Source organism: Phyllobates terribilis, unplaced genomic scaffold (genome assembly GCF_046119375.1).
Source record: "Phyllobates terribilis strain yellow unplaced genomic scaffold, ASM4611937v1 Scaffold_4__5_contigs__length_816908805, whole genome shotgun sequence".
Lineage (NCBI taxonomy): Eukaryota > Metazoa > Chordata > Amphibia > Anura > Dendrobatidae > Phyllobates > Phyllobates terribilis.
Genome location: NW_027362764.1, coordinates 796661247 through 797237962, shown reverse-complemented (window position 1 = coordinate 797237962; position 576716 = coordinate 796661247). Strand labels below are relative to the sequence as shown.

At 45.8% G+C, this 576716-nt stretch overlaps 1 protein-coding gene across 1 annotated transcript; it reads left to right on the top strand.

The window, feature by feature from the left end:
- The first annotated feature begins 122659 nt into the window (after window positions 1–122659).
- On the top strand, window positions 122660–477682 carry LOC141266089 (cytochrome P450 2C20-like). The gene is made up of 10 exons (XM_073679997.1): window positions 122660–122797; window positions 168564–168745; window positions 335476–335638; window positions 336080–336220; window positions 345133–345293; window positions 364424–364597; window positions 365851–365992; window positions 414579–414766; window positions 436549–436690; window positions 477119–477682. Exons 2-10 carry the CDS (start codon window positions 168569–168571, stop codon window positions 477310–477312), a joined length of 1482 nt encoding a protein of 493 aa, XP_073536098.1. The 5' UTR covers window positions 122660–122797; window positions 168564–168568; the 3' UTR covers window positions 477313–477682.
- Window positions 477683–576716: the final 99034 nt, after the last annotated feature.

Genomic DNA, 576716 nt, shown 5'->3' with positions numbered 1-576716 from the left:
ACACTACTGTTTTTCTTTACAGCAAAAAATGCCAAAAGAAGCATAATACAGAGATTTTACCCGTGGAACTGCAAAACCACACTTGTATTTCTCGGGCCTACTCCAGACTATTTTCAACAGATATATTTGTGTCTGAGCCAATCAGGAGACATTACTGTTTTTCTTTATTGCAAAATATGCAAAAAGCAGGATTATACAGAGATTTGACCTGTGGATCTGCAAAACCACAGTTCTAGTAATCTGTTCTACACTAGACTATTTTCAACAGATATATTTGTGTATAAATAATCAGGAGACACTACTGTTTTTATTTACAGCAAAAAATGCCAAAAGAAAGATAATACAGACATTTGACCCGTGGAATTGCAAAACCACACTTGTATTTCTTCTGCCTACTCCTGACTATTTTCATCAGATATATTTGTGTCTGAACAATCAGGAGACACTACTGTTTTTCTTTATGGCAAAAAATGCCAAAAGAAGGATAATACAGAGATTTAACTCGTGGAACTGCAAAACCACACTTGTATTTCTCGGGCCTACTCCAGACTATTTTCAACAGATATATTTGTGTCTGAACAATCAGGAGACACTACTGTTTTTGTTTATGACAAAAAATGCAAAAAAGCAGGATAATACAGAGATTTGATCCGTGGAACTGCAAAACAACACTTGTATTTCTCGGGCCTACTCCAGACTATTTTCAACAGATATATTTGTGTCTGAGCAATCAGGAGACACTACTGTTTTTCTTTATGGCAAAATATGCAAAAAAGCAGGAAAATACAAAGATTTGACCTGTGGAACTGCAAAACCACAGTTCTAGTAATCTGTCCAACACCAGACTATTTTCAACAGATATATTTGTGTCTGAACAATCTGGAGACACTATTGTTTTTCTTTACGGCAAAAAATGCAAAAAAGCAGGATAATACAGAGATTTAACCCGTGGAACTGCAAAACCACACTTTTATTTCTCGGGCTCACACCATACTATTTTCAACAGATATATTTGTGTCTGAACAATCAGGAGTCACTACTGTTTTTCTTTATGACAAAATATGTAAAAAAGCAGGATAATACAGAGATTTGATCCGTGGAACTGCAAAACCACAGTTCTAGTAATCTGTCCAACACCAGACTATTTTTAACAGATATATTTGTGTCTGAACAATCTTGAGACACTATTGTTTTTCTTTACGGCAAAAAATGCAAAAAAGCAGGATAATACAGAGATTTAACCCGTGGAACTGCAAAACCACAGTTCTAGTAATCTGTCCTACACCAGACTATTTTCAACAGATATATTTGTGTCTGAACAAACTGGAGACACTACTGTTTTTCTTTACGGCAAAAAAATGCCAAAAGAAGGATAATACAGAGATTTGACCCCTGGAACTGCAAAGCCACACTTGTATTTCTCGGGCCTACACCAGACTATTTTCAACAGATATATTTGAGTCTGAACAATCAGGAGACATTACTGTTTTTCTTTATGGCAAAAAATGCAAAAAGAAGGATAATACAGTGATTTGACCCGTGGAACTGCAAAACCACACTTTTATTTCTCAGGCCTACTCGAAACTATTTTCAACAGATATATTTCTGTCTGAAAATCAGGAGACACTCCTGTTTTTCTTTACGGTAAAAAATGCAAAAAAGCAGGATAATACAGAGATTTGACCCGTGGAACTGGAAAACCAGACTTGTATTTCTCGGGCCTACATCAGACGATTTTCAACAGATATATTTGTGTCTGAACAATCAGGAGACACTACTGTTTTTCTTAACGGCAAAAAATGCAAAAATGCAGGATAATACAGAGATTTGATCCGTGGAACTGCAAAACCACACTAGAATTTCTCAGGCCTACACCAGACTATGTTCAACAGACATATTTGTGTCTGAACAATCAGGAGACACTACTGTTTTTCTGTACGGCAAAAAAATGCAAAAAGCAGAATAATACAGAGATTTGACCCGTGGAACTGCAAAACCACAATTCTAGTAATCTATTCTACACCAGACTATTTTCAACAGATATATTTGTGTCTGAACGATCAGGAGACACTACTGTTTTTTTTTATGGCAAAAAATGCCGAAAGTAGGATATTACAGAGATTTGACCCGTGTAACTGCAAAACCACACTTGTATTTCTCGGGCCTAAACCAGACTATTTTCAACAGATATATTTGTGTCTGAACAATCAGGAGACACTGCTGTTTTTCTTTACGGCAAAAAATGCAAAAAAGCAGGATAATACAGAGATTTGACCCGTGGAACTGCAAAACCACACTTGTATTTCTCGGGCCTACTCCAGACTATTTTCAACAGATATATTTGTGTCTGAGCAATCAGGAGACACTACTGTTTTTCTTTATGGTAAAATATGCAAAAAAGGATAATACAGAGATTTGACCTGTGGAACTGCAAAACCACAGTTCTAGTAATCTGTCCAACACCAGACTATTTTCAACAGATATATTTGTGTCTGATCAATCTGGAGACACTATTGTTTTTCTTTACGGCAAAAAATGCAAAAAAGCAGGATAATACAGAGATTTAATCGTGGAACTGCAAAACCACACTTGTATTTCTCAGGCCTACACCAGACTATTTTCAACAGATATATTTGTGTCTGAACAATCAGGAGACACTACTGTTTTGTCGTACGGCAAAAAATGCAAAAAGCAGGATAAAACAGAGATTTGACCCGTGGAACTGCAAAACCACAGTTCTAGTAATCTGTTCTACACCAGACTATTTTCAACAGATTTATTTGTGTCTGAACAATGAGGAGACACTACTGTTTTTATTTACGGCAAAAAATGCCAAAATAAGGAAAATACAGAGATTTGACCCGTGGAACTGCAAAACCACACTTGTATTTCTCGTGCCTACACCAGACTATTTTCAACAGATATATTTGTGTCTGAACAATCAGGAGACACTACTGTTTTTCTTTACGGCAAAAAAATACAAAAAAGCAGGTTAATACAGAGATTTGACCTGTGGAACTGCAAAACCACAGTTCTAGTAATCTGTCCTACACCAGACTATTTTCAACAGATATATTTGTGTCTGAACAATCTGGAGACACTACTGTTTTTCTTTACGGCAAAAAAATGCCAAAAGAAGGATAATACAGAGATTTGACCCCTGGAACTGCAAAACCACACTTGTATTTCTCGGGCCTACACCAGACTATTTTCAACAGATATATTTGTGTCTGAACAATCAGGAGACATTACTGTTTTTCTTTATGGCAAAAAATGCAAAAAGAAGGATAATACAGTGATTTGACCCGTGGAACTGCAAAACCACACTTCTATTTCTCAGGCCTACTCAAAACTATTTTCAACAGATATATTTCTGTCTGAACAATCTGGTGACACTACTGTTTTTCTTTATGGAAAAAAATGCAAAAAAGCAGGATAATACAGCGATTTCATCCGTGGAACTGCAAAACCACAGTTCTAGTAATCTGTTCTACACCAGACTATTTTCAACAGATATATTTGTGTATAAATAATCAGGAGACACTACTGTTTTTCTTTACAGCAAAAAATGCCAAAAGAAGGATAATACAGACATTTGACCCGTTGAATTGCAAAACCACACTTGTATTTCTTTGGCCTACTCCAGACTATTTTCAACAGATATATTTGTGTCTGAACAATCAGGAGACACTACTGTTTTAATTTATGGCAAAAAATGCCAAAAGAAGGATAATACAGAGATTTAACCCGTGGAACTGCAAAACCACACTTGTATTTCTCGGGCCTACTCCAGACTATTTTCAACAGATATATTTGTGTCTGAACAATCAGGAGACACTACTGTTTTTCTTTATGACAAAAAATGCAAAAAAGCAGGATAATACAGAGATTTGATCCGTGGAACTGCAAAACCACACTTGAATTTCTCGGGCCTACACCAGAGTATTTTCAACAGACATATTTGTGTCTGAACAATCAGGAGACACTACTGTTTTTCTGTACGGCAAAAAATGCAAAAAGCAGGATAATACAGAGATTTGACCCGTGGAACTGCAAAACCACATTTCTAGTAATCTATTCTACACCAGACTATTTTCAAGAGATATATTTGTGTCTGAACGATCAGGAGACACTACTGTTTTTCTTTATGGGAAAAAATGCCAAAAGAAGGATAATACAGAGATTTGACCAGTGGAACTGCAAAACCACACTTGTATTTCTCGGGCCTACACCAGACTATTTTCAACAGATATATTTGTGTCTGAACAATCAGGAGACACTGCTGTTTTTCTTTACAGCAAAAAATGCAAAAAAGCAGGATAATACAGAGTTTTGACCCGTGGAACTGCAAAACAACACTTGTATTTCTCGGGCCTACTCCAGACTATTTTCAACAGATATATTTGTGTCTGAGCAATCAGGAGACACTACTGTTTTTCTTTAGGGCAAAATAAGCAAAAAAGCAGGATAATACAGAGATTTGACCTGTGGAACTGCAAAACCACAGTTCTAGTAATCTGTCCAACACCAGACTATTTTCAACAGATATATTTGTGTCTGAACAATCAGGAGACACTACTGTTTTTCTTTACGGCAAAAAATGCAAAAAAGCAGGATAATACAGAGATTTGACCCGTGGAACTGCAAAACCACACTTGTATTTCTCGGGCCTACTCCAGACTATTTTCAACAGATATATTTGTGTCTGAACAATCGGGAGACACTTTTTTTTTTTTTATGGCAAAATATGCAAAAAAGCAGGATAATACAGAGATTTGACCCGTGGAACTGCAAAACCACAGTTCTAGTAATCTGTCCAACACCAGCCTATTTTCAACAGATATATTTGTGTCTGAACAATCTGGAGACACTATTGTTTTACTTTACGGCAAAAAATGCAAAAAAGCAGGATTATACAGAGATTTAACCTGTGGAACTGCAAAACCACAGTTCTAGTAATCTGTCCTACACCAGACTATTTTCAACAGATATATTTGTGTCTGAACAATCTGGAGACACTACTGTTTTTCTTTACGGCAAAAAAATGCCAAAAGAAGGATAATACAGAGATTTGACCCCTGGAACTGCAAAGCCACACTTGTGTTTCTCGGGCCTACACCAGACTATTTTCAACAGATATATTTGTGTCTGAACAATCAGGAGACATTACTGTTTTTCTTTATGGCAAAAAATGCAAAAAGAAGGATAATACAGTGATTTGACCCGTGGAACTGCAAAACCACACTTTTATTTCTCAGGCCTACTCGAAACTATTATCAACAGATATATTTCTGTCTGAAAATCAGGAGACACTCTTGTTTTTCTTTACGGCAAAAAATGCAAAAAAGCAGGATAACACAGAGATTTGACCCGTGGAACTGCAAAAGCACAGTTCTAGTAATCTGTTCTACACCAGACTATTTTCAACAGATATATTTGTGTCTGAACAATCAGGAGACACTACTGTTTTTCTTTACGGCAAAAAATGAAAAAAGCAGGATAATACAGAGATTTGACCCGTGGAACTGCAAAACCAGACTTGTATTTCTCGGGCCTACATCAGACGATTTTCAACAGATATATTTGTGTCTGAACAATCAGGAAACACTACTGTTTTTCTTTACGGCAAAAAATCCAAAGAAGCAGGATAATACAGAGATTTGACCCGTGGAACTGCAAAACCACACTTGCATTTCTCGGGCCTACTCCAGACTATTTTCAACAGATTTATTTGTGTCTGAGCAATCAGGAGACACTACTGTTTTTGTTTATGGCAAAAAATGCAAAAAAGCAGGATACTACAGAGAGTTGACACGTGGAACAGCAAAACCACAGTAATAGTAATCTATCCTACACCAGACTATTTTCAACAGATATATTTGTGTCTGAATGATCAGGAGAAACTACTGTTTTTCTTTATGGCAAAAAATGCCAAAAGAAGGATAATACAGAGATTTGACCCGTGGAACTGCAAAACCACACGTGTATTTCTAGGGCCTACACCAGACTATTTTCAACAGATATATTTGTGTCTGAACAATCAGGAGACACTACTGTTTTTCTTTACGGCAAAAAATGCAAAAAAGCAGGATAATACAGAGATTTGTCCCGTGGAACTGCAAAACCACACTTGTATTTCTCGGGCCTACACCAGACTATTTTCAACAGATATATTTATGTCTGAACAATCAGGAGACACTACTGTTTTTCTTTACAGCAAAAAATGCAAAAAAGCAGGATAATACAGAGATTTGACCCGTGGAACTGCAAAACCACACTTGAATTTCTCGGGCCTACACCAGACTATTTTCAACAGACATATTTGAGTCTGAACAATCAGGAGACACTACTTTTTTTCTGTACGGCAAAAAATGCAAAAAGCAGGATAATACAGAGATTTGACCCGTGGAACTGCAAAACCAAAATGCTAGTAATCTATTCTACACCAGAATATTTTCAACAGATATATTTGTGTCTGAACAATCTGGAGACACTATTGTTTTTCTTTACGGCAAAAAATGCAAAAAAGCAGAATAATACAGAGATTTAACCCGTGGAACTGCAAAACCACACTTGTATTTCTCGGGCCTACACCAGACTATTTTCAACATATATATTTGTGTCTGAACAATCAGGAGACACTACTGTTTTGTCGTACGGCAAAAAATGCAAAAAGCAGGATAAAACAGAGATTTGACCCGTGGAACTGCAAAACCACAGTTCTAGTAATCTGTTCTACACCAGACTATTTTCAACAGATTTATTTGTGTCTGAACAATGAGGAGACACTACTGTTTTTATTTACGGCAAAAAATGCCAAAATAAGGAAAATACAGAGATTTGACCCGTGGAACTGCAAAACCACACTTGTATTTCTCGTGCCTACACCAGACTATTTTCAACAGATATATTTGTGTCTGAACAATCAGGAGACACTACTGTTTTTCTTTACGGCAAAAAAATGCAAAAAAGCAGGTTAATACAGAGATTTGACCTGTGGAACTGCAAAACCAAAGTTCTAGTAATCTGTCCTACACCAGACGATTTTCAACAGATATATTTGTGTCTGAACGATCAGGAGACACTACTGTTTTTCTTTATGGCAAAAGATGCCAAAAGAAGGATAATACAGAGATTTGACCCGTGTAACTGCAAAACCACACTTGTATTTCTCGGGCCTACTCCAGACTATTTTCAACAGATATATTTGCGTCTGAACAATCAGGAGACACTACTGTTTTTCTTTATGACAAAAAATGCAAACAAGCAGGATAATACAGAGATTTGATCCGTGGAACTGCAAAACCACACTTGAATTTCTCGGGCCTACACCAGACTATTTTCAACAGACATATTTGTGTCTGAACAATCAGGAGACACTACTGTTTTTCTTTACGGCAAAAAATGCAAAAAAGCAGGATAATACAGAGATTTGACCCGTGGAACTGCAAAACCACACTTGTATTTCTCGGGCCTACTCCAGACTATTTTCAACAGATATATTTGTGTATGAGCAATCAGGAGACACTACTGTTTTTCTTTATGGCAAAATATGCAAAAAAGCAGAATAATACAGAGATTTGACCTGTGGAACTGCAAAACCACAGTTCTAGTAATCTGTCCAACAACAGACTATTTTCAACAGATATATTTGTGTCTGAACAATCTGGAGACACTATTGTTTTTCTTTACGTCAAAAAATGCAAAAAAGCAGAATAATACAGAGATTTAACACGTGGAACTGCAAAACCACACTTGTATTTCTCGGGCCTACACCAGACTATTTTCAACAGATATATTTGTGTATGAACAATCAGGAAACACTTCTGTTTTGTCGTACGGCAAAAAATGCAAAAAGCAGGATAAAACAGAGATTTGACCCGTGGAACTGCAAAGCCACAGTTCTAGTAATCTGTTCTACACCAGAATATTTTCAACAGATTTATTTGTGTCTGAACAATGAGGAGACACTACTGTTTTTATTTACGGCAAAAAATGCCAAAATAAGGAAAATACAGAGATTTGACCTGTGGAACTGCAAAACCACACTTGTATTTCTCGTGCCTACACCAGACTATTTTCAAAAGATATATTTGTGTCTGAACAATCTGGAGACACTACTGTTTTTCTTTACGGCAAAAAAATGCCAAAAGAAGGATAATACAGAGGTTTGACCACCGGAACTGCAAAACCACACTTGTATTTCTCGGGCCTACACCAGACTATTTTCAACAGATATATTTGTGTCTGAACAATCAGGAGACACTACTGTTTTTCTTTATGGCAAATAATGCAAAAAAGCAGGATAATATAGATATTTGAACCGTGGAACTGCAAAACCACACTTGCATTCCTCGAGCCTACACCAGACTATTTTCAACAGATATATTTGTGTCTGAACAATCAGGAGACATTACTGTTTTTCTTTATGGCAAAAAATGCAAAAAGAAGGATAATACAGTGAATTGACCCGTGGAACTGCAAAACCACACTTGTTTTTCTCGGGCCTACTCCAGACTATTTTCAACAGATTTATTTGTGTCTGAGCAATCAGGAGACACTACTGTTTTTGTTTATGGCAAAAAATGCAAAAAATCAGGATAATACAGAGAGTTGACACGTGGAACAGCAAAACCACAGTTCTAGTAATCTATCCTACACCAGACTATTTTCAACAGATATATTTGTGTCTGAACAATCAGGAGACACTACTGTTTTTCTTTATGGCAAAAAATGCAAAAAAGCAGGATAATATAGATATTTGAACTGTGGAACTGCAAAACCACACTTGTATTCTTCGGGCCTACACCAGACTATTTTCAACAGATATATTTGTGTCTGAACAATCAGGAGACATTACTGTTTTTCTTTATGGCAAAAAATGCAAAAAGAAGGATAATACTGTGAATTGAGCCGTGGAACTGCAAAACCACACATGTATTTCTCGGGCCTACTCCAGACTATTTTCAACAGATTTATTTGTGTCTGAGCAATCAGGAGACACTACTGTTTTTGTTTATGGCAAAAAATGTAAAAAAGCAGAATAATATAGAGATTTGAATCATGGAACTGCAAAACCACACTTGTATTCCTTGGGCCTACACCAGACTATTTTCAACAGATATATTTGTGTCTGAACAATCAGGAGACACTACTGTTTTTCCTTATGGCAAAAAATGCCAAAAGAAGGATAATACAGACATTTGACCCGTGGAATGCAAAACCACACTTGTATTTCTTGAGCCTACTCCAGACTATTTTCAACATATATATTTGTGTCTGAACAATCAGGATACACTACAGTTTTTCTTTACGGCAAAAAATGCAAAAAAGCAGGATAATACAGAGATTTGACCCATGGAACTGCAAATCCACAGTTCTAGGAATTTGTCCTACACCAGACTATTTTCAACAGATATATTTGTTTCTGAACAATCAGGAGACACTACTGTTTTTCTTTATGGCAAAAAATGCAAAAAAGCAGGATAATATAGATATTTGAACCGTGGAACTGCAAAACCACACTTGCATTTCTCGGGCCTACTCCAGACTATTTTCAACAGATTTATTTGTGTCTGAGCAATCAGGAGACACTACTGTTTTTGTTTATGGCAAAAAATGCAAAAAAGCAGGATACTACAGAGAGTTGACACGTGGAACAGCAAAACCACAGTAATAGTAATCTATCCTACACCAGACTATTTTCAACAGATATATTTGTGTCTGAATGATCAGGAGAAACTACTGTTTTTCTTTATGGCAAAAAATGCCAAAAGAAGGATAATACAGAGATTTGACCCGTGGAACTGCAAAACCACACGTGTATTTCTAGGGCCTACACCAGACTATTTTCAACAGATATATTTGTGTCTGAACAATCAGGAGACACTACTGTTTTTCTTTACGGCAAAAAATGCAAAAAAGCAGGATAATACAGAGATTTGTCCCGTGGAACTGCAAAACCACACTTGTATTTCTCGGGCCTACACCAGACTATTTTCAACAGATATATTTATGTCTGAACAATCAGGAGACACTACTGTTTTTCTTTACAGCAAAAAATGCAAAAAAGCAGGATAATACAGAGATTTGACCCGTGGAACTGCAAAACCACACTTGAATTTCTCGGGCCTACACCAGACTATTTTCAACAGACATATTTGAGTCTGAACAATCAGGAGACACTACTTTTTTTCTGTACGGCAAAAAATGCAAAAAGCAGGATAATACAGAGATTTGACCCGTGGAACTGCAAAACCAAAATGCTAGTAATCTATTCTACACCAGAATATTTTCAACAGATATATTTGTGTCTGAACAATCTGGAGACACTATTGTTTTTCTTTACGGCAAAAAATGCAAAAAAGCAGAATAATACAGAGATTTAACCCGTGGAACTGCAAAACCACACTTGTATTTCTCGGGCCTACACCAGACTATTTTCAACATATATATTTGTGTCTGAACAATCAGGAGACACTACTGTTTTGTCGTACGGCAAAAAATGCAAAAAGCAGGATAAAACAGAGATTTGACCCGTGGAACTGCAAAACCACAGTTCTAGTAATCTGTTCTACACCAGACTATTTTCAACAGATTTATTTGTGTCTGAACAATGAGGAGACACTACTGTTTTTATTTACGGCAAAAAATGCCAAAATAAGGAAAATACAGAGATTTGACCCGTGGAACTGCAAAACCACACTTGTATTTCTCGTGCCTACACCAGACTATTTTCAACAGATATATTTGTGTCTGAACAATCAGGAGACACTACTGTTTTTCTTTACGGCAAAAAAATGCAAAAAAGCAGGTTAATACAGAGATTTGACCTGTGGAACTGCAAAACCAAAGTTCTAGTAATCTGTCCTACACCAGACGATTTTCAACAGATATATTTGTGTCTGAACGATCAGGAGACACTACTGTTTTTCTTTATGGCAAAAGATGCCAAAAGAAGGATAATACAGAGATTTGACCCGTGTAACTGCAAAACCACACTTGTATTTCTCGGGCCTACTCCAGACTATTTTCAACAGATATATTTGCGTCTGAACAATCAGGAGACACTACTGTTTTTCTTTATGACAAAAAATGCAAACAAGCAGGATAATACAGAGATTTGATCCGTGGAACTGCAAAACCACACTTGAATTTCTCGGGCCTACACCAGACTATTTTCAACAGACATATTTGTGTCTGAACAATCAGGAGACACTACTGTTTTTCTTTACGGCAAAAAATGCAAAAAAGCAGGATAATACAGAGATTTGACCCGTGGAACTGCAAAACCACACTTGTATTTCTCGGGCCTACTCCAGACTATTTTCAACAGATATATTTGTGTATGAGCAATCAGGAGACACTACTGTTTTTCTTTATGGCAAAATATGCAAAAAAGCAGAATAATACAGAGATTTGACCTGTGGAACTGCAAAACCACAGTTCTAGTAATCTGTCCAACAACAGACTATTTTCAACAGATATATTTGTGTCTGAACAATCTGGAGACACTATTGTTTTTCTTTACGTCAAAAAATGCAAAAAAGCAGAATAATACAGAGATTTAACACGTGGAACTGCAAAACCACACTTGTATTTCTCGGGCCTACACCAGACTATTTTCAACAGATATATTTGTGTATGAACAATCAGGAAACACTTCTGTTTTGTCGTACGGCAAAAAATGCAAAAAGCAGGATAAAACAGAGATTTGACCCGTGGAACTGCTAAGCCACAGTTCTAGTAATCTGTTCTACACCAGAATATTTTCAACAGATTTATTTGTGTCTGAACAATGAGGAGACACTACTGTTTTTATTTACGGCAAAAAATGCCAAAATAAGGAAAATACAGAGATTTGACCTGTGGAACTGCAAAACCACACTTGTATTTCTCGTGCCTACACCAGACTATTTTCAAAAGATATATTTGTGTCTGAACAATCTGGAGACACTACTGTTTTTCTTTACGGCAAAAAAATGCCAAAAGAAGGATAATACAGAGGTTTGACCACCGGAACTGCAAAACCACACTTGTATTTCTCGGGCCTACACCAGACTATTTTCAACAGATATATTTGTGTCTGAACAATCAGGAGACACTACTGTTTTTCTTTATGGCAAATAATGCAAAAAAGCAGGATAATATAGATATTTGAACCGTGGAACTGCAAAACCACACTTGCATTCCTCGAGCCTACACCAGACTATTTTCAACAGATATATTTGTGTCTGAACAATCAGGAGACATTACTGTTTTTCTTTATGGCAAAAAATGCAAAAAGAAGGATAATACAGTGAATTGACCCGTGGAACTGCAAAACCACACTTGTTTTTCTCGGGCCTACTCCAGACTATTTTCAACAGATTTATTTGTGTCTGAGCAATCAGGAGACACTACTGTTTTTGTTTATGGCAAAAAATGCAAAAAATCAGGATAATACAGAGAGTTGACACGTGGAACAGCAAAACCACAGTTCTAGTAATCTATCCTACACCAGACTATTTTCAACAGATATATTTGTGTCTGAACAATCAGGAGACACTACTGTTTTTCTTTATGGCAAAAAATGCAAAAAAGCAGGATAATATAGATATTTGAACTGTGGAACTGCAAAACCACACTTGTATTCTTCGGGCCTACACCAGACTATTTTCAACAGATATATTTGTGTCTGAACAATCAGGAGACATTACTGTTTTTCTTTATGGCAAAAAATGCAAAAAGAAGGATAATACTGTGAATTGAGCCGTGGAACTGCAAAACCACACATGTATTTCTCGGGCCTACTCCAGACTATTTTCAACAGATTTATTTGTGTCTGAGCAATCAGGAGACACTACTGTTTTTGTTTATGGCAAAAAATGTAAAAAAGCAGAATAATATAGAGATTTGAATCATGGAACTGCAAAACCACACTTGTATTCCTTGGGCCTACACCAGACTATTTTCAACAGATATATTTGTGTCTGAACAATCAGGAGACACTACTGTTTTTCCTTATGGCAAAAAATGCCAAAAGAAGGATAATACAGACATTTGACCCGTGGAATGCAAAACCACACTTGTATTTCTTGAGCCTACTCCAGACTATTTTCAACATATATATTTGTGTCTGAACAATCAGGATACACTACAGTTTTTCTTTACGGCAAAAAATGCAAAAAAGCAGGATAATACAGAGATTTGACCCATGGAACTGCAAATCCACAGTTCTAGGAATTTGTCCTACACCAGACTATTTTCAACAGATATATTTGTTTCTGAACAATCAGGAGACACTACTGTTTTTCTTTATGGCAAAAAATGCAAAAAAGCAGGATAATATAGATATTTGAACCGTGGAACTGCAAAACCACACTTGCATTTCTCGGGCCTACTCCAGACTATTTTCAACAGATTTATTTGTGTCTGAGCAATCAGGAGACACTACTGTTTTTGTTTATGGCAAAAAATGCAAAAAAGCAGGATACTACAGAGAGTTGACACGTGGAACAGCAAAACCACAGTAATAGTAATCTATCCTACACCAGACTATTTTCAACAGATATATTTGTGTCTGAATGATCAGGAGAAACTACTGTTTTTCTTTATGGCAAAAAATGCCAAAAGAAGGATAATACAGAGATTTGACCCGTGGAACTGCAAAACCACACGTGTATTTCTAGGGCCTACACCAGACTATTTTCAACAGATATATTTGTGTCTGAACAATCAGGAGACACTACTGTTTTTCTTTACGGCAAAAAATGCAAAAAAGCAGGATAATACAGAGATTTGTCCCGTGGAACTGCAAAACCACACTTGTATTTCTCGGGCCTACACCAGACTATTTTCAACAGATATATTTATGTCTGAACAATCAGGAGACACTACTGTTTTTCTTTACAGCAAAAAATGCAAAAAAGCAGGATAATACAGAGATTTGACCCGTGGAACTGCAAAACCACACTTGAATTTCTCGGGCCTACACCAGACTATTTTCAACAGACATATTTGAGTCTGAACAATCAGGAGACACTACTTTTTTTCTGTACGGCAAAAAATGCAAAAAGCAGGATAATACAGAGATTTGACCCGTGGAACTGCAAAACCAAAATGCTAGTAATCTATTCTACACCAGAATATTTTCAACAGATATATTTGTGTCTGAACAATCTGGAGACACTATTGTTTTTCTTTACGGCAAAAAATGCAAAAAAGCAGAATAATACAGAGATTTAACCCGTGGAACTGCAAAACCACACTTGTATTTCTCGGGCCTACACCAGACTATTTTCAACATATATATTTGTGTCTGAACAATCAGGAGACACTACTGTTTTGTCGTACGGCAAAAAATGCAAAAAGCAGGATAAAACAGAGATTTGACCCGTGGAACTGCAAAACCACAGTTCTAGTAATCTGTTCTACACCAGACTATTTTCAACAGATTTATTTGTGTCTGAACAATGAGGAGACACTACTGTTTTTATTTACGGCAAAAAATGCCAAAATAAGGAAAATACAGAGATTTGACCCGTGGAACTGCAAAACCACACTTGTATTTCTCGTGCCTACACCAGACTATTTTCAACAGATATATTTGTGTCTGAACAATCAGGAGACACTACTGTTTTTCTTTACGGCAAAAAAATGCAAAAAAGCAGGTTAATACAGAGATTTGACCTGTGGAACTGCAAAACCAAAGTTCTAGTAATCTGTCCTACACCAGACGATTTTCAACAGATATATTTGTGTCTGAACGATCAGGAGACACTACTGTTTTTCTTTATGGCAAAAGATGCCAAAAGAAGGATAATACAGAGATTTGACCCGTGTAACTGCAAAACCACACTTGTATTTCTCGGGCCTACTCCAGACTATTTTCAACAGATATATTTGCGTCTGAACAATCAGGAGACACTACTGTTTTTCTTTATGACAAAAAATGCAAACAAGCAGGATAATACAGAGATTTGATCCGTGGAACTGCAAAACCACACTTGAATTTCTCGGGCCTACACCAGACTATTTTCAACAGACATATTTGTGTCTGAACAATCAGGAGACACTACTGTTTTTCTTTACGGCAAAAAATGCAAAAAAGCAGGATAATACAGAGATTTGACCCGTGGAACTGCAAAACCACACTTGTATTTCTCGGGCCTACTCCAGACTATTTTCAACAGATATATTTGTGTATGAGCAATCAGGAGACACTACTGTTTTTCTTTATGGCAAAATATGCAAAAAAGCAGAATAATACAGAGATTTGACCTGTGGAACTGCAAAACCACAGTTCTAGTAATCTGTCCAACAACAGACTATTTTCAACAGATATATTTGTGTCTGAACAATCTGGAGACACTATTGTTTTTCTTTACGTCAAAAAATGCAAAAAAGCAGAATAATACAGAGATTTAACACGTGGAACTGCAAAACCACACTTGTATTTCTCGGGCCTACACCAGACTATTTTCAACAGATATATTTGTGTATGAACAATCAGGAAACACTTCTGTTTTGTCGTACGGCAAAAAATGCAAAAAGCAGGATAAAACAGAGATTTGACCCGTGGAACTGCAAAGCCACAGTTCTAGTAATCTGTTCTACACCAGAATATTTTCAACAGATTTATTTGTGTCTGAACAATGAGGAGACACTACTGTTTTTATTTACGGCAAAAAATGCCAAAATAAGGAAAATACAGAGATTTGACCTGTGGAACTGCAAAACCACACTTGTATTTCTCGTGCCTACACCAGACTATTTTCAAAAGATATATTTGTGTCTGAACAATCTGGAGACACTATTGTTTTTCTTTACGGCAAAAAAATGCCAAAAGAAGGATAATACAGAGGTTTGACCACCGGAACTGCAAAACCACACTTGTATTTCTCGGGCCTACACCAGACTATTTTCAACAGATATATTTGTGTCTGAACAATCAGGAGACACTACTGTTTTTCTTTATGGCAAATAATGCAAAAAAGCAGGATAATATAGATATTTGAACCGTGGAACTGCAAAACCACACTTGCATTCCTCGAGCCTACACCAGACTATTTTCAACAGATATATTTGTGTCTGAACAATCAGGAGACATTACTGTTTTTCTTTATGGCAAAAAATGCAAAAAGAAGGATAATACAGTGAATTGACCCGTGGAACTGCAAAACCACACTTGTTTTTCTCGGGCCTACTCCAGACTATTTTCAACAGATTTATTTGTGTCTGAGCAATCAGGAGACACTACTGTTTTTGTTTATGGCAAAAAATGCAAAAAATCAGGATAATACAGAGAGTTGACACGTGGAACAGCAAAACCACAGTTCTAGTAATCTATCCTACACCAGACTATTTTCAACAGATATATTTGTGTCTGAACAATCAGGAGACACTACTGTTTTTCTTTATGGCAAAAAATGCAAAAAAGCAGGATAATATAGATATTTGAACTGTGGAACTGCAAAACCACACTTGTATTCTTCGGGCCTACACCAGACTATTTTCAACAGATATATTTGTGTCTGAACAATCAGGAGACATTACTGTTTTTCTTTATGGCAAAAAATGCAAAAAGAAGGATAATACTGTGAATTGAGCCGTGGAACTGCAAAACCACACATGTATTTCTCGGGCCTACTCCAGACTATTTTCAACAGATTTATTTGTGTCTGAGCAATCAGGAGACACTACTGTTTTTGTTTATGGCAAAAAATGTAAAAAAGCAGAATAATATAGAGATTTGAATCATGGAACTGCAAAACCACACTTGTATTCCTTGGGCCTACACCAGACTATTTTCAACAGATATATTTGTGTCTGAACAATCAGGAGACACTACTGTTTTTCCTTATGGCAAAAAATGCCAAAAGAAGGATAATACAGACATTTGACCCGTGGAATGCAAAACCACACTTGTATTTCTTGAGCCTACTCCAGACTATTTTCAACATATATATTTGTGTCTGAACAATCAGGATACACTACAGTTTTTCTTTACGGCAAAAAATGCAAAAAAGCAGGATAATACAGAGATTTGACCCATGGAACTGCAAATCCACAGTTCTAGGAATTTGTCCTACACCAGACTATTTTCAACAGATATATTTGTTTCTGAACAATCAGGAGACACTACTGTTTTTCTTTATGGCAAAAAATGCAAAAAAGCAGGATAATATAGATATTTGAACCGTGGAACTGCAAAACCACACTTGTATTCCTCGGGCCTACACCAGACTATTTTCAACAGATATATTTGTGTCTGAACAATCAGGAGACATTACTGTTTTTCTTTATGGCAAAAAATGCAAAAAGAAGGATAATACTGTGAATTGAGCCATGGAACTGCAAAACCACACATGTATTTCTCGGGCCTACTCCAGACTATTTTCAACAGATTTATTTGTGTCTGAGCAATCAGGAGACACTACTGTTTTTGTTTATGGCAAAAAATGTAAAAAAGCAGGATAATATAGAGATTTGAACCATGGAACTGCAAAACCACACTTGTATTCCTTGGGCCTACACCAGACTATTTTCAACAGATATATTTGTGTCTGAACAATCAGGAGACACTACTGTTTTTCCTTATGGCAAAAAATGCCAAAAGAAGGATAATACAGAGATTTGACCTGTGGAACTGCAAAACCACACTTGTATTTCTCGGGCCTACACCAGACTATTTTCAACAGATATATTTGTTTCTGAACAATCAGGAGACACTACTGTTTTTCTTTATGGCAAAAAATGCAAAAAAGCAGGATAATATAGATATTTGAACCGTGGAACTGCAAAACCACACTTGTATTCCTCGGGCCTACACCAGACTATTTTCAACAGATATATTTGTGTCTGAACAATCAGGAGACATTACTGTTTTTCTTTATGGCAAAAAATGCAAAAAGAAGGATAATACTGTGAATTGAGCCGTGGAACTGCAAAACCACACATGTATTTCTCGGGCCTACTCCAGACTATTTTCAACAGATTTATTTGTGTCTGAGCAATCAGGAGACACTACTGTTTTTGTTTATGGCAAAAAATGCAAAAAAGCAGTATAATACAGAGATTTGATCCGTGGAACTGCAAAACCACACTTGTATTTCTTGGGCCTACACTAGACTATTTTCAACAGATATATTTGTGTCTTAACAATCAGGAGACACTACTGTTTTTCTGTATGGCAAAAAATGCAAAAAGCAGGATAATACAGCGATTTCATCCGTGGAACTGCAAAACCACAGTTCTAGTAATCTGTTCTACACCAGACTATTTTCAACAGATATATTTGTGTATAAATAATCAGGAGACACTACTGTTTTTCTTTACAGCAAAAAATGCCAAAAGAAGGATAATACAGACATTTGACCCGTTGAATTGCAAAACCACACTTGTATTTCTTTGGCCTACTCCAGACTATTTTCAACAGATATATTTGTGTCTGAACAATCAGGAGACACTACTGTTTTAATTTATGGCAAAAAATGCCAAAAGAAGGATAATACAGAGATTTAACCCGTGGAACTGCAAAACCACACTTGTATTTCTCGGGCCTACTCCAGACTATTTTCAACAGATATATTTGTGTCTGAACAATCAGGAGACACTACTGTTTTTCTTTATGACAAAAAATGCAAAAAAGCAGGATAATACAGAGATTTGATCCGTGGAACTGCAAAACCACACTTGAATTTCTCGGGCCTACACCAGAGTATTTTCAACAGACATATTTGTGTCTGAACAATCAGGAGACACTACTGTTTTTCTGTACGGCAAAAAATGCAAAAAGCAGGATAGTACAGAGATTTGACCCGTGGAACTGCAAAACCACATTTCTAGTAATCTATTCTACACCAGACTATTTTCAAGAGATATATTTGTGTCTGAACGATCAGGAGACACTACTGTTTTTCTTTATGGCAAAAAATGCCAAAAGAAGGATAATACAGAGATTTGACCAGTGGAACTGCAAAACCACACTTGTATTTCTCGGGCCTACACCAGACTATTTTCAACAGATATATTTGTGTCTGAACAATCAGGAGACACTGCTGTTTTTCTTTACAGCAAAAAATGCAAAAAAGCAGGATAATACAGAGTTTTGACCCGTGGAACTGCAAAACAACACTTGTATTTCTCGGGCCTACTCCAGACTATTTTCAACAGATATATTTGTGTCTGAGCAATCAGGAGACACTACTGTTTTTCTTTAGGGCAAAATAAGCAAAAAAGCAGGATAATACAGAGATTTGACCTGTGGAACTGCAAAACCACAGTTCTAGTAATCTGTCCAACACCAGACTATTTTCAACAGATATATTTGTGTCTGAACAATCAGGAGACACTACTGTTTTTCTTTACGGCAAAAAATGCAAAAAAGCAGGATAATACAGAGATTTGACCCGTGGAACTGCAAAACCACACTTGTATTTCTCGGGCCTACTCCAGACTATTTTCAACAGATATATTTGTGTCTGAACAATCGGGAGACACTTTTTTTTTTTTTATGGCAAAATATGCAAAAAAGCAGGATAATACAGAGATTTGACCCGTGGAACTGCAAAACCACAGTTCTAGTAATCTGTCCAACACCAGCCTATTTTCAACAGATATATTTGTGTCTGAACAATCTGGAGACACTATTGTTTTTCTTTACGGCAAAAAATGCAAAAAAGCAGGATTATACAGAGATTTAACCTGTGGAACTGCAAAACCACAGTTCTAGTAATCTGTCCTACACCAGACTATTTTCAACAGATATATTTGTGTCTGAACAATCTGGAGACACTACTGTTTTTCTTTACGGCAAAAAAATGCCAAAAGAAGGATAATACAGAGATTTGACCCCTGGAACTGCAAAGCCACACTTGTGTTTCTCGGGCCTACACCAGACTATTTTCAACAGATATATTTGTGTCTGAACAATCAGGAGACATTACTGTTTTTCTTTATGGCAAAAAATGCAAAAAGAAGGATAATACAGTGATTTGACCCGTGGAACTGCAAAACCACACTTTTATTTCTCAGGCCTACTCGAAACTATTATCAACAGATATATTTCTGTCTGAAAATCAGGAGACACTCTTGTTTTTCTTTACGGCAAAAAATGCAAAAAAGCAGGATAACACAGAGATTTGACCCGTGGAACTGCAAAAGCACAGTTCTAGTAATCTGTTCTACACCAGACTATTTTCAACAGATATATTTGTGTCTGAACAATCAGGAGACACTACTGTTTTTCTTTACGGCAAAAAATGAAAAAAGCAGGATAATACAGAGATTTGACCCGTGGAACTGCAAAACCAGACTTGTATTTCTCGGGCCTACATCAGACGATTTTCAACAGATATATTTGTGTCTGAACAATCAGGAAACACTACTGTTTTTCTTTACGGCAAAAAATCCAAAGAAGCAGGATAATACAGAGATTTGACCCGTGGAACTGCAAAACCACACTTGCATTTCTCGGGCCTACTCCAGACTATTTTCAACAGATTTATTTGTGTCTGAGCAATCAGGAGACACTACTGTTTTTGTTTATGGCAAAAAATGCAAAAAAGCAGGATACTACAGAGAGTTGACACGTGGAACAGCAAAACCACAGTAATAGTAATCTATCCTACACCAGACTATTTTCAACAGATATATTTGTGTCTGAATGATCAGGAGAAACTACTGTTTTTCTTTATGGCAAAAAATGCCAAAAGAAGGATAATACAGAGATTTGACCCGTGGAACTGCAAAACCACACGTGTATTTCTAGGGCCTACACCAGACTATTTTCAACAGATATATTTGTGTCTGAACAATCAGGAGACACTACTGTTTTTCTTTACGGCAAAAAATGCAAAAAAGCAGGATAATACAGAGATTTGTCCCGTGGAACTGCAAAACCACACTTGTATTTCTCGGGCCTACACCAGACTATTTTCAACAGATATATTTATGTCTGAACAATCAGGAGACACTACTGTTTTTCTTTACAGCAAAAAATGCAAAAAAGCAGGATAATACAGAGATTTGACCCGTGGAACTGCAAAACCACACTTGAATTTCTCGGGCCTACACCAGACTATTTTCAACAGACATATTTGAGTCTGAACAATCAGGAGACACTACTTTTTTTCTGTACGGCAAAAAATGCAAAAAGCAGGATAATACAGAGATTTGACCCGTGGAACTGCAAAACCAAAATGCTAGTAATCTATTCTACACCAGAATATTTTCAACAGATATATTTGTGTCTGAACAATCTGGAGACACTATTGTTTTTCTTTACGGCAAAAAATGCAAAAAAGCAGAATAATACAGAGATTTAACCCGTGGAACTGCAAAACCACACTTGTATTTCTCGGGCCTACACCAGACTATTTTCAACATATATATTTGTGTCTGAACAATCAGGAGACACTACTGTTTTGTCGTACGGCAAAAAATGCAAAAAGCAGGATAAAACAGAGATTTGACCCGTGGAACTGCAAAACCACAGTTCTAGTAATCTGTTCTACACCAGACTATTTTCAACAGATTTATTTGTGTCTGAACAATGAGGAGACACTACTGTTTTTATTTACGGCAAAAAATGCCAAAATAAGGAAAATACAGAGATTTGACCCGTGGAACTGCAAAACCACACTTGTATTTCTCGTGCCTACACCAGACTATTTTCAACAGATATATTTGTGTCTGAACAATCAGGAGACACTACTGTTTTTCTTTACGGCAAAAAAATGCAAAAAAGCAGGTTAATACAGAGATTTGACCTGTGGAACTGCAAAACCAAAGTTCTAGTAATCTGTCCTACACCAGACGATTTTCAACAGATATATTTGTGTCTGAACGATCAGGAGACACTACTGTTTTTCTTTATGGCAAAAGATGCCAAAAGAAGGATAATACAGAGATTTGACCCGTGTAACTGCAAAACCACACTTGTATTTCTCGGGCCTACTCCAGACTATTTTCAACAGATATATTTGCGTCTGAACAATCAGGAGACACTACTGTTTTTCTTTATGACAAAAAATGCAAACAAGCAGGATAATACAGAGATTTGATCCGTGGAACTGCAAAACCACACTTGAATTTCTCGGGCCTACACCAGACTATTTTCAACAGACATATTTGTGTCTGAACAATCAGGAGACACTACTGTTTTTCTTTACGGCAAAAAATGCAAAAAAGCAGGATAATACAGAGATTTGACCCGTGGAACTGCAAAACCACACTTGTATTTCTCGGGCCTACTCCAGACTATTTTCAACAGATATATTTGTGTATGAGCAATCAGGAGACACTACTGTTTTTCTTTATGGCAAAATATGCAAAAAAGCAGAATAATACAGAGATTTGACCTGTGGAACTGCAAAACCACAGTTCTAGTAATCTGTCCAACAACAGACTATTTTCAACAGATATATTTGTGTCTGAACAATCTGGAGACACTATTGTTTTTCTTTACGTCAAAAAATGCAAAAAAGCAGAATAATACAGAGATTTAACACGTGGAACTGCAAAACCACACTTGTATTTCTCGGGCCTACACCAGACTATTTTCAACAGATATATTTGTGTATGAACAATCAGGAAACACTTCTGTTTTGTCGTACGGCAAAAAATGCAAAAAGCAGGATAAAACAGAGATTTGACCCGTGGAACTGCAAAGCCACAGTTCTAGTAATCTGTTCTACACCAGAATATTTTCAACAGATTTATTTGTGTCTGAACAATGAGGAGACACTACTGTTTTTATTTACGGCAAAAAATGCCAAAATAAGGAAAATACAGAGATTTGACCTGTGGAACTGCAAAACCACACTTGTATTTCTCGTGCCTACACCAGACTATTTTCAAAAGATATATTTGTGTCTGAACAATCTGGAGACACTACTGTTTTTCTTTACGGCAAAAAAATGCCAAAAGAAGGATAATACAGAGATTTGACCCCTGGAACTGCAAAACCACACTTGTATTTCTCGGGCCTACACCAGACTATTTTCAACAGATATATTTGGGTCTGAACAATCAGGAGACATTACTGTTTTTCTTTATGGCAAAAAATGCAAAAAGAAGGATAATACAGTGATTTTACCCGTGGAGCTGCAAAACCACACTTGTATTTCTCAGGCCTACTCCAGACTATTTTCAACAGATATATTTGTGTCTGAACAATCAGGAGACACTACTGTTTTTCTTCACGGCAAAAAATGAAAAAAGCAGGATAATACAGAGATTTGACCTGTGGAACTGCAAAACCACAGTTCTAGTAATCTGTCCTACACCAGACTACTTTCAACAGATATATTTGTGTCTGAACAATCAGGAGACATTACTGTTTTTCTTTATGGCAAAAAATGCAAAAAGAAGGATAATACAGTGATTTGACCCGTGGAACTGCAAAACCACACTTCTATTTCTCAGGCCTACACAAAACTATTTTCAACAGATATATTTCTGTCTGAACAATCTGGTGACACTACTGTTTTTCTTTATGGAAAAAAATGCAAAAAAGCAGGATAATACAGAGATTTGACCTGTGGAACTGCAAAACCACAGTTCTAGTAATCTGTCCTACACCAGACTACTTTCAACAGATATATTTGTGTCTGAACAATCTGGAGACACTAGTGTTTTTCTTTACGGCAAAAAAATGCCAAAAGAAGGATAATACAGAGGTTTGACCACCGGAACTGCAAAACCACACTTGTATTTCTCGGGCCTACACCAGACTATTTTCAACAGATATATTTGTGTCTGAACAATCAGGAGACACTACTGTTTTTCTTTATGGCAAATAATGCAAAAAAGCAGGATAATATAGATATTTGAACCGTGGAACTGCAAAACCACACTTGTATTCCTCGAGCCTACACCAGACTATTTTCAACAGATATATTTGTGTCTGAACAATCAGGAGACATTACTGTTTTTCTTTATGGCAAAAAATGCAAAAAGAAGGATAATACAGTGAATTGACCCGTGGAACTGCAAAACCACACTTGTATTTCTCGGGCCTACTCCAGACTATTTTCAACAGATTTATTTGTGTCTGAGCAATCAGGAGACACTACTGTTTTTGTTTATGGCAAAAAATGCAAAAAATCAGGATAATACAGAGAGTTGACACGTGGAACAGCAAAACCACAGTTCTAGTAATCTATCCTACACCAGACTATTTTCAACAGATATATTTGTGTCTGAACAATCAGGAGACACTACTGTTTTTCTTTATGGCAAAAAATGCAAAAAAGCAGGATAATATAGATATTTGAACTGTGGAAATGCAAAACCACACTTGTATTCTTCGGGCCTACACCAGACTATTTTCAACAGATATATTTGTGTCTGAACAATCAGGAGACATTACTGTTTTTCTTTATGGCAAAAAATGCAAAAAGAAGGATAATACTGTGAATTGAGCCGTGGAACTGCAAAACCACACATGTATTTCTCGGGCCTACTCCAGACTATTTTCAACAGATTTATTTGTGTCTGAGCAATCAGGAGACACTACTGTTTTTGTTTATGGCAAAAAATGTAAAAAAGCAGAATAATATAGAGATTTGAACCATGGAACTGCAAAACCACACTTGTATTCCTTGGGCCTACACCAGACTATTTTCAACAGATATATTTGTGTCTGAACAATCAGGAGACACTACTGTTTTTCCTTATGGCAAAAAATGCCAAAAGAAGGATAATACAGACATTTGACCCATGGAATGCAAAACCACACTTGTATTTCTTGGGCCTACTCCAGACTATTTTCAACATATATATTTGTGTCTGAACAATCAGGATACACTACAGTTTTTCTTTACGGCAAAAAATGCAAAAAAGCAGGATAATACAGAGATTTGACCCATGGAACTGCAAATCCACAGTTCTAGGAATTTGTCCTACACCAGACTATTTTCAACAGATATATTTGTTTCTGAACAATCAGGAGACACTACTGTTTTTCTTTATGGCAAAAAATGCAAAAAAGCAGGATAATATAGATATTTGAACCGTGGAACTGCAAAACCACACTTGTATTCCTCGGGCCTACACCAGACTATTTTCACAGATATATTTGTGTCTGAACAATCAGGAGACATTACTGTTTTTCTTTATGACAAAAAATGCAAAAAGAAGGATAATACTGTGAATTGAGCCGTGGAACTGCAAAACCACACATGTATTTCTCGGGCCTACTCCAGACTATTTTCAACAGATTTATTTGTGTCTGAGCAATCAGGAGACACTACTGTTTTTGTTTATGGCAAAAAATGTAAAAAAGCAGGATAATATAGAGATTTGAACCATGGAACTGCAAAACCACACTTGTATTCCTTGGGCCTACACCAGACTATTTTCAACAGATATATTTGTGTCTGAACAATCAGGAGACACTACTGTTTTTCCTTATGGCAAAAAATGCCAAAAGAAGGATAATACAGAGATTTGACCTGTGGAACTGCAAAACCACACTTGTATTTCTCGGGCCTACACCAGACTATTTTCAACAGATATATTTGTTTCTGAACAATCAGGAGACACTACTGTTTTTCTTTATGGCAAAAAATGCAAAGAAGCAGGATAATATAGATATTTGAACCGTGGAACTGCAAAACCACACTTGTATTCCTCGGGCCTACACCAGACTGTTTTCAACAGATATATTTGTGTCTGAACAATCAGGAGACATTACTGTTTTTCTTTATGGCAAAAAATGCAAAAAGAAGGATAATACTGTGAATTGAGCCGTGGAACTGCAAAACCACACATGTATTTCTCGGGCCTACTCCAGACTATTTTCAACAGATTTATTTGTGTCTGAGCAATCAGGAGACACTACTGTTTTTGTTTATGGCAAAAAATGCAAAAAAGCAGTATAATACAGAGATTTGATCCGTGGAACTGCAAAACCACACTTGTATTTCTTGGGCCTACACTAGACTATTTTCAACAGATATATTTGTGTCTTAACAATCAGGAGACACTACTGTTTTTCTGTACGGCAAAAAATGCAAAAAGCAGGATAATACAGCGATTTCATCCGTGGAACTGCAAAACCACAGTTCTAGTAATCTGTTCTACACCAGACTATTTTCAACAGATATATTTGTGTATAAATAATCAGGAGACACTACTGTTTTTCTTTACAGCAAAAAATGCCAAAAGAAGGATAATACAGACATTTGACCCGTTGAATTGCAAAACCACACTTGTATTTCTTTGGCCTACTCCAGACTATTTTCAACAGATATATTTGAGTCTGAACAATCAGGAGACACTACTGTTTTAATTTATGGCAAAAAATGCCAAAAGAAGGATAATACAGAGATTTAACCCGTGGAACTGCAAAACCACACTTGTATTTCTCGGGCCTACTCCAGACTATTTTCAACAGATATATTTGTGTCTGAACAATCAGGAGACACTACTGTTTTTCTTTATGACAAAAAATGCAAAAAAGCAGGATAATACAGAGTTTTGACCCGTGGAACTGCAAAACAACACTTGTATTTCTCGGGCCTACTCCAGACTATTTTCAACAGATATATTTGTGTCTGAGCAATCAGGAGACACTACTGTTTTTCTTTAGGGCAAAATAAGCAAAAAAGCAGGATAATACAGAGATTTGACCCGTGGAACTGCAAAACCACAGTTCTAGTAATCTGTCCAACACCAGCCTATTTTCAACAGATATATTTGTGTCTGAACAATCTGGAGACACTATTGTTTTTCTTTACGGCAAAAAATGCAAAAAAGCAGGATAATACAGAGATTTAACCTGTGGAACTGCAAAACCACAGTTCTAGTAATCTGTCCTACACCAGACTATTTTCAACAGATATATTTGTGTCTGAACAATCTGGAGACACTACTGTTTTTCTTTACGGCAAAAAAATGCCAAAAGAAGGATAATACAGAGATTTGACCCCTGGAACTGCAAAGCCACACTTGTGTTTCTCGGGCCTACACCAGACTATTTTCAACAGATATATTTGTGTCTGAACAATCAGGAGACATTACTGTTTTTCTTTATGGCAAAAAATGCAAAAAGAAGGATAATACAGTGATTTGACCCGTGGAACTGCAAAACCACACTTTTATTTCTCAGGCCTACTCGAAACTATTTTCAACAGATATATTTCTGTCTGAAAATCAGGAGACACTCTTGTTTTTCTTTACGGCAAAAAATGCAAAAAAGCAGGATAACACAGAGATTTGACCCGTGGAACTGCAAAAGCACAGTTCTAGTAATCTGTTCTACACCAGACTATTTTCAACAGATATATTTGTGTCTGAACAATCAGGAGACACTACTGTTTTTCTTTACGGCAAAAAATGAGAAAAGCAGGATAATACAGAGATTTGACCCGTGGAACTGCAAAACCAGACTTGTATTTCTCGGGCCTACATCAGACGATTTTCAACAGATATATTTGTGTCTGAACAATCAGGAAACACTACTGTTTTTCTTTACGGCAAAAAATCCAAAGAAGCAGGATAATACAGAGATTTGACCCGTGGAACTGCAAAACCACACTTGCATTTCTCGGGCCTACTCCAGACTATTTTCAACAGATTTATTTGTGTCTGAGCAATCAGGAGACACTACTGTTTTTGTTTATGGCAAAAAATGCAAAAAAGCAGGATACTACAGAGAGTTGACACGTGGAACAGCAAAACCACAGTAATAGTAATCTATCCTACACCAGACTATTTTCAACAGATATATTTGTGTCTGAATGATCAGGAGAAACTACTGTTTTTCTTTATGGCAAAAAATGCCAAAAGAAGGATAATACAGAGATTTGACCCGTGGAACTGCAAAACCACACGTGTATTTCTAGGGCCTACACCAGACTATTTTCAACAGATATATTTGTGTCTGAACAATCAGGAGACACTACTGTTTTTCTTTACGGCAAAAAATGCAAAAAAGCAGGATAATACAGAGATTTGTCCCGTGGAACTGCAAAACCACACTTGTATTTCTCGGGCCTACACCAGACTATTTTCAACAGATATATTTATGTCTGAACAATCAGGAGACACTACTGTTTTTCTTTACAGCAAAAAATGCAAAAAAGCAGGATAATACAGAGATTTGACCCGTGGAACTGCAAAACCACACTTGAATTTCTCGGGCCTACACCAGACTATTTTCAACAGACATATTTGAGTCTGAACAATCAGGAGACACTACTTTTTTTCTGTACGGCAAAAAATGCAAAAAGCAGGATAATACAGAGATTTGACCCGTGGAACTGCAAAACCAAAATGCTAGTAATCTATTCTACACCAGAATATTTTCAACAGATATATTTGTGTCTGAACAATCTGGAGACACTATTGTTTTTCTTTATGGCAAAAAATGCAAAAAAGCAGAATAATACAGAGATTTAACCCGTGGAACTGCAAAACCACACTTGTATTTCTCGGGCCTACACCAGACTATTTTCAACATATATATTTGTGTCTGAACAATCAGGAGACACTACTGTTTTGTCGTACGGCAAAAAATGCAAAAAGCAGGATAAAACAGAGATTTGACCCGTGGAACTGCAAAACCACAGTTCTAGTAATCTGTTCTACACCAGACTATTTTCAACAGATTTATTTGTGTCTGAACAATGAGGAGACACTACTGTTTTTATTTACGGCAAAAAATGCCAAAATAAGGAAAATACAGAGATTTGACCCGTGGAACTGCAAAACCACACTTGTATTTCTCGTGCCTACACCAGACTATTTTCAACAGATATATTTGTGTCTGAACAATCAGGAGACACTACTGTTTTTCTTTACGGCAAAAAAATGCAAAAAAGCAGGTTAATACAGAGATTTGACCTGTGGAACTGCAAAACCACAGTTCTAGTAATCTGTCCTACACCAGACGATTTTCAACAGATATATTTGTGTCTGAACGATCAGGAGACACTACTGTTTTTCTTTATGGCAAAAGATGCCAAAAGAAGGATAATACAGAGATTTGACCCGTGTAACTGCAAAACCACACTTGTATTTCTCGGGCCTACTCCAGACTATTTTCAACAGATATATTTGCGTCTGAACAATCAGGAGACACTACTGTTTTTCTTTATGACAAAAAATGCAAACAAGCAGGATAATACAGAGATTTGATCCGTGGAACTGCAAAACCACACTTGAATTTCTCGGGCCTACACCAGACTATTTTCAACAGACATATTTGTGTCTGAACAATCTGGAGACACTATTGTTTTTCTTTACGTCAAAAAATGCAAAAAAGCAGAATAATACAGAGATTTAACACGTGGAACTGCAAAACCACACTTGTATTTCTCGGGCCTACACCAGACTATTTTCAACAGATATATTTGTGTATGAACAATCAGGAGACACTTCTGTTTTGTCGTACGGCAAAAAATGCAAAAAGCAGGATAAAACAGAGATTTGACCCGTGGAACTGCAAAGCCACAGTTCTAGTAATCTGTTCTACACCAGAATATTTTCAACAGATTTATTTGTGTCTGAACAATGAGGAGACACTACTGTTTTTATTTACGGCAAAAAATGCCAAAATAAGGAAAATACAGAGATTTGACCTGTGGAACTGCAAAACCACACTTGTATTTCTCGTGCCTACACCAGACTATTTTCAAAAGATATATTTGTGTCTGAACAATCTGGAGACACTACTGTTTTTCTTTACGGCAAAAAAATGCCAAAAGAAGGATAATACAGAGATTTGACCCCTGGAACTGCAAAACCACACTTGTATTTCTCGGGCCTACACCAGACTATTTTCAACAGATATATTTGGGTCTGAACAATCAGGAGACATTACTGTTTTTCTTTATGGCAAAAAATGCAAAAAGAAGGATAATACAGTGATTTTACCCGTGGAACTGCAAAACCAGACTTGTATTTCTCGGGCCTACATCAGACGATTTTCAACAGATATATTTGTGTCTGAACAATCAGGAAACACTACTGTTTTTCTTTACGGCAAAAAATGCAAAGAAGCAGTATAATACAGAGATTTGACCCGTGGAACTGCAAAACCACACTTGCATTTCGCGGGCCTACTCCAGACTATTTTCAACAGATTTATTTGTGTCTGAGCAATCAGGAGACACTACTGTTTTTGTTTATGGCAAAAAATGCAAAAAAGCAGGATAATACAGAGAGTTGACACGTGGAACAGCAAAACCACAGTTCTAGTAATCTATCCTACACCAGACTATTTTCAATAGATATATCTGTGTGTGAATGATCAGGAGACACTACTGTTTTTCTTTATGGCAAAAAATGCCAAAAGAAGTATAATACAGAGATTTGACCCGTGGAACTGCAAAACCACACTTGTATTTCTCGGGCCTACACCAGACTATTTTCAACAGACATATTTGTGTCTGAACAATCAGAAGACACTACTGTTTTTCTTTTCGGCAAAAAATGCAAAAAAGCAGGATAATACAGAGATTTGACCCTTGGAACTGCAAAACCACACTTGTATTTCTCGGGCCTACTCCAGACTATTTTCAACAGATATATTTGTATCTGAGCAATCAGGAGACACTACTGTTTTTCTTTATGGCAAAATATGCAAAAAAGCAGGATAATATAGAGATTTGACCTGTGGAACTGCAAAACCACAGTTCTAGTAATCTGTCCAACACCAGACTATTTTCAACAGATATATTTGTGTCTGAACAATCTGGAGACACTATTGTTTTTCTTTACGGCAAAAAATGCAAAAAAGCAGGATAATACAGAGATTTAACCCGTGGAACTCCAAAACCACACTTGTATTTCTCGGGCCTACACCAGACTATTTTCAACAGATATATTTGTGTCTGAACAATCAGGACACACTACTGTTTTGTCGTACGGCAAAAAATGCAAAAAGCAGGAAAAAAAACAGAGATTTGACCCGTGGAACTGCAAAACCACAGTGCTAGTAATCTGGTCTACACCAGACTATTTTCAACAGATTTATTTGTGTCTGAACAGTGAGGAGACACTACTGTTTTTATTTACGGCAAAAAATGCCAAAATAAGGAAAATACAGAGATTTGACCTGTGGAACTGCAAAACCACACTTGTATTTCTCGTGCCTACACCAGACTATTTTCAACAGATATATTTGTGTCTGAACAATCTGGAGACACTACTGTTTTTCTTTACGGCAAAAAAATGCAAAAAAGCAGGTTAATAAAGAGAGTTGACACGTGGAACAGCAAAACCACAGTTCTAGTAATCTATCCTACACCAGACTATTTTCAACAGATATATTTGTGTCTGAACGATCAGGAGACACTACTGTTTTTCTTTACGGCAAAAAAATGCAAAAAAGCAGGTTAATACAGAGAGTTGACATGTGGAACAGCAAAACCACAGTTCTAGTAATCTATCCTACACCAGACTATTTTCAACAGATATATTTGTGTCTGAACGATCAGGAGACACTACTGTTTTTCTTTATGGCAAAAAATGCCAAAAGAAGGATAATACAGAGATTTGACCCGTGGAACTGCAAAACCACACTTGTATTTCTCGGGCCTACACCAGACTATTTTCAACAGACATATTTGTGTCTGAACAATCAGGAGACACTACTGTTTTTCTGTACGGCATAAAATGCAAAAAGCAGGATAATACAGAGATTTGACCTGTGGAACTGCAAAACCACAGTTTTAGTAATCTATTCTACACCAGACTATTTTCAACAGATATATTTGTGTCTGAAAGATCAGGAGACACTACTGTTTTTCTTTATGGCAAAAAATGCTAAAAGAATGATATTACAGAGATTTGACCCGTGTAACTGCAAAACCACACTTGTATTTCTCGGGCCTACACCAGACTATTTTCAACAGATATATTTGTGTCTGAACAATCAGGAGACACTACTGTTTTTCTTTACGGCAAAAAATGCAAAAAAGCAGGATAATACAGAGATTTGACCTGTGGAACTGCAAAACCACAGTTCTAGTAATCTGTCCAACACCAGACTATTTTCAACAGATATATTTGTGTCTGAACAATCTGGAGACACTATTGTTTTTCTTTACGGCAAAAAATGCCAAAAAGCAGGATAATACAGAGATTTAACCCGTGGAACTGCAAAACCACACTTGTATTTCTCGGGCCTACACCAGACTATTTTCAACAGATATATTTGTGTCTGAACAATCAGGAGACACTACTGTTTTGTCGTACGGCAAAAAATGCAAAAAGCAGGATAAAACAGAGATTTGACCCGTGGAACTGCAAAACCACAGTGCTAGTAATCTGATCTACACCAGACTATTTTCAACAGATTTATTTGTGTCTGAACAATGAGGAGACACTACTGTTTTTATTTACGGCAAAAAATGCCAAAATAAGGAAAATACAGAGATTTGACCTGTGGAACTGCAAAACCACGCTTGTATTTCTCGTGCCTACACCAGACTATTTTCAACAGATATATTTGTGTCTGAACAATCTGGAGAAACTACTGTTTTTCTTTACGGCAAAAAAATGAAAAAAGCAGGTTAATACAGAGAGTTGACACGTGGAACAGCAAAACCACAGTTCTAGTAATCTATCCTACACCAGACTATTTTCAACAGATATATTTGTGTCTGAACGATCAGGAGACACTACTGTTTTTCTTTATGGCAAAAAAATGCAAAAAAGCAGGTTAATACAGACAGTTGACACGTGGAACAGCAAAACCACAGTTCTAGTAATCTATCCTACACCAGACTATTTTCAACAGATATATTTGTGTCTGAACGATCAGGAGACACTACTGTTTTTCTTTATGGCAAAAAATGCAAAAAGAAGGATAATACAGTGATTTGACCCGTGGAACTGCAAAACCACACTTGTATTTCTCAGGTCTACTCCAAACTATTTTCAACAGATATATTTCTGTCTGAACAATCAGGAGACACTCCTATTTTTCTTTACAGCAAAAAAGCAGGATAATACAGAGATTTGACCCGTGTAACTGCAAAACAGTTCTAGTAACCTGTTCTACACCAGACTATTTTCAACAGATATATTTGTGTCTGAACAATCATGAGACACTACTGTTTTTCTTTACGGCAAAAAATGAAAAAAGCAGGATAATACAGAGATTTGACCCGTGGAACTGCAAAACCAGACTTGTATTTCTCGGGCCTACATCAGACGATTTTCAACAGATATATTTGTGTCTGAACAATTAGGAAACACTACAGTTTTTCTTTAAAGCAAAAAATGCAAAGAAGCAGGATAATTCAGAGATTTGACCCGTGGAACTGAAAAATCACACTTGCATTTCGTGGGCCTACTCCATACTATTTTCAACAGATTTATTTGTGTCTGAGCAATCAGGAGACACTACTGTTTTTGTTTATGGCAAAAAATGCAAAAAAGCTGGATAATGCAGAGAGTTGACACGTGGAACAGCAAAACCACAGTTCTAGTAATCTATCATACACCAGACTATTTTCAACAGATATATTTGTGTCTGAATGATCAAGAGACACTACTGTTTTTCTTTATGGCAAAAAATGCCAAAAGAAGGATAATACAGAGATTTGACCCGTGGAACTGCAAAACCACACTTGTATCTCTCGGACCTACTCCAGACTATTTTCAACAGATATATATGTGTCTGAACAATCAGGAGATACTACTGTTTTTCTTTATGACAAAAAATGCAAAAAAGCAGGATAATACAGAGATTTGATCTGTGGAACTGCAAAACCACACTTGAGTTTCTCGGGCCTACACCAGACTATTTTCAACAGACATATTTGTGTCTGAACAATCACGAGACACTACTGTTTTTCTGTACGGCAAAAAATGCAAAAAGCAGGATAATACAGAGATTTGACCCGTGGAACTGCAAAACCACACTTGTATTTCTCGGGCCTACTCCAGACTATTTTCAACAGATATATTTGTGTCTGAGCAATCAGGAGACACTACTGTTTTTCTTTATGGCAAAATATGCAAAAAAGCAGGATAATACAGAGATTTGACCTGTGGAACTGCAAAACCACAGTTCTAGTAATCTGTCCAACACCAGACTATTTTCAACAGATATATTTGTGTCTGAACAATCTGGAGACACTATTGTTTTTCTTTACGGCAACAAATGCAAAAAAAGCAGGATAATACAGAGATATAACCCATGGAACTGCAAAACCACACTTGTATTTCTCGGGCCTACACCAGACTATTTTCAACAGATATATTTGTGTCTGAACAATCAGGAGACACTACTGTTTTGTCGTACGGCAAAAAATGCAAAAAGCAGGATAAAACAGAGATTTGACCCGTGGAACTGCAAAACCACAGTTCTAGTAATCTGTTCTACACCAGACTATTTTCAACAGATTTATTTGTGTCTGAACAATGAGAAGACACTACTGTTTTTATTTACGGCAAAAAATGCCAAAATAAGGAAAATACAGAGATTTGACCCGTGGAACTGTAAAACCACACTTGTATTTCTCGGGCCTACACCAGACTATTTTCAACAGATATATTTGTGTCTGAACAATCAGGAGACACTACTGTTTTTCTTTACGGCAAAAAATGCAAAAAAGCAGGATAATACAGAGATTTGACCCGTGGAACTGCAAAACCACACTTGTATTTCTCGGGCCTACTCCAGACTATTTTCAACAGATATATTTGTGTCTGAGCAATCAGGAGACACTACTGTTTTTCTTTATGGCAAAATATGCAAAAAAGCAGGATAATACAGAGATTTGACCTGTGGAACTGCAAAACCACAGTTCTAGTAATCTGTCCAACACCAGACTATTTTCAACAGATATATTTGTGTCTGAACAATCTGGAGACACTATTGTTTTTCTTTACGGCAACAAGTGCAAAAAAAGCAGGATAATACAGAGATATAACCCATGGAACTGCAAAACCACACTTGTATTTCTCGGGCCTACACCAGACTATTTTCAACAGATATATTTGTGTCTGAACAATCAGGAGACTCTACTGTTTTTCTTTACGGCAAAAAAATGCAAAAAAGCAGGTTAATACAGAGATTTGACCTGTGGAACTGCAAAACCACAGTTCTAGTAATCTGTCCTACACCAGACTATTTTCAACAGATATATTTGTGTCTGAACAATCTGGAGACACTACTGTTTTTCTTTATGGCAAAAAAATGCCAAAAGAAGGAAAATACAGAGATTTGACCCCTGGAACTGCAAAACCACACTTGTATTTCGCGGGCCTACACCAGACTATTTTCAACAGATATATTTGTGTCTGAACAATCAGGAGACATTTCTGTTTTTCTTTATGGCAAAAAATGTAAAAAAGCAGGTTAATACAGAGATTTGACCTGTGGAACTGCAAAACCACAGTTCTAGTAATCAGTCCTACACCAGACTATTTTGAACAGATATATTTGTGTCTGAACAATCTGGAGACACTACTGTTTTTCTTTATGGCAAAAAAATGCCAAAAGAAGGAAAATACAGAGATTTGACCCCTGGAACTGCAAAACCACACTTGTATTTCTCGGGCCTACACCAGACTATTTTCAACAGATATATTTGTGTCTGAACAATCAGGAGACACTACTGTTTTTATTTACGGCAAAAAATGCCAAAATAAGGAAAATACAGAGATTTGACCTGTCGAACTGCAAAACCACACTTGTATTTCTCGTGCCTACACCAGACTATTTTCAACAGATATATTTGTGTCTGAATAATCTGGAGACACTACTGTTTTTCTTTACGGCAAAAAAATGCAAAAAATCAGGTTAATACAGAGAGTTGACACGTGGAACAGCAAAACCACAGTTTTAGTAATCTATCCTACACCAGACTATTTTCAACAGATATATTTGTGTCTGAACGATCAGGAGACACTACAGTTTTTCTTTATGGCAAAAAATGCCAAAAGAAGGATAATACAGAGATTTGACCAGTGGAACTGCAAAACAACACTTGTATTTCTCGGGCCTACACCAGACTATTTTCAACAGACATATTTGTGTCTGAACAATCAGGAGACACTACTGTTTTTCTGTACGGCAAACAATGCAAAAAGCAGGATAATACAGAGATTTGACCTGTGGCACTGCAAAACCACAGTTCTAGTAATCTATTCTACACCAGACTATTTTCAACAGATATATTTGTGTCTGAACGATCAGGAGACACTACTGTTTTTCTTTATGGCAAAAAATGCTAAAAGAAGGATATTACAGAGATTTGACCCGTGTAACTGCAAAACCACACTTGTATTTCTCGGGCCTACACCAGCCTATTTTCAACAGATATATTTGTGTCTGAACAATCAGGAGACACTACTGTTTTTCTTTACGGCAAAAAATGCAAAAAAGCAGGATAATACAGAGATTTGACCCATGGAACTGGAAAACCACACTTGTATTTCTCGGGCCTACTCCAGACTATTTTCAACAGATATATTTGTGTCTGAGCAATCAGGAGACACTACTGTTTTTCTTTATGGCAAAATATGCAAAAAAGCAGGACAATACAGAGATTTGACCTGTGGAACTGTAAAACCACAGTTCTAGTAATATGTCCAACACCAGACTATTTTCAACAGATATATTTGTGTCTGAACAATCAGGAGACACTATTGTTTTTCTTTACGGCAAAAAATGCAAAAAAGCAGGATAATACAGAGATTTAACCCGTGGAACTGCAAAACCACACTTGTATTTCTCGGGCCTACACCAGACTAGTTTCAACAGGTATATTTGTGTCTGAACAATCAGGAGACACTACTGTTTTGTCGTACGGCAAAAAATGCAAAAAGCAGGATAAAACAGAGATTTGACCCGTGGAACTGCAAAACCACAGTGCTAGTAATCTGGTCTACACCAGACTATTTTCAACAGATTTATTTGTGTCTGAACAATGAGGAGACACTACTGTTTTTATTTACGGCAAAAAATGCCAAAATAAGGAAAATACAGAGATTTGACCCATGGAACTGAAAAACCACACTTGTATTTCTCGTGCCTCCACCAGACTATTTTCAACAGATATATTTGTGTCTGAACAATCTGGAGACACTACTGTTTTTCTTTACAGCAAAAAAATGCAAAAAAGCAGGTTAATACAGAGAGTTGACACGTGGAACAGCAAAACCACCGTTCTAGTAATCTATCCTACACCAGACTCTTTTCAACAGATATATTTGTGTCTGAACGATCAGGAGACACTACAGTTTTTCTTTATGGCAAAAAATGCCAAAAGAAGGATAATACAGAGATTTGACCTGTGGAACTGCAAAACCACACTTGTATTTCTCGTGCCTACACCAGACTATTTTCAACAGATATATTTGTGTCTGAACAATCTGGAGACACTACTAATTTTCTTTACAGCAAAAAAATGCAAAAAAGCAGGTTAATACAGAGAGTTGACACGTGGAACAGCAAAACCACCGTTCTAGTAACCTATCCTACACCAGACTCTTTTCAACAGATATATTTGTGTCTGAACGATCAGGAGACACTACTGTTTTTCTTTACGGCAAAAAAATGCAAAAAAGCAGGTTAATACAGAGAGTTGACACGTGGAACAGCAAAACCACAGTTCTAGTAATCTATCCTACACCAGACTATTTTCAACAGATATATTTGTATCTGAACGATCAGGAGACACTACTGTTTTTCTTTATGGCAAAAAATGCAAAAAGAAGGATAATACAGTGATTTGACCCGTGGAACTGCAAAACCACACTTGTATTTCTCAGGCCTACTCCAAACTATTATCAACAGATATATTTCTGTCTGAACAATCAGGAGACACTCCTGATTTTCTTTACAGCAAAAAATGCAAAAAAGCAGGATAATACAGAGATTTGACCCGTGGAACTGCAAAACCACAGTTCTGGTAACCTGTTCTACATCAGACTATTTTCAACAGATATATTTGTGTCTGAACAATCAGGAGAAACTACTGTTTTTCTTTACGGCAAAAAATGAAAAAAGCAGGATAATACAGAGATTTGACCCGTGGAAATGCAAAACCAGACTTGTATTTCTCGGGCCTACATCAGACGATTTTCAACAGATATATTTGTGTCTGAACAATTAGGAAACACTACTGTTTTTCTTTACGGCAAAAAATGCAAAGAAGCAGGATAATACAGAGATTTTACCCGTGGAACTGCAAAACCACACTTCCATTTCGTGCGCCTACTCCATACTATTTTCAACAGATTTATTTGTGTCTGAGCAATCAGGAGACACTACTGTTTTTGTTTATGGCAAAAAATGCAATAAAGCAGGATAATACAGAGAGTTGACACGTGGAACAGCAAAACCACAGTTCTAGTAATCTATCCTACACCAGACTATTTTCAACAGATATATTTGTGTCTGAATGATCAGGAGACACTACTGTTTTTCTTTATGGCAAAAAATGCCAAAAGAAGGATAATACAGAGATTTGACCCGTGGAACTGCAAAACCACAATTGTAGTAATCTATTCTACACCAGACTATTTTCAACAGATATATTTGTGTCTGAACGATCAGGAGACACTACTGTTTTTCTTTATGGCAAAAAATGCAAAAAAGCAGGATAATACAGAGATTTGACCCGTGGAACTGCAAAACCACACTTGTATTTCTCGGGCCTACACCAGACTATTTTCAACAGATATATTTGTGTCTGAACAATCAGGAGACACTACTGTTTTTCTTTACGGCAAAAAATGCAAAAAAGCAGGATAATACAGAGATTTGACCCGTGGAACTGCAAAACCACACTTGTATTTCTCGCGCCTACTCCAGACTATTTTCAACAGATATATTTGAGTCTGAGCAATCAGGAGACACTACTGTTTTTCTTTATGGCAAAATATGCAAAAAAGCAGGATAATACAGAGATTTGACCCGTGGAACTGCAAAACCACAGTTCTAGTAATCTGTCCAACACCAGACTATTTTCAACAGATATATTTGTGTCTGAACAATCAGGAGACACTATTGTTTTTCTTTACGGAAAAAATGCAAAAAAGCAGGATAATACAGAGATTTAACCCGTGGAACTGCAAAACCACACTTGTATTTCTCGGGCCTACACCAGACTAGTTTCAACAGGTATATTTGTGTCTGAACAATCAGGAGACACTACTGTTTTGTCGTACGGCAAAAAATGCAAAAAGCAGGATAAAACAGAGATTTGACCCGTGGAACTGCAAAACCACAGTGCTAGTAATCTGGTCTACACCAGACTATTTTCAACAGATTTATTTGTGTCTGAACAATGAGGAGACACTACTGTTTTTATTTACGGCAAAAAATGCCAAAATAAGGAAAATACAGAGATTTGACCCATGGAACTGAAAAACCACACTTGTATTTCTCGTGCCTCCACCAGACTATTTTCAACAGATATATTTGTGTCTGAACAATCTGGAGACACTACTGTTTTTCTTTACAGCAAAAAAATGCAAAAAAGCAGGTTAATACAGAGAGTTGACACGTGGAACAGCAAAACCACCGTTCTAGTAATCTATCCTACACCAGACTCTTTTCAACAGATATATTTGTGTCTGAACGATCAGGAGACACTACAGTTTTTCTTTATGGCAAAAAATGCCAAAAGAAGGATAATACAGAGATTTGACCTGTGGAACTGCAAAACCACACTTGTATTTCTCGTGCCTACACCAGACTATTTTCAACAGATATATTTGTGTCTGAACAATCTGGAGACACTACTAATTTTCTTTACAGCAAAAAAATGCAAAAAAGCAGGTTAATACAGAGAGTTGACACGTGGAACAGCAAAACCACCGTTCTAGTAACCTATCCTACACCAGACTCTTTTCAACAGATATATTTGTGTCTGAACGATCAGGAGACACTACTGTTTTTCTTTACGGCAAAAAAATGCAAAAAAGCAGGTTAATACAGAGAGTTGACACGTGGAACAGCAAAACCACAGTTCTAGTAATCTATCCTACACCAGACTATTTTCAACAGATATATTTGTATCTGAACGATCAGGAGACACTACTGTTTTTCTTTATGGCAAAAAATGCAAAAAGAAGGATAATACAGTGATTTGACCCGTGGAACTGCAAAACCACACTTGTATTTCTCAGGCCTACTCCAAACTATTATCAACAGATATATTTCTGTCTGAACAATCAGGAGACACTCCTGATTTTCTTTACAGCAAAAAATGCAAAAAAGCAGGATAATACAGAGATTTGACCCGTGGAACTGCAAAACCACAGTTCTGGTAACCTGTTCTACATCAGACTATTTTCAACAGATATATTTGTGTCTGAACAATCAGGAGAAACTACTGTTTTTCTTTACGGCAAAAAATGAAAAAAGCAGGATAATACAGAGATTTGACCCGTGGAAATGCAAAACCAGACTTGTATTTCTCGGGCCTACATCAGACGATTTTCAACAGATATATTTGTGTCTGAACAATTAGGAAACACTACTGTTTTTCTTTACGGCAAAAAATGCAAAGAAGCAGGATAATACAGAGATTTTACCCGTGGAACTGCAAAACCACACTTCCATTTCGTGCGCCTACTCCATACTATTTTCAACAGATTTATTTGTGTCTGAGCAATCAGGAGACACTACTGTTTTTGTTTATGGCAAAAAATGCAATAAAGCAGGATAATACAGAGAGTTGACACGTGGAACAGCAAAACCACAGTTCTAGTAATCTATCCTACACCAGACTATTTTCAACAGATATATTTGTGTCTGAATGATCAGGAGACACTACTGTTTTTCTTTATGGCAAAAAATGCCAAAAGAAGGATAATACAGAGATTTGACCCGTGGAACTGCAAAACCACAATTGTAGTAATCTATTCTACACCAGACTATTTTCAACAGATATATTTGTGTCTGAACGATCAGGAGACACTACTGTTTTTCTTTATGGCAAAAAATGCAAAAAAGCAGGATAATACAGAGATTTGACCCGTGGAACTGCAAAACCACACTTGTATTTCTCGGGCCTACACCAGACTATGTTCAACAGATATATTTGTGTCTGAACAATCAGGAGACACTACTGTTTTTCTTTACGGCAAAAAATGCAAAAAAGCAGGATAATACAGAGATTTGACCCGTGGAACTGCAAAACCACACTTGTATTTCTCGCGCCTACTCCAGACTATTTTCAACAGATATATTTGAGTCTGAGCAATCAGGAGACACTACTGTTTTTCTTTATGGCAAAATATGCAAAAAAGCAGGATAATACAGAGATTTGACCCGTGGAACTGCAAAACCACAGTTCTAGTAATCTGTCCAACACCAGACTATTTTCAACAGATATATTTGTGTCTGAACAATCTGGAGACACTATTGTTTTTCTTTACGTCAACAAATGCAAAAAAGCAGGATAATACAGAGATATAACCCATGGAAGTGCAAAACCACACTTGTATTTCTCGGGCCTACACCAGACTATTTTCAACAGATATATTTGTGTCTGAACAATCAGGAGACACTACTGTTTTGTCGTACGGCAAAAAATGCAAAAAGCAGGATAAAACAGAGATTTGACCCGTGGAACTGCAAAACCACAGTTCTAGTAATCTGTTCTACACCAGACTATTTTCAACAGATTTATTTGTGTCTGAACAATGAGAATACACTACTGTTTTTCTTTACGGCAAAAAATGCCAAAATAAGGAAAATACAGAGATTTGACCCGTGGAACTGTAAAACCACACTTGTATTTCTCGTGCCTACACCAGACTATTTTCAACAGATATATTTGTGTCTGAACAATCTGGAGACACTACTGTTTTTCTTTATGGCAAAAAAATGCCAAAAGAAGGAAAATACAGAGATTTGACCCCTGGAACTGCAAAACCACACTTGTATTTCTCGGGCCTACACCAGACTATTTTCAACAGATATATTTGTGTCTGAACAATCAGGAGACATTACTGTTTTTCTTTATGGCAAAAAATGCAAAAAGAAGGATAATACAGTGATTTGACCCATGGAACTGCAAAACCACAGTTCTAGTAATCTGTTCTACACCAGACTATTTTCAACAGATATATTTGTGTCTGAACAATCAGGAGACACTACTGTTTTTATTTACGGCAAAAAAATGCCAAAATAAGGAAAATACAGAGATTTGACCTGTGGAACTGCAAAACCACACTTGTATTTCTCGTGCCTACACCAGACTATTTTCAACAGATATATTTGTGTCTGAACAATCTGGAGACACTACTGTTTTTCTTTACGGCAAAAAAATGCAAAAAAGCAGGTTAATACAGAGACTTGACACGTGGAACAGCAAAACCACAGTTTTAGTAATCTATCCTACACCAGACTATTTTCAACAGATATATTTGTGTCTGAACGATCAGGAGACACTACTGTTTTTCTTTACGGCAAAAAAATGCAAAAAAGCAGGTTAAAACAGAGAGTTGACACGTGGAACAGCAAAATCACAGTTCTAGTAATCTATCCTACACCAGACTATTTTCAACAGATATATTTGTGTCTGAACGATCAGGAGACACTACAGTTTTTCTTTATGGCAAAAAATGCCAAAAGAAGGATAATACAGAGATTTGACCCGTGGAACTGCAAAACCACACTTGTATTTCTCGGGCCTACACCAGACTATTTTCAACAGACATATTTGTGTCTGAACAATCAGGAGACACTACTGTTTTTCTGTACGGGAAAAAATGCAAAAAGCTGGATAATACAGAGATTTGACCTGTGGAACTGCAAAACCACAGTTCTAGTAATCTATTCTACACCAGACTATTTTCAACAGATATATTTGTGTCTGATCGATCAGGAGACACTACTGTTTTTCTTTATGGCAAAAAATACTAAAAGAAGGATATTACAGAGATTTGACCCGTGTAACTGCAAAACCACACTTGTATTTCTCGGGCCTACACCAGACTATTTTCAACAGATATATTTGTGTCTGAACAATCAGGAGACACTACTGTTTTTCTTTACGGCAAAAAATGCAAAAAAGCAGGATAATACAGAGATTTGACCCGTAGAACTGCAAAACCACACTTGTATTTCTCGGGCCTACTCCAGACTATTTTCAACAGATATATTTGTGTCTGAGCAATCAGGAGACACTACTGTTTTTCTTAATGGCAAAATATGCAAAAAAGCAGGATAATACAGAGATTTGACCTGTAGAACTGCAAAACCACAGTTCTAGTAATCTGTCCAACACCAGACTATTTTCAACAGATATATTTGTGTCTGAACAATCTGGAGACACTACTGTTTTTCTTTACGGCAAAAAATGCAAAAAAGCAGGATAATACAGAGATTTAACCCGTGGAACTGCAAAACCACACTTGTATTTCTCGGGCCTACACCAGACTATTTTCAACAGACATATTTGTGTCTGAACAATCAGGAGACACTACTGTTTTTCTGTACGGCAAAAAATGCAAAAAGCAGGATAATACAGAGATTTGACCTGTGGAACTGCAAAACCACAGTTCTAGTAATCTATTCTACACCAGACTATTTTCAACAGATATATTTGTGTCTGAACGATCAGGAGACACTACTGTTTTTCTTTATGGCAAAAAATGCTAAAAGAAGGATATTACAGAGATTTGACCCGTGTAACTGCAAAACCACACTTGTATTTCTCGGGCCTACACCAGACTATTTTCAACAGATATATTTGTGTCTCAACAATCAGGAGACACTACTGTTTTTCTTTACGGCAAAAAATGCAAAAAAGCAGGATAATACAGAGATTTGACCCGTGGAACTGCAAAACCACACTTGTATTTCTCGGGCCTACTCCAGACTATTTTCAACAGATATATTTGTGTCTGAGCAATCAGGAGACACTACTGTTTTTCTTTATGGCAAAATATGCAAAAAAGCAGGATAATACAGAGATTTGACCTGTGGAACTGCAAAACCACAGTTCTAGTAATCTGTCCAACACCAGACTATTTTCAACAGATATATTTGTGTCTGAACAATCTGGAGACACTATTGTTTTTCTTTACGGCAAAAAATGCAAAAAAGCAGGATAATACAGAGACTTAACACGTGGAACTGCAAAACCACACTTGTATTTCTCGGGCCTACACCAGACTATTTTCAACAGATTTATTTGTGTCTGAACAATCAGGAGACACTACTGTTTTTATTTACGGCAAAAAATGCCAAAATAAGGAAAATACAGAGATTTGACCTGTGTAACTGTAAAACCACACTTGTATTTCTCGTGCCTACACCAAACTATTTTCAACAGATATATTTGTGTCTGAACAATCTGGAGACACTACTGTTTTTCTTTACGGCAAAAAAATGCAAAAAAGCAGGTTAATACAGAGATTTGACAGGTGGAACAGCAAAACCACCGTTCTAGTAATCTATCCTACACCAGACTATTTTCAACAGATATATTTGTGTCTGAACGATCAGGAGACATTACTGTTTTTCTTTATGGCAAAAAATGCAAAAAGAAGGATAATACAGTGATTTGACCCATGGAACTGCAAAACCACAGTTCTAGTAATCTGTTCTACACCAGACTATTTTCAACAGATATATTTGTGTCTGAACAATCAGGAGACACTACTGTTTTTATTTACGGCAAAAAAATGCCAAAATAAGGAAAATACAGAGACTTGACCTGTGGAACTGCAAAACCACACTTGTATTTCTCGTGCCTACACCAGACTATTTTAAACAGATATATTTGTATCTGAACGGTCAGGAGACACTACTGTTTTTCTTTATGGCAAAAAATGCAAAAAGAAGGATAATACAGTGATTTGACCCGTGGAACTGCAAAACCACACTTGTATTTCTCAGGCTTACTCCAAACTATTATCAACAGATATATTTCTGTCTGAACAATCAGGAGACACTCCTGTTTTTCTTTACAGCAAAAAATGCAAAAAAGCAGGATAATACAGAGATTTGACCCGTGGAACTGCAAAACCACAGTTCTGGTAACCTGTTCTACACCAGACTATTTTCAACAGATATATTTGTGTCTGAGCAATCAGGAGACACTACTGTTTTTCTTTACGGCAAAAAATGAAAAAAGCAGGATAATACAGAGATTTGACCCGTGGAAATGCAAAACCAGACTTGTATTTCTCGGGCCTACATCACACGATTTTCAACAGTTATATTTGTGTCTGAACAATTAGGAAACACTACTGTTTTTCTTTACGGCAAAAAATGCAAAGAAGCAGGATAATACAGAGATTTGACCCGTGAAACTGCAAAACCACACTTCCATTTCGTGGGCCTACTCCATACTATTTTCAACAGATTTATTTGTGTCTGAGCAATCAGGAGACACTACTGTTTTAGTTTATGGCAAAAAATGTAAAAAAGCAGGATAATACAGAGAGTTGACACGTGGAACAGCAAAACCACAGTTCCAGTAATCTATCCTACACCAGACTATTTTCAACAGATATATTTGTGTCTGAATGATCAGGAGACACTACTGTTTTTCTTTATGGCAAAAAATGCCAAAAGAAGGATAATACAGAGATTTGACCCGTGGAACTGCAATACCACACTTGTATTTCTCGGGCCTACTCCAGACTATTTTCAACAGATATATTTGTGTCTGAACAATCAGGAGATGCTACTGTTTTTCTTTATGACAAAAAATAAAAAAAAGCAGGATAATACAGAGATTTGATCCGTGGAACTGCAAAACCACACTTGAATTTCTCGGGCCTACACCAGACTATTTTCAACAGACATATTTGTGTCTGAACAATCAGGAGACACTACTGTTTTTCTGTACGGCAAAAAATGCAAAAAGCAGGATAATACAGAGATTTGACCCGTGGAACTGCAAAACCACAATTCTAGTAATCTATTCTACACCAGACTATTTTCAACAGATATATTTGTGTCTGAACGATCAGGAGACACTACTGTTTTTCTTTATGGCAAAAAATGCCAAAAGAAGGATATTACAGAGATTTGACCCGTGTAACTGCAAAACCACACTTGTATTTCTCGGGCCTACACCAGACTAATTTCAACAGATATATTTGTGTCTGAACAATCAGGAGACACTGCTGTTTTTCTTTACGGCAAAAAATGCAAAAAAGCAGGATAATACAGAGATTTGACCCGTGGAACTGCAAAACCACACTTGTATTTCTCGGGCCTACTCCAGACTATTTTCAACAGATATATTTGTGTTTGAGCAATCAGGAGACACTACTGTTTTTCTTTATGGCAAAATATGCAAAAAAGCAGGATAATACAGAGATTTGACCCGTGGAACTGCAAAACCACAGTTCTAGTAATCTGTCCAACACCAGACTATTTTCAACAGATATATTTGTGTCTGAACAATCTGGAGACACTATTGTTTTTCTTTACGGCAACAAATGCAAAAAAGCAGGATAATACAGAGATATAACCCATGGAAGTGCAAAACCACACTTGTATTTCTCGGGCCTACACCAGACTATTTTCAACAGATATATTTGTGTCTGAACAATCAGGAGACACTACTGTTTTGTCGTACGGCAAAAAATACAAAAAGCAGGATAAAACAGAGATTTGACCCGTGGAACTGCAAAACCACAGTTCTAGTAATCTGTTCTACACCAGACTATTTTCAACAGATTTATTTGTGTCTGAACAATGAGAAGACACTACTGTTTTTATTTACGGCAAAAAATGCCAAAATAAGGAAAATACAGAGATTTGACCCGTGCAACTGTAAAACCACACTTGTATTTCTCGTGCCTACACCAGACTATTTTCAACAGATATATTTGTGTCTGAACAATCAGGAGACACTACTGTTTTTTTTACGGCAAAAAAATGCAAAAAAGCAGGTTAATACAGAGATTTGACCTGTGGAACTGCAAAACCACAGTTCTAGTAATCTGTCCTACACCAGACTATTTTCAACAGATATATTTGTGTCTCAACAATCTGGAGACACTACTGTTTTTCTTTATGGCAAAAAAATGCCAAAAGAAGGAAAATACAGAGATTTGACCCCTGGAACTGCAAAACCACACTTGTATTTCTCGGGCCTACACCAGACTATTTTCAACAGATATATTTGTGTCTGAACAATCAGGAGACATTACTGTTTTTCTTTATGGCAAAAAATGCAAAAAGAAGGATAATACAGTGATTTGACTCATGGAACTGCAAAACCACAGTTCTAGTAATCTGTTCTACACCAGACTATTTTCAACAGATATATTTGTGTCTGAACAATCAAGAGACACTACTGTTTTTATTTACGGCAAAAAATGCCAAAATAAGGAAAATACAGAGATTTGACCTGTGGAACTGCAAAACCACACTTGTATTTCTCGTGCCTACACCAGACTATTTTCAACAGATATATTTGTGTCTGAACAATCTGGAGACACTACTGTTTTTCTTTACGGCAAAAAAATGCAAAAAAGCAGGTTAATACAGAGAGTTGACACGTGGAACAGCAAAACCACAGTTCTAGTAATCTATCCTACACCAGACTATTTTCAACAGGTATATTTGTGTCTGAACGATCAGCAGACACTACTGTTTTTCTTTATGGCAAAAAATGCCAAAAGAAGGATAATACAGAGATTTGACCCATGAAACTGCAAAACCACACTTGTATTTCTCGGGCCTACACCAGACTATTTTCAACAGACATATTTGTGTCTGAACAATCAGGAGACACTACTGTTTTTCTGTACGGCAAAAAATGCAAAAAGCAGGATAATACAGAGATTTGACCTGTGGAACTGCAAAACCACAGTTCTAGTAATCTATTCTACACCAGACTATTTTCAACAGATATATTTGTGTCTGAATGATCAGGAGACACTACTGTTTTTCTTTATCGCAAAAAATGCTAAAAGAAGGATATTACCGAGATTTGACCCGTGTAACTGCAAAACCACACTTGTATTTCTCGGGCCTACACCAGACTATTTTCAACAGATATATTTGTGTCTGAACAATCAGGAGACACTACTGTTTTTCTTTACGGCAAAAAATGCAAAAAAGCAGGATAATACAGAGATTTGACCCGTGGAACTGCAAAACCACACTTGTATTTCTCGGGCCTACTCCAGACAATTTTCAACAGATATATTTGTGTCTGAGCAATCAGGAGACACCACTCTTTTTCTTTATGGCAAAATATGCAAAAAAGCAGGATAATACAGAGATTTGACCTGTGGAACTGCAAAACCACAATTCTAGTAATCTGTCCAACACCAGACTATTTTCAACAGATATATTTGTGTCTGAACAATCTGGAGACACTATTGTTTTTCTTTACGGCAAAAAATGCAAAAAAGCAGGATAATACAGAGATATAACCCATGGAAGTGCAAAACCACACTTGTATTTCTCGGGCCTACACCAGACTATTTTCAACAGATATATTTGTGTCTGAACAATCAGGAGACACTACTGTTTTGTCGTACGGCAAAAAATACAAAAAGCAGGATAAAACAGAGATTTGACCCGTGGAACTGCAAAACCACAGTTCTAGTAATCTGTTCTACACCAGACTATTTTCAACAGATTTATTTGTGTCTGAACAATGAGAAGACACTACTGTTTTTATTTACGGCAAAAAATGCCAAAATAAGGAAAATACAGAGATTTGACCCGTGCAACTGTAAAACCACACTTGTATTTCTCGTGCCTACACCAGACTATTTTCAACAGATATATTTGTGTCTGAACAATCAGGAGACACTACTGTTTTTTTTACGGCAAAAAAATGCAAAAAAGCAGGTTAATACAGAGATTTGACCTGTGGAACTGCAAAACCACAGTTCTAGTAATCTGTCCTACACCAGACTATTTTCAACAGATATATTTGTGTCTCAACAATCTGGAGACACTACTGTTTTTCTTTATGGCAAAAAAATGCCAAAAGAAGGAAAATACAGAGATTTGACCCCTGGAACTGCAAAACCACACTTGTATTTCTCGGGCCTACACCAGACTATTTTCAACAGATATATTTGTGTCTGAACAATCAGGAGACATTACTGTTTTTCTTTATGGCAAAAAATGCAAAAAGAAGGATAATACAGTGATTTGACTCATGGAACTGCAAAACCACAGTTCTAGTAATCTGTTCTACACCAGACTATTTTCAACAGATATATTTGTGTCTGAACAATCAAGAGACACTACTGTTTTTATTTACGGCAAAAAATGCCAAAATAAGGAAAATACAGAGATTTGACCTGTGGAACTGCAAAACCACACTTGTATTTCTCGTGCCTACACCAGACTATTTTCAACAGATATATTTGTGTCTGAACAATCTGGAGACACTACTGTTTTTCTTTACGGCAAAAAAATGCAAAAAAGCAGGTTAATACAGAGAGTTGACACGTGGAACAGCAAAACCACAGTTCTAGTAATCTATCCTACACCAGACTATTTTCAACAGGTATATTTGTGTCTGAACGATCAGCAGACACTACTGTTTTTCTTTATGGCAAAAAATGCCAAAAGAAGGATAATACAGAGATTTGACCCATGAAACTGCAAAACCACACTTGTATTTCTCGGGCCTACACCAGACTATTTTCAACAGACATATTTGTGTCTGAACAATCAGGAGACACTACTGTTTTTCTGTACGGCAAAAAATGCAAAAAGCAGGATAATACAGAGATTTGACCTGTGGAACTGCAAAACCACAGTTCTAGTAATCTATTCTACACCAGACTATTTTCAACAGATATATTTGTGTCTGAATGATCAGGAGACACTACTGTTTTTCTTTATCGCAAAAAATGCTAAAAGAAGGATATTACCGAGATTTGACCCGTGTAACTGCAAAACCACACTTGTATTTCTCGGGCCTACACCAGACTATTTTCAACAGATATATTTGTGTCTGAACAATCAGGAGACACTACTGTTTTTCTTTACGGCAAAAAATGCAAAAAAGCAGGATAATACAGAGATTTGACCCGTGGAACTGCAAAACCACACTTGTATTTCTCGGGCCTACTCCAGACAATTTTCAACAGATATATTTGTGTCTGAGCAATCAGGAGACACCACTCTTTTTCTTTATGGCAAAATATGCAAAAAAGCAGGATAATACAGAGATTTGACCTGTGGAACTGCAAAACCACAATTCTAGTAATCTGTCCAACACCAGACTATTTTCAACAGATATATTTGTGTCTGAACAATCTGGAGACACTATTGTTTTTCTTTACGGCAAAAAATGCAAAAAAGCAGGATAATACAGAGATTTAACCCGTGGAACTGCAAAACCACACTTGTATTTCTCGGGCCTACACCAGACTATTTTCAACAGATATATTTGTGTCTGAACAATTAGGAGACACTACTGTTTTGTCGTACGGCAAAAAATGCAAAAAGCAGGATAAAACAGAGATTTGACCCGTGGAACTACAAAACCACAGTGCTAGTAATCTGGTCTACACCAGACTATTTTCAACAGATTTATTTGTGTCTGAACAATGAGGAGACACTACTGTTTTTATTTACGGCAAAAAATGCCAAAATAAGGAAAATACAGAGATTTGACCTGTGGAACTGCAAAACCACACTTGTATTTCTCGTGCCTACACCAGACTATTTTCAACAGATTTATTTGTGTCTGAACAATCTGGAGACACTACTGTTTTTCTTTACGGCAAAAAAATGCAAAAAAGCAGGTTAACACAGAGAGTTGACACGTGGAACAGCAAAACCACAGTTCTAGTAATCTATCCTACACCAGACTATTTTCAACAGATATATTTGTGTCTGAACGATCAGGAGACCCTACTGTTTTTCTTTACGGCAAAAAAATGCAAAAAAGCAGGTTAATACAGAGAGTTGACACGTGGAACAGCAAAACCACAGTTCTAGTAATCTACCCTACACCAGACTATTTTCAACAGATATATTTGTGTCTAAATGATCAGGAGACACTACAGTTTTTCTTTATGGCAAAAAATGCAAAAAGAAGGATAATACAGTGATTTGACCCGTGGAACTGCAAAACCACACTTGTATTTCTCAGGCCTACTCCAAACTATTATCAACAGATATATTTCTGTCTGAACAATCAGGAGACACTCCTGTTTTTCTTTACAGCAAAAAATGCAAAAAAGCAGGATAATACAGAGATTTGACCCGTGGAACTGCAAAACCACAGTTCTGGTAACCTGTTCTACACCAGACTATTTTCAACAGATATATTTGTGTCTGAACAATCAGGAGACACTACTGTTTTTCTTTACGGCAAAAAATGAAAAAAGCAGGATAATACAGAGATTTGACCCGTGGAACTGCAAAACCAGACTTGTATTTCTCGGGCCTACATCAGATGATTTTCAACAGATATATTTCTGTCTGAACAATTAGGAAACACTACTGTTTTTCTTTACGGCAAAAAATGCAAAGAAGCAGGATAATACAGAGATTTGACCTGTGGAACTGCAAAACCACACTTCCATTTCGTGGGCCTACTCCATACTATTTTCAACAGATTTATTTGTGTCTGAGCAATCAGGAGACACTACTGTTTTTGTTTATGGCAAAAAATGCAAAAAAGCAGGATAATACAGAGAGTTGACACGTGGAACAGCAAAACCACAGTTCTAGTAATCTATCCTACACCAGACTATTTTCAACAGATATATTTGTGTCTGAATGATCAGGAGACACTACTGTTTTTCTTTATGGCAAAAAATGCCAAAAGAAGGATAATACAGAGATTTGACCCGTGGAACTGCAAAACCACACTTGTATTTCTCGGGCCTACACCAGACTATTTTCAACAGATATATTTGTGTCTGAACAATCAGGAGACACTACTGTTTTTCTTTACGGCAAAAAATGCAGAAAAGCAGGATAATACAGAGATTTGACCCGTGGAACTGCAAAACCACACTTGTATTTCTCGGGCCTACTCCAGACTATTTTCAACAGATATATTTGTGTCTGAACAATCAGGAGATACTACTGTTTTTCTTTATGACAAAAAATGCAAAAAAGCAGGATAATACAGAGATTTGATCCGTGGAACTGCAAAACCACACTTGAATTTCTAGGGCCTACACCAGACTATTTTCAACAGACATATTTGTGTCTGAACAATCAGGAGACACTACTGTTTTTCTGTACGGCAAAAAATGCAAAAAGCAGGATAATACAGAGATTTGACCCGTGGAACTGCAAAACCACAATTCTAGTAGTCTATTCTACACCAGACTATTTTCAACAGATATATTTGTGTCTGAACGATCAGGAGACACTACTGTTTTTCTTTATGGCAAAAAATGCCAAAAGAAGGATATTACAGAGATTTGACCCGTGTAACTGCAAAACCACACTTGTATTTCTCGGGCCTACACCAGACTATTTTCAACAGATATATTTGTGTCTGAACAATCAGGAGACACTACTGTTTTTCTTTACGGCAAAAAATGCAAAAAAGCAGGATAATACAGAGATTTGACCCGTGGAACTGCAAAACCACACTTGTATTTCTCGGGCCTACTCCAGACTATTTTCAACAGATATATTTGTGTCTGAGCAATCAGGAGACACTACTGTTTTTCTTTATGGCAAAATATGCAAAAAAGCAGGATAATACAGAGATTTGACCCATGGAACTGCAAAACCACAGTTCTAGTAATCTGTCCAACACCAGACTATTTTCAACAGATATATTTGTGTCTGAACAATCTGGAGACACTATTGTTTTTCTTTACGGCAACAAATGCAAAAAAGCAGGATAATACAGAGATATAACCCATGGAACTGCAAAACCACACTTGTATTTCTCGGGCCTACACCAGACTATTTTCAACAGATATATTTGTGTCTGAACAATCAGGAGACACTACTGTTTTGTCGTACGGCAAAAAATGCAAAAAGCAGGATAAAACAGAGATTTGACCCGTGGAACTGCAAAACCACAGTTCTAGTAATCTGTTCTACACCAGACTATTTTCAACAGATTTATTTGTGTCTGGACAATGAGAAGACACTACTGTTTTTATTTACGGCAAAAAATGCCAAAATAAGGAAAATACAGAGATTTGACCCGTGGAACTGTAAAACCACACTTGTATTTCTCGTGCCTACACCAGACTATTTTCAACAGATATACAGTCATATGAAAAAGTTTGGGCACCCCTATTAATCTTAAGCTTAATGTTTTATAAAAATTGGTGCTTTTGCAACAGCTATTTCAGTTTGATATATGTAATAACTGTTGGACACAGTAATGTTTCTGCCTTGAAATGAGGTTTATTGTACTAACAGAAAATGTGCAATCTGCATTCAAACAAAATTTGACAGGTGCATAAGTATGGGCAGCCTTATAATTTTCTTGTTTTAAATACTCCTACCTACTTTTTACTGACTTACTAAAGCACTTTTTTGGTTTTGTAACCTCATTGAGATTTGAACTTCTTAGCCAGGTGTATGCAATCATGAGAAAAGCTACTTAAAGTGGCTACTTGCAAGTTGTTCTCCTGTTTGAATCTCCTCTGAAGAGTGGCATCATGGGCTCCTCAAAACAACTGTCAAATGATCTGAAAACAAAGATTATTCAACATAGTTGTTCAGGGGAAGGATACAAAAAGCTGTCTCAGAGATTTAACCTGTCAGTTTCCACTGTGAGGAACATAGTAAGGAAATGGAAGAACACAGGGACAGTTCTTGTTAAGGCCAGAAGTGGCAGGCCAAGAAAAACATCAGAAAGGCAGAGAAGAAGAATGGTGAGATCAGTCAAGGACAATCCTCAGACCACCTCCAGAGAGCTGCAGCATCAACTTGCTGCAGATGGTGTCACTGTGCATCGGTCAACTATACAACGCACTTTGCACAAGGAGAAGCTGTATGGGAGAGTGATGCAAAAGAAGCCATTTCTGCAAGCACGCCACAAACAAAGTCGGCTGAGGTATGCAAAAGCACATTTGGAGAAGCCAATTTCTTTTTGGAAGAAGGTCCTGTGGACTGATGAAACCAAGATTGAGTTGTTTGATCATACAAAAAGGCGTTATGCATGGCGGCAAAAAAACACAGCATTCCAAGAAAAACACTTGCTACCCACAGTAAAATTTGGTGGAGGTTCCATCATGCTTTGGGGCTGTGTGGCCAATGTCGGCACTGGGAATCTTGTTAAAGTTGAGGGACTCATGGATTCCACTCAGTATCAGCAGATTCTTGACAATAATGTTCAAGAATCAGTGATAAAGTTGAAGTTACGCAGGGGATGGATCTTTCAGCAAGACAATGATCCAAAACACCGCTCCAAATCTACTCAGCCATTCATGCAGAGGAACAATTACAATGTTCTGGAATGGCAATCCCAGTCCCCAGACCTGAATATCATTGAACATCCGTGGGATCATTTGAAGAGGGCTGTCCATGCTCGGCGACCATCAAATTTAACTGAACTGGAATTGTTTTGTAAAGAGGAATGGTCAAAAATACCTTCATCCAGGATCCAGGAACTCATTAAAAGCTACAGGAAGCGACTAGAGGCTGTTATTTTTGCAAAAGGAGGATCTACTAAATATTAATGTCACTTTTCTGGTGAGGTGCCCATACTTATGCACCTGTCAAATTTAGTTTGAATGCAGATTGCACATTTTCTGTTAGTACAATAAACCTCATTTCAAGGCAGAAACATTACTGTGTCCAACAGTTATTACATATATCAAACTGAAATAGCTGTTGCAAAAACACCAATTTTTATAAAACATTAAGCTTAAGATTAATAGAGGTGCCCAAACTTTTTCATATGACTGTATTTGTGTCTGAACAATCAGGAGACACTACTGTTTTTCTTTACGGCAAAAAAATGCAAAAAAGCAGGTTAATACAGAGATTTGACCTGTGGAACTGCAAAACCACAGTTCTAGTAATCTGTCCTACACCAGACTATTTTCAACAGATATATTTGTGTCTGAACAATCTGGAGACACTACTGTTTTTCTTTACGGCAAAAAAATGCCAAAAGAAGGGAAATACAGAGATTTGACCCCTGGAACTGCAAAACCACACTTGTATTTCTCGGGCCTACACCAGACTATTTTCAACAGATATATTTGTGTCTGAACAATCAGGAGACACTACTGTTTTTCTTTACGGCAAAAAAATGCAAAAAAGCAGGTTAATACAGAGAGTTGACACGTGGAACAGCAAAACCACAGTTCTAGTAATCTATCCTACACCAGACTATTTTCAACAGATATATTTGTGTCTGAATGATCAGGAGACACTACTGTTTTTCTTTACGGCAAAAAAATGCAAAAAAGCAGGTTAATACAGAGAGTTGACACGTGGAACAGCAAAACCACAGTTCTAGTAATCTATCCTGCACGAGACTATTTTCAACAGATATATTTGTGTCTGAACGATCAGGAGACACTACTGTTTTTCTTTATGGCAAAAAATGCAAAAAGAAGGATAATACAGTGATTTGACCCGTGGAACTGCAAAACCACACTTGTATTTCTCAGGCCTACTCCAAACTATTATCAACAGATATATTTCTGTCTGAACAATCAGGAGACACTCCTGTTTTTCTTTACAGCAAAAAATGCAAAAAAGCAGGATAATACAGAGATTTGACCCGTGGAACTGCAAAACCACAGTTCTGGTAACCTGTTCTACACCAGACTATTTTCAACAGATATATTTGTGTCTGAACAATCAGGAGACACTACTGTTTTTCTTTACAGCAAAAAAATGCAAAAAAGCAGGTTAATACAGAGAGTTGACACGTGGAACAGCAAAACCACAGTTCTAGTAATCTATCCTACACCAGACTATTTTCAACAGATATATTTGTGTCTGAACGATCAGGAGACACTACTGTTTTTCTTTACGGCAAAAAAATGCAAAAAAGCAGGTTAATACAGAGAGTTGACACGTGGAACAGCAAAACCACAGTTCTAGTAATCTATCCTACACGAGACTATTTTCAACAGATATATTTGTGTCTGAACGATCAGGAGACACTACTGTTTTTCTTTATGGCAAAAAATGCAAAAAGAAGGATAATACAGTGATTTGACCCGTGGAACTGCAAAGCCACACTTGTATTTCTCAGGCCTACTCCAAACTATTATCAACAGATATATTTCTGTCTGAACAATCAGGAGACACTCCTGTTTTTCTTTACAGCAAAAAATGCAAAAAAGCAGGATAATACAGAGATTTGACCCGTGGAGCTGCAAAACCAGACTTGTATTTCTCGGGCCTACATCAGACGATTTTCAACAGATATATTTGTGTCTGAACAATTAGGAAACACTACTGTTTTTCTTTACGGCAAAAAATGCAAAGAAGCAGGATAATACAGAGATTTGACCCGTGGAACTGCAAAACCACACTTCCATTTCGTGGGCCTACTCCATACTATTTTCAACAGATTTATTTGTGTCTGAGCAATCAGGAGACACTACTGTTTTTGTTTATGGCAAAAAATGCAAAAAAGCAGGTTAATACAGAGAGTTGACACGTGGAACAGCAAAACCACAGTTCTAGTAATCTATCCTACACCAGACTATTTTCAACAGATATATTTGTGTCTGAATGATCAGGAGACACTACTGTTTTTCTTTATGGCAAAAAAAGGATAATACAGAGATTTGACCCGTGGAACTGCAAAACCACACTTGTATTTCTCGGGCCTACACCAGACTATTTTCAACAGATATATTTGTGTCTGAACAATCAGGAGATACTACTGTTTTTCTTTATGACAAAAAATGCAAAAAAGCAGGATAATACAGAGATTTGATCCGTGGAACTGCAAAACCACACTTGAATTTCTCGGGCCTATACCAGACTATTTTCAACAGACATATTTGTGTCTGAACAATCAGGAGACACTACTGTTTTCTGTACGGCAAAAAATGCAAAAAGCAGGATAATACAGAGATTTGACCCGTGGAACTGCAAAACCACAATTCTAGTAATCTATTCTACACCAGACTATTTTCAACAGATATATTTGTGTCTGAACGATCAGGAGACACTACTGTTTTTCTTTATGGCAAAAAATGGCAAAAGAAGGATATTACAGAGATTTGACCCGTGTAACTGCAAAACCACACTTGTATTTCTCGGGCCTACACCAGACTATTTTCAACAGATATATTTGTGTTTGAACAATCAGGAGACACTACTGTTTTTCTTTACGGCAAAAAATGCAAAAAAGCAGGATAATACAGAGATTTGACCCGTGGAACTGCAAAACCACACTTGTATTTCTCGGGCCTACTCCAGACTATTTTCCACAGATATATTTGTGTCTGAGCAATCAGGAGACACTACTGTTTTTCTTTATGGCAAAATATGCAAAAAAGCAGGATAATACAGAGATTTGACCCGTGGAACTGCAAAACCACAGTTCTAGTAATCTGTCCAACACCAGACTATTTTCAACAGATATATTTGTGTCTGAACAATCTGGAGACACTGTTGTTTTTCTTTACGGCAACAAATGCAAAAAAGCAGGATAATACAGAGATATAACCCATGGAACTGCAAAACCACACTTGTATTTCTCGGGCCTACACCAGACTATTTTCAACAGATATATTTGTGTCTGAACAATCAGGAGACACTACTGTTTTGTCGTACGGCAAAAAATGCAAAAAGCAGGATAAAACAGAGATTTGACCCGTGGAACTGCAAAACCACAGTTCTAGTAATCTGTTCTACACCAGACTATTTTCAATAGATTTATTTGTGTCTGAGCAATGAGAAGACACTACTGTTTTTATTTACGGCAAAAAATGCCAAAATAAGGAAAATACAGAGATTTGACCCGTGGAAATGTAAAACCACACTTGTATTTGTCGTGCCTACACCAGACTATTTTCAACAGATATATTTGTGTCTGAACAATCAGGAGACACTACTGTTTTTCTTTACGGCAAAAAAATGCAAAAAGCAGGTTAATACAGAGATTTGACCTGTGGAACTGCAAAACCACAGTTCTAGTAATCTGTCCTACACCAGACTATTTTCAACAGATACAGTGCCTACAAGTAGTATTCAACCCCCTGCAGATTTAGCTGGTTGACACATGCGGAATTAACTTGGCATTGTGACATTTGTACTGTAGATCAGCCTGGAAGTGGGAAATGCACTGCAGCAAATTTTTTTTTTTTTTTTTTTTTTTTTAAAACGTTAAAAGTTAATTCAGAGTGTCATTTATTATTCAACCCCTCAAACCACAAGAATTCTGTTTGGTCCCCCTAAAGTATTAAGAAGTAGTTCAGGCACCAAGAATAATGAGCTTCACATGTGTGGATTAAAGATCTCTTTTGCCAGCCTTTTCTGACTATTTAAGACCCTCCGCAAACTTGTGAACAGCACTCAGACATGGTCAACATGGGAAAGACAAAGGAGCATTCCAAGGCCATCAGAGACAAGATCGTGGAGGGTCACAAGGCTGGCAAGGGGTACAAAACCCTTTACAAGGAGTTGGGCCTACCTGTCTCCACTGTTGGGAGCATCATCCATAAGTGGAAGGCTTATGGAACTACTGTTAGCCTTCCACGGCCAGGACAGCCTTTGAAAGTGTCCTCCCGTGCCGAGGCCAGGCTTGTCCGAAGAATCAAGGCTAACCCAAGGACAACAAGGAAGGAGCTCCGGGAAGATCTCATGGCAGTGGGGACATTGGTTTCAGTCAATACCATAAGTTACGTACTCCACCGCAATGGTCTCCGTTCCAGATGAGCCCGTAAGGTACCTTTACTTTCAAAGCGTCATGTCAAGGCTCGTCTACAGTTTGCTCATGATCACTTGGAGGACTCTGAGACAGACTGGTTCAAGGTTCTATGGTCTGATGAGACCAAGATCGAGATCTTTGGTGCCAACCACACACGTGACGTTTGGAGACTGGATGGCACTGCATACGACCCCAAGAATACCATCCCTACAGTCAAGCATGGTGGTGGCAGCATCATGCTGTGGGGCTGTTTCTCTGCCAAGGGGCCTGGCCATCTGGTCCGCATCCATGGGAAGATGGATAGCCCAGCCTACCTGGAGATTTTGGCCAAGAACCTCCGCTCCTCCATCAAGGATCTTAAGATGGGTCGTAATTTCATCTTCCAACAAGACAACGACCCAAAGCACACAGCCAAGAAAACCAAGGCCTGGTTCAATAGGGAAAAAGTCAAGGTGTTGGAGTGGCCTAGTCAGTCTCCTGACCTTAACCCAATTGAAAACTTGTGGAAGGAGCTCAAGAATAAAGTCCACATGAGACACCCAAAGAACCTAGATAACTTGGAGAAGATCTGCATGGAGGAGTGGGCCAAGATAACTCCACTGACCTGTGCCGGCCTGATCAGGTCTTATAAAAGACGATTATTAGCTGTAATTGCAAACAAGGGTTATTCCACAAAATATTAAACATAGGGGTTGAATAATAATTGACCCACACTTTTATGTTTAAAATGTAATAAAATTCAACTGAGCAACATAACTTTTTGGTTTGTAAGATTTATGCTTCTGTTCATAAAACCTACTCTCGTTTGCAGTTTGAAGGCTCTAACTTATTTGCATCTTATCAAACCAGCTAAATCTGCAGGGGGTTGAATAGTACTTGTAGGCACTGTATATTTGTGTCTGAACAATCTGGAGACACTACTGTTTTTCTTTACGGCAAAAAAATGCCAAAAGAAGGAAAATACAGAGATTTGACCCCTGGAACTGCAAAACCACACTTGTATTTCTCGGGCTTACACCAGACTATTTTCAACAGATATATTTGTGTCTGAACAATCAGGAGACATTACTGTTTTTCTTTATGGCAAAAAATGCAAAAAGACAGATAATACAGTGATTTGACCCGTGGAACTGCAAAACCACACTTGTATTTCTAAGGCCTACTCCAAACTATTTTCAACAGATATATTTCTGTCTGAGCAATCAGGAGACACTCCTGTTTTTCTTTACAGCAAAAAATGCAAAAAAGCAGGATAATACAGAGATTTGACCCGTGGAACTGCAAAACCACAGTTCTAGTAATCTGTTCTACACCAGACTATTTTCAACAGATATATTTGTGTCTGAACAATCAGGAGACACTACTGTTTTTCTTTACGGCAAAAAATGAAAAAAGCAGGATAATACAGAGATTTGACCCGTGGAACTGCAAAATCAGACTTGTATTTCTCGGGCCTACATCAGACGATGTTCAACAGATATATTTGTGTCTGAACAATTAGGAAACACTACTGTTTTCTTTACGGCAAAAAATGGAAAAAAGCAGGATAATACAGAGATTTGACCCATGGAACTGCAAAACCACACTTGCATTTCTCGGGCCTACTCCAGACTATTTTCAACAGATTTATTTATGTCTGAGCAATCAGGAGACATTACTGTTTTTGTTTATGGCAAAAAATGCAAAAAAGCAGGATAATACAGAGAGCTGACACGTGGAACAGCAAAACCACAGTTCTAGTAATCTATACTACACCAGACTATTTTCAACATATAAATTTGTGTCTGAATGATCAGGAGACACTACTGTTTTTCTTTATGGCAAAATATGCCAAAAGAAGGACAATACAGAGATTTGACCTGTGGAACTGCAAAACCACACTTGTATTTCTTGGGCCTACACCAGACTATTTTCAACAGATATATTTGTGTCTGAACAATCAGGAGACACTACTGTTTTTCTTTACGGCAAAAAATGCAAAAAAGCAGGATAATACAGAGATTTGACCCGTGGAACTGCAAAACCACACTTGTATTTCTCGGGCATACTCCAGACTATTTTCAACAGATATATTTGTGTCTGAGCAATCAGGAGACACTACTGTTTTTCTTTATGGCAAAATACGCAAAAAAGCAGGATAATACAGAGATTTGACCCGTGGAACTGCAAAACCAGACTTGTATTTCTCGGGCCTACACCAGACTATTTTCAACAGATATATTTGTGTCTGAACAATCAGGAGACACTACTGTTTTTCTTTACGGCAAAAAATGCAAAAAAGCAGGATAATACAGAGATTTGACCCGTGGAACTGCAAAACCACACTTGTATTTCTCGGGCCTACTCCAGACTATTTTCAACAGATATATTTGTGTCTGAACAATCAGGAGATACTACTGTTTTTCTTTATGACAAAAAATGCAAAAAAGCAGGATAATACAGAGATTTGACCCGTGGAACTGCAAAACCAATATTCTAGTAATCTATTCTACACCAGACTATTTTCAACAGATATATTTGTGTATGAACGATCAGGAGACACTACTGTTTTTCTTTATGGCAAAAAATGCCAAAAGAAGGATATTACAGAGATTTGACCCGTGTAACTGCAAAACCACACTTGTATTTCTAGGGCCTACACCAGACTATTTTCAACAGATGTATTTGTGTCTGAACAATCAGGAGACACTACTGTTTTTCTTTACGGAAAAAATGCAAAAAAGCAGGATAATACAGAGATTTGACCCGTGGAACTGCAAAACTACACTTGTATTTCTCGGGCCTACTCCAGACTATTTTCAACAGATATATTTGTGTCTGAGCAATCAGGAGACACTACTGTTTTTCTTTATGGCAAAATACGCAAAAAAGCAGGATAATACAGAGATTTGACCCGTGGAACTGCAAAACCAGACTTGTATTTCTCGGGCCTACATCAGACGATTTTCAACAGATATATTTGTGTCTGAACAATTAGGAAACACTACTGTTTTTCTTTACGGCAAAAAATGCAAAAAAGCAGGATAACACAGAAATTTGACCCGTGAAACTGCAAAACCACACTTGCATTTCTTGGGCCTACTCCAGACTATTTTCAACAGATTTATTTGTGTCTGAGCAATCAGGAGACACTACTGTTTTTGTTTATGGCAAAAAATGCAAAAAAGCAGGATAATACAGAGAGCTGACACGTGGAACAGCAAAACCACAGTTCTAGTAATCTATCCTACACCAGACTATTTTCAACAGATATATTTGTGTCTGAATGATCAGGAGACACTACTGTTTTTCTTTATGGCAAAAAATGCCAAAAGAAGGATAATACAGAGATTTGACCTGTGGAACTGCAAAACCACACTTGTATTTCTCGGGCCTACACCAGACTATTTTCAACAGATATATTTGTGTCTGAACAATCAGGAGATACTACTGTTTTTCTTTATGACAAAAAATGCAAAAAAGCAGGATAATACAGAGATTTGACCCGTGGAACTGCAAAACCACTATTCTAGTAATCTGTCCAACACCAGACTATTTTCAACAGATATATTTGTGTCTGAACAATCTGGAGACACTATTGTTTTTCTTTACGGCAAAAAATGCAAAAAAGCAGGATAATACAGAGATTTAACCCGTGGAACTGCAAAACCACACTTGTATTTCTCGGGCCTACACCAGACTATTTTCAACAGATATATTTGTGTCTGAACAATCAGGAGACACTACTGTTTTGTCGTACGGCAAAAAATGCAAAAAGCAGGATAAAACAGAGATTTGACCCGTGGAACTGCAAAACCACAGTTCTAGTAATCTGGTCTACACCAGACTATTTTCAACAGATTTATTTGTGTCTGAACAATGAGGAGACACTACTGTTTTTATTTACGGCAAAAAATGCCAAAATAAGGAAAATACAGAGATTTGACCCATGGAACTGCAAAACCACACTTGTATTTCTCGTGCCTACACCAGACTATTTTCAACAGATATATTTGTGTCTGAACAATCAGGAGACACTACTGTTTTTCTTTACGGCAAAAAAATGCAAAAAAGCAGGTTAATACAGAGATTTGACCTGTGGAACTGCAAAACCACAGTTCTAGTAATCTGTCCTACACCAGACGATTTTCAACAGATATATTTGTGTCTGAACGATCAGGAGACACTACTGTTTTTCTTTATGGCAAAAAATGCCAAAAGAAGGATAATACAGAGATTTGACCCGTGGAACTGCAAAACCACACTTGTATTTCTCGGGCCTACACCAGACTATTTTCAACAGATATATTTGTGTCTGAACAATCAGGAGACACTACTGTTTTTCTTTACGGCAAAAAAATGCAAAAAGCAGGTTAATACAGAGAGTTGACACGTGGAACAGCAAAACCACAGTTCCAGTAATCTATCCTACACCAGACTATTTTCAACAGATATATTTGTGTCTGAACAATCAGGAGACACTACTGTTTTTCTTTATGGCAAAAAATGCCAAAAGAAGGATAATACAGAGATTTGACCCATGGAACTGCAAAACTACACCTGTATTTCTCGGGCCTACACCAGACTATTTTCAACAGATATATTTGTGTCTGAACATTCAGGAGACACGACTGTTTTTCTTTTCGGCAAAAAATGCAAAAAAGCTGGATAATACAGAGATTTGACCCGTGGAACTGCAAAACCACTATTCTAGTAATCTATTCTACACCAGACTATTTTCAACAGATATATTTGTGTCTGAACGATCAGGAGACACTACTGTTTTTCTTTATGGCAAAAAATGCCAAAAGAAGGATATTACAGAGATTTGACCCGTGTAACTGCAAAACCACACTTGTATTTCTCGGGCCTACACCAGACTATTTTCAACAGATATATATGTGTCTGAACAATCAGGAGACACTACTGTTTTTCTTTACTGCAAAAAATGCAAAAAAGCAGGATAATACAGAGATTTGACCCGTGGAACTGCAAAACCACACTTGTATTTCTCGGGCCTACTCCAGACTATTTTCAACAGATATATTTGTGTCTGAGCAATCAGGAGACACTACTGTTTTCCTTTAATGCAAAATACGCAAAAAAGCAGGATAATACAGAGATTTGACCTGTGGAACTGCAAAACCAAAGTTCTAGAAAACTGTCCAACACCAGACTATTTTCAACAGATATATTTGTGTCTGAACAATCTGGAGACACTATTGTTTTTCTTTACGGCAAAAAATGCAAAAAAGCAGGATAATATAGAGATTTAACCCGTGGAACTGCAAAACCACACTTGTAATTCTCGGGCCTACACCAGACTATTTTCAACAGATATATTTGTCTGAACAATCAGGAAACACTACTGTTTTGTCGTAAGGCAAAAAATGCAAAAAGCAGGATAAAACAGAGATTTGACCCGTGGAACTGCAAAACCACAGTTCTAGTAATCTGGTCTACACCAGACTATTTTCAACAGATTTATTTGTGTCTGAACAATGAGGAGACACTACTGTTTTTATTTACGGCAAAAAATGCCAAAATAAGGAAAATACAGAGATTTGACCCGTGGAACTGCAAAACCACACTTGTATTTCTAGGGCCTACACCAGACTATTTTCAACAGATATATTTGTGTCTGAACAATCAGGAGACACTACTGTTTTTCTTTACTGCAAAAAAATGCAAAAAGCAGGTTAATACAGAGAGTTGACACGTGGAACAGCAAAACCACAGTTCTAGTAATCTATCCTACACCAGACTATTTTCAACAGATATATTTGTGTCTGAACGATCAGGAGACACTACTGTTTTTCTTTATGGCAAAAAATGCCAAAAGAAGGATAATACAGAGATTTGACCCGTGGAACTGCAAAACAACACCTGTATTTCTCGGGCCTATACCAGACGATTTTCAACAGATATATTTGTGTCTGAACAATCAGGAGACACTACTGTTTTTCTTTATGGCAAAAAATGCCAAAAGAAGGATAATACAGAGATTTGACCCGTGGAACTGCAAAACCACACTTGTAATTCTCGGGCCTACACCAGACTATTTTCAACAGATATATTTGTGTCTGAACAATCAGGAGACACTACTGTTTTTCTTTACGGCAAAAAAATTCAAAAAAGCAGGTTAATACAGAGAGTTGACACGTGGAACAGCAAAACCACAGTTCTAGTAATCTATCCTACACCAGACTATTTTCATCAGATATATTTGTGTCTGAACGATCAGGAGACACTACTGTTTTTCTTTATGGCAAAAAATGCCAAAAGAAGGATAATACAGAGATTTGACCCGTGGAACTGCAAAACCACACTTGTAGTTCTCGGGCCTGCTCCAGACTATTTTCAACAGATATATTTGTGTCTGAACAATCAGGAGACACTGCTGTTTTTGTTTACGGCAAAAAATGCAAAAAAGCAGGATAATACAGAGATTTGACCCATGGAACTGCAAAACCACACTTGTATTTCTCGGGCCTACTCCAGACTATTTTCAACAGATATATTTGTGTCTGAGCAATCAGGAGACACTACTGTTTTTCTTTATGGCAAAATATGCAAAAAAGCAGGATAATACAGAGATTTGACCTGTGGAACTGCAAAACCACAGTTCTAGTAATCTGTCCAACACCAGACTATTTTCAACAGATATATTTGTGTCTGAACAATCAGGAGACACTACTGTTTTGTCTTACGGCAAAAAATGCAAAAAGCAGGATAAAACAGAGATTTCACCCGTGGAACTGCAAAACCACAGTTCTAGTAATCTGTTCTACACCAGACTATTTTCAACAGATTTATTTGTGTCTGAACAATGAGGAGACACTACTGTTTTTATTTACGGCAAAAAATGCCAAAATAAGGAAAATACAGAGATTTGACCCGTGTAACTGCAAAACCACACTTGTATTTCTCGTGCCTACACCAGACTATTTTCAACAGATATATTTGTGTCTGAACAATCAGGAGACACTACTGTTTTTCTTTACGGCAAAAAAATGCAAAAAAGCAGGTTAATACAGAGATTTGACCTGTGGAACTGCAAAACCACAGTTCTAGTAATCTGTCCTAAACCAGACGATTTTCAACAGATATATTTGTGTCTGAACAATCTGGAGACACTACTGTTTTTCTTTACGGCAAAAAAATGCCAAAAGAACGATAATACAGAGATTTGACACCTGGAACTGCAAAACCACACTTGTATTTCTTGGGCCTACACCAGACTATTTTCAACAGATATATTTGTGTCTGAACAATCAGGAGACATTACTGTTTTTTTTTATGGCAAAAAATGCAAAAAGAAGGATAATACTGTGATTTGACCCGTGGAACTGCAAAACCACACTTGTATTTCTCAGGCCTACTCCAAACTGTTTTCAACAGATATATTTCTGTCTGAACAATCAGGAGACACTCCTGTTTTTCTTTACGGCAAAAAATGCAAAAAAGCAGGATAATACAGAGATTTGACCCGTGGAACTGCAAAACCACAGTTCTAGTAATCTGTTCTACACCAGACTATTTTCAACAGATATATCTGTGTCTGAACAATCAGGAGACACTACTGTTTTTCTTTACGGCAAAAAATGAAAAAAGCAGGATAACACAGAGATTTGACCCGTGGAACTGCAAAACCAGACTTGTATTTCTCGGGCCTACATCAGACGATTTTCAACAGATATATTTGTGTCTGAACAATCAGGAAACACTACTGTTTTTCTTTACGGCAAAAAATGCAAAGAAGCAGGATAATAAAGAGATTTGACCCATGGAACTGCAAAACCACACTTGCATTTCTCGGGTCTACTCCAGACTATTTTCAACAGATTTATTTGTGTCTGAGCAATCAGCAGACACTACTGTTTTTGTTTATGGCAAAAAATGCAAAAAAGCAGGATAATACAGAGAGTTGACACGTGGAACAGCAAAACCACGGTTCTAGTAATCTATCCTACACCAGACTATTTTCAACAGATATATTTGTGTCTGAACAATCAGGAGACACTACTGTTTTTCTTTACGGCAAAAAATGCAAAAAAGCAGGATAATATAGAGATTTGAACCGTGGAACTTCAAAACCACACTTGTATTCCTCGGGCCTACACCAGACTATTTTCAACAGATATATTTGTGTCTGAACAATCAGGAGACACTACTGTTTTTACTTATGGCAAAAAATGCCAAAAGAAGGATAATACAGACATTTGACCCATGGAACTGCAAAACCACACTTGTATTTCTTGGGCCTACTCCAGACTATTTTCAACATATATATTTGTGTCTGAACGATCAGGATACACTACAGTTTTTCTTTACGGCAAAAAAATGCAAAAAAGCAGGATAATACAGAGATTTGACCCATGGAACTGCAAAACCACAGTTCTAGGAATCTGTCCTACACCAGACTATTTTTAACAGATATATTTGTTTCTGAACAATCAGGAGACACTACTGTTTTTACTTATGGCAAAAAATGCCAAAAGAAGGATAATACAGAGATTTGACCCGTGGAACTACAAAACCACACTTGTATTTCTCGGGCCTACTCCAGACTATTTTCAACAGATATATTTGTGTCTGAACAATCAGGAGACACTACTGTTTTTCTTTACGGAAAAAAATGCAAAAAAGCAGTATCATACAGAGATTTGATCCGTGGAACTGCAAAACCACACTTGTATTTCTTGAGCCTACACTAGACTATTTTCAACAGATATATTTCTGTCTTAACAATCAGGAGACACTACCGTTTTTCTGTATGGTAAAAAATGCAAAAAGCAGGATAATACAGAGATTTGACCCGTGGAACTGCAAAACCACAGTTCTAGTAATCTGTTCTACACCAGACTATTTTCAACAGATATATTTGTGTCTAAATAATCAGGAGACACTACTGCTTTTCTTTACAGCAAAAAATGCCAAAAGAAGGATAATACAGACATTTGACCCACGGAATTGCAAAACCACACTTGTATTTCTTGGGCCTACTCCAGACTATTTTCAACAGATATATTTGTGTCTGAACAATCAGGAGACACTACTGTTTTTCTTTATGGCAAAAAATGCCAAAAGAAGGATAATACAGAGATTTAATCCGTGGAACTGCAAAACCACAGTTGTATTTCTCGGGCCTACTCCAGACTATTTTCAACAGATATATTTGTGTCTGAACAATCAGGAGACACTACTGTTTTTCTTTATGACAAAAAATGCAAAAAAGCAGGATAATACAGAGATTTGATCCGTGGAACTGCAAAACCACACTTGAATTTCTCGGGCCTACACCAGACTATTTTCAGAAGACATATTTGTGTCTGAACAATCAGGAGACACTACTATTTTTCCGTACGGCAAAAAATGCAAAAAAGCAGGATAATACACAGATTTGACCCATGGTACTGCAAAACCACACTTGAATTTCTCGGGCCTTCACCAGACTATTTTCAACAGATATATTTGTGTCTGAACAATCAGGAGACACTACTGTTTTCTTTACGGCAAAAAATGCAAAAAAGCAGGATAATACACAGATTTGACCCGTGGAACTGCAAAACCACACTTGTATTTCTCGGGCATACTCCAGACTATTTTCAACAGATATATTTGTGTCTGAACAATCAGGAGGCACAACTGTTTTTCTTTACGGCAAAAAATGCAAAAAAGCAGGATAATACAGAGATTTGACCCATGGAACTGCAAAACCACACTTGTATTTCTCGGGCCTACTCCAGACTATTTTCAACAGATATATTTGTTTCTGAACAATCAGGAAACACTACTGTTTTTCTTTACGACAAAAAATGCAAAAAAGCAGGATAATGCAGAGACTTGATCCGTGGAACTGATAAACCACACTTGAATTTCTCGGGCCTACACCAGACTATTTTCAACAGATATATTTGTGTCTGAACAATCAGGAGACACTACTGTTTTTCCGTACGGCAAAAAATGCAAAAAGCAGGATAAAACAGAGATTTGACCCGTGGAACTGCAAAACCACAGTTCTAGTAATCTGTTCTACACCAATCTATTTTCAACAGATTTATTTGTGTCTGAACAATGAGGAGACACTACTGTTTTTCTTTACGGCAAAAAAAGCCAAAACAAGGATAATACAGAGATTTGACCCGTGGAACTGCAAAACCACACTTGTATTTCTCGTGCCTACACCAGACTATTTTCAACAGATATATTTGTGTCTGAACAATGAGGAGACACTACTGTTTTTCTTTGCGGCAACAAATGCAAAAAAGGGGGATAATACAGAGATTTGACCCGTGGAACTGCAAAACCACACTTGTATTTCTTGGGCCTACACCAGACTATTTTCAACAGATATATTTGTGTCTGAACAATCAGGAGACACTACTGTTTTTCCTTACGGCAAAAAATGCCAAAAGAAGTATAATACAGACATTTGACCCATGGAACTGCAAAACCACACTTGTATTTCTTGGGCCTACTCCAGACTATTTTCAACAGATATATTTGTGTCTGAACAATCAGGATTCACTACTGTTTCTCTTTACGACAAAAAATGCAAAAAAGCAGGATAATACAGAGATTTGACCCATGGAACTGCAAAACCACAGTTCTAGGAATCTGTCCTACACCAGACTATTTTCAACAGATATATTTGTGTCTGAACAATCAGGAGACACTGCTGTTTTTCTTTACGTCAAAAAATGCAAAAAGCAGGATAAAACAGAGATTTGACCCGTGAACTGCAAAACCACAGTTCTAGTAATCTGTTCTACACCAGACTATTTTCAACAGATTTATTTGAGTCTGAACAATGAGGAGACACTACTGTTTTTCTTTACGGCAAAAAATGCCAAAACAAGGAAAATACAGAGATTTGACCCGTGGAACTGCAAAACCACACTTGTATTTCTCGTGCCTACACCAGACTATTTTCAACAGATATATTTGTGTCTGAACAATCAGGAGACACTACTGTTTTTCTTTATGACAAAAAATGCAAAAAAGCAGGATAATACAGAGATTTGATCCTTGGAACTGCAAAACCACACTTGAATTTCTCGGGCCTACACCAGACTATTTACAACAGACATATTTGTGTCTGAACAATCAGGAGACACTACTGTTTTTCTTTACGGCAAAAAAATGCAAAAAAGCAGGATAATACAGAGATTTGACCCATGGAACTGCAAAACCACACTTGAATTTCTTGGGCCTACACCAGACTATTTTCAACAGATATATTTGCATCTGAACAATCAGGAGACACTACTGCTTTTCTTTACGGCAAAAAATGCAAAAAAGCAGGCAAATATAGAGATTTGACCCGTGGAACTGCAAAACCACACTTGTATTTCTCGGGCCTACACTAGACTATTTTCAACAAATATATTTGTGTCTGAACAATCAGGAGACAATACTGTTTTTCCTTATGGCAAAAAATGCCAAAAGAAGGATAATACAGAGATTTGACCCGTGGAATTGCAAAACCACACTAGTATTCCTTGGGCCTGCTCCAGACTATTTTCAACAGATATATTTGTGTCTGAAAAATGAGGATACACTACTGTTTATCTTTACGGCAAAAAATGCAAAAAAGCAGGATAATACAGAGATTTGACCCATGGAACTGCAAAACCACATTTGTATTTCTCGGGCCTACACCAGACGATTTTCAACAGATATATTTGTGTCTGAACAATCAGGAGACACTACTGTTTTTCCGTATGGCAAAAAATGCAAAAAGCAGGATAAAACAGAGATTTGACCCATGGAACTGTAAAACCACAGTTCTAGTAATCTGTTCTACACCAGACTATTTTCAACAGATTTATTTGTGTCTGAACAATGAGGAGACACTACTGTTTTTATTTACGGCAAAAAATGCAAAAAAGCAGGATCATGCACAGATTTGACCCGTGGAACTGCAAAACCACACTTGTATTTCTCGGGCCCATTCCAGACTATTTTCAACAGATATATTTGTGTCTGAACAATCAGGAGGCACAACTGTTTTTCTTTACGGCAAAAAATGAAAAAAAGCAGGATAATACAGAGATTTGACCCATGGAACTGCAAAACCACACTTGTATTTCTCGGGCCTACACCAGACTATTTTCAACAGATATATTTGTGTATGAGCAATCAGGAGACACTACTGTTTTTCTTTATGGCAAAATATGCAAAAAAGCAGGATAATACAGAGATTTGACCAGTGGAACTGCAAAACCACAGTTCTAGTAATCTGTCCAACACCAGACTATTTTCAACAGATATATTTGTGTCTGAACAATCTGGAGACACTATTGATTTTCTTTACGGCAAAAAATGGAAAAAAGCAGGATAATACAGAGATTTGACCCATGGAATTGCAAAACCACACTTGTATTTCTCGGGCCTACACCAGACTATTTTCAACAGATATATTTGAGTCTGAACAATCAGGAAACACTACTCTTTTTCTTTACGGCAAAAAATGCAAAAAAGCAGGATAATACAGAGATTTAACCCGTGAAACTGCAAAACCACATTTTTATTAATCTATCCTACACCAGACTATTTTCAACAGATATATTTGCATCTGAACAATCAGGAGACACTACTGGTTTTCTTTACGGCAAAAAATGCAAAAAAGCAGGATAATACAGAGATTTGACCCGTGGAACTGCAAAACCACAGTTCTAGTAATCTGTTCTACAACAGACTATTTTCAACAGATATATTTGTGTCTAAATAATCAGGAGACACTACTGTTTTTCTTTACAGCAAAAAATGCCAAAAGAAGGATAATACAGACATTTGACCCGTGGAATTGGAAAACCACACTTGAATTTCTTGGGCCTACTCCAGACTATTTTCAACAGATATATTTGTGTCTGAACAATCAGGAGACACTACTGTTTTTCTTTATGGCAAAAAATGCCAAAAGAAGGATAATACAGAGATTTAACCCGTGGAACTGCAAAACCAAACTTGTATTTCTCGGGCCTTCTCCAGACTATTTTCAACAGATATATTTGTGTCTGAACAATCAGGAGACACTACTGTTTTTCTTTATGACAAAAAATGCAAAAAAGCAGGATAATACAGAGATTTGATCTGTGGAACTGCAAAACCACACTTGAATTTGTCGGGCCTTCACCAGACTATTTTAAACAGACATATTTGTGTCTGAACAATCAGGAGACACTACTGTTTTTCTGTACGGCAAAAAATGCAAAAAGCAGGATAATACAGAGATTTGACCCGTGGAACTGCAAAACCACAGTTCTAGTAATCTATTCTACACCAGACTATTTTCAACAGATATATTTGTGTCTGAACGATCAGGAGACACTACTGTTTTTCTTTATGGCAAAAAATGCCAAAAGAAGGATAATACAGAGATTTGACCCGTGGAACTGCAAAACCACACTTGTATTTCTCGGGCCTACACCAGACTATTTTCAACAGATATATTTGTGTCTGAACAATCTGGAGACACTACTGTTTTTCTGTACGGCAAAAAATGCAAAAAAGCAGGATAATACAGAGATTTGACCCGTGGAACTGCAAAATCACACTTGTATTTCTCGGGCCTACTCCAGACTATTTTCAACAGATATATTTGTGTCTGAACAATCAGGAGATACTACTGTTTTTCTTTATGACAAAAAATGCAAAAAAGCAGGATAATACAGAGATTTGATCCGTGGAACTGAAAAACCACACTTGAATTTCTCGGGCCTACACCAGACTATTTTCAACAGACATATTTGTGTCTGAACAATCAGGAGACACTATTGTTTTTCTGTACGGCAAAAAATGCAAAGGGCAGGATAATATAGAGATTTGACCCGTGGAACTGCAAAACCACAATTCTAGTAATCTATTCTACACCAGACTATTTTCAACAGATATACTTGTGTCTGAACGATCAGGAGACACTACTGTTTTTCTTTATGACAAAAAATGCAAAAAAGCAGGATAATACAGAGATTTGACCCATGGAACTGCAAAACCACAGTTCTAGGAATCTGTCCTACACCAGACTATTTTCAACAGATATATTTGTGTCTGAACAATCAGGAGACACTGCTGTTTTTCTTTATGTCAAAAAATGCAAAAAGCAGGATAAAACAGAGATTTGAACTGTGAACTGCAAAACCACAGTACTAGTAATCTGTTCTACACCAGACTATTTTCAACAGATTTATTTGAGTCTGAACAATGAGGAGACACTACTGTTTTTCTTTACGGCAAGAAATGCCAAAACAAGGAAAATACAGAGATTTGACCCGTGGAACTGCAAAACCACACTTGTATTTCTCGTGCCTACAGCAGACTATTTTCAACAGATATATTTGTGTCTTTACAATCAGGAGACACTACTGTTTTTCTTTATGACAAAAAATGCAAAAAAGCAGGATAATGCAGAGATTTGACCCATGGAAATGCAAAACCACAGTTGAATTTCTCGGGCCTACACCAGACTATTTTCAACAGATATATTTGTGTCTGAACAATCAGGGGATACTACTGTTTTTCTTTATGGCAAAAAATGCCAAAAGAAGGATAATACAGAGATTTAACCCGTGGAACTGCAAAACCACACTTGTATTTCTCGGGCCTACTCCAGACTATTTTCAACAGATATATTTGTGTCTGAACAATCAGGAGACACTACTGTTTTTCTTTACGGCAAAAAATGCAAAAAAGCAGGATAATACAGAGATTTGACCCGTAGAACTACAAAACCACACTTGTTTTTCTGGGGCCTACACCAGACTATTTTCAACAGATATATTTGTGTCTGAACAATCAGGAGACACTACTGTTTTTCCGTACGGCAAAAAATGCAAAAAAGCAGGATAATACACAGATTTGACCCTTGGAACTGCAAAACCACAGTTTTAGTAATCTGTTCTACAACAGACTATTTTCAACAGATTTATTTGTGTCTGAACAATGAGGAGTCACTACTGTTTTTCTTTACGGCAAAAAATGCAAAAAAGCAGGATAATACAGAGATTTGACCCATGGAACTGCAAAACCACAGTTCTAGGAATCTGTCCTACACCAGACTATTTTCAACAGATATATTTGTGTCTGAACAATCAGGAGACACTGCTGTTTTTCTTTATGTCAAAAAATGCAAAAAGCAGGATAAAACAGAGATTTGAACCGTGAACTGCAAAACCACAGTTCTAGTAATCTGTTCTACACCAGACTATTTTCAACAGATTTATTTGAGTCTGAACAATGAGGAGACACTACTGTTTTTCTTTACGGCAAGAAATGCCAAAACAAGGAAAATACAGAGATTTGACCCGTGGAACTGCAAAACCACACTTGTATTTCTCGTGCCTACAGCAGACTATTTTCAACAGATATATTTGTGTCTGAACAATCAGGAGACACTACTGTTTTTCTTTACGGCAAAAAATGCAAAAAAGCAGGATAATACAGAGATTTGACCCATGGTACTGCAAAACCACACTTGAATTTCTCGGGCCTACACCAGACTATTTTCAACAGATATATTTGTGTCTGAACAATCAGGAGACACTACTGTTTTTCTTTACGGCAAAAAATGCAAAAAAGCAGGATAATACACAGATTTGACCCGTGGAACTGCAAAACCACACTTGTATTTCTCGGGCATACTCCAGACTATTTTCAACAGATATATTTGTGTCTGAACAATCAGGAGGCACAACTGTTTTTCTTTACGGCAAAAAATGCAAAAAAGCAGGATAATACAGAGATTTGACCCATGGAACTGCAAAACCACACTTGTATTTCTCGGGCCTACTCCAGACTATTTTCAACAGATATATTTGTTTCTGAACAATCAGGAAACACTACTGTTTTTCTTTACGGCAAAAAATGCAAAAAAGCAGGATAATGCAGAGACTTGATCCGTGGAACTGCTAAACCACACTTGAATTTCTTGGGCCTACACCAGACTATTTTCTACAGATATATTTGTGTCTGAACAATGAGGAGACACTACTGTTTTTCCGTACGGCAAAAAATGCAAAAAGCAGGATAAAACAGAGATTTGACCCGTGGAACTGCAAAACCACAGTTCTAGTAATCTGTTCTACACCAGACTATTTTCATCAGATTTATTTGTGTCTGAACAATGAGGAGACACTACTGTTTTTCTTTACGGCAAAAAACGCCAAAACAAGGATAATACAGAGATTTGACCCGTGGAACTGCAAAACCACACTTGTATTTCTCGTGCCTACACCAGACTATTTTCAACAGATATATTTGTGTCTGAACAATGAGGAGACACTACTGTTTTTCTTTGCGGCAACAAATGCAAAAAAGCGGGATAATACAGAGATTTGACCCGTGGAACTGCAAAACCACACTTGTATTTCTTGGGCCTACACCAGACTATTTTCAACAGATATATTTGTGTCTGAACAATCAGGAGACACTACTGTTTTTCCTTACGGCAAAAAATGAAAAAAGAAGTATAATACAGACATTTGACCCATGGAACTGCAGAACCACACTTGTATTTCTTGGGCCTACTCCAGACTATTTTCAACAGATATATTTGTGTCTGAACAATCAGGATACACTACTGTTTTTCTTTACGGCAAAAAATGCAAAAAAGCAGGATAATACAGAGATTTGACCCATGGAACTGCAAAACCACAGTTCTAGGAATCTGTCCTACACCAGACTATTTTCAACAGATATATTTGTGTCTGAACAATCAGGAGACACTGCTGTTTTTCTTTATGTCAAAAAAAGCAAAAAGCAGGATAAAACAGAGATTTGAACTGTGAACTGAAAAACCACAGTTCTAGTAATCTGTTCTACACCAGACTATTTTCAACAGATTTATTTGAGTCTGAACAATGAGGAGACACTACTGTTTTTCTTTACGGCAAGAAATGCTAAAACAAGGAAAATACAGAGATTTGACCCGTGGAACTGCAAAACCACACTTGTATTTCTCGTGCCTACAGCAGACTATTTTCAACAGATATATTTGTTTCTGAACAATCAGGAGACACTACTGTTTTTCTTTATGACAAAAAATGCAAAAAAGCAGGATAATACAGAGATTTGACCCATGGAACTGCAAAACCACAGTTGAATTTCTCGGGCCTACACCAGACTATTTTCAACAGATATATTTGTGTCTGAACAATCAGGAGACACTACTGTTTTTCTTTACGGCAAAAAATGCAAAAAAGCAGGATAATACAGAGATTTGACCCGTAGAACTACAAAACCACACTTGTTTTTCTGGGGCCTACACCAGACTATTTTCAACAGATATATTTGTGTCTGAACAATCAGGAGACACTACTGTTTTTCCGTACGGCAAAAAATGCAAAAAAGCAGGATAATACACAGATTTGACCCTTGGAACTGCAAAACCACAGTTTTAGTAATCTGTTCTACAACAGACTATTTTCAACAGATTTATTTGTGTCTGAACAATGAGGAGTCACTACTGTTTTTCTTTACGGCAAAAAATGCAAAAAACCAGGATAATACAGAGATTTGACCCATGGTACTGCAAAACCACACTTGAATTTCTCGGGCCTACACCAGACTATTTTCAACAGATATATTTGTGTCTGAACAATCAGGAGACACTACTGTTTTTCTTTACGGCAAAAAATGCAAAAAATCAGGATAATACACAGATTTGACCCGTGGAACTGCAAAACCACACTTGTATTTCTCGGGCATACTCCAGACTATTTTCAACAGATATATTTGTGTCTGAACAATCAGGAGGCACAACTGTTTTTCTTTACGGCAAAAAATGCAAAAAAGCAGGATAATACAGAGATTTGACCCATGGAACTGCAAAACCACACTTGTATTTCTCGGGCCTACTCCAGACTATTTTCAACAGATATATTTGTTTCTGAACAATCAGGAAACACTACTGTTTTTCTTTACGACAAAAAATGCAAAAAAGCAGGATAATGCAGAGACTTGATCCGTGGAACTGCTAAACCACACTTGAATTTCTTGGGCCTACACCAGACTATTTTCTACAGATATATTTGTGTCTGAACAATCAGGAGACACTACTGTTTTTCCGTACGGCAAAAAATGCAAAAAGCAGGATAAAACAGAGATTTGACCCGTGGAACTGCAAAACCACAGTTCTAGTAATCTGTTCTACACCAGACTATTTTCATCAGATTTATTTGTGTCTGAACAATGAGGAGACACTACTGTTTTTCTTTACGGCAAAAAATGCCAAAACAAGGATAATACAGAGATTTGACCCGTGGAACTGCAAAACCACACTTGTATTTCTCGTGCCTACACCAGACTATTTTCAACAGATATATTTGTGTCTGAACAATGAGGAGACACTACTGTTTTTCTTTGCGGCAACAAATGCAAAAAAGCGGGATAATACAGAGATTTGACCCGTGGAACTGCAAAACCACACTTGTATTTCTTGGGCCTACACCAGACTATTTTCAACAGATATATTTGTGTCTGAACAATCAGGAGACACTACTGTTTTTCCTTACGGCAAAAAATGCCAAAAGAAGTATAATACAGACATTTGACCCATGGAACTGCAAAACCACACTTGTATTTCTTGGGCCTACTCCAGACTATTTTCAACAGATATATTTGTGTCTTAACAATCAGGATACACTACTGTTTTTGTTTACGGCAAAAAATGCAAAAAAGCAGGATAATACAGAGATTTGACCCATGGAACTGCAAAACCACAGTTCTAGGAATCTGTCCTACACCAGACTATTTTCAACAGATATATTTGTGTCTGAACAATCAGGAGACACTGCTGTTTTTCTTTATGTCAAAAAATGCAAAAAGCAGGATAAAACAGAGATTTGAACTGTGAACTGCAAAACCACAGTACTAGTAATCTGTTCTACACCAGACTATTTTCAACAGATTTATTTGAGTCTGAACAATGAGGAGACACTACTGTTTTTCTTTACGGCAAGAAATGCCAAAACAAGGAAAATACAGAGATTTGACCCGTGGAACTGCAAAACCACACTTGTATTTCTCGTGCCTACAGCAGACTATTTTCAACAGATATATTTGTGTCTTTACAATCAGGAGACACTACTGTTTTTCTTTATGACAAAAAATGCAAAAAAGCAGGATAATGCAGAGATTTGACCCATGGAACTGCAAAACCACAGTTGAATTTCTTGGGCCTACACCAGACTATTTTCAACAGATATATTTGTGTCTGAACAATCAGGGGATACTACTGTTTTTCTTTATGGCAAAAAATGCCAAAAGAAGGATAATACAGAGATTTAACCCGTGGAACTGCAAAACCACACTTGTATTTCTCGGGCCTACTCCAGACTATTTTCAACAGATATATTTGTGTCTGAACAATCAGGAGACACTACTGTTTTTCTTTACGGCAAAAAATGCAAAAAAGCAGGATAATACAGAGATTTGACCCGTAGAACTACAAAACCACACTTGTTTTTCTGGGGCCTACACCAGACTATTTTCAACAGATATATTTGTGTCTGAACAATCAGGAGACACTACTGTTTTTCCGTACGGCAAAAAATGCAAAAAAGCAGGATAATACACAGATTTGACCCTTGGAACTGCAAAACCACAGTTTTAGTAATCTGTTCTACAACAGACTATTTTCAACAGATTTATTTGTGTCTGAACAATGAGGAGTCACTACTGTTTTTCTTTACGGCAAAAAATGCAAAAAAGCAGGATAATACAGAGATTTGACCCATGGTACTGCAAAACCACACTTGAATTTCTCGGGCCTACACCAGACTATTTTCAACAGATATATTTGTGTCTGAACAATCAGGAGACACTACTGTTTTTCTTTACGGCAAAAAATGCAAAAAAGCAGGATAATACACAGATTTGACCCGTGGAATTGCAAAACCACACTTGAATTTCTCGGGCATACTCCAGACTATTTTCAACAGATATATTTGTGTCTGAACAATCAGGAGGCACAACTGTTTTTCTTTACGGCAAAAAATGCAAAAAAGCAGGATAATACAGAGATTTGACCCATGGAACTGCAAAACCACACTTGTATTTCTCGGGCCTACTCCAGACTATTGTCAACAGATATATTTGTTTCTGAACAATCAGGAAACACTACTGTTTTTCTTTACGACAAAAAATGCAAAAAAGCAGGATAATTCAGAGACTTGATCCGTGGAACTGCTAAACCACACTTGAATTTCTTGGGCCTACACCAGACTATTTTCTACAGATATATTTGTGTCTGAACAATGAGGAGACACTACTGTTTTTCCGTACGGCAAAAAATGCAAAAAGCAGGATAAAACAGAGATTTGACCCGTGGAACTGCAAAACCACAGTTCTAGTAATCTGTTCTACACCAGACTATTTTCATCAGATTTATTTGTGTCTGAACAATGAGGAGACACTACTGTTTTTCTTTACGGCAAAAAACGCCAAAACAAGGATAATACAGAGATTTGACCCGTGGAACTGCAAAACCACACTTGTATTTCTCGTGCCTACACCAGACTATTTTCAACAGATATATTTGTGTCTGAACAATGAGGAGACACTACTGTTTTTCTTTGCGGCAACAAATGCAAAAAAGCGGGATAATACAGAGATTTGACCCGTGGAACTGCAAAACCACACTTGTATTTCTTGGGCCTACACCAGACTATTTTCAACAGATATATTTGTGTCTGAACAATCAGGAGACACTGCTGTTTTTCCTTACGGCAAAAAATGCCAAAAGAAGTATAATACAGACATTTGACCCATGGAACTGCAAAACCACACTTGTATTTCTTGGGCCTACTCCAGACTATTTTCAACAGATATATTTGTGTCTGAACAATCAGGATACACTACTGTTTTTCTTTACGGCAAAAAATGCAAAAAAGCAGGATAATACAGAGATTTGACCCATGGAACTGCAAAACCACAGATCTAGGAATCTGTCCTACACCAGACTATTTTCAACAGATATATTTGTGTCTGAACAATCAGGAGACACTGCTGTTTTTCTTTATGTTAAAAAATGCAAAAAGCAGGATAAAACAGAGATTTGAACCGTGAACTGCAAAACCACAGTTCTAGTAATCTGTTCTACACCAGACTATTTTCAACAGATTTATTTGAGTCTGAACAATGAGGAGACACTACTGTTTTTCTTTACGGCAAGAAATGCCAAAACAAGGAAAATACAGAGATTTGACCCGTGGAACTGCAAAACCACACTTTTATTTCTCGTGCCTACAGCAGACTATTTTCAACAGATATATTTGTGTCTGAACAATCAGGAGACACTACTGTTTTTCTTTATGACAAAAAATGCATCAAAGCAGGATAATAAAGAGATTTGATCCTTGGAACTGCAAAACCACACTTGAATTTCTCGGGCCTACACCAGACTATTTACAACAGACATATTTGTGTCTGAACAATCAGGAGACACTACTGTTTTTCTTTACGGCAAAAAAATGCAAAAAAGCAGGATAATACAGAGATTTGACCCATGGAACTGCAAAACCACACTTGAATTTCTTGGGTCTACACCAGACTATTTTCAACAGATATATTTGCATCTGAACAATCAGGAGACACTACTGCTTTTCTTTACGGCAAAAAATGCAAAAAAGAAGGCAAATATAGAGATTTGACCCGTGGAACTGCAAAACCACACTTGTATTTCTCGGGCCTACACCAGACTATTTTCAACAGATATATTTGTGTCTGAACAATCAGGAGACACTACTGTTTTTCCTTATGGCAAAAAATGCCAAAAGAAGGATAATACAGAGATTTGACCCGTGGAACTGCAAAACCACACTAGTATTCCTTGGGCCTGCTCCAGACTATTTTCAACAGATATATTTGTGTCTGAAAAATGAGGATACACTACTGTTTATCTTTACGGCAAAAAATGCAAAAAAGCAGGATAATACAGAGATTTGACCCATGGAACTGCAAAACCACACTTGTATTTCTCGGGCCTACACCAGACGATTTTCAACAGATATATTTGTGTCTGAACAATCAGGAGACACTACTGTTTTTCCGTATGTCAAAAAATGCAAAAAGCAGGATAAAACAGAGATTTGACCCATGGAACTGTAAAACCACAGTTCTAGTAATCTGTTCTACACTAGACTATTTTCAACAGATTTATTTGTGTCTGAACAATGAGGAGACACTACTGTTTTTATTTACGGCAAAAAAGGCAAAAAAGCAGGATAATGCACAGATTTGACCCGTGGAACTGCAAAACCACACTTGTATTTCTCGGGCCTATTCCAGACTATTTTCAACAGATATATTTGTGTCTGAACAATCAGGAGGCACAACTGTTTTTCTTTACGGCAAAAAATGCAAAAAAGCAGGATAATACAGAGATTTGACCCATGGAACTGCAAAACCACACTTGTATTTCTCGGGCCTACACCAGACTATTTTCAACAGATATATTTGTGTATGAGCAATCAGGAGACACTACTGTTTTTCTTTATGGCAAAATATGCAAAAAAGCAGGATAATACAGAGATTTGACCAGTGGAACTGCAAAACCAGAGTTCTAGTAATCTGTCCAACACCAGACTATTTTCAACAGATATATTTGTGTCTGAACAATCTGGAGACACTATTGTTTTTGTTTACGGCAAAAAATGCAAAAAAGCAGGATAATACAGAGATTTGACCCGTGGAACTGCAAAACCACACTTGTATTTCTCGGGCCTACACCAGACTATTTTCAACAGATATATTTGTGTCTGAACAATCGGGAAACACTACTCTTTTTTTTTACGGCAAAAAATGCAAAAAAGCAGGATAATACAGAGATTTAACCCGTGAAACTGCAAAACCACATTTTTATTAATCTATCCTACACCAGACTATTTTCAACAGATATATTTGCATCTGAACAATCAGGAGACACTACTGTTTTTCTTTATGACAAAAAATGCAAAAAAGCAGGCTACTATAGAGATTTGACCCGTGGAACTGCAAAACCACACTTGTATTTCTCGGGCCTACACCAGACTATTTTCAACAGATATATTTGTGTCTGAACAATCAGGAGACACTACTGTTTTTCCTTATGGCAAAAATTGGCAAAAGAAGGATAATACAGAGATTTGACCCGTGGAACTGCAAAACCACACTTGTATTTCTTGGGCATGCTCCAGATTATTTTCAACAGATATATTTGTGTCTGAACAATGAGGATACACTACTGTTTATCTTTACGGCAAAAAATGCAAAAAAGCAGGATAATACAGAGATTTGACCTGTGGAACTTCAAAACCACAGTTCTAGTAATCTGTCCTACACCAGACCATTTTCAACAGATATATTTGTATCTGAACAATCAGGATACACTACTGATTTTCTTTGCGCGAAAAAATGCAAAAAAGCAGGATAATACTGAGATTTGACCAGTGGAACTGCAAAACCACACTTGTATTTCTTGGGCCTACACCAGACTATTTTCAACAGATATATTTGTGTCTGAACAATCAGGAGACACCACTGTTTTTCTTTATGGCAAAAAATGCCAAAAGAAGGATAATACAGAGATTTAACCAGTGGAACTGCAAAACCACACTTGTATTTCTCGGGCCTACTCCAGACTATTTTCAACAGATATATTTGTGTCTGAACAATCAGGAGACCCTACTGTTTATCTTAACGACAAAAAATGCAAAAAAGCAGGATAATGCAGAGATTTGATCCGTGGAACTGCAAAACCACTCTTGAATTTCTCGGGCCTACACCAGACTATTTTCAACAGATTTATTTGTGTCTGAACAATCAGGAGACACTACTGTTTTTCCGTACAGCAAAAAATGCAAAAAGCAGGATAAAACAGAGATTTGACCCGTGGAACTGCAAAACCACAGTTCTAGTAATCTGTTCTACACCAGACTATTTTCAACAGATTTATTTGTGTCTGAACAATGAGGAGACACTACTGTTTTTCTTTACGCCAAAAAATGCCAAAACAAGGATAATACAGATATTTGACCCGTGGAACTGCAAAACCACACTTGTATTTCTCGTGCAAACACCACACTATTTTCAACAGATATATTTGTGTCTGAACAATCAGGAGACACTACTGTTTTTCTTTACAGCAAAAAATGCAAAAAAGCAGGATAATACAGAGATTTGACCCATGGAACTGCAAAACCACACTTGAATTTCTCAGGCCTACACCAGACTATTTTCAACAGATTTATTTGTGCCTGAACAATCAGGAGACACTACTGTTTTTCTTTACGGCAAAAAATGCCAAAAGAAGGATAATACACAGATTTGACCCGTGGAACTGCAAAACCTCACTTGTATTTCTCGGGCTTACACCAGACTATTTTCAACAGATATATTTGTGTGTGAACAATCAGGAGATACTACTGTTTTTATTTACGGCAAAAAATGCAAAAAAGCAGGATAATACAGAGATTTGACCGTTCGAACTGCAAAACCACATTTCTCGAGCCTACACCTGACTTTTTTGAACAGATATATTTGTGTCTGAACAATCAGGGGACACTACTGATTTTCTTTACGGCACTTTTTTTTGGCGGGGGGGGACACCAAAAGGTTAACAAGATGGGTATTTGTACAGTGTGAAGGGTGAAGAAGGAAAAAGAAAGAGTATTTAGATGAAAAAAAAAAGGATTTTTCCTCGCCCCCGAGACCTGGAGCTAAGTCCAGCAATTTCAGCAACTGGAGCACACAGGACTGTAATCCAGCGTTTGCTGGTATAACCACTGCGTCTCCTATACAGCCTGCCTGCCTGACATCTGGGATGGATATTAGTCCTGAGAAGGACTGTTTGTTTGATCTGGCAGCTTTTACAGACCCTACACTAACTATTTCGCAGGATATATCTCTCCGTAAATCAGCAGCGCTGTCCCTACACTGCCTGATCCGGAGCGACTGTGTCCAAGATGGCGGCGCCTGGTTTTAAATACTCGAGGTGACGCTGTGCGGCCAGACAATCACTGTAATGCCCACAAACAACATGGCTGCAGCATTACAGTGACTGGCTGGCAATCCCTGCATGTTCATTGGCTCTGTAAAGAGCACCAAACATGCAGGGCGGAGACCCGAGCTCCCGCCTGAGTAGCCCGAAAATGCTCGGTGCTCCCCGAAAATCCCGAGTAGCGTGATGCTCAGGCGAGTACCAAGCAGTGTCGAGCATGCTCGCTCAACACTACTCTGCAGTCATTTTCTTGTCTGTGCACCACCTGTGCACCACCTTCCTGACCGCTTCCTCTAACGCCTTTCATCAGCGATTTCTTTACACACAAGATTTCCTTTTTTTTTCGAAGTTCTTCCTCGATCACAACATTCTTGGGTTACTCTCCACACAGTTACAAGAGAGAAATCCACAAAGCTCCGATAGTAAAAGCTTTTGTGTCTGTAATAAAGTGACAATTCGGTTTCCATCTCCCACAGATATTTTCCATGCCTGCCAATGTGTGCACAATGATACTAGAGCAGGGATCTCATCTACTTGTAATAATAATAATAATAATTTTTATTTCCATAGCTCTAACATATTCTGCGGTACTTTACATTTTTGAGGGGTCTTGTACAGACATTAAAGACATTAGAGAATAACACATAAATCAACAGCTGCCAAAGGGCGTGCGGGTCCTGCTGCTTGCAAGTTTACAATCTATGCGGAAATAGGGGCGACACGAAAGGAGAATGGTAAAAAATGCTTGTATTGTACGGTCTGACCATCAATAAAGTACATAGGGGGATTCACAACGCTACATTAACTGGTCACCAGCCAGTATCAGTGCAAGTACTGACACAGAGGGCTTATAAGTGAGTGTAGGGTGTGTTAACAGATGCTAAGAGGGTCCTGATTTAGAAGAAAGGTTTGTATGGACAAAACAGGGATAGTTAGATAAGTGAGGTGAGGTGATATGACAGTCTTAAGAGATGTGTAAAACTATTTCACCAATCATTGTGCCAATCTCATGTTGGTGTCAGAGGGCAAATTACATTAAAATTATTATAATACTGGTGAAGAACTAATGAAATGCAATGGCCAGAAGAGCATGAGTGACACGCAACAAGGATGAAGATAATACCTTTGAGAGTACTAGCTTGAAACAATAAGAATAAATCCTGTAGAGGGAAGGATCAGCTACCCTAATTGTTCTTAAGAGCAGGAGACTGGAGCTAATCAGAAAGTTGGACACAATACTACAGCAATAGTAGCTCTGCATGGGGTGGTAGCAGCGGGCGAGGCACTCATCTTCTCCTGTAATGCCCCAGCGCGCTACATGAAAAAGGGGGTCCTGGCCGCATGTTGGTGTTGGTTCTATGAAGGCCTCTCGTCCAAGCAGGCCGCCTGCAACTGATGGTGTTGGCCGGCCAAGAACATAGGTTTTAGAGTTCAATAAGTGAGATTGCCATTCTAACACACAGTCTTTACTGAATTGGTAAAGGTTATGTACAAGGGGTAGCGGGTACAAAGTCTTATAGGCGTTTCTTTCACAGATAAATGCATTTTCCTTTCACTGTAGTCTACTCCAGAAGCACACTGTTTTGCCTTACTTCATCACAGCCTAGCTTGTCACCACAGTCTCTCTCTTTGGCATTTAGCAAGCTCAGGGTTTCTCATGACACTTCGTCCTATCCAAGGACCCCTTCAAGGTTGAAGGTCACTCTGTATCTTCAGCCAGTTCCTGATCTTGTAACCAGGACTTCAGAAATCCTGAATATAATAAGCTTGCGTGCCAAATGGCAGTCAAATTTGATGCCAGGCAGAGGAACGGAGCAGACGCGTTCCAGGCAAGGCACCGAGGCCAGCGTGACAGGCCTCAGCAGGAAGTCTACACCACCAAGGTGCCAGTCACCTCCTGGCAGGGATCAGATAACATTCGTAAGGACTCAGAGTTCCAATTACACTGGTCAGGGCCAGTATCCATGCCCCATGCTGGCTAAGCCTCAGAGACCCAGCATCGCCTGTCAAGAGTCGGGGCCTAGTCCTTTCTACCTCAAGCCTAAGAGACTTATGTTGACGGTAAAGCCGAGAAGATCAGCAAAGAGACTATGACCGGGGAGGCACTCCTGCGACCGCAGAGGGACATGGCGAGCGGGCAGGGCCATCACCTCCAGCTCTAACAGATGGTACCGGGGTTGGCCAGGATTAGATCGACAGGTTGGCAGTGGGGCTCAACGTGCTTTAATAGACCACATCAGACAGACTTGCAAACTAGCGGGAAAACCCTGTGACCCCTGCTACGGCCAGACCCACAGGAAGGACACATGTGGTAATCCAATTACCACGTATCACCTCTGTAGAAGCGACATTAGTATTTTATAGATAATAACTTGCATTGCTAATTTTGCCTTTTCATTATTTGATTCATTGTTGATTTGTATTGTTATTATCACCAGCTGTACAAAAATACTGTAAATTACTATTGTATTTAAATTTTATCATTCATTGGCTGTTCTTGCCTTGTGTCCTCTTTGAGTTGCATATCAAAAGGGGGGGAAGGTGTGAATATATAATTTTTTAAAAATACAAATACTTTATTGGAAAATATTACAATAGATAATAAGTGATTATTACTCATGCATCCACAGATGCATATAGGGTAACCATCATATAAATTTTTTAGATGGTACCCACTGATAGGCCCGGTTACATAATGTGTGGGTATGATAAAACCCAGTCCCTTGATTAGTTGGGTTATGGCTGTATATTATACGTAGAATTCCCATTAGATGGATAGTAGAAATTATCCATATTAGTGACATTCATCTGTTTTTCCTTGAGATCGGGGCCAAAGCTAGAGTCCTTTTGAGGGAGGCCCCTGTCTTGAGCGGCATAGTCCGGAGTCATGAAGTGGTCACCCCTGAGTCAACCCACGTTGAGCCTGACTGGGTACAGGATATACCCAGGAGATTCGGGACATCCGTGGTGACCTGTTCAGTATCAATGGAACCCCCACTGTCATTCCTCTTGCTGCCCATGCGGCCCACCATGAAAGAAGGCCAGAGCCCGTTACACTAATCTGCCCCACGCTCATGGTACATACCAGGGGCGGACCTACCGCCCATGCAGCCCGTTCATTGAACGGGGGCCCCGAGGGAGAGGGGGTCCCTCCAGCCTCCAGCAGAGCTGCCATCAGGGCATGACTGTCCTGACTCCAGTGTCGGGCCCGGCCGGTCGGTGCCCTCTCGGAGCCCCTTTGGAGCATCCCTCTTGTACGTCTCCTCATGGGGCCCCCGCAGGGCCGGCGTCAGCACCCAGTGCACCCGGGGAAATGCCGGGGCCCTGAGCAGGCGGGGGTCCTCACCGTCGGGCACGCCGTGCTATGGGACCCGTGAGCGGAGGAGAGTGGTGTCAGCACCCGCTCCCCCCCGCTTGCTCAGGGCCCCGGCACCCGGCACAATACTTACCCCTCCCCGTGCCTCCGCGCAGCAGCTCCTGCATCCTCCGTGGCTGCTGCACTGTGATGTCTCAGGTCAGAGGGCGCAGTCACAGCGCAGAGCGGGATGAGGCCGGCGACGCTGGAGTCTGGAGTAGCGGCAGAAGGTGAGATGTGAGGTGAGTATTTGATTTTTTTTTTATTGTATTGAGGCATGGGGCAGTATAAGGGAGGGGGGTGAGGTGGGGGTGTGTGACATCCTGCATGGGGCATTATAAGGGGGAGGGGGTGTGACATCCTGCATGGGGCATTATAAGGGAGGGGGGGTGTGACATCCTGCATCTGGCATTATAAGGGAGGGGGGGTGTGACATCCTGCATGGGGCACTATAAGAGGGGGGGTGACATCCTGCATGGGGCATTATAAGGGGGGTGTGACATCCTGCATGGGGCATTATAAGGGAGGGGGTGTGTGTGGCATCCTGCATGGGACATTATAAGGAAAGGGGGGTGTGTGTCATCCTGCATGGGGCATTATAAGGTGGGTGACATCCTAAATGGGGGGAACAGCTTGCATGGGGCATTATGTGGGGGGAGCAACCTGCGTGGGGCATTATGTGAGGGGAACAGCTTGCGTGGGGCATTATGTCTGGGGAACAGCCTGCATTGAGCGTTATATGGGGGCCAGTATTCTGTATGGAGCGTTATATGGGGGCCAGTATCCTGCATGGAGATTTATATGGGGGCCAGTATCCTGTATGGAGCGTTATATGGGGGCCAGTATTCCGTATGGAGCGTTATATAGGGGCCAGTATTCTGTATGGAGCATTATATGGGGGCCAGTATCCCGTATGGAGCGTTATATGGGAGCCAGTATTCTGTATGGAGCGTTATATGGGGGCCAGTAGCCTGTATGGAGCGTTATATGGGGACCAGTATCCTGTATGGAGCATTTTATGGGGGCCAGTATTCTGTATGGAGCATTTTATGGGGGCCAGTCTCCTGTATGGAGCATTTTATGGGGGCCAGTATACTGTGTGGAGCGATTCGCTGGTTTCTGAGCTATTGTGGAATTTACAATAGATATCGCTCATGTAATGTAAGAAGTGAAATCTTTGGCCTTGTATTATATATATATTTCTCTTCGGTATCTGTGCATCATGAATCGTGGTATGTGTTTAAGGGGCCCACTGAGACTCTTTCGCCCGGGGCCCACAAAAACCTGGAGCCGGCCCTGGGCCCCCAGCCCCATGCTGAGCTCTGCTTTCCTCTGTGTAGCAGTGCAGCGCTGCTGCGGCAGCGCTTTCATAATTACCCTGACTTCCGGTCATGTGACGGTGCCGTCACATGGCCGGAAGTCAGGAGAACCTGGTGGCAGCGACGTGGACGAGCGCCAGGATTCTGCAGGGATCGCATGGGGGTAAGTATAACAAGTTTTAATTTTTTTAAATACAATTAATTAATTACGAGTGGGGAGAATCAGAGATGCACGGGGGGATGAGAGATGCACGGGGGGATGAGATGCACATGGGGGGGATGAGTGATGCACGGGGGGATAAGATGCACGTGGGGTATGAGATGCACAGAGGGGGATGAGATACACGGGGGGGAATGAGAGCTGCACATGGGGGGGATGAGAGCTGCACATGGGGGGATGAGAGCTGCACATGGGGGGGTGAGAGACGCACATGGGGGGTTATGTTTACATAACTTTGTTGCCCTATGAAGGGCAGGGGGGGGGCCCAAAACTTTCTTGCACAGGGGTCCACTATAGTCTGTGTCCGCCCCTGGTACATACCATGGGGTTATGACGCACCCCCTGGGCCGTGGGGTACTCGGTAGCCGGGCCGGTCGGTACTGAGGATGTCACGGTAGCAGTGACCCAGTCCGTGACCCAGGGCAGTCAATTATAGGAAAAGTAAAAGGGGAATAAAGTTTTAGAGATAATGTTCATGATGGCACCTGAGGTATGCGGCTATATGGAGCCGCCGCTGCGGTGCCCGATCAGCTGGAGCTGATGGTGACGCAGCAGAGTTGGTTCTGCTCTCCACCGGCAGAGCTAGGCTCCAGTGCAGTATATGATGAATTGTGGAGGTAGATGTTGCTGGTGCGGAGTAATGCAGGTGATGTCGCAGCAATTATTCAAGGACACAGTGGGGTGCAGTCTTCAGGTTTTACTTACAGTTGTTAAGTTCCTCCGGTTACAGTCACCGGTGTGCAACTACCCACGTCGCCCTGTGTCCTCCGGGGTAGAGATCCAGCAAACTCTCAGGTATCTCAGGAGCATTTGGACGGGAACCCGTTCTATGTACCTTTCCAGGTCATCTCACTGCTCTGGCTCTCGCCTTCCTGCCCTGCGCCTTACAATCAGTGTCCCAAGCCAGTGGCCTCGGGCCTTGTTGGGCGACTTGCAGTCCCCTGGACCCTATGTGGCCACCTTTTCAGCGATGTAATTGTGGGTTTTGGCTGCAAAACCTTGAAAATGCTGCAGCCTCCGGTTGGCTAGCTGAGCCTGGTTGTTCTCCACTAGTTTGGGGCCGGTCCCCTTCTGAGGTCTGATCCCTGATACTACCGCAGATTCATAAAAGACTTCGCCAAGATTGCGGTATCAATTCAACGATTTGTTGCCGGGTGAGCCAAACGTCAGACAATCCAGTGGGGCCCACGACAAGAGGAATAATTTCAGGCATTGAAGATGGTGCTGATGGATGCCCCAATCTTGGCCCATGCTGACTTCTCACAGCTCTTCATGCTGTACACGGATGGGAGCCTGTATGGACTGGGGGCAGTATTGGCCCAGGTTAAAGAAGGAAGAAAGAGAGTGATAGCATTTATTTAGATAGCATATGCCAGTAGGTCACTGAGACATACGGAAAAGAACCCAGACAATTATAGTTCGTTCAAGCTGGAACTGCTGGCACTGGTATGGGCCATGTCAGAGAAATTTCCGGAGTATTTGTTGGGGTCGGAATACATGTGCATGCTGATGGACAGCAACCCCCTTGCCCATCTACAAAATGTGAAGCTGGGCACACTACAATAGCAGCGGCTCCCGAGGATATCTAAATATCAGTACAAAATCTCCTCTAACTTTAAAAATACACATCCTGTCCCGAGTCACCCAAGCCAGCTCAAAGAGAGACATAGATGAAGAGTAGTGATGGGCAAGCACTAAAATGTTCGGGTGCTCGTTGCTCGGGTCGAGCAAATTGGAATACTCGGGTGCTCGACCCGAGCAACGAGCCCAATGTAAGTCTATTGGAAACGCAAGCATTTTTCAGGCGGCTCCCCCCGGCGGTCTGCAGAGGGCCTAAAAATTGACCAAATCGACAGGAACAGTGCTCAAATGACATAGGAACAGCATGGGGAAGACCCCTGGAAGCATTTCTGACTCCCAGGTCACTGCTGTCAACAACGTTGTCAGAGTATTACGCCACTTTTATGGACTCACAATAAAACATACAAAAACGAAACCAAAATGGATTTTCCAGGGAAATATGTTAAGGAACATCCTTTCCAGGCTAATGACTTGTATATAAGGCAAAATAAATAACCAAAAACAAAAATACTCCTCCACACCTTGGGCTATGTTCACACGTAGCGTTTTTGATGCGTTTTTGCACTTTTGCATTGCTTTCAACCAAGACAAATCCATTCACTGGGAAATGTCATTTTAACATTTTACAACCTTATCTGGCCATGTGGTGTGTGACACATCATCAGACACATGCATACAGTGCTGAAAAGACATGGGAACAGCATGGTGAAGACCTCTGGCAGCATCTCTGACTGCCAGGTCACTGCCTAAAAGTGTGCCCATCATAAGTCATCCTTGGCGCATGCGAAGATGTCTCCCGCCATGCACCTGTCATTGCAAACTTGCAGCAATCACCATCCACGTCCTTGTCCCAGTGCAGCATTCAGTTGTCCCTACCTCATTCCTTGGAATGCAATCGCAAGTATGCAGCCAGCCACCCACCCACACACAGGCTGCAATACTATACTACCAAATATTTGACAGTTGCTTGCACTTGAAATGTGACCTTTTAAGCTCGTGGAGGCGGAAACTTTTCATAACCTCATGCCGGCGGTGGCCGGATGTCTATACTCGGTCCCCAGCTGCCACTATTTCTCCCGGTATCGTCTCCGCCTTCCACAAGCACTGGTCCCACAACATTACCCATGCCCTCCCCAGTGTACTTACTGGGAAGGACCGCCTAACCACAAACACTTGGACTGGTGAATGTGGCCAGGGACGGTATGGAGCCAGTCCACAGCTTTTTTTGCTGAGAGTTGTATTTACCTCGGTGAAAGGACTGGCATAGAGAGAAACCGTATCTACTCTGGGTGTCATTTCTCCCCGGAAGTCCTCTAATGCAGCTTGTTGCAGAAGCTATGGCAGCCCATCCAACATCAACTCGCCCTTGTCGGTGGTGCTTTGACACACAAACATCTTTCTTTGCGCATTTAATTTCATGACTACAGAGTTGGGCAATGGCCTGATCTGGAATGCGGTTTGAGAAATAACATGCATAAGCACGTCTGATCCACATTAAAAAAGCAGCCATAGAGTGTCTGGGAACCTTCCCCCACACTTTTCTTAGCCAGGGGTGCTTCTCGGCAAGGATGGATGGACTCACCAGAAAACCGGAGACTCCTCCGGTGGACCCTCGTTTCTCCTTCAGGAGAGTTCATAGTGCCGGGGTGAGGCCATGATGATGATAGAGACCACCATCTGCTTAGTTTTCTGGTACTTGGAATGCAAGCGCAAGTATGCAGCCAGCCAAAACAGGCCGCAATACTAAACTACCAGATTTCTGGGCAGTTGCTTGCACTTGCAGTGTGGCCTTTTAGGCTTGTGGAGGCGGAAGCTTTTTACATCCTCATGCCTCATGCCTCGTGTCCATACTTGGTCCCCAGCTGTCACTATTTCTCCCGGTGTTGCCTCCACCTTCTAAAAGCACGGGTCCCTGAACATTACTGCTGGTATTTTTCTGTGGGAATTTGCTTGCCTCCTACGAGCCTGGAATATTTCCAGTAAACTATGGTACGACGACATGGTATTAGCACTGCCCCCAGTACCAGAAGTGAAGCCATCCCCAATTTCCTTCTCAGGAGTTTTATTTGGTAGGCTGAGTGACTGCCCAAATACATTAGTTTCTCACAAAGGAGCTGAAGATAGACTGGCAGTAGGTGCAAGTTTCTCCAGCCTGTTAGATATTAGAGGGTGAACGGCAGCAGATTGGATCAGTGGTTAGCACTGAAGACTTGCAGCGCTGGGATCCTGCGTTCAAATCCCAGCAAGGACAACATCTGCAAGAACTTTGTATGTTCTCCCCGTGTTTGCATGTTTTTCCTCCTCAGTAAAAAAGCAGCCATAGAGTGTCCGGGAACCTTCCCACACACTTTTCTTAGCCAGGACTGCTTCTCGGCAGGGTTGGACGGTCCCACCAGAGAATCCTCAGGTGTGCCCTGGCTTCTACCTCAGGAGAGTTCATGATAGAGCTAACTTTGCAGGTGTTATGGGGCTCTTGAGCGGGGGAGAAAAGTGATCCCTCAGAATCAAATCCTCTGGTGGGCACAATGTTTTTCAATCTGAAACAGCTTCTCAGTGGGAGTTGTATTTCACCACAGCCATATTCTTTAGCTCAGTGAAAGGACTGGCATAGAGGGAAACTGTATCTACCCCGGCTGTCATTTCTCCGTCACCAGGTTCCGCCCATTGTCACACACGACCATGCCTGGCTGTATGTTCAGCGGTGAGAGCCACATATCAGGCTGCTGTGTTACAGCTTTCAACAACTCTGCAGCGCTGGGCGGTTTGTTACCTAAGCATTAAGCATGTTATCTTGTGACTGATGTGGTCATTTCGGAGATGGAGGAGGAGGTGCAGGAGCTGAACAATGTGATTACAATGAGGTTAAATTGGTGACGCTGTTTTTTTTACTAAAGAAAGATCCTATTATTTTGTGTTTTTTTTTTGCGTTATTTAGACAAATGCATTCACCGGTAAATGTCATTTTGACATTTTACAACCTTATCTGGCCATGTGGTGTGTGACACATCATCAGACACGTCCTGTTTAATTTATGATGGAGGGACTCTGAAAGTCATAAAGCCTATTTTTATAGGGCCATCAGACGGCCCTTACTATTCTTAAAAGACCAGCAGTCGGCCCTCGCTATTGTTGGAAAGCCATCAGCCGGCTATGCATTGTTGTTCTGTGGCACCCCGGGGGTTCGGTTGCCACAGTGGCATTGCCTCCCTCAAAAGAGGTAATTCCATGCCTGGAAGCAAGCAGAGGTCCCCTAGTCAGGTATACTAAGCATGCAACACTTTCCCGGCTGCAGACCAGCAAGGGAAGCCCCCTCCCCTTGGCAACTGGGATCTGGGGGCGGGGTTAGTTTGTCTTAGTGTGAGGAGTTGAAGAGAGGACGTGGAGGAGAGAGGAGCTGGGGACTGGAGCTGCGCGACAGCTCACCCCAGAAGCTTCAGCACAGAAGAACCAGACACCGGAGTCCGAGGCTGTGGGGCACTGAAGGCCCAGCCGCAGAAACCGGAGGGCAGGAGACTGCAGGTCTCCTGGCCCTATCAGACGCCCAGAGGCTCAGCAGCACCGCAGGGTCCAGCACCGCAACGAGGGAGCGACGCACCAGCAAGGCCCGAGCTGCCTGCCGTACGGGTGAGCACAGAAACGTTACACTCAGGGACGAGGGCCACCGCACAGCTACAAGTAGCAGGGTCTAAGAGTTTAGTGGAAAGGGAAGTCCTCCAACTTCACCTGGTGAGGAGGATTCTTTACTTGCTTCCAGGCTGCCCAGACTTCTACTTCTAGCCAGTACTGTAGTGCCGGCTTGATTAATCAGCACCAGTAAAGACCCTGTGACTGCACTTCCTTGTCTCTGTGTTTCTTGCTGCGCCATCAACCCCTGCACTACAACGCCCAGCACAACCAGCAATATCTACACTGCCCTGGAGCTAGCTCTTCCTGTGGAGAGCCACACCATCCCTGCTGCAGTAACACCAGCTTCAGAGGACTGCTCCACAGCGGTGGCTCCCCTAGCCGCATACCACAGGTGGCGTCACAAACTGTATACAAACACTATAAATCCCCTATCCAATACCCCTTTTATTGACCGCCCTGGGACATGGACTGGGTCACCGCCACTGTGACATCCCCCAGCATCGACCGGCCCGGCACCGGGTACCCCATGGCCCAGGGGGCGCGCCAACTTGGCGTCACGAACAGGATACACGAAGCCCGGTATAACCGGGTCCTGTGTGCTATAAACTTTATTGAACTGTGTTATCACATGGTTTGCCGCCCGCCGAGGGGGAAGAAAGAAGCCCCCATCTGGAACCGCCGGTAAGAGATCCTTCCGCCTGCAGAGCAGCATACTGTTACGTGAGGAGATGCCCAGGACCTGGCTGAGATTCACTAGGGGGGAGGAAGATGCTCAACATGGAAGAGGGTTCAGCCACGGGCACGGCTGCTGCCACTGTAATGCCGTTTTCAATGCCATATATACCGGGGGCGGCATAGTTGCCCCAGTACTCAGGGGAGTCGCACACCCTGAATGACTTTGAGGAAAGACTGTGCAGTTTGTTTACAGTGTACCCCATGTCTGAGGAGCAAAAAGTCAGCATCCTCATAGGCCAGCTCATCGGTGCAGCCCAGAGAGAGGTGAAGTCCTGGCCAGGCAGAGTCAAAGGCACTGTAAAAGAAATACTGGCCCGGTTGAAGGATACCTTTGACACCTGCACTGCAGAAGAAATTAAAATTAAGTTTTATGTGTGCAAACAAAGGGTGCAGGACAGTGTACGGGACTATGCTCTTAACCTGCAGGAGGCGCTGTGGGCCATCAAACAGGTAGACCCTGACAGTGTGCATGATGAGTACAGATTGCTAACTGAGCAGTTTATCGAGGGGCTCCTGTCCAGCGCTCACCGGACACAGCTGCACATTATGTCTCTGCAAAGCCCTGATCTGGACTTTGCACAATTTAAAGACAGAGCCATCCGGGTGCTGCGAGAATCAACACCAGGCGGCACTGCATCCCACCGGCGCCCAGCTATCACCTACCACCAGGAGATGGCATCCTTTTCCCCAGAACCTGTAGAGGCTCACGCGCAGACTCTGGACAATGACCTTTCTGCAGACCTACGCCTTCAGGTCCAGGAGGTGACCAAAAGTGTGGCTGCGTTAACCAAAACTGTGCAGGCCATTCAAGTGTCCCCCAAGGAAAAGATCCAGCTGGCTTCCAGTCCAGTTGACGTCCAGTGACGACAGCAGAGAAGAATTCCACCGATCAGAGGGAGGAACAGAGATCGCTACGACCAGGACGGACAACCCATCTGCCGCCACTGTCAAAAGGCGGGGCACTACGCAGGATTCTGTAATTTAAACGAGCAGCCCCAGGGGCAGAGGGCCAACCCCCAGGAGTAAGACGACCAGGCCCACAAAGCTGGTGAGACAAGTACGTGGGAGGACACCCGGTCCTACCTGTCGTGCTTGAGGTCATCCCAATGAATGCGTTGCTGGACACTGGGTCCCAGGTGACCACGATGCCATATATCCTTTATAAGCAATACTGGACTGATTCAGACATTACCTGCCATCCAGATGAACATCTTAGTATCTATGCCAGCAATGGTCAGCCCTTGCCTCAGGTGGGGTATAAAGAGGTGACCATAAAAGTTGGCAAGGAAGAATTGCCATCACAAGGAATGATTATTGTTGATATTGATCGCCGAGAAAGTCACCCCATGATAACCTTAGGCACTAATGTGATAGAAAATTGTCTTTCAGAGATTATTGCCTTGTTACAGCAGGTTGCGGAGACTGACAGTTCCAGTCAGCAGTGGGTTCTGCAGAGAGATCAAAGCCCTGATGAGAAGACAACAGGTAAAGCTGTCTGGAGGAGAAATTGGCAGTGTCAGGATGAGTGATCTGCTCCCCATTGCAATGCCCCCAGGAGTGAAATGTTGATATGGTGTTGAGCAGCAATTGGTCTCAGGGGTCAAGATTACCAGGCCCTGGTAGAACCCGTATACTCTGACAGTAGGCCCACCATCTTGACAGCCAGGGGGGTGGTTGATGTCCGCAAGGGGAGAGTACTGATACGCATCCTGATTAGTGTTGAGCCACCCCCATAGTGTTCGGGTTCGGTTCGTTGAACACCGGGATGTTCGAGGAACTGTTCGTCGAACACCTTCGAACACCGTCGAACACCGTTAAAACCAATGGCAGGCAAACAAAAACACATAGAAACACATAGAAAACACCTTCAAAGATGTCCAAAAGCTGACAAACTGCTCAGAAGACACTCTCTTTAAAAAAGCCTCCGGCAATTCAGCAGTGGCATACACCGGTACCCGACAATTTAGACAAGAAGGAATAGAGCATCACACATAGATTAGATAGATAGAAACATGTCAGTCACATATATATGAAGTACAGTGACAGTGTTGGTTACTGTACTTGTCATTTAGTGTAAAGGATTTATTTAAAAAAATAATAGTGTTTTCATGCACCGTCTCTTTAAAAAAGCCGGCCGGCAATTCAGCATCGGTACCCGACAATTTATAACAGAAAGAATAGAGAATCACACATAGATTAGATAGATAGAAACATGTCAGTTACATATATATGAAGTACAGTGATAGTGTTGGTTACTGTACTTGTCATTTAGTGTAAAGGATTTATTTAAAAAAATAATAGTGTTTTCATGCACCGTCTCTTTAAAAAAGCCGGCCGGCAATTCAGCATCGGTACCCGACAATTTATAACAGAAAGAATAGAGAATCACACATAGATTAGATCGACAGAAACATGTCAGTCACATATATAAGAAGTACAGTGATAGTGTTGATTACTGTACTTGTCATTTAGTGTTAAAATAAAGGATTTATTTAAAAAAAAATTGGCGTGGGGTTCCCCTTAATTTTAGTCCTAGCGGAGGTTAAGCAGACGGCTGGGGCAGATGTTTGAAGCCTGGGAAGGGGGTAATACCCACAGAGCTTCCCAGGCTACTAATATCAGCCCCCAGCTGAATACCTAGCCTTTACTAGCTATTAAAATGGGGGACCCCAAAAAAAATGACGTGGGGTCCCCGCTATTTTAATAGCTAGCAAAGGCTAGGCAGACAGCTGGGGGCTGATATTAATAGCCCAGGAAGGGTGCCATGAATATTGGCCCCCTCCCAGGCTAGAAACACCAGCCGTCAGCCACCCCAGAAATGGCGCATCCATAGGATGCGCCAATTCTGGCACTTAGCCTCGCTCTTCCCACTGCCCTGTAGCGGTGGCAGTGGGGTAATAGGGTTGGTGTTGATGTCAGCTTATAATGCCAGCTGACATCAAGCCCAGGTTAGTAATGGAGAGGCGTCTATAAGACACCCCCATTACTAACCCCATAGTCAAAGTTAAAAAAAACACAAACATCCAGAATAAAGTCCTTTAATTGAAATAAAGACACAATTCTTTATTGTTCTAAATTAAACCATACTTACCACCACGCCCATTCCAGCTGAAGCCAACGATCTCCTGCAATAAAAGTAAAATAATAAAGCAACATCATCCTTACCTTTCCATGGTTCCCAGGACAGCTTCAGCTCTGCTACATTCACATGACAGGCTGGACCGAAGCAGAACGCTGCCATCCAGCCTGTCATCCCGCAGACACTGAGAAGCGCAGGCATGCTTGCGCTCCTCAGTGTCTCTGAAGGATGAAAAGCTGGATGGCAGTATCTAATCTATGTGTGATGCTCTATTCTTTCTGTTATAAATTGTCGGGTACCACTGCTGAATTGCCGGCCGGCTTTTTTAAAGAGACAGTGCATGAAAACACTAATGTTTTTTTTAATAAATCCTTTACACTAAATGACAAGTACAGTAAGCAACACTGTCCCTGTACTTCTTATATATGTGACTGACATGTTTGTATCTATCTAATCTATGTGTGATGCTCTATTCTTTCTGTTGTAAATTGTCGGGTACCGGTGTATGCTGCTGCTGAATTGCCGGCTTTTCATGTTTCACTGTGAGCACTGTTCCCATCGATTTGGGCAACCACTGTAATGCCACAACCACCATGGCTGTGACATTACAGTGAGTGGCAGAAAATCCCTGCATGATGTGAAAAAATCCAGTTACGCTTTTGGTGCATGAACAGTTATCGAACATAACCTCGAACAGCCGAATTTTTTGCAAATCGTTCGCGTTCGTCGAACAACTCGAACACCGCCCAAAACAGCTCGAATCTGAGATTGTCGAACAGTTCTAGTCGAACACCGCTCATCTCTAATCCTGATTTGTGGGGAGAAAGAGGTCCATTTACCCTGTATGCTACCCTTGCTAAGCTGTTCACTGTCAATAACAATGCAATAAAGATAGTGGAACCCTTGCCTCCATCCAAACCGGCGGAGGATAATGGCTCCAAGGGACAGGTGGAGGATTGGTGTCAGAAGCTACAAGTGGGCACTGACTCCACCCCGTTGCACCAAAAGCATGGAGTATACCGGGTGGTACGAGAGTATGAGCGGGTCTTCAGAAAACACCCACTAGATTTTGGGCAGGTAAAAGGAGTCCAACATCATATCCCCACAGGAGATCATCCGCCTATTAAAGAGCGGTACCGGCCTGTACCCCCAACTCACTATCAATGTGCCAAAAGAATGTTACGGGAGATGAAGGAGGCTGGGGTGATCAGAGATAGTTGTAGCCCCTGAGCAGCTCCATTAGTTCTCGTTAGAAAGAAGGATGGTACAATGAGGATGTGTGTTGATTACTGGCGGATTAACCACATTACACATAAGGATGCCTACCCATTACCCAGAATTGAGGAATCATTAGCTTCACTAAGATCTCCTAATTATTTCTCCACTTTGGATCTCACCAGTGGGTACTGGCAGGTTCCTGTGGCAGAGGTGGACAGAGAAAAGACTGCGTTTACAACACCAATGGGCCTCAGCGAGTTCAACTGCATGCCATTCGGGCTCTGCGATGCCCCAGGAACCTTCCAGCGGTTAATGTAGTGCTGCCTAGGACACAAGAACTTCAAAACTGTCCTGCTGTACCTGGACGATGTAATTGTCTACTTGAAAACCTACGAAGACCACCTGGAGCACCTTGCCGAGGTGTTCAAAGCCCTATCTGGTTTTGGCCTGAAGGTAAAGCCGTCCAAATGCCACCTGTTGAAGCCCAAGGTGCAATACCTAGGTCATGTGGTAAGCGCCGAAGGTGTAGCGCCAGACCCTGAAAAAGTCTCCGTGATCATGGACTGGCCAAGACCCTTCACTATTAAGGTAGTGCGGCAGTTCCTCAGGCTGGTAGGCTACTACAGAAGATTTATCAAGGATTTCACCAAGATAGCAGCACCCATGGAGGACCTCCTAGTAGGCCAGTCCAAGAAGGCCAAGAACCCGAAACCTCCGTTCAAATGGGGTAAACCAGAGGATGAATCTTTCACCCGACTGAAGATGGCTCTCACCGGAGACGAAGTCCTGGCCTACCCCGACTATGGCCAACCCTTTATACTTCATACAGATGCCAGCAACGTGGGATTAGGATCGGTGCTGTCCCAGGTACAGCAAGGCAGAGAGAGAGTGATTGCCTACGCCAGCAGGAAGCTCCGTCTTACGGAAAGGAACGCTTACAACTACAGTTCCATCAAGTTGGAGTTCCTCGCCGTAGTCTGGGCTGTAACAGAGCGCTTCAAGCAGTATCTCGCCTCCTCCAAATTTACAGTCTTCACGGACAATAACCCGCTGACGCACCTGGAGACTGCGAAGCTTGGTGCCCTAGAACAATGATGGATGGCCCGACTGTCTAACTACGAGTTTACCATCAAGTATCGGGCGGGGCATAAAAATGCAAATGCTGATGCTCTGTCCAGGATGCCCAACTTGCCAGATGGGGGAGAAGACCTGGAAGAGCTGGAGGAGATAGAGATACCCGCTTTCCATCATCATGGCGTAACCCAGTGCTCCCACTGTGTGAGGGACAAGCGCTCCGCCAACAGAGAGGCCACGTTCAACCCATTGCTTCACCATGGATGGGCAGAAATGCAGGATAGCGACCCGGCTGTCCGCCTAGTCAAGGAGTTGCTGACGCAAGCTGACTCGCACCCTGATCCAGATGCTCCACAGGAGACCCAACAGTTGTGGAAGGAGAAGGGCAAACTGTTCATCTACGAAGGAAAGCTGTGTCGAATAAGCATCAACTCCCAGACACATGAACTGGTCTGGCAGGTGGTAGTCCCGAGGTGGGATGCGTCAATGGTCTTAGAAGCTTACCACGATGGAGCAGGACACTTCGGGTGGAAGAATTTGGAAGTCCTGCTATGTGTGCAATTCTACTGGGCTGGCATGAGGAAAGCAATCGAGAGATGGTGTTGAGAATGTGGTCCATGCAACCTGAGATGAAAAGACCGTGACAGCCAGAGGGCTCACCTGCAGCCCATAATCACCAAACAACCACTTGAACTGGTAGCCTTGGACCACGTGAAGCTAGCCCCAAGCAGGTCAGGTTATGTCTACGCTCTAACCATAGTAGACCACTACTCCTGGTTCTTGGTAGTAGTGCCAGTGAAAGATCAGACGGCTCAGATGGCAGCCAAAGCGTTCCAACAGCACTTTTGTCACCCGCACGGTTACCCTGAGCGAGTGCTTACCGACCAAGGTCCAGCCTTTGAAGTAGAGGTGTTCCAGGAATTCTGTAACTTGTATGGCTGCAAGAAAATCAGGACGATGCCGTATCATCCCCAGACCAACGGGTTGTGTGAGAAGATGAACCAGGTGGTGATAGACCTGTTGAAGACAGTTGCGTAAGCATGAAAAAAACTAATAATTTTTATTCTGATTCCTTTTAAAACACACCAAAAAAACCCTGTGATATGCAAGTAAGAAGGTTCATGATTATGTAGTGCTCTGAGGGTTCGGTTGCTACAGGGCTATTGCACCTCAACCCCAGAGGTGTGATATTCCACTCCCAGGTAAGGATGGAGTGTGGACCAGGGCTCAGTTAGCTGCATGCATACACGCACACACTCCTCATTTCTGGGGGACAGCTCGACGGTGCTCCCATTTATTGCAGGCACAACTGACCATGTCCCTGGCTGGAGTGGGGAGGGGGGAGAGAACCCAGTGATGTAGGAGCAGAAGGGGACTGTTTCTGGAGCATAGGAAGGAGCTCATTGGGTGCAGGTCACCTGAGCTCAGCACAGAGAAGCAGATAAAAGGTGGGGGCCATCTTAGGAGAGTGTTCAGTCCAGCAGAGTTCAGTGAAGAAGAGGGAGAAAGAGCTGACAGGCTCAGCCTGAGCTCAGCTCCACGTGGCAGGCCTAGAGAGAAAGGCCGGGGCGAGAGAGGAGAAGGGAAGAAGGGGAAGTAAGGAAAGAGGAGAGACAGAGGAGTAGAAAGGCTCCAGAAGCAAGAAGGCAGAAGGGACCCTAAGAGAGCAGAACGGACAGTAACCATTGCAAGCCCGCGTGATATCGGGTGAAGGGTCAGGCCGCAGAAGGGTACCGGATTCCCAAGTTGGTGGAGGTAAATTATCCCTCAGCCAAAGACCGGAGGTCGTGATTATCTATTGGTGCGACCCCCTGCTACACCCACTAGGAAGGCACCACATAGGGTCAGGGAAACTGGCGCCAAGTTTCACCAAGAGAAGGCTCGAGGCAGCCGGACAGAAGTGTGGTCACTGGTGGGGCACGAGAGGCCAGAGAAAGGATAGAAGGGCGTCCTGTGCCATACTCCTGAATTGCCTGGGGGTTGACCGAGCTCCTCACCTGGTGGATGCAGCACGGCTTGGGCAGTCATTGCTGACAGAAGTGACTCGGATAACAACTGTGAGTAAAAGACCCTGGACTGCATTATTGGACTCTGTGTGATTTCTGCTGTGTCTGCACCATCACCCCCAGCATCCTATTACACTGCCCTGAGGCTACACTCTTCCCGTGGGGAGTTATCCCATCTCAGTGCTGCACACCAACACCAGCCTCAGCGGTCTGCCTTGCAGCGGCGGTCATCCCCGACCGCAATCAACGGGTGGCGTAGTCGGACATCCATAACTCTAAAAATAGACTGCCACAATTTAGTCTGACCACCCTGAGCCACGGGATCGGGTTGCCACTACTACCCCCATCAGCACCGTACACAAGAAGGCCCGGTTTCGGGTACCCCACGGCCCAGGGGGCGAGTCAATTATATCAAGATCCGTCCAAAATCCCTTAGGGACTACTTAACATTGAGTCAAAAAATGGAAATAGATAACCACACATGAGTCAGTGAAGTCTTAAACATGATAAACATTCATATAGAATATAGACTTAAAACTGCCCTATCTTAAAAAGCCTCAACAGATACTGCCTGTCATGGAGGTTGGTACCCTAATATACGAATCTGGCGCCCCCATTCAACGGCGGCTGTCCCTCACTTTCCCTGCTAGACCCTGATAATGTGAATTATAAACAGGTAATGAGTGACTACCGGCTCTAATACATTTTTCATACTATGCTAATAGATAAATAGAAAGTGCAGCATAATGACAAACTTATCTCATATTCTGGAAATCACCCCAATGCGTTTCCCCTTCCTGTAGGTTCATCAGGAGGCCAAATGTACAGGACTCCAAATGTACAGGATCAAGAGTGAAGATGTCGCTCAATAAAGGATATGGCAGGCTATGCTAGTATGTGCCACGGCTGTGTTTAAATATCGTGCTCAATCATAGCCCTGTAAATCTCATACACCTACTTCTGATACCGTCCTCCCCATCTTGTATTGTCTCCTGTCTGCAGATTGAGACTGCACATGCCCAGTACCCAGGACGCAAGAGGTTGCGTCGTCAACGAGCAGCACGCATCGCTTTTGTTAAATAATTAATTATGGATATTCATTTTATTCTTAATTCTGAGTTCTATACATTGCACAAGGATTGCATCAGCCATCGTTTCTAGTTGACATACATCATTTTTGTGTGTATTTTTAGTTGACTACCATATGTAGAATGACAGGTGCTATAAAAGCCCATGCTGCAGAAAGGGGGGCTCTTGCCATTCCACAGGACACAGAAGAAGGATCTGCACGCTGAGGAAGCAGCTGACATGTAGGCCGGACACGTGCTGGACAAAGACTTGATTTACTAGCCAGGATCCCAGGAAAGATGGGTGAATCTCAACAATTAAGCTAATTATGGACAAATGGACAAGTACTTAAGAACTAATTATTGTATGTACCTGCTGAAATTTGATTCTTTTTAATGGACAATCCAAGAATAAATCGATACTTTGTTTATAAGAATATTGTGATATTGATACTTTGAGAAGTCCTCAGTAGAGAAAATAATACAGAAAAGAGTATTATTTTACAGCTTTCTAAACTGGATATGATGTTTGCGTTCCACGATGACCCGCAGAGGTGGTCGACTAAGTTCGCGCCTGCGTCTCACCGTCACTTCCAGGAACGTCTCCATACTTGCGTTCCAGGGTGAGGTGCAGGAGATGAAAGATTACTGCGCATGCATCTCCCTGGGGTATCCGCATCAATATTGCGACGATAGAGAAAAGACTTTCCCGCCTATAATCATTCCTGGCTTAATAGTTATGATAATAATAACTCCTCATGATCCAATTAAAGGAGAATAGTATCTTTATCAAGTATAATTATATATATACATAACAAACTCACTATGGCCCAGGGAAGTTCTAGTCCCTATGAAAATCATAAAAATAATAGAAAGGAGAGGAGGGATAGTAGATTTTTTGATCTACTCAGGGAAATTAAAGATTGATATATGTAGATTTAATATATAGATATTCTTCCCCCAATGGGGAACTTCCAACTTGGAGGTATAGAGAAGACATCCTCTCAGCAGTGTATACCTATATATCGGGACATGGGTGGAAGTAAACCAACCAGGTATCAGGCTAAAAATATATACAGGCATAGAGAGAAAACGCGCAGTTGGGCTTCTATAGGAAGCATGGGTAGGAAAGCTGCTCATTTAGCCCATTAGGGGCCACAGATTTTAATCTGAAAATCCATTCAGTTTCTTTTCTGAGGATTATCTTATTCAGATCAACCCCCCCTGGTTTTTGGTCTTATGCGTTCAATCATATTAAATGATATTTCCTTGAGTCGTCCGCCATGTATCTCATTCATATGACGTGCAATGGGAGTGTCACGCTTATTCCTAAGGTCTCCTAAATGCTCACCCACCCGCATTTGTATCTCTCTAGTGGTTTTACCCACATAATCCTTTGGACAAGTACATGTTGCTTTATACACAACCCCCGTTGACCTACAGTTGCCAAAATCTCTCAAAGAAAATTGCCTTCCAGTGGTTGAGCTGGTGAAGGTTTTACAAACATTCATCCACTCGCACCCACTACAACTACCACATCTGTAATATCCACAAGGCTTTCTGTCTAGCCAAGTACCAGGTTTAGTTGGTTTCTGATACAGGCTATGTACCAGGCGGTCACCAATGGATTTACCCCTTCTGTATGTAATACTCGGGACAGGGGGGATTAAGTCCTTGACATCTGGATCTGCTAGCAAGACCCGCCAATGTTTCCTATTAATTCTAGACACCCTCTCTGACTGATTATCAAAGGTCCAAGCAATGTGAACTGAGGTCTAAAATGGTACACATGCAAGAAATAGGAGCATGTTCACACTAGCAAAAAGAAGCAAAACCTACAAAAGACAAAAAATATATCTCATACCCTACCATCATTATATATAAATGTAAAGCAAAGTTGCATAATAAATATAGGGTACTTAGTGAACTATTTTTGATCAAAAAAAGTATACAAGCCATCCCACCAGCGACAAGGTGACCCTAAATTGGGACGGTACCTACACTGTCTATATTAAAAACCTTACTGTATATCAAAGTTGAAGTAATGCATATAAAAGGGTAGACAAATAGGACCGGGTCCCAACTTCAGACCACCTAGGCCCGTGGTAAGCTACATATATACTAACCAGCTCAACAAAGGGGATGCCACACCCTTAATTTGCACAGAATGCAAACAAGACAAGTTTTTTGTAGGTTTTGATTATCAAAGGTGCCTATTATTCTTAGAGTGTCCTTTCCCTGGGGTTTATCTTTCTTAGAATTGGCAAGAAGTGACCCTCTACTCCTACCCAAGGCCTCTGAATAGGATCTATCCAGGACTTGGGACTGATATCCCCTTTCATGAAACCTAGTGTATAAATCTGTGGCCTGTTCTCTAAAGGTGCCGATATTACTGCAATTTCTCCTCACACGTAAGAATTGGCTTTTTGGAATGCCGCGCTTAATAGAGCCTCGGGATGGTGGCTATCCCACTTCAGAAGGCTATTTGTTGCAGTCGGTTTACAATATGTACATGTATTGATCGATTGATCCTTCTCCTTCCTTATTCTCAAGTCAAGGAAGGCTATATTATCAATCTGGCATTCATATGTGAAACTAAGTCCCAGTCCATTGATATTAATGGTACCAATGAACCGTTTGAACTCAACCTCTGTACCAGACTAGAATACCAAAATATCATCAATATATCTGGCCCAAAGGCCGATGTGTGGATGCCACCATTGATCCTCCTCTCCAAAAATTATTGTTTCCTCCCACCAGCTTAAGAACAGATTGGCATACGTGGGGGCACAGGGACTCCCCATTGCCGTGCCCCTGAGCTGGTGGAAGTACTTGTCATTAAAGAGAAAGTAGTTGTGAGTGAGGGTAAAGTGCAACAGGTCCTCTATCAGTCTATTATGATCATCGCATTCTACTGCCCTCATTTTCAGGAAGTGTCCCACAGCCTGGATTCATGAGGGATGCTGCTGTAGAGGGCCTCCACATCAATGGAGGCTAGATAGATGGTTTCCTCCACAGCAACACCCTCCAATTGGGTCAAGAGATGAGATGTATCCCGAACGTAAGATGGCAGGGATATAACAAATGGGCGCAAAACTTTATCAATATAAATGCCAATATTTTGAGACAGAGAGTCAATGCCAGCAACTATGGGGCAGCCCTTTAATGGATTCACTCCTTTATGGATCTTTGGAAGAGCATAAAAAGTGGGTATCGTTGGTATATCGGGTTTAAGGTACAAAAATTCATTATTTGAAATTAGATCTTTTTCTTTTGCCCCATCCAGAATAGCAATCAATTTTGAGGTATAAATGCTAGTTGGGTTCTTTGGGAGGACTTCATATGTGTCTTTATCTTTCAATATCATCTGACACACTGTAAGGTATTTAGTATGATCCATCAATACAAGGTTACCTCCCTTATCTGATGCTTTTATTATCAGATGTTTGTTATTTTCCAGTTTCCTCAAAGCTTGTAATTCCTCAGTGGATAAATTGGAACATTGGCCACTTTCTCTTGGAATTTTTCACAAATCTTGTTCAACCAGATACATGAAAATATCAATACTGATAATCTCATTATTCGGAGGCATCCTTGTACTCCTATTTTTTAGGTCGGTAAAGGGCCCTTTCCCCCTTACCCTTGTTTCTTCCCCAGTCCCTTCCTATAGGGGTCCTGTTAGTGCTCGATAGGCCTCAATGTCGTCATCTGCCAGCCCCAGCTGGTGGCATTGCTCCCTGTCATGATTTTGAAAAAATAATTTCCATTTCAAATTACGTCCAAAGATGTTAATATCCTTGACCCAATCAAAACAGTTGAATGGGTTGGTTGGCACATAATTTAGCCCTTTTTGGAGGACCAAATATTCTTCTCTTGAAAGTTTATACAAAGTCAGATTAATAATTTGGCCCTTATCCATCAAGGTCTTTTTCTCAGATCGTAATTTAGAGGTGCCCTCCTTCCTAAAAAAGATAGTTGTGAGGTAGAGGTAGATGAGGATGGTGAACATGTATCTATGTCCATATTTTGGGGACCCTCTCTCCTGTTGAAGACGTTGCCCCTTGAAGAGCGTAGCCTGTGGCCAGAGAAGTTGCCAGATTTGGTGGACCTACAGTACAGACCAAAAGTTTGGACACACCTTCTCATTTAAAGATTTTTCTGTATTTTCATGACTATGAAAATTGTACATTCACACTGAAGGCATCAAAACTATGAATTAACACATGTGGAATTATAAACTTAACAAAAAAGTGTGAAACAACTGAAAATATGTCTTATATTCTAGGTTCTTCAAAGTAGCCACCTTTTGCTTTGATGACTGCTGTGCACACTCTTGGCATTCTCTTGATGAGCTTCAAGTGGTAGTCACCGGAAATGGTCTTCCAACAATCTTGAAGGAGTTCCCAGAGATGCTTAGCACTTGTTGGCCCTTTTGCCTTCACTCTTCGGCCCAGCTCACCCAAAACCATCTCGATTGTGTTCAGGTCTGGTGACTGTGGAGGCCAGGTCATCTGGCGTAGCACCCCATCACTCTCCTTCTTGGTCAAATAGCTCTTACATAGCCTGGAGGTGTGTTTGGGGTCATTGTCCTGTTGAAAAATAAATGATGGTCCAACTAAACGCAAACTGGATGAAATAGCATGCTGCTGCAAGATGCTGTGGTACCCATGCGGGTTCAGTATGCCTTCAATTTTGAACAGTGTCACCAGCAAAGCACCCCCACACCATCACACCTCCTCCTCCATGCTTCACGGTGGGAACCAGGAATGTAGAGTCGATCCGTTCACCTTTTCTGCGTCGCACAAAGACACGGTGGTTGGAACCAAAGATCTCAAATTTGGACTCATCAGACCAAACCACAGATTTCCACTGGTCTAATATCCATTCCTTGTGTTCTTTAGCCCAAACAAGTCTCTTCTGCTTGTTGCCTGTCCTTAGCAGTGGCTTCCTAGCAGCTATTTTACCATGAAGGCCTGCTGCACAAAGTCTCCTCTTAACAGTTGTTGAAGAGATGTGTTTGCTGCTAGAACTCTGTGTGGCATTGACCTGGTCTCTAATCTGAGCTGCTGTTAACCTGCGATTTCTGAGGCTGGTGCCTCGGATAAACTTATCCTCAGAAGCAGAGGTGACTCTTGGTCTTCCTTTCCTGGGCGGTCCTCATGTGAGCCAGTTTCTTTGTAGCGCTTGATGGTTTTTGCAACTGCACTTGGGTACACTTTCAAAGTTTTCCCAATTTTTCGGACTGACTGACCTTCATTTCTTAAAGTAATGATGGCCACTCATTTTTCTTTACTTAGCTGCTTTTGTCTTGCCATAATACAAATTCTAACAGTCTATTCAGTAGGATTATCAGCTGTGTATCCACCAGACTTCTGCACAACACAATTGATGGTCCCAACCCCATTTATAAGGCAAGATATCCCACTTATTAAACCTGACAGGGCACACCTGTGAAGTGAAAACCATTTCCAATGACTACCACTTGAAGCTCATCAAGAGAATGCCAAGAGTGTACACAGCAGTCATCAAAGCAAAAGGTGGCTACTTTGAAGAACCTAGAATATAAGACATATTTTCAGTTGTTTCACACTTTTTTGTTAAGTATATAATTCCACATGTGTTAATTCATAGTTTTGATGCCTTCAGTGTGAATGTACAATTTTCAAAGTCATGAAAATACAGAAAAATCTTTAAATGAGAAGGTGTGTCCAAACTTTTGGTCTGTACTGTATATAACCACATCCTGGTGAACTCTACCAACTGTACACCCACTTACTTGATGAGAGCAAGACTTGGTAAGCTACCCATTGACTTAGACATGGGAGTCCCAACACCAGAGACGACTTCACCAGATGCAGACTGGGATACGGAGCGGCAGCAACAATACCGCAAAGTGCAGGAGTGTGTTGAAAGAAGTTTGTCCCAGGCAAGACAGAAGCAAGAGAAAACTTATAATCAGCACGCACCTGCCATTCCCTTATCACCTGGAGAACAGGTACTTAAGAGGAAAACATGAGTCCACAAGTTAGATAACCAGTGGGAGGTTGAGCCATACACCATCCTACCCTCGAATTACGACAACACCAAAGTGTGCCTCATCAGCAAAGATGGAGGGTAAACTTCAGCGGCAGTCTCAAGAAATCACTTGAAGATATGTCCTGAACAGTTGAAACACAAACAAGATCAAGACAGCCCTCAGCCCACAGAAGAGGTGGAAGAAACGGTTCAGACAGTCCTCTGAGAATTTCCCCGGTCTTGGACGCAGGTTAACAAAGCGATTGTGGTACCGGTCCTGACCTTTCTCCAAGCAGTCTCACCGGAAGCTGCAGAGGCTCCAGAACATCTGGAAGACCAGTTGGCCCCAGAGACAGATGCTTCATCATCAGCAGATCAGGAGAATTTACCCTCTGCTAGCAGTGAACCTGTCGTACCCATGGTGAGCCAAAGAATTCGTAGGAGATTACGCAGATTATCAGTGTTACCTCAAATTAGCCGTAGTGTAATTCACACTGAATCCACCACACCAGGGGTAGACACTAGGGACCAGCGTAGGGCAGTGACAACTAACGTACTACGTAGATCGACCAGGAGTACAAAAGGTCAGCTCCCTGCTCACTGGAGAAACTAAAGTATAAAGTGTAAGAGAACTAAAGTGTATGTTGTATATAGTTGTACCCGTTAAATAGTCTTGGAAAAGTATATTTGTTGAATTCATGGACAATTGGACCACAGGACTAGGTGTGGTCAGGACAATATTGAAAATAATTACTAATAGGCCTAGAAAATAAACCGCAGACGTGGCTGAAGACCAGGCCCAACGAAAGAGTGCCCTGAAGCGCCGCACTGACTGGTTTCAATTTTTGTTGGGTTTTTGTAATTTTTGACTTTTTACACTATTTGTAATGTGAATTGTTATTTGTTAATTTTGAAAGATATCCTCAGTCCGGGAGCACTGAAGTTAACTAGGGGGGATGTGGCACCCCGGGGGTCCGGTTTCCACAGTGGCATTGCCTCCATCACAAGAGGTGATGCCATGCCTGGAAGCAAGCAGGGGTCCCCTAGTCAGGTATACTAACATGCAACACTTTCCTGGATCCAGACAAGCAAGGGGAGCTCCTCCCCTTAGCAACTGGGATCTGGGGGCAGGGTTATTTAGACTTAGTGTGAGGAGTTGAAGTCAGGACGTCGAAGAGAGAGGAGCTTGGGAGTGGAGCTGCACGGCAGTTCACCCCAGAAAGACCAGCACAGGGAACCAGACACTGGAGTTCACGGCTGTGGGGCACCGAAGGCCCAGCAGAAGAAACCGGAGGGCAGGAGACTGCAGGTCTCCTGGCCCCATCAGACGCCCGAAGGCTCATTAGCACAGAGGGCCCAGCACTGCCACGTGGGAGCGATGCACCAGCAAGGCCCGAGGTGCCTGCCATACGGGTGAGCATAGAAACGTTGCACTCAGGGACGAGAGCCGCCGCACAGCTACAAGCAGCAGTGCCAAAGAGTTTAGTGGAAAGGGAAGGCCTCCAACTTCACCTGGCAAGGAGGATTCTTTACTTGCTTCCAGGGAGCCAGGACTTCCACTTCTAGCCAGTGCCCTAGTCCCGGCTTGTCTAAGCACCACCAGTAAAGATAAGAGGAAACCGCCATTAAGTTGTGGACTGATTATTGCTGCGCCATCAACTCCTGCACTACAACGTCCAGCATAACCTATAACATCTACACTGCCCTGGTGCTAAGCTCTACCTGTGGAGAGCCACACCAGCTTTGCTGCAGTTTCATCAGCTCCAGAGGACCTGCTCCACAGCGGCGGCTCCACATAGCCGTATACCACAGGTGGCGTCACGAACTGTATACAAACACTATAAATCCCCTATAAATAAACCCCTGTTATTGACCGCCCTGGGTCACGGACCAGGTCACCGCCACTGTGACATCCCCAAGTATCTACCGGCCCGGCACCGGGTACCCACGGTCCAGGGGGTGCGTAACGTGATGTGGTGTAATATCATTTTGGGTTATGGGGAAGGTTAACTGATGGGTTTGTGATAACACATTTATGGATTTTTGGTTTAATTATTTCTGAATTTATCCTTTAGTTTATGTGCTACAGACCAGCTCTAGTGATGACGTACAGAGTGACAAGAGGTCCTGGACTTATGGTTTTTGAGATTTTTGATTTGCATTTATTGTAAAGTTTTATACTTTTATAATACAAAAAAATAGTCCTGACACCTTTACATATTATCTGTGATGCTCTGCATGTTCAGACAGACAACTTTCTGTCATAGCTGCAATGCTCTGCATGTCCTGCAACATTTCTGTCATAGCTGCAATGCTCTGTGAGTCCTGACACCTTTCTATCATAGCTGTGATACTCAGTGTCCTGAAACCTTTCTATCATAGCTGCGATGCTCTGCATGTCCTGACCCTTTCTATCATAGCTGCAATGTTTTGTGTGTCCTGACCCTTTCTATCATAGCTGTGATGCTCTGTGTGTCCTGACTCCTTTCTATCATAGCTGCAATGTTTTGTGTGCCCTGACCCTTTCTATCATAGCTGCAATGTTTTGTGTGTCCTGACCCTTTCTATCATAGCTGTGATACTCTGTGGGTCTTGACTCCTTTCTATCATAGCTGCAATGTTTCGTGTGCCCTGACACCTTTCTATCCTAGCTGCGATGCTCTGTGGGTCCTGACACTTTTCTATAATAGCTGCAGTGCTCTGCATGTCCGGACCCTTTCTATCATAGCGTGATGCTCTGCATGTCCGGACCGTTTCTATCATAGCTGTGATACTCTGTGTGTCCTGACTCTTTCTATCATAGATGTGATAATCTGTATGACCTGACCCTTTCTATCATAGCTGTGATGCTCTGCATATTCTGACCCTTTCTATCATAGCTGTAATGTTTTGTGTGTCCTGACTCCTTTCTATCATAGCTGTAATACTCCTCGGGCCCTAACACCTTTCTATCATAGCTGTGATGCTCTTTGGGTCCTGACTCCTTTCTATCATAGCTGTGATACTCTGTGGGCCCTGACACCTTTCTATCATAGCTGTGATGCTCTTTGGGTCCTGACTCCTTTCTATCATAGCTTTTATGATCTGTATGACCTGACCCTTTCTATCATAGCTGCGATGCTCTGTGTGTCCTGACTCCTTTCTATCATAGCTGCAATGTTTTGTGTGCCCTGACCCTTTCTATCATATCTGCAATGTTTTGTGTGTCCTGACCCTTTCTATCATAGCTGCGGTGCTTTGCATGTCCGGACCCTTTCTATCATAGCTGCCATGTTTTGTGTGTCCTGACCCTTTCTATCATAGCTGTGATACTCTGTGGGTCCTGACTCCTTTCTATCATAGCTGTGATGATCTGTATGACCTGACCCTTTCTATCATAGCTGCGATGCTCTGCATATTCTGACCCTTTCTATCATAGCTGCAATGTTATGTGTGCCCTGACACCTTTCTATCCTAGCTGCGATGCTCTGTGGGTCCTGACACCTTTCTATCATAGCTGCGGTGCTCTGCATGTCCGGACCCTTTCTATCATAGCTGTGATGCTCTGTATGTCCGGACCCTTTCTATCATAGCTGCGATGCTCTGCGGGTCCTGACACCTTTCTATCATAGCCAGCAGCAACTCACAGTATTTTGAGCACCCTCTTTCTTTGGTGGGATCGGACCTGGGGGGCTGGGCTCTATCCCTCACATACAGCAATGATCCAGTAGTCAACCGTTTTTCCTTCCTACAACCATTTTGTAACCTCATGAGTAGAGATGAGCGTTGTTTGACTCAAACTGTTCGCCAATCTCAAATTCGAGCTGTTTTGGGCGGTGTTCGAACCGTTCGGCGAACACGAACGATTTGAAAAAAATTTGTCTGTTCGAGGTTATGTTTGATAACTGTTCGTGCACCAAAATCATAACTGGATTTTTTCTCAGTAATGATGAAAATTAATGTTAATACGCAGTTTGAGTGTACAGCGGGGTGGGGGGAGGGGCAGGGGATTGATCTCTGCAGGAATAATGAAGATCTCCATTTTTTTTTTCTCTTTCCCCCATTTACAGTGGGGAGGTGCAATCTATCAGCCTATCAGCAGCGCACACACGGAGCGAAGTGCTTTTTTTCACAGAAGCAAGGGTATGTGTCATTGGCAGTGTATGTCACATGTCCTTGCACTATAAGACCCAGCCATTTTCCCTGTCGCCACCATTTTCTCACTGCTGCAGCTGCGTGTTAGACGGCACCGCTGTTGCTGTGTGCGCTATACCTTGTTAATTTCAAGCCAATTTTCGCACAAATCTACAGATAGCTTAGGAGTAGGGAATAGTTGTGATTGCAGTCCTTTTAAGGACTAGGTTACAGCATTTCCTACGACTTTTATCAGGCAGGTCTGTGCTCTTAAATAGATTGGTTGTGGGAGTAAAGACTAATTGTAATTGCAGTCCTTTTCAGGACTAAGTTACATCAGTTCCTATCAGTTTTTGCCAGGCAGGTCTGTGCCAGAGCTGTGCAAGTTTTTTTCACAGCATTTGGCTGAATCTAGCAAAGCTAATCCTTTTTGGCCTATTGCAGAGTGTGTTAGTCAGTGGAGTAGCCTATCTGTGTTGCAAGCTACACCACCTGTGTATAGAATACAATTTTTTTTACTGCACCTAGTGAAGTAAAACCTTTTGGGCATAGCATCATTCTGTTAGTCCATCTATACTAACCTCCATCAGGTTGCAAATTGAATATAATTTCTTTCTGCATCTACCTCTGAAAAAATATTTGGGCTTCTAGCAGTGTGTGGGACTTGGTCTATTAGTCCATCTATACTAACCTCAATCAGGTTGCAAATTGAATATAATATTTTTCTGCATCTAGCTCTGAAAAAATATTTGGCCTTCTAGCAGTGTGTGGGACTTGTTCTATTAGTCCATCTATACTGACCTCCATCAGGTTGCAAATTGAATATAATTTTTTTCTGCATCTAGCTCTGAAAAAATATTTGGCTTTCTAGCAGTGTGTGGGACTTGTTCTATTAGTCCATCTATACTGACCTCCATCAGGTTGCAAATTGAATTTAATTTTTTTCTGCATCTAGCTCTGAAAAAATATTTGGCCTTCTAGAAGAGTGTGGGACTTGTTCTATTAGTCCATCTATACTGACCTCCATCAGGTTGCAAATTGAATTTAATTTTTTCCTGCATCTAGCTCTGAAAAAATATTTGGCCTTCTAGCAGTGTGTGGGACTTGTTCTATTAGTCCATCTATACTGACCTCCATCAGGTTGCAAATTGAATATAATATTTTTCTGCATCTAGCTCTGAAAAAATATTTGGCCTTCTAGCAGTGTGTGGGACTTGTTCTATTAGTCCATCTATACTAACCTCCATCAGGTTGCAAATTCAATATAATTTTTTTCTGCATCTAGATCTGAAAAAATATTTGGCCTTCTAGCTGTGTGTGGGACTTGTTCTATTAGTCCATCTATACTGACCTCCATCAGGTTGCAAACTGAATATAATTTTTTTCTGCATGTAACCCAGCCAATAGTTTTGGCCTAATACCACAGTTTGGCCACTCAGCTCTGCTCGGTTCCCATCCATTGTTTTTTTGTGCAAACAACTCCAGAGTTGTGAATTAGTTATCCACCAAAATGAGTGGAAAAAGGCCTGCTGCTGGTGGAAAGGGGAATAGGCATGTTGGGAAGGGGAAAAAAGGTTGTGTCCATGGAGTAGGTGTTAAAGCAACAGTAACATCTGCAGAAGAAAGACCATGTTCTACTAATGTCTACTTCTTTTAGCGGACAATGTGATAAGATCCCTTTCTTACGGCCAAGCCAATCGCTACAAATTCCAGATGAGGCACAAAAACAGCAGGTGCTTCAACGGATATCAAGTGCTCCTTTAAGTGGGCTCTCCTCCACATCAACTTCAACATCACAAATACTCCAGTCCTCAGAGGTGTCACCCCAATCGCACTTGCTTCCTCACAGCTCCCAAATCTCCAGCTGCCCGTCTGAGTATGAGGTAGAACAGATGGTTGAGTCTACAGAGCTGTTTACTCATAATATAGCCTGGGAATCAGAGGTCGGCTCCAGCGCTTCTGTGAATCCAGACGAGGAAATGATCTGCACTGATGCCCAGAATCTTTATGAGTCGGAACCAGGACCAGACGCAGAAGGTTCTGACCATAATGTAGACCCTCATTCCCAAACTGTAACTCCTGTTGGTGGAGACAATGAGGAAGACGATGATGAGACTCAAATACCTGATTAGAGCGACAACTTTAGTTTTTTGTCAGGGCAGGAACAGGTTGGCTCTGAGGACGACGGGTGTGATAACACACAGGGTGATGATGATGAGGTTGGAGATCCCACTTACTGTCAACCCACAGTCAGCCAAGAGATGAGGTCAGCAGAGGAGGTGGAGGAGGATGCTAGTGACGACGAGGTCAGGTTGCGCCTTCCTGGACAGAGACGTAGTACTGGAAGCATGTCAACAACTGCATCCTCAAACACAACTCTGCCTCTGACCACAAGTCGTGGTGGCTCTTCAGGTCGCATGGGTGCTAAGCCTTGCAATGCCTGGGCATTTTTTCAGATCGATAAAGATGACCCAACTCGTGTTATCTGTAACATTTGTCAACAAAAGCTAAGTAGAGGCCAAAAAATACATAGTTTGAGTACTTCATGCATGAACCGGCACATGGACATGAAGCTTAAGTTGCAGTGGGAAGCTCACTGTGCTACAATGCGGCCTAGCCGGCCGGGCCAACCACCGTCTGCCCCATCTTGTGCATCTGTGGCCTCTTCATCCTCTGTGACTGGGGGGACAGCAGTCACACCTGTTTTGGGACGCAGACCTGCCACCTCTTTACCCGCAACAGCCAGCGTGATTGGCAGGTCATCATTTTCTTTGGAGGTGGTAACACCAGCTGGTGTTGAGCGCTGTCCGACATCGATAGCATCACCTTTGGATCAAGGCAACCTAACATGTCCACCTACATCTTCCTCACAGACCGGCAGTTTGCCGGGGACACCCTTATCAACCCCGTCTAAGCACAATAGCCAGCCCTCGGTCCCAAAGATGTGGAAAAGTAAAAGACCATTTCCTCCTAGCCATGAGAAAGCTAAGAGGTTGAATTTCACCATCTGCAAGCTCTTGGCTACAGAAATGCTGCCTTCCCGCCTGGTGGACACAGAGGATTTTCGAGACCTTATGTCCGTCGCAGTGCCCCAGTACCAGATGCCCAGTCGGCACTACTTCTCAAAGAAAGGTGTGCCTGCACTCCACCAGCATGTCACACACAACATCACCGCTTCTTTGAGAAACTCTGTGTGTGACAGGGTGCATTTCACCACAGACACTTGGATGAGTAGGCATGGACAGGGGCGTTACAAGTCGCTGACTGGGCACTGGGTAACTATGGTGACAGCAGGACAAGGGGCTGCTGTCCAAGTCTTGCCGTTCCCACGAGTTGTGCGTCAATCCTCTTTATCTCAAAGTTCCTCCACTGCTTCTGCCTCTTCAACCTCCTCTCGGTCCTCCACCTGCACCCAAAGCCTGTCTGGTCATGCCACAAGCTTTCTGACTGCGCAGAAGGGATCCTGCACACCTCCTTACTATGCTGGCAGTAGGGCTCAACATCATCAGGCGGTTTTTACTTTGAAATGTCTGGGAAATGTGAGTCACACAGCTGAGGAGTTGTGGTCAACTCTGGAGAACCAATTTCATGAATGATTGTCTCCACTGGACCTGAAACCAGGGAAGGCCGTGTGCGACAATGCTGCAAACCTGGGTGCGGCCCTTCGCCGGGGCAATGTCACACACGTGCCTTGTATGGCTCACGTGTTGAAACTGGTTGTCCAGAAATTTTTAGCCCACTATCCCGGACTAGATGGCCTTCTGCAGAGGGCACGGTCGCTGTGTGCTCACTTCCGCCGTTCGCATCCCACAGCTCAGCGACTTACATCTCTACAGAAGTCGTTGGGCCTGCCACTTCACCGGCTAAAATGCGATGTGCCTACCCGGTGGAATTCAACTCTGCACATGTTACAGCGACTGTGGCAGCACCGACAAGCTCTGGTGCAATACGTTCTGACGTATAGCCTGGGCCAACGGGATCCAGAGGTGGGGCAAATCACGCTGGATGAGTGGTCTCAGATCAGGGACCTATGCACCCTTCTGCACAGTTTTGAAATGGCGACGAAGATGTTTAGTGCTGACAATGCCATTATCAGCATGACTATTCCGGTGATTTACATGCTGGAGCACATGTTAAACAGAATTCGGGGTCAGATGGTGGCACAAGAGGAGGTGGAGGAAGTAGAGGAGGAGGAGTTGTATGCGGAAGGGCTAACATCTGCAAGGTCCAGATGGTCGGCAGCACCAAGGCGGCAGGCATGTGAGTGTGGGGGAGATGGTTTTACCAGGGCGCATGGTAGCAGCCAATCTAGTGAGGAAGGTGCAGGAGCCCAGGAAGAAGTGGAGGATGAACTGATGGAAGACTCATCAGATGAGGGAGACCTTGATCACATTTCTGTTGTGCGAGGTTGGGGGGAGAGGACAGAGGAAGGATGCATGATTGTTACCTCGCCACCAACACAACAGGGACTTGGTGCTCCTGGATGCGCAAGACCATGAGTGCCTTCTTGCTGCACTACCTTCAACATGACCCTCAAATTGGGAGAATTAGAAATAATCCTGACTACTGGGTTGCCACACTGTTAGATCCCCGGTACAAAAGTCAATTTGCAGAAATAATTCCTGCCATAGAAAGGGATGCACACATGCAGGAGTATCAGCAGAGACTGTTGCAGAATCTTACATGTGCTTTTCCACAAAACACCAGTGGTGCACGTAGTGAATCTCACATTTCCAACTTGCCAACCGTGGGACCGTCGAGTGTTCAGCACTCAAACCGTAACAGAAACACAGTATCTGCTGGTAACATCAATTTTGCGGAATCATTTCACCACTTTTTTTGCTCATCCTTTGCAAGGCCACAGGAGACAAGAAGTCTGACACATAGTCAACGCCTAGAGACGATGGTACAGGAGTATCTCCAAGTAAACATTGAAGCCATGACTGTGTCACTGGACCCTTGCTCTTTTTGGGCTTCCAATCTGGATAAATGGCCGGAGCTCGCCACTTACGCCTTGGAGATCTTGTCATGCCCCGCAGCCAGCGTTCTGTTTGAACGTGTGTTCAGCGCTGCTGGTGGTGTGCTGACAGATAAGCGCACGCGGCTCTCCACTGATAATGTAGACAGACTCACGTTCATAAAGATGAACAAATCATGGATCCGAAATGACTTTTCTACCCCTGTGTCAACCTGGGGAGAGTAAAAGCTTGATGATTGGTTAAAATCACCTCACCAACCGTTTTAAGCTTTCAAATTACTAATCATGTTTATCTGTATCTTCGCTGGAAAATAATTTGGGCTTTGTAGCAGTGTGCAGTACTGATTCTATTAGGCCATCTATACTAAGCTCCACCAGATTTAAAATTACTAATCATGTTTATCTGTATCTTGGCTGGAAAATAATTTGGGCTTTGTAGCAGTGTGCAGTACTGATTCTATTAGGCCATCTATACTAAGCTCCACCAGATTTAAAATTACTAATCCTGTTTATCTGTATCTTGGCTGGAAAATAATTTGGGCTTTGTAGCAGTGTGCAGTACTGATTCTATTAGGCCATCTATACTAAGCTCCACCAGATTTAAAATTAATAATAATTTTTAGCTACATCTAGCATGGAAAATAATTTCGGGGCTCCGAGATGCGCAAGACACATAAGTGCCTTCTTGCTGCACTACCTGCAACATGACCCTCAGATTGTCAGAATTCAAAGTAATCCTGACTACTGGGTTGCCACACTCTTAGATCCCCCACACTCTTCGATCAACCTTTTCATTTTAATAAAAACCAAAAAAATGGTCATTTTTGAAATTATAAGAATTAGCAGGTTATTAGAAACTGAAATCAAACAGTTTTCAACTCAAAACTTTATTCTAGGTGCTGTTACATTTGCACATAGGACCCCTTGTTCGAAAGGAGCTTCTGAACTCTCTCGTCCATTGAATTTGTCAGGTTTTGGATGGTTTCTGCTTCAATTGTTTTGCATGAGGACAGAATACCCTCCCAGAGCTGTTGCTTAGATGTGAACAGCCTCCCGCCATCATAGACACTCCTTTTGATGACGCTCCAGAGCTTCTGAATGGGGTAGTGGTCAGGGGAGCTTGGGGGTCACACCATAAGTTTGTCCCCTTTTATGCCCATATCAGCCAGAGATGCAGATGTGTTATGTGCAGCATGAGACAGTGCATTATCATGCATGAAAATGATCTTGCTATGGAATACACGGTTCTTCTTCTTGAACCATGGCAGGAAGTGCTGTTTGAGAAACTCCACATACATTATGGAGTTCATCTTTACCCTTTCAGGGATACTAAAGGGGCTGACAATCTCTCTCCCCATGATTCCAGCCCAAAACATTACTCCACCTCCTCCTTGTTGGCGCTGTAGCCGTGTTTGCGTGGTGTGTCCATCAACCAGCCATCCTCCACTCCATCCATCTGGACCATCGAGCGTTGCACGGCACTCATCCATGAACAAAACAGTTTTGAAGTCAGTCTTCATGTAATGTTTGGCCCAATGGAGCCGTTTCTGCTTGTGTGCAGTGGATAGAGGAGGTCGACAGGATGGCATACGCACAGCTGCAAACCTCTGAAGGACCCTGCATCTTGTTGTTCAGGGGACGTTGGAGGCACCAGCAGCTTCAAAAACTTGTCGGCTGCTATGACAAGGCTTTTTTGCCGCTGCTCTTTTAACCTGACGTAATTGCCTGTAGGAAAGAGTCCTCAATTTGCCCTTATCAGCACGCACACGTGTGTACTGTGAATCAGCTACATACTTCTTGATTGCCAAGACACTTCATCCTGATCATCGCACAATGTTGATTGTAGTCATGCCTTGACCTAAACACTCCACAATTTGTTGCTCCTCAGCAGCCGAAACATCCTTTTTCTTTCCCATTTTGGCAGAAAATGTAGGCTGCTTAATAATGTGGGACAGCCTTCTTAAGTAGTCTTGCCGTTCATTGGACACACCTGCCAAACTAATTAGCACAGGTGTCTGCAATTGCTTACAGTGATATAAAGAGCCCTGCCACACATCACCATCAATGAGTTTAACTGACAAACAAACAAATTCTTCCCTTATCACTCCTAAACACTTTTTGCATAATAATTTGGAACACAGTGTACATGTGCTTTTCCACAAAACACCAGTGGTTCACGTAGTGAATCTTACAGTTCTAACTTGCCAACCGTGGTCTGTATGGAGTTGTTCAATAAAGGGCCCAAAATTAAGATAACATAGACGGGAGAGGTCTATATGAATAGGAATTCCTAAGAATTTGATACCCTGTGAGGGCCAGGCAAAGGGAAAGTTGGACTGGATGGAATCCTGTATGGATTTGGGGAGGGAGACATCGAGGGCCTCAGACTTCGCTGTATTGATTTTAATATTTGACCATGTACCAAAGTGATCTATTTCAGCCATAACAGCATGGATGGATATATGTGATTGAGTGATATATACTAGGACATCATCAGCAAATAGAGAGCACTTGTACTCGGTGCCTCCCACCTCAATCCACCTAATATTGGGGTTATGGCGAATTGATGAGAGCAGGTGCTCCGTCACTAGGATGTATAAGAGAGGGGACAGAGGACATCCCTGCCTTGTCCCATTGGTGATTATGAAAGGTGATGAAAATGTTCTGACGTGACCCCTGGGCCTTGGGACATCCGGAGCCGGACCCTTTTTGGTGGATGCTGGGGGTTGTAGTCTTCGTGGCGGCGACCCGGTTCCGTGGCTCAGGGCGTTCAAACCAGTGGCGGAACTATTTATGTGGTTTTGATGTTTAAATGTCCGACTACGCCACCCGTGGATTGCGGTCAGAGTTAACCGCCGCTGCAGGGCAGACCGCTGAGGCTGGTGTTGTGGGTGCAGCAGAGCGTAGCATAACTCCCCACGGGAGGAGTATAGCCTCAGGGCAGTGAATGCGGAGGATGGGGGTGATGGTGCAGGGCAGCAGCAGTAACGACACGGAGTCAGTGATGCAGTCCAGGGCCTTTACTCACAGTTCTTATTATCCAGACCACTTCTGCAGGTAACGGCTGCCCACGTCATACTGTGCTCACCAGGTGAGGGGCTCAGACAACTCCCAGATAACTTTGGAGCGCTTTACAGGACCCCCTTTGTGTGTCCTTTGTCTGGCCTTTCTTACCAACCCTTCTGTCCGGCTGCCTCGGGCCTCCTCTTGGCAAACTTGGCGCCAGTTTTCCTGACCCTATGTTCTGCCCTCCGGTTTCTAGCTGAGGGTCGTTTACCGCCTCCACTAGTTTCGGGGACCGGTCTCCCCCTTTGGCCTGACCCCTCCACGCAGGTGGATTCGGGCGTGCGGTGGTGACTCGCCCGTCCACACCCCTGGGATCCCTTCATTCCTCGTTCCTGGAGCCTTCTCCCCTCCTCTTCCTTCCTTTTCCCTCTTCCAGGCCTGGGCCTCTGTTACTAGGCCCGCCTCCGGAGCAGAGCTCATGCAGAGCCCCTGCTCCCTGACACTTCTGCTCAGACTTCTCTGCACTGAAATAAGATGGTGCCCACCTTTTATACTTCCTTCTCAATGCACCCAGGAACTGCTTCCTCACTGCTCCTGCACTACAGGGTTCCCCTTCCTCAGTGTTCCCTCCCCCTACTCCAGCCAGGGACAGGGACTGTCGTGCCCATCTCAGGTGCATATTGGTCGCCCTGCCCCACGGCAATGTGGTGTAATGCATGCAGGTGTCGGGTCCTGATCCACACTCCATCCTTACCCGAGAGTGAGATATCACACCTCTGGGTGAGGTGCAATACCTCTGTAGCAACCGAGCCCTCAGGGTGCTACAGTTCCATTTATCTTCAGCCTAGGTGACGTATTGCGATACAGGGCCGTGATTTTGGCTATAAAAGGGTCCCTAAACCCCTACCCCAAGCTTTTTAAGAGAATAATATATGGCGTGCCAGGAGACTCTTTGGAATGCTTTCTCAGCATCCAACGAGAGTATCTAATTACAAAGTTTTAACTGCATCTAGCCCAGGAAATACTTTGTGCCTAGTAGCAGTGTCTGCTAGTCAGCGGATTATCCCGGCTGTTAAGCAAGCTACACCACCTGCAGTTTGGACACTTAATTTTTTCAAAGGAAATGCTTCGGGACCACGGGATACTCAGTGAAGAGCATCAGGAGGCACCCCAAGGCATAGGGGCTGGGACTGGCGGTAGGATGCCTTGCGGTGGACAGCCGAGCTCGATCCTTATAAAAGCTTTTTAACTGCAGCAGCTTTAGTGGATGCTACTGGAGCTGGAATTACGCGGCTGCTGGCATGAGACTTGCCCTCAAATAGATCCTTGTAAAATTAGAGAGACAATTCGACAGTTCGACGAACAGTTCGGCGAACACAAGGGTGTTCGACGAACCGAACCGAACTCGAACACTACGGGGGTGGCTCAACACTACTCATGAGCAGAAAAACTCAAAAAACCCAAGCTGTAGTCAAACTTGCACAGATCCTTTCACCCGCTCCGTCATGTACATCTGAGCCCCCAAGGTCAATCTTTCCAGGAGCTTTATGAAACAAGGTTAAAAATTCTGGTGCAATCAGTAAATATAAGAGTCAGCTAAACCATCACACAAGCACAAAAAGGAATCTGGACTATGAGGATCAGTGTGCAGATAGAGGGGGTTAATCATTAACTCGATGTAGGATATATTTCATACTGGACTCATTGAGAGAACTCAGTTTACCAGAGCAAAGGTACCAGGAGACACAGGTCAGTACAGAGCTCAGACGGGAAGAATAGAGAATATAGAAATATATAGAGAGTGGTGTAGAGGATCATACGTCTTACATGGGTCATATGTGAATTATTCCTGGGTTCTCTAATGGTCTTCTGTGGGTCAGATGTGGACCTTACTGAAAAGAGGATCTTTTATGCCCCAATCAGTTTGATGCTGTCCAGATTGGGTTGTAGGGCATCTCTGTTTTCCCCCCTTCATTCATATACACTGTGTTTCAAATTATTATGCAAATAATATTTTCTCAGATTTTCCCAAATTACCTATATGAATTGCAGTCATTGTAATTTTCCAGTCAAATAACTATTAGAGTACAATTGAAAGGTTTTTGTACAAACTGCCTATGATAACAGTATATTTAAAAAAAAATAAAACACTCAAACTGCACTCAAAATGCATTTTCCAAATTATTATGCACAGCAGAGTTTTCAACCTTTTCATTTTAATAAAGAACAAAAAAAATGGTCATTTTTGACATTTTAAGCATTAGCAGGTTATTACAAACTGAAATCAAACAGTTTTCAACTCAAAACTTTATTCTAGGTGAAGTTACATTTGCACATAGGACCCCTTCATAGAATCATAGAATGGTAGAGTTGGAAGGGACCTCCTGGGTCTTCTGGTCCAACCCCCTGCTCAAAGCAGGATTCACTAAATCATCTCAGACAGATGTCTGTCCAGCCTCTGTTTGAAGACGTCCATTGAAGGGGAACTCACCACCTCTCGTGGCAGCCTGTTCCACTCATTAATCACCCTAACTGTCAAAAAGTTTTTTCTAATATCTAATCTGTGTCTCCTCCCATTTAGTTTCATCCCATTGCTTCTAGTCTTTCCTTGTGCAAATGAGAATAAAGATGATCCTTCTACAATGTGACAGCCCTTGACATATTTGTAGACAGCTATTAAGTCTCCTCTCAGTCTTCTTTTTTGCAAGCTAAACATTCCCAAATCCTGCAACCGTTCCTCATAGGACATGGTTTGCAGACCAGTCACCATTCTGGTCGCTCTTCTCTGAACTTGCTCCAGTTTTTCTATGTCTTTTTTAAAATGTGGTGCCCAAAACTGTACACAGTATTCCAGATGAGGTCTGACCAAAGAGGAGTAAAGACCGATAATGACTTCACGTGATCTAGACTGTATGCTTCTGTTAATACATCCCAGAATTGTATTTGCCTTTTTTGCTGCTGCATCACACTGTTGACTCATGTTCAGTCTATGATCTATTAGTATACCTAGGTCTTTTTCACATGTACTGTTGCTTAGCTCTATTCCTCCCATTCTGTATATGCTTTTTTCATTTTTATTGCCCAGATGTAGTACTTTGCATTTTTCCCTGTTAAAAACCATTCTGTTGGTTGCTGCCCACTGCTCCAGTTTATTTAGGTCTTTTTGAATCCTCTCTCTCTCTTCTCTAGTATTAGCTATCCCTCCTAGCTTTGTGTCATCAGCAAATTTAATCAGTTTACCCTCAATTCCTTCATCTAAATCATTGATAAAGATGTTGAACAATACAGGTCCCAGGACGGAGCCCTGTGGTACCCCACTTGAGACATTCATCCAGCTGGATGTGAAGCCATTTACAACCACCCTTTGAGTCCGATCACTAAGCCAGTTATGAATCCACCTAACAGTTGCCTGGTCCATTGCATACTTGGTCATTGTTTCAATAAGGATGGTGTGAGATACTTTGTCAAATGCTTTGCTGAAGTCAAGATATACTATATCTACAGCATTTCCCTGATCCACCCAGTCAGTGATTCTGTCATAGAAGGAAATTAAGTTAGTCTGACATGACTTGTTAGTTACAAACCCATGCTGACTCTGGTTAATCACTTCATTCTTATCCATGTACTTACGTACATGTTGTTTAATAATTTGTTCAAATATCTTTCCTGGTATAGAAGTCAGACTCACCGGCCTATAGTTCCCTGGGTCCACCTTCTTCCCCGTTTTGAAGATAGGAACAACATTTGCTCTTCTCCAGTCTTCTGGGACTTCTCCTGTTCTCCAAGAATTTTCAAAGATTATGGAGAGTGGTTCTAAAATTTCTTCTACGATCTCCTTCAGTACTCTGGGGTGTAATTCATCTGGACCTGGAGACTTGAACTCATTTATGTTAGCTAAATATTCCCTCACAATCTTTCTGTTTACAGATAACTTGGATTCCTCTATTCCTTTAAAAGGACAGTGAAGATCAGTTGATGTTACATTTTATTTCTGAGAGAAAACAGATGCAAAATAGGAATTAAAAAGTTCGGCCTTCTCAACATCCTCTCTTACCATTTCTCCATTTTCATCCTGTAAAAATCCTATAGCATCTTTGACTTTTCTTTTACAAGCCTTAATTCATTGTCAGCTTTAGCTAACCTGATACGTGCCCTGCAGGATCTGCAGACTGCATTATAATCTTCTTTAGATATGCCTCCCTCTTTCCATTTAATAAACATTTCTTTCTTTCTTTTTAGCATGTGTTTAAGTTCTGTGTTCATCCATCCTGGTTTCCTTAAATGCTTCCCATTCTTCCTACTTTTCGGGATTGTTAACGATTGTGCTTTGAGAATCTCATTTTTAAAAATTTCCCATCCTTCCTGGACATTTTTGTCCTTAAGGACATCCAGCCATTGGATCCCTCCTATTCTCTTTCTGAGTCTCTTAAAATCTGCCTTTCTAAAATCTAACCTTGAAGTCTGAGTCTTCACATGTCTTCCTCCTCTAGTTATCCAAAATTCTATAATAGCATGATCGCTGCCTCCTAGGGTCCCAACCACCTTTACCTCCTCAACCATTTCCTCCCTGTTTATAAGGATTAGATCCAAAGTAGCAGATCCCCTTGTTTTCTCCCCTACCTTTTGGAAGATAAAGTTGTCAGCAAGAGAGGATAAGAATTTGCTTGACCTGTTAGTTTTACTTGAGAGAGATTCCCAACAAATGTCTGGATAGTTGAAATCTCCCATGACCACTACGTCATGTTTTTTGGAGAACTTGGTCATTTGATACATAAAGAGTTCATCCATATCTTCAGCTTGACCAGGTGGCCTGTACTAAATGCCTACAATGGTGTCCTTTCTGTTGTTCTCTCCTTGTATTCTTACCCAAACAGTTTCCACAGAACTCCCAGTCTCTGAAGCTTCAATCTCTGTGCAGATATACGCTTTTCTAACATACAATGCAACACCTCCTCCTCGTTTATCAAGTCTGTTTCTTGCAAATAAGTTGTATCCTTTTAGCCTTTTATTCCAATCATGTGTATCGTCCCACCAAGTTTCAGTGATTCCAATGACATCATATTCCTTTTCCTGCATTAGTAGTTCCAATTCTCCTTGTTTGTTGCCCATGCTTTGTGCATTTGTATAAAAACATTTTAGTTTGTGATTGGTTTCTCTTCCTCCCATATTTTTATTATTTAAATTGTTTTGTCTTTGTTCTTCCTTTCCACTTCCAGTAGCAGAGATCTCAATAGTATTTGTCAGCTGTATGGCTTTTTCTGGCCTTTTGCTTCCCTTCCCACATTGTTCTAGTTTAAAGCTCTTCTGATGAGTGTAGCAAGGCGACTTCCAAATACATGTTTTCCAGTCTTCGTAAGGTGCACCCCATCTCTAGCAAGTAGTCCATCGTATAGGTAATTCATTCCGTGATCCAGAAATCCAAATCCTTGTTGACGGCACCATCGACGTAGCCAGTTGTTCACCTGTAGAATCTTATTCCACCTCATTGTTCCATGGCCATCCACTGGGAGGATGGATGAGAAGACCACCTGCGCTCCCAATTCTTTCACTTTCTTGCCTAAGTCTTCAAAGTCACTGCAGATGGTTTCCAGGTCCTTTCTTGCGGTGTCATTTGTCCCCACATGTATTAGCAGGAATGGGTAGTGATCTGTAGGTCTGAAGAGTCTTGATATCCTGTCAGACACATCTTTAATTTTTGCTCCTGGAAGACAGCACATTTCTCTTGAGGTTATGTCTGGTCTGCAGATAGCGGCCTCTGTTCCTCTTAACAGGGAATCCCCCATGACCACCACTCTCCGTTTTTTCTTCACAACATTCTTCTTTCTCCATCCAGGAGGATTCTGAGGGCTTACAAGGTTATTCATTGCTGGCAAAGTCTTATTTTGCTGTATTTCTTCATGGTTCTCCTGCGTGAGAGCCTGGTACTGGTTCCTGAGCAGTATGGGTGCTGACTGCCTCTCGATCCTCCTGCTTCTGTGGGTCACATGCTTCCATTCCTCTGTTTCGTCAGGTGCAGTTCGAATTTCTTCTCTTTCTGAATCATGAAGAGATAATTCTGCTCTGTCTAAGAACTCTTCACCTTCCTTAATGATTTTCAAGGTAGTTAACCTCTTCTAGATTTCGCAACTTTTCCTCCAACAGGGACACAAGCTTGCATTTCTGGCATGTGAAGTTTGGCTTTTCCACTGGCAAGTCTGTGAACATGTAGCAGGATATGCAGCTCACCAAATGGCTCCTGGACTCTTCCATGTTCTTACTGTTAATGTTCTGAAAACAGTGAAAAAAGCTTAAGAAAATAGCTTCAAAATGCGCACGCCGCTAGGCGCGCGGTTTACCGATGTCCTCTTTTCAGCTCCAACAGCCAAACTCCAGTGTTCTTTGAGCTCGTGGAGACTCTTCACTTACCCCAAAATGCAGTGGGAATATGCAAATTATCTCCTCAGGACTCCACCCCTTGTTCGAAAGGAGCTTCTGCACTCTCTCGTCCATTGAATTTGTCAGGTTTTGGATGGTTTCTGCTTCAATTGTTTTGCATGAGGACAGAATACACTCCCAGAGCTGTTGCTTAGATGTGAACTGCCTCCCGCCATCATAGACACTCCTTTTGATGATGCTCCAGAGGTTCTCAATGGGGTTGAGGTCAGGGGAGGATGGGGGTCACACCATAAGTTTGTTCCCTTTTATGCCCATATCAGCCAGAGATGCAGATGTGTTATGTGCAGCATGAGATGGTGCATTATCATGCATGAAAATGATCTTGCTGCGGAATGCATGGTTCTTCTTCTTGAACCATGGCTGGAAGTGCTGTTTGAGGAACTCCACATACATTATGGAGTTCATCTTTACCCCTTCAGGGATCTTAAAGGGACCGACAATCTCTCTCTCCATGATTACAGCCCAAAACATTACTCCACCTCCTTCTTGTTGGCGCCGTAGCCGTGTTTGCATGGGGTGTCCATTAACCAGCCATCCTCCACTCCATCAATCTGGACCATCTAGCGTTGCACGGCACTCATCCATGAACAAAACAGTTTTGAAGTCAGTCTTCATGTATTGTTTGGCCCACTGGAGCCGTTTCTGCTTGTGTACAGTGGATAGAGGAGGTCGACAGGATGGCATACGCACAGCTGCAAACCTCTGAAGGACCCTGCATCTTGTTGTTCAGGGGATGTTGGAGGCACCAGCAGCTTCAAAAATTTGTCTGCTGCTATGACAAGGCTTTTTTGCCGCTGCTCTTCTAACCTGACGTAATTGCCTGTAGGAAAGAGTGCTCAATTTTCCCTTATCAGCACGCACACGTGTGTACTGTGAATCAGCTGCATACTTCTTGATTGTGCGATGATCAGGATGAAGTGTCTTGGCAATGTTGATTGTAGTCATGCCTTGACCTAAACACTCCACAATTTGTTGCTTCTCAGCAGCCGACACATCCTTTTTCTTTCCCATTTTGGCAGAAAATGTAGGCTGCTTAATAATGTGGGACAGCCTTCTTAAGTAATCTTGCCTTTCATTGGACACACCTGCCAAACTATCTAGCACAGGTGTCTGCAATTGCTTACAGTGATATAAAGAGCCCTGACACAGATCACCATCAATGAGTTTAACTGACAAACAAAAAAATTCTTACCTTATCACTCCTAAACACTTTTTGCACAATAATTTGGAACACAGTGTAAGGAGATAAGTACTTCCTTGGTCAGATTCACCGGTTATAGGACCCAGAACATCTCGGTTAGTATCAGCAATGCAAATGATGAGGATGGACGAAGGATAAGATGGAGATATATTCAGAAGAATGGATGAGGGTCAGAACTAGAAGAGTGATCAGGATGGGTGAAGGATAAGATGGAGATATAGACGGAGGATGGAACGAGGGGCAGAACTAGGAGAGCAATCAGGATGGAGAAATAATAAGATGTAGATATAGTCAGAGGATGTGACAAGGGTCAGAACTAGGAGAGCGATCAGAATGGAAGATGGATAACATGGAGAAATAGTCAGAGGATGTGGCGAGTGTCAGAACAAGGAGATGGATCAGTATAGACGAAGGATAATTAGAGATATAGTCAGAAGATAGACGAGGGTCAGAACAAGGAGATGGATCAGTATAGACAAAGGATAATTAGAGATATAGTCAGAGGATAGACGAGGGTCAGAATGAGGGATGAATCAGTATAGACGAAGGATAATTAGAGATATAGTCAGAGGATAGACGAGGGTCAGAACGAGGAGATGGATCAGTATAGACCAAGAATAATTAGAGATATGGTCAGAGGATAGACGAGGGTCAGAACGAGGAGATGGATCAGTATAGACGAAGGATAATTAGAGATATAGTCAGAGAATAGACGAGGGTCAGAATGAGGAGATGGATCAGTATAGACGAAGGATAATTAGAGATGTAGTCAGAGGATAGACGAGGGTCAGAACGAGGAGATGAATCAGTATAGACGAAGGATAATTAGAGATATAGTCAGAGTATAGACGAGGGTAAGAATGAGGGAATTGATCAGGATGGAGGAAAAACAAGATGGAGATATACAGTGGGGAAAATAAGTATTTGATACACTGGCGATTTTGCAAGTTTTCCCACCTACAAAGAATGGAGAGGTTTGTAATTTTTATCGTAGGTCCCTTCACCTGTGAGAGGCAGAATCTAAAAATAATCCAGAAAATCACATTGTATGATTCATACATAACTAATTAGCATTTGGTTGGATGAAATAAGTATTTGATACAATAGAAAAACAGAACTTAATATCTGATGCAGAAGCCTTTGTTAGAAATAGCCTATGTGCACACGATCAGTGTTCACTGCAGATTGGACACAGCTAGTGTTGAGCATTCCGATACTGAAATATCGGGTTTCGGCCGATATTCACGGTATCGGAATTCCGATACTTAATTCCGATACTTTTAGCATATCGTATACCGGAATCGGAAGTTCCTATAATGCAATGAGCCAGTTTAATTTTATTCAGCCAATGAGGATCCTAAGAAGTGTGGGGACATCCTGTTAGGCATGTAGGCATGTTGACTAATGGCATGGCTGTGATTGGCTGCTGAAATGGTGTCATGATGCACTATAAAAGCTGCCGCCACCATTTTGAGCTCACTCTGCTGTGAATTCAGTTAGGGATAGGACGCTGTTGTTCTGAGGGACAGTTTTAGCTACCTATTTTCTCTATTCTGCTTTACCCAAACTACTTTATAAATTGCTGTGCCTTGCAGCGCTAGTGCACAGTTCTCTGTGCTATTCACCGCTGTCTGCAAGGTCTGTGTGTGTGAGTGCAGCTCACCCTGTAGTGTGTGCTTCAGCCTCGTCTGGTTGTAGTCCACTCAGTGTGTGTCACTGCCTCATACATTGTCCTTTTTTGCTAATTGATAATTTTTCCTGATATCTCCTATTAGTGTGGTGGTTCCATCCGTATTCAGCTAAATTGGTTCCAAACACACTATATAGGAGTAGATAGAGGAGCCTTTCTGCAGCATTGTGCCCTGCAGCCCCAGCCAGATTAGTATTAGCCTATTTTTTGTAGCCTCATCCATTGCATTGTAGGTTACCTTCCTACATTGTAATAGCTACAAAAAGTTTGTGATACTCTAGGTATTACATATTTGGGCACATCCAGTGTCTTTTTGTGACAAAAAAAACCTAAATAAAGTTCACCAAACACTCCACATTACAGTTGTGTATGCCACATTAGCTCATATTAAAGTCTAGCCAACACTTTATAAAATTAGTGTTTCTTATACCTGTTAGCAGCTGTTCAGGAATAAGCACACTAACCCCTTAGTACTTTTCTGCTTATCTTTATCAGTCTACCAAGATGAAGAAGGCAGGGAGTAAGGCATGTGGTCGTGGGCGTGGGCGTGGGCATGGGGTTTCAGCAGGGAGAGGACGTGAGGATTCTGTGCCTGCAGGGAGAGGACGTGGGGATTCTGTGCCTGCTGCGGGCACCAGTGACTCAGCATCCCCCAGTTTTACCAGGGAACAGTCCTTTATGCGCAGCTTTGTAGGAGCTAGTTTACCCCACTGCTGCGGGAGGACCAAATTGAAGCCGTTGTCGGATGGATGGCAGCAAACGCATCGACTTCAATTAGTTCCAGATCCTCTCAGATCCTGAGCACTGAAGAGCACCCATCTGTCTCTTCACCACCTGCCAAATTGCCCAGGCAGTCAGAGAGCCCTGGACAGGAGCCATCTCTACTTCTGTTCTCTGAATCTCTGGGCATGGAAAGAGGGGGCCAGCCAAGCAGAATTCGAGAATTTGAGAAGAGGTAGTATGCAGTGATGCGCAACTGTTTTGTCTCTCTGAATCTGAAGAGGCGGGTGGGCCAGTGCCTATGGTCAGCAGCACACCTCAGTACGCATCTGATGATGAGACTCAGGTGCCACTTTCTGGTGCGTACTGTGCTGTCGAGAATACCCAGGAGAAGCAGTTGTTTGAAGAGGGTGGTGTAGATGATGAGGTCCTTGACCCATCATGGCGTGAGGGACAGGAAGGTGGTGGGAGCAGCTCTGAGGAAGAGATTTCCCGAACAGCCCAAAAAGTAGGGAGAGGGAGGGGGCAGACTTGGTTGCCTGTAGCCTCCACTTCGGCACCCATTAGGCTCTTCCAAAATCCAAAGCGGGAGCTCCCAAGACTTGCAGTGCCTGGTCCTTTTTTGACACAGTTGCAGATGACATTTGATTTGTCAAATGCAAGCTGTGTAATCAGACGGTGAAAAGAGGGAAAAGTGTCAGCAACCTCAATACCACAAATATGTGGAAACATGTGTGGACCAAGCACGTGGTGGAGTTACAAAAACACACTGAAGACCTAGGCCAACCAACAGCACCACCTACCACCTCTTCAGCTCGTGTTGTAGCCTCTTCCTCCAGCTCACACACAGCTAGTTCGGCTTCCTCACAGGATCTCCATGGAAGAATCTCTGGCACTGTTGTACAAAGACACAGTGTAATTCCACCCACAGCACCACTTTCCCTGTCATCCTCACACTCCCAGGCCAGTCTACAGCCATCGTTAGCACAGGCATGGGAGAAAAGGTGCCCATACTCGGCAAACCACCCCCGAGCACAGGATCTGAATGCTGGCATTGCTAAACTACTGGCCCTTGAAATGCTATCATTCAGGCTGGTGGAGACTGACACCTTCCGAAACTTTATGGAATTGGCAGTCCCACAATACAACGTGCTCAGCCGCTTTTATTTCAGCAGGCAAGCCGTCCCTGCCCTGCAACAGCATGTGGAGGGAAAAATTAAGCATGCGCTACAAAACGCCGTCAGTAGCAAGGTCCACCTGACCACCGATGTGTGGACCAGTAAGCATGGACAGGGACGATACCTTTCCCTCACTGCCCATTGGGTAAATGTTGTGGAGCCGGGTACAGATCTTGAGAGTGGCGCTGTACGTGTTCTGCCAACTCCAAGAATTGCAGGAATCCAGTCTGTACACATTGACTCCTCCTCATACTCCAGTTCCTCTGAATCAGCACTGCAGGAGCCGTCACGGTCTACCTCCACATCGACCCGTGAACGGTTACCTGTTATGATAAACGATATGAGCACAGCCGTGGCCAAACGTCAACAGGCCGTATTAAAATTAATTTCTTTGGGGAATCGAAGCCACACAGTGCAGGAGCTCTGGAATGCCATCAAGCAGCAGAGCGATGTGTGGTTTGTGCCAGCGAATCTCCAGCCAGGCATAGTAGTGTGTGACAATGGCCGAAATCTGGTGGCAGCTCTGGGCCTAGGCAACCTCACTGACATCCCATGTCTGGCACATGTGCTCAACTTGGTCGTGCAGAGTTTTTTGAGGGACTATCCGGATCTTGATGCACTGCATCACAAGGTCCGCATAGAGTGCGCTCACTTGCGGCATTCCAGCAACGCAAGATCGTGCATTGAAGCTCTGCAGCGCCGATTGCGTCTTCAGGAACATCGCATCATATGTGACCTACCCACCAGGTGGAATTCAACGTTACATATGTTGGAGAGGTTGCGTGAGTGGCAGGCAGCAGTAATTGAGTACCAGCTGCAGCAGGCTCAAACAAGTCGCAGTGAGCGCCGTTCACACTTCACCACCACTGAGTGGGCCTCTATGAAGGACATTTGCCACGTTTTGCGTGCCTTTGATTATTCCATGCGGATGGTGAGTGCAGATGATGTACTAGTCGGCATGACTATCCCCCTTATCTGCCTGCTTGAAAGAACACTGAAAGCACTAAGGGACGAGGTTTTGGAAGAGGTGGAGGATGAGGAGTCAGAAATGTCATCTGCTTCTGTACAGTCTGCGCAACGTGGTTCCTCACAAAGGCCTAGGCAGGGGACAATTTGTGAGGAGGATGAGGAGGAGTCAATGGAGGAGGAAGACATCTGTCCAGAGGAGGGAGGTACACAATGCTCTATTAGTCAGTATCTAGAGCGAGGGTGGGGTGATGCAGAGCAGGCAGAGATCACATCTCAAGCAGGGGACAGCGTTTCTTGGCCAGTTGGCAGTCTGCAGCACATGGTTGATTTCATGCTGCAGTGCCTGAGAAACGACCGCCTCATCGCCCACATTCTCAACACGGCTGATTATTGGGTGTCCACCCTCTTAGATCCTCGCTACCAGGACAACTTACAAAGCCTCATAACACCGTTGAACCAGGAGCGTAAAATGCAGTAGCACCAAGACGCACTGGTGAATTCCATCATGTTCTCCATTCCAACCGAGAGCAGTGCTGCTAGTGCTTTACAAAGCAGCTCAGTGCGTCGAGGCAGTGGAGGAAGCTCTGCACAAAGAGGGAGCAGAAGCAGCACCTCAGCACAAGGCAAGACCAGTATGGCCCAAATGTGGCAAAGTTTTGTGTCCCCGCCGCCACAAATGTCTACACCATCACAGACGGCTCCAGTCAGCAGGAGGCAACATTTCCGTTAGATGGTCACAGACTACATGTATTGCCCTCTCAGTGTACTCCCAGACAGCTCTTCCCCCTTCAAGTTTTCGGTCTGTAAGCTGGATACATGGCCAGAGCTTAGCCAGTATGCATTGGAGGTGCTAGCTTGCCCTGCTGCTAGTGTATTATCGGAACGCGTCTGTAACGGGTCTGGGAGGTGGAACCTCTGAGCAACGATACAAAGGGGCAGTCCTTGTAAGGAAGCGGGTGGCTCCCAGGGTAGGCAGGCAGGTAGTCACGGCAAGTGACGGGGACAGTCTCTGAGTAGAAGGGCAGGAGGTCACGGCAAGTGATGGGGACAGTCTCTGGGTAGAAGGGCAGGAGGTCATGGAAAGTGACGGGGACAGTCTCTGGGTATAAGAGCAGGAGGTCACGGCAAGTGACGGGAACAGTCTCTTGACAGGCGGGTGGTCACGGCAAGTGACGGCTAAGCCTCCATATAGGCTAGCAGGCGGGTAGCAGGTGGACGCTCCCAGGTGAGCGGGCAAGAGTCTCTGGACAGGCAGGTGGTCACAGCAAGTGATGGCTAAGCCTCCAGGTAGACTAGCAGGCAGGTAGCAGGTGGACGCTCCCAGGTGAGCGGGCAAGAGTCTCTGGACAGGCAGGTGGTCTCAGCAGGTGAAGGCAGAGCCTCCAGGTAGGCTAGCAGGCAGGTAGCAGGCGGACACTCCCAGGTGAGCGGGTAAGTGTCTCTGGACAGGCAGGTGGTCACAGCACATGACGGCAGAGCCTTCAGGTAGGCTAGCAGGCAGGTAGCAGGCGGACGCTCCCAGGTGAGCGGGTAAGAGTCTCTGGACAGGCAGGTGGTCACAGCACGTGACGGCAGAGCCTCCAGGTAGGCTAGCAGGCAGGTAGCAGCTGAGCGCTCCCAGGTGAGCGGGCAATCAGATCCATAGACAGACTGGCAGGGCTGGTAGGCAGACTGTCGGACCGCAGGAATGCAAGTAGATAGACAAGTATCAGGCAGGTATCAAGCAGGAATCTGGCAGGTAACTGGCAGGTAACTGGCAGGTATCTGGTAACAGGACCTGAGGGCTGAAGCAGAGTGATAGGCTATGCAACAACAATGCTCGGGCACCTCCAATTTGGAGGAGGTGCCTTATATATGGTGAGGTCCTCCGGCCATCGGCCAGGGACTCCTTAGGACAGCGCGCACGGCCCCTTTAAGAGAGGGAGAGCGCACGCGCGCACCCTAAGCACAGTGGCCGGGAAGCAGCGCGCGCTGCCAGCAGAGCGGGAGGAAGACGCCGGGCACGGAGCGGAGAGGTGAGGGGAACAGCGTCCCTGCCTAGCAGGAGACAGGGACGCCGATGCTACAGTACCCCCCCCTTTAGGTCCCCCCTTTTTTAGGCCAGACAGAAATTTATCAAGGATGAGAGGGGCATGGATGTTCTCCCGGGGCTCCCACGTTCTCTCCTCAGGATCATACCCCTTCCAATCCACTAGAAAAAAGGTCTTTCCTCTTACCCTTTTGGTGGCCAGAATGATCTCTACCTCAAAATCGTTTTCAGCGGAAACCGGAGCAGGAGGCGTACCTGTAGACTTGGAAAAAGAGTTAAGTACCACGGGTTTGAGGAGAAATACATGGAAGGAGTTAGGGATCCGCAAGTTGGCCGGGAGTTTCAATTTATAGGCCACTGGGTTGATTTGTTTGATAACTTCCAGTGGGCCGATGAACCGAGGCCCTAACTTGTAGGAAGGAATCTTGAGCCGGACATACTTGGACGAGAGCCAGACTTTATCTCCAGGACGGAATTGTGGAGGATCCAGGCATTTTTTGTCAGCGTGTCTTTTCATCCGCTCGGACGACTGAAGGAGTGCAGATCGGGTACTCTCCCAAATGGAGGAGAATTTGCTAACGAGAGATTCCGCAGCCGGATTGTCCACCGAGGTGGAGACGGTAAATGGGATCCGAGGATGCTGACCGAAGACTACAAAAAACGGGGATTTGGAGGAAGATTCGCTCTCGTGATTATTGTAAGAAAACTCGGCCCATGGTAGGAGTTTCACCCAGTTCGAATGGTGGGCATTAACGAAGTGCCGGAGGTAACTGGTCAGGGTCTGATTGATCAGCTCCACTTGACCATTGGACTGTGGGTGGTAGGCGGAGGAGAAGTCCAGGGTGACGTCCAGCAGCTTACATGTGGCTCTCCAGAAGCGTGAGGTGAACTGAACCCCACGATCCGACACGATGTGGAGGGGCAGGCCATGGAGACGGAAGATGTGGCGGATAAAGTCTTTTGCCAGCTCGGTGCAGACGGGAGGCCCGGCAGGGGAATGAAGTGAGCCATCTTGGAAAAGCGGTCAGCGACCACCCAAATGATCGTACAACCGGCAGAGACAGGGAGATCCGTTATAAAGTCCATAGTTATATGCTGACACGCGGCAGCAGGTACTGGAAGAGGAAGGAGGCGACCGGAATCTTGTTGCGGGCGCAGGACACACAGGCTGAAACAAAGTCTATTACGTCCTTGTGCAGGACAGGTGTAGCTTCGGCGTCCCTGCCTCCTGCTAGGCAGGGACGCTGTTCCCCTCACCTCTCCGCTCCGTGCCCGGCGTCTTCCTCCCGCTCTGCTGGCAGCGCGCGCTGCTTCCCGGCCACGGAGCTTAGGGCGAGCGCGCGCTCCCCCTCTCTTAAAGGGGCCGCGCACGTCGTACTAAGGAGTCCCCGGCCAATGGCCGGAGGACTTCACCATATATAAGGCACCTCCTCCAAAATGGAGGTGCCCGAGCAATGTTGTTGCAAAGCCTTCACTCAGCTTCAGCCCTCAGGTCCCGTTACCACTTACCTGCCAGTCACCTGCCAGATTACTGCTTGTTACCTGCCAGTCACCTGCCAGATTCCTGCCTGTTACCTGCCAGTCACCTGCCAGATTCCTGCTTGATACCTGCCTGATATCCGCTTACCTGCTTGCAAGCCTGTGGTTCCACGGTCTGCCTTCCGACACCTGTCAGTCTGTCTATGGACCAGCCTGCCCGCTCACCTGGGAGCGCTCACTTGCTACCTGCCTACTAGCCTACCTGGAGGCTCTGCCGTCACTTGCCGTGACCACCTGCCTGTCCAGAGACTCTTGCCCGCTCACCTGGGAGCGCTCACCTGCTACCTGCCTGCTAGCCTACCTGGAGGCTCTGCCATCACTTGCCGTGACCACCTGCCCGTCCAGAGACTCTTGCCCGCTCACCTGGGATTGTCCACCTGCTACCTGTCTGCTAGTCTACCTTGAGGCTCTGCTGTCACTTGCCGTGACCACCTGCCTGTCCAGAGACTCTCGCCACTCACCTGGGAGCACTCACCAGCCACCTGCCTGCTGTCCTTCTACCCAGAGACTGTCCCTGTCACTTGCCGTGACTACCTGCCCTTCTACCCAGAGACTGTCCCTGTCACTTGCCGTGACTACCTGCCCTTCTACCCAGAGACTGTCCCTGTCACTTGCCGTGACTACCTGCCCTTCTACCCAGAGACTGTTCCTGTCACTTGCCGTGACTACCTGCCTGTCTTCCCTGGGAGCCACCCGCTTCCTTACAAGGACCGCCCCCTTGTATAGTTGCTCAGAGGTTCCGCCTCCCAGACCCATTACAGTTTGCTCGGGCCTTGGAACCCGGTGGCACCCAAGCTCCCTTGCTCTCGGACCTATGTCATGAACTTTCCCGTCAGAGGTCCCAAGAGGAGTCCATCCTGAGTCATCTGTGTGGTGTTAACTTCCGCCTGGACACATTGACTACCTCTTCGGGAGCTGCCTCCACTCGCACACTTACTACCCCGGCACCGCTGCAGCCCATCAACACCATGGCATCTCTTCCCGGTCCCCGCCTCTCCGCCCCTCCTCGTTTTGGCAGAGATCCCAGCCAGGCACGGGGCTTCATTAACCAGTGCACTCTGCACTTCGAACTGTTGACACACCAGTTTTCCAGCGACCGAGCCAGAGTAGCCTTCTTCATGTCCCATCTCACGGGAGAGGCACTGGCTTGGCTAAATCCTCTATGGGAGAGAGGAGACCCCCTGGTGTCCAACCTGCCAGCCTTTCTCACGGCCTTCCGGAAAGTCTTCGACGAACCAGGACGGAAGACCTCATCCGCATCATCTCTGCTACGCCTCCGTCAAGGAAATCTCTCTGTGGGCCAATACGCCATACGGTTCCGTACCCTTGCTTCGGAGCTGGCCTGGGATAATGACGCCCTGGTGTCTGTCTTTTGGGAGGGTCTGTCCGGCCGTATTAAAGATGATCTCGCCGGTCGCGACATTCCTACCACTCTCGACGACTTAATAACTCTTGCCACCCGGATTGACATCCGGTTCCAGGAGCGCGCCAAAGAGGTCACCCGTGAAAGGAGGTTTCCACGTCTAGCCCCTACCTTCCAGAAACCTGTCACTTCTCCCATTACTACCCAGGCGCACTCACTTGAGCCTATGCAGGTCGACCAGACCAAGATGGTCAAAACCCGTCAAGAGTTATGCCGTGCCGAGGGGAGCTGCTTCTACTGTGGCAGTAAGGAGCACCGGATCCGTTCCTGCCCGGAGAGGTCGGGAAACGCCTGTGTCTAGGATCGCTCAGAGAGGTCGTCCTAGACAAGAGTAAACCCTCTCCATCTCTGTTGCTGTCGGTCTCTATCATCTGCGGGGAGAACCGTTATTTTGAACTAGCCCAACTTAACTCTCGAGCTGCCGGAAATCTCATTTCTCAGTCTCTGGTAGAGAAATACCGCATTCCCACCAAACCTCTAGCTGTACCCTTATCTGTCGCTGCCGTGGATGGGGGCCTCTTACCACATCCCATCCAACTCATCACGGAATCCATAACCCTGCAGGTGCGAATGCTGCACTCTGAGAGCATCTTCTTCCATGTTCTGCCTGGACTCTCTCACGCCCTCTTACTAGGCCTACCTTGGCTTCAGAGACATGCACCCGTGCTTGATTGGCAGACCGGAGAAGTCCTTCGCTGGGGACAGGACTGCCATAAGACTTGTTTAGTTCCCGTCCATCCTGTCGGTCCTTCTCCTACTCCAGCCAATCTACCTGGTATTACGGCTCCTTATTGGTCGTATGCGGACGTCTTTAATAAAAAGGAGGCAGAGACATTACCCCCTCATAGACCATACGACTGCCCAATCGACCTGATGCCCGGCGCTACTCCTCCCCGTGGGCGCATTTACCCTTTGTCCGCTGCTGAGACCCGATCCATGTCAGAATATATTGAGGAGAATCTGGCCCGGGGATTCATCCGGAAACCTACTTCCCCGGCGGGAGCAGGCTTCTTCTTCGTCAAAAAGAAGGACGGCTCACTCCGTCCCTGTATAGACTATAGAGGCCTTAACCAGATCACGGTGAAGAATAAATACCCCCTTCCGCTCATTCCGGAATTATTTGACCATCTGAGGGGGGCTAGAATCTTCACCAAGCTGGACCTCCGTGGGGCGTATAACCTGGTCCGTATCCGTCAGGGGGATGAATGGAAGACGGCATTCAACACCCGGGATGGACACTATTAATACCTGGTAATGCCCTTCGGTCTCTGTAACGCTCCCGCCGTCTTTCAAGAGTTGGTCAATGACATCTTCCGGGACCTTCTCTACCCGGAGGGATGTTCGTCAGGTTCTGCTCAGGCTCAGGCAGAACCACCTCTACGCTAAATATGAGAAGTGCCTCTTTGAGCAGGCCTCGTTTCCGTTTCTGGGCTACATAATCTCTCAGACCGGCCTACGAATGGATCCTGAGAAGCTGTCTGCCATCCAGAAGTGGCCCCGACCAGAGGGGTTGAAAGTTATTCAGCGGTTCCTGGGTTTTGCCAACTACTACCGACTCTTCATACCGCACTTCTCTTCCCGGACTGCCCCAATCTCTGCGCTCACCCGTAAGGGCACTAATCCCAGAGAATGGCCGCCCGAAGCAGAGGAAGCCTTTCTTTCCTTAAAACAGGCTTTCTCTTCCGCCCCGGTGCTGCATCGTCCGGACGGCAACAAACAATTCTTCCTGGAAGTTGACGCCTCCTCCTCTGGAGCCGGAGCGATACTTACCCAAAAGTCGCCTTCCAGAAGAATGGTAACTTGTGGCTTCTTCTCCAAACTCTTCTCCTCTTCTGAGCGCAATTATTTTATAGGAGATCGAGAGTTATTGGCCATTAAGCTGGCACTGGAGGAGTGGCGTTACCTGCTCGAGGGGGCTCTTCACCCGGTAATTATTTACACGGACCACAAGAACTTGGCTTACCTCCAGAGTGCCCAGAGACTTAACCCACTCCAAGCCCGGTGGTCCTTGTTTTTTGCCCGCTTTGATTTCGTTCTTCATTTTCGCCCGGCAGACAAAAACATCAAAGCTGACGCCTTTTCCCGATCCTTCCTGGTGTCTGATCTAGAGGAGGAACCCAAGCACATCATTGATCCCGCCAGAGTAATGCAGGTGGCTCCCGTGAATCTAAATCGTCTCCCTCCCGGTAAGACGTTCGTAACAGTACCTGATCGGAAAAAGGTCCTACTCTGGGGTCACTCGTTTAAGCTAGCTGGCCACGCCGGTCAGAAAAAGACCCTCCAGCTTATTACCCGGCATTACTGGTGGCCTACCCTGCACAAGGATGTAATAGACTTTCTTTCAGCCAGTGTGTCCTGCGCCTGCAACAAAGTTCCGAGACACCTGCCAGCCGGTCGCCTCCTTCCTCTTCCAGTACCTGCTGCCCCTTGGCAGCATATAGCTATGGACTTTATAACGGATCTCCCTGTCTCTGCCTGTTGTACGGTCATTTGGGTGGTCGCTGACCACGTTTCCAAGATGGCGCACTTCATTCCCCTGCCGGGCCTCCCGTCTGCACCCGAACTGGCTAAAGACTTTATCCGCCACATCTTCTGTCTCCATGGCCTGCCCCTCCACATCGTGTCGGATCGTGGGGTTCAGTTCACCTCACGCTTCTGGAGAGCCACATGTAAGCTGCTTGACGTTGTCACCCTGGACTTCTCCTCCGCTTACCACCCACAGTCCAATGGTCAAGTGGAGCGGATCAATCAGATCCTGACCAGTTACCTCCGGCACTTCGTTAATGCCCACAATTCGGACTGGCTGGATCTCCTACCATGGGCCGAATTCTCTTACAATAATCACGAGAGCGAATCTTCCTCCAAATCCCCGTTTTTTGTAGTCTTCGGTCAGCATCCTCGGATCCCATTTCCCGTCTCCACCTCGGTGGACAATCCGGCTGCGGAATCTCTCATTAGCGAATTCTCCTCCATTTGGGAGAGTACCCGATCCGCACTCTTCAGTCGTCCGAGCGGATGAAAAAACACGCTGACAAAAAACGCCTGGATCCTCCACCATTCCGTCCTGGAGATAAAGTCTGGCTCTCGTCCAAGTATGTCCGGCTCAAGATTCCCTCCTACAAGTTAGGGCCTCGGTTCATCGGCCCACTGGAAGTTATCAAACAAATCAATCCGGTGGCCTATAAATTGAAACTCCCAACCAACTTACGGATCCCTAACTCCTTCCATGTATCTCTCCTCAAACCCGTGGTACTTAACTCTTTTTCCAAGTCCACAGGTACGCCCCCTGCTCCGGTTTCCGCTGAGAACGAGTTTGAGGTAGAGAACATTCTGGCCACCAAAAGGGTAAGAGGAAAAAACTTTTTTATGGTAGATTGGAAGGGGTTTGGTCCTGAGGAGAGAACGTGGGAGCCCCGGGAGAACATCCATGCCCCTCTTATCCTTGATAAATTTCTCTCTGGCCTAAAAAAGGGGGGCCTAAAGGGGGGGGGGTACTGTAGCGTCGGCGTCCCTGCCTCCTGCTAGGCAGGGACGCTGTTCCCCTCACCTCTCCGCTCCGTCTTTCTCCCGCTCTGCTGGCAGTGCGTGCTGCTTCCCGGCCACTGTGCTTAGGGCGCGGGCGCGCGCGCTCCCCCTCCCTTAAAGGGGCCGCGCGCGTCGTCCTAAGGAGTCCACGGCCAATGGCCCAAGGACTTCACCATATATAAGGCACCTCCTCCAAAATGGAGGTGCCCGAGCAATGTTGTTGCAAAGCCTTCACTCTGCTTCAGCCCTCAGGTCCCGTTACCAGTTACCTGCCAGTCACCTGCCAGATTCCTGCTTGTTACCTGCCAGTCACCTGCCAGATTCCTGCCTGTTACCTGCCAGTCACCTGCCAGATTCCTGCTTGATACCTGCCTGATATCCGCTTACCTGCTTGCAAGCCTGCGGTCCGACGGTCTGCCTTCCGACACCTGTCAGTCTGTCTATGGACCAGCCTGCCCGCTCACCTGGGAGCGCTCACCTGCTACCTGCCTGCTAGCCTACCTGGAGGCTCTGCCGTCACTTACCGTGACCACCTGCCTGTCCAGAGACTCTTGCCCGCTCACCTGGGAGCGCTCACCTGCTACCTGCCTGCTAGCCTACCTGGAGGCTTTGCCGTCACTTGCCGTGACCACCTGCCTGTCCAGAGACTCTTGCCCGCTCACCTGGGAGCGCTCACCTGCTACCTGCCTGCTAGCCTACCTGGAGGCTCTACCGTCACTTGCCGTGATCACCTGCCCGTCCAGAGACTCTTGCCCGCTCACCTGGGAGCGTCCACCTGCTACCTGTCTGCTAGTCTACCTGGAGGCTCTGCCGTCACTTGCCGTGACCACCTGCCTGTCCAGAGACTCTCGCCCGCTCACCTGGGAGCGCTCACCAGCCACCTGCCTGCTGTCCTTCTACCCAGAGGCTGTCCCTGTCACTTGCCGTGACTACCTGCCCTTCTACCCAGAGACTGTCCCTGTCACTTGCCGTGACTACTTGCCCTTCTACCCAGAGACTGTCTCTGTCACTTGCCGTGACTACCTGCCTTTCTACCCAGAGACTATACCTGTCACTTGCCGTGACTACCTGCCCGTCTTCCCTGGGAGCCACCCGCTTCCTTACAAGGACCGCCCCCTTGTATAGTTGCTCAGAGGTTCCGACTCCCAGACCCGTTACAGTAGGCCACCAGTAATGCCAGGTAATAAGCTGGAGGCTCTTTTTCTGACCGGCGTGGCCAGCTAGCTTAGACGAGTGACCCCAGTGTAGGATCTTCTTCCAATCAGGTACTGTTACGAACGTCTTACCGGGAGGGAGACGATTTAGATGCACGGGGGCCACCTGCATTACTCTGGCGGGATCAATGATGTGCTTAGGCTCCTCCTCTAAATCAGACACCAGGAAGGATCGGGACAAGGCGTCAGCTTTGATGTTTTTGTCTGCCTGGCGAAAATGAAGAACGAAATCAAAGCGGGCAAAAAACAAGGACCACCGGGCTAGGCGCGGGTTTAGTCTCTGGGCGCTCTGGAGGTAAGCCAAGTTCTTGTGGTCCGTGTAAATAATTACTGGGTGAAGAGCCCCCTCGAGCAGGTAACGCCACTCCTCCAGTGCCAGCTTAATGGCCAATAACTCTCGGTCTCCTATAGAATAATTGCGCTCAGAAGGGGAGAAGAGTTTGGAGAAGAAGCCGCAAGTTACCATTCTTCTGGAAGACGACTTTTGGGCAATTACCGCTCTGGCTCCAGAGGAGGAGGCATCCACTTCCAGGAAGAATTGTTTGTTGCCGTCCGGACGATGCAGCACCGGGGCGGAAGAGAAAGCCTGTTTTAAGGAAAGAAAGGCTTCCTCTGCTTCGGGCGGCCATTCTCTGGGATTAGTGCCCTTACGGGTGAGCGCAGAGATTGGGGCAGTCCGGGAAGAGAAGTGCGGTATGAAGAGGCGGTAGTAGTTGGCGAAGCCCAGGAACCGCTGAATAGCCTTCAACTCCTCTGGTCGGGGCCACTTCTGGATGGCAGACAGTTTCTCAGGATCCATTCGTAGGCCGGTCTGAGAGATTATGTAGCCCAAAAAAGGAAGCTAGGTCTGCTCAAAGAGGCACTTCTCATATTTAGCGTAGAGGTGGTTCTGCCTGAGCCTGAGCAGGACCTGACGAACATCCCTCCGGTGAGTGAGAAGATCCGGAGAGAAGACCAAGATGTCGTCCAGGTACACCACTACGCAGGAGTAGAGAAGGTCCCGGAAGATGTCATTGACCAACTCTTGAAAGACGGCGGGAGCGTTACAGAGACCGAAGGGCATTTCCAGGTATTCATAGTGGCCGTCCCGGGTGTTGAATGCCGTCTTCCATTCATCCCCCTGACGGATACGGACCAGGTTATACGCCCCACGGAGGTCCAGCTTGGTGAAGATTCTAGCCCCCCTCAGACGGTCAAATAATTCCAGAATGAGCGGAAGGGGGTATTTATTTTTCACCGTGATCTGGTTAAGGCCTCTATAGTCTATACAGGGACGGAGTGAGCCGTCCTTCTTTTTGACGAAGAAGAAGCCTGCTCCCGCCGGGGAGGTCGATTTCCGGATAAATCCCCGGGCCAGATTCCCCTCAATATATTCAGACATGGACCGGGTCTCAGCAGCGGACAAAGGGTAAATACGCCCACGGGGAGGAGTAGCGCCGGGCATCAGGTCGATTGGGCAGTCGTATGGTCTATGAGAGGGTAATGTCTCTGCCTCCTTTTTATTAAAGACGTCCGCATAAGACCAATAGGGAACCGGAAGACCAGGTAGATTGGCTGGGGTAGGAGAAGGACGGACAGGATGGACAGGAACTAAACAAGTCTTATGGCAGTCCTGTCCCCAGCGAAGGACTTCTCCGGTCTGCCAATCAAGCACGGGTGCATGTCTCTGAAGCCAAGGTAGGCCTAGCAAGAGGGCGTGAGAGAGTCCAGGCAGAACATGAAAGAAGATGCTCTCTGAGTGCAGCATTCCCACCTGCAGGGTTATGGATTCGGTGATGAGTTGGATGGGATGTGGTAAGAGGCCCCCATCTACGGCAGCGACAGACAAGGGTACAGCTAGAGGTTTGGTGGGAATGCGGTAAAACTCTACCAGGGACTGAGAAATGAGATTTCCGGCAGCTCCAGAGTCAAGTTGGGCTAGTACAAAATAACGGTTCTCCCCGCAGATGATAGAGACCGACAGCAACAGAGATGGAGAGGGTTTACTCTTTTCTAGGACGACCTCTCTGAGCGATCCTAGACACAGGCGTTTCCCGACCTCTCCGGGCAGGAAAGGATCCGGTGCTCCTTACTGCCACAGTAGAAGCAGCTCCCCTCGGCTCGGCGTAACTCTTGACGGGTCTTGACCATCTTGGTCTGGTCGACCTGCATAGGCTCGAGTGAGTGCGCCTGGGGAGTAACGGGAGAAGTGACGGGTTTCTGGAAGGTAGGGGCTAGACGTGGAAACCTCCTCTCACGGGTGACCTCCTTGGCTCGCTCCAGGAACCGGATGTCTATCCGGGTGGCAAGAGTTATAAAGTCGTCGAGAGTCGTAGGAATGTCCCGACCGGTGAGTTCATCTTTAATACGGCCGGACAGACCCTCCCAAAAGACAGACACCAGAGCGTCGTTATCCCAGGCCAGCTCCGAAGCAAGGGTATGGAACCGTAGTGGCATATTGGCCCACGGTGAGATTTCCTTGACGGAGGCGTAGCAGAGATGATGCGGATGAGGTCTTCCGTCCTGGTTCGTCGAAGACTTTCCAGAAAGCCATGAGAAAGGCTGGCAGGTTGGACACCAGGGGTCTCCTCTCTCCCATAGAGGATTTAGCCAAGCCAGTGCCTCTCCCGTGAGATGGGACATGATGAAGGCTACTTTGGCTTGGTCGGTGGAAAACTGGTGTGCCAACAGTTCGAAGTGCAGAGTGCACTGGTTAATGAAGCCCTGTGCCTGGCTGGGATCTCCGCCAAAACGAGGAGGAGCGGAGAGGCGGGGACCAGGAAGAGATGCCATGGTGTTGATGGGCTGCGGCGGTGCCGGGGTAGTAAGTGTGCGTGTGGAGGCAGCTCCCGAAGAGGTAGACAATGTGTCCAGGCGGAAGTTAACACTATGCAGATGACTCAGGATGGACTCCTGTTGGGACCTCTGACGGGAAAGTTCATGACACAAGTCCGAGAGCGAGGGAGCTTGGGTGCCACCGGGTTCCATGGCCCAAGCAAACTGTAACAGGTCTGGGAGGTGGAACCTCTGAGCAACGATACAAAGGGGCAGTCATTGTAAGGAAGCGGGTGGCTCCCAGGGTAGGCGGGCAGGTAGTCACGGCAAGTGACGGGGACAGTCTCTGAGTAGAAGGGCAGGAGGTCACGGCAAGTGACGGGGACAGTCTCTGGGTAGAAGGGCAGTAGGTCACGGCAAGTGACGGAGACAGTCTCTGGGTAGAAGGGCAGGAGGTCACGGCAAGTGATGGGAACAGTCTCTTGACAGGCGGGTGGTCACGGCAAATGACGGCTAAGCCTCCAGGTAGACTAGCAGGCAGGTAGCAGGTGGACGCTCCCAGGTGAGCGGGCAAGAGTCTCTGGACAGGCAGGTGGTCTCAGCAGGTGACGGCAGAGCCTCCAGGTAGGCTAGCAGGCAAGCAGCAGGCGGACGCTCCCAGGTGAGCGGGTAAGAGTCTCTGGACAGGCAGGTGGTCACAGCACATGACGGCAGAGCCTCCAGGTAGGCTAGCAGGCACTTAGCAGGCGGACGCTCCCAGGTGAGCGGGTAAGAGTCTCTGGACAGGCAATTGGTCACAGCACGTGACAGCAGAGCCTCCAGGTAGGCTAGCAGGCAGGTAGCAGATGAGCGCTCCCAGGTGAGCGGGCAATCAGATCCATAGACAGACTGGCAGTGCTGGTAGGCAGACTGTCGGACCACAGGAATGCAAGTAGATAGACAAGTATCAGGCAGGTATCAAGCAGGAATCTGGCAGGTAACTGGCAGGTAACTGGCAGGTATCTGGTAACGGGACCTGAGGGCTGAAGCAGAGTGATAGGCTATGCAACAACATTGCTCGGGCACCTCCATTTTGGAGGAGGTGCCTTATATATGGTGAGGTCCTCCGGCCATTGGCCGGGGACTCCTTAGGATGGCGCGCGCGGCCCCTTTAAGAGAGGGAGAGCGCGCGCGCCCTAAGCACAGTGGCCGGGAAGCAGCGCGCGCTGCCAGCAGAGCGGGAGGAAGACGCCGGGCACGGAGCGGAGAGGTGAGGGGAACAGCGTCCCTGCCTAGCAGGAGGCAGGGATGCCGACGCTACAGCGTCTTTACTGCCGCAGGTGGTGTACTAACAGACCGTCGCATGCGACTATCCTCCGATAACGTTGACCGGCTTACTTTGTTCAAAATGAACAAGGCCTGGATCTTGCATGAATTTGCCAGTCCTCTTCCAGAATAAATAATTGGTTGGCAACAGTATCCAGGTGTCCTGTTGTGTTCATGTTTCTACCACCTGAACTGTAATCCCTGAGCTCCAACACCGCCAGTTGCTGCTCAGAAGTGCCATCTGCACAGTCAATGCTTGCTGCCGTGTTATTGGGGTTCAGTAACGTCAGCTGATCCCCAGCTGTGTGTCCGGCAAATTCTCCTGCTCTGTCCACATCCACTGTACTACAGATTTAAAACTTGCTCCAATTACACCTCTGGCTCCTCTGTTTATATTATTTACCCTGGGCTCCAACACTGCTAGTTGCTGCTCAGAAGTGCCGTCTGCACAGTCAATGCTTGCTGCCGTGTTAATGGGGTTCAGTAACGTCATCTGTTCCCCTGCTGTGTGTCCGGCAAATTCTCCTGCTCTGTCCACATCCACTGCACTACTGATTTAAAACTTGCTCCAATTACACCTCTGGCTCCTCTGTTTTTATTATTTACCCTGGGCTCCAACACTGCTAGTTGCTGCTCAGAAGTGCCGTCTGCACAGTCAATGCTTGTGTAACGGGTCTGGGAGGCGGAGCTTCTGAGCAACTATACAAGGGGGCGGTCCTTGTAAGGAAGCGGGTGGCGCCCAGGGAAGACGGGCAGGTAGTCACAGCAAGTGACCGGGACAGTCTCTGGGTAAACGGGCAGGTGGTCACGGCAAGTGACCGGGACAGTCTCTGGGTAAACAGGCAGGGAGTCACAGCAAGTGACCGGGACAGTCTCTTGACAGGCGGGTGGTCACGGCAAGTGACGGCATAGCCTCCAGGTAGGCTAGCCGGCTGGTAGCAGGTGGACGCTCCCAGGTGAGCGAGCAAGAGTCTCTTGACAGGCAGGTGGTCACAGCACGTGACGGCGGAGCCTCCAGGTAGGCTAGCATGCAGGCAGCAGGTGAGCGCTCCCAGGTGAGCGGGCAAGAGTCTCTGAACAGGCAGGTGGTCACAGCACGTGACGGCGGAGCCTCCAGGTAGGCTAGCAGACAGGTAGCAGGAGAGCGCTCCCAGGTGAGCGGGCAAGAGTCTCTGGACAGGCAGGTGGTCACAGCACGTGACGGCGGAGCCTCCAGGTAGGCTAGCAGGCAGGTAGCAGATGTGCGCTCCCAGGTGAACGGGCAGACGGATCCATAGACAGACTGGCAGGGCTGGTAGGCAGACTGTCGGACCGCAGGAATAGCAGCAGGTAGACACGAGTCAGGCAGGTATCGGACAGGAAACTGGCAGGTAACTGGCAGGTAACTGGAAACGGGACCTGAGGGCTGAAGCAGAGTGATGAACTGTGCTACAACATTGCTCAGGCACCTCCATTTTGGCCGGGGACTCCTTAGGACGGAGCGCGCGGCCCCTTTAAGAGAGGAGGAGCGCGCGCCCTAAGCACCGTGGCCGGGAAGCAGCGCGCGCTGCCAGCAGAGCGGGAGGAAGACGCCGTGCACGGAGCGGAGAGGTGAGGGGAACAGCGTCCCTGCCTAGCAGGAGTCCGGGGCGCCGACGCTACAGTACCCCCCCTTTAGGCCCCCCTTTTTTAGGCCAGAGAGAAATTTATCAAGGATGAGAGGGGCATGGATGTTCTCCCGGGGCTCCCACGTTCTCTCCTCAGGACCAAACCCCTTCCAATCTACCAGAAAAAAGGTCTTTCCTCTTACCCTTTTGGTGGCCAGAATGTTCTCTACCTCAAACTCGTTCTCAGCGGAAACCGGAGCAGGGGGCGTACCTGTAGACTTGGAAAAAGAGTTAAGTACCACGGGTTTGAGGAGAGATACATGGAAGGAGTTAGGGATCCGTATGTTGGCCAGGAGTTTCAATTGATAGGCCACCGGGTTGATCTGTTTGATAACTTCCAGTGGGCCGATGAACCGAGGCCCTAACTTGTAGGAAGGAATCTTGAGCCGGACATATTTGGACGAGAGCCAGACTTTATCTCCAGGATGGAATTGTGGAGGATCCAGGTGTTTCTTGTCAGCGTGTTTTTTCATCCGCTCGGACGACTGAAGGAGTGCGGATCGGGTACTCTCCCAAATGGAGGAGAATCCGCTAACGAGAGATTCCGCAGCCGGATTGTCCACCGAGGTGGAGACGGGAAATGGGATCCGAGGATGCTGACCGAAGACTACAAAAAACGGGGATTTGGAGGAAGATTCGCTCTCGTGATTATTGTAAGAGAATTCGCCCATGGTAGGAGATCCACCCAGTCCGAATGGTGGGCATTAACGAAGTGCCGGAGGTAACTGGTCAGGTTCTGATTGATCCGCTCCACTTGACCATTGGACTGTGGATGGTAAGCGGAGGAGAAGTCCAGAGTGACGTCAAGCAACTTACATGTGGCTCTCCAGAAGCGTGAGGTGAACTGAACCCCACGATCTGACATGATGTGGAGGGGCAGGCCATGGAGACGGAAGATGTGGCGGATAAAGTGTTTAGCCAGTTCGGGTGTAGACGGGAGACCCGGCAGGGGAATGACGTGTGCCATCTTGGAAAAGCGATCAGCGACCACCCAAATGACCGTACAACCGGCAGAGACGGGAAGATCCGTTATAAAGTCCATATCAACATGCTGCCACGGGGCAGCAGGTACTGGAAGAGGAAGAAGGCGACCGGCTGGCAGGTGTCTCGGAACTTTGTTGCGGGCGCAGGACACACAGGCAGAAACAAAGTCTATTACATCCTTGTGCAGGGTAGGCCACCAGTAATGCCGGGTAATGAGCTGGAGGGTCTTTTTCTGACCGGCGTGGACAGCTAGCTTAGACGAGTGACCCCAGTGTAGGACCTTCTTCCGATCAGGTACTGTTACGAACGTCTTACCGGGAGGGAGACGATTTAGATTCACGGGAGCCACTTGCATTACGCTGGCGGGATTAATGATGTGCTTAGGTTCCTCGTTTAGATCAGATACCAGGAAGGATCGGGACAAGGCATCAGCTTTGATGTTTTTGTCTGCCGGGCGAAAATGAAGAACAAAATCAAAGCGGGCAAAAAACAAGGACCACCGGGCTTGGCGCGGGTTAAGTCTCTGGGCGCTCTGAAGGTAAGCCAAGTTCTTGTGGTCCGTGTAAATTATTACCGGGTGAAGGGCCCCCTCGAGCACGTAACGCCACTCCTCCAGTGTCAGCTTAATGGCTAACAATTCTCGGTCTCCAATAGAATAATTGCGCTCAGAAGAGGAGAAGAGTTTGGAGAAAAAAACGCAGGTTACCATTCTTCCGGAAGATGACTTTTGGGTAAGTACCGCCCCGGCTCCGGAGTATTAAGCGTCAACCTCTAGGAAGAATTGTTTGTTACCGTCCGGACGATGCAGCACCGGGGCGGAGGAGAAGGCCTGTTTTAAGGAAAGAAAGGCCTCCTCAGCTTCGGGCGGCCATCTTCTGGGATTACTACCCTTACGGGTGAGCGCAGAGATAGGGGCAGTCCGGGAAGAGAAGTGCGGTATGAAGAGGCGGTAATAGTTGTCGAAGCCCAGGAACCGCTGAATAGCCTTCAACCCCTCTGGTCGGGGCCACTTCTGGATGGCAGACAGTTTCTCAGGATCCATTTGTAGGCCGGTCTGAGAGATTATGTAGCCCAGAAATGGAAAAGAGGTCTGCTCAAAGATGCACTTCTCATATTTAGCATAGAGGTGGTTCTGCCTGAGCCTGAGCAGGACCTGACGATCATCCCTCCGGTGAGTAGGAAGGTTCGGAGAGAAGACCAAGATGTCGTCCAGGTACACCACCACGCAGGAGTAGAGAAGGTCACGGAAGATGTCATTGACCGACTCTTGAAAGACTGCAGGAGCGTTACAGAGACCGAAGGGCATTACAAGGTACTCATAGTGGCCGTCCCGGGTGTTGAATGCCGTCTTCCACTCATCCCCCTGACGGATACGGCCAAGGTTATATGCCCCATGGAGATCCAGTTTGGTGAAGATTCTAGCCCCCCTCAGGCGGTCAAATAATTCAGGAATGAGCGGGAGGGGGTATTTATTCTTCACTGTAATCTGGTTAAGGCCTCTATAATCTATACATGGACGGAGTGAGCCGTCCTTCTTTTTGACGAAGAAGAAGCCTGCTCCCGCAGGGGAGGTAGATTTCCGGATAAATCCCCGAGCAAGATTCTCCTCAATATATTGAGACATGGACAGCGTCTCTGCTGCGGACAAAGGGTAGATACGCCCACGGGGAGGAGTAGAGCCGGGTATCAGGCTGATTGGACAGTCATATGGTCTATGAGGGGGTAATGTCTCTGCTTCTTTTTTATTGAAGACATCCGCATAAGACCAATAGGGAACCGGTAGACCGGGTAGATTGACTGGGGTAGCAGAAGGACGAGCAGGATGAATGGGAACTAGACAAGTCTTATGGCAGTCCTGTCCCCAGCGAAGGACTTCTCCGGACTGGAGGTCAAGCACGGGTGCATGTTTCTGGAGCCAAGGTAGGCCCAGCAAGAGTGCGTGAGAGAGTCCAGGCAGAACATGAAAGGAGATGCTCTCAGAATGCAGCATTCCCACCTGCAGAGTTATGGATTCGGTGATGAGTTGGATGGGATGTGGTAAGAGGCCCCCATCCACGGCGGCGACAGATAAAGGTACGGCCAGAGGTTTGGTGGGAATGCGGTACTTCTCTACCAGGGATTGAGAGATGAGATTACCAGCAGCTCCTGAGTCAAGTTGAGCCAGTTCAAAATAGCGGTTCTCTCCGCAGGTGATAGAGACTGACAGAATCAGGGATGGAGAGGGTTTACTTTTGTCTAGGGCGACCTCTCTGAGCGAACCTAGACACAGGCGTTTCCCGATCTCTCAGGGCAGGAACGGGCAGCTCCCCTCGGCACGGCGTGAGTCTTGACGGGTTTTGACCATCTTGGTCTGGTCGACCTGCATAGGCTCAGGTGAGTGTGCCTGGGGAGTAACGGAGGGAATGACGGGTTTCTGGAAGGTGGGGGTAGATGTGGAAACCTCCTCTCACGGGTGACCTCTTTGGCGCGCTCCTGGAACCGGATGTCAATCCGGGTGGCAAGTGTTATTAAGTCGTCGAGAGTGGTAGGAATGTCCCGACCGGCGAGTTCATCTTTAATACGGCCGGACAGACCCTCCCAGAAGACAGACACCAGAGCGTCGTTATCCCAGGCCAGCTCCGAAGCAAGGGTACCGATACGTATGGCATATTGGCCCACGGTGAGATTTCCTTGATGGAGGCGTAGCAGAGACGATGCGGATGAGGTCCTCCGTCCGGGTTCGTCGAAGACTTTCCGGAAAGCCGTGAGAAAGGCTGGCAGGTCGGACACCAGGGGGTCTCCTCTCTCCCATAGAGGATTTAGCCAAGCCAGTGCCTTCCCCGTGAGATGGGACATGATGAAGACAACTTTGGCCCGGTCAGAGATAAACTGGTGGGACAGGAGTTCAAAGTGCAGGGTGCACTGGTTTATGAAGCCCCGAGCTTGAGCGGGGTCGCCTCCGAAGCGAGGAGGTGCAGAAAGCCAGGGTCCGGGGCAGGATACCATGGTATTGGTAGGCAGCGGCGCTGCCGGGTTGCGAGTCATGACACTAGCGGTGGTTGCTGGTGGAGCAGTCAGAGTGTCCAGGCGAGATTTGACATTCCGCTGGTGACCCAGGATGGACTCCTGTTGGGACCTCTGACGGGACAGTTCATGACATAGGTCCGATAGCGAGCGAACTTGGGTGCCATCGGGTTCCATGGCCCGAGCAAACTGTAACGGGTCTGGGAGGCGGAATCTCTGAGCAACTATACAAGGGGGCGGTCCTTGTAAGGAAGCGGGTGGCGCCCAGGGAAGACGGGCAGGTAGTCACAGCAAGTGACCGGGACAGTCTCTGGGTAAACGGGCAGGTGGTCATGGCAAGTGACCGGGACAGTCTCTGGGTAAACGGGCAGGGGGTCACAGGAAGTGACCGGGACAGTCTCTTGACAGGCGGGTGGTCACGGCAAGTGACGGCAGAGCCTCCAGGTAGGCTAGCAGGCTGGTAGCAGGTGGACGCTCCCAGGTGAGCGAGCAAGAGTCTCTGGACAGGCAGGTGGTCACAGCACGTGACGGCGGAGCCTCTAGGTAGGCTAGCAGGCAGGTAGCAGGTGAGCGCTCCCAGGTGAGCGGGCAAGAGTCTCTGGACAGGCAGGTGGTCAAAGCACGTGACGGCGGAGCCTCCAGGTAGGCTAGCAGGCAGGTAGCAGATGTGCGTTCCCAGGTGAGCGGGCAGACGGATCCATAGACAGACTGGCAGGGCTGATAGGCAGACTGTCAGACCGCAGGAATAGCAGCAGGTAGACACGAGTCAGGCAGGTATCGGACAGGAAACTGGCAGGTAACTGGCAGGTAACTGGAAACGGGACCTGAGGGCTGAAGCAGAGTGATGAACTGTGCTACAACATTGCTCGGGCACCTCCATTTTGGAGGAGGTGCCTTATATATGGTGAAGTCCTCCGGCCATTGGCCGGGGACTCCTTAGGACGGCGCTCGCGGCCCCTTTAAGAGAGGGGGAGCGCGCGCGCGCCCTAAGCACCGTGGCCGGGAAGCAGTGCGCGCTGCCTGCAGAGCGGGAGGAAGACGCCGGGCACGGAGCGGAGAGGTGAGGGACACAGCGTCCCTGCCTAGCAGGAGGCAGGGGCGCCGATGCTACAGCTTGCTGCCGTGTTATTGGAGTTCAGTAACGTCAGCTGTTCCCCTGCTGTGTGTCCGGCAAATTCTCCTGCTCTGTCCACATCCACTGTACTACTGATTTAAAACTTGCTCCAATTACACTTCTGGCTCCTCTGTTTTTAGTATTTACCCTGGGCTCTAATACCGCTAGTTGCTGCTCAGAAGTGCCATCTGCACAGTCAACGCTTGCTCCAGTGTTATTGGGGTTCAGTAACATCAGCTGATCCCCAGCTGTGTGTCCGGCAAATTCTCCTGCTCTGTCCACATCCACTGTACTACAGATTTAAAACTTGCTCCAATTACACCTCTGGCTCCTCTGTTTTCAGTATTATCCCTGAGCTCCAACACCGCCAGTTGGCGCTCAGAAGTGCTGTCTGCACAGTCAACACTTGCTGCCGTGTTATTGGGGTTCAGTAACGTCAGCTGTTCCCCTGCTGTGCGTACGGCAATTTCTCCTGCTCTGTCCACATTCACACTACTACTGATTTTAAACTTGCTCCAATTAGGCCTCTGGCTCCACTCTGTTTTTAGTATTTATCCTGGGTTCCAGCACCGCCAGCTGTTTCCCAGCAGTGTCTTTGGCACTTGTACTCCCTCCTGCCCAGCCTGGTTCCAGCACGCCAGCTGTTTCCAGGTAGTGTCAACGTCACTTTGCCTCCAATGCGTTGTCCTGTCGTGTTTCTGTCGGGTTAGCCGACTCTATGGTGCCTGCAGTTTAGGTGACTCCTATGTTGGCTGTGGGATCTGGCAATGAAGGCTGGTTCCATAGTGCCAATAAGACAAGCACCCCCTGTAGGACTGTGGGTTTCGGTAACTGCGGCCGGCTCGTGGCCTTGCAACTTTTTTTTACATGGGTACCTTCTGCTACTCATCCGGGTTCCAGTACCATCAGCTGGTTCTCAGCAGTGCCTTTGGCTTAGGTGCCTCCTTCTCGGTATCCAAGTTCCACCAACGTCTGCTGGTCCTTGGTAGTGCTTTCTGGCACAGGTACCTCCTGCTTAGTAACCGAGTTCCAGTACCGTCAGCTGGTCCTCGGTAGTTCCATTGGCTCTTGTACCTTCTGCTACCCATCCGGGTTCCAGTACCATCAGCTGGTTCTCGGCAGTTCCTCAGCCTTCTTGTACCTTCTGCAACATTTCCAAGTTCAAGCTTTTTGAAATGGTTCTTGGTAATCACTCTGGATTTCCCTGACAAGGACCCTGAAGACGAGGACCCTGAAGACCACCCCGAAGAAGACGAGGACCCCGAAGACGAGGACCCTGAAGATGAGGACCCTGAAGACCAACCCAAAGAAGACGAGGACCCCGAAGATGACGACCCTGAAGACGACGACCCGGAAGACCACCCCGAAGAAGACGAGGACCCCGAAGATGAGGACCCTGAAGACGAGGACCCTGAAGGCCACCCTGAAGAAGACGAGGACCCCGAAGAAGAGGACCCTGAAGACGACGACCCTGAAGACCACCCCGAAGAAAATGAGGACCCCGAAGACGATGACCCTGAAGATGACGACCCTGAAGACCACCCCGAAGATGACGAGGACCCTGAAGATGACGACCCTGAAGACGAGGACCCCGAAGACGAGGACCCCGAAGACGATGACCCTGAAGACGACGACCCTGAAGACCACCCCGAAGAAGACCAAGAAGATGACCCTGAAGAAGTTGACCAAGAGGACAAAGAACAAGAAGACAACCACTAAGATACAGAAGAACAAGAGACAGAAAACCAAGAAGCAGACGTACAAGAAGCTGCAGAACAAAAAGCGGAAGAACATTAAGCATAAGACTAAAAATCAGAGCAAAAGATATTATCTAAATTATAAGCAGAAGATGACTAAGCAGTGTATGGGGGTGAGTCCGTTCCTCCTCGTGGTGCCCCTGGAAAAGACCTGCTGCTGCAGGCCAAACTGAACGTGGACAAATCCTGTTGTAAATCTTTTGTGACGGGCAGAACGAAAGGTGTAATGTTCAAACTTTTATAGATAACAACTACAGGAATGCCAGTCACAAATAAGAATATGATGAAGAAGAATAATATGAAGAAGATGAAGAAGTAGAATATGAAGAAGAATAATAGTTGAATAAGAAGAATATGAAGAATGTAAAAAAAAAGAATAATACGAAGAAGGTGAAGAAGAAGAAGATGAAGAAGGTGAAGAAGAAGTTGATGAAAAAGATGCTGATACTGAGGATGATGAAGGAGAAAGTGTGGGAGAAGTAAAAAAGAAGGTGAAGAGCATGGAAGTAGTGAAACATAAATATCTGACAAAATATAAAAAAACTTAACATAGTCAATATTTCCATAACTCAGAACGTCTTAAAAAATATATTAATTCCTGCTATTCCATTTGATTGGGCTAAACCTCTATGCCTTTATTGTCTCCCCCACCTCCCCCAATACATTCTACATTATTGTTAGTTGTTTTCCTTCATGTAGAATTAACCTACAAGGAAAGAAAGGGTTTATTTTTATATTATTTCTGTCCCATTGACTTGCATTGGGTTCCGGTATCGGAATCGGCGATATCCGATACTTTTTGGGTATCGGTCCGATCCAATCCGATCCGATATTTCCCGATATCGGAAGGTATCGCTCAACGCTAGACAAAGCGCAAGTGCGCAGCATGCAATCCTCAGCGGCCAGCTGTTACAGCATAGTGGATGGGCTTTATACAAATCTCATGCCCACTATGCATCTGCGGATCACCTGTGGAAACTGACATGCGCCGTGTCTTTCCAGACCGCGGCATATCAATTTCTCCTGTGCATCTGCATGCGGGCTTTCCACATAGACCTAATCTCTATGGGGAAAGTCTGCATGTGAGAAAAAAAAAAGAGGCCGGCGCTCATTTGCATAATGAGCTAAAGCCGGTGGTGGCACACACACTTACAGAGGTCAGACATTTCCTGTAGTTCTTGACCAGGTGTGCACACACTGCGGCAGGGATTTTGGCCCCCTCCTCCATACAGATCTTTTCCAGATCTTTCAGGTTTTGGGGCTGTCGCTGGGCATCATTGATTTTCAGCTCTCTCCAAAGATTTTCTATTGGGTTCAGGTCTGGAGACTGGCTAGGCCACTCCATGACCTTGAAATGCTTCATACGGAGCCACTCCTTAGTTGCCCTGGCTGTATGTTTCGGGTCATTGTCATGCTGGAAGACCCAGCCACGACCGATCTTCAATTCTCTTATTGAGGAAAAAAGGAGGTTGGCCAAAATCTCGCAATACATGACCCCAGCCATCCTCCCTTTAATACGGTACAGTCATGCTGTCCCCTTTGCAGAAAAGCACCCCAAAAGTATGAGATTTACCCCACCCTGCTTCACGGTTGGGATGGTGTTCTTGGGGTTCTACTCATCCTACTTTTTCCTCCAAACACGGCAAGTTGAGTTGAAACAAAAAAGTTCTATTTTGGTCTCATCTGACCACATGACCTTCTCCCATGTCTCTTCTGAATCATCCAGATGGTTATTGGTGAACTTCAAATGGGCCTGGACATGTGCTGGTGTGACCTTGCATGCCCTGCAGGATTTTAATTCTCGACGGTGTAGTGTGTTACTAATGGTAATGTTTGATACTATGGTCCCAGCTCTCTTCAGGTTATTGACCAGGTGCTCCCATGTAGTTCTGGGCTGATTCCTGACCTGTCTCAGAATCATCCTTACCCCACGAGACGAGATCTTGCATGGAGCCCCAGACCGAGGAAGATTGACAGTTATTTTGTGTTTCTTTTATTTTCTAATAATTGCACCAACAGTTGTTGCCTTCTCACCAAGCTACTTGTCTATTGTCCTGTAGCCCATTCCAGCATTGTGCAGGTCTACGATTTTGTCCCTGGTGTCCTTAGACAGCTCTTTGGTCTAGACCATGGTGGAGAGGTTAAGTGTGATTGATTGAGTGTGTGGACAGGTGTCTTTTATACAGGAAATTAGCTCAAACAGGTGCAATAAATACAGGTAATGAGTAGTGTTGAGCCACCCCCGTAGTGTTCGAGTTCGGTTCGGTTCGTCGAACACCCGTGTGTTCGCCGAACTGTTCGTCGAACTGTTCGTCGAACACCTTCGAACACCGTTAAAACCAATGGCAGGCAAACAAAAACACATAGAAACACATAGAAAACACCTTCAAAGGTGTCCAAAAGCTGACAAACTGCTCAGAAGACACAACTAACACATGGAAAAGTGACAAGTACATATAGTCATGCGAAAAGAAAAGAGGTGGAGGAGTAAAAGGAGGGGGAGACACAGATATAGGCATGTCATGCCCTTCTAAAATCCAAAAAGTGAGAAGCCGAGACGGCCAGTCCGCTCCTGCCCGTGCCACCTCCGTGTCGCCGGGTTTGTGCCAGAGCCGCGGTGAACCCTGACGGCCAGCCCCCCTCTCCCAATACTGGTGCCTGTCCGCTGGTGGGTCGAGAGAGCCCCCCTGTGGTGGAGGCAGCTCTAAGCTTTTTAATTTAAATTGTCCCTCTAATTTGAATGAATACACTTTAAATCCATTTACAAGGATCTATTGGAGGGCAAGTCTCATGCCAGCAGCCGCGTAATTCCAGCTCCAGTATCGTCCACTAAAGCTGCTGCAGTTAAAAAGCTTTTATAAGGATCGAGCTCGGCTGTCCACCGCAAGGCATCCTAGTGCCAGTCCCAGCCCCTATGCCTTGGGGTGCCTCCTGATGCTCTTCACTAAGTATCCCGTGGTCCCGAAGCATTTCCTTTGAAAAAATTAAGTGTCCAAACTACAGGTGGTGTAGCTTGCTTAACAGCCGGGATAATCCGCTGACTAGCAGACACTGCTACTAGGCACAAAGTATTTCCTGGGCTAGATGCAGTTAAAAATTTGTAAGTAGATACTCTCGTTGGATGCTGAGAAAGCATTCCATAGAGTCTCCTGGCACGCCATATATGATTCTCTTAAAAAGCTTGGGGTAGGGGTCTAGGGGACCCTTTTATAGCCAAAATCACGGCCCTGTATCACAATACGTCACCTAGGCTGAAGATAAATGGAACTGTAGCACCGAGGGCTCGGTTGCTACAGACGTATTGCACCTCACCCAGAGGTGTGATATCTCACTCTCAGATAAGGATGGAGTGTGGATCAGGACCCGACACCTGCATGCATTACACCACATTGCCGTGGGGCAGGGCGACCAATATGCCCCTGAGATGGGCACGACAGTCCCTGTCCCTGGCTGGAGTGGGGGGAGGGAACACTGAGGAAGGGGAACCCTGCAGTGCAGGAGCAGGGAGGAAGCAGTTCCTGGGTGCATTGAGAAGGGAGTATAAAAGGTGGGCACCATCTTAGTTCAGTGCAGAGAAGTCTGAGCAGAAGTGGCAGGGAGCAGGGGCTCTGCATGAGCTCTGCTCCGGAGGCGGGCCTAGTAACAGAGGCCCAGGCCTGCAAGAGGGAGAAGGAAGGAAGAGGAGCGGAGAAGGCTCCAGGAACGAGGAATGAAGGGATCCCAGGGGTGCGGACGGGCGAGTCGCCACCGCACGCCCGAATCCACCTGCGTGGAGGGGTCAGGCCAAAGGGGGAGACCGGTCCCCGAACTAGTGGAGGCAGGAAACGACCCTCAGCTAGAAACCGGAGGCTCTGACATTTTATGTGGCGCAGCCCCTTGCTCCACCCGCTAGGAAGGCACCACATAGGGTCAGGGAAACTGGCGCCAAGTTTACCAAGAGGAGGCCCGAGGCAGCCGGACAGAAGTGTTGGTAAGAAAGGCCAGACAAAGGACACACAAAGGGGGTCCTGTGAAGCGCTCCAAAGTTATCTGGGAGTTGTCTGAGCCCCTCACCTGGTGAGCACAGTAAGACGTGGGCAGCCGTTACCTGCAGACGTGGTCTGGATAATAAGAACTGTGAGTAAAGGCCCTGAACTGCATCACTGACTCCGTGTCGTTACTGCTGCTGCCCTGCACCATCACCCCCATCCTCCGCATACACTGCCCTGAGGCTATACTCCTCCCGTGGGGAGTTATGCTACGCTCTGCTGCACCCACAACACCAGCCTTAGCGGTCTGCCCTGTAGCGGCGGTTCACTCTGACCGCAATCCACGGGTGGCGTAGTCGGACATTTAAACATCAAAACCACATAAATAGTTCCGCCACTGGTTTGACCGCCCTGAGCCACGGAACCGAATCGCCGCCACAAAGACTACAACCACCAGCATCCACCAAAAGGGTCCGGCTCCGGGTGTCCCAAGGCCCAGGGGGTGCGTCAGAACATTTTCATCACCTTTTCACAATCACCAATGGGACAAGGCAGGGATGTCCTCTGTCCCCTCTCTTATACATCCTAGTGACGGAGCACCTGCTCTCATCAATTCGCCATAACCCCAATATTAGGTGGATTGAGGTGGGAGGCACCGAGTACAAGTGCTCTCTATTTGCTGATGATGTCCTAGTATATATCACTCAATCACATATATCCATCCCTGCTGTTATGGCTGAAATAGATCACTTTGTTACATGGTAAAATTTTAAAATCAATGCAGCGAAGTCTGAGGCCCTCGATGTCTCCCTCACAGGGTATCAAATACTTAGGAATTCCTATTCATAGAGACCTCTACCATCTATGTTATCTTAATTTTGGGCCCTTTATTGAACAATTCCATACAGACCACGGTTGGCAAGTTAGAACTGTAAGATTCACTACGTGAACCACTGGTGTTTTGTGGAAAAGCACATGTACACCGCGTTCCAAATTATTATGCAAAAAGTGTTTAGGAGTGATAAGGGAAGAATTTGTTTGTTTGTCAGTTAAACTCATTGATGGTGATGTGTGTCAGGGCTCTTTATATCACTGTAAGCAATTGCAGACACCTGTGCTAATTAGTTTGGCAGGTGTGTCCAATGAAAGGCAAGACTACTTAAGAAGGCTCTCTCACATTATTAAGCAGCCTACATTTTCTGCCAAAATGGGAAAGAAAAAGGATGTGTCGGCTGCTGAGAAGCAACAAATTGTGGAGTGTTTAGGTCAAGGCATGACTACAATCAACATTGTGCGATGATCAGGATGAAGTGTCTTGGCAATCAAGAAGTATGTAGCTGATTCACAGTACACACGTGTGCGTGCTGATAAGGGCAAATTGAGGACTCTTTCCTACAGGCAATTACGTCAGGTTGAAAGAGCAGCGGCAAAAAAGCCTTGTCATAGCAGCAGACAAGTTTTTGAAGCTGCTTGTGCCTCCAACGTCCCCCGAACAACAAGATGCAGGGTCCTTCAGAGGTTTGCAGCTGTGCATACGCCATCCTGTCGACCTCCTCTATCCACTTCACACAAGCAGAAACGGCTCCAGTGGGCCAAACATTACATGAAGACTGATTTCAAAACTGTTTTGTTCACGGATGAGTGCCGTGCAGCGCTCGATGGTCCAGATGAATGGAGTGGAGGATGGCTGGTTGATGGACACCCCACGCAAACACGGCTACAGCGCCAACAAGGAGGAGGTGGAGTAATGTTTTGGGCTGGAATCATGGGGAGAGAGATTGTCGGCCCCTTTAGGATCCCTGAAGGCGCTAAAGATGAACTCCATAATGTATGTGGATTTTCTCAAACAGCACTTCCTGCCATGGTTCAAGAAGAAGAACCGTGTATTTCACAGCAAGATCATTTTTCTGCATGATAATGCACCATCTCATGCTGCACATAAAACATCTGCATCTCTGGCTGATATGGGCATAAAAGGGGACAAACTTATGGTGTGACCCCCATGCTCCCCTGACCTCTACCCCATTCAGAACCTTTGGAGCATCATTAAAAGGAGTGTCTATGATGGCGGGAGGCAGTTCACATCTAAGCAACAGCTCTGGGAGGGTATTCTGTCCTCATGCAAAACAATTGAAGCAGAAACCATCCAAAACCTGACAAATTCAATGGACGAGAAAGTTCAGAAGCTCCTTTCGAACAAGGGGTCCTATGTGAAAATGTAACATCACCTAGAATAAAGTTTTGAGTTGAAAACTGTTTGATTTCAGTTTCTAACAACCTGCTAATGCTTATAATTTCAAAAATGACCATTTTTTTGGTCTTTATTAAAATGAAAAGGTTGATCGAAAAGTTTGGGGGATCTAAGAGTGTGGCAACCCAGTAGTCATGATTACTTCGAATTCTGACAATATGAGGGTCATGCTGCAGGTAGTGCAGCAAGAAGGCACTTATGTGTCTTGCGCATCTCGGAGCCCCAAAATTATTTTCCGGGCTAGATGCAGCTAAAAATTATTATTAATTTTAAATCTGGTGAAGCTTATTATAGATGGCCTAATAGGATCAGTGCTGCACACTGCTACAAAGCCCAAATTATTTTCCAGTCAAGATACAGATAAACATGATTAGTAATTTGAAAGCTTAAAACGGTTGGTAGGGTGATTTTAACCAATCATCAAGCTTTTACTCTCCCCAGGATGACACAGGGGTAGAAAAGTCGTTTCGGATCCATGATTTGTTCATCTTTATGAACGTGAGTCTGTCTACATTATCAGTGGAGAGCCGCGTGCGCTTATCTGTCAGCACACCACCAGCAGCGCTGAACACACGTTCAGACAGAACGCTGGCTGCGGGGCATGACAAGATCTCCAAGGCGTAAGTGGCTAGCTCCGGCCATTTATCCAGATTGGAAGCCCAAAAAGAGCAAGGGTCCAGTGACACAGTCGTGGCTTCAATGTTTACTTGGAGATACTCCTGTACCATCGTCTCTAGGCGTTGACTATGTGTCAGACTTCTTGTCTCCTGTGGCCTTGCAAAGGATGGGTTAAAAAAGTGGTGAAATGATTCCGCAAAATTGATGTTACCAGCAGATACTGTGGTTCTGTTACGGTTTGAGTGCTGAACACTTGACGGTCCCACGGTTGGCAAGTTGGAACTGTGAGATTCACTACGTGCACCACTGGTATTTTGTGGAAAAGCACATGTAAGATTCTGCAACAGTCTCTGCTGATACTCCTGCATGCGTGCATCCCTTTCTATGGCAGGAATAATTTCTGCAAATTTACTTTTGTACCGGGGATCTAACAGTGTGGCAACCCAGTAGTCAGGATTATTTCTAATTCTCACAATTCGAGGGTCATGTTGCAGGTAGTGCAGCAAGAAGGCACTCATGTGTGTTGCGCATCCAGGAGCACCAAGTCCCTGTTGTGTTGGTGGCGAGGTAACAATCATGCTTCCTTCCTCTGTCCTCTCCCCCCAACCTCGCACAACAGAAATGTGATCAAGGTCTCCCTCATCTGATGAGTCTTCCATCAGTTCGTCCTCCACTTCTTCCTGGGCTCCTGCACCTTCCTCACTAGTTTGGCTGCTACCATGCGCCCTGGTAAAATCATCTCCCCCACCCTCACATGCCTGCCGCCCTGGTGCTGCCGACCGTCTGGACCTTGCAGATGTTAGCCCTTCCGCATACAACTCCTCCTCCTCTACTTCCTCCACCTCCTCTTGTGCCACCACCTGACTCCGAATTCTGTTTAACATGTGCTCCAGCATGTAAATCACCGGAATAGTCATGCTGATAATGGCATCGTCAGCACTAAACATCTTCGTCGCCATTTCAAAACTGTGCAGAAGGGTGCATAGGTCCCTGATCTGAGACCACTCCTCCAGCGTGATTTGCCCCACCTCTGAATCTCGTTGGCCCAGGCTATACGTCAGAACGTATTGCACCAGGGCTTGTCGGTGCTGCCACAGTCGCTGCAACATGTGCAGAGTTGAATTCCACCGGGTAGGCACATCGCATTTTAGCCAGTGAAGTGGCAGGCCCAACGACTTCTGTAGAGATGTAAGTCGCTGAGCTGCGGGATGCGAACGGCGGAAGTGAGCACACAGCGACCGTGCCCTCTGCAGAAGGCCATCTAGTCTGGGATAGTGGGCTAAAAATTGCTGGACAACCAGGTTCAACACGTGAGCCATACAAGGCACGTGTGTGACATTGCCCCGGCGAAGGGCCGCACCCAGGTTTGCAGCATTGTCGCACACGGCCTTCCCTGGTTTCAGGTCCAGTGGAGACAACCATTCATGAAATTGGTTCTCCAGAGCTGACCACAACTCCTCAGCTGTGTGACTCACATTTCCCAGACATTTCAATGTAAAAACCGCCTGATGACGTTGAGCCCTACTGCCAGCATAGTAAGGAGGTGTGCAGGATCCCTTCTGCGCAGTTAGAAAGCTTGTGGCATGACCAGACAGGCTTTGGGTGCAGGTGGAAGACCGAGAGGAGGTTGAGGAGGCAGAAGCAGTGGAGGAAAAATGACATAAAGAGGATTGACGCACAACTCGTGGGGACGGCAAGACTTGGACAGCAGCCCCTTGTCCTGCTGTCACCATAGTTACCCAGTGCCCAGTCAGCGACATGTAACGCCCCTGTCCATGCCTACTCGTCCAAGTGTCTGTGGTGAAATGCACCCTGTCACACACAGAGTTTCTCAAAGAAGCGGTGATGTTGTGTGCGACATGCTGGTGGAGCGCAGGCACACCTATCTTTGAGAAGTAGTGCCGACTGGGCATCTGGTACTGGGGCACTGCGACGGACATAAGGTCTCGAAAATCCTCTGTGTCCACCAGGCGGAAAGGCAGCATTTCTGTAGCCAAGAGCTTGCAGATGGTGAAATTCAACCTCTTAGCTTTCTCATGGCTAGGAGGAAATGGTCTTTTACTTGTCCACATCTGAGGGACCGAGGGCTGGCTATTGTGCTTAGACGGGGTTGATAAGGGTGTCCCCGGCAAACTGCCGGTCTGTGAGGAAGATGCAGGCGGACATGTTAGGTTGCCTTGATCCAAAGGTGGTGCTATCGATGTCGGACAGCGCTCAAGACCAGCTGGTGTTACCACCTCCAAAGAAAATGATGACCTGCCAATCACGCTGGCTGTTGCGGGTAAAGAGGTGGCAGGTCTGCGCCCCAAAACAGGTGTGACTGCTGTCCCCCCAGTCACAGAGGATGAAGAGGCCGCGGATGCACAAGATATGGCAGACGGTGGTTGGCCCGGCCGGCTAGACCGCATTGTAGCACACTGAGCTTCCCACTGCAACTTATGCTTCATGTCCATGTGCCGGTTCATGCATGAAGTACTCAAACTATGTATTTTTTGGCCTCTACTTAGCTTTTGCTGACAAATGTTACAGATAACACGAGTTGGGTCATCTTTATCGATCTGAAAAAATGCCCAGGCTATGCAAGGCTTAGCACCCATGCGACCTGAAGAGCCACCACGACTTGTGGTGAGAGGCAGAGTTGTGTTTGAGGATGCAGTTGTTGACGTGCTTCCAGTACTACGTCTCTGTCCAGGAAGGCGCAACCTGACCTCGTCGTCACTAGCATCTTCCTCCACCTCCTCTGCTGACCTCATCTCTTGGCTGACTGTGGGTTGACAGTAAGTGGGATAACCGACCTCATCATCATCACCCTGTGCGTTATCACACCCGTCGTCCTCAGAGCCAACCTGTTCCTGCCCTGACAAAAAACTAAAGTTGTCGCTCCAATCAGGTATTTGAGTCTTATCATCGTCTTCCTCATTGTCTCCACCAACAGGAGTTACAGTTTGGGAATGAGGGTCTACATTATGGTCAGAACCTTCTGCGTCTGGTCCTGGATCCGACTCATAAAGATTCTGGGCATCAGTGCAGATCATTTCCTCGTCTGGATTCACAGAAGCGCTGGAGTCGACCTCTGATTCCCAGGCTATAGTATGAGTAAACAGCTCTGCAGACTCAACCATCTGTTCTACCTCATACTCAGACGGGCAGCTGGAGATTTGGGAGCTGTGAGGAAGCAAGTGCGATTTGGGTGACACCTTTGAGGACTGGAGTATTTGTGATGTTGAAGTTGATGTGGAGGAGAGCCCACTTAAAGGAGCACTTGATATCCGTTGAAGCACCTGCTGTTTTTGTGCCTCATCTGGAATTTGTAGCGATTGGTGTGGCCGTAAGAAAGGGATCTTATCACATTGTCCGCTAAAAGAAGTAGACATTTTAGTTTGGCTGGAAGATGGTCTTTCTTCTGCACCTACCCCACGGACACAACCTTTTTTCCCCTTCCCAACACGCCTATTCCCCTTTCCACCAGCAGCAGGCCTTTTTCCACTCATTTTGGTGGTTAACTAATTCACAACTCTGGAGTTGTTTGCACAAAAAAACAATGGATGGTAACCGAGCAGAGCTGAGTGGCCAAACTGTGGTATTAGGCCAAAACTATTGGCTGGGTTAGATGCAGAAAAAAATTATTTTTAATTTGCAACCTGATGGAGGTCAGTATAGATGGACTAATAGACCAAGTCCCACACACCGCTAGAAGCCCAAATATTTTTTCAGAGCTAGATGCAGAAAATTTTTTTATTCAATTTGCAACCTGATGGAGGTCAGTATAGATGGACTAATAGACCAAGTCCCACACACTGCTAGAAGCCCAAATATTTTTTCAGAGCTAGATGCAGAAAAAAATTATTTTTAATTTGCAACCTGATGGAGGTCAGTATAGATGGACTAATAGACCAAGTCCCACACACCGCTAGAAGCCCAAATATTTTTTCAGAGCTAGATGCAGAAAAATATTATTTTTAATTTGCAACCTGATGGAGGTCAGTATAGATGGACTAATAGACCAAGTCCCACACACTGCTAGAAGCCCAAATATTTTTTCAGAGCTAGATGCAGAAAAAAATTATTTTTAATTTGCAACCTGATGGAGGTCAGTATAGATGGACTAATAGACCAAGTCCCACACACCGCTAGAAGCCCAAATATTTTTTCAGAGCTAGATGCAGAAAAAAATTATATTCAATTTGCAACCTGCTGGAGGTCTGTATAGAAGGACTAATAGAACAAGTCCCACACACTGCTAGAAGCCCAAATATTTTTTCAGAGCTAAATGAAGAAAAAAATTATTTTTAATTTGCAACCTGATGGAGGTCAGTATAGATGGACTAATAGACCAAGTCCCACACACTGCTAGAAGCCCAAATATTTTTTCAGAGATAAATGAAGAAAAAAATTATTTTTAATTTGCAACCTGATGGAGGTCAGTATAGATGGACTAATAGACCAAGTCCCACACACCGCTAGAAGCCCAAATATTTTTTCAGAGCTAGATGCAGAAAAAAATTATATTCAATTTGCAACCTGCTGGAGGTCAGTATAGAAGGACTAATAGAACAAGTCCCACACACTGCTAGAAGCCCAAATATTTTTTCAGAGCTAAATGAAGAAAAAAATTATTTTTAATTTGCAACCTGATGGAGGTCAGTATAGATGGACTAATAGACCAAGTCCCACACACTGCTAGAAGCCCAAATATTTTTTCAGAGCTAGATGCAGAAAAAAATTATATTCAGTTTGCAACCTGATGGAGGTCAGTATAGATGGACTAATAGAATGATGCTATGCCCAAAAGATTTTACTTCACTAGGTGCAGTAAAAAAATTGGTATTCTATACACAGGTGGTATATCTTGCAACACAGATAGGCTACTCCACTGACTAACACACTCTGCAATAGGCCAAAAAGGATTAGCTTTGCTAGATTCAGCCAAATGCTGTGAAAAAAACTTGCACAGCACTGGCACAGACCTGCCTGGCAAAAACTGATAGGAACTGATGTAACCTAGTCCTGAAAAGGACTCCAATTACAATTAGTCTTTACTCCCACAATCTATCTATTTAAGAGCACAGACCTGCCTGATAAAAGTCGTAGGAAATGCTGTAACCTAGTCCTTAAAAGGACTGCAATCACAACTATTCCCTACTCCCAAGCTATCTGTATATTTGTGCGAAAATTGGCTTGAAATTAACAAGGTATAGCGCACACAGCAACAGCGGTGCCGTCTAACACGCAGCTGCAGCAGTGAGAAAATGGTGGCGACGGGGAAAATGGCTTGGTCTTATAGGGCAAGGACATGTGACATACACTGCCAATCACACATGCCCTTGCTTGTGTGAAAAAAAGCACTTCGCTCTGTGTGTGCGCTGCTGATAGGCTGACAGATTGCACCTCCCCACTGTAAATGCGGGAAGGAGAAAAAAAAATGGAGATCTTCATTGTTCCTGCAGAGATCCATCCCCTGCCCCTCCCCCCACCCCGCTGTACACTCAAACTGCGTATTAACATTAATTTTCATCATTACTGAGAAAAAATCCAGTTATGATTTTGGTGCACGAACAGTTATCGAACATAACCTCGAACAGCCGAATTTTTCTCAAATTGTTCGTGTTCGCCGACCGGCTCGAACACCGCCCAAAACAGCTCGAATTTGAGATTGGCGAACAGTTCGAGTAGAACAACGCTCATCTCTAGTAATGAGTGCAGAATAGAAGGGCTTCTTAAATAAAAACTAACGGTTCTGTGAGAGCCAGAATTCCTGCTGTTTGGTAGGTGATCAAATACTTATTTCATGCAATAAAATTCAAATTAATTATGTAAAAATCATACAATGTGATATTCTGTTATTTTATTTTTACATGAAGTGTACATATGATAAAAATTACGGATCTCTCCATTGTTTGTAGGAGGGAAATCTTACAAAATCAGCAGTAGACCAAATACTTATTTTCCCAGAACTAGAACTAGGTCAGAACTAGGAGAATAATCAGAATGGACGAATGATACAATGAAGATATAGTCAGAAAATAGAACGAGGGTCCCAACTAGGAGAGTGATCAAAATGGAGATAGTGTCATAGGACATTGCGGTGTAGTCAGGATAGACCCCTGATGATGACTGGTGAGATCATTATCTTCAGTGTTTTGTGAGCACAGAGCTAATACTAATAATCAAATCTTTTGTTTCTAATCACAGGAGCCATGGAGCTGTCCACCATCCTTGCTCTTTCTGTTATCCTTCTCTTCACTGTCTACATTTTCCTCTCCTGGTCCAGACAACATGGATACCGGTCACTGCCTCCTGGACCTACCCCAATTCCTCTGCTGGGTACCCCCAAATACATGCATTTAACGGATGCCCCCAAGACCTTCCCTGTGGTAAGTATCCACAAGGAGACATAGTGCAGTGCATGCTTGGTAATGCAGCTATCGTGTGTCCTGTTTTCCATTCATCATGGTCACTGATTGCTACATATAAATTAAAACAAATTTACCCAGTACATCATGTGATCCACCAAATCAGGCCATAATATACCAAAGTGAAAAAGGAAGTAAACTAAGCCACTGCTCAAAATAATAGGAAAAAAAAACAAGGAGAAAAAGTGGAGTTTATGAAGCTAAAAATATGTTAAAACACATTATAAAAAATAAAGACAGACAGGTAATGGGTAAACAAGAAACAACTACTTCATTAATGGAAAGAATATACACAAGGGAGTGAAATGAATGTAATGGATACTGTGGTCCTTATTCCCACATAGTACCATCCACAAACAGCAAAGATAAATCAAAATAAATATGCCCAGTTCTTACCCATTGTGCATATAGAAGAGGCTCAAATTAACCCAAGGAGACTCCCCAACGCGCGTTTTGATTTTTAGTATAATAGTTTTCTCAAGGGGAAAATAGATAATGAGGAAACCCTGCAGGACCTTATGAACCCATGACCCAGATTACATGACCGGCGATCAGCCAATGAGTTCGGATGGTCAGTGAATGTGTGAATCACCGTGCGTGCCAACCAAACACCACCAGCCATCAAGCAGTCAGTGCACATGTCTGAGAGTGAGGATGCATAACCATGGCTCCCGAACATACGCAGACAGAATAAAGATGCCGAGAAGTGGATGGGGACGCGAGGCAACGAAAAGCACATGCCCACCCCGATCACATCAGTGAGTTACTAATAGACAGTATGGACTATCAATTGTAGATTGCCAATTATATAGAAACCTGGGTGTAAAGTGCCTAAATGTAAAGAGGATCAGATACAACATATTGCCAACATAAAGATCCGTTAAACAATAAATTGGAGGAGGATTACATCAGCTCACCGATGAGGGTAGTAGTTCCAGGGTGGGTGCGGTGCAAGGAAATCCTGAGTGCAGTTCCCAGGTAAACCAGGGTCAGTATCAACAAGAAAAAATCCAGCTGCCACCAAGGCATTGACTATCTGGAGAAGCTTTTTTTTCGCTTGAAGCGTGTAGGCCTAGTGTAATATCGTTTAGTATGTGTCAACAAAGTATATATTTTTTAAAAATATTCAATTTCTTGGCGGCAACTGGATTTTTTTTTGTTTCTAAAAATCAGCTGTCCTATTACATAGAGTATATGCATAAGAAAATGATATCATGCTCCAACAAGTATCGATGGCAAATTAGCAGCAGTGATGAGTAAATCCGAATTCCACTAGATATGCAATTGATCCGACAGATTAGCCCAAAAGAGGTAGATCATTTCTCTGATGAGGTCCTGCAGGAAAGCAGAATAAAGGTATCAATAAACATATAATGGGAAGAGAATAAATAACAACCAAATATAAAACTGAAGAAGGATAATTGGCAAGGAAATGTCATTACAAGATGTGAATCTAAGGGCTTCATTTCCACGAAGAAACAATCCACCTGGCTTCGAGTTGAGCAAGAATTTTTTTAGAGTCACCTCCCCTTATGCCACTATGAAGTGTATCGATGCCCTGTACCGTGAGAGTCTTAGGGTTACAATTGTGATGAAGCTTAAGATACCGAGGGATTGTTTTTAAATCAGCAATATCCTCCACTGTCCTGACCGCACCAATGTCCCTCACATGCTCCCGTACTCTGACCCTCAATTCCCCTGAAGTGAGTCCTACATAAATTTTGGGACAACCACATGCTGCATGATATATTTAGTCGGTACAACTACATGTTATGTATTGGCTGAAGGAAAAATGCTGCTACCCGTCGGAAGAGTGAAAGGTGGAGCTGCGAAGGATATTGGTGCAGGCAAGACAGTGGCCACAGGGAAAGCAACCACGGTTTGGGCCTCTGTTCCATAAAGGCTCACTGCCCGTGGTACGTAATGGCTTCTATCAAGAATATATTTTAGATTCTTACAACATTATGATGTCATAAGAGGAGTTATAGGCAAACAAGATTTCATGGACGGTTCAGTTTTGAGTATTGGCCAATGTTAATTGAGAATCAATCTCATATTGCGCCATTCATGATTAAAGGCAGAAATGAACCGAACCCTCCCGTCTAGTTTCCTATATCTGTCTGCGCATGTACAGGAGCCATTGTTATATGTCCTCGCTCCCGGAAATGGGCACTGATTGCTTGATTGCTGGTGGTGTTTGGTTGGTGCGCGCGGTGATTCGTGCCTGCGCCGACCGTCCGATCTCATTGTCTGACCGTTGGTCGCGTGACCGGAATCATGGGTTCATTAGGTCCTACGGAGTTTCCTCATTTTCCCCCTCTTTGTTAATTCCCCTCTGGCAAACGGCGTCATCAGGGTACATCTTTCTCCACGTGGATCATCACTATTCACGTAAGCATACATGTCTCCTTAGGATATAGTTTTCTATTTCTGGCATCCTGGTATGCATGGCTCCCTCATACCCAATCCTGGTATGCATGGTACCCCATCCTTTATCCTTATCCTGGTATGTATGGTACCCCTCATCCTGGTATGCATGGTACCCCTCATCCCTATCCTGGTGTGCATGCCCCCCAGATCCCTATCCTGGTATGCATGGTACCCCTCATCCCCCAATCCTGGTATGCATGGTACCCCTCATCCCCCAATCCTGGTATGCATGGCACCCCTCATCTCCCAATCCTAGTATGCATGGCACCCCTCATCCCCAATACTGGTATGCGTGGCACCCCATCTCTCATCCTGGTATGCATGGCACACCTCATCCCAAATTTGATATACATGGCACCCCTCATCCCAATCCTGGTATGTATGGCACCCCTCTTCCCCAATACTGTTATGCATGGCACCCCATCTCTCATCCTGGTATGCATGGCACACCTCATCCCAAATTTGATATACATGGCACCCCTCATCCCCCAATCCTGGTATGAATGGCACCCCCCATCCCCCAATTTTGGTATGTATGGTACCCAATCCCTCATCCTGGTATGCATGGCTTTCTCACCCCCAATCCTGGTATGTATGGCACTTCTCATCCCTATCCTGATATGCATGGCACTCCTCATCTTCCAATCCTGGTATGCATGGTATCCCTCATCCCCCAATCCTGGTATGCATGGTACCCCTCATCTTCCAATCCTGGTATGCATGGTATCCCTCATCCCCCAATACTGGTATGCATGGTATCCCTCATCTCACAATCCTGGTATGCATGGTATCCCTCACCTCCCAATACTGGTATGCATGGTATCCCTCATCTCCCAATCCTGGTATGCATGGTATCCCTCATCCCCCAATACTGGTATGCATAGTATTCCTCATCTCCCATTCCTGGTATGCATGGTACCCTTCATCCCCCAATCCTGGAATGCATGGTACCCCTCATCCCCCAATCCTGGTATGCATGGTACCCCTCATCCCCCAATCCTGGAATGTATGGTACCCTCATCCCTCAATCCTGGTATGTGTGGTACCCCTCATCTCCCAATCCTGGTATGTGTGGTACCCCTCATCCCCCAATCCTGGTATGTGTGGACCCCTCATCCCCCAATCATGGTATGCATGGTACCCTCACCCCCAATCCTGGTATGCATGATCTCCTCACCCCCAATCCTGGTATGCATGGCACCCCTCAACCCCCAATCCTGGTATGCATAGTCCCCTCATTCCCCAATCCTGGTATGTGTGGCCCCCTCAACCCCAAATCCTGGTATGTGTGGCCCCCTCATCCCCCAATCCTAGTATGCATGGTCCCCTCATCCCCCAATCCTGGTATGCATGGTACCCTTCATCCCCTAATCCTGGTATATGTGGCCCCATCATCCCCCAATCCTGGTGTGTATGGAACACCTCATCCCCAATCCTGGTATGTGTGACCCCCTCATCCCCCAATCCTGGTATGTATGGTACCCTTCATCCATCAATCCTGATATGTGTGACCCCCTCATCCCCCAATCCTGGTATGTATGGAACACCTCATCCCCCAATCCTAGTATGTGTGACCCCCTTATCCCCCAATCCTGGTATGCATGATCCCCTCATCTCCCAATCCTGGTATGCATGGTACCCCTCATCCCCCAATCCTGGTATGTGTGGCCCCCTCATCCCCCAATCATGGTATGCATGGTCCCCTCATCCCCCAATCCTGGTATGCATGGTACCCTTCATCCCCTAATCCTGGTATATGAGGCCCCATCATCCCCTAATCCTGGTGTGTATGGCACACCTCATCCCCCAATCCTGGTATGTGTGACCCCCTCATCCCCCAATCCTGGTATGCATGGTCCCCTCATCCCCCAATCCTGGTATGCATGTTACCCCTCATCCCCCAATCCTGGCATGTGTGGCCCCCTCATCCCCCAATCCTGGTATGCATGGTCCCCTCATCCCCCAATCCTGGTATGCATGGTACCCTTCATCCCCCAATCCTGGTATATGTGGCCCCATCATCCCCCAATCCTGATATGAATGGTCCCCTCATCCCTCAATCCTGGTATGCATGGTCCCCTCACCCCCAATCCTGGTATGTGTGGCCCCCTCATCCCCCAATCCTGGTATGTGTGGCCCCCTCATCCCCCAATCCTGGTGTGTGGCCCCCTCATCCCCCAATCCTGGTATGTGTGGCCCCCTCATCCCCAATACTGGTATGCGTGGCACCCCATCTCTCATCCTGGTATGCATGGCACCCCTCATCCCAATCCTGGTATGTATGGCACCCCTCTTCCCCAATACTGGTATGCATGGCACCCCATCTCTCATCCTGGTATGCATGGCACACCTCATCCCAAATTTGATATACATGGCACCCCTCATCCCCCAATCCTGGTATGAATGGCACCCCCCATCCCCCAATTCTGGTATGTATGGTACCCAATCCCTCATCCTGGTATGCATGGCTTTCTGACCCCCAATCCTGGTATGTATGGCACTTCTCATCCCTATCCTGATATGCATGGCACTCCTCATCTTCCAATCCTGGTATGCATGGTATCTCTCATCCCCCAATCCTGGTATGCATGGTACCCCTCATCTTCCAATCCTGGTATGCATGGTATCCCTCATCCCCCAATACTGGTATGCATGGTATCCCTCATCTCCCAATCCTGGTATGCATGGTATCCCTCACCCCCCAATACTGGTATGCATGGTATCCCTCATCTCCCAATCCTGGTATGCATGGTATCCCTCATCCCCCAATACTGGTATGCATGGAATCCCTCATCTCCCAATCCTGGTATGCATGGTACCCTTCATCCCCCAATCCTGGAATGCATGGTACCCCTCATCCCCCAATCCTGGTATGCATGGTACCCCTCATCCCCCAATCCTGGAATGTATGGTACCCTCATCCCTCAATCCTGGTATGTGTGATACCCCTCATCCCCCAATCCTGGTATGTGTGGTACCCATCATCCCCCAATCCTGGTATGTGTGGCCCCCTCATCCCCCAATCATGGTATGCATGGTACCCTCACCCCCAATCCTGGTATGCATGATCTCCTCACCCCCAATCCTGGTATGCATAGTCCCCTCATTCCCCAATCCTGGTATGTGTGGCCCCCTCAACCCCCAATCCTGGTATGTGTGGCCCCCTCATCCCCCAATCCCAGTATGCATGGTCCCCTCATCCCCCAATCCTGGTATGCATGGTTCCCTTCATCCCCTAATCCTGGTATATGTGGCCCCATCATCCCCCAATCCTGGTGTGTATGGAACACCTCATCTCCCAATCCTGGTATGTGTGACCCCCTCATCCCCCAATCCTGGTATGTATGGTACCCTTCATCCATCAATCCTGATATGTGTGGCCCCCTCATCCCCCAATCCTGTTATGTATGGAACACCTCATCCCCCAATCCTAGTATGTATGACCCCCTTATCCCCCAATCCTGGTATGCATGATCCCCTCATCTCCCAATCCTGGTATGCATGGTACCCCTCATCCCCCAATCCTGGTATGCATGGTACCCTTCATCCCCCAATCCTGGTATGTGTGGCCCCCTCATCCCCCAATCCTGGTATGCATGGTCCCTTCATCCCCCAATCCTGGTATGCATGGTACCCTTCATCCCCTAATCCTGGTATATGTGGCCCCATCATCCCCTAATCCTGGTGTGTATGGAACACCTCATCCCCCAATCCTGGTATGTGTGACCCCCTCATCCCCCATTCCTGGTATGCATGGTCCCCTCATCCCCCAATCCTGGTATGCATGTTACCCCTCATCCCCCAATCCTGGCATGTGTGGCCCCCTCATCCCCCAATCCTGGTATGCATGGTCCCCTCATCCCCCAATCCTGGTATGCATGGAACCCTTCATCCCCCAATCCTGGTATATGTGGCCCCATCATCCCCCAATCCTGATATGAATGGTCCCCTCATCCCTCAATCCTGGTATGCATGGTCCCCTCACCCCCAATCCTGGTATGTGTGGCCCCCTCATCCCCCAATCCTGGTATGTGTGGCCCCCTCATCCCCCAATCCTGGTATGTGTGGCCCCCTCATCCCCCAATCCTGGTATGCATCCCTTTCACACTGCACACATACAATAAAAAAATAGACACACATACTCACCTTTCTTCCCTGCTCTCCAGCGCTGCGGTGTCCTGTTCTGCGAGAGGCCGGGGGAGGAGTGTGGCGCCGGAGTACGCGTGTGCCCATACCGTGCTGTCCGGCGCCATTTTGCTGAAGACACACTACAAATGTGTCTTCAGTAAAATGGCGCCTGATAACGCTATGCGCATGCGCCGACTCCGACGTCTTCACTCCTGCCCCGGTCTCCTGCGAGAAGAGAGGCGCTGCGGCAACGCTCCTCCCGCTCAGGTAAGTATGCAAATATGGGTCTGGAGATCGCGGTATGCGTTCAGTGTCTACCCATACCACGATCTCCGGCACCATACACTCCTCTTAACTGTAACGGTTCCATGCGATCTTCTGTCTGGAGCCAGACTGTGCAGGCGTGTCGCGCTTGCGCAGTCTATAAAGGCTTCAGACAGAGATACGCATCCCTGGTTATATTATAGATAAGACCTGGCATCGCCATGCTCGTCACAGTCTACCCCGGAAACAGGAAGAGTAGGGAGAGGTGCTGCTGCGTCAGGGAGAGATTTGGTGGTTTTAGTCAGGTATTCCACAGCTATACATATACATATATATACACTGCTCAAAAAAATAAAGGGGACACTTAAAAAACAGAATATAACTCCAAGTAAATCAATCTTCTGTGAAATCAAACTGTCCACTTAGGAAGCAACACTGATTGACAATCAATTTCACATGCTGTTGTGCAAATGGAATAGACAATAGATGGAAATTATTGGCAATTATCAAGACACCCTCAATAAAGGAGTGGTCCTGCAGGTGGGGACCACAGACCACATCTCAGTACCAATGCTTTCTGGCTGATGTTTTGGTCACTTTTGAATGTTGGTTGTGCTTTCACACTCATGCTAGCATGAGACGGACTCTACAACCCACAGAAGTTGCTCAGGTAGTGGAGCTCATCCAGGATGGCACATCAATGCGAGCTGTGGCAAGAAGGTTTGCTGTGTCTGTCAGCGTAATGTCCAGAAGCTGGAGGTGCTACCAGGTGACAGGCCAGTACACCAGGAGACGTGGAGGGGGCCGTAGGAGGGCAACAACCCAGCAGCAGGACCGCTACCTCTGCCTTTGTGCAAGGAGGAACAGGAGGAGCACTGCCAGAGCCCTGCAAAATGACCTCCAGCAGGTCACAAATGTGCATGTGTCTGCACAAACGGTTAGAAACCGACTCCATGAGGGTGGTGTGAGGGCCCGACTTCCACAGATGGGGGTTGTGCTCACAGCCCAACACCGTGCAGGACGCTTGGCATTTGCCATAGAACACCAGGATTGGAAAAGTCGCCACTGGCGCCCTGTGCTCTTCACAGATGAAAGCAGGTTCACACTGAGCACATGTGACAGACGTGACAGAGTCTGGAGACCCCGTGGAGAGCAATCTGCTGCCTGCAACATCCTTCAGCATGACCGGTTTGGCAGTGGGTCAGTAATCGTGTGGGGTGTCATTTCTTTGGAGGGCAGCACAGCCCTCCATGTGCTCGCCAGAGGTAGCCTGACTGCCATTAGGTTCCGAGATGAGATCCTCAGACCCCTTGTAAGACCATATGCTGGTGCGGTTGGCCCTGGGTTGCTCCTAATGTAGGACAATGCCAGACCTCATGTGGCTGGAGTGTGCCAGCAGTTCCTGCAAGATGAAGGCATTGAAGCAAAGGACTTCTCCGCCCTTTCCCCAGACCTCAATCCGATTGAGCACATCTGGGACATCATGTCTCGCTCCATCCATCAACGTCACATTGCACCACAGACTGTCCAGGAGTTGGCGGATGCTTTAGTCCAGGTCTGGGAGGAGATCCCACAGGAGACCATCCGCACCCTCATCAGGAGCATGCCCAGGCATTGTAGGGAGGTCATACAGGCTCGTGGAGGCCACACACAATACTGAACCTCATCAGGAGCATGCCCAGGCGCTGTAGGGAGGTCATACAGGCACGTGGAGGCCACACACAATACTGAGCCTCATCAGGAGCATACCCAGGCATTGTAGGGAGGTCATACAGGCACATGGAGGCCACACACAATACTCTGCCTCATCAAGAGCATGCCCAGGCATTGTAGGGGGGTCATACAGGCACGTGGAGGCCACACACAATACTCAGCCTCATCAGGAGCATGCCCAGGCATTGTATGGAGGTTATACAGGCACGTGGAGGCCACACACAATACTCAGCCTCATCAGGAGCATGCCCAGGCATTGTAGGGAGGTCATACAGGCACGTGGAGGCCACACACAATACTCAGCCTCATCAGGAGCATGCCCAGGCATTGTAGGGAGGTCATACAGGCACGTGGAGGCCACACACAATACTCAGCCTCATCAGGAGCATGCCCAGGCATTTTAGGGAGGTCATACAGGCACGTGGAGGCCACACACAATACTCAGCCTCATTGTGACTTGTTTTAAGGACATTACATCAAAGTTGGATCAGCCTGTAGTGTGTTTTTACACTTTAATTTTGGGGGTGACTCCAAATCCAGGCCTCCATTGGTTAATAAATGCGATTTCCATTGATGATTTTTGTGTGATTTTGTTGTCAGCACATTCAGCTTTCTACAGAACAAAGTATTCAATGAGAAGATTTCATCCATTCAGATCTAGGATGTGTTATTTCAGGGTTCCCTTTATTTTTTTGAGCAATGTATATATATATCCATCTGAACTAACAGTCCTTGTGAGGACTAATCCAGCTGCATATATTACTGGTGATAGCAGAAGTTAGGCAGGCAGGGTTTGTGGACAGTATATACAGTACAATAGGGTCCATTGCACGTTCTGTCTCCTATTGCTGTTACAGATATCCATAGCCCTAGATATCAGGCCTATTTATTTTTTGTTCTTAATCCTGATTATTTGCTTAAGAAGAAATACAGTACACCATTTTTCTGCTCCATTTGCTTGTTAGCAGAATACAGACAGATTTTATTTTAATTTTATTCACATTGCTGTTTTGCGTTTAAGCAGAGAAACTTTCCATCAAATCACACGTGATCCAATATTACTGCGGTGATAATCTTGACACTTTTTGGAATGTGCCAAATATTACACTCCATTTAAAGTCAACCAGCTGTGTGTTGTTGAACTTATTCACACTTGGTCACTGATCAATACTATACAACAAGGCCACAGCCTAAAGCCATGGTTGTCACACGTGATTGCATATTACTGCTGTAATAATACAGACATATTGTGGAGTGGGCCAAATATTACACTCCATTTAAAATTGTAAAGGCGCAAGGGACGGGCAAGTGGACGTGATGGTGATGGTGCATGCAGATGCGGAGGCCGTGGGCAAGATGAAACTGTGCCTGCTGAGGGAACACAGCAAACACCCACATCATGTCGAACTACCTTATTGTCCCAATTACTAGGGGGCTGCAGAACAACACAATTGAAGCCAGAGCCGTGTGAAAAGGTTGTTGGTTGGATAGCAGATAAAGCTTCCAGTCAGTTTGCCACCACCACCACCCTGTCTTCCAAACGGTCAAGTCTCAGTAGCCATGAGTCTGGACCACATATTCCTCACCCTGATCTTCTCTCCTCCCACCATGCTGAGTGCCTGGAGACAACTGATCTCACACTTGGACACTCCGAAGTGCTGTTTACTTTTCCATTTATAGATTCGGGCCTCTCACCCAGCCAGCTTCAAGTGGGGCAAGAAGAGATTGCATGAAGCGATGCCCAAATATTTGAGCAGCCATGGTTACATAAAGGCGACAGTGGGAAACTGTTTCAAGAGGTGGATGATGATAATGAGACACAATTGCCACCAAGTGAGGAGGAGGACCAGGGTGCGTTTGTGGAAGACAAAGTGGTGGACGATGACGTCACTGACCCAACCAGGAAAGGTGACATGCATAGTGAGAACAGCAGCACACAGGGGGAGGGAGGTGTAGCACCACAGCAGGCAGGAACAAGCAGTGTGGTGGCCACAGACACAAGGCGGGCAACTGTTCCTCGGAACACAAACACGACGGAAGTTGCCAGTCCAACTGTTAGATCTTCCCGAGTCTGGTTGTTTTTTAAACACAGTCCAAATAAACCCAAAAAGGTAATTTGCAACATCTGCCAGGCCAGCATCAGCAGGGGCAGCAAAACTAGCAGCCTGACCACCACCAGAATTCACAGGTACATGACAGCAAATCACCGACTAGGTGGGCCAAGTGCCAGGGTCCAGAAACAGTGTCTGCGAGTGACACCACTGCCTGTTTCGCTGTTGTGCGTGCACGCCTCATGCCCTGCACCTGTCATTGCACACTTACAACCATCACCGTCACCGTCCACGTCCTTGTCCCAGCGCAACATTCAGTTGTCCCTACCCCATTTTTTGGAACGCAAGCGCAAATACACAGCCAATGCCCCACAGGCCACGCTACTAAACTCACACATTTCTCAAATGTTTGCGCTTGTAATTTTGCCTTTTAGGCTCTTGGAGACGGAATCCTTCCACAACCTGATGGCGGCAGCCATCCCTCGGTACTCGGTCCCCAGCTGCCACTATTCCTCCCGGTGTGCCATCCCCACATTACAAAAGCAAGTGTCCCAGAACATTAACCGTGCCCTCAACAACGCAGTTACTGGGAAGGTCCACCTAACCAAGGACACGTGGACAAGTGCTTGTGGCCAGGGACGGTACATCTCACTGAAGCCACACTGGGTTAATTTAGTGAACTCAGTACCCAGTCAGACCTTGAGACGGAACACGTCCTCCCGACACCGAGGATTGTGAGCCCTGGGTCAGTCAGGGTTGCCCCCACATTCTAAAGCTCCTGCACCTCCTCCTCCTTCTCAGCTTCTATCTCTGAAATGACCACATCAGTAGCAAGCTGTAAGCACTGCAGCACTGCCTCTGCCAAGCGGCAACAGGCACTACTGAAACTAATATGCTTAGGGGAAAAAATGCACACCTCAGAAGAGTTGATAGCTGTAACAAAGTAGGTATTTCTGTGGCTGTCACTGCTGAACCTACAGCCAGGCATGGTCGTGTGTGACAATGGCTGGAACCTGGTGGCGCCTCTGAAGCTAGACAACCTCACACACGTACCATGCCTGTCCCGTGTGCTCAACCTAGTGGTTCAGCTTTTTCTCAAAACCTACCCAGATCTTCCTGAGCTGCATGTCAAAGTATGCCATGTGTGTGCCCATTTTCGAAAGTCAGCTACAGTTTCTGCTGCCCTCGCCGTGCTTCAGCAGCATTTGCAGGTGTTGGAACTCAACCTTGTAGATGTTGGGAAGGATTTGTAGACAGCAGAGGGCAGTTGTTGAGTATCAGCTTCAACACTCCCTTCGGCATTCAGGTTAACCTACGCATATAAGAACTGAGGAGTGGGCATGGATTTCAGACATCCAAAACTTTGAGGACTCCACCAAGATGGTGAGCGGCAATGATGCCATACTTAGCGTCACCATCCTGCTTCTCTGTCTTCTGAAACGCTCGCTGCTCACAATTAAAGAGGATGCATTGCAGGCGCTGCACGATGAGATGGAGCAAGGAACTATACAGGGTGATGCCACACAGCCCAGCCTCATCTCATCACAATGTAGATTGGATGCTAATGAGGAGGAGGAAGACGATGAGGAGGAACAGGAGCTGGTTTCCTGCTCTACAGATGGTACTACCCACACCACATTCATACCATCTGTTCAGCGTGGATGGCCTGAGGAAAGGGAGAATGAGGAGGAGGATGAGGATGAGAGCATGGACAGTCGTCCTCTTAGTGAGGACAGGGAAGACTTTGCTGGTGGCAGTCTGGCACACAAGGCTGACTTTATGTTCCTCTGTCTTTCCCGTGACCCTCGTGTTGTACGCATCTTGACCAACAGTAATTACTGATTGGTCACACTTCAAGACCCACACTACAAGGAGAACTTTCTAACTTTCTATCTTTCCTTCTTGTGGCAGAGAGGTCTAATAAAAAGTTGCAGTACCAGAAGGCCCTTGTTGCAGAATTATTAAAAAAATTCCCATCTGAAAGCGCCAGAGGTCACAGTTCCTTGGATAACCAAGGAGTACAGGCGAGGGAGACACAAATGCGAAGCAGCAGAGGCAGGGGAACACTGTCAGTTTTATCAGACCGTCCCAGCACCCAGGCCCTGATGCACGGGGTACTCTGACAAGGAGGGTAAAGTTTTGGAAGATACTGAAGGAGTACCTTGCCGACTGTACCAACACCCTCCGTGATTCCTCTGTGCCTTACAATTATTGGGTATCCAAGCTGGACATGTGGCAAGAACTGGATCTCTACGTCTTGGAGGCCCTGGCTTGCCCTGTCACTAGTGTTTTGTCAGAGTGGGTTTTTAGTGCCGCTGGGGGCATTATAACTGATAGGTGCATCCGCTTGTCAAATGAAAATGCTGACAGGCTGACTCTTATAAAAATGAGCAAAAGCTGGGTTGGGCCAGACTTCTCAACACCACTGGATGATAGCAGTGGAACATAAAGTCAAATACAGTGGCTTTTTTTGGGGGGGGGGGGTTCCCATGCACCTCTTCACTCCCATGCTTCCTGAGTTTTTCTATTTTCTGTTGTCTTCCTCCTACTCCTCATCCTCCACCACCATATCACAAGGGTAACCGGGATGCATCACCCACATAATTTTTTTGTAAGGGTGTTTATGATGCCCGTAGGAAATTTTTTTAGAGGCCTACTTCTAACAGTCTGTATGTTATACAGTATGTTCTGTTCATGTATACACCCCCAGGAGTAAATGTTTTTCAGCCCATGCAATTAGTGCATGGGCATTACCAGTGTAGGAGACCCATTCCTTAACAATGGTAACAATTTTTTTAATGAGGACCTCCTGTACGTCTCTTCAAAGGGGTATTGGAGTGCGTCCAATTTATTGCCAGCCCCTGCAGTCACTTCATGGGAATTACCAGTATAGGAGACACAATAGTAACAATTTTTTTTAATGAGGAGCTCCTCTACTTCTATTCAAAGGAGTACTGGAGTGTGTTCAATTTTTTGCCACACCTTGTAGTCACTACATGGGCATTACCAGTATAGGAGATCCATTCCTTAATAGTGTTGAGCGATACCTTCCGATATCGGGAAATATCGGATCGGATTGGATCGGACTGATACCGAAAAAGTATCGGATATCGCCGATTCCGATACCGGAACCCAATGCAAGTCAATGGGACAGAAATATCGGAATAAAAATAAGCCCATTCTTTCCTTGTAGGTTAATTCTACATGAAGGAAAACAACTAAGAATAATGTAGAATGTATTGGGGGAGGTGGGGGAGACAATAAAGGCATAGAGGTTTAGCCCAATCAAATGGAATAGCAGGAATTAATATTTTTTTTAAGACGTTCTGAGTTACGGAAATATTGACTAAGTTAAATATTTTTATATTTTGTCAGATATTTATGTTTCACTACTTCCATGCTCTTCACCTTCTTTTTTACTTCTCTCACACTTTCTCCTTCATCATCCTCAGCATCAGCATCTTTTTCATCCACTTCTTCACCTTCTTCATCTTCTTCTTCACTGTTATGTTCTGCTACCAGAGCTAAGGAAAGAGAGGAGATCTGTCCCTACGATAGAACTCAGCTTTATCCCTACGATGTAACAGGGGACCTGATCCTGCGATCAGACCTGCTAAAGTCCTAAGCTAGTCTGTACGGAGACCTATAGATGTGGGGAAGGAATCCCTACAAGTACTAAGGACTGGGAGGAAAATGGGACACCTCCTAACAGAAATAGTAGCAGACAGACAAACAAACAAAATATATAGAACACTGAGGTCCGTAGACCAAGCAAACTAACAGAGTTAGATACAGAGCACAGGCTAGCTAGAAAGTAGTTATACAATGAAGTCCAGCAAAGCCAGAAGGGCGAAGCAGGATTAAATAGGCCAACAAGGTCATGTGACCAGCAAAGGAAAAAACCTAAGAGCAAGGTTCTAACAGTACCCCCCCTTCTAAGAGGATCCTCCGGATCCCCTAGGACCAGGCTTATCAGGAAATCTCCTGTGAAACGCTCTGATAAGTCTGGACGCGGAAACATCATCTGACCTCACCCAAGAGTTATCCTCGGGTCCGAAACCTTTCCAGGCCACAAGATACTGCAAACTACCTCTATACCATCTAGAGTTAAGGATGCGAGAAATTTCATATTCCCCGTCCTCCACCACCGGAGGAACAGAGGCAGAGGCGTCACCATCCGACACAACAGCTTTTTTTAACAGAGAGACATGAAATACCGGATTAATTCTCCAGGAGGTAGGAACCTCCAACCTAACAGCAGATTGGTTGACAACCTGAAGCACCTTAAAGGGCCCTACAAACTTGGGACCCAATTTCTTAGAAGGAATCCTCAACCGCAGATTCCTAGAGGACAACCAAACCATGTCACCAACAGCGAACAAAACCTCCTGTCGTTTCCTATCAAAGTAGTCTTTAGATTTTCTGTAATAATTGGCGAAACCTAAAAACCTCTGTATTGATTTCAAACCAATAGGCCTAGGCCATTCCTGTACAGCTTGAACTTTAACCGGGTCCATCTCAAAACCTTCGCTGGAGATAATGTAACCCAAAAAACTAATTCTCTGTACAGCGAACTCACATTTCTCCAGCTTAGCAAAAAGCGAATTGTCCATTAACAACTGTAATACCTCACGTACGCTCCGCCAATGAGACTCCAGATCCGGCGAATAAATCAAAATGTCATCCAAATACACAACCACATTTTTGCCGATCAAAGGTCTAAGGATGTCATTAATAAGATTCTGAAAAAATGCAGGAGCATTAGTAAGACCAAAAGGCATAACCAGATTCTCAAAATGACCCACAGGAGTGTTAAAAGCAGTCTTCCATTCGTCACCCTCCTTCATGCGCAACAGATTGTATGCCCCCTTAAGGTCAATTTTAGAGAACCACTTGGCCCCCATTAACTGGTTAAACAGATCAGGAATCAATGGCAGTGGGTAAGGATTGCGTACAGTAATTTTGTTAATCTCACGAAAATCCAGACAAGGACGTAAACCGCCGTCCTTTTTTTTTACAAAAAAAAATCCAACCGCCACAGGAGACTTAGAGGGCCTAATGTGACCGGCGGCCAAACTTGTCTGTATGTATTCCTCCAAAGCTTTCCTCTCAGGAATAGTAAGGTTAAATAAACGACTTTTAGGAAGAGTCGCTCCAGGGACAAATTCAATAGAACAATCATAGTCTCTATGGGGAGGCAAAACCTGCGATTCCTTCTCAGAAAAAACTCTCCAAAAATCCTGAATAGGAACAGGCAATTCTCCCCTATCCAAAGCTGCAATACGCCCGTTACAACACTTGTCATAACATTTATGGATCCAGGATTTAAGTTCACTGGTAGACCAATCCAGTACAGGATTGTGAAATTTTAACCAGGGCAATCCCAATATTACTGGAGAAGGCAAGTTATTCAAAACTACCAAATCCAATTTCTCATGGTGAACACCATTAATAGTGAGAGGAAATTCACAGACCTTGAGAGTAATATTCTTCAAAGGGGAACCATCCACAGAAACCACAGCAATGGGGGATGATAAAGGTTCGGGTTTTAAATTGAGTCTTTCCAAGAATCCCCCATCAATTACATTCAGAGTAGACCCACAATCAACAAACACCCGAAATTCCATTAATTTTTCCTGAGCAATCGTGGAAGCAGCTAAAAATACACCCTTGGAATTTAAACAGGCAATACGGGCATGACTGACCATTTTTTTTTCTTTCTTCATACGAAGCTCACAGCCTTTAATCAAATGACCAGATTTTCCGCAATAGAAACACAAGCCTTCTGCGATCTTTTTCTTGAGAGCGAGGTGCCACCGATCCAATCTCCATCGGTTCACCACTGTTAGTACACACATTCTCATAACCAGAAACTGACATAGCAGAGGATTTGCTCTCATTAACCCTTGCACGCAGTCTCCTATCCACCCGTATAGCTAATTGCATAGCCTGTTGCAAATCTTCAGGTGTAGGATAAGCAATTAGCAGGTCTTTAACCCTTTCATTGAGCCCAGCAAGAAATAGACTTTTCAGAGCAGAATCGTTCCACCCTGTTTGAGTAGACCAACGACGGAAATGAGTACAATATTTTTCCACATTACCTGATCCCTGTTTCAAACATCTCAACTCAGTCTCAGCTGATGCGACACGGTCAGGATCATCATATAATAGCCCGATTTCGTCTGATCTCGAAAGCAAAGCAGGGCTGGACTTACTGTTATGTTCTGCTACCAGAGCTAAGGAAAGAGAGGAGATCTGTCCCTACGATAGAACTCAGCTTTATCCCTACGATGTAACAGGGGACCTGATCCTGCGATCAGACCTGCTAAAGTCCTAAGCTAGTCTGTACGGAGACCTATAGATGTGGGGAAGGAATCCCTACAAGTACTAAGGACTGGGAGGAAAATGGGACACCTCCTAACAGAAATAGTAGCAGACAGACAAACAAACAAAATATATAGAACACTGAGGTCCGTAGACCAAGCAAACTAACAGAGTTAGATACAGAGCACAGGCTAGCTAGAAAGTAGTTATACAATGAAGTCCAGCAAAGCCAGAAGGGCGGAGCAGGATTAAATAGGCCAACAAGGTCATGTGACCAGCAAAGGAAAAAACCTAAGAGCAAGGTTCTAACATTCACCTTCTTCGTATTATTCTTTTTTTTACATTCTTCATATTCTACTTCTTCATCTTCTTCATATTCTTCTTCTTCATCATATTCTTATTTGTGACAGGCATTCCAATAGTTGTTATCTATAAAAGTTTGGACATTACACCTTTCGTTCTGCCCGTCACAAAAGATTTACAACAGGATTTGTCCGCGTTCAGTTTGGCCTGCAGCAGCAGGTCTTTTCCAGGGGCACCATGAGGAGGAACGGACTCACCCCCAAACACTGCTTAGTCATCTTCTTCTTATAATTTAGATATTATCTTTTGCTCTGATTTTTAGTCTTATGCTTAATATTCTTCTGCTTTTTGTTCTGCAGCTTCTTGTACTTCTGCTTCTTGGTTTTCTGTCTCTTGTTCTTCTGTATCTTGGTGGTTGTCTTCTCTTCTTTGTCCTCTTGGTCAACTTCTTCAGGGTCATCTTCTTGGTCTTCTTCGGGGTGGTCTTCAGGGTCGTCGTCTTCGGGGGTCCTCGTCTTCGGGGTCCTCGTCTTCTTCGGGGTCCTCATCTTCTTCGGGTTGGTCTTCAGGGTCCTCGTCTTCGGGGTCCTCGTCTTCTTCGGGGTGGTCTTCAGGGTCCTCGTCTTCTTCGGGGTGGCCTTCAGGGTCCTCGTCTTCAGGGTCCTCGTCTTCGGGGTCCTCGTCTTCTTCGGGTTGGTCTTCAGGGTCCTCGTCTTCAGGGTCCTCGTCAGGGAGATCCAGAGTGATTACCAAGAACCATTTCAAAAAGCTTGAACTTGGAAATGTAGCAGAAGGTACAAGAAGGCTGAGGAACTACCGAGGACCAGCTGGCGGTACTGGAACCCGGATGGGTAGCAGAAGGTACAAGAGCCAATGGAACTACCGAGGACCAGCTGATGGTACTGGAACTCGGTTACTAAGCAGGAGGTACCTGTGCCAGAAAGCACTACCAAGGACCAGCAGACGTTGTGTTAGAACCTTGCTCTTAGGTTTTTTTTCCTTTGCTGGTCACATGACCTTGTTGGCCTATTTAATCCTGCTCCGCCCTTCTGGCTTTGCTGGACTTCATTGTATAACTACTTTCTAGCTAGCCTGTGCTCTGTATCTAACTCTGTTAGTTTGCTTGGTCTACGGACCTCAGTGTTCTATATATTTTGTTTGTTTGTCTGTCTGCTACTATTTCTGTTAGGAGGTGTCCCATTTTCCTCCCAGTCCTTAGTACTTGAAGGGATTCCTTCCCCACATCTATAGGTCTCCGTACAGACTAGCTTAGGACTTTAGCAGGTCTGATCGCAGGATCAGGTTCCCTGTTACATCGTAGGGATTCAGCTGAGTTCTATCGTAGGGACAGATTTCCTCTCTTTCCTTAGCTCTGGTAGCAGAACATAACAGTAAGTCCAGCCTGCAAATTCTCTTAGGAAAGATTTTTCTGTTCCATCATGGTGTCGGTTCAGGATTTGGCTCATCGCCTGCAGGGACTCTCTCTGGAGGTGGCCGAGCTCCGTCAGCACGTGAGTAACTGTCCTGGAGCACATTTCTTGGAGCCTAAGGTATGTTTGCCGGATTTATTTTTTGGTGAACACCGAGAATTTTTTTCATTTAAAAATGCTTGCTTATTGTATTTTCGTTTGAGACCCAAGTCCTCTGGGGATGAATCCCAGCGCATAGGGTTCATAATGTCACTTTTGCGCAAAGAGCCTCAGGAGTGGGCCTTTTCTTTGCAACCTAGTGATACATGCTTCAGATCAGTGGATAGTTTTTTTTCTGCTTTAGGACGATTATATGATGATCCTGACCGTGTCGCATCAGCTGAGACTGAGTTAAGACGTTTGAGACAGGGATCAGGTAATGTGGAAAAATATTGTACTCATTTCCGTCGTTGGTCTACTCAAACAGGGTGGAACGATTCTGCTCTGAAAAGTCTATTTCTTGCTGGGCTCAATGAAAGGGTTAAAGACCTGCTAATTGCTTATCCTACACCTGAAGATTTGCAACAGGCTATGCAATTAGCTATACGGGTGGATAGGAGACTGCGTGCAAGGGTTAATGAGAGCAAATCCTCTGCTATGTCAGTTTCTGGTTATGAGAATGTGTGTACTAACAGTGGTGAATCGATGGAGATTGGATCGGTGGCACCTCGCTCTCAAGAAAAAGACCGTCGATTTTCTGAAGGCTTGTGTTTCTATTGCGGAAAATCTGGTCATTTGATTAAAGGCTGTGAGCTTCGTATGAAGAAAGAAAAAAAAATGGTCAGTCATGCCCGTATTGCCTGTTTAAATTCCAAGGGTGTATTTTTAGCTGCTTCCACGATTGCTCAGGAAAAATTAATGGAATTTCGGGTGTTTGTTGATTGTGGATCTACTCTGAATGTAATTGATGGGGGATTCTTGGAAAGACTCAGTTTAAAACCCGAACCTTTATCATCCCCCATTGCTGTGGTTTCTGTGGATGGTTCCCCTTTGAAGAATATTACTCTCAAGGTCTGTGAATTTCCTCTCACTATTAATGGTGTTCACCATGAGAAATTGGATTTGGTAGTTTTGAATAACTTGCCTTCTCCAGTAATATTGGGATTGCCCTGGTTAAAATTTCACAATCCTGTACTGGATTGGTCTACCAATGAAATTAAATCCTGGAGCCATAAATGTTATGACAAGTGTTGTAACGGGCATATTGCAGCTTTGGATAGGGGAGAATTGCCTGTTCCTATTCAGGATTTTTGGAGAGTTTTTTCTGAGAAGGAATTGCAGGTTTTGCCTCCCCATAGAGACTATGATTGTTCTATTGAATTTGTCCCTGGAGCGACTCTTCCTAAAAGTCGTTTATTTAACCTTACTATTCCTGAGAGGAAGGCTTTGGATGAATACATACAGACAAGTTTGGCCGCCGGTCACATTAGGCCCTCTAAGTCTCCTGTGGCGGTTGGATTTTTTTTTGTAAAAAAAAAGGACGGCGGTTTACGTCCTTGTCTGGATTTTCGTGAGATTAACAAAATTACTGTACGCAATCCTTACCCACTGCCATTGATTCCTGATCTGTTTAACCAGTTAATGGGGGCAAAGTGGTTCTCTAAAATTGACCTTAAGGGGGCATACAATCTGTTGCGCATGAAGGAGGGTGACGAATGGAAGACTGCTTTTAACACTCCTGTGGGTCATTTTGAGAATCTGGTTATGCCTTTTGGTCTTACTAATGCTCCTGCATTTTTTCAGAATCTTATTAATGACATCCCTAGACCTTTGATCGGCAAAAATGTGGTTGTGTATTTGGATGACATTTTGATTTATTCGCCGGATCTGGAGTCTCATTGGCGGAGCGTACGTGAGGTATTACAATTGTTAATGGACAATTCGCTTTTTGCTAAGCTGGAGAAATGTGAGTTCGCTGTACAGAGAATTAGTTTTTTGGGTTACATTATCTCCAGTGAAGGTTTTGAGATGGACCCGGTTAAAGTTCAAGCTGTACAGGAATGGCCTAGGCCTATTGGTTTGAAATCGATACAGAGGTTTTTAGGTTTCGCCAATTATTACAGAAAATTCATAAAAATTTTTTCTAGTATTGTCAAACCTCTGACCGATCTCACCAGGAAAGGTGCTGATGCGGTTCAGTGGTCTTCTGAGGCCATTGAAGCTATTGTGTATCTCAAGGAGAGGTTCACCTCTGCTCCCATCCTTATGCAGCCTGATGTGACTAAGTCGTTTTTGGTTGAGGTTGATGCTTCTTCGGTGGGGGTTGGCGCAGTATTGTCTCAGGATAACGGGGATGGATTACATCCCTGTGCCTTTTTTTTAAAAATTTTTTCGGAGACTGAACTGAATTACGATATTGGTAATCGGGAATTATTGGCTGTTAAACTCGCATTTGAACACTGGCGCCACTTCTTGGAAGGTGCGGAATTTCCCGTTCAGGTTCTAACGGATCATAAAAATCTGATATATCTTGATGCTGCCAAGCGCCTGAATGCCCGTCAGGCTAGGTGGGCACTGTTTTTCTCGCGGTTTAATTTCTCCGTTACTTACATCCCTGGTACTAAGAATGTTAAGGCGGATGCCTTGTCTCGCAGTTTTTCTCCCATAGTCGGTGCTGAGAAAGAGGAGAACATTTTACAAGAAGGTGTTGTGATAGCTGCTTTGGACTCCGTTTTGGAAGATGAGATTCTTAAAGCACAGGAGAATGCCCCATCTAACACTCCTCATGGGAGGTTGTTTGTGCCTGGGACCTTTAGGAGAGATTTGTTTGTTGAGTGTCACGAATCTCGGTTGGCAGGTCATCCCGGAATCTCTGAGACCAAGAGACTGGTGGGTCGCAGTTTTTGGTGGCCTGGATGGCAGAAGGAAGTCATTAAGTGGGTGCGTCAATGTACTATATGTGCTAGATCTAAGTCCTCACATACTCCTGCTGCGGGGTTGCTTTGTCCTTTGGAGGTTCCCAGTGCTCCTTGGACACATTTGGCTATGGACTTTATAACTGACCTTCCCCCCTCTGAGGGTTTTACTGTCATCTGGGTGGTCGTGGACCGTTTTAGCAAGATGTGTCACTTGGTTCCCTTCGTCAAACTGCCCTGCGCTAAAACTCTCGCTAAGGCCTTTGTCAAGGAAATTGTCAGACTTCATGGCGTTCCTACTGACATTGTTTCTGATAGGGGTCCTCAGTTCGTGGCTCGTTTTTGGCGTGCCTTTTGTGACAGGTTGGGAGTTCATCTGTCGTTCTCGTCCGGATATCATCCTGAATCTAATGGCCAGACAGAAAGGAAAAACCAGGATGTTGAGCAGTTCTTGCGTTGTTTTGTGGCAGACAATCAAGAGGGGTGGTCTGAGTTTCTGCCACTTGCTGAATTTGCTCTGAACAATCATACATCTTCTTCTGCTGGTTGTTCGCCTTTTTTTTGTTGTTCTGGGAGACATCCGTCGTTTGGGTCGTTCTCCAAGTTGGGATCTGCCGTGCCTGAGGAGGAGAATTTTTCCGGTGATTTGGAGAGAGTTTGGACGGATGTGCGTGGTAATCTTCAGGAGGCCAACAGAAAATCTAAAGACTACTTTGATAGGAAACGACAGGAGGTTTTGTTCGCTGTTGGTGACATGGTTTGGTTGTCCTCTAGGAATCTGCGGTTGAGGATTCCTTCTAAGAAATTGGGTCCCAAGTTTTTAGGGCCCTTTAAGGTGCTTCAGGTTGTCAACCAATCTGCTGTTAGGTTGGAGGTTCCTACCTCCTGGAGAATTAATCTGGTATTTCATGTCTCTCTGTTAAAAAAGCTGTTGTATCGGATGGTGACGCCTCTGCCTCTGTTCCTCCGGTGGTGGAGGACGGGGAATATGAAATTTCTCGCATCCTTAACTCTAGACGGTATAGAGGTAGTTTGCAGTATCTTGTGGCCTGGAAAGGTTTCGGACCCGAGGATAACTCTTGGGTGAGGTCAGATGATGTTTCCGCGTCCAGACTTATCAGAGCGTTTCACAGGAGATTTAGTGATAAGCCTGGTCCTAGGGGATCCGGAGGATCCTCTTAGAAGGGGGGGTACTGTTAGAACCTTGCTCTTAGGTTTTTTTTCCTTTGCTGGTCACATGACCTTGTTGGCCTATTTAATCCTACTCCGCCCTTCTGGCTTTGCTGGACTTCCTTGTATAACTACTTTCTGGCTAGCCTGTGCTCTGTATCTAACTCTGTTAGTTTGCTTGGTCTATGGACCTCAGTGTTCTATATATTTTGTTTGTTTGTCTGTCTGATACTATTTCTGTTAGGAGGTGTCCCATTTTCCTCCCAGTCCTTAGTACTTGTAGGGATTCCTTCCCCACATCTATAGGTCTCCGTACAGACTAGCTTAGGACTTTAGCAGGTCTGATCGCAGGATCAGGTTCCCTGTTACATCGTAGGGATTCAGCTGAGTTCTATCGTAGGGACAGATTTCCTCTCTTTCCTTAGCTCTGGTAGCAGAACATAATACGTTGGTGGAACTTGGATACCGAGAAGGAGGCACCTAATCCAAAGGCACTGCCGAGAACCAGCTGACGGTACTGGAACCCGGATGGGTAGCAGAAGGTACAAGAGCCAATGGAACTACCGAGGACCAGCTGATGGTACTGGAACTCGGTTACTAAGCAGGAGGTACCTGTGCCAGAAAGCACAACCAAGGACCAGCAGACGTTGGTGGAACTTGGATACCGAGAAGGAGGCACCTAATCCAAAGGCACTTCCGAGAACCAGCTGACGGTACTGGAACCCGGATGGTTAGCAGAAGGTACCCATGTAAAAAAAAGTTTCAAGGCCGCGAGCCGGCCGCAGTTACCAAAACCCACAGTCCTACAGGGGGTGCTTGTTCTATTGGCACTATGGAACCAGCCTTCATTGCCAGATCCCGCAGCCCACATAGGAGTCACCTAAACTGCAGGCACCATAGAATCGGCTAACCCGACCGCAACACGACAGGACAACGCATTGGAGGCAAAGTGACGTTGACACTACTCGGAAACAGCTGGCGTGCTGGAACCAGGCTGGGCAGGAGGGAGTACCCGTGCCAAAGACACTGCCGAGAACCAGCTGATGGTACTGGAACCCGGATGGGTAGTAGAAGGTACAAGAGCAAATGGAACTACCGAGGACCAGCTGACGGTACTGGAACCTGGATGGGTAGCAGAAGGTATAAGAGCCAATGGAACTACCGAGGACCAGCTGATGGTACTGGAACTCGGTTACTAAGCAGGAGGTACCTGTGCCAGAAAGCACTACCAAGGACCAGCAGACGTTGGTGGAACTTGGATACCGAGAAGGAGGCACCTAATCCAAAGGCACTGCCGAGAACCAGCTGACGGTACTGGAACCCGGATGGGTAGCAGAAGGTACCCATGTAAAAAAAAGTTTCAAGGCCGCGAGCCGGCCGCAGTTACCAAAACCCACAGTCCTACAGGGGGTGCTTGTCCTATTGGCACTATGGAACCAGCCTTCATTGCCAGATCCCGCAGCCCACATAGGAGTCACCTAAACTGCAGGCACCATAGAGTCGGCTAACCCGACCGCAACACGACAGGACAACGCATTGGAGGCAAAGTGACGTTGACACTACCCGGAAACAGCTGGCGTGCTGGAACCAGGCTGGGCAGGATGGAGTACCCGTGCCAAAGACACTGCTGGGAAACAGCTGGCGGTGCTGGAACCCAGGGTAAATACTAAAAACAGAGTGGAGCCAGAGGCGTAATTGGAGCAACTTTAAAATCTGTAGTAGTGAGAATGTGGACAGAGCAGGAGAAATTGCCGTCCGCACAGCAGGGGAACAGCTGACGTTACTGAACCCCAATAACACGGCAGCAAGTGTTGACTGTGCAGACGGCACTTCCGAGCGCCAACTGGCGGTGTTGGAGCTCAGGGATAATACTGAAAACAGAGGAGCCAGAGGTGTAATTGGAGCAACTTTAAAATCTGTAGTAGTGAGAATGTGGAAAGAGCAGGAGAAATTGCCGTCTGCACAGCAGGGGAACAGCTGACGTTACTGAACCCCAATAACACGGCAGCAAGTGTTGACTGTGCAGACGGCACTTCCGAGCGCCAACTGGCGGTGTTGGAGCTCAGGGATTACAGTTCAGGTGGTAGAAACATGAACACAACAGGAGACCTGGATACTGTTGCCAACCAATTATTTATTCTGGAAGAGGACTGGCAAATTCATGAGAGCTCCAGGCCTTGTTCATTTTGAGAAAAGTAAGCCGGTCAACGTTATCGGAGGATAGTCGCATGCGACGGTCTGTTAGTACACCACCGGCAGCACTAAAGACGCATTCCGATAATACACTAGCAGCAGGGCAAGCTAGCACCTCCAATGCATACTGACTAAGCTCTGGCCATGTATCCAGCTTACAGACCCAAAACTTGAAGGGAGAAGAGCTGTCTGGGAGTACACTAAGAGGGCAAGACATGTAGTTTGTCACCATCTGACGGAAACGTTGCCTCCTGCTGACTGGAGCCGTCTGTGATGGTGTAGACATTTGTGGCGGCGGGGACACAAAACTTTGCCACATTTGGGCCATACTGGTCTTGCCTTGTGCTGAGGCGCTGCTTCTGCTCCCTCTTTGTGCAGAGCTTCCTCCACTGCCTCGACGCACTGAGCTGCTTTGTAAAGCACTAGCAGCACTGCTCTCGGTTGGAATGGAGAACATGATGGAATGCACCAGTGTGTCTTGGTACTCCCGCATTTTACGCTCCCGGTTCAACGGTGTTATGAGGCTTTGTAAGTTGTCCCGGTAGCGAGGATCTAGGAGGGTGGACACCCAATAATCAGCCGTGTTGAGAATGTGGGCGATGCGGCGGTCGTTTCTCAGGCACTGCAGCATGAAATCAACCATGTGCTGCAGACTGCCAACTGGCCAAGAAACGCTGTCCCCTGCTTGAGGCGTGATCTCTGCCTGCTCTGTATCACCCCACCCTCGCTCTAGATACTGACTACTAGAGCATTGTGTACCTCCCTCCTCTGGACAGATGTATTTCTCATCCATTGACTCCTCCTCATCCTCCTCACAAAGTGTCCCCTGCCTAGGCCTTTGTGAGGAACCACGTTGCGCAGACTGTAGAGAAGCAGATGGCATTTGTGACTCCTCATCCTCCACCTCTTCCAAAACCTCGTCCCTTAGTGCTTGCAGTGTTTTTTCAAGCAGGCAGATAAGGGGGATAGTCATGCTGACTAGCGCATCATCTGCACTCGCCATCCACGTGGAATAATCGAAGGCACGCAAAATGTGGCAAATGTCCTTCATAGAGGCCCACTCAGTGGTGGTGAAGTGTGAACGGCGCGCACTGCGACTTGTTTGTGCCTGCTGCTGCTGGTACTCCATTACTGCTGCCTGCTGCTCACACAACCTCTCCAACATATGTAACGTTGAATTCCACCTGGTGGGTAGGTCACATATGATGCGATGTTCCGGAATCGGCGCTGCAGAGCTGCAATGCGAGATCTTGCGTTGCTGGAACGCCGCAAGTGAGCGCACTCTATGTGGACCTTGTGAAGTAGTGCATCAAGATCCGGATAGTCCCTCAAAAAACTCTGCACGACCAAGTTGAGCACATGTGCCAGACATGGGATGTGAGTGAGGTTGCCTAGGCCCAGAGCTGCCACCAGATTTCGGCCATTGTCACACACTACCATGCCTGGCTGGAGATTCGCTGGCACAAACCACACGTCGCTCTGCTGCTTGATGGCATTCCAGAGCTCCTGCGCTGTGTGGCTTCGATTCCCCAAATAAATTAATTTTAATACGGCCTGTTAACGTTTGGCCACGGCTGTGCTCATATCGGTCATCATAACAGGTAACCGTTCACGGGTCGATGTGGAGGTAGACCGTGACGGCTCCTGCAGCGCTGATTCAGAGGAACTGGAGTATGAGGAGGAGTCAATGTGTACAGACTGGATTCCTGCAATCCTTGGAGTTGGCAGAACACGTACAGTGCCACTCTCAAGATCTGTACCCGGCTCCACAACATTTACCCAATGGGCAGTGAGGGAAAGGTATCGTCCCTGTCCATGCTTACTGGTCCACGCATCGGTGGTCAGGTGGACCTTGCTACTGATGGCATTTTGTAGCGCATGTTTAATTTTTCCCTCCATATGATGTTGCAGGGCAGGGACGGCTTGCCTGCTGAAATAAAAGCGGCTGTGCACGTTGTATTGTGGGACTGCCAATGCCATAAAGTTACGGAAGGTGTCAGTCTCCACCAGCCTGAATGATAGCATTTCAAGGGCCAGTAGTTTAGCAGTGCCAGCATTCAGAGCCTGTGCTCGGCGGTGGTTTGCCGAGTATGGGTGCCTTTTCTCCCATGCCTGTGCTAACGATGGCTGTAGACTGGCCTGGGAGTGTGAGGATGACTGGGAAAGTGGTGCTGTGGGTGGAATTACACTGTGTCTCTGTACAACAGTGCCAGAGATTCTTCCATGGAGATCCTGTGAGGAAGCCGAACCAGCTGTGTGTGAGCTGGAGGAAGAGGCTACAACACGAGCTGAAGAGGTGGTAGGTGGCGCTGTAGGTTGGCCTAGGTCTTAAGTGTGTTTTTGTAACTCCACCACGTGCTTGGTCCGCACATGTTTCCACATATTTGTGGTATTGAGGTTGCTGACACTTTTCCCTCTTTTCACCTTCTGATTACACAGCTTGCATTTCACAAAGCAAATGTCTTCTGCAACTGTGTCAAAAAAGGACCAGGCACTGCAAGACTTGGGAGCGCCCGCTTTGGATTTTGGAAGAGCCATGCTCCTAATGGGTGTTGAAGTGGAGGCTACAGGCAACCAAGTCTGCCCCCTCCCTCTCCCTCCTTTTTGGGCTGTTCGGGGAATCTCTTCCTCAGAGCTGCTCCCACCACCTTCCTGTCCCTCACGCCATGATGGGTCAAGGACCTCATCATCTACACCACCCTCTTCAAACAACTGCTTCTCCTGGGTAGTCTCGACAGCACAGTACGCACCAGAAAGTGGCACCTGAGTCTCATCATCAGATGCGTACTGAGGTGTGCTGCTGACCATAGGCACTGGCCCACCCGCCTCTTCAGATTCAGAGAGACAAAACGGTTGCGCATCACTGCATACTACCTCTTCTTCAAATTCTCGAATTCTGCATGGCTGGCCCCCTCTTTCCAAGCCAAGAGATTCAGAGAACAGAAGTAGAGATGGCTCCTGTCCAGGGCTCTCTGACTGCCTGGGCAATTTGGCAGGTGGTGAAGAGACAGATGGGTGCTCTTCAGTGCTCAGGACCTGAGAGGATCTGGAACTAATTGAAGTCGATGCGTTAGCTGCCATCCATCCGACAACGGCTTCAATTTGGTCCTCCCACAGCAGTGGGGTACGGCTAGCTCCTACAAAGCTGCGCATAAAGGACTGTTCCCTGGTAAAACTGGGGGATGCTGAGTCACTGGTGCCCCCAGCAGGCACAGAATCCCCACGTCCTCTCCCTGCAGAAACTCCACGCCCACGCCCACGACCACGACCACATGCCTTACTCCCTGCCTTCTTCATCTTGGTAGACTGATAAAGATAGGCAGAAAAGTACTAAGGGCTTAGTGTGCTTATTCCTGAACAGCTGCTAACAGGTATAAGAAACACTAATTTTATAAAGTGTGGACTAGACTTTAATATGAGCTAATGTGGCCTACACAACTGTAAAGTGGAGTGTTTGGTGATCTTTATTTAGGTTATTTTTGTCACAAAATGACACTGGATGTGCCTAAAGATGTAATACCGATAGTATCACAATCTTTTTGTAGCTATTACAATGTAGGAAGGTAACCTACAATGCAATAGATGAGGCTTCAAAAAATAGGCTAATACTAATCTGGCTGGGGCTGCAGGGCCCAATGCTGCAGAAAGGCTCCTCTAACTACTCCTATATAGCGTGTTTGGAACCAATTTAGCTGAATACGGATGGAACCACCACACTAATAGGAGAAATCAGGAAAAATTATGAATTGGCAAAAAAGGACAATGTATGAGGCAGTGACACACACTGAGTGCACTACAACCAGACGTGGCTGAAGCACACACTACAGGGTGAGCTGCACTCACACACAGAGACCTTGCAGACAGCGGTGAACAGCGCAGAGAACTGTGCACTAGCGCTGCAAGGCACAGCGATTTATAAAGTAGCTTGGGTAAAGCAGAATAGAGCAAATAGGTAGCTAAAACTGTCCCTCAGAACAACAGCGTCCTATCCCTAACTGAATTCACAGCAGAGTGAGCTCAAAATGGTGGCAGCGGCTTTTATAGTGCATCATGACATCATTTCAGCAGCCAATCACAGCCATGCCATTAGTTAAGATGCCTACATGCCTAACAGGATGTGCCCACACTTCTTAGGATCCTCATTGGCTGAATAAAATGAAACTGGCTCATTGCATTATGGGAACTTCCGATTCCGGTATACGATATTGCAAAAGTATCGGAATTAAGTATCGGAATTCCGATACCGCGAATATCGGCCGATACCTGATATTTCAGTATCGGAATGCTCAACACTATTCCTTAACAATGGTAAAAAATTTGTTTTAATGAGGGCCTCCTCTAGATCTCTTCAAAGGGGTCTTAGAGTGCGTCCATTTTTTTGCCAGCCCTTGTAGTCCCAGCATGGGCATTACCAGTATAGGAGACCCATTCCTTAACAATGATAACAATTTTTTTAATGAGAACCTCCTCTACGTCTCTTTAAAGGGGTATTGGAGTGTGTCCAATTTTTTGCCAGCCCTTGCAGTCACTGCATGGGCATTACCAGTATAGGAGACTAGAGATGAGCGAATGTTTCAATATTCGATTCGGATTACGATCGTCAAATTTGCAATATTGGCCAATTTATTCGTCGAATGATCGTCGAACGTTACCGAACGCCTTAGGATTCAATGGGGGGACAAAAAAAAGCATACAGAACACGTTAAAACTGGCCCAAAAGCTGCCAAAACACATCAAATTAGGGGTAGACACCAGGAAAGTGCCATCAATTGACCCAGAGTACAAGTACTACAATTATTACTATTACAGCGACATTTATTCCAAGGCGCGTTACATGTGAAAAGCGGTGACCGACTGGTACAAGAGGACAGAGGTCCCTGCCCGCAAGGGCGCACAAACAATCTACAAGGGATGGGTGAGGATACAGTAGATGAGGGTACAGCTAGTCATTCAGCGGTATGGTGGAGCAACAGTTACAGCAGATTGTACGCTTGTCACAAGAAGTGGGTCTTCAGCTTCCTTTTTAAGGTTTCCACGGTAGGCTAGAGTCTGATGTGTTGGGGTAGAGTGTTATCACAGTAGGGGAGATGCATGGGAAAAATCTGTCAAGAGCTTAAATCACATTAAGCTTCCAGAAGCTCACAACTGAGCAGATTAATCCCTGCACCGATTAATATGAAGGCGAAAGGCTTCTTTTTAATTACTGCAGAAGAGGGAAAAATCAGACACTGCGGTCTTCTGGCTCCTCTCTGTCACTGTAAACTCGTGACACCTTGCAAGCTTCAGCACAATGTTCACAAGGTAGATATCAGCGGTAGACTGTCTCCTAGACAACGAGCTAACTCCTTTATGATGATAGAGGACAACATCTGCAAGTAGTTTATATGTTCTCCTCGTGTTTGCGGGTGTTTCCTTCTGGCTATCCGGTTACCTCCTCAGTAAAAAAGAAGCCATACAGGAGTGTTTACAGTTCAAAAAATTAGGGCCTGACACCACCATTTCCGTGGTCAACAGATAGGAGATGGTGAATTTCCACCTCTTAGCTTTGTCATGTGTGGGAGGAAACAATCTTTTACGTGACTACAAATGCGGGACTGAGGGCTGGCTGCGGTGCTGAGAGAGGGTGGAGTACGGTGAAACAGACTGCTGGACTGTGAGTGAGGTGCAGGCCCAGATGTAACGATGGATTGAGAAACGTGTGGTGTGCTCAGTAGTGATGAGCGATCATGCTCGCTACTGCCCGGTGCACGCCCGAGCATCTCACTCCTCGAGATGCTCGGCATTCGCCGAGTATTTCCGGGTTGCTCGGCGGGAGCTCGGGTCCCCTCCCTGTATGTTTGGCGCTCTTTAGAGAGCCAATGAACATGCAGGGATTGCCTACCATGCACTGTAATGCCGTAGCCATGTTGGTTGTGGGCATTACAGTGATTGGCTGGCCGCAAAGCGTCATCAGGTCTATATCAGACCTGGCGCCGCCATGCTCGTCACAGTCACTCCGGATCAGACAGTGTAGGGAGAGCTGCTGCTGAGCTAGGGAGAGATTTGATTGTGTATTAGGTAGTGTAGGGAGAAAAACCGTACATTACACATATCCATCTTAACAAACAGTCCTTCTGAGGACTAATCCACCTGCAGAGATATCAGGCAGGCAGTGTATATAGGCAGGCAGGCAGTGTATATAGGCAGGAAGTGTATATAGCAGACTGCAGTGCATATAGAACAAGAGGCTCCATTCCAGTTCTGTCTGCTGCTGCTGTTAGATATTTCTAGACATAGGCCCAGGTCTCAGGGGCCAGGAATAATTTTCTTTGGATCTTAATCCTCATTATTTGCTTAAAAAGCAATCCAGAGAACACCATTTTTTCTGCTCCATTTGCTTGTTGGCACTGCAGAATACAGCCAGGTCCTTTCCATATCAGAGCGCTAGAAATCCAGCTATTTCAAACTGTGGTTTCTCCGCCACACGCATCACATATACGTTGTCAGAAAATACTGCCATTTCTGGCCTCCATTAAAAATTTCTTTCAGTGAGTCAGTGAAGCAATTCACTGCAGTTTGCTGTTCAAATTACTTACCTACAGGCCAGGTATTTACACTGTGTTCCAAATTATTATGCAAATAATATTTTCTCAGATTTTCCCAAATTACCTATATGAGTTGTAGTCATTGTAATTTTCCAGTCAAATAACTATTAGAGTACAATTGAAAGGTTTTTTTATAAACCGCCTATGATAACAGGATATTTTTAAAAAAATAAAAACTCAAACTGCACTCAAAATGCATGTTCCAAATTATTATGCACAGCAGAGTTTTCAACCTTTTCATTTTAATAAAGAACAAAAAAATGGTCATTTTTGAAATTATAAGCATTAGCCGGTTATTACACACTGAAATCAAACAGTTTTCAACTCAAAACTTTAATCTAGGTGATGTTACATTTGCACATAGGACCACTTGTTCGAAAGGAGCTTCTGAACTCTCTCGTCCATTGAATTTGTCAGGTTTTGGATGGTTTCTGCTTTAATTGTTTTGCATGAGGACAGAATACCCTCCCAGAGCTGTTGCTTAGATGTGAACTGCCTCCCGCCATCATAGACACTCCTTTTGATGATGCTCCAGAGGTTCTCAATGGGGTTGAGGTCAAGGGAGCATGGGTGCCACACCATAAGTTTATACTGTTATCATAGGCAGTTTGTACAAAAACCTTTGTTTTTCAGTTCACACAATTAATAACAGTAGGCAATACCCAACTGGGTAACTATTTACATGGTAGGCGTTTTGTATTTATTCCCTATACCTTGCAGGGATTTGGCCTTGCGTGCTGCGTGTGGACCATCATACCACTGGGGTGATACTGGTGTCTGTGCATGTACTCTCTGTTAACAAATCAGATCTACGTGCGGGTAGATTATAAAACTGCCTCAATCTCTCTATGGGATTGGTTGATCTACTCCTGGGTGTCGGCCCTTGGCCCCAGGGTTTGCCCGTTTAAAGGACAGATCCGTGTGGTGTGGCCCGCCCTGTGGCAACGGTAGCAAATGACTTCACCTGGAGGGCGAGGTCGGTCGTTGGTCCTCCCACGGGGTGGCGTTGTCCTCCCTCTTCTCCTCATCCAGGGGACATCCTCAGGACTGTTGGCGAGTAGGATCCTTCCATCCGGCTCGGGCTCCGTCTGTAGCTGCAGGGTGCTCAGGACAGTGGCCAGGGTTTTACTTTGCTGACGCACTTCAGAGTGCAGGCTGTCCAGCTCGCTAGGGCATTTGGGTGGCCCCACCCTGGTAACGCTGGATAGCAGTATCTGATGTTTCCAGGGGCTGAAGGCCCTTAATAGCCATGTCCTTCAGGGCATCAAAGGTGGCATTTGGATGATCCAAAGCCTACCACCGTACAGTTCTGCTATCCTCCTGGGACCTTAACCCCCGTATGAATTGTTCTGTCAGCATTTTGTCCTCATCATGTATGCTGGCTGGACTAACCTGTTTCAGGGCCCGCAGGGCCTCTTGTAAACGCCAGGCATAGTCCCGGATACTGTCTTCAGGTTTCTAGGTACCGTGGTAGAACCTCATCCGAAGATCTATCTCAGTGCGGTTTTCAAAGACAGTTTGCAGTCTCTTAAGTATAATAGATACTGATTCCTGGTCTGCGGCTGGCCAGGTTTAAACTTCCCGCTCTGCGGCACCAGCCAATTGTCCCAGCACAACAGCGGCTCTCTGTTTACCAGTCATTGAGTACATGTCCAATACACCGCATATTTTCCTTTTGAACCCAAACAGGGTGCCTGGTTTGCCGTCATACTGGGGAAGCCATTTCGCTCCGGGGAAGTACGGCAGGGCCATGGGTATCACTGGAGTCATGACTCCTGCTGGTGGGGCGGCCGGTCCGGCCTGAGCAGCGCCGGGTGCGAGTTGAGCATCGGGAGTGTTAACCGGTGCTCCGGCGTCTTGCTGGTCGTCGGCCATGGTTGCGCCCCCCCTAGTAAACCGTAGCCTACCTTCTTTACTTTTACCAGGTAGGCCGTAGCTCTGCAGTTCACGGTCTCCTTCCGGGACCTGACGCTTCCTGTTCCGGCGTCAGAGCTCGAGGCGGGGCTTGGGCGTCATGCGCTACCAACTGTCACGCCTCTCTGGTTCCCGCGGTTGCGCCCCTCTTCTTCCCGCGCGGTGACGCGGTAATGGCGGCGATGTTCACCACAGTTCAAACACAGTTCAATACGACACACAGTACCCGGTGGCAACGGGCACAAAATCCTGTTCGTGACGCCAGGAAGACATGACTCGCCCAGGGGTATATGGGGGACTCGGTACCCGGGCCTTGACCTTCTATGGGAAGTAACGGCAGTCGGCTCTTGGGCCCGTACCCTGGGGTCACTCTTTAAAAGGGGTTTGTTAACAGTTTTGTCTCGTGACGCCACCTGTGGCTCCTGGTAATGGGTACCAGTGCTGCTGCAGACCTCCGGGGGTGATGGGATGGCAGCTGGGATGTTTCTGCTCCCCACAGGTGGAGCGGTCCCCCGGGGCAGGGTTGATGGAAGGGATGCAGGTGAGAGGTGGCCCGTTCGGGTCAGGGGGAATGACGGACACGCACACACGGGATTCGCTTCAGTACCTTTACTGGTGTAATGGCAGGTATGGTCCAGGGTACTTAATATGAAGGGTGCACTTCCGGACTATCCCCAGCCAGCGGGTAGTAGGCCTCCTGGTCCGTTTCTTCCTCTCTCTAAAGCTTCTGGCCAGTCTGGAACTAGGCCTAGCTTCTGTACAGTTTCACTCTCTCACCTGTCTGCTTGGTAGTAGAACTTTTCTCTGGCTACCACTATCCCTGGATGCTGGGGCCTTCGTGGTTCCTAGTTCTGTAAATTATGGTAGCTTCAGGTTAACCAGGAGTCTGGAATCCTCCTGGTATGCCGGTTGTCCCTACTGGGTGTAGAGGGCCCTGTAGGCGCGGACCCGGTGTCCAGCTTTTGTTCTGGGGTGAGCCTAAGATTCTCCTCTGCCCCTTTAACTCCTCTCTCCTCGCCTCCTTGCCTCGGCCACACTCGGGGCCCTCAACACAGCAGCTCATGTGCTGCTTCTTCACTGGTCTCAGTGCCAGCACACTCTGCCTACCTAACTCCACCCTCCTGTATATATATCCCTAACAGGGCTCCCTCTGGTGGAATGAGGTGGAAGGGTGGAGGTGTCTGTTATGTAATGAGGGGAGCTTGTGGAAAAGTCCGTCCATGCACCCTTTTGGGTCCTGTGGTACCTGTGGGTAGCAGGGTGCCACATTCCCCCCCTAGTACAACTCAGTACTCCCAGACTGAAGCATTTTAAACAGGTAACAACAAGCAACAATAGTAATTACAAGAATAGCAATGTTACAGTAAGTCCCGTCACCAGGTGACCATTTCACTGATGAAGGTGTAACATAAGCAGAATGAGGGACCCGCCTGAAAACCCTCAACGTAGGCCCTGGGCGTGGCTACAGGGCATAAGTGATCCAGGTCTTGGACCATGTGTTCGGCCACGCCAAATGGGTTTTTGTTCTGTGGTCTTATTATGGAACAAATAAGGGGGCACTTTGATAAGTGAAACTATGTACAACAGAAAGTTTTTCGGTAATTCACCATCCATAACCTACAGTCTTTATACCCTTACGGGTAACTAAATGAACACATTATTTTCAGTTCACACAATTAATAACAGTAGGCAATACCCAAGTGGGTAACTATTTACATCCGGCTCGGGCTCCGTCTGTAGCTGCAGGGCGCTCAGGACAGTGGCCAGGGTTTTACTTTGCTAACGCACTTCAGAGCGTAGGCTGTCCAGCTCGCTAGGGGACGCTGAATGCACTTTTGCCTCAGCCGCTAATGAAGGGGCTGTGAGTGCTGAGGGCATTGGAGTGGCCCCACCCTGGTAATGCTGGATAGCAGTATCTGATGTTTCCAGGGGCTGAAGGCCCTTAATAGCCATGTCCTTCAGGGCATCAAAGGTGGCATTTGGATGATCCAAAGCCCACCACCGTACAGTTCTGCTCTCCTGGGACCTTAACCCCAGTATGAATTGTTCTATCAGCATTTTGTCTTCATCAAGTATGCTGGCTGGGCTAACCTGTTTCAGGGTCCGCAGGGCCTCTTGTAAACGCCAGGCATAGTCCCGGATACTGTCCTCAGGTTTCTGGGTAACGTGGTAGAACCTCATCCGAAGATCTGTCTCAGTGCGGTTTTCAAAGACAGTTTCCAGTCTCTTAAATATAATAGATACTGATTCCTGGTCTGCGGCTGGCCAGGTTTCAACTTCCCGCTCTGCGGCACCAGCCAATTGTCCCAGCACAACAGCGGCTCTCTGTTTACCAGTCATTGAGTATATGTCCAATACACCGCATATTTTCCTTTTGAACCCAGACAGGGTGTCTGGTTTGCCGTCATACTGGGGAAGCCATTTCGCTCCGGGGAAGTACGGCAGGGCCATGGGTATCACTGGAGTCACGACCCCTGCTGGTGGGGTGGCCGCTTCAGCCTGAGCAGCACCGGACGCGAGTTGAGCATCGGGAGCGTTTACCGGTGCTCCGGCGTCTTGCTGGTCGTCGGCCATGGTTGCGCCCCCCTAGTAAACCGTAGCCTACCATCTTTACTTTTACCAGGTAGGCCGCAACTCCGCAGTTCACGGTCTCCTTCCAGGACCTGACACTTCCTGTTCCGGCATCAGAGCTCGAGGCAGGGCTTGGGCTTCGTGCGCTACAAACGGTCACGCCTCTCTGGTTCCCGCGGTTACGCGCCTCTTCTTCCCGCGCGGCGACGCGGTAATCGCAGCGATGTTCACCACAGTTCAAACACAGTTCAATACGGCACACAGTACCCGGTGGCAACTTGCACGAAATCCTGTTTGTGACACCAGGAAGAGATGACTCGCCCAGGGGGATATGGGGGACTCGGTACCCGGGCCTTGACCTTCTATGGGATGTCACGGCAGTCGGCTCCCGGGCCCGCACCCTGGGGTCACTCTTTAAAAGGGGTTTGTTAACAGTTTTGTCTCGTGACGCCACCTGTGGCTCCTGGTAATGGGTACTAGCTCTGCTGTAGACCTCCGGGGGTGATGGGATGGCAGCTGGGATGTTTCTCCCCACAGGCAAAGCAGGCCCCCGGGGCAGGGTTGATGGAAGGGATGCAGGTGAGAGGTGGCCCGGTCGGGTCAGGGGGAATGATGGACACGCACACAGGGGATTCGCTTCAGTACCTTTACTGGTGTAATGGCAGGTATGGTCCAGGGTACTTAATAGGAAGGGTGCACTTCCGGACTCTCCCCAGTGAGCGGGTAGTAGGCCTCCTGGTCCGTTTCTTCCTCTCTCTAAAGCTTCTGGCCAGTCTGGAAATAGGCCTAACTTCTGTACTGTTTCACTCTCTCACTAAATGATGGTAGCTTCAGGTTAACCAGGGGTCTGGAATCCTCCTGGTATGCTGGTTGTCCCTACTGGGTGTAGAGGACCCTGTAGGCGCGGACCCAGTGTCCGGCTTGTGTCCTGGGGTGAGCCTAAGATGCTCCTCTGCCCCTTTAACTCCTCTTTCCTCGCCTCCTTACCTCGGCCACACTCGGGGCCCTCAACACAGCAGCTCACGTGCTGTTTCTTCACTGGTCTCAGTGGCAGCACACTCTGCATACCTAACTCCACCCTCCAGTATATATATCCCTAACACGGCTCCCTCTGGTGGTATGAGGTGGAAGGGTGGAGGTGTCTGTTATGTAATGAGGGCCTCTTGTGGAGAAGTCCATCCATGCACCCTTTTGGGTCCTGTGGTACCTGTGTGTAGCAGGGTGCCACAGACACTTTTAGACCCACGCTACAAGGAGAACTTTATATCTCTTGTTCCTGAGGCGGACAGGTGTACAAAAATGGGGCTGTACCAGAAAGCCCTTGTTGCAGAACTATTAAAAAATTTCCCATCTGAAAATGCTGGCGGCAGAGGACACACTTCGTTGGACAACCAAGGAGTACAGGCGAGAGAGAAACGACTTCAATCCAGCAGAGGCAGGGGAACACTGTCAAAGTTCTGGGAGAGTTTTCTCAGACCCTCCCATCGCACAGGCTCTGGGGCGCGGGGTACTCTCACAAGGAGTGCAAAGTTTGGGAAGATGCTGAGGGAGTACCTTGCCGACCGTACCAACGTCCTCCGTGATTCCTCTGTGCCTTATAATTATTGGGTATCCAAGCTGGATACGTGGACTGAACTGGCTCTCTACTCCTTGGAGGTCCTGGCCTGCCCTGCCGCCAGCATTTTATCAGAGCGGGTTTTTAGTGCCGCTGGTGGAATTATAACTCATAAGCGCATCTGCCTGTCAACTGAAAATGCTGACAGGCTGAGTCTTATAAAAATGATCAAGGGCTGGATTAGGCCAGACATCTCAACACCACCGAATGATAGCAGCGTAACATAATCCAATCCAGTGTCTTTTCTTGGGAGGTGTATTCCCATGCACCTCTTCACACCCACACATGGGTATACACTTCCTGATTTTGGCTATTTGCTCTTGTCCTCCTCCTGATCCTCATCCTCCACCACCATATCACCAAGGTGACCGTGGTTCGTGATGCAACACCCACATCATTTTTTTAAAGGGTGTTTATGATGCCCGTAAAATTTTTTTTTTATACAGTATGTTCATGTATACCCCCCAGGGGTAAATGTTTGTCAGCCCATACACTTAGTGCATGGGCATTACAAGTATAGGAGGCCCGCTCCTTTCTAATGGGAACATTTTTTTATGAGGCCCTCCTCCACGTCTCTTCCAAGGGGCATTGAAGTACCTCCAAATTTTGGGAAGCCGTTGCATTCACTGCATAGGCAAACACTATGGGAGACTCTCTCCATACTAATGGGAATTTGTCGTTACTGTGGCCCTGCTCTGTGTGTCTTTATATTCTTAGTGGGGTTTTTCCTAAAATTGGTCAGCCGTTGGACTCACTGCATACCCTATAACTGTATAGCAGACCCTCTCCTTTCTAATGGGAACATGTCGTACCTTGTTACTGTGGCCCTGCTCGGTTTGTCTTTAATTTCTTAGTGGGATATTTCCTAAATTTGGTCAGCCGTTGGACTCACTGCATACCCTACAACTGTATAGCAGACTCTCTCCTTTCTAATGGGAACATGTCGTACCTTGTTACTGTGGTCCTGCTCTATTTGTCTTTAAATTCTTAGTGGGGTTTTTCCCAAATTTTGGCAGCCCTTGCAGTCACAGCATGGGCATTACCACTATAGCAGACCCGCTCCTTTATAAAGGGAACATTTTTTTTACTGAGACCCTCCTCTATGTCTCTTTGTAGCGCCCCGAGGGTTCGGCCGCTACAGGGGTATTGCACCTCTGCCAGAGGTGTGGTATTCCACTCCCGGGTAAGGATGGAGTATGGACCAGGGCTCAGTTAGCTGCATGCATCACACACACACCATTTCCGGGGGACAGCTCAACGGTGCTCCCATTTACTGTATATAGTAATGCAGGCATGACAGACCATGTCCCTGGCTGGAGTGGGGAGGGGGGAGGAAAACCCAGTGATGTAGGAGCAGAAGGGGACGGTTTCTAAGCATAGGCAGGAGCTCATTGGTTGCTGGTCACCTGAGCTCATACACTAGGAGAGGGTATATAAGGTGGGCACCATCTTAGTTCTGGGTTGAGTTGAGTTCAGTGAGAGAAGGAGTTCAGCCAGAGAGGGCTGACATTGAGCTGTGGCTCAGTCTGGGCTCAGCTCCACTTGGCAGGCCTAGGGTGAAGGCCGGAGCCAGAGAGGAGAGGAGAACAGGAACAGAAAGGAACAGAAACAGAAAGGAACAGAAAAGGAAGAGAAGTACCCAAAGTGTAGAAGGGCTCAGGAACAAGAAGGCAGAAGGGACCCTAAGGACCCAGGAAATTACGGGTGACGGGTCAGGCGAGAAAATGGTACCGGATCCCAAATTGGTGGAGGAGAAACTACCCTCAGCCAAGAACCGGAGGTCGTGATCATTACTTCGTGCGACCCCCTACTAAACCTTGCTAGGAAGGCACCATATAGGATAGCGGGAAACGGGGCCCACGTTTACCCGCGTAGATCCGCGGCAGCTGGACAAAAGCTTGGTCACTGGTGGGGCACGAGCCAGAGGAAGGATAGAAGGGAGTCCTGTGCCATACTACTGAATTGCCTGTGGGTTGACCGAGCCCCTCACCTGGTGGATGCAGCACGGCTTGGGCAGTCATTCCCTGCGGAGGTGACTTGGACTATACGAACTGTGAGCAAAAGACCCTGGACTGCAACACGTTGTCTTTGCATTTCTTGCCGCGCCAGCATTACCGGTGCTGGGACGCTCTGCACTACAATCCCCACCATCTACTCTCACTGCCCTGAGGCTACACTCTTCCCGTGGGGAGTTATACTATCTCAGCTGCACACACCATCAGCCTCAGTGGACTGCCTTGCAGCGGCGGTTCATAATAGCCGAAATCCACGGGTGGCGTAGTCGGACATTACCTACAGCACATAGCAGACTACCACTGGTCTGACCACCCTGAGCCACGGGACCGGGTCGCCACTACTACTCCCAGCATTGCCCTGAAGCCCGGTCCCGAGTGCCCCACGGCCCAGGGGGCGAGTCATCTTTAAAGGGGTATTAGGTTGCGTCCAAATTTTTGGCAGCCCATGCAGTTACTGGATACGCAATAACAGTATAGGAGACCCACTTGTTAATAATAAGAACAACAAAGCATAGCTTTGTTTCTTGTTACTTAATTCCTGCAGTACTCGTGGGTGTATCCCATCCGGGCCCGGGGATTTGTCACCTTTAGTGATTTTTAGACGCTGCCGCACTTCCTGCTGGGTTAAGCAAGTGACATTTAATGGAGAATTTTTGTCATCACTGATCATGTTTTCTCCCATGCGATTTTTTTGTGTAAATACGGTTGAAAAAAATCATTTAGCATATTGGCTTTTTCCTCCTCCTCATCCACCATTTCACCCAGACTATTTTTAAGGGGGCCAACACTATCATTTTTTGGTTTTTACTATTTATGTAGTTAAAGAATATTTTGGGGTAACAGAAAACTAAGCAGATGGTGGCCTCTATCATCATCATGGCCTCACCTCGGCACTATGAACTCTCCTGAAGGAGATGCCAGGGCCCGCCGGAGAAGTCTCCGGTTCTCTGGTGGGCCCGTCCAACCCTGCCGAAAAGCAGCCCTGGCTAAGAAAATTGTGGGGAAGGTTCCCGGACACTCTATGGCTGCTTTTTTAATGTGGATTGTCCATGCTTATGCATGTTATTTCTCAAACCACATTACAGATCAGGCCATTGCCCAACTCTGTATTCAAGAAATTAAATGCGCAAAGAAAGATGTGTGTGTCAAAGCCCCACCGACAAGGGCGAGTTGATGTTGGACGGGCTGCCATTGCTTCTGCAACAACCTGCAGTACAGAACTTCCTGGGAGAAATGACACCTAGGGTAGATACAGTTTCCCTCTATGCCAGTCCTTTCACCGAGCTAAATACAACTCTCAGCAAAAAAAGTTGTGGACTGGCTCTGTACCATCCCTGGCCACATTCACCTGTCCACATGTTTGTGGTTAGGTGGTCCTTCCCAGTAAGTGCACTGGGGAGGCCACGGGTAATAATGTGGGACCCGTGCTTGTGGAGGATGGAGGCGATACCGGGAAATATAGTGGCGGCTGCGGACCGAGAACGGACACCCGGCCGCCGCCGGCATGAGGTTATGAAATGCTTCCGCCTCCACGAGCCTAAAAGGCCACATTTCAAGTGCAAGCAGCTGTCAAAAATTTGACAGTATAGCATTGCAGCCTGTGCATGGGTGGGTGGCTTCCTGCATACTTGCACTTGTGACGCGCCCCCTGGGCCGTGGGGTTCTCGGTGCCGGGCCAGTCGTTGCTAGGGGAGATGTCACAGTGGCGGTGACCCGGTCCGTGACCCAGGGCGGTCAGTAAAAAGAGGATATTTACAGGGGATTTATAGTTTTTTTATACAGTTCATGACGCCACCTGTGGTATGCAGCTAAAGGGAGCCGCCGCTGCGGAGCAGGTCCTCTGGAGCTGGTCTGAATGCAGCAGAGTTGGTTTAGCTCTCCACAGGTAGAGCTTAGCTCCAGGGCAGTGTAGATGTTGCTGTTATGGTGTAGTGCAGAGGATGGCGCAGATAATGATCACAGAGGCAGTAAGGTGCAGTCCTCAGGGACTTCTCCTCTCAGACTGTCTGAACTGACTCTCTTCTAGAATGTGCCACCCTCTTTTTATATCACTCCTTTCAATGCTCCCCTGAACTTCTTCCTCCTCCCACACCCACTACATGGTTCCCCCTACTTTGGTTCCCCCCACTCCAGCCAGGGACAGGGGTCAGCAGGGAAGCGACGCATCTTGCCCCTCCTGCTGGTCTGGAGTAGTGTAGTGTTGGATGCTGGTGATAGGGTCCTGGGCTGTACTCCTTCCTTACCTGAGCGTGAGATACCACACCTCTGGGTGAGATGCAGTATCTCTGTGGCGACTGAACCTGCAGGGGCGCCACACTTGCATTCAAAAAAATGGGGTAGGGACAACTGAACGCTGCAGTGGGACAAGGACGTGGACGGTGATTGTTGCAAGTCTGCAACGACAGGTGCATGGCGGGAGGCATCTTCTGATGTGGCAAGGATCACTTATGATGGGCACACTTTTAGGCAGTGACCTGGGAGTCAGAGATGCTTCCAGAGGTCTTCCCCATGCTGTTCCCATGACTTTTCAGCACTATATGCATGTGTTTGATGATGTGTCACACACCACATGGCCAGATAAGGTTGTAAAATGTTAAAATAACATTTCCTGGTGAATGCATTTGTCTTGGTTGAAAGCAATGCAAAAGTGCAAAAACGCATCAAAAAAGCTACGTTTGAACATAGCCCAAGTTGTGGAGGAGTATTTTTGGTTTTGGTTATTTATTTTGCCTTATATACAAGTCATTACCCTAGAAAGGATGTTCCTTTACATATTTCCCAGGAAAATCCATTTTGGTTTTGTTTTTGTATGTTTTATTGTGAGTCCGTAAAAGTGGCATAATACTCTGACCATGTTGTTAACAGCAGTGACCTGGGAGTCAGAAATGCTTCCAGGGGTCTTCTCCATGCTGTTCCCATGTCATTTGAGCACTGTTCCCATCGATTTGGGCAATTTTTAAGCCCTCTGCAGACCGTCGGGGGGAGCCGCCTGAAAAATCCTCGAGTTTCCAATAGACTTACATTGGGCTCGTTGCTCAGGTCGAGCACCCAAGTATTCCAATGTGCTCGACCCAAGCAATGAGTACCCGAGCATTTTAGTGCTCACTCATCACTAGTGTTCAGTGAAACAAACACAGCAGGCATGGTCCGCTTCCGTTACAGCTGACGGGCTCTCACTCAGCGTGACTGGAGCAGGTAGAGAAAAAGAGATTCTGCAGGGGGAAACCTGTGTGACAATACTTGGCATGGTAACAGAGGAGGAGGAAGAAGCAGGGATGTGGTTGATGGGGCAGCTGATGGTTGTTGAGGTCCGCTGGTCTGCATTTTATCGCAGTGAGATTGCCAGAGTAACACATGTTGATTGCGCATGTGAAGGTTCATGCATGTACTAGTGAAATTATTGCACTTTTTCCCTCTAATGAGTTTTTTGTCGCAAAGTTTACAAATAAGGTGAGTTAGCTCATCCTTTGTGGTCTCAAAAGACGCCCAGGCTAGGCAACCCTTGCCGCCCCTGCGAGCTGCAGACCTGTGACCGCTGCTGGTCACTGCTATGGTTGTGGCTAAGGATGCAGTGCTCCTCGTGCTTGCATCACTTCGTGTCTGTGCCATAAGATGCAACGTAACTTCCTCATCTTCCTTCTCCACCTCCTCAGATGAGCTACTCAGCTGCGTGCTTCTGGGTTCACACCAAGTTGGATGTGCAACCTCATTATCATCCAATGTGTTATCCCATTCCTCGCCCTCAGAGTCACCCTCCTCTTCTTCTTGCCGTGACAGCACAGTACAGTCGAGGGTCAGGAAGCTGCTAGGACCCAACCTTTTTTTTTCCCCCTGTGTGGAGAAGAATAACTGCCCCAAACAATTTTAAGCGGAGATGTAGTATGATTTATATACCCATTTTAACTTTATCAGGTCTGTCTACCCCTATGTGGAGAAGAATATCTGCCCCAAACAATTTTAAGCTGAGATGCAGTCTCCTTTATATACCCATGTTGAGTTTATCAGGTCTGTGTACCCCTGTGTGGAGAGCAATCTCTGCCCCAAACAATTTTAAGCAGAGATGTAGTATGATTTATATACCCATTTTAACTTGATCAGGTCTGTGTACCCCTGTGTGGAGAAGAATATCTGCCCCAAACAATTTTAAGCTGAGATGCAGTCTGCTTTATATACCCATTTTAACTTTACCCGCTCTGTCTGCAACAAGCTCCATTTTGTCCACGACCTTTTTACCTCTCACAATCTCTCCTTCCTGGGCATCACAGAGACATGGCTGACACCCTCCAACACTGCCTTCCCTGCTGCGCTGTGTTATGGTGGCCTCCACTTCACCCACACTCCTCGCCCTTGTAACAGACATGGTGGAAGAGTGGGTCTTCTCCTTTCTACCAACTGCACCTTTAGTTCTATCCCACCTCTACCCTCCCTTATTCTCCCTTCTTTTGAATTCCATTCTGTCTGCATCTACTCTCCCTCCAACCTTCAAGTGGCAGTCATATTCTGACCTCCAGGTTCGGTCACTGCCTTTATTAACCAATTCTCCACCTGGATTCTTTACTTTCTCTCTGCTGACATTCCCACAATGATCATGGGTGATTTCAACATCCCCACTGACACTCGCCAGTCAGCAGCATCCAAACTCCTGTCGCTTACTTCATCCTTTGGACTTACTCAGTGGTCCTCCTCAGCCAACCACACAGATGGTTCCACATTAGACCTCATCTTCACCCAACTTTGCTACCTATTTAACCTTACAACCTCCCCCTACTCCTATCTGACCGCCATCTACTCACGTTCTCATCCCTGTCCTCCTCACCTGTCACCCATATCCAGCAAATTGCACATCCCCACAGAAACATCGCACATCTAGACACCCACACACTCTCTGACTCTATTCTACCACTGACATCCATATCTTCACTCCACGACACAGACAGAGCCACTACTTTCTACAATGCCACTCTTGCATCAGCTATTGACTAGGTCACCCCTCTTGTGCATGACAGAGCACAACGAGTCAATAAGCAACCCTGGCACAACAACCTCACTAAACAGCTTCGACAAGCGTCCATGGTTGAGGAGCGGCGTTGGAAGAAAACACATTCTAAAGATGACTTCACTACATTTAAACAAGCAACACTCACATTCAAATCAGCCCTCACCTCTGCTAAAAAGGCCTACTTCACAACCCTCATATCTTCCTTATCCTACAACCCCAAACAGCTATTCAACACTTTTAAATCTCTCCTCCGCACTCTACTGCCCCCTCCGACCTCTGTCATCTCTGCTGAGGAGTTTGCCACACAATTCAAAAACAAGATTGACCAAACACGGTAAGTCTTTACTCTTTGACCACTTCAACCCCTTTGTTTTCCAGACCATTGCCCTTCCCCCATAACCTCCCTTCCCAACATCACGGTCTCCTCTCCAAATCACGCCTCACCATTTGTGTACTCGACCCCATCCCATCCCACCTCCTCCCCAACCTCACCCCCACACTCATACCATTCCTAACCCATCTCTTCAACCTATCACTAACTTCTGGTACCTTCCCTGCTGCTTTCAAACATGCCATAATCACACCCATCCTCAAAAAGCTATCCCTCGACCCAACCGCCTTGTCCAGCTACCGCCCCATATCGCTGCTCCCATTTGCCTCCAAACTCCTTGAGCAACACATTCACGCTGACCTTTCCTTTCACTTCTCATCTAACTCTCTGTTCGATAACCGACAATCCGGCTTCTGCCCCCACCATTCCACTGAAACTGCCCTTACCAAAATCACCAATGACTTACTTACAGCCAAAGCTAACAGACAATTCTCTGTACTTCTTCTTCTTGACCTGTCCTCTGCTTTTGACACAGTTGACCACTGCCTCCTACTATAGATCCTCTCTTCCTTTGGCGTCAAAAAACTTGCCATATCCTGGATCTTCTCATACCTTTCCAACCGCACATTTAGAGTCTCCCACTCCCACACTACCTCCTCACCCACCCCCTCTTTGTTGCAGTCCTTCAAGGCTCTGTCCTAGGACCCCTACTCTTCTCAATCTATACCCCTGGCCTGGGACAGCTCATAAAATCCCATGGCTTCCAGTACCATCTGTATGCTGATGACACCCAGATCTACCTCTCTGGCCCAGATGTCACCTCTCTGCTGTCCAGAATCCCAGTATGTCTAGAAGCCATATCCTCCTTCTTCTCCTCCTGCTTCCTCAAGCTCAATGTGGACAAAACTGAACTCATAATCTTTCCCCCATCTCGCGTATCTTCTCCACCTGACCTATCTATCACAATAAATGACATCACACTTTCCCTTGTACTGGAAATCCGTTGCCTAGGAGAAACCCTTGACTCTGCTCTGTCCTTCAAACCCCACATCCAAGCTCTCGCCACCTCCTGGTGCCTCCAGCTCAAAAATATTTTCAGAATCCGTGCTTTCCTCAACCCTCACTCTACTAAACTGCTTGTGCATGCCTTCATCATCTCCCACCTCGACTACTGCAACATCCTCCTCTGTGGCCTACCTGCTAACACTCTCGCACCCCTCCAGTCCATCCTTAACTCTGCTGCGTGACTAGTTCATCTCTCGCCTCGCTAGTCATCTGCTATCCCCCTTTGCAAATCCATTCACTGGCTCCCAATTGCCCAGCGTATCCCCTTCAAACTACTAACACTGACCCACAAAGCCATTCATAACCTCTCTCCTCCGTACATCTCTGAACTAATCTCCCGATATATTCTCTCACGTAACCTCCGGTCCTCCCAAGACCTCCTTCTCTTCTCCACACTTATTCATTCCTCGCCCAATTGCCTCCAAGATTTCTCCCGAAAATCCCTCATCCTATGGAATTCTGTGCCTCAACATGTTCGATTATCCGACACACTTGGATCCTTCAGACGGAACCTGAAAACCCATCTCTTCAAACAAGCTTACAGCCTGCCATGACCACACTGCCACCTCAACAACACAGGAGCTACTGCAACCCCTCAACCTATTGTTTCCTTCCACGTTCTTGTAGAATGTAAGCCCGCAAGGGCAGAGTCCCCTTCCCCCTATACAAGTCTATTATTGTTAGGTTGTTTACTCTAAGATATATCTGTATTTGGTATGTAACCCCTCCTTATGTACAGCACCATGGAATCAATGGCGCTATATAAATAAATAATAATAATAATAATCCGGTCTGTGTACCCCTGTGTGGAGAAGAATATCTGCCCAAAACAATTATAAGTGGAGATGTAGCCTGCTTTATATACTACGGTACAAAGAAAACCAATTTCTATTTTATCATGTGTTCTCCTGTGAGGACAACATCTGCACCAAACAGTTAATTTAAATTGAGTATAAGTATTATAATGGGGACCGACACCACTTCTACTGCAGCTAACCAAGCAGATGGAAACGCGATCAGGAGTGTTCACATTGATAAAAATTAAGGCCTAACAATGCCATTTCCGTGGCCAACAGATTGGAGATGGTGGAGTTCAACCTCTTAGCTTTGTCTTGTGTATGATGAAACAATCTTTTACGTGACCACAAATGTGGGACCGAGGGCTGTCTGCAGTGCTGAGAGAGGGCAGAGTACGGTGAAACGGACCAGCTGCTGGACCATGAGTGAGGTGCAGTGGGACATGTTACGGTTAATTGAGAAAGATGTGGTGTGCTCAGTGAAACAAACACACCATGCATGTCGGCTTCCATTACAGCTGAAGGGTTCTCACTCAGCCTGACTGGAGCGGGTAGAGAAGCAGAGGTTCTGCGGTGGAAGACCTGGGTGCCAATACTTGGCATGGTAACAGAGGAGGAGATAGAAGCAACGGAAGCAGTTGATGGGGCAGCTGATGGTGGTTGAAGTCTGCTGGTCCGCTTTTTATCGCAATAAAATTGCCAGAGTAACGCATGTTGATTGCGCATGTGAAGGTTCATGCATGTACTAGTCAAATTATTGCACTTTTTCCCTCTACTGAGTTTTTTATCGCAAAGTTTACAGATAACGTGAGTTGGCTCATCCTTTGCGGTCTCAAAAAAGGCCCCGGCTAGGCAACCCTTGCCGCCCTTGCGAGCTACAGACCAGCGACCGCTGAAGGTCACTGCCACGGTTGTGGCTAAGGATGCAGTGCTCCTCATGCTTGCATCACTCCGTGTCTGCGCCATAGGGCGGAAGGTAACCTCCTCGTCTTGCTCCTCCATATTGAGCTGAGATGCAGTCTGCTTTATATAACCATGTTGAGTTTATCAGGTCTGTGTACCCCTGTGTGGAGAAGAATATCTGCCGCAAACAATTTTAAGCTGAGATGCAGTCTGCTTTATAAACACATGTTGAGTTTATCAGGTTTGTGTACCCCTGTGTGGAGAACAATACCTGCACCAAAAAATTATTTTCACTAGAGTATAGCTATTGTAAAGGATCCCAAAACCTCTTCCACTGCTGCCAACCCAGCACATGGAGAACCAATCAGGAGTGTTCACATTTCCTTATATTAGGGCTTAATACCACCGAAGTGGCATCAATTTCAGTACATTAGAAATAGTACAATTATGAACGAAACTTCTTCCCCTACAGCCAACCCAGGAGATGGAGACTCAATCAGGACTGTTCCCATTTGAAAGCAATTGGGCCTAAAACCACAAAAGTGGTATATATTTCACTAGAGTATAAGCAGTATAATGGGGACCGACACCTCTTCCACTACAGCCAACCGAATTGATGGAGACCCAATCAGGATTCCCCACATTTCCAAAAATTAGGGCCTAAAACCTGCAGCCGCAGCAAGATAAGGCACAAAAGCCATATCACAGACTGCAATTCTGCAAGATCAATGCAGCACACTAAAAACTTCAACATCGCCTACACTGTACAGTCTGCAATTGGGGTGCAAAACTCCTTTGAGATCCATGACTTGTTTATCTTGATAAAAGAGAGGCGGTCAACACTTTTATGGGACAGCTGGGTGCGCTTATCCGTCAGGATACCACCAGCAGCTCTGAACACACGTTCTGAGAGAACGCTGGCTGCCAGGCATGATAAAACCTGCAAGGCGTGTCAGGCAAGCTCAGGCCATTCATCCATTTTTGATGACCAAAATGTAAAAGGGTCAAGATCCTCACTGGTGATATTCGTATTGAGCTCTAGATAGTCCTCCACCATCCTCTCCAATCGTTCTCCACGTGTCAGACTTGTACTCTGTTGTGCTCGTGCACGAGCTGGTCTAAAAAATGTGTGAAAGGACTCACAGTTCTGCCACTTACTCTGCTGCTGCTGCTAATTTTTTGGCATTGACAAACTGACGTGCCAGAGGTTGAAAGACTGCAGATGCGATGCACATTGTGTGCCTCACTCCTATCTTGGGGAAAAGCTCTATTAAGGTTGCTTAAAACGTTGTTTCGATACTCTAACATTAGCGGGTCCCTTTCCAGGGTGGGAAGCATCTGGCAAAATTCACTCTTATAACGTGGATCTAACAGAGTGGCAACCCAGTAGTCAGCATTATTTCTAATCCTAGTGCAGCAAGAAGACACTCATATGTCGGGCGATTCCAGGTGGTCCAAAGCCAGACTCTATTGTTGGCTGCGTAACACTGATGCATGTTTCCTCCGTCCCCTCCTGCCAACCACGTTCAACAGAGAGGAGATGTTTATCCTCTTCATCTTCTGACTGTTGTTAACCCATCACCTCTTCCTCCTCCTTTTGTTCCTCAGCTTTTGCATCTTCACTAACAGTATGTCTGGTATCACCAAACCCCCTCGATCGCAGGAAGACACCATCACTTGGCATCTGCCTGTGTGACAACAGTCTGGAACTTTGAGACATTCTAATCCCTTCCACATCCTCCTCTTCTTCTTGGACAGCCACCTCCTGCGGCACGCTATTCAAAGTCTTCTCCAGCATGTAGATGACCGGAATAGTGATGCTGATGACGGCATTGTCGATGCTAACTAGTTTAGTAGCCATTTCAAAACTGTGCGGAAGGCTGCAGAGGTCCATAATATGGTCCCACTCCGTAAACGTGATATGCCCCTTGTCCGTAATGCACTGGCTTAGGCTAAACGACATGACATACTGCGTCAGGGCTCGTTGCTGCTGCCACAGTCGCTGCAACATGTACAGAGTGGAATTCCACTGTGTTGGCACATCGCATATCAACCTGTTAACTGACATGGAGAAAGACCTCTGTATCGATGCAAGTCGATGACATGAGGAATGCGAACGGCTGAAGTGACCACACAACTTCTGTACTTTCTGAAGCAGCTCATCCAGGCCGGGATAATGGCGGAGAAATCACTGTACCACCAGGTTGAGGACGTGAGCCATGCAAGGTACGTGTGTGAGTTGGCCTCGGCGTAGGGCCGCCAACAGGTTCACACCATTATCGCACACGGCCTTTCCTGACTCCAGGTTCAGCGGAGACAGCTATTGCGGAAACTAAGCCTGGCGAGCTGCCCACAACTCTTCACCTATATGACTGCGATCTCCAAGGCATATTAATTTTAAGACTGCCTGATTGCGGTGAGCCCTGGCTGTGCAGTCCGCAGGTGGTGTGGATTCACTCTGCTCTGTTGGCACGCATGTCTCGTTAAAGCAGAGGTTGACTGCACATGTGGAGGCCCTAGAGGAGGTGCGGGATGCAGAAGCAGTGGAGGAAGTGTGAAATACTGATGTTTGTTCTGCAAGCCTTGGGGATTCCAAGATTTGTGGAGCAGCCCCTTCCCCGCCTGTCCCCACAGCCACCAGAGTCACCCAGTGCCCAGTCAGCGAGATGTAACGCCCTTGGCCATGCTTACTGATACAGGTGTCTGTGGTGAAATGCACCCTGGCAGATATAGATTTAGACAAGGAACGGGTGATGTTGTCTGCAACATGTTGGTGTAGCGCAGGCACAGCTTTCTTAGAGAAGTAATGGCGATTGGGCAACGGGTACTGGGGGACTGCAACAGCCATCAGCTTTCGGAAACCGTCTGTATCTACCAGACGGAAAGGCAGCATTTCCGTGGCCAATAGATTTGAGATAGTGGAGTTCAATCTCTTAGCTTTGTCATGTTAAATAACAACAAAAATTTGTCATAAATCACACTTAATAAAAACAGGAATAGTGGGCAGTGCCCTGTATAATGAACAGAATGCTGTTCACGTGCAAGCTGAGCAAGAAAACTTGTTGAAAAATTGGAGTACAACACAGCCAAACTTGCTTACTAGTGTTGAGAGAGCACTAAAATGCTCTGGTGCTCGAAGCTCGGGCCGAGCTCGCCGTGATACTCGGGTGCTCGACCCGAGCAACGAGCCCAATGTTAGTCTATGGGAGACCCGAGCATTTTTGCGGCGGCACCCCCGGCAGTCTTTTAAAAGCATAACAAGTGCCCAAAACGATAGTGACAGTGCTCAAATGACATGGGGACAGCATGGAGATCGCCCCAGGAAGCATTTCTGACCCCCAGGTCACTGCTGTCAACAACGTGGTCAGAGGTATTAAGCCACTTTTACGGGCTCACAATAAAACGTTCAAAAACGAAACTGAAACTGCTTTCCAGTGAAATATGTTAAGGAAGTTCCTTTCCAGGGTAAAGAATTGTGTATAAGGTAAAATAAATAACCAAAAAAAAAAAATACTCCTTCACCTTGGGCTATGTTCACAAGTAGCATTTTTTATGCGTTTTTGCACTTTTGTATTGCTTTCAACCGTGACAAATGCATTCTTATCTGGCCATGTGCGATGTGACACATGCATACAGTGCTGAAAAGACATGGGAACAGCATGGGGAAGACCCCTGGAAGCATCTCTGACACCCAGGTCACTGCTTAAAAGTGTGCCCATCAGAAGTGATCCTTGCCGCATCAGAAGATGCAGACTTGCAACTATCCCCGTGCAAGTTCTTGTCCCAGGGCAGTGTTCAATTGTACCTCCCCCATTCCTTGCAATGCAAGCGCAAATATGCAGCCAACCACCCACCCGCCCCCAGGCTACAATACCATACTGCTAGCTTGCACTTAAAATTGGGCCTTTTAGGCATGTGGAGGCGGAATCTGGCCACCACTTCATGGCTGCGTTGGCGGCCTGGAATCCATACTCAGTCCCCAGTCGCCCAGCGTCCGGGTGTCCACACTCGGTCCCCAGCCGCCAGGGGGCAGCCAGGTGTCCATAAACGGTCCCCAGATGCCCCTATTTCTCCTTGGAACATCCCCCCCACACACTTTTCTTAGCCCGGCCTGCTTTAGGGCAGCATTGGATGAGCCCACCAGAGAACCAGACTCCTCCGGTGGGCCCTGGCTTCTCCATCAGGGGAGTTGAGAGTGCCAAGGTGAGGAGCATGATGATGATGATACAAGTTAGCATCTGCTTGGTTTTCTTGGAATGCAAGCGTAAGTGTGCAGCCTGCCACCCACCCACACCCAGGTTGCAATACCATACTGCTTGCACTTGAAATTGGGCCTTTAGGCATGTGGAGGCGGAATCTGGCCACCACGTCATGGCTGCGTTGGTGGCCTGGAATCCATACTCTGTCCCCAGCCCCCTGGCGGCTGGGTGTCCACACTTGGTCCCCAGCCGCCCCGCGGCCAGGTGTCCCCACACGTTCCCCAGCCGCCTGGGGGCAGCCGGGTGTCCATAAACGGTACCCAGCCGCCACTATTTCTCCGTGGAACATCCCCCCACACACTTTTCTTAGCCCAGCCTGCTTTAGGGCAGCATTGGAAGAGCCCACCAGAGAACCAGACTCCTCTGGTGGGCCCTGGCTTCTCCATCAGGGGAGTTGAGAGTGCCAAGGTGAGGAGCATGATGATGATGATAGAAGTTAGCATCTGCTTTGTTTTCTTGGAATGCAAGCGCATGTATGTAGTAGCGGCTAGGCCTGAGGTGGTCAGCGTTTTGGCGCATATCCTACCTCCTCCGAGGATTGCTGGATGTTTCCCTGCTACTATCCCAGTTCTATGACTCCCGTTAAAACAAAGCTTCAGGTGATAAATGATGGATGAGGAAGTGGCAAAGGAGAAAGAGCAGGAGGAACAGGGACCATTCACATCAATATCAGGCCAGTCAACCACATATGTCTTGTAGGATATGTTTCTGTAACAAAATGAGCGGTTCTGCTGCACAGTTATAGGGCATACAGTGAGTGCAATGCCTACCAAAAATTTTGAGGCACTCCAATGCCCCTTGGAAATGACATGGAGGTCAGAGGGCCTTAACTAAACCATTTTTTCCATTTATAGCAACTGGGTCTCCTGTGCACTGTTGGCCTAAGCAGTGAATGGAAGGCTTTCCAAAAATTATGAGGAACTGCAAGACCCCTTGAAACAGACGTGGATTACAGCTTACTAAAAACCTTCTATACATTATTGGGGAGTGGGTCCCCCTTAGTTTTCGCCTTTTCATTGAAAAGCAAAAGCTGACTAAAATTAGGAGGAAATGCAAAGCCCGTTGGAAGAGTCGTGGAGGTTAGAGGTAATTAAAAACAACATTTCAATGCCCCTTGGAAGAGCTGTGGAGTTCAGAGAGGCTTAAGAAGACGCTTTTAATGTCCCTTTGAAGAGACGTGGAGGTCACAGTAGCTTAACAAGACGGTTTTAATGCCCCTCGGAAAAGACGTGGAGGTCCCAGTAGCTTAACAAGACGGTTTGAATGCCCCTTGGAAGAGACGTGGAGGTCACAGTAGCTTAACAACACGCTTTTAATGTCCCTCAGAAGAGACGTGGAGGTCCCAGTAGCTTAACAAGACGCTTTTAATGCCCCTCGGAAAAGTGGTGGAGGTCCCATTAGCTTAACAAGATGCTTTTAATGCCTCTCAGAAGAGACGTGGAGGTCCCAGTAGCTTAACAAGACGCTTTTAATGCCCCTCAGAGGAAACGTGGAGGTCCCAGTAGCTTAACAAGACGGTTTTAATGCCCCTCGGAAAAGTGGTGGAGGTCCCAGTAGCTTAACAAGACGGTTTGAATGCCCATTGGAAAAGACGTGGAGGTCCCAGTAGCTTAACAAGATGCTTTTAATGCCCCTCAGAAGAGACGTGGAGGTCCCAGTAGCTTTGCAAGATGCCTTTAATGCCCCTCAGAAGAGACGTGGAGGTCCCAGTAGCTTAACAAGGCGGTTTTAATGCCCCTAGGAAAAGTGATGGAGGTCCCAGTAGCTTAACAAGACGCTTTTAATGCCCCTCGGAAAAGTGGTGGAGGTCCCAGTTGCTTAACAAGACACTTTTAATGCCCCTCAGAAGAGACGTGGAGGTCCCAGTAGCTTAACAAGACGCTTTTAATGACCCTCAGAAGAGACGTGGAGGTCCCAGTAGCATAACAAGACGGTTTTAATGCCCCTCGGAAAAGTGGTGGAGGTCCCAGTAGCTTAACAAGACGCTTTTAATGCCCCTCGGAAAAGTGGTGGAGGTCCCAGTAGCTTAACAAGACGCTTTTAATGCCCCTCAGAAGAGACGTGGAGGTCCCAGTAGCTTAATAAGACGCTTTTAATGCCCCTCAGAAGAGACGTGGAGGTCCCAGTAGCTTAACAAGACGGTTTTCATGCCCCTCGGAAAAGTGGTGGAGGTCCCAGTATCTTAACAAGACGGTTTTAATGCCTCTTGGAAAAGTGGTGGAGGTCCCAGTAGCTTAACAAGACACTTTTAATGCCCCTTACAAGAGCCATACAGTACAGCATCTTAAAACATTATTCCCATTATTGGGAAGTGTGTCTCCCATAGTATTTGCTTATGCCTTCCAAGCAAAAGCAGCCAATAATTAGGACGGAGGAACTTGCAATGCCCCTTACAAGAGCCATGCAGTACAGCATATTACAAACATTATTCCCATTATTGGGGAGTAGGTCTCCCATAGTCTTTGCTTATGCCTTCCAAGCAAAAGCTGCCAAAAATTAGGACGGAGGAACTTGCAATGCCCCTTACAAGAGCCATACAGTACAGCATCTTAAAAATATTATTCCCATTATTGGGGAGTGGGTCTCCCACAGTCTTTGCTTATGCCTTCCAAGCAAAAGCTGACAAAAATAAGGACGGAGGAACTTTCAATAATGGCAACACGGACCACGGTCACCCTGGTGGTATAGTGGTGGTGGAGGCTGAGGATAAGGAGAAGAACATAAAACAGCCGAAATGAGGAAGCGTATACCCATGTGTGGGTGTGAAGCGGTGCATGTGAATACACCTCCCGAAAAAACACAGTGGATTTGACTTTATGTTACTCTGCTGCCATTTGGTGGTGATGAGAAGTCTGGCCCAATCCAGCCCTTGTTCATTTTGATAAGGGTCAGCTTGTCAGCATTGTCAGTTGACAGGCGAGTGCGCTTATCAGTTATAATTCCCCCAGCGGCACTAAAAACACGCTCCGATAACACGCTAGCGGCAGGGCAGGCCAGGATCTCCAAGGCGTACAGAGCAAGTTCATTCCAAGTGTCCAGCTTGGATACCCAGTCATTAAAAGGCACAGAGAAATCACTGAGGACGCTGGTATGGTCAGCAAGGTACTCCCTCACCATCTTTTGAAACTTTCCACTCCTTGTGAGAGTACCCCGCGCCTCAGGTCCAGTAAGCTGGGCGGGTCTCAGAAAACTGTCCCAGAACGTTGACAGTGTTCCCCTGCCTCTGCTGGATTGGAGTTGCCTCTCTCTCGCTTGTACATCTTGGTTGGTCAACGAACTGTGACATCAGCCGCTATCGTGTTCAGATGGGAACTTTTTTAACAGTTCTGCAGCAAGGACCTTCTGGTACTGCCCCATTTTCGTAGACCTCTCCATCTCAGGAATAAGAGAGTGAAAGTTCTCCTTGTAGGGGGGGTCTAAAAGTGTCACCAACCAGTAATGACTGTCACCCAACATTTTGACAACGTGAGGGTCACGGTTAAGGCAGCGTAACATAAAGTCAGCGATGCGTGCCAGATTGGTAACGGGCAAGACTTCCATGTCCTCACCAAGATGACGACTGACGATGCTCTCCTCCTCCTCCTCCTCCTCCCCCCTGTCCTCAGGCAACCCACGCTGAACCGACGATATGACAGTTGTACAGGTACTACCATCTACAGCGCATGATACAAGCTCCTGTTCTTCCTCCTCCTCCTCCTCTCCCTCATTGTCTCCCAATGCACGCTGTGATGAGATGAGGCTGGGCTGTGTGTAATCGACCGCTGCGGCTTCTTGATCCATCTCATCATACTCTGGCTGCAATGCCTCCTCTTTAATTCTCTGCAGAGAGCGTTGCAAAAGACAGACAAGTGGAATGCTGACGCTAATGATGCCGTCATCGCCACTCACCATCTGGGTGGACTCCTCAAAGTTTGTCCAGATGGTAGATATGTCAGACATCCGGGTCCTGAGGTCTTATGTGTGGAGTCTGACCTGAATATCGACGGCCTTGTTGCAGCTGGTACTCCACAACTGCTCACTTCTGCTCACAAATCTTTTGCAACATGTGGAGGGGGCAACTCAGGGTACGAATTAAGAAACCGCTGAACCACGAGGTTAAGCACATGAGCCAGGCATGGTACGTGTGTGATCTCACCTCGTCTCTGAGCCGACACCAGGTTACGGCCATTGTCACACACCACCGTGCCTGGATGTAGGTTCAGCGGTCTCAGACATAGATCTGCCTGCTCTTTCACAGCTGTCCACAACTCACAAGCAGTGTGAGGTTTATCACCTAAACTTATGAGCTTCAGCACAGCCTGTTGCCGGTTGACGGAGGCAGTACTGCAGTGCTTCCAGCTTGTAACTGATGTGGTGATATCTGAGATGGAGGCTGAACATGAGGAGGAGGAGGAGGATGATGTGCAGGAGCTGTACACTGTGGGGGCAACTCTTATTGACATAGGGCCCGCAATCCTCGGTGTGGGGAGGATGAGTTCCGTCCCAAGGTCCGACTGGGTCCCGGCTTCCACTATGTTTACCCAGTGTGCCGTCAGGGAGATGTACCATCCCTGGCCACAAGCACTTGTCCACGTGTCTGTTGTCAGGTGGACTCTCCCAGTAACTGTGTTGTTGAGGGCACGGCAGATGTTTTGGGACACGTGCTTGTGTAGTGCGGGGATGGCACACCGGGCAAAATAGTGTCGGCTGAGGACCGAGTACCGAGGGACGGCCACCGCCATAAGGTTGCGGAAGGATTCCGTCTCCACCAGCCTAAAAGGCAGCATTTCCAATGCAAGCAGTCGTGAAATGTGCAAATTTAGGAATGTGGCCTGTGGGGTCTTAGCTGTGAATTTCCGCTTTCGTTCAAAGGTCTGGGATATGGACAATTGAACTCTGCGGTGGGACGTGGACGTGGACATTGATGCTGTTTCTTGAGAAACTGCCATAACAAGTGAAGACTGAGAGGAGGGGGCATCTTTACATGCAGTATGGACAGGGGATTGCCTTGCACACACAACAGGGGGTTCTATTGCATGCACAACAGTGGAAGAAGCAGTGGTGACACCCGCTGACACTGGTCGTGGACCCTTGGGTTCGGCCCACAAAGTCGGGTGCTTTGCTGCCATGTGCCTGATCATGCTGGTGGTGGTCAGGCGGGTAGTTTTGTCACCCCTGCTGATGCTGGTATTGTTAGAACCCTCCTGTTAGTTTTTTTTTCTATTTTGTGGTCACATGACCTGCTGCCTATTTATTCCAGCTCCGCCCTTCTGGCTTTGCTGGACTTCAGTGTTACTTTGACTCTTAATCTACCCAGGTGCTTTGTACCTATCTCTATAGTTTGCTTGGTCCTTGGACCTCTAAGTATTTTTGTCTGTTTGTCTTTTTGCTCCGCTACAACTTCTGTTTAGGAGGTGTCCAATTTTGTCCCAGTCCTTAGTTCTTTTAGGGACCCCTCCCTTATATCTATAGGTCTGTGTTCAGACTAGCTGAGGACGAAGGCGCGTCTGTTCACAAGGAACAGGTTGCCCGCTGCATCGTAGGGAATCAGCTTAGTCCTATTGTAGGGACAGTTTTCCTATCTTTCCTTAGTTCTTGTACAATACATTTAATTCATCGCACTCTCATAATCTTTGAAAGAAGTGATTTATTTAAAGCAAAAAATTATAAGATTCTTTAACCAAACCAGAGATAGGTGACAACAATATAGCGAGTATAAAGACGTTTCGGCCTGAATTGACCTTTTTCAATCAGTCGCTACTGGAAAACAAGAAATCACAGTATAAGTATAAAGTAATATATACAAACATATAAGTATGAGACTGTGTTAGTTATCACAGTGCATTCGAGATATTTACAAAAGAAAACCAATTTTAACAAAAGAAAAGGGTTAAAACACCAGGAACAGGGGAGGAGGGGGAGGGGAAGACGGGGTGGGGAGCGGAGAAGGGAAGAGACTTAGGGAGAGTGGGAGACTTCACTAGCAGTTTACACATTTATAGTTCAAATGCATGTCATAACAATTGCAACAGCGTAAAGAGACTGAAAAAGAACTCATTTATATTGGATGGTGTAGATATGTGAAATTAAGGCTGTATGCTCAAGTAAGTCAGACCCCCTGGAAGAAAAACTATGGAGAAGAGGTATAAGGGAAAAAGTGGAGTAGATGTACTAGGACATGGTATAGTCTAATAGTAGCAACATACCTAAGATAAGGTAGGTATCTCTGAGACCAAAGTGTGTTGGTTTGGGCAAGCCTAGGGGAAATACAATAGTCAGTAATGGGGAGCTATGAATACACCATAAGGGAGATCAAATAGCAGGGTAGTATACTCACGAAAGAGGGCCGGTATCAGTCCGAAGTCTGTATAGCGGTAACGAATAGCGGTGCTGCCAGCACCAAGCTTGTGGAGGGGGATGTGCATCCAAAGAGGAGCAGGGCCCTTTTTAAAAGTCCGCGTTATTGCCAGACCGGAAGGGACGGGGCGCCGGATGTGACGTGTGCCTGTTCAGAATCATGCAGCCAGGCATCCTGTGTTGAATAGGGGCGGGACATTGAGAATGATGTCACTGTTTACCCAGTGTTGCCATGGGGACCTGAGTGCCCTGTATCTAAAGCACGATAGGTGGAGGGGGCGGGATGCAGCAAGGTTGCTATGGGGACCAAAGTAACAAGAACATTAGGAGTGTAGACCTGCAGAATGAGTCATACAGAGGCAGGACAAGCAGCAATGAGTAGACGCAGCGCGTGCAGTCTAGTGGGTCATATCACAACAGGACAAGGAGTACAGTCAATAGACTTATACCAAATGGAGGGGGGGAGGGGGCGAACATCTAGCTGTTAGATGTGTGTAATAAGTTAATCTTTAGTGCATAAAAATTAATGGGGGGTAAGCTTATTTTGTATGGTTAATTTCTATTGTTACGCAGGTATTTTTTAAGCTACTTACCCCCAGGGAGAGGTAGGGTCAATGTGTCTGCAAGGGAGAGAAAATGCATAAGGTTATTTAAACTTTTAAGGATAATTTTGTCCAAGAGGAGAAAAGCCAATAGTGATAGATTTATCAGTTGATCCAATTCATTTCCCTGTTCAGACCTTTAGGGGAGAGTGTCTGTAGGGTGTAAATCCAGTAAGCTTCTCGATCTTTTAGTAGCTTAATGTGGTTCCCTCCTCTCCTTGGTCTTGGGACCTGCTCAATGACCTGGAAACGTACTTGTGCTACGGTATGTTTGATTTTGGAGAAATGATCCGGTAAAGGAAGGCAATTTTTGCCACACCTAATTGTGGACTTGTGACTGGCTATACGGTCCCTTACATGTTGTGTGGTTTCACCTACGTAAAGAAGGCCACAAGGGCACTTGATGACGTATACCACAAAATTAGAATCACATGTAAAGTATCCGTTGATTGAGTAACATTTACCCGTCCTGGGGTGCGTGACAGTATCGGATTTGGTTGTATTCGAACAGGCTGCACAGCTAAGGCAAGGAAAGGTACCATGTCTCCTAGCACTGAGGAGGCGTTGTGTGGCGGTAATCCGGGAACTGCCTAGGTCGGCAGGTTCCGTACCAGAGGTGTGAGAATTTTCTCTAGATATTTAGCTAAGGGCGATAGGATGGAGTCAGGGGAGGCCACAATAGGACAGCCAGGTGGGTTGGTAGGTGATTTATGGATCTTTGGTAACACATAGAAAATTGGAATAGTAGGGTGCAAGTTAGTCAAGTATGTGACTGTGTTGGAATCAATAACATTAAGTGTGTAATACCTTTTAAGTACATACTGTATTTTGGAGTGGATTGTACTCGTGGGGTCGTTTTGAATCCTAACATATGTATCCGTATCCGCTAGTTGGCGATAAATTTCACCAACATAGTATGATTGGTCCATAATTACTATCGCTCCTCCTTTATCTGCTGGTTTAATTACTATCTGTTTGTTGTCCTGGAGGGTCTTAAGGGCTTGTTTCTCAACTCTGGAAAGATTTTGGTGTGTAGGGTAAAACCCTAAGCGTTGTTCGTGTATCAGACCTTTAATATCCTTATCAATGAGAGCTATTGTGGTCTCAGCTGCATGGTTGGTACATGGTGGCATAAAGGAACTTACATTACGTAACCCTAAAGATGAAATAGAGAGTTCCAGTACAGGAGTGCCCCCAATTGGAGGAACTCTGTGAGCGGATGTCTCAGCAGTGAGTCCAAAATGAGTCTTAAGGTGTATCGAGCGGTAGAACCGCTGTAGGTCCTTCTCCAGCTGGAAAGCATCCCAGTTGGGTGTAGGGCTAAAAGAAAGGCCTTTCTGCAGGACTAGCAATTCTGTGGGAGTAAGGGTATGACTTGAGATATTCCTCACCAGGTTAGTCATCTTACCTGGGACCGCGTGGTCATCCTTTGTCCTCCGAGATCTTCTGGTGGGTCTGTGCGCTGGTGTCCTCCCCGTTTGCCCTTCCATAAAAAACGCTGTCTCTTTGGGCCAGTGGAGGAGTCGCTCCCGGAACTGAAAGAACCTTGATTACGTTGCATATGTTGTCGATGAGGATAATTGCCGGAGGAGGTGTTCCATCGATGGACTCTATCGTTGGCGTAGTCGTCATTATCACGCTGAAACTTTTGACGTTTTCGTTCCTGGAGTACTTTTTGATGTTCCAAAATAATTTTGTCCGTTTTAGTCCTAAGATTATTCCAGTCAGGTAGAGATAAGTTTGCTGCAAGTTGTGCTTCTGTTGCTTGTAGCAGATCATAACAGTAAGTCCAGCCCAAAATCAAAGGAAAAAGGAAAAATCCTGGGGAACGAGATCCGGAGATCAGCATGGTGTCTGTTCAGGAATTGGCTCAACGCCTACAGGGATTGTCTTTTGAGGTGGCCGAGCTCCAGCAACACGTGAGTAGCTGTCCTGGAGCGCATTTTGTTGAACCGAAGGTAGGACTGCCTGATTTTTTTTATGGTAAACAAAAAGATTTTTTTTCCTTTAAAAATGCTTGCTTATTATATTTTCGTTTGAGACCCAGGTCCTCTGGGAATCAATCACAGCGCATTGGGTTTATCATGTCACTTTTGCGCAAGGAACCACAGGGGTGGGCCTTTTCTCTCCAACCTAATGATCCGTGTTTTAGATCAGTGGAAGTTTTTTTTTCTGCTATGGGGTTGTATGACGATCCTGATCGAGTCTCTTCTGCTGAGACACAACTGAGACGTTTAAAGCAGGGGTCAGGTGATGTTGAAAATTATTGTACACACTTCAGAAGGTGGTCTTCTGAAGTGAGATGGAATGATTCGGCGTTAAAATGTTTGTTTCTTGCTGGTCTAAGTGAAAGGGTTAAGGATCTGCTGATTGCTTTCCCTGCACCTGGAAACTTGCAAGAAGCCATGCAATTAGCTATACGGGTGAACAGGAGACTGCGTGCCAGGGTTAATGAGGAGAAAACTCCTGCTATAGCAGCTCCTAGTCATCAGAGGGTCTGCTCGGACGACGGAGAACCGATGGAGATTGGGGCGATGTCACTCTGCTGTCAGGAAAAAGACTGCAGGTTTTCCAAGGGATTGTGTTTTTATTTTGGTAAATCTGACCATTTTGTTAAGAACTGTGAGCTTCTGTTAAACAAAGAAAAAAAAAGGTCAGTTATGCCCGTATTGCTTGTTTAAACACTAAGGGAGTATTTCTTTCAGGGAGTACCTCATTGCAGGAGGAGTTGATTGAATTTCAGGTATTTGTGGATTGTGGTTCTACACTGAATGTGATTGATAAGGGATTTTTGGAAAAACTTAAATTGGAACCTAAACCTTTGTCATCTCCTATTTCTGTGGTTGCTGTTGATAACACTCCTTTGAAATGTGTTACTCACAAGGTTTTTGAATTTCCCCTCACTATTAATGGTATTCACCAAGAGAATTTGGATTTAGTGGTATTAAATAATTTACCTTCTCCAGTAGTGTTAGGATTGCCTTGGTTAAAACTGCACAATCCTTTACTGGACTGGTCTACTAATGTGATTAAATCTTGGAGTCCTAAGTGTTATGATAAATGTTGTAACGGTTGCATTGCTGCTGTGGAAAGAGGGGAATTACCTGTACCTATTCAGGATTTTTGGAAGGTTTTTTCAGAAGAGGAGTCGCAAATTCTACCTCCTCATAGGGACTATGATTGCACCATTGAGTGTGTTCCTGGAGCTACTCTTCCCAAGAGTCGCTTATTTAATCTTACTATCCCTGAAAGAAAAGCCTTGGAGGAGTACATACAGATGAGCTTGGCTGCTGGTCACATTAGACCTTATAAGTCACCTGTGGCTGTTGGATTTTTTTTTTGTAAAAAAAAAAAGACGGCGGTTTACGTCCATGTCTGGACTTTCGCGAAATTAATAAAATTACCGTACGCAATTCCTACCCACTGCCGTTAATTCCTGACTTGTTTAACCAGTTAGTGGGGGCCAAGTGGTTCTCTAAGATTGATCTCCGGGGGGCATACAATTTGTTGCGAATGAAGGAGGGTGATGAATGGAAGACTGCTTTTAACACTCCGGTAGGTCATTTTGAGAATCTGGTGATGCCTTTTGGTCTTACCAATGCACCTGCATTTTTTCAGAACCTTATTAATGACATCCTGAGACCTTTGATTGGTAAGAATGTGGTGGTGTATTTGGATGACATTTTGATTTATTCGCCAGATCTGGAGTCTCATTGGCAGAACGTACGTGAGGTATTGCAGTTATTAAGTGACAATTCACTTTTTGCTAAGCTGGAGAAATGTGAGTTCGCTGTGCAGAGAATTCGTTTTTTGGGTTACATTATCTCCAGCTTTGAGATGGACCCGGTGAAGGTGCAGGCTGTGCAGGAATGGCCTAGGCCTATTGGTTTAAAATCTATACAGAGATTTTTGGGTATCGCCAATTATTACAGAAAATTCATTAAGAATTTTTCTATAATTGTTAAGCCGCTGACCGATCTCACCAGGAAAGGTGCGAATACGGCCCAGTGGACTACTGAGGCCATTGAAGCTTTTGTGTATCTCAAGGAGAGGTTCAGTTCTGCCCCTATGCCCCTATCCTTATGCAGCCTGATGAGACCAAGCCTTTTTTGGTCGAGGTTGATGCTTCTTCGGTGGGGGTCAGTGCGGTTTAGTCTCAGGAGAACAAGGATGGGGTTCATCCCTGTGCTTTTTTTCGAAAAAAACTTCTGAAACCGAACTTAATTACGATGTTGGTAATCGGGAATTGCTGGCTATCAAACTTGCATTTGAACATTGGCGTCATTTCTTGGAAGGTGCTAAATTTCCCATTCAGGTTTTCACTGATCATAAGAATCTGATCTATCTAGATGCTGCCAAGTGCTTGAATGCCCGTCAGGCTAGGTTGGGCACTTTTTTTTTTGCGGTTTAATTTTTCTGTTACTTACATCCCGGGTACTAAGAATGTTAAAGCTGATGCTTTATCTCGCAGCTTTTCTCCCATGGTTGGTACCGAGGAGGAGGAGAGCATTTTACAGGAAGGAGTTGTGATAGCAGCATTGGACTCCGTTTTGGAAGATGGGATTCTGAAAGCCCAGGAGGATGCCCCATCTAACACTCCCCATGGGAGGTTGTTTGTACCTAGAACCTTTAGGAGAGAGTTGTTTGTGGAGTATCATGAGTCTCGGTTGGCAGGTCATCCAGGAATTTCTGAGACTAAGAGACTGGTAGGTCGCAGTTTTTGGTGGCCTGGGTGGCAGAAGGAAATCATTAAATGGGTGCGTCAATGTACGGTGTATGCTAGATCAAAGGCTTCACATGCTCCTGCTGCGGGGTTGCTTTGCCCTCTGGAGGTTCCTAGTGCAACTTGGACGCATCTTGCAATGGATTTTATTACTGACCTTCCTGTGGCTGAGGGTTTTACCGTCATCTGGGTGGTCGTGGACCGTTTTAGCAAGATGTGTCACTTAGTTCCTTTCATTAAACTACCCTGCGCTAAGACACTCGCTAAGGCTTTTGTCAAGGAAATTGTCAGACTTCATGGCGTTCCCACCGACATTGTTTCTGATAGGGAACCTCAGTTTGTGGCTCGTTTTTGGCGTGCCTTTTGTGACAGGTTGGGAGTCCATTTGTCATTTTCGTCTGGGTATCATCCTGAGTCTAATGGACAGACAGAAAGAAAGAACCAGGATGTTGAGCAGTTTTTGCGTTGTTTTGTGGCAGACAATCAAGAGAGGTGGTCTGAGTTTCCGCCACTTGCTGAATTTGCTCTTAACAACCATACATCCTCTTCTGCTGGGTGCTCTCTGTTTTTTTGTTGTACTGGGAGACATCCGTCGTTTGGTTCGTTCTCCAAATTGGTGTCGGCTGTGCCGGAGGAGGAGAATTTTTCCGGTGATTTGGAGAGAGTTTGGACTGATGTACGTTGTAACCTTCGAGAGGCTAACAAAAAGTCTAAGAAGTATTTTAACAGGAAACGTCAAGAGGTTTTGTTTACGGTTGGTGACATGGTTTGGTTGTCCTCAAAGAATCTGCGGTTGAGGATTCCTTCTAAGAAATTGGGTCCGAAGTTTGTGGGACCATTTAAGGTGCTTCAGGTGGTTAACCAGTCTGCTGTTAGGTTGGAGGTTCCCTCCTCCTGGAAGATTAATCCGGTGTTTCATGTTTCCTTGTTGAAAAAAGCTTATGTATCGGATAGGGATGCCACTGTCACAGTTCCTCCGGTGGTGGAAGACGGTGAATATGAAATTTCTCGTATCCTGAATTCCAGAAGGCATAGAGGGAGATTGCAGTATCTCGTCGCTTGGAAAGGTTTCGGTCCTGAGGATAACTCCTGGGTAAGGGCAGATGATGTCTCTGCTCCTAGACTTATCAGAGCGTTTCACAGGAGGTTTCCTGATAGGCCTGGGCCTGGAGGATCCGGAGGATCCTCATAGAAGAGGGGGTACTGTTAGAACCCTCCTGTTAGTTTTTTTTCTATTTTGTGGTCACGTGACCTGCTGCCTATTTATTCCAGCTCCGCCCTTCTGGCTTTGCTGGACTTCAGTGTTACTTTGACTCTTAATCTAGCCAGGTGCTTTGTACCTATCTCTATAGTTTGCTTGGTCCTTGGACCTCTAAGCATTTTTGTCTGTTTGTTATTTTGCTCCGCTACAACTTCTGCTAGGAGGTGTCCAATTTTGTCCCAGTCCTTAGTACTTTTAGGGAACCCTCCCTTATATCTATAGGTCTGCGTTCAGACTAGCTGAGGACGAAGGCGGGTCTGTTCACAAGGAACAGGTTGCCCGCTGCATCGTAGGGAATCAGCTTAGTCCTATTGTAGGGACAGTTTTCCTATCTTTCCTTAGTTCTTGTAGCAGATCATAACAGGCATGGCAGGTGGTACAAATGGCCTTTTTGGGATTATCAGCAGATTCTTTAAAAAAAATTCCAGACTCTGGAAGACCTACCGGTTGTACTGGCAACATCCCTCGTGTTGGTGTTATGGGGAAAGGTTGCCCGCCTTCTGTCTGCTGCCACCACACTGCTTCTTCCTGCCTGTTGGGGTACTCTGCCTCCCTCCTCCTGTGTGCTGCTGGCCTCGCTCTGCGTGTCCTCCTGCCACGTTGGGTCAGTTACTAGATCATCCACCACCTCCTCCTCTTCCACTTGCGCACCACGATCCTCCTCCTCACTTCGTGGCAATTGTGTCTCGTCATCGTCCACCTCTTGTGACAAATTGCCAGCGTCGACTTCCTGTGGCTGTGGCTGTTCAAATATTTGGGCATCGCTACATGGGATCTCCTCTTCCACCACTTCAAGCGGAGCAGGCGAGGGGCACAAATATGGAAATGGACCAGTGAACAGCTCTTCAGAGTATCCAAGGGTGGGATCAGTTGCTGTCTGACGACACTCGGCATGGTGGGAGGAAGGAGCATCAGGGTGAGGAGGAGTATGCGGTCGAGACTCACGGCTACTAAGAGTCGACCTTGTGGAAGACAGGCCAGAGGTGGTGGTGCTCAGGTAACTGGAAGTATTATCTGCTATCCAATTAATAACCTGTTCACACTGATCAGTTCGCAATACTGGTGTTGTTCTGTGCTTCCCTAGTAATTTGGTCAAGAAGTGGGAGCGAGAAGATGTGGCTGTTGGTTGTGGCTCATTTTCACCTTGGCCACGGCCCCGTCCTCTGCACGCACCATCACCAGAACGTCCACTTCCACGTCCCTTGCCATGAACCTTGCCCATTGTAAAGTAAGTAAAATAGCTTATACTCGCACTATCAATGGAAAAAGGGTAATAGAAAGTAGATTAGAACCGTGGAAGAGGAAAACCACAGTTCTATTTCTCTGGCCTACACCCGACTCTTTTAAACAATCTGAACAATCAGAGAGAAACTATTACTGTTTTTCTTTACGAAAAAAATACCAAAAGCTGAATAATAGAGATTTTTTACTGTGGAACAGCAAAACCACAGTTATAATTTACTGGTGTATACCAGACTTTTTAAAATATATATATTTGCGGCTGAACAGTGAGCGACACACTCAAACTGTTGTTTTTAGATACAAATGGCCCCAAAGTGGATAATACAGAGGTTTGAACCGTGGAACTGCAAAACCACACTTGTATTTCTCGGGCCTACACCAGACTATTTTCAACAGATATATTTGTGTCTGAACAATCAGGAGACAATATTTATTTTTTACAGCAAAAAATGACAAAAGCAGGATAATAGAGATTGTTTACAGTGGAACAGCAAAACCACAGTTATAATTTACTGGTGTATACCAGACTTTTTTAAATATATATATTTGCGGCTGAAAAGTGAGCGACACACTCAAACTGTTTTTTTTAGATACAAATGGCCCAAGGAACTGCAAAACCACACTTCTATTTCTCTGGCCTACACCAGACTATTTTCAACAGATATATTTGTGTCTGAACAATCAGGGAGACACTATTATTTTTTTTTTTACGGCAAAAAATGCCAAGAGCAGGATAATAGAGATTTTTTACTGTGGATTAGCAAAAGCACACTTCTGTCTCTCTGGCCTACACCAGACTATTTTCAAAAGATATATTTGTGTCTGAACAATCAGGGAGACACTATTAATTTTTTTTTACGCCAAAAAATGCCAAAAACAGGATAATAGAGATTTTTTACCGTGGAACAGCAAAACCACAGTTATAATTTAATGGTTTATACCAGACTTTTTAAAATATATATATTTGCGGCTGAACAGTGAGCGACACACTCAAACTGTTTTTTTTTTAGATACAAATGGCCCAAAAGTGGATAATACAGAGGTTTGAACCGTGGAACTGCAAAACCACACTTCTATTTCTCTAGCCTACACCAGACTATTTTCAACAGATATATTTGTGTCTGAAAAATCAGAGACACACTTTTTTTTTTGGGGGGGGGGACACCAAAAGGTTAATAAGACGGGTATTTTTACAGTGTGAAGGAGGAAAAAAAAAAGAGGATTTAGATGAAAAAAAAAAGGATTTTTCCTGGCCCCCGAGACCTGGAGCTAAGTCCAGCAATTTCAGCAACAGGAGCAGCACACAGGACTGTAATGCAGCGTTTGCTGGTATAACCACTGTGTCTCCTATACAGCCTGCCTGCCTGGTATCTGGGATGGATATTAGTCCTGAAAAGGACTGTTTGTTTGTTCTGGCAGCCTTTACAGACCCTACACTAACTATTTCGCAGTTTATATCTCTCCCTAAATCAGCAGCGCCGTCCCTACACTGTCTGATCCGGAGCGACTGTGTCCAAAATGGCGGCGCCTGGTTTTAAATACTCGAGGTGACGCTGTGCGGCCAGCCAATCACTGTAATGCCCACAAACAACATGGCTGCGGCATTACAGTGACTGGCTGGCAATCCCTGCATGTTCATTGGCTCTGTAAAGAGCGCCAAACATGCAGGGCGGAGACCCGAGCTCCCGCCCGAGTATCCCGGAAATGCTCGGCACTCGCTGAACATCCCAAGTAGCGTGATGCTCGGGCGAGTACCGAGCAGTGTCGAGCATGTTCACTCAACACTATTGCTTGCATATAAATAACAATGTTTTATTAAATAAAACACACAGTGTAAATAGAATACATACAAGGAGATAGTGCCGGGTGGTGTGTTACATCACGATGGGATAAAGTTTACAATTTAAAAATTCATAGCACTTTAAGAGACACTCCGATTGCACAATGCCCGTACAGGTCACATTATTAATCTTAAGCTGTGAGCCCACCAAGATCAGGGTTGCAAGCTAAAAAATACGTGCAAAAGGTGCCCCAAAAATGTTAGTTAATTGAAAGAGTCCACCCTCCCCTGCTCCCCTGTAGCCACCATAAAGACCTCAGTAGTGAACACAATGAAAAAAGGGGTTAACATCTATGGTTCAAAAAGACATATACATAAGAAAAACAGTGGTGGCACAGGGAGAGGTAACCTAATAACCCACCAATGAAGTACCACTCGTCACAGGAGGAGCATGGGAGTGAGAGCAGGAATGCCCACTTTCATGGCCCACACCGCTTTCTCAAGGGCAGAGAGTATATGTCTTTTTGAACCATAGATGTTAACCCCTTTTTTCATTGTGTTCACTACTGAGGTCTTTATGGTGACTACATGGGAGCAGGGAAGGGTGGACTCTTTCAATTAACTAACATTTTTGGGGCACCTTTTGCACGTATTTTTTAGCTTGTAACCCTGATCTTGGTGGGCTCACACCTAAGATTAATAATGTGACCTGTACGGTCATTGTGCAATCGGAGTGTCTCTTAAAGTGCTATGAATTTATAAATTGTAAACTTTATCCCATCGTGATGTAACACACCACCCGGCACTATCTCCTTGTATGTATTCTATTTACACTGTGTGTTTTATTTAATAAAACATTGTTATTTATATGTAAGCACGTTTGGCTGTGTTGTACTCCAATTTTTCAACTAGCTTTGTCATGTGCAGGACGAAACAATCTTTTACGTGACCACAACTGCGAGACAGAGGGCTGGCTGCGGTGCTGAGAGAGGGCAGAGTATGGTGAAAAGGGCAAACCGATAGCCCGTGAGTGAGGTGCATGCCCAGATGTTATGGTGGATTGAGAAACGTGTGGTGTGCTCAGAGAAACAAACACAGTAGACATGTCCGCTTCACTTACAGCTGACGGGCTCTCACTCAGCCTCACTGGAGCGGGTAGAGAACCAGAAGTTTTGCGGTGGGAGACCTGCATGCCAATACTTGGCACAGTAACAGAGGAGGAGGAAGAAGCAGCAGATGTGGTTGATGGGACAGCTGATGGTTGTTGAGGTCCGCTGGTCTGCATTTTAGCACAGTGAGATTCCCAGCGTAGCGCATGTTGTGTGCGCATGTGAAGGTTCATGCAAGTGTGCAGATAACGTGAGTTGGCTCATCCTTTGCGGTCTCAAAAAAGGCCCAGGCTAGGCAACCTTTGCCACCCCTTTGAGCTGCAGACCGGCGACCGCTGCTGGCCACAGCCACAGTTGCGGCTAAGGATGCAGTGCTCCTCGTTCTTGCATCACTCCGTGTCTGCACCGTAAGGTGGAAGGTAACCTCCTCGTCTTCCTCCTCCACCTCCTCAGATGACCTACTCGGCTGCGTGACTCTGGGTTCACACCAAGTAGGATCTTCAACCTCATCATAATCCAATTTGTTATCCCATTCCTAGGCCTCAGAGTAACCCTTCTCCTCTTATTGCCCTGACAGCACAGTGCAGTCCGCATCAGCCTCAGGTATCTGAGTCTCATCAGGATCACCTCCCTCCCCGGTGGTTAACGTCTAGTGACGAGGGTTAGGAACCTGCTTGGATTCTACTCCATCCTGCGCCGAATCCAACGTAAAAAAAAATTGGGCATCGGTGCAGATGCTTTCCTCCTCTTCTTGACTCTGTGACTGTTTGGAGTACACTTCTGATGCCCATGGTGTAGAATGGGTGAACAGTTCTACAGACTCGCCCATCTGTGGTTTGCTACAGTCAGTTGGGCACTTGGACAGTTGTGACACAGGGGGAAGCAAGGGTAATTGAGGTGCCACCTCTGTGGACTGTACTGCGTTGATGTTGAGGTTGAGGAAGAAGAGGAGAGGCCATTGGAAGCAGCGCTTACCATCCACTGGAGCACCTGCTCTTTCTGGTCCTTATCAATAAGGTGTGTCGCTGTGCGGCTGCTAAAGGAAGGGAGTAGAGTAGGCCGTCCAGTAACAGAAGTTGTCAGTTGTCTTTGGATAGGACATGATGGTGTTGGTTCACTAGAGCTTTCACTAACATTACCACCTACCCCACATATACCATGAACACCAAGCGTATTTCCCCTTCCATCACGCCCTCTCTCTTTCCCACTCATGTTGCTCAGATAGTGTGGTAGGAGCACGCAATTAGCAAAGCAAAATTAGATTTTTCCTCTGCAACAGCTCTGCACACACCTGAATTTTTGCGGCACTAAATGACAAGGTAAGATATGGCTTGCTGTATAACCGAACAAAGTATTTTTTTTTACTGTGGATGACGCTTATTTAACATAGGAGATATTCTCCAAACTATTTGAAACTGAGATGTCTCTGCTGTATAACGTTAGAAATCAAAGTATTTTTGTTTCTGTGGATGAGGCCAGTATAACAAAGTAGTCATTCTCCAAAGTATTTCACACTCACATCTGCTGTATAACTTTGGCAACAGCAAAAAATTTATTTTTTGACTCGGCACAAGCTCTGAAAACAGATGAATTTCACCATCACTAACGTAGTAGCTGGCGCATAGCAGAGTGTATGACATTTGCCACACAAAAAAATAGTTTGTGGACTCTGCCTAGCAGGACAAAAAATATTTTTTTTTACTTTGAAAACAGCTGAAGTTCATCGCCACTAAGATAGAAGGTGGCTGGCCTTTATCAGTCTGTATCACGTTTGACACCCAAAAAAATCCTTGTGGATAATGGCTAGCACCAGAAAAAAATATTGGTTTTACTGTGCATAAAGCTGAAGTTCATCCACCATAAAAATGAGATCATATTAGCAAATGAAAAAAAAAAGCTCTGCACTGACAAGCTCTGCAGATAGCTGAATTTCAACCCCACAAAATTAAAAAGTGGCCCACAAGGGCTCGCTTGCTTTATCACATTAGTAAGTGCAAAAATAGATTGAAGGTCTGCATGGAGCACAGACAGTACAACTGGTGCACAACACTGTTCGGAGCTATAGACCCTGCTCTTTCTGTCTGAATTCCAGTAATTGCACAAAAAAACAAACAAAAAAAAGGCTGAACAGGTACCCAGCACAGGACTTATCTACACTATCTGACTTCCACAGAAGCGCCCATCTATCTAGCTAATATCTCTCATTACACAGGACAGAGCACACTCAGCAGCGTCTATCTCCTTCAGTGACATGCATGAAATGGCGCTGAGGGAACATGGCCGGTTTTAATATAGGGAGGACAAGTGATTTCAGCAGCCAATTGCAGAAGGCCTTGTGTCTGGGAAACTGTGGATGCTTCCTGCGCTCTGACTGGCTAGCCGCGCTTTTCTGACTTAAAGTTACCGCCTACAGGAAGAAGAAGAAAAAAAACAGTGCGCCGCTGATCTGACCTGTTCTGAGCTATCACCAGCCCTCTCACTCATCTACCACGTCCCCCCGCTCATCATACACAAGCACTATGCTAGAAAAACTGTTAAAAATGTAGGAGTTGCCCCGCAATCACGTAACCACGTAAATTCTCAAAACGTTACCTATTTTCCCGTATTTAACAAATTTTGCTCGCCTTTCCGATCACGAATTCGAATGTGCCACATTCGTATCGAACTTAACTGTTGAGATCGTATTTCGAACATATTTGCTCATCACTATAGGAGACCCATTCCTTTCCCATAGACTTACATGGGACTCTACTATGCACAATGGGTAAGAATTGGGTATATTTATTTTGCTTTATCTTTGCTGTTTGTGGGTGGTACTATGTGGGAATAAGGACCATAGTGTCCATTACATTAATTTCACTCCCTTGTGTATATTCTTTCCATTGATGCAGTAGTTGTCTCTTGTTTTCCCATTACCAGTCTGTCTTTATATTTTATAATGTGTTTTTTTAACCTTTATTTTTGATATATACACATGTTTTTAGACTGGTACATGTGCAGGAATCATCATTTTCAGACTGCTCAGTCAGTGTGAGCTGTAGCAACCGGAACTCATGTGCATTGGCTTGGATTTGTGTTGTATATAAGGTATGCCCCATATACAAAGACTTACAAACAAGTGAGAGGTCTTAAAATTGAAATTAATCCCTAAAAAGCAAATCAGCTGAATAAGCTTCGTGGTGCATGTTTTTGGTGTGTTTATCAGGATCCCAAAGTTCAGCTTTGCTTCCACCACAGAAGCATGAACACAGGTCACCAATGCAAGGTATATGTGAAACCATATTAACCAGAATTTCAAATGTAACAGTGGGGTAGGTGAATTCAGGAATAGTTTACCTAATACACTGGCCGTGCATTGAGTTTGTATGACACTATTTACTTTCACACTATGGTCTGCCATTCAGTTGCTCAGGGCATTGTTGAATTTCACACCTCCCTGGGCCACAGGTATTGTTCAATCTCACACCTAGTTCAGCCAATGTTTACTGTTTACACATCACTAATTTAAGTAAACTCTCCTAATACAAACTACCATCTCAGTGACCCAGACAAGATGGTAAAATCACAAAAATCAATGTGGTTCACATACTGTTGAACTTTTCACAAAAAACGCAGCAAAACCTGATAGCTATGTTCACACTAGGCATTTTCAGCATTTTTTCACTACCAATACTTCCAATGGGTGAAAAACGTTGAAAAAGGCTGAAAGAAGTGCCATGCTCTATTTTGCCAAAAATCATGCAAAGCACAAAATCCTGATATAAAAAACAAGTTGTGTGCATGAGATTTCTGGAATCTAATAAACTTTGCTGGTACTGTAAAATGCAGCTGCAAATTTGCTTAAAAAAACACATAAAAAAACGCTGAAAAAAACAAGATGTGTGAACATAGCCTAAATCCTCCGATATCAATATCATATCCACATTATGAAATAGCATATGTTATGATCAGACACTGAACAAGCAGGGGATGAAAGTTTTGAGATTTCAGCTCTGAAGCCTGTATGTGTATAAAACAAGGTGACCATACACTGCATGACCATTTACTGTGCAATGTCATCGGTCTCCTCCTCCACTAGTGGCTCACTGAAGTAGTTGTCTCCTGTGTCTCTGCAGCCTCCGGACATGTGATCTTTACCTCTTTTACTACCACATTGTTGTTATTTTGGTTGGAGACAGGATATATGTCAGAGGAGACGATGTGGAGATCTCTTTGTCATGAGTCTGGACTTTGCCTCCTTTAGTCATTAGATAAGATCTAATAATAATTAATTTGGCTCTTTACCCAGATACATTCACAGACAGGTGAATCATAAACTCACTGAACAAGACATTGTGAATAGTGATGAGCGAACCTGCTTGCCACTGCTCGGTACTCGCCCGAGCATCACTGCACTCGACAAGCTCGGCGAGTATTTCCGGGTTGCTCGGGTGGGAACTCGGGTCCCTTCCCTGAATGTTTGGCGCTCTTTAGAGAGCCAATGAACATGCAGGGATTGCCAGCCAGTCACTGTAATGCCGCAGCCATGTTGGTTGTGACATTACAGTGATTGGCTGGCCGCACAGCGTCATCGGGTCTGTATCAGAACTGGCGCCGCCATGCTCGTCACAGTCACTCCGGAATCAGACAGTGTAAGGAGAGCTGCTGCTGAGCTAGGGAGAGATTTGCTTGTTTATAGTTAGTATAGGTATTCCGCAACATATATATATATATAGATATATATATATATACTGTATATCCAACTGAACTAACAGTCCTTCTGAGGACTAATCCAGCTGCATATAATCAGTGGTGATAGCAGGAGTTAGGCAGGCAGGCAGTGTATGTGGCAGACTGCAGTGTATGATACAGCACAAGAAGGTCCATTGAACGTTCTGTCTGCTGTTGCTGTAATAATTACAGATATTTGTAGACATAACCCTAGATATCAGTGGCCTGGGAATTTTTTTTTTATCTTAATTCTGGTTATTTGTTTAAAAAGCAATCCAGAGTACACCATTTTTCTGCTCCATTTGCTTGTTAGCACTGCAGAATACAGCCAGATCTGTTCCATATTTCAGTGATAAAAATAGAGAAGTTTAAACTGAACGTGGAAAATATTGGCCTCCTTTTACATTCTGTTGCAGTCTGTCGGTCAAGCTGTTCACACGAGGTCGCTGTGAAGAATAATATTAGTAAATTACAGGCCTGCTATTTAAAACCGTGGTTCTCCGTCAGGTGTACCACATATAACTGCGGTACAAATCCAGCCATTTGTAGTCAACGTGGAAAATATTGTCCTCCATTTATAGATTGTAGCAGTGTGTCAGTGTACACCATTTTACAGCTCCATTTGATTGTTTGCAGAATACAGCCAGATTTTTTTTCGTTTTATTCATATTACTGTATTGTGGAAGCAGAGGAACGTTTTTCAATGATCAGACGCACCTGATCCTTATGACTTCCATAATAATGCAGAAATTTTGTGGAGTGTGCCAAATATTCCACTCCTTTTAAAATCAACCATCTGTTTTTTGTTGAACCAATTGACACTTGGTCACTGACAAATACCATACTATTAGGCGACTGCCTGAAACTGTGACCATCAAACGTTATCCCATATGACTGCCCTAATAATCCAGCAATTATTGTGAGAGTGTCAAATGTTACACTCCATTTAAAGTATTGCAGTTGAGGGTTCAAACCTATTCACAGTTGGCTGCTGACAAATAGCATGTCTGTGAACAATGTTGTCAGAGTATTACGACACTTTTGAGGACTGACAAAAAAAAACCATACAAAAGACAAGCTTAAATGGAAAAAATGTTAAGAAACATTCTTTCCAGGGTAATGACTTGTATATAAGGCCAAAAGAAATAAAAATATATAAAGATATGGACTGTGGAAGACATTTATGCGACCAGAATGAACACTCATGTGTAGCTGGTGATGATACCACCTAGCAGCACCTGTCACTATTGTAAATACAAGTGACTACATTATCGACAGGGAATAGAATAGATTTTACATTTTTTGGGGCAGCACCAGCAGCATGCAGTATAAGGCAATAATACCTGGCTAGATAGGTGTAATAAGCTATCTATACTGTGATACCTCACCGATAAAAGAATTTCAGATATGACAGTAAATATTCTAAAATATAGAATGTATTTGAATTGTCCTTCCCATTATTAAAGAGTGTGTCTCCTATACTGTTATTGCATATGCAACAATTTCAAGGGCTGTCAAAAATTAGGACTCACTTCAATACACATTTGAAGAGACGTAAAAAAATAAATAAATAAAAACACAGTAGGATCTTTCATTAGTATAAAAACCAGACTCGCCAATGTAACCTCAATGTAATCACATTGTTCAGCTCCTGCACCTCCTCCTCCTCCGGTTCGGCCTCCATCTCCAAAATGACCACATCAGTCACAATCTGACAGCACTGCAGCACTGCCTTGGCCAAGTGGCAACAGGCTGTGCTGAAAATAATATGCTTAATGCTTAAGTGACAAACTGCCCAGCGCTGCAGAGTTGTTGAAAGCTGAAACACAGCAGCCTGATTTGTGGCTCTCACCGCTGAACATACAGCCAGGCATAATCGTGTGTGACAATGGGCGGAACCTGGTGGCGGAGAAATGACAGCCACAGTAGATATGGTTTCCCTCTATGCCAGTCCTTTCACCGAGCTAAAGAATATGGCTTTGGTGAAATACAACTCTCACCGAGAAGCAGTGCCAGTGAAAAACACTGGGCCAAGCAGGGCCCACCTGAGGATTCTCTGGTGGGCCCATAAAACCCTGCCAAGAAGCATTCCTGGCTAAGAAAAGTGTGTGGGAAAGTTCCCGGACACTCTATGGCTGCTTTTTGTTTTTTACTGTGGACTTGCTCTAGCAATCTATAAGATTGCAATCTATGATCCCTTCACTGGATCCCCATTGGCCAGAGACTTCAATTCAAAACCGTAACCAAGACATGCAAAGCCATCCACAACCTGCCTGCTCCATAAATCTGTGACCTAGTCTCCCAGTACATACCAGCACGCAACCTTCGGTCCTCACAAAATCTCTTTCTCTACTCCCGTTTACTCTCCTCTTCCCACAATCACATACAAGATTTTTCCTGTTCATCCCATCTACTCTTGAACTCTGTATCCCAACATATCAGACTCTCGCCTACTGTTGAAACCTTTAAAAGGAAGCTGAAGACCCACCTCTTCCGACAAGCCTACAACCTCTTCTCTTGTACCAGTCAGTGACTTCTTTCCACACGTAAAGCGTAATGGAATAAATGGCGCTATAATAATGAATAATAATTATACTACTTGTACTCTGGGTCAATTGATGGCACTTTCCTGGTGACTGCCCCTAAATTGATGTGTTTTGGCAGCTTTTGGTCCCGTTTGAAGGTGTTGTGCATACATTTGGTTTTGACACCCATTCAATCCAATGGCGTTTGACAATGTTCGGCGAATATTCGACAATTCCATTGGTGAATATTGCAAAAATGGCAATTGTAATCCAAAACGAATATTGAAATATTTGCTCGTCTCTAATCAGAAGCACCCTTAAAAAAATTATGTGGGTGTTGCATCACGGTCTCCCTGGTGATATGGTGGTGGAGGATGAGGAGGAGGAAGGCGACATAAAATAGAACAATTCCTGAAGGATATACCCATGTCTGGGTGTGAAGGGGTGCATGGGAATAGACCCCCAAAAAGATAACCACTGCATTTGAGTTTATGTTTGATGCTATCATCTGATGGTGTTGAGAAGTCAGGCCCAATTCAGCCCTTGTTCATGTTTATAGGAGTCAGCCTGTCAGCATTTTCAGTTGACAGGCGGATGCGCCTATCAATTTTATCAGTTATAATGCCCCCGGTGGCACTAAAAACCATCTCTGACAAAACGCTAGCGGCCAGGACCCCCAAGGCGTAGAAAGACAGTTCATGCCACGTGTCCAGCTTGCATCTTCCCAAACTTTTCCCTCCTTGTCAGGGAAAAATTTTTTTTTTGTTATAATTCTTCAACAAGAGCCTGAACTTAATATCTCCCAAAATGAACTCCTTCGGTTTCCTCCCTCTACTAGCCTACCTATACCTGACTTTCCTTTAGGTGCTGCCACCATAACTCCCACTCGGCACGCCTGCTGTCTTGGAGTCATATTTGACAGTCATATTTGACACACAACTTTCCTTTATTCAACGTGGAAAACCACTCACTTGCTCATGTCACCTGCACCTTAAAAACTTCTCCTGAAGTCAACCTTTTTTCACCTTTGATACTGCAAAAACTCTTACTGTCGCTCTTATTCACTAGTACAACTCTCTTCTAATCGGTCTCCCTCTAATCAAACTCTCCTCTCCAATCCCTTCTGAATGCAGCAGCCAGGGTCATATTTCTGTCATGCCGCTTCACCAACGCCTCTACCCTGTGCCAGTCATTGCACGGGTTATGTTAAACAATCACTATAGAATACAATACAAACTCATCTCTCTCACCCACCAAGCTGTCCAGAGTTCTGCACCGGCCTATATCTCTTCCCTCATTTCTGTGTATCACCCCTCCTGTGCCCTCTGTTCTGCAACTGATCTAAGGCAGATATCCTCCTTAATCAGAACCTCACACCTCCGTATCCAAGACTTCTCTCGTGCCGTGCCAGTTTTCTGCAATGCCCAAAATGCGCACAACACGATGGTCACTTTAAAGGCAGGGGAACATAAAGTCAGCCTTGTGTGCCAGACTGCCAACAGCCAAGACTTCCCTGTTCTCATCAAGAGTATTACTGTCTATGTTCTCTTCCTCCTCCTCCTCATTACCACCCAATCCATGCTGAGAGGAGGCTGGGCTGGGTAGCATCACCCTGTACAGTTCCTTGCTCTGCCTACAATGCCTCCTCTTTAATTGTGAGCAGGGAGCGTTTCAGTAGATAGAGAAGCAGGATGGTGACACTAATTATGACGTCATCGCCGCTCACCATCTTGGTTGAGTTCTCAATGTTTTGGAGGAGGGCACAGATGTCAGACATGCCCACTCATCAGCTCTTATGTGCGGAGGCTGACCTGAATGCCAATGGACGTGTTGAAGCTGGTACTCAACAACTGCTCTCTGCTGCTCAAAATCATTCCAAACATCTGCAACCAGTCGGTGAGCTGGAAGCTGCAAACGCTGCTGAAGCCCTGCCAGGGCGGCGGAAGCTGTTGCTGACTTTCTGAAATGGGCACACACGCACACGCGGCGTACTTTCACCAGCAGCTCTGGCAGATCTGTGTAGATTTTGAGAAACTGCAGAACCACTAAGTTGAGCACATGAGCAAGGCATGGTACATGTGCGAGCTTGCCTAGCTTCAGAGCTGACACCAGGTTCTCTGATACAGCTTTCAAATACTTTGCAATGGTGTGAGGTTTTTTGCCTAAGTATACAGTCCTGATTAATGTTATTGCCACACACAAAGTCTAAGTAAATAATCTGGAATATGTCCTAAAAAAATGAATCAAGTGACGGAGGCTGAAGAGGATGAGGTTGTGCAGCAGCTGTAAAATGTAGGGGTAACCCTAATTGACGCAAGGCCCACAATTCTCTGCGTCGGGAGGACGTGTTCCGTCCCAGGGTCCCACTGGGTCCCAGCTTCCACAATATTAACCCGGTGGAATGTATCAGTGAGATGAAACGTCCCTGGCCACATTCACTTGTCCACATGTTTGTGGTTAGGCTGTCCTTCCCACTTAAGTGCACTGGGGGGGGCACAGGTAATGTTCTGGGACTCACGTTTGAGGAAGGCGGAGACGGTACCGGGAGAAATAGTGGCGGCTGGTGACCAAGTATGGACACCCGGACGCTGCCGCCATGAGGTTATGGAAAACTTCCGCCTCCCCGAGCCTAAAAGGCAACATTTCAATGCAAGCAGCTGTCCAGAAATGTGGCAGTTTAGTGTTGCGGGAAATGTACCACAGAGTTGTCCGCATTAAATCATACAACAATAATATTCGGACATAAGGATAGAAATGAGCCGGGCATCGCAGGTAAGACATAAAAGGAATGGAGGAAAAAACAAGCGACATCAAAGCCCCAAATATGAAAAGACTCATTTTATTAAATATACATATACAAAAAACTGTACAAATTACATAGAGCTTCCGGGCACCAAGTGCCACATGTGCAGACTAAAAGACAAGACACCACAAGACCCCCCAAAAAAATATTGCTAATAGTAAAAGTATAATTACCTAAGTAGCAGGCACCAATCAAAGACACCAGGGTCTTTGATTGGTGCCTGCTACTTAGGTAATTATACATGTGGCACATATCCCCTTGTTTGTTGACTATTCCTGCTTAGCTGACTATTGATTACCCTCCATCTTCGCAGGCTGTGTATAATTCTACTAGTTACATAGGGGTTTCTCTAGGTGTAACTTACTTGTTTTGTTTCATCTTTTTTTCAATGTGATCTGGCATTCGGGAATTGTTCCCTTTAATATATATGTATTCTCATATGTGGCCCTGGTGGTCCTATATTGGACCTTTTACTATTAGCAATATTTTTTTGGGGGGTCTTGTGGTGTCTTGTCTTTTAGTCTGCACATGTGGCACTTGGTGCCCGGAAGCTCTATGTAATTTGTACAGTTTTTTGTATATGTATATTTAATAAAATTAGTCTTTTCATATTTGGGGCTTTGATGTCGCTTGTTTTTTCCTCCATACCTTTTATAGTTTAGTGTTGCTGCATGTGGGTGGGTTGTTGGCTGCATACTTGCGCTTGCATTCCAAGTAACAGAAAACTAAGCAGATGGTGGCCTCTATCATCATCATGACCTCACCTTGGCACCTTGAACTCTCCTGAAGGATAAGCCAAGGCCTACTGGAGGATTCTCTGGTTCTCTGGTGGGCCTGTCCAACACTGCCGAGAAGTAGCCCTGGCTAAGAAAAGTGTGTGGGAAGGTTCCTGGATATTCTATGCCTGCTTTTTTACTGAGGGGGAAACCCACGCAAACATGGGGAGTACATTCAAAATCCTTGCAGATGTTGTCCTTGGTGGGATTTGAACCCTGAACCCCAGCGCTGCAAGGCTTCAGTGCTAATCACTGAGCCACTGTGCTGCCCTCTCTGTTGTCTCTCTGATATCTAACATGCTGGATAAACTTGCACCTACTGCCACTTAGTATCTTCAGCTCCTTTGTGAGAAACTAATGTATTTGGGCAGCCTCTCAGTCTACCAAATAAAATTACTGAGAAGGAAATTGTAGATTTCTTCCCTTCTGGTACTGGGTGCCAATATCAAACCACTGGAAATATTCCAGGCTGGTTGGAGCCAAGCTGATTCCCACAGAAAAGTACCAGCAGCAAGCTAAGGAGATGGTGGCCTCTACCATCATCACGACCACACCTCGGCACTATGAACTCTCCTGATGGGGAAGCCAGGGCCCACCGGAAAATTCTCCGGTTCTTTTCTTAGCCAGCAGCCCTGGCTAAGAAAAGTGTGTGGGAAGGTTCCTGGACACTCTATGTTTGTTGTTTTACTGTGGACTGGCTCTGCACCGTCCCTGGCCACATTCACCTGTCCACGTGTTTGTGGTTTGGCGGTCCTTCCAAGGAAGTGCACTGGGGAGCGCATGGGTAATTTTCAAAGATGATACCGCGGGAGAAATAGTGGCAGCTGGGTACCAAATATGGACACCCGGCTGCCGCCGCCATGAGGTTGTGGAGAGCTTCTATCTCCACGAGCGTAAAAGGCAACATTTCAAGTGCAAGCAGTCCAGAAATGTGGCAGTTTAGTATTGCGGCCTGTGGGTGGATGGCTGGCTGCATACTTGCGCTTGCTTGCCAAACACTGTGGTAGGGACAACTGAATGCTGCAAAGGCACAAGGACATGAACGGTAATGGTTGCAAGTCTGCAATGACAGGTTCAGGGTAGGAGGCATCTTCGCATGTGCCATGGACAGGCGTGCATGCACAACAGCAGGAGAGGCAGTGGTGTCACCCGCAGACACTGTTTCTGGACCTTGGTGTTTGGCCCAGCTTGTCAGGTGCTTTGCTGTCATGTGCCTGGTCATGCTGGTGATGGTCAGGCTAGTAGATTTGGTGCTCTTGCTGATGCTGGCCTGGCAGGTGTTGCAAATGGCCTGTATGGGGTTATCTAAACAGTCTTTTAAAAAGAACCAGACTCAGGAAGACCTAACAGTTGTACTGGCTACTTCCGTTGTGTTGGTGTTCGGGGGAGCAGTTGCCGGCTTTGTGTCTGTGGCCACAACACTGCTTGTTCCTGCCTGATGTGGTGCTACACCTCCCTCCCCCTGTGTGCTGCTGTCCTCTCTCTACATGTCTCCTTGACAGGTTGAGTTAGTGACTTCATCGTCCACCGCTTTGTTTTCCACTTCTGCACGCTGATCATGCTCCTGACTTTCTGTCCATTGTATCTCATCATTATCCACCTCTTGCGACAGTATTTGCACATTCCCACAATTACCTTCGGGTGACCATGGCTCCTCAAATCGCTACATGTGATTTTCTGTTGCCCTGCTCAAAGCTGGTCGGTCGAGAGGCCCAAATTTATCGATGGAAAAGTGAACAGCTCTTGGGGTAACCCTGGGCTCTAATCTCTCCTTCAAACCACATATCCAAGCTCTTTCCACTTCGGACCGAGCGAGAGGCCAGAATCTATAGATGGAAAGATGAACAAAACAGTTCTTTGAAGTGTCCAAGTGTGGGATCAGTTGTCTCAGGGCACTCGGAATGGTGGGAAGAAGAAGGATCAGGGTGAGGAAGATGCCGACACCAAGTAAAAAAAATCTCCCAGATCCACACATTCCTTATCCACCAATCTACAAAATAGTGCACGCGTTCATCATCTCCCTTCTCAATGACTGCAACCTCCTGCTCTGTGGCCTCCCTTCTAACACTCTCGCATTCCTCCAATCTATCTTTAATTCTGCTGCTCGACTAATCCACCTGTCACCCCGCTATTCCCCAGCCTCTCCCCTCTGTCAATCTCTTCACTGGCTCCCCATTGCCCAGAGACTTCAGTTCAAAACCTTAACCTTGGAATGCAAAGCCATCCACAACCTGTCTCCTCCATACATCTGTGACCTAGTCTCCCGGTACATACCTGCACGCAACCTCCGATCCTCACATGATCTCCATCTCTACTCCCCTCTTATCTCCTCTTCCCACAATCGCATACAAGATTTCTCCCGTGCATCCTCCCTTCTCTGGAACTCTCTATCCCACCATTTCTGACTCTCGCCTACTGTTGAAACCTTTAAAAGAAAGCTGAAGACCCACCTCTTGCGACATGCGTACAACCTGCAGTAACCCTCACTCCATCATACCACTGCAAGACCAGCTCTATCTTAACCTACTGTATCCTCACCCATGCCTTGTAGACTGAGCCCTCGCAGGCAGGGTCCTCTCCTCTCCTGTACCAGTCGCTGTCACATTTTTGTTAAAGATTATTGTAATTGTTTTTGCGATGTATACCCCTACTTCACATGTAAAGTACCATGGAATAAATTGCGATAAAGTAATAACAATAATGTGATCCAGACTCACGTCTACTGAGACTGGACCATGTGGAACACAGGGTGGTGTTGGTGGCAAACTGACTGGAAGCTTTATCTGCTATCCAACCAAAAACCTTTTCACACTTCTCTGGCTTCAATAGTGGTGTTCCGTGGCCTCCTAGAAATTGGGACAGGAAGGTAGTTCAACATGTTGTGGGTGTTTGTTGTGCTCCCTCAGCAGGCACAGCTTCATCTTGCCTACGACCTCTGCGTGCACTATCACCATCACCACAACATCCACTTCCCCGTCCCTTGACACACACCTTGCCCATTTTAAATGGAGTTTAAGATTTGTCACGTTGCCAAAAATGTTTGTATTATGACCACAGTTTTAGGCAGTGCCCTGGGAGTCAGAGATGCTTCCAGCCCCAGGGGTCTTCCCCATGCTGTTCCCTTGTCACACACCACATGGCCAGATAAGGTTGTAAAATGTTAAAATGACATTTCCCGGTGAATGTATTTCACTTGGTTGAAAACAATGCAAAAGTGCAAAAACGCTACGTGTGAACATAGCCCAAGGTGTGGAGAAGTATTTTTGGTTTTGTTTATTTATTTTGCCTTATATACAAGTCATTACCCTGGAAAGAATGTTCCTTAACATATTTCCCAGGAAAATCCATTTTGTTTTTGTTTTTGTGTTTTATTGTGAGTCCATAAAAGTGGTGTAATACCTCTGACAACGTTGTTGACAGCAGTGACCTGGGAGTCAGAGATGCTCCCAGGGGTCTTCCCCATGATGTCCCCATGTCATTTGAGCACTGTTCCCATCGATTTGGGCAATTTTTAGGCCCTCTGCAGACCGCCGGGGGGAGCCGCCTGAAAAATGCTAAAGTTTCCCTTAGACTTACATTGGGCCCGTTGCTCGGGTCGAGCTCCCGAGTATTTCAATGTGCTCGACCCGAGCATCGAGCACCCGAGCATTTTAGTGCTCGCCCGTAACTAATTGTGAACTTTCCTACATACACAACAAACAGGGACAATCAGAGCAGAAGAGACAGGCACTGTAGCTGTGTTTAGCTCACAGAGGATTGCTTATGCTTGTAAGAGCCAACCTCATACAAAAATGAAGCCGTATGCCACCTACATCGCACGGTTACGGCCTGAACTGTTATGTCTTTTGCTATTGCCATGGGCTATGGTATGTATTATGCTGTTTTATTTTGTGTCCCGAGCTGCGTATCTCTGTGTGTCTGCACCATAGCTTGCTAGTAGTGATGAGCGAGCATGTTCTCTTAACCCTTTCGGCGAGCATGCCCGGGTGCTCGCAGAGTATCTTCAGCGTGCTCCAGTGTTATGTTTGAGTCACTCCGTGCTTATGATTTGTGTCTGTTTGACAGCTTTAATACAAGTGAGGAATGCCTAAGAAATTCCTCACATGTATTAAAGCTGTCAAACAGTCGCAAATCATGAGCACGGAGTGACTCAAACATAACACTGGAGCACGCTGAAGATACTCGGAAAACATTCGAGCATGCTCGTAAATCTCGAGTAATGAGCATGCTCACTCATCACTACTGGCTAGTAGTGGAGGAAAGGAGCACTTGCTATATATGTTGTGTTGCAACCGCCTATAGAAAGGGCCAAAGAGGAGCAAAACACGATGATCCAGTTTTTTTCTGTTGTTGGTGTAGCCTGTCATAGGTAGTAGAAACCCGTCCACTTTCAAGAGAGGTTGGCATGGACACAGATGGGAGAAGGACCCTGTGCAAGGACAATATCTGAGCTTCTTGCAGTCCCATAGCTCATCAAAATGTAAATTTCCACCTGCTTTAGAGGTGGTAGTGGTTCTATTGGGCCCCTGTGTGGCTGCATAGGTTGCACCAATTGTATGTCCTTTCCTGCCACCATTGCAAATGGAGAAAGAGAGGGCAAGGATTGCCACCAGAAGGTACCAAATAGACTTACTCCTGTGTGTGAACAGTTCATTTGCCAGTAAAGGTGCAGATTAGCCACCCACAATGTGGTGAAGAGTAGAGTAGAGCGAACCAATGGAAGTTTGTCTTTGTCGGGTTTGACAAACATACGGGTCTGAACTTGACCTAGAACTTGACCTCAGACCTGAACCCAATACAAGTCAATAGGGACCCAAACTTTGGTGCTTTAGAATGGCAGTCATATTTGAGGCAAGGAGGCTGCAAAAGGAAGCTAAATGGGGGCAAGAGCCGGACAAGTGCCCTACAAACAAATATGGATAGGAAAATGACTTAAAGGGGTTCTTTCACCATAGCAATCATAATAAAATAGGAAGTAAATGAATAATATAAACATTTTAACATTGCCCTCACAGAGACTGAGGCTTGCTACTTCCAGTCTAGTTAAAAACTTCACCCACAGAGCATGGAGAAGAGTACCCCTACATTACCAGCTTACAAATTTCACCCACACGGCATGTTTTCACATTTCCCTGAGAAAGCTGATTTAAAATTTCACACCCAAACAATGGGGCACAGGGCCGCCACAGCTCCACAATGTCTGCTCCCGAACTCAAAGCAGGGAATCATGCCTGAATACTTCATCTAGGGATAATGAAATTGTACGCTGTTTCTATTTTCTTGGCCATGAGTAAGAGGGATTACAAAGTGAAGGAACTGGATGCTCTCTCAGCCATCTAATCTCAAACCACCCACAGGCAGGATGTAAGGGAGAATCAGGTTTCTATTCTGGAGATGCAACCTGATAAACGTGTACCACATCCAAGGGAGGCAGCAGTCAAGCAAATTAACCACTTCTCAACTGAGTCAGCAGCTGATATTGCAAAACTAAACAGCCATCCATGACAATTTAGAAGCTCTGTAATTGGAATGGTTAGCTACATTCTTTAATGGGCTTTAGGCCCGGCCATAAAGATCGAGTAAAATTATTTTTTCGGCACACTACTCAAACAGACACGGCTGCAGAGTACACAGAGGTTTTGGGCACAGTACCCCCACAGAAGCTAAAAACAGCTTTCACCCACAGAGCATGTTTCCACATTAATCCCACAGTAGCTAATAACAAATTCACACCTAGACAATGTCCCACAGTACCCCACAGGCAGGATGGCAAAGTATACACAGCAGCTTAAAAGTACATTAATCCCACAGATATGGGTTCAAGAATTTACACAGTGGCTTAAAGGCACATTACTTCCACAGATATGGGTTCAAGAATACACATAGAGGCTTAAAGCAGGCCCGGCGTCAGCACCTGATGCACCCTGGCAAGTGCCGGGGCCCTGAGCAGGCATGGGGGCCCACTCGTCATTTCACACCCCGGCGTGCTATTGGACCCGTGAGTGGAGGAAAGAGGTGCCGGTGCCAGCACCCCCCCGCTTGCTCAGGGCCCCAGCAGCCGGCACAATATTTACCTCTTCCTGTGCCGCCGCAGCAGGTCCTGTCTCTTCCGCGGCTTCTGCACTGTGAAGTCTCAGGTCAGAGGGCGTGGTGACATCTTTCTACGGCGCATTCTCCTGAGCAGTCACAGCGCAGAGCGGGAAGATGCCGGCGTTGCTGAGGAGTCCGGAGCTGAGCGGCGGCAGCAGGAGCGAAGTGAGGTATTTGATTTTTTTTTATGTATGGAGGCATGGGGCAATATATGCTGTGGGGGGGAGTAACATCCTGCATGGGGCATTATATGGTGGGGAGAGGTGACATCCTGCATGGGGCATTATATGGGGGGGAGAGGTGACATCCTGCATGGGGCATTATATAGGGGGAGAGGTGACATCCTGCATGGGGCATTACATGGGGGGTGTTACGCTTACGCCCGTACTGACTGGCGTGAGCGTGATTAGTGATCCCACTGTACCATGAACCAAGGAGTGGCTGGAGGGGCGTAACTAAGTATCAACCCGATCCAACCAAGGTCGCACGGCGGCGTACTCGACTCCGAGAACCAAGGAGGAACCGAGCAGAGGGACCAGGTGCTACTCCAGGTCAGACCCCGGTCACAGTTGTTGACTCACACCGGGGAATGCAGGAACAGGCAGGTTAGACTGGCATACAGGCAGGTGGGTATTGGCAGGCACGGCTGGTATGCAGACAGGTGGATACTGGTAAGCACGGCCGGTATGCAGACAGGTGGGTACTGGCAAGTACGGCTGGTATGCAGACAGGTGGGTACTGGCAAGTACGGCTGGTATGCGGACAGGTGGGCACTAGCAAGCATGGCTGGTATGCAGACAAGTGGGCACTGGCAAGCACGGCTGGTATGCAGACAGGTGGGCACTGGCAAGCACGGCAGGAGTGCAGAAAGGGAGGTACTAGCAGGTTGGAGCGCAGGCTGGATAGGTGGGTAAGTCAGAGCAGAGAGAAACCGCTGGTGCGGTGAGCAAGCAGAGCCGAACAGGGCTGAAGGTGCAGGCAGAGAGGACAGGGCTTTGTTCACATGGAACAGACTGGAAAATACAGGAAGATAGCTAGAACACAGGAGGAAGATACGGAGGAAGGGAAAGGGACAAGCAGAACCAGATACACACAAGGTACTTACTATGAAGTAGCAAGTGGACACAAAACTCACAAACAGAAGTACAGAGACAACGAGTTGGAGTTAGGTGCAGGTTCATATACTGCAGGAAAAGGGAAGGTACGGACATAGAGACAAACAGGTAACAGGATAGGATGCAGTTCAGACAGGAACTGCTACTGCAAAGAGATACAAGAACAAGCCTGGGTATACAGCCCCCAGAGTGGCGGAAACAGACTAGAAGTCAGACATAACAGGCCTGGGTATGCGGCCCCGAGGGTGGCAGAAACAGACAAGATACAGGACAAGACCTGGCAACTCAGAGGCAGAGAGCACACTGATAGTTAGTGTTGCTCAAGCCCCTCCTTCTGGGTGGAGGGGGTTTAAATATCCAGTGACTCACAGCAATAGGCTGGAGACACATTAGGGGTGCGCCCACAGCAGCTATAAGAATCAGGAAGTAACCGGGCCGCCGCCCTAAGTAGTCAGTCAAGAGACATGCACACAGCATGAACTGGAGCAAGGCTTGCAGGCTGGACTGACAGGTAAGATTGCGGTCTTGCATAGTGGGAGGTGGTGCACTATGCAAGCACGCCACCAGGGATGTTACAGGAGGGGAGTGGTGACATCCTGGATGGGGCATTATATGGGGGGAGAGATGACATCCTGCATGGGGCATTACATGGGGAGGAGAGGTGACATCCTGCATGGGGCATTATATGGGTGGGAGAGGTGATATCCTGCATGGGGCATTATATGGGGCAGAAAGGTGACATCCTGCATGGGGCATTATATGGGGGGGTGACATCCTGCATGGGTCATTATATAAGGGGAGAGATGACATCCTGCATGGGACATTATATGGGGGGTGGCATCCTTAATGGGGCATTATATGGGGGGGTGACATACTGCTTGGGGCATTATATGGGGGGGAGGTGACATCATGCATGGGGCATTATATGAGGGGGAGGTGACATCCGGCATGGGGCATTATATGGGGGGGTGACATACTGCATGGGGCATTATATGGGGGGGAGGTGACATCATGCATGGGGCATTATATGAGGGGGAGGTGACATCCTGCATGGGGCATTAAGTGGGGGGAGGTGACATCCTACATGGGGCATTATATGGGAGGGAGAGGTGACATCCTGCATGAGGCATTATATGGGGGGAGAGATGACATCCTGCATTGGGCATTATATGAGGGGGAGTGGTGACATCCTGCACGGGGAATTATATGGGGGGAGAGATGACATCCTGCATTGGGCATTATATGAGGGGGAGAGGTGACATCCTGCATGGGGCATTCTATGGGGGGGAGAGATGACATCCTGCATGGGGCATTATATGGGGGGAGAGATGACATCCTGCATGGGGCATTATATGAGGGGGAGTAGTGACATCCTGCATGGGGCATTCTATGGGGGTGAGAGATGACATCCTGTATGGGGCATTATATGGGGGGGAGAGATGACATCCTGCATGGGGCATTATATGGAGGGGGAGGTGACATCCTGCATGGGGCATCATGTGGGGGGGACATCCTGCATGGGGCATTATGTGGGGGGCACAGCCTTCATGGGGCATTATGTTGGCGAACAGCCTGCATGGAGCATCATATGGGGGCCAGTATCCTGTATGGAGTGTTATATATAGTTACATAGTTACATAGTTACATAGTTTTTAAGGCCGAAAAAAGATAAGCGTCCATCCAGTTCAGCCTATTTCTTGTGCACTGCAGCTATTCCGCAGCGTTGATCCAGGGGAAGGCAAAAAAAAAACCATGCGGTATAGGCCAATTTACATCATTGAGGAAAAATTCACTTCCCGACACCAATCTGGCAGTCAGATTAAATCCCTAGATTAATTAACTATCACTAAGCATAAGATGTAATTTTATTGTTCTCAAGAAAGGCGTCCAGGCCTCTCTTGAACTCATTAAGTGAGTTGGACATCACCACTTCCTCTCCCAGAGAGTTCCAGAGTCTCACGGCTCTGACCGTAAAGAATCCCCTTCTATGCTGGTGCAGGAACCTCCTTTCCTCCAGACGCATAGTGTGCCCCCTCGTCTTTGTCACCATCCATGGTATAAACAGGTCATGGGAGAGATCTCTCTACTGCCCCCTGATGTATTTATACATGTTTATGAGGTCTCCCCTAAGCCTTCTCTTTTCCAATGTAAATAGGCCTAATTTTGACAACCTCTCTGGGTATTGCAGTCCCTCCATTCCCTTTATTACCTTAGTCGCCCTCCTTTGTACCCTCTCTAGCTCCAATATGTCTTTCCTGAGCACCGGAGCCCAGAACTGTGCACAATATTCTAAGTGCGGCCTTACCAGCGCTTTATACAGAGGAAGAACAATGTTCTCATCATATGCCCCTATTCCTCTTCTGATGGATGCCATGACTCTATTTGCCTTCGCAGCTGCTGCCTGACACTGGGCACTCCAATTTAATTTGCTGTTAACCAAGACGCCCAGGTCCTTCTCCATGTCAGATTTCCCCAACGGTTTCCCATTTAATATGTATGGGTGACTGCTGTTTTTCTTTCCCATGTGCATGACCTTACATTTATCGGCATTGAACCCCATTTGCCATTTTTTGGCCCAACTCCCCAATTTATCTAAATCCTCCTGTAGCTGTGCCCTATCCTCATCTGTATTAACTACTTTACAAAGTTTAGTATCATCTGCAAATATTGCTATTTTACTATGCAACCCTTCCACTAGATCATTAATAAATATATTAAATAATATAGGGCCCAAGACAGACCCTTGAGGCCCCCCGCTAGTAACCCTGACACCCCCTGAGCTTACTCCATTGATAACCACCCTCTGCTTTCTATCACTCAGCCAGCTATTTACCCACTCGCACACATTATCCCCCAGACCAAGTATTCTCATTTTATAAACCAACCTTTTGTGTGGCACGGTATCAAACGCTTTGGAGAAGTCCAGGTCTACAACATCCACTGCCTCTCCCCGGTCCAGCTGTGAGCTCACCTCCTCGTAGAAGGTCATCAGGAGCCATCCCTCATGAATCCATGTTGATATGGAGTTAGATAGTTATTATCATTAAGATATACTACAATAGCATCTCTAAGAAATCCTTCAAACAATTTACCCACCACAGACGTTAAGCTGACTGCTCTATAGTTCCCAGGGTCACTTTTAGACCCCTTTTTGAATATTGGTACCACATTTGCTTGGCGCCAGTCTAGTGGGACAGTCCCTGTCCATAAAGAGTGCTTGAATATAAGATACAGCGGCCTGTCTATCACATTACTTAATTCTTTTAGTACCCGGGGGTGTATGCCATCTGGGCCTGGTGACTTGCCTATTTTTATATTATTTAGGCGTTTCTGAACTTCCTCCGGGGTTAGGTGGGTGATATTTAGCGGAGGGTTTACTTTATCACTCGGCATTTCCTCCGATAAATTGTTTTCTTTTGTGAAAACAGTGGAGAAGAAGCTATTGAGTAGGTTTGCTTTACCCTCATCGCCCTCTAGGATTTTACCCAGGTTATTTCTCAATGGGCCAACTCCATCAGTTTTAATCCTTTTACTGTTTATATAGTTAAAGAACAGTTTGGGATTCGTTTTACTTTCCTTGGCAATTAGTCTCTCTGTCTCCTCTTTTGCTATTCTTATTTGTTTCTTACAGATTTTGTTTTTTTCCTATAAGATATTAGCGCTTCCTCGCTGCCTTCTTATTTAAGTTTACTGAAAGCCCTTTTATTGTTTTTCATTGCCCTCTTGACTTCCTTATTTAGCCACATTGGCTTCCTCCTATTCCTGGCCCTTTTATTCCCATAAGGTATGGACCTTCTACAGTGACTATGTAGGACTGTTCTGAACATTTCCCATTTTCTATCCGTGCTCCTATTACTGGAGATTAGAGATGAGCGTTGTTCTACTCGAACTGTTCGCCAATCTCAAATTCGAGCTGTTTTGGGCGGTGTTCGAGCCGTTCGGCGAACACGAACGATTTGAGAAAAATTCGGCTGTTCGAGGTTATGTTCGATAACTGTTCGTGCACCAAAATCATAACTGGATTTTTTCTCAGTAATGATGAAAATTAATGTTAATACGCAGTTTGAGTGTACAGCGGGGTGGGGGGAGGGGCAGGGGATGGATCTCTGCAGGAACAATGAAGATCTCCATTTTTTTTTTCTCTTTCCCGCATTTGCAGTGGGGAGGTGCAATCTGTCAGCCTATCAGCAGCGCACACACGGAGCGAAGTGCTTTTTTTCACACAAGCAAGGGCATGTGTCATTGGCAGTGTATGTCACATGTCCTTGCCCTATAAGACCCAGCCATTTTCCCCGTCGCCACCATTTTCTCACAGCTGGAGCTGCGTGTTAGACGGCACCGCTGTTGCTGTGTGCGCTATACCTTGTTAATTTCAAGCCAATTTTCGCACAAATCTACAGATAGCTTGGGAGTAGGGAATAGTTGTGATTGCAGTCCTTTTAAGGACTAGGTTACAGCATTTCCTACGACTTTTATCAGGCAGGTCTGTGCTCTTAAATAGATAGATTGTGGGAGTAAAGACTAATTGTAATTGCAGTCCTTTTCAGGACTAGGTTACATCAGTTCCTATCAGTTTTTGCCAGGCAGGTCTGTGCCAGTGCTCTGCAAGTTTTTTTCACAGCATTTGGCTGAATCTAGCAAAGCTAATCCTTTTTGGCCTATTGCAGAGTGTGTTAGTTAGTGGAGTAGCCTATCTGTGTTGCAAGATATACCACTTGTGTATAGAATACCAATTTTTTTACTGCACCTAGTGAAGTAAAATCTTTTGGGCAAAGCATCATTCTATTAGTCCATCTATACTGACCTCCATCAGGTTGCAAATTGAATATAATTTTTTTCTGCATCTAGCTCTGAAAAAATATTGGGCTTCTAGCTGTGTGTGGGAATTGTTCTATTAGTCCATCTATACTGACCTCCATCAGGTTGCAAACTGAATATAATTTTTTTCTGCATCTAGCTCTGAAAAAATATTTGGCCTTCTAGCTGTGTGTGGGATTGTTCTATTAGTCCATCTATACTGACCTCCATCAGGTTGCAAACTGAATATAATTTTTTCTGCATCTACCTCTGAAAAAATATTTGGCCTTCTAGCTGTGTGTGGGACTTGTTCTATTAGTCCATCTATACTGACCTCCATCAGGTTGCAAACTGAATATAATTTTTTTCTGCATCTAGCTCTGAAAAAATATTTGGCCTTCTAGCAGTGTGTGGGACTTTCTCTATTAGTCCATCTATACTGACCTCCATCAGGTTGCAAATTAAAAATAATTTTTTGTCTGCATCTAGCTCTGAAAAAGTATTTGGCCTTCTAGCAGTGTGTGGGACTTTCTCTATTAGTCCATCTATACTGACCTCCATCAGGTTGCAAACTGAATAGAATTTTTTTCTGCATCTACCTCTGAAAAAATATTTGGCCTTCTAGCTGTGTGTGGGACTTGTTCTATTAATCCATCTATACAGACCTCCATCAGGTTGCAAACTGAATATAATTTTTTTCTGCATCTACCTCTGAAAAATTATTTGGGCTTCTAGATGTGTGTGGGACTTGTTCTATTATTCCATCTATACTGACCTCCATCAGGTTGCAAATTAAAAATAATTTTTATCTGCATCTACCTCTGAAAAAATATTTGGCCTTCTAGCAGTGTGTGGGACTTTCTCTATTACTCCATCTATACTGACCTCCATCAGGTTGCAAACTGAATATATATTTTTTCTGCATCTACCTCTAAAAAAATATTGGGCTTGTAGCTGTGTGTGGGACTTGTTCTATTAATCCATCTATACTGACCTCCATCAGGTTGCAAACTGAATATAATTTTTTTCTGCATCTACCTCTGAAAAAATATTTGGCCTTCTAGCAGTGTGTGGGACTTTCTCTATTACTCCATCTATACTGACCTCCATCAGGTTGCAAACTGAATATATATTTTTTCTGCATCTACCTCTAAAAAAATATTGGGCTTGTAGCTGTGTGTGGGACTTGTTCTATTAATCCATCTATACTGACCTCCATCAGGTTGCAAACTGAATATAATTTTTTTCTGCATCTACCTCTGAAAAAATATTTGGCCTTCTAGCAGTGTGTGGGACTTTCTCTATTACTCCATCTATACTGACCTCCATCAGGTTGCAAACTGAATATATATTTTTTCTGCATCTACCTCTGAAAAAATATTGGGCTTGTAGCTGTGTGTGGGACTTGTTCTATTAGTCCATCTATACTGACCTCCATCAGGATGCAAATTAAAAATAATTTTTATCTGCATCTACCTCTGAAAAAATATTTGGGCTTCTAGATGTGTGTGGGACTTTCTCTATTAGTCCATCTATACTGACCTCCATCAGGTTGCAAACTGAATATAATTTTTTTCTGCATCTAGCTCTGAAAAAATATTTGGCCTTCTAGCAGTGTGTGGGACTTGTTCTATTAGTCCATCTATACTGACCTCCATCAGGTTGCAAATTAAAAATAATTTTTTGTCTGCATCTAGCTCTGAAAAAATATTTGGGCTTCTAGCAGTGTGTGGGACTTTCTCTATTAGTCCATCTATACTGACCTCCATCAGGTTGCAAATTAAAAATAATTTTTTTCTGCATCTAGCTCTGAAAAAAAATTTGGCCTTCTAGCAGTGTGTGGGACTTTCTCTATTAGTCCATCTATACTGACCTCCATCAGGTTGCAAATTCAAAATAATTTTTTGTCTGCATCTAGCTCTGAAAAAATATTTGGCCTTCTAGCAGTGTGTGGGACTTTCTCTATTAGTCCATCTATACTGACCTCCATCAGGTTGCAAACTGAATATAATTTTTTTCTGCATCTACCTCTGAAAAAATATTGGGCTTGTAGCTGTGTGTGGGACTGGTTCTATTAGTCCATCTATACTGACCTCCATCAGGTTGCAAATTAAAAATAATTTTTATCTGCATCTACCTCTGAAAAAATATTTGGCCTTCTAGCAGTGTGTGGGACTTTCTCTATTAGTCCATCTATACTGACCGCCATCAGGTTGCAAATTGAATATAATTTTTTTTCTGCAACTAGCTCTGAAAAATATTGGGCTTCTAGCTGTGTGTGGGACTTGTTCTATTAGTCCATCTATACTGACCTCCATCAGGTTGCAAACTGAATATATATTTTTTCTGCATCTACCTCTGAAAAAATATTTGGGCTTGTAGCTGTGTGTGGGACTTGTTCTATTAGTCCATCTATACTGACCTCCATCAGGTTGCAAATTAAAAATATTTTTTTTCTGCATCTAGCTCTGAAAAAATATTTGGCCTTCTAGCAGTGTGTGGAACTTTCTCTATTAGTTCATCTATACTGACCTCCATCAGGCTGCAAATTAAAAATAATTTTTATCTGCATCTACCTCTGAAAAAATATTTGGGCTTCTAGCAGTGTGTGGGACTCATTCTATTAGGCCATCTATACCAAGCTCCACCAGCTTTGAAATTAATAATAATTTTTAGCTGCATCTAGCCCTGAAAATAATTTTTCCCAATAGTGGTAGCAATAGAAATATGGGGCGCGCGCCTGGCTAACAAAAATATACGCTTCATAACACAAAACACCAGCCTAGCGCACTGCATTAATAAGATGGCATCATCGTCTCTCCCAGTGCTAGGCCTACTACGCAGGCTAGTATTCCGGTGCCTAAAACACAATGTATGGGTCCGCGCTAGCCACTATGCTGAGGGGTATAAAGCTGCTGCTAACGCTTTATAACAATTCAATTGGCAGATTTTCACAGAGCTCTTCCACAACGCCCACCCATCGGGCAACAGTTGCCCACCCTCCCTATGGGATCTAGTGGCGAATAGTTGATGCCATTAATCAGAGCGTCAGTTGCCCCGTCAACGTGGCAAGCATACGGTAAGGCATGGGAAGAGTGGACACGACTAGTAGCAGGCAGACGGGTTGACCAATGTGAACAAGCCAGATCACAAGTCACCATAGAATTTCTCCTCCAGCTAATGATGAGGGGCATATCAGGGGCGTCAGCGCAGCGGTGTCTGACCGGAGTAGCATTTCACTTCCAACTACTGAATTGGGGAGATGTGACAAAGATTCATCATCAGACAATCCATAAAAGGGTGGAAAAGGGGTCAGCCAAGTCAGGAATGTAGACGTCCCGTCCCGTGTCACTAAAACTGATTTCTCACATCTTATCCCTAACACCATTAACATGACACTCACAATTTGAAGCAACACTAATGTCTACTGCATTTGTGATCGCCTTCTTCGGGGCGCTATGTATAAGCTAATTAGTCCCTCAATCCAAAATTACCACCAGTGGAGGCTTATTACACGTAGTCATAGCCAATAATGCAATACGTCTACGCATACACCAATCGAAAACGGTTCCAGCGGGCAGGGGTACTTGAGTACTTCTACAACCCACAAACGGTACACTGAGTCGGGTAACAATAGTAAAAACATATCTAACCATCAGATCACAAAGTAATTTCTTCCTATCACACATTGATGGAACACCATTATCAAGATACCTGTTCCAAGCTATATTTAATAAATGCATAACATCGGCAGGGAACCACCCCAAAGATTACGGGACACACTCATTCCGCATAGGTGCGGCCACGGAAGCAGCAAGAGCAGGACTGTCAGAAACGGAAGTTCAGAGGATAGGGAGATGGCGATCCACGTGTTTGGCGACATACATAAGACCGGACTTGTTATCCTAACGTGGTTTGTTTCTTTTACAGGTGACGCTAAGCCAACAGTGTGAGTGATAGGCCACTCGTATATATATTGGGCACAAAAAAGGGCGAAAGTCCGCCCAGGCGGGAGGAAATTAGAGTTTCATAACACATATTTCAACTGGAGAGGTATTAGAGGCCTGCTATGGCCACAGGTACTAATGGAGGTAATCAAGGTAGGGAGAGAGGCAAGAGGTCCGGTCTTCTTAGTTATACAGGCCGGGGGAAACAACCTAGGTCATCACAAGAGCGCATAACTAATGGCAATAATGAAAATAGACACTGAGCGCTTCAGAGAATTTTTCACAAAATTAGCTATAGTATGGTCAGAGATTGTGCCGATAGCGGTATGGCAAGGTGCGCGAGACATCACGGCCATCGAATGGACAAGACGGGTAATAAATATTAGGATGGCAAAATTTAGAAGAGACAGAGGCGGTGTAGTGATACGACACCGACAACTGGAAGGAGATAAAGCAGGCCTCATACGGCCCGACGGTGTTCACTTAATAGATATTGGACTGGACATATTCCTGTCAGGACTCCAGGACGGAGTGGAACAAGCGTTAAGAGTGATGGGTGGGGGTCAGAGTCCTGCATACGAGTACGCTGGATCCTCCGTGGCCTGGAAATAGAAAGGACATGTTGGAGAGTTACACTTGTTGGCCAACTTGCCGGAGTGGGGACCCAGGGCATGTTGCAACAAGCTGAATTATTTTAGAAATAAAATGCCTTTCTAATGGAATGAGTATAAAGAGTTAATAAAGCTGTGACCGATCCTCACCCATCCAGTTGTAAGAGTTACATTATTGTATTGTCCATGAAAGGGGGGCGGTAGGGGGGCTGAGCGTCTGGGTTTGGTTGGGGGTCCCCACAGTCTGCCTAGGCTAGATTCATTTAAAAATTCTTATTAGATACACAGGCGGTGCAGCTTGCTTCGCAGCTGGGCTGCTACGCCCAAAGTATTGCCTAGGCTAGATGCAGTTAAAAATTCTACGCTGACTAGCAGACACTGAAGATTTGGAGCAGACCTCTGAGTAAACAGCTCTACAGACTCAACCATCTGTGTTACCCCAAGCCATAGTGTATGTAGTTTCTTACAGTTAAAAGGGGGGGGGGGTGGTGCGACCCAACCCACCTGGAATTGACGATGCCAACGTCACGTAAGACACAGCAAGGGGACTCCCAAAATTGTGGCACAGACACCCCTTAACCCTAGAACGCATACCTGTGGCCTTGCAGGCCCGCCCATTTAATTGTTTTCTATTTTCTGCTAGATTACTTTAGTTAGAATTTTGAAACTCTAGGTATTCTTCATGTATATAGCTGTTTGTCATTTGAGTTTGAGTTATTCCATGTTATTTGCACACGGGCCTAAAGGGCCCCAGGTATGTGAAAGTGTAGATTTTTATGGTCATGCGTTCTAGGGTTAAGTGGCATCAATTGCCCCACAGTTGCTTAAAACGGTTGGTGAGGTGATTTTACCAAATCCCCAAGCTTTTAGTCTCCCAAGGATGACACAGGGGTAGAAATGTCCTTGCGAATCCATGATTTTTGTTCATCTTTATGAACGTGAGTCTGTCTACATTCTCAGTGGACAGCCGCGTGCGCTTATCTGTCAGCACACCACCAGCAGCGCTGAACACACGTTCAGAGAGAACGCTGGCTGCATGGCATGACAAGATCTCCAAGGCGTGAGTGGCGAGCTCCGGCGATTTTTCCAGATTGGAATACCAAAATGAGCAAGGGTCCAGTGACACAGTCATGGCTTCGATGTTCACTTGGAGATTCTCCTGTACCATCCTCTCTAGGCATTGACTATCTGTCAGACTTCTTGTCTCCTGTGGCCTTGCAAAGGATGGTCTAAAAAGTGGTGAAACGATTCCACAAAATTGCTGTTACCAGCAAATACTGTGTTACTGTTACTGTTTGAGTGATGAAGACTCGACAGTCCCACCGTTGGCAAGTTAGAACTGTGAGATTCACTACGTGCACCACTGGTGTTTTGTGGAAAAGCACATGTAAGATTCTGCAACAGCGTCTGCAGATACTCCTGCATTCGTCAATACCTTTTTATAGCAGGAATTATTTCGGCAAATATACTTTTGTACCGGGGATCTAAGAGTGTGGCAACCCAGTAGTCGGGATTACTTCGAATTCTGACAATCCGGGGGTCATGTTGCAGGTAGTGCAGCAAGAAGGCACTCATGTGTCTTGCGCATCCAGAAGGACCAAGTCCTTGTTGTGTTGGTAGCGAGGTAAGAATCATGCTTCCTTCCTCTGCCCTCTCCCTCCAACCTCGCACAACAGAAATGTGATCAAGGTCTCCCTCATCTGATGAGTCTTCCATGCCCATCGCCAGTTCGTCCTCCACTTCTTCCTCGGCTCCTGCACCTTCCTCAACAGTTTGGCTGCTACCATACGCTCTGGTTAATCCCTCTCCCCCACCCTCCCATGCCTGCCGCCTTGGTGCTGCCGACCGTCTGGACCTTGGAGATGTTATCCCTTCCGCATACGACTCCTCCTCTACTTCCTCCACCTCCTCTTGTCCCACCACCTGAATCTGAATTCTGTTTAATGTGTGCTCCAGCATGTAAATCACCGGAATAGTCATGCTGATAATGGCATCGTCGTCAGCACTAAACATCTTCGTCACCATTTCAAAACTGTGCAGAAGGGTGTGTGGCGCCCCTGAGGATTCAGTCGCCACAGAGTTACTGCATCTCACCCAGAGGTGTGGTATCTCACCCTCAGGTAAGGAAGGCGTATGGCTCGGGACCCTAACTCCTGCATCCAACACATACCCGCAGTGGGGGTAGGGCAAGATTGCTCCTAAGGGAGAGCACAGTCCCAGGTCCCTAGCTGGTTTGAGGGTCCTATGTAGTGGGTGCTTAGGGGAGCAGCTTAGGGGAGCACATGACAAGGAGAGTATAAATAGGAAGCCATCTTAGAAAGAGCAAGCCAGACAGAGGAGGAAAAGTGACAGGAGCAGAGACTAGGCATGAGCTCTGCTCCGGAGGCGGGCCTAGCCTGGGAGGCCCAGGACTGAAGGAGAGAAGAGAGGAGTGGGAGCTGGAAGGCTCCAGGAACCGAAGGGACCCTACGGCTACGGGCCGTGCAGAAGGCCACCCGTACTCCCGCTGCTACCAGGAGGTAGAGGGGTCAGGCCAGATAAGGGGAACCGGTCCCTCAAGTTGCGGAAAAACAGCAAGGCTCAACTAGAAACCGGAGGCTGCTGCATTTCATGTACTGCAGGCCAAAGTCCACACCAGTCTCACTAAGAAGGTAGCCACATAGGACCCAGGGGACAGAACACACGTCACCCGCCAAGGCCCGAGGATACCGGATAGAAGTGTCACTGGGTGTGAGGTGCAGGGAGAAGGCCAGAGAAAGGACACACAGAAGGGGGTCCTGCTAAGTACTCCGGAGCTATCTGGGGGTGGACTGAGCCCCTCACCGAGTATGCACAGCACGACGGGGGAGATTGCTCTGGTACCTGTAATCTGGACTACAACAACTGTGAGTAATATCTTGAGACGGCATCACACGGACTCTGTGTTCATTACTGACTCCCTGCACTACAACCACCATCATCCACCCACACTGCCCTGAAGCTACACTCTTCCTGTGGTGAGTAATAATACCGTTGCTGCAAAACCACCAGCTTCAGAGAACTGTTCCGCAGCGGCGGCCCCTTTGGCCGCACTCCACAGGTGGCGTAGTCAGACATTATAAAATCCATATATACAAATTACCCTTGGATTGACCGCCCTGGGTCACGGACTGGGTCACCGCCACAGTGACTACAACCCCCAGCGTCTACCGGCCAGGCTCAGGGTACCCCATGGCCCAGGGGGCGCGTCAATTTCATAGGTCCCTGATCTGAGACCACTCCTGCAGCGTGATTTGCCCCACCTCAGGATCTCGCTGGCCCAGGCTATACGTCAAAACGTATTGCACCAGGGCTTGTCGGTGCTGCCACTGTCGCTGCAACATGTGCAGAGTTGAATTCCACCGTGTCGGCACATCGCATTTCAGCCGGTGAACTGGCAGGCCCAACGACTTCTGTAGAGATGTAAGTCGTTGAACTGCGGGATGCAAACGGCGGAAGTGAGCACACAGCGACCGTGCCCTCTGCAGAAGGCCATCTAGTCCGGGATAGTGGGCTAACAATTGCTGGACAACCAGGTTCAACACGTGAGCCATACAAGGCACGTGTGTGACATTGCCGCGGCGAAGTGCCGCACCCAGGTTTGCAGCATTGTCGCACATGGCCTTCCCTGGTTGCAGGTCCAGTGGAGACAACCTTTCATGAAACTGGGTCTCCAGAGCTGACCACAACTTCTCAGCTGTGTGACTCACATTTCCCAGACATTTCAAAGTAAACACTGATGCCGTTGAGCCCTGCTGCCAGCATAGTAAGGAGGTGTGCAGGATTCCTACTGCGCAGTTAGAAAGCAGGTGGCATTACCAGACAGGCTTTGGGTGGAGGTGGCGGACCGAGAGGAGGTTGAGGAGGCAGAAGCAGTGGAGGAACTTCGAGATAAAGAGGATTGACGCACAACTCGTGGGGACGGTAAGACTTGGACAGCAGCCCCTTGTCCTGCTGTCACCATAGTTACCCAGTGCCCAGTCAGCGACAGGTAACGCCTCTGTCCATGCCTTCTCGTCCAAGTGTCTGTGGTGAAGTGCACCCTGTCACACACAGAGTTTCTCAAAGAAGCGGTGATGTTGTGTGCGACATGCTAGTGGAGCACAGGCACACCTTTCTTTGAGAAGTAGTGCCGACTGGGCATCTGGTACTGGGGCACTGTGACGGACATAAGGTCTGGAAAATCCTCTGTGTCCTCCAGGTGGAAAGGCAGCATTTCTGTAGCCAACAGCTTGCAGATGGTGAAATTCAACCTCTTAGCTTTCTCATGGCTAGGAGGAAATGGTCTTTTACTTTTCCACATCTGAGGGACCGAGGGCTGGCTGTTGTGCTTAGACGGTGTTGAGTAGGGTGTCCCCGGCAAACTGCCGGTCTGTGAGGAAGATGCAGGCGGACATGTTAGGTTGCCTTGATCCAAAGGTGGTGCTCTCGATGTCGGAGAGCGCTCAACACTAGCAGGTGTTTCCACTTCCCAATGAACTGACGACCTGCCAATCACACTGGCTGTTGCGGGTAAAAAGGTGGCAGGTCTGCATCCAAAAACATGTGTGACTGCTGTCCCCCCAGTCACAGAGGATGAAGAGGCTGCGGATGCACAAGATGAGGCAGACGGTGGTTGGCCCAGCCGACTAGGCCGCATTGTAGCACAGTGAACTTCCCACTGCAACTTATGCTTCATATCCATGTGACGGTACATGCATGAAGTACTCAAACTATCGATTTTTTGGCCTCTATTTAGCTTTTGCTGACAAATATTACAGATAACATGAGTTGGGTCATCCTTATCGATCTGAATAAATGCCCAGGCTATGCAAGGCTTAGAGCCCATGTGACCTGAAGAGCCACTACGACTTGTGGTCAGAGGCAGAGTTGTGGTTGAGGATGCAGTTGTTGATGTGCTTCCAGTACTCCGTCTCTGTTCAGGAAGGCGCAACCTAACCTCGTCGTCAATAGCATCTGTGATGCCCCGCTGCGCTTGGTATCACAGATCCTAGAAGAGTGCATTGATGGAATCCTCCACAAGAGGCCCCCATAAACATTCACACATCTCCACCTTCCACCTCAGACCAGCAGAGGGAGCCCGTTAGGGATATAAATAGGGAAGGTGGAGCTAGGCAGTTCAGTTCCTCTGACGAGTTCCTGCAGTAGAGAAGCATAAGAGAGGTCAGTCTGCAGTGGAGCTCAGTCTAGTCTAGAGAACGCAGTTAATAGTTCAGCAGTGGAGCACGAGGCTCCTGCTTGCTAGATTCAGGGAGCCCAGATAGAGCTTAAGGTGTGCCGGTGCCGTAAGATCAGTGAAGCGCGGCAAGCTGCCGTTAGTGTGTATAGCCTAGTGAGGGCCCGAGTATGCCGAAGGCGAGTGGCGAGTTAGTACATAAGGGGCAGAGGAGCTTAACCAGCTCACCCCGAAGCATTTACCGGACACAGGATCCGAGCTTACCGGTATCTCTATGACCCAGTAAGGCATAACCGGAATCCCTGGAGAACTAGAAGTCCCAGGATCGCTAAGGTGCTGATATGTAACAGAGCCAGGAGACGCTTAGGCCCCGCATACTGGGAGCGTGAACTCCAAGAGAAGGCCCTACCACAAGGTCAGCCAGCGCAGGACAGAGACAAAGTTAGGCCTAGCTCCAGGCAGGTCAGAAACTTACTACGCAGAGGCAAGAAACAGGAGGCCCTACACCCGCTCATTGGGGAGGATCCTGATATGCACCCTTCACCCTACAGTGCTCCGGGATGTGCCTGAATTTCCACCAGTAAAATGTACTGAAGTGACTACCGTGTCCGTTCCTGTTCTTGCTCTGACCCAGCTGGGTCTCGCCTGTCCTGCATTCCCCCTGCATACGCTGCCCTGAGACCTAGCTCCACCTGTGGGGAGCTATACCATCGAGCTGCCTTATCACCGGCCTCAGTGCTTGTCACCAGATACCACAGGTGGCGTCATGAACTCTTATAAAATTAACAATTATCCACCCTTTTAAAGAGAGACCCCAGGGTACGGGCCAGGGAGCCGACCACCACGACATCCCCAAGGCCAGGCAAATGCCCGGGTACCGAGTCATCCCCATCCACAGGGCTAGTCACATCCTCCTCCACCTCCTCTGCTGACCTCATCGACTGGCTGACTGTGGGTTGACAGTAAGTGGGATCTCCAACCTCGTCATCATCACCCTGTGTGTTATCACACCCGTCGTCCTCAGTTTGGGAACAAGGGTCTACATTATGCTCAGAACCTTCTTCATCTGGTCCTGGATCCGACTTATAAAGATTCTGGGCATCAGATCAGATCATTTACTCATCTGGATTAACAGAAGCTCTGGAGCAGACCTCCGTTTCCCAGGCTATAGTATGAGTAAACAGCTGTGCAGACTCAACCATCTGTGGTACCCCATACTCAGACGGGCAGCTGGAGACTTGGGAGCTGTGAGGAAGCAAGTACGATTGGGGTGACACCTCTGAGGACTGGAGTATTTGTGATGTTGAAATTGAAGTGATGGAGAGCCCACTTGAAGGAGCACTTGATATCCGTAGAAGCACCTGCTGTTTTTGTGCCTCATCTAGAATTTGTAGCGATGGGCGTGTCAGTAAGAATGGGATCGTATCACATTGTCCACGAAAAGAAGTCGACATCTTAGTTTGGCTGGAAGATGGTCTTTCTTCTGCAGATGTTACTCCCCCCCCCCCCACCGTGGGGGGCCTGGACCCACCGGCGGACAGGCACCAGTATTGGGATAGGGGGGCTGGCCGTCAGGGTCCACCGCAGCTCTGGCACAAACCCGGCGACACGGAGGTGGCACGGGCAGGAACGGACTGGCCGTGTCGGCTTCTCACTTTTTGGATTTTAGAAGGGCATGACATGCCTATATCTGTGTCTCCCCCTCCTTTTACTCCTCCACCTCTTTTCTTTTCGCATGACTATATGTACTTGTCACTTTTCCATGTGTTAGTTGTGTCTTCTGAGCAGTTTGTCAGCTTTTGGACACCTTTGAAGGTGTTTTCTATGTGTTTCTATGTGTTTTTGTTTGCCTGCCATTGGTTTTAACGGTGTTCGAAGGTGTTCGACGAACAGTTCGGCAAACACACGGGTGTTCGACGAACCGAACCGAACTCGAACACTACGGGGGTGGCTCAACACTACTGGAGATACTATCCCAGTCTATAAGGTGAAGGGCATCTCTTAGCTGAAGTTCAGTGTTTTTGTGACTCCCTTGCTGGGCACCCTATTGAAGCACATGTGGAATTGTATAATGTTGTGGTCACTATTTCCCAGGTGCCCCCCGACCTGCACCTCAGTTATTCTGTCTGGCCTGTTAGTTAATATTAAGTCTAAAAGGGCCGTCCCTCTAGTTGGTTCCAGCACAAGTTGTGACAAATAAATGTCTTTGATAATTGACAGAAACCTGTTTCCTTTCTGAGATCTACAGCTTTCGGTTTCCCAGTCTATATCGGGGTAGTTGAAGTCCCCCATAATAATCACCTCGCTATTTTTTGCTACTTCGTCTATTTGTCTCATTAATAGACTTTCCGTGGCTTCTGCTATATTTGGTGGTTTATAACAGACTCTTATGATAATTTTATTCTTGTTTTTTGCCCCATGTATCTCCACCCATAAGGACTCGACCTCCTCATTTCCCTCCCATACATCCTCCCGTATTGTAGGCTTTAGACACGTCTTTACATATACACAGACTCCACCCCCTTTCTGACTTCTTCGATCCCTTCTAAACAGACTGCAACCCTGTAAGTTAACTGCCCAGTCATAGCTTTCAACTAACCATGTCTCGGTTATTCCCGCTATGTCATAGTTACCTGTAGATATTTCTGCTTCCAGTTCATCCATCTTGTTTGTCAGGCTTCTGGCATTTACTAGCACGCAGTTTACACGATTTTGTTTTGTTCCAATCTTCTCCCTGTGGATTGTATTAGAATTTTTTTTACCTCCCATCCAAGTATCTTGTCTTGGACCTTCTTTGTCACACTTCATATCTTTCATTAGTATGTTCTCTGGTTGCATGTTCGTGTCCGGCGTTTTTCTTCCCATCCCCTCTTCTTCTAGTTTAACGCCCTCCTGATGAGTGTTGCGAGTCTCCTGGCGAATGTGTTTTTCCCAGGTTTGTTGAGGTGTAGTCCGTCTCTGGCAAGGAGTCCGTCATAGAGGTAATTCACACCGTGGTCCAGGAATCCAAATCCTTGTTGTCTGCACCATCGTCTCAGCCAGTTGTTCACATCAAGGATCCTGTTCCATCTCCTGACGCCATGCCCGTCTACTGGAAGGATAGAAGAAAAAACTACCTGCGCATCCAGTTCTTTTACTTTCTTCCCCAATGCTTCAAAGTCCTTGCAGATTGTCGGTAGGTCCTTCTTTGCCGTGTCAATGGTGCAAACATATATCAGAAGAAATGGGTGGATATCCTTGGAACTGATGAGCTTCGGTATCCTATCGGTAACATCCTTGATCTTCGCCCCTGGGAGGCAGCATACTTCTCTTGCGGTTATGTCCGGTCTGCAGATAGCTGCTTCTGTTCCTCTCAGTAGTGAGTCTCCCACCACCACCACTCTTCTTCCCTTCTTGGCTGTCCTTTTTCTTGTCGCTTCTGGGTGTTTCTGGGTGCTCTTTTCTTTTTTGCTTGCTGGTAGTGCCTCATCCTTAGGTGTGCCATCTTCGTCCTCCACAAGTCCTTGGAATCTGTTTCTCAGTTGTGTGGTTGGTGGTGTCTCCATGGTCTTCTTGCTTCTTTTGGTCACTTGCCTCCACTTGTCTGCCTTTGGTGGTTCTCTGACGCTTCCTTCACTTTCCGTGATCAGTAGTGATGCTTCTGTTCTGTCCAGGAAGTCTTCATTTTCCTTGATAAGTTTTAATGTCGCAATTCTTTCTTCCAGTCCCCACACCTTTTCTTCTAAAAGAGCCAGTAGTCTACACTTCTGGCAGGTGAAGTTGGTTTCAGCTTCTGGTCGATCTGTGAACATGTAGCACATGTTGCAGCTCACCATGTAGGTTGTCACATCAGCCATGCTGCTCTTTGTCCCTGCTGACTTGATGTCTGTCTTCTTTCTTGTGATACCCTAGGATAAACAAATTAAACAAATTAGCGTGCCGTTAGGCGCGCGGTTTGGCGATGCTGTACCCAATGATCTTCTAGCTGAAGGAGACTCTTCGCTTTTCCCAGAAGGCACCTGGAATATGTAAATTGTCCTCTTCAAGCTTCAATCCCTGGTTTGGCAATGCTTTCCAAGCAGCTGGTCCCGGCTGTACCCAACTATCTTCTAGCTGAAGGAGACTCTTCGCTTTTCCCAGAAGGCACCTGGAATATGCAAATTGTCCTCTTCAAGCTTCAATCCCTGGTTTGGCGAAGCTTTCCAAGCAGCTGGTCCCGGCTGTACCCAACGATCTTCTAGCTGAAGGAGACTCTTCGCTTTTCCCAGAAGGTACCTGGAATATGCAAATTGTCCTCTTCAAGCTTCAATCCCTGGTTAGGGACAGTATCCTATATGGAGTATTATATGGGGGCCAGTATCCTGTATGGAGCATTATATGGGGGCCAGTATTCGGTATGGAGCATTATATGGGGGCCAGTATCCTGTATGGAGCATTATATTGGGGCCAGTATCCTATATGGAGCATTATATGGCGGCCAGTATCCTGTATGGAGCATTATATGAGGGCCAGTATCCTGCATGGAGCATTACACTGTTTGCAGAATTATTAGGCAAATGAGTATTTTGATCACATGATACTTTTTATACATGTTGTCCTACTCCAAGCTGCATAGGCTTGAGAGCCAACTACCAATTTTAGTAAATCTGGTGATGTGCATCTCTGTAATGAGGAGGGGTGTTGACTAATGATATCAACACCCTACATAAGGTGTGCTTAATTATTACGCAACTTCCTTCCCTTTGGAAAAATGGGTCAGAAGAGAGATTTGACGGGCTCTGAAAAGTCCAAAATTGTGAGTTGTCTTGCAGAGGGATGCAGCAGTCTTGAAATTTCCAAACTTTTGAATCGTGATCACCGAACAATCAAGCGTTTCATGGCAAATAGCCAACAGGGTCACAAGAAGCCTGTTGGCCAAAAAAGGCACAAAATAACTGCCCATGAATTGAGGAAAATCAAGCGTGAAGCTACCAAGATGCCATTCGCCACCAGTTTTGCCATATTTCAGAGCTGCAATGTTACTGGAGTATCAAAAAGCACAAGGAGTGCGATAATCAGGGACATGGCCAAGGTAAGGAAGGCTGAAAACCACCACCTCTGAACAAGAAACATAAGATAAAACGTCAAGAATGGGCCAAGAAATATCTTAAGACTGATTTTTCAAAGGTCTTATGGACTGATGAAATGAGAGTGACTCTTGATGGGCCAGATGGATCGGCCAGAGGCTGGATCAGTAAAGGGCAGAGAGTTCCACTCCGACTCAGATGCCAGCAAGGTGGAGGTGGGGTACTGGTATGGGCTGGTATCATCAAAGATGAACTTGTGGGACCTTTTTGGGTTGAGGATGGAGTGAAGCTCAACTCCCAGACTTACTGCCAGTTTCTGGAAGACAACTTCTTGAAGCAGTGGTACAGGAAGAAGTCGGTATCGTTCAAGAAAAACATGATTTTCATGCAGGACAATGCTCCATCACATGCATCCAACTACTTCACAGCGTGGCTGGCCAGTAAAGGTCTAAAAGAAGAAAAAATAATGACATGGCGCCCTTGTGTACCTGATCTTAACCCAATAGAGAACCTGTGGTCCATCATAAAATGTAAGATCTACAGGGAGGGAAATCAGTACACCTCTGGGAGCAGTGTCTGGGAGACTGTGGTGGCTGCTGCATGCAATGTTGAAAACAGATCAAGCAACTGACAGAATCTATGGATGGAGGCTGCTGAGTGTCATCATAAAGAAAGGAGGCTATATTCATCACTAATTGTTTTGGATTTTGTTTTTGCATGTTAGAAATGTTTATTTCTAAATTTTGTGCACTGATATTGGTTTACCTGGTGAAAATAAACAAGCGAGATGGGATTATATTTGGTTTTTATTAAGTTGCCTAATAATTTTGCACATTAATAGTTACCTGCACAAACAGATATCCTCCTAAGATAGCCAAATCTAAAAGCACCCCACTCCAACTTCCAAAAATATTAAGCTTGAGATATTTATGAGTAGTGTTGAGCCACCCCCGTAGTGTTCGAGTTCGGTTCGGTTCGTCGAACACCCGTGTGTTCGCAGAACTGTTCGTCGAACTGTTCGTCGAACACCTTCGAACACCGTTAAAACCAATGGCAGGCAAACAAAAACACATAGAAACACATAGAAAACACCTTCAAAGGTGTCCAAAAGCTGACAAACTGCTCAGAAGACACAACTAACACATGGAAAAGTGACAAGTACATATAGTCATGCGAAAAGAAAAGAGGTGGAGGAGTAAAAGGAGGGGGAGACACAGATATAGGCATGTCATGCCCTTCTAAAATCCAAAAAGTGAGAAGCCGACACGGCCAGTCCGTTCCTGCCTGTGCCACCTCTGTGTCGCTGGGTTTGTGCCAGAGCCGCGGTGGACCCTGACGGCCAGCCCCCCTATCCCAATACTGGTGCCTGTCCGCCGGTGGGTCGAGGCCCCCCACGGTGGGGGGGGAGTAACATCTGCAGAAGAAAGACCATCTTCCAGCCAAACTAAGATGTCGACTTCTTTTTGTGGACAATGTGATACGATCCCATTCTTACGGACACGCCCATCGCTAAAAATTCTAGATGAGGCACAAAAACAGCAGGTGCTTCAACGGATATCAAGTGCTCCTTCAAGTGGGCTCTCCATCACCTCAATTTCAACATCACAAATACTCCAGTCCTCAGAGGTGTCACCCCAATCGCACTTGCTTCCTCACAGCTCCCAAGTCTCCAGCTGCCCGTCTGAGTATGGGGTAATACAGATGGCTGAGTCTGCCCAGCTGTTTACTCATACTATAGCCTGGGAAACAGAGGTCTGCTCCAGAGCTTCTGTTAATCCAGATGAGGAAATGATCTGATCCGATGCCCAGAATCTTTATAAGTTGGATCCAGGACCAGATGAAGAAGGTTCTGAGCATAATGTAGACCCTTGTTCCCAAACTGTAACTCCTGTTGGTGGAGACAATGATGAAGACGATGATGAGACTCAAATACCTGATTGGAGCGACAACTTGACTTTTCGGTCAGGGCAGGAAGAGGTTGGCTCTGAGGGCGACGGGTGTGCTAACACACAGGGTGATAATGACGAGGTTGGAGATCCCACTTACTGTCAACCCACAGTCAGACAGTCGATGAGGTCAGCAGAGGAGGTGGAGGAGGATGTGACTAGCCCTGGGGATGGGGATGACTCGGTACCCGGGCATTTGCCTGGCCTTGGGGATGTCGCGGTGGTCGGCTCCCTGGCCCGTACCCTGGGGTCTCTCTTTAAAAGGGTGGATAATTGTTAATTTTATAAGAGTTCATGACGCCACCTGTGGTATCTGGTGACAAGCACCAGCGCTGCAGCAGTCCACTGAGGCCGGTGATAAGGCAGCTCGATGGTATAGCTCCCCACAGGTGGAGCTAGGTCTCAGGGCAGCGTATGCAGGGGGAATGCAGGACAGGCGAGACCCAGCTGGGTCAGAGCAAGAACGGGAAAGGACACGGTAGTCACTTCAGTACCTTTTACTGGTGGAAATTCAGGCACATCCCGGAGCACTGTAGGGTGAAGGGTGCATATCAGGATCCTCCCCAATGAGCGGGTGTAGGGCCTCCTGTTTCTTGCCTCTGCGTAGTAAGTTTCTGACCTGCCTGGAGCTAGGCCTAACTTTGTCTCTGTCCTGCGCTGGCTGACCTTGTGGTAGGGCCTTCTCTTGGAGTTCACGCTCCCAGTATGCGGGGCCTAAGCGTCTCCTGGCTCTGTTAAATATCAGCACCTTAGCGATCCTGGGACTTGTAGTTCTCCAGGGATTCCGGTTATGCCTTACTGGGTCATAGAGATACCGGTAAGCTCGGATCCTGTGTCCGGTAAATGCTTCGGGGTGAGCTGGTTAAGCTCCTCTGCCCCTTATGTACTAACTCGCCACTCGCCTTCAGCCTACTCGGGCCCTCACTAGGCTATACACACTAACGGCAGCTTGCCGCGCTTCACTGATCTTACGGCACCGGCACACCTTAAGCTCTATCTGGGCTCCCTGAATCTAGCAAGCAGGAGCCTCGTGCTCCACTGCTGAACTATTAACTGCGTTCTCTAGACTAGACTGAGCTCCACTGCAGACTGACCTCTCTTAGGCTTCTCTACTGCAGGAACTCTTCAGAGGAACTGAACTGCCTAGCTCCACCTTCCCTATTTATATTCCTAACGGGCTCCCTCTGCTGGTCTGAGGTGGAAGGTGGAGATGTGTGAATGTTTATGGGGGCCTCTTGTGGAGGATTCCATCAATGCACTCTTGTAGGATCTGTGATACCAAGCGCAGCGGGGCATCACAGATGCTATTGACGACGAGGTTAGGTTGCGCCTTCCTGAACAGAGACGGAGTACTGGAAGCACGTCAACAACTGCATCTTCAACCACAACTCTGCCTCTGACCACAAGTCGTAGTGGCTCTTCAGGTCACATGGGCTCTAAGCCTTGCATAGCCTGAGCATTTATTCAGATCGATAAGGATGACCCAACTCGTGTTATCTGTAATATTTGTCAGCAAAAGCTAAGTAGAGGCCAAAAAATACATAGTTTGAGTACTTCATGCATGTACCGTCACATGGATATGAAGCATAAGTTGCAGTGGGAAGCTCACTGTGCTACAATGCGGCCTATCCGGCTGGGCCAACCACCGTCTGCCCCATCTTGTGCATCCGCAGCCTCTTCATCCTCTGTGACTGGGGGGACAGCAGTCACACATGTTTTTGGACGCAGACCTGCCACCTCTTTACCCGCAACAGCCAGTGTGATTGGCAGGTCGTCAGTTCATTGGGAATTGGAAACACCTGCTAGTGTTGAGCGCTCTCCGACATCGAGAGCACCACCTTTGGATCAAGGCAACCTAACATGTCCGCCTGCATCTTCCTCACAGACCGGCAGTTTGCCGGGGACACCCTACTCAACACCGTCTAAGCACAACAGCCAGCCCTCGGTCCCTCAGATGTGGAAAAGTAAAAGACCATTTCCTCCTAGCCATGAGAAAGCTAAGAGGTTGAATTTCACCATCTGCAAGCTGTTGGCTACAGAAATGCTGCCTTTCCACCTGGAGGACACAGAGGATTTTCAAGACCTTATGTCCGTCACAGTGCCCCAGTACCAGATGCCCAGTCGGCACTACTTCTCAAAGAAAGGTGTGCCTGCGCTCCACTAGCATGTTGCACACAACATCACCGCTTCTTTGAGAAATTCTGTGTGTGACAGGGTGCACTTCACCACAGACACTTGGACGAGAAGGCATGGACAGGGGCGCTACATGTCGCTGACTGGGAACTGGGTAACTATGGTGACAGCAGGACAAGGGGCTGCTGTCCAAGTCTTACCGTCCCCACGAGTTGTGTGTTAATCCTCTTTATCTCGAAATTCCTCCACTGCTTCTGCCTCCTCAACCTCCTCTCGGTCGGCCACCTGCACCCAAAGCCTGTCTGGTAATGCCACCTGCTTTCTAACTGCGCAGAAGGAATTCTGCACACCTCCTTACTATGCTGGCAGCAGGGCTCAACGCATCAGTGTTTACTTTGAAATGTCTGGTAAATGTGAGTCACACAGCTGAGGAGTTTTGGTCAGCTCTGGAGACCCAGTTTCGTGAAAGGTTGTCTCCACTGGACCTGCAACCAGGGAAGGCCATGTGCGACAATGCTGCAAACCTGGGTGCGGCACTTCGCCGGGGCAATGTCACACACGTGCCTTGTATGGCTCACGTGTTGAACCTGGTTGTCCAGCAATTTTTAGCCCACTATCCCGGACTAGATGGCCTTCTGCAGAGTGCACGGTCGCTGTGTGCTCACTTCCGCCGTTCGCATCCCGCAGTTCAACGACTTACATCTCTACAGAAGTCGTTGGGCCTGCCAGTTCACCGGCTGAAATGCGATGTGCCGACACGGTGGAATTCAACTCTGCACATGTTGCAGCGACTGTGGCAGCACCGACAAGCACTGGTGCAATACGTTCTGACGTATAGCCTGGGCCAACGAGATCCAGAGGTGGGGCAAATCATGCTGGAGGAGTGGTCTCAGATCAGGGACCTATGCACCCTTCTGCCCAGTCTTGAAATGGCGACGAAGATGTTTAGTGCTGACGATGCCATTATCAGCATGACTATTACTGTGATTTACATGCTGGAGCACATGTTAAACAGAATTCGGAGTCAGGTGGTGGGACAAGAGGAGGTGGAGGAAGTAGAGGAGGAGTCGTATGGGGAAGGGATAACATCTCCAAGGTCCAGACGGTTGGCAGCACCAAGGCGGCAGGCATGGGAGGGTGGGGGAGAGGGATTAACCAGGACGCATGGTAGCAGCCAAACTGTTGAGGAAGGTGCAGGAGCCGAGGAAGAAGTGGAGGACGAACTGGCAATGGGCATGGAAGACTCATCAGATGAGGGAGACCTTGATCACATTTCTGTTGTGCGAGGTTGGAGGGAGAGGGCAGAGGAAGGAAGCATGATTCTTACCTCGCTACCAACACAACAAGGACTTGGTCCTTCTGGATGCGCAAGACACATGAGTGCCTTCTTGCTGCACTACCTGCAACATGACCCCCGGATTGTCAGAATTCGAAGTAATCCCGACTACTGGGTTGTCACACTCTTAGATCCCCGGTACAAAACTATATTTGCCAAAATAATTCCTGCCATAAAAAGGTATTGACGAATGCAGGAGTATCTGTTGCAGAATCTTACATATGCTTTTCCACAAAACACCAGTGGTGCACGTAGTGAATCTCACAGTTCTAACTTGCCAACGGTGGGACTGTCGAGTCTTCATCAATCAAACAGTAACAGTAACACAGTATCTGCTGGTAACAGCAATTTTGTGGAATCGTTTCACCACTTTTTTAGACCATCCTTTGCAAGGCCACAGGAGACAAGAAGTCTGACACATAGTCAATGCCTAGAGAGGATGGTACAGGAGAATCTCCAAGTGAACATCGAAGCCATGACTGTGTCACTGGACCCTTGCTCATTTTGGTATTCCAATCTTGAAAAATCGCCGGAGCTCGCCACTCACGCCTTGGAGATCTTGTCATGCCATGCAGCCAGCGTTCTCTCTTAAACGTGTGTTCAGCGCTGCTGGTGGTGTGCTGACAGATAAGCGCACGCGGCTGTCCACTGAGAATGTAGACAGACTCACGTTCATAAAGATGATCAAATCATGGATTCGCAAGGACATTTCTACCCCTGTGTCATCCTTGGGAGACTAAAAGCTTGGGGATTTGGTAAAATCACCTCACCAGCCGTTTTAAGCAACAGTGGGGCAATTGATGCCACTTAACCCTAGAACGCATGACCATAAAAATCTACACTTTCACATACCTGGGGCCCTTTAGGCCCGTGTGCAAATAACATGGAATAACTCAAACTCAAATGACAAACAACTATATACATGAAGAATACCTAGAGTTTCAAAATTCTAACTAAAGCAATCTTGCAGAAAATAGAAAACAATTAACTGGGCGGGCCTGCAAGGCCACAGGTATGCGTTCTAGGGTTAAGTGGTGTCTGTGCCACAATTTTGGGAGTCCCCTTGCTGTGTCTTACGTGACGTTGGCATCGTCAATTCCAGGTGGGTTGGGTCGCACCCCCCCCTTTTAACTGTAAGAAACTACATACACTATGGCTTGGGGTAACACAGATGGTTGAGTCTAAAGAGCTGTTTACTCAGAGGTCTGCTCCAAATCTTCAGTGTCTGCTAGTCAGCGTAGAATTTTTAACTGCATCTAGCCTAGGCAATACTTTCGGCGTAGTAGCCCAGCTGCGAAGCAAGCTGCACCGCCTGTGTATCTAATAAGAATTTTTAAATTAATCTAGCCTAGGCAGACTGTGGGGACCCCCAACCAAACCCAGATGCTCAGCCCCCCTACCGCCCCCCTTTCATGGACAACCCAATAATGTAACTCTTACAACTGGATGGGTGAGGATCGGTCACAGCTTTATTAACTCTTTATACTCATTCCATTAGAAAGGCATTTTATTTCTAAAATAATTCAGTTTGTTGCAGCATGCCCTGGGTCCCCACTCCGGCAAGTTGGCCAACAAGTGTAACTCTCCAATATGTCCTTTCTATTTCCAGGCCACGGAGGATCCAGCGTACTCGTATGCAGGACTCTGATCCCCACCCATCACTCTTAACGCTTGTTCCACTCCGTCCTGGAGTCCTGACAGGAATATGTCCAGTCCAATATCTATTAAGTGAACACCGTCGGGCCGTATGAGGCCTGCTTTATCTCCTTCCAGTTGTCCGTGTCGTATCACTACACCGCCTCTGTCTCTTCTAAATTTTGCCATCCGAATATTTATTACCCGCCTTGTCCATTCGATGGCCGTGATGTCTCGCGCACCTTGCCATACCGCTATCGGCACAATCTCTGACCATACTATAGCTAATTTTGTGAAAAATTCTCTGAAGCGCTCAGTGTCTAGTTTCATTATTGCCATTAGTTATGCGCTCTTGTGATGACCTAGGTTGTTTCCCCCGGCCTGTATAACTAAGATGACCGGACCTCTTGCCTCTCTCCCTACCTTGATTACCTCCATTAGTACCTGTGGCCATAGCAGGCCTCTAATACCTCTCCAGTTGAAATATGTGTTATGAAACTCTAATTTCCTCCCGCCTGGGCGGACTTTCGCCCTTTTTTGTGCCCAATATATATACGAGTGGCCTATCACTCACACTGTTGGCTTAGCGTCACCTGTAAAAGAAACAAACCACGTTAGGATAACAAGTCCGGTCTTATGTATCTCGCCAAACACGTGCATCGCCATCTCCCTATCCTCTGAACTTCCGTTTCTGACAGTCCTGCTCTTGCTGCTTCCGTGGCCGCACCTATGCGGAATGAGTGTGTCCCGTAATCTTTGGGGTGGTTCCCTGCCGATGTTATGCATTTATTAATTATAGCTTGGAACAGGTATCTTGATAATGGCGTTCCATCAATGTGTGATACGAAGAAATTACTTTGTGATCTGATTGTTAGATATGTTTTTACTATTGTTACCCGACTCATTGTACCGTTTGTGGGTTGTAGAAGTACCCAAGTACCCCTGCCCGCTGGAACCGTTTTCGATTGGTGTATGCATACACGTATTGCATTATTGGCTATGACTACTCCCTGGTGTAATAAGCGTCCACTGGTGGTAATTTTGGATTGATGGACTAATTCGCTTATACATAGCGCCCCGAAGAAGGCGATCACAAATGCAGTAGACATTAGTGTTGCTTCAAATTGTGAGTGTCATGTTAATGGTGTTAGGGATAAGATGTGAGAAATCAGTTTTAGTGACACGGGACGGGACGTCTACATTCCTGACTTGGCTGACCCCTTTTCCACCCTTTTATGGATTGTCTGATGATGAATCTTTGTCACATCTCCCCAATTCAGTAGTTGGAAGTGAAATGCTACTCCGGTCAGACACCGCTGCGCTGACGCCCCTGATATGCCCCTCATCATTAGCTGGTGGAGAAATTCTATGGTGACTTGTGATCTGGCTTGTTCACTTTGGTCAACTTGTCTACCTGCTACTAGTCGTGTCCACTCTTCCCATGCCTTACCATATGCTTGCCACGTTGACGGGGCAACTGACGCTCTGATTAATGGCATCAACTATTCGCCACTAGATCCCATAGGGAGGGTGGGCAACTGTTGCCCGATGGGTGGGCGTTGTGGAAGAGCTCTGCGAAAATCTGCCAATTGAATTGTTATAAAGCGTTAGCAGCAGCTTTATACCCCTCAGCATAGTGGCTAGCGCGGACCCATACATTGTGTTTTAGGCACAGGAATACTAGCCTGCGTAGTAGGCCTAGCACTGGGAGAGACGATGATGCCATCTTATTAATGCAGTGCGCTAGGCTGGTGTTTTGTGTTATGAAGCGTATATTTTTGTTAGCCAGGCGCGCGCCCCATATTTCTATTGCTACCACTATTGGGAAAAATTATTTTCAGGGCTAGATGCAGCTAAAAATTATTATTAATTTCAAAGCTGGTGGAGCTTGGTATAGATGGCCTAATACAATGAGTCCCACACACTGCTAGAAGCCCAAATATTTTTTCAGAGGTAGATGCAGATAAAAATTATTTTTAATTTGCAACCTGATGGAGGTCAGTATAGATGGACTAATAGAGAAAGTCCCACACACTGCTAGAAGGCCAAATATTTTTTCAGAGCTAGATGCAGATAAAAATTATATTCAATTTGCAACCTGATGGAGGTCAGTATAGATGGACTAATAGAACAAGTCCCACACACAGCTAGAAGCCCAAATATTTTTTCAGAGGTACTGTAGATGCAGATAAAAATTATTTTTAATTTGCAACCTGATGGAGGTCAGTATAGATGGACTAATACAACAAGTCCCACACACAGCTAGAAGCCCAATATTTTTTCAGAGCTAGATGCAGACAAAAAATTATTTTGCATTTGCAACCTGATGGAGGTCAGTATAGATGGACTAATAGAGAAAGTCCCACACACTGCTAGAAGGCCACATATTTTTTCAGAGGTAGATGCAGAAAAAAATATATTCAGTTTGCAACCTGATGGAGGTCTGTATAGATGGATTAATAGAACAAGTCCCACACACAGCTAGAAGCCCAATATTTTTTCAGAGGTAGATGCAGAAAAAAATATATTCAGTTTGCAACCTGATGGAGGTCAGTATAGCTGGACTAATAGAGAAAGTCCCACACACTGCTAGAAGGCCACATATTTTTTCATAGGTAGATGCAGAAAAAAATATATTCAGTTTGCAACCTGATGGAGGTCTGTATAGATGGATTAATAGAACAAGTCCCACACACAGCTAGAAGCCCAAATATTTTTTCAGAGGTAGATGCAGATAAAAATTATTTTTAATTTGCAACCTGATGGAGGTCAGTATACATGGACTAATAGAGAAAGTCCCACACACTGCTAGAAGCCAAATATTTTTTCAGAGCTAGATGCAGATAAAAATTATATTCAATTTGCAACCTGATGGAGGTCAGTATAGATGGACTAATAGAACAAGTCCCACACACAGCTAGAAGGCCAAATATTTTTTCAGAGGTAGATGCAGATAAAAATTATTTTTAATTTGCAACCTGATGGAGGTCAGTATAGATGGACTAATAGAGAAAGTCCCACACACTGCTAGAAGGCCAAATATTTTTTCAGAGCTAGATGCAGATAAAAATTATATTCAATTTGCAACCTGATGGAGGTCAGTATAGATGGACTAATAGAACAAGTCCCACACACAGCTAGAAGCCCAATATTTTTTCAGAGCTAGATGCAGACAAAAAATTATTTTGAATTTGCAACCTGATGGAGGTCAGTATAGATGGACTAATAGAGAAAGTCCCACACACTGCTAGAAGGCCAAATATTTTTTCAGAGCTAGATGCAGAAAAAAATTATATTCAGTTTGCAACCTGATGGAGGTCAGTATAGATGGATTAATAGAACAAGTCCCACACACAGCTAGAAGCCCAATATTTTTTCAGAGGTAGATGCAGAAAAAAATATATTCAGTTTGCAACCTGATGGAGGTCAGTATAGATGGACTAATAGAACAAGTCCCACACACAGCTAGAAGCCCAATATTTTTTCAGAGGTAGATGCAGAAAAAAATATATTCAGTTTGCAACCTGATGGAGGTCAGTATAGATGGACTAATACAACAAGTCCCACACACTGCTAGAAGCCCAATATTTTTTCAGAGCTAGATGCAGAAAAAAATTATATTCAATTTGCAACCTGATGGAGGTCAGTATAGGTGGACTAATAGAATGATGCTATGCCCAAAAGATTTTACTTCACTAGGTGCAGTAATAAAATTGGTATTCTATACACAGGTGGTATATCTTGCAACACAGATAGGCTACTCCACTGACTAACACACTCTGCAATAGGCCAAAAAGGATTAGCTTTGCTAGATTCAGCCAAATGCTGTGAAAAAAACTTGCACAGCACTGGCACAGACCTACCTGGCAAAAACTGATAGGAACTGATGTAACCTAGTCCTGAAAAGGACTCCAATTACAATTAGTCTTTACTCCCACAACCTATCTATTTAAGAGCACAGACCTGCCTGATAAAAGTCATAGGAAATGTTGTAACCTAGTCCTTAAAAGGACTGCAATCACAACTATTCCCTACTCCCAAGCTATCTGTAGATTTGTGCGAAAATTGGCTTGAAATTAACAAGGTATAGCGGACACAGCAACAGCGGTGCCGTCTAACACGCTGCTGCAGCAGTGAGAAAATGGTGGCGACGGGGAAAATGGCTTGGTCTTATAGGGCAAGGACATGTGACATACACTGCCAATGACACATGCCCTTGCTTGTGTGAAAAAAAGCACTTCGCTCCGTGTGTGCGCTGCTGATAGGCTGACAGATTGCACCTCCCCACTGTAAATGCGGGAAAGAGAAAAAAAAATGGAGATCTTCATTGTTCCTGCAGAGATCCATCCCCTGCCCCTCCCCCCGCCCCGCTGTACACTCAAACTGCGTATTAACATTAATTTTCATCATTACTGAGAAAAAATCCAGTTATGATTTTGGTGCACGAACAGTTATCGAACATAACCTCGAACAGCCGAATTTTTCTCAAATTGTTCGTGTTCGCCGAACGGCTCGAACACCGCCCAAAACAGCTCGAATTTGAGATTGGCGAACAGTTCGAGTAGAACAACGCTCATCTCTATTTATGAGTCTTTTGGGTTGACTGAGAACATAGTTGTTGATCAATAATAAAAATAATCCTCTAAAATACAACTTGCCTAATAATTCTGCACACAGTGTATATGGGGTCAAGTGTTCTGTATGGAGCATTATATGGGGTCCATTATTCTGTATGGAGCATTATATGGGGTCCATTATTCTGTATGGAGCATTATATGGGGCCCATTATACTGTATGGAACAATATATGGGACCCATAATACTGTATGGAGGACTTAGTGGTGCTATAATACTGTATGGAGGACTATACTGTCAGGTATGCACTGTGCGCTGCGAGCATTCGCCGGTTTCTGAGCTATTGTAGAATTTACTATAGATATTACTCATGTAATGTAAGAAGTCAAATGTTGGGTATTGTACTATATATATATTTCTGCGGTATCTGTGCATCATGAATCGTGGTATGTGTTAAAGGGACCCACTGAGGCTCTTTCGCCCAGGACCCACAAAAACCTGTAGTCGGCCCTGGCTTAAAGACACATTAAATCCCACAGATATGGGTTCAATAATATGCACAGTAGCTACGCACGGTACTATCACTAGTGTTGAGCCACCCCCGTAGTGTTCGGGTTCGGTTCGGTTCGTCGAACACCGGGATGTTCGAGGAACTGTTCGTCGAACTGTTCGTCGAACACCTTAGAACACCGTCGAACACCGTTAAAACCAATGGCAGGCAAACAAAAACACATAGAAACACATAGAAAACACCTGCAAAGGTGTCCAAAAGCTGACAAACTGCTCAGAAGACACTCTCTTTAAAAAAGCCGGCCGGCAAATTCAGCAGCGGCATACACCGGTACCCGACAATTTAGACAAGAAGGAATAGAGCATCACACATAGATTAGATAGATAGAAACATGTCAGTCACACATATAAGAAGCACAGTGACAGTGTTGGTTACTGCACTTGTCATTTAGTGTAAAGGATTTATTAAAAAAAATATTAGTGTTTTCATGCACCGTCTCTTTAAAAAAGCCGGCCGGCAATTCAGCATCTGTACCCGACAATTTAGAACAGAAAGAATAGAGCTTCACACATAGATTAGATAGATAGAAACATGTCAGTCACATATATAATAAGTACAGTGACAGTGTTGCTTACTGTACTTGTCATTTAGTGTAAAGGATTTATTTAAAAAAATATTAGTGTTTTCGTGCACCGTCTCTTTAAAAAAGCCGGCCGGCAATTCAGCAGCGGTACCCGACAATTTAGAACAGAAAGATAGAGCATCACACATAGATTAGATAGATAGAAACATGTCAGCCACATATATATGAAGTACAGTGATAGTGTTGGTTACTGTACTTGTCATTTAGTATTAAAATAAAGGATTTATTATTAAAAAAATTGGCGTGGGGTTCCCCTTAATTTTAGGCTCTAGCGGAGGTTAAGCAGACGGCTGGGGCAGATGTTTGAAGCCTGGGAAGGGGGTAATACCCACGGAGCTTCCCAGGCTACTAATATCAGCCCCCAGCTGAATACATAGCCTTTACTAGCTATTAAAATGGGGGACCCCCCAAAAAAAATGACGTGGGGTCCCCCCTAATTTAATAGCTAGCAAAGGCTAGGCAGACAGCTGGGGGCTGATATTAATAGCCCAGGAAGGGAGCCATGAATATTGGCCCCCTCCCAGGCTAGAAACACCAGCCGTCAGCCGCCCCAGAAATGGCGCATTCATAGGATGCGCCAATTCTGGCACTTAGCCTCGCTCTTCCACGCTGCCCTGGTGCGGTGGCAGGGGGTAATAGGGTTGGGGTTGATGTCAGCTTATAATGGCAGCTGACATCAAGCCCAGGTTAGTAATGGAGAGGCGTCTATAAGACACCCCCATTACTAACCCCATAGTCAAAGTTAAAAAAAACACAAACACCCAGAATAAAGTCCTTTAATTGAAATAAAGACACAATCCTTTATTGTTCTAAATTAAACCATACTTACCATCACGCCCATTCCAGCTGAAGCCAACGATCCCCTGCAATAAAAGAAAAATAATAAAGCAACCTCATCCTTACCTTTCCATGGTTCCCACGACAGCTTCAGCTCTGCTACATCGAGATGACAGGCTGGACCGCAGCAGAACGCTGCCATCCAGCCTGTCATCCCGCAGACACTGAGAAGCGCAGGCTTGCTTGCGCTGCTCAGCGTCTCTCTGTGACGACATCCAGATGAGCCGAGGTCATGTCCAATGAACTCGGCTCACCTCATGCACGTCACTGACAGCGTGGGAAAATTCTCACGCTGAAGCGCTGATTGCAGGAGAATTTTCCCACGCTGTCAGTGACGTGCAGGAGGTGAGCTGAGTTCATTGGACATGAGCTCACCTCATGCACATCACTGACAGCGTGGGAGAATTCTCCTGCACTCAGCACTTCAGCGTGAGAATTTTCCCACGCTGTCAGTGACGTGCATGAGGTGAGCCGAGTTCATTGGACATGACCTCGGCTCATCTGGATGTCGTCACAGCGAGACAGTGAGGAGCGCAAGCATGCCTGCGCTTCTCAGTGTCTGCGGGATGACAGGCTGGATGGCGGCGTTCTGCTGCGGTCCAGCCTGTCATCTCGATGTAGCAGAGCTGAAGCTGTCGTGGGAACCATGGAAAGGTAAGGATGAGGTTGGTTTATTATTTTTCTTTTATTGCAGGAGATCGTTGGCTTCAGCTGGAATGGGTGTGATGGTAAGTATGGTTTAATTTAGAACAATAAAGAATTGTGTCTTTATTTCAATTAAAGGACTTTATTCTGGGTGTTGTGTTTTTTTTAAATACTTTACTAGAAATTCATGGCGGTCATGTCTAATACTGGCGTGACCCCATGAATTTTGGGCTTGGGGCCAGCTGATAATACCAAGCTGGCCCTAACCCCTTTATTACCCAGTGAGCCACCGCATCAGGGCCCTGGATGAGTTGGGTACAGCGCCAGAAGATGGCGCTTCTATGAACGCGCCATTTTCCGGGGTGGCTGCGGACTGCAATTTGTAGCGGGGGGGGGCCCAGAAAGCTTGGGCCTCCCTGCGCTGCAGATTCCAGCCCCCAGCTGCCTAGTTGTACCTGGCTGGACACAAAAATAGGGCGAAGCCCCACGTACTTTTTTTTTAATTATTTCATGAAATTCATGAAATAATTAAGAAAAAAAGGGCTTCCCTATATTGTTGTGTCCGGCCAGGTACAAATAGGCAGCTGGTGGTTGGGGGCAGCCCGTTCCTGCCTGCTGTACCTGGCTGGACACAAATATAGTGCGAAGCCCCACTTCAATTTTTTTTAATTATTTCATGAAATTCATGAAATAATTAAGAAAAAAAGGGCTTCCCTATATTGTTGTGTCCGGCCAGGTACAAATAGGCAGCTGGTGGATGGGGGCAGCCCGTTCCTGCCTGCTGTACCTGGCTGGACACAAATATAGTGCGAAGCCCCACTTCAATTTTTTTAAATTATTTCAGGAAATTCATGAAATAATTTAAAAAAAATTGACGTGGGGCTTCGCACTATATTTGTGTCCAGCCAGGTACAGCAGGCAGGAACGGGCTGCCCCCAACCACCAGCTGCCTATTTGTACCTGGCCGGACACAACAATATAGGGAAGCCCTTTTTTTCTTAATTATTTCATGAAATAATTTAAAGAAAATTGACGTGGGGCTTCGCCCTGTTTTTGTGTCCAGCCAGGTACAACTAGGCAGCTGGGGGCTGGAATCTGCAGCGCAGGGAGGCCCAAGCTTTCTGGGCCACCCCCGCTGCAAATTGCAGTCCGCAGCCACCCCGGAAAATGGCGCGTTCATAGAAGCGCCATCTTCTGGCGCTGTACCCAACTCATCCAGGGCCCTGATGCGGTGGCTCACTGGGTAATAAAGGGGTTAGGGCCAGCTTGGCATTATCAGCTGGCCCTAAGCCCGAAATTCATGGGGTCACGCCAATATTAGACATGACCACCATGAATTTCTAGTAAAGTATTTAAAAAAAACACAACACCCAGAAAAAAGTCCTTTAATTGAAATAAACACACAATTCTTTATTGTTCTAAATTAAACCATACTTACCATCACGCCCATTCCAGCTGAAGCCAACGATCTCCTGAAATAAAAGAAAAATAATAAAGCAACATCATCCTTACCTTTCCATGGTTCCCATGACAGCTTCAGCTCTGCTACATCGAGATGACAGGCTGGACCGCAGCAGAACGCTGCCATCCAGCCTGTCATCCCGCAGACACTGAGAAGCGCAGGCTTGCTTGCGCTCCACAGTGTCTCTCTGTGACGACATCCAGATGAGTCGAGTTGATGTCCAATGAACTCGGCTCACCTCATGCACGTCACTGACAGCGTGGGAAAATTCTCCTGCACTCAGCGCTTCAGCGTGGGAGAATTCTCACACTGAAGCGCTGAGTGCAGGAGAATTCTCCCACGCTGTCAGTGACGTGCAGGAGGTGAGCTGAGTTCATTGGACATGAGCTCACCTTATGCACGTCACTGACAGCGTGGGAGAATTCTCCTGCACTCACCGCTTCAGCGTGAGAATTTTCCCACGCTGTCAGTGACGTGCATGAGGTGAGCCGAGTTCATTGGACATGACCTCGGCTCATCTGGATGTCGTCACAGAGAGACGCTGAGCAGCGCAAGCAAGCCTGCGCTTCTCAGTGTCTGCGGGATGAGAGGCTGGATGGCAGCGTTCTGCTGTGGTCCAGCCTGTCATCTCGATGTAGCAGAGCTGAAGCTGTCGTGGGAACCATGGAAAGGTAAGGATGAGGTTGCTTTATTATTTTTCTTTTATTGCAGGAGATCGTTGGCTTCAGCTGGAATGGGCGTGACGGTAAGTATGGTTTAATTTAGAACAATAAAGGATTGTGTCTTTATTTCAATTAAAGGACTTTATTCTGGGTGTTTGTGTTTTTTTTAACTTTGACTATGGGGTTAGTAATGGGGGTGTCTTATAGACGCCTCTCCATTACTAACCTGGGCTTGATGTCAGCTGCCATTATAAGCTGACATCAACCCCAACCCTATTACCCCCTGCCACCGCACCAGGGCAGCGTGGAAGAGCGAGGCTAAGTGCCAGAATTGGCGCATCCTATGAATGCGCCATTTCTGGGGCGGCTGACGGCTGGTGTTTCTAGCCTGGGAGGGGGCCAATATTCATGGCTCCCTTCCTGGGCTATTAATATCAGCCCCCAGCTGTCTGCCTAGCCTTTGCTAGCTATTAAATTAGGGGGGACCCCACGTCATTTTTTTTGGGGGGTCCCCCATTTTAATAGCTAGTAAAGGCTATGTATTCAGCTGGGGGCTGATATTAGTAGCCTGGGAAGCTCCGTGGGTATTACCCCCTTCCCAGGCTTCAAACATCTGCCCCAGCCGTCTGCTTAACCTCCGCTAGAGACTAAAATTAAGGGGAACCCCACGCCAATTTTTTTAATAATAAATCCTTTATTTTAATACTAAATGACAAGTACAGTAACCAACACTATCACTGTACTTCATATATATGTGACTGACATGTTTCTATCTATCTAATCTATGTGTGAAGCTCTATTCTGTCTGTTATAAATTGTCGGGTACCGCTGCTGAATTGCCGGCCGGCTTTTTTAAAGAGACGGTGCATGAAAACACTATTATTTTTTTTGATAAATCCTTTACGCTAAATGACAAGTACAGTAAGCAACACTGTCACTGTACTTCGTATATATGTGGCTGACATGTTTCTATCTATCTAATCTATGTGTGAAGCTCTATTCTGTCTATTATAAATTGTCGGGTACCGCTGCTGAATTGCCGGCCGGCTTTTTTAAAGAGACGGTGCATGTAAACACTATTATTTTTTTTGATAAATCCTTTACGCTAAATGACAAGTACAGTAAGCAGCACTTTCACTGTACTTCGTATATATGTGGCTGACATGTTTATATCTATCTAATCTATGTGTGAAGCTCTATTCTTTCGGTTCTAAATTGTCGGGTACAGGTGTATGCCGCTGCTGAATTGCCGGCTTTTCATGTTTCACTGTTGGCACTGTTCCCATCGATTTGGGCAATCACTGTAATGCCACAACCACCATGGCTGTGGCATTACAGTGAGTGGCAGACAATCCCTGCATGATTGGTGCTCTAAATAGCGCCAGACATGCAGGACACGCTTTTGGTGCACGAACAGTTATCGAACATAACCTCGAACAGCCGAATTTTTTGCAAATCGTTCGGGTTCGTCGAACAACTCGAACACCGCCCAAAACAGCTCGAATTTGAGATTGGCGAACAGTTCTAGTCGAACACCGCTCATCTCTAACTATCACAGACATGGGTGTAGAGTTCACATAGACAATGTTTTTGTAAGACTGCACACATGCAAAGTCTAATACTGTCTGTCAGTTCAGCTGCGTTCCTGTCCCTATGCTAAGCATAGTGGAAATAAACAATAAGAATCTTGAACCAGGAGGAACAGCTCCAGGTGGAGGAGGAGGTGGACTTGGTGACGTTGCGGTATAGGTGGAAGAGGCGGAGGAGGAGATAGCCCACAAGTTTTTTTGCTTTTTTTATTTGGGGAGGAGGCCCCCAAATGAAACAAATGGCAAATAGAGTTGAAGACTGGCTGGGAGCAGCTGTTATACTTGTCTAGTCATTCAAAGGTATGAACATGTCGTGTGGGATCCACGTCTTTTTCATTTTAAGGAAGGTTAGGTTACCCACATATCATGTGGACAGACGGATGTGCCTGTCTGTGATCACTCCCTTGCTGTGCTGAACATACATTCTACCAGTACACTTGCCGCAGGGCAAGCCAGCACCGCAAAAGCATAAAGGGCAAGCTTAGGCCATATGTCCAAATTGGAGACCCAGAAGTTAAATGGCACAGACCCATCTGTTAGTACGTGTAGACATGTGGACAGGTAGTCTTCCACCATGTTGTTGTAACACTGCCTCCTGCTAATACAGACTGTATCAGATGGTGGTTTCAGATGTTGTGGTGTGCTCATAAAGCTTTGCCACATTTTGACCATGCCTTGCGAGGTGCTGGCGGTGCCCCAGCTGCGTTAGCAACTTCCTCCACCGCCTCTGCCTTGTTGTTTCACTGAGCCCCCACTGTCAGGTGGGAAAGCCATTTGTAGTGTTTCCACCAGCGTGTGCTTGTATTCATGCATTTTGCGATCCCTCTCCAGTGACGGAAGTAATGATAGTACATTGTCCATGTAGGGGGGATCCATCAGGATAGCCACCTAATAATCTGCACTGGTAACAATACGGGCAACTCAGCCGTCATTCCTCAGGAACTGCAGCATGTATTGGCTTATACGTGCCAGGCTGCCCAGAGACAACGACAAGCTGTCCTCAGTGGAAGGTATGTTGTCTAGGTAGTCTGTATCCCCCTAGCCATGCTCCAGTGATGCTTGTGAGTCTGATCTGAGTACCACCCTGCTGTGAAAGCCGTGGTTTCTCCTCCTCATCATCATCCTCCCAAACTGTCCCCTGCCTGTACAGTTGGGTACCTGGCCGATGTTGGGACAGTAACCCGCCCTCAGAGCCATGTGTGGATGACATGCCTGATAACGATGTGAATTTGCTCTGCTCTTCCTCCTGTGCCATTGCCTCATCCATCATGGCCTGAATGTTTTTCTCCAGCAGACATATAAGCAGTATAGTAATGCTGATAAAGGTCTCATCAGCGCTGGCCATATTGGTGGAATATTCAAAGCAGTGCATCACGGCATACATGTCCCTCATGGAGGCCTAGTCACTGGTGGTGAAGTGGAGTTGTTCTGCAGTTCAACTCAGTCATGTGTGCTGCAGCTGAAACTCCACTATTGCCTGCTGATGCTTGCACAGTCTCTCCAGCCTATGTAAGGTGGAGTTCCACCTTGTTGGTATCAGCCAGTGAGCGGGAAGGCAGAATTAATGCTGTAGCGCAGACAGGCGAGCAGCAGCAGGGTGAGAATGCTGAAAGTGCGCACACGCTGACCGCACAATCAGCAGCATCTACGACATGTGTGAGTAGTTTTTCAGGAAGCTTTGCACCACCAAGTTGAGCATGTATGCCAGGCAAGGGATGTGCATCAAACCGGCTAGGCCCAGAACTGCTATGAGATTTTATCCGTTATCGTACACCACCAGGCCAGGCAAGAGGTTCACCAACAGCAACCACTCAACTGTCTGCTGTTTGAACAAAGTCGACAACTCCTGCATGTTGCGGGATTTGTCCCTCAAATAGAGGAGTTTAAGAACAACCTGCTGTTGTTTCCGCCTGGCTGTGCTCAAGTTGGTGGTGCAGGTGTTCCTGTGATTGAATGTGGAGGTGGTGGAGGAAGAAGAGTAGGAGGAGGAGAGAACCTGGACAGATAAACATCCAGCAGTCCTCAGTGGTGGTAGGACATGAGGTAGAACGCCTTCCTCCTCTGCCCCAGCCACCATTACATTTACCCAGTGGCCACTTAACAACATGCTTGTGCAAGGGCAGGGATGGCCCACTAGGAAAAGTAGTGGTGGGTGGGAACAACGTAGGACTGTGGGACAGTCACCGACATCACATGGGAGGATAGGTTGATATCTCCTCTTTCTCTCAAGGATTTGGGGGATGGAAAGCTGAACACTTCCATGGGATGGAGTGGAGATACTCGGTGACACTAACACTAGTGGTGGTGGTGATGGTGATGCTGTCACATCCACTCATTGTTGGAAGGCAGGTGGCCCTGTTAATTGTGAGCTGGAGGAAGAGGCTGAGACAGCAGCAGAAATGCGAGCAGGAGGAGGCTCAGATCTGTCATGGTGTTAAGGTGTGTATTCCACTGCACGGCATGCTTGGAATTTGGATGCCTCATAATTCAGGTGGTGCTCAGGTTCAGAACATTTATGCCTCACTTCATGGTCTGATGGTACAGAGTGCAAATCACCTGTCGCTTGTAGTCAGCAAATTCCCTGAAGAAATGCCAAGCCAGGGAGATCTTTTGATTTCAAGGGCGTGGTGGGCAGTAGCAGCCGATATACTGGATATGGGTTTCCCGCTGTGCTTTGCACACTTCTTCCTCTTTTGCTGTGCTGTTGTGGCAGCATGGCCACCTTCTCTTCCTCCGATCTGTGCAGGTCAGTAGGATAGCCTCCGCTCCATGTGGGGTCTAGGACCTCATCATTCCCCGCATCATCTTCCACCAACTCCTCAACCCTGCCCTCCTTGCCAGTCTGCACACTGCATGAAAATGCTGCAGTTGGCAACTGAGTTTTGTCATCCTCTGGCATGTCCTGCGGTTGTCCACTGACTGTGTGCGCTTGCCCTCCCAAGCTCTTATCATCCAACCTAACAAGTGGTTGGCATCAGTGCACTCAGTCTCTTCCACTTCTGGAGCAGGGATATGTGGATGGGCCATGTAACCCCAGCCAGCAGAGTCATCAAAAAAGAGAAGTGACGACTTGGGGTTCAGACTGCTTTATTAATTTGCAAATGGGTGAGGTGGAAGCCGGATGACCATGGTCCTCTGGGCTGCACTGTACCATGTGGAAGATAATGCAAAGGAACTGTAGCCACTCTCAGCCATCCAATGTTACACCTCCTCTACATTTTGTAGCCTCACCATTCATGCAGCAGTATTTCGGGCCTACAAAAGGACGCATGACGTATGTGCCTGAATGCACCAGAGGAAGGTGTTGTAAGTGTGCATGTAGCAGGCACAGAATGACCACGTCTTCTCCCTGCATCAGCTACACCGCCACCACCATAGCCACGTCCACCTCCCTTAATTGATGCTCTCCTCATTTTTGGAACTTGATATTTTAAACACTACTCACAAAGAGATGGTAGAAGAGAAGATTTGTGTATTTGAAACAGTACTAGAAAAAACACAGCAGTCCCGAATATCTTTGGCCTACAAATGGCAAGTAGACGGCTGGTGCCAATTCTTTATTTCCCAGACTAATAAAAAAACACACATACCAGTCCAGAAAAAAATATTTTTGAGGCCTAGAAATGGCAACAAGAAGGCAGATGCAATACTTATGATTTGAAAAAAAAAATGTAAAAAAGAAATCATTCTGGAAAAAAACTTGGGGCCTAGTAATAGCAATGAGATGACTTATGCCAATTATTGATTTCTCAGACTACTATAAAAAACAGTGGCTCAAAGGACAGTACTCTTACAGGCGGATAGGGCAGAGTACACACAGCGACTTAAAGGACAGTATTCCTTCAGGCAACAGGGGAGGGGGAGAGTACACAGCAGCTCAAAGGACAGTACTCCTACAGGTGGAGGAGGCAGAGTACACACAGTGGTTTAAAGGCACAGTATCTCTTCAGGCGGTGGGTTACAGAGTACACACAGCAGCTTAAAGGACAGTACTCCTACGGTCAGAGGGTGCAGAGTAAACACAGCAGCTCAAAGCACAGTACTCCCACAGGCGGGGGGTGCAGTGTACACACAGTAGGTCAAAAGACAGTACTCCCACAGGTGGGGGGTGCAGAGTACACACAGCAGCTCAAAGGACAGTACACCCTCAGGTGGAGGGTACAGAGTACACACAGCAGCTTAAAGACACATTACTCCCACAGGTGGAAGGTGCAGAGTACACACAGCAGCTCAAAGGACAGTACTCCTACAGGTGGAGGGTGCAGAGTACACACAGCAGCTCAAAGGACAGTACTCCTATAGGTGGAGGGTGCAGAGTACACACAGTGGCTTAAATGACAGTACTCTCACAGGCGGAGGGTGCAGAGTACACACAGCGGTTTAAAGGACAGTACTCCTACAGATAGGGGGTGCAGAGTACACACAGCAGCTCAAAGGACAGTACTCTCACAGGTGGGGGGTGCAGAGTACATACAGTGGCTTTAAGGACAGTACTCCTACAGGCAGAGGGGGCAAAATACACACTGTGGCTCAAAGGATAGTACTCCTACAGGCGGAGGGTGCAGAGTACACTCAGCAGTTTAAAGGACAGTACTCCTACAGGTGTAGGGGCAGATTACACACAGCGGTTTAAAGGACAGTACTCCAACAGGTGGAGGGTGCAGAGTACACACAGCAGCTCAAAGGACAGTACTCCTACAGGCGGAGGGTGCAGAGTACACACAGCAGCTCAAAGGACAGTACTCCTACAGGTGTAGGGGCAGAGTACACACAGCGGTTTAAAGGACAGTATTCCCAAAGGCGAGGGGTGCAGAGTACATACAGTGACTTAAAGGACAGTACTCCTACAGGTGAGGGTGCAGAGTACACACAGAGGTTAAAAGGACAGTACTCTTACAGGCGGAGGGTGCAGAGTACAAAAAGTTTAAAGGACAGTACTCCCACAGGTAGGGGGTGCAAAGTACACACAGCAGCTTAAAGACACAGTATTCCCACAGGGGGAGGGTGCAGAGTACACAGCAGCTGAAAGAACAGTACTCGTACAGCTTGAGGGTGCAGAGTACACAAAGTGGCTTTTAGCACAGTACTCCCATAGGCGCAGAGTACACACAGCAGCTTAAAGACATAGTACTGCCACAGGCGGGGGGGTTCCACTATTTAGGCAAATCAGGGGCTCTCCAATTCCAGCCAATTTTACGTTCAAAAAGTCACACAGTGCTCCTTCCATTCTGAACTCTGCCGTGCCCCAAACACTGTATCTTCCCCACATATGGGGTATTGGCGTACTCAGGAGAAATTGAACAACAGTTTTTGGGGTCCATTTTTTCCCCTTAACCTTGTGAAAATAAAAAAAATTGGGGCTAAAACATCATTTTTGTGGAAAAAGTTTGATTTTTTTATTTTCATGGCTCCATGTTATAAACTTCTGTAAAGCACTTGGGGGTTCAGGATGCTCACCACACATATAGATAAATTCCCTGAGGGGTCTAGTTTCCAAAGTGGGGTCAGTTGTGGGGGATTTCTACTGTTTAGGCACATCAGGGGCTCTCTAAACGCAATATGGCATCCGCTAATTATTCAAGCAAATTTTACAATCAAAAAAGTCAAATGGCGCTCCTTCTCTTCCGAGCCCTGCCGTGCGCCCCAACAGTGGTTTTCCCCTACATATGGGGTATCAACGTGCTCAGGAGGAATGGCACAAAAAAATGCATGGTGCAATTTCTCCTGCTACCCTTATGAAAATGCAAAATTGGGGGCTGAAAAACATTTTTGTGGGAAAAATGTGAAAATTTTATTTTTACGGCTCAATGTTCTAAACTTCTGTGAAGCACCTGGGGGTTCAAGGTGCTCACCACACATCTAGATAAGTTCCCGGAGGGGTCTAGTTTCCAAAATGGTGTCACTTGTGGGAGGTTTCCACTGTTTAGGCACATCAGGGGCTCTCCAAACGCAACATGGTGTCCGCTAATTATTCAAGCAAATTTTACAATCAAAAAGTCAAATGGCGCGCCTTCCCTTCCAAACCCTACCGTGCGCCCAAACAGTGTTTTTTCCCCACGTATTGGATATCTGCGTGCTCAGGGGAAATTGCACAACAAATTTTGGGGTCCATTTTTTCCTGTTACCTCTGCCAAAATAAAAAAAAATGGGTCTAAAGTAACATTTTTGTGAAAAAAGTAAAATGTTCATTTTTTTCTTCCACATTCCAAAAGTTCCTGTGAAGCACCTGAAGGGTTAATAAAGTTCTTGACTGTGGTTCTGAGCACCTTGAGGGGTTCAGTTTTTAGAATGGTGTCACTTTTGGGTATTTTCTGTCATAAAGACCCCTCAAAGTGACTTCAAATATGATGTGATCCCTAAAAAAAATGGTTTTGTAAATTTTGTTGGAAAAATGAGAAATCGCTGGTCAACTTTTACCCCTTATAGCGCTCTAATAAAAAAAAAATTTGGTTCCAAAATTGTGCTGATATAAAGTAGACATGTGCGAAATGTTATTTATTAACTATTTGTGTCACATATCTTTCTGATTTAAGGGCATAAAAATAAAAAATTTTGAAAATTGCAAAATTTTCAACATTTTTGCCAAATTTTAGTTTTTTTCACAAATAAACGCAAAGTGATATCGAAGAAATTTTACCACAATCAGGAAGTACAATGTGTCACGAAAAAACAATCTCAGAATCAGGGGAATCCGTTGAAGCGTTCCAGAGTAATTACCTCATAAAGTGACAGTGGTCAGAATTGTAAAAATTGGCCCGGTCATTAACATGCAAACCACCCTCGGGGGTAAAAGGGTTAATGACCAGGCAAATTTTTACAATTCTGACCAGTGTCACTTTATGAGGTAATAACTCTTGAATGCTTCACCGGATCCCACTGTTTCTGAGATAATTTTGTGACATATTGTACTGTTAACGCCGATATCCCATATGTGGTCGAAAACTACTTTTGAGGCACAGTGCAAAGCTCAGAAGGGCCATATTGGAGTTCATATTTTGCTGGGCAGGTTTGACGGTGCTATGTCTCATTGGCAGAGCCCAAAGGGTGCCAGAACAGCAGAAATCCCCATCAGAGACCCCATCTTAGAAACTACACATCTCAATGAATTCATCAAGGGGTGCATTGAGCATGTTGACACCACATGTGCCTCACAGAATTTTACACCATTGGGCAGTGAAAAAAGAATAATTACATTTTTACCACCAAAGTTTTGTTTTAGCCCCAGATTTACATTTTCACTCTGGGAAATGGGTAAAAATGGCACCAAAATATGTCACACAATTTTTGCTGAATGTAGAAATATTCCATAGGTGGCAGTACGGTACTGCTTAACCACACGGCGAGACTCAGGGGAGAAGGAGCGCTATTTGCCTCCTGGAGGCAAAATCCTAGGATTTTCCTAGCATGGTATGCAGACTCCATGTACAGAGACCGTAAGTGCTAGAAGAGCTGAATCCCCCATTGATCCCATTTTGCAAATTATACCCCTTCGGTAATTTATTTACAGGTGTGGTGAGGATTTTAACTACATGGGTGTTTTCCAGAAACAAGCAGCAGTGGATGTTGCTGAGTGAAAATTGCAAACTGCCGTTGTAGTGACCAGTACGTTATGCCCAGTTCGTGCTCCTGGAGACATGCATCTGTAAATTAGGCAGGCTCTCATCGCTACAGAAATGCCAAACATATGGATGCTAACTCCAGTTTAGGAACACTGTGGGGCACAAAAGAGAGGTTGGCATTTATATTTGAGAGCACAGAATTTTCTTAATTTCTTTAGGGGGGCAAGGGCCATTTTGGTTTATCAGAGCCTTTGTGCTACTAGTAACGTGGAAGCCCCTTATATTTCCATTAACAGATGACAGACCTGAGTGGGGACTTCCTTTTTTTGTGGATTGAGTAGAAAATGTTATTGTGTTCCAAAATGTTATGTAAAATGTTCCCATTTATCTTGTGCTCTACATTGAGCACTGATATCAGGGTTTCCACTGAAATCTCCGAGTGACGTAATTCAAATGAAATCCCCCAAGGATCCATTCACTATAATGAGGCAGCAGAGTTACTCTGGACCCTGTCTGGCCTCTGATAAGCGTTGTCCTTTTTTTCAGAGGTTCACAAAACTGTGGCCAAGGGCACTTTTTTGCATGCCTAATAAAAAGACGGACACCGTGGGATCACAGGACAGACGGCGTCCATGGTGCCTCCATCTGCCTCATTACAGGGAATTGTCCGCCGGGGGTTCCGTCTAAATCACGTATTTCAGAGATTTACATGGAAGCCCCGGTGTAAGCGCTCAGCGCAGAGCGCTGGATAAATATAAGCTGAGCCATACTGTGATCTTTGGGAGGCAGGATGATCAAATCAACAGCAGATAATGAATTGGTTTTATTTATTTTTTACGCCATTCCTCATACGGTATAAGTAATTAGGCAACTTTATTCTTGATTACATCAATACCAGATTTACAGTTATATGAAAAAGTTTGGGCACCCCAATTAATCTTAAGCTTAATGTTTTATAAAAATTTGTGTTTTTGCAACAGCTATTTCAGTTTGATATATGTAATAACTGTTGGACACAGTAATGTTTCTGCCTTGAAATTAGGTCTATTGTACTAACAGAAAATGTGCAATCTGCATTCAAACAAAATTTGACCGGTGCATAAGTATGGGCACCCTTATCATTTTCTTGTTTTAAATACTCCTACCTACTTTTTACTGACTTACTAAAGCACTGTTTTTGGTTTTGTAACCTCATTGAGCTTTGAACTTCATAGCCAGGTGTATGCAATCATGAGAAAAGCTACTTAAAGTGGCCACTTGCAAGTTGTTCTCCTGTTTGAATCTCCTCTGAAGAGTGGCATCATGGGCTCCTCAAAACAACTGTCAAATGACCTGAAAACAAAGATTATTCAACATAGTTGTTCAGGGGAAGGATACAAAAAGCTGTCTCAGAGATTTCACCTGTCAGTTTCCACTGTGAGGAACATAGTAAGGAAATGGAAGAACACAGGGACAGTTCTTGTTAAGGCCAGAAGTGGCAGGCCAAGAAAAACATCAGAAAGGCAGAGAAGAAGAATGGTGAGATCAGTCAAGGACAATACTCAGACCACCTCCAGAGAGCTGCAGCATCAACTTGCTGCAGATGGTGTCACTGTGCATCGGTCAACTATACGACGCACTTTGCACAAGGAGAAGCTGTATGGGAGAGTGATGCGAAAGAAGTCGTTTCTGCAAGCACGCCACAAACAGAGTCGGCTGAGGTATGCAAAACCACATTTGGAGAAGCCAATTTCTTTTTGGAAGAAGATCCTGTGTACTGATGAAACCAAGATTGAGTTGTTTGGTCATACAAAAAGGCGTTATGCATGGCGTCAAAAAAACACAGCATTCCAAGAAAAACACTTGCTACCCACAGTAAAATTTGGTGGAGGTTCCATCATGCTTTGGGGCTGTGTGGCCAATTCTGGCACCGGGAATCTTGTTAAAGTTGAGGGACGCATGGATTCCACTCAGTATCAGCAGATTCTTGACAATAATGTTCAAGAATCAGTGACAAAGTTGAAGTTACACAGGGGATGGATCTTTCAGCAAGACAATGATCCAAAACACCGCTCCAAATCTACTCAGGCATTCATGCAGAGGAACAATTACAATGTTCTGGAATGGCCATCCCAGTCCCCAGACCTGAATATCATTGAACATCTGTGGGATCATGTGAAGAGGGCTGTCCATGCTCGGCGACCATCAAACTTAACTGAACTGGAATTGTTTTGTAAAGAGGAATGGTCAAAAATACCTTCATCCAGGATCCAGGAAATCATTAAAAGCTTCAGCAAGCGACTAGAGGCTGTTATTTTTGCAAAAGGAGGATCTACTAAATATTAATCTCACTTTTCTGGTGAGGTGCCCATACTTATGCACCTGTCAAATTTTGTTTGAATGCAGATTGCACATTTTCTGTTAGTACAATAAACCTCATTTCAAGGCAGAAACATTACTGTATCTAACAGTTATTACATATATCAAACTGAAATAGCTGTTGCAAAAACACCATTTTTTTAATAAAACATTAAGCTTAAGATTAATTGGGGTGCCCAAACTTTTTCATATAACTGTATATCGGGTTTTTATGATTGACTGCTGTCACACACTAAAAAACGCTTTTTTTTGCAAAAACAAGTTTTTGCATTGCCATATTTTAAGAGCTATAATTTTTCCATATTTTGCCTAACAGAGACATGTAAGGGCTTGTTTTTTGCGGGACAAATTGACGTTCTTATTGGTACCTTTTTTGCGCACAAGACATTTTTTGATCGCTTTCTATTCTGATTTTTGGGAGGCAGAATAAACAAAAAACAACAATTCGGGAATTTTTTTTATTTTTTATTTATGCTGTTCCGCGTGTGGTAAAATTGATAAGGCAGGGTTATTCTTCGGGTCACTACGTTTACAGCGGTACCACATTTATTGTTTATGTTTTGGAGCTTTCATACAATAACAACTATTTTACATAAAAAATAATTTTTTTGCATCGCCTTATTCTGAGAGCTGTAATTTTTATTTTTCGGCTGATGGATCAGTATGGCAGTTTGTTTTTTGCTGGACAAGATGAAGTTTTCTATGGTTCCATTTTTATTTACATTCGTCTTTTTCATTGCATTTCATTCCACTTTTTGTTCGGCCGTATGATGATAATTTTTTTATTGTTTATGTTTGATTTTTTGATAATATTTTACTTATGGGTACAACATATATCTATAATATAACCGGGGATGCGAGTCTCTGTCCGAAGCCTCGATAGACTGCGCATGCGTGACGCACAGTCTGACTCCAGAAAGAAGACCGCATCCAGCCGTTACACGAAGAGGAGGTGTATGGCACCGGAGTTCGCGGTATGCGTAGCCACTGAACGCACACTGCGATCTCCGGCGCCATACTTACATACTTACCTGACCGGGAAGAGCGTTGCCGCGGCACCTCTCTTCGCCAGAGACAGGAGCAGGAGTGAGGCGTCGGATCAGCTCGTGCGCATAGCGCTATCCGGCACCATTTTACTGAAGACACCTTTACAGTGTGTTTTCATCAAAATGGCGCCGGACAGCGCGGTGCTCTGGCGCTGGACAGCGCGGTGCTTTGTCGCCGCACTTCTCCCCCGGCCTCCGGCAGAACAAGACGCTGCAGCGCTGGAGTACAGAGAAGAAAGGTGAGTATATCTGTTTATTTTTTTGGGGATGTGTGTATAGAGGTGGGGGTGAGGGGTGCCACGCATACCGGGATTAGGGGAGCCATGCATACCAGAATAGGGATGAGGGGAGCCATGCATACTATAATAGGGATGAGGGGTGCCACGCATACCGGGATTGGGGATGATGGGTGACACGCATACCAGGATTGGGGATGAGGGGTGCGATGCATACCAGATTAGGGATGAGGGGTGCCATGCATACCAGGATTGGGGATGAGGGGTGCCACGCATACCAGGATTGGGGATGAGGGGTGCCACGCATACCAGGATTGGGGATGAGGGGTGCCACGCATACCAAAATAGGGATGAGGGGTGACACGCATACCGGGATTGGGGATGAGGGGTGACATGCATACCGGGATTGGGGATGAAGGGTGCCACGCATAGCGGGATTGAGGATGAGAGGTGCCACGCATACCAGGATTGGGGATGAGGGGTGCCACGCATAATGGGATTGGGGATGAGGGGAACCACACATACCGGGATTGGGGATGAGGGGTGCCACGCATAGCAGAATAGGGATGAGGGGTGCCACGCATACCAGAATAGGGATGAGGGGTGCCACGCATACCAGGATTGGGGATGAGGGGTGCCATGCATGCCAGGATTGGGGATGAAAGGTGCCAGGCTTACCAGAATAGGGATGAGGGGTGCCACGCATACTGGGATTGGGGATGAGGGGTGCCATGCATACCAGGATTGGGGACGAAAGGTGGCACGCATACCAGAATAGGGATGAGGGGTGCCACGCATACCAGAATAGGGATGAGGGGTGCCACGCATACCAGAATAGGGATGAGGGGTGCCACGCATACCGGGATTTGGGATGAGGGGTGCCACGCATACCGGGATTGGGGATGAGGGGTGCCATGCATACCGGGATTGGGGATGAGGGATGCCACGCATACCGGGATTGGGGATGAGGGGTGCCACGCATACCAGAATAGGGATGAGGGGTGCCACGCATACCAGGATTGGGGATGAGGGGAGCCACGCATACCGGCATTGGGGATGAGGGGTGCCACGCATACCGGGATTGGGGATGAGGGGTGCCACGCATACCGGGATATGATGGTGGGGGCAGCACAAATACCGAGAGGGGGGCAGCACATACCAACATGGGAGACCATATACCAATAAAAATGCTCGCCACCCGGGCGTAGAACGGGTTCAATAGCTAGTATATATATATATACACACCCCTATATACACACACCCCTATATATATATATACACACCCCTATATACACACACCCCTATATATATCTATGTACACTGCTCAAAAAAATAAAGGGAACCCTGAAATAACACATCCTAGATCTGAATGAATGAAACATTCTCATTGAATACTTTGTTCTGTAGAAAGCTGAATGTGCTGACAACAAAATCACACAAAAATCATCAATGGAAATCACATTTATTACCCAATGGAGGCCTGGATGTGGAGTCACCCCCAAAATTTAAGTGGAAAAACACACTACAGGCTGATCCAACTTTGATGTAATGTCCTTAAAACAAGTCACAATGAGGCTGAGTATTGTGTGTGACCTCCACGTGCCTGTATGACCTCCCTACAATGCCTGGGCATGCTCCTGATGAGGCTGAGTATTGTGTGTGGCCTCCACGTGCCTGTATGACCTCCCTACAACGCCTGGGCATGCTCCTGATGAGGTTGCGGATGGTCTCCTGTGGGATCTCCTCCCAGACCTGGACTAAAGCATCCGCCAACTCCTGGACAGTCTGTGGTGCAACGTGACGTTGGTGGATGGAGCGAGACATGATGTCCCAGATGTGCTCAATCGGATTCAGGTCTGGGGAACGGGCGGGCCAGTCCATAGCTTCAATGCCTTCATCTTGCAGGAACTGCTGACACACTCCAGCCACATGAGGTCTGGCATTGCCCTGCATTAGGAGGAAACCAGGGCCAACCGCACCAGCATATGGTCTCACAAGGGGTCTGAGGATCTCATCTCGGTACCTAATGGCAGTCAGGCTATCTCTGGCAAGCACATGGAGGGCTATGCGGCCCTCCAAAGAAATGCCACCCCACACCATTACTGACCCACTGCCAAACCGGTCATGCTGAAGGATGTTGCAGGCAGAAGATTGCTCTCCACGGCGTCTCCAGACTCTGTCACGTCTGTCACATGTGCTCGGTGTGAACCTGCTTTCATCTGTGAAGAGTACAGGGCACCAGCGGCGACTTTGCCAATCCTGGTGTTCTGTGGCAAATGCCCCTTTAAGAGGGAAGGAGGGCAGCACAGAGCCCGGGAAGCTGTGCACAGAGCGTACCACAGCAGCAGGGGAGCGGGAGGACACCGGACCTGAACCGCGGCAGTGAGGGGAATGGCATCTCTGCCCGGCTGGAGGCAGAGACGCCGATGCTACAGTACCCCCCCTTTACGCCCCCTCTTCTTCAGGCCCGTGAGAAATATTTTAAGAAGATGAGGGGCATGAATGCTCTCCCTGGGTTCCCAAGACCTCTCCTCAGGGCCAAACCCCTTCCAATCCACAGGAAAGAAAGTCTTTCCTCTTACCCTCTTGGTGGCCAAAATGTTTTTTACCTCAAAGACGTCCTCAGCAGAGACAGGAACTGGAGCTGGGATGGTACCTGGATCGTCAGAGAAATAATTAAGGACAACAGGTTTGAGGAGGGATACATGAAAGGAGATGGGAATCCATAAGGTGACCGGAAGTTTCAGCTTGTAAGCCACGGGATTGATTTGGTTCAGAATCTCGAACGGACCGATGAACCGCGGACCCATCTTATATGAAGGTATCTTGAGACGAACATATTTGGAGGAAAGCTAGACCTTGTCTCCCAGATGGAATTGAGGCGGATCCAGGCGTCTCTTATCAGCATGGTTCTTCATCCGCTCAGAGGACTGAAGAAGTGCAGTTCTAGAGTCTTCCCAAATAGCTGAAAATTGGCTGACCAGTGACTCTGCGGCAGGATTGTCCACTGAAGAGGAGACGGGAAACGGAATCCGGGGGTGTTGACCGTAGACCACAAAGAACGGGGATTTGGAAGAGGACTGTCTTTCATGAATATTATAGGAGTAATGCAGAGTGAAGCAGAATCGGGCAAAGAAAAGAGACCACCTGGTCTGGCGCGGATTTAATCTTTGGACGTTCTGAAAATAAGCGAGGTTTTTGATGACCACCGGGTGCAGAGCCCCTTCCAGCAAGTAGCACCACTCCTCCAGCGCTAATTTGATGACCAGCAGCTCACAATCTCCTATGGAGTAATTGCACTCAAATGAGGAGAAGAACTTGGAGAAGAAGCCGCAGGTTACCATTCTCCCGGACGAGGATTTCTACGTGAACACTGCTCCGGCTCCGGAGGAGGATGCATCAACCTCCAGGAAGAACTGCTTGTTGCAATCCAGACAGTGTAGCACAGGGGCGGAAGAGAAGGCTTGTTTCAGGGAGACAAAGGCCTCCTCCGCTTTGGAAGTCCATTCCCTGGGATTTGCTCCTTTACGGGTGAGCGCAGAGATGGGAGCAGTCCAGGAGGAGAAATAAGGAATGAAGAGGCGGTAATAATTTGCGAAACCCAGGAATCGCTGAATCGCCTTGAATCCCTCCGGACGGGGCCACTTTAAGACGGCAGAGACATTTTCGGGATCCATCCGCAGACCAGTCTCGGAGATAATATAGCCCAAGAACAGTAGAGAGGTCTGCTCAAAGAGGCATTTTTCGAACGTAGCATAAAGGCGATTCTGCTGGAGCCTTAGCAGAGCCTGACGAACATCCCTCCGGTGTGAGGGCAGATCTAGAGAGAAGACCAAGATATCGTCGAGGTATGCCACTACGCAAGAATACAGAAGATCATGGAAGATGTCGTTAACCAGCTCCTAGAAGACGGCCGGAGCATTACAGAGACCAAAGGGCATCACGCGGTACTCGTAGTGACCATCCTGGGTGTTGAATGCCGTCTTCCACTTGTCTCCCTGGTGGATCCGGATCAAATTATACGCCCCACGAAGATCAAGCTTAGTGAAGATCTTCGCACCTTTAAGGCGGTCGAACAGCTCTGAGATGAGAGGCAGGGGGTACTTATTTTTGATGGTAATCTGGTTAAGACCCCTGTAATCGATACAGGGACGTAGGGAGCCATCTTTCTTCTTGACAAAGAAGAATCCTGCACCAGCCAGAGAGGTGGATTTCTGGATAAATCCCCTAGCAAGATTCTCCTCTATGTACTCAGACATGGCCCGGGTCTCAGCCAGCGACAAGGGGTAGATACGCCAGTGGGTAGGCAAAGTGCCAGGTACCAGGTCGATGGGGCAATCATACGGCCTATGATGTGGTAGTGTCTCTGCTTCCTTCTTGTCAAAGACATCCACATAGGACCAGTAAGACGCCGGCAGACCAGGTAGATTAGCCGGAGTAGACGGGGGTCGAATAGGACAAACCAGAACCAGACAGGACTCATGGCATTTCTGACCCCAACGGAGCACTTCACAAGACCTCCAATTCAGGACGGGCTCATGTCTTTTTAACCAGGGTAGACCAAGCAAGAGGGGGTGAGAGAGACCGGACAGCACATGAAAGGAGATCTTCTCCGAGTGCTGCATTCCCACCTGAAGGGTTACAGGCTCTGTGACAAGCAAGATGGTCTCCGGAAGAAGCCTCCCATCCATGGAGGCAACTGCCAATGGTTCAGTCAGACGTACAGTAGGAATCTGATACCACTCCACAACAGCCTGTTGAATGAGATTCCCAGCGGCTACGGAAACCAGATGGGCATTCTCGAAGAAGCGGGTCTCACTACTGGAAATAGAAACTGACAGAGTCAAGGACGGAGAGGATTTACTCTTGCCTAGGACGACCTCTCTGAGTGGTCCTAGACACTGGAGTTTCCTGGCCTCACCAGGCAGGAACGGATCAGATACTCTTTACTGCCACAGTAGAAGCAACTCCTCTCGGCACGGCGCATCTCCTGGCGAGACTTGACCATCCTGGTTTGGTCAATTTGCATTCGCTCAGGCGAACATGCCCGGGGATTTGCTGGTTGTGAGTGTTATGATCTGCAACAAGTACTAAGGAAAGAAAGGGGAAAGCTATCCCTACAGTAAGACTAAGCTGAATCCCTACGATATAGCGGGATGCCTGTTCCTTGCCAACAGACCCGCCTTAGTCCTAGGCTAGTCTGAACGAACACCTATAGCATAAAGGGAAGGGTTCCTTAAAAGAACTAATGACTGGAACAAAAATGGGACACCTCCTGAACAGAGAAAGTTGTTTCAGAACACAAAAAGATAAACAGACAAAAAGGTACTAGAGGTCATAGAAGGACCAAGCGAACTGACAGAGATAGGCATAGAAGCACCTGGCTAGCAAAACAGTCAAACAACACTGAAGTCCAGCACAGCCAAAAGAGCAGAGCTGGAATATAAAGGCAGATGGTCACGTGACCGCAAAACACAAGATGGAAAAAACAAACAGGAGGGTTCTAACAGTGCCCCCTCATTTATGAGGATCCCCCGGATTCTCCAGGCCCAGGCCTATCCGGAAACCTCTTGTGGAAAGCTCTAACAAGCCTAGGAGCAGAGAGATCATCCGCCCTTACCCAGGAGTTGTCTTTGGGACTGAAACCCTTCCAGGAGATGAGATACTGTAATCTCCCTCTATGCCATCTAGAATTCAAGATACGAGAAATTTCATATTCGCCGTCTTCCACCACAGGAGGAACTGTGACAGTGACGTCCCTATCAGATACGTCAGCCTTTTTCAACAAGGAAACATGAAACACAGGATTAATCTTCCAGGAAGTAGGGACATCCAACCTAACTGCACACAGGTTAACAACCTGAAGCACTTTAAATGGACCCACAAACTTAGGACCCAGTTTTTTAGAGGGAATCCTCAACTGCAAGTTCCTTGAGGACAACCAACCCATGTCACCCACAGTAAACAAAACCTCTTTACGTTTCCTGTCAAAATACTTCTTGGACTTCTTGTTAGCCTCTTGAAGGTTGTAACGTACATTATTCCAAACTCTCTCCAAATCACCGGAAAAATTCTCCTCCTCCGGCACCACCAGCCCCAATTTGGAGAACGAACCAAAAGACGGATGTCTCCCAGTACAACAAAAAAAAGGAGAACACCCAGCAGAAGCAGAAACTCCGACCACACCTCTTGATTGTCCGCCGCAAAACAACGCAAAAACTGTTCTACATCCTGGTTCTTTCTTTCAGTCTGTCCATTAGACTCAGGATGATACCCAGACAAAAATGACAAATGGACTCCCAACCTGTCACAAAAAGCATGCCAAAAGCGAACCACAAACTGAGGTCCTCTGTCAGAAACAATATCCGTGGGAACGGCATGAAGCTTGACAATCTCCTTAAAAAACGCCTTAGCGAGTTTCTTGGTGGACGGCAACTTAATGAATGGAACCAAATGACACATCTTACTAGAACGGTCCATGACCACCCAGATGACAGTAAAACCCTTGGACACAAGCAGATCAGTAATAAAATCCATTGTGAGATGCGTCCAAGGTGCACTAGGAACATCCAGAGGGTAAAGCAACCCCGCAGCAGGAGTATGTGAAGCCATTGACCTACACACACAGTACATTGATGCACCCACTTGATGACTTCTTTCTGCCATCCAGGCCACCAAAAACTGCGACTGATAAGTCTCTTCGTCTCCGAAATTCCTGGATGACCTGCCAACCAAGACTCATGACACTCCACAAACAAATCTCTCCTAAAAGTGTAGGCATGAACAACCTCCCATGGGGAGTGTTAGATGGAGCATCATCTTGAGCTTTCAGAATCCCATTCTCCAAAACGGAGTCCAATGCCGCCACCACAACTCCTTTCTGTAAAATGCTCTACTCTTCGGCACCGACCGCAGGAGAGAAGCTGCGAGATAAAGCATCGGCTTTAACATTCTTAGTACCAGGGATATAGGTAACAGAAAAATGAAACCGAGAAAAAAAAAGTGCCCACCTAGCTTGACGGGCATTCAAGCACTTGGCAGCATCCAGATAGATCAAATTCTTATGATCTATGAAAACCTGAATAGGAAATCTAGCGCCTTTCAAAAAATGACGCCAATGTTCAAACGCGAGTTTAATAGCCAGCAACTCCCGATTTCCAACATCATAATTCAGTTTCCTTTCCGAAAATTTTTTCGAAAAGAAGGCACAAGGATGTACTGCATCCCTGTTCTCCTGAGACAAAACTGCTCCGACCCCCACCGATGAAGCATCGACTTCGACCAAAAAAGGCTTGGTCTCATCAGGCTGCATAAGGATAGGGGCCAAACTGAACCTCTCTTTGAGATACTCAAGCGCTTCAATGGCCTCAGTAGTCCACTGGACCGTATTCGCACCTTTCCTGGTGAGATCGGTTAGAGGCTTAACAATTACAGAAAAATTCTTAATGAATTTCGTGTAATAATTGGCAAAACCCAAAAATCTCTATAGATTTCAAACCAATAGGCCTAGGCCATTCCTGCACAGCCTGAACCTTCACCGGGTCCATCTCAAAGCCCTCGCTTGAGGCAATGTATCATAGAATCATAGAATCATAGAATCATAGAATGGTAGAGTTGGAAGGGACCTCCTGGGTCATCTGGTCCAACCCCCTGCTCAAAGCAGGATTCACTAGATCATCTCAGACAGATGTCTGTCCAGCCTCTGTTTGAAGACGTCCATTGAAGGGGATCTCACCACCTCTCGTGGCAGCCTGTTCCACTCATTAATCACCCTAACTGTCAAAAAGTTTTTTCTAATATCTAATCTGTGTCTCCTCCCATTTAGTTTCATCCCATTGCTTCTAGTCTTTCCTTGTGCAAATGAGAATAAAGATGATCCTTCTACAATGTGACAGCCCTTGACATATTTGTAGACAGCTATTAAGTCTCCTCTCAGTCTTCTTTTTTGCAAGCTAAACATTCCCAAATCCTGCAATCGTTCCTCATAGGACATGGTTTGCAGACCAGTCACCATTCTGGTCGCTCTTCTCTGAACTTGCTCCAGTTTGTCTATGTCTTTTTTAAAATGTGGTGCCCAAAACTGTACACAGTATTCCAGATGAGGTCTGACCAAAGAGGAGTAAAGACCGATAATGACTTCACATGATCTAGACTGTATGCTTCTGTTAATACATCCCAGAATTGTATTTGCCTTTTTTGCTGCTGCATCACACTGTTGACTCATGTTCAGTCTATGATCTATTAGTCTTTTTCACATGTACTGTTGCTTAGCTCTATTCCTCCCATTCTGTATATGCTTTTTTCATTTTTATTGCCCAGATGTAGTACTTTGCATTTTTCCCTGTTAAAAACCATTCTGTTGGTTGCTGCCCACTGCTCCAGTTTATTTAGGTCTTTTTGAATCCTCTCTCTCTCTTCTCTAGTATTAGCTATCCCTCCTAGCTTTGTGTCATCAGCAAATTTAATCAGTTTACCCTCAATTCCTTCATCTAAATCATTGATAAAGATGTTGAACAATACAGGTCCCAGGACGGAGCCCTGTGGTACCCCACTTGAGACATTCATCCAGCTGGATGTGAAGCCATTTACAACCACCCTTTGAGTCCGATCACTAAGCCAGTTATGAATCCACCTAACAGTTGCCTGGTCCATTGCATACTTGGTCATTTTTTCAATAAGGATGATGTGAGATACTTTGTCAAATGCTTTGCTGAAGTCAAGATATACTATATCTACAGCATTTCCCTGATCCACCCAGTCAGTGATTCTGTCATAGAAGGAAATTAAGTTAGTCTGACATGACTTGTTAGTTACAAACCCATGCTGACTCTGGTTAATCACTTCATTCTTATCCATGTACTTACATACATGTTGTTTAATAATTTGTTCAAAGATCTTTCCTGGTATAGAAGTCAGACTCACCGGCCTATAGTTCCCTGGGTCCACCTTCTTCCCCTTTTTGAAGATAGGAACAACATTTGCTCTTCTCCAGTCTTCTGGGACTTCTCCTGTTCTCCAAGAATTTTCAAAGATTATGGAGAGTGGTTCTAAAATTTCTTCTACAATCTCCTTCAGTACTCTGGGGTGTAATTCATCTGGACCTGGAGACTTGAACTCATTTATGTTAGCTAAATATTCCCTCACAATCTTTCTGTTTACTGATAACTTGGATTCCTCTATTCCTTTAAAAGGACAGTGAAGATCAGTTGATGTTACATTTTCTTTCTGAGAGAAAACAGATGCAAAATAGGAATTAAAAAGTTCGGCCTTCTCAACATCCTCTCTTACCATTTCTCCATTTTCATCCTGTAAAAATCCTATAGCATCTTTGACTTTTCTTTTACTTTTGACATACCCCCAAAATCCTTTTTTATTGCTTTTGACATCTCTTGCAAGCCTTAATTCATTGTCAGCTTTAGCTAACCTGATACGTGCCCTGCAGGATCTGCAGACTGCATTATAATCTTCTTTAGATATGCCTCCCTCTTTCCATTTAATAAACATTTCTTTCTTTCTTTTTAGCATGTGTTTAAGTTCTGTGTTCATCCATCCTGGTTTCCTTAAATGCTTCCCATTCTTCCTACTTTTCGGGATTGTTAACGATTGTGCTTTGAGAATCTCATTTTTAAAAATTTCCCATCCTTCCTGGACATTTTTGTCCTTAAGGACATCCAGCCATTGGATCCCTCCTATTCTCTTTCTGAGTCTCTTAAAATCTGCCTTTCTAAAATCTAACCTTGAAGTTTGAGTCTTCACATGTCTTCCTCCTCTAGTTATCCAAAATTCTATAATAGCATGATCGCTGCCTCCTAGGGTCCCAGCCACCTTTACCTCCTCAACCATTTCCTCCCTGTTTATAAGGATTAGATCCAAAGTAGCAGATCCCCTTGTTTTCTCCCCTACCTTTTGGAAGATAAAGTTGTCAGCAAGAGAGGATAAGAATTTGCTTGACCTGTTAGTTTTACTTGAGAGAGATTCCCAACAAATGTCTGGATAGTTGAAATCTCCCATGACCACTACGTCATATTTTTTGGAGTACTTGGTCATTTGATACATAAAGAGTTCATCCATATCTTCAGCTTGCCCAGGTGGCCTGTAGTAAATGCCTACAATGGTGTCCTTTCCGTTGTTCTCTCCTTGTATTCTTACCCAAACAGTTTCCACAGAACTCCCAGTCTCTGAAGCTTCAATCTCTGTGCAGATATACGCTTTTCTAACATACAATGCAACACCTCCTCCTCGTTTATCAAGTCTGTTTCTTGCAAATAAGTTGTATCCTTTTAGCCTTTTATTCCAATCATGTGTATCGTCCCACCAAGTTTCAGTGATTCCAATGACATCATATTCCTTTTCCTGCATTAGTAGTTCCAATTCTCCTTGTTTGTTGCCCATGCTTTGTGCATTTGTATAAAAACATTTTAGTTTGTGATTGGTTTCTCTTCCTCCCATATTTTTATTATTTAGATTTTTTTGTCTTTGTTCTTCTTTTCCACTTCCAGTAGCAGAGATCTCAATAGTATTTGTCAGCTGTATGGCTTTTTCTGGCCTTTTGCTTCCCTTCCCACATTGTTCTAGTTTAAAGCTCTTCTGATGAGTGTAGCAAGGCGACTTCCAAATACATGTTTTCCAGTCTTCGTAAGGTGCACCCCATCTCTAGCAAGTAGTCCATCGTATAGGTAATTCATTCCGTGATCCAGAAATCCAAATCCTTGTTGACGGCACCATCGACGTAGCCAGTTGTTCACCTGTAGAATCTTATTCCACCTCATTGTTCCATGGCCATCCACTGGGAGGATGGATGAGAAGACCACCTGCGCTCCCAATTCTTTCACTTTCTTGCCTAAGTCTTCAAAGTCACTGCAGATGGTTTCCAGGTCCTTTCTTGCGGTGTCATTTGTCCCCACATGTATTAGCAGGAATGGGTAGTGATCTGTAGGTCTGAAGAGTCTTGATATCCTGTCAGACACATCTTTAATTTTTGCTCCTGGAAGACAGCACATTTCTCTTGAGGTTATGTCTGGTCTGCAGATAGCGGCCTCTGTTCCTCTTAACAGGGAATCCCCCATGACCACCACTCTCCGTTTTTTCTTCACAACATTCTTCTTTCTCCATCCAGGAGGATTCTGAGGGCTTACAAGGTTATTCATTGCTGGCAAAGTCTTATTTTGCTGTATTTCTTCATGGTTCTCCTGCGTGAGAGCCTGGTACTGGTTCCTGAGCAGTATGGGTGCTGACTGCCTCTCGATCCTCCTGCTTCTGTGGGTCACATGCTTCCATTCCTCTGTTTCGTCAGGTGCAGTTCGAATTTCTTCTCTTTCTGAATCATGAAGAGATAATTCTGCTCTGTCTAAGAACTCTTCACCTTCCTTAATGATTTTCAAGGTAGTTAACCTCTCTTCTAGATTTCGCAACTTTTCCTCCAACAGGGACACAAGCTTGCATTTCTGGCATGTGAAGTTTGGCTTGAACATGTAGCAGGATATGCAGCTCACCAAATGGCTCCTGGACTCTCCATGTTCTTATTGTTAATGTTCTGAAAACAGTGAAAAAAGCTTAAAAAAAAAAGCTTCAAAATGCGCGCGCCTACCGGCGCGCGGTTTACCGATGTCCTCTTTTCAGCTCCAACAGCCAAAATCCAGTGTTCTTTGAGCTCGCGGAGACTCTTCACTTACCCCAAAATGCAGTGGGAATATGCAAATTATCTCCTCAGGACTCCTCCCCTGGTTTACCGATGTCCTCTTTTCAGCTCCAACAGCCAAAATCCAGTGTTCTTTGAGCTCGCGGAGACTCTTCACTTACCCCAAAATGCAGTGGGAATATGCAAATTATCTCCTCAGGACTCCTCCCCTGGTTTACCGATGTCCTCTTTTCAGCTCCAACAGCCAAAATCCAGTGTTCTTTGAGCTCGCGGAGACTCTTCACTTACCCCAAAATGCAGTGGGAATATGCAAATTATCTCCTCAGGACTCCTCCCCTGGTTTACCGATGTCCTCTTTTCAGCTCCAACAGCCAAAATCCAGTGTTCTTTGAGCTCCCGGAGACTCTTCACTTACCCCAAAATGCAGTGGGAATATGCAAATTATCTCCTCAGGACTCCTCCCCTGGTTTACCGATGTCCTCTTTTCAGCTCCAACAGCCAAAATCCAGTGTTCTTTGAGCTCGCGGAGACTCTTCACTTACCCCAAAATGCAGTGGGAATATGCAAATTATCTCCTCAGGACTCCTCCCCTGGTTTAGCCCAAAAAGCTAATTTTCTGCACAGCAAACTCACATTTCTCCAGCTTGGCAAAGAGTTAATTATCACTCAATAACTGTAAAACTTCAAGTACACAATGGGACTCCAGATCTGGCGAATGAATCAAAATGTCATCCAAATACACAACCACATTCTTACCAATCAAAGGTCTCAGGATGTCATTAATAAGGTTCTGAAAAAATGCAGGTGCATTGGTAAGACCAAAAGGCATCACCAGATTCTCAAAATGACCTACCGGAGTGTTAAAAGCAGTTTTCCATTCATCACCCTCCTTCACTCGTAACAAATTGTATGCCCCCCGGAGATCAATTTTAGAGAACCACTTGGCCCCCACTAACTGGTTAAACAAGTCAGGAATTAATGGCAATGGGTAGGAATTGCATATGGTAATCTTATTAATTTCATGAAAATCCAGACATGGACGTAAACCCCCGTCCTTTTTTAACAAAGAAAAATCCAATTGCCACAGGTGACTTAGAAGGTCTAAGCAACTTGCTAGCAAAACAGTCAAACAAAACTGAAGTCCAGCGCAGCCAAAAGGGCAGCGCTGGAATATAAAGGCAGATGGTCACGTGACCCCAAAACAAAAGATGGAAAAAACAAACAGGAGGGTTCTAACAGTGAGGCTGGCTTTTGGAATACAGGAGCGAGACGCGGAAATCTACTTTCCCGGGTTGTCTCCTTAGCACGTTCCAGAAAACGGATGTCAATCCGGGTAGCTAATGACACCAAGTCGTCCAGGGTAGAAGGGATGTCACGACCGGCTAGCTCATCCTTGATCCGTCCGGAGAGACCCTCCCAGAAGGTGGACACCAGGGCCTCATTGTTCCAAGCAGGCTAAGATGCGAGGGTTCGGAAATGTATGGCATACTGGCCCACAGAGAGGCTCCCTTGGCGGAGATGGAGGAGTGAGGAGGCAGTAGAAGATTTTTGTCCGGGCTCATCGAAGACCTTCCAGAAGGAAGCGAGGAAAGCCGGAAGATCGGACACCAGGGGATCCCCTCTTTCCCACAGAGGGTTTAGCCATGCCAATGCCTCTCTGGTGAGGTGAGACATGATGAACGCCACCTTGGCCCGGTCGGTGGGGAACTGATGTGCCAGGAGTTCAAAGTGCAGCATGCACTGATTCAAGAAGCCCCGACATAAGACGGGGACACCACCAAAATGTGGAGGCGCAGAGAGCCGGGGTCCAGAGCCTTGTGCCATAGCGCCAGTGGGATGAGGTGCCTCCGGAGCGGGTGCCGCTCGGCTAGAAACGGACTCAGATGGGATGGACAGCATTTCCAGGCTTCAGTTGACAGTCCGCAGATAGGACAGGATAGTTTCCTGTTGAGATCTCTGAAGTGAGACCTCCTGATACAGATCAGAGAGCGAAGTAGCCTGGGGGCCACCGGGTTCCATGGCCTGTGCAAACTGTTACGGGACCGGGTGGTGGAACCTCTGTGCTGCGGTGCGAGGGACCAGAGGGGCGTGACTAAGTTCCTACACAGCCCGACCAAGGTCACACGGCAGCTTAGTCGATTCCGTGAACCAGGGAGGAACCAGACAGGTGGACCAGGTGCCACTCTGGCACTGACCTTGTGTGAGAGCAGGTGGCTCCGATGGGTCAGATGGCAGGAACTGACCGGTACAGCGGATGAGCACGGCGGGAAGGCTGACAGGTGGACCGGGTAGATAAGCAGGCTGGTTCGGCAGATAGCCAGATGGGTGCTCCGGGTAGGCGAGCAGGTGGGCACTACAGGTAACTGGCAGGCGCTTCGGGTAGACTGGCTGGCGGTCACGACAGGTAACAGGCAGGTGCTCCAGGTAGGCAGACTGGTGGGCACGGCAGGTTACAGACAGGTGCTCCAGGTAAGCAGGCTGGCGGGCACAACTGTAGACAGACTGGAGAACAGAATTGTTAGACAGGCTGGCGGGCTGGACTGACAGAAGGCTGGCAGGCAGGACTGACAGGCAATGGGACCTGAGGGCTGGAGCAAGTGTTTAGCACACGGAACTTCAACCTTGCACAGGCACCTCCATATTGGAGGAGGTGCCTAATATAGGGGAAGTCCTCTGGCCATTGGCTGGGGACTCTATAGGATGGCGCGCGTGGCCCCTTTAAGAGGGAGGGAGTGCGTGCGTGCCCTAAGCACAGAGCCCAGGAAGCTGTGCGCAAAGCGTTCCACAGCAGCAGGGGAGCGGGAGGACGCCGGACCAGGACCGTGGCGGTGAGGGTAACGACGTCTCAGCCCGGCTGGAGGAAGAGATGCCAATGCTACAATATATAATTATGTTTTTTTTTGTGATATTTTAAAAATATTTTTACGACTTTTTTTCACTTTTTTACTTTATCCCATTATGGGACTTTCTGCAGTCTGATCCCTCTGTTTGCTTGCTAAATTGCAGCATTTATGGGGTTAAAATGGCAGGAGCAGTGCGGATACTGCTCCTGGCACTGAGTGCCGGGTGTCAGCTGTCATAATCAGCTGACACCCAGTGGCGATTGCACACACACAGCCTCTGTGCGCGCAAAATCGCCAAGACGTATCCATACGTCCCTGGTCAATAACTACCAGGGCACAGGGACATATGGATACGTCTCACGTTAAAAAGGGGTTAAAATACTTGAAAGGGTCATGTTGCCTTACGCTGAAGAGGATATGCCCTTGAAATGGGTCTTTCAGCAAGACAACGACCCTAAACACACGAGTAAATGAGCAAAATCTTGGTTCCAGTCCAACCAAATTGAGGTTATGGAGCGGCCAGCCCAATCCCAGGACTTTAATCCAATAGAACACTTGTGTGGGTGATATCAAAATGCTGTTTCTGAAGCAAAGCCAACAAATGCCAAAAAATTGTGGGATGTAGTCAAAGCATCCAGGGCTGGAATAACAGCTGACAGTGACAGAAGTTGGTTGACTCTATGCAACATAGATGTGAAGTAGTTCTAAAAAACTGTGGGTGTACAGCTAAATATTAGGTTAGTGATTCAGAAGAATGCTAAATCCTCAAAAAAAGACAAATGCAGACACTGCTATTTTTTAGAACAGCCCATTATTCATTTTTTGTTATTTTCTGTAAAATAGTTAATAATTATACACATTTCTCTTCATGTTTTGAATTAGAAAACAGCGAGCAATGTTCCCAATGCTGGAAACAACAACTTGTAGAAAGATTTTGTGCTTAATAGTGTTGAGCCACCCCCGTAGTGTTCGAGTTCGGTTCGGTTCGTCGAACACCCGTGTGTTCGCCGAACTGTCCGTCGAACTGTTCGTCGAACAGCTTCGAACACCGTTAAAACCAATGGCAGGCAAACAAAAACACATAGAAACACATAGAAAACACCTTCAAAGGTGTCCAAAAACTGACAAACTGCTCAGAAGACACAACTAACATATGGAAAAGTGACAAGTACATATAGTCATGCGAAAAGAAAAGAGGTGGAGGAGTAAAAGGAGGGGGAGACACAGATATAGGCATGTCATGCCCTTCTAAAGTCCAAAAAGTGAGAAGCCGACACGTTCAGTCCGCTCCTGCCCGTGCCACCTCCGTGTCGCCGGGTTTGTGCCAGAGCCGCGGTGAACCCTGACGGCTAGCCCCCCTCTTCCAATACTGGTGCCTGTCCGCTGGTGGGTCGAGCGAGCCCCCCTGTGGTGGAGGCAGCTCTAAGCTTTTTAATTTAAATTGTCTCTCTAATTTGAATGAATACACTTTAAATCCATTTACAAGGATCTATTGGAGGGCAAGTCTCATGCCAGCAGCCGCGTAATTCCAGCTCCAGTAGCGTCCACTAAAGCTGCTGCAGTTAAAAAGCTTTTATAAGGATCGAGCTCGGCTGTCCACCGCAAGGCATCCTACTGCCAGTCCCAGCCCCTATGCCTTGGGGTGCCTGCTGATGCTCTTCACTGAGTATCCTGTGGTCCCGAAGCATTTCCTTTGAAAAAATTAAGTGTCCAAACTACAGATGGTGTAGCTTGCTTAACAGCTGACTAGCAGACACTGCTACTAGGCACAAAGTATTTCCTGGGCTAGATGCAGCTAAAAATTTGTAATTAGATACTCTCGTTGGATGCTGAGAAAGCATTCCATAGAGTCTCCTGGCACGCCATATATGATTCTCTTAAAAAGCTTGGGGTAGGGGTCTAGGGGACCCTTTTATAGCCAAAATCACGGCCCTGTATCACAATACGTCACCTAGGCTGAAGATAAATGGAACTGTAGCACCCTGAGTGCTCGGTTGCTACAGAGGTATTGCACCTCACCCAGAGGTGTGATATCTCACTCTCAGGTAAGGATGGAGTGTGGATCAGGACCCGACACCTGCATGCATTACACCACATTGCCGTGGGGCAGGGCGACCAATATGCCTCTGAGATGGGCACGACAGTCCCTGTCCCTGGCTGGAGTGTGGGGGAGGGAACACTGAGGAAGGGGAACCCTGTAGTGCAGAAGCAGGGAGGAAGCAGTTCCTGGGTGCATTGAGAAGGGAATATAAAAGGTGGGCACCATCTTAGTTCAGTGCAGAGAAGTCTGAGCAGAAGTGGCAGGGAGCAGGGGCTCTGCATGAGCTCTGCTCCGGAGGCGGGCCTAGTAACAGAGGCCCAGGCCTGGAAGAGGGAGAAGGAAGGAAGAGGAGCGGAGAAGGCTCCAGGAACGAGGAATGAAGGGATCCCAGGGGTGCGGACGGGCGAGTCGCCACCGCATGCCCGAATCCACCTGCGTGGAGGGGTCAGGCCAAAGGGGGAGACCGGTCCCCAAAACTAGTGGAGGCAGGAAACGACCCTCAGCTAGAAACCGGAGGCTGTGACATTTTATGTGGTGCAGCCCCTCGCTACATCCGCTAGGAAGGCACCACATAGGGTCAGGGAAACTGGCGCCAAGTTTACCAAGAGGAGGCCCGAGGCAGCCGGACAGAAAGGTTGGTAAGAAAGGCCAGACAAAGGACACACAAAGGGGGTCCTGTGAAGCGCTCCAAAGTTATCTGGGAGTTGTATGAGCCCTTCACCTGGTGAGCACAGTACGACGTGGGCAGCCGTTACCTGCAGACGTGGTCTGGATAATAAGAACTGTGAGTAAAGGCCCTGGACTGCATCACTGACTCCGTGTCGTTACTGCTGCTGCCCTGCACCATCACCCCCATCCTCCACATACACTGCCCTGAGGCTATACTCCTCCTGTGGGGAGTTATGCTACGCTCTGCTGCACCCACAACACCAGCCTCAGCGGTCTGCCCTGCAGCGGCGGTTCACTCTGACCGCAATCCACATCAAAACCACATAAATAGTTCCGCCACTGGTTTGACCACCCTGAGCCACGGAACCGGGTCGCCGCCACGAAGACTACAACCACCAGCATCCACCAAAAAGGGTCCGGCTCCGGGTGTCCCAAGGCCTAGGGGGTGCATCAGAACATTTTCATCACCTTTCACAATCACCAATGGGACAAGGCAGGGATGTCCTCTGTCCCCTCTCTTATACATCCTAGTGACGGAGCACCTGCTCTCATCAATTCGCCATAACCCCAATATTAGGTGGATTGAGGTGGGAGGCACCGAGTACAAGTGCTGTCTATTTGCTGATGATGTCCTAGTATATATCACTCAATCACATATATCCATCCATGCTGTTATGGCTGAAATAGATCACTTTGTTACATGGTCAAATTTTAAAATCAATGCAGCGAAGTCTGAGGCCCTCGATGTCTCCCTCCCCAAATCCATATAGGATTCCATCCAGTCCAACTTTCCCTTTGCCTGGCCCTCACAGGGTATCAAGTACTTAGGAATTCCTATTCATAGAGACCTCTCCCATCTATGTTATCTTAATTTTGGGCCCTTTATTGAACAACTCCATACAGACCACGGTTGGCAAGTTAGAACTGTAAGATTCACTACGTGAACCACTGGTGTTTTGTGGAAAAGCACATGTACACTGTGTTCCAAATTATTATGCAAAAAGTGTTTAGGAGTGATAAGGGAAGAATTTGTTTGTTTGTCAGCTAAACTCATTGATGGTGATGTGTGTCAGGGCTCTTTATATCACTGTAAGCAATTGTAGACACCTGTGCTAATTAGTTTGGCAGGTGTGTCCAATGAAAGGCAAGACTACTTAAGAAGGCTGTCTCACATTATTAAGCAGCCTACATTTTCTGCCAAAATGGGAATGAAAAAGGATGTGTCGGCTGCTGAGAAGCAGCAAATTGTGGAGTGTTTAGGTCAAGGCATGACTACAATCAACATTGTGCGATGATCAGGATGAAGTGTCTTGGCAATCAAGAAGTATGTAGCTGATTCACAGTACACACGTGTGCGTGCTGATAAGGGCAAATTGAGGACTCTTTCCTACAGGCAATTACGTCAGGTTAAAAGAGCAGCGGCAAAAAAGCCTTGTCATAGCAGCAGACAAGTTTTTGAAGCTGCTGGTGCCTCCAACGTCCCCCGAACAACAAGATGCAGGGTCCTTCAGAGGTTTGCAGCTGTGCATACGCCATCCTGTCGACCTCCTCTATCCACTTCACACAAGAAGTAATGGCTCCAGTGGGCCAAACATTACATGAAGACTGATTTCAAAACTGTTTTGTTCACGGATGAGTGCCGTGCAGCGTTCGATGGTCCAGATGGATGGAGTGGAGGATGGCTGGTTGATGGACACCCCACGCAAACACGGCTACAGCGCCAACAAGGAGGAGGTGGAGTAATGTTTTGGGCTGGAATCATGGGGAGAGAGATTGTCGGCCCGTTTAGGATCCCTGAAGGCGCTAAAGATGAACTCCATAATGTATGTGGATTTTCTCAAACAGCACTTCCTGCCATGGTTCAAGAAGAAGAACCGTGTATTTCACAGCAAGATCATTTTTCTGCATGATAATGCACCATCTCATGCTGCACATAAAACATCTGCATCTCTGGCTGATATGGGCATAAAAGGGGACAAACTTATGGTGTGACCCCCATGCTCCCCTGACCTCTACCCCATTCAGAACCTCTGGAGCATCATCAAAAGGAGTGTCTATGATGGCAGGAGGCAGTTCACATCTAAGCAACAGCTCTGGGAGGGTATTCTGTCCTCATGCAAAACAAATGAAGCAGAAACCATCCAAAACCTGACAAATTCAATGGACGAGAGAGTTCAGAAGCTCCTTTCGAACAAGGGGTCCTATGTGAAAATGTAACATCACCTAGAATAAAGTTTTGAGTTGAAAACTGTTTGATTTCAGTTTCTAATAACCTGCTAATGCTTATAATTTCAAAAATTACAATTTTTTTGGTCTTTATTAAAATGAAAAGGTTGATCGAAAAGTTTGGGGGATCTAAGAGTGTGGCAACCCAGTAGTCATGATTACTTCGAATTCTGACAATATGAGGGTCATGTTGCAGGTAGTGCAGCAAGAAGGCACTTATGTGTCTTGCGCATCTCGGAGCCCCAAAATTATTTTCCGGGCTAGATGCAGCTAAAAATTATTATTAATTTTAAATATGGTGGAGCTTAGTATAGATGGCCTAATAGGATCAGTGCTGCACACTGCTACAAAGCCCAAATTATTTTCCAGCCAAGATACAGATAAACATGATTAGTAATTTTACATCTGGTGGAGCTTAGTATAGATGGCCTAATAGAATCAGTGCTGCACACTGCTACAAAGCCCAAATTATTTTCCAGCCAAGATACAGATAAACATGATTAGTAATTTGAAAGCTTAAAACGGTTGGTAGGGTGATTTTAACCAATCATCAAGCTTTTACTCTCCCCAGGATGACACAGGGGTAGAAAAGTCGTTTCGGATCCATGATTTGTTCATCTTTATGAACGTGAGTCTGTCTACATTATCAGTGGAGAGCCGCGTTCGCTTATCTGTCAGCACACCACCAGCAGCGCTGAACACACGTTCAGACAGAACGCTGGCTGCGGGGCATGACAAGATCTCCAAGGCGTAAGTGGCTAGCTCCGGCCATTTATCCAGATTGGAAGCCCAAAAAGAGCAAGGGTCCAGTGACACAGTCATGGCTTCAATGTTTACTTGGAGATACTCCTGTACCATCGTCTCTAGGCGTTGACTATGTGTCAGACTTCTTGTCTCCTGTGGCCTTGCAAAGGATGGGCTAAAAAAGTGGTGAAATGATTCCGCAAAATTGATGTTACCAGCAGATACTGTGGTTCTGTTACGGTTTGAGTGCTGAACACTTGACGGTCCCACGGTTGGCAAGTTGGAACTGTGAGATTCACTACGTGCACCACTGGTGTTTTGTGGAAAAGCACATGTAAGATTCTGCAACAGTCTCTGCTGATACTCCTGCATGCGTGCATCCCTTTCTATGGCAGGAATAATTTCTGCAAATTTACTTTTGTGCCGGGGATCTAACAGTGTGGCAACCCAGTAGTCAGGATTATTTCTAATTCTCACAATTCGAGGGTCATGTTGCAGGTAGTGCAGCAAGAAGGCACTCATGTGTGTTGCGCATCCAGGAGCACCAAGTCCCTGTTGTGTTGGTGGCGAGGTAACAATCATGCTTCCTTCCTCTGTCCTCTCCCCCCAACCTCGCACAACAGAAATGTGATCAAGGTCTCCCTCATCTGATGAGTCTTCCATCAGTTCGTCCTCCACTTCTTCCTGGGCTCCTGCACCTTCCTCACTAGTTTGGCTGCTACCATGCGCCCTGGTAAAACCATCTCCCCCACCCTCACATGCCTGCCGCCTTGGTGCTGCCGACCGTCTGGACCTTGCAGATGTTAGCCCTTCCGCATACAACTCCTCCTCCTCTACTTCCTCCACCTCCTCTTGTGCCACCACCTGACTCCGAATTCTGTTTAACATGTGCTCCAGCATGTAAATCACCGGAATAGTCATGCTGATAATGGCATCGTCAGCACTAAACATCTTCGTCACCATTTCAAAACTGTGCAGAAGGGTGCATAGGTCCCTGATCTGAGACCACTCCTCCAGCGTGATTTGCCCCACCTCTGGATCTCGTTGGCCCAGGCTATACGTCAGAACGTATTGCACCAGGGCTTGTCGGTGCTGCCACAGTCGCTGCAACATGTGCAGAGTTGAATTCCACCGGGTAGGCACATCGCATTTTAGCCAGTGAAGTGGCAGGCCCAACGACTTCTGTAGAGATGTAAGTCGCTGAGCTGCGGGATGCGAACGGCGGAAGTGAGCACACAGCGACCGTGCCCTCTGCAGAAGGCCATCTAGTCTGGGATAGTGGGCTAAAAATTGCTGGACAACCAGGTTCAACACGTGAGCCATACAAGGCACGTGTGTGACATTGCCCCGGCGAAGGGCCGCACCCAGGTTTGCAGCATTGTCGCACACGGCCTTCCCTGGTTTCAGGTCCAGTGGAGACAACCATTCATGAAATTGGTTCTCCAGAGCTGACCACAACTCCTCAGCTGTGTGACTCACATTTCCCAGACATTTTAATGTAAAAACCGCCTGATGACGTTGAGCCCTACTGCCAGCATAGTAAGGAGGTGTTCAGGATCCCTTCTGCGCAGTTAGAAAGCTTGTGGCATGACCAGACAGGCTTTGGGTGCAGGTGGAAGACCGAGAGGAGGTTGAGGAGGCAGCAGCAGTGGAGGAACTTTGACATAAAGAGGATTGACGCACAACTCGTGGGGACGGCAAGACTTGGACAGCAGCCCCTTGTCTTGCTGTCACCATAGTTACCCAGTGCCCAGTCAGCGACATGTAACGCCCCTGTCCATGCCTACTCGTCCAAGTGTCTGTGGTGAAATGCACCCTGTCACACACAGAGTTTCTCAAAGAAGCGGTGATGTTGTGTGTGACATGCTGGTGGAGCGCAGGCACACCTTTCTTTGAGAAGTAGTGCCGACTGGGCATCTGGTACTGGGGCACTGCGACGGACATAAGGTCTCGAAAATCCTCCGTGTCCACCAGGCGGAAAGGCAGCATTTCTGTAGCCAAGAGCTTGCAGATGGTGAAATTCAACCTCTTAGCTTTCTCATGGCTAGGAGGAAATGGTCTTTTACTTGTCCACATCTGAGGGACCGAGGGCTGGCTATTGTGCTTAGACGGGGTTGATAAGGGTGTCCCCGGCAAACTGCCGGTCTGTGAGGAAGATGCAGGCGGACATGTTAGGTTGCCTTAATCCAAAGGTGGTGCTATCGATGTTGGACAGCGCTCAACACCAGCTGGTGTTACCACCTCCAAAGAAAATGATGACCTGCCAATCACGCTGGCTGTTGCGGGTAAAGAGGTGGCAGGGCTGTGCCCCAAAACAGGTGTGACTGCTGTCCCCCCAGTCACAGAGGATGAAGAGGCCGCGGATGCACAAGATATGGCAGACGGTGGTTGGCCCGGCCGGCTAGGCCGCATTGTAGCACACTGAGCTTCCCACTGCAACTTATGCTTCATGTCCATGTGCCGGTTCATGCATGAAGTACTCAAACTATGTATTTTTTGGCCTCTACTTAGCTTTTGCTGACAAATGTTACAGATAACACGAGTTGGGTCATCTTTATCGATCTGAAAAAATGCCCAGGCTATGCAAGGCTTAGCACCCATGCGACCTGAAGAGCCACCACGATTTGTGGTGAGAGGCAGAGTTGTGTTTGAGGATGCAGTTGTTGACGTGCTTCCAGTACTACGTCTCTGTCCAGGAAGACGCAACCTGACCTCGTTGTCACTAGCATCTTCCTCCACCTCCTCTGCTGACCTCATCTCTTGGCTGACTGTGGGTTGACAGTAAGTGGGATCTTCAACCTCATCATCATCACCCTGTGCGTTATCACACCCGTCGTCCTCAGAGCCAACCTGTTCCTGCCCTGACAAAAAACTAAAGTTGTCGCTCCAATCAGGTATTTGAGTCTTATCATCGTCTTCCTCATTGTCTCCACCAACAGGAGTTACAGTTTGGGAATGAGGGTCTACATTATGGTCAGAACCTTCTGCGTCTGGTCCTGGATCCGACTCATAAAGATTCTGGGCATCAGTGCAGATCATTTCCTCGTCTGGATTCACAGAAGCGCTGGAGTCGACCTCTGATTCCCAGGCTATAGTATGAGTAAACAGCTCTGCAGACTCAACCATCTGTTCTACCTCATACTCAGACGGGCAGCTGGAGATTTGGGAGCTGTGAGGAAGCAAGTGCGATTGCGGTGACACCTTTGAGGACTGGAGTATTTGTGATGTTGAAGTTGATGTGGAGGAGAGCCCACTTAAAGGAGCACTTGATATCCGTTGAAGCACCTGCTGTTTTTGTGCCTCATCTGGAATTTGTAGCGATTGGCGTGGCCGTAAGAAAGGGATCTTATCATATTGTCCGCTAAAAGAAGTAGACATTTTAGTTTGGCTGGAAGATGGTCTTTCTTCTGCAGATGTTACTGTTGCTTTAACACCTACCCCACGGACACAACCTTTTTTCCCCTTCCCAACACGCCTATTCCCCTTTCCACCAGCAGCAGGCCTTTTTCCACTCATTTTGGTGGTTAACTAATTCACAACTCTGGAGTTGTTTGCACAAAAAAACAATGGATGGGAACCGAGCAGAGCTGAGTGGCCAAACTGTGGTATTAGGCCAAAACTATTGGCTGGGTTAGATGCAGAAAAAAATTATATTCAATTTGCAACCTGATGGAGGTCAGTATAGATGGACTAATAGAACAAGTCCCACACACAGCTAGAAGCCCAAATATTTTTTCAGAGGTAGATGCAGAAAAAATTTATATTCAGTTTGCAACCTGATGGAGGTCTGTATAGATGGATTAATAGAACAAGTCCCACACACAGTTACAAGCCCAATATTTTTTCAGAGGTAGATGCAGAAAAAAAATATATTCAGTTTGCAACCTGATGGAGGTCAGTATAGGTGGACTAATAGAACAAGTCCCACACACTGCTAGAAGGCCAAATATTTTTTCAGAGCTGGATGCAGAAAAAAATTATATTCAGTTTGCAACCTGATGGAGGTCTGTATAGATGGATTAATAGAACAAGTCCCACACACTGCTAGAAGCCCAAATATTTTTTCAGAGGTAGATGCAGATAAAAATTATTTTTAATTTGCATCCTGATGGAGGTCAGTATAGATGGACTAATAGAGAAAGTCCCACACACTGCTAGAAGGCCAAATATTTTTTCAGAGCTAGATGCAGATAAAAATTATTTTTAATTTGCAACCTGATGGAGGTCAGTATAGATGGACTAATAGAGAAAGTCCCACACACTGTTAGAAGGCCAAATATTTTTTCAGAGCTAGATGCAGATAAAAATTATATTCAATTTGCAACCTGATGGAGGTCAGTATAGATGGACTAATAGAGAAAGTCCTACACACTGCTAGAAGCCCAAATATTTTTTCAGAGGTACTGTAGATGCAGATAAAAATTATTTTTAATTTGCAACCTGATGGAGGTCAGTATAGATGGACTAATACAACAAGTCCCACACACAGCTAGAAGCCCAATATTTTTTCAGAGGTAGATGCAGAAAAAAATATATTCAGTTTGCAACCTGATGGAGGTCAGTATAGATGGAGTAATAGAACAAGTCCCACACACAGCTAGAAGCCCAAATATTTTTTCAGAGGTAGATGCAGATAAAAATTATTTTTAATTTGCAACCTGATGGAGGTCAGTATAGATGGACTAATAGAGAAAGTCCCACACACTGCTAGAAGGCCAAATATTTTTTCAGAGCTAGATGCAGATAAAAATTATATTCAATTTGCAACCTGATGGAGGTCAGTATAGATTGGCTAATAGAGAAAGTCCCACACACTGCTAGAAGGCCAAATATTTTTTCAGAGCTAGATGCAGATAAAAATTATATTCAATTTGCAACCTGATGGAGGTCAGTATAGATGAACTAATAGAACAAGTCCCACACACAGCTAGAAGCCCAAATATTTTTCCAGAGGTACTGTAGATGCAGATAAAAATTATTTTTAATTTGCAACCTGATGGAGGTCAGTTTAGATGGACTAATAGAGAAAGTCCCACACACTGCTAGAAGGCCAAATATTTTTTTCAGAGCTAGATGCAGAAAAAAATTATATTCAGTTTGCAACCTGATGGAGGTCAGTATAGATGGACTAATAGAGAAAGTCCCACACACTGCTAGAAGGCCACATATTTTTTCAGAGGTAGATGCAGAAAAAAATATATTCAGTTTGCAACCTGATGGAGGTCTGTATAGATGGATTAATAGAACAAGTCCCACACAAAGCTAGAAGCCCAATATTTTTTCAGAGGTAGATGCAGAAAAAAATATATTCAGTTTGCAACCTGATGGAGGTCAGTATAGATGGACTAATACAACAAGTCCCACACACTGCTAGAAGCCCAATATTTTTTCAGAGCTAGATGCAGAAAAAAATTATATTCAATTTGCAACCTGATGGAGGTCAGTATAGATGGACTAATAGAATGATGCTATGCCCAAAAGATTTTACTTCACTAGGTGCAGTAAAAAAATTGGTATTCTATACACAGGTGGTATATCTTGCAACACAGATAGGCTACTCCACTGACTAACACACTCTGCAATAGGCCAAAAAGGATTAGCTTTGCTAGATTCAGCCAAATGCTGTGAAAAAAATTTGCATAGCACTGGCACAGACCTGCCTGGCAAAAACTGATAGGAACTGATGTAACCTAGTCCTGAAAAGGACTCCAATTACAATTAGTCTTTACTCCCACAATCTATCTATTTAAGAGCACAGACCTGCCTGATAAAAGTCGTAGGAAATGCTGTAACCTAGTCCTTAAAAGGACTGCAATCACAACTATTCCCTACTCCCAAGCTATCTGTAGATTTGTGCGAAAATTGGCTTGAAATTAACAAGGTATAGCGCACACAGCAACAGCGGTGCCGTCTAACACGCAGCTGCAGCAGTGAGAAAATGGTGGCGACGGGGAAAATGGCTGGGTCTTATAGGGCAAGGACATGTGACATACACTGCCAATGACACATGCCCTTGCTTGTGTGAAACAAAGCACTTCGCTCCGTGTGTGCGCTGCTGATAGGCTGACAGATTGCACCTCCCCACTGTAAATGCGGGAAAGAGAAAAAAAAAATGGAGATCTTCATTGTTCCTGCAGGGATCCATTCCCTGCCCCTCCCCCCACCCCGCTGTACACTCAAACTGCGTATTAACATTAATTTTCATCATTACTGAGAAAAAATCCAGTTATGATTTTGGTGCACGAACAGTTATCGAACATAACCTCGAACAGCCGAATTTTTCTCAAATTGTTCGTGTTCGCCGAACGTCTCGAACACCGCCCAAAACAGCTCGAATTTGAGATTGGCGAACAGTTCGACTAGAACAACGCTCATCTCTACTGATGACGTTGAGCCCTACTGCCAGCATAGTAAGGAGGTGTGCAGGATCCCTTCTGCGCAGTTAGAAAGCTTGTGGCATGACCAGACAGGCTTTGGGTGCAGGTGGAAGACCGAGAGGAGGTTGAGGAGGCAGAAGCAGTGAAGGAACTTTGACATAAAGAGGATTGACGCACAACTCGTGGGGACGGCAAGACTTGGACAGCAGCCCCTTGTCCTGCTGTCACCATAGTTACCCAGTGCCCAGTCAGCGACATGTAACGCCCCTGTCCATGCCTACTTGTCCAAGTGTCTGTAGTGAAATGCACCCTGTCACACACAGAGTTTCTAAAAGAAGCGGTGATGTCGTGTGCGACATGCTGGTGGAGCGCAGGCACACCTTTCTTTGAGAAGTAGTGCCGACTGGGCATCTGGTACTGGGGCACTGCGACGGACATAAGGTCTCGAAAATCCTCTGTGTCCACCAGGCGGAAAGGCAGCATTTCTGTAGCCAAGAGCTTGCAGATGGTGAAATTCAACCTCTTAGCTTTCTCATGGCTAGGAGGAAATGGTCTTTTACTTGTCCACATCTGAGGGACCGAGGGCTGGCTATTGTGCTTAGATGGGGTTGATAAGGGTGTCCCCGGCAAACTGCCGGTCTGTGTGGAAGAAGCAGGCGGACATGTTAGGTTGCCTTGATCCAAAGGTGGTGCTATCGATGTCGGACAGCGCTCAACACCAGCTGGTGTTACCACCTCCAAAGAAAATGATGACCTGCCAATCACGCTGGCTGTTGCGGGTAAAGAGGTGGCAGGTCTGCGCCCAAAAACAGGTGTGACTGCTGTCCCCCCAGTCACAGAGGATGAAGAGGCCGCAGATGCACAAGATATGGCAGACGGTGGTTGGCCCGGCCGGCTAGGCCGCATTGTAGCACACTGAGCTTCCCACTGCAACTTATGCTTCATGTCCATGTGCCGGTTCATGCATGAAGTACTCAAACTATGTATTTTTTGGCCTCTACTTAGCTTTTGCTGACAAATGTTACAGATAACACGAGTTGGGTCATCTTTATCGATCTGAAAAAATGCCCAGGCTATGCAAGGCTTAGCACCCATGCGACCTGAAGAGCCACCACAACTTGTGGTGAGAGGCAGAGTTGTGTTTGAGGATGCAGTTGTTGACGTGCTTCCAGTACTACGTCTCTGTCCAGGAAGGCGCAACCTGACCTCGTCGTCACTAGCATCTTCCTCCACCTCCTCTGCTGACCTCATCTCTTGGCTGACTGTGGGTTGACAGTAAGTGGGATCTCCAACCTCATCATCATCACCCTGTGCGTTATCACACACGTCGTCCTCAGAGCCAACCTGTTCCTGCCCTGACAAAAAACTAAAGTTGTCGCTCCAATCAGGTATTTGAGTCTCATCATCGTCTTCCTCATTGTCTCCATCAACAGGAGTTACAGTTTGGGAATGAGGGTCTACATTATGGTCAGAACCTTCTGCGTCTGGTCCTGGATCAGACTCATAAAGATTCTGGGCATCAGTGCAGATCATTTCCTCGTCTGGATTCACAGAAGCGCTGGAGTCGACCTCTGATTCCCAGGCTATAGTATGAGTAAACAGCTCTGCAGACTCAATCATCTGTTCTACCTCATACTCAGACGGGCAGCTGGAGATTTGGGAGCTGTGAGGAAGCAAGTGCGATTGGGGTGACACCTTTGAGGACTGGAGTATTTGTGATGTTGAAGTTGATGTGGAGGAGAGCCCACTTAAAGGAGCACTTGATATCCGTTGAAGCACCTGCTGTTTTTGTGCCTCATCTGGAATTTGTAGCGATTGGCGTGGCCGTAAGAAAGGGATCTTATCAAATTGTCCGCTAAAAGAAGTAGACATTTTAGTTTGGCTGGAAGATGGTCTTTCTTCTGCAGATGTTACTGTTGCTTTAACACCTACCCCACGGACACAACCTTTTTTCCCCTTCCCAACACGCCTATTCCCCTTTCCACCAGCAGCAGGCCTTTTTCCACTCATTTTGGTGGTTAACTAATTCACAACTCTGGAGTTGTTTGCACAAAAAAACAATGGATGGGAACCAAGCAGAGCTGAGTGGCCAAACTGTGGTATTAGGCCAAAACTATTGGCTGGGTTAGATGCAGAAAAAAATTATATTCAATTTGCAACCTGATGGAGGTCAGTATAGATGGACTAATAGAACAAGTCCCACACACAGCTAGAAGCCCAATATTTTTTCAGAGGTAGAGGCAGAAAAAAAATATATTCAGTTTGCAACCTGATGGAGGACAGTTTAGATGGACTAATAGAGAAAGTCCCACACACTGCTAGAAGGCCAAATAGTTTTTCAAAGGTAGATGCAGATAAAAATTATTTTGAATTTGCAACCTGATGGAGGTCAGTATAGATGGACTAATAGAGAAAGTCCCACACACAGCTAGAAGCCCAAATATTTTTTCAGAGGTAGATGCAGAAAAAAATTATATTCAGTTTGCAACCTGATAGAGGTCAGTATAGATGGATTAATAGAACGATGCTATGCCCAAAAGATTTTTCTTCACTAGGTGCAGTAAAAAAATTGGTATTCTATACACAGGTGGTATATCTTGCAACACAGATAGGCTACTCCACTGACTAACACACTCTGCAATAGGCCAAAAAGGATTAGCTTTGCTAGATTCAGCCAAATGCTGTGAAAAAAACTTGCACAGCACTGTCACAGACCTGCCTGGCAAAAACTGATAGGAACTGATGTAACCTAGTCCTGAAAAGGACTCCAATTACAATTAGTCTTTACTCCCACAATCTATCTATTTAAGAGCACAGACCTGCCTGATAAAAGTCATAGGAAATGCTGTAACCTAGTCCTTAAAAGGACTGCAATCACAACTATTCCCTACTCCCAAGCTATCTGTAGATTTGTGCGAAAATTGGCTTGAAATTAACAAGGTATAGCGCACACAGCAACAGCGGTGCCGTCTAACACGCAGCTGCAGCAGTGAGAAAATGGTGGCGACGGGGAAAATGGCTGGGTCTTATAGGGCAAGGACATGTGACATACACTGCCAATGACACATGCCCTTGCTTGTGTGAAAAAAAGCACTTCGCTACGTGTGTGCGCTGCTGATAGGCTGACAGATTGCACCTCCCCACTGCAAATGCGGGAAAGAGAAAAAAAAATGGAGATCTTCATTGTTCCTGCAGAGATCCATCCCCTGCCCCTCCCCCCGCCCCGCTGTACACTCAAACTGCGTATTAACATTAATTTTCATCATTACTGAGAAAAAATCCAGTTATGATTTTGGTGCACGAACAGTTATCGAACATAACCTCGAACAGCCGAATTTTTCTCAAATCGTTCGTGTTCGCCGAACGGCTCGAACACCGCCCAAAACAGCTCGAATTTGAGATTGGCGAACAGTTCGAGTAGAACAACGCTCATCTCTAGTGCTTAACTCAGGTTTTTGAGCACACTGCTATTATTTTGAACACTTCTGTACCCCCTCGTTCTATTTGCATCACAAGCGCAAATGTTTCTGCGTTCTATCACCATCTACAATAACTGACTCCTCCTGCTGGATAAACTGAGGCTTTGATGTGCTCTGTTACACTGAGGGAGGGCATAATTACGTATAATCGCCTGTATCAGCCATCTCACCGGTAAGACTTCCAGCATAACTCACACAATCGGCACATCGATTGTCTGTAACGAGCAACACTTTAGACGCCATCTGTCACCCTAAGAAGCAGAGTATTTTCACACACATAGCTTTTCTTTCTGCATTCAGCTCTTTACACGCATGTACAGCAGTATATAACATAAATTAACATATCTACAGCAGGACCGGAAGATCTTCACGTGTAACCCATCAGCGCATCATTCGCAATTTATTGGGACATTTTACCAAAATTCTAGAACAAAGCAAACTTGCTCACTCTCCATAAGGCTGTTTTGATCCTCAGCATCGAGAAATGTCCCCTCCTTGGCTCAAATTTTTAAGATCATAAATTGAAGATTTCTTCTTGTTTCAAATTAAAACTTCTACCATTTTTATTTCAAAGGTTTTAAAACGCAGGTGGAATTTAGTGAAAATTCCATCATCATTCTGCGCGTTTCGGACATCACTCGTTAGTCATGGTACGATGCTTTAATTTTTACTAAATTGTACCTGGATTGTGAAGCAGTTGAAATAAAATTGGTGAAAGAATTGTAATCCAATTTGTCTGGAAATTTTAATTTCTACCATCTTTACATTGTAAAGAGACTGTGTGAACGGTAAGTTCTCCTGATAATTTACTGAGATCCATCTTAGAGAAAGAGGAATGTATGACAGCTTCATGTTAATTCATCAAATGTGTTTCCTCCATCAGCTCAGCCAAAAATATGGCTCCATGTTCACCATCTGGAAAATGTCAGAACCTGTGATCGTCCTGTGCGGCTATGAGACGGTGAAAGATGCCCTGATAAATCACGCCGAGCAGTTCAGCGCGCGCCCCATCATCCCAGTGTTGTACCTCTCCACCAAGGGATATGGTGAGACTAAAGCATCATGTAGGATCTCTGTCAGTGTCTTCGTGAATTCTCTCAGAAATCAATTTAGAGTCATATAGAATATACTAAGCAGGTCGGAGGGGAGGAGGGAGATGAAGCTGCAGTTACTATCTCTGGGAAACAGGGCAAAGATAAGTTCACATGAACAGTAATTATCCCCGCTCTCCACATCAGATTGTTCTCTGTATACCAGTAATTTTCAAACTGTGAGGTTCCACCAAAATTCTTTGTGAGTGGATGCATGACTCCTAAATAGGATACACCAAGTTGCTAACACCAGGGGCATTGTGGCAGATGTTGGGGCACTGTAGCTGACTGTATATCTTTAAGAATTGTAAGGGTTATTATTGGAATGAGGTGAGGTGCTAGAAAACTCTTGTTCTGTATGCAGCCCGTAATGTCTCCATGTCCTTTTCTCCTTAGGTATTAATGGACCACGGTGGCGATCAATCCGTCGCTTCACCATGACATCTCTCAGAAATTTTGGAATGGGGAAGAAGACCATGGAGATGAGAGTATTGGCAGAGTCCAAATACCTGGTGCAGGCTGTGTCAGAGACCGGAGGTGGGTGGGCTCCAAATATTCCAAAATCTAATGTTATCTGTGACGCTCAATGCCCTCCCTGGGAGATGGGGGATACTCGGAGCCGGGTCAGATGTTGGGGGAAGCAGTTGTGGCCTGGACCCGTGCCGTGCCCAGGGCCGTCACATAAAAGTAATGGGCTTACAGGGTTGAGTGGTTACTATCGACTACGCCACCTGTGGTACCTGGTGAAGGCCACCAGCGCTGCTGCAGTCCGCTGAGGCAGGGTGTTGTGGCAGCCAAAGTTGATACTACTCCCCACAGGTGGAGCAGGGCCTCAGGGCAGAGACGAGGATGGAGGGAGTCGTAGTGAAGGAGGTGTGGTGCTGTGCAGTGCGGTGTAGTGCAGAAATAAAGAGTCCAGAGGCCATAGGGGTCGACTTGCAGAGTTTTTACTCACGGTGGAACGTGAAGATGCAAGACTTCTCCCTGCTCCTCACGGAGTTCTGCGGCCACCAGGAACGGGGGTCCGACAACCTCCGATTAATTCCATTGCTTAAATTAGGACCCCCCACCAGAGTGTTCCTTGACTTCAGACTGAGTCCACTCCTGTCTGTGTGTATGTAAATAGGCCGGGTCTCCCTCTGGACTACGCTCAGAATAAGGGTACGGGTGGCGACTCCGCTCCTTCCGTTACCCGGTGGGATCCTCTGGGCCTGCCGGGCTTCCCTGACTAGGACGTAGAGTAGCAAAGTCAGGTGTCAGGGGCCGGTACCCCTCTTGCAGCCAGAATCCCTCTGACTAGGCCAGAAAGCGAGGACAGGTGGCGTATACCGCTCCATCTGCATCCCCCTGGGATCCTTTTGCGATGGAGCTACACTCCTCAGCTCCAGGCCTTCTTGGGTTTGGACCTTGACCGGGTTGAGACATCAGTTAACTCCAACCCGCCCCTCGACTCAAGGCCAGAGTACGAGGACCGTGTCTCCATCCACTGCAGGTTCACCCAGAAGCCACGTTCAGGGAGGAAGATCACAATCAAAAGACCATGAGCCCAAGATGGCTGTTTATTAAATATGAAATATTAAGTGTAAACTAAATGTGCGTCCTCCACCCTTACCCTCTACATGGTTCCCCCTATCTTTTGGTTCGCCAGTCTCCCATTTTCCCGGGAGGTGCAGCACACTAGTGCCAATTAGCCCACTCTGGTGGGAGAAGTGTGGTGTTGGATGTGAAGGTGGGGTCCTGACCATTGCACCGTTCTTACCTCAAAGGAGGGATACCACACCCCATTGAAGAGGTGCAGCATCCCTGTGGCGGTCGAACCCTCAGGGGCACCACATATCCAACAGGAGATGTCAAAGATCACAAACTGGGAGATCGCTCAGATCCACCCTCTGTTATCTTTTTGTCACGAACAGCCCTCTGCTGCCCCCTATTGTCAGGTCAAGTACGCAATTGACCGACAATTAACAGAGGAGGCTGCGGCTGTTTCCACAAAAGCCGGTTATTTGGAAACTAACAGTGATCATATGGTGTATACACCTGCGATTTTAATGCATGTAATATATACACCTCGGTACGGTCACTGCTAACTCCACAATAACCCAAGAACTACTCAAAGCCAACACCAGTCTTTTTTATACAGGCTGACTGGATGCCTGATTTCCAGTGGCATATGGCTGCGGGGTGCGGTACACAAAACAAAAGGAACCGAACTGTTAAGTTTTATATTTAATCCAGAATGATAGGCAGTGTTTATAAAAAATATACAAAATATTTAACAAATGGGACAAAACAATACAGCATATACAATTACATAAAATAAACAGGATTAACAAAAGAAACTTCCTACGCTGATCACAGAGATGATTCCACTTAAGTAGAACACTTAGATTAGAGACGTCCAGTGAACGGGATCATGTATACACAGATCTGTATCTTGCAATAGGAACACAGATCATAATTTACCTTGACCTTTTATCAGCACCTAAGTTACACCCACACATCTCCCCTTGATCACATCACGTGGGCTGGGTTGTGGGATATTCTCAGCCCTTCAGGATTTTATGAAATTCACAACTTATGAGATATCTTTGCCTCTGAAGATCACAGGCGTTTGATATCGCCATCATTTTTTTATTGGGATTTTACCTGTCCATAGATAGGAAACAAGACATGACTGGTGTCAGCGATCTGACCACTATTGATTTGGGGCTTATAGGCAGGTGTTATATATGCATATTCTTCCCCTATTACTCCTGAAGTTGAAAATGTACAGTACAGACCAAAAGTTTGGATACACATTCTCATTTAAAGATTTTTCTGCATTTTCATGACTATGAAAATTGTACAATCACACTGAAGGCATCAAAACTATGAATTACCACATGTGGAATTATATACTTAACAAAAAAGTGTGAAACAACTGAAAATATGTCTTATATGGAGTAGATTTACTCCGCTGGGGAGAATTTCCTGGAGAAGAATCCACACAGATGATTTCTTGTAGTATTAGAATTCTAAGAGAGAACTGCTCCTACACCAATAGTAGAGGTATCCACCTCAAGGAAGAACTGACTGTTCACATCAAAATGGTGCAGAACAGGAGCAGCATAGAAACAGTACTTGAGTTCCTGAAAGGCTCGAATAGAGAATTAAGTCCAGTTCTTGGAATTAGCGCCCTTCTGGGTTAGGGTCATTTGTGAGGTAACCACTTGAAAATAGTTTTTCATAAACTGGCGGTAATAATTAGCGAAGCCAAGAAATCTTTGGAGAGCCTTGAGAGCAACTGGCTGTGGCCAATCAGATATGGCAGACACTTTCTTCACGAAGACCACCAGAAAAGATAAAGTGGTCGAGGAATGGTAATTCTTGTCACTCAAACAGACATTTCTCCAACTTGGCATTGAGATGATTTGGCCGTAGTCTTAGAACAGAGCTGACATGCCGGCGATGAGAGTCCAAGTCACTGGAATAGATTAATATGTTGTCCAGATAGCCTGAGACATATTCATACAGGACATCACAAAAGATTTGTTTCACAATATGCTGGAACACAGCCAGTGCTTTGCACAATCCAAAAGTCATCACTAGATATTCATACTGACCATCGCGGGTGTTGAATGCTGTCTTAAATTCTCGCTATAAGAGCCACGTAGGTGTAACTTAATGAAGACTGTAGAATCTTTAATCCTGTTGAATTCAGAGATGAGGGGAAATGGATGCAGTTTTTTCAGAGTTATTTTATTCATGTCAAAATAGAAAAATGAAGGATGGCTCTCTGAGAGTTTGCAAAGACTAAGAGGAAACGTGCACCAGATGGGAAAATAGATTTTTGGATAAACCCCCTTCTCCAAGTTTTCATTAATATAGGCTACATTGCTTCAGTGTCTGGGAGAGATAGAGGATAAACTCTTCCTCTGGGTGGTTCTATGCCAGGAATAAGTGGAATGGCACAGTCAAATAGCCGATGAGGCGGTAGTGTCTCGGCCCTCTGATAGGAGATGATATCAGAGAAGTCCTGATAGGGCGCAAGTATATTGGAGACAACAGATGCTGAACAGAGTTTCACAAGAAAGGGTTAAGGCAAAGTTTTGAGGCGACTATGGAAACAAGATGAACTCCACTGAGTGATCTGGTCAGTTGAGTATGAAGCCATAGGCACGGAAGTCCTAAAAGTACCGTTCCATCAGCGAGTAGCACACCTGTGACAGCACAGCACTTCTTCTTAAGTATCCAGAGAGCCAGGAGAAATATGCCCTTATCTTGTTAACTTTTGAATTTGTGATCTTCTTTGGTTGATCAACACAGACTATTGTTTGAATAATCCTGAATGTTGATCACATCTTATATCAGCTACTACAATGTATTGTCTGCTAGTTTTGAAAGACAGCGACTCAGGGTCTTTGAACCATGGATATTTTCTAGATATGTTATATACCATTGTAGGGTGTTTGCCAATCAACATTGGAGGATGAGCTGTGGATACTCTAGCCCTGCAGATTAATATCATCATCCTTTATTCTTTACCCGTGGATGTGTGGTTGAAAGAACTATTTAAGGGAGACTTTAACAAAGAGAAAGCCAAGAGAAACTCTTCAGAAAAGCAACCAGAACACAGGGCTCCATCAAGGGGAATACAGATCTGCTTCATTAAATATCACTAGACTCTTATGAAGAAATCCAGGTTGGGACAATCAGGTCATCCGGCCACATATCTCACTGCTCTTTTCCCGATGGACCAGCAGAAAAGTGAGACTTTGTAACTTGCAACATATTGTGTATTTGCTGGGACAGTTCTGTATGTTATTGTCTGTTTGGTGGTTCAATAAATATTGCCACACTGTTTTACCCTCTCTCTGTGTTGTCTGAGTAGTATTACGCCCACAGGAGACCCCCGATTTGCTGAGTTACCATCTCTGTGCGAAAATTGACACAACCCCCTGGGATCACAGAGCCATTAGCGAAAATTAGCTTTAGAGGGATAAAAGAAATCTTCAACCATTTTGCCAAAGAAAAGTCCATGAAATTCTCTTTTGAGACAACAAATGCTTGTCGGTGAACACAAAGGAGCCAAAGGAAAAGGACATAGGAACTAGCAATTGTCTTCTCTTTCGCCTAATGGCTGGAATTTCCCTGTTTGGCTTTTAGTTTAGAACAGTCTGTGCGAGAGTGATCCCGTTCACCTCAATATAAACAGAGTCCTTGTGAGAGTCGACGGAATGTTATGGCCTGTGACAACCTCTTCCAACCGATTTGCATAGGCCTGGTGTGACCAATCTGAGAGGCAATTTAGAAAAAACCCTTGGGGAAGAGACACGAGAGTCCAGAATTTTCTCCCAAGAATGTTCTTTGAAATTTAAGTCCATATGAGTCGCAAGAGCAATTAAGTCATCAAGCAAAGATGGCAAATCTTTAATCGCAAGTTTATCTTTCAAACGGCTCAACAGGACTCACAGAAGACAGCCAGGAGTGAGTCATTGTTCCAGGCCAATTTAGCCTACAGGGTATAGAACTGGATAGTATAATGTCTCACAGAACTAGTGTCTTGTCTTAGCCACAGGATAGAATCAGCTGCTGAGTGAATGTGGCCGGTTTCATCAAATACTTGGCAGAAAGCAGACAGAAAAGAAGGTAGAGAATGCAGCATGGGATCATCTCATTCCCAAAATAATGCAGCCCAATCCAAAGCATCACTAGACAAAAATGAAAAAAATATATGTCACTTTACAATGGTACAAAAAAATGCTTGGGGCATAATTCAATCATGCACTGATTGACAAATCCCCAACAGAATTTAGGATCGCCATTAAATCGTACAGGTGTGGGTAAATGCAGAGCCATTTCCCAAGCTAGATGTTGTTGAGTAGGGTGTGGCAGGTGTTGAGAGGCTGGTGAAAAGACTGCAGGAGATTGAGGCGGTTCGTCCATACAGTCTGTAAGGTCTCACACAGCCTGGACAGGTTCACAATGGCTAAGGGCCAGTTGCACCACAAGCCCAGGCAATTCATCCTCATCCCATGGCAACGGTGTTGTTCCCGCTGTCACTTTGAGATCCATAGTCTTGCTATTCTGTTAGACTCACCAGGTGAGTTGGATCCTCCAAGCCCAAGGTCTGGGTGGGCACACAGACTACGGGCGACAGTGCAGTAGAAAGGAGGAGCACATGGGACATGGACAGCCTAGGGACAGGAGACCACAGGCAGGTAGGCGAACTGCTGGCAGAGGACATCAGAAATCCTCAGGCAGTCGAAGTGCAGGAGACCGCAGGGAGGCGGAGGATGTCAGGAAATTGCAGGCAGCCAGGTTGAGTGCAGGAAAGCTGAGTAGAAAGCCAAGGTCCAGAAACACAGAAGTCTTAATGCAATACCAAGACAGAAGGGTGTGTCTCAGCGAGCCTTATATAGACCAGAGCTGATGCTCTCATGGGATCACGCTGGGCCATCTGCAAAGCCCAACGTGATCCAGCGGACCGGGGGGAGGGAAAAAAGGCATGGATCTGGGACAGATGCGTAACACAGCTCCCCATACCCCTTTGCTCACAGACTGCTTCCCATTCCCCCTTCTCTTACAGAATTCTCCCTATGCTTCCACTGTTACAGACTGCTCTCCGTGCCCCCTCCCTCATAGCCTATTCTCCATCCTCTCTCTCTCACAGACTGCTCTCCATGTCCCCTCGCTCACAGGCTGCTCTCCATGCCCCACTCACTTACATACTGCTCCATGCCCCCTCTTATAGACTGCTCCACATTCCCCCCTCGTCTAAAGACCTCTCTCCATCCCCTCTCTCTCACAGACTGCTCTCTATGTTCCCTCACTCACAGACTGCTCTCCATGACCCACTCACTCACTTACTGTTCCATGCTCCCTCTTACAGACTGCTCCCCAATCCCCTCTCTCTTACACACTGGTCTCCATGCCGCCTCACTCACAAATAGCTCCTAATCCAATCTATTGTAGAGGGGAGTACCCAGGGCCATTACCATCATGCTGTGTGCTGACACTATATTCTCTTCACCCAATGCCCCCTCTACTATTAAGGACTGAGACCGGAGTGTGTGCTGCAATGGAGCATTTGCTGTACTCACTGTTGCACCATTCATGGATCCGATACCGACTTCAAGCAACACAGGAGATCGTAGATCCAGGTTAACAGACTCACTTTTACTGTGCAATTCTTCCATACACGGCTGCAGTATACAGATCAAGACAAGTTCTTTGGTTAGTGAAGTACCCTTGGTTATGTTTCTTTCCAGTGATCGTTCTCTTCCTACCCTGAGACCTAACATCATCCACTTCTTCTGTGACCCAGCTGAGAATCTCCCCTCTTGGGATATAGAGGCCTCGCCTTGAGCACCTCTGACAGGCTGTGAGCCTAGGACTGTGCCGGCGTCCAGATTCTGTCTCAAATGTGTCCTCATTTTTTTAGATGACTTGTAGTAGTAAGACACTTCTTCACTACTGCAACTGCTAATGGAGTTTGCTTTTCTGTCTGTTCAGTCTTCCTCCACACTCTGTCTTTCTCTCTCTCTGGATATGGAACAGAACCTACACCGGTCCTGCGCAATCAGGTCCTGAACCCAGGAATGAAGTGGCCTGACACAGGCCTCCCCCAATGGCAGGCGTACAATGCCTACTGCTCCTCACTACTCACTGTCCCCCACACTACTGTCTGCAACCCAGAATTAGTTTTCTATAAAACAACTCTATACCTCTCCCAGTTGATGATGTAAACCTCTGTCTTAACTCTCTAGTTTCTGTCTAAGCAGTGTAGTGTAACTAAATCTCTTACCTATTGTATGGTTCCCCTCTGGGCAGACCTCCCACATCCCAGGGACGGCCTTAGGCAAAGCCTATTGAGAACCGACATACAATAACGGCCATAGGGATTTCACAGCAAACACTTTATCAAATAAATAACCTTATAAACATTCATAACAATTATCAAACAACTAAGCAACCCTTTCTTGACTTGACCTCTTCATCACCCACCAGCCCCTACACTTTTACCCACTGCTCACCATTCTCCCCTTTCTGCCAGGCTTCCCCCATTTTCACTCCCAATCTAGTCCCAATGGCCCTTTATCTCTTTCAGGTTATTCCCAATACTTTCTCTTTCACTCTGCTCCCCCTCCACACACACTGCTCTCCACAGCTCCCTCTCACAAACTCCTTTACTAGTTCTTACTTTATTAAACCACTTTTTGTAACTCCATGGTTTCGGACGCAGGAATCTTAACCCTGCATCAGGTGCAATAGGCCTGATAGGCACAGTGCACACATTTTTGTTCATCCCCCTCTCCAAGGTGGCAGGGGATCCTGTCCTGCCAAGTACCTTCCTATTTTTAGGTGCTGCTTGAAACCTCCTCACTCAGTTTTACCACCATCCTTGCAGGTGTGACCTCTGTGGCCTCTCAGGCTCATTGTGCCTGAAGGTTATTACTTTTGAAGGTTCGTATTTTCTGGGTTTTTTTCATTGCAATTGTTTATTTTGCTTGTTTTATGAATGAATAATGCAAAGTTTGTGGAAATTTCGTAGAAATAGGGTTTTCTTACAAATAAGAGAGTTTTCTTAGAAATGGCCTCTCAGGCACATTGCTACCGAACATGTAATAATAATCTCTGAAATGATATGATAATATGATCTACCAACCTTGCTTTTCTTTCTGCCAACCTTGTGTTTCTTCTGCTGAACTTTTAACGTATGAATCTGAGTGCATAAGACTCCATTAGCATCTAAGTTCCTTACAATTAAGCTTTTTTCCTAATTTTAATGTTTAGTAACAATTAAGTCCTGAAAACTGGAGGCTATTTGGCTGTACTTGTGAAATTTGGGTAGTTTTTGTTGTTTTATTACGTTTATGGTTATTAAATGTTTTTTTTTGCCTTTTGATTTTGTGTTGTCTCTTTTAATACATCCCTAATGAAGGTTACCGATTACTTTTAGAGCCCAGAAATTGAGATAATTAGATATTATAGACGGTTTTCTAACCTGTGCCTGTCAGGCGCACTGCGCTTGAACTCAGGAGTGTCAGAGATGCATCTGATCCAGGGTTAACATTGAAAGATCGGCTTCCTGTTTTCTTCCTAGAGGTGAATGCAGCAGATGTGCAGCCACTGTATGCGGCACCTATATTTTCCCTTTAAGTAAATCACAGACAATGCAGCAGTACGAAAACAAATTAACTTTTTTAAAACTGTGACACAGTCCCATGATGGTTGGAAAATGAATTCTTAGCTTCATCAGAGTCTGGCTGCACCTAACGTGACTCTTGGATTTTGGCAGTTCTTCAGTACCCCTGTGGGAATCTCATTATCAACTCCCTTCCATTATCTGCCCTGCTTAGACTTTATTATGCCATGTTGGACCAGCCTCTTAGTATGAAGAATCAAAAGAAGGAGAAAAGTAGGATAAGTGGAGGTCACTTCATGGTGTTCTTGCTTTCTCTCCACAGGAAAGCCCTTCAACCCAGTAATGTTCATGGGCAGCGCTGTGGGAAACATCATCAGTTCTGTGCTATTCGGGGAGCACTTTGAGTACCGGGACGAGAAGCTGCAAGAACTTCTTTTATCTACGTCCAGACATATTAAAGGGTTCTCCTCTCTACTAAACACGGTGATCTATGATTATATTATGGGGCCATATTCTTCAGAGCTTCAAGCCATTCCATAGTTTTATGATACAATCACATTGTAAGATGTTATTACTCTTTGCCATGTATGTCAGATTTTGATTTGTCATTAGAAATGAGTGGATCAATCCGCAAATGGACTTTCTTAAATTTGCAGGTCCATGCAAAATTGAACACTTTGCAATTCGATTCACGAGGAAAAAAAAAAAAAAAGCCATGCACAATTTCACACATTGCTGAAGAGTCAGAAAGCGGGATTATTATGTCAGAGGAAGCCAGGCGGTATTACCCATATCCCCATAATACCATGCAGCAATTATATCACATTGTCTAGCACAGCCAATTGGGGGAACTAATACTGGGATTATAAAAGATGAGGGCCTGCCAAGAAGTACGATTTTAAGATTTTAACATCCTAAGGTCATAGTGCACAGATCATTCCACATGAGTATAGAAAAGGCCTTATTTGGTTGTGGTTTATTACTACAGTACTGAAACACATTGAAGATGGGAGTGGTAGTCTCAGTCTGTATAAAATAATCCAAAGATTCAAATGATAGTGATGTGCTGGACCTGCATAGTCAGTGTGATTTATAGAGAGGAGCTGTAGTTGCTGAGTTAGTATGATATATATATTGGGTAGCTGCAATAGCCTAGTAAGTGTGATATATAGGGAGTTGCTAGACCTGCATAGTCAGTGGTCATTGTGATATATATAGAAAGGTTCTGTAGCTACATAGTCAATGTGATATATAGGAAGTTTCAGACCTGCATAGTCAGTGTAATATATGGGGAAGTTCTAGACCTGCATACTCATTGTGATTATATAGGGAGGTTCTGGATCTGCATAGTCAAAGTGACAGTGAATTACCAAGTTAAAGAAGAAAGTAAAGGTAGCACTCACCAGTGTATCAGAACATATCCTTTTTTTTCTGCCAACAATACATGCTGGCAATCGGCATGGAACGGAGACCCCGGAGGGTGTGCGGGGGAGAGAGACTGAGGATGATGGTCGATTTGCTGCCTTCCGGCGCTTCAACGGTACAGGTTGGATCTGGTGAGGTCCCTAGTTACACCCCTCCAGGCACTCCTCGGTCCGTGGCCAAGTGAGACCACAATCCACGCTCACGCCAAACAGTCCAGACTTGAGCGTTACTTATTTTATCCATACACTTCACCAGAATGCCACTGTTCATTGTCTCCAGTTACCATTCATTTTACCCTAGTCAAACAGTTTACGATCACTTGGACATTACGTCTGTGTTTGCTTTAAAGAGCTCAAAATGGGTTCAATGTCTTACAACTAGTGAAGAGTGAATATGTTCGAAATCCGATCTCCAAACTTAAGTTTGACACGAATGTGACACATTCGGATTCGTGATCGTAAAGACAAGCATTTTTACATCAAATCTGTGAAAATTGGAGCCGTTCGGCAAATAAGTGGGGGGCAACTACAGCATTTTTAACAGTTTTGCTAGCATAATGCTTGTGTATGATGAGCAGGGGGACATGTTAGATGAGTGAGGGGGCTGGGGAGAGCTCAGAACAGCTCAGATAAGTGGCGCACTTGTAATTTTTATTTTCCCTGTAACTTTAAGTGAGGAAAGCGTAGCTAGCCAATCACAGCACACTGTTCAGACACAAGGGCTTCTGCCATTGGCTGCTGAAATCACATGTCCTCTCTATATAAAGAGCAGCCATGTTCCCTCAGCGACATTTTATCCATATCACTGCTGGAGATAGACGCTGCTCAGTGTGCTGTGTCCTGTGTAATGAGAGATATTAGCTACATAGATGGGCGATTCTGTGAAAGTCAGATAGTGTAGATAAGTCCTGTGCTGTGTACCTGTTCAATTGACCTTGCAGCACATTTTTTTTTTTTTTTTGTGTGCAATTAAGGACATTCAGACAGAAAGAGCAGAGCCCATGCCATAGAACCGTGCTGTGCACCGGTTGTATTGTGCTGTATGCACGAGTATACCTTCAATCTATTTTTTCACTTGCCAATGTGATAAAGCAAGTAAGCAAGCCTTTGTGGGCCACTTTTTGGTTTTGTGCGGTTGAAACTCAGCTATCTGCAGAGCTTGTCAGTGCAGAGCACAAAAAACTTTTTTTTTCATTTGCTGATGTGATAGTGCAAGCTGTTTTAGCCCAGATAGTCATTTTTTTGGTGGCTGAACTTCAGCTGTATGCACAGTAAAACAAATAGATTTTTCTGTTGCCAGGTAGAGGACACATAAGATTTTTTGTGTCACAAACTGTAACATACCTGGCGGTGTCCTTGCATGGTGGTCCATCTCCCACTGTGCAAGAGCGCGCACTTGATCTCCAGTCCAGAATGTCTCTCTGGCTTCCCTCCTTGCTGTCTGTTTGTCTGTTTTGGCTGCATAGGGCGACGCCCGCTGAACTTCCTGTTTCTTGTACCTGCTGCGGACACGCCCCTGTTGCACCTTCAGCCTATTGCTGTCCATCTTTGGGTATTTATACCACCTTCTTCCTCAAGATGGCGCCTGAGCATAGTGTTTCATTCAGTGTGTGCTTGCACTCTGAAGGTGCCAGGTCCCGTTCTGTGTTCTCTTGTCTGCCTATCCTGGAGGCTGTATTTCCAGGCCTGTCTGAACACGCTCCTAGCCTGTTCCTCCTGCCTTCTAGGGGCCGATTACCTAGACCCGTTCCTGTATCTTGTCTGACCTGTCTGAACACGCTCCTAGCCTGTTCCTCCCGCCTTCTAGGGGCCGATTACCTAGACCCGCTCCTGTATCTTGTCTGTCCTGTCTGAACACGCTCCTTGCCTGTTCGTCCTGCCTCTTTGGGGGCCGTATTCCCAGACCCGTTCCTGTATTCCGCTGCAGTGTCGGTCTCCTCTGTACACTCAGTTCCAGTCTGAACTCTCTCCTATCCTTTACCTGTTTTGCCTCTATGTCCGTTCCCTTCCTTTTTTTTGCAGAGTCTGAACTCGTACCTAACTCCTGCTTGTTGTCTCTGTACTCCCGTTTGTGAGTTTGTGGTCCACTTGCTACTTCACTGCAAATACCCTGTGGGTATCTGGCTCTGCCTTTCCCTTCCTGTCTGTTCCGTGTGAACAGAGCCCTGTCCGTCCTGCTCTGACTCCTTGCTCACTGCTCCGGCAGCCTTGCTCCGCTCTGACCCTTTTGCTCACTGCTCCGGCAGCCTTGCTCCGCTCTGACCCTTTTGTTCACTGCTCCGGCAGTCCTGTCCTGCCCTGCTTCTGCCCACTGCTCCGGCAGTCCTGTCCTGCCCTGCTTCTGCCCCCTGCTCCGGCAGTCCTGTCCTGCCCTGCTTCTGCCCGCTGCTCCGGCAGTCCTGTCCTGCCCTGCTTCTGCCCGCTGCTCCGGCAGTCCTGTCCTGCCCTGCTTCTGCCCGCTGCTCCGGCAGTCCAGTCCTGCCCTGCTTCTGCCCGCTGCTCCGGCAGTCCTGTCCTGCCCTGCTTCTGCCCGCTGCTCCGGCAGTCCTGTCCTGCCCTGCTTCTGCCCGCTGCTCCGGCAGTCCTGTCCTGCTTCTGCCCACTGCTCCGGCAGTCATGTCCTGCCCTGCTTGTGCTCGCTGCTCCTGCAGCCCCGTCCTGCTCTGTTCTTGCCCACCGCTTTGGGCGTTCCCTCTCTGCTGTGGTTGTCTACCGCATCTGCGGTTCTGTGACGCAGTCTGTACTGGGTCTTAACCTTTCTGTGCTCCAGCCCGTCCTTTCGGCCAGTACCTCCCTGCCTGCATACTCGCCTGTATCCACCCATCTGCATACCTGCCGTGTTTGCTTACATCCACCAGTCTGTGCCAGCCTAACCTGCCTGTTCCAGTAATCCCAGTGTGGGTCAACCCCCGTGTCCGGAGTTTGACCTGGAGTAGCACCTGGTCCCTCTGCCCGGTTTCTCCCTGGTGCACTGGTGTCGTATGCCGTCGTGCCACCTTGGTCGGATCGGCCAGATACTTAGTCACGCCCCTCCAGGCACTCTCCGGTCCATGGTCCAGTGGAACCACAACACCCGCACATGCCAGTCAGTCCGGGCGTGTGCATAACACAAACAAGATACACTCTGCTAAAAGCCACCTACTATTTTAGTGGTGGTGAAGTTCAGCTGTTTTCAGAGTAAAAAATAGATTTTTTGTCTTGCTAGGCGTAGTCCACAAAATATTTTTTTCTGTCACAAACGTGTTACACTCTGCTATAAGCCACCTATTCCTTTAGTGGCGGTGAAATTCAGCTGTATGCAGAGCTCATGCACAGTAAAAAAATCTATTTTTTGCTGTGACTAACGTGATACAGCAGGCTAGATCTTGAATCAGTTTGGAGAATGTTATACAGGCCTCATCCACGCTAAAAAAATACTTTCCTCTGTTACTAGTGTGATACAGCAGGGGACATCTCAGTTTTAAATTGTTCGTAGCGTATCTCCTATGTTATACAGGGCTCATCCACACTAAAAAAATACTTTCTTCTGTTACTAATGTGATACAGCAGGGGACATCTCAGTTTGAAATTGTTTGTAGCATATCTCCTATGTTATACAGGGCTCATCCACACTAAAAAAAATACTTTCTTCTGTTACTAATGTGATACAGCAGGGGACATCTCAGTTTGAAATTGTTTGTAGCATATCTCCTATGTTATACAGGGCTCATCCACACTAAAAAAATACTTTCTTCTGTTACTAGCATCATACACTAGGGGATATCTCAAAGTACCAAGGGAGGGTGGTTCACTACGATCTTGACACGTAGGGTGTGGGAAAGACTTAGTGCAACACAGAGGGAAGAGGGAAAGGAAGCCCAGACACTAGGGAAAGGGGAGACCTCCTAGTCTGGTCTAGTGTCACCCTGTCTCAACTACCATCCCTATATTGGCTCTTCACCAATCGCCACACGTGTGCCTCGCCCTGATTTTCCCTGGCATATGACTAAGGCTAGGGAAGGGAGGAAATGAGCACTAGGCGATCTCCACTAAACTCTATAGACAGCAAGGGTAGACAAACCGTGGGGGATTGCTTAGGTTTTGACGACCCCAGCCAAATGTGCACATGGCCTCAAGCTCCAGAGAGGATGAAGTACTGCTCTAGCTAAAGCCTCAGAAGTAGTAATGAATATCACCGGCACTTCCCTCTCAGACACACCAGGCATTCATACAATCAGGCCAGGGAGCTAATTAGCCAGAGGTAGGTAGCTGCTGGGTCCTAGAGACAGCAAGCCTGTAAAAAGATGTCTGTAATGCCAAACGTAGAGATCTCCTGCAACCAACTGCAGGGCGACTGTCTGTCACCTCTGACACACCCATGACAGATCTAGGGGGGTCGGTGATACCCAAAAAACTGCTAGTGAAGGTGTTAGTGAAGGAAAAAAACAAATGTTAGAGGAAGAGGTGATGCTCGAGCAACAGTCAGAACATGAAGAGGATAATCATCCCCTCTCTGTTCGTGTTTGGTGGGAGGGGACAGAGGAAACAAGCATCAGAATTACCCAGCAACCAATACAGCATGGGCTGGAACCTCATGAAAGAGGCCGACATATGAATGCGTTCTTGCTGCACTGCAGCATGATCACTGTATAGTTATGATTCAAAGTAGTGCTGACTACTGAGTTGCCACTCTGTTAAAGCCACGTTATAAGAGTAAAATTTGCCAGATGCTTCCCACCCTAGAAAGGGACCCACAGATACCGGAGTATCGAAGCACGCTTTTACACATCCTTAAAATAGGTTTTCCCCAAGACAGCAGTGAGGCACACAGAGTTTATTGCAGCTCTACACTTTCAACCTCTGGCACGTAAATTCGTCAGCACTAGTGTTTAGCGAGTATATTCTGTTAACCCTTTCGGCGAGTATGCTCGGGCCGAGCTCCGAGTATTTACAGCTGCTCGGTGATATGTTTGAATCGTTCCCGTGTGCATGATTTGCGAATGTTTGACAGTTTTATTACATGTGAGGAATGTCTATTTCTTACACATTCCTCAACTGTAATAAAGCTGTCAAACAGTTGCAAATCATGCACACGGGAGCGATTCAAACCTATCACCGAGCAACTGTAAATACTCGGAGCTTAGCCCGAGCATACTCGGAACAGAACATACTCGCTCAACACTAGTCAGCACCAAAATATTAGCAGCAGAAGAGTGTAAGTGGCAGAAGCAATTTCTGTGAGTCCTTTCACACATTTTTTAGACCAGCTCGTGCACCTGCAGAACAGAGTACAAGTCTGACACGTGGTGAATGACTGGAGAGGATGGTGCACTCCTGATTGAGTCTCCATCTGCTGGGTTGGCTGTAGTGGAAGAGGTTTTGTTCCTAATTCTTCAATCTCTACTGTAGTGAAATTGATACCACTTTCTTAGTGTCTGCCACTAATTTTGGGAATTTTGTAGAGAATCCTGATTGGGTCTCCATCTGTTGCGTTGGCTGTAGTGGGAGAGTTGTCAGTCCCCATTATGCTACTTCTATTGTAGTGAAATTGATGCCACCTTGTTGGTGTTAGGCCCTAATTCAGGGAAATGTGAACACTCCTGGTAAGGTCTCTATCTCCTGGGTTGGCTGTAGTTGAAGATGTTTTGGTCTCCATCCATTAGCATAGTTATACTCTAGTGAAATTAATTATTTAGTGCAGATAATGTTCTCCACAAAGGGGTACACAAAAATGATAATCTCAAAATTTTTTTCAATAAACAACCATCAGCCGCCCCATCAAACGCATCTGCTGCTTCCTCCTCCTCCTCTGTTACCGTGCCAAGTAATGTCACACAGGTCTCCGACAGCAGAACGTACGGTTGTATACCTGCTCCAGTCAAGCTGAGTGAGAGCCTGTCAGCTGTAACAGAAGCTGACCTGCCTACTGTGTTTGTTCCTCTGAGCACACCACATGTTTCTCAATCCACTGTAACATCTCCACCTGCACCTCACTGACGGTCTAGCAGTTTGTCCGTTTCACCATACTCCACCCTCTTTTAGCCCTGCAGCCAGCCCTCAGTCCTGCTGTTGTGGTCACGTAAAAGATTGTTTACTCCTACTTGACAAAGCTAAGAGGTTGAACTCCACCATCTCCAATCTTTTGGCCACAGAAATGGTGGTCTTAGGCCCTCATTTTTTTAAATGTGAACAGTCCTGATTGTGTCTCCATCTATTGAGCTGCTTGTACTGGATGAGGTGTCGGTTCTAATTACATTATTTCTACGGTAGTGAAATTGATGCCACCTTGGTGGTGTCTGACACTAATTTTTGGAAATATGGAGAGTCATGATTGGGTCTCCATCTATTGGGTTTGGTTGTAGTGGAAGAGGTTTTGGTCTCCATTAAACTGCGTGTACTCTGAAAATGATGCCACTTTTGTGGTGTTAGGCCCTAATTTAAGGAAATGTAAACACTTCTGACTGAATATCCACAAAAATTAATGCCACTTTGCTGGTGTCTGTCACTAATTCTTGGAAATGTGGAGAATCCTGATTGGGTCTCCATCTATTGCGTTGGCTGTAGTGAAAGAGTGCCAAGCCAAGTTGGCTGTAGTGAAAGAGGCTTTGGTTCCTAATTCTACAATTTCTACTGTAGTGCTGGGTTGGCTGTAGAGGAAGAGTTGTCGGTCACTAGTTCTACTCTAGTGAAATTATTTTTTTGGTGCAGATATTTTTGTCACAGGGGTACACAAGATATAAGCGAAATTGGTTTTCTTAGTACCGTCGTATATAAAGCAGATTACATTTCATCTTTTAATTCTTTGGTGCTGATACTGTTCTCCATACAGGGGTACATATTAGTAATGAGAGATCACTAAATGTGCACAGCTTAGTGGTTAAGCGGTTTCTCAAAACCTACCCAGATCTGCCTGAGCTGCTTGTGAAAGTACAATGCGTGTTTACCCATTTCAGTAAGTCAACTATAGCTTCCGCCACCCTGGCAGTGCTTTAGAAGTGTTTGCAGCTTCCAGCTCACCCACTGTTGTGCGATGTCACCACATGTTGGAAATCAACGTTGCAGATGTTGGGAAGGATTTGTGAGCAGCAGAGGGCATTTTTTGAGTACCTACTTCAACACGCCCATTGGCATTCAGATCAGGCTCCACATATAAGAGCTGATGAGTGGGCATGACTGTCTGATATCTGTGCGGTCCTCCAAAACTTTGAAGACTCCATCAAGATGATGAGCTGCAATGACACCATAATTAGCATCACCATCCCATTTCTCTGTCTACTGAAACGCTCGGTGCTCGCAGTTAAAGAGGAGGCATTGCAGGCAGAGCAAAGAACTATACAGCCCAGCCTCATCTCATCACAATGCGGATTGGGTGATAATGAGGAGGATGAGGAGGAGAACATGGACAGTCATGCTCTAGGTGAAGACAGGGAACTATTGGCTGTCTTTGAAGTCTTGATACCCCTCTTTCAGTCTTTGTGAAAGCTGTATGACTTTCACTTAATGACATTCAGTACCCTAAACCATGGCTTTGCTTATGCAAGTTATTTCTCAAAACACAATCGAGATCAAGCCATTGTCCAACACTGTAGTGATTCAATTCAAGGCTGTAAGTTGCAGTGATGAGCGAGCATGCTCGCTACTGCTCGATGCTCGCCCTAGCATCTCAGTGCTCGAGATGCTCGGTGCTCGCTGAGTATTTCTGGGGTTGCTCGGCGGGAGCTCGGGTCTCCTCACTGCATGTTTGGCACTCTAAGTGCATGGACATTACAAGTATAGGAGACCCGCTCATTTCTAATGGGTACTTTTTTTATGAGGCCCTCTAAGTCTCTTCAAAGGGGCATTGAAGTGCCTCCAAATTTTTGGCAGCCCTTGCATTCACTGTATAGGCCAACACTATGGGAGACTCTCTCCTTTCTAATGAGAATTCGTCGTTGACGTGGCACTGCTCTGTGGGTCTTTAAATTCTTAGTGGGGTTTTTCCTAAATATGGTCAGCCGTTGGACTCACTGCATACCCTATAACTGTATAGCAGACCCTCTCCTTTCCAATGGGAACATGTCGTACTTGTTACTGTGGCCCTGCTCCATGTGTCTTTTAATTCTTAGTGGGGTTTTTCCTAAATATGGTCAGCCGTTGGACTCACTGCATACCCTATAACTGTATAGCAGACCCTCTCCTTTCAAATGGGAACATGTCGTACTTGTTACTGTGGCCCTGCTCCATGTGTCTTTAAATTCTTAGTGGGGTTTTTCCTAAATATGGTCAGCCGTTGGACTCACTGCATACCCTACAACTGTATAGCAGACTCTCTCCTTTCTAATGGGAATTTGTTGTTACTGTGGCCCTGCTTTATGTGTCTTTAAATTCTTAGTGGGGTTTTTCCTAAATTTTGCAGCCGTTGGACTCACTGAATATCCTACAGCTGTATAACAGACCCTCTCCTTTCTAATGGGAACATGTTGTACTTATTACTGTGGCCCTGCTCTATGTGTCATTAAATTATTAGTGTTTTTTTTTCTAAATTTGGTTAGCCGTTGGACTCACTGCATACCCTATATCTGTATTGCATAGCCTCTCCTTTCTATTGGGAACATGTCGTACTTGTTACTGTGGCCCTGCTCTGTGTGTTTTTAAATTCTTAGTGGGGTTTTTCCTAAATTTAGTCAGCCGTTGGACTCACTGCATACCCTATAATTGTACAGCAGGCTCTCTCCTTTCTAATGGGAACATGTTGTAATCGTTACTGTGGCCCTGCTCTATGTGTCTTTAAATTGTTAATGGGGTTTTTAGAAAATTTTGGCAGCCCTTGCAATCACCGCATGGGCATTACCACTATAGGCGACCCGCTCCTTTATAATGAGAACATTTTTTTACTGAGACCCTCCTCTACGTCTCTTCAAAGGGGTATTGGGTTGCGTCCAAATTTTTGGCAACCCTTGCAGTCACTGCATACTCAATAACAGTATAGGAGACCTACTTGTTAGTAATGGCCTATAGCCGGCTGATGGCTATCTAACAATAGCGAGGGCCAACTGCTGGTCTTTTAAGAATAGTAAGGGCCGCCTGATGGCCCTATAAAAATAGGCTTTGTGACTTTCAGAGTCCCTCCAACATAAATGAAACAGGGTGTGTCTGATGATGTGTCACACACCACATTGCCAGATAAGGTTGTAAAATGTTAAAATGACATTTCACGGTGAATACATTTGTCTTAAAAAATAACATAAAAAAATAGTGGGATCTTTTTTAGTATAAAAAACAGAGTCGCCAACGTAACCTCAATGTAATCACATTGTTCAGCTCCTGCACCTCTTCCTCCAACTCTGAAATGACCACATCAGTCACAAGCTGAAAGCACTGCAGCACTGCCTTGGCCAAGTGGCAACAGGCTGTGCTGAAGATAACATTCTTAATGCTTAGGTGACAAACCGCCCAGCGCTTTAGAGTTGTTGAAAGCTGTAGCACAGCAGCCTGATCTGTGGCTCTCACCACTGAACATACAGCCAGGCATGGTCGTGTGTCACAATGGGCGGAACCTGGTGATGGAGAAATGACAGCCAGAGTAGATACGGTTTCCCTCTATGCCAGTCCTTTCACCGAGCTAAAGAATATGGCTGTGGTGAAATACAACTCCCACTGAGAAGCTATTTCAGATTGAAAAACATTGTGCCGACCAGAGGATTTGATTCTGAGGGACCACCTTTTTCCCCTGCTAAAGAGCCCCATAGCAGCTGCAAGGTTTGCACTATGAATTCTCCTGAAGGAGAAGCCAGGGCCCACCGGAGGATTCTCCAATTCTCTGGTGGGCCCGTCCAACCCTGCAGAGAAGCAGCCCAGGCTAAGAAAAGTGTGTGGGAAGGTTCCCGGACACTCTATGGCTGCTTTTTTACTGAGGAGGAAACACATGCAAACACGGGGAGAAAATACAAAGTCCTTGCAGATGTTGTCCTTGCTGGGATTTGAACCCAGGGTCCCAGGGCTGCAAGGCTTCAGTGATAACTACTGATCCAATGTGCTGCCGTTCACCCTCTAATATCTAACAAGCTGGAGAAACTTTCGCCCACTGCCACCCTATCTTCAGCTCCTTTGTGTGAAACTAATGTATTTGGGCAGACACTCAGTCTACCAAATAAAATTCCTGAGAAGGAAATTGGGGATGGCTTCGCTACTGGTATTGGGGGCACAGCTAATACCATGGTGTCGTGCCAAAGTTAAAAGAAAATATTCCAGGTTGGTAGGAGCCAAGAAGATTCCCACAGAAAAGTACTAGCAGTAATGTTCTAGGACCCATGCTTGAGGAAGGAGGGGACGACACCGGGAGAAATAGTGGCGGCTGGTGACTGAGTATGGGTTGTGAAAAGCTTCCGCCTCCACAAGCCGAAAAGGCAATATTTCAAGTGCAAGCAGCTATCCAGCAATGTGCCAGTTTAGTATTTCGGCCTGTGGATGGGTGGGTGGCTGGCTGCATACTTGTGCTTGCATTCCAAGTAACAGAAAGATAAGGAGATGGATGGCCTCATCATGAATAATTTGCTCATTGTCTAGGAGACCGACCAATGCAGCTGTCTATCTTATGAACATTGTGTCGTAGCACCCTGGCAGGGCCCGCAATACTCTACGTCGGGAGGACGTGTCCTTTCCCAGGTTCCCACTGGGTCCCGGCTTCCACAATATTAACTCAGTGGAATCCGTCAGTGAGATGTCTCGTCCCTGGCCACATTCACTTGTCCACGTGTTTGTGGTTAGGCTGTACTTCCCACTAAGTGCACTGAGGAGGGCGCGGGTAATGTTCTGGGACCTGTGCTTGTGGAAGGCGGGGACGACACAGGGAGAAATAGTTGTGGCTGGGGACCGAGTATGGAGACCTGGCCGCTGCCATGAGATTGTGAAAAGCTTCTGCTTCCACAAGCCGAAAAGGCAACATTTCAAGTGCAAGCAGCTGTCCAGAAATGTGTCAGTTTAGTACAGCGGCCTGAGGGTGGGTGGCTGGCTGCATACTTGCGCTTGCTTTCCAAGTAACAGAAAACTAAGGAGATGGATGGCCTCATCATCATCACAACCTGCAAGGTTTGCACTATGAACTCTCCTGATGGAGAAGCAAGGGCCCAACTGAGGATTCTCCAGTTCTCTAGTGGGCTGCTTTTTTACTGTGGACTGGCTCCAGCAATCCATAAGATTGCAATCTATGAGATCCCTTTACTGGCTACCAATTGCCCAGCGTATCCAGTTCAAACTACTAACACAGACGTACAAAGCCATCCATAACCTTTATTCTACACACATCTCTGAACTAATCTCTTGATATATTCGCTTACATAATCTCAGGTCCCCTCAAGACCTTCTTCTTTCCACACTTATTTGTTCCTCACCCAATCTCCTCCAGTACTTCTACCAAATATCCACATCCCCTGGAATTCTGTGCCAATGTGACACAGGTACTTTAGATGCAGTGACACAGAAACACAGAGCAGTCAGTACAGGGTTAATAAACAGGGGGGATTTATTGTAATAGGGTCCATCTCCACGCAGGGAGTAACAGGGGAAATATGGGGACAACAAGGGGAGTAGCAGGTAACAAGCTATAACCGACAATCCACAGTTTGGCTAGATGTAGCAGAGTTGAAACAGTTGTAACTGGCAGTTTTTACCCTTAGCTGACTCTTGTTCCCCACAAGGACGTTGCCGGCTGATGCCGGTGTTGTTTTCTTCTGGTTTCCCCACCTAAACAATGCTCCGTCTTCTGGCGGCAGCGGGCGGTCTCCGGTTTGACCCGCTGAGCCCCTAGTCCATAACACTGCACCTCACTTGCTCAGCTCCACGGATCCTGCGTCTCTTCCACCTCTAGTCGACTTGACTCCAACTGTTAACTGCCTGCTTTCCAGAGCAAAACTCCTTTTCCTCCCTCTTCCTAGACACGAGCACAGCTCCCCGGTCACCTGACCCCTGAGCTCTCACTCACATGTGACTCCTGTGCTCGCAGTCTGTCTTCCCCCTGCAACCAGAGGCAAGGCCCTGGCAGTTCCGGTTCCCTTGTTCTGAAAGTACTTACACCCCGGTATTCCCCCTTACACCTCAACACATCCAATTAGCCACCACATTCAGATCCTTCAGACACAACCAGAAAAACCCATCCCTTCAAAACAGCCTACAGCCTGCTATTGCCTCACTGCCAGCTCAACATCACCGGAGCTAATGCAACTCCACAACCTACTGTCTCCTTCCCCACCATCCTGTAGAATGTAAGGCCGCAAGTGCAGGGTCTATAAGACTTAATATGCAATATGGCACCTCGGCAAAGCCTAGTTATGTTCTCCCTCTGATATCTAACAATAACAAACAGGTAATGCTGGAGAAACTTGCACCTACTGATAATCTTCAGCTCCTTTGTGAGAAACTAATATTTGCTCAGCCAGTCTACCAAATAAAATTCCTGAGGTATGGAAATTGTGGAAGGCTTTGCTTCTGGTACTGGGTGCTAATACCAAACCGTGCCGTGCCATTCACTGGATATTCCCGGCTGGTTGATGGCAAGCTCATTCCTACAGAAAAGTACCAGCAATCTAAGGAGATTGTGGCCTCTATCATCATGAAAGAGTTTGCTCGTTGTCTAGTAGTCTGGCTTTTATACTAAAGATCCTATTCATTTTTATAATTTTAAGTGAGCACGCAGAGATCGTGGTTTGTGCAGCAACGCATCCAGGCCGGGATAGTGGCGGAGAAATTGCTGTACCATCAGATTGAGGATGGAGGCCATGCAAGGCACATGTCTGAGGTTACCCCAGCATAGGGCCGCCATCGGGTTTGCACATTGCCTTCCCTTGCTCCAGATTTAGTGGAGACAGCCATTGCTGAAACTCGGCCAAGAGAGCTTTCCACATCTCTTCATTCAGCTGTATGACTGCGATCTCCAAGGCATAATCATTTTAACACTGACTGATTGCGGTGAGCCCTGACTGTGAAGTACGGAGGTGGGGGGATTCTAGCTGCACTGTTGTGTCTCATTAATGCAGAAGTTGAGGGCTCAGGTGGAGGCCCTAGAGGAGGTGGAGGATGTAGAAGCACTGGAGGAAGTTTTAGATACAGAGGTTTGTCCTGCAAGTCTTGGGGATTCCAACACTTGCTGTCTTGTGACACCTTGGTGTCTAGTGGTTTAGTTCTCCATCCCCTGGTGTGTAGTGGTTTAGTTCTCCAACCCTAACTGTTTAGTATGTTAGTTTTACAACCCATGTTTTCTATTAGTTTAGTTCTCCATGTTCTGGTGTGTATTTGTTTCATTTTCCAACCTTATCTGTTTAGTAGTATAGTTCTACAACCCCTGTTTTATATTAGTTTAGTTCTCCATGTTCTGGTGTGTATTTATGTCTTTCTCCAACCCATCCATGCCCACCCCCCCGGGCTAACGTTTGGTGATGAGGGTTTGGAATCTTCTCGGACCCTACTTCGTCCGAGCCCTGATAAACTGAAAAAAATTTGGGGCATTGCTACACATGCTTTCCCCCTCTTGAGTCTGTGAAGCTTTGGATCAGACCTCTGATGTCAAGGAATAGAATGTGTGAACAGCTCTGCAGACTCGCCCATCTGTGCTTACCCACAGTCAGTTGGCCGGTTGGAGAATTGTGACGTCCCACAGTCAGTTGGCCGGTTGGAGAGATGTGACGTGGGTGAAAACAAGGGTAATTGAGGTGCTACCTCTGAGGATTGTACTGTGTGTGATGTTAAGGTGGAGGAAGAGGAGCAGAGGCCACTTGATGCAGCGCTTGTCATCTACTGAAGCACATGTTCTTCCTGCCCCTCATCTACAAGGCGTACCGCTGTACAACTGCCAAAGAAAGGGAATTGAGTCCAGTTACAGCAGTTTTCAAAATGCTGCACAATTGCTCATTGAAGCAAAATAAACCTACTTCTCATCACTCATATCATACGTGTCTCACAAACCTAAACAGCTATTCAGTTTTTTCAAGTCCCTCCTCTGTCCACCAGCTCCCTCTCCCTCTCCTCTCATCTCAGCTGAAGACTTAGCTTCATTCTTCAAGCAGAATATTGACAACATAGGGCAAAGCTTTTGTTTAAAGTCCCCACACCCCCTCCTCATAACGACTCAACTCTCCTCCTCCAAAACCAGCTTCTCCGCCATCACGGAAGATCATCTTTACTCTTCAAATCACATCTCACCACCTGTGAACTTGCCAAATACAATCCCACCTCATTCCAAACCATACCACAGTCTTCATTCCAAGCCTAACCCTCCTTTTCAACCTGTCACTAACAACTGGCGCCTTCCCCTCATGATCCAAACATACCTCGATCACACCCATTATCCAAAAGCCCTCCCTTGACCCATCCTATGTTTAGCTATCACCCCTTCTCACTTCTCCCCTATGGGTCCAAACTACTGGATCTTCACGTCTATTTTGAACTGTCCTCTCACCTCTTCTCCTGCTCCCTCTTTGACCGCTTACAATCTGGCTTCCGACCTCACCATTCCACTGCAACTGCCCTGATTAAAGTCATCAACGACCTACTAACTGCCTAATCCAAGCAAGCATACTCTGTCCCCCTCCTCCTAGACCTGTCATCTGCCTTTGACATAGTACACCATACCCTGTTAATACAGACTCTCATCTCTCGGCATCACAGACTTGGTCCTGTCTTGGATCTTTTCATGCCTAAACGACAGGACATTCATTGTTTCCCACTCACACACCACCTCCTCATCTCACCCCCTATGTTGTGTCGGTATCCTTCAAGGTTCAGTTCTAGGACCCAGGCTCTTCTCTATCTACACCTTCGGCCTGGGACAGCTCATAATCTCAAGGCTTTCAGTATCACCTCTATGCTGATGACACACAGGTCTACCTCTCTGGAGCTGATGTCACCTCCTTACTAACCAAAATCCCACAATGTGTGTCCTATATTTCATCTTTCTTTCCTGCTAGATTTGTAAAAATTAACATGGATAAAACAGAATGCATCATCTTTTCACCATCTCATTAACCCCCCCCAATTGATCTATCCATCAAAGTGAATGGCTGCCCAATCTCCCCATTCCAGCAAGCTTGACTCTGATCTGTCCTTCAAACGTCATATCCAAGCCATTTCCAATTTCTGCTGACTCCAACTCCAAAGTATCTCGTGGTTCCGCACATTCCCCAACCATGAATGTAGAAAAACACCAGTGCACGCCCTCACCATCTCCCGCCTTGACTACTACAAGCTCCTGCTCTGTGGCCTCCCTTCTACCACTCTCGCACCCCTCCAATCTATCCTAAACTGTGCTGGCTGATTAATCCACCTGTTTCCCCGCTATTCCCATGCTTCTCCCCTCTGTCAATCCCTGCACTGGCTCCCTGTTGCCCAGAGACTCCAGTTGAAAAGCCTAACTTTGGCATACCAAGCCATCGAAAACCTGTCTCCTTCATACAGTACAGACCAAAAGTTTGGACACACCTTCTCATTTAAAGTTTTTTCTGTATTTTCATGACTATGAAAATTGTACATTCACACTGAAGGCATCAAAACTATGAATTAACACATGTGGAATTATATCCTTAACAAAAAAGTGTGAAACAACTGAAAATATGTATTATATTCTAGGTTCTTCAAAAGTAGCACCTTTTGCCTTGATGACTGCTTTGCACACTCTTGGCATTCTCTTGATGAGCTTCAAGAGGTAGTCACCGGAAATGGTTTTCACTTCACAGGTGTGCCCTGTCAGGTTTAATAAGTGGGATTTCTTGCCTTATAAATGGGGTTGAGACCATTAGTTGTGTTGTGCAGAAGTCTGTGGATACACAGCTGATAGTCCTACTGAATAGACTTTTAGAATTTGTATCATGGCAAGAAAAAAGCAGCTAAGTAAAGAAAAATGAGTGGCCATCATTACTTTAAGAAATTAAGGTCAGTCAGTGCGAAAAATTTGGAAAACTTTGAAAGTGTCCCCAAGTGCAGTTGCAAAAACCATCAAGCGCTACAAAGAAACTGGCTCACATGAGGACCGCTGCAGGAAAGGAAGACCAAGAGTCACCTCTGCTTCTGAGGATAAGTATATCCGAGTAACCAGCCTCAGAAATCGCAGGTTAACAGCAGCTCAGATTAGAGACCAGGTCAATGCCACACAGAGTTCTAGCAGCAGACACATCTCTACAACAACTGTTAAGAGGAGACTTTGTGCAGCAGGCCTTCATGGTAAAATAGCTGCTAGGAAACCACTGCTAAGGACAGGCAACAAGCAGAAGAGACTTGTTTGGGCTAAAGAACAGAAGGAATAGACATTAGACTTGTGGAAATCTGTGCTTTGGTCTAATGAGTCCAAATTTGAGATCTTTGGTTCCAACCACCATGTCTTTGTGCGACGCAGAAAAGGTGAACGGATGGACTCTACATGCCTGGTTCCCACTGTGAAGCATGGAGGAGGAGGTGTGATGGTGTGGGGGGCTTTGCTGGTGACACTGTTGGGGATTTATTCAAAATTGAAAGCATACTGAACCAGCATAGCTACCACAGCATCTTGCAGCGGCATGCTATTCCATCCGGTTTGCGCTTAGTTGGGCCATCATTTATTTTTCAACAGGACAATGACCCCAAACACCTCCAGGCTGTGTAAGGGCTATTTGACCAAGAAGGAGAGTGATGGGGTGCTACGTCAGATGACCTGGCCTCCACAGTCACCAGACCTGAACCGAATCGAGATGGTTTGGGGTGAGCTGGACCGCAGAGTGAAGGCAAAAGGGCCAACAAGTGCTAAGCATCTCTGGGAACTCCTTCAAGATTGTTGGAAGACCATTTCCGGTGATTACCTCTTAAAGCTCATCAAGAGAATGCCAAGAGTGTGCAAAGCAGTCATCAAAGCAAAAGGTGGCTACTTTGAAGAACCTAGAATATAAGACATATTTTCAGTTGTTTCACACTTTTTTGTTAAGTATATAATTCCACATGTGTTAATACATAGTTTTGATGCCTTCAGTGTGAATGTACAATTTTCATAGTCATGAAAATACAGAAAAATCTTTAAATGAGAAGGTGTGTCCAAACTTTTGGTCTGTACTGTACATGTGTGACCTAGTCTCCCTGTACTAGTTACCTGCACGCAACCTCCGATCCTTCCAAGATCTCCTTCTCTACTTCCATCTTATCTCTTCTTGTCACGATCGCATACAAGATTGGTCCCGTGCATCTCCCCTACTGTGTAACGCTGTACCCCAACACACCAGACTGTCGCCTACCATGGAAACATTGAAAAGGAAGCTGAAGACCCACTTCTTGTGTCAAACGTACAATCTGCGGTAAGCCTCGATCCAGCATATCGCTGCACGACTAGCTGTATCCTGACCTACCATATCCTCACCCACCCCTTGTAGATTGTTTGCTTGTGAGTAGGATCCTCTCTCCTCTTGTATCAGTTGTTGAGTCACCGACGGTGACCCTTTTTGACATATAAAGCGCCACGGAATAAATTTTGCTGTAATAATAATAATTATAGTACTTGAACTCTTTGTCAATTGATGGCACTTTCCAGGTGTCTTCCCCTAAATTGATGTGTTTTGGCAGCTTTTGGGCCCCTTCGAAGGTGTTTCTTATGCATTATTTTTGCCCCCCCATTGAATCCTATGAAGTTTGGTAACGTCCAGCGAATATTCGACGAATAAATCGTCGAATATTACAGATTCGCCAATTGGAACCCGATCCCGAATATCAAAACATTCGCTCATCTCTACTTAGAACCACCAGACATGTCAGCATAAATCCATTACTTAAGCCTCCCACACGCATAAGACTAATGTTGGCTTAACCTTATTATATCGTCAGGTCCGGCCAACAGTCTAATATTTAAGGGAGTCTCGGATAATTTATTGTCGGAGAAAATATCGATCTGGTATGCCCAATTTTAGAGTGCCAATCATATTGTCTCTAGGAGTTAAACTACCACTAGTCAGGCAATGGCTTTCTTATGAGAATACCACCGAGCAGGCACGCCTATATTTGAGAGTTCTGGCTAAAATAGCTGCTGGCCGAGTGGTCAGTCCAACCATCATTTGGCCGACAGCCATCTAATGTACTTTACTCTGGTTAGTTATTTGGGCCACCTTTATAGATTGTCCCGATTAGTCAAAATGGCGCCTGGGCTCTTCATTTACAGAGGCTTGGAGGCAACAAATCTACCTCGTCTCCATTCTTCCTCCTTGTATTCCTCATCTATTTTATCCTCTACAGGTCTGCAATATTGTCCCGATCCTTCTGAAGTTTCCGATCATCAAGGAGAGAGTCTTTAAAGAAAGCGAATTTCTCAAAAAGTTTGTGACAAAGTACATAGAGCACCACAGAAAGACTCTGAATCCGGAGTCACCGCGGGACTTCATAGACTATTTCCTGCTGAAGATAAAGGAGGTAACGGGAATCAGATGAGGCTGCTGAAAAGCCTTTATAACTATATCACTGTGAAGTGGGGGAATATTACAAGCCAAAAATTACAGGTGCAATGGAGAAGAAACAGAAGAAAGAGAGGAAAGTCCACAATCCCTTATATGAGCAATCAGTTCCCGTTCATCCTCCTCTGCCTCACATCGCAGAAGACAATAATCACAGTCTGAAGAGCGGTTACCACTCACCAACATGTAAAAAAGGTCTCCAAAGCAGACCGGCTCTGCTGCAATGGCTGTCCTCTGGCTGGTACTTGTAGTCCTTTAGTGCAGGTAAAAAAAAACGTCTTGTAATATCATGACTGAAATTGAAATTTTTGATAACCTGCATTGGTGGACTACAAGTACCAGTGAACAACCATTGCAACAGAGCTGTTCCACTTTAAAGACCTTCTTATCCTTACATGAATATAAAGACTGAGAGTGGAAGCCGCCATTCACACTGTGACTGCCTGTGTGATGTGAAGCACTGGAGGATGAAAAAGCCTAATCATAGACGTCAACGACTCGACCTACTAAACCATTATACCTCAAAATGATGCTTAGAGGGGTTAGAACACTTCTGTCCTCAGGTGCCATTTAAAAAAAATAAAATGAGCATTACTCACCCTCCCCAGGTCCAGTATTAAGTCACAACTGGTTGATGCGCCGGTGTCTTTTATTGTCTGCGCATAGACGTCACATTGAGAGCGCTCGCAGCCAATCAGTGACATCAGCAGCTCATGGTGTCTGTGCGGGCAGAGCCGCTGATCTCCTGTCCACATGGTCCAATATTCCACCATAAAGATTGCAATCCCTGATGTAATCTATGCCACCAATTCATACTGTGCTAAATGGTAAAGGAGGCCCAATGTGCTTCTGGGATTTAATACTGTGGTCATTCAATGTACTTCAGTGCTGCATTCACAATTGTTCAGGCTTTAAAGTATACATCTTTTGCTTTCTCTGCTTGACATTTCTATAATGATTTTCATTCTGAGAAGAGTGATCCTTACACCTGACACTGTACAATCAAACTAACTGCTTGTAGGATATTCCAGAGCTGCACTCACTATTCTGCTCACTGTCTAACACGCTTGCAGATGAGCTTGTTTACCCAGATTGTGGTTAGTCGTCTAAATCCATTTGACCCTGGTAATATGGGGGAGCAAATCCACTTTACCACTAAAAGCATAATAAAGAGAAGTCCTGTATAATAATCGCACTTCTGCTCACCCTCAGGTTGAACATGAGATTGACCCCGATATCTGTGATACCAGTCTGCAAATGATGGTTGTAGGACTTTTAGCAGCAGGAACAGATACCACAGCTTCCACACTGAAGTTCTGCCTGGTGCTGATGGCCCATTATCCAGATGTCCAAGGTATGAATCAGTTATATTCCAGAGATGTGCTCACTATTCTTCTGATGGAGTCACTTTGTACATATATTACATTACTGATCCTGTACTGATCCTGAGTTACATCCTGTATTATACTCCAGAGCTGCACTCACTATTACATTACTGATCCTGAAAAAATAACATGCAGTGGTCCCGACCACCCAGGTCCCCTAATGCTCCATAGGCCCATTCCGCATAAGAGCGACCGGCCAGCCGGGGCCAGCCAATGGAGGCGCCCACCCTGTTGTACATCTCTGTTTTAAAGGGACAAAGAAGCAGGAAGTGGTCCATGCTTTCTAGCATGGTACCACCATGCTCCCGAGGACATTTCCTGTCCTCAGAGCTCCTACATTTCAGATTGTCCCTCACACAGTTTCCCATGGAAACAGCGCCAAGCCAAGTCCCAAAACATTGAGGGGATCCTAATAGAATTTAAATGATGCAGACCCACTCCAATATTCTGACTTGGGCAATCCCTGAGCGCCAGCGGCCTTTGAAAATGGGTCAACATATCTCTTTTGTCAAGGAGCTTCCTTGGCAGAGTCCGGACCTCCCACATTCCCAGACCCCACCAGCGAATCACCTTCAGAACCACGGTAGCGTAAGCCAGGAGATGTCCATGCGGTGTGCGGAGATCCTTCACTTGCTTTCCTGTCTCCCATTCCTTGAAGAAAGGCTGAAACCATCCCCTACAGGAGAATACCCACGGAGGAGCCCTCTCTTTCCAGAGGTTTGCAATATTGATCCTAATGAAGGTATTCACAAGGAATACCACAGGGTTGACCATACCCAACCCTTCTAGTCTCCTCATACGGTAAGTAACCTCCCTCTTGACCAGGTTCAGTCTATTCCCCCATAACAGTTGGAAGAACAAACTGTAGTCCCGAGTCCAGAGAAGCTCCGGCAAGATGCAAACACTGCCCAGATAGATCAGCAAAGGGAGCAGGTAAGTTTTGATCAGGTTTATCCTTTCCCTTAGGGTCAAAGACCAACCCTTCCATTGGTTCACCTTCTGAGTCGCGATATCTAGCCTGCTGTCCTGATTTTGTTTGGGGTAATCTCCCTAGCTAAATTAAATGCCAAGAACATTTTCAAAGACTTTGGGTCCTGAGAGGGTGTCTGGGAGATCAAAACCAGGATCTCCTCCTCCCAGCCAGTGACTTTCACACTTATCCCAGTTGATCTTAGACCCGGATGCCCCCGAGTAGTAATTTACCTCTGACATCAGCCACTCTACCTCCCCATCAGAGGAAACAAAACTCCACCACCCTCAGAGTGGCTTCCATTGCTGCCCGGTCCATCCGCTTCCAGCCAAGGCTCCACCATCCTAAGAAGTGGGTCAATTACAAATACATGCAGCGGGCTCAAGAGACAACCCTGGCAAACGCCAGACCCAACCTCAAAAGAACTGCCAATCCACTCGTTCACAAGCGGGAAACTCTCCACCCCAGCATATAAGGTCTTAAGCAAATCAACAACCCCCCCGGCAGGCCATATCTCAGAAGGGCAGACCAGAGGTACTCATGATTGACCTGATCAAACGCTTTAGCCTGTTCCAAAGACAGCATGTACCCCTTCCAGTGGCCAGCCCTACCCTGCTCCACCACCTCTCAGACACAGAGTACAGCACTAATCGTACTGCGGCCTGGAACAGAGCAATGCTGGGCCTCCGAAAGGAGCCAGGGCGCAAATTTCACCAGCCGATTAAACCGCACCTTTACCAAAACCTTCCTGTCTGCATTGAGAAGCGCTATGGGATGCCAGTTCTCAGTGCAAGATGGGTTCTTACCCTTTGACAACATGATCAGGGCAGACCTCCTCACTGACTTCAGAAGAGTGTGCGAGAAAAGACACTCATTGAATACCTCAGTCAAGAGGGGAACCAAGGCGTCCTTACAGGTCTTATAGAATTCAGATGTGAAGCCATTTGGACCAGGAGATTTCTCTAGGGCAAGCCCTTCAATCGCCAACTTAACTTCCTCTTCCCTGATCAACTCTGTCAAAATGCCAAGAGAGGGTTCTACCCCTGGTTCGGGGATGGCTTCAGCCAGTAAAGCCGACATCTCATCCCAATCCAGATCTCTCTTCCCCAACAGGTGCGAGTAAAAGGATTTGACGTCCTCCAGGATCCCTGATCTGGATCTTTTCAGCGACCGCTCAGTGTCAACCAGTCCTGTAACAACGATATTATTCATGGACATCTTGCAGTCTCTGTAAGGGTCAGGCGAGCGGTACTTCCCATAATCCCTCTCAAAAACCAAAGATTTCACTCGGTAGATCTCCTCGCGGCTACCTCCAGTTGAGATAAGATGCTCGAGTTTCCTCCTCAGGCCCTCATACAGGTGGTACCTGTCCAGACTCCTGAGGCTCGAGAGCCGGCGGAAGAATCATACCACCCTTTTCTTGAACATCTCCCACCACTCTGACTTACTACTACAAAGATCCAGTAAGGGTACCTGGCTCTGAAGAAAATCCTCAAAGGACTGTCTTATCTCTGCTTCTTCCAAGAGAGAGGAATTGAGCCCCAAAAAAGCCTTTTCCCATCCGGGGGGTCTCTGTAACATTCAGGGAAAACAAAATCATACAGTGATCGGAGAAATCCACCTCGACAACAGACACTGCTGAAGAGACGGCTTCCTCCTTGAAATATAACCTGCCTATTCTGGACCTACAGTTACCCCTATGATAGGTGAACCCCTCGTGGCCTGGACATCCACCAGGCGAACCTCACTAGCTATATTTTTAAGGGGGACGCTATCATAAGTCATCTTGTCTCTGGAACCTCCGGGGTCACGAGATAGTGTTGAAGTCCCCTCCAAAGACAACCTGCCGACTTAAAAAGGTAGGGCTTGATTCTCATAAAGAGATACTTCCGGTCCCACTTAGATTGGGGACCATAGATGTTAATGAGCCGAAGCTCTTATCCCTTCATGAGGACATATAATATCAGGCACCTCCCCATTTCTAACTTAATAAACCACCGGCATTCTACTGGTGAGGTAAAAGGACCGCCACTCAGCTATATGGCTCGGTCATAAGAGACCAATAGGAGGGCCCGAGTCTCCACTCCCTTTTAGCTTTAAACACCTCTGCCATGTTTGACAGCCTGGTCTCTTGCAAATAGAAAATTTCAGCTTCAACCCGGCTGAAAAAAATCAAAGGCCGCAAATCTAGCCATATTTGACTTAATGCTGGAGACATTAATGGACGCCAGAATCAATGGAGTGGGTACCGTCATCATTGGTGATTGAGTTAGATGGCTTTTCTCTTCCCACTCCCCCTTATCCCCTGCCTCAGAGGAGGAATCCTTCCCCCTTTTTAATGACACAGAGGTGTCCATTCCCACATTTTTTTCTTCTTTTTTCATCCTCATCTCCAGACTCTGGGCCAGTCCCTCCCCCTAAGGATCTTGCATCACCAGAAGGTGGAGATTCAGCATTAGAGATGAGCGTTGTTCTACTCGAACTGTTCGCCAATCTCAAATTCGAGCTGTTTTGGGCGGTGTTCGAGCCGTTCGGCGAACACGAACAATTTGAGAAAAATTCGGCTGTTCGAGGTTATGTTCGATAACTGTTCGTGCACCAAAATCATAACTGGATTTTTTCTCAGTAATGATGAAAATTAATGTTAATACGCAGTTTGAGTGTACAGCGGGGTGGGGGGAGGGGCAGGGGATGGATCTCTGCAGGAACAATGAAGAACTCCATTTTTTTTTCTCTTTCCCGCATTTACAGTGGGGAGGTGCAGTCTGTCAGCCTATCAGCAGCGCACACACGGAGCGAAGTGCTTTTTTTCACACAAGCAAGGGCATGTGTCATTGGCAGTGTATGTCACATGTCCTTGCCCTATAAGACCAAGCCATTTTCCCCGTCGCCACCACTTTCTCACTGCTGCAGCTGCGTGTTAGACGGCACCGCTGTTGCTGTGTGCGCTATACCTTGCTAATTTCAAGCCAAATTTCGCACAAATCTACAGATAGCTTGGGAGTAGGGAATAGTTGTGATTGCAGTCCTTTTAAGGACTAGGTTACAGCATTTCCTACGACTTTTATCAGGCAGGTCTGTGCTCTTAAATAGATAGATTGTGGGAGTAAAGACTAATTGTAATTGCAGTCCTTTTCAGGACTAGGTTACATCAGTTCCTATCAGTTTTTGCCAGGCAGGTCTGTGCCAGTGCTGTGCAAGTTTTTTTCACAGCATTTGGCTGAATCTAGCAAAGCTAATCCTTTTTGGCCTATTGCAGAGTGTGTTAGTCAGTGGAGTAGCCTATCTGTGTTGCAAGATAAACCACCTGTGTATAGAATACCAATTTTTTTACTGCACCTAGTGAAGTAAAATCTTTTGGGCATAGCATCATTCTATTAGTCCATCTATACTGACCTCCATCAGGTTGCAAATTGAATATAATTTTTTTCTGCATCTAGCTCTGAAAAAATATTGGGCTTCTAGCTGTGTGTGGGACTTGTTCTATTAGTCCATCTATACTGACCTCCATCAGGTTGCAAACTGCATATATTTTTTTCTTCATCTACCTCTGAAAAAATATTGGGCTTCTAGCTGTGTGTGGGACTTGTTCTATTAATCCATCTATACAGACCTCCATCAGGTTGCAAACTGAATATATTTTTTTCTGCATCTACCTCTGAAAAAATATTGGGTTTCTAGCTGTGTGTGGGACTTGTTGTATTAGTCCATCTATACAGACCTCCATCAGGTTGCAAACTGAATATATTTTTTTCTGCATCTACCTCTGAAAAAATATTGGGCTTCTAGCTGTGTGTGGGACTTGTTGTATTAGTCCATCTATACAGACCTCCATCAGGTTGCAAACTGAATATATTTTTTTCTGCATCTGCCTCTGAAAAAATATTGGGCTTCTAGCTGTGTGTGGGACGTGTTGTATTAGTCCATCTATACTGACCTCCATCAGGTTGCAAACTGAATATATTTTTTTCTGCATCTACCTCTGAAAAAATATTGGGCTTCTAGCTGTGTGTGGGACTTGTTCTATTAATCCATCTATACAGACCTCCATCAGGTTGCAAACTGAATATATTTTTTTCTGCATCTACCTCTGAAAAAATATTGGGCTTCTAGCTGTGTGTGGGACTTGTTGTATTAGTCCATCTATACTGACCTCCATCAGGTTGCAAACTGAATATATTTTTTTCTGCATCTACCTCTGAAAAAATATTGGGCTTCTAGCTGTGTGTGGGACTTGTTCTATTAATCCATCTATACTGACCTCCATCAGGTTGCAAACTGAATATATTTTTTTCTGCATCTACCTCTGAAAAAATATTGGGCTTCTAGCTGTGTGTGGGACTTGTTCTATTAATCCATCTATACAGACCTCCATCAGGTTGCAAACTGAATATATTTTTTTCTGCATCTACCTCTGAAAAAATATTGGGCTTCTAGCTGTGTGTGGGACTTGTTGTATTAGTCCATCTATACTGACCTCCATCAGGTTGAAAACTGAATATATTTTTTTCTGCATCTACCTCTGAATAAATATTTGGCCTTCCAGCAGTGTGTGGGACTTTCTCTATTAGTCCATCTATACTGACCTCCATCAGGTTGCAAATTAAAAATAATTTTTATCTGCATCTAGCTCTGAAAAAATATTTGGCCTTCTAGCAGTGTGTGGGACTTTCTCTATTAGTCCATCTATACTGACCTCCATCAGGTTGCAAATTAAAAATAATTTTTATCTGCATCTAGCTCTGAAAAAATATTTGGCCTTCCAGCAGTGTGTGGGACTTTCTCTATTAGTCCATCTATACTGACCTCCATCAGGTTGCAAATTGAATATAATTTTTTTCTGCATCTAACCCAGCCAATAGTTTTGGCCTAATACCACAGTTTGGTCACTCAGCTCTGCTCGGTTCCCATCCATTGTTTTTTTGTGCAAACAACTCCAGAGTTGTTAATTAGTTAACCACCAAAATGAGTGGAAAAAGGCCTGCTGCTGGTGGAAAGGGGAATAGGCATGTTGGGAAGGGGAAAAAAGGTTGTGTCCGTGGGGTAGGTGTTAAAGCAACAGTAACATCTGCAGAAGAAAGACCATCTTCCAGCCAAACTAAAATGTCTACTTCTTTTAGCGGACAATGGGATAAGATCCCTTTCTTACGGCCACGCCAATCGCTACAAATTCCAGATGAGGCACAAAAACAGCAGGTGCTTCAACGGATATCAAGTGCTCCTTTAAGTGGGCTCTCCTCCACATCAACTTCAACATCACAAATACTCCAGTCCTCAAAGGTGTCACCCCAATCGCACTTGCTTCCTCACAGCTCCCAAATCTCCAGCTGCCCGTCTGAGTATGAGGTAGAACAGATGGTTGAGTCTGCAGAGCTGTTTACTCATACTATAGCCTGGGAATCAGAGGTCGACTCCAGCGCTTCTGTGAATCCAGACGAGGAAATGATCTGCACTGATGCCCAGAATCTTTATGAGTCGGATCCAGGACCAGACGCAGAAGGTTCTGACCATAATGTAGACCCTCATTCCCAAACTGTAACTCCTGTTGGTGGAGACAATGAGGAAGACGATGATAAGACTCAAATACCTGATTGGAGCGACAACTTTAGTTTTTTGTCAGGGCAGGAACAGGTTGGCTCTGAGGACGACGGGTGTGATAACGCACAGGGTGATGATGATGAGGTTGGAGATCCCACTTACTGTCAACCCACAGTCAGCCAAGAGATGAGGTCAGCAGAGGAGGTGGAGGAAGATGCTAGTGACGAAGAGGTCAGGTTGCGCCTTCCTGGACAGAGACGTAGTACTGGAAGCACGTCAACAACTGCATCCTCAAACACAACTCTGCCTCTCACCACAAGTCGTGGTGGCTCTTCAGGTCGCATGGGTGCTAAGCCTTGCATAGCCTGGGCATTTTTTCAGATCGATAAAGATGACCCAACTCGTGTTATCTGTAACATTTGTCATCAAAAGCTAAGTAGAGGCCAAAAAATACATAGTTTGAGTACTTCATGCATGAACCGGCACATGGACATGAAGCATAAGTTGCAGTGGGAAGCTCAGTGTGCTACAATGCGGCCTAGCCGGCCGGGCCAACCACCGTCTGCCATATCTTGTGCATCCGCGGCCTCTTCATCCTCTGTGACTGGGGGGACAGCAGTCACACCTGTTTTGGGGCGCAGACCTGCCACCTCTTTACCCGCAACAGCCAGCGTGATTGGCAGGTCATCATTTTCTTTGGAGGTGGTAACACCAGCTGGTGTTGAGCGCTGTCCGACATCGATAGCACCACCTTTGGATCAAGGCAACCTAACATGTCCACCTGCATCTTCCTCACAGACCGGCAGTTTGCCGGGGATACCCTTATCAACCCCGTCTAAGCACAATAGCCAGCCCTCGGTCCCTCAGATGTGGACAAGTAAAAGACCATTTCCTCCTAGCCATGAGAAAGCTAAGAGGTTGAATTTCACCATCTGCAAGTTCTTGGCTACAGAAATGCTGCCTTTCCGCCTGGTGGACACAGAGGATTTTCGAGACCTTATGTCCGTCGCAGTGCCCCAGTACCAGATGCCCAGTCGGCACTACTTCTCAAAGAAAGGTGTGCCTGCGCTCCACCAGCATGTCGCACACAACATCACCACTTCTTTGAGAAACTCTGTGTGTGACAGGGTGCATTTCACCACAGACACTTGGACGAGTAGGCATGGACAGGGGCGTTACATGTCGCTGACTGGGCACTGGGTAACTATGGTGACAGCAGGACAAGGGGCTGCTGTCCAAGTCTTGCCGTCCCCACGAGTTGTGCGTCAATCCTCTTTATGTCAAAGTTCCTCCACTGCTTCTGCCTCCTCAACCTCCTCTCGGTCTTCCACCTGCACCCAAAGCCAGTCTGGTCATGCCACAAGCTTTCTAAATGCGCAGAAGGGATCCTGCACACCTTCTTACTATGCTGGCAGCAGGGCTCAACGTCATCAGACGGTTTTTACATTGAAATGTCTGGGAAATGTGAGTCACACAGCTGAGGAGTTGTGGTCAGCTCTGGAGAACCAATTTCATGAATGGTTGTCTCCACTGGACCTGAAACCAGGGAAGGCCGTGTGCGACAATGCTGCAAACCTGGGTGCGGCCCTTCGCCGGGGCAATGTCACACACGTGCCTTGTATGGCTCACGTGTTGAACCTGGTTGTCCAGCAATTTTTAGCCCACTATCCCAGACTAGATGGCCTTCTGCAGAGGGCACGGTCGCTGTGTGCTCACTTTCGCCGTTCGCATCCCGCAGCTCAGCGACTTACATCTCTACAGAAGTTGTTGGGCCTGCCACTTCACCGGCTAAAATGCGATGTGCCTACCCGGTGGAATTCAACTCTGCACATGTTGCAGCGACTGTGGCAGCACCGGCAAGCCCTGGTGCAATACGTTCTGACGTATAGCCTGGGCCAACGAGATCCAGAGGTGGGGCAAATCACGCTGGAGGAGTGGTCTCAGATCAGGGACCTATGCACCCTTCTGCACAGTTTTGAAATGGCGACGAAGATGTTTAGTGCTGACGATGCCATTATCAGCATGACTATTCCGGTGATTAACATGCTGGAGCACATGTTAAACAGAATTCGGAGTCAGGTGGTGGCACAAGAGGAGGTGGAGGAAGTAGAGGAGGAGGAGTTGTATGCGGAAGGGCTAACATCTGCAAGGTCCAGACGGTCGGCAGCACCAAGGCGGTAGGCATGTGAGGGTGGGGGAGATGGTTTTACCAGGGCGCATGGTAGCAGCCAAACTAGTGAGGAAGGTGCAGGAGCCCAGGAAGAAGTGGAGGACGAACTGATGGAAGACTCATCAGATGAGGGAGACCTTGATCACATTTCTGTTGTGCGAGGTTGGGGGGAGAGGACAGAGGAAGGAAGCATGATTGTTACCTCGCCACCAAACAACAGGGACTTGGTGCTCCTGGATGCGCAACACACATGAGTGCCTTCTTGCTGCACTACCTGCAACATGACCCTCGAATTGTGAGAATTAGAAATAATCCTGACTACTGGGTTGCCACACTGTTAGATCCCCGGTACAAAAGTAAATTTGCAGAAATTATTCGTGCCATAGAAAGGGATGCACGCATGCAGGAGTATCAGCAGAGACTGTTGCAGAATCTTACATGTGCTTTTCCACAAAATACCAGTGGTGCACGTAGTGAATCTCACAGTTCCAACTTGCCAACCGTGGGACCGTCAAGTGTTCAGCACTCAAACCGTAACAGAACCACAGTATCTGCTGGTAACATCAATTTTGCGGAATCATTTCACCACTTTTTTAGCCCATCCTTTGCAAGGCCACAGGAGACAAGAAGTCTGACACATAGTCAACGCCTAGAGACGATGGTACAGCAGTATCTCCAAGTAAACATTGAAGCCACGACTGTGTCACTGGACCCTTGCTCTTTTTGGGCTTCCAATCTGGATAAATGGCCGGAGCTAGCCACTGACGCCTTGGAGATCTTGTCATGCCCCGCAGCCAGCGTTCTGTCTGAACGTGTGTTCAGCGCTGCTGGTGGTGTGCTGACAGATAAGCGCACGCGGCTCTCCACTGATAATGTAGACAGACTCACGTTCATAAAGATGAACAAATCATGGATCCGAAACGACTTTTCTACCCGTGTCATCCTGGGGAGAGTAAAAGCTTGATGATTGGTTAAAATCACCCTACCAACCGTTTTAAGCTTTCAAATTACTAATCATGTTTATCTGTATCTTGGCTGGAAAATAATTTGGGCTTTGTAGCAGTGTGCAGCACTGATTCTATTAGGCCATCTATAATAAGCTCCACCAGATTTAAAATTACTAATCATGTTTATCTGTATCTTGACTGGAAAATAATTTGGGCTTTGTAGCAGTGTGCAGCACTGATCCTATTAGGCCATCTATACTAAAGCTTCACCAGATTTAAAATTAATAATAATTTTTAGCTGCATCTAGCCCGGAAAATAATTTTGGGGCTCCGAGATGCGCAAGACACATAAGTGCCTTCTTGCTGCACTACCTGCAGCATGACCCTCATATTGTCAGAATTCGAAGTAATCATGACTACTGGGTTGCCACACTCTTAGATCCCCCAAACTTTTCGATCAACCTTTTCATTTTAATAAAGACCAAAAAAATGGTCATTTTTGAAATTATAAGCATTAGCAGGTTGTTAGAAACTGAAATCAAACAGTTTTCAACTCAAAACTTTATTCTAGGTGATGTTACATTTTCACATAGGACCCCTTGTTCGAAAGGAGCTTCTGAACTCTCTCGTCCATTGAATTTGTCAGGTTTTGGATGGTTTCTGCTTCAATTGTTTTGCATGAGGACAGAATACCCTCCCAGAGCTGTTGCTTAGATGTGAACTGCCTCCCGCCATCATAGACACTCCTTTTAATGATGCTCCAAAGGTTCTGAATGGGGTAGAGGTCAGGGGAGCATGGGGGTCACACCATAAGTTTGTCCCCTTTTATGCCCATATCAGCCAGAGATGCAGATGTTTTATGTGCAGCATGAGATGGTGCATTATCATGCAGAAAAATGATCTTGCTGTGAAATACACGGTTCTTCTTCTTGAACCATGGCAGGAAGTGCTGTTTGAGAAAATCCACATACATTATGGAGTTCATCTTTAGCGCCTTCAGGGATCCTAAAGGGGCCGACAATCTCTCTCCCCATGATTCCAGCCCAAAACATTACTCCACCTCCTCCTTGTTGGCGCTGTAGCCGTGTTTGCGTGGGGTGTCCATCAACCAGCCATCCTCCACTCCATCCATCTGGACCATCGAGCGCTGCACGGCACTCATCCGTGAACAAAACAGTTTTGAAATCAGTCTTCATGTAATGTTTGGCCCACTGGAGCCATTTCTGCTTGTGTGAAGTGGATAGAGGAGGTCGACAGGATGGCGTATGCACACCTGCAAACCTCTGAAGGACCCTGCATCTTGTTGTTCGGGGGACGTTGGAGGCACAAGCAGCTTCAAAAACTTGTCTGCTGCTATGACAAGGCTTTTTTGCCGCTGCTCTTTCAACCTGACGTAATTGCCTGTAGGAAAGAGTCCTCAATTTGCCCTTATCAGCACGCACACATGTGTACTGTGAATCAGCTACATACTTCTTGATTGCCAAGACACTTCATCCTGATCATCGCACAATGTTGATTGTAGTCATGCCTTGACCTAAACACTCCACAATTTGTTGCTTCTCAGCAGCCGACACATCCTTTTTCTTTCCCATTTTGGCAGAAAATGTAGGCTGCTTAATAATGTGAGACAGCCTTCTTAAGTAGTCTTGCCTTTCATTGGACACACCTGCCAAACTAATTAGCACAGGTGTCTGCAATTGCTTACAGTGATATAAAGAGCCCTGACACACATCACCATCAATGAGTTTAACTGACAAACAAACAAATTCTTCCCTTATCACTCCTAAACACTTTTTGCATAATAATTTGGAACACAGTGTACATGTGCTTTTCCACAAAACACCAGTGGTTCACGTAGTGAATCTTACAGTTCTAACTTGCCAACCATGGTCTGTATGGAGTTGTTCAATAAAGGGCCCAAAATTAAGATAACATAGATGGGAGAGGTCTCTATGAATAGGAATTCCTAAGTATTTGATACCCTGTGAGGGCCAGGCAAAGGGAAAGTTAGACTGGATGGAATCCTATATGGATTTGGGGAGGGAGACATCGAGGGCCTCAGACTTCGCTGCATTGATTTTAAAATTTGACCATGTAACAAAGTGATCTATTTCAGCCATAACAGGATGTATGGATATATGTGATTGAGTGATATATACTAGGACATCATCAGCAAATAGAGAGCACTTGTACTCGGTGCCTCCCACCTCAATCCACCTAATATTGGGGTTATGGCGAATTGATGAGAGCAGGTGCTCCGTCACTAGGATGTATAAGAGATGGGACAGAGAACATCCCTGCCTTGTCCCATTGGTGATTGTGAAAGGTGATGAAAATGTTCTGACGCGCCCCCTGGGCCTTGGGACACCCGGAGCCGGACCCTTTTTGGTGGATGCTGGTGGTTGTAGTCTCCGTGGCGGCAACCCGGTTCCGTGGCTCAGGGCGGTCAAACCAGTGGCGGAACTATTTATGTGGTTTTGATGTTTAAATGTCTGACTACGCCACCCGTGGATTGCGGTCAGAGTGAACCGCCGCTCCAGGGCAGACCGCTGAGGCTGGTGTTGTGGGTGCAGCAGAGCGTAGCATAACTCCCCACGGGAGGAGTATAGCCTCAGGGCAGTGTATGTGGAGGATGGGGGTGATGGTGCAGGGCAGCAGCAGTAATGACAAGGAGTCAGTGATGCAGTCCAGGGCCTTTACTCACAGTTCTTATTATCCAGACCACGTCTGCAGGTAACCGCTGCCCACGTGGTACTGTGCTCACCAGGTGAGTGGCTCAGACAACTCCCAGATAACTTTGGAGTGCTTCACAGGACCCCCTTTGTGTGTCTTTTGTCTGGCCTTTCTTACCAACCCTTCTGTCCGGCTGCCTCGGGCCTCCTCTTGGTAAACTTGGCGCCCGTTTCCCTGACCCTATGTGGTGCCTTCCTAGCGGGTGTAGCGAGGGGCTGCGCCACATAAAATGTCACAGCCTCCTGTTTCTAGCTGAGGGTCGTTTCCTGCCTCCACTAGTTTCGGGGACCGGTCTCCCCCTTTGGCCTGACCCCTCCACGCAGGTGGATTCGGGCGTGCGGTGGCAACTCGCCCGTCCGCACCCCTGAGATCCCTTTGTTCCTCATTCCTGGAGCCTTCTCCGCTCCTCTTCCTTCCTTCTCCCTCTTCCAGGCCTGGGCCTCTGTTACTAGGCCCGCCTCCGGAGCAGAGCTCATGCAAAGCCCCTGCTCCCTGCCACTTCTGCTCAGACTTCTCTGCACTGAACTAAGATGGTGCCCACCTTTTATACTCCCTTCTCAATGCACCCAGGAACTGCTTCCTCCCTGCTCCTGCACTACAGGGTTCCCCTTCCTCAGTGTTCCCTCCCCCCACTCCAGCCAGGAACAGGGACTGTCGTGCCCATCTCAGGGGCATATTGGTCGCCCTGCCCCACGGCAATGTGGTGTAATGCATGCAGGTGTCGGGTCCTGATCCACACTACATCCTTACCTGAGAGTGAGATATCACACCTCTGGGTGAGGTGCAATACCTCTGTAGCAACCGAGCCCTCAGGGTGCTACAGTTCCATTTATCTTCAGCCTAGGTGACGTATTGAGATACAGGGCCGTGATTTTGGCTATAAAAGGGTCCCCTAGACCCCTACCCCAAGCTTTTTAAGAGAATCATATATGGCGTGCCAGGAGACTCTATGGAATGCTTTCTCAGCATCCAACGAGAGTATCTAATTACAAATTTTTAACTGCATCTAGCCCAGGAAATACTTTGTGCCTAGTAGCAGGGTCTGCTAGTCAGCGGATTATCCCGGCTGTTAAGCAAGCTACACCACCTGTAGTTTGGACACTTCATTTTTTCAAAGGAAATGCTTCGGGACCACGGGATACTCAGTGAAGAGCATCAGGAGGCACCCCAAGGCATAGGGGCTCGGACTGGCAGTAGGATGCCTTGCGGTGGACAGCCGAGCTCGATCCTTATAAAAGCTTTTTAACTGCAGCAGCTTTAGTGGACGCTACTGGAGCTGGAATTACGCGGCTGCTGGCATGAGACTTGCCCTCCAATAGATCCTTGTAAATGGATTTAAAGTGTATTTATTCAAATTAGAGAGACAATTTAAATTAAAAAGCTTAGAGCTGCCTCCACCACAGGGGGGCTCGCTCGACCCACCAGCGGACAGGCACCAGTATTTGGAGAGGGGGGCTGGCCGTCAGGGTTCACCGCGGCTCTGGCACAAACCCGGCGACACGGAGGTGGCACGGGCAGGAGCGGACTGAACGTGTCGGCTTCTCACTTTTTGGATTTTAGAAGGGCATGACATGCCTATATCTGTGTCTCCCCCTCCTTTTACTCCTCCACCTCTTTTCTTTTCGCATGACTATATGTACTTGTCACTTTTCCATGTGTTAGTTGTGTCTTCTGAGCAGTTTGTCAGCTTTTGGACACCTTTGAAGGTGTTTTCTATGTGTTTCTATGTGTTTTTGTTTGCCTGCCATTGGTTTTAACGGTGTTCGAAGGTGTTCGACGAACAGTTCGACGAACAGTTCGGCGAACACACGGGTGTTCGACGAACCGAACCGAACTCGAACACTACGGGGTGGCTCAACACTATTCAGCATCCCCTGTAACCCTGCAGTTTCAGGGAGTGTCCGATTGATGTCCTTGGTGAAGTCGCTGAATATTATGGAGCCACAAGCCCAGATCATAGAGTTGGTGGTGGTCAACCTTTTTTCCCAAGGCCTTCCCAGTAACCTATTGTTTCGGGTCAGCCATGGTGACCCCCGGAGTGCGCATGATCTAGTGGAGTTAGTGGACAGATTTGTCACTATGGAGGGAAATCTCCAGGACGCTTCCCGCAACCTCAGTCAGAGATGTCCCACCGTACAAAGGGTGGTGGAAGGTGCTGCCAGGCAAAATCCTGGCCCTGGTATGGACTCTATTTTTAGAAAACTCAAACTGGTCCAGTGTTGAAGTTGTCAGTTTGGTCATGGTATGGTCCAGTGTCCATTAGGCACAAAGGCAATGGAATGTGACGCTGGCCGGCACCAGTCCATATTTGCAGCCCCCTCCTGTGTTGCCACCTTTGTACTAGAGATTGAGCCACAAGTGTGTAAAATCAGGCTGAATAGTTGTCCTGTCACATCTCTACTAGACTCAGGTAGTCTTGTAAAACTAGTACATGACAGCCTCATACCCAGATCCATGTATCCATGGTGACACCAGAATGTATCCTATGGCCCTCGCGAAAATAGAGACATCACATGGGAATAGCGGACTACAAAGTGAGGGTAGTAAAAGCTCTTATGCATTAAGTAATTTTGTGGCGGGATTGTCCCTTGTTTTAAAGGTTGTTGGGGAAAAGTAAGGAAACTGAAGGTAGTCTTAGTAGTGTTGAGCCACCCGCGTAGTGTTCGAGTTCGGTTCGGTTCGTCGAACACCCGTGTGTTTGCCGAACTGTTCGTCGAACTGTTCGTCGAACACCTTCGAACACCGTTAAAACCAATGGCAGGCAAACAAAAACACATAGAAACACATAGAAAACACCTTCAAAGGTGTCCAAAAGCTGACAAACTGCTCAGAAGACACAACTAACACATGGAAAAGTGACAAGTACATATAGTCATGCGAAAAGAAAAGAGGTGGAGGAGTAAAAGGAGGGGGAGACACAGATATAGGCATGTCATGCCCTTCTAAAATCCAAAAAGTGAGAAGCCGACACGTTCAGTAGGCTCCTGCCCGTGCCACCTCCGCGTCGCCGGGTTTGTGCCAGAGCCGCGGTGAACCCTGACGGCCAGCCCCCCTCTCCCAATACTGGTGCCTGTCCGCTGGTGGGTCGAGAGAGCCCCCCTGTGGTGGAGGCAGCTCTAAGCTTTTTAATTTAAATTGTCCCTCTAATTTGAATGAATACACTTTAAATCCATTTACAAGGATCTATTGGAGGGCAAGTCTCATGCCAGCAGCCGCGTAATTCCAGCTCCAGTAGCGTCCACTAAAGCTGCTGCAGTTAAAAAGCTTTTATAAGGATCGAGCTCGGCTGTCCACCGCAAGGCATCCTAGTGCCAGTCCCAGCCCCTATGCCTTGGGGTGCCTCCTGATGCTCTTCACTAAGTATCCCGTGGTCCCGAAGCATTTCCTTTGAAAAAATTAAGTGTCCAAACTACATGTGGTGTAGCTTGCTTAACAGCCGGGATAATCCGCTGACTAGCAGACACTGCTACTAGGCACAAAGTATTTCCTGGGCTAGATGCAGTTAAAAATTTGTAAGTAGATACTCTCGTTGGATGCTGAGAAAGCATTCCATAGAGTCTCCTGGCACGCCATATATGATTCTCTTAAAAAGCTTGGGGTAGGGGTCTAGGGGACCCTTTTATAGCCAAAGTCACGGCCCTGTATCACAATACGTCACCTAGGCTGAAGATAAATGGAACTGTAGCACCGAGGGCTCGGTTGCTACAGACGTATTGCACCTCACCCAGAGGTGTGATATCTCACTCTCAGATAAGGATGGAGTGTGGATCAGGACCCGACACCTGCATGCATTACACCACATTGCCGTGGGGCAGGGCGACCAATATGCCCCTGAGATGGGCACGACAGTCCCTGTCCCTGGCTGGAGTGGGGGGAGGGAACACTGAGGAAGGGGAACCCTGTAGTGCAGGAGCAGGGAGGAAGCAGTTCCTGGGTGCATTGAGAAGGGAGTATAAAAGGTGGGCACCATCTTAGTTCAGTGCAGAGAAGTCTGAGCAGAAGTGGCAGGGAGCAGGGGCTCTGCATGAGCTCTGCTCCGGAGGCGGGCCTAGTAACAGAGGCCCAGGCCTGGAAGAGGGAGAAGGAAGGAAGAGGAGCGGAGAAGGCTCCAGGAATGAGGAACGAAGGGATCCCAGGGGTGCGGACGGGCGAGTCGCCACCGCACGCCCGAATCCACCTGCGTGGAGGGGTCAGGCCAAAGGGGGAGACCGGTCCCCGAAACTAGTGGAGGCAGGAAACGACCCTCAGCTAGAAACAGGAGGCTGTGACATTTTATGTGGCGCAGCCCCTCGCTACACCCGCTAGGAAGGCACCACATAGGGTCAGGGAAACTGGCGCCAAGTTTACCAAGAGGAGGCCCGAGGCAGCCGGACAGAAGGGTTGGTAAGAAAGGCCAGACAAAGGACACACAAACGGGGTCCTGTGAAGCGCTCCAAAGTTATCTGGGAGTTGTCTGAGCCCCTCACCTGGTGAGCACAGTACGACGTGGGCAGCCGTTACCTGCAGACGTGGTCTGGATAATAAGAACTGTGAGTAAAGGCCCTGGACTGCATCACTCACTCCGTGTCGTTACTGCTGCTGCCCTGCACCATCACCCCCATCCTCCGCATACACTGCCCTGAGGCTATACTCCTCCCGTGGGGAGTTATGCTACGCTCTGCTGCACCCACAACACCAGGCTCAGCGGTCTGCCCTGGAGCGGCGGTTCACTCTGACCGCAATCCACGGGTGGCGTAGTCGGACATTTAAACATCAAAACCACATAAATAGTTCCGCCACTGGTTTGACCGCCCTGAGCCACGGAACCGGGTCGCCGCCACGGAGACTACAACCACCAGCATCCACCAAAAAGGGTCCGGCTCTGGGTGTCCCAAGGCCCAGGGGGCGCGTCAGAACATTTTCATCACCTTTCACAATCACCAATGGGACAAGGCAGGGATGTTCTCTGTCCCCTCTCTTATACATCCTAGTGACGGAGCACCTGCTCTCATCAATTCGCCATAACCCCAATATTAGGTGGATTGAGGTGGGAGGCACCGAGTACAAGTGCTCTCTATTTGCTGATGATGTCCTAGTATATATCACTCAATCACATATATCCATCCATGCTGTTATGGCTGAAATAGATCACTTTGTTACATGGTCAAATTTTAAAATCAATGCAGCGAAGTCTGAGGCCCTCGATGTCTCCCTCCCCAAATCCATATAGGATTCCATCCCGTCCAACTTTCCCTTTGCCTGGCCCTCACAGGGTATCAAATACTTAGGAATTCCTATTCATAGAGACCTCTCCCATCTATGTTATCTTAATTTTGGGCCCTTTATTGAACAACTCCATACAGACCACGGTTGGCAAGTTAGAACTGTAAGATTCACTACGTGAACCACTGGTGTTTTGTGGAAAAGCACATGTACACTGTGTTCCAAATTATTATGCAAAAAGTGTTTAGGAGTGATAAGGGAAGAATTTGTTTGTTTGTCAGTTAAACTCATTGATGGTGATGTGTGTCAGGGCTCTTTATATCACTGTAAGCAATTGCAGACACCTGTCCTAATTAGTTTGGCTGGTGTATCCAATGAAAGGCAAGACTACTTAAGAAGGCTGTCTCACATTATTAAGCAGCCTACATTTTCTGCCAAAATGGGAAAGAAAAGGATGTGTCGGCTGCTGAGAAGCAACAAATTGTGGAGTGTTTAGGTCAAGGCATGACTACAATCAACATTGTGCGATAATCAAGATGAAGTGTCTTGGCAATCAAGAAGTATGTAGCTGATTCACAGTACACACGTGTGCGTGCTGATAAGGGCAAATTGAGGACTCTTTCCTACAGGCAATTACGTCAGGTTGAAAGAGCAGCGGCAAAAAAGCCTTGTCATAGCAGCAGACAAGTTTTTGAAGCTGCTGGTGCCTCCAACGTCCCCCGAACAACAAGATGCAGGGTCCTTCAGAGGTTTGCAGCTGTGCATACGCCATCCTGTCGACCTCCTCTATCCACTTCACACAAGCAGAAACGGCTCCAGTGGGCCAAACATTACATGAAGACTGATTTCAAAACTGTTTTGTTCACGGATGAGTGCCGTGCAGCGCTCGATGGTCCAGATGGATGGAGTGGAGGATGGCTGGTTGATGGACACCCCACGCAAACACGGCTACAGCGCCAACAAGGAGGAGGTGGAGTAATGTTTTGGGCTGGAATCATGGGGAGAGAGATTGTCGGCCCCTTTAGGATCCCTGAAGGCGCTAAAGATGAACTCCATAATGTATGTGGATTTTCTCAAACAGCACTTCCTGCCATGGTTCAAGAAGAAGAACCGTGTATTTCACAGCAAGATCATTTTTTTGCATGATAATGCACCATCTCATGCTGCACATAAAACATCTGCATCTCTGGCTGATATGGGCATAAAAGGGGACAAACTTATGGTGTGACCCCCATGCTCCCCTGACCTCTACCCCATTCAGAACCTTTGGAGCATCATTAAAATGAGTGTCTATGATGGCGGGAAGCAGTTCACATCTAAGCAACAGCTCTGGGAGGGTATTCTGTCCTCATGCAAAACAATTGCAGCAGAAACCATCAAAAACCTGACAAATTCAATGGACGAGAGAGTTCAGAAGTAGTGTTGAGCCACCCCCGTAGTGTTCGAGTTCGGTTCGGTTCGTCGAACACCCGTGTGTTCGCCGAACTGTTCGTCGAACTGTTCGTCGAACACCTTCGAACACCGTTAAAACCAATGGCAGGCAAACAAAAACACATAGAAACACATAGAAAACACCTTCAAAGGTGTCCAAAAGCTGACAAACTGCTCAGAAGACACAACTAACACATGGAAAAGTGACAAGTACATATAGTCATGCGAAAAGAAAAGAGGTGGAGGAGTAAAAGGAGGGGGAGACACAGATATAGGCATGTCATGCCCTTCTAAAATCCAAAAAGTGAGAAGCCGAGACGGCCAGTCCGCTCCTGCCCGTGCCACCTCCGTGTCGCCGGGTTTGTGCCAGAGCCGCGGTGAACCCTGACGGCCAGCCCCCCTCTCCCAATACTGGTGCCTGTCCGCTGGTGGGTCGAGAGAGCCCCCCTGTGGTGGAGGCAGCTCTAAGCTTTTTAATTTAAATTGTCCCTCTAATTTGAATGAATACACTTTAAATCCATTTACAAGGATCTATTGGAGGGCAAGTCTCATGCCAGCAGCCGCGTAATTCCAGCTCCAGTAGCGTCCACTAAAGCTGCTGCAGTTAAAAAGCTTTTATAAGGATCGAGCTCGGCTGTCCACCGCAAGGCATCCTAGTGCCAGTCCCAGCCCCTATGCCTTGGGGTGCCTCCTGATGCTCTTCACTAAGTATCCCGTGGTCCCGAAGCATTTCCTTTGAAAAAATTAAGTGTTCAAACTACATGTGGTGTAGCTTGCTTAACAGCCGGGATAATCCGCTGACTAGCAGACACTGCTACTAGGCACAAAGTATTTCCTGGGCTAGATGCAGTTAAAAATTTGTAAGTAGATACTCTCGTTGGATGCTGAGAAAGCATTCCATAGAGTCTCCTGGCACGCCATATATGATTCTCTTAAAAAGCTTGGGGTAGGGGTCTAGGGGACCCTTTTATAGCCAAAATCACGGCCCTGTATCACAATACGTCACCTAGGCTGAAGATAAATGGAACTGTAGCATCGAGGGCTCGGTTGCTACAGACGTATTGCACCTCACCCAGAGGTGTGATATCTCACTCTCAGATAAGGATGGAGTGTGGATCAGGACCCGACACCTGCATGCATTACACCACATTGCCGTGGGGCAGGGCGACCAATATGCCCCTGAGATGGGCACGACAGTCCCTGTCCCTGGCTGGAGTGGGGGGAGGGAACACTGAGGAAGGGGAACCCTGCAGTGCAGGAGCAGGGAGGAAGCAGTTCCTGTGTGCATTGAGAAGGGAGTATAAAAGGTGGGCACCATCTTAGTTCAGTGCAGAGAAGTCTGAGCAGAAGTGGCAGGGAGCAGGGGCTCTGCATGAGCTCTGCTCCGGAGGCGGGCCTAGTAACAGAGGCCCAGGCCTGCAAGAGGGAGAAGGAAGGAAGAGGAGCGGAGAAGGCTCCAGGAACGAGGAATGAAGGGATCCCAGGGGTGCGGACGGGCGAGTCGCCACCGCATGCCCGAATCCACCTGCGTGGAGGGGTCAGGCCAAAGGGGGAGACCGGTCCCCGAACTAGTGGAGGCAGGAAACGACCCTCAGCTAGAAACCGGAGGCTCTGACATTTTATGTGGCGCAGCCCCTTGCTCCACCCGCTAGGAAGGCACCACATAGGGTCAGGGAAACTGGCGCCAAGTTTACCAAGAGGAGGCCCGAGGCAGCCGGACAGAAGTGTTGGTAAGAAAGGCCAGACAAAGGACACACAAAGGGGGTCCTGTGAAGCGCTCCAAAGTTATCTGGGAGTTGTCTGAGCCCCTCACCTGGTGAGCACAGTACGACGTGGGCAGCCGTTACCTGCAGACGTGGTCTGGATAATAAGAACTGTAAGTAAAGGCCCTGAACTGCATCACTGACTCCGTGTCATTACTGCTGCTGCCCTGCACCATCACCCCCATCCTCCGCATACACTGCCCTGAGGCTATACTCCTCCCGTGGGGAGTTATGCTATGCTCTGCTGCACCCACAACACCAGCCTTAGCGGTCTGCCCTGTAGCGGCGGTTCACTCTGACCGCAATCCACGGGTGGCATAGTCGGACATTTAAACATCAAAACCACATAAATAGTTCCGCCACTGGTTTGACCGCCCTGAGCCACGGAACCGGATCGCCGCCACGAAGACTACAACCACCAGCATCCACCAAAAAGGGTCCGGCTCCGGGTGTCCCAAGGCCCAGGGGGTGCGTCAGAACATTTTCATCACCTTTCACAATCACCAATGGGACAAGGCAGGGATGTCCTCTGTCCCCTCTCTTATACATCCTAGTGACGGAGCACCTGCTCTCATCAATTCGCCATAACCCCAATATTAGGTGGATTGAGGTGGGAGGCACCGAGTACAAGTGCTCTCTATTTGCTGATGATGTCCTAGTATATATCACTCAATCACATATATCCATCCCTGCTGTTATGGCTGAAATAGATCACTTTGTTACATGGTAAAATTTTAAAATCAATGCAGCGAAGTCTGAGGCCCTCGATGTCTCCCTCCCTAAATCCATATAGGATTCCATCCAGTCCAACTTTCCCTTTGCCTGGCCCTCACAGGGTATCAAATACTTAGGAATTCCTATTCATAGAGACCTCTCCCATCTATGTTATCTTAATTTTGGGCCCTTTATTGAACAATTCCATACAGACCACGGTTGGCAAGTTAGAACTGTAAGATTCACTACGTGAACCACTGGTGTTTTGTGGAAAAGCACATGTACACCGCGTTCCAAATTATTATGCAAAAAGTGTTTAGGAGTGATAAGGGAAGAATTTGTTTGTTTGTCAGTTAAACTCATTGATGGTGATGTGTGTCAGGGCTCTTTATATCACTGTAAGCAATTGCAGACACCTGTGCTAATTAGTTTGGCAGGTGTGTCCAAAGAAAGGCAAGACTACTTAAGAAGGCTCTCTCACATTATTAAGCAGCCTACATTTTCTGCCAAAATGGGAAAGAAAAAGGATGTGTCGGCTGCTGAGAAGCAACAAATTGTGGAGTGTTTAGGTCAAGGCATGACTACAATCAACATTGTGCGATGATCAGGATGAAGTGTCTTGGCAATCAAGAAGTATGTAGCTGATTCACAGTACACACGTGTGCGTGCTGATAACGGCAAATTGAGGACTCTTTCCTACAGGCAATTACGTCAGGTTGAAAGAGCAGCGGCAAAAAAGCCTTGTCATAGCAGCAGACAAGTTTTTGAAGCTGCTTGTGCATCCAACGTCCCCCGAACAACAAGATGCAGGGTCCTTCAGAGGTTTGCAGCTGTGCATACGCCATCCTGTCGACCTCCTCTATCCACTTCACACAAGCAGAAACGGCTCCAGTGGGCCAAACATTACATGAAGACTGATTTCAAAACTGTTTTGTTCACGGATGAGTGCCGTGCAGCGCTCGATGGTCCAGATGAATGGAGTGGAGGATGGCTGGTTGATGGACACCCCACGCAAACACGGCTACAGCGCCAACAAGGAGGAGGTGGAGTAATGTTTTGGGCTGGAATCATGGGGAGAGAGATTGTCGGCCCCTTTAGGATCCCTGAAGGCGCTAAAGATGAACTCCATAATGTATGTGGATTTTCTCAAACAGCACTTCCTGCCATGGTTCAAGAAGAAGAACCGTGTATTTCACAGCAAGATCATTTTTCTGCATGATAATGCACCATCTCATGCTGCACATAAAACATCTGCATCTCTGGCTGATATGGGCATAAAAGGGGACAAACTTATGGTGTGACCCCCATGCTCCCCTGACCTCTACCCCATTCAGAACCTTTGGAGCATCATTGAAAGGAGTGTCTATGATGGCGGGAGGCAGTTCACATCTAAGCAACAGCTCTGGGAGGGTATTCTGTCCTCATGCAAAACAATTGAAGCAGAAACCATCCAAAACCTGACAAATTCAATGGACGAGAGAGTTCAGAAGCTCCTTTCGAACAAGGGGTCCTATGTGAAAATGTAACATCACCTAGAATAAAGTTTTGAGTTGAAAACTGTTTGATTTCAGTTTCTAACAACCTGCTAATGCTTATAATTTCAAAAATGACCATTTTTTTGGTCTTTATTAAAATGAAAAGGTTGATCGAAAAGTTTGGGGGATCTAAGAGTGTGGCAACCCAGTAGTCATGATTACTTCGAATTCTGACAATATGAGGGTCATGCTGCAGGTAGTGCAGCAAGAAGGCACTTATGTGTCTTGCGCATCTCGGAGCCCCAAAATTATTTTCCGGGCTAGATGCAGCTAAAAATTATTATTAATTTTAAATCTGGTGAAGCTGTAGTATAGATGGCCTAATAGGATCCGTGCTGCACACTGCTACAAAGCCCAAATTATTTTCCAGTCAAGATACAGATAAACATGATTAGTAATTTTAAATCTGGTGGAGCTTATTATAGATGGCCTAATAGAATCAGTGCTGCACACTGCTACAAAGCCCAAATTATTTTCCAGCCAAGATACAGATAAACATGATTAGTAATTTGAAAGCTTGAAACGGTTGGTAGGGTGATTTTAACCAATCATCAAGCTTTTACTCTCCCCAGGATGACACAGGGGTAGAAAAGTCGTTTCGGATCCATGATTTGTTCATCTTTATGAACGTGAGTCTGTCTACATTATCAGTGGAGAGCCGCGTGCGCTTATCTGTCAGCACACCACCAGCAGCGCTGAACACACGTTCAGACAGAACGCTGGCTGCGGGGCATGACAAGATCTCCAAGGCGTAAGTGGCTAGCTCCCGCCATTTATCCAGATTGGAAGCCCAAAAAGAGCAAGGGTCCAGTGACACAGTCATGGCTTCAATGTTTACTTGGAGATACTCCTGTACCATCGTCTCTAGGCGTTGACTATGTGTCAGACTTCTTGTCTCCTGTGGCCTTGCAAAGGATGGGCTAAAAAAGTGGTGAAATGATTCTGCAAAATTGATGTTACCAGCAGATACTGTGGTTCTGTTACGGTTTGAGTGCTGAACACTTGACGGTCCCACGGTTGGCAAGTTGGAACTGTGAGATTCACTACGTGCACCACTGGTATTTTGTGGAAAAGCACATATAAGATTCTGCAACAGTCTCTGCTGATACTCCTGCATGCGTGCATCCCTTTCTATGGCAGGAGTAATTTCTGCAAATTTACTTTTGTACCGGGGATCTAACAGTGTGGCAACCCAGTAGTCAGGATTATTTCTAATTCTCACAATTCGAGGGTCATGTTGCAGGTAGTGCAGCAAGAAGGCACTCATGTGTGTTGCGCATCCAGGAGCACCAAGTCCCTGTTGTGTTGGTGGCGAGGTAACAATCATGCTTCCTTCCTCTGTCCTCTCCCCCCAACCTCGCACAACAGAAATGTGATCAAGGTCTCCCTCATCTGATGAGTCTTCCATCAGTTCGTCCTCCACTTCTTCCTGGGCTCCTGCACCTTCCTCACTAGTTTGGCTGCTACCATGTGCCCTGGTAAAACCATCTCCCCCACCCTCACATGCCTGCCGCCTTGGTGCTGCTGACCGTCTGGACCTTGCAGATGTTAGCCCTTCCGCATTCAACTCCTCCTCCTCTACTTCCTCCACCTCCTCTTGTGCCACCACCTGACTCCGAATTCTGTTTAACATGTGCTCCAGCATGTAAATCACCGGAATAGTCATGCTGATAATGGCATCGTCAGCACTAAACATCTTCGTCGCCATTTCAAAACTGTGCAGAAGGGTGCATAGGTCCCTGATCTGAGAACACTCCTCCAGCGTGATTTGCCCCACCTCTGGATCTCGTTGATTCAGGCTATACGTCAGAACGTATTGCACCAGGGCTTGTCGGTGCTGCCACAGTCGCTGCAACATGTGCAGAGTTGAATTCCACCGGGTAGGCACATCGCATTTTAGCCGGTGAAGTGGCAGGCCCAACGACTTCTGTAGAGATGTAAGTCGCTGAGCTGCGGGATGCGAACGGCGGAAGTGAGCACACAGCGACCGTGCCCTCTGCAGAAGGCCATCTAATCTGGGATAGTGGGCTAAAAATTGCTGGACAACCAGGTTCAACACGTGAGCCATACAAGGCACGTGTGTGACATTGCCCCGGCGAAGGGCCGCACCCAGGTTTGCAGCATTGTCGCACACGGCCTTCCCTGGTTTCAGGTCCAGTGGAGACAACCATTCATGAAATTGGTTCTCCAGAGCTGACCACAACTCCTCAGCTGTGTGACTCACATTTCCCAGACATTTCAATGTAAAAACCGCCTGATGACGTTGAGCCCTACTGCCAGCATAGTAAGGAGGTGTGCAGGATCCCTTCTGCGCAGTTAGAAAGCTTGTGGCATGACCAGACAGGCTTTGGGTGCAGGTGGAAGACCGAGAGGAGGTTGAGGAGGCAGAAGCAGTGGAGGAACTTTGACATAAAGAGGATTGACGCACAACTCGTGGGGACGGCAAGACTTGGACAGCAGCCCCTTGTCCTGCTGTCACCATAGTTACCCAGTGCCCAGTCAGCGACATGTAACGCCCCTGTCCATGCCTACTCGTCCAAGTGTCTGTGGTGAAATGCACCCTGTCACACACAGAGTTTCTCAAAGAAGCGGTGATGTTGTGTGCGACATGCTGGTGGAGCGCAGGCACACCTTTCTTTGAGAAGTAGTGCCGACTGGGCATCTGGTACTGGGGCACTGCGACGGACATAAGGTCTCGAAAATCCTCTGTGTCCACCAGGCAGAAAGGCAGCATTTCTGTAGCCAAGAGCTTGCAGATGGTGAAATTCAACCTCTTAGCTTTCTCATGGCTAGGAGGAAATGGTCTTTTACTTGTCCACATCTGAGGGACCGAGGGCTGGCTATTGTGCTTAGACGGGGTTGATAAGGGTGTCCCCGGCAAACTGCCGGTCTGTGAGGAAGATGCAGGCGGACATGTTAGGTTGCCTTGATCCAAAGGTGGTGCTATCGATGTCGGACAGCGCTCAACACCAGCTGGTGTTACCACCTCCAAAGAAAATGATGACCTGCCAATCACGCTGGCTGTTGCGGGTAAAGAGGTGGCAGGTCTGCGCCCCAAAACAGGTGTGACTGCTGTCCCCCCAGTCACAGAGGATGAAGAGGCCGCGGATGCACAAGATATGGCAGACGGTGGTTGGCCCGGCCGGCTAGGCCGCATTGTAGCACACTGAGCTTTCCACTGCAACTTATGCTTCATGTCCATGTGCCGGTTCATGCATGAAGTACTCAAACTATGTATTTTTTGGCCTCTACTTAGCTTTTGCTGACAAATGTTACAGATAACACGAGTTGGGTCATCTTTATCGATCTGAAAAAATGCCCAGGCTATGCAAGGCTTAGCACCCATGCGACCTGAAGAGCCACCACGACTTGTGGTGAGAGGCAGAGTTGTGTTTGAGGATGCAGTTGTTGACGTGCTTCCAGTACTACGTCTCTGTCCAGGAAGGCGCAACCTGACCTCGTCGTCACTAGCATCTTCCTCCATCTCCTCTGCTGACCTCATCTCTTGGCTGACTGTGGGTTGACAGTAAGTGGGATCTCCAACCTCATCATCATCACCCTGTGCGTTATCACACCCGTCGTCCTCAGAGCCAACCTGTTCCTGCCCTGACAAAAAACTAAAGTTGTCGCTCCAATCAGGTATTTGAGCCTTATCATCGTCTTCCTCATTGTCTCCACCAACAGGAGTTACAGTTTGGGAATGAGGGTCTACATTATGGTCAGAACCTTCTGAGTCTGGTCCTGGATCCGACTCATAAAGATTCTGGGCATCAGTGCAGATCATTTCCTCGTCTGGATTCACAGAAGCGCTGGAGTCGACCTCTGATTCCCAGGCTATAGTATGAGTAAACAGCTCTGCAGACTCAACCATCTGTTCTACCTCATACTCAGACGGGCAGCTGGAGATTTGGGAGCTGTGAGGAAGCAAGTGCGATTGGGGTGACACCTTTGAGGACTGGAGTATTTGTGATGTTGAAGTTGATGTGGAGGAGAGCCCACTTAAAGGAGCACTTGATATCCGTTGAAGCACCTGCTGTTTTTGTGCCTCATCTGGAATTTGTAGCGATTGGCGTGGCCGTAAGAAAGGGATCTTATCACATTGTCCGCTAAAAGAAGTAGACATTTTAGTTTGGCTGGAAGATGGTCTTTCTTCTGCAGATGTTACTGTTGCTTTAACACCTACCCCACGGACACAACCTTTTTTCCCCTTCCCAACACGCCTATTCCCCTTTCCACCAGCAGCAGGCCTTTTTCCACTCATTTTGGTGGTTAACTAATTCACAACTCTGGAGTTGTTTGCACAAAAAAACAATGTATGAGAACCGAGCAGAGCTGAGTGGCCAAACTGTGGTATTAGGCCAAAACTATTGGCTGGGTTAGATGCAGAAAAAAATTATATTCAATTTGCAACCTGATGGAGGTCAGTATAGATGGACTAATAGAACAAGTCCCACACACAGCTAGAAGCCCAAATATTTTTTCAGAGGTAGATGCAGAAAATTTTTTTATTCAGTTTGCAACCTGATGGAGGTCTGTATAGATGGATTAATAGAACAAGTCCCACACACAGCTACAAGCCCAATATTTTTTCAGAGGTAGATGCAGAAAAAAAATATATTCAGTTTGCAACCTGATGGAGGTCAGTATAGATGGACTAATAGAGAAAGTCCCACACACTGCTAGAAGGCCAAATATTTTTTCAGAGCTAGATGCAGACAAAAAATTATTTTGAATTTGCAACCTGATGGAGGTCAGTATAGGTGGACTAATAGAACAAGTCCCACACACTGCTAGAAGGCCAAATATTTTTTCAGAGCTAGATGCAGATAAAAATTATATTCAATTTGCAACCTGATGGAGGTCAGTATAGATGGACTAATAGAACAAGTCCCACACCCAGCTAGAAGCCCAAATATTTTTTCAGAGGTACTGTAGATGCAGATAAAAATTATTTTTAATTTGCAACCTGATGGAGGTCAGTATACAGTTATATGAAAAAGTTTGGGCACCCCTATTAATCTTAAGCTTAATGTTTTATAAAAATTGGTGTTTTTGCAACAGCTATTTCAGTTTGATATATGTAATAACTGTTGGACACAGTAATGTTTCTGCCTTGAAATGAGGTTTATTGTACTAACAGAAAATGTGCAATCTGCATTCAAACAAAATTTGACAGGTGCATATGTACTATGTACTATGACATAAGTATGGGCACCTCACCAGAAAAGTGACATTAATATTTAGTAGATCCTCCTTTTGCAAAAATAACAGCCTCTAGTCGCTTCCTGTAGCTTTTAATGATTTCCTGGATCCTGGATGAAGGTATTTTTGACCATTCCTCTTTATACACAATTCCAGTTCAGTTAAGTTTGATGGTCGCCGAGCATGGACAGCCCTCTTCAAATGATCCCACAGATGTTCAATGATATTCAGGTCTGGGGACTGGGATGGCCATTCCAGAACATTGTAATTGCTCCTCTGCTTTAATTAATTTTAATTTGCAACCTGATGGAGGTCAGTATAGATGGACTAATAGAGAAAGTCCCACACACTGCTAGAAGGCCAGATATTTTTTCAGAGCTAGATGCAGATAAAAATTATATTCAATTTGCAACCTGATGGAGGTCAGTATAGATGGACTAATAGAACAAGTCCCACACACAGCTAGAAGCCCAAATATTTTTTCAGAGGTACTGTAGATGCAGATAAAAATTATTTTTAATTTGCAACCTGATGGAGGTCAGTATAGATGGACTAATAGAGAATGTCCCACACACAGCTAGAAGGCCAAATATTTTTTCAGAGCTAGATGCAGAAAAAAATTATATTCAGTTTGCAACCTGATGGAGGTCAGTATAGATGGACTAATAGAGAAAGTCCCACACACTGCTAGAAGGCCACATATTTTTTCAGAGGTAGATGCAGAAAAAAATATATTCAGTTTGCAACCTGATGGAGGTCTGTATAGATGGATTAATAGAACAAGTCCCACACACAGCTAGAAGCCCAATATTTTTTCAGAGGTAGATGCAGAAAAAAATATATTCAGTTTGCAACCTGATGGAGGTCAGTATAGATGGACTAATACAACAAGTCCCACACACAGCTAGAAGCCCAATATTTTTTCAGAGCTAGATGCAGAAAAAAATTATATTCAATTTGCAACCTGATGGAGGTCAGTATAGATGGACTAATAGAATGATGCTATGCCCAAAAGATTTTACTTCACTAGGTGCAGTAAAAAAATTGGTATTCTATACACAGGTGGTATATCTTGCAACACAGATAGGCTACTCCACTGACTAACACACTCTGCAATAGGCCAAAAAGGATTAGCTTTGCTAGATTCAGCCAAATGCTGTGAAAAAAACTTGCACAGCACTGGCACAGACCTGCCTGGCAAAAACTGATAGGAACTGATGTAACCTAGTCCTGAAAAGGACTGCAATTACAATTAGTCTTTACTCCCACAATCTATCTATTTAAGAGCACAGACCTGCCTGATAAAAGTCGTAGGAAATGCTGTAACCTAGTCCTTAAAAGGACTGCAATCACAACTATTCCCTACTCCCAAGCTATCTGTAGATTTGTGCGAAAATTGGCTTGAAATTAACAAGGTATAGCGCACACAGCAACAGCGGTGCCATCTAACACGAAGCTGCAGCAGTGAGAAAATGGTGGCGACGGGGAAAATGGCTTTGTCTTATAGGGCAAGGACATGTGACATACACTGCCAATGACACATGCCCTTGCTTGTGTGAAAAAAAGCACTTCGCTCCGTGTGTGCGCTGCTGATAGGCTAACAGATTGCACCTCCCCACTGCAAATGCGGGAAAGAGAAAAAAAAAATGGAGATCTTCATTATTCCTGCAGAGATCCATCCCCTGCCCCTCCCCCCACCCCGCTGTACACTCAAACTGCGTATTAACATTAATTTTCATCATTACTGAGAAAAAATCCAGTTATGATTTTGGTGCACGAACAGTTATCGAACATAACCTCGAACAGCCAAATTTTTCTCAAATTGTTCGTGTTCGCCGAACGGCTCGAACACCGCCCAAAACAGCTCGAATTTGAGATTGGCGAACACTTCGAGTAGAACAACGCTCATCTCTAAGTCTTAGTACCGGCCCAGGGAACGAGGGTGAGAATTCTCCATTGCAGGTCTTAGCTGGAGAAGAGGAAATTCTCCCAGTGGTACTTGAGATAGAGGACACACAAGATAAGTTTGAAAAAAGAAAAGAGTAGTTCTCCACCGATGGAAAAAATGGAAGCTTTATAACTAGTGATGAGCGAGCACTAAAATGCTCAGGTACTAGTTATTCGGGTCGAGCAAATTGGAATGCTCGAGTGCTCGGTCCGAGCAACGAGCACAATGTAAGTCTATGGGAAACTCGAGCATTTTTCCGGTGGTCCCCCCCCGGCTGTCTGCAGATGGCCTAAAAATTGCCCAAATCGATTGGAACAGTGCTCAAATGACATGGGAGCAGCATGGGAAAGACCCCTCGAAGCATCTCTAACTCTCAGGTCACTGTTGTGAACAATGTTGTCAGAGTATTATGACACTTTTATGGACTCACAATAAAATATACAAAAACAAAACCAAAATGGATTTTCCTGTGGAAAATGTTAAGGAACTTCCTTTCCAGGGTAATGACTTGTATATAATGCAAAATAAATAAACAAAAACAAAAATACTCCTCCACACCCCAATACCCCTTGTTGAAGAGACATAGAGGAGTGTCTCAGTAAAAAAAATGTTCCCATTATAAAGTAGTGGGTCTCCTATAGTGTTAATGCTCATGCAGTGACTGCAAAGGCTGCCAAAATTTAGGAAAAACAACAATTTTAAGACACATAAAGCTGGGCCCCAGAAAGGACATGTTCCCATTAGAAAGGAGAAGGTCTGCTATACAGTTATAGGATATGCAGTGAGTCCAACGGCTGCCAAAATTTAGGAAAAAACCCAGTAACAATTTAAAGACACATTGACTTGGGCCTCAGTAACTACATATTCTTAGAAAGGAGCAGTTTTGCTATCCAGTTGTAGGGTATGCAGTCAGTACAATGGCTGACAAAATTTGGGAAAAAAAACAATAACAATTTAAAGACATAGAGCTGGGACACAGTAACAACATTTTCCAATTAGAAAGGAGTGGGTCTCCCATACTCTTCTTGCGTATGCAGTGATTGCAACGGCTGACAAAAATTTGGAGGTACTCCAATGCCCCTTGCAAGAGATGTAGATTTTGGAGGGCGTCCTGAAAACAATGATCCCATTATTTGGAAGTGGGTCTCCCATACTGTTTGCCTATACAGTGAATGCAACGGCTGCCAAAAATTTTGAGGAACTCTAATGCTCCTTCCTCCTCCTCTTCCTCATTATCACCCAGTCCTCATTGGAATGAGATGAGGCTGGGCTGTGTGGAATTATCCTGTATAGTTCATTGCTCCATCTCATCGTGCTCCGCCTGCAATGCATCCTCTTTAATTATGAGCAGAAAGCAGTTCTGAAGACAACGTTTCAGAAGACAGAGAAGCGGGATGGTGATGCTAATTATGGCGTCATCGCCGCTCACCATCTTGGTGGAGTTCTCAAAGTTTTGGAAGATCTTTCGGAGGTCTGACATCCAAGTTCACTCCTGAGGTCTTCTGTGTGGAGTCTGACCTGAATACCGATGGCCTTGTTGATGCTGGTACTCAACAACTGCCCTTTTCTTCTCACAAATCCTTCCCAACATCTGCAATGTAGAGTTCCAATGCGTGGGGACATCGCACTCCAGTCGGTTAGCTGGAAGCTGCAAACGATGCTGAAGCACGGCAAGGGTGGTAGAAGCTGTAGCTGACTTTTTAAAATAGACACACACGCCGCGTACTTTGACAAGCAGATCCGGTAGATCCAGGTAGATTTTTAGAAACCGCTGAACCACGAGGTTAAGCACATGGGCCAGGCATGGTACGTGTGTGAGCTTGCCTCGCCTGAGAGCCGCCACCACGTTATGGCCATTGTCACACATGACCCTACCTGACTGTAAGGTAGGCCGTGTCAGCCACAGATCTGGCTGTTCTTTCAGAGCTGTCCACAACTCTTGAGCGTTGTGCGGTTTGTCACCTAAGCATATTAGCTTCAGCACAGCCTGTTGCCACTTGGCAGAGGCAGTGCTGCAGTGCTTCCAGCTTGTAACTGATGTGGTCATTTCGGAGTTGGAGGCTGAAGATGAGGAGGTGCAGGAGCTGTAGAATGTGGGGGCAACCCTGATTGACCCAGAGCCCGCAATCCTTGGCGTCGGAAGGACGTGTTCCGTCATAAGGTCCGAGTGGGTCCTGGCATCCACTATATTAACCCAGTGTGCCATAAGCGAGATGTACCGTCCCTGCCCACAAGCACTTGTCCACGTGTCCATTGCTAGGTGGATTTTCCCAGTAACTGTGTTGTTGAGAGCACCGCTAATGTTGTGGGACACGTGCTCGTGTAATGTGGGAACGGCACACTGGGAGAAATAGTGGCGGCTGGGGACTGAGTACCGAGGGACGACCGCCTCCATCAGGTTGCGGAAAGCTTCCATCTCCATGAGCCTAAAAGGCGAAATGTGTGAATTTAGTAATGTGGTCTTTGGGGCATTGGCTGCGTATTTGCACTTGTGTTCCAAGGAGTTGGGTAGGGACAATTGAACGCTGCACTGGGACAAGGACGTGGACATGCTTGCTGATGGTGCTTGTTGAGAGTGTGCAGCGACAGGTGCAGGGCGGGAGGCATCTTCGTATGCCCCATGGACAGGGGATTGGTGTGCATGCACAACAGCGGAAGAAGCAGTGGTGTCACCCGCAGACACTGTTTCTGGACCCTAGGGTTTGGCCCACTTAGTCGGGTGCTTTACTGCCATGTGCCTGATCATGCTGGTGGTGGTCAGGATGCTAGTTTTGCTATCCCTGATGATGCTGGCCTGGTAATTGGTGCAAATGGCCTTTTTGGGGTTATCTGCATAGTCTTAAAAAAACAACCAGACTCCCTCCCCCTGTGTGCTGCTGTCCTTGCTCTGCATGTCCCACTGCCAGGTTGGATCAGTTACTATATCGTCCACCACCTCGTCTTCCACTTCCGCACCCTGGTCCTCCTCCTGACTCCTGGCAATTTTGTCTCATCATCATCATCATCCACCTCTTGTGACAGTAATTGCACTTTCCCACTGTTGCCTTCGTGTGACCGTGGCTGCTCAAATATTTGGGCATCGCTTCACGCATTCTCCTCTTGACTCCCTTGAAGCTGGCCGGGCAAGACACCCGAATCTACAAATGGAAAAGTGAACAGCTCTTCTGAGTGTCCAAGTTTGGGATCAGTTGTCTTTGGGATCTCTGCATGGTGCGAGGAAGGAGGATCAGGGTGAGGAATATGCAGTCCAGACTCATGGCTACTGAGACTTAACCATGTGTAAGACAGGGTGGAGGTGGCAAAGTGACTGGAAGCATTATCTGCTATCCAGCCAACAACCTTTTGACAGTGCTCTGTGTTCAATAATGGTGTTCTGCTGTCCCCTATTAATTGGGACAGGAAAGTCAAGCGACAAGATGTGGGTGTTTGTTGTGGCACAATTCCAACTTGCCCACGGCCACGGCCTCAGCCTCTGCATGCACCATCACATCCACTTCTCCATCCCTTGCCACGCACCTTGCCCATTTTAAATGGAGGACAATATTTTCCACGTTCACTAGAAATGGCTCATTTTTGAACGCAGTTATATGTGATACATCTGACAGAGAATCATGGTTTTAAATAGCAGGCCTGTAATTTACTAATACTATTCTTCACAGCGACCTCGTGTGAACAGCTCGACCTACGCACTGCAACAAAATGGAAATTGAAGCCAGAAATGGCTGATTTTGGAATGCAGTTATATGTGATACGTCTGACAGAAAACCACGGTTTTAAATAGCAGGTCTGTAGTTTACTAATACTATTCTTCACAGAGAGCTAGTGTGAATACTGTTGGTCTAATGTTGACCGACACAGTGCAACGAAATAGAAATGGAGGCCAATATTTGCCACGTTCAGTTCAAATTTGTTCACTTTTATCGCTGTAATATGGAAAAGATCTGGCTGTATTCTGCAGTGCTAACAAGCAAATGGAGCACTAAAATGGTGTACTCTGTATTGCTTTTTAACCCCTTAATAACATCTGACGTACTAATACGCGTCTGTGCCCTGGGACTTAAGACCCAGACCCGTATTAGTACGTCATCGCGATCGCGCGCGCACACAGGCTGTGCGGGCGCGATCGCCGCCGGGTGTCAGCTGATTGTCACAGCTGACACCCGGTACTATGTGCAGGGAGCGGTCCTGCACCGCTCCCAGCACATTAACCCCCGCTATGCTGCGATCGAAGTCGATCGAAATCGATCGCGGCATTGCGGGGGCAAGGGGAGGTGATCGGCGATACTCACCTCCTCTTCCGGCTTCCAGCGCAGTCTGCAAAGGCTTCCCGGGTGTTGCCATGACGACCCGATGTCGTCATGACAACATCCGGGTCACCAGAGAGCAGAAAGATTGCTTGGACATGCGCAGTGCATCTCCAAGCAATCTTCACACTGTGCACTTCTGACAGCCTTCATGGCATAGGGATGGTGCTCCATTCCTGTGCCATGCAGGCGATCAGAAAAAAAAAAGTGAAAGTCCCAGAGTGGGACAAAGTAATAAAGTGTATAAACTGTGTGAAAGTGGAAAAAAAAAAAATGTGCAAAAATATTATAAAAAAATAAAAAAAATAATACACCAAAAATAAAAATATAATGTACCCATCAATAAATATTATTATAAAAAAAATAAAAAAAAAACAATAAAAGTACACATATTTGGTATCGCCACGTCCGGAACAACCTGTCCTATAAAACTGTCCCACTAGTTAACCCTTCAGTGAACACGGTAAAAAAAAAAAAAAAAAAACGACGCAAAAAACAATGCTTTATCACTATACCGCCAAACAAAAAGTGGAATAACACGCGATCAAAAAGACGCATATAAATAAAAATGATACCGCTGAAAACGTCATCTCGTCTTGCAAAAAACAAGCCACCATACAGCTCCATCAGCCGAAAAATAAAAAAGTTATAGCTCTCAGAATAAAGCGATGCTAAAAAATATTTTTTTCTATAAAATAGCTTTTATTGTGTATAAGCGCCAAAACATAGAAAAATGATACAAATGTGGTACCGCTGTAAACGTACTGACCCGAAGAATAAAGCTACCTCATCAATTTTACCACACGCGGAACAGAATAAAAAAACAAAAAAAAAAACAATTCCTGAATTGTTGGTTTTTGTTTATTCTGCCTACCAAAAATCGGAATAGAAAGCGATCAAAAAATGTCACGTGCCTGAAAATGGCACCAATAACAACGTCAAGTCATCCCGCAAAAAACGAGCCATCACATGACTGTCTGCCAAAATCTGGAAAAATTATAGCTCTCAAAATATGGCGATGCAAAAACTAGATTTTACAAAAAATGCGTCTTTTAGTGTGTGACAGCTGTCAGTCATAAAACCCCATATGATTCTGGCATTGCTGTAATCACACCGACCCGAAGAATAAAGTCGTCTAATCACTTATACCGCACAAGGAACGGCGTCAAAAATAAACTCTTGGGTTAGGATTGGGCTAGGGTTAGGGCTGGGTTTGGGGCTAGGGTTGTGCTGGGGCTAGGGTTGTGCTGGGGCTAGGGTTGTGCTGGGGCTAGGGTTGTGATAGGGCTAGGGTTGTGCTAGGGCTAGGGTTAAGGCTGGGGTTGGGATTTTTTTCAAAAGTAAGAAAAAAAGATGACGATATGGCAACTAGTGTTGAGAGCAAGTGCTCGCTACTTGAGTTTGCATCGGGTGCTCTGGTATGCATTGAGTATCGTGGGTATTTGAGTGACATGCTCGAGTCTCTGCCCCATATGCTTCGCAGCCAAAAAACTTTACGGGGATTGCCTGCCATGCACGAGCGATCCCCGCATGTTTTTTTTTGGGTGTCTAATAACCGTGAAACATGCGGAGCAGGGACTCGAGCATGTCACTCAAGCACACGCTGTACATGGTGCATACCTGAGTACCCGATGCAAACTCAAGTAGCGAGGACTTGCGCTCAAGAATAATGACAATAATAACTTATTCAATATGATGACCTAATGTAAACAAATTCTGTGCCGTACCTCTGGGTTCAAAATGTTCACTATACACCTTAATAAAATCCTTGAGGGGTATAGTTTCCAAAATGGGGACACTTGTGGGGGAGCTCCACTGTTTAGGCACATCACGGGCTCTCCAAACGCGACATGGTGTCCGCTAACAAATTGAATGGAAAATCGGCTCAAATTGTTAGCGGACGCCATGTTGCGTTTGGAGAGCCCCTGTGTGCCCAAACATTGGAGCTCCCTGACAAGTGACCCCATTTTGGAAACTAGACCCCCCAAGGCACCTATCTAGATGCATAGTGAGCACTTGGAACCCCCAGGTGCTTCACAAATTGATTCGTAAAAATGAAAATGTGAAAAAAAAAACACTTTTTCATTTTTATGAATCAATTTGTGAAGCACCTGGGGTTCCAAGTGCTCACTATGAATCTAGATAGGTGCCTTGGGGGGTCTAGTTTCCAAAATGGGGTCACTTGTGGGGGAGCTCCAAAATTTGGGCACAGAGGGGCTCTCCAAACGCAATGTGGTGCCCGCTAACAATTTGAGACGATTTTCCATTCAATTTGTTAGCGGATACCATGTTGCATTTAGAGAGTCCCTGTGTGCCCAAACATTGGAGCTCCCCCACAAGTGACCCCATTTTGGAAACTAGACCCCCCAAGGCACCTATCTAGATGCATAGTGAGCACTTGGAACCCCTAGGTGCTTCACAAATTGATTCGTAAAAATGAAAAAGTGTTTTTTTTTTCACTTTTTCATTTTATGAATCAATTTGTGAAGCACCTGTGGGTTCCAAGTGCTCACTATGCATCTAGAAAGGTGCCTTGGGGGGTCTAGTTTCCAAAATGGGGTCACTTGTGGGGGAGCTCCAAAGTTTGGGCACAGAGGAGCTCTCCAAACGCAATGTGGTGTCCGCTAACAATTTGAGCCGATTTTCCATTCAATTTGTTAGCGGATACCATGTTGTATTTAGAGAGTCCCTGTGTGCCCAAACATTGGAGCTCCCCCACAAGTGACCCCATTTTGGAAATTAGACCCCCCAAGTCACCTATCTAGATGCATAGTGAGCACTTGGAACCCCTAGGTGCTTCACAAATTGATTCGTAAAAATGAAAAAGTGTTTTTTTTTTCACTTTTTCATTTTTACGAATCAATTTGTGAAGCACCTGGGGGTTCCAAGTGCTCACTATGCATCTAGAAAAGTGCCTTTGGGGGTCTAGTTTCCAAAATGGGGTCACTTGTGGGGGAGCTCCAAAGTTTGGGCACACAGGGGCTCTCCAAACACAACATGGCGTCCGCTAATTATTCAAGCAAATTTTACAATCCAAAAGTCAAATGGCGCTCCTTCCCTTCCGAGCCCTGCCGTGCGCCCAAACAGTGTTTCTTCCCCAAATATTGGGTATCTGCGTGCCCAGGGGAAATTGCACAACAAATTTTGGGGTCCATTTTTTCTTGTTACCCCTGTGAAAATAAAAAAAATTGGGTCTAAAGTAACATTTTTGTGAAAAAAGTTAAATGTTCATTTTTTTCTTCCACATTCAAAAAATTCCTGTGAAGCACCTGAAGGGTTAATAAAGTTCTTGAATGTGGTTTTGAGCACCTTGAGGGGTGCAGTTTTTAGAATGGTGTCACTTTTGGGTATTTTCTGTCATAAAGACCTCTCCAAGTGACTTAAAATGTGATGTGGTCCCTAAAAAATGGTTTTATAAATTTTGTTGGAAAAATGAGAAATCGCTGGTCAACTTTTAACCCTTATAGCTCCCTAACAAAAAAAAATTTTGGTTCCAAAATTGTGCTGATGTAAAGTAGACATGTGGGAAATGTTATTTATTAACTCTTTTGTGTGACATATCGCTCTGATTTCAGGGCTTAAAAATTCAAATTTTGAAAATTGCAAAATTTTCAAAATTTTCGCCAAATTTCCATTTTTTTTACAAATAAACGCAAGTGATATCGAAGAAATTTTTCTACAATCATGAAGTACAATATGTCACAAAAAAACAGTCTCAGAATCAGGGGGATCCGATGAAGCGTTCCAGAGTAATTACCTCATAAAGTGACAGTGGTCAGAATTGTAAAAATTGGCCCGGTCATTAACGTGCAAACCACCCGCGGGGCTTAAGGGGTTAAGCAAATAATCAGGGTTAAGACAAAAAAAATTGCCCTGGCCCCTGATATCTGGGGCTATGTCTGCAAATATTTGTCACAGTAGGATCAGTTACAAGTTAAACGTGCAATAGGCCCCTTTGTGCTGTATCATGCACTGCAGTCTGTCTCATATCAACCCTGCCCGCCTAACTTCTGCTATCACCTTCACCACTGAAAATATGCAGCTGGATTGGTCCTCAGAAGGACTGTTAGTCCATATACAGTACAGACCAAAAGTTTGGACACACCCTTCCATTTAAAGATTTTTCTGTATTTTCATGACTATGAAAATTGTACATTCACACTGAAGGCATCAAAACTATGAATTACCACATGTGGAATTATATACTTAACAAAAAAGTGTGAAACAACTGAAAATATGTCTTATATCCTAGGTTCTTCAAAGTAGCCACCTTTTGCTTTGATGACTGCTTTGCACACTCTTGGCATTCTCTTGATGAGCTTCAAGAGGTAGTCACCGGAAATGGTCTTCCAACAATCTTGAAGGAGTTCCCAGAGATGCTTAGCACTTGTTGGCCCTTTTGCCTTCACTCTGCGGTCCAGCTCACCCCAAACCATCTCGATTGGGTTCAGGTCTGGTGACTGTGGAGGCCCGGTCATCTGACATAGCCCCCCATCACTCTCCTTCTTGGTCAAATAGCCCTTACACAGCCTGGAGGTGTGTTTGGGGTCATTGTCCTTTTGAAAAATAAATGATGGTCCAACTAAACGCAAACCGGATGGAATAGCATGCCGCTGCAAGATGCTGTGGTAGCCATGCTGGTTTAGTATGCCTTCAATTTTGAATAAATCCCCAACAGTGTCACCAGCAAAGCACTCCCACACCATCACACCTCCTCCTCCATGCTTCACGGTGGGAACCAGACATGTTGAGTCCATCCGTTCACCTTTTCTGTGTCGCACAAAGACACGGTGGTTGAAAACAAAGATCTCAAATTTGGACTCATCAGACCAAAGCACAGATTTCCACTGGTCTAATGTCCATTCCTTGTGTTCTTTAGCCCAAACAAGTCTCTTCTGCTTGTTGCCTATCCTTAGCAGTGGTTTCCTAGCAGCTATTTTACCATGAAGGCCTGCTGCATAAAGTCTCCTCTTAACAGTTGTCGTAGAGATGTGTCTGCTGCTAGAACTCTGTGTGGCATTGACCTGGTCTCTAATCTGAGCTGCTGTTAACCTGCGATTTCTGAGGCTGGTTACTCAGATAAACTTATCCTCAGAAGCAGAGGTGACTCTTGGTCTTCCTTTCCTGGGGCGGTCCTCATGTGAGCCAGTTTCTTTGTAGCGCTTGATGGTTTTTGCAACTGCACTTGGGGACACTTTCAAAGTTTGCCCAATTTTTCGGACTGACTGACGTTCATTTCTTAAAGTAATGATGGCCACTCGTTTTTCTTTACTTAGCTGCTTTTTTCTTGCCATAATACAAATTCTAACAGTCTATTCAGTAGGACTATCAGCTGTGTATCCACCAGACTTCTGCACAACACAACTGATGGTCCCAACCCCATTTATAAGGCAAGAAATCCCACTTATTAAACCTGACAGGGCACACCTGTGAAGTGAAAACCATTTCCGGTGACTACCTCTTGAAGCTCATCAAGAGAATGCCAAGAGTGTGCAAAGCACTCATCAAAGCAAAATGTGGCTACTTTGAAGAACCTAGAATATAAGACATATTTTCAGTTGTTTCACACTTTTTTGTTAAGTATATAATTCCACATGTGGTAATTCATAGTTTTGATGCCTTCAGTGTGAATGTACAATTTTCATAGTCATGAAAATACAGAAAAATCTTTAAATGAGAAGGTGTGTCCAAACTTTTGGTCTGTACTGTATATATATATATATATATATATGTACAGTGTATATATATATAAATATATACACATGTTGTGGAACATCTATACTAATATACTAACTATGAACAAGCAAATCTCTCCCTGACGCAGCAGCAGCTTTCCCTACACTGTCTGATTCCGGAGTGACTGTGACGAGCATGGCGTCGCCAGGTCTGATATACACCTGATGACGCTGTGCAGCCAGTCAATCACTGTAATGCCCACAACCAACATGGCTACGGAATTACAGTGTGTGGCAGGCAATCCCTGCATGTTCATTGGCTCTCTAAAGAGTGCAAAACATGCAGGGAAGAGACTCAAGCTCCTGCCGAACATCCCCGGAAATACTCGCCAAGCTCCGAGCTTGTCGAGCACCATGATGCTCGGGCGAGTACCGAGTAGTGATGAGAACGTTCGCTCATCACTATTTATAACTCTTTTGTAAAATTGTTATTTGCAAGTTCCCTTAAAGAAAGAGGACAAAGGAAAAAACATTTTTTTCCACCCAGGAGAGTTTGTTCCAATGCAGAACATGCCATTTGGCCTGCATGAAGCTCCCGCAACCTTTCAGAGATTGATGGACTTAATTTTGAGGCCGCATAATACGCAGCAGCTTACATAGAAGATGTGGTACAGACCTGAGTACAGACTGGGAACGTCATCTTTGTAAAGTGAAAGCCATGCTATATGTGATCAGAGGGGCAGGTCTCACAATGAATCCAGAAAAAATGTGCCTTAGAGCTAGAGGAGGCCAAGTACCTGGGGGTTTATTATTTTCAGGGGCTTGATCAAACCCCAAATTAATAAAGTTGAGGGCATACAGAGTTGGCCTAAGCCAGTAACTAAGAGACAAATACAGGCTTTTTAGAGATCACATGCTGCTATCAGAGGTCGATACCAAATTTTGCCTCAAGGGCAATGTTGATGGACCTGAAAAGAGGAGGGATATCTGTTATGGTGTCATGGTTTCCTGAAGCTGAACAAGCCATTCAGTGCCTCAAGTCAGAGCTGTGTGAACAACCTGTGCTAGTTACACCGTTTTTAAAAAGGAGTTTTTGGTCCAGACAGACTCCCCTGACACAAGGTTGGGAGCCGTCTTGCCTCAAATTATAAATATAAACAACTAGAAGGCAGTCCCAACCACCCAAGTCTCCAAATGCTCCAAAGGCACATACGGCATAAGAGAGACCGGCCAGACGGGGCCAGCCAATGGAGGCGCCCACCCTGTTGTACACCTCTGTGTCAAAGGGACAACGAAGCAGGATGTGGTTCATGCTTTCCAGCATGGTACCACAATGCTCCCGAGGACAGTTCCTGTCCTCAGAGCTCCTACACTTCAGATTGTCACTCACACAAAGTTTCCCATGGAAGCAGCGCCAAGCCATGTCCCAAAACTTCGAGGGGATCATGATAGAATTCAAAAGATGCAAACCCATCCCAAGATCCCAATTTGAGTGATCCCTGAGCGCCAGGGGCTTCTGAAAATAGGTCAAGAGAACCCTTTTATCAAGGAGCTTTCTTGGCAGAGACCTGACCTCCCACATTCCCAGACCCCACCGGTGAATTACCTTTAGAACCAAGTTATCGTAAGCCGGACGATATCCATGCGGTGTGTGAAGCTCCTTAACGTGCCTTCCTGTCTCCCATTCCTGGAAGAAGGGCTGAAACCATTCCCTACAGGAGAATACTCACGGAGGAGCCCTCTCTTTCCAAAAGTTTGCAATATTAATCATAATGAAGCCATTTACAAGTAATACCACAGGGATAAACACACTCAACCCTCCTAGTCTCCTGGTATGGTAAGTAACCTCCCTTTTGACCAGGTTCAGTCTATTCCCCCATAACAGTTGGAAGAACCAACTGTAGACCCGAGTCCAGAGAGGCTCCGGCAAGATGCACTCACTGCCCAGATAGAGGGAGCAGGTACGTTTTGATGAGGTTTACCCTTTCCCTGAGGGTCAAAGACAAACCCTTCCATTGGTTCACCTTCTGAGTGGCGATCTCTAGGCTGATGTCCCAATTTTGTTTGGGATAATCCCTGGAAGGGTGTCCAGGAGATTAAAACCACGATCTCCTCTTCCCAGTCGGAGACTCTCACATGTATCCCGGTTGATCTTGGACTCTGAAGTTTCCAAGTAGCGATCCACCTCTGACAGCAGCCACTCTGCCTCCTCGTGAGAGAAAACATAAAAAGTGAGGTCATTGGCATACTCCTCTACCCTCAGAGTGGCTTCCGGTGCTGCCCAATCCATCCCGGCCCCACCCATAGGTCTACGTTTCAGCCTCCTAAGAAGTGGGTCAATGGCAAACAAGAACAGCAGTGGGCTCAAGGGACAACCCTGGCAAACATCAGACCCAACCTCAAAAGAGCTGCCAATCCAACCGTTCACAACCTGTAAACTCTCTGCCCAGTGTACAAGGTCTTAAGCCAATCAATAAATCCCCCGGCAGGCCATACTTCAGAAGGACAGTCCAGAAGTACTTATGATTAATCCGATCAAATGCTTTTGCCTGGTTCAGTGACAGCATGTACCCTTTCCAGTGGCTAGCTCTACCCTGCTCCACTGCCTCTTGGACACAGAGCACAGAATTAAATGTGCTGCGTCCGGGAACTGCCCAATGATGGGCCTCCGAAAGGAATCGGGGTGCAAATTTCACCAGCAGATTCAACAGCAACTTTGCCAAAACCTTCCTGTCTGCATTGAGACACCCTATGGGTTGCCAATTATCTGCCAAATTACTTTGGCAGAGTGCCCGAGGAAAGACGCTCATTGAGTACCTTAGTCAATGGGGGAACCAAGGCATCCTTAAAGGACTTATAGACTTCAGATGTTAAGCCATCTGGACTGGGAGATTTCTTTAGGGCAAGCCCTTCAATCGTCAACTTAACTTCGTCATCTAGCCATATTTGACTTAATGCTGTTGACATTAATGGACACCAGCGTCGACAGAGTGGGTACTGCCATCATTAGTGATTGATTTAGATGGTTTTCTTCATCCCAATCCCCTTCTTTTCTTCTGTCTCAGAGGAGGAATCCTTCCCCCTTTTTAGTGACATAGAGGTGTCCATTCCCACATGTTTTTTCTTTCTTTCATCATTATCTCCAGACTCGGGGCCAGTCCCTCCCCGCAAGGACCTTGCATCCGCAGAAGAAGGAGACTCGGCGCCCCTGTAAGCCCCGACGATGCTAAGAAATCTCACCATCGGCCTCCTCCTCAGAGGAAGAGATGTTCTCAAGGGTTTGGAACCGGTTAGGAAAATCAACTGGAGGGGAGTCAGTTTTACTTTCTTTAGGTACCTTGGTCAGAGTGGGAGAAGATGTTTTATCTCCCTTCTTTCTCTTCTTTTTGTTGCCGAGCTTACGCTTGTCCACTGCTTATTATCCTCATCTATACTTTCATAATTGGAGTATTCTGAGGAAGTGGCGCTTTGTTCCTTGTGGATCCACCTGACCTCCTCATCCAACTCATCATCCCTCACGGCCTCAGCTGCAAGACTGGCATCCAGGACAGGAGCTGCCCCAGTAGCCCGGGGCTCGCCCCGCTCCCTGTCCTGTCTGCGCTTGTCTAGACTCCTCAGCTGGGCAGGCGTCTTTTTATTGCTTTTCTTCCCTGGCCCCTCAGCTCCCCCACCCCTGCTAGTACTCTCCCCAGCAGAATCGGCCTCATGACTTTCTCCCACAGGGGTCACAACCGCATTAGCGAAGGAGCGAGGATAACGGCTGATTGGGAGACCTAACTCACCATATAGGTGACACCTAATCTCTACACAAGATGCTGCAAGATGGCCGACATCCACGCACAATGCAAATTTCTGCACAGTGCAGTTTGCACTGAATTGTGTGGGGGTCACTGCACTTGTGACAGAGCTTTGGTTGCCCCAGGTAGAAGACCAGGATATGATCCCTACCCAGAAAGGCAGATAATGGAATGTGGGTATCTGTACCGCCTGAATGCTTAAAGATGTTATCCACTACTTGGACAACCACTGTTCATACCCTTTGCTCGGCCCACATAAAATAAAAATGCCTATACTCACCACTCGTGTTGGCGCCATTCCCGCGGGGTCAGAACTCGCGGTCCCGGGGCTCCTGTGCTGCTGTTATGACACGTGACGCTGGCGCCTAATCAGCGCTTTTGTCACTGTCCCCACCTCCTGTCGAATTGAGCATGAAGAGGAAGTCCGAGAGCCCCTAGACTGCGAGTGTTGATACCGTGGTAACAGCGCCAGCACGGGATGTGAGTATAGTTTTTTTTACTGTATCAGGGCAAAACATTTTGATCAAGAAGGGGTTGTCCAAGTAGTGGGCAACCCCTTTAAGTGTTACCAGAAACGTCCAGGCCCCTGACCAGATACCAAACTCATAGTGGTTTTTCTTTGGTATCTCTACCACCTCTCATACCGACCATGCCACGTCACAATGTCATAACAAGAAAGTGACTCATTACAAGACATGATGGTCACTTTCTTAACTTGTTTTTTGTGGGATACTTCCTTAAAGACCAAGTCTCACCAGCCATGCTCATTTTTTCTCAACTCATAATTCGACCAGAAGAGTTCAAGCCCCTCTGGCCAAACAAGCTGACATAAAACTCGTGTGGAATAGGTAAATACTGTATCAAGGCATAGATGTCAATCACCTTGAAGCCCATGCTCAGTAGGAGATCCACAACCTTAGACCTTGGAGGACACACATAACTACCCCTCCACCGAAGACGGACCACATTCTTACTTCTTACGCGCACTGCCTGGCCCGGCTGTTGGGAGGGACCACACTGTATCCCCCTTTTTTGCACTCAGAAGGCCCCAAGGTCATGCCTCTCTATCCAGAAGGATAGATCAACCTCTCGACCTTCTACAAGTGATCGCTCCTCCTTATTTAAAGCCTCCAGGAGATGCCGCTGCAACATGCAGTCCCCAGAGCCCAGAGACGAGTAGAATACCATATTTCCCCTGGAGGTGACACCGGCATACTTCCTGACAGGCGTTGTCACCGCCGGGGGGCAACTGGTCCAGTGACTACAGTACATCCGCCCAAAAAGCATCACTGTTGCTCTCCTCCATGATCATCTCACTCTCCACCAAATCAGCAACCACATCACTAGACAATGAATTTGCCTCATTCACACCCACCATCACATTCATTCCTGCTGGACCAGTAACAATGGTGGATGACATTTTGAACTCAGCATCATCAGGCACAAGAGGTTCAGCCAACTCCATAGAACTGAAGTCAACCTCACCCCTGGTCTTATGTGTGCCCTCCACATCATCCGTCAGTAATTTCCGCTGTTTGACATTTGGAATAATGGGCCACTGTGAGCTCATTCAGGCTCATTTTTACCACAAACTGAAGGTCACAAAAACAAAACCAAAAAAAAAACATTTTTCTAACTATTTCATCAGCTGGAATTATTTATTTTATTTTAAAGAAATTTTATATGGCAGAATATATGGTGTCACTTAAAACGACATAACTTATACTACAAAACTCAAGCTGTAATATGGCAATGTCGATGGCTCTTGGAAACAAGTGGATAGAAAAAAACTATTGCTCAGTCCGTAGATTCTGGTTAAATTTTCTTGTGATGGACTATATAAAACTTATTGCTCATAGACCAGACGCTGGGAAACTAGAGCTGTAGAAATGTGTGACGCCCCCCCTGGACCGGGGATTACTTGGTTCTGGGCCGGTGGATGGTGTGGGGGGGTGATGTCGTCGTGGCCGTGGCCCGGTCTGTGGCCCAGGGCTGTCACTAAAAAGGGTTGGGGGGTTGGTGGTAATGTTTGACTACGCCACCTGTGGTGTCTGGTGAAGATCAGCAGCGCTGCAACAGTCCTCTAAGGCCGGTGTTCAGGCAGCTGGGTTGGTACTACTCCCCACAGGCGGAGTAGACCTCAGGGCAGAGAAATGGTGTGGTGTAGAGCGATGGCGGGTGCAGTGACGCAGAGGAAAGAACAGACGGAGGCAGTGGTTGAAATCATCCGAGCCTTTACTCACTTTGATGATTATTCAGCTGCAAAGCTTCTCTCTGCTTCTCGCGGCAAACTGCGGCCACCAGGAAGGGGTTCAGCACTTTCTTCTCCTTCTCTACTTCTCCCGCCTTGTGTCCCCCACAGAGTCCCATAAGAGTACTGCGATGTCCCTTGTGGGCAACTTATAGTTACCGGACCGACTGGGTGCCCTTCTTGGTGACTGATGGTGAGAACGTGGCGTAAGGCCGGGTCCCTCTGGATAAACTCAGATTAGGGCATACAGGTGGCGACTCCGCTCCGTCTGTATCCCCCTGGGATCCACTAAGCCTCCGGACTTTTCTGACAGAGACGTGAAGTGACAAAGTCAGATATCGGGGTCCGGTCACCCCTTTTTGCAACAGGAGTCCTCTGGCTGGGCCAGAATGAGGTGTACAGGTGGTGAATCCGCTCCGTCCGTACACCCTGGGTTCCTTTTGCCTTTGGAGCCTAACTTCTCTGCTCCCCTCCTGGGCCTTCTGTGCTTGGACCCTGACCAGAGTCAGAGCTGGTAGTGACTCTGCCCCGCTCCTTGTCTTGAGGTCTGAGACCCAGGACCGTGGACCCTCAGCCAGCTGCAGCCTTGTGCTGACTTGCCGCACAGAGAGTCAACAACCAAAGACCTTGAAATTAAGATGGCCTCCAGTTATATGTGAATTCTATAAAGTGCTTGTGTAAATGCTTCCTCCACCCTCACTCACTACGTGGTTCCCCCTCACTTTGGTTCCCCCCAACTCCACTATCCCGGCCCGGGGCAGCACCCTGGTGCATTTAGGCCCCCTACAGAACTGGAGTGGTGTAGTGTTGAGCGTGAAGTTGGGGTCCTGTGTGATGCTCCATCCTTACCTGGAAGAGGAGATACTACACCTCTATCTGAGGTGCAGTACCCCTGTGGCGAATGAACCCTCAGGGGCGCCACAAATGCAACATCATGCTTCTCCTTCAGATTCGACTACTCACCTGACACATCTTCCCTTTTATCAGCCCTGAGTCAATAAAATTGTTACTTCCGCCCTCATAATATCCTGCTTCGACTACTGAAACATCCTCCTCTGTGGCCTTCCTGCTAACACTCTCACACCTCGCCACTCTATCCTTGACTCCACAGCCCACCTAATCCACCTCTCCCCTTGTAACTCCTCCACCTCTGCCCTCCGCCAATCCCTTCACTGGTTTTCAATTCCCCAACATATCCAGATTAAACCTCAAACTTGAAATAATCTCCCAAAGTGTAAGGGGGAAGACCGGGGTGTAAGTATTTTCAAAACAAGGGATCCGGAACTGCTGGGGCCATGTCTTTTGTTGCAGGGGGAAGACAGACTGCGAGACAGAAGTCAGGTGACCGGGAAGCTGGGGGGGTGTCCAGGGAGAGAGCTGAGGAGTCAGGTGACCGGGGAGCTGAGCTCATGTCTAGGAAGAGGGTGGAAAAGGAGTTTTTGCACAGGAAAAGCGACAGTGGACAGTGGGAGTCAAGCCCGACTACAGGGAGAAGAGACCCAGGATCCCTGGAGCCGAGCAAGTGACGTGCACTGTTATGGACTAGGGGCTCAGCGGGTCAAACCGGAGACTGCCTGCTGCCGCCAGAAGACGGAGCACTGTTTAGGCGGGGAAGCCGGAAGAAAGCAACACCGGCACCAGCTGGCAACTGTCTTATGAGGAGCAAAAGTCAGCTAAGTGAAAAAACTGCCGATTACAACCGTGTCGACTGCTACATCTAGCCAAACTGTGGATTGTCAGTTATAGCATATTACCTGCAATTTCCTTGTTGTCCCCATATTTTCCCTGTTACTCCCTGTGTGGAGATTGAGCCTGTTTCAGTAAATCCCCCTTGTTTATTAACCCTGCACTGGCTGCTCTGCGTTTCTGTGTCACAGCATCTAAAGTGCCTGTGTTACAAATACCTCCGAGTCCCCTCATGTATTGTAATCTCAGATAACGCTCAAGACCTTCTTACCTCCTCCGCTTTCCTACATTCATCATCCAATCATCTCAGATCTCCTGAGCATTCCCCAACCTCTGGACTTCAGAGGTTGTCTCCCACAGTTGGAACCTTTAGATGCAACCTGAAAACTCATCTCTTCAGGAAGGTCTGCAACCTGAAGCCTGCAATGACCCCGCTGTCACCTCACTACAACCGGAGCTGCTCAGACCCCTCCCCCACTTCCCATTCTATTATCTTTCTCCAATTCCTTGTAGATTGTCTTCTTCTGTCTTGGTCCTCTCTGTACCTGTTCATAAATGCTTATTTTATTTTGTTTGCACTTCCATATGATTGTTATTTGTATTATGTTTAAGTAATCCCTCTTCATATATACAGCACCCTGGAATTAATAGTGCTCTAAAATACTAATAATCTTATCTTTGTCTTACAGCTAAAGTTCAGCAGGAGATAGATGAGGTGACCAAGTTCCTGCGATACCCTGAGATCATGGACAAGCCCCAGCTGGCATATACCAACGCTGTCATCCATGAAGCACAGCGAGTTCTTGACCTGGCGCCAACTGCTCTCTTCCATGCCGTCACTGAAGACATCAAGTTCAGAGGTTATACCATCCCGAAGGTACGGAGTATTTCTTACAATGGGCAATGTCTAGATTTTCTTACTTAATACCGGAGAAGTTTGGGGACAATTTCTGACACTTGATATAAGTAAATTAAAATATAAAAAAAATATAATTTTTTACCACCTATTCTTGTGCACAGATGATGGCACTCAGCATTAGTGATGAGCGAATCTGTTCTAAATCCGATCTCAACTATTAAGTTTGACACGAATGTGGCACATTCAGATTCGTTGTAACATCCCTGGCGGCGTGCTTGCATAGTGCACCACCTCCCACCATGCAAGACCTTCTTACCCATCAGTCCAGCCAGCAAACCTTGCTCCAGTTCATGCTGTGTGCATGTCTCTTGTCTGATTGCTTAGGGCGGCGGCCCGGTTACTTCCTGATTCTTATAGCTGCAGTGGGCGCACTCCTAATGCGTCCCCAGCCAATTGCTGTGAGTCACTGGACATTTAAACCCCCTCCACCCAGAAGGAGGTGCCTGAGCAACATTAACTATCAGTGTGCTATTCGCCTCTGAGTTGCCAGGTCCTGTTCTGCATCTTGTCTGTTTCTGACATCCTGGGGCCCACATACCCAGGCCTGTTACCTGTATCTGTGACTTCTAGTCTTTTTCCGCCACTCTGGGGGCTGTATACCCAGGCCTGTTACCTGTGACTTCTTGTCTGTTTCTGCCTTCCTGGGGGCCGAGTACCCAGGCTCGTTCCTGTATCTCGTTGCAGTGTCAGTTCCTGTCTAAACTGTCTCCTAGCCTGTTACCTGTTTGTCTCTATGTCCGTACCTTCCCTTTTCCTGCAGTGTCTGAACCTGCACCTAACTCCAACTCGTTGTCTCTGTACTTCTGTTTGTGAGTTTAGAGTCCACTCGTCGCTACTTCATTGGAAGTACCATGTGTGTATCTGGTTCTGCTTGTCCCTTTTCCCTTCCTCTGTATCTACCTCCTGTGTTCTAACCATCTTCCTGTATTTTCCAGTCTGTTCCATGTGAACAGAGCCCTGTCTTTTCTGCCAGCACCTTCAGCCCTGATCTGCTCTGCTTGCTCACCGCGCCAGAGGTTTCTCTCTGCTCTGCCTTGCCCACCGCTCCGGCGGTTCTTCTCTGCTCTGCCTTGTCCACCGCTCCGGCGGTTTTGCTCTGCTCTGCCTTGTCCACCGCACCTGCGGTTTCGTTGTGCTCTGCTTGCTCACCGCTCCAGCGGTTCCTCTCTGCTCTGCGTTGTCCACCGCTCTGGCGGTTCCTCTCTGCTCTGCCTTGTCCACCGCACCTGCGGGTTCGCTCTGCTCTGCTTGCTCACCGCACCAGCGGTTTCACTCTGCTCTGCCTTCTCCACCGCTCCAATCGACCTTGCAGCCTTTTTTTTGTTTTTGTGCAATTACTGAGATTCTCACAGAAAGAGCAGGGCCAATGCCATAGAACAGTTCTGTGCAGAGCTTGTCAGTGCAGAGCTTCTGAGTGCAGAGCACAAAAAACTTTTTTTCCATTTGCTAATATTTTAGTGCAAGCTGTGTTAGCCCAGATTCTCATTTTTTTGGTGGATGAACTTCAGTTTTATGCACAGTAAAACAAATATTTCTTTGCTGTTGCTAGCCAAAGTCAACCAAATTTTTTTGTGTCACAGACGTGTTACACTCTGCTGTAAGCCACCTAGTGCTTTTAGTGGTGGTGAAAATCAACTGTTTTCAGAGTAAAAAAATTTTTTTTTTCTGTTGCTAGTCAGAGTCAACCAAAGATTTTTTGGTGTCACAAAAGCCACATACTATTTTAGTGTCACAAAAGCCACATATTATTTTAGTGGCGGTGAAATTCAGCTGTATGCAGAGCTTATGCAGAGTAAATAAATTTATTTTTTATTGTGACTAACATGACACAGCAGGTGAGATGTGAGTTTGAAATATCTTGGAGCATATATTCTATGTTATACAAGCTTCATCCACAGTCAAAAAATACTTTCTTCGATTCCTAATGTTATACAGCAGGGGACATCTCACTTCGAATTAGTTTGAAGAATATCTCGTATGTTATACAGGCCTCATCCATACTAAAAGAATACTTTCTTCTGTTACTAACGTCATACACTAGGGGACATCTGAGGGTGCCAAGGAAGGGTGGTTCACTGCGATCGAGGGGGTGGGCGATACCAGAAAAACTGTTAGTGAAGGTGTTAGTGAAGATGAGGAACAAGTGGAAGAGGAAGAGGTGATGGGCGAGCAACAGTCAGAACATGAAGAGGATAATCATCCCCTCTCTGTTCGTGTTTGACTGGAGGGGACAGAGGAAACAAGCATCAGAATTACCCAGTTACCAGCACCGCATGGGCTTAAAACTCAGGAAAGTGCCCAACATATGAGTGCATTCTTGCTGCACTATCTGCAACATGGTCCCCGTATAGCTATGATTCAAAATAGTGCTGACAACGGGGTTGCCACTCTGTTAGATCCACGTTATAAGAGTAAATTTTATCAGATCCTTCCCGCCCTGGAAAGGGACATATGAATGCTGGAGCATCAAAACACGCTTTTACACAACCTTAACATAGGTTTTCCCATAGCCAGCTGTGAGGCACACAGAATTCATCGCAGCTCTACACTTCCAAACTCTGGCACGTCAATTCGTCAACGCCAAAATATTAGCAGCAGCAGTAGTGTAAGTGGCAGAAGCAATTTCTGTGAGTCCTTTCACACATTTTTTAGACCAGCTTGTGCACCAGCACAACAGAGTACAAGTCTGACACGTGGTGAATGACTGGAGAAGATGGTGCACTCCTGATCTGCTGGAGTGGCTGTAGTGGAAGAGGTTTTGGTTCCAAATTCTACAATTTCTACTGTAGTGAAATTAATGCCACTTTGCTAGTGTCTGACACTAATTTTTGGAAATGTGGAGAATCCTTATTGGGTCTCCATCTATTGGGTTGGCTGTAGTGGAACCTGTGTCGGTCCCCATTATACTACTTAAACTCTAGTGAAATTCATGCCACGTTGGTGGTTTTAGGCCCTCATTTTTTTAAATGTGAACACTCCTAATTGTGTCTCCATCTATTTGGTTTGGCTGTAGTGGAGGAGGTTTTGGTCCTCATTAAACTACTTCTATTCTGGTGAAACTGATGCCACTTTGCTGATGTCTGCCAGTAATTGTTGGAAATGTGGGGAATCCTGAAAGGGTCTCCATCTACTGGTTTGGCTGTAGGAAAAGAGGCGTCGTTCCTAATTGTACAATTTCTACTGTACTGAAATTGATGCCACTTTGCTGGTGTCTGCCACTAATTTTTGGAAATGTGGGGAATCCTGATTGTGTCTCCATAAATTGGGTTGGCTGTAGTGGAAGAGGTTTCTGTCTCCATTAAACTACTTCTGCTCTGGTGAAATTGATGCCACTTTGGTGGGTTTAGACCCTATTTTTTTAAATGTGGTGTGAGGCAGTGACTGGGATCGTATACAAGGGACGTTATATATCCCCCAGAATGTGTACAGAGACCTATTAAATCCATTGGAGTGCATTGCAGTCACAGACACAGCTGCGGCTGCAATGCAGGAGTGAAGGTGAGCATTGACCTGGTCAGGCTATCTGGCTAAGGCAGATTAGTAAAACCCGGCAGGGCCTTCATTTCTTGAAGGAGGCTACAGGAGGGAAGTTGGGACCTTCTAAGAGCATAGCAGGAAAGCATTAGAGGACTTCCTGGGAGAAATGACAGTCAGAGTAGATACGGTTTCCCTCTATGTCAGTCCTTTCACCGAGCTAAAGAATATGGCTATAGTGAAATATAACTCTCACCGAGAGTCAGTGTCAGACTGAAGAACATTGGTCCCACCAGAGGATTTGATTGTGAGGAACCACCTTTCTCCCCCAATAAAGAGCCCCATAGCAGCTGCAAGGTTTGCGCTATGAACTCTTCTGAAGGAGAAGCCAGGACCCACTGGAGGATTCTCCGGTTCTCTGGTGGGTCAGTCAAACCCTGCCGATAAGCATCCTTGGCTAAGAAAAGTGTATGGGAAGGTTCCTGGACAGCTTTTTTGCTGTGGCCTGACTCCAGTGAGATGTACTGTCCCTAGTCACATTCACTTGTCCACGTGTTTGTGGTTAGGCGGTCCTTCACACTAAGTGCACTGGAGTGGACACGGGTAATGTTCTGGGACCCGTGCTTTTGGAAGGCGGGGACGACACCGGGAGAAATAATGGCGGCTGGGGACTCTGTATGGGGACCCGGCCGCTGCCATGAGGATGTGAAAAGCTCCTGCCTCTAAGAGCCTAGTAGGCAACATTTCAACCGCAAGCAGCTGTCCAGAAATGTGGAAGTTAAGTATTGCGGCCTGTGGGTGGGTGGGCGGCTGCCTGCATACTTGCGCTTGCATTCCAAGTAATAGAAAACTAAGGAGATGGATGGCCTCATCATCATCACAACCTGCAAAGTTTGCGCTATAAAATCTCCTGATGGAAAAGCCAGGGCCCCCGGTTCTCTTAGGCCAGTACAACTCTGCGGAAAATCAACCCTGGCTAAGAAAAGTGCGCGAGAAGGTTCCAGGACACTCTATGGCTGCTTTTTTACCGTAGAATCGCTCCAGCAAATCATAAGATTGCAATCTATGAGATCCCTTCACAGACTCCCAATTGCCCAGCGTATCCAGTTCAAACTACTAACACTGACGTACAAAGCCATCCCTAACCTTTCTTTTCCATACATCCCTGAACTAACCTCCTGATATATTCCCTTCCATATTCTTCAGTCCTCCCAAGACCTCCTTCTTTCCACACTTATTTGTTGCTCACCCAATCACCTCCAATACTTCCACCAAATATCCCCCATCCTCTGGAATTCTGTGCCTCAACACAACCGATTAGCCACGACATTCGGATTCTTAAGACACAATCTGAAAACCCATCTCTTCAAGACAGCCTACAGCCTACCTTTGTCTTGCTGCCACCTCACCTCAACAACACCGGAGCTAATGCAACTCCACGACCTACTGTCTTCTTCCCCACCATCTTGTAGAATGTAAGGCCGCAAGTGCAGGGTCTATAAGACTTAAGATGCAATATGGCACCTTGGCAAAGCCCAGTTATGTTCTCCCTCTGATATCTAACAATAGCAAACAGGTGCTGGAGAAACTTGCACCTACTGATACTCTTCAGCTCCTTTGTGAGAAACTAATGTTTGCTCAGCCAGTCTACCAAATAAAATTCCTGAAGTATGGAAATTGTGGATGGTTTCATTTCTGGTACTGGGTGCTAATACTAAACCGTGGCTTGCCGAGCACTGGATATTCCTGGCTGGATGGAGACCAGCTCATTCCCACAGAAAAGTACCAGCAAGCTAAGGAGATGGTGGCATCTATCATCCTGAAGGAGTTTGCTCATTGTCTAGTAGTGTGGCTTTCATACTAAATATCCTGCTCATTTTTATAGTTTTAAGTGAGAACGCAGAGACCGTGGTTTCTGCAGCAGCGCATCCAGGCCGGAATATTGGTGGAGAAATTGCTGTACCATCAGGTTGAGGATGTGAGCCATGCAAGGCACGTGTCTGAGTTTGCCCCGGCATAGGGCCGCCACTGGGTTTGCACCATGATCGCACACGGCCTTCCTTGGCTCTAGGTTCAGCAGAGACAGCCATTGCTGAAACTCGGCCTGGAGAGCTGTCCACAACTCTTCAGCTGTATGACTGCAATCTCCAAGGCATAATAATTTTAACACTGCCTGATTGTGGTGAAACCTGGCTGCGAAGTATGGAGGTGGGGGGATTCTCTCTGCACTGTTGGAATGTGTTTCTCAGTAAGATAGAGGTTGTGGGTGCAGGTGGAGGCCCTAGAGGAGGTGGAGGATGCAGAAGCACTGGAGGAAGTATTAGATACAGAGGTTTGTCCCGCAAACCTTGGGGATTCCAACAATTGCTGTGTAGTGACACTTTGGTGTTTAGTGGTTTAGCTCTCCATCCCCTGGTGTCTAGTGGTTTAGTTCTCCAACCCTAGCTGTTTAGTAGGTTAGCTTTCCAACCCCTGTTGTCTTATTAGTTTAGTTCTACAACGCCTGTTTTCTATTAGTTTAGTTCCCCATGTTCTGGTGTGTATTTGTTTCTTCCTCCAACCTTAGCTGTTTAGTTGTTTAGTTCTTCAACCCCTGTTGTATATTAGTTTAGTTCTCCATATTCTGGTGTGTATTTATTTATTTCTCAAATCCATCCATGCCCACCCCAGGTGTTATCGTCTTGTAACGACAGTTTGGATTCTTCTCGGAGCCTACTTCGTCTGGGCCCGGATCAACTAAAAAAATTTTTGGACATCACTACACATGCTTTCTCCCTCTTGAGTCTGTGAAGCTTTTTTATCAGACATCTGATGCCCCGGAATAGAATGTGCAGACTCGCTCATCTGTGCTTCTCCACAGTCAGTTGGTCGGTTGGAGAGATGTGACGTGGGTGAAAACAAGGGTAATTGGTGTGCCACCTCTAAGGACTGTACTGTATGTGATGTTAATGTAGAGGAAGAGGAGGAGAGGCCACTTGATGCAGGGCTTGTCATCTACTGGAGCATATGTTCTTCCTGTCTCTCATCTACAAGGCGTACCGCTGTGCGACTGCCAAAGAGAGGGAGTGGAGTCCAGTAACCGAAGTTTTCAAAATGCTGCTCAATTGCTCACTGCAGCAAAACAAACCTTCTTCTCATCTGTCATATCATATGTGTCTCACAACTCTAAACCGCTGTTCAGTACTTTTAAGTCCCTCCCCTGTCCACCAGCTCCCCCTCCCTCTCCTCTCTTCTCATCTCAGCTGAAGACTTAGCCTCATTCTTCAAGCAGAAGATTGACAACATAGGGCAAAGCTTTTGCTTAAAGTCCCAGCAGCCCCTTCACTCTCATAACGACTCAAATCTTCTCCTCCAAAGCCAGTTTCTCCTCCTTCACGGAAGATTTTCTTTACTCTCCAAATCACATCTCACCGCCTGTGAACTTGACCTAATACCATCCCACCTCATTCCAAATGAAGCGCCCAGGGGATGGGGATGACTCGGCGCCCGGGCCTTGTTGCCTGTAGAGATGAGCGTTGTTCTACTCGAACTGTTCGCCAATCTCAAATTCGAGCTGTTTTGGGCGGTGTTCGAGCCGTTCGGCGAACACGAACGATTTGAGAAAAATTCGGCTGTTCGAGGTTATGTTCGATAACTGTTCGTGCACCAAAATCATAACTGGATTTTTTCTCAGTAATGATGAAAATTAATGTTAATACGCAGTTTGAGTGTACAGCGGGGTGGGGGGAGGGGCAGGGGATGGATCTCTGCAGGAATAATGAAGATCTCCATTTTTTTTTCTCTTTCCCGCATTTACAGTGGGGAGGTGCAATCTGTCAGCCTATCAGCAGCGCACACACGGAGCGAAGTGCTTTTTTTCACACAAGCAAGGGCATGTGTCATTGGCAGTGTATGTCACATGTCCTTGCCCTATAACACCCAGCCATTTTCCCCGTCGTCACCATTTTCTCACTGCTGCAGCTGCGTGTTAGACGGCACCGCTGTTGCTGTGTGCGCTATACCTTGTTAATTTCAAGCCAATTTTCGCACAAATCTACAGATAGCTTGGGAGTAGGGAATAGTTGTGATTACAGTCCTTTTAAGGACTAGGTTAAGGCATTTCCTACGACTTTTATCAGGCAGGTCTGTGCTCTTAAATAGATAGATTGTGGGAGTAAAGACTAATTGTAATTGCAGTCCTTTTCAGGACTAGGTTACATCAGTTCCTATCAGTTTTTGCCAGGCAGGTCTGTGCCAGTGCCGTGCAAGTTTTTTTTCACAGCATTTGGCTGAATCTAGCAAAGCTAATCCTTTTTGGCCTATTGCAGAGTGTGTTAGTCAGTGGAGTAGCCTATCTGTGTTGCAAGATATACCACCTGTGTATAGAATACCAGTTTTTTTACTGCACCTAGTGAAGTAAAATCTTTTGGGCATAGCATCATTCTATTAGTCCATCTATACTGACCTCCATCAGGTTGCAAACTGAATATAATTTTTTTCTGCATCTAGCTCTGAAAAAATATTTGGCCTTCTAGCAGTGTGTGGGACTTTCTCTATTAGTCCATCTATACTGACCTCCATCAGGTTGCAAATTCAAAATAATTTTTTGTCTGCATCTAGCTCTGAAAAAATATTTGGTCTTCTAGCAGTGTGTGGGACTTTCTCTATTAGTCCATCTATACTGACCTCCATCAGGTTGCAAATTAAAAATAATTTTTATCTGCATCTAGCTCTGAAAAAATATTTGGCCTTCTAGCAGTGTGTGAGACTTTCTCTATTAGTCCATCTATACTGACCTCCATCAGGCTGCAAATTAAAAATAATTTTTATCTGCATCTACCTCTGAAAAAATATTTGGCTTTCTAGCAGTGTGTGGGACTTTCTCTATTAGTCCATCTATACTGACCTCCATCAGGTTGCAAACTGAATATATTTTTTTTCTGCATCTACCTCTGAAAAAATATTGGGGTTCTAGCTGTGTGTGGGACTTGTTCTATTAATCCATCTATACAGACCTCCACCAGGTTGCAAACTGAATATAATTTTTTTCTGCATCTACCTCTGAAAAAATATTTGGGCTTCTAGCAGTGTGTGGGACTTGTTCTATTAGTCCATCTATACTGACCTCCATCAGGATGCAAACTGAATATAATTTTTTTCTGCATCTAGCTCTGAAAAAATATTTGGGCTTCTAGCAGTGTGTGGGACTTTCTCTATTAGTCTATCTATACTGACCTCCATCAGGTTGCAAATTAAAAATAATTTTTATCTGCATCTAGCTCTGAAAAAATATTTGGCTTTCTAGCAGTGTGTGGGACTTTCTCTATTAGTCCATCTATACTGACCTCCATCAGGTTGCAAACTGAATATAATTTCTTTCTGCATCTACCTCTGAAAAAATATTTGGGCTTCTAGCTGTGTGTGGGACTTGTTCTATTAGTCCATCTATACTGACCTCCATCAGGTTGCAAACTGAATATAATTTCTTTCTGCATCTAACTCTGAAAAAATATTTGGCCTTCTAGCTGTGTGTGGGACTTGTTCTATTAGTCCATCTATACTGACCTCCATAAATTTGCAAACTGAATATAATATTTTTCTGCATCTAGCTCTGAAAAGATATTTGGGCTTCTAGCTGTGTGTGGGACTTTCTCTATTAGTCCATCTATACTGACCTCCATCAGGTTGCAAATTGAATATAATTTTTTTCTGCATCTACCTTTGAAAAAATATTGGGCTTCTAGCTGTGTGTGGGACTTGTTCTATTAGTCCATCTATACTGACCTCCATCAGGTTGCAAATTGAATATAATTTTTTTCTGCATCTAACCCAGCCAATAGTTTTGGCCTAATACCACAGTTTGGCCACTCAGCTCTGCTCGGTTCCCATCCATTGTTTTTTTGTGCAAACAACTCCAGAGTTGTGAATTAGTTAACCACCAAAATGAGTGGAAAAAGGCCTGCTGCTGGTGGAAAGGGGAATAGGCGTGTTGGGAAGGGGAAAAAAGGTTGTGTCCATGGGGTAGGTGTTAAAGCAACAGTAACATCTGCAGAAGAAAGACCATCTTCCAGCCAAACTAAAATGTCTACTTCTTTTAGCGGACAATGTGATAAGATTCCTTTCTTACGGCCACGCCAATCGCTACAAATTCCAGATGAGGCACAAAAACAGCAGGTGCTTCAACGGATATCAAGTGCTCCTTTAAGTGGGCTCTCCTCCACATCAACTTCAACATCACAAATACTCCAGTCCTCAAAGGTGTCACCCCAATCGCACTTGCTTCCTCACAGCTCCCAAATCTCCAGCTGCCCGTCTGAGTATGAGGTAGAACAGATGGTTGAGTCTGCAGAGCTGTTTACTCATACTATAGCCTGGGAATCAGAGGTCGACTCCAGCGCTTCTGTGAATCCAGACGAGGAAATGATCTGCACTGATGCCCAGAATCTTTATGAGTCGGATCCAGGACCAGACGCAGAAGGTTCTGACCATAATGTAGACCCTCATTCCCAAACTGTAACTCCTGTTGGTGGAGACAATGAGGAAAGCGATGATGAGACTCAAATACCTGATTGGAGCAACAACTTTAGTTTTTTGTCAGGGCAGGAACAGGTTGGCTCTGAGGACGACGGGTGTGATAACGCACAGGGTGATGATGATGAGGTTGGAGATCCCACTTACTGTCAACCCACAGTCAGCCAAGAGATGAGGTCAGCAGAGGAGGTGGAGGAAGATGCTAGTGACGACGTGGTCAGGTTGCGCCTTCCTGGACAGAGACGTAGTACTGGAAGCACGTCAACAACTGCATCCTCAAATACAACTCTGCCTCTCACCACAAGTCATGGTGGCTCTTCAGGTCGCATGGGTGCTAAGACTTGCATAGCCTGGGCATTTTTTCAGATCGATAAAGATGACCCAACTCGTGTTATCTGTAACATTTGTCAGCAAAAGCTAAGTAGAGGCCAAAAAATACATAGTTTGAGTACTTCATGCATGAACCGGCACATGGACATGAAGCATAAGTTGCAGTGGGAAGCTCAGTGTGCTACAATGCGGCCTAGCCGGCCGGGCCAACCACCGTCTGCCATATCTTGTGCATCCGCGGCCTCTTCATCCTCTGTGACTGGGGGGACAGCGTTCACACCTGTTTTGGGGCGCAGACCTACCACCTCTTTACCCGCAACAGCCAGCATGATTGGCAGGTCATCATTTTCTTTGGAGGTGGTAACACCAGCTGGTGTTGAGCGCTGTCCGACATCGATAGCACCACCTTTGGATCAAGGCAACCTAACATGTCCGCCTGCATCTTCCACACAGACCGGCAGTTTGCCGGGGACACCCTTATCAACCCCGTCTAAGCACAATAGCCAGCCCTCGGTCCTCAGATGTGGACTAGTAAAAGACCATTTCCTCCTAGCCATGAGAAAGCTAAGAGGTTGATTTTCACCATCTGCAAGCTCTTGGCTACAGAAATGCTGCCTTTCCGCCTGGTGGACACAGAGGATTTTCGAGACCTTATGTCCGTCGCAGTGCCCCAGTACCAGATGCCCAGTCGGCACTACTTTTCAAAGAAAGGTGTGCCTGCGCTCCACCAGCATGTCGCACACAACATCACCGCTTCTTTGAGAAACTCTGTGTGTGACAGGGTGCATTTCACCACAGACACTTGGACGACTAGGCATGGACAGGGGCGTTACATGTCGCTGACTGGGCACTGGGTAACTATGGTGACAGCAGGACAAGGGGCTGCTGTCCAAGTCTTGCCGTCCCCACGAGTTGTGCATCAATCCTCTTTATGTCAAAGTTCCTCCCCTGCTTCTGCCTCCTCAACCTCCTCTCGGTCTTCCACCTGCACCCAAAGCCTGTCTGGTCATGCCACAAGCTTTCTAACTGCGCAGAAGGGATCCTGCATACCTCCTTACTATGCTCGCAGTAGGGCTCAACGTCATCAGGCGGTTTTTACTTTGAAATGTCTGGGAAATGTGAGTCACACAGCTGAGGAGTTGTGGTCAGCTCTGGAGAACCAATTTCATGAATGGTTGTCTCCACTGGACCTGAAACCAGGGAAGGCCGTGTGCGACAATGCTGCAAACCTGGGTGTGGCCCTTCTCCGGGGCAATGTCACACACGTGCCTTGTATGGCTCAGCAAAAATTGGTTGTCCAGCAATTTTTAGCCCACTATCCCAGACTAGATGGCCTTCTGCAGAGGGCACGGTCGCTGTGTGCTCACTTCCGCCGTTCGCATCCCGCAGCTCAGCGACTTACATCTCTACAGAAGTCGTTGGGCCTGCCACTTCACCGGCTAAAATGCGATGTGCCTACCCGGTGGAATTCAACTCTGCACATGTTGCAGCAACTGTGGCAGCACCGACAAGCCCTGGTGCAATACGTTCTGACGTATAGCCTGGGCCAACGAGATCCAGACGTGGGGCAAATCACGCTGGAGGAGTGGTCTCAGATCAGGGACCTATGCACCCTTCTGCACAGTTTTGAAATGGCGACGAAGATGTTTAGTGCTGACGATGCCATTATCAGCATGACTATTCCGGTGATTTACATGCTGGAGCACATGTTAAACAGAATTCGGAGTCAGGTGGTGGTACAAGAGGAGGTGGAGGAAGTAGAGGAGGAGGAGTTGTATGCGGAAGGGCTAACATCTGCAAGGTCCAGACAGTCGGCAGCACCAAGGCGGCAGGCATGTGAGGGTGGGGGAGATGGTTTTACCAGGGCGCATGGTAGCAGCCAAACTAGTGAGGAAGGTGCAGGAGCCCAGGAAGAAGTGGAGGACGAACTGATGGAAGACTCATCAGATGAGGGAGACCTTGATCACATTTCTGTTGTGCGAGGTTGGGGGGAGAGGACAGAGGAAGGAAGCATGATTGTTACCTCGCCACCAACACAACAGGGACTTGGTGCTCCTGGATGCGCAACACACATGAGTGCCTTCTTGCTGCACTACCTGCAACATGACCCTCGAATTGTGAGAATTAGAAATAATCCAGACTACTGGGTTGCCACACTGTTAGATCCCCAGTACAAAAGTAAATTTGCAGAAATTATTCCTGCCATAGAAAGGGATGCACGCATGCAGGAGTATCAGCAGAGACTGTTGCAGAATCTTACATGTGCTTTTCCACAAAACACCAGTGGTGCACGTAGTGAATCTCACAGTTCCAACTTGCCAACCGTGGGACCGTCAAAAGTTCAGCACTCAAACCATAACAGAACCACAGTATCTGCTGGTAACATCAATTTTGCGCAATCATTTCACCACTTTTTTAGCCCATCCTTTGCAAGGCCACAGGAGACAAGAAGTCTGACACATAGTCAACGCCTAGAGACGATGGTACAGGAGTATCTCCAAGTAAACATTGAAGCCATGACTGTGTCACTGGACCCTTGCTCTTTTTGGGCTTCCAATCTGGATAAATGGCCGGGGCTAGCCACTTACGCCTTGGAGATCTTGTCATGCCCCGCAGCCAGCGTTCTGTCTGAACGTGTGTTTAGCGCTGCTGGTGGTGTGCTGACAGATAAGCGCACGCGGCTCTCCACTGATAATGTAGACAGACTCACGTTCATAAAGATGAACAAATCATGGATCCGAAACGACTTTTCTACCCCTGTGTCATCCTGGGGAGAGTAAAAGCTTGATGATTGGTTAAAATCACCCTACCAACCGTTTTAAGCTTTCAAATTACTAATCATGTTTATCTGTATCTTGGCTGGAAAATAATTTGGGCTTTGTAGCAGTGTGCAGCACTGATTCTATTAGGCCATCTATAATAAGCTCCACCAGATTTAAAATTACTAATCATGTTTATCTGTATCTTGACTGGAATATAATTTGGGCTTTGTAGCAGTGTGCAGCACTGATCCTATTAGGCCATCTATAATAAGCTCCACCAGTTTTAAAATTACTAATCATGTTTATCTGTATCTTAACTGGAAAATAATTTGGGCTTTGTAGCAGTGTGCAGCACTGATCCTATTAGGCCATCTATACTAAGCTCCACCAGATTTAAAATTAATAATAATTTTTAGCTGCATCTAGCCCGGAAAATAATTTTGGGGCTCCGAGATGCGCAAGACACATAAGTGCCTTCTTGCTGCACTACCTGCAACATGACCCTCATATTGTCAGAATTCGAAGTAATCATGACTACTGGGTTGCCACACTCTTAGATCCCCCAAACTTTTCGATCAACCTTTTCATTTTAACAAAGACCAAAAAAATGGTCATTTTTGAAATTATAAGCATTAGCAGGTTATTAGAAACTGAAATCAAACAGTTTTCAACTCAAAACTTTATTCTAGGTGATGTTACATTTTCACATAGGACCCCTTTTTCGAAAGGAGCTTCTGAACTCTCTCGTCCATTGAATTTGTCAGGTTTTGGATGGTTTCTGCTTCAATTGTTTTGCATGAGGACAGAATACCCTCCCAGAGCTGTTGCTTAGATGTGAACTGCCTCCCGCCTACATAGACACTCCTTTTGATGATGCTCCAGAGATTCTGAATGGGGTAGAGGTCAGGGGAGCATGGGGGTCACACCATAAGTTTGTCCCCTTTTATGTCCATATCAGCCAGAGATGCAGATGTTTTATGTGCAGGATGAGATGGTGCATTATCATGCAAAAAAATGATCTTGCTGTGAAATACACGGTTCTTCTTCTTGAACCATGGCAGGAAGTGCTGTTTGAGAAAATCCACATACATTATGGAGTTCATCTTTAGCGCCTTCAGGGATCCTAAAGGGGCCGACAATCTCTCTCCCCATGATTCCAGCCCAAAACATTACTCCACCTCCTCCTTGTTGGCGCTGTAGCCGTGTTTGCGTGAGGTGTCCATCAACCAGCCATCCTCCACTCCATCCATCTGGACCATCGAGCGCTGCACGGCACTCATCCGTGAACAAAACAGTTTTGAAATCAGTCTTCATGTAATGTTTGGCCCACTGGAGCCGTTTCTGCTTGTGTGAAGTGGATAGAGGAGGTCGACAGGATGGCGTATGCACAGCTGCAAACCTCTGAAGGACCCTGCATCTTGTTGTTCGGGGGACGTTGGAGGCACCAGCAGCTTCAAAAGCTTGTCTGCTGCTATGACAAGGTTTTTTTGCCGCTGCTCTTTTAACCTGACGTAATTGTCTGTAGGAAAGAGTCCTCAATTTGCCCTTATCAGCACGCACACGTGTGTACTGTGAATCAGCTACATACTTCTTGATTGCCAAGATACTTCATCCTGATCATCGCACAATGTTGATTGTAGTCATGCCTTGACCTAAACACTCCACAATTTGTTGCTTCTCAGCAGCCAACACATCCTTTTTCTTTCCCATTTTGGCAGAAAATGTAGGCTGCTTAATAATGTGAGACAGCCTTCTTAAGTAGTCTTGCCTTTCATTGGACACACCTGCCAAACTAATTAGCACAGGTGTCTGCAATTGCTTACAGTGATATAAAGAGCCCTGACACACATCACCATGAATGAGTTTAACTGACAAACAAACAAATTCTTCCCTTATCACTCCTAAACACTTTTTGCATAATAATTTGGAACACAGTGTACATGTGCTTTTCCACAAAACAGCAGTGGTTCACGTAGTGAATCTTACAGTTCTAACTTGCCAACCGTGGTCTGTATGGAGTTGTTCAATAAAGGGCCCAAAATTAAGATAACATAGATGGGAGAGATCTCTATGAATAGGAATTCCTAAGTATTTGATACCTTGTGAGGGCCAGGCAAAGGGAAAGTTGGACTGGATGGAATCCTATATGGATTTGGGGAGGGAGACATCGAGAGCCTCAGACTTCGCTGCATTGATTTTAAAATTTGACCATGTAACAAAGTGATCTATTTCAGCCATAACAGCATGGATGGATATATGTGATTGAGTGATATATACTAGGACATCATCAGCAAATAGAGAGAACTTGTACTCGGTGCCTCCAACCTCAATCCACCTAATATTGGGGTTATGGCGAATTGATGAGAGCAGGTGCTCCGTCACTAGGATGTATAAGAGAGGGGACAGAGGACATCCCTGCCTTGTCCCATTGGTGATTGTAAAAGGTGATTAAAATGTTCTGATGCACCCCCTGGGCCTTGGGACACCCGGAGCCGGACCCTTTTTGGTGGATGCTGGTGGTTGTAGTCTTCGTGGCGGCGACCCGGTTCCGTGGCTCAGGGTGGTCAAACCAGTATAGGAACTATTTATGTGGTTTTGATGTTTAAATGTCCGACTACGCCACCCGTGGATTGCGGTCAGAGTGAACCGCCGCTGCAGGGCAGACCGCTGAGGCTGGTGTTGTGGGTGCAGCAGAGCGTAGCATAACTCCCCACGGGAGGAGTATAGCCTCAGGGCAGTGTATGCGGAGGATGGGGGTGATGGTGCAGGGCAGCAGCAGTAACGACACGGAGTCAGTGATGCAGTCCAGGGCCTTTACTCACAGTTCTTATTATCCAGACCACGTCTGCAGGTAACGGCTGCCCACGCCGTACTGTGCTCACCAGGTGAGGGGCTCAGACAACTCCCAGATAACTTTGGAGCGCTTCACAGGACCCCCTTTGTTTGTCCTTTGTCTAGCCTTTCTTACCAACCCTTCTGTCCGGCTGCCTCGGGCCTCCTCTTTGTAAACTTGGCGCCAGTTTCCCTGACCCTATGTGCTGCCCTCCTAGTGGGTGTAGCGAGGGGCTGCGCCACATAAAATGTCACAGCCTCCGGTTTCTAGCTGAGGGTCGTTTCCTGCCTCCACTAGTTTCGGGGACCGGTCTCCCCCTTTGGCCTGACCCCTCCACGCAGGTGGATTCGGGCGTGCGGTGGCGACTCGCCCATCCGTACCCCTGGGATCCCTTCGTTCCTCGTTCCTGGAGCCTTCTCCGCTCCTCTTCCTTCCTTCTCCCTCTTCCAGGCCTGGGCCTCTGTTACTAGGCCCGCCTCCGGAGCAGAGCTCATGCAGAGCCCCTGCTCCCTGCCACTTCTGCTCAGACTTCTCTGCACTGAACTAAGATGGTGCCCACCTTTTATACTCCCTTCTCAATGCACCCAGGAACTGCTTCCTCCCTGCTCCTGCACTACAGGGTTCCCCTTCCTCAGTGTTCCCTCCCCCACTCCAGCCAGGGACAGGAACTGTCGTGCCCATCTCAGGGGCATATTGATCGCCCTGCCCCACGGCAATGTGGTGTAATGCATGCAGGTGTCGGGTCCTGATTCACACTCCATCCTTACCTGAGAGTGAGATATCACACCTCTGGGTGAGGTGCAATACCTCTGTAGCAACCGAGCCCTCAGGGTGCTACAGTTCCATTTATCTTCAGCCTAGGTGACGTATTGTGATACAGGGCCGTGATTTTGGCTATAAAAGGGTCCCCTAGACCCCTACCCCAAGCTTTTTAAGAGAATCATATATGGCGTGCCAGGAGACTCTATGGAATGCTTTCTCAGCATCCAGAGAGAGTATCTAATTACAAATTTTTAACTGCATCTAGCCCAGGAAATACTTTGTGCCTAGTAGCAGTGTCTGCTAGTCAGCGGATTATCCCAACTGTTAAGCAAGCTACACCACCTGTAGTTTGGACACTTAATTTTTTCAAAGGAAATGCTTCGGGACCACGGGATACTCAGTGAAGAGCATCAGGAGGCACCCCAAGGCATAGGGGCTGGGACTGGCAGTAGGATGCCTTGCGGTGGGCAGCCGAGCTCGATCCTTATAAAAGCTTTTTAACTGCAGCAGCTTTAGTGGACGCTACTGGAGCTGGAATTACGCGGCTGCTGGCATGAGACTTGCCCTCCAATAGATCCTTGTAAATGGTTTTAAAGTGTATTCATTCAAATTAGAGAGACAATTTAAATTAAAAAGCTTAGAGCTGCCTCCACCACAGGGGTGCTCGCTCGACCCACCAGCGGACAGGCACCAGTATTGGGAGAGGGGGGCTGGCTGTCAGGGTTCACCGCGGCTCTGGCACAAACCCGGCGACACGGAGGTGGCACGGGCAGGAGCGGACTGAACGTGTCGGCTTCTCACTTTTTGGATTTTAGAAGGGCATGACATGCCTATATCTGTTTCTCCCCCTCCTTTTACTCCTCCACCTCTTTTCTTTTCACATGACTATATGTACTTGTCACTTTTCCATGTGTTAGTTGTGTCTTCTGAGCAGTTTGTCAGCTTTTGGACACCTTTGAAGGTGTTTTCTATGTGTTTCTATGTGTTTTTGTTTGCCTGCCATTGGTTTTAACGGTGTTCGAAGGTGTTCGACGAACAGTTCGACGAACAGTTCGGCGAACACATGGGTGTTCGACGAACCGAACCGAACTCGAACACTACGGGGGTGGCTCAACACTAGTTGCCTGGTCTTGGGGATGTCGGGGTAGTCGGCTCCCGGGCCCGTCCCCTTGGGTATCTCTTAAAAAGGGGGATTTAAGTTGGGATTTAATTGTTCCTGATGCCATCTGTGGTTTCTGGTGAGGATCACCAGCGCTGCAGCAGCCCTCTGAGGCCGGTGTTAGGCAGCTTGGCTGGTATGGCTCCCCACAGGTGGAGCAGGGCCTCAGGGCAGCGTGAGTGCAGGGGTGCAGGACAGAGGGGACCCAGCCAGGTCAGAAGAAGGATAGGAAAACACACAGTTCACTTCAGTACCTTTACTGGTGTTAATTCAGGCACGTTCCGGAGCACTGTAGGGTGAAGGGTGGATATCAGGACTCTCCCCAGTGAGCGGGTGTAGGGCCTCCTGTTTCTTTGCCTTTCTTTAGTAAGTCTCTGACCTGCTTGGAGCTATGCCTAACTTGGTTTCTGTCCTGCACCGGCTGATCTTGTGGTAGGGCCTTTGGTTGGAGATCACTCTCCCTACTTGAGGGGCCTCCGTGACTCCTGGCTCTGGTACGTATCAGCGCTTGGGTGATCCTGGGACCTGAAGTCTTCCAGGGGTTCTGGTTGTCTCTACAGGGATATAGGGCCCTGTAGACACGGACCCGGTGTCCGGTATATGCTTTGGGAGTGAGCTGGTACAGCTCCTCTGCCCCCTATGTTGCTCACTCCACTAGCCTTCGGCCTCGCTCGAGGCCCTCACTAGGCTACACACAGCAGCCAGATAACTGCTTCTTCACCGCTCTTATGGTGTCTGCACACCTTATGCTCACTAACTTGAGCTTCACTCTCTGACTAGTTGAGAACTAAACTCTTAACTGTGCTGTTCCCTGACAGACTTTGTTCTGGCTCAACTCTAGACTCTCTTCTTAGAGGAACTCACTGCCTAACTCCACCCTCCCTATATATATAACCCTATCCAGGCTCCCTCTGGTGGTCTGAGGTGGTAGAGTGGAGGTGTGTGAATGCAGTGAGGGCCTCTTGTGGAGAAATCCGTCCATGCACCCCTCTGGGATCTGTGGCACCATTGCGTAGCAGGGTGCCACACAAACCGTTCCACAGTTTTCATCCCAAGCCTAACCCTCCTCTTTTACCTGTCACTAACAATTGGCTTCTTCCCCTCATGATTCAAACATGCCTCGATCACACCCATCCTCTAAAACCCCTCCCTTGACCCATCCTCTGTTTAGCTATATCGTCCCATCTCACTTCTCCCCTATGCCTCCAAACTACTAGATCTGAAGCGCCCCCTGAGCCGTGGGGTACCCGGTGCCGGGCCGGTAGATGCTGGGGAATGTCACAGTGGCGGTGACCCCAGGATGGTCAATAAAAGGGGTTGTTGATAGGGGATTTATAGTGTTTGTATAAAGTTCGTGACGCCATCTGTGGTATGTAGCTACCTCTGACTGAACTAACTCCCCCAAGATGGCTTCCCTTTTTATACTCCTACTGAAGTGCTCCCTTAAACTATGTCCTCCACCCACATCCACTACATGGTTCCCCCTCACTTGGTTCCCCTCCACTCCAGCCAGGGACCAGGGACTGTGCTCTCCCTTAGGAGCAATCTCGCCCTGCCCTCTGAAGTGGATGTGTTGGATGCAAGTGTTAGGGTCCCGGGCAGCACTCTATCCTTACCTGAGAGTGAGATACCACACTTCTGGGTGAGATGCAGTACCTCTGTGGCGACTGAACCCTCAGGGGCGCCACAGATCAACACTTCTATTTTGAACTGTCCTATCACCTCTCCTCCTGCTCCCTCTTTGACCGCTTACAAACACGCTTCCGACCTCACCATTTCACTGAAACTGCCCTGATAAAATCACTAACAACCTACTAACTGCCAAATCCAAGCCAGACTACTCTGTCCTTCACCTCCTTGACCTGTCATCTGCCTTCGACACAGTAGACCATAGCCTATTACTACAGACTCTCATCTCTCGGCATCACAGACTTGGCCCTGTCTTGGATCTTTTCATGCCTAACTGACAGGGCATTCAGTATCTCCTACTCACACACCACATCCTCATCTCACCCCCTATGTGTCGGTGTCCCCTGCTCTTCTCCATCTACACCTTCCGCCTGGGACAGCTCATGGTCTCACGGCTTTCAGTATCACCTATATGCTGATGACACACAGATCTACCTCTCTGGACTCAATATCTCCTCCTTACTAACCAGAATCCCACAATGTGTGTCCTATATTTCATCTTTCTTCTCTGCTAGATTTGAAAAATTAATATGGATAAAACAGAATGCATCATCTTTCCGCCATCTCATTCACCCCCCCCCCCAACTGACCTATCAAAGTGAATGATTGCCCAATCTCCCTAGATCCTCCAATCTATCCTAAACTGTGCTGGCCGATTAATCCACTTGTCACCCTGCTATTCCCAGGCTTCTCCCCTCTGTCAATCCCTGCGCTGGCTCCCTGTTGCCCAGAGACTCTAGTTGAAAAGCCTAACTTTGGCATACCAAGCCATCGAAAACCTGTCTCCTCCATGCATGTGTGACCTAGTCTCCCTGTTCTAGTTACCTGCACGCAAATTCCCATCCTTCCAAGATCTCCTTCTCTACTTCCCTATTATCTCTTCTTGTCACGATCGCATACAAGTTTTGTCCCGTGCATCTCCGCTACTGTGTAATTCTGTGCCGCAACACATCAGACCGTCGCCTACCATAGAAACCTTGAAAAGGAAGCTGGAGACCCACTTCTTGTGACAAGCGTACAATCTGCAGTAAGCCTCGCTCCAGCATATCGCTGTACAACTAGCTGTATCCTGACCTACTGTATCCTCACCCATCCCTTATAGACTGTTTGTGCGCCCTGGCGGGCAGGGTCCTCTGTCCTCTTGTACCAGTCGGTGACCCCTTTTGACATGTAACGTACCACGGAATAAATGTCGCTGCAATAGAAATAATAATTATAGCACTTGTACTGTGGGTCAATTGATGGCACTTTCCAGGTGTCTACCCCTAATTTGATGTGTTTTGGCAGCTTTTGGGCCGGTTTTAAGGTGTTACATAAGCGTTTTGTTTTTTTGTCCCCCCCATTGAGTCCAATGGCGTTCGATAAAGTTCGGTGATCATTCGACAAATAAATTGGCTAATATTGCAAATTTGCCAATTGTAATCCGAATCGAATATTGAAACATTCGCTCTTCTCTACTCAGCATTCCGCAATCATGGGCGTTTTAATGTAATTTTGCTTTGAATTGCCAGCTTTCAAGACTACTAGGGTTTCTTCATCAGGCATGGAATAACACAAAATATGAAAGTCACATATTTCTGCACAACAATACACAGGCATAATGCCTTGTTGTGCATAAATATGTGACTCTTCAGATTTTGTGTCATTCGATGCCTGATGAAGAGATCTTAGTAGTCTCGAAAGCTTGCAATTTGGTACCATCTTTTCAGTTAGCCATTAAAAGGTATCCATCACTGAGGACTCTCAAATCTTCATATATTTCTATCTACTGGCTATCACTGTACAAAGATATATATTTTTCCTGCTTTGAATTGCAACATTTCTGTAGAAAACCCTTCGGAATACATGATTATGGTCCCATTTCATTATCGGGAGTATATAAGATGTGCTATATTCTAGTTATATACAGTCATGCAGTTCACGTCTAATTACTGACTAGAGATGGATAAATCAATTTGTGAGACTCTGCTCCATCGACCAGGTCAGTAGTCTCCTGCCGCTGGACGGTAGGCTCTAGAATCTCTTACCTTCTGGGACCTTCCAGGCACAGCATTTGATTAGCCAGGCACGACTATTGATCTGGCCGATAGACCAGAGTCCTGTGAACCGATCCGCTCATCTCTATATCTGACCATTGGTACATAGTTAGGAAATTCTAGGTCTACTGTGATCTTCATGATCTATACACATTCATGTAACACCTAATCTTTCTTTGTATCAGGGAACGACTGTGATCCCCTTCCTCACATCAGTCCTACAAGACCCATCTCAGTGGGAAACTCCTGAAGTGTTTAACCCCCAGCATTTTCTGGATGAGGATGGGCAGTTCCGCACCAGGTTGGCATTCATGCCGTTCTCGGCAGGTAAGAACCAAAGATGGAAATGTTGGAGAGAAATCAAATGAAGCATCTGTGATTCTGGGCAAAGTGAAGAATTAGGGTCTAGAGAGACCAGACCATAATAATTAATTGAAAATTTACAGAGAATAACTTATCAATGAATCAAATTTCTCAGGAAAAATCCTGCTAACAGGTGAATTAGAACTTTTCCTGATCCACTCATCTCTTATTAAAGCTAAGGTATTGGGTCTCTAAGGTCTAAATGTCTGAAGTGATTTGAGCAATTTTCTGTAACTATCACTAATATTGTTAAAATGGTTTTATTTATTTGGGTTATTATTAGTGATGAGCGAGCATGCCCGTCACTGCTTGTAACTCACTCGAGCATCATAGTGCTCGAGATGCTCGTTATGAAGAGGGGAGCACACAGGGCCACTACTGACATGCTGTGGGCCTTAAATCTATTCTCTTCGCCCAGTACCCCCTCTTCTATTAAGGACCGAGACATGAGTGTGTACTGCACCAGAGGATTCTCTGTACTCACTGTTACATTGTCCATGGGACCGGAACCAACTTCAAATAAGAAAGGAGACCATAGATCCAGATTAACAGACTCACGTTTACTGTACAATTCTTCTACACACGGCTGCAGTATACAGATTAAGACGTTCTTTAGTTAGTGAAATACCCTTGGTTATGTGCCTTTCCAGTGTTTGTCCTCATCCCGTCCTGAGACCCAACAAGATCCCCTTCTTCTGCGACCCACCTGAGAATCTTCCTATAAGGGATATGGAGGCCTCACCTTGAGCACCGCTAACAGGTTGTAAGCCTAGTACTGTGCCGGCTTCCAGATTTAGTATCAAAAGTGTCCTCATTCTGTTCTGACAACTTGCACCATTAAAACACTCTCTTCACTGTTGTAACTGCTATTGGAATCCGTTTCCCTGTCTGTTTAGTCTTCCTCCAACACTCCGCTCTTTATCTCTCTAGTAGTGATGAGTAGTGATGAGCGAGCGTGCTCACCACTGCTCGGTACTCGCCTGAGCCTCTCACTGCTCGAGATGCTCGTCGCTCTACGAGTATTTCCTGGTTGCTCGGCGGGAGCTCGGGTCTCCTCCCTGCTTGTTTGGCGCTCTTTAGAGAGCCAATGAACATGCAGGGATTGCTTGCCACACACTATAATGCTGTAGCCATATTGGTTGTGGCATTACAGTGACTGGCTGGCTGCGCAGCTTCATCATGTCTATACAAGACCTGGCGCCGCCATGCCTGTCACTGTCTATCCCGGAAACAGACAGTGTAGGGAGAGCTGCTGCTGATGGGCTAGGGAGAGATTTCTTGTTTCTTAGTTAGTGTAGGTATACCACACTATAAATATCCATCTGAACTAACAGTCCTTCAGAGGACTAATCAAGCTGCATATTTTCAGTGGTGAAGGTGATAGCAGGAGTTAGGCAGGCGGGCAGTGTATGTGGCAGACCGCAGAGCATATAGCAAGAGGGTCCATTAAATGTCCTGTTAGTCTAGGTATTGCACAACATATATATATTCATATATATATATATATATATATATATGTATGTATATCAGAGCTAGGCAGGCAGGCAGTGTATGTGGCAGACTGCAGTGTATAATACAGCACAAGAGACTCCATTCCAGTTATGTCTGCTGCTGCTGCTGTTACAGATATTTCTAGAAATAGCCCCAAGTATCAGGGGCCAGGGATAATTATTTTTTTGCTCTTAATCCTGATTGTTTGCTTAAAAAGCAATCCAGAGAACACAGTTTTTCTGCGCCATTTGCTTGTTGCCACAGAAGAATACAGTCAGATTCTTTCCATATTACAGCGATAAAAATTCAGAAATTTGTAGTGAACGTGGAAAATTTTGTTGCAGTGTGTTAGTGCAGTTATTGACACGAGGTTGCTGTGAAAAATAGTAAACTACAGGCCAGCTATTTAAAACTGTGGTTTTCCGTCACATATATCACATATCACTGCGGTTCAAATCCAACCATTTGTAGTGAACGTGGAAAATATTGTTCTCCATTTAAAATGGGCAAGGCGCGTGGCAAGGGTCAGGGAAGTGGATGTGATGGTGCATGCAGAGGACAAGGCCGAGGCCGTGGGCAAGCTGAAATTGTGCCACAACAAAAACCCACATCTACTCACTCGACCTTCCTGTCCCAATTAATAGGGGACCGCAGTATACCACTATTGAACACCTAGCAGGGTGAAAAGGTTATTGGTTTTATAGCAGATAATGCTTCCAGTCACTTAGCCACCACCACCACCCTGTCTTCCACACGGTCAAGTCTCAGTAGCCATGAGTCTGGACTGCATATTCCTCACCCTGATCCTCCTTCCTCCCACCATGCCGAGTGCCCGGAGACAACTGATCCCACACTCAGACACTCCGAAGAGCTGTTCACTTTTCCATTTATAGATTCGGGCCTCTTGCTCGGTCCACTTGAAGTGGGGCAAGAGGAGATCTTAGGTAGCGCCACAGTCACACGAAGGCGACAGTGGGAAACTGTCATAAGAGGTGGATGATGATGAGACACAATTGCCAGAAAGTCAGGAGGAGGACCAGGGTACGAAAGTGAAGACGAGGTGGTGGATGATATTGTAACTAACCCAACCTGGAAGGGGAACATGCAAAGCAAGGACAGCAGCACACAGGGAAAGGGAGGCGTAGCAGCACAACAGGCAGGAAGAAGCAGTGTGGTGGCCGCAGGCACAAGGCGGGAAAGCGTTCCTCGTAACGCCAACATGACGGAAGTTGCAAGTACAACTGTTAGGTCTTCCCGAGTCTGGTTGGTTTTTAAAGACTCTGCCGATGACTCCAAAAAGGCCATTTGTACCACCTGCCAGACCAGCATCAGCAGAGGTAGAAAAACTACCAGCCTGACCACCAACAGCATGATCAGGCACATGGCATCAAAGCACCCGACTAAGTGGGCCAAACCCCAAGGTCAAGAAACAGTGTCTGCGGGTGACACCACTGCTTGTTCCGCTGTTGTGCATGCATACCAATCCCCTGTCCATGGTGCATGCCAAGATGCCTCCCACCCTGCACCTGTCGTTGCACACTCTTAACTAGCACCTTCAGCAAACACGTCCACGTACTGTTCTCAGTGCAGCGTTCAGTTGTCCCTACCCCAGTCCTTGGAATGCAAGCGCAAATACGTAGCTAACACCCCACAGGCCACACTAAATTCACACATTTCTCGAATTGTTTCCTTTTAGGCTTGTGGAGACGGAAGCTTTCCACAACATGATGGCGGCGGCCGTCCCTCGGTACTCGGTCCCCAGCCGCCACACATTAGCCGTGCCCTCAACAATGCAGTTATTGGGAAAGTCCACATAACCACGGACACGTGAACAAGTGCTTGTGGGCAGGGACGTTACATCTTGCGGACGACACACTGGGTTAACATAGTGGAAGAAAGGACCCAGTCGGACCTTGGGATGGAACATGTCCTCCTGACACCGAGGATTGTGGGCCCTGAGTCAATCAGGGTTGCCCCCACATTCTACAGCTCCTGCACATCATCCTCCTCCTCCACTTCAGCTTCCATCTTCGAAATGACCACATCAGTCACAAGCTGGAAGCATTGCAGCACTGCCTCAGCCAAGCGGCAACAGGCTGCGCTGAAGTTAATATGCTTAGGTGACAAACCACACAATGCTGAAGAGTTGTGGACAGCTCTGAAAGAGCAGGCAGATCTGTGGCTCACACCGCTAAACCTACAGCCAGGCATGGTCGTGTGTGACAATGGCTGGAACCTGGTGGCGGCTCTGAGGCGAGGCGAGCTCACACACGTACCTTGCCTGGTCCATGTGCTTAACCTCATGGTTCAGCGATTTCTCAAATCCTACCCAGAGCTGCTGGATCTGCTTGTCAAAGTACGCCACCTGTGTGCCCATTTTAGAAAGTCAGCTACAGCTTCCGCCGCCCTTGCCGTGCTTCAGCAGTGTTTGCAGCTTCCAGCTGACCGACTGATCTGCGATGTTCCCATGCATTGGAACTCTACACTGCAGATGTTGGGAAGGATTTGTGAGAAGAAGAGGGCAGTTGTTGACTACCAGCATCAACAAGGCAGTCGGTATTCAGGTCAGACTCCACACATAAGACCTCAGGAGTGAGTGGACATGGATGTCAGACATATGTACCATCCTCCAAAACTTTGAGGACTCCACCAAGATGGTGAGAGGCGATGACGCCATAATTAGCGTCACCATCCCGCTTCTCTGTCTTTTGAAATGCTCTCTGCTCTCAATTAAAGAGGATGCATTGCAGGCAGAGCACGATGAGATGGAACAAGGAACCATACAGAGTGATTATACACAGCCCATCCTCATCTCATCTCAACGTCGATTTGGTGACAATGAGGAAGAGGAGGAGGAGGAAGAACAGGAGCTAGTTTCCTGAGCTATAGACCTGCACAACTGTCATACCGTCTGTTCAGCGTTGATGGCTTGAGGACAGGGAGGAAGAGGAGGATGAGGAGGAGATCATGGTCAGTCGTCTTCTTGGTGAGGACACGGAAGTCTTGCCTCTTTGCAGTCTGGCACACTTGGCTGAGTTTATGTTACGCTGCCTTTCCCGTGACCCTCGTGTTGTCCAAATTTGGGTGACAGTCATTACTGGTTGGTGACGATTCTAGACCCATGCTACAGGGATAAATTAATGTCTCTTATTCCTTTGCAGGACAGGCCTAATAAATTGGGGCAGTACCAGAATGTCCTTGTTGCGGAATAATTAAAAAAATTCCCATCTGAAAATGCTGGCGGCAGAGGTCACAGTTCGTTGGACAACCAAGGAGTACAGGCGAGAGAGCCACAAATGCAGTCAAGCATAGATAGGGGAACACTGTCAAGGTATGGGATAATTTTCTCAGACCCTCCCATCGCACAGGTCCTGAGGCGGGGGGGTACTCTCACAAGGAGTGCAAAGTTTCGGAAGATGTTGAGGGAGTACCTTGCCGACCGTACCAACGTCATCCGTGATTCCTCTTTGCCTTATAATTATTGTGTATCCAAGCTGGACACATGGCATGAACTGGCTCTCTATGCCTTGGAGGTCCTGGCCTGCCCTGCCGCTAGCATTTTGTCAGAGCGAGTTTTTAGTGCCCCCGGTGGAATTATAACCGATAGGCACATCCGCCTGTCAACTGAAAATGCTGACAGGCTGACTCTTATAAAAATGAACAAGGGCTGGATTGGGCCAGACTCCTCAACACCACCAAATGATAGCAGCATAACATAGACTCAAATACAGTGTCTTTTTTTGGGAGGCCTAACTCTATTCCCATGCACCTCTGTCTTCACACGCAGACATGAGTATATGCTTCCTAATTTTGTCTATTTGCTCTTGTCCTCCTCCTTCTCTGCATCCTCATCCTCAACCACCATATCACCACCATTTGTACAATATCAACATATCTACTGTACGTCTCTTGCAAGGGGCATTGGAGTTCCTCCAAATATTTGGCAGCCGTTGCTTCACTGCATAGGCAAACACTATGGGAGACCCACTTCCCAATAATGGGAGCATTTTTTCCAGTAGACCCTCTGACCTCTACATCTCTTGCAAGGGACATTGGAGTTCCTCCAAATGTTTGGCAACCCTTGCAGTCACTGCATACGCAATAACAGTATAGGAGACCCAACAACAAAGCATAGCCGGCTGATGGCTCTCTAACAATAGCGAAGGAAGACTGCTGGCCCTTTAAGAATGTTAAGGGCTGCCTGATGGCCCTATAAAAATAGGCTTGTGACTTTCAGAGTCCCTCCATCATAAATGAAACAGAATGTGTCTGATGATGTGTCACACACCACATGGCCAGATAAGGTTGTAAAATGTTTAAATTACATTTCCTGGTGAATGCATTTGTCTTGGTTGAAAGCAATTCAAAAGTGCAAAAAAGCATCAAAAATGCTACATTATAGCGCAAGGAGCATTTTTCTTTTTGTATATTGATTTTGCCTTATATACAAGTCATTACCCTGGAAAGGAAGTTCCTTTACATATTTCCCAAGGAAAATCCATTTTAGTTTTGTTTTTGCATGTTTTCTTGTGAGTCCGTAAAAGTGGAGTAATACCTCTGACAACGTTGTTGACAGCAGTGACCTGGGAGTCAGAAATGCTTCCAGGGATCTTCCCCATGCTGTTTCCATGTCATTTGAGCACTGTTCGCATCGATTTGGGAAATTTTTAGGCCCTCTGCAGACCGCCGGGGGGAGCCGCCTGAAAAATGCTCGAGTTTCCCATAAACTTACATTGGGCTCGTTACTCGGACCGAGCACTCGAGCATTCCAATTTGCTCGACCCAAACAATGAGTACCCAAGCATTTTAGTGCTCGCCCATCACTAGGGATGAACGAATTTGTTCACAATCCGATCTTACAACTTAAATTTGACATAAATCTGTCACAATATCCTGAGACATAAAACCACACAAAGCAAATGGGAGACATTTATTAACATCCTGAATAGGACCTATGCACAAAATATACCCTATGGGAATAAACATGCTAGAAATAGGAGGAAACCACTATGGCTAAATAGAGCTGTAAGGGCTGCAATAAGTGACAGAAAGCATTTAGAGAACTAAAGCAAGTAGGTAGTGATGAGGCATTAAATAAATACAGAAAATTAAATCAATTCTGTAAAAACCAAATCAAGGCAGCAAAGATTGAGGCAGAGAGAATCATTGTCAGAGAAAATAAAAATAATCCCAAAATATTCTTTAACTACATAAATAGTAAAAAACTAAAAAATGATAATGTTGCCCGCGTGAAAAATAGTCTGGGTGAAATGGTGGATGAGGAGGAGGATAAAGCCAACATGCTAAATGATTTTTTTTCACCAATATTTACACAAGAAAATCACTTGACAGAAAACATGATTAGTGATGACAAAAATTCTCCATTAATTGTCACTTGCTTCACCCAGCAGGAAGTACGGCGGCGTCTGAAAATCACTAAAGGTGACAAATCCCCGGGCCCGGATGGGATACACCCGCGAGTACTGCAGGAATTAAGTAACATCATAGATAGACCATTATTTTTAATCTTTAAAGATTCCATAATGACAGGATCTGTACCCCAGGACTGGCGTATAGCAAATGTGGTGCCAATATTGAATAAAGGGGACAAAAATTGAACTTGGAAATTCTAGGCCGGTAAGCTTAACCTCTACTGTGGGTAAAATCCTGGAGGGTTTCCTATGAGATGCTATACTAGAGTATCTGAAGAAGAAGAACCTCATGACCCAATATCAACATGGATTTACGAGTAGAGATGAGCAGTGTTTGACTCGAACTGTTCGCCAATCTCAAATTCGAGCTGTTTTGGGTGGTGTTCGAGGCGTTCGGCGAACACGAACAATTTGAAAAAATTCGGCTGTTCGAGGTTATGTTCGATAACTGTTCGTGCACCAAAATCATAACTGGGTTTTTTCTCAGTAAGGCTGAAAATTAATGTTAATATGCAGTTTGAGTGTACAGCGGGGTGGGGGGAGGGGCAGGGGATGGATCTCTGCAGGAATAATGAAGATCTCCATTTTTTTTTCTCTTCCCCGCATTTACAGTGGGGAGGTGCAATCTGTCAGCCTATCAGCAGCGCACACACGGAGCGAAGTGCTTTTTTTCACGCAAGAAAGGGCATGTGTCATTGGCAGTGTATGTCACATGTCCTTGCCCTATAAGACCCAGCCATTTTCCCCGTCGCCACCATTTTCTCACTGCTTCAGCTGCGTGTTAGACGGCACCGCTGTTGCTGTGTGCGCTATACTTTCAGTGTTAATTTCAAGCCAATTTTAGCACAAATCTACAGATAGCTTGGGAGTAGGGAAGAATTGTGATTGCAGTCCTTTTGAGGACTAGGTTACAGCATTTCCTACGACTTTTATCAGGCTGGTCTGTGCTCTTAAATAGATAGGTTGGGAGTAAAGACTAATTGTAATTGCAGTCCTTTTCAGGACTAGGTTACATCAGTTCCTATAACTTTTTGCCAGGCAGGTCTGTGCCAGTGCTGTGCAAGTTTTTTTCACAGCATTTGGCTGAATCTAGCAAAGCTAATCCTTTTTGGCCTCTTGCAGAGTGTGTTAGTCAGTGGAGTAGCCTATCTGTGTTGCAAGCTACACCACCTGTGTATAGAATATATTTTTTTTTACTGCACCTAGTGAAGTAAAACCTTTTGGGCATAGCATCATTCTATTAGTCCATCTATACTGACCTCCATCAGGTTGCAAATTAAAAATAATTTTTATCTGCATCTAGCTCTGAAAAAATATTTGGCCTTCTAGCAGTGTGTGGGACTTGTTCTATTAGTCCATCTATACTGACCTCCATCAGGTTGCAAATTGAATATAATTTTTTTCTGCATCTAGCTCTGAAAAAATATTTGGGCTTCTAGCTGTGTGGGACTTGTTCTATTAGTCCATCTATACTGACCTCCACCAGGTTGCAAATTAATAATAATTTTTAGCTGCATCTTGCCTGTAAACTAATTTTGGGCATATTAGCAGTGTGTGGGACTCATTCCATTAGGCCATCTATACTAAGCTCCACCAGCTTTCAAATTAATAATAATTTTTAGCTGCATCTAGCCCTGAAAATAATTTTTCTTCCCAATAGTGGTACCAATAGAAATATGGGGCGCGCTCCTGGCTTACAAAAATATACGCTTCATAACAAAAAACACCAGCCTAGCGCACTGCATTAATAAGATGGCATCATCGTCTCTCCCAGTGCTAGGCCTACTACCCAGGCTAGCATTCCTGTGCCTAAAACACTATGTATGGGTCCGCGCTAACCACTATGCTGAGGGGTCTAAAGCTGCTGCTAACGCTTTATCACAATTCAATTGGCAGATTTTCACAGAGCTCCTCCCCAACGCCCACCCATCGGGCAACAGTTGCCCACCCTCCCTATGGGATCTAGTGGCAAATAGTTGATGCCATTAATCAGAGCGTCAGTTGCCCCGTCGACGTGGCAAGCATACGGTAAGGCATGGGAAGAGTGCACATGACTAGTAGCAGGCAGACTGGTTGACCAATGTGAACAAGCCAGATCACAAGTCACCATAGAATTTCTCCACCAGCTAATGATGAGGGGCATATCAGGGGCGTCAGCACAGCGGTGTCTGAATTGGGGAGATGTAACAAAGAGATTCATCATCAGACAATCCATAAAACGGTGGGAAAGAGGTAAGCCAAGTCCCGTGTCACTAAAACTGATTTCTCACATCATATCCCTAACACCATTAACATGACACTCACAATTTGAAGCAACACTACTGTCTACTGCATTTGTGATCGCCTTCTTCGGGGCGCTATGCATTAGCGAATTAGTCCCTCAATCCAAAATTACCACCAGTGGAGGCTTATTACACCAGGACTTAGTCATAGCCAATAATGCAATACGTCTACGCATACGCCAATCGAAAACGGTTCCAGCGGGCAGGGGCACTTGGGTACTTCTACAACCCACAAATGGTACACTGAGTCGGGTAACGATAGTAAAAACATATATAACCATCAGATCACAAAGTAATTTCTTCCTATCACACATTGATGGAACGCCATTATCAAGATACCAGTTCCAAGCTTTATTTAATAAATGCATAACATCGGCAGGGAACCACCCCAAAGATTACGGGACACACTCATTCTGCATAGGCACGGTCACGATAGCAGCAAGAGCAGGACTGTCAGAAACGGAAGTTCAGAGGATAGGGAGATGGCGATCCACGTGTTTGGCGAGATACATAAGACCGGACTTGTTATCCTAACGTGGTTTGTTTCATTTACAGGTGACGTTAAGCCAACAGTGTGGGTGATAGGCCACTCATATATATAATGGGCAGAAAAAAGGGCGAAAGTCCGCCCAGGCGGGAGGAAATTAGAGTTGCATAACACATATTTCAACTGGAGAGGTATTAGAGGCCTGCTATGGCCACAGGTACTAATGGAGGTAATCAAGGTAGGGAGAGAGGCAAGAGGTCTGGTCACCTTAGTTATACAGGCCGGGGGAAACAACCTTGGTCATCACAAGAGCACATAACTAATGGTAATAATGAAACTAGACACTGAGCGCTTCGAGAATTTTTCACAAAACTAGCTATAGTATGGTCAGAGATTGTGCCGATAGCGGTATGGCAAAGTGCGCGAGACATCACGGCCATCGAACGGACAAGGCGGGTAATAAATATTCGGATGGCAAAATTTAGAAGAGACAGAGGCGGTGTAGTGATACGACACCGACAACTGGAAGGAGATAAAGCAGGCCTCATACGGCCCGACGGTGTTCACTTAATGGATATTGGACTGGACATATTCCTGTCAGGACTCTAGGACGGAGTGGAACAAGCGTTAAGAGTGATGGGTGGGGGTCAGAGTCCTGCATACGAGTACGCAGGATCCTCCGTGGCCTGGAAATAGAAAGGACATGTTGGAGAGTTACACTTGTTGGCCAACTTGCCGGAGTGGAGACCCAGGGCATGCTGCAACAAGCTGAATTATTTTAGAAATAAAATGCCTGTCTAATGGAATGAGTATAAAGGGTTAATAAAGCTGTGACCGATCCTCACCCATCCAGTTGTAAGAGTTACATTATTGTATTGTCAAGGAAAGGGGGTGGTAGGGGAGCTGAGCGTCTGCGTTTGGTTAGGGGTCCCCACAGTCTGCCTAGGCTAGATGCATTTAAAAATTCTTATTAGATACACAGGCGGTGCAGCTTGCTTCGCAGCTGGGCTACTACGTCCAAAGTATTGCCTAGGCTAGATGCAGTTAAAAATTCTACGCTGACTAGCAGACACTGAAGCTTTGGAGCAGACCTCTGAGTAAACAGCTCTTCACACTCAACCATCTGTGTTACCCCAAGCCACAGTGTATGTAGTTTCTTACAGTTAAAAGGGGGGGGCGACCCAACCCACCTGGAATTGACGATGCCAACGTCATGTAAGACACAGCAAGGGGACTCCAAAAAGAGTTTCCATTTTTTCCCAAAATTGTGGCACAGACACCACTTAAGTGGCATCAATTGCCCCACAGTTGCTTAAAACAGTTGGTGAGGTGATTTTACAAAATCCTCAAGCTTTTAGATTCCCCAGGATGACACAGGGGTAGAAAAGTCCTTGCAAATCCATGATTTGTTCATCTTTATGAACGTGAGCCTGTCTACATTCTCAGTGGACAGCCGCGTGCGCTTATCTGTCAGCACACCACCAGCAGCGCTGAACACACGTTCAGAGAGAACGCTGGCTGCAGGGCATACCAAGATCTCGAAGGCGTGAGTGGCGAGCTCCGGCCATTTTTCCAGATTGGAATCCCAAAATGAGCAAGGGTCCAGTGACACAGTCATGGCTTCGATGCTCACTTGGAGATACTCCTGTACCATCGTCTCTAGGCGTTGACTATGTGTCATACTTCATGTCTCCTGTGGCCTTGCAAAGGATGGGCTAAAAAAGTGGTGAAATAATTCCACAAAATTGCTGTTACCAGCAGATACTGTGTTACTGTTACGGTTTGAGTGATGAAGACTCGACAGTCCCACGGTTTGCAAGCTAGAACTGTGAGATTCACTACGTGCACCACTGGTGTTTTGTGGAAAAGCATATGTAAGATTCTGCAACAGCGTCTGCAGATACTCCTGCATGCGTGCATCCCTTTTTATGGCAGGAATTATTTAGGCAAATTTACTTTTGTACCGGGGATCTAAGAGTGTGGCAACCCAGTAGTCGGGATTACTTCGAATTCTGACAATCCGAGGGTCATGTTGCAGGTAGTGCAGCAAAAAGGCACTCATGTGTCTTGCGCATCCAGGAGGACCAAGTCCTTGTTGTGTTGGTAGCGAGGTAAGAATCATGCTTCCTTCCTCTGCCCTCTCCCCCCAACCTCGCACAACAGAAATGTGATCAAGGTCTCCCTCATCTGATGAGTCTTCCATGCCCATCGCCAGTTCGTCCTCCACTTCTTCCTCGGCTCCTGCACCTTCCTCAACAGTTTGGCTGCTACCATACGCTCTGGTTAATCCCTCTCCCCCACCCTCCCATGCCTGCCGCCTTGGTGCTGCCGACCGTCTGGACCTTGGAGATGTTATCCCTTCCGCATACGACTCCTCCTCTACTTCCTCCACCTCCTCTTGTGCCACCAACTGACTCTGAATTCTGTTTAATGTGTGCTCCAGCATGTAAATCACCGGAATAGTCATGCTGATAATGGCATCGTCGTCAGCACTAAACATCTTCGTCGCCATTTCAAAAATGTGCAGAAGGGTGTGTGGCGCCCCTGAGGGTTCAGTCGCCACAGAGTTATTGCATCTCACCCAGAGGTGTGGTAACTCACCCTCAGGTAAGGAAGGCGTAAGGCTCGGGACCCTAACACCTGCATCCAACACATACCCGCAGTGGGGGTAGGGCGAGATTGCTCTAAGGTAGAGCACAGTCCCAGGTCCCTAGCTGGTGGGAGGGTCCTATGTAGTGGGTGCTTAGGGGAGCAGCTTAGGGGAGCACATGACAGGGAGAGTATTAATAGGAAGCCATCTTAGAATGAGCAAGCCAGTCAGAGGAGGAAAAGTGACAGGAGCAGAGACTAGGCATGAGCTCTGCTCCGGAGGCGGGCCTAGCCTGGGAGGCCCAGGACTGAAGAAGAGAAAAGAGGAGTGGGAGCAGGAAGGCTCCAGGAACTGAAGGGACCCTAGGGCTACGGGCCGTGCAGAAGGCCACCCGTACTCCCGCTGCTACCAGGAGGTAGAGGGGTCAGGCCAGATAAGGGGAACCGGTCCCTCAACTAGCGGAGAAACAGCAAGGCTCAACTAGAAACCGGAGGCTGCAGCATTTCATGTACTGCAGGCCAAAGTCCACACCAGTCTCACTAAGAAGGTAGCCACATAGGACCCAGGGGACGGAACACATGTCGCCCGCCAAGGCCCGAGGATACCGGATAGAAGTGTCACTGGGTGTGAGGTGCAGGGAGAAGGCCAGAGAAAGGACACACAGAAGGGGGTCCTGCTAAGTACAACGGAGCTATCTGGGGGTGGACTGAGCCCCTCACTGAGTACACACAGCATGACTGGGGAGATTGCTCTGGTACCTGTAATCTGGACTGCAACAACTGTGAGTAAAGATCTTGGGACTGCATCACACGGACTCTATGTTCATTACTGACTCCCTGGACTACAACCACCATCATCCACCCACACTGCCCTGAAACTACACTCTTCCTGTGGGGAGTAATAATACCATTGCTACAAAACCACCAGCTTCAGAGGACTGTTCCGCAGCGGCGGCCCCTTTGGCCGCACTCCACAGGTGGCGTAGTCGGACATTATAAAACCCATATATACAAATTACCCTTGGATTGACCGCCCTGGGTCACGGACCGGGTCACCGCCACAGTGACTACAACCCCCAGCGTCTACCAGGCTCCGGGTACCCCACGGCCCAGGGGGCGCGTCAACGTCATAGGTCCCTGATCTGAGACCACTCCTTCAGCGTGATTTGCCCCACCTCTGGATCTCGTTGGCCCAGGCTATACGTCAGAACGTATTGCACCAGGGCTTGTTGGTGCTGCCACAGTTGCTGCAACATGTGCAGAGTTGAATTCCACCGTGTCGGCACATCGCATTTCAGCCGGTGAACTGGCAGGCCCAACGACTTCTGTAGAGATGTAAGTCGTTGAGCTGCGGGATGCGAACAGCGGAAGTGAGCACACAGCGACAGTGCCCTCTGCAGAAGGCCATCTAGTCCGGGATAGTGGGCTAAAAATTGATGGACAACCAGGTTCAACACATGAGCCATACAAGGCACGTGTGTGACATTGCCCCGGCGAAGGGCCGCACCCAGGTGTGCAGCATTGTCGCACACAGCCTTCCCTGGTTGCAGGTCCAGTGGAGACAACCATTCCTGAAACTGGGTCTCCAGAGCTGACCACAACTCCTCAGCCGTGTGACTCACATTTCCCAGACATTTCAAAGTAAACACTGATGCCGTTGAGCCCTGCTGCCAGCATAGTAAGGAGGTGTGCAGGATTCCTTCTGCGCAGTTAGAAAGCAGGTGGCATTACCAGAAAGGCATTTGGTGCAGGTGGAGGACCGAGAGGAGATTGATGAGGCAGAAGCTGTGGAGGAACTTTTAGAAAAAGAGGATTGACGCACAACTCGTGGGGACGGTAAGACTTGGACAGCAGCCCCTTGCCTACTCGTCCAAGTGTCTGTGGTGAAAAGCACCCTGTCACACACAGAGTTTCTCAAAGAAGCGGTGATATTGTGTGCGACATGCTGGTGGAGCGCAGGCACACCTTTCTTTGAGAAGTAGTGCCGACTGGGCATCTGGTACTGGGGCACTGCGACAGACATAAGGTCTCAAAAATCCTCTGTGTCCTCCAGGTGGAAAGGCAGCATTTCTGTAGCCAACAGCTTGCAGATAGTGAAATTCAACCTCGTAGCTTTGTCATGAATAGGAGGAAATGGTCTTTTACTTTTCCTCATCTGAGGGACCGAGGGCTGCCTGTTGTGCTTAGACGGGGTTGAGTAGGGTGTCCCCGGCAAACTGCCGGTCTGTGAGGAAGATGCAGGCGGACATGTTAGGTTGCCTTGATCCAAAGGTGGTGCTCTCGATGTCGGAGAGCGCTCAACACCAGCAGGTGTTTCCACTTCCCAATGAACTGACGACCAGCCAATCACACTGGCTGTTGCGGGTAAAGAGGTGGCAGGTCTGCGTCCAAAAACATGTGTGACTGCTGTCCCCCCAGTCACAGAGGATGAATAGGCTGCGGATGCACAAGATGGGGCAGACGGTGGTTGGCCCGGCCCTCTAGGCTGCACTGTAGCACAGTGAGCTTCCCACTGCAACTTATGCTTCATATCCATGTGACGGTACATGCATGAAGTACTCAAACTATGGATTTTTTGGCCTCTACTTATCTTTTGCTGACAAATATTACAGATAACACGAGTTGGGTCATCCTTATCGATCTGAAAAAATGCCCAGGCTATGCAAGGCTTAGAGCCCATGTGACCTAAAGAGCCACTACGACTTGTGGTCAGAGGCAGAGTTGTGGTTGAGGATGCAGTTGTTGATGTGCTTCCAGTACTCCGTCTCTGTCCAGGAAGGCGCAACCCAACCTCGTCGTCAATAGCATCTGTGACGCCCCGCTGCGCTTGGTATCACAGATCCTAGAAGAGTGCATTGATGGAATCCTCCACAAGAGGCCCCCATAAACATTCACACATCTCCACCTTCCACCTCAGACCAGCAGAGGGAGCACGTTAGGGATATAAATAGGGAAGGTGGAGCTAGGCAGTTCAGTTCCTCTGAAGAGTTTCTGCAGTAGAGAAGCATAAGAGAGGTCAGTCTGCAGTGGAGCTCAGTCTAGTCTAGAGAACTCCGTTAATAGTTCAGCCGTGGAGCACGAGGCTCCTGCTATCTAGATTCAGGGAGCCCAGATAGAGCTTAAGGTGTGCTGGCACCATAAGATCGGTGAAGCGTGGCAAGCTGCCGTTAGTGTGTATAAAAAACCAAGCAATGTGAACTGAGGTCTAAGATGGTAGACATGCAAGAAATAGGAGCATGTTCACACTAGCAAAAAGAAGCAAAACCTACAAAGGACAAAAATATATCTCATACCCTACCATCATTATATATAAATGTAAAGCAAAGTTGCATAATAAATATAGGGTACTTAGTGAACTATTTTTGATCAAAAAAGTATACAAGCCGTCCCACCAGCGGCAAGGTGACCCTAAATTGGGACGGTACCTATACTGTCTATATTGAAAACCTTACTGTATATCAAAGTTGAAGTAATGCATATAAAAGGGTAGACAAATAGGACCGGGTCCCAACTCCAGACCACCTAGGCCCGTGGTAAGCTACATATATACTAATCAGCTCAACAAAGGGGATGCCACACCCTTAAATTGCACAGAATGCAAACAAGACAAAAAACCAAGCAATGTGAACTGAGGTCTAAGATGGTAGACATGCAAGAAATAGGAGCATGTTCACACTAGCAAAAAGAAGCAAAACCTACAAAGGACAAAAATATATCTCATACCCTACCATCATTATATATAAATGTAAAGCAAAGTTGCATAATAAATATAGGGTACTTAGTGAACTATTTTTGATCAAAAAAAGTATACAAGCCGTCCCACCAGCGGCAAGGTGACCCTAAATTGGGACGGTACCTATACTGTCTATATTAAAAACCTTACTGTATAACAAAGTTGAAGTAATGCATATAAAAGGGTAGACAAATAGGACCGGGTCCCAACTCCAGACCACCTAGGCCCGTGGTAAGCTACATATATACTAATCAGCTCAACAAAGGGGATGCCACACCCTTAAATTGCACAGAATGCAAACAAGACAAAAAAACAAGCAATGTGAACTGAGGTCTAAGATGGTAGACATGCAAGAAATAGGAGCATGTTCACACTAGCAAAAAGAAGCAAAACCTACAAAGGACAAAAATATATCTCATACCCTACCATCATTATATATAAATGTAAAGCAAAGTTGCATAATAAATATAGGGTACTTAGTGAACTATTTTTGATCAAAAAAAGTATACAAGCCGTCCCACCAGCGGCAAGGTGACCCTAAATTGGGACGGTACCTATACTGTCTATATTAAAAACCTTACTGTATATCAAAGTTGAAGTAATGCATATAAAAGGGTAGACAAATAGGACCGGGTCCCAACTCCAGACCACCTCGCCCGTGGTAAGCTACATATATACTAATCAGCTCAACAGCTCGACAAACCTATATTTTTGTCCTTTGTAGGTTTTGCTTCTTTTTGCTAGTGTGAACATGCTCCTATTTCTTGCATGTCTACCATCTTTGACCTCAGTTCACATTGCTTGGTTTTTTGTCTTGTTTGCATTCTGTGCAATTTAAGGGTGTGGCATCCCCTTTGTTGAGCTGATTAGTATATATGTAGCTTACCATGGGCCTAGGTGGTCTGGAGTTGGGACCCGGTCCTATTTGTCTACCCTTTTATATGCATTACTTCAACTTTGATATACAGTAAGGTTTTTAATATATACAGTATAGGTACCGTCCCAATTTAGGGTCACCTTGCCGCTGGTGGGACGGCTTGTATACTTTTTTTGATCAAAAATAGTTCACTAAGTACCCTATATTTATTATGCAACTTTGCTTTACATTTATATATAATGATGGTAGGGTATGAGATATATTTTTGTCCATTGTAGGTTTTGCTTCTTTTTGCTAGTGTGAACATGCTCCTATTTCTTGCATGTCTACCATCTTAGACCTCAGTTCACATTGCTTGGTTTTTTGTCTTGTTTGCATTCTGTGCAATTTAAGGGTGTGGCATCCCCTTTGTTGAGCTGATTAGTATATATGTAGCTTACCACGGGCCTAGGTGGTCTGGAGTTGGGACCCGGTCCTATTTGTCTACCCTTTTATATGCATTACTTCAACTTTGATATACAGTAAGGTTTTCAATATAGACAGTATAGGTACCGTCCCAATTTAGGGTCACCTTGCCGCTGGTGGGACGGCTTGTATACTTTTTTGATCAAAAATAGTTCACTAAGTACCCTATATTTATTATGCAACTTTGCTTTACATTTATATATAATGATGGTAGGGTATGAGATACGTTAGTGTGTATAGCCTAGTGAGGGCCCGAGTAGGCGGAAGGCGAGTGGCGAGTTAGTACATAAGGGGCAGAGGAGCTTAACCAGCTCACCCCGAAGCATTTACCGGACACCGGATCCGAGCTTACCGGGATCTCTATGACCCAGTAAGACATAACCGGAATCCCTGGAGAACTACAAGTCCCAGGATCGCTAAGATGCTGATACGTAACAGAGCCAGGAGATGCTTAGGCCCTGCATAATGGGAGCGTGATCTCCAAGAGAAGGCCCTACCACAAGGTCAGCCAGCACAGGACAGAGACAAAGTTAGGCCTAGCTCCAGGCAGGTCAGAAACTTACTACGCAGAGGCAAGAAACAGGAGGCACACCCGCTCATTGGGGAGGATCCTGATATACACCCTTCACCCTACAGTTCTCCGGGATGTGCCTGAATTTCCACCAGTAAAAGGTACTGAAGTGACTACCGTGTCCGTTCCCATTCTTGCTCTGACCCAGCTGGGTCTTGCCTGTCCTGCATTCCCCCTGCATACTCTGCCCTGAGACCTAGCTCCACCTATGGGGAGCTATACCATCGAGCTGCCTTATCACCAGCCTCAGTGGACTGCTGCAGCGCTGGTGCTTCTCACCAGATACCACAAGTGGCGTCACGAACTCTTATAAAATTAACAATTATCCACCCTTTTAAAGAGTGACCCCAGGGTACGGGCCAGGGAGCCGACCACCGCGACATCCCTAAGGCCAGGCAAAGGCCCGGGTACTGAGTCATCCCCATCCCCTGGGCTAGTCACATCCTCCTCCACCTCCTCTGCTGACCTCATTGACTGGCTGACTGTGGGCTGACAGTAAGTGGGATCTCCAACCTCGTCATCATCACCCTGTGTGTTATCACACCCGTCGTCCTCAGAGCCAACCTCTTCCTGCCCTGACCGAAAAGTCAAGTTGTCGCTCCAATCAGGTATTTGAGTCTCATCATCTTCATCATTGTCTCCACCAACAGGAGTTACAGTTTGGGAACGAGGGTCTACATTATGCTCAGAACCTTATTCATCTGGTCCTGGATTCGACTTATAAAGATTCTGGGCATCAGTGCAGATAATTTCCTCGTCTCGATTAACAGAAGCTCTGGAGCAGACCTCCGTTTCCCAGGCTATAGTATGAGTAAACAGCTGTGCAGACTCAACTATCTGTGTTACCCCATACTCAGACGGGCAGCTGGAGACTTGGGAGCTGTGAGGAAGCAAGTGCGATTGAGGTGACACCTCTGAGGACTGGAGTATTTGTGATGTTGAAGTTGAGGTGGAGGAGAGCCCACTTGAAGGAGCACTTGATATCCGTTGAAGCACCTGCTGTTTTTGTGCCTCATCTGGAATTTGTAGCAATGGGCGTGTCCATAAGAAAGGGATCGTATCACATTGTCCACGAAAAGAAGTAGACATCTTAGTTTGGCTGGAAGATGGTCTTTCTTCTGCAGATGTTACTCCCCCCCCCCACCGCGGGGGGGTTCGACCCACCAGCGGACAGGCACCAGTATTGGGAGAGGGGGGTGTGGCCGTCAGGGTCCATCGCGGCTCTGGCACAAACCCGGCGACACGGAGGTGGCACGGGCAGGAACGGACTGGCCATGTCGGCTTCTCACTTTTTGGATTTTAGAAGGGCATGACATGCCTATATCTGTGTCTCCCCCTCCTTTTACTCCTTCACCTCTTTTCTTTTCGCATGACTATATGTACTTGTCACTTTTCCATGTGTTAGTTGTGTCTTCTGAGCAGTTTGTCAGCTTTTGGACACCTTTGAAGGTGTTTTCTATGTGTTTCTATGTGTTTTTGTTTGCCTGCCATTGGTTTTAACGGTGTTCGAAGGTGTTCGACGAACCGAACCAAACTCGAACACTACGGGGTGGCTCAACACTAGTGCAGAGCACAGAAAACTTTTTTTTCATTTGCTAATGTGATAGTGTAAGCTGTGTTAGCCCAGTTTGTCATATTTTTGGTGGTGAATTTCAGGTGTATGCACAGTATAACAAATATTTTTTTTCTGTTAACAAAAGGTTTTTTTGTGTCGCAAATGTCATACACCCAGCTCTACGTCAGTTACCACATTAGTGGCGGTGAACTTCAGCTGTATTTAGAGTAAAAAAATATATTTTTTCTGTTGCTAGGCAAAGTCCAAAAAATATTTTTTTCTGTCGCAAACGTGTTACACTCTGCTATAATCCACCTAGTCCTTTTTGTGGCGGTGAAATTCAGCTGTATTCAGATCTTATGCAGAGTAAAAATATATATTTTTTTGTTTTTCTCAATGTGATACAGCAGGCTAGATCTGAGTTTTAAATAGTTTGCAGAATATCTCCTATGTTATGCAGACGCCATCCACACTAAAAAAATACTTTGTTTGGTTCCTAACGTTATACAGCAGAGACATCTCAGTTTGAAATAGTTTGGAGAATATCTCCTATGTTATACAGGCCTCATCTACACTAAAAAAATACTTTCTTCTGTTAGTAATGTTATACAGCAGGGGATATTTTATCTTGTCATTTAGTGCTGCTGAAATTCAGGTGTGTGCAGAGCTGTTGCTGAGGAAAAAATGTAATTTTATTTTGCTAATGTCGTGCTCCCACCACCGTGCCTGAGCAACATAAGTGAGAAAAAGAGCGATCATGATGGAAGGGGGAATAGGCTTGGTGTTCAAGGTATACGTGGGGTAGGTGGTAATGTTAGTGAAAGTTCTAGTGAACCAACACCATCATGTTCTATCTAGAGATGAGAGAATGTTTCAATATTCGATTCACTGATTTATTCGTGGAATGTTCGTCAAACGTTACCGAACGCCATAGGATTCAATGGGGGGGACAAAAAAAATGCATTCACAACACCTTAAAACTGGCCCAAAAGCTGCCAAAACACATCAAATTAGAGGTAGACAACTGGAAAGTGCAATCAATTGACCCAGAGTATAAGTACTATAATTATTATTACTATTACGGTGACATTTATTCCGTGGCGATTTACATGTGAAAAGGAGTCACCGTCGGTGACTCATCGACTGGTACAAGAGGAGAGAGGACCCTGCCTGCGAGGGCGCACAAACAATCCACAGGGGATGGGTGAGGATACAGTAGGTGAGGGTACAGCTAGTCGTGCAGCGGTATGCTGGAGCGAGGCTTACCGCAGATTGCATGCTTGTCACAAGAAGTTGGTCTTCAGCTTCCTTTTCAAGGTTTGCACGGTAGGCAAGAGTCTGATGTGTTGTGGTACAGAGTTACACAGTAGCGGAGATGCACGGGACAAAACTTGTTTACGATCGTGACAAGAAGAGATAAGAGGGAAGTAGAGAAGGAGATCTTGGAAGGATGGGAAGTTGCGTGCAGGTAACTAGTACAGGGAGACTAGGTCAAACATGTATCGAGGAGATAGGTTTTCGATGGCTTGGTATGCCAAAGTTAGGCTTTTCAAATGGAGTCTCTGGTTAACAGGGAGCCAGCGCAGGGATTGACAGAGGGGAGAAGCCTGGGAATAGCGGGGTGACAGGTGGGTTAATCGGCCAACACAGTTTAGGATAGATTGGAGGGGTGCAAGAATGGTAGAAGGGAGGCCACAGAGCAGGAGCTTGTAGTAGTCGAGGCGGGAGATAATGAGAGCGTGCACTGGTGTTTTTCTACAATCATTGGTTGAGGAATGTGCGGATTCCTGAGATACTTTGGAGCTTGAGTCAGCAGCAAGTCGAAAGGGCTTGGATCTGACGTCTGAAGGACAGATCAGTGTCAAGCTTGCGGGACTGGTGAGAGTGGGCAGCCATTCACTTTGATGGATAGGTCAGTTGGGGGGGGTGAATGAGATGGAGGGGACACTGACACATTGGGGTTGAGATGAGGAGGTGGTGTGTGAGTGGGAGACACTGAATGCCCTGGCGGTTAGGTATGAAAAGATCCAAGACAAGGCCAAGTCTGTGATGCCGAGAGATGAGAGTCTGTAGGAATAGGGTATAGTCTACTGTATTGAAGGCAGAAGACAGGTCTAGGAGGAGGAAGACAGAGTAGTAGTGGCTTGGATTTGGCAGTTAATAGGTCATTGGTGACTTTAGTCAGGGCAGTGTCAGTGGAATGATGAGGTCGGAAGACTGATTGTAAACGGTCAAAGAGAAAGCAGGAGGAGAGGTGGGAGGACAGTTCTGGATCAACACGTCAATTTTGGAGTTTGGAGGCATAAGGGAGGAGTGAGATGGGGCGATAACTAAAAACAGGATGGGTCAAGGGAGGGCTTTTGGAAGATGGGTGTGATCGAGGTATGTCTGAATCCTGATGAGAAGATGCCAGTTGTTAGTGACAGGTAGAAGAGGAGGGTTAGGCTTGGGATGAAGACTGTGGTATGGTTTGGAATAAGTTGGGATTGTATTAGGTTAAGTTCACAGGTGGTGAGATGTGACTTGGAGACTAAAGATGATCTTCTGTGATGGTGGAGAAACTGGTTTTGGAGGAGGAGAGTTGAGTCGTTATGAGAGAGAAGGGTCTGTTGGGACTTTAACCAAAAGCTTTTCCCTTTGTTGTCAATCTTCTTCTTGAAGAATGAGGCTACATCTTAAGCTGAGATGAGAGGAGAGGAGAGGGGAGCTGGTGGACAGGGGAGGGACTTGAAAGTACTGAATAGCTGTTTAGGGTTGTGAGACACGTATGATATGAGAGATAAGAAGTAGGTTTGTTTTGCTGCAGTGAGCAATTGTCCAGTATTTTGAAAACTTCTGTTACTACACTCCACTCCCTTTCTTTGGTAGATGCACAGTGGTATGCCTTGTAGATGAGGGGTAGGAAGAACATGTGCTCCAGTAGATGACAAGCAGCCTCTGCTCCTCTTCCTCCACCTTAAAATCACACACAGTACAGTCCTCAGAGGTGCCACCCCAATTACCCTTGTTTTCATCCACGTCACAACTCTGCAACCAGCCAACTGACTGTGGGGAAGCACAGATGGGCGAGTCTGCAGAGTTGTTCACACATTCTATTCTGGGGCATCAGAGGTCTGATCCAAAGCTTTACAGACTCAAGAGGGGGAAAGCATGCGTAGCGATGCCCAAATTTTTTTTCAGTTGATCCAGGCACGGACGATGTAGGGTCCGAGAAGAATCCAAACCCTCGTCACCAGACGTTAAACTCTGGGGGTGGGCATGGATGGGTTGGGGAAAGCTATAAATACACACCAGAACATGGAGAACTAAACTAATATACAACAGGGGTTGGAGAACTAAACTACTAAACAGCTAAGGTTGGAGAATGAAACAAATACCTGCGCCCTCAACCTCTGCCCTACTGAGACACACGTTCCAACAGTACAGAGAGAATCCCCCCCACCTCCATACTGCGCAGCCAGGTCTCACCGAAATCACGCAGTGTTAAAATTTATTTGCCTTGGAGATTGTAGTCATACAGCTGAAGAGTTGTGGACAGCTCTCCAGGCCGAGTTTGAACAATTCCTGTCTCACGGAAGCTGGAGCAAGGGAAGGCCATGTGCGATCATGGCGCAAATCCGGTGACAGCCCTACGCTGGGGCAACCTCAGACACGTGCCTTGCATGGCTCGCAACCTCAACCTGATGGTACAGCAATTTCTCCGCCACTATCCCGACCTGGATGAGCTGCTGCATTAACCACGGTCTTTGCGTGCTCTTTTAAAACCATAAAAATGAGCAGTATCTTTAGTATAAAAGCCACACTACTAGACAACGAGCAAACTCCTTCATGATGATAGAAGCCACCAACTCCTTAGCTTGCAGGTATTTTTTTGTGGTAATGAGCTTGTCTTCAACCAGCCAGGAATATCCAGTGAATGGCACGCCACGGTTTAGTATTAGCACCCTGTACCAGAAGCAAAGCCATCCACAATTTCCATACCTCAGGAATTTTATTTGGTAGACTGGCTGAGCAAACATTAGTTTCTCACAAAGGAGCTGAAGACACTGAGTGGCAGTAGGTGCAAGTTTCTCCAGCACCTGTTTGTTATTGTTAGATATCAGAGGGAGAGCATAACTGGGCTTTGCCAAGGTGCTATATTGCATCATAAGTCTTATAAACTCTGCACTTGCGGCCTTACATTCTACAGGATGGTGGGGAAGGAGACAGTAGTTCGTGGAGTTGCATTAGATCCAGTCAGGGGCGGAACTACCGCCCGTGCAGCCTGTTCATTGAACGGGGGCCCCGAGGGAGAGGGGGCCCCTCCAGCCTCCAGCAGGGCCGCCATCAGGGCATGACTGCCCTGACTCCAGTATGGGGCCCGGCCGGTAGGGGCCCCCTCGGAGCCCCATTGGGGGCCCCCCTCTTGTGCATCTCTCTCCTCATGGGGCCCCCGGCCCCATGCTAAGCGCCGGGTCTGGGACATCTCAGCGCCGCACCGCTACGGCAGCGCCTTCATGATTCCCCTGACTTCCGGTCATGTGACGTCGCCGTCACATGGTCGGAAGTCAGGAGACCCTGGTGTCAGCGATTTGGACGAGTGCCAGGATTCTGCAGGGATTGCATGGGGGTAAGTATAACAAGTTTTATTTTTTTTAAATACAATTAACTAGGAGTGGGGGGAATGGGAGATGCGCATGGGGGGGATGAGAGATGCACATGGGGGGGATGAGAGATGCACATGGGGGGGTGAGAGATGCACATGGGGGGGATGAGAGATGCACATGACGGGGGATGAGAGATGCACATGGGGGGATGAGAGATGCACATGAGGGGGATGAGAGATGCAAATGGGGGGATGTGAGATGCACAAGTGGGGGATGAGAGATGCACATGGGGGGATGAGAGATGCACATGGGGGGGATGAGAGATGCACATGAGGGGGATGAGAGATGCACGGGGGGATGAGAGATGCACGGGGGGGTTGAGATGCACGGGGGGATGAGATGCACGGGGGGGGTGAGATGCACGGGGGGTGAGCTGCACATGGGGGGATGAGAGATGCACATGGGGGGTTTTGTTTACATAACTTTGTTGCCTTATGAAGGGCAGGGGGGGCCCCCAAAAATTTCTTGTACAGGGGCCCACTACAGTCTGTGTCCGCCCCTGGATCCGGTGGTGTTGTAGTGAGGTGTCAGCTAGGCAATGGCAGGCTGTAGACTTTCTTGAAGTGATGGGTTTTCAGGTTGTGTCTGAAGGATCCAAATGTGGTGGCTAATCGGACGTTTTGAGGCACAGAATTCCAGAGGATGGGGGATATTTAGTAGAAGTATTGGAGGTGATTGGGTGAGAAACAAATAAGTGTGCAAAGAAGGAGGTCTTGGGAGGACCGAAGATTACGTAAGGAAATATATTGGGAGATTAGTTCAGAGATGTATGGAAAAGAAAGGTTATGGATGGCTTTGTACGTTAGTGTTAGTAGTTTGAACTGAATATGCTGGGCAATTGGGAACCAGTGAAGGGATCTTATAAATTGCTGGAGCCAGTCCACAGTAAAAAAGCAGCCATAGGGTGTCCGGGAACCTTCCCAAAAACTTTTCTTAGCCAAGGCTGCTTTTCCGCAGGGTTGGACTTGCCCACCAGAGAACCGGAGAATCCTCCGGTGGGCCCTGGCTTCTCCATCAGGAGAGTTTATAGTGAAAACCTTTCAGGTTGTGATGATGATGAGGACATCCATCTCCTTAGTTTTCTGTTCCTTGGAATGCAAGCGCAAGTATGCAGCCAGCCACCCACCCACAGGCCGCAATACTAAACTGTGATATTTCTTGACAGCTGCTTGCGCTTGAAATGTTGCCTTTTAGGCTCATGGAGGTGGAAGCTTTTCACAACCTCATGGTGGCGGCGGCCGAGTCTCCATACTTGGTCACCAGTCGCCACTATTTCTCTCGGTGTCATCCCCGCCTCCCACAAGCACGGGTCCCAGAACATTACCCGTGCCTTCCCCAGTGAACTTACTGAGAAGGACCGCCTAACCACAAACACGTGGACAAGTGAATGTGGCCAGGGACGGTATGGAGCCAGTCCACAGTAAATAAACAGTCATAAAGTGTCCGGGAACCTTTCCACACACTTTTCTTAGCCAGGGATGCTTCTCGGCAGGGTTGGACGGGCCCACCAGAGAACCGGAGAATCCTCCAGTGGGCCCTGGCTTCTCCTTCAGGAGAGTTCATAGCGCAAACCCTGCAGCTGCTATGGTACTCTTTAGCGGGGGAGAAAGGTTGTCCCTCAGAATCAAATCCTCTGGTGGGCCCAATGTTCTTCAGTCTGACACTGCTTCTCAGTGAGTGTTGTATTTCACCACAGCCATATTCTTTAGCTCGGTGAAAGGACTGGCATAGAGGGAAACCGTATCTACTCCGGCTGTCATTTCTTCCAGGAAGTCCTCTTGTTGTATAAGCAATGGCAGCCCGTCCAACATCAGCTCACACTTCTCGGTGGTACTTAGTAGAGATGAGTGTTGTTCTACTCGAACTGTTCGCCAATCTCAAATTCGAGCTGTTTTGGGCGGTGTTCGAGCCGTTCGGCGAACACGAACAATTTGAGAAAAATTCGGCTGTTCGAGGTTATGTTCGATAACTGTTCGTGCACCAAAATCATAACTGGATTTTTTCTCAGTAAAGATGAAAATTAATGTTAATACGCAGTTTGAGTGTACAGTGGGGTGGGGGGAGGGGCAGGGGATGGATCTCTGCAGGAACAATGAAGATCTCCATTTTTTTTTTCTCTTTCCCGCATTTACAGTGGGGAAGTGCAATCTGTCAGCCTATCAGCAGCGCACACACGGAGCGAACTGCTTTTTTTCACACAAACAAGGGCATGTGTCATTGGCAGTGTATGTCACATGTCCTTGCCCTATAAGACCAAGCCATTTTCCCCGTCGCCACCATTTTCTCACTGCTGCAGCTGCGTGTTAGACGGCACCGCTGTTGCTGTGTGCGCTATACCTTGTTAATTTCAAGCCAATTTTCGCACAAATCTACAGATAGCTTGGGAGTAGGGAATAGTTGTGATTGCAGTCCTTTGAAGGACTAGGTTACAGCATTTCCTACGACTTTTATCAGGCAGGTCTGTGCTCTTAAATAGATAGATTGTGGGAGTAAAGACTAATTGTAATTGGAGTACTTTTCAGGACTAGGTTACATCAGTTCCTATCAGTTTTTGCCAGGCAGGTCTGTGCAAGTTTTTTTTCACAGCATTTGGCTGAATCTAGCAAAGCTAATCCTTTTTGGCCTATTGCAGAGTGTGTTAGTCAGTGGAGTAGCCTATCTGTGTTGCAAGATATACCACCTGTGTATAGAATACCAATTTTTTTACTGCACCTAGTGAAGTAAAATCTTTTGGGCATAGCATCATTCTATTAGTCCATCTATACTGACCTCCATCAGGTTGCAAATTGAATATAATTTTTTTCTGCATCTAGCTCTGAAAAAATATTGGGCTTCTAGCTGTGTGTGGGACTTGTTCTATTAATCCATCTATACAGACCTCCATCAGGTTGCAAACTGAATATATTTTTTTCTGCATCTACCTCTGAAAAAATATTGGGCTTCTAGCTGTGTGTGGGACTTGGTCTATTAATCAGTCTATACAGACCTCCATCAGGTTGCAAACTGAATATATTTTTTTCTGCATCTAGCTCTGAAAAAATATGTGGCCTTCTAGCTGTGTGTGGGACTTGGTCTATTAATCAGTCTATACAGACCTCCATCAGGTTGCAAACTGAATATATTTTTTTCTGCATCTACCTCTGAAAAAATATTGGGCCTTCTAGCAGTGTGTGGGACTTTCTCTATTAGTCCATCTATACTGACCTCCATCAGGTTGCAAATTCAAAACAATTTTTTGTCTGCATCTAGCTCTGAAAAAATATTGGCCTTCTAGCAGTGTGTGGGACTTTCTCTATTAGTCCATCTATACTGACCTCCATCAGGTTGCAAATTGAATATATTTTTTATCTGCATCTAGCTCTGAAAAAATATTTGGCCTTCTAGCAGTGTGTGGGACTTTCTCTATTAGTCCATCTATACTGACCTCCATCAGGTTGCAAATTAAAAATAATTTTTATCTGCATCTACCTCTGAAAAAATATTTGGGCTTCTAGCAGTGTGTGGGACTCATTGTATTAGGCCATCTATACCAAGTTCCACCAGCTTTGAAATTAATAATAATTTTTAACTGCATCTAGCCCTGAAAATAATTTTTCCCAATAGTGGTAGCAATAGAAATATGGGGCGCGCGCCTGGCTAACAAAAATATACATAACACAAAACACCAGCCTAGCGCACTGGATTAATAAGATGGCATCATCGTCTCTCCCAGTGCTAGGCCTACTACGCAGGCTAGTATTCCTGTGCCTAAAACACAATGTATGGGTCCGCGCTAGCCACTATGCTGAGGGGTCTAAAGCTACTGCTAACGCTTTATAACAATTCAATTGGCAGATTTTCACAGAGCTCTTCCACAACGCCCACCCATCGGGCAACAGTTGCCCACCCTCCCTATGGGATCTAGTGGCGAATAGTTGATGCCATTAATCAGAGCGTCAGTTGCCCTGTCAACGTGGCAAGCATACGGTAAGGCATGGGAAGAGTGGACACGACTAGTAGCAGGCAGACGGGTTGACCAATGTGAACAAGCCAGATCACAAGTCACCATAGAATTTCTCCACCAGCTAATGATGAGGGGCATATCAGGGGCGTCAGCGCAGCAGTGTCTGACTGGAGTAGCATTTCACTTCCAACTACTGAATTGGGGAGATGTGACAAAGATTCATCATCAGACAATCCATAAAAGGGTGGAAAAGGGGTCAGCCAAGTCAGGAATGTAGACGTCCCATCCCGTGTCACTAAAACTGATTTCTCACATCTTATCCCTAACACCATTAACATGACACTCACAATTTGAAGCAACACTAATGTCTACTGCATTTGTGATCGCCTTCTTCGAGGCGCTATGTATAAGCGAATTAGTCCCTCAATCCAAAATTACCACCAGTGGACGCTTATTACACCAGGAAGTAGTCATAGCCAATAATACAATACGTGTACGCATACACCAATCGAAAACGGTTCCAGCGGGCAGGGGTACTTGGGTACTTCTACAACCCACAAACGGTACACTGAGTCGGGTAACAATAGTAAAAACATATCTAACCATCAGATCACAAAGTAATTTCTTCGTATCACACATTGATGGAACGCCATTATCAAGATACCTGTTCCAAGCTATATTTAATAAATGCATAACATCGGCAGGGAACCACCCCAAAGATTACGGGACACACTCATTCCGCATAGGTGCGGCCACGGAAGCAGCAAGAGCAGGACTGTCAGAAACGGAAGTTCAGAGGATAGGGAGATGGCGATCCACGTGTTTGGCGAGATACATAAGACCGGACTTGTTATCCTAACGTGGTTTGTTTCTTTTACAGGTGACGCTAAGCCAACAGTGTGAGTGATAGGCCACTCGTATATATATTGGGCACAAAAAAGGGCGAAATTCCGCCCAGGCAGGAGGAAATTAGAGTTTCATAACACATATTTCAACTGGAGAGGTATTAGAGGCCTGCTATGGCCACAGGTACTAATGGAGGTAATCAAGGTAGGGAGAGAGGCAAGAGGTCCGGTCATCTTAGTTATACAGGCCGGGGGAAACAACCTAGGTCATCACAAGAGCGCATAACTAATGGCGATAATGAAACTAGACACTGAGCGCTTCAGAGAATTTTTCACAAAATTAGCTATAGTATGGTCAGAGATTGTGCCGATAGCGGTATGGCAAGGTGCGCGAGACATCACGGCCATCGAATGGACAAGGCGGGTAATAAATATTCGGATGGCAAAATTTAGAAGAGACAGAGGCGGTGTAGTGATACGACACCGACAACTGGAAGGAGATAAAGCAGGCCTCATACGGCCCGACGGTGTTCACTTAATAGATATTGGACTGGACATATTCCTGTCAGGACTCCAGGACGGAGTGGAACAAGCGTTAAGAGTGATGGGTGGGGGTCAGAGTCCTGCATACGAGTACGCTGGATCCTCCGTGGCCTGGAAATAGAAAGGACATGTTGGAGAGTTACACTTGTTGGCCAACTTGCCGGAGTGGGGACCCAGGGCATGCTGCAACAAGCTGAATTATTTTAGAAATAAAATGCCTTTCTAATGGAATGAGTATAAAGAGTTAATAAAGCTGTGACCGATCCTCACCCATCCAGTTGTAAGAGTTACATTATTGGGTTGTCCATGAAAGGGGGGCGGTAGGGGGGCTGAGCATCTGGGTTTGGTTGGGGGTCCCCACAGTCTGCCTAGGCTAGATTAATTAAAAAATTCTTATTAGATACACAGGCGGTGCAGCTTGCTTCGCAGCTGGGCTACCACGCCCAAAGTATTGCCTAGGCTAGATGCAGTTAAAAATTCTACGCTGACTAGCAGACACTGAAGATTTGGAGCAGACCTCTGAGTAAACAGCTCTTCAGACTCAACCATCTGTGTTACCCCAAGCCTTAGTGTATGTAGTTTCTTACAGTTAAAAGGGGGGGGTGCGACCCAACCCACCTGGAATTGACGATGCCAACGTCACGTAAGACACAGCAAGGGGACTCCCAAAATTGTGGCACAGACACCACTTAACCCTAGAACGCATACCTGTGGCCTTGCAGGCCCGCCCAGTTAATTGTTTTCTATTTTCTGCAAGATTGCTTTAGTTAGAATTTTGAAACTCTAGGTATTCTTCATGTATATAGTTGTTTGTCATTTGAGTTTGAGTTATTCCATGTTATTTGCACACGGGCCTAAAGGGCCCCAGGTATGTGAAAGTGTAGATTTTTATGGTCATGCGTTCTAGGGTTAAGTGGCATCAATTGCCCCACTGTTGCTTAAAATGGTTGGTGAGGTGATTTTACCAAATCCCCAAGCTTTTAGTCTCCCAAGGATGACACAGGGGTTGAAATGTCCTTGCGAATCCATGATTTGATCATCTTTATGAACGTGAGTCTGTCTACATTCTCAGTGGACAGCCGCGTGCGCTTATCTGTCAGCACACCACCAGCAGCGCTGAACACACGTTCAGAGAGAACGCTGGCTGCATGGCATGACAAGATCTCCAAGGCGTGAGTGGCGAGCTCCGGCGATTTTTCAAGATTGGAATACCAAAATGAGCAAGGGTCCAGTGACACAGTCATGGCTTCGATGTTCACTTGGAGATTCTCCTGTACCATCCTCTCTAGGCATTGACTATGTGTCAGACTTCTTGTCTCCTGTGGACTTGCAAAGGATGGTCTAAAAAAGTGGTGAAACGATTCCACAAAATTGCTGTTACCAGCAGATACTGTGTTACTGTTACTGTTTGAGTGATGAAGACTCGACAGTCCCACCGTTGGCAAGTTAGAACTGTGAGATTCACTACGTGCACCACTGGTGTTTTGTGGAAAAGCACATGTAAGATTCTGCAACAGATACTCCTACATTCGTCAATACCTTTTTATGGCAGGAATTATTTCGGCAAATATACTTTTGTACCGGGGATCTAAGAGTATGGCAACCCAGTAGTTGGGATTACTTCGAATTCTGACAATCCGGGGGTCATGTTGCAGGTAGTGCAGCAAGAAGGCACTCATGTGTCTTGCACATCCAGAAGGACCAAGTCCTTGTTGTGTTGGTAGCGAGGTAAGAATCATGCTTCCTTCCTCTGCCCTCTCCCTCCAACCTCGCACAACAGAAATGTGATCAAGGTCTCCCTCATCTGATGAGTCTTCCATGCCCTTTGCCAGTTCGTCCTCCACTTCTTCCTCGGCTCCTGCACCTTCCTCAACAGTTTGGCTGCTACCATGCGCCCTTGTTAATCCCTCTCCCCCACCCTCCCATGCCTGCCGCCTTGGTGCTGCCAACCGTCTGGACCTTGGAGATGTTATCCCTTCCGCATACGACTCCTCCTCTACTTCCTCCACCTCCTCTTGTCCCACCACCTGACTCCGAATTCTGTTTAACATGTGCTCCAGCATGTAAATCACCGTAATAGTCATGCTGATAATGGCATCGTCAGCACTAAACATCTTCGTCGCCATTTCAAGACTGTGCAGAAGGGTGCATAGGTCCCTGATCTGAGACCACTCCTCCAGCGTGATTTGCCCCACCTCTGGATCTCGTTGGCCCAGGCTATATGTCAGAACGTATTGCACCAGCGCTTGTCGGTGCTGCCACAGTCGCTGCAACATGTGCAGAGTTGAATTCCACCGTGTCGGCACATCGCATTTCAGCCGGTGAACTGGCAGGCCCAACGACTTCTGTAGAGATGTAAGTCGTTGAACTGCGGGATGCGAACGGCGGAAGTGAGCACACAGCGACCATGCACTCTGCACAAGGCCATCTAGTCCGGGATAGAGGGCTAAAAATTGCTGGACAACCAGGTTCAACACGTGAGCCATACAAGGCACGTGTGTGACATTGCCCCGGCGAAGTGCCGCACCCAGGTTTGCAGCATTGTCGCACATGGCCTTCCCTGGTTGCAGGTCCAGTGGAGACAACCTTTCATGAAACTGGGTCTCCAGAGCTGACCAAAACTCCTCAGCTGTGTGACTCACATTTCCCAGACATTTCAAAGTAAACACTGATGCGTTGAGCCCTGCTGCCAGCATAGTAAGGAGGTGTGCAGGATTCCTTCTGCGCAGTTAGAAAGCAGGTGGCATTACCAGACAGGCTTTGGGTGCAGGTGGAGGACCGAGAGGAGGTTGAGGAGGCAGAAGCAGTGGAGGAAGTTCGAGATAAAGAGGATTAACACACAACTCGTGGGGACGGTAAGACTTGGACAGCAGCCCCTTGTCCTGCTGTCACCATAGTTACCCAGTGCCCAGTCAGCGACATGTAACGCCCCTGTCCATGCCTTCTCGTCCAAGTGTCTGTGGTGAAGTGCACCCTGTCACACACAGAGTTTCTCAAAGAAGCGGTGATGTTGTGTGCGACATGCTAGTGGAGCGCAGGCACACCTTTCTTTGAGAAGTAGTGCCGACTGGGCATCTGGTACTGGGGCACTGTGACGGACATAAGGTCTTGAAAATCCTCTGTGTCCTCCAGGTGGAAAGGCAGCATTTCTGTAGCCAACAGCTTGCAGATGGTGAAATTCAACCTCTTAGCTTTCTCATGGCTAGGAGGAAATGGTCTTTTACTTGTCCACATCTGGGGGACCGAGGGCTGGCTGTTGTGCTTAGACGGTGTTGAGTAGGGTGTCCCCAGCAACTGCCGGTCTGTGAGGAAGATGCAGGCGGACATGTTAGGTTGCCTTGATCCAAAGGTGGTGCTCTCGATGTCGGAGAGCGCTCAACACTAGCAGGTGTTTCCACTTCCCAATGAACTGACGACCTGCCAATCACACTGGCTGTTGCGGGTAAAGAGGTGGCAGGTCTGCGTCCAAAAACATGTGTGACTGCTGTCCCCCCAGTCACAGAGGATAAAGAGGCTGCGGATGCACAAGATGGGGCAGACGGTGGTTGGCCCAGCCGGCTAGGCCGCATTGTAGCACAGTGAGCTTCCCACTGCAACTTTTGCTTCATATCCATGTGACGGTACATGCATGAAGTACTCAAACTATGTATTTTTTGGCCTCTACTTAGCTTTTGCTGACAAATATTACAGACAACACGAGTTGGTCATCCTTATCGATCTGAATAAATGCCCAGGCTATGCAAGGCTTAGAGCCCATGTGACCTGAAGAGCCACTACGACTTGTGGTCAGAGGCAGAGTTGTGGTTGAGAATGCAGTTGTTAACGTGCTTCCAGTACTCCGTCTCTGTTCAGGAAGGCGCAACCTAACCTCGTCGTCAATAGCATCTGTGATGCCCCGCTGCGCTTGGTATCACAGATCCTACAAGAGTGCATTAATGGAATCCTCCACAAGAGGCCCCCATAAACATTCACACATCTCCACCTTCCACCTCAGACCAGCAGAGGGAGCTCGTTAGGGATATAAATAGGGAAGGTGGAGCTAGGCAGTTCAGTTCCTCTGAAGAGTTCCTGCAGTAGAGAAGCCTAAGAGAGGTCAGTCTGCAGTGGAGCTCAGTCTAGTCTAGAGAACGCAGTTAATAGTTCAGCAGTGGAGCACGAGGCTCCTGCTTGCTAGATTCAGGGAGCCCAGATAGAGCTTAAGATGTGCCGGTGCCGTAAGATCAGTGAAGCGCGGCAAGCTGCCGTTAGTGTGTATAGCCTAGTGAGGGCCTGAGTAGGCCGAAGGCGAGTGGCGAGTTAGTACATAAGGGGCAGAGGAGCTTAACCAGCTCACCCCGAAGCATTTATCGGACACAGGATCCGAGCTTACCGGTATCTCTATGACCCAGTAAGGCATAACCGGAATCCCTGGAGAACTACAAGTCCCAGGATCGCTAAGGTGCTGATATGTAACAGAGCCAGGAGATGCTTAAGCCCCGCATACTGGGAGCGTGAACTCCAAGAGAAGGCCCTACCACAAGGTCAGCCAGCGCAGGACAGAGACAAAGTTAGGCCTAGCTCCAGGCAGGTCAGAAACTTACTACGCAGAGGCAAGAAACAGGAGGCCCTACACCCGCTCATTGGGGAGGATCCTGATATGCACCCTTCACCCTACAGTGCTCCGGGATGTGCCTGAATTTCCACCAGTAAAAGGTACTGAAGTGACTACCGTGTCCATTCCTGTTCTTGCTCTGACCCAGCTGGGTCTCGCCTGTCCTGCATTCCCCCTGCATACGCTGCCCTGAGACCTAGCTCCACCTGTGGGGAGCTATACCATCGAGCTGCCTTATCACCGGCCTCAGTGGACTGCTGCAGCGCTGGTGCTTGTCACCAGATACCACAGGTGGCGTCATGAACTCTTATAAAATTAACAATTATCCACCCTTTTAAAGAGAGATCCCAGGGTACGGGCCAGGGAGCCGACCACCGCGACATCCCCAAGGCCAGGCAAATGCCCAGGTACTGAGTCATCCCCATCCCCAGGGCTAGTCACATCCTCCTCCACCTCCTCTGCTGACCTCATCGACTGTCTGACTGTGGGTTGACAGTAAGTGGGATCTCCAACCTCGTCATCATCACCCTGTGTGTTATCACACCCGTCGCCCTCAGAGCCAACCTCTTCCTGCCCTGACCGAAAAGTCAAGTTGTCGCTCCAATCAGGTATTTGAGTCTCATCATCGTCTTCATCATTGTCTCCACCAACAGGAGTTACAGTTTGGGAACAAGGGTCTACATTATGCTCAGAACCTTCTTCATCTGGTCCTGGATCCAACTTATAAAGATTCTGGGCATCGGATCAGATCATTTCCTCATCTGGATTAACAGAAACTCTGGAGCAGACCTCCGTTTCCCAGGCTATAGTATGAGTAAACAGCTGGGCAGACTCAGCCATCTGTGTTACCCCATACTCAGACGGGCAGCTGGAGACTTGGGAGCTGTGAGGAAGCAAGTGCGATTGGGGTGACACCTCTGAGGACTGGAGTATTTGTGATGTTGAAATTGAGGTGATGGAGAGCCCACTTGAAGGAGCACTTGATATCCGTTGAAGCACCTGCTGTTTTTGTGCCTCATCTAGAATTTGTAGCGATGGGCGTGGCCGTAAGAAAGGGATCTTATCACATTGTCCACGAAAAGAAGTCGACATCTTAGTTTGGCTGGAAGATGGTTTTTCTTCTGCAGATGTTACTCCCCCCCCCCCCACCGTGGGGGGCCTCGACCCACCGGCGGACAGGCACCAGTATTGGGATAGGGGGGCTGGCCGTCAGGGTCCACCGCGGCTCTGGCACAAACCCGGCGACACAGAGGTGGCACAGGCAGGAACGGACTGGCCGTGTCGGCTTCTCACTTTTTGGATTTTAGAAGGGCATGACATGCCTATATCTGTGTCTCCCCCTCCTTTTACTCCTCCACCTCTTTTCTTTTCGCATGACTATATGTACTTGTCACTTTTCCATGTGTTAGTTGTGTCTTCTGAGCAGTTTGTCAGCTTTTGGACACCTTTGAAGGTGTTTTCTATGTGTTTCTATGTGTTTTTGTTTGCCTGCCATTGGTTTTAACGGTGTTCGAAGGTGTTCGACGAACAGTTCGGCGAACACACGGGTGTTCGACGAACCGAACCGAACTCGAACACTACGGGGGTGGCTCAACACTAGTACTTAGTCACAGACAAAGATGCTTCTTTATTCCTTTAACTTAATCACTACAGTGTTGGACAATGTCCTGATCTGCAATGCGTTTTGAGAAATAACTGAAGGTCATTAAGGGAAACTCATACAGCTTTCCCACAGACTGAAAAAGGTGTATCAAGACGTCCAAGACAGCGAAGAGTTCCCTGCCCTCCCCAAGAGGATGACTGTCCATGTTCTCCTCCTCATCCTCCTCCTCATTATCACCCAATCCGAATTGAGATGAGATGAGGCTGGGCTGCATAGTTGCTTGCTCCACCTGCAATGCCTCCTCTTTAACTGTGAGCACCAAGTTTTTCAGTAGCAAGAGTAGCGTGATGGTGGAGTCCTCAAAGTTTTTGGGGATGGCACAGACATCCATGCCCACTCATCATGTGCGGAGGCTGACCTGAATGCCGATGGGCGTGTTGAAGCTGGTACTCAACAACTGCCCTCTGCTGCTCACAAATCCTTCTCAACATCTGCAGCGTTGATTTCCAACATGTGGTGACATCGCACAGCAGTCGGTGAGCTGGAAGCTGTAAACACTGCTGAAGCACTGCCAGGGTGGGGGAAGATATAGCTGACATTTTGAAATTGGCACACATGCGTTGTACTTTCACAAGCAGCTACAGCTCCACGTATGCATTTCTTCTATTACCGCCCCCGTGCTCTGACTGCTTGCCCATAGGCTTCTCCTGCGACTGATACACTGGTATGTATAGTGAGGGCCTCTAGTGGCTCTATACTGCTGATACATGACTACTATAACTATATATATCTAACATTAAGGGCATATTACAAAATTATATATATATAATTATAAATAGAAATTGATGTATTGGGCTGTCGGTAATAATTTATTTTGCAAATTTGCTATTATGTACTCCAAAATGCAGCACGTGGACCTGTTGTTCTAAGGTTCATTCCTATTGTACCTGCACTTTACCCCCCTATGCTATTACTCTTAAATAAACTTTGATATATTCTTATATTGATGGCTTATTGATCGTTTTTTGCATCTGCTATTGCACAAGTAGCTCTGGCAGATCTGGATATGTTTTGAGAAACCGCTGAACCACTAAGTTGAGAACAGTTAGTGATCTCTCATTACTAATGTGAACCCCTGTATGGAGAACAATATCTGGACCGAAAAATTAAAAGATGGAATATAGCCTGCTTTATATACCACTGTACTAAGAAAACCAATTTCGACTATGTATTGTGTACCCCTGTGACAAAAATATCTGCACCAAAGAATTAATTTCACCAGAGTAGAACTAGTATAATCGTGACCAACAATTCTTCCACTACAGCCAAACCCAATAGCCGAAGACCCAATCAGGATTCTCCACATGTCCAAAAATTAGTGGCAGACAGCAGCAAAGTGGAATCAATTTTAGTACAGTAGAAATTGTAGAATTAGGAACGACACATCTTCCCATAAAGCCAACCCAGTAGATGGAGACTCAATCAGAAGTGTTTACATTTCCCTAAATTAGGGCCTAACACCACCAAAGTGGCATCAATTTCACCAGAGTAGAAGTTGTTTAATGGAGACAGAAACCTGTTCCACTACAGGCAAACCCAACAGATGGAGACTCAATCAGGATTCTCCACATTTCCAAAAATTAGTGGTAGACACCAGCAAAGTGGCATTAATTTCACTAAAGTTTAAGTAGTATAATGGGGATCGACAGCACTTCCACTACAGCCAACTCAGCAGATGGAGACACAATCACAACTGTTCATTTCTGAACTGACTCCAAGTAAAAAAAATCTCCTAGATCCGCACATTCCTCAACCACAAATCTACAAAAACACTAGTGCACGCCCTCATCATCTCTCGTCTCAATGACTACAATCTCCTGCTCTGTGGCCTCCCTTCTAACACTCTCGCATTCCTCCAATCTATCCTAAACTCTGTTGCAAGACTAATCCACCTGTCCCCCACTATTCCCCGGCCTCTCCCCTCTGTCAATCACTGGCTCCCCATTGCCCAGAGACTCCAGTTCAAAACCCTAACCTTGGCATCCACAACCTGTCTCCTCCATACATCTGTGACCCAGTCTCCCGGTACTTACTTCCACGCAATCTCTGATCCTCACAAGAACTCCTTCTCTACTCCCCTCTAATATCCTCTTCCAACAATCACATACATTAATTTTCCTGTGCATCCCCCCTTCTCTGGAACTCTCTACCTCAACATTTCTGACTCTCACCTACTGTTGAAACCTTCAAAAGGAACCTGAAGACCCACCTCTTCCGACAAGCGTACAACCTGCAGTAACCCTCGCTCCACCATACCGCTGCACGACCAGCTCTACCCTCACCTAATCTATCCTCACCCATCCCTTGTAGACTATGAGCCCTCTCGAGCAAGGTCCTCTCCTCTCCTGTATCAATCGCTGTCATCTTTATGTTCAAGATTATTGTAATTGTTTTTGCGATGTATTTGTATACCCCTATTTCACATGTAAAGTACCATGGAATAAATGGCGATAAAGTAATAATAATAATGTGATTCAGACTCACGTCTACTGAGACTGGACCATGTGGAATACAGGGAGGTGGTGGTGGTAAACTGACTGGAAGCTTTATCTGCTATCCAACCAACAACCTTTTCACACTGCTCTGGCTTCAATAGTGGTGTTCCACGGCCCCCTTGAAATTGGGACAGGAAGGTAGTTTGACATGAAGTGAGTGTTTGTTGTGCTCCCTCAGCAGGCAGAGTTTCATCTTGCCCATGGCCTCTGCGTGCACTTTCACCATCATCATAATGTCCACTTCCCCGTCCCTTGACACAAACCTTGCCCATTTCAAATGCAGTTTAATATTTGTCACGTTGCCAAAAATGTCTGTATTATTACCGCAGTAATATAGGATCACATCTGATGAGATGACCACAGTTTTAGGCAGTGACCTGGGAGTCAGAGATGCTTCCAGGGGTCTTCCCCATGCTGTCCCCATGTCATTTGAGCACTGTTCCCATCGATTTGGGCAATTTTTAGGCCCTCTGCAGACCGCCGGGGGGGAGCTGCCTGAAAAATACTCGAGTTTCCCACAGATTTACTTTGGACTCGTTGCTCAACGATCAAGCATTACAATTTGCTCCACTTGAACAATGAGTATGTGAGCATTTTAGTGTTCGCTCATCACTATTCAAGAGCTCTGCAGAGTCTGTATACAGCTGAATTTCAACCCCGCTAAATGAACAGGTGGGCTAGTAGGGCTTGCTTGCTGTATCACATTAGCCAGTGAAAAAAGTAGATTGAAATGATACTGGTGCATAGAGCACTATACAAGCAGTGCACAACACAGTTCTATGCCATGGGCCCTGCTGTTTCTGTCTGAATCTCAGTAATTGAAAAAAAAATGTGCTGCAAAGTCGATTTCACAGGCACACAGCAGACTACTTATCTAAACTATCTGACATCAAAACAACTGCCTATCTATCTAGCTAATATCTCTCATTAAACAGGAGCACACTGAGCAGCAGCCTCTGTCAGCAGTGACATGCATAAAATGGCACTGAGGGAACATGGCCACTCTTTATATAGAGAGGACATGTGATTTCAACAGCCAATGGCAGAAGCCCTTGTGTCTGGACAGTGTAATTGCTTTCTGCGCTCTGATCGGCTTGCCATGATTTGCTCACTTAAAGTTACAGGATTTCAAGCGCGCTGCTCCTCTGACCTCTTCTGAGCTCTCACCAGGCCCTCTACTCATCTAACATGTCCCCGCGCTCATCATAAACAGGCGCTATGCTAGCCAAACTGTTAAGAACACTGTACTTGCCCCGCAATCATTTTCCTGCACTTATTCACCGAATGTTACAGATTTTCCCAAATTTAAGTAAAAGTGCTTGCCTTTCCTATCACGAATCCGAATGTGCCATATTCCTGTCGAATTTAACGTTTGAGATTGGATTTCGAACATATTTGCTCATCACTGGTGGTGAGTGCCGCCTCCTTTCTTTTGTTGGAATTGTATTTTTTGTGTAAGGTATTGCCAATTCATATAGAAAATATCTTTCAGATCTCAGGAATAAATTTTAATGTTAACCTGTCATGTCCTAATGTGATTTTCACCTATATATGTTGGGTTAATCTGCAGATTTATAACATTCAAAAGCCAAGTGGCCACAGCTCTGATAGCCTGGCTACTGGAAGGAAATTAAATTTATTCCATTGGGCAGCCTCTGACTTTCAGTCATAGAGGCAGGCCGACGTGGCTTCAGTCACTGCTCCTTACTTAGTGAGCGGCTGTAAGTGTGCCCTGGCCCATTCTGCAGTGGTAAACTACAGAGAAGGCTGTTGATCAATGGGTCCGGGCGCACTTACAGCCGCTCACTAAGTAAGGAGCAGTGACTAAAGCAGCATCGGCCGGCCTCTATGACTGAAAGCCGGAGGCTACCGGAGGAATTTAATTCATTTCTTTCCTCCCGGTAGTGGCAGTTTTTGTGCAGCAGCCGGGCAGCATTGAAATACTATTAACCTGCAGATTAACTTTAATACGGCAGGTTACTAGCTTTGGGGATGTGACTGATTCCATTTAGAGCTGATGATAAACTGAAAAATGATGCAATGAATCTCCACCGATTATTGTTATAAAAGAGAAAATAGAAATAAACTGCAAGCAGCGGTCCTGAGATGGTGGGGAACTAAAGCACAGAGTGACTCCAGGAATAAGATAATTCCTTATTACATACGTTTTATTTTGTCTTCTAGGAAAGAGAGTTTGTCTTGGAGAGAACCTGGCCCGCATGGAGCTCTTCCTGCTCTTCTCCGCTTTGCTCCAGAAATTCACCTTCATCCTCCCCCCGGGGACAGAACGTCAGGACTCGAAATATCTGAACCTTAACAAGGTGGAAATCATTGGATCTTCCCAGATATGTGCTGTACCTCGAGCCTGGTCCAAGTGACCGACTGCCATCCAGTCACCCAATATGGATGAGAATATAAGAAAATAATCCAGAACATGTGACAAAAAAAGATACTTACGGAAAAAAATTAAAGAATTACAATTTGCAGGGAAAAATTGTGAAAAGCCTAATTCATTCACATTGTGTCAAATTTACTGGCAGAATTTCAGTTAAATTCTGTAAAAATGACAAAAATTTAGTTCTTAAAATGGAGGAACATGGTGGATGAGTAAGGTAACCCATTCGCTTATTAAAGTTTTTGGCCTGTTTGCGCCTCTAATAGACGAGACAATTCTCTTACTTTTGACACATGCAAATAAAACCTAAATTACAAAATAAAAATAATAAACTTCTGCATCTGACAAATCAACGTGATGCAACAGAACTTTGGTTTCATCTGTCCAGTATTTCCCCACGGCTTATTGATGGCATTTTGTCCTCCTCTTGTCCTCAGCTCTCTGCTTCTCTTAGACAGTAATGGCTCTCAAGCTGTCGTAGTCCATCCGTGATAAGAAATGCCCAGCTTTGGATATGTTAGAGCACCAGCGTTGACTCCTTTCATCAGCAATTTCATTACACACACAAGATTTCGCTCAATCACAACATTCTTGGGTTACTCTCCACACAGTTTCAAGAGAAAAACTCACAAAGATCCAATAGTAAAAGCTCTTGTGTCTCTAATAAAGTGGCCATTCGGTTTCCATCTCCCAGAGATATTTTCCATGCCTGCCAATGTGTGCACAATGATACTAGAGCAGGGATCTCACCTACTTGTGGTTAATGACTTTACAAATTATTGTGCCAATCTTATGTTGGTGCCAGAGGACAAATGACATTAAAGTTGTTACGATACTGGGGAAGTGCTAATGAAATGCCATGGCTAGAAAAGCATGAGCGACACGCAACAAGGATGTAGATAATGCCTTTGAGAGTACTAGCTTGAAACGATAATAATAAATCCTATAGAGGGTAGGATCAGCTACCCTGATTGTTCTTAAGAGCAGGAGACTGGAGCTAATCAGAAGGATGGACACAATACTCAAGCAATAGAAGCTCAGCACGGGGTGGTAGCCGCGGGCGAGGCACTCATCTTCTCCCGTAATGCCTCGGCTCGCTACCTGAAAGAGTGGGTCCTGGCTGGGTGTTAGTTTTGTGAGGGCCTCACTCTCAAGCAGGCCGCCTGCAGCCGATGGTTTTGGCTGGCCAGGACCATAGATTTTAGAGTTCAATAAATGAGACTCCCGTTCTAACACACAATCTTTACTGAATTATAACTTGGTAAAGGATATATACAAGGGGTAGAGGGTTCAATGACTAGAAGCAATGGGATGAAACTAAATGGGAGGAGACACAGATTAGATATTAGAAAAAACTTTTTGACAGTTAGGGTGATTAATGAGTGGAACAGGCTGCCACGAGAGGTGGTGAGTTCCCCTTCAATGGACGTCTTCAAACAGAGGCTGGACAGACATCTGTCTGAGATGATCTAGTGAATCCTGCTTTGAGCAGGGGGTTGGACCAGATGACCCAGGAGGTCCCTTCCAACTCTACCATTCTATGATTTATTGACGTTTAATTCACAGTGAAAAGCATTTTCCTTCCACTGTAGTCTACTCCAGAGTTAGTGAAGCACACTGTTTTGCCCTACTTCGTCAGAGCCTAACTTGTCGCCACAGTCCTGATCAGCAGGTCTCTACCTGCCTAGTGGTTCAGATTCCTATTTCTTCCACTTCTGGCACCCTGAATCTACCGCTCGGGACTAGAGATGAGCGAACATTTCAATGTTCGGTTTGGTTTACGATCATCAAATTTGCAGTATTCGCCAATTAATTTGTCAAACGTTCGCCGAACATATCCAAACCCCATTGGATTCAATGGGAGGCTAAACTAAATGGATACACAACACCTTCAAACGGGCTCAAAAGCTGAAAAGCAGATCAAATTAGGGTGAGGATTCAGTAGGTGAGGGTACAGCTGATCTTGCAGTGGTATGAGAGGGGAGAAAGCGGGGAATAGCGGGGTGACAGGTGGATTAAACGGCAGGTTAGGATAGATTGGTGGGGTGCCAGAGTGGTAGAAGGGAGGCCACAGAGCAGGAGATTGCAGTAGTCGGGGCGGGAGATGATGAGGGGGTGCACTGTTGTTTTTGTACATTCATGGTTAAGGAATGTGCAGATCCCGGAGATATTTTGGAGTTGGAGTTGGCAGCAAGTGGAAAGGGCTTGGATCTGATGCTTGAAGGTCAGATCAGAATCAAGTTTGCAGGACTGGGGAGAGTAGGCAGCCTTTGACTTTGATGGATAGGTTAGTTCAGGGGATGAATGGGAAGGTGGGAAGATGATGAATTTGGTTCCATGTTAAAGTTTAAAAATCTAGCAGAGAAGAAAGATGAAATAGCGGACAGGAATTGTGGAATTCTGGTTTGTAAAGAGGTGATATCAGGTCCAGAGAGGTAGATCTGTGTGTCATCAGCATAGGGTTGATACTGAAAACCGTGAGACTCTATGAGCTGTCCCAGGCCGAAGGTGAAGATGATGAAGATCAAGGGTCCTAAAACTGAACCTTGGGTGACACCGACACATAGGGGGTGAGATGATGAGAAGGAGGTGTGCGAGTGAGAGACTCTGAACGTCCGGTCGGTTAGGTATGAAGAGATCTAAGATAGGGTCAAGTCTGTGATTCCGAGAGATGAGAGAGTCTGTAGTAAGAGGGAATGGTCCACTGAGTCCAAGCCAGATGGCAGGTCTAGGAGGAGGAGAACAAAGTAGTGTCACTAGGATTTGGCAGTTAGTAAGTCGTTGGTGACTTTAGTCAGGGCAGTTTCAGTGGAATGGTGCAGTGGGAAGCCAGATTGTAAGCGGTCAAAGAGGGAGCAAGAAGAGAACTGGGAGGACAGTTCAAATGGACATGTTATTCCAGTAGTTTGGAGAGATAGGGGAGAAGTGAGATGGGGCAATTGCTAGACACAGAAGATGGGTAAAGGGAGGGCTTTTTGAGGAAGGGGGGGTGATCAAGATATGTTTAAATCATGAAGCGAAAACACCAGTTGTAAGTGATTTGTTGAAGCGGTGGGTTAGGCTTGGGATGAAGACTGTGGTAAGGTTTATTATGAGGTTGGACGGTATTGGGTCAAGTTCACAGGTGGTGAGATGTGATTTGAGGAGTAAAGATGATCTTCCATGATGGCGGAGAAGCTGGTTTTGGGGAAGGAGAGTTGAGTCGTTATGAGGAGGGGGTGTGGGGACTTTAAGCAAAAGCTTTGCCCTACGTTGTCAATATTCTACTTGAAGAATGAGGCTAAGTCTTCAGCTGAGATGAGAGGAGAGGGAAGGGGAGCTGGTGGACCAAGGAGAGACTTCAAAGTACTGAATAGCTGATTAGGGTTGTGAGACAGGTATGATATGAAAGATGAGAAGTAGGTTTGCTTTGCTGCAGTGAGCAATTGTGCAGAATTTTGAAAACTTCTCTTACTGGACGGGTTACTCCATTCCTTTTCTTTGGCAGCCGCACAGCGGTATGCTTTCTATCAGGCAGTTTTAAAATGAATATGTCTTGGAGATCGCAGTCACACAGGTGAAGAGTTGTGGACAGCTATCCAGACTGAGTCTCTGCAACGGCTGTCTAAACTGAACCTGGAGACAGGGAAGGCCATGCGCGATAATGGTGCAAACCTGGTGGCGGCCCTACGCTGGGGCAACCTTACACACGTGACTTTCATGGCTCATGTCCTCAACCTGGCGGTACAGAAATTTCTGTGCTACTGTCCCGGCCTGGATGCGCTGCTTCCGAATATACGATTGCTGTGTGCTTACTTCCACCTCATGTCCCATCGACTTGCATCGTCGCTACAGAGGTCTTTTGGCCTACCTGTTAATCAGTTGATATGCAATGTGCTGACATGGTGAAATTCCACTCTGCACGTGTTACAGCCACTGTGGCAGCAGCGACGACCTCTGATGCATTATCTCATGTCATATAGCCTGGCCAACGCAGTACAGATGTGGGGCAAATAACTTTTGCGGAGTGGGTATAGATTAAGGATGAAATGGCTACTAAGATGGTTAGCTACTATTGCTCATGTCAACATTATTTTTTTGAAATGTGGAGACCCCTGATTGGGTCTCCATCTGCTGAGTTGGATGTAGTGGACGGGATGTCGGTCCCTATTTTATGATTTCAAGTGTAGTGAAATTGATGCCACTTTGGTGGTGTCTGGCCCTAATTTTTGGAAACGTGGAGACTCCTGATTGAGTCTCCATCTGCTGGGTTAGCTGTAGTGGAAGGGGTGTCAGTGGCCCATTATACTAGTTCTACTTTGGTGAAATTGATGCCACTTTAGTAGTTTCTGGCCAAAATTTTTGGAAATGTGAAGACTCCTGATTGGGTCCCCTGGAGCAGTAGGGTTTTCAGACCGGCAGGCCTTCACTTACTTTCAGTCAACTACCTGTGCTACTATCCTTACATTTTTGACCAAAAAAAGGAAAAAGGAAAGAAAGACTGTATGCATAGGCAGGGATCACTGTAAGTCAATATTTATTAGACAAAGACCATATAAACAACACCACAATGTATTAAAAACACTTAAAGCATGAATGCTTCAATATATATCAAGAACCATAGCAAATCATGATATGGTAAACCCTCATGTATGCAAGACAAAGACAATATATACTGTATACTATTTTATTATGACAACAACACCCTGTAGTGTCATATACACTGTGTTCAGAATTATTAGGCAAGTTGTATTTTAGAGGATTATTTTTATTATTGATCAACAACTATGTTCTCAATCAACCCAAAAGACTCATAAATATCCAAGCTTAATATTTTTGGAAGTTGGAGTGGGTTTTTTCTTAGATTTGGCTATCTTAGGAGGATATCTGTTTGTGCAGGTAACTATTACTGTGCAGAATTATTAGGCAACTTAATAAAAACCAAATATAATCCCATCTCACTTGTTTATTTTCACCAGGTAAACCAATATCAGTGCACAAAATTTAGAAATAAACATTTCTGACATGCAAAAACAAAAACAAAAAACAATAGTGATGAATATAGCCACCTTTCTTCATGATGACACTCAACAGCCTCCATCCATAGATTCTGTCAGTTGCTTGATCTGTTTTCGATCAACATTGCGTGCAGCAGCCACCACAGCTTCCCAGACACTGCTCCCAGAGATGTACTGTTTTCCCTCCCTGTAGATCTCACCACAGCCTCCCAAACACTGTTCTGAGAGGTGTACTGTTTTCCCTCCCTGTAGATCTCACATTTTATGATGGACCACAGGTTCTCTATGGGGTTCAGATCAGGTGAACAAGGGGGCCATGTCATTATTTTTTCTTCTTTTAGACTTTTACAGGCCAGCCACACTGTGGAGTAGTTGGATGCATGTGATGGAGCATTGGCCTGCATGAAAATCATGTTTTTCTTGAACAATACTGACTTCTTCCTGTACCACTGCTTGAAGAAGTTGTCTTCCAGAAACTGGCAGTAGGTCTGGGAGTTGAGCTTCACTCCATCCTCAACCCGAAAAGGTCCCACAAGTTCATCTTTGATGATACCAGCCCATACCAGTACCCCACCTCAACCTTGCTGGCATCTGAGTCGAAGTGGAGCTCTCTGCCCTTTACTGATCCAGCCTCTGGCCTATCCATCTGGCCCATCAAGAGTCACTCTCATTTCATCAGTCCATAAAACCTTTGAAAAATCAGTCTTAAGATATTTCTTGTCCCATTCTTGACGTTTTATCTTATGTTTCTTGTTCATAGGTGGTCGTTTTTCAGCCTTTCTTACCTTGGCCATGTCCCTGAGTATCGCACACCTTGTGCTTTTTGATACTCCAGTAACGTTGCAGCTCTGAAATATGGCAAAACTGGTGGCGAATGGCATCTTGGCAGCTTCACGCTTGATTTTCCTCAATTCATGGGCAGTTATTTTGCCCCTTTTTTGGCCAACACGCTTCTTGCGACCCTGTTGTCTAATTGCCATGAACACTTGATTGTTCGGTGATCACGCTTCAAAAGTTTAGAAATTTCAAGACTGCTGCATCCCTCTGCAAGACATCTCACAATTTTGGACTTTTCAGAGCCCGTCAAATCTCTCTTCTGACCCATTTTGCCAAAGGAAAGGAAGTTGCCTAATAATTAATGCCCCTTGGAAAAATGATGTAGGTCGCAGTAGCTTAACACGATGGTTTTAATGCCCTTTGGAAAAGGGGTGGAGGTTGCATTAGCTTAACAAGACGGTTTTAATGCCCCTTGGAAGTGACGTGGAGGTTGCAGTAGCTTAACAAGACGGTTTTAATGCCCCTTGGAAGAGTGGTGGAGGTTACAGTAGCTTAACAAGATGGTTTTAATGCCCCTTGGAGAAGTGGTGGAGGTCACAGTAGCTTAACAAGACTGTTTTAATGCCCCTTGGAAGAGACGTGGAGGTCAGAGCGTTTTAACAAGACGGTTTTAATGCCCCTTGGAAGAGCGGTGGAGGTCACAGTAGCTTAACAAGATGGTTTTCATGCCCCTTGGAAGAGTGGTGGAGGTCACAGTAGCTTAACAAGACAGCTTTAATGCCCCTTGGAAAAGTGGTGAAGGTCGCAGTAGGTTAACAAGACAGCTTTAATGCCCCTTGGAAATGTGGTGGAGGTCGCAGTAGCTTAACAAGATGTTTTTAATGCCCCTTGGAAAAGTGGTGGAGGTTGCATTAGCTTAACAAGACAGTTTAAATGCCCCTTGGAAGAGATGTTGAGGTCAGAGTGGTTTAACAAGACAGTTTTAATTCCCCTTACAAGAGCCATGCAGTACAGCATTTTAAAAACATTATTCCCATTATTGGGCAGTGGGTCTCCGATAGTCTTTACCTATGCATTCCAAGCAAAAGCTGCCAAAAATAAGGACGGAGGAATTTGCAATGCTGGCAACACGGACCACGGTCACCCTAGTGGTATAGTGGTGGTGGAGGCTGAAGATAAGGAGAGGAGCAAAAAAAAAGCTGAATTGAGGAAGCGTATACCAATGTGTGGGTGTGAAGCGGTGCATGGGAATACACCTCCCGAAATAACACAGTGGATTTGACTTTATGTTACTCTGCTGTCATTTGGTGATGATGAGAAGTCTGGCCCAATCCAGCACTTTTTCATTTTGATAAGGGTCAGCTTGTCCGCATTGTCAGTTGACAGGTGAGTGCACTTATCAGTTATAATTCCCCCAGCGGCATTAAAAACATGCTCCGATAACACGCTAGCGGCAGGGCAGGCCAGGGCCTCCAAGGCTTACAGAGCGAGTTCATTCCAAGTGTCCAGCCTGGATACCCAATAATTAAAAGGCACAGAGGAATCACAGAGGATGCTGGTACAGTCGGCAAGGTACTCCCTCACCATCTTTTGAAACTTTCCACTCCTTGTGAGAGTACCCCATGCCTCAGGGCCTGTAAGCTGGGCGGGTCTCAGAAAAATGTCCCAGAATGTTGACAGTGTTCCCCTGCTTCTGCTGGATTGGAGCTGCGTCTCTCTTGCCTGTACGCCTTGGTTGGTCAACGAACTGTGACCTCTGCCGCTAGCGTGTTCAGATGGGAATTTTTTTAACAGTTCTGCAGCAAGGGCCTTCTTGTACTGCTCCATTTTTGTAGACCTCTCCGCCTCAGGAATAAGAGAGTGAATGTTCTCCTTGTAGTGGGGGTCTAAAAGTGTCACCAACCAGTAATGACTGTCACCCAACATTTTGGCAACGCGAGAGTCACGGTTAAGGCAGCGCAACATAAAGTCAGCCATGTGTGCCAGACTGATAATGGGCAAGAATTCTGTGTCCTCACCAAGATGACGACTGACCATGCTCTCTTCCTCCTGCTCCTACCCCCTGTCCTCAGGCCACCCACGCTGAACCGACTGTATGACAGTTGTACAGGTACTACCGTCTACAGCGCATGATACCAGCTCCTGTTCTTCCTTCTCCTCCTCCTCCTCTTCCTCATTGTCCCCCCAATGCACATTGGGATGAGATGAGGCTGGGCTGTGTTTAATTGCCCATTATGGCTTCTTGATCCATCTCATCATACTCTGGCTGCAATGCCTCCTCTTTAATAGTGTTGAGCCACCCCCGTAGTGTTCGAGTTCGGTTCGGTTCGTCGAACACCCGTGTGTTCGCCGAACTGTTCGTCGAACTGTTCGTCGAACACCTTCGAACACCGTTAAAACCAATGGCAGGCAAACAAAAACAAATAGAAACACATAGAAAACACCTTCAAAGGTGTCCAAAAGCTGACAAACTGCTCTGAAGACCCAACTGACACATGGAAAAGTGACAAGTACATATAGTCATGCGAAAAGAAAAGAGGTGGAGGAGTAAAAGGAGGGGGAGACACAGATATAGGCATGTCATGCCCTTCTAAAATCCAAAAAGTGAGAAGCCGACACGTTCAGTCCGCTCCTGCCCGTGCCACCTCCGTGTCGCCGGGTTTGTGCCAGAGCCGCGGTGAACCCTGACGGCCAGCCCCCCACTCCCAATACTGGTGCCTGTCCGCTGGTGGGTCGAGCGAGCCCCCCTGTGGTGGAGGCAGCTCTAAGCTTTTTAATTTAAATTGTCTCTCTAATTTGAATGAATACACTTTAAATCCATTTACAAGGATCTATTGGAGGGCAAGTCTCATGCCAGCAGCCGCGTAATTCCAGCTCCAGTAGCGTCCACTAAAGCTGCTGCAGTTAAAAAGCTTTTATAAGGATCGAGCTTGGCTGTCCACTAGTGTTGAGCCACCCCCGTAGTGTTCGAGTTCGGTTCGGTTCGTCGAACACCCGTGTGTTCGCCGAACTGTTCGTCGAACTGTTCGTCGAACACCTTCGAACACCGTTAAAACCAATGGCAGGCAAACAAAAACACATAGAAACACATAGAAAACACCTTCAAAGGTGTCCAAAAGCTGACAAACTGCTCAGAAGACACAACTAACACATGGAAAAGTGACAAGTACATATAGTCATGCGAAAAGAAAAGAGGTGGAGGAGTAAAAGGAGGGGGAGACACAGATATAGGCATGTCATGCCCTTCTAAAATCCAAAAAGTGAGAAGCCGAGACGGCCAGTCCACTCCTGCCCGTGCCACCTCCGTGTCGCCGGGTTTGTGCCAGAGCTGCGGTGAACCCTGACGGCCAGCCCCCCTCTCCCAATACTGGTGCCTGTCCGCTGGTGGGTCGAGAGAGCCCCCCTGTGGTGGAGGCAGCTCTAAGCTTTTTAATTTAAATTGTCCCTCTAATTTGAATGAATACACTTTAAATCCATTTACAAGGATCTATTGGAGGGCAAGTCTCATGCCAGCAGCCGCGTAATTCCAGCTCCAGTAGCGTCCACTAAAGCTGCTGCAGTTAAAAAGCTGTTATAAGGATCGAGCTCGGCTGTCCACCGCAAGGCATCCTAGTGCCAGTCCCAGCCGCTATGCCTTGGGGTGCCTCCTGATGCTCTTCACTGAGTATCCCGTGGTCCCGAAGCATTTCCTTTGAAAAAATTAAGTGTCCAAACTACAGGTGGTGTAGCTTGCTTAACAGCCGGGATAATCTGCTGACTAGCAGACACTGCTACTAGGCACAAAGTATTTCCTGGGCTAGATGCAGTTAAAAATTTGTAAGTAGATACTCTCGTTGGATGCTGAGAAAGCATTCCATAGAGTCTCCTGGCACGCCATATATGATTCTCTTAAAAAGCTTGGGGTAGGGGTCTAGGGGACCCTTTTATAGCCAAAATCACGGACCTGTATCACAATACGTCACCTAGGCTGAAGATAAATGGAACTGTAGCACCGAGGGCTCGGTTGCTACAGACGTATTGCACCTCACCCAGAGGTGTGATATCTCACTCTCAGATAAGGATGGAGTGTGGATCAGGACCCGACACCTGCATGCATTACACCACATTGCCGTGGGGCAGGGCGACCAATATGCCCCTGAGATGGGCACGACAGTCCCTGTCCCTGGCTGGAGTGGGGGGAGGGAACACTGAGGAAGGGGAACCCTGCAGTGCAGGAGCAGGGAGGAAGCAGTTCCTGGGTGCATTGAGAAGGGAGTATAAAAGGTGGGCACCATCTTAGTTCAGTGCAGAGAAGTCTGAGCAGAAGTGGCAGGGAGCAGGGGCTCTGCATGAGCTCTGCTCCGGAGGCGGGCCTAGTAACAGAGGCCCAGGCCTGCAAGAGGGAGAAGGAAGGAAGAGGAGCGGAGAAGGCTCCAGGAACGAGGAATGAAGGGATCCCAGGGGTGCGGACGGGCGAGTCGCCACCGCATGCCCGAATCCACCTGCGTGGAGGGGTCAGGTCAAAGGGGGAGACCGGTCCCCGAACTAGTGGAGGCAGGAAACGACCCTCAGCTAGAAACCGGAGGCTCTGACATTTTATGTGGTGCAGCCCCTTGCTCCACCCGCTAGGAAGGCACCACATAGGGTCAGGGAAACTGGCGCCAAGTTTACCAAGAGGAGGCCCGAGGCAGCCGGACAGAAGTGTTGGTAAGAAAGGCCAGACAAAGGACACACAAAGGGGGTCCTGTGAAGCGCTCCAAAGTTATCTGGGAGTTGTCTGAGCCCCTCACCTGGTGAGCACAGTACGACGTGGGCAGCCGTTACCTGCAGACGTGGTCTGGATAATAAGAACTGTGAGTAAAGGCCCTGAACTGCATCACTGACTCCGTGTCGTTACTGCTGCTGCCCTGCACCATCACCCCCATCCTCCGCATACACTGCCCTGAGGCTATACTCCTCCCGTGGGGAGTTATGCTACGCTCTGCTGCACCCACAACACCAGCCTTAGCGGTCTGCCCTGGAGCGGCGGTTCACTCTGACCGCAATCCACGGGTGGCGTAGTCGGACATTTAAACATCAAAACCACATAAATAGTTCCGCCACTGGTTTGACCGCCCTGAGCCACGGAACCGGATCGCCGCCACGAAGACTACAACCACCAGCATCCACCAAAAAGGGTCCGGCTCCGGGTGTCCCAAGGCCCAGGGGGTGCATCAGAACATTTTCATCACCTTTCACAATCACCAATGGGACAAGGCAGGGATGTCCTCTGTCCCCTCTCTTATACATCCTAGTGACGGAGCACCTGCTATCATCAATTCGCCATAACCCCAATATTAGGTGGATTGAGGTGGGAGGCACCGAGTACAAGTGCTCTCTATTTGCTGATGATGTCCTAGTATATATCACTCAATCACATATATCCATCCCTGCTGTTATGGCTGAAATAGATCACTTTGTTACATGGTAAAATTTTAAAATCAATGCAGCGAAGTCTGAGGCCCTCGATGTCTCCCTCCCTAAATCCATATAGGATTCCATCCAGTCCAACTTTCCCTTTGCCTGGCCCTCACAGGGTATCAAATACTTAGGAATTCCTATTCATAGAGACCTCTCCCATCTATGTTATCTTAATTTTGGGCCCTTTATTGAACAATTCCATACAGACCACGGTTGGCAAGTTAGAACTGTAAGATTCACTACGTGAACCACTGGTGTTTTGTGGAAAAGCACATGTACACCGCGTTCCAAATTATTATGCAAAAAGTGTTTAGGAGTGATAAGGGAAGAATTTGTTTGTTTGTCAGTTAAACTCATTGATGGTGATGTGTGTCAGGGCTCTTTTTATCACTGTAAGCAATTGCAGACACCTGTGCTAATTAGTTTGGCAGGTGTGTCCAATGAAAGGCAAGACTACTTAAGAAGGCTCTCTCACATTATTAAGCAGCCTACATTTTCTGCCAAAATGGGAAAGAAAAAGGATGTGTCGGCTGCTGAGAAGCAACAAATTGTGGAGTGTTTAGGTCAAGGCATGACTACAATCAACATTGTGCGATGATCAGGATGAAGTGTCTTGGCAATCAAGAAGTATGTAGCTGATTCACAGTACACACGTGTGCGTGCTGATAAGGGCAAATTGAGGACTCTTTTCTACAGGCAATTACGTCAGGTTGAAAGAGCAGCGGCAAAAAAGCCTTGTCATAGCAGCAGACAAGTTTTTGAAGCTGCTTGTGCCTCCAACGTCCCCCGAACAACAAGATGCAGGGTCCTTCAGAGGTTTGCAGCTGTGCATACGCCATCCTGTCGACCTCCTCTATCCACTTCACACAAGCAGAAACGGCTCCAGTGGGCCAAACATTACATGAAGACTGATTTCAAAACTGTTTTGTTCACGGATGAGTGCCGTGCAGCGCTCGATGGTCCAGATGAATGGAGTGGACGATGGCTGGTTGATGGACACCCCACGCAAACATGGCTACAGCGCCAACAAGGACGAGGTGGAGTAATGTTTTGGGCTGGAATCATGGGGAGAGAGATTGTCGGCCCCTTTCGGATCCCTGAAGGCGCTAAAGATGAACTCCATAATGTATGTGGATTTTCTCAAACAGCACTTCCTGCCATGGTTCAAGAAGAAGAACCGTGTATTTCACAGCAAGATCATTTTTCTGCATGATAATGCACCATCTCATGCTGCACATAAAACATCTGCATCTCTGGCTGATATGGGCATAAAAGGGGACAAACTTATGGTGTGACCCCCATGCTCCCCTGACCTCTACCCCATTCAGAACCTTTGGAGCATCATTAAAAGGAGTGTCTATGATGGCGGGAGGCAGTTCACATCTAAGCAACAGCTCTGGGAGGGTATTCTGTCCTCATGCAAAACAATTGAAGCAGAAACCATCCAAAACCTGACAAATTCAATGGACGAGAGAGTTCAGAAGCTCCTTTCGAACAAGGGGTCCTATGTGAAAATGTAACATCACCTAGAATAAAGTTTTGAGTTGAAAACTGTTTGATTTCAGTTTCTAACAACCTGCTAATGCTTATAATTTCAAAAATGACCATTTTTTTGGTCTTTATTAAAATGAAAAGGTTGATCGAAAAGTTTGGGGGATCTAAGAGTGTGGCAACCCAGTAGTCATGATTACTTCGAATTCTGACAATATGAGGGTCATGCTGCAGGTATTGCAGCAAGAAGGCACTTATGTGTCTTGCGCATCTCGGAGCCCCAAAATTATTTTCCGGGCTAGATGCAGCTAAAAATTATTTTTAATTTTAAATCTGGTGAAGCTTATTATAGATGGCCTAATAGGATCAGTGCTGCACACTGCTACAAAGCCCAAATTATTTTCCAGTCAAGATACAGATAAACATGATTAGTAATTTGAAAGCTTAAAACGGTTGGTAGGGTGATTTTAACCAATCATCAAGCTTTTACTCTCCCCAGGATGACACAGGGGTAGAAAAGTCGTTTCGGATCCATGATTTGTTCATCTTTATGAACGTGAGTCTGTCTACATTATCAGTGGAGAGCCGCGTGCGCTTATCTGTCAGCACACCACCAGCAGCGCTGAACACACGTTCAGACAGAACGCTGGCTGCGGGGCATGACAAGATCTCCAAGGCGTAAGTGGCTAGCTCCGGCCATTTATCCAGATTGGAAGCCCAAAAAGAGCAAGGGTCCAGTGACACAGTCGTGGCTTCAATGTTTACTTGGAGATACTCCTGTACCATCGTCTCTAGGCGTTGACTATGTGTCAGACTTCTTGTCTCCTGTGGCCTTGCAAAGGATGGGCTAAAAAAGTGGTGAAATGATTCCGCAAAATTGATGTTACCAGCAGATACTATGGTTCTGTTACGGTTTGAGTGCTGAACACTTGACGGTCCCACGGTTGGCAAGTTGGAACTGTGAGAATCACTACGTGCACCACTGGTATTTTGTGGAAAAGCACATGTAAGATTCTGCAACAGTCTCTGCTGATACTCCTGCATGCGTGCATCCCTTTCTATGGCAGGAATAATTTCTGCAAATTTACTTTTGTACCGGGGATCTAACAGTGTGGCAACCCAGTAGTCAGGATTATTTCTAATTCTCACAATTCGAGGGTCATGTTGCAGGTAGTGCAGCAAGAAGGCACTCATGTGTGTTGCGCATCCAGGAGCACCAAGTCCCTGTTGTGTTGGTGGCGAGGTAACAATCATGCTTCCTTCCTCTGTCCTCTCCCCCCAACCTCGCACAACAGAAATGTGATCAAGGTCTCCCTCATCTGATGAGTCTTCCATCAGTTCGTCCTCCACTTCTTCCTGGGCTCCTGCACCTTCCTCACTAGTTTGGCTGCTACCATGCGCCCTGGTAAAATCATCTCCCCCACCCTCACATGCCTGCCGCCTTGGTGCTGCCGACCGTCTGGACCTTGCAGATGTTAGCCCTTCCGCATACAACTCCTCCTCCTCTACTTCCTCCACCTCCTCTTGTGCCACCACCTGACTCCGAATTCTGTTTAACATGTGCTCCAGCATGTAAATCACCGGAATAGTCATGCTGATAATGGCATCGTCAGCACTAAACATCTTCGTCGCCATTTCAAAACTGTGCAGAAGGGTGCATAGGTCCCTGATCTGAGACCACTCCTCCAGCGTGCTTTGCCCCACCTCTGAATCTCGTTGGCCCAGGCTATACGTCAGAACGTATTGCACCAGGGCTTGTCGGTGCTGCCACAGTCGCTGCAACATGTGCAGAGTTGAATTCCACCGGGTAGGCACATCGCATTTTAGCCGGTGAAGTGGCAGGCCCAACGACTTCTGTAGAGATGTAAGTCGCTGAGCTGCGGGATGCGAACGGCGGAAGTGAGCACACAGCGACCGTGCCCTCTGCAGAAGGCCATCTAGTCTGGGATAGTGGGCTAAAAATTGCTGGACAACCAGGTTCAACACGTGAGCCATACAAGGCACGTGTGTGACATTGCCCCGGCGAAGGGCCGCACCCAGGTTTGCAGCATTGTCGCACACGGCCTTCCCTGGTTTCAGGTCCAGTGGAGACAACCATTCATGAAATTGGTTCTCCAGAGCTGACCACAACTCCTCAGCTGTGTGACTCACATTTCCCAGACATTTCAATGTAAAAACCGCCTGATGACGTTGAGCCCTACTGCCAGCATAGTAAGGAGGTGTGCAGGATCAGTTCTGCGCAGTTAGAAAGCTTGTGGCATTACCAGACAGGCTTTGGGTGCAGGTGGAAGACCGAGAGGAGGTTGAGGAGGCAGAAGCAGTGGAGGAACTTTGACATAAAGAGGATTGACGCACAACTCGTGGGGACGGCAAGACTTGGACAGCAGCCCCTTGTCCTGCTGTCACCATAGTTACCCAGTGCCCAGTCAGCGACATGTAACGCCCCTGTCCATGCCTACTCGTCCAAGTGTCTGTGGTGAAATGCACCCTGTCACACACAGAGTTTCTCAAAGAAGCGGTGATGTTGTGTGCTACATGCTGGTGGAGCGCAGGCACACCTTTCTTTGAGAAGTAGTGCCGACTGGGCATCTGGTACTGGGGCACTGCGACGGACATAAGGTCTCGAAAATCCTCTGTGTCCACCAGGCGGAAAGGCAGCATTTCTGTAGCCAAGAGCTTGCAGATGGTGAAATTCAACCTCTTAGCTTTCTCATGGCTAGGAGGAAATGGTCTTTTACTTGTCCACATCTGAGGGACCGAGGGCTGGCTATTGTGCTTAGACGGGGTTGATAAGGGTGTCCCCGGCAAACTGCCGGTCTGTGAGGAAGATGCAGGCGGACATGTTAGGTTGCCTTGATCCAAAGGTGGTGCTATCGATGTCGAACAGCGCTCAAGACCAGCTGGTGTTACCACCTCCAAAGAAAATGATGACCTGCCAATCACGCTGGCTGTTGCGGGTAAAGAGGTGGCAGGTCTGCGCCCCAAAACAGGTGTGACTGCTGTCCCCCCAGTCACAGAGGATGAAGAGGCCGCGGATGCACAAGATATGGCAGACGGTGGTTGGCCCGGCCGGCTAGGCCGCATTGTAGCACACTGAGCTTCCCACTGCAACTTATGCTTCATGTCCATGTGCCGGTTCATGCATGAAGTACTCAAACTATGTATTTTTTGGCCTCTACTTAGCTTTTGCTGACAAATGTTACAGATAACACGAGTTGGGTCATCTTTATCGATCTGAAAAAATGCCCAGGCTATGCAAGGCTTAGCACCCATGCGACCTGAAGAGCCACCACGACTTGTGGTGAGAGGCAGAGTTGTGTTTGAGGATGCAGTTGTTGACGTGCTTCCAGTACTACGTCTCTGTCCAGGAAGGCGCAACCTGACCTCGTCGTCACTAGCATCTTCCTCCACCTCCTCTGCTGACCTCATCTCTTGGCTGAATGTGGGTTGACAGTAAGTGGGATCTCCGACCTCATCATCATCACCCTGTGCGTTATCACACCCGTCGTCCTCAGAGCCAACCTGTTCCTGCCCTGACAAAAAACTAAAGTTGTCGCTCCAATCAGGTATTTGAGTCTTATCATCGTCTTCCTCATTGTCTCCACCAACAGGAGTTACAGTTTGGGAATGAGGGTCTACATTATGGTCAGAACCTTCTGCGTCTGGTCCTGGATCCGACTCATAAAGATTCTGGGCATCAGTGCAGATCATTTCCTCGTCTGGATTCACAGAAGCGCTGGAGTCGACCTCTGATTCCCAGGCTATAGTATGAGTAAATAGCTCTGCAGACTCAACCATCTGTTCTACCTCATACTCAGACGGGCAGCTGGAGATTTGGGAGCTGTGAGGAAGCAAGTGCGATTTGGGTGACACCTTTGAGGACTGGAGTATTTGTGATGTTGAAGTTGATGTGGAGGAGAGCCCACTTAAAGGAGCACTTGATATCCATTGAAGCACCTGCTGTTTTTGTGCCTCATCTGGAATTTGTAGCGATTGGCGTGGCCGTAAGAAAGGGATCTTATCACATTGTCCGCTAAAAGAAGTAGACATTTTAGTTTGGCTGGAAGATGGTCTTTCTTCTGCACCTACCCCACGGACACAACCTTTTTTCCCCTTCCCAACACGCCTATTCCCCTTTCCACCAGCAGCAGGCCTTTTTCCACTCATTTTGGTGGTTAACTAATTCACAACTCTGGAGTTGTTTGCACAAAAAAACAATGGATGGTAACCGAGCAGAGCTGAGTGGCCAAACTGTGGTATTAGGCCAAAACTATTGGCTGGGTTAGATGCAGAAAAAAAATATTTTTAATTTGCAACCTGATGGAGGTCAGTATAGATGGACTAATAGACCAAGTCCCACACACCGCTAGAAGCCCAAATATTTTTTCAGAGCTAGATGCAGAAAATTTTTTTATTCAATTTGCAACCTGATGGAGGTCAGTATAGATGGACTAATAGACCAAGTCCCACACACTGCTAGAAGCCCAAATATTTTTTCAGAGCTAGATGCAGAAAAAAATTATTTTTAATTTGCAACCTGATGGAGGTCAGTATAGATGGACTAATAGACCAAGTCCCACACACCGCTAGAAGCCCAAATATTTTTTCAGAGCTAGATGCAGAAAAAAATTATATTCAATTTGCAACCTGCTGGAGGTCAGTATAGAAGGACTAATAGAACAAGTCCCACACACTGCTAGAAGCCCAAATATTTTTTCAGAGCTAAATGAAGAAAAAAATTATTTTTAATTTGCAACCTGATGGAGGTCAGTATAGATGGACTAATAGACCAAGTCCCACACACTGCTAGAAGCCCAAATATTTTTTCAGAGCTAGATGCAGAAAAAAATTATTTTTAATTTGCAACCTGATGGAGGTCAGTATAGATGGACTAATAGACCAAGTCCCACACACCGCTAGAAGCCCAAATATTTTTTCAGAGCTAGATGCAGAAATTTTTTTTATTCAATTTGCAACCTGATGGAGGTCAGTATAGATGGACTAATAGACCAAGTCCCACACACTGCTTGAAGCCCAAATATTTTTTCAGAGCGAGATGCAGAAAAAAATTATTTTTAATTTGCAACCTGATGGAGGTCAGTATAGATGGACTAATAGACCAAGTCCCACACACTGCTAGAAGCCCAAATATTTTTTCAGAGCTAGATGCAGAAAAAAATTATTTTTAATTTGCAACCTGATGGAGGTCAGTATAGATGGACTAATAGAACAAGTCCCACACGCTGCTAGAAGCCCAAATATTTTTTCAGAGATAAATGAAGAAAAAAAATATTTTTAATTTGCAACCTGATGGAGGTCAGTATAGATGGACTAATAGACCAAGTCCCACACACTGCTAGAAGCCCAAATATTTTTTCAGAGCTAGATGCAGAAAAAAATTATTTTTAATTTGCAACCTGATGGAGGTCAGTATAGATGGACTAATAGAATGATGCTATGCCCAAAAGATTTTACTTCACTAGGTGCAGTAAAAAAATTGGTATTCTATACACAGGTAGTATATCTTGCAACACAGATAGGCTCCTCCACTGACTAACACACTCTGCAATAGGCCAAAAAGGATTAGCTTTGCTAGATTCAGCCAAATGCTGTGAAAAAAACTTGCACAGCACTGGCACAGACCTGCCTGGCAAAAACTGATAGGAACTGATGTAACCTAGTCCTGAAAAGGACTCCAATTACAATTAGTCTTTACTCCCACAATCTATCTATTTAAGAGCACAGACCTGCCTGATAAAAGTCGTAGGAAATGCTGTAACCTAGTCCTTCAAAGGACTGCAATCACAACTATTCCCTACTCCCAAGCTAACACGCAGCTGCAGCAGTGAGAAAATGGTGGCGACGGGGAAAATGGCTTGGTCTTATAGGGCAAGGACATGTGACATACACTGCCAATCACACATGCCCTTGCTTGTGTGAAAAAAAGCACTTCGCTCCGTGTGTGCGCTGCTGATAGGCTGACAGATTGCACCTCCCCACTGCAAATGCGGGAAAGAGAAAAAAAAATGGAGATCTTCATTGTTCCTGCAGAGATCCATCCCCTGCCCCTCCCCCCGCCCCGCTGTACACTCAAACTGCGTATTAACATTAATTTTCATCATTACTGAGAAAAAATCCAGTTATGATTTTGGTGCACGAACAGTTATCGAACATAACCTCGAACAGCCGAATTTTTCTCAAATTGTTCGTGTTCGCCGACCGGCTCGAACACCGCCCAAAACAGCTCGAATTTGAGATTGGCGAACAGTTCGAGTAGAACAACGCTCATCTCTACTGTCCACCGCAAGGCATCCTACTGCCAGTCCCAGCCCCTATGCCTTGGGGTGCCTCCTGATGCTCTTCACTGAGTATCTCGTGGTCCCGAAGCATTTCCTTTGAAAAAATTAAGTGTCAAAACTACAGGTGGTGTAGCTTGCTTAACAGCCGGGATAATCCGCTTACTAGCAGACACTGCTACTAGGCACAAAGTATTTCCTGGGCTAGATGCAGATAAAAATTTGTAATTAGAAACTCTCGTTGGATGCTGAGAAAGCATTCCATAGAGTCTCCTGGCACGCCATATATGATTCTCTTAAAAAGCTTGGGGTAGGGGTCTAGGGGACCCTTTTATAGCCAAAATCACGGCCCTGTATCGCAATACGTCACCTAGGCTGAAGATAAATGGAACTGTATTACCCTGAGGGCTCGGTTGCTACAGAGGTATTGCACCTCACCCAGAGGTGTGATATCTCACTCTCAGGTAAGGATGGAGTGTGGATCAGGACCCGGAGGCGGGCCTAGTAACAAAGGCCCAGGCCTGGAAGAGGGAGAAGGAAGGAAGAGGAGCGGAGAAGGCTCCAGGAACGAGGAACGAAGGGATCCCAGGGGTGCGGACGGGCGAGTCGCCACCGCACGCCCGAATCCACCTGTGTGGAGGGGTCAGGCCAATGGGGGAGACCAGTCCCCGAAACTAGTGGAGGCAGGAAACGACCCTCAGCTAGAAACAGGAGGCTGTGACATTTTATGTGGCGCAACCCCTCGCTACACCCGCTAGGAAGGCATCACATAGGGTCAGGGAAACTGGCGCCAAGTTTACCAAGAGGAGGCCCGAGGCAGCCGGACAGAAGGGTTGGTAAGAAAGGCCAGACAAATGACACACAAAGGGGGTCCTGTGAAGCGCTCCAAAGTTATCTGGGAGTTGTCTGAGCCCCTCACCTGGTGAGCACAGTACGACGTGGGCAGCCGTTACCTGCAGACGTGGTCTGGATAATAAGAACTGTGAGTAAAGGCCCTGGACTGCATCACTGACTCCGTGTCGTTACTGCTGCTGCCCTGCACCATCACCCCCATCCTCCGCATACACTGCCCTGAGGCTATACTCCTCCCGTGGGGAGTTATGCTACGCTCTGCTGCACCCACAACACCAGCCTCAGCGGTCTGCCCTGGAGCGGCGGTTCACTCTCACCGCAATCCACGGGTGGCGTAGTCGGACATTTAAACATCAAAACCACATAAATAGTTCCGCCACTGGTTTGACCGCCCTGAGCCACGGAACCGGGTCGCCGCCACGGAGACTACAACCACCAGCATCCACCAAAAAGGGTCCGGCTCCGGGTGTCCCAAGGCCCAGGGGGCGCGTCAGAACATTTTCATCACCTTTCACAATCACCAATGGGACAAGGCAGGGATGTTCTCTGTCCCCTCTCTTATACATCCTAGTGACGGAGCACCTGCTCTCATCAATTCGCCATAACCCCAATATTAGGTGGATTGAGGTGGGAGGCACCGAGTACAAGTGCTCTCTATTTGCTGATGATGTCCTAGTATATATCACTCAATCACATATATCCATCCATGCTGTTATGGCTGAAATATATCACTTTGTTACATGGTCAAATTTTAAAATCAATGCAGCGAAGTCTGAGGCCCTCGATGTCTCCCTCCCTAAATCCATATAGGATTCCATCCAGTCCAACTTTCCCTTTGCCTGGCCCTCACAGGGTATCAAATACTTAGGAATTCCTATTCATAGAGACCTCTCCCATCTATGTTATCTTAATTTTGGGCCCTTTATTGAACAACTCCATACAGACCACGGTTGGCAAGTTAGAACTTTAAGATTCACTACGTGAACCACTGGTGTTTTGTGGAAAAGCACATGTACACTGTGTTCCAAATTATTATGCAAAAAGTGTTTAGGAGTGATAAGGGAAGAATTTGTTTGTTTGTCAGTTAAACTCATTGATGGTGATGTGTGTCAGGGCTCTTTATATCACTGTAAGCAATTGCAGACACCTGTGCTAATTAGTTTGGCAGGTGTGTCCAATGAAAGGCAAGACTACTTAAGAAGGCTGTCTCAGATTATTAAGCAGCTTACATTTTCTGCCAAAATGGGAAAGAAAAAGGATGTGTCGGCTGCTGAGAAGCAACAAATTGTGGAGTGCTTAGGTCAAGGCATGACTACAATCAACATTGTGCGATGATCAGGATGAAGTGTCTTGGCAATCAAGAAGTATGTAGCTGATTCACAGTACACACGTGTGCGTGCTGATAAGGGCAAATTGAGGACTCTTTCCTACAGGCAATTACGTCAGGTTAAAAGAGCAGTGGCAAAAAAGCCTTGTCATAGCAGCAGACAAGTTTTTGAAGCTGCTGGTGCCTCCAACGTCCCTAGAACAACAAGATGCAGGGTCCTTCAGAGGTTTGCAGCTGTGCATACGCCATCCTGTCGACCTCCTCTATCCACTTCACACAAGCAGAAACGGCTCCAGTGGGCCAAACATTACATGAAGACTGATTTCAAAACTGTTTTGTTCACGGATGAGTGCCGTGCAGCGCTCGATGGTCCAGATGGATGGAGTGGAGGATGGCTGGTTGATGGACACCCCACGCAAACACGGCTACAGCGCCAACAAGGAGGAGGTGGAGTAATGTTTTGGGCTGGAATCATGGGGAGAGAGATTGTTGGCCCCTTTAGGATCCCTGAAGGCGCTAAAGATGAACTCCATAATGTATGTGGATTTTCTCAAACAGCACTTCCTGCCATGGTTCAAGAAGAAGAACCGTGTATTTCACAGCAAGATCATTTTTTTGCATGATAATGCACCATCTCATGCTGCACATAAAACATCTACATCTCTGGCTGATATGGGCATAAAAGGGGACAAACTTATGGTGTGACCCCCATGCTCCCCTGACCTCTACCCCATTCAGAACCTCTGGAGCATCATCAAAAGGAGTGTCTATGATGGCGGGAGGCAGTTCACATCTAAGCAACAGCTCTGGGAGGGCATTCTGTCCTCATGCAAAACAATTGAAGCAGAAACCATCCAAAACCTGACAAATTCAATGGACGAGAGAGTTCAGAATCTCCTTTCGAACAAGGGGTCCTATGTGAAAATGTAACATCACCTAGAATAAAGTTTTGAGTTGAAAACTGTTTGATTTCAGTTTCTAATAACCTGCTAATGCTTATAATTTCGAAAATGACCATTTTTTTGGTCTTTATTAAAATGAAAAGGTTGATCAAAAAGTTTGGGGGATCTAAGAGTGTGGCAACCCAGTAGTCATGATTACTTCGAATTCTGACAATATGAGGGTCATGTTGCAGGTAGTGCAGCAAGAAGGCACTTATGTGTCTTGCGCATCTCGGAGCCCCAAAATTATTTTCCGGGCTAGATGCAGCTAAAAATTATTATTAATTTTAAATCTGGTGGAGCTTAGTATAGATGGCCTAATAGGATCAGTGCTGCACACTGCTACAAAGCCCAAATTATTTTCCAGCCAAGATACAGATAAACATGATTAGTAATTTTAAATCTGGTAGAGCTTATTATAAATGGCCTAATAGAATCAGTTGTGCACACTGCTACAAAGCCCAAATTATTTTCCAGCCAAGATACAGATAAACATGATTAGTAATTTGAAAGCTTAAAACGGTTGGTAGGGTGATTTTAACCAATCATCCATCTTTTACTCTCCCCAGGATGACACAGGGGTAGAAAAGTTGTTTCGGATCCATGATTTGTTCATCTTTATGAACGTGAGTCTGTCTACATTATCAGTGGAGAGCCGCGTGCGCTTATCTGTCAGCACACCACCAGCAGCGCTGAACACACGTTCAGACAGAACGCTGGCTGCGGGGCATGACAAGATCTCCAAGGCGTAAGTGGCTAGCTCCGGCCATTTATCCAGATTGGAAGCCCAAAAAGAGCAAGGGTCCAGTGACACAGTCATGGCTTCAATGTTTACTTGGAGATACTCCTGTACCATCGTCTCTAGGCGTTGACTATGTGTCAGACTTCTTGTCTCCTGTGGCCTTGCAAAGGATGGGCTAAAAAAGTGGTGAAATGATTGCGCAAAATTGATGTTACCAGCAGATACTGTGGTTCTGTTATGGTTTGAGTGCTGAACACTTGACGGTCCCACGGTTGGCAAGTTGGAACTGTGAGATTCACTACGTGCACCACTGGTGTTTTGTGGAAAAGCACATGTAAGATTCTCCAACAGTCTCTGCTGATACTCCTGCATGCGTGCATCCCTTTCTATGGCAGGAATAATTTCTGCAAATTTACTTTTGTACCGGGGATCTAACAGTGTGGCAACCCAGTAGTCAGGATTATTTCTAATTCTCCCAATTCGAGGGTCATGTTGCAGGTAGTGCAGCAAGAAGGCACTCATGTGTGTTGCGCATCCAGGAGCACCAAGTCCCTGTTGTGTTGGTGGCGAGGTAACAATCATGCTTCCTTCCTCTGTCCTCTCCCCCCAACCTCGCACAACAGAAATGTGATGAAGGTCTCCCTCATCTGATGAGTCTTCCATCAGTTCGTCCTCCACTTCTTCCTGGGCTCCTGCACCTTCCTCACTAGTTTGGCTGCTACCATGTGCCCTGGTAAAACCATCTCCCCCACCCTCACATGCCTGCTGCCTTGGTGCTGCCGACCGTCTGGACCTTGCAGATGTTAGCCCTTCCGCATACAACTCCTCCTCCTCTACTTCCTCCACCTCCTCTTGTGCCACCACCTGACTCCGAATTCTGTTTAACATGTGCTCCAGCATGTAAATCACCGGAATAGTCATGCTGATAATGGCATCGTCAGCAATAAACATCTTCGTCGCCATTTCAAAACTGTGCAGAAGGGTGCATAGGTCCCTGATCTGAGACCACTCCTGCAGCGTGATTTGCCCCACGTCTGGATCTCGTTGGCCCAGGCTATACGTCAGAACGTATTGCACCAGGGCTTGTCGGTGCTGCCACAATCGCTGCAACATGTGCAGAGTTGAATTCCACCGGGTAGGCACATCGCATTTTAGCCGGTGAAGTGGCAGGTGCAACGACTTCTGTAGAGATGTAAGTCGCTGAGCTGCGGGATGCGAATGGCGGAAGTGAGCACACAGCGACCGTGCCCTCTGCAGAAGGCCATCTAGTCTGGGATAGTGGGCTAAAAATTGCTGGACAACCAGGTTCAACACGTGAGCCATACAAGGCACGTGTGTGACATTGCCCCGGCGAAGGGCCGCACCCAGGTTTGCAGCATTGTCGCACACGGCCTTCCCTGGTTTCAGGTCCAGTGGAGACAACCATTCATGAAATTGGTTCTCCAGAGCTGACCACAACTCCTCAGCTGTGTGACTCACATTTCCCAGACATTTCAAAGTAAAAACTGCCTGATGACGTTGAGCCCAACTGCCAGCATAGTAAGGAGGTGTGCAGGATCCCTTCTGCGCAGTTAGAAAGCTTGTGGCATGACCAGACAGGCTTTGGGTGCAGGTGGAAGACCGAGAGGAGGTTGAGGAGGCAGAAGCAGTGGAGGAACTTTGACATAAAGAGGATTGACGCACAACTCGTGGGGACAGCAAGACTTGGACAGCAGCCCCTTGTCCTGCTGTCACCATAGTTACCCAGTGCCCAGTCAGCGATATGTAACGTCCCTGTCCATGCCTACTCATCCAAGTGTCTGTGGTGAAATGCACCCTGTCAGACACAGAGTTTCTCAAAGAAGCGGTGATGTTGTGTGCGACATGCTGGTGGAGCGCAGGCACACCTTTCTTTGAGAAGTAGTGCCGACTGGGCATCTGGTACTGGGGCACTGCGACGGACATAAGGTCTCGAAAATCCTCTGTGTCCACCAGGCGGAAAGGCAGCATTTCTGTAGCCAAGAGCTTGCAGATGGTGAAATTCAACCTCTTAGCTTTCTCATGGCTAGGAGGAAATGGTCTTTTACTTGTCCACATCTGAGGGACCGAGGGCTGGCTATTGTGCTTAGACGGGGTTGATAAGTGTGTCCCCGGCACACTGCCGGTCTGTGAGGAAGATGCAGGCGGACATGTTAGGTTGCCTTGATCCAAAGGTGGTGCTATCGATGTCGGACAGCGCTCAACACCAGCTGGTGTTACCACCTCCAAAGAAAATGATGACCTGCCAATCACGCTGGCTGTTGCGGGTAAAGAGGTGGCAGGTCTGCGCCCCAAAACAGGTGTGACTGCTGTCCCCCCAGTCACAGAGGATGAAGAGGCCGCGGATTCACAAGATACAGCAGACGGTGGTTGACCCGGCCGGCTAGGCCGCATTGTAGCACACTGAGCTTCCCACTGCAACTTATTCTTCATGTCCATGTGCCGGTTCATGCATGAAGTACTCAAACTATGTATTTTTTGGCCTCTACTTAGCTTTTGCTGACAAATGTAACAGATAACACGAATTGGGTCATCTTTATCGATCTGAAAAAATGCCCAGGCTATGCAAGGCTTAGCACCCATGCGAACTGAAGAGCCACCACGACTTGTGGTGAGAGGCAGAGTTGTGTTTGAGGATGCAGTTGTTGACGTGCTTCCAGTACTACGTCTCTGTCCTGGAAGGCGCAACCTGACCTCGTCGTCACTAGCATCTTCCTCCACCTCCTCTGCTGACCTCATCTCTTGGCTGAATGTGGGTTGACAGTAAGTGGGATCTCCAACCTCATCATCATCACCCTGTGCGTTATCACACCCGTCGTCCTCAGAGCCAACCTGTTCCTGCCCTGACAAAAACTAAAGTTGTCGCTCCAATCAGGTATTTGAGTCTCATCATCGTCTTCCTCATTGTCTCCACCAACAGGAGTTACAGTTTGGGAATGAGGGTCTACATTATGGTCAGAACCTTCTGCGTCTGGTCCTGGATCCGACTCATAAAGATTCTGGGCATCAGTGCAGATCATTTCCTCGTCTGGATTCACAGAAGCGCTGGAGTCGACCTCTGATTCCCAGGCTATAGTATGAGTAAACAGCTCTGCAGACTCAACCATCTGTTCTACCTCATACTCAGACGGGCAGCTGGAGATTTGGGAGCTGTGAGGAAGCAAGTGCGATTGGGGTGACACCTTTGAGGACTGGAGTATTTGTGATGTTGAAGTTGATGTGGAGGAGAGCCCACTTAAAGGAGCACTTGATATCCGTTGAAGCACCTGCTGTTTTTGTGCCTCATCTGGAATTTGTAGCGATTGGCGTGGCCATAAGAAAGGGATCTTTTCACATTGTCCGCTAAAAGAAGTAGACATTTTAGTTTGGCTGGAAGATGGTCTTTCTTCTGCAATTGTTACTGTTGCTTTAACACCTACCCCACAGACACAACCTTTTTTCCCCTTCCCAACACGCCTATTCCCCTTTCCACCAGCAGCAGGCCTTTTTCCACTCATTTTGGTGGTTAACTAATTCACAACTCTGGAGTTGTTTGCACAAAAAAACAATGGATGGGAACCGAGCAGAGCTGAGTGGCCAAACTGTGGTATTAGGCCAAAACTATTGGGTGGGTTAGATGCAGAAAAAAATTATATTCAATTTGCAACCTGATGGAGGTCAGTATAGATGGACTAATAGAGAAAGTCCCACACACTGCTAGAAGGCCAAATATTTTTTCAGAGCTAGATGCAGAAAAAAATTATATTCAGTTTGCAACCTGATGGAGGTCAGTATAGATGGATTAATAGAACAAGTCCCACACACAGCTAGAAGGCCAAATATTTTTTCAGAGGTAGATGCAGAAAAAAATATATTCAGTTTGCAACCTGATGGAGGTCAGTATAGATGGAATAATACAACAAGTCCCACACACAGCTAGAAGCCCAATATTTTTTCAGAGGTAGATGCAGAAAAAAATATATTCAGTTTGCAACCTGATGGAGGTCAGTATAGATGGACTAATACAACAAGTCCCACACACAGCTAGAAGCCCAATATTTTTTCAGAGCTAGATGCAGAAAAAAATGATATTCAATTTGCAACCTGATGGAGGTCAGTATAGATGGAGTAGTAGAACAAGTCCTACACACAGCTAGAAGCCCAAATATTTTTTCAGAGGTAGATGCAGAAAAAAATTGTATTCAGTTTGCAACCTGATGGAGGTCAGTATAGATGGAGTAATAGAACAAGTCCCACACACAGCTAGAAGCCCAAATATTTTTTCAGAGGTAGATGCAGAAAAAAATTGTATTCAGTTTGCAACCTGATGGAGGTCAGTATAGATGGACTAATAGAACAAGTCCTACACACAGCTAGAAGCCCAAATATTTTTTCAGAGGTAGATGCAGAAAAAAAATATATTCAGTTTGCAACCTGATGGAGGTCAGTATAGATGGACTAATAGAACAAGTCCCACACACAGCTAGAAGGCCAAATATTTTTTCAGAGGTAGATGCTGATATAAATTATTTTTAATTTGCAACCTGATGGAGGTCAGTATAGATGGACTAATAGAGAAAGTCCCACACACTGCTAGAAGGCCAAATATTTTTTCATATCTAGATGCAGAAAAAAATTATATTCAGTTTGCAACCTGATGGAGGTCAGTATAGATGGACTAATAGAACAAGTCCCACACACAGCTAGAAGCCCAAAAATTTTTTCAGAGGTAGATGCTGAAAAAAATTATATTCAGTTTGCAACCTGATGGAGGTCAGTATAGATGGACTAATAGAACAAGTCCCACACACAGCTAGAAGGCCAAATATTTTTTCAGAGCTAGATGCAGATAAAAATTATTTTTAATTTGCAACCTGATGGAGGTCAGTATAGATGGACTAATAGAGAAAGTCCCACACACTGCTAGAAGGCCAAATATTTTTTCAGAGGTAGATGCAGAAAAAGATTATATTCAGTTTGCAACCTGATGGAGATCTGTATAGATGGATTAATAGAGCAAGTCCCACACACAGCTAGAAGCCCAATATTTTTTCAGAGATAGATGCAGAAAAAAAATATATTCAGTTTGCAACCTAATGGAGGTCAGTATAGATGGACTAATAGAGAAAGTCCCACACACTGCTAGAAGGCCAAATATTTTTTCAGAGCTAGATGCAGATATAAATTATTTTTAATTTGCAACCTGATGGAGGTCAGTATAGATGGACTAATAGAGAAAGTCCCACACACAGCTAGAAGCCCAAATATTTTTTCAGAGGTAGATGCAGAAAAAAATTATATTCAGTTTGCAACCTGATGGAGGTCAGTATAGATGGACTAATAGAACAAGTACCACACACAGCTAGAAGCTCAAATATTTTTTCAGAGGTAGATGCAGAAAAAAATTATATTCAGTTTGCAACCTGATGGAGGTCTGTATAGATGGATTAATAGAACAAGTCCCACACACAGCTAGAAGCCCAATATTTTTTCAGAGGTAGATGCAGAAAAAAAATATATTCAGTTTGCAACCTGATGGAGGTCAGTATAGATGGACTAATAGAGAAAGTCCCACACACTGCTAGAAGGCCAAATATTTTTTCAGAGCTAGATGCAGATATAAATTATTTTTAATTTGCAACCTGATGGAGGTCAGTATAGATGGACTAATAGAGAAAGTCCCACACACTGCTAGAAGGCCAAATATTTTTTCAGAGCTAGGTGCAGAAAAAAATTATTTTGAATTTGCAACCTGATGGAGGTCAGCATAGATGGACTAATAGAGAAAGTCCCACACACCGCTAGAAGGCCAAATATTTTTTCAGAGCTAGATGCAGATATAAAGTATTTTTAATTTGCAACCTGATGGAGGTCAGTATAGATGGACTAATAGAACAATTCCCACACACAGCTAGAAGCCCAAATATTTTTTCAGAGGCAGATGCTGAAAAAAATTATATTCAGTTTGCAACCTGATGGAGGTCAGTATACATGGACTAATAGAACAAGTCCCACACACAGCTAGAAGGCCAAATATTTTTTCAGAGGTAGATGCAGATAAAAATTATTTTTAATTTGCAGCCTGATGGAGGTCAGTATAGATGGACTAATAGAACAAGTCCCACACACTGGTAGAAGGCCAAATATTTTTTCAGAGCTAGATGCAGAAAAAAATTATATTCAGTTTGCAACCTGATGGAGGTCAGTATAGATGGACTAATAGAACATGTCCCACACACAGCTAGAAGCCCAAATATTTTTTCAGAGGTAGATGCTGAAAAAAATAATATTCAGTTTGCAACCTGATGAAGGTCAGTATAGATGGACTAATAGAGAAAGTCCCACACACTGCTAGAAGGCCAAATATTTTTTCAGAGCTAGATGCAGATATAAATTATTTTTAATTTGCAACCTGATGGAGGTCAGTATAGATGGACTAATAGAGAAAGTCCCACACACTGCTAGAAGGCCAAATATTTTTTCAGAGCTAGATGGAGATAAAAATTATTTTTAATTTGCAACCTGATGGAGGTCAGTATAGATGGACTAATAGAGAAAGTCCCACACACTGCTAGAAGGCCAAATATTTTTTCAGAGCTAGATGCAGAAAAAAATTATATTCAGTTTGCAACCTGATGGAGGTCAGTATAGATGGACTAATAGAACAAGTCCCACACACAGCTAGAAGGCCAAATATTTTTTCAGAGGTAGATGCAGATAAAAATTATTTTTAATTTGCAGCCTGATGGAGGTCAGTATAGATGGACTAATAGAGAAAGTCCCACACACTGCTAGAAGGCCAAATATTTTTTCAGAGCTAGATGCAGACAAAAAATTATTTTTAATTTGCAACCTGATGGAGGTCAGTATAGATGGACTAATAGAGAAAGTCCCACACACTGCTAGAAGGCCAAATATTTTTTCAGAGCTAGATGCAGAAAAAAATTATATTCAATTTGCAACCTGATGGAGGTCAGTATAGATGGACTAATAGAATGATGCTATGCCCAAAAGATTTTACTTCACTAGGTGCAGTAAAAAAATTGGTATTCTATACACAGGTGGTATATCTTGCAACACAGATAGGCTACTCCACTGACTAACACACTCTGCAATAGGCCAAAAAGGATTAGCTTTGCTAGATTCAGCCAAATGCTGTGAAAAAAACTTGCACAGCACTGGCACAGACCTGCCTGGCAAAAAGTGATAGGAACTGATGTAACCTAGTCCTGAAAAGGACTCCAATTACAATTAGTCTTTACTCCCACAACCTATCTATTTAAGAGCACAGACCTGCCTGATAAAAGTCGTAGGAAATGCTGTAACCTAGTCCTTAAAAGGACTGCAATCACAACTATTCCCTACTCCCAAGCTATCTGTAGATTTGTGCGAAAATTGGCTTGAAATTAACAAGGTATAGCGCACACAGCAACAGCGGTGCCGTCTAACACGCAGCTGCAGCAGTGAGAAAATGGTGGCGACGGGGAAAATGGCTTGGTCTTATAGGGCAAGGACATGTGACATACACTGCCAATGACACATGCCCTTGCTTGTGTGAAAAAAAGCACTTCGCTCCGTGTGTGCGCTGCTGATAGGCTGACAGATTGCACCTCCCCACTGTAAATGCGGGAAAGAGAAAAAAAAATGGAGATCTTCATTATTCCTGCAGAGATCCATCCCCTGCCCCTCCCCCCACCCCGCTGTACACTCAAACTGCGTATTAACATTAATTTTCATCATTACTGAGAAAAAATCCAGTTATGATTTTGGTGCACGAACAGTTATCGAACATAACCTCGAACAGCCGAATTTTTCTCAAATTGTTCGTGTTCGCCGAACGGCTCGAACACCGCCCAAAACAGCTCGAATTTGAGATTGGCGAACAGTTCGAGTAGAACAACGCTCATCTCTACTCTTTAATTCTCTGCAGAGAGCGTTGCAAAAGACAGACAAGTGGGATGCTGACGCTAATGATGGCGTCATCACCACTCACCATCTTGGTGGACTCCTCAAAGTTTGTCAAGATGGTACATATGTCAGACATCCAGGTCCACTCCTGCAGTCTTATTTATGGAGTCTGCCCTAAATATCGATGGACTTGTTGCAGCTGGTACTCCACAACTGCTCTCTTCTGCTCACAAATCCTTTGCAAGATGTGGAGGGTAGAGATACAATGTGTGGGGACATCACACACCAGTCGGTGTGCCGGAAGCTGCAAACGCTGTTGCAACACAGCAAGGGCGGCGGAAGCTGTAGCCGACTTACGAAAATGAGCTGACAGGCGGCGTACTTTGAATAGCAGATCTGGCAACTCGGGGAATGATTTAAGAAACTGCTGAACCACGAGGTTAAGCACATGAGCCAGGCATGGTACGTGTGTGATCTCGCCTCGCCTTAGAGCCGCCACCAAGTTACGGCCACTGTCACACATGACCATGCCTGGATGTAGGTTCAGCGGTCTCAGTCACAGATCTGCCTTCTCTTTCACAGCTGTCCACAACTCACAAGCAGTGTGAGGTTTATCACCTAAGCTTATGAGTTTCAGCACAGCCTCTTGCTGCTTGGCTGAGGCAGTACTGCAGTGCTTCTAGCTTGTAACTGATGTGGTGATATCTGAGTGGGAGGCTGAGCATGATGAGGAGGATGATGTACAGGAGCTGTACACTGTGGGGGCAACTCTGACTGACATAGGGCCCGCAATCCTCGGTGTGGGGAGGATGTGTTCCGTCCCAGGGTCCGACTGGGTCCCAGCTGCCACTATGTTTACCCAGTGTGCCGTCAGGGAGATGTACTGTCCCTGGCCACAAGCACTTGTCCACGTGTCCGTTGTCAGGTGGACTCTCCCAGTAACTGCGTTGTTGAGGGTACGGCAGAGGTTTTGGGACACATGCTTGTGTAGTGCGGGGATGGCACGCCGGGCAAAATAGTGTCGGCTGGGGACCGAGTACCGAGGGACGGCCACCACCATAAGGTTGCAGAAGGATTCCGTCTCCACCAGCCTAAAAGGCAGCATTTCCAATGCAAGCAGTCGGGAAATGTGCGAATTTAGGACTGTGGCCTGTGGGGTGTTTGCTGCGAATTTGCGCTTTCGTTCAAAGCTCTGGGATATGGAAAATTGAATGCTGTGGTGGGACATGGACGTTGATGTTGTTTCTTGAGAAACTGCCATAACAAGTGAAGACTGAGAGGAGGGGGCATCTTTGCATGCAGTATGGACAGGGGATTGCCTTGCACGCACAACAGGGGGTTCTACTACACGCACAACAGCAGAAGAAGCAGTGGTGACACCTGCTGACACTGGTCGTGGACCCTGGGGTTCGCCCCACAAAGTCGGGTGCTTTGCTGCCTTGTGCCTGATCATGCGGGTGGTGGTCAGGCTGGTAGTTTTGTCCCCCCTGCTGATGCTGGCATGGCAGGTGGTAAAAATGGCTTTTTTGGGGTTATCAGCAGAGTCTTTAAAAAAATTCCAGACTCTGAAAGACCTACCAGTTGTACTGGCAACGTCCCTTGTGTTGGTGTTACGGGGTACTGTTGTCCGCCTTCTGTGTGCGGCCACCACACTGCTTCTTCCTGCCTGTTGGGGTACTCTGCTACTAATTTTATGGCCTACATCAGACGCTTTTAAGCAGATATATTGATACTGACCAGTCAGGGAGACACTATTACTGTTTTTTTTATGGCAAAAAATGCCAAAAACAGGATAATACAGAGATTTAACCCGTGGAACTGCAAAACCACAGTTCTATTTTTCTGGCTAACACCAGACTCTTTTAATCAGATATATTGGTGTCTGACCAGTCAGGGAGACACTATTACAGTTTTTTTTATGGCAAAAAATGCCAAAAACAGGATAATACAGAGATTTGACCCATGGAACTGCAAAACCACAGTTATATTTTTATGGCCTACACCAGACTCTTTTAAACAGATATATTGGTGTCTGACCAGTCAGGGAGACACTATTGCTGTTTTTTTACGGCAAAAAATGCTAAAAACAGGATAATACAGAGATTTGACCCGTGGAACTGTAAAACCACAGTTCTATTTTTATGGCCTACACCAGACTCTTTTAAACAGATTTATTGGTGTCCGAACAGTCACAGACACACTCAATTTTTTTTGGGAGGGGGAAAAAATACCAAAAGGTTAATAAGACGGGTATTTGTACAGTCTGACTGAGGAAAAAAAACAAAAAACAGGATTTAGATGAAAAAAAAAAAAATCTTTCCTGGCCCCTGAGACCGGGGTGATAAGTTCAGCAATTTGACCAACAGGAGCACACAGGACTGTAATGCAGCGTTTGCTGGTATAACCACTGCGTCTCCTATACAGCCTCTGCCTGCCTGCCTGATATCTGGGATGGATATTAGTCCTGAGAAGGACTGTTTGTTTGATTTGGCAGGCTTTAGAGACCCTACACTACCTTTTTAGTACTATATATCTCTCCCTAACTCAGCAGCACTGACCCTACACTGGCTGATCTGGAGCAACTGTGTCCAAGATGGCGGCGCCCGGTTATAAATACTCGAGGTGACGCTGTGTGGCCAGCCAATCACTGTAATGCCCACAAGCAACATGGCTGCGGCATTACAGTGACTGGCTGGCAATCCATGCATGTTCATAGGCTCTGTAAAGAGCGCCAAACATGCAGGGCAGAGACATGAGCTCCCCCCCGAGTAACCCGGAAATGCTCGGTGCTCACCGAACATCCCGAGTAGAGTGATGCTCGGGCGAGTAACGAGCAGTGTCGAGCATGCTCGCGCAACACTAGTGGTTAGCACTGAAGACTTGCAGCACTGGGATCCTGGGTTCAAATCCCAGCAAGGACAATATCTGCAAGGACTTTGTATGTTCTCCCCGTGTTTGCGTGTGTTTCCTCCTCAGTAAAAAAGCAGCCATAGAGTGTCCGGGAAGCTTTCCACACACTTTTCTTAGCCAGGACTGCTTCTTGGAAGGGTTGGACGATCCCACCAGAGAATCCTCTGGTGTGCCTTGGCTTCTACCTCAGGAGAGTTCATGATAGCGCTAACTTTGCAGCTGCTATGGGGCTCTTTAGCAGGGGAGAAAGGTGAGCCCTCAGAATCAAATCCTCTGGTGGGCACAATGTTTTTCAATCTGAAACAGCGTCTCAGTGGGAGTTGTATTTCACCACAGCCATATTCTTTAGCTCGGTGAAAGGACTGGCATAGAGGGAAACTGTATCTAGCCTGGCTGTCATTTCTCCGTCACCAGGTTCCGCCTATTGGCCCACACGACTATGCCTCGCTGTATGTTCAGCGGTGAGAGCCACAGGTCAAGCTGTGTGTTACAGGTTTCAACAACTCTGCAGCGCTGGGCGGTTTGTCAATTAAGCATTAAGCATGTTATCTTCAGCACAGCCTGTTGCCGCTTGGCCAAGCCAGTGATGCAGTGCTGTCAGCTTGTGACTGATGTGGTCATTTCGGAGATGGAGGAGGAGGTGCATGGACTGAACAGTGTGATTACATTGTTGTTAAATTGGTGACACTGTTTTTTATACTAAAGAAAGATCCTATTGTATTGTTTTTTTACGTTTTTTTTTAAGACAAATGCATTCACCGGGAAATGTCATTTTAACATTTTACAACCATATCTGGCAATGTGGTGTGTGACACATCATCGGACACATCCTGTTTTATTTATGATGGAGGGACTCTGAAAATCATAAAGCCTATTTTTATAGGGACATCAGACGGCCCTTACTATTCTTAAAAGGCCAGCAGTCGGCCCTAGCTATTGTTAGAGAGCCATCAGCCGGCTATGCTTTGTTGTTCCCATTATTAACAAGTGGGTCTCCTATACTGTTATTGCGTATCCAGTGACTGCAAGGGCTGCAAAAAATTTGGACGCAACCCAATACCCCATTGAAGAGACATAGAGGAGGGTCTCAGTAAAAAAAATGTTCCCATTATAAAGGAGAGGGTCTCCTATAGTGCTAATGGCCATGCTGTGACTGCAAGGGCTGCCAAAATATGGAAAAAAAAAACACTAAGAATTTAAAAACACATAGAGCAGGGCCACAGTAACAAGGTATGACATGTTCCCATTAGAAAGGAGATGGTCTGCTACACAGTTATAGGGTATGCAGTGAGTCCAGCGGCTGACCAATTTTAGGAAACACCCCACTAAGAATTTAAAGACATACAGAGCAGGGCCACAGTAACAAGGTACGACATGTTCCCATTAGAAAGGAGAGGGTCTGCTATACAGTTATAGGGTATGCAGTGAGTCCAACGGCTGAAAAATTTTAGGGAAAACCCCACTAAGAATTTAAGCCACATAGAGCAGGGCCACAGTAACAAGTATGACATGTTCCCATTAGAAAGGAGAGGTTCTGCTAAACAGTTATAGGGTATGCAGTTAGTCCAACGGCTAACAATTTTAGGAAAAAGCCCAATAAGAATTTAAAGACACATGGAGCATGGTCACAGTAACGACAAATTCCCATTAGAAAGGAGAGGGTCTCCCATAGTGTTGGCCTATGCAGTGAATGCAAGGGCTGCCAAAAATTTGGGGGCACTTCAATGTCTCTTGGAAGAGACGTGGAGGCGGGCCTCATAAAAAAATGTTCCCATTAGAAAGGAGCTGGCCTCCTATACTTGCAATGCCAATGCACTAAGTGTATGGGCTGACAAACATTTACCCCTGGGGGGTATACATGAGCATACTGTATAAAAAAATTTTTTTACGGGCATCATAAACACCCTTTAAAAAAATTAGGTGGGTGTTGCATCACGGACCACGGTCACCCTGGTGATATGGTGGTGGAGGATGAGGAGAAGGAGGAGGAAAGGAGCAAATAGCCAAAATCAGGAAGTATATACCCATGTGTGGGTATGAAAAGGTGCAAGGGAATACACCTCCCAAGAAAAGACACTGGATTTGAGTTTGTTACGCTGCTATCATTCGGTGGTGTTGAGAAGCCTGGCCCTATCCAGCCCTTGTTCATTTTTATAAGAGTCAGCCTATCAGCATTTTCAGTTGACAGGCGGATGCGCTTATCAGTTACAATTCCATCAGCGGCACTAAAAACCCGCTCTGATAAAACATTGGCGGCAGGGCAGGCCAGGAATAGTGTTGAGCCACCCCCGTAGTGTTCGAGTTCGGTTCGGTTCGTCGAACACCCGTGTGTTCGCCGAACTGTTCGTCGAACTGTTCGTCGAACACCTTCGAACACCGTTAAAACCAATGGCAGGCAAACAAAAACACATAGAAACACATAGAAAACACCTTTAAAGGTGTCCAAAAGCTGACAAACTGCTCAGAAGACACAACTAACACATGGAAAAGTGACAAGTACATATAGTCATGCGAAAAGAAAAGAGGTGGAGGAGTAAAAGGAGGGGGAGATACAAATATAGGCATGTCATGCCCTTCTAAAATCCAAAAAGTGAGAAGCCGACACGTTCAGTCCGCTCCTGCCCGTGCCACCTCCGTGTCGCCGGGTTTGTGCCAGAGCCGCGGTGAACCCTGACGGCCAGCCCCCCTCTCCCAATACTGGTGCCTGTCCGCTGGTGGGTCGAGCGAGCCCCCCTGTGGTGGAGGCAGCTCTAAGCTTTTTAATTTAAATTGTCTCTCTAATTTGAATGAATACACTTTAAATCCATTTACAAGGATCTATTGGAGGGCAAGTCTCATGCCAGCAGCCGCGTAATTCCAGCTCCAGTAGCGTCCACTAAAGCTGCTGCAGTTAAAAAGCTTTTATAAGGATCGAGCTTGGCTGTCCACCGCAAGGCATCCTACTGCCAGTCCCAGCCCCTATGCCTTGGGGTGCCTCCTGATGCTCTTCACTGAGTATCCCGTGGTCCCGAAGCATTTCCTTTGAAAAAATTAAGTGTCCAAACTACAGGTGGTGTAGCTTGCTTAACAGCCGGGATAATCCGCTGACTAGCAGACACTGCTACTAGGCACAAAGTATTTCCTGGGCTAGATGCAGTTAAAAATTTGTAATTAGATACTCTCGCTGGATGCTGAGAAAGCATTCCATAGAGTCTCCTGGCACGCCATATATGATTCTCTTAAAAAGCTTGGGGTAGGGGACTAGGGGACCCTTTTATAGCCAAAATCACGGCCCTGTATCACAATACGTCACCTAGGCTGAAGATAAATGGAACTGTAGCACCCTGAGGGCTCGTTTGCTACAGAGGTATTGCACTTCACCCAGAGGTGTGATATCTCACTCTCAGGTAAGGATGGAGTGTGGATCAGGACCCGACACCTGCATGCATTACACCACATTGCCGTGGGGCAGGTCGACCAATATGCCCCTGAGATGGGCACGACAGTCCCTGTCCCTGGCTGGAGTGGGGGGAGGGAACACTGAGGAAGGGGAACCCTGCAGTGCAGGAGCAGGGAGGAAGCAGTTCCTGGGTGCATTGAGAAGGGAGTATAAAAGGTGGACACCATCTTAGTTCAGTGCAGAGAAGTCTGAGCAGAAGTGGCAGGGAGCAGGGGCTCTGCATGAGCTCTGCTCCGGAGGCGGGCCTAGTAACAGAGGCCCAGGCTTGGAAGAGGGAGAAGGAAGGAAGAGGAGCGGAGAAAGCTCCAGGAACGAGGAACGAAGGGATCCGAGGGGTGCGGACGGGCGAGTCGCCGCCGCACGCCCGAATCCACCTTCGTGGAGGGGTCAGGCCAAAGGGGGAGACCGGTCCCCGAAATTAGTGGAGGTAGGAAACGACCCTCAGCTAGAAACCGGAGGCTGTGACATTTTATGTGGCGCAGCCCCTCGCTACACCCGCTAGGAGGGCAGCATATAGGGTCAGGAAAACTGGCGCCAAGTTTACCAAGAGGAGGCCCGAGGCAGCCGGACAGAAGGGTTGGTAAGAAAGGCCAGACAAAGGACACACAAAGGGGGTCCTGTGAAGCGCTCCAAAGTTATCTGGGAGTTGTCTGAGCCCCTCACCTGGTGAGCACAGTACGACGTGGGCAGCCGTTACCTGCAGACGTGGTCTGGATAATAAGAACTGTGAGTAAAGGCCCTGGACTGCATCACTGACTCCGTGTCGTTACTGCTGCTGCCCTGCACCATCACCCCCATCCTCCGCATACACTGCCCTGAGGCTATACTCCTCCCGTGGGGAGTTATGCTACGCTCTGCTGCACCCACAACACCAGCCTCAGCGGTCTGCCCTGCAGCGGCGGTTCACTCTGACCGCAATCCACGGGTGGCGTAGTCGGACATTTAAACATCAAAACCACATAAATAGTTCCGCCACTGGTTTGACCACCCTGAGCCACGGAACCGGGTCGCCGCCACGAAGACTACAACCACCAGCATCCACCAAAAAGGGTCCGGCTCCGGGTGTCCCAAGGCCCAGGGGGTGCATCAGAACATTTTCATCACCTTTCACAATCACCAATGGGACAAGGCAGGGATGTCCTCTGTCCCCTCTCTTATACATCCTAGTGACGGAGCACCTGCTCTCATCAATTCGCCATAACCCCAATATTAGGTGGATTGAGGTGGGAGGCACCGAGTACAAGTGCTCTCTATTTGCTGATGATGTCCTAGTATATATCACTCAATCACATATATCCATCCATGCTGTTATGGCTGAAATAGATCACTTTGTTACATGGTCAAATTTTAAAATCAATGCAGTGAAGTCTGAGGCCCTCGATGTCTCCCTCCCCAAATCCATACAGGATTCCATCCAGTCCAAGTTTCCCTTTGCCTGGCCCTCACAGGGTATCAAATACTTAGGAATTCCTATTCATAGAGACCTCTCCCATCTATGTTATCTTAATTTTGGGCCATTTATTGAACAACTTCATACAGACCACGGTTGGCAAGTTAGAACTGTAAGATTCACTACGTGAGCGACTGGTGTTTTGTGGAAAAGCACATGTACACTGTGTTCCAAATTATTATGCAAAAAGTGTTTAGGAGTGATAAGGGAAGAATTTGTTTGTTTGTCAGTTAAACTCATTGATGGTGATGTGTGTCAGGGCTCTTTATATCACTGTAAGCAATTGCAGACACCTGTGCTAATTAGTTTGGCAGGTGTGTCCAATGAAAGGCAAGACTACTTAAGAAGGCTGTCTCACATTATTAAGCAGCCTACATTTTCTGCCAAAATGGGAAAGAAAAAGGATGTGTCGGCTGCTGAGAAGCAACAAATTGTGGAGTGTTTAGGTCAAGGCATGACTACAATCAACATTGTGTGATGATCAGGATGAAGTGTCTTGGCAATCAAGAAGTATGTAGCTGATTCACAGTACACACGTGTGCGTGCTGATAAGGGCAAATTGAGGACTCTTTCCTACAGGCAATTACGTCAGGTTGAAAGAGCAGCGGCAAAAAAACCTTGTCATAGCAGCAGACAAGTTTTTGAAGCTGCTGGTGCCTCCAACGTCCCCCGAACAACAAGATGCAGGGTCCTTCAGAGGTTTGCAGCTGTGCATACGCCATCCTGTCGACCTCCTCTATCCACTTCACACAAGCAGAAACGGCTCCAGTGGGCCAAACATTACATGAAGACTGATTTCAAAACTGTTTTGTTCACGGATGAGTGCCGTGCAGCGCTCGATGGTCCAGATGGATGGAGTGGAGGATGGCTGGTTGATGGACACCCCACGCAAACACGGCTACAGCGCCAACAAGGAGGAGGTGGAGTAATGTTTTGGGCTGGAATCATGGGGAGAGAGATTGTCGGACCCTTTAGGATCCCTGAAGGCGCTAAAGATGAACTCCATAATGTATGTGGATTTTCTCAAACAGCACTTCCTGCCATGGTTCAAGAAGAAGAACCGTGTATTTCACAGCAAGATCATTTTTTTGCATGATAATGCACCATCTCATGCTGCACATAAAACATCTGCATCTCTGGCTGATATGGGCATAAAAGGGGACAAACTTATGGTGTGACCCCCATGCTCCCCTGACCTCTACCCCATTCAGAACCTCTGGAGCATCATCAAAAGGAGTGTCTATGATGGCGGGAGGCAGTTCACATCTAAGCAACAGCTCTGCGAGGGTATTCTGTCCTCATGCAAAACAATTGAAGCAGAAACCATCCAAAACCTGACAAATTCAATGGACGAGAGAGTTCAGAAGCTCCTTTCGAAAAAGGGGTCCTATGTGAAAATGTAACATCACCTAGAATAAAGTTTTGAGCTGAAAACTGTTTGATTTCAGTTTCTAATAACCTGCTAATGCTTATAATTTCAAAAATGACCATTTTTTTGGTCTTTATTAAAATGAAAAGGTTGATCGAAAAGTTTGGGGGATCTAAGAGTGTGGCAACCCAGTAGTCATGATTACTTCGAATTCTGACAATATGAGGGTCATGTTGCAGGTAGTGCACCAAGAAGGCACTTATGTGTCTTGCGCATCTCGGAGCACCAAAATTATTTTCCGGGCTAGATGCAGCTAAAAATTATTATTAATTTTAAATCTGGTGGAGCTTAGTATAGATGGCCTAATAGGATCAGTGCTGCACACTGCTACAAAGCCCAAATTATTTTCCAGTCAAGATACAGATAAACATGATTAGTAATTTTAAATCTGGTGGAGCTTATTATAGATGGCCTAAAAGAATCAGTGCTGCACACTGCTACAAAGCCCAAATTATTTTCCAGCCAAGATACAGATAAACATGATTAGTAATTTGAAAGCTTAAAACGGTTGGTAGCGTGATTTTAACCAATCATCAAGCTTTTACTCTCCCCAGGATGACACAGGGGTAGAAAAGTCATTTCGGATCCATGATTTGTTCATCTTTATGAACGTTAGTCTGTCTACATTATCAGTGGAGAGCCGCGTGCGCTTATCTGTCAGCACACCACCAGCAGCGCTGAACACACGTTCAGACAGAACGCTGGCTGCGGGGCATGACAAGATCTCCAAGGCGTAAGTGGCTAGCTCCGGCCATTTATCCAGATTGGAAGCCCAAAAAGAGCAAGGGTCCAGTGACACAGTCATGGCTTCAATGTTTACTTGGAGATACTCCTGTACCATCGTCTCTAGGCGTTGACTATGTGTCAGACTTCTTGTCTCCTGTGGCCTTGCAAAGGATGGGCTAAAAAAGTGGTGAAATGATTGCGCAAAATTGATGCTACCAGCAGATACTGTGGCTCTGTTACGGTTTGAGTGCTGAACACTTGACGGTCCCACGGTTGGCAAGTTGGAACTGTGAGATTCACTACGTGCACCACTGGTGTTTTGTGGAAAAGCACATGTAAGATTCTGCAACAGTCTCTGCTGATACTCCTGCATGCGTGCATCCCTTTCTATGGCAGGAATAATTTCTGAAAATTTACTTTTGTACCGGGGATCTAACAGTGTGGCAACCCAGTAGTCAGGATTATTTCTAATTCTCACAATTCGAGGGTCATGTTGCAGGTAGTGCAGCAAGAAGGCACTCATGTGTGTTGCACATCCAGGAGCACCAAGTCCCTTTTGTGTTGGTGGCGAGGTAACAATCATGCTTCCTTCCTCTGTCCTCTTCCCCCAACCTCGCACAACAGAAATGTGATCAAGGTCTCCCTCATCTGATGAGTCTTCCATCAGTTCGTCCTCCACTTCTTCCTGGGCTCCTGCACCTTCCTCACTAGTTTGGCTGCTACCATGCGCCCTGGTAAAACCATCTCCCCCACCCTCACATGCCTGCCGCCTTGGTGCTGCCGACCGTCTGGACCTTGCAGATGTTAGCCCTTCCGCATACAACTCCTCCTCCTCTACTTCCTCCACCTCCTCTTGTGCCACCACCTGACTCCGAATTCTGTTTAACATGTGCTCCAGCATGTAAATCACTGGAATAGTCATGCTGACAATGGCATCGTCAGCACTAAACACCTTCGTCGCCATTTCAAAACTGTGCAGAAGGGTGCATAGGTCCCTGATCTGAGACCACTCCTCCAGCGTGATTTGCCCCACGTCTGGATCTCGTTGGCCCAGGCTTTACGTCAGAACTTATTGCACCAGGGCTTGTCGGTGCTGCCACAGTCGCTGCAACATGTGCAGAGTTGAATTAGAATCATAGAATCATAGAATGGTAGAGTTGGAAGGGACCTCCTGGGTCATCTGGTCCAACCCCCTGCTCAAAGCAGGATTCACTAGATCATCTCAGACAGATGTCTGTCCAGCCTCTGTTTGAAGACGTCCATTGAAGGGGAACTCACCACCTCTCGTGGCAGCCTGTTCCACTCATTAATCACCCTAACTGTCAAAAAGTTTTTTCTAATATCTAATCTGTGTCTCCTCCCATTTAGTTTCATCCCATTGCTTCTAGTCTTTCCTTGTGCAAATGAGAATAAAGATGATCCTTCTACAATGTGACAGCCCTTGACATATTTGTAGACAGCTATTAAGTCTCCTCTCAGTCTTCTTTTTTGCAAGCTAAACATTCCCAAATCCTGCAACCGTTCCTCATAGGACATGGTTTGCAGACCAGTCACCATTCTGGTCGCTCTTCTCTGAACTTGCTCCAGTTTGTCTATGTCTTTTTTAAAATGTGGTGCCCAAAACTGTACACAGTATTCCAGATGAGGTCTGACCAAAGAGGAGTAAAGACCGATAATGACTTCACGTGATCTAGACTGTATGCTTCTGTTAATACATCCCAGAATTGTATTTGCCTTTTTTGCTGCTGCATCGCACTGTTGACTCATGTTCAGTCTATGATCTATTAGTATACCTAAGTCTTTTTCACATGTACTGTTGCTTAGCTCTATTCCTCCCATTCTGTATATGCTTTTTTCATTTTTATTGCCCAGATGTAGTACTTTGCATTTTTCCCTGTTAAAAACCATTCTGTTGGTTGCTGCCCACTGCTCCAGTTTATTTAGGTCTTTTTGAATCCTCTCTCTCTCTTCTCTAGTATTAGCTATCCCTCCTAGCTTTGTGTCATCAGCAAATTTAATCAGTTTACCCTCAATTCCTTCATCTAAATCATTGATAAAGATGTTGAACAATACAGGTCCCAGGACGGAGCCCTGTGGTACCCCACTTGAGACATTCATCCAGCTGGATGTGAAGCCATTTACAACCACCCTTTGAGTCCGATCACTAAGCCAGTTATGAATCCACCTAACAGTTGACTGGTCCATTGCATACTTGGTCATTTTTTCAATAAGGATGGTGTGAGATACTTTGTCAAATGCTTTGCTGAAGTCAAGATATACTATATCTACAGCATTTCCCTGATCCACCCAGTCAGTGATTCTGTCATAGAAGGAAATTAAGTTAGTCTGACATGACTTGTTAGTTACAAACCCATGCTGACTCTGGTTAATCACTTCATTCTTATCCATGTACTTACATACATGTTGTTTAATAATTTGTTCAAAGATCTTTCCTGGTATAGAAGTCAGACTCACCGGCCTATAGTTCCCTGGGTCCACCTTCTTCCCCTTTTTGAAGATAGGAACAACATTTGCTCTTCTCCAGTCTTCTGGGACTTCTCCTGTTCTCCAAGAATTTTCAAAGATTATGGAGAGTGGTTCTAAAATTTCTTCTACGATCTCCTTCAGTACTCTGGGGTGTAATTCATCTGGACCTGGAGACTTGAACTCATTTATGTTAGCTAAATATTCCCTCACAATCTTTCTGTTTACAGATAACTTGGATTCCTCTATTCCTTTAAAAGGACAGTGAAGATCAGTTGATGTTACATTTTCTTTCTGAGAGAAAACAGATGCAAAATAGGAATTAAAAAGTTCGGCCTTCTCAACATCCTCTCTTACCATTTCTCCATTTTCATCCTGTAAAAATCCTATAGCATCTTTGACTTTTCTTTTACTTTTGACATACCCCCAAAATCCTTTTTTATTGCTTTTGACATCTCTTGCAAGCCTTAATTCATTGTCAGCTTTAGCTAACCTGATACGTGCCCTACAGGATCTGCAGACTGCATTATAATCTTCTTTAGATATGCCTCCCTCTTTCCATTTAATAAACATTTCTTTCTTTCTTTTTAGCATGTGTTTAAGTTCTGTGTTCATCCATCCTGGTTTCCTTAAATGCTTCCCATTCTTCCTACTTTTCGGGATTGTTAACGATTGTGCTTTGAGAATCTCATTTTTAAAAATTTCCCATCCTTCCTGGACATTTTTGTCCTTAAGGACATCCAGCCATTGGATCCCTCCTATTCTCTTTCTGAGTCTCTTAAAATCTGCCTTTCTAAAATCTAACCTTGAAGTCTGAGTCTTCACATGTCTTCCTCCTCTAGTTATCCAAAATTCTATAATAGCATGATCGCTGCCTCCTAGGGTCCCAGCCACCTTTACCTCCTCAACCATTTCCTCCCTGTTTATAAGGATTAGATCCAAAGTAGCAGATCCCCTTGTTTTCTCCCCTACCTTTTGGAAGATAAAGTTGTCAGCAAGAGAGGATAAGAATTTGCTTGACCTGTTAGTTTTACTTGAGAGAGATTCCCAACAAATGTCTGGATAGTTGAAATCTCCCATGACCACTACGTCATATTTTTTGGAGAACTTGGTCATTTGATACATAAAGAGTTCATCCATATCTTCAGCTTGCCCAGGTGGCCTGTAGTAAATGCCTACAATGGTGTCCTTTCCGTTGTTCTCTCCTTGTATTCTTACCCAAACAGTTTCCACAGAACTCCCAGTCTCTGAAGCTTCAATCTCTGTGCAGATATACGCTTTTCTAACATACAATGCAACACCTCCTCCTCGTTTATCAAGTCTGTTTCTTGCAAATAAGTTGTATCCTTTTAGCCTTTTATTCCAATCATGTGTATCGTCCCACCAAGTTTCAGTGATTCCAATGACATCATATTCCTTTTCCTGCATTAGTAGTTCCAATTCTCCTTGTTTGTTGCCCATGCTTTGTGCATTTGTATAAAAACATTTTAGTTTGTGATTGGTTTCTCTTCCTCCCATATTTTTATTATTTAAATTGTTTTGTCTTTGTTCTTCCTTTCCACTTCCAGTAGCAGAGATCTCAATAGTATTTGTCAGCTGTATGGCTTTTTCTGGCCTTTTGCTTCCCTTCCCACATTGTTCTAGTTTAAAGCTCTTCTGATGAGTGTAGCAAGGCGACTTCCAAATACATGTTTTCCAGTCTTCGTAAGGTGCACCCCATCTCTAGCAAGTAGTCCATCGTATAGGTAATTCATTCCGTGATCCAGAAATCCAAATCCTTGTTGACGGCACCATCGACGTAGCCAGTTGTTCACCTGTAGAATCTTATTCCACCTCATTGTTCCATGGCCATCCACTGGGAGGATGGATGAGAAGACCACCTGCGCTGCCAATTCTTTCACTTTCTTGCCTAAGTCTTCAAAGTCACTGCAGATGGTTTCCAGGGCCTTTCTTGCGGTCCACCGGGTAGGCACATCGCATTTTAGCCGGTGAAGTGGCAGGCCCAACGACTTCTGTAGAGATGTTAGTCGCTGAACTGCGGGATGCGAACGGCGGTAGTGAGCACACAGAGACCATGCCCTCTGCAGAAGGCCATCTAGTCTGGGATAGTGGGCTAAATCTTGCTGGACAACCAGGTTCAACACGTGAGCCATACAAGGCACGTGTGTGACATTGCCCCGGCGAAGGGCCACACCCAGGTTTGCAGCATTGTCGCACACGGCCTTCCCTGGTTTCAGGTCCAGTGGAGACAACTATTCATGAAATTGGCTCTCCAGAGCTGACCACAACTCCTCAGCTGTGTGACTCACATTTCCCAGACATTTCAAAGTAAAAACCGCCTGATGACGTTGAGCCCTACTGCCAGCATAGTAAGGAGGTGTGCAGGATCCCTTCTGCGTGGTTAGAAAGCTTGTGGCATGACCAGACAGGCTTTGGGTGCAGGTGGAAGACCGAGAGGAGGTTGAGGAGGCAGAAGCAGTGGAGGAACTTTGACATAAAGAGGATTGACGCACAACTCGTGGGGACGGCAAGACTTGGACAGCAGCCCCTTGTCCTGCTGTCACCATAGTTACCCAGTGCCCAGTCAGCGACATGTAACGCCCCTGTCCATGCCTACTCGTCCAAGTGTCTGTGGTGAAATGCACCCTGTCACACACAGAGTTTCTCAAAGAAGCGGTGATGTTGTGTGCGACATGCTGGTGGAGCGCAGGCACACCTTTCTTTGAGAAGTAGTGCCGACTGGGCATCTGGTACTGGGGCACTGCGACGGACATAAGGTCTCGAAAATCCTCTGTGTCCACCAGGCGGAAAGGCAGCATTTCTGTAGCCAAGAGCTTGCAGATGGTGAAATTCAACCTCTTAGCTTTCTCATGGCTAGGAGGAAATGGTCTTTTACTTGTCCACATCTGAGGGACTGAGGGCTGGCTATTGTGCTTAGACGGGGTTGATAAGGGTGTCCCCGGCAAACTGCCGGTCTGTGAGGAAGATGCAGGCGGACATGTTAGGTTGCCTTGATCCAAAGGTGGTGCTATCGATGTCGGACAGCGCTCAACACCAGCTGGTGTTACCACCTCCAAAGAAAATCATGACCTGCCAATCACGCTGGCTGTTGCGGGTAAAGAGGTGGCAGGTCTGAGCCCCAAAACAGGTGTGAACGCTGTCCCCCCAGTCACAGAGGATGAAGAGGCCGCGGATACACAAGATATGGCAGACGGTGGTTGGCCCGGCCGGCTAGGCCGCATTGTAGCATACTTAGCTTCCCACTGCAACTTATGCTTCATGTTCATGTGCCGGTTCATGCATGAAGTACTCAAACTATGTATTTTTTGGCCTCTACTTAGCTTTTGCTGACAAATGTTACAGATAACACGAGTTGGGTCATCTTTATCGATCTGAAAAAATGCCCAGGCTATGCAAGGCTTAGCACCCATGCGACCTGAAGAGCCACCAAGACTTGTGGTGAGAGGCAGAGTTGTGTTTGAGGATGCAGTTGTTGACGTGCTTCCAGTACTACGTCTCTGTCCAGGAAGGCGCAACCTGACCTCGTCGTCACTAGCATCTTCCTCCACCTCCTCTGCTGACCTCATCTCTTGGCTGACTGTGAGTTGACAGTAAGTGGGATCTCCAACCTCATCACCATCACCCTGTGCGTTATCACACCCGTCGTCCTCAGAGCCAACCTATTCCTGCCCTGACAAAAAACTAAAGTTGTCGCTCCAATCAGGTATTTGAGTGTCATCATCGTCTTCCTCATTGTCTCCACCAACAGGAGTTACAGTTTGGGAATGAGGGTCTACATTATGGTCAGAACCTTCTGCGTCTGGACCTGGATCCGACTCATAAAGATTCTGGGCATCAGTGCAGATCATTTCCTCGTCTGGATTCACAGAAGCGCTGGAGTCGACCTCTGATTCCCAGGCTATAGTATGAGTAAACAGCTCTGCAGACTCAACCATCTGTTCTACCTCATACTCTGACGGGCAGCTGGAGATTTGGGAGCTGTGAGGAAGCAAGTGCGATTGGGGTGACACCTTTGAGGGCTGGAGTATTTGTGATGTTGAAGTTGATGTGGAGGAGAGCCCACTTAAAGGAGCACTTGATATCCGTTGAAGCACCTGCTGTTTTTGTGCCTCATCTGGAATTTGTAGCGATTGGCGTGGCCGTAAGAAAGGGATCTTAACACATTGTCCGCTAAAAGAAGTAGACATTTTAGTTTGGCTGGAAGATGGTCTTTCTTCTGCAGATGTTACTGTTGCTTTAACACCTACCCCACGGACACAACCTTTTTTCCCCTTCCCAACACGCCTATTCCCGTTTCCACCAGCAGCCGGCCTTTTTCCACTCATTTTGGTGGTTAACTAATTCACAACTCTGGAGTTGTTTGCACAAAAAATCAATGGATGGGAACCGAGCAGAGCTGAGTGGCCAAACTGTGGTATTAGGCCAAAACTATTGGGTGGGTTAGATGCAGAAAAAAATTATATTCAATTTGCAACCTGATGGAGGGCAGTATAGATGGACTAATAGAACAAGTCCCACACACAGCTAGAAGCCCAATATTTTTTCAGAGGTAGATGCAGAAAAAAATTATATTCAGTTTGTAACCTGATGGAGGTCAGTATATATGGACTAATAGAACAAGTCCCACACACAGCTAGAAGCCCAAATATTTTTTCAGAGGTAGATGCAGAAAAAAAATATATTCAGTTTGCAACCTGATGGAGGTCTGTATAGATGGATTAATAGAACAAGTCCCACACACAGCTAGAAGCCCAATATTTTTTCAGAGGTAGATGCAGAAAAAAAATATATTCAGTTTGCAACCTGATGGAGGTCAGTATAGATGGACTAATAGAATAAGTCCCACACACAGCTAGAAGGCCAAATATTTTTTCAGAGCTAGATGCAGATAAAAATTATTTTTAATTTGCAGCCTGATGGAGGTCAGTATAGATGGAATAATAGAGAAAGTCCCACACACTGCTAGAAGGCCAAATATTTTTTCAGAGCTAGATGCAGAAAAAAATTATATTCAGTTTGCAACCTGATGGAGGTCAGTATAGATGGACTAATAGAACAAGTCCCACACACAGCTAGAAGCCCAAATATTTTTTTCAGAGGTAGATGCAGAAAAAAATTATATTCAGTTTGCAACCTGATGGAGGTCTGTATAGATGGATTAATAGAACAAGTCCCACACACAGCTAGAAGCCCAATAATTTTTCAAAGGTAGATGCAGAAAAAAAATATATTCAGTTTGCAACCTGATGGAGGTCAGTATAGATGGACTAATAGAGAAAGTCCCACACACTGCTAGAAGGCCAAATATTTTTTCAGAGCTAGATGCAGATAAAAATTATTTTTAATTTGCAACCTGATGGAGGTCAGTATAGATGGACTAATAGAGAAAGTCCCACACACTGCTAGAAGGCCAAATATTTTTTCAGAGCTAGATGCAAATAAAAATTATTTTTATTTTGCAACCTGATGGAGGTCTTTATAGATGGACTAATAGAGAAAGTCCCACACACTGCTAGAAGGCCAAATATTTTTTCAGAGCTAGGTGCAGACAAAAAATTATTTTGAATTTGCAACCTGATGGAGGTCAGTATAGATGGACTAATAGAGAAAGTCCCACACACTGCTAGAAGGCCAAATATTTTTTCAGAGCTAGATGCAGATAAAAATTATTTTTAATTTGCAACCTGATGGAGGTCTGTATAGATGGACTAATAGAGAAAGTCCCACACACTGCTGGAAGGCCAAATATTTTTTCAGAGCTAGATGCAGAAAAAAATTATATTCAGTTTGCAACCTGATGGAGGTCAGTATAGATGGACTAATAGAATGATGCTATGTCCAAAAGATTTTACTTCACTAGGTGCAGTAAAAAAATTGGTATTCTATACACAGGTGGTATATCTTGCAACACAGATAGGCTACTCCACTGACTAACACACTCTGCAGTAGGCCAAAAAGGATTAGCTTTGCTAGATTCAGCCAAATGCTGTGAAAAAAACTTGCACAGCACTGGCACAGACCTGCCTGGCAAAAACTGATAGGAACTGATGTAACCTAGTCCTGAAAAGGACTGCAATTACAATTAGTCTTTACTCCCACAATCTATCTATTTAAGAGCACAGACCTGCCTGATAAAAGTCGTAGGAAATGCTGTAACCTTAAAAGGACTGCAATCACAACTATTCCCTACTCCCAAGCTATCTGTAGATTTGAGCGAAAATTGGCTTGAAATTAACAAGGTATAGCGCACACAGCAACAGCGGTGCCGTCTAACACGCAGCTGCAGCAGTGAGAAAATGGTGGCGACGGGGAAAATGGCTTGGTCTTATAGGGCAAGGACATGTGACATACACTGCCAATGACACATGCCCTTGCTTGTGTGAAAAAAATCACTTCGCTCCGTGTGTGCGCTGCTGATAGGCTGACAGACTGCACCTCCCCACTGTAAATGCGGGAAAGAGAAAAAAAAATGGAGATCTTCATTATTCCTGCAGAGATCCATCCCCTGCCCCTCCCCCCACCCCGCTGTACACTCAAACTGCGTATTAACATTAATTTTCATCATTACTGAGAAAAAATCCAGTTATGATTTTGGTGCACGAACAGTTATCGAACATAACCTCGAACAGCCGAATTTTTCTCAAATCGTTCGTGTTCGCCGAACGGCTCGAACACCGCCCAAAACAGCTCGAATTTGAGATTGGCGAGCAGTTCGAGTAGAACAACGCTCATCTCTAGCCAGGAACTCCAAGGCATAGAGAACCAGTTCATTCTACGTATCCAGCTTGGATACCCAATAATTATATGGCACAGTGGAATCATGGAGGATGTTGGTCTGGTCGGCATGGTAATCCCACGCCATCTTCCCAAACTTTGCACTTCTTGTGAGAGTACCCCGCGCCTCAGGGCCTGTGCGATGGGAAGGTCTGAGAAACCTCTCCCAGAACTTTGACAGTGTTCCCCTGCATCTGCTGGATTGAAGTTGTGTCTCTCTTGCCTGTACTCCTTGGTTGTCCAACGAAGTGTGCCCTCTGCCGCCAGTGTTTTCAGATGGGAATGTTTTTAATAGTTCCGCAACAAGGGCCTTTTCGTACAGCCCCATTTTAGTAGACCTGTCCGCCTCAGGAATAAGAGATATAAAGTTCTCCTTGTAGTGTAGGTCTAGAATTGTCACCAACCAGTAATGACTGTCACCCAAAATTTTGAGAACGCGAGGGTCATGGGAAAGGCAGTGTAACATAAACTCGGCCATGCATGCCAGATTACTTACAGGCAAGACTTCCGTGTCCTCACCAAAAGGATGACTAACCATGCTCTCCTCCTCCTCCTCCTCTCTGTCCTCTGGCCATCCACGCTGAACAGACGGTATGACAACTGTGCAAGTAGTACCGTCTATAGTGCATGAAACTAGCTCTTCTCCTTCCTCCTCCTCTTCCTCATTGTCACCCAATCCACATTGGGATGAGATGAGGCTTCCCTGTGTGTAATCACCCTGTATGGTTCCTTGCTCCATCTCATCGTGCTCAGCCTGCAATGCATCCTCTTTGATTGTGAGCAGAGAGTGTTTCAGAGGACAGAGAAGCGAGATGATGATGCTAATTATGGCGTCATCGCCGCTCACCATTTTGGTGGAGTCCTCAAAGTTTTGGAGGATGGTATATATGTCTGACATCCATGTCCACTCCTGAGGTCTCATGTTTGGAGTCTGAACTGAATACCAATGGCCTTGTTGATGCTGGTACTCAACAACTGCCCTCTTCTGCTCACAAATCCTTCCCAACATCTGAAGTGTAGAGTTCCAACGCGTGGGGACATCACACACCAGTCTGTGAGCCGGAATCTGCAAACGCTGCTGAAACACTGCAAGGGCGGTGGAAGTGGTAGCTGACTTTCTAAAATGGGCACACAGGAGGCGTACTTTAACAAGCAGATCCGGCAGCTCCAGGTAGGATTTGAGAAATCGCTGAACCATGAGGTTAAGCACATGGGCCAGGCATGGTACGTGTGTGAGCTCACCTTGCCTCAGAGCTGCCACCAGGTTCCGACCTTTGTCACACACGACCATGCCTGGCTGTAGGTTCAGCGGTGTGAGCCACAGATCGGCCTGCTCTTTCAGAGCTGTCCACAACTCTTCAGCATTGTGTGGTTTTTCACCTAAGCATAATAGCTTCAGCACAGCCTGTTGCCGCTTGGACGAGGCAGTGCTGCAGTGTTTACAGCTTGTGACTGATGTGGTCATTTCGGAGATGGAGGCTGAAGAGGAGGAGGAGGCTGAGGAGGATGAGTTGCAAGAGCTGTAGACCGTGGGGGCAACTCTGATTGACCTAGGGCCTGCAATCCTTGGCGTAGGGAGGACGTGTTCCGTCCCAAGGTCCGACTGGGTCCTGGCTTCCACTATGTTAACCCAGTGTGCTGTCAGCGAGATGTACCGTCCCTGCCCACAAGCACTTGTCCTTGTGTCCGTGGTTAGATGGACTTTACTGCGTTGTTGAGAGCACGGCTAATGTTTTGGGACACGTGCTTGTGTAATGCGGGGCGGCACACTGGGAGAAATAGTGACGGCTGGGGTCCGAGTACCGAGGGACGGCCGCCACCATCAGGTTGCGGAATGCTTCCATCTCCACAAGCAGTCGTGAAATGTGAGAATTTAGTAGTGTGGCCTGTGGGGCGTTGGCTGCATATTTGCGCTTGCGTTCCAAGGACTGGGGTATGGACAACTGAACGCTGCGCTGGGACAAGGACATGGACGTGCTTCCTTATGCTGCTTCTTGTGCAGCGATAGGTGCAGGGCAGGAGGCGTCTTCGCATGCACCATGGACAGGGGATTGGCTTGCATGCACAACAGCGGAAGAAGCAATGTTGCCACCCGCAGATACTGTTCCTGGACCCTGGGGTTCGGCCCACAAAGTCAGGTGCTTTGCTGCCATGTGCCTGATCATGCCGGTGGTGGTCAGGCTGGTCCTTTTGCCACCCCTGCTGATGCTGTCCTGGCAGGTGGTGCAAATGGCCTTTTTGGGGTTATCGGCAGAGTCTTTAAAAAACAAGCAGACTCGGGAAGACCTAACAGTTGTACTGGCAACTTCCTTCGTGTTGGTGTTACGGGGTATGGTTGCCTGCCCTCTGTCTGCGGCCACCACACTGCTTCTTCCAGCCTGTTGGAGTGCTCTGCCTTCCTCCCCCTGTGTGCTGCTGTCCTCGCTCTGCATGTCCTCCTGCCAGGTTGGGTCAATTACTATATCATCCACCACCTCGTCTTCCACTTCCGCACCCTGGTCCTCCTTCCGACTTTCTGGCAATTGTGTCTCATCATCGTCAGGCCCGAATCAATAAAAGGAAAAGTGAACAGCTCTTCAGAGTGTCCAAGTGTGGGATCAGTTGTCTCTGGGCACTCGACATGGTGGAAGGAAGGAGGATCAGGGTGAGGAATATGCAGTCCAGACTCACGGCTACTGAGACTTGACCGTGTGGAAGACAGGGTGTTGGTGGTGGTGGTGGAGTGACTGGAAGCATTATCCGCTATCCAACCAACAACCTTTTGACACTGCTCTCGGTTCAATAGTGGTGTGCTGTGGTCCTCTAGAAATTGGGACAGGAAGGTCAGGCGAGAAGATGTGGATGTTTGTTGTGGCACAATTTCAGCTTGCCCACCGCCTTGTCCTCAGCCTCTCCATGCACCATTACCATCACGTCTAGTTCCCCATCTCTTGCCACGTGCCTTGCCCATTTTAAATGGAGGACAATATCATCCACGCTCACTACAAATGACTGAGTTTGGAGCGAACTTATATGTGATCCGTGTGACGGAGAAAACACAGTTTTAAATACCTGGCCTGTAGGTAACTAGTTTCAACAGCAAACCAGTGTCAAAAACTTTGCTTACACAGTGAAAAAAATATATAATGGAGGCCAGAAATGGCAGTATTTTCTGACAATGTATATGTGATCCGTGTGATGGAGAAAACTCAGTTTTAAATGGCTGGATTTTTAGCGCTGTAATATAGAAAGGACCTGACTGTATTCTGCAGTGCCAACAAGCAAATGGTGCAGAAAAACGGTGTTCTCTGGATTGCTTTTTAAGCAAATAATGAGGATTAAGATGCAAAAAAATTATTCCTGTCCCCTGAGACCTGGGCCTTTGTATAGAAATATCTAACAGCAGCAGAAGGCAGAACTGGAATGGAGCCTCTTGTGCTATATGTACTGCAGTCTGCTATGTACACTGCCTGCCTGCCTATATACCCTGCCTGCCTGATATCTCTGCAGATGGATTAGTCCTCAGAAGGACTTTTTGTTGAGATGGATATGTGTAATGTACGTTTTTTCTCCCTACACTACCTAATACACAATCAAATCTCTCCCTAGCTCAGCAGCAGCTCTCCCTACACTGATTCCGGAGTGACTGTGGCGAGCATGGTGGCGCCAGGTCTGATATAGACCTGATGATGCTGTGCGGCCAGCCAATCACTGTAATGCCACAACCAACATGGCTACGACATTACAGTGCATGGCAGACAATCCCTGAATGTTCATTGGCTCTCTAAAGAGTGTCAAACATGCAGGGAGGAGACTCGAGCTCCCACCGAGCAACCCGGAAATACTCACCGAGTGCAGAGCTTGTCAAGCACCATGATGCTCGGGCTAGTACCGAGTAGTGGCGAGCACGTTTGCTCATCACTAGTCATCACTGCTGCAGCCAGAGTCTGCACACATTAATGGGGTGATGTGTGGCACATTGTGACCCCGGTGACTGGAGGCATGAGAAGTATGTGTTGTGTAAGTCTGTATTCTTACCGTACATGTGATGACTGTGTGATGTTTGATCAATACATTTATTACAGTTTATTGTTCCTTCACATGTGATCAAAATAATGAGAAGTCATCACGGATCCAAACTCACAAGACAAATCCAATAAGATCCCATGGGGATAGATTAAAATATAGACAGTGGCCAATTTATTTAGGGGCACAAACTTCACCTATCCACCCTCACTGCTGCTTCTTATCGGAGCAGCACCGGGGCCAGTGAATTACATAATTAAACATAACCCATCATTAGATGCATGGACCATGAGCAGCAAGAAGCAGAGCCTGGCTGTGCGATTCTACCCCGGTATGTTTTATGCTGACACATTGCAGCATTTCATAATAAACAATCACAGGGACTTTGTCTGGCTTCTCCCAGCCTTGTTCCATTTGATTGACAGGTCTCTCCCTGTGTATCATACTAACTGTGATATATTTTTTACAACTTTTGTAAAAGGTCCTTTTTTCAATTATTTGAGAAATATCAATGCAACTAAGGTGTGCGTGTTTTAAAAAAATGTTTAAATATTTTGATATTTTGCACACTTGCAATAGGCATTATTACACCTGTACGCACTACACAAATACAACAGCCTGTTGCATGTATTTGCTTTTGGGATGTAATCTACCTAGATTTTCTTCTTAACTCTTTTTGGTAAAGAATCGGTTGCTGGTGTTTGTCTTTTTTTTTCTTTAATTCTTGAAATAAAATACACTTTCTTTTTGCATTCCTGTTTTACTAGTCCAGTGAACCAACAGCGCAGCCCACAACAATATTGCTGGCTTTTGTTTCATCTTTCTTTCTGTTCATGTACCTACTAGAAATGGGTGGACCCCTGGATGTTCAGGTCTGACAAGTTCGGCCGAACATTTATTTAAAGTTCGGTTACGGGTACCAGAACAGTACCCAAACCCGAACTTGGACCCCATTCATATGAACGGAGGGCCCGAGCATCTGTGGTTTCCCACCCTGTCAAATGCATGACAATGCGGGAAACATGGAGTCGTTACCACTGATCAGAGCGCTGCGGAATCACGCTGTCAGATGTCAGCGTGATCCTGCAGCTATGACTGTGACTCTGGGTAAAAAGCTTACCTAGGGTCACAGGCATCGACTGATGAGAATAGTACCACATCAGGTGATGTCTGCTGTCATTTAAACAGCAAGCGCAGGCACCGCTGAAGGGAGGAATAGTTTCTCATCAGCCGACACCTGTGCTCCAAGTAAAAAGAAAAAGTTAAAATTAAGAAATAAATATGCATGTAAAAATAAAAAAGCACAGTTATACTCACCTACACCTAATCCCTGAAGCCATTGTCCCCTGTAAAAAAAACAGAAAATAAAAAAACACCATAATACTCACCTAACACTTAATCTCCGATGCTCATGTCACTTGTGAAAAATAAAAAATACTAAATCACCATATACTCACCTATCCGCTGTAATCCCGAGTTTCCCACGGCAATTGGATCACCAAGCAGCAGGCTATACAATGACAGGAGCGCAATCGCTCCCGTCAGTGTATAGCACTGAGCTGCTGTGAGAAAGATCACTGGAGTTCAATCAGCTGATGAGCTTCGGTGACCTCACTTACTTCACCACTGCTGTGTGAGAAAATTCTCACGCAGTGGTGGTATCATAAGTGAGGTCACCGGGGCTCATCAGCTGTTTGAACTCCGGTGACTTCTCTCACTGCAGATCAGTGCTATACTCTGACACAGGAATGATTACACTCCATGTCAATGTATAGCCTGCTGTCCTCTAGTACAGTCACAGTAGTGATTGCTGATGTGATTTCTCTAGAACTGACCCAGATCTTCATGGGACACTGAATTATTTCATCACATTGGACAAGTGAGGGATATGGTTGTTTTTTTATTTTTGAGATTTTATAGGTGACAATGGCTTCAGCGGATTGAGCATTACATGAGTATTAACTGTGTTTTTTATTTTTAATTAAATGTGTAAAAAAGTGATCTGGACTTTTATTTAAAATAAAGGCTTTTTATTCTTGCTCTTTGTTTATTTAAAAAAAGTTTACTATGCGTTTAGTAATGGGAGAATCTTATAGGCGCCTTTCCATTACAAACCCCTTGGCTTCATTTCAGCTGCTAATACAAGGCTGATATGAACCCCAACCCATTATCACACTTGCCACCGCACCAGGGAAAGTGGGAAGAGCCAAGGCTAAGCGTCAGATTTGGCACATCTTATTGATGCGATATTTCTGGGGCCCCTGAGGGCTGATGTTATTAGCCTCGGAGGGGGTCAATATCCATGGGCCCTTCCCTGGCTAATAATATCAGCCCACAGCTATCTGTTTAGCCTTTGCTGGTTAGAATTTATAAGGGGACTCAAAGTCATTTTTTTCTTGGGTCCACCTGTAGCCAGTAAACGCTAATCAAGCAGCTGTGTTTTTAGCCTTTGCTAGTTAGTGAATATAGGGGGTCTCCCCTATAATATACGGTAAAGGATAAGTAAACAGATATCAATTGATATTAATAGCCTAGAGCTATTGGTCCGTTCCTGTACTTGCATAGATAGATAGATAGATAGATAGATAGATAGATAGCTAACGTTCAAAATGAAGACAGCACTCCTTTTTTAAAAAAGTCGAGTGTTTTATTCACTCATAAGAGTTAAGGAGATGTTTTCTCAAGCTTGAGAAAGGCTCAAACACAGAGCCAAAATGTCGCCTTAGCTCTTATGAGTGAATAAAACACTGGATTTTTTTTAAAAAGGAGTTTTATATAAAACTTAAAAAATTATGGAATCACCGGGCTCGGAGGATGTTCATTCAGTTGTTTAATGTTGTTGAAAAAAAGCAGATCACAGACATGGCACAAAACTAAAGTCATTTCAAATGGCAACTTTAGGGCTTTACGAAACACTAAATGAATTCAAGATTAAAAATTTGGTACTCAGTAAGGGTTATTTTTTTCAGACCAAGCAGAGGGAAAAAATGATGGAATCACTCAATTCTGAGGAAAAAATTATGGAATCACCCTGTAAATTTTCATTTCCAAAACTAATACCTGCATCAAAATAGATCTGCTCATTAGTCTGCATCTAAAAAGGAGTGATCACACCTTGGAGAGCTGTTGCACCAAGTGGACTGACATGAATCATGGCTACAACACAAGAGATGTCAATTGAAACAAAGGAGAGGATTATCAAACTCTTAAAAGAAGGTAAATCATCACGCAATGTTGCAAAAGATGTTGGTTGTTCACAGTCAGCTGTGTCTAAAATCTGGCCAAATACAAACAACATGGGAAGGTTGTTAAAGGCAAACATACTGGTAGACCAAGGAAGACATCAAAGACCAGAAACTTAAAGCAATATGTCTCCAAACAGGAAATGCACAACAAAACAAATGAGGAACGAATGGGAGGAAACTGAAGTCAATAACTGTGACCGAACTGTAAGAAACCACCTAAAGGAAATGGGATTTACATACAGAAAATCTAAACATAAGCCATCATTAACACCTAAACAGAAAAAAACAAGGTTACAATGGACTAAGGAAAAGCAATCGTGGACTGTGGATGACTGGATGAAAGTCATATTCAGTGATGAATCGCGAATCTGCATTTGGCAAGGTGATGATGCTGGAACTTTTGTTTGGTGCCGTTCCAATGAGATTTATAAAGATGACGGCATGAAGAGAACATGCAAATTTCCACAGTCATTGATTATATGGGGCTGCATGTCAGGTAAAGGCACTGGGGAGATGGCTGTCATTACATCTTCAGTAAATGCCCAAGTTTACATTGATATTTTGGACAGTTTTCTTATCCCATCAATTGAAAGGATGTTTGGGGATGATGATATCATTTTTCAAGATGATAATGCATCCTGCCATAGAGCAAAAACTGTGAAAACATTCCTTGAAAGAAGACACATAAGGTCAATGTCATGGCCTGCAAATAGTCCGAATCTCAATCCAATTGAAAATCTTAGGTGGAAGTGGAAGAAAATGGTCAATGACAAGGCTCCAACCTGCAAAGCTAATCTGGCAACAGCAATCAGAGAAAGTTGGAGCCAGATTGATGAAGAGTACTGTTTGTCACTCATTAAGTCCATGCCTCAGAGACTGCAAGCTGTTATTAAAGCCAGAGGTGGTGCAACAAAATACTAGTGATGTATTGGAGTGATCTTTTGTGTGTTTGTTTTTCATGATTCCATATTTTTTTCCTCAGAATTGAGTGATTTCATAATTTTTTCTCTCTGCTTCATCTGAAAAAAATTACCCTTACTGAGTACTACATTTTTAATCTTGATTTCTTTTAGTGCTTCTTAAAGCCCTAAAGTTGCCATTTGAAAAGACTTTAGTTTTGTGCCTTGTCTGTGATCTGCTTTTTTTCAACAACATTAAACAACTGAATGAACATCCTCCGAGCCCGGTGATTCCATAATTTTTGCCAGGGGTTGTACAAGGTTTGGTCTATGCCTGGAGGATGTGCACCCGTCATATCGCTTTTTTGTTTGCTGGTGCTGTTTTGAATTTATTTTTCTAAATAGATAGATATATGGATAGATATATAATAAAAAGATAGATAGATAGATATGATATGGAATAACGTCTCAGTCTCCCAAAGGATGAGTACACGTACTTTCTCTGTAGATTAAAGAAAGTTTTATTGTAGCCACAAGAGCTCTGATCAAAGTTAGAACAGAACTCCTCCATTGTATTGGGGCACAATTCTTATAGTATAAATTGTGGGTTGTACATAGTAGGTGGGACATAGGAAGATTATAACATAACCAATCATCTTACAATATAAACAACTAACATCCAATCATTAGTAATCAGGCGATTACACAAAATGCTTACCTATGTACTTATATAATTACTTGATGCAATGTACCTGTTTTGTTGGTCAATGTGCTTTCCCTAGATCAACCTGACCTCAAAAGGGCATTTTGACTAAGATAAGCAGCCCCTGCAAATTCCACAGTGCTTGGGTAAACTTTGCATCTTTGCTTAGAGATTATTGATTAATCTTATTATGATCTAGTTGTTTAAGCAGCATATTTTACTAAATTGGTTTATAGGAGTGTTAAAGGGATATATATTAAAAGGGATTTGATAATATGGTATATTAATTTTCCTATCATTTTCCTCTCTCTGATAATAATATTATCACTAGTGTTGAGCGATACCTTCCGATATCGGGAAATATCGGATCGGATTGGATCGGACCGATACCGAAAAAGTATCGGATATCGCCGATTCCGATACCGGAAACCAATGCAAGTCAATGGGACAGAAATATCGGAATGAAAATAAACCCTTTCTTTCCTTGTAGGTTAATTCTACATGAAGGAAAACAACTAAGAATAATGTAGAATGTATTGGGGGAGGTGGGGGAGACAATAAAGGCATAGAGGTTTAGCCCAATCAAATGGAATAGCAGGAATTAATATTTTTTTTAAGACGTTCTGAGTTACGGAAATATTGACTATGTTAAGTATTTTTATATTTTGTCAGATATTTATGTTTCACTACTTCCATGCTCTTCACCTTCTTTTTTACTTCTCCCACACTTTCTCCTTCATCATCCTCAGCATCTTTTTCATCCTCTTCTTCTTCACCTTCTTCGTATTATTCTTTTTTTTTACATTCTTCATATTCTACTTCTTCATCTTCTTCATCTTCTTCTTCTTCATCATATTCTTATTTGTGGCAGGCATTCCTGTAGTTGTTATCTATAAAAGGTTGGACATTACACCTTTCGTTCTGCCCGTCACAAAAGATTTACAACAGGATTTGTCCGCGTTCAGTTTGGCCTGCAGCAGCAGATCTTTTCCAGGGGCACCACGAGGAGGAACGGACTCACCCCCATACACTGCTTAGTCATCTTCTGCTTAGAATTTAGATATTATCTTTTGCTCTGATTTTTAGTCTTATGCTTAATGTTCTTCCGCTTTTTGTTCTGCAGCTTCTTGTATTTCTGCTTCTTGGTTTTCGGTCTCTTGTTCTTCTGTATCTTGGTGCTTGTCTTCTCTTCTTTGTCCTCTTGGTCAACTTCTTCAGGGTCATCTTCTTGGTCTTCTTCGGGGTGATCTTCAGGGTCATCGTCTTCGGGGGTCCTCGTCTTCGGGGTCCTCGTCTTCTTCGGGTTGGTCTTCAGGGTCCTCGTCTTCGGGGCCCTCGTCTTCTTCGGGGTGGTCTTCAGGGTCCTCGTCTTCTTCGGGGTGGTCTTCAGGGTCCATGTCTTCTTCGGGGTGGTCTTCAGGGTCCTCGTATTCAGGGTCGTCGTCTTCGGGGTCCTCATCTTCTTAGGGTTGGTCTTCAGGGTCCTCGTCTTCAGGGTCCTCGTCAGGGAGATCTAGAGTGATAACCAAGAACCATTTCAAAAAGCTTGAACTTGGAAATGAAGCAGAAGGTACAAGAAAGCTGAGGAACTACCGAGGACCAGCTGACGGTACTGGAACCCGGATGGGTAGCAAAAGGTACAAGAGCCAATGGAACTGCCGAAGACCAGCTGACGGTACTGGAACTCGGTTACTAAGCAGGAGGTACCTGTGCCAGAAAGCACTACCAAGGACCAGCAGACGTTGGTGGAACTTGGATACCGAGAAGGAGGCACCTAATCCAAAGGCACTGCCGAGAACCAGCTGACAGTACTGGAACCCGGATGGGTAGCAGAAGGTACCCATGTAAAAAAAATTTCAAGGCCGCGAGCCGGCCGCAGTTACCAAAACCCTCAGTCCTACAGGGGGTGCTTGTCCTATTGGCACTATGGAACCAGCCTTCATTGCCAGATCCCGCAGCCCACATAGGAGTCACCTAAACTGCAGGCACCATAGAGTCGGCTAACCCGACCGCAACACGACAGGACAACATATTGGAGGCAAAGTGACGTTGACACTACCCGGAAACAGCTGGCGTGCTGGAACCTGGCTGGGCAGGAGGGAGTACCCGTGCCAAAGTCACTGCCGAGAACCAGCTGACGGTACTGGAACCCGGATGGGTAGCAGAAGGTACAAGAGCAAATGGAACTACCGAGGACCAGCTGACGGTACTGGAACCCGGATGGGTAGCAGAAGGTACAAGAGCCAATGGAACTGCCGAAGACCAGCTGACGGTACTGGAACTCTGTTACTAAGCAGGAGGTACCTGTGCCAGAAAGCACTACCAAGGACCAGCAGACGTTGGTGGAACTTGGATACCGAGAAGGAGGCACCTAATCCAAAGGCACTGCCGAGAACCAGCTGACGGTACTGGAACCCGAATGGGTAGCAGAAGGTACCCATGTAAAAAAAAGTTCAAGGCCGCGAGCCGGCCGCAGTTACCAAAACCCACAGTCCTACAGGGGGTGCTTGTCCTATTGGCACTATGGAACCAGCCTTCATTGCCAGATCCCGCAGTCCACATAGGAGTCACCTAAACTGCAGGCACCATAGAGTCGGCTAACCCGACTGCAACACGACAGGACAATGCATTGGAGGCAAAGTGATGTTGACACTACCCGGAAACAGCTGGCGTGCTGGAACCAGGCTGGGCAGGAGGGAGTACCCGTGCCAAAGTCACTGCCGAGAACCAGCTGACGGTACTGGAACCCGGATGGGTAGTAGAAGGTACAAGAGCAAATGGAAAAACCGAGAACCAGCTGGCGGTGCTGGAACTCGGTTACTAAGCAGGAGGTACCTGTGCCAGAAAGCACTACCAAGGACCAGCAGACGTTGGTGGAACTTGGATACCGAGAAGGAGGCACCTAATCCAAAGGCACTGCAGAGAACCAGCTGACGGTACTGGAACCCGGATGGGTAGCAAAAGGTACCCATGTAAAAAAATGTTCAAGGCCGCGAGCCTTCCGCAGTTACCAAAACCCACAGTCCTACAGGGGATGCTTGTCCTATTGGCACTATGGAACCAGCCTTAATTGCCAGATCTCGCAGCCCACATAGGAGTCACCTAAACTGCAGGCACCATAGAGTCTGCTAACCCGACCGCAACAAGACAGGACAACGCATTGGAGGCAAAGTGACGTTGACACTACCCGGAAACAGCTGGCGTGCTGGAACCAGGCTGGGCAGGAGGGAATACCCGTGCCAAAGTCACTGCCGAGAACCAGCTGACGGTACTGGAACCCGGATGGGTAGCAGAAGGTACAAGAGCAAATGGAACTACCGAGGACCAGCTGACGGTACTGGAACCCGGATGGGTAGCAGAAGGTACAAGAGCCAATGGAACTGCCGAAGACCAGCTGACGGTACTGGAACTCGGTTACTAAGCAGTAGGTACCTGTGCCAGAAAGCACTACCAAGGACCAGCAGACGTTGGTGGAACTTGGATACCGAGAAGGAGGCACCTAATCCAAAGGCATTGCCGAGAACCAGCTGACGTTACTGGAACCCGGATGGGCAGCAGAAGGTACCCATGTAAAAAAAAGTTCAAGGCCGCGAGCCGGCCGCAGTTACCAAAACCCACAGTCCTACAGGGGGTGCTTGTCCTATTGGCACTATGGAACCAGCCTTCATTGCCAGATCCCGCAGCCCACATAGGAGTCACCTAAACTGCAGGCACCATAGAGTCGGCTAACCCAACCGCAACACGACAGGACAACGCATTGGAGGCGAAGTGATGTTGACACTACCCGGAAACAGCTGGCGTGCTGGAACCAGGCTGGGCAGGAGGGAGTACCCGTGCCAAAGACACTGCCGAGAACCAGCTGATGGTACTGGAACCCGGATGGGTAGTAGAAGGTACAAGAGCAAACGGAACTACCGAGAACCAGCTGGCGGTGCTGGAACTCGGTTACTAAGCAGGAGGTACCTGTGCCAGAAAGCACTACCAAGGACCAGGAGACGTTGGTGGAACTTGGATACCGAGAAGGAGGCACCTAATCCAAAGGCACTGCAGAGAACCAGCTGACGGTACTGTAACCCCGATGGGTAGCAGAAGGTACCCATGTAAAAAAAAGTTCAAGGCCGCGAGCCGGCCGCAGTTACCAAAACCCACAGTCCTACAGGGGGTGCTTGTCCTATTGGCACTCTGGAACCAGCCTTCATTGCCAGATCCCGCAGCCCACATAGGAGTCACCTAAACTGCAGGCACCATAGAGTCGGCTAACCCGACCGCAACACGACAGGACAATGCATTGGAGGCAAAGTGACGTTGACACTACCCGGAAACAGCTGGTGTGCTGGAACCAGGCTGGGCAGGAGGGAGTACCCGTGCCAAAGTCACTGCCAAGAACCAGCTGACGGTACTGGAACCCGGATGGGTAGTAGAAGGTACAAGAGCAAATGGAACTACCGAGAACCAGCTGGCGGTGCTGGAACCCGGATGGGTAGTAGAAGGTACAAGAGCAAATGGAACTACTGAGAACCAGATGGCGGTGCTGGAACCCAGGGTAAATACTAAAAACAGAGTGGAGTCAGAGGTGTAATTGGAGCAAGTTTTAAATCCATAGTACAGTGGATGTGGACAAAGCAGGAGAATTTGCCGGACACACAGCTGGGGATCAGCTGACGTTACTGAACCCCAATAACACTGGAGCAAGCTTTGACTGTGCAGACGGCACTTCTGAGCAGCAACTAGCGGTATTGGAGCCCAGGGTAAATACTAAAAACAGAGGAGCCAGAGGTGTATTTGGAGGAGGTTTTAAATCAGTAGTACAGTGGATGTGGACAAAGCTGGAGAATTTGCCGGACACACAGCTGGGGATCAGTTGACGTTACTGAACCCCAATAACACTGGAGCAAGCGTTGACTGTGCAGACGGCACTTCTGAGCAGCAACTAGCGGTATTGGAGCCCAGGGTAAATACTAAAAACAGAGGAGCCAGAGGTGTATTTGGAGGATGTTTTAAATCAGTAGTACAGTGGATGTGGACAAAGCTGGAGAATTTGCTGGACACACAGCTGGTGATCAGCTGACGTTACTGAACCCCAATAACACTGGAGCAAGCGTTGACTGTGCAGACGGCACTTCTGAGCAGCAACTAGCGGTATTGGAGCCCAGGGTAAATACTAAAAACAGAGGAGCCAGAGGTGTATTTGGAGGAGGTTTTAAATCAGTAGTACAGTGGATGTGGACAAAGCTGGAGAATTTGCCGGACACACAGCTGGGGATCAGCTGACTTTACTGAACCCCAATAACACTGGAGCAAGCGTTGACTGTGCAGACGGCACTTCTGAGCAGCAACTAGCGGTGTTGGAGCCCAGGGTAAATACTAAAAACAGAGGAGCCAGAGGTGTATTTGGAGGAGGTTTTAAATCAGTAGTACAGTGGATGTGGACAAAGCTGGAGAATTTGCCGGACACACAGCTGGGGATCAGCTGACGTTACTGAACCCCAATAACACTGGAGCAAGCGTTGACTGTGCAGACAGCACTTCTGAGCAGCAACTAGCGGTATTGGAGCCCAGGATAAATACTAAAAACAGAGGAGCCAGAGGTGTATTTGGAGGAGGTTTTAAATCAGTAGTACAGTGGATGTGGACAAAGCTGGAGAATTTGCTGGACACACAGCTGGTGATCAGCTGACGTTACTGAACCCCAATAACACTGGAGCAAGCGTTGACTGTGCAGACGGCACTTCTGAGCAGCAACTAGCGGTATTGGAGCCCAGGGTAAATACTAAAAACAGAGGAGCCAGAGGTGTATTTGGAGGAGGTTTTAAATCAGTAGTACAGTGGATGTGGACAAAGCTGGAGAATTTGCCGGACACACAGCTGGGGATCAGCTGACTTTACTGAACCCCAATAACACTGGAGCAAGCGTTGACTGTGCAGACGGCACTTCTGAGCAGCAACTAGCGGTATTGGAGCCCAGGGTAAATACTAAAAACAGAGGAGCCAGAGGTGTATTTGGAGGAGGTTTTAAATCAGTAGTACAGTGGATGTGGACAGAGCAGGAGAAATTGCCGTCCGCACAGCAGGGAAACAGCTGACATTACTGAACCCCAATAACACGGCAGCAAGTGTTGACTGTGCAGACGGCACTTCCGTGCGCCAACTGGCGGTGTTGGAGCTCAGGGATAATACTGAAAACAGAGGAGCCAGAGGTGTAATTGGAGCTGACGCGCCCCCTGGGACATATTCCTTTTTGAGGGGAATACCCGGCACCGGATCAGATGGGGGGTTGTAGTCTCCGAGCGGCTGTGACCCGGTCCCGTGCCCAGGGCGTCAAGCTCAGTGTGATGTGGCAGTTCTACAGATGTTACTAAAGTTCTTTTGTGTCGACTACGCCACCCGTTGTGATGCGGTCACTGTGGCCGCCGCTGCAGCAGGGTCCGCTGAGGCTGATGGTGGGTGCGCAGCTTGGTGGGATAACCCCCAACGGGAGGGGTATAGCCTCAGAGGGGACAGGCGCAGAGGATGGGGGTTGTGGTGGTGTAGTGCAGACGGCAGTGAAGACAGAGTCGGGTTGTGCAGTTAAGGGTGTTTACTTACTGCAGATGTTGTACTGGTCACTCCAGCTGCTAGTGACCACCCAAGCCGTGCTGCGTCCACCAGGTCCTGGATCCAGCCAACCCCCAAACAAGTCCGGAGCGTGGCCCTGAGCTCTCCCTCTGTCCTTTCTTCAGCCGTCCCCACCAGTGATCCACCTAGGTCCAGCTCCCTCGGGCCTTCTGTTGGGACACCCTTGGCCCTGGGTTCCCTGACCCTTCATGTGGTGTGCCTTCGGGGTGAATGTGGTGGGTGACCGTGACAGACACTGCCCACGGTCTCCGGTCTCTAGCTGGGGATTGTTTTTACCCCCACCAGCTTGGGTTCCGGTACCCTGATGCTGACTCCTCACCCGGTGCTCTGATTTGGGTTCTTGGGTCCCTTCTCTTCTGTGCTCTGGGTCTTTCTCTTTTCTCCTCTCTCACTCTGGGTCTTGGTCTTTCTTCTCTCCTCTCCTAACTTGTTTTCTGCAGCTGATCCTCTCTGCATCTGACTCTCTGCGTCTGACCCTGATTCTAGTTGGTGCCCACCTTATATACACCCTCTATGTGTGAGCTCAGGTGACCAGCACCCAATGAGCTCCTATCTTTACCCAGGCTGCTCCCCCTATCTGCCCCTACACTACATGGGATTTTCCACCCCCCTCCCACTCCAGCCAGGAACAGACTCGGTCGTACCTGCACATTTCTAAGTGGGAGTACCGTCGGCCTGTTCCTCGGAAATGGGATGTGTGTAGTGCATGCAGCCTACCGAGCTCAGATCCACACTCCATCCTTACCCGGGAGTGGAATATCACACCTCTGGGTTGAGGTGCAATACCCCTGTAGCAGCCGAATCCTCAGGGTGCTACATTCCCCCCTGGTAAATCACAGCACGTCCTCGGGCTGTAAGACATAAATAACACCAAAACATACAAAAATTTTTTTTCACAAACATATAAAACATATTAAACAACATATCTTAGCAGATAAAACATTCTCGTCGCCTCAGACTCCTCCTCCGGTCACTGTGCAACGTGTGACCGGGTAAAGTGCGACAGTCTCTTAGAAAAACTGGTTTTCTATAAAACCGGTAGGGGGCGCTTTAGGACGCGCAACTATTTACAGGGGAAGTTGGCCGCTCTCAGTCCTCGGCCAGGTAGAGGGAAGGGAATGGCTGTTCACAGTCCTCAGCCTGTAGGATGAAGGGGTTAACGGGTAAACAGTTCACTGGTCCCAACGGGGACTATTTTAACAGCCACGGTTCACTGTGCCCCGACGGGCAACTATATACAGTCTCTACTCCCGTCCTCAACGACGGCTCCCTCCCGCTTTTTTCTTAGTGATACGGTGTTGCTTCAGACCCGTCCGGGTCCTCTGGCTCCTCCTCCCCGTACCGCAACTCCTCCTCCGTCAAGCGGTGTACGTGGAGGGCGTAAGGTCCTTTGGCACACTTGTGCCGGGTGAAAGTGACCTCGTCTCCTACGTAGAGGTCACGGCCTTTGTGACCTTCCGGCAGGTGGGACTCGACGTCTCTGCGGGTCACAAAAACGTCACCGCGGTTGTTACGGTCCCGAATAAAGCCCCACCCATGCTGCGGGTTGAACTTTATCACCGTCCCGATGGTGCGGGGACAGTGCGCTGCACGGGGGTTCCTCCTAGTCCGGCTCTTCTGCTCCGCGCTCCGGATTTGGGCCTGTTGTTCTCTGACCCGCCTCTCCTCCCGTTCTCTGGCAAACTCTGCTAGCTGCTGACGACAACACTCAGTACGCTCAGCGGCGACTGCCCGAGTTTCTCCGGTGAACCCCATCAAATCTTCTCCCGTGGGGTCCCACTCGAATTGGGCTTCTTCTAAAGGAGGCGAGACTCGAGTCACGGGCTTCGGAGCCGGGATCAGGGGCTCACACAAGGGCCCTAGTCTTTGTTGCCGCTCCAGCTCATGGTATCCTTCGGGCCAGATGAAGGGCCGCCCGTCCGGCCATGTGAGCTGGCTGAACAAGTCCTCCCCCAGGTGTGGCACCCTTGGTTTTACGGGCGCGGGCGCGGTGGTGGTGGCGCCCGGGTTGCCCAGGCCTTGCGGCCAGGCCTGGGGCACCTGGAAGGTGAAGGGCACCGTTAATACGGCGGCGCCCTGGGCTACCTGGCCTTGCGGCCAGGCCGGAGGCTCCGCGGAGGTAGGGGGCGCTGTTGGTGATGCGGCGCCCGGGGGTACTAGGCCTTGCGACCAGGCTGGTGGTATTTCCTGCTTTGTCACGCTCCGGGTCGAGGCGCGTGACGTCACAGGGGTCGCTGCGGCGGCTTCCGGTCGGGGCCTAGTCCATAGCGGTGACATGGCGGCTACGGGCACAGCAGGGGGACTTTCGGGCTCTGCGACGGGGAGCTGGGGCAGGTAAGCGGTGTCACGGCTTGGGGTATAGGCGTCCCCTTTACCTGCCTCCATGCGTTCGGCTCCCTTCTCGGCGCCGTCTCCGGCCTTGGGTCCTCCCGCGCCATCCTCAGAGGCGGTCTGCTTCCTCTTCCAGGGTAGCGTGCTCCGTTGACTGGTCTCAGCTTGCTGGGTCATCTCCCGGCTCCACTCCGCCAGTATCTCGCGCTGCACCCGGGCCATCCTCCGTGCGAGGCCCTCCAGGGCAGTCTGTGCACACTCCCGGTCTCGGGGGAGCTGTGCAAGGACCTCCACTAGGCCTAGTGGGGTCGTGGTTTCCAGCAGGCTCCTGACCAACGGGTCGGTGCTGCTCTGCTCTTCTTCCAGCAGGCTCCTGGCCAGCGGGCCGGTGCTGCTCTGCTCTCCTTCCGGCAGGCTCCTGGCCAGCGGGCCGGTGCTGCTCTGCCCTCCTTCCTCGGTCTCTAGCAGACTCCTGGCCAGCGGGCCGGTGCTGTTCTGCTTTCTCTCCATCTCCGGGTAAGCTCCTCCGCTACTCCTCGTTAGACCTCTTGCCTCCGGGTGCGCTCGCTCCAGACTGCTCCAAGCGACACCCATCTTTTCTCTTCTCTTTCGTCTCCTCCCACTTCGAGGGCGGTCCCGGGGCCACTGGGTGACTGTCAGCTCCAGGGGCGGTTCTTTCACGCTGACAGACACCTCTAGCATCACAGTCTCTGTTGGTGGGGGCGGTTTCCACTTTTGGCGCCATTTTCGGTCCTGGCCCACGATGGGAGGTGGCCTCTTGCTCTCCTTTGGCACGCCCATAATGGCGTCCGCTGCTCTTCCAAGGCGGGAAATCTGCGGTTTTGGCGGGAAGCGTCGCCCAGTGGCGGGAAACTCTGCAGATGGCGGGAACAAGTTGGAAATGGCGGACAATCGGCGGGAAACGACTGGTGATGGAGTCCGATGGCGTGGACCCTCTGGAACCGGCGGGAGACTTCTTTCTGAGGTAAACTTGCATTTTTCTTCAGGCACGCAGTACCCGGGTGTTGCGGGCACGTAATCCTGCCGACTACGCCAAAGTTGACGCGCCCCCTGGGACATATTCCTTTTTGAGGGGAATACCCGGCACCGGATCAGATGGGGGGTTGTAGTCTCCGAGCGGCTGTGACCCGGTCCCGTGCCCAGGGCGTCAAGCTCAGTGTGATGTGGCAGTTCTACAGATGTTACTAAAGTTCTTTTGTGTCGACTACGCCACCCGTTGTGATGCGGTCACTGTGGCCGCCGCTGCAGCAGGGTCCGCTGAGGCTGATGGTGGGTGCGCAGCTTGGTGGGATAACCCCCAACGGGAGGGGTATAGCCTCAGAGGGGACAGGCGCAGAGGATGGGGGTTGTGGTGGTGTAGTGCAGACGGCAGTGAAGACAGAGTCGGGTTGTGCAGTTAAGGGTGTTTACTTACTGCAGATGTTGTACTGGTCACTACAGCTGCTAGTGACCACCCGAGCCGTGCTGCGTCCACCAGGTCCTGGATCCAGCCAACCCCCAAACAAGTCCGGAGCGTGGCCCTGAGCTCTCCCTCTGTCCTTTCTTCAGCCGTCCCCACCAGTGATCCACCTAGGTCCAGCTCCCTCGGGCCTTCTGTTGGGACACCCTTGGCCCTGGGTTCCCTGACCCTTCATGTGGTGTGCCTTCGGGGTGAATGTGGTGGGTGACCGTGACAGACACTGCCCACGGTCTCCGGTCTCTGGCTGGGGATCGTTTTTACCCCCACCAGCTTGGGTTCCGGTACCCTGATGCTGACTCCTCACCCGGTGCTCTGATTTGGGTTCTTGGGTCCCTTCTCTTCTGTGCTCTGGGTCTTTTTCTTTTCTCCTCTCTCACTCTGGGTCTTGGTCTTTCTTCTCTCCTCTCCTAACTTGTTTTCTGCAGCTGATCCTCTCTGCATCTGACTCTCTGCGTCTGACCCTGATTCTAGTTGGTGCCCACCTTATATACACCCTCTATGTGTGAGCTCAGGTGACCAGCACCCAATGAGCTCCTATCTTTACCCAGGCTGCTCCCCCTATCTGCCCCTACACTACATGGGATGTTCCACCCCCCTCCCACTCCAGCCAGGAACAGACTCGGTCGTACCTGCACATTTCTAAGTGGGAGTACCGTCGGCCTGTTCCTCGGAAATGGGATGTGTGTAGTGCATGCAGCCTACCGAGCTCAGATCCACACTCCATCCTTACCCGGGAGTGGAATATCACACCTCTGGGTTGAGGTGCAATACCCCTGTAGCAGCCGAATCCTCAGGGTGCTACAGAGCAACTTTAAAATCTGTAGTAGTGAGAATGTGGACAGAGCAGGAGAAATTGCCGTCCGCACAGCAGGGGAACAGCTGACGTTACTGAACCCCAATAACACGGCAGCAAGTGTTGACTGTGCAGACTGCACTTCCGAGCGCCAACTGGCGTTGTTGGAGCTCAGGGATAATACTGAAAACAGAGGAGCCAGAGGTGTAATTGGAGCAACTTTAAAATCTGTAGAAGTGAGAATGTGGACAGAGCAGGAGAAATTGCCGTCCGCACAGCAGGGGAACAGCTGACGTTACTGAACCCCAATAACACGGCAGCAAGTGTTGTCTGTGCAGACGGCACTTCCGTGCGCCAACTGGCGGTGTTGTAGCTCAGGGATAATACTGAAAACAGAGGAGCCAGAGGTGTAATTGAAGTAACTTTAAAATCTGTAGTAGTGAGAATGTGGACAGAGCAGGAGAAATTGCCGTCCGCACAGCAGGGGAACAGCTAACGTTACTGAACCCCAATAACACGGCAGCAAGTGTTGACTGTGCAGACGGCACTTCCGAGCGCCAACTGGTGGTGTTGGAGCTCAGGGATTACAGTTCAGGTGGTAGAAACATGAACAGAACAGGAGACCTGGATACTGTTGCCAACCAATTATTTATTCTGGAAGAGGACTGGCAAATTCATGAGAGATCCAGGCCTTGTTCATTTTGAGAAAAGTAAGCCGGTCAACGTTATCGGAGGATAGTCGCATGCGACGGTCTGTTAGTACACTACCTGCGGCACTAAAGACGCGTTCCGATAATACACTAGTAGCAGGGCAAGCTAGCACCTCCAATGCATACTGACTAAGCTCTGGCCATGTATCCAGCTTACAGACCCAAAACTTGAAGGGAGACGAGCCGTCTGGGAGTACACTAAGAGGGCAAGACATGTAGTCTGTCACCATCTGACGGAAACGTTGCCTCCTGCTGAATGGAGCCGTCTGTGATGGTGTAGACATTCGTGGCAGCGGGGACACAAAACTTTGCCACATTTCGGCCATACTGGTCTTGCCTTGTGCTGAGGCGCTGCTTCTGCTCCCTCTTTGTGCAGAGCTTCCTCCACTGCCTCGACGCACTGAGCTGCTTTGTAAAGCACTAGCAGCACTGCTCTCGGTTGGAATGGAGAACATGATGGAATGCACCAGTGCGTCTTGGTACTCCCGCATTTTACGCTCCCGGTTCAATGGTGTTATGAGGCTTTGTAAGTTGTCCCGGTAGCGAGGATCTAGGAGGGTGGACACCCAATAATCAGCCGTGTTGAGAATGTGGGCGATGCGGCGGTCGTTTCTCAGGCACTGCAGCATGAAATCAACCATGTGCTGCAGACTGCCAACTGGCCAAGAAACGCTGTCCCCTGCTTGAGGCGTGATCTCTTCCTGCTCTGCATCACCCCACCCTCGCTCTAGATACTGACTACTAGAGCATTGTGTACCTCCCTCCTCTGGACAGATGTCTTCCTCATCCATTGACTCCTCCTCATCCTCCTCACAAAGTGTCCCCTGTCTAGGCCTTTGTGAGGAACCACGTTGCGCAGACTGTAGAGAAGCAGATGGCATTTGTGACTCCTCATCCTCCACCTCTTCCAAAACCTCGTCCCTTAGTGCTTGCAGTGTTTTTTCAAGCAGGCAGATAAGGGAGATAGTCATGCTGACTAGTGCATCATCTGCACTCGCCATCCGCGTGGAATAATTGAAGGCACGCAAAACGTGGCAAATGTCCTTCATAGAGGCCCACTCAGTGGTGGTGAAGTGTGAACGGCGCGCACTGCGACTTGTTTGCGCCTGCTGCAGCTGGTACTCCATTACTGCTGCCTGCTGCTCACACAACCTCTCCAACATATGTAACGTTGAATTCCACCTGGTGGGTAGGTCACATATGATGCGATGTTCCGGAAGACGTAATCGGCGCTGCAGAGCTGCAATGCGTGATCTTGCATTGCTGGAACGCCGCAAGTGAGCGCACTCTATGCAGACCTTGTGAAGCAGTGCATCAAGATCCGGATAGTCCCTCAAAAAACTCTGCACGACCAAGTTGAGCACATGTGCCAGACATGGGATGTGAGTGAGGTTGCCTAGGCCCAGAGCTGCCACCAGATTTCGGCCATTGTCACACACTACCATGCCTGGCTGGAGATTCGCTGGCACAAACCACACGTCGCTCTGCTGCTTGATGGCATTCCAGAGCTCCTGCGCTGTGTGGCTTCGATTCCCCAAAGAAATTAATTTTAATACGGCCTGTTGACGTTTGGCCACGGCTGTGCTCATATTGGTCACCATAACAGGTAACCGTTCACGGGTCGATGTGGAGGTAGACCGTGACGGCTCCTGCTGCGCTGATTCAGAGGAACTGGAGTATGAGGAGGAGTCAATGTGTACAGACTGGATTCCTGCAATCCTTGGAGTTGGCAGAACACGTACAGCGCCACTCTCAAGATCTGTACCCGGCTCCACAACATTTACCCAATGGGCAGTGAGGGAAAGGTATCGTCCCTCTCCATGCTTACTGGTCCACGCATCAGTGGTCAGGTGGACCTTGCTACTGACGACGTTTTGTAGCGCATGTTTAATTTTTCCCTCCACATGATGTTGCAGGGCAGGGACGGCTTGCCTGCTGAAATAAAATCGGCTGGGCACGTTGTATTGTGGGACTGCCAATGCCATAAAGTTACGGAATGTGTCAGTCTCCACCAGCCTGAATGATAGCATTTCAAGGGCCAGTAGTTTAGCAATGCCAGCATTCAGAGCCTGTGCTCGGGGGTAGTTTGCCGAGTATGGACGCCTTTTCTCCCATGCCTGTGCTAACGATGGCTGTAGACTGGCCTGGGAGTGTGAGGATGACTGGGAAAGTGGTGCTGTGGGTGGAATTACACTGTGTCTCTGTACAACAGTGCCAGAGATTCTTCCATGGCGATCCTGTGAGGAAGCCGAACCAGCTGTGTGTGAGCTGGAGGAAGAGGCTACAACACGAGCTGAAGAGGTGGTAGGTGGTGCTGTAGGTTGGCCTAGGTCTTCAGTGTGTTTTTGTAACTCCACCACGTGCTTGGTCCGCACATGTTTCCACATATTTGTGGTATTGAGGTTGCTGACACTTTTCCCTCTTTTCACCTTCTGATTACACAGCTTGCATTTGACAAAGCAAATGTCATCTGCAACTGTGTCAAAAAAGGACCAGGCACTGCAAGTCTTGGGAGTGCCCGCTTTGGATTTTGGAAGAGCCATGCTCCTAATGGGTGCCGAAGTGGAGGCTACAGGCAACCAAGTCTGCCCCCTCCCTCTCCCTCCTTTTTGTGCCGTTCGGGGAATCTCTTCCTCAGAGCTGCTCCCACCACCTTCCTGTCCCTCACGCCATGATGGGTCAAGGACCTCATCATCTACACCACCCTCTTCAAACAACTGCTTCTCCTGGGTAGTCTCGACAGCACAGTACGCACCAGAAAGTGGCACCTGAGTCTCATCATCAGATGCGTACTGAGGTGTGCTGCTGACCATAGGCACTGGCCCACCCGCCTATTCAGATTCAGAGAGACAAAACGGTTGCGCATCACTGCATACTACCTCTTCTTCAAATTCTCGAATTCTGCTTGGCTGGCCCCCTCTTTCCAAGCCAAGAGATTCAGAGAACAGAAGTAGAGATGGCTCCTGTCCAGGGCTCTCTGACTGCCTGGGCAATTTGGCAGGTGGTGAAGAGACAGATGGCTGCTCTTCAGTGCTCAGGACCTGAGAGGATCTGGAACTAATTGAAGTTGATGCGTTAGCTGCCATCCATTCGACAACGGCTTCAATTTGGTCCTCGCGCAGCAGTGGGGTACGGCTAGCTCCTACAAAGCTGCGCATAAAGGACTGTTCCCTGGTAAAACTGGGGGATGCTGAGTCACTGGTGCCCGCAGCAGGCACAGAATCCCCACGTCCTCTCCCTGCAGGCACAGAATCCTCACGTCCTCTCCCTGCAGAAACTCCACGCCCAAGACCACGCCCACGACCACGACCACATGCCTTACTCCCTGCCTTCTTCATCTTGGTAGACTGATAAAGATAGGCAGAAAAGTACTAAGGGCTTAGTGTGCTTATTCCTGAACAGCTGCTAACAGGTATAAGAAACACTAATTTTATAAAGTGTGGACTAGACTTTAATATGAGCTAATGTGGCCTACACAACTGTAAAGTGGAGTGTTTGGTGAACTTTAGTTTTTTTTTGTCACAAAAAGACACTGGATGTGCCTAAAGATGTAATAACGATAGTATCACAAACTTTTTGTAGCTATTACAATGTAGGAAGGTAACCTACAATGCAATAGATGAGGCTACAAAAAATAGGCTAATACTAATCTGGCTGGGGCTGCAGGGCCCAATGCTGCAGAAAGGCTCCTCTATCTACTCCTATATAGTGTGTTTGGAACCAATTTAGCTGAATACGGATGGAACCACCGCACTAATAGGAGATATCAGGAAAAATGATCAATTAGCAAAAAAGGACAATGTATGAGGCAGTGACAAACGCTGAGTGCACTACAACCAGACGGGGTTGAAGCACACACTACAGGGTGAGCTGCACTCACACACCAGACCTTGCAGACAGCGGTGAACAGCACAGATGTAGAGCACTGCGCACTAGCGCTGCAAGACCAAAAAAATTTCTCTATCTACTCCTATATAGTGTGTTTGGAACCAATTTAGCTGAATACGGATGGAACCACCACACTAATAGGAGAAATCAGGAAAAATTATGAATTGGCAAAAAAGGACAATGTATGAGGCAGTGACACACACTGAGTGCACTACAACCAGACGTGGTTAAAGCACACACTACAGGGTGAGCTGCACTCACACACCAGACCTTGCAGACAGCGGTGAACAGCACAGAGAACTGTGCACTAGCACTGCAAGGCACAGCGATTTATAAAGTAGCTTGGGTAAAGCAGAATAGACCAAATAGGTAGCTAAAACTGTCCCTCAGAACAACAGCGTCCTATCCCTAACTGAATTCACAGCAGAGTGAGCTCAAAATGGCGGCGGCGGCTTTTATAGTGCATCATGACATCATTTCAGCAGCCAATCACAGCCATGCCATTAGTTAAGATGCCTACATGCCTAACAGGATGTGCCCACACTTCTTAGGATCCTCATTGGCTGAATAAAATGAAAATGGCTCATTGCATTATGGGAACTTCCGATTCCGGTATACGATATTGCAAAAGTATCGGAATTAAGTATCGGAATTCCGATACCGCGAATATCGGCCGATACCCGATATTTCAGTATCGGAATGCTCAACACTAATTATCACTTGTCACTTACACGTCTACGTCAAAGTAATAGTATCTTCTGCCCTCTCTCCGGAAAGGAGGGGGAGGAGCAAGGAGAGGTACTTCAGAATTTTCATTGGCCGGTAGAAGATAAACGTTTAAGACGTTCTTGGGTCTTCGGATTTTGTTTATGGCCCACTTGCAGAATTTTATGAGCAATATGATGATGAAAGCAAACAGACAAATTTGTAGGAACATGTGACCTACACCGACAATCCATCCTCCTATACCTTTAAACCAGTTAGCAGGGTTCAACCATTGTAACCAACTGCTAAAAATGGTTTTATCATCATGGGAATGTTCTTCTCTGAATCTTTCTTTTAATTCCATGGCCTTGGCGATATGTTTATAAACTCTGACTGAAAAATTGGCATCTACATAGTTGCAACAGGCAGGACCGATTATCTGACACATACCTCCTTGACTGGCCGTTAAATAGTCCAATACTATAGTGTGTTGATTTAGTACCTTTGCATGAAACCGAGTTTGATTGTTTAGTATTAGGATGGCATCGAATACTTCATCTGTGACATTATCAAACAATTCTGCTAATTGTTCAATGTTATGAGAATTGTGGATAGCCAATCCTGTAATTGTGAGAGTGAGTCCAAACTTTGTGTACCATGGAGTGTGTATTAAAGGCTGGGTTTTAGCTCTTCTCTTCTGCATCATATGTCTTGGTATCTGATCAAGGTCTATCTCATCATGGGCGATGGTCCATGTAGCTAGGGTCAATCTTGCTAGGGTACATGTACCAACGCCATCATAAGGTAGAAATTTGTAAGCAAAAGTTCCACAAACATAATACATATTTTCTGGAAGAATGATATGTTCTCCACCTATATGGGATAGTAACCTGTAAGAAATTTCAGATGCATACCATATGAGGGGTTGTAACCTCGGGGACGGGCACCAGGGGTGTCTTAGTATTCCTCTTACTGTTTGATTGCATGTATTAGTATCTTCATTATATCCTGAACTATTTATTAAATCATGCAACAAACCTGATGTTCCTTCGGTTAATTCATACACTAGGCCCCCCGAATATAGTAGATCCTTCATTATTTTCGGATGTGTAGGGGACATGACTTGGTAGAAATATAACCTGTAATGATTCTAGATTAACAGGTATGGATCCCAACTCATTATTTGTGATATTAATTCTATTACATCGTATGCTGGTAGATCCTGGGCCACATACAGCTATGCTGTGGGGTGTAATGAGGGATAGATCTCGAATCGCTACCCACCATGGTGGAGCTGTCCATCCTGCTATTGGAAGGGACACACGAGTGTTGTTATATCGTGAAGCACTCAGATTTGTGGGGAATGTGAAAGTTTCTTCCAATGACAGGATAAGTTCCTCCATTGGTACAGGAGTAGCTAAGAAAGGCATAGATTTTGAGGATATTGGTGAATGAGTGCATATCCAACAATCTTTAGTTCCTGTGTGCTTGGCTATGGTGTCATGCATATTTAACAATTTATTGTCCCAGGGCTCTTGTAGGTGTTCATGTAACTCCCGTTTACCTCTAAGGAATTCTCTATCATCAAAACACCAAACTATGCACCTGGCTTCATAACCATTAGGTTTACAATAGTATTCTATACAGTCATGAACATCTGGGATACCTCTTTTCTTCCTCCCTCCCAAGAATGGATCTAGTGGTATTATTGGATTATCAATATCTGTGGAAGTGGAACATTCACTTAAACTATGTAGACACACCATTATCACCAAGAGACTACATAGGCCTATCACCGCTCCCCAGAGTCTTTTGCCTGCATGTGGTCCATATAACTGCTCATAGAGTGACATCTTTTGTATTATCCTCTTCACGCGATGGAAGAACAGCGCTGGATTTATCTTCAGCTGTTACAGCAGAGACTTAGGTGGCAGCCTGAGAGAAGCGTATTTCTGCCTTGTCTCAGACCACAAAAACTCACTTACGGGTGCAGCTCAGGGTGTGTGGTACAGATGAACTTCTTTATCTGGCGCAGATGAAGATGTCGTCTCGGCAGTGGGTTGCACTCTTTTGCAGTGAGATGCGTGGCTCCACATCCCTCTTCCTTCTACCTTAACGCTGGTAGGGGTTGTCAACAGGACTTGGTATGGACCTTCCCACCGTTCTGTAAGGGAACCAGATCTCAAGAATTTACGTACCAACACGTAGCCTCCTGGCTGCACCTCGTGACAGGACAAAGTGACTTATGGTTGCTGTAGATGAACACTCTGGGCAATGTCTTTTAGTTGTTTTTGCAAGCGTAAGACGTAGTCCACATTCAAGGTATTCTGAGCAGCATGGGCAGTTTCTGGGGGTGAAAGTGGGTGATTAGGTATCTTGCCATACAGAATCTCAAAAGGTGATAACTGTAAAAGACCTCGTGGTGTTATTCCGATATCCATCAATACCAAAGGTAGGGCATCTGGCCACTTCATACCTGTTTCTTTACAACATTTTGCTAGTTTCTCTTTTATGGTTCGGTTATACCTTTCCACTTTCCCACTAGCTTGTGGGTGATAAGGAGTATGCAATTGTTCTTTTACTCCTATCATTGAACATACTTTTTGGAACACTTTACCTGTAAATGCAGGACCTTGATCACTAGATATTATCTGTGGAATACCATATCTACACACAAATTCCTTACATATCTTGGAAGCAGTTATTTCTGCTGTCTGTGAGGCAGTTGGATAAGCCTCCACCCACCCTGAGAATTGATCAACACATACCAAGACATATTGCAATCTACCGACTTTAGGTAGTTGAATGTAATCAATCTGCAGAATTTGGAAAGGACCCGTGGTTGATGGGAGGTGAGAAGGTGGGGCTTTCACAGCTCCTCCAGCATTTTGCTGGAGGCATGTTTGACAAGACAAACATTTTCTTTTTGCAATAACTGTGAAACCTGGTGCACACCAGTACGTATATACCAAATTTCGCATCGCGGTTTTACCTCCATGGGTTAAACCATGTGCAGCATCTGCTAACGCTGTCAGCAGAGATTTTGGGGCCACTGGTTTACCTTCACCGTTTCTCCAGAGGCCTTCTGAATCCTGGGTGCATCCTATGTCCTTCCATCGGGCCTTTTCCTGAGGAGAACAATTATTTTGCATTGTTTGCAGTTTTTCCCAATTTGGGATTTCAATCAGGTTCATCATAGATATACTTAAAGTTTTGCTTGCTGCCGTTTTTGCAGCTGCATCAGCTCGGTTGTTTCCTTTTGCTGCTGGATCTTGTCCAGTGGTATGAGCCTGACACTTGATGACGGCAATCTCCTTTGGGAGATTCACTGCATCAAGTAACTGAGCAATTTCTCCTGAGTGGCTTATTGGAGAACCACTAGCAGTGAGAAAATTTCTCATTTTCCATATAGTACCAAAATCATGTATTACGCCAAATGCGTACCTTGAGTCTGAATAAATGTTAACACGTTGTCCTTCTGCTAGCTGGCATGCTTTTGTGAGTGCAATTAGTTCTGCTCTTTGTGCTGAGTGTGGTGTTCCTAATGCTTCAGCATGGACCACATTGTGGTCATCCACTACTGCAAACCCAGAATTCAATTCTCCTGTGTCTGTTTGCCTGTGGCAACTTCCATCAAGGTAAAACACCAAATCTGGGTTTGGCAGCGGTTCTTCTTGTAAGTCTGCCCTAGGCAGTGTCAATGCTTGCGTGTGAAGTACACAATCATGTTCATCAGGGCATGCCATTCTGTCAAACTCACTGTCTGTGTCAAATTTACCAGTCTCACCATTCACTCCCTCTCTCTGAAACAAGAGTGTCTCATATGGTAGTAAAGTAGCAGGGTTCAACTGGGAACATCTGCGTAAAGTGATGTGACTTGGCTGTAAGAGTGTCACTTCCCATCTGGTAAGTCTGGCCTGGGTGACATGCTTGGTCCTCTGGCAGTTGAGCAGTGCATACACAGAGTGGGGGACCCATACAATCAAGGAGTGCACGAGAACCAGGTCTGCAGATTTCTCCACAGCAAATGCTGCTGCTGCAACGGCCTTAAGACATGCATGCATTCCTCGTGCAACCGGGTCTCGTTCTGAGCTGTAGTAGGCAATTGGTCTGTTGGCATCATTATGACGTTGAGTCAATACGGCTTGAGCATGCCCTTGTACTTCATGGCAAAAAAGATGAAAAGGGAGAGCATAATTGGGTAAACCAAGAGCAGGGGCAGAGATCAAGGCTTCCTTCAGTTCTACAAAAGCAGTTTGAACTTCCTCTGTATGCTCAAAAGGTTCTGGGACAGTATCTTTGGTAAGGGCATACAGTGGTGTGGAATATAAAGAAAAACAAGGAATCCACTGTCTACAGTATCCAACCATCCCTAAAAACTGTCTCATCTGTTTCTTGTTATAGGGAATGGTCATACGTTTAATGGCCATTACTCTTTCTGTCAAGAGATGTCTTAGTCCTTTTGTCAAACAGTGTCCAATGTATACTACCTTAGTCTGGCACAGTTGCAACTTGGCAAGTGCTGCTTTGTGTCCGTTTTCTGCTAGAAAGCACAGAAGGGCTTCTGTATCTTTCAGACTCTCATCTTTAGAAACCGAACACAGCAACAGGTCATCCACATACTGAATCAAGATGGATCCGCATGGGAGCACTAGATCTGCCAGGTTGTTACTGAGTGCTTGACTGAAGATGGTAGGTGAGTTTAGAAAACCCTGTGGCAACCGAGTCCATGTATACTGCTGTCCTCTGTAAGTAAAGGCAAAAAGGTACTGTGAGTCAGGGTGAATTGGGATGGAGAAGAAAGCAGAGCACAGATCAATGACAGAAAAATAAGAACTATTTGCTGGGATCTGCATTAAGATAGTAGCTGGATTTGGAACGACTGGGTGTAATGGTACAACCACTTCATTTATGGTCCTTAGATCTTGAACCATCCTCCACTGTCCTTTACTACCAGGTTTCTTGATGGGGAAAATAGGACTGTTACATGGACTCTGAATTTTCTTCAACACACCTTGTTTCAAGAGTGATTCAATAGTTGGGGCTATGCCAACTTCAGCTTCTGGTTTTAATGGGTATTGAGGTTTACAGGGGAGGATACAGTGAGGTTTTAGGTCAATTTGCACAGGTTGGACATGATTCATGTTACCAACCTCGGTAGAATCAGTATTCCACAATTTATGTGGGACCTTCGTCAACATTGATTCTACTACCGGATCCAATGTTTTGGAGACCAATATGGTATCTGGACTCATGTACAATAAATTCACTGCATCCTCCGTATGACCCTTGGGTACCTGTAAGTGTACTCCATCCGGGGTACAAAATATGGTACAATTCAGTTTACATAGCAGGTCCCGTCCCAGGAGGCTTATCGGGGCATCTGCGGATAACACAAAAGAATGTTTAGTTGTAATTGGACCTACAGTAACCATAGTTGGATCTGAAATAGAAAGAAAATTAGGTTTTCCTGTGACTCCAACCGTTTTCATTTTTTCTCCTGTTTTGGGAAGGAATGAGTTATCATTAATGAGAGACACTGAAGCACCTGTGTCAATGAGAAAAGGTACAGTTTCTCCTGCCACTTCACAGTGTAAAACTGGTTCTCTAGAGGAAAAGGAAGAAGTGTTTAAAGGCATTAAAGGGTTAACCATATATTGCACAGCTTCACTATCATCTAGTCAACTCTGTTTATCTTCTTCCTGCTTTTGTTGTTTCTTTGGTTTCTTGCAATACCTGGCAATGTGACCCTTCCCATTGCAATTATATCACCTGAAATCCTTTCCTTTCGAGTTGTCATCCTTGTTAGCAGTGCCTGTGGTTTTCAGAGTCCTCTCTGTAGCAGATATTTGTAACTGCATTAATCTTTCTTCCTTCTTCTTTTGTGCCCCCTCTAGATTTTTCTCCTGATGATATAAATCAGCTAACACACTATCCATAGTTAAAGTTTTCCAATGAGGCATCTGAGTGGTTAATCTGCTTTTTAACACCTTAGTTAACCCATCAACAAATGTTTGGATAAGAATTATAGCTACTTCAGGAACTTCAAATAGACTTTTTTCACCCCTCTGATCTTTCACCAACTGACTGAATCTGTGTGAATACTCTCTTACTGATTCAGTTGACCCCTGTTGGATATTGCTTATAGTATTCCAATCAGGGGTTTGCTTAAACATTTCTTTATAATTGTGACAAATTTTATCCCACTGATTTTGTACCTCATCAATATTGAATCGTGGATTAGGTCCAGTGTATTGAGTAGTGTTAAGTAATTCTACAACTTCTGCAGGTGTAAATACAGTATGCAAGATTTGTAGAATATCTTGACCATATAGTTGATGTGTATGAAAAATCTTATCTAACATTTCCCAAGATCTTCTGGGATTTTTCCTATATTCACCCACTTGCTTATTTATTTCAAACAAATCAGTGCAAGTGTAAGGTTTTCTCATCTTCCATGACTGGTTACCTGGGCCTGTGATTTCTTGCATGGGGCACAATTGAGTAGGGGGATTTGCTTGTTGGCGCCTTCTATTTTCAGTTATAATATTAGCAGTGCTTATATTGGTATAATTTTTATCTATTATTGGTGTTCTATCAGAATATTCTTCCAATTCCCTATTTGGGTATAATTCTTCTCTTACTATAGTAGCCCTAGCAAGCGTTCCTTCATGTACCTTCTCATCTGTACTAGCTCCAGATGATGATGGGCTTGTTTTTATAAAGCCAGTATCTGTGATCATGGATAAAGGTGCATCGGGACCTATTGGGGCAGAGGCTTGCAATGGGGAAGGTGAGGTTACGGATGCATAAGGCTGAGCCACTTGTGCATCTCCGGCAGCCCGGGCTTGATCTATCAGGCTTTGGGCCATGCAGGCTATCATTTGTTCATCATCACAATCCATCATATTTAATAATTTTGGTTTACTAGAATAATATGATGGTGGGGCACGAGGCATAAGAGGAGTCACGGATACTGGATTAGTGGTAGATGCAGCTACTTCTAACCAAGAACAGTACATTTTCTGTTCTTCCTCACTGGTACAGCAAGGTGATATAGTCTTTAATAGAGTAATATCTAATGTGCCTTCGATTGGTAGATCAGGCAAAACAGATCTCCATCTAGTCCATATATTGAATGCTGGTTGCCCATATGTATCAATCATATAAATCATCGGACTCCCTTCTGAGTATTGTACACATTTAATTTCCTTCTGTGGGGTTTTGCCAGGTTTAGCACAATTGCTATGGACATTCCCCATTTCCTCTTTGGAGTTATTTTATTACAGGAAATAAATGTGGGTCTCGTCAGACCAACTTATGAGTTAACAATATTCAGCGTAACTGTATATATATGAATGATACTAAGTTTCTTATCGCCTTACAAACTTATTTTACTAAACTATGTGACGAGCTTAAACAACTAATGAAAATAACCGTACGTTTACTCAGAGCGCTGTGTAATGTTAATACCGCTGACCCGTCTTATTAGCTTGTGCTTGTGAAACGTCCTATCAGATAGATAGATAGATAGATAGATAGATAGATAGATAGATAGATATTTAGGTACAAGTCTGTGGTATATATAATAGAATTCCATCATTATATAATTACAATATCATTAGTAAATTAGTTCATAAAAATCAGTGCTATACATTCCATTGCTCATCAATATTAGTACAATTCAATGTGCCTATATGTAGCACATGATATCATTTATTATCAATTCATTCTGAATAAAAGTGCTTACATATAAAGGTCTTTGTGATTAATGAGTAATTAATCCTACCATATGTTTTTAATTAATTTTGGGGTATGACTCATCCAGTAGTTTTCATGTAAAGCATTCCACATGTATGACGCCAACATTTGCGTTTGGAAACATGCAAGCGCACATGTTCATTTGCGTCATAGCCTAACAGCCAATCGCACTGCCCGGAGCTGCAAACGGGCCTCGCGCATGCGCAGTATGGGTTTTAGATAGGCAGTCGCCATCTTTGCTCAGGGATATCATTTGCTATTGCCCACATGCGACGTACTTTGCATAAAGTGTACTAGAGAGGTAAAGTATTAGAGCTATTGTCATATGGGGCATTCCCTTTTATCTGACTGGTGCAACAACGTTTCACAGGGGTGTGAATGCCAGACTCTGTAATCTGTATACCTGCCTCATATGACACCGGACCCTGTGAAACATCACCCCTTCAAGGGGCCAATCACAAAGGTCAAAAGCACTATATAGGGGTGAGGTCCTGAAAGGGCCGATATTCCACCTGTGCCACTGGGACTGAAATTGGGCAGTACAGGAGTCATATTATATTCCTTATTAACGCTCCACTTAAGCACCATTGTTCCACTATTACCTCTTTAAGAAACTCATATGTTCTTGTTTGGCGCTGAGGCTATGACTAAAACCATATTAATAAAAAAATTATAAATACAATAATCAATACATAAATTATGTGGATGAGTCTGTCCCCATTTGTGAATTTGTGATGTGAAAGTATGATCTGTGGAAAATAAGAAAAATTACAATCCTTATCTATATATATAATTGTCTTATCCCGTCTGTCTGTCCAGGAAATCTCGCGTCGCTCATTGGTCCGGCCGATGTCTGTCCAGGAAATCCCGCGTCGCTCATTGGTCCGGCCACCGCCGGTCGGGATGCTTCCGCTGCGAGCAGTCGCTCATCTCCCAGCTGCTCGCAGCAGAAGTACCCGCACAGGCAGCGCCGCTCCCCGGTCCTCACCGCCGGCCGCTACCAATCAGCGATTTTGGCGCCAAATTTAAACAATGCTCTGCTGATTGGTCGCAGTCGCCGTCCACGACCAATCAGCTTTATTGGCGCCAAATTTAAACCCCGCTCTGCTAATTTGTCGCGACCACCGGACGTGACCAATCAGAGATTTTGGCGCCAAATTTAAACCCCGCTCTGCTGATTGGTCGCGGTTGCCGGCCGCGACTAATCAGCATTATTGGCGCCAAATTTAAACCCCACTCTGTTAATTGGTCGCGGTCGCGACTAATCAGCGATTTTGGCGCCAAATTTAAACACGCTATCCAGTCCTCACTAACACGGTTCGCTGATTGGTCGCGGCCGCCGCCCGCAACCAATCAGCAGTATTGGCACCAAATTTAAACAACGCTCTGCTCATTGGTTGCGGTCGCCGTCCGCGACCAATCAGAAGTATTGGCGCCAAATTTAAACCCCGCTCTGCTGATTGGTCGCGGTTGCCGCCTCAACCAATCAGCATTATTGGCGCCAAATTTAAACCCAGCTCTGCTAATTGGTCGCAGCCGCGACCGATCAGCATTATTTGCGCCAAATTTAAACACCGCTCTGCTGATTGGTCTCGACTGCCGGCCGCCACCAATCAGCATTATTGGCGCCAAATTTAAACCCCGTTCTGCTGATTAGTCGCGACTGCTGGCCGTGACCAATCAGCGATATTGGCGCCAAATTTAAACACCGCTTTGCTGATTGGTCGCGGTCACGACTAATCAGCGATTTTGGCACCAAATTTAAACACGCTATCCAGTCCTCACTAACACGGTTCGCTGATTGGTCACGGCCGCCACCCGCAACCAATCAGCAGTATTGGCGCCAAATTTAAACAACGCTCTGCTCATTGGTCGCGGTTGCCTGCCGTGACGAATCAGAAGTATTGGTGCCAAATTTAAACCCCGCTCTGCTGATTGGTCGCGGTTGCCGCCTCAACCAATCAGCATTATTGGCGCCAAATTTAAACCCCGCTCTGCTAATTGGTCGCAGCCGCGACCAATCAGCATTATTTGCGCAAAATTTAAACACCGCTCTGCTGATTGGCCTCGACTGCCGGCCGCGACCAATCAGCATTATTGGCCCCAAATTTGAACCCCGTTCTGCTGATTAGTCGCGACCGCCGGCCGTGACCAATCAGCGATATTGGCGCCAAATTTAAACACCGCTTTGCTGATTGGTCGCAGTCGCGACTAATCAGCGATTTTGGCGCCAAATTTAAACATGCTATCCAGTCCTCACTAACATGGTTCGCTGATTGGTCGCGGCCGCCGCCCGCAACCAATCAGCAGTATTGGCGCCAAATTTAAACAACGCTCTGCTCATTGGTCGTGGTCGCCGGTACCAATCAACAATTTTAGCACCAAATTTAAACACCGCTCTGCTGATTGCGCCCCGTCGGCCGCATACATATTCTAGAATACCCGATGCGTTAGAATCGGGCCACCATCTAGTAAAATAATATTGCCCTAATTATACTGCTTCGCTATGTTGAAAGAGCTCAGGTTTTAATAAGGCAAATGACAATAAAATTGCATTTATTTTAAACTCCACATTCAAGCCATTTGACTTGAGAGTATTCAATCTCTGGATCCATTCTAATTCCCTCAGTTTGAGGAGACGTATCCTATGTCCTCCTCTCCTCTTTCGGGGGACAGTATTAATGAATATGAATCTCAACTATTTCTCTGTATGTCCCTTTTCCACTAAATGTTTCGGGACTGGGAGATCCAGCCTCTTCTTCCTTATGGTATACCGGTGATGATTAAATCGGGTCTTAAAGTCCCATGTTGTTTCACTGATATACCACAAGGAATAGTGATGGTACTCGCCCGAGCAACTCACTACTCGAGATGCTCGGAGCTCGCCGAGTATTTCCGGGGTTGCTCGGAGGGAGCTCAAACCTCCTCCCTGCATGTTTGGCACTCTTTACAGAGCCAATGAACATGCAGGGATTGCCTGCCACTCACTGTAATGCTGTAGCCATGATGGTTGTGGCATTACAGTGATTGGCTGGCCGCACAGCGTCATCAGGTGTATATCAGACCTGGCGCCGCCATGCTCGTCACAGACACTCCGGATCAGACAGTGTAGGGAGAGCTGCTGCTGCTGAGCTAGGGAGAGATTCACTTGTGTATTAGGTAGTTAAGGGAGAAAAATCGTACATTACACATATCCATCTTAACAAAAAGTCCTTCTGAGGACTAATCCATCTGCAGAGATATCAGGCAGGCAGTGTATAAAGCAGACTGCAGTGCATATAGCACAAGAAGCTCCATTCCAGTTCTGCCTTCTGCTGCTGTTAGATATTTCTATACAAAGGCCCAGGTCTCAGGGGCCAGGAATACTTTTCTTTGGATCTTAATCCTCATTATTTGCTTAAAAATCAATCCAGAGAACACTTTTTTTCTGTACCATTTGCTTGTTGGCACTGCAGAATACAGCCAGGTCCTTTCCATATTACAGCGCTGGAAATCCAGCTATTCAAAACTACGTTTTCTCCCTCACACGGATCACATATACGTTGTCAGAAAATACTGCCTTTTTTTGCCTCCAATAAAAATTCCCTTTAGTGTGTCAGTGAAGCAATTCACACCAGTTTGCTGTTCAAACTACTTACCTACAGGCCAGGTATTTAAAACTCTGTTTTCTCCATCACACGGATCACATATAAGTTCGCTCCAAACTCAGTCATTTCTAGTGAGCGTGGAAGATATTGTCCTCCATTTAAAATGGGCAAGGCACGTGGCAAGGCACGGGGAACTGGACGTGATGGTGATGGTGCATGCAGAAGCTGCATGACCTTCCTGTCCCAATTTCTAGGGGACCGCAGCACACCACTATTGAACCCAGAGCAGTGTCAAAAGGTTGTTGGTTGGATAGCGGATAATGCTTCCAGTCACTTAGCCACCACCACTACCACCCTGTCTTCCACATGGTCAAGTCTCTGTAGCCGTGAGTCTGGACTGCATATTCCTCACCCTGATCCTGCTTCCTCCCACCATGCCGAGTGCCCAGAAACAACTGATCCCACACTTGGACACTCTGAAGAGCTGTTCACTTTTCCATTTATAGATACGGGCCTTTTGCCTGGTCTACTTTAAGCGTGGCAAGAGAAGATCGCGTGTAGCGATGCCCAAATATTTGAGTAGCCACGGTCACAAGAAGGCGACGGTGGGAAAGTGTCATAAGAGGTGGACGATAATGAGACACAATTGCCAGAAAGTCAGGAGGAGGATCAGGGTGCGGAATGGAAGACAAGGTGGTGGATGATATAGTTACTGACCCAACCTGGCTGAAGGACATGCAGAGCAAGGACAGCAGCACACAGGGGGAGGGAGGCATAGCACCCCAACAGGCAGGAATAAGCAGTGTGGTGGCCACAGACAGAAGGCAGGCAACTGTTCCCCGTAACACCAACACGAAGGAAGTTACCAGTACAACTGTTAGATCTTCCCGAGTCTGGTTGTTTTTTCAAGACTCTGCGGATAACCCCAAAAAAGCCATTTGAAACTTCGGCCAGGCCAGCATCAGCAGGGTTGGCAAAAACAACCAGCCTGACCACCAACAGCATGATCAGGCACATGGCAGCAATGCACCCGACTTTGTGGGCCGAACCCCTGGGTTCAGGAACAGTGTCTGCAGGTGGCACCATTGCTTCTTCCGCTGTTGTGCATGCAAGCCAATCCCCTGTACATGGTGCATGCGAAGATGCCTCCTGCCCTGCACCTGTCATTGCACACTCTCAAGTATCAGCATCAGGAAGCACGTCCATGTCCTTGTCCCAGCGCAGCGTTCAGTTGTCCATTCCTCAGTCCTTGGAACGCAACCGCAAATATACAGCCAATGCCCCACAGGCCACACTACTAAAATCTCACATTTCACTACTGCTTGCACTCGAAATGTTGCCTTTTAGGCTTGTGGAGATGGAAGCATTCTGCAACCTGAGGGCAGCGGCCGTCCCTCGGTACTCGGTCCCCAGCCGCCAGTATTTCTCCCGGTGTCCCGCATTACACAAGCTCTTGTCGAAAAACATTAGCCGTGCCCTCAACAACGCAGTTACCGGGAAAGTCCACCTAACCACGGACACGTAGATAAGTGCTTGTGGACAGGGATGGTACATCTGGCTGATGGCACACTGGGTTAACATAGTGGAAGCCGGGACTCAGTCGGACCTTGGGACGAAACACGTCCACCCGACGCCAAGGATTGCAGGCCCTAGGTCAATCAGGATTGCCCCCATGGTCTACAGCTCCTGCACCTCATCCTCTTCAGCCTCCTCCTCCTCTTCAGCCTCCATCTCCAAAATGACCACATCAGTCATAAGCTGTAAACACTGCAACACTGCGTCAGCCAAGCGGCAACAGGCTGTGCTGAAGCTAATATACTTAGGTGACAAACCGCACAATGCTGAAGAGTTCTGGACAGCTCTGAAAGAGCAGGCAGATCTGTGGCTCACACCTCTGAACCTACAGCCAGGCATGGTCGTGTGTGACAATGGCCGGAATCTGGTGGCGGCTCTGAGGTGAGGCAAGCTTACATACGTACCATGCCTGGCCCATGTGCTTAACCTCGTGGTTCAGCGGTTTGTAAAATCCTACCCGGAGGTGCCAGATCTTTTTTTTTTACAGGATGAAAGTGGTGAAATGGTAAGAAAGGATGTTGAGAAGGCCAAACTTTTTAATTCCTATTTTGCATGAGTTTTCTCTCAGAAAGAAAATGTAACTTCAACTGATCTTCACTGTCCTATTAAAGGAATAGAAGAATCCAAGTTATCTCTAAACAGAGAGATTGTGAGGGAATATTTATCTAACATAAATGAGTTCAAGTCTCCAAGTCCAGATGAATTACACCCCAGAGTACTGAAGGAGATCGTAGAAGAAATTTTAGAACCACTCTCCATAATCTTTGAAAATTCTTGGAGAACAGGAGAAGTCCCAGAAGACTGGAGAAGAGCAAATGTTGTTCCTATCTTCAAAAAGGGGAAGAAGGTGGATCCTGGGAACTATAGGCCGGTGAGTCTGACTTCTATACTAGGAAAGATCTTTGAACAAATTATTAAACAACATGTATGTAAGTACCTGGATAAGAATGAAGTGATTAACCAGAGTCAGCATGGGTTTGTAACTAACAAGTCATGTCAGACTAACTTAATTTCCTTCTATGACAGAATCACTGACTGGGTGGATTACGGAAATGCTGTAGATATAGCATATCTTGACTTCAGCAAAGCATTTGACAAAGTATCTCACACCATCCTTATTGAAAAAATGACCAAGTATGGAATGGACAAGGCAACTGTTAGGTGGATTCATAACTGGCTTAGTTATCGGACTCAAAGAGTGGTGGTAAATGGCTTCACATCCAGTTGGATAAATGTCTCAAGTGGGGTACCACTTCCTTAGATGAAGGAATTGAGGGTAAACCGATTAAATTTGCTGATGACACAAAGCTAGGAGGGATAGCTAACACTAGAGAAGAGAGAGAGAGGCTTCAAAAAGACCTAAATAAACTGGAGCAGTGGGCAGCAACTAACAGAATGGTTTTTAACAGGGAAAAATGCAAAGTACTACATCTGGGCAATACAAATGAAAAAAGCATATACGGAATGGGAGGAATAGAGCTAAGCAACAGTACATGTGAAAAAGACTTAGATATACTAATAGATCATAGACTGAACATGAGTCAACAGCGTGATTCAACAGCAAAAAAGGCAAATACAATTCTGGGATGTATTAACAGTAGTGACACGCCCCCAGGGCCGTGGGGTACTCGGCAGCCGGGCCTCCGGTTGCCGGGGGATATCACGGTGGCTGGACCAGTCCGTGACCCAGGGCAGTCAGTAAAAAGGGGGGACACTTTATAGGGGATTTGGGAAAGAGTTTGTGATGCCACCTGTGGAATGCGGCTAGAAGGTGCCGCCGCTGCGGAGCAGTCCTCTGGAGCTGGTGTTACAGCAGCAAGGATGGTGTGACTCTCCACAGGTACAGCTAGCTCCAGGGCAGTGTAGGAAGATGGTGATTGCGCTGGGCATTGTGGTGCAGGGAGGGAAAGATGGCGCAGATGAAAGAAGGGACGGAGGCAGTGCGGTACAGTCATCCAAGGTTTTACTCACAGTTCTTATGACAGTTCCACTGGTGCACTGTACGGGTGCCAGCCTCCCACGTCGCACTGCGTTCCCTAGATAGGGGTTCAGCACTTCCTCAGGCAGATTAGGAGTACCGGACAGAACCCCACTTTCTCGTGTTCTTAACTAGACCGTCTTCACGCTGGGTCTTCCTCCCTCCTGCCCTGCGCTGCCCACTCTCAATCCCGCTCGGGTGCTCTGAAGTCCCTCCTGTGCGTCGGAGTTCCCGGATCTGCTTGACCCTCCTGGGGATTAGAATGCGGCTTCGGCAACTGACTATATAAGCCAGAAGCCTCCGGTTTTTCCAGCCGAGACCTGGAGTACACGACTGGGCCAGGGGCCGGTCCCCTTCTTACGGTCTACGATCCCTCTGTCTTCTGACAGATGTGGGGCGTACGGGTGCCTTCCTGCACTCGCCGTACCCCCTAGGATCCCTTCTTAGAACGGAGCCTACTCCTCTGCTCCCCTCCTGGGCCTCTATCACTAGGCCCCTACTTGTGGAGCAGAGCTCCTACTGAGACTCTGCTCCCAGACCGTTCTTCTGAACTGTCCTAACCGACTGACCTGCCACCCTAAGATGGCTTCCCTTTATATATACCTACTACCTACTACTATAGTGCTCCCTTAAACTACTTCCTCCACCTTCAACTACTACTGGTTCCCCTCTACCTCTGGGTTCCCCCCACTCCAGCCAGGGACAGGCCTCAGCAGAAACATATATTTCGTCTTGCCCTTCCTGCCGGCCTGGAGCAGTGTAGCGTTGGATGCAGGTGTTGGAGTTCTGGGCAGCACTCCCACCTTTACCTGAGAGGAGACACCACACCACTGAGTGAGGTGCAGTACCTCTGTGGTGACTGAACCCTCAGGGGCGCCACAGAAGCATACAGTCTAGATCACATGAAGTCATTATCGCACTTTACTCCTCTTTGGTCAGACCTCATCTGGAATACTGTGTCCAGTTTTGGGTTCCACATTTTAAAAAAGACATTGATAAACTGGAGCATGTTCAGAGAAGAGCGACCAGAATGGTGACCGGTCTGCAAACCATGTCCTATGAGGAACGGTTGCAGGATTTGGGAATGTTTAGCTTGCAAAAAATAAGACTGAGAGGAGACTTCATAGCTGTCTACTAATATCTCAAGGGCTGCCACATTGTAGAAGGATCATCTTTATTCTCATTTACACAAGGAAAGACTAGAAGCAATGGGATGCAACTGAATGGGAGGAGACACAGATTAGATATTAGAAAAAACTTTTTTACAGTTAGGGTGTTCAATGAGTGGAACAGGCTGTCATGAGAGTTGGTGAGTTCTCCTTCAATGGACGTTTTCAAACAGAGGCTGGACAGACATCTGTCTGAGATGATTTAGTGAATCCTGCTTTGAGCAGGGGGTTGGACCAGATGACCCAGGAGGTCCCTTCCAACTCTACCATTCTATGATTTTATGATTTTATGATCTGCCCGCCTGTGTGCCCATTTTAGAAAGTCAGCTACAGCTTCCGCCGCCATTGCCATGTTTCAGCAGCATTTGCAGCTTCCGGCTCTCAGACTGGTGTGTGATGTTCCCATGCGTTGGAACTCTACACTGCAGATGTTTGGTAGGATTTGTGAGCAGAAGAGGGCAGTTGTTGAGTACCAGCATCAACAAGGCCATCGGTATTCCGTTCAGACTCCACGTATAAGACCTCAGGAGTGGACATGGATGTCAGACATGTGTACCATCCTCCAAAACTTTGAGGACTCCACCAAGATGATGACAGGCGATGACGCCATAATTAGCGTCATCATCCCACTTCTCTGTCTTCTGAAACGCTCTCTGCTCACAATCAAAGAGGATACATTGCAGGCGGAGGACGATGAGATGGAGCAAGGAACCATACAGGGTGATTATATACAGTCAAGCCTCATCTCATCCCAGCGTGGATTGGGTGACAATGAGGAAGAGGAGGAGGAGGAGGAAGGACAGGAGCTAGTTTCATGCACTATAGACAGTACTACCTGCACAGCTGTCATACCGTCTGTTCAGTGTGGATGGCCAGAGGACAGAGAGGAGGAGGCGGAGGAGGAGAGCATGATCAGTCATCCTCTTGGTGAGGACACGGAAATTTTGCCTGTTAGTAGTCTGGCACGTATGGCTGAGTTAATGTTACGCAGCCTTTCCCATGACCCTCGCGTACTCAAAATTTTGGGTGACAGTCATTACTGGTTGGTGACACTTCTAGACCCATGCTACAAGGAGAACTTTATATCTCTTATTCCTGAGGTGGACAGGTCTACAAAAATGGGGCAGTACCAGAAGGCCCTTGTTGCAGAACTATTAAAAAAATTCCCATCTGAAAACACTGGCGGCAGAGGGCATATTTCATTGGACAACCAAGGAGTACAGGCGAGAGAGACACAACTCCAATCCAGCAGAGGCAGGGGAATGCTGTCAAAGTTCTGGGAGAGTTTTCTCAGACCCTCCCATCACACAGGCCTTGAGGCACAGGGTACTCTCACAAGGACTGCAAAGTTTGAGAAGATGCTGAGGGAGTACCTTGCCGACCGTACCAACATCCTCCGTGATTCCTCTGTGCCTTATAATTATTGGGTATCCAAGCTGGATACGTGGAATGAACTAGCTCTGTATGCCTTGGAGGTGCTGACCTGCTCTGCCGCCAGCGTTTTATCAGAGCGGGTTTTTAGTGCCGCTGGTGGAATTATAACTGATAAGCGCATCCGCCTGTCAACTGAAAATGCTGACAGGCTGACTCTTATAAAAATGAACAAGGGCTGGATTGGGCCAGACTTCTCAACATCACCGAATGATAGCAGCGTAATATAAACTCCAATCCAGTGTCTTTTCTTGGGAGGTGTATTCCCTTGCACCTTTTCACACCCACACATGGGTATACACTTCCTGATTTTGGCTATTTGCTCTTGTCCTCCTCCTTCTCCTCATCCTCCACCACCATATCACCACGGTGACCGTGGTCCGTGATGCAACACCCACATAATTTTTTTAAAGGGTGTTTATGATGCCCGTAAAAAAAAAAATGTATACCGCATGTTCATGTATACCCCCCAGGGGTAAATGTTTGTCAGCCCATACACTTAGTGCATGGGCATTACAAGTAGAGAAGGCCCGCTCTTTTCTAATGGGAACATTTTTTTATGAGGCCCTCCTCCACGTCTCTTCCAAGGGGCATCGAAGTGCCTCCAAATTTTTGGCAGCTCTTGTATTCACTGCATGGAAGAGACTCTCTCCTTTCTAATGGGAATTTGTCATTACTGTCGCCCTGCTCTATGTGTCTTTAAATTCTTAGTGGGGTTTTTCCTAAAGTTGGTCAGCCATTGGACTCACTGCATACCCTATATCTGTATAGCAGACTCTCTCCTTTCTAATGGGAATTTATCGTTACTGTGGCCCTGCTCTATGTGTCTTTAAATTCTTAGTGGGGTTTTTCCTAAAATTGATCATCCTTTGGACTCACTGCATACCCTATAACTGTATATCAGACCCTCTCCTTTCTAATGGGAACATGTCGTACTTGTTAATGTAGCCTTGCCCTGTGTGTCTTTAAATACTTAGTGGGGTTTCTCCTAAAATTGGTCAGCCTTTGGACTCACTGCATACCCTATAACTGTATAGCAGCCCCTCACCTTTCTAATGGGAACATGTCATACCTTGTTACTGTGGCCCTGCTCTATGTGTCTTTAAATTCTTAGTGTTTTTTTTTCCATATTTTGGCAGCCCTTGCAGTCACAGCATGGGCATTACCACTATAGGAGACCCGCTCCTTTATAATGGGAACATTTTTTTACTGAGATCTTCCTCTATGTCTCTTCAAAGGGGTATTGGGTTGCGTCCAAATTTTTGGCAGTCCTTGCAGTCACTGGATATGCAATAACAGTATAGGAGACCCACTTGTTAATAATGGGAACAACAAAGCATAGCTGGCTGATGGCTCTCTAACAATAGTAAGGGCCGACTGATCTGATCTGATGTCCCTATAAAAAATAGGCTTCATGACTTTCAGAGTACCTCCATCATAAATAAAAAGGATGTGTCTGATGATGTGTCACACATAACATTGCCAGATAAGGTTGTAAAATATTAAAATGACATTTCCCGGTGAATGCATTTATCTTAAAAAATAACGTATCTCTGAAATGACCACATCAGTCACAAGCTGACAGCACTGCAGCACTGCCTTGGCCAAGCAGCAACAGGCTGTGCTGAAGATAACATGCTTAATGTTTAATTGACAAACCGCCCAGCGCTGCAGAGTTAAAAGCTGTAACACAGCAGCCTGATCTGTGGCTCTCACCGCTGAACATACAGCCAGGCATAGTCGTGTGTGACAATGGGCGGAACCTGGTGACGGAGACATGACAGCCGGAGTAGATACAGTTTCCCTCTATGCCAGTCCTTTCACCGAGCTAAATACAACTCTCAGCAATAAAGTTGTGGACTGCCTCCGTACCGTCCCTGGCCACATTCACCTGTCCACGTGTTTGTGGTTATGCTTTCCTTCTCAGTAAGTGCACTGGGGAGGGCACGGGTAATGTTGTGGGACCTGTGCTTGTGGAAGGCGAAGGCGACATTGGGAGAAACAGTGGCGGCTGGGGACCAAGTATGGACACCCGGCTGCTGCCGGCATGAGGTTAAGAAAAGCTTCCGCCTCCATGAGCCTAAAAGGCCACATTTCAAGAGCAAGCAGCTGTCAAAAATTTGGCAGTATAGTATTGCAGCCTGTGGGTGGGTGGCTGGCTGCATACTTGCGCTTGCATTCCAAGGAATGGGGTAGGGACAACTGAATCCTGCACTGGGACAAGGATGTGGACAGTGATTGTTGAAAGTCTGCAATGACAGGTGTATGGCGGGAGGCATCTTCGTATGCGCCAAGGATCACTTATGATTGGCACACTTTTAGGCAGTGACCTGGGTGTCAGAGATGCTTCCAGAGGTCTTCCCCATGCTATTCCCATGTCTTTTCAGCACTGTATGAATGTGTCTGATGATGTGTCACACACCACATGGCCAGATAAGTTTGTAAAATGTTAAAATGACATTTCCCAGTGAATGCATTTATCTTTGTTGAAAGCAATGCAAAAGTGCAAAAACGCATCAAAAACGCTACGTGTGAACATATCCCAAGGTGTGGAGGAGTATTTTTGTTTTTGGTTATTTATTTTGCTTTATATACATTGTACATGTCATGGAAAGGATGTTCTTTAACATATTTCCCAGGAAAATCCATTTTGGTTTCGTTTTGGTATGTTTTATTGTGAGTCCGTAAAAGTGGTGTAATACCTCTGACAACGTTGTTGACAGCAGTGACCTGGGAGTCAGAAATTCTTCCTGGGGTCTTCCCCATTCTGTCATTATGTCATTTGAGCACTGTTCTCATCGATTTGGCCAATTTTTAGGCCCTCTGCAGACCGCTGGTAGGAGACGCCTGTCTCAGAATTGGTCAGATTGACCAATTAAGATGAATGTCAAGGACGACATTCAAAAAGGAGGGAAGATTGTGACATACAGAAGTAATGCTGTTGCTTCAAAAGCACCCAGCAACTATTAGAAGTATCACAAGCACATGAGACAGGAAGTGTTGTGCTCCAGAAGCATCCAGCAACTAGAGGGCTTAACATTTTCACTGGAGACAGGGAGTGTTTTAGCAGAGCCTCAGGGTGATTGTGGGGAAGTTGTTTGCAGTCTGGCTAGAGCCGTAGAGAAAGGTGGTGTGTGTGATCTGTATCTGACAGAAGGTAACTGAACAGGATTGAGATCAAGAGAGAAACTGAACACAGGTCAGATAAAATCCCTGAACTAACAGTGCAGAGTATTATCGGGCAGGAAGATAAGGACTGGAATGAATTGTGTCACAGGGATCATCTCCATCATCAAACCCTCCCCCTTTCCATCTCCATGCAGGATAAAGAATGATGTACTATTGTGCCCTTGTGAATGAAAAGCCTGTGGTTGTGTGTGCATAGAAGCGTGCTGCTAAGAGATCTAATCTGTGCTGAATTATGCTACTGAAGAGACTGATGTTAGTATGCTTGCTTTAATAGACTGTACTGTAATGAAGAGTGTTGCTGTAATATCCCTGAACTGCACTGGCCGTGCTTCAGATTAATTCCCACTGTTCAACTGTTTATGAAGACTCTTGTCAGATGTGTCTAGTCAGCAATTGAATCTATCATGTGCCTGAGAGAAGCTGCAGCCTATGGTCGCTCTGGGTAACGGTTCCCCCAGGGTTCAAAAGAATTCATTAAACCCGTATCGTCCCATCTGAACCTAGTGGCGTGCGTGTAACAGTATTGTTAGTGAAAATGCTTCTGTGAATGTACTGTGGGCAGAGATGCAGAGTATTATCCAGGCTACCATACCATTCACGCCTGAAGGTATTAAACTCACAAGTCGCCTCTCAGATAAGCGCTTATGCAAACTTGCGGGCTCTCCTCTTTGTGTGACAGATCTGGTGAAGCCTACAACTGTAGAACTATAAAGCTCACCACAAGTTCTGCTGTAACACATTCATATATCAGTAGTAATGAGCGAGTATGTTCGGTTAATCCTTTAAGCCCGTATAATCGGTTGAGTACCGAGTATCTTCGGTGTACTCGGTGATATGTTTGAATCTGTGGCGCCCCTGCGGGTCCAGTTGCCACAGAGGTACAGCATCTCAGCCAGAGGTGTGGCACCCCACTCTCAGGTAAGGAGGAAGCACTACCCGGGACCCACACACCTACATCCAACACTACACCACTCCAGACCAGCAGATGGGGCAAGATGCACTTAGTCACTGCTGAGCCCTGTCCCTTGCTGGGAGGGGGGAAATCAAGAGAGAGGGAACCATGTAGTGGGTGTGGGTGGAGGAAGGAGTTTAGGGGAGCGCTGAGAGAAGCCTATAAAAAGAAGGATGGAAAGATCTAGAAGGAGTTCTGCTCAGGGGAGCAGTTGAGTTCTGAGGGAAGTTCTGCTCACGAGCAGTTCAGTTCAGTCCTGCTCAGGAGAGCAAAGTAGTGGGGCCTAGTGAGAGAGGCCCATGAGGAGAGTGAGGAGAGAAGACAGGAGCAGTGGGAAAGGCTCCAGATATAGAGGGGATCCTAAGGGCACGGCGAGTGCGGAGTTAACCCGTGTGTCCGAGTTCACGCTGACCATGGAAGGATAAGGCCACAGTAGGGGACCGGCTCCAGACTAGTGGAGTACTTCAAGTCTCAGCTAGCAATCCGCAGGTTGCGGTATCTTCTAGTGCCATAGCCACAATCCACACATAATCTCTGAAAAGGTGGCCATATAGGACCAAGGGGACTCAGAGAATGTCGCCCAACAAGGCCAGCGGTCACTGGCTCAGGACACTGTGTGTGAAGTGCAGGGCAGGAGGGCGAGAGCCAGCGCAGAGAAACGACCTGGGAAGGTACATAAGAAAGGGGTCCCGTTCAAGTGCTATCTAAGAGTTGGCTGGATCACTTCCCCGGAGGACACAGGATGATGCGGGCAGTTACAGACCCGTAACTGTAACCTGGAGAACTTAACAACTGTGAATAAAACCTGAAGACTGCACCCCACTGTGTGCTTGAATAATTGCTGCGCCATCACCGGCCTTGCACTGCACCAGCAACATCTACAACATCCATCTAATATACTGCCCTGGGGCCTAGCTCTGCCTGTGGAGAGCTGAATTATCTTTGCTGCGTCACCATCAGCCCCAGTGGATTTGCACCGCAGCAGCGGCCACCTATAGCCACATACCACGAGTGGCGTCACGAACATTATCCCCAAATCTTTATTTCCTCAACTTTCACTGTTCTTTATTGGACTGCCCTGGGCCATGGACTGGGTCACTGCCTCCTTGACTACCCCACTACAGGACCGGACTGGCTACCGAGCACCCCACAGCCCAGGGGGCGCATCAAATCACTCCCGTGTGCATGATTTGTGACTGTTTGACAGCTTTAATACATATGAGCCATGCTTGTTTCTTTCGCATTCCTCACATGTATTAAAGCTGTCAAACAGTCGCAAATCATGCACACGGGAGCGATTCAAACATATCACCGAGTACGCTGAAGATACTCTGTACTCACCCGAGTATACTCGCTGAAAGGGTTAACAGAACATGCTCGCTCATCACTAGATATTAGTGTTTTTTTCTGGAGTAGTGAAGGGTAAGCAGGTGAATGTTCGTGTCCGGCGGGTTGTGCTGAACATCTAAAAAAAAAGTTTGGTTCAGGTACCAGAACAGAACCCGAACTCAAATCCGAACCCCATTCATATGAATGGGGGATTCGAACGTCCGTGGTTTCCCACTCTGTCATCTGCACACCTAGTGTTCAGGCACAGACCCCCAACATGGACTACCTCAAGAAGATTATGTTACTGTTTGGGTTCGGCACCCCGGACATTTGGTACTTGAAACTCTGTCATCTGTGTGACAGCACGAGAAACATCGGTGGCTTTGATCGGCAGTAAGCTCTTTTCCGCCGGTCAGAGCTCTGCGGTTTCCATGCTGTTACATGACCAGCTTACCGCTGGTCACAGGCATCGACTGGTGAGAAAGTACTACTCTCATTACGCCTGTTGTTGCTAATGGGAGTAACAATCTTACCGCCAATCAGAGCCGCCAATGTTTCTCAGACTGTCACACAGATGACTGCGTGGGAAACACCCAATGTTCGGGATGCCGGACCTTAAGAGTAAAATGGACTTCCTGAAGAAGTCCGTGCTCGGGGTCCATTCCCAAACACTAGGTGTACAGATGACAGTGTGGGAAACTGGGTTCGGGTTCAAGTTCGGGGACGGTACAGGCCCCGAAATTTACTGTTTGGGTTTGCCCATCACTATTCTGGAGTGTACACTGCTATCACTATAGGCATTTATAGCACGATAAATTAAGAGCAGAGACCTGATCGGAAAGCTACAGGATGCTGATTTATAACTGCATCTCTTCAGAGGATTAAGAGTGTTATGGATCCGAGTGGTGGAACCTCTGTGCTGCGGTGCAAGGAGGAACCAGAGCGGCGTGACTAAGTATCTACTCAGTATCTACTCAGCCTGACCAAGGCTGTACGGTGGCTCAGTCGACTCCGTGAACCAGGGAAGGACCGGGCAGGTGAA

Excerpts from the sequence above, each read along its gene's own strand:
- LOC141266089 (XM_073679997.1), top strand. The coding sequence starts at position 168,569 with ATGGAGCTGTCCACCATCCTTGCTCTTTCTGTTATCCTTCTCTTCACT. Across the intron at positions 345,294-364,423 it reads TCTCCTCTCTACTAAACACG|GTCTGCAATATTGTCCCGAT; the intron begins GTGATCTATGAT and ends TATCCTCTACAG. Across the intron at positions 364,598-365,850 it reads TCCTGCTGAAGATAAAGGAG|GTTGAACATGAGATTGACCC; the intron begins GTAACGGGAATC and ends GCTCACCCTCAG.